This window comes from Apus apus, chromosome 6 (assembly GCF_020740795.1).
Source record: "Apus apus isolate bApuApu2 chromosome 6, bApuApu2.pri.cur, whole genome shotgun sequence".
Taxonomy (NCBI): domain Eukaryota; kingdom Metazoa; phylum Chordata; class Aves; order Apodiformes; family Apodidae; genus Apus; species Apus apus.
Window position 1 is genome coordinate 13,032,052 of NC_067287.1, and position 576,716 is coordinate 13,608,767.

General features: G+C 40.8%; 7 protein-coding genes across 21 annotated transcripts; 1 reads left to right on the top strand and 6 right to left on the bottom strand.

The window, feature by feature from the left end:
* Positions 1-53,289: 53,289 nt before the first annotated feature.
* On the bottom strand, positions 53,290-59,708 carry INHBB (inhibin subunit beta B). Its single transcript, XM_051624142.1, has 2 exons — positions 58,689-59,708; positions 53,290-56,053 (listed from the first exon to the last, which is right to left on the bottom strand). Exons 1-2 carry the CDS (start codon positions 59,089-59,091, stop codon positions 55,278-55,280), a joined length of 1,179 nt encoding a protein of 392 aa, XP_051480102.1. The 5' UTR covers positions 59,092-59,708; the 3' UTR covers positions 53,290-55,277.
* A 17,990-nt stretch (positions 59,709-77,698) lies between these two features.
* RALB (RAS like proto-oncogene B) lies at positions 77,699-133,736 on the bottom strand. 4 transcript variants are annotated; one of them, XM_051624044.1, is made up of 8 exons: positions 133,710-133,736; positions 131,480-131,613; positions 130,761-130,859; positions 127,026-127,174; positions 86,099-86,255; positions 84,737-84,945; positions 81,753-81,930; positions 77,699-80,375 (listed from the first exon to the last, which is right to left on the bottom strand). In XM_051624044.1, the coding sequence occupies exons 5-8, from the start codon at positions 86,210-86,212 to the stop codon at positions 80,256-80,258; spliced, it is 621 nt and encodes a 206-aa protein (XP_051480004.1). In that variant the 5' UTR covers positions 86,213-86,255; positions 127,026-127,174; positions 130,761-130,859; positions 131,480-131,613; positions 133,710-133,736; the 3' UTR covers positions 77,699-80,255. The 4 variants fall into 4 exon arrangements, with proteins under 4 accessions (XP_051480004.1, XP_051480001.1, XP_051480002.1 ...); XM_051624041.1 differs by lacking the exons at positions 127,026-127,174; positions 130,761-130,859; positions 131,480-131,613; positions 133,710-133,736 and adding exons at positions 99,687-99,782; positions 104,077-104,176; XM_051624042.1 differs by lacking the exons at positions 127,026-127,174; positions 130,761-130,859; positions 131,480-131,613; positions 133,710-133,736 and adding an exon at positions 104,077-104,176.
* On the top strand, positions 106,223-164,978 carry LOC127386636 (leucine-zipper-like transcriptional regulator 1). Of its 6 annotated transcripts, XM_051624037.1 has the most exons (11): positions 106,223-106,352; positions 109,274-109,345; positions 144,980-145,037; positions 149,418-149,674; positions 150,412-150,491; positions 151,300-151,378; positions 152,769-152,815; positions 154,297-154,417; positions 155,312-155,498; positions 155,830-157,372; positions 164,922-164,978. In XM_051624037.1, exons 4-10 carry the CDS (start codon positions 149,518-149,520, stop codon positions 156,524-156,526), a joined length of 1,368 nt encoding a protein of 455 aa, XP_051479997.1. In that variant the 5' UTR covers positions 106,223-106,352; positions 109,274-109,345; positions 144,980-145,037; positions 149,418-149,517; the 3' UTR covers positions 156,527-157,372; positions 164,922-164,978. The 6 variants fall into 6 exon arrangements, with proteins under 6 accessions (XP_051479997.1, XP_051479999.1, XP_051479998.1 ...); XM_051624039.1 differs by lacking the exon at positions 106,223-106,352 and having other exon boundaries at positions 109,137-109,345; positions 144,980-145,028; XM_051624035.1 differs by lacking the exons at positions 106,223-106,352; positions 109,274-109,345 and adding an exon at positions 140,344-140,361.
* Positions 160,910-218,478, bottom strand: EPB41L5 (erythrocyte membrane protein band 4.1 like 5). 3 transcript variants are annotated; one of them, XM_051624032.1, is made up of 26 exons: positions 218,384-218,478; positions 217,366-217,550; positions 207,053-207,157; positions 201,684-201,726; positions 200,480-200,558; positions 197,957-198,001; positions 197,570-197,622; positions 195,220-195,340; positions 194,734-194,821; positions 194,014-194,102; positions 192,550-192,619; positions 191,672-191,841; positions 190,499-190,605; positions 189,817-189,844; positions 187,364-187,406; positions 186,176-186,291; positions 176,088-176,254; positions 175,203-175,297; positions 170,330-170,458; positions 169,693-169,754; positions 168,920-169,030; positions 168,287-168,380; positions 167,279-167,356; positions 166,718-166,759; positions 166,199-166,332; positions 160,910-165,389 (listed from the first exon to the last, which is right to left on the bottom strand). In XM_051624032.1, the coding sequence occupies exons 2-26, from the start codon at positions 217,543-217,545 to the stop codon at positions 165,332-165,334; spliced, it is 2,307 nt and encodes a 768-aa protein (XP_051479992.1). In that variant the 5' UTR covers positions 217,546-217,550; positions 218,384-218,478; the 3' UTR covers positions 160,910-165,331. The 3 variants fall into 3 exon arrangements, with proteins under 3 accessions (XP_051479992.1, XP_051479993.1, XP_051479994.1); XM_051624033.1 differs by lacking the exon at positions 218,384-218,478 and adding an exon at positions 217,912-218,004; XM_051624034.1 differs by lacking the exon at positions 167,279-167,356.
* A 7,946-nt stretch (positions 218,479-226,424) lies between these two features.
* On the bottom strand, positions 226,425-331,287 carry PTPN4 (protein tyrosine phosphatase non-receptor type 4). 2 transcript variants are annotated; one of them, XM_051624231.1, is made up of 27 exons: positions 330,599-331,287; positions 290,713-290,867; positions 284,928-285,035; positions 283,278-283,320; positions 283,102-283,180; positions 278,940-278,984; positions 278,639-278,691; positions 276,313-276,433; positions 275,091-275,178; positions 273,881-273,969; positions 268,501-268,564; positions 262,187-262,359; positions 258,213-258,281; positions 251,254-251,388; positions 249,784-249,942; positions 244,768-244,927; positions 241,837-241,920; positions 241,695-241,751; positions 240,224-240,380; positions 238,567-238,733; positions 237,032-237,122; positions 236,874-236,935; positions 235,961-236,107; positions 233,857-233,985; positions 232,317-232,465; positions 230,439-230,574; positions 226,425-227,912 (listed from the first exon to the last, which is right to left on the bottom strand). In XM_051624231.1, the coding sequence occupies exons 2-27, from the start codon at positions 290,848-290,850 to the stop codon at positions 227,826-227,828; spliced, it is 2,790 nt and encodes a 929-aa protein (XP_051480191.1). In that variant the 5' UTR covers positions 290,851-290,867; positions 330,599-331,287; the 3' UTR covers positions 226,425-227,825. The 2 variants fall into 2 exon arrangements, 1 of the variants encoding a protein (XP_051480191.1); XR_007889963.1 differs by lacking the exons at positions 226,425-227,912; positions 230,439-230,574; positions 232,317-232,465 and adding an exon at positions 234,563-234,681 and having other exon boundaries at positions 233,900-233,985.
* A 35,694-nt stretch (positions 331,288-366,981) lies between these two features.
* Positions 366,982-371,442, bottom strand: TMEM177 (transmembrane protein 177). Its single transcript, XM_051624232.1, has 2 exons — positions 371,399-371,442; positions 366,982-368,111 (listed from the first exon to the last, which is right to left on the bottom strand). Exon 2 carries the CDS (start codon positions 368,095-368,097, stop codon positions 367,147-367,149), a length of 951 nt encoding a protein of 316 aa, XP_051480192.1. The 5' UTR covers positions 368,098-368,111; positions 371,399-371,442; the 3' UTR covers positions 366,982-367,146.
* A 41,938-nt stretch (positions 371,443-413,380) lies between these two features.
* On the bottom strand, positions 413,381-453,742 carry MRAS (muscle RAS oncogene homolog). 4 transcript variants are annotated; one of them, XM_051624237.1, is made up of 7 exons: positions 453,687-453,742; positions 453,003-453,169; positions 431,698-431,908; positions 422,174-422,327; positions 418,842-418,941; positions 417,441-417,520; positions 413,381-414,329 (listed from the first exon to the last, which is right to left on the bottom strand). In XM_051624237.1, the coding sequence occupies exons 3-7, from the start codon at positions 431,888-431,890 to the stop codon at positions 414,230-414,232; spliced, it is 627 nt and encodes a 208-aa protein (XP_051480197.1). In that variant the 5' UTR covers positions 431,891-431,908; positions 453,003-453,169; positions 453,687-453,742; the 3' UTR covers positions 413,381-414,229. The 4 variants fall into 4 exon arrangements, with proteins under 4 accessions (XP_051480197.1, XP_051480195.1, XP_051480193.1 ...); XM_051624235.1 differs by lacking the exon at positions 453,687-453,742 and adding an exon at positions 453,430-453,472; XM_051624233.1 differs by lacking the exon at positions 453,687-453,742 and having other exon boundaries at positions 453,003-453,317.
* Between the last annotated feature and the right edge of the window lie 122,974 nt (positions 453,743-576,716).

Here is a 576,716-nt window from a genome sequence, read left to right on the forward strand (position 1 = left end):
TTGTCTTATTTTACAACCCACTATCAAGTTTCTAACACACTGCAGCATCTGATGTTTTCTGGGAAACTGCTGAATGGGTAACTTGAACTGTTCTAGCCTAACCAAAGCCAAGTTTTGAAGCAAAGACACTTCTTAAGGGTTGGGCCTTGAATGTGACCTGAGATTTATGAAAGATGTTTTATCTGTGTGCTGTTTACTAGCATCTTTGTTCCATGCTGCCTGAGCAGGGTACAGGCAAGTGTAGGACTATAAAATACTGTGTAATTTATAGGATTTTGACATATCCATTGTGTGATGACATAAGTAAGTTTTACCACTTTAGGGAAATATAAATGTTTGATCCCAGCATTGTTAACAAAAATAACCATGTGGGTTGTGTGTCTTTCTGAAAGCACCCAGAATTGTTGATAGTGTGTAGCTTTTGGGACAGGAGCAGGGAAGAGAATAGCAACTGTTCCCTCTACCTTCCCACTCCCAAAGCAGAAAAGTGAATTTCTGTACTCCAGCCTCAAGGATTGTAATTACAAATCAAGGAGTTGGATGGTTATATTCCAGAATAAGAACCAGCCGTTTTCAGACTCAACATTTATCAGCAACTTGGAAACAGTCCAATTCTTCTAATTGAAGAAAGCAACATCTGCGGTCACCACATCCAGGTCATTCCTTGCAGGGTCATCAGCACAGATGCATTAACACAAACACAGGACTGCCCCTCACAAGTTTTACTCCCAGCTTCCCTCTCACCTAAGGTGAAGTTGTCAGGTTGAGAGCCCTGGGACAGGAGAGCCTTGTGAGGACTCCATTTTAAATTAATGACACCATGGTCATTTCAGATAATGTCCAATATCTGGAGGCTTTTCTCACCCTCCAGCATCCTGGCTGCACATCTCAGCCTGACATGCCAAATCGGAGCATGTTCGTCTGAACACGTTAAGGAATATGTGACAGCCTCAGTTGGCTCACAACACTAATGGAGAATGAGGTACATCAACATGAAAATACTATGAGGGTGAGATCACCTTCTCTTCAGTCAGTTCAGCATGGGTCCTGCCAAACTGTGTGTCAGGCAGCTGTGAAAACCCCAGGAGATTATTTTAAAAGTGGCTACTGTACATGCCCACATGCTGCTAGTATTTTAGATCTTACCTACCCTCTAATTACAACAGCATCACATCATGCTAGGTACAGGAGGTTTATGCCCAGGCACCCAGCTACAGCATCAATGTCCTAATTCATCTGTTTAGTTGCATGTATAGACATGCCCTAAGTCCGGTATAACCACCATTAGTAATCGAATGTAAGTTGTGAGAACATGACAGTAATTACTTTTGCCTTGATGTGATCATAGACATGGTTAGATTCCCACCGTATTGGAAAAGCTAAACCAAGATACCAAGTAAGCCTGCAAGTGTCTCACTGCAACCCAGCACCTCTACACAGCTGCACTCAAGCTTTTTAACACTTTACACCCTGATTGAAACCAGACTGGACAGACTGTATTAAATCTTCAAATATTCCATGTTATTTTTTTCTAAGGAAATCTCTTAGAATGGGCAGCAATGTCTTTATATCAGGACACCAGGAATTCTAGCTCAGGTGATGGCTGTGAAGTACAGCCAGATTCCTACTTTCTCCTTTGCAAACTGTCTTTGCTCAGTTTCATCCCAAGATAAATTTGTCTGGAAAGTCTGTGAAAGATCTGTACAGACATTTGAAAGTTATGGGAGAGCAAGTAAAATGTTTTTCAATTAAAAACAAAAAAAAAATTATTGCTGATTTACTCTCCAATAAAAAAAAAATATTCAGAATAAAGGGGAAAAAACCCTCCAAGCTCACCAAGTGTCTCAACTGCCAAATAAAACCCATGGGGTGGGGAAGGAAGGAAAAAAGAAAGCATGTAAGCAGTTGTGGGGGAAAAGTCACATGAATAACCTGAGAAAAGCATATCCTGAGTGCCACAGGTACTGAGAGCTCTGTCTCTCCCTTCCTTTCCAATGCTACAGAAGCTGCTGAGACAGTGCACGTGAAAGAGATTGCATTATCATTGAAATATGCAGAGTCCTAACCTGCAGCTCCAGAACCAGAAATAGTTTTTCCTAATAACAGCAACACTGATGAAGTTCTAAAGAAAAAGTAGATTGCATCATGTGAACTTCTGTGTATTTGCTATCTCTCTGTACATTGCAATTGTTCAATAACTTGCAACACAACAGCACAAGTACAGTCACTGCTACTCTATGCATAAGACTTGCAAATGCAGGAGTTAAGAGAAAAAAATATTTATGGTATTGGGAAAAAACCCTACACATGCTATGCCAAAAGGGTTGTTAACTAAGCATTAGGCAGACACTTCAGTCACTGTCAAAAAATTTGAAATACAAATGATCCATTTTTTTTATATATAAAATGGAAAATATTGTGTGAGGAGGGGATTTATCAGCACAGCTATTTAAATAAGAGAAGCATCTTAGCCTCAGATTTCTGAGCTCAGAGTTGATGAACAGAGGTCATTAGAGGGTTTTATGTTAAGCCCATTGCTCCCTTCAAAGTGTGAAAATTAAAACAAGCTACACTGGAAATAACCAGCACTCTTCAATAATTACTGCCGCCCTAGTGCATCCGGAGATATCTGAATGACATATCTCTTTTTTACCAAAAAGTAACTGCATCTTCATTTTGACTAATATAATTTTGTAAACCATCATACCAGGTGCCTTGCATTTGGAAAATCTTGAAAGATTTTAGATATACAAACACCCTTCCCACCGCTCTTGGCTTATCTTTTATTTACCCTACTGGGTATACAACAATTGATGCTTCTTCAAAGCAAGGACTTCCCAGCTGATTAGCTGTGCTGAGCTGGCTAAGCTTATTAAAGGTGATTAATGCATTCAAGTATTTTTCCCCCCCGCTCGTTAGTTCAATTTCTTGCTCATTATGCTACTGGTCTTTTTATATTAAAACAGACCACCTGGATAGCAGAGAACTTCATAATCTCAGTCCAACAAGATCAACACCTGTTGTACATGTAATTAATCATAAGGCACTGCATGGCTATATTCAGTTAAAAAGCTAAGATTATCTAACAACAGAAGCAATACATCACTTTTGCAATCAGCTTCTGGATCCTTAAAATGCAGTTTAAAAAAATGAGAAGTGAGTCAGTACAAAGGGGTTCATAATTATTCTCTCTCCATATTTAGGAGTCCATATGGCATTTATGACGTATAAAAGTCAGCATACAATTTTCTGATGAAAAATTCAGTTCTAAAAAAATTCACATTTCTCCTTGAGGCTGAGAAAAATCAAATGGTCTGTCAGTGGCATTTTCACTCTACACAAAGAAATCAAAGAGAGGTTTTGGATATTACATGGCATTACAAAAAGAACGCAGAGGTTCAATGTACTTTACTAGTCTGAACATGGATTGGGAACCAAGAAGTCCAATCATATCTCTGTCTTTAACTTACTGTGTGGTTTGGCAAGTGCTTAACTGCTTTGACTGTTTCTTCATCTGCACAATGTGGGAAAAATACTTACTAACTTGATTGGAATTTTGCAGGATTTAATGTAGTATAACATGCTTCCGAATACCAAAGCCTCCTATTAGTATTATCAGCTTAGCTACAGTGCACTGAAGTGGAAAATACATGTTCTTTTCAAGAGTGAAAAGATATATCTGATCCACAAAGAGGAGATTCTCTATTAAAGATAAGGCGAGAAAAATAATCATCGTTTGTTTAAAAGAATTACAGTAGCACAATACATACAGGAAAAATGGAAACCCTATAAATGCCAGCAAATGAATTGTGCAATTACACACACACATAAAAAAGCATCACTACTCCTAAAGATCAGGACACCAGCCTAATGCATTTTAAATCCATCTACCTAAATTTTCATACTGGAAGCTTTACCACAGTCCGAAGGCAGACTGAATGAACAACAACAAAAGGCAAATTAGAAACCTAGATCTTATTAGCACTGCAAAGGTTGTTAAGATCAAAGCCATATGCACTATGTACAATCTTCAGTCAGGGGTGGGCGCTGGATGGTCAATTAAGCTGAACACAAAGATGCATGTATGCATTAAGTAGTAGTGGTTGTTATGCATTTTTCCTAGAGAGCTTCAGGTTCTTCAGGGATCAGGAGTATTGTGGGGTTTATCACATCATGACCTTCAACTGAGCAGGTGCAGCGGTACTCATACCAAGGTAACTGGCTCTTTTATAGCTTACTGCACACAGGTCTAACCACCTGCATGAACTGAGTTCATAAATCTGCCCTGTTGAACATTCAGTCCACACTGCCAAGGTTAACAAACCTAACTGGAAATCCAATCAAACTTACTCAGACCATACGATATTCAGTGGAGATCAGAAAAGTCTCAAGGCAAAAAATACTCTGCATCTCCTTGTCTGCTTGTTCCCATCCATCCCCCATTCTGCTAGTTTTCTGATCTCCAGGTTCTTCATTCCAATTACTTTTCTTCCAGTAGCTTTTCACCAAGATTTTGTTTTGCCACTAGTAGATGAGAAGAAATGGGCATAAATTATCTTTTAAAAACACACAGTATACATATAGAACTACTACAGACTTTTTTGCCTCCTTTAATTTTTACTTTTTGTCTGTATTGTCTCTTCAAGAAAGCTGAAGATTCACAAACACATGCTTGTCTAAAAGCAAGTAGCTGACTATGAAGATAATTTCAGATGGCTTGATTCCTCTCCTCCAGACTGAAAGCCTTTAGGTCATATAATAGTATAGGACATATACTATACAAGCTGAGGCAGGCAAAAGATCCCACCCGTTCTTCCTGAACAATCCCCATTGTTATCACCTGCTCGGCACTGAGCTGCAACCAGCTCATTATCACTTCTGCCAAGAGCTGGGGAAGCAAAGGAACCACTGAACACAGATCCAATGAGAAGACGATTAGAGATACAAGTATCAACCAAGCTTCAGCAATACTGCAACCCACATCATTTTCATAACCTTCCTTCTTGGATGCAGGGAAGGAACTGCAGAACTTTTAGTCAGTCTTCAGGATTTAATCATGGCAAGACTAAATTCCATCCTTTCCATATCCTCCTGTTAAAACTGAAAAAAAAAATCCTCCTAATTAATGACATCAGCAAAGACCCTAATGCAGATGGAGTGAAGATGATTTCCGAGGATCACACTGTGCAGACAGACACCCAGAGCAAAGATCACATGTGCAGACAGACACTCTCAAGCTTCTACTGATGCAAAAAGTGTCTGGGAATCTAGACAATTCACATCAGTTTCTGCAGATGTCTCACTTGTTATCTTAAACAAAACCATATCAGAAACCTTGGTGCGTTTAATTTGCAGTTGCCAGTTTCAGCTTTGTCACTCTCAGCAAGTTATGGCTACACTGCCAGTGCTGTCTGCTTAATTCAGTCTTCTACCAGTTCAGTACAAACTCACCCTTCTGTGTTCATGAGAGATACAAAACGTACAGAACATGAAGGTGCCTGTTTTTCCATGCTCCTCAGGCCTGCCTAGGGCTGTTACAGCTCTGAAGGATCAAAAATAATATTAACATCCAACTCTCCTATTCTAAGATGTTTGTTTTTGTGTTTTTAATGTTATTGTGGTTTTTTTTGTTGTTTGTTTTTTTGTGTTGTTTTTTATTATTTTTTTTTATATGCACACTGTCACTCACAGAAACACAGAATATCAGGGACTGGAGGGGACCTCCAAAGATCATTGAGTCCAACTCCCCTGCCAGAGCAGGACCAAAAGAAACCACACACCACTAGGGCAGATCACTCAAAGGCATCCCGACAGGTTTTGAAATTGTCCAGAGAAAGAAACTCCACCATTTCTCTGGGGAGCCTGTTCCAGTGCTCTGTAATCTTCACAGTAAAGAAGTCCTTACTCATGTTGAGGTGAAACTTCCTGTGCTCAACTTTGAGTCCGTTGCCCCTCGTGCTATCACAGGGCACAAGTGAAAAGAGCTTGTCCCTGCCTTCTTGATGCCCAGTCCTCATGTATTTATAGACATGAATTAGATCACCCCTTGGTCTTCTCTCTAGACGGAAAAGCCCCAGGTCTCTTAGCTTTTTCTTGTAAGACTGGTGTTCCAGTTCCTTTTTCTACCCTTCCTGGATATTGTCTCTCTCACCTACACAGTATTTCCATCTCTAAGGGACTTCAGCCCTTCAGTCACCTTTGACTAGAAACATTGCCAAGCATGCCAGGAAGTGTGGGTGGACCACGCACAGATAATACTCAGTTCTGGAAAGGGAAACATTAGCAATTTACATACAACAATGAATCAATTGCTCACCAAACTCCTCCTAGTGAAACCAAACAACACATTTGTGATACACTACATTATTTGACTATTTTCAAAATGCTATTGAAACACTGCAAGTAACAAATGTGATGATAGAGGAGAGGGATATGTCATTTGAAGTGTTTCAGAGCGATACTGTTTCCCTTTGCAGATGGAACTAAAATTATTTAGTATTTCTCTAGGTCTTTTACCAGACAGATTTTCTTACTGATAAACAAGGGGAAAAGATGAAATATGTGCAAGCTTCTTTCACATTTTCTTCAGAAAATGTAGAAAGTTTCCAGCAAAGAACTTTTATAGCATTTTACTAAATCTAATTAAATATATAAATATCTCTTTGCTTTGAAAGACAACTTATTGGAAGAGTAACTGCTTAGCAATACAGTCCAAGCCAGATTTTGTTGTATTTATTCTCTACCTCTGGGTAGCTCATTCCCACCCTTTGCTTCCAATATGGTATGGTATTTGCCTTTATTTCCTGAACTGCTCCAAAACAGAAGAGAAAATCCACAGATGTTTTCCTCTCTGTTAACTAGCCTGAAGGCTCTCTCCCAATTACCATCTCATCTAACCTTCCCACTGAACACCCCTCACCTGCCACTCAGAAAACACACCAGCTCCTACTTCGACACACCTGAAGCTACAAGAAGCTTCTCCCAAGCTGTAGATTGAATGCCAGACAACGTGATGTGGTTGTAATTATGCAATTGCCTGTACCAATGGATGTCAGAGGGGAATGGTGAAGAGGTAGATTACCTTACACCTGGAGAACATAGCCCTGAAGAGGACCAGCCTTGCAGTGCCTGTTATTTTGCTCTCCATGGGGGGATTGCTCTGGGTGAGCTGGAGGGGAGTGTGGTGCTGTCAGGACAGCTGACTTGGCCCTTGCCACGAGAGCCACCAGCTGCCATTCTTGCCAGTACCGCCTGGGGATTCCGCAGCAACATCGAGGACTGAGACACTCCTTCATTTTACAGATGGTGCATTAACTGGGTGGAAGCATGTGAGAGCACTTGGAGAACAATAGGAAGAGGCAAGGGGCAGGAGAAATAGACTTAAGTTGTTTGGCAGCAGCTTCCAGATGAACTAAAAATCGCACACAGCAAAAATAACAAGAGTGTATTTGCCAGCTGAGAGTGGCCACTTGCCAAGTTTGAGGTCTTAAAAATTAACTGCTTTTGAACTATACAAGAATAACAACAACAACAAAGATCACTTCTTTAAGCTCAAAAGATTTTTCATGCCTATCTAAGCTACTAAAAAGGAGGAAAGAAAGAGACAATACCTTCAGGCTAAGAATCAGAAGAGTCAACCCCCAAGCAATATGTTTGATATATATTAATACTAGGGGGTTAATTACACTAAACAAGAATGAAGCATCCATTTCAACTTTCCCGATAAATAATTCACACACATATACACATACATACATACAGCAACCCAAGGAGTTCTCACATATCCCTACTCAAACAACTGCTCAAAAGCAGTTTAGGCAGATCCTCTCAGGTCCAAAAATACCAACTATCAATGACAATATTCCGCAGCAATTTGGTATCTGAAAGCCCCCTTGGAAATCAGCCCTCATAAAACTTCACATTTGCCAATTTGTGTGTACTGCTTATTACACTTATTACACACTTCTATTTAAAGCCCCAAAATACCCATACAATATTCAGTGCCTTGCTTCTACAGACTACAGGGCTCAAAAGCTAAGGCTCTTTTCAACACAAGAATTTGCACAGAGTCACACAGGAATTCCAAAAGCCATGTAGGGAACAGGAGGCTGGGTTTTCTGCCCCATCCTTTTTTTTCTCTCTCCTTTTTTTTTTTGAAGATACATTACTTCTGTATAACTTTATATCATAGAATAAGTATATTATGTACATATATGCACCCTTCAGGGGTCTAAATTTCAGGTAATGGATAGCATAAATGCTCAAATTGAGACAGGAGTATGGCTTGAAATACAGAGTACTGAAAATTTTAATTACAAGATTTTTTTTTTTGCCTACACTCACACACATATGCATCTATTATATATAAATACAAAATTTTAACATGTTGAATTGCTGACCCAATATGAGAACTACTAGCAGCCTCCCTCACAGAGGACACAGAGCCCTTTCCGTTTCTAGTTTCAGTAAGTTTTTCAAGCACTCAAAACAACATTTTGGATGCTCAGCTGTGATTATTTTGCTAAAATGTAATGCTACATACATTAACGAGTTTAATTCTTGGAATGCAAAAATGGTTTCTCTTTCTTTTTAGCCATAATTTGACAGTGAGAGTTGTGAATTTACCTCCCTGCCAAAACAAGTTTACCTCCTAACCAAACAGGGCGTTACTTCCACAGAAAACCATGAATGACTAAACTATGAAAAATGAAAGTTGGCAGGTAGCCTTTCTGAACTTAAGTGCTTCCTGACCCTGCCAGAGAGAGTTAAGCTGGGTCAACATTCAAGTAGGTGACAAAGGAAAGGATGGGGTGCTTCCAGAAGTGCAGTCTCCTTTTCCTACAGCAAGCAGAGAAGCAGTGCTCCTGCAACACATTTTTGAAGATCACCGTGTTGGAGCTGTTTGCAATAGTCAAATATTTCATTTTTTCACTTTCATGAGCCCAGAGATGCAAGCTCGGATGCCCAAGCCAGTTTCCACTCTGCTTGAATTTCTCTAGCGCATAGTCAGTATTCTGCTCAAAAATGATGTGCATGTTGCAACTGCACGACCTACCCCAGCACTGGCTGCATTTCAAAACTAAGCAAGAAGAGCCATCTCAAAATCTTGGTAACATGAAGCTTCAGCAGTCCTTGACAGCTTCAGCTTTTGGACAGCTTTCTAGTGCAAGGCTTCTGGTCACACTCTGGAGAAGAGAGTGAATGAACTCTGGAAGTAAAACTCTTTCTTTTCTCTAACCTCCCCCCCTATTTACAGCATGTTCAGAGTGTCTTCTCTTCTCCCTTACTATTTAAGTTGAAATTTCTGTCCCTTGATTATCTAATTCACAAGCACCCATAGCTTTTCAGCACATGCCAGCCTCCCCCAGCTCTAACACTCACTTCATCACCAGCATGACACAGAAGTTTAAAGCAAGGGTACACAGGTGCAGCAGGGATGAGAGGCACACCTTGAAACTAGCAAGCAGGATGGAGACCTATTCCTGTGATTCTTATTCCCTAACTGTGAAGGACTTCATCCCAGAAAGCTCCAAGTCTTCCAGAAATGGGATAGGGCTGCCCACCATTCAGAAATCCAAGGAACATTTTCATTTTCCATATAATTGACTTGACCCACCCTGACCACAGAGTAAGTCAGCTTATTTGATTGTCTTTTTAAATTATGTATTTGCTGTAGAAAAGCAGAATAAGTTTGCTCTTGCATCTCTTTGGACCTATCACAGAGTGCTTGTATCTTACCCTGTGCTTACCTAAATTGCAGGCATTACATTCAGAAGACTGTTTTGTTTAGCCTTGTCCCTTATTCAGAAGTCTCATGACAGCGTAAACATCTACTGAAATTAATGAGATGGCTTGGAAGTTGCCTGTGAGAAAGCTTAAGTCTCACCAATTAAAACTTGCTGAACTAGGACTGTGGTGAGTTATGACCAATGTGGTAGCTGCCACTACTTGCAAAGCAACCTTCTTTCGTTAATGTAAATGCATACATTTGAACCATAGGTTTTATTACCCTGAGCAATTGCATAAGCAGAATCATTCACTCTTATTTACTGCCTCAACTGAAATTACCTAAAGTAGTAAGAAAACCTTTCCAGCAGGTCAGCATCTAGAGAAGCACCAAAATCTCATTGTACAACAAACTACATATTAGGGGAGAAAAATTAAGTGACATATGGAGACAATTTACAGAAGGGGATTATAATGTTCTCTCTCCACTATTCTCTCAAAGTGTGTTTCCATGTATCTACTAGTGATGGACCTCAAGATACTGTAGTAACTTGAAGGTCAATATCTCCAAGGCTTGGACATCTCAGACTGAAGTTTAATCTTCTAAAAAGCCCCAAAGAACTTGTTTTGTCTTAACCAACACCCTGGAAAGTCACAATTGTTACAACCATCACCTGGAACAACTCTCGCTAAACACTGTTGTGAGCTGAAATTGGGACGAGTTTCCCAATATTTCCCTCCCAAATCCATTCCTAAGCAGCATGAAAGAGATAAAAATATAACAACTTACGCTTGATTGTGTAAATACGGTGACTCTTGCCTCCCCCAAGGCTCCTTAGTGCCATTTCATGAGGTAAGAAATACAAGGGGTTTTCCCCTTCGCTATAGCCACTTCCCACACAAATATTCAAAGGCAATCTATCACTGGGACAGAGGATTAGCCACCTGAAAGGGACCCACAGCAAGTAGTGTTGCCAGAATGAGGGGACAACAAGAGGGGCCACAGCACTCTGCTTCCCTAAAACTTTGTGGACACTGGATGGCAGCAGGGGAATCCACAGACTGCCACTATTTTAAGTGGTAGCAGTGTCTGAAAACATCCCAGCAACCTGATGAAGCCATGTTCACATCTTGAATACACAGCTGACCTGTGCCACCACCTAAATGCATCTGTCCAAGCACTAACCTGGTAACCACTTCCCTTTCTGCTGTAAGGAAAGGAAACTAATGAACACACTTCCCAGGTGTGGTAGGAGTTTCTGGGTACATCCTCCAGTTTTTCCATCCTCTTTTTGAAGACTTATTTCTCTCATCTTAACCATGTAACCATTAATCAGAGGTTGTTGGGTTAGCAGAGTGAAATATGCAACTTCCTTGGTGTATTTCAGTCCACTCTGAGTTGTCCACAGTTTCGTTTGCAGTTTTCTTCAAAGTCACCCACCCAGGTAATGTAAAAAAATAATCATGCCTGTAAGTCAGCTTGAGCACAGACTGCTCAGCAACTGATACTTTAAACCTTGTTGGTCAGTTTGAGCAGACCAATTTTTGCCCCCTTTTTTTGTTTGGAAAGGAAATGCTTCTCAAAAAAAACAGATTAAAGGGAAATCATGCATATTCACAACTTCACAGTTTGTTCATAATGAACATTTATAAAAAAATCTCTTCAACCATTCATCTAAACTTTATGATAAAATAAGCCCTTCTTTGAAGGAACAGGCAAGGGCTTTTTCCCAGAGCAGGTGAAAATTGAAGCTGATCAGTTACACAGCAAAGGTAAATTTATTCTGAAAACCACAAGAAACCAAACTTCCAGAGGAACTTCAGTTTCCTTTGAACAACCTCATTTTATTTGCTATCAGCTTGCAGCTACAAGGTTAGACAAAAGAGATGCAGTCAGATTTTGAAATAACTTTGAAAGCTTGTTTTATTTTCCTAACTCTACTTTTCATCTCAGTTCCCACCTCAAATATGCAAGTCTTCTCCTATATGTTCCCCTTATGCTCTGCATTCCACTTCTGTGAAGAGGTATTTCAATTGTGGATTAAATGATAATACTGCATGATCATTCATGCAGAGTATGCACATATAAAAAAATATTATGTTCATTTATCAGCAGTTAGTTAAGTCTGTAAAATATGAGGCAATCCCTTAAGGCTCCAGGAAAGTTCTGCTGTGCTCTGATATGGCAACATAATGTTTTTGTTGTATCCTAGTAAGCAGGGAAGATGTTTCATTGACAGCAGAAGGCTGGTAGTGGTTACACCTTTCAGCCGAAGGCTGATCAGAACGGAGTATCTGCTGTTATCTGGAATCATCAGTTGTAAAGATTTCAAGTATACATGTAATTTTTATGCAAGTTGAGCCTTAGCTTGTAGCTATTTTAGCATTGAAAAAACATCCTCTTTAGTGAATTATTTGCAAGGTGGCAACTGATCAGAAAGCAAGATGCATCCTACAAAAAACAAACCCAAAACAAACAACATAAACAGGGGTGAAGAGTTCCCACCAAAGAAGGTCAGCTTTCTGACCACATGAGATGCCCCACCACAGTGTAATTCCTACTGCATAAGTCAGTTTTAAGAAAATTGCCTTGCTGTTGTCAGGGGATGTACGACAGATTCACAATTTTCTGTGCCTGACAGCCAGAGTACTTGTCACTTAGTTCCATCTGGTAGAGAGATAACATTTCATTAACGTTCATGCTTAACCTTATAGCTCAGAGCTTCAACTCTGCAAAGTCCTGAGCATCTCTGAAAAGGCGCTGAACATTCAGCACCCAACTAATTTGGCACACTTTGGCTGCCTGTAGGCTCAAACCCTGACTCTCCTTGGGAAAGATACGATATTTCCTCCCCCCTGGCTCACTGCTGGATTCTTTCCATTTTAAAAGTCTCTCACAAAATAAACTTTAAACCCATTGCATTTGGCCAGGTTGGCATTTTCAATACATATGGTGCAAAACAACTTTACAAAAGTATGACTTGCTGAGACAACTGGACAGATGTCGTCAGTGGATATGAAACAAATGCTTACAGGCCTTTTGAGCACCAGGTTATATATTTCTGTGGCTTCAGCAAATCAAGCCCTTCAGTCCTGTCACTGCATTTAGTATGGATTATCCTAGGCCTGCACATTTGGAAACAAATTAAGAAAACAGAGCCAGGATTCCCCAGTTCCCTCCATGCTCTGCCACAGGCTTTGGCTCTGCCTCTGTGCACAGACTCCAGGTTGTCACAGAGACCAAACGCAGGACCAGCTTATCTACCCATGTACAAACTATCCCCGGTACAGGCTTTCCTCACAGGAATAAGATCTGATCCTGACCTTGGTCAAGTCACTTAACCTCTGCTAATCCACCTGTGAAATGGAACTAATGAAATACAGGGGTATTGTCAGGCTTAATTATTTAATACTCTTTCAGGTACCTAGAAATCCTTGTGGGAGAGACAGTGCACAGCTGCACAGCATTACTATTTTATTAAATGAAGTACCTATCAGTATTTCATCCTCAATAGAATGACTGCTGAGACTGAATTGCCTCTTCACATTAGTTGTACACATTGATGAACAAAAATGCATTAAGAAGTGGTACTGAGGGAAATGAACTTACGCTTCACCCAGCACTTCTGCAAAATGATGTCACTGAATCTTTCAAGTCCAACTTAAATAAGTTTCTGGGCAAAGGGCTTCAGTTACCCACCAGTTTGGGAGGACAGCCTGGGTAGGAGAGGCTCACTGTTGCCTGTAAGAAAAGAGCAGATGAGATGGAAAAGTTTCTGGCGGTGCCTTGGCTGTATTCAGGTTTTCCAGTCTGATATTAGTCCAAATATGCTCCTGGTCCATTAAAAGCAAGGATATACACAGTCAAACTCAAAGGTCATTAATTCACAGCCTCTGAGAAAACAAAGACTTTTTGGACAATAAGGTACCCAAATTACAGCCACACATCCTGCAGGGGGAAGGACAGATGGTACTGGAGATACAAGAAACAGATTTGTGACCACAAGGAAAAAGAATCAAGAGACATTTCTACTCAGCTAGAAATAACCAATATCTAGCAAAGCAAATACCAAGGGATCATCCTTAGGGGGAACAGAAACAAAAGACTGAAGGGTCAGAGAAAATATATATCTTTATGACAGGAATTAAGCAGCTATGAAAGGAGGACTTTCAGCTTTCCTTAAAGGGTAAGTAATCCTCAAGGACTCCACAGTAGGAAACATGGAAAGAAAATTCAGTGAGGTGCACAGGGACAACAGGCTGGTATGCTCCCTCCCCGAAACACAACCGTGAGACAGAGGCAAAACTGAGTGGGAGGATGAAGTCACCTGGCAAGTCTCCACTGGTGATGATACCTTTGGAATAAGTGACACAGCATCCCGTTGTACTACATGGCTTATATAAGACTTCAGGGAAATGTAAATGCCCAGGTGGGGGAATATTAGACCCTGTTTGGTTTAGACCACCAAATCACATCAGGGAGCTGGATGATTTAATCATTGAACACTTGCTTAATGTACAGAAATAAAAACTACATTACACATGACTCCAGTTTGCTGGAACTCCCCACAGTTTGTAATGAAACATTACTGAAAATTAGATAATTTTTAACACAACACTTGTGCATAAGAACCTCTATATGAGGAATCTCTTTTTTGTATTTACTATGTTTTTGAGGGTTCAAAATTAATTAGTTACCAGACTGCATATCTGCAGTCACCAAAAGATTATTTTGACCCAGTCATTCAGTACCAGTGCAGGCAGCTCCACAGCCAGTAGTATTAATGAAGTTTTGCTTCAAAAGACAAGGATTATGCTGAGTGGGAAGAAAAAGCAAGATGCAAGAAGTATGAAGGAAAGTTTAAGGTTCTTTATGAGGAGCTGAGTAGGAGGCCGTAAAGCCAATGCCTCTTCCTGAAAACAAGTCAAAATAATTTCTGCTTTTTCTGCAGTGTTACTGTCAATTTTACCATCTCCCTGTAGCAATCAGCCTATAATGTTCCTACAGTTTGTTCTTATGTAGGTGAACTACACAGATTAAGCACTTTCCATTAGTAATGAAGATTTCAATTTTTTCTATTAGCAGCAAAGAATATTTACTATTAAAAACAATTAAACAATGTTTGTTAGTGAATAGGTCCAGATAATTTGTAACTAAAAATACCAAAGATAGCTACCTGAAAAATACGTATCTTAATGTTGATTTGTTATTTTTAAAGACTGAAATATCAGACTGGTTCCAGAAGATCCAAAAGATAAGTGAACAAAGATAAATATTGAAGGGTTAGCAAATGAACCTGTAGAATGTTCATAGTAACATGGGCTAAGTGAAAACAAAAAGCCTAATAACCCTGATGGAAGTTCAGCTAATACAAAGAAATCAATTTATCATTTGAGTCAACACCTGCCCATATGACTTTTTTGTTAAGACAATTACGTATAAAAACAGAAATACAAAATTTTCACATACACACACGTCAATTCTTCACAGAGGCAGTAAGAACAATATGGTACTTTTTTGCAGCACTTGGTCCAATGTGATATTTTGACATTAGAAAATTCTAAGAGTACAAGTATCAGTAGCAAACCTTTCCCAACTAATGTTAGCTAACTATGGTACAGAAAGCCATCACAGAAGAGAACTCTGAGCAGTTCTCTGTATGTGAATGCACATCCAGCATTGAAGCTTTCACTGACATAAGCTTAACATGTAATAGATAAACTATCATAAAATGCATGAGACACACCCCCTTCCCCACTCACCCCCCCCAAGTGACTGCTACTGACAGGAAACGTGGGGTCATTGTATGGAATAATTTCTATCAGGTGCTCACCTGGACTCATTCAAACCATGCACTTCAGTCAGATATGTAAAATTATAGGAAAAAGGAATTTCATTACAACAAATAAGTGCTCCTGCAGCTCTAAAAGCTGGTGTTAGAGAAGTCATCATGAGCAAATGGTGCTATTGTTGGGTTTTGGGGGGAGGGGTGGTTTGCATCTGTGATATTACAGTTTCTAAAGTTAAAATACAGAGACAAAAAGGGAGTTGAGGTAGGTTCAGATTTTCAGATGGTGTCAGCATAACACTGCTACACCAGCTGAAGACATAGCCCTTAGCCTGTAAAGGCCTTTGAGCCACTTGGACTGACAGTATCATACAAATGCAAAGTGAGGTATCCCTGACCTGCATATTGGTGATGAATCACTGCCTTGTTCCTCTTAAGAACAAAAATAAACAAAGCGAAGAACATAAGTCAATACAAAAGCAAGATAAAATGCATGCAGATGCAGATACGTCCCATTAAAATATACCTAAATTATAATTTTCCTCCTTCCTTTTCTCTTACTTTCAGTAAAGTTTCTCCCTCACCCCAGAAGTCTGCAATACTGATGTTAATCTCACTTGCAGTGGTAGGGAAGTCTGCTGAAATCACGCACTTAGACATATTTTTGCACAAGGTGGCAAAATCAGCAGTTCTTTGCCTGGTTGTTCCTTTCAGCGAGAGTGCCATAAACGCAGAAACATTTTCAAGCTTTATCAAGTATAATCTGACAATCCCCTCTGGTAAAACCACAGATATAAATAATCATATTCTTCACACGCATTAGTCTGCTACTCATAACAACACAGGGGTGACCTACAGGCTAAGACATACTACATACCCTTTCTCCTTGAGCCACCTCAAGGTTTTCACTACCCCAGAAGTTGATCTTCCCTTCTCTTTCATCCATATCCAACTATTGCTTTGGGGAAACGTTGTACCATTGAGTATCCTGAAGGCCACCCTTACCTCATATCTAATGTTTTATGGTTTACCCCAATAACTTTTGATCATCAAGAAGAGTGTCATTACAACAGCTCCCAAATAATGTTATTTCCTCTCCCCTCCCTGCCCCCTCTCCCCACCCTCTATGCCCTCCCCCCAGTAATACTTTTCCAAGATAGGAAGGAATCAATGCCTTAGCTGTACACCAAGGATAAGCCACAGTGTTTATACCTACAGTGTTAAAAGAGGCCAGGGACCAAGCTCAAGTATAAGCATCCCAGTTGTCCACTGTACTCTGTTAGTTCAGTCAGGTCACCTCTGCCTCTTCCAAGACAAGTCTGGAAAGAAGGGATCAGCTCCACAGTCAAAGGGGGTCAAGGCAGTGCTACTTTAGTGGTACAGACAGGAAGAGAGCAACCAATCCCGACCCATGCAGGAATCCAGCAGAAAGGTCAGCCATCACACTCTCACCTTGCACCCCACCGATAACGGAAGCTCAAATACTTTTTTCAGCAAGCTAAAAAAAACACAAAGAATTGGGGGAGGAGGAAGGGAAAGTCAATTAAATCTGTCTGCTGCTACCAGTCGAGTCATACTATTCCATTTTAGGATTGCCTGGATCACTGCCTACGAAAGCAGTTCCAAACCCAAAGATTTCATTACTTCAATATAACTTATCAAATGATGCAGTTTAAGTGTGTGTTGCTCTGTTACCCCTCTGTGCTCAAAAAGTTTAAGCCACTCACTCAGAAAGAGTGCAGACTGACTTCAGCAGCCAGTCAAGCACATCATGAACAAATACCAGCTAGTTACAGAGCAAAGGCCTCATGAGCAACTCATCTGCTGAAAATTGTTCAGAAGCAATTTGGCAGACATTAACACATTGCAAATAGAAGCAAGGACCGGATTATGAAGGATTTAAAAGTGGAAAAAAACAAAGCTAGATTTTGCCATAAATTATTTGATCATCTCTAGCAATATGTGAAAAGAGTTATTCATGTTGATGTCTGTTTATTCTTCTATTGTTCTAGAAAAGACATCTGCGTGTTGCTACACGGTGCTCAGTAACAGCACTACTCCTCTCAATGCGTGGTTTTCAGCAAAACTGTACCTTAATTAAGTTATGTTATCTAATCCCAACAGCTGATGAATTATCCGACATTTTATACCCTCTGGTGTTGAATCTGATGGGACAGTATCTATTAACCTACAAACTCCTGAATTCGCATTTAAACTTTCCACTTTTCTGAAAAAAAGTTGCCTGCATTTGTTGCTCAGAATTCCATGAAAAATGGTAACTTGAAGCAGTGCTCATTTCAGGACAGGAGCCACCAGGAAAGCTTACTGTCCAGCATGCACCAATCCACCCATGTCCCAGCAGCACTAAAACAGCCAGTACAAAAAAACCCCAGCCTTCTTCATAGATGAAAGAGCCTGAAATTCTTTTTCCTTTCATAAACTACATGGGCAACAGAAAGTATATTCCTGTTTGATTGTATTTGAGTTTTTACCTACACAGTTCCAGGGCTCAAGATGTACAAGCTGCTGTACCTGAGGCTCTCTTCCAGCCAGTACTAAACTTGCACTACTTTGAAAACTCATCTTCTGCAGAGCAAATAGCTATCTGCACTATCTGAAGTGACCAGGTACTATGATGAGAGGAGAGCTGGGGTGAAGGGAGTGCAATCTATGTGGCTGCCACAACCGATGGATCTTGAAGTACACAGATAGCATATTTTTCTTTTTCCCAAAAGGCTGTAAGACACGCCACTACTTGCGGTAACATGCTTTCACAGGCTACCTTAACCCTTCAAAGATGTACTTAAAGTAGAAGAATACAATAACTGGCCTTCTGCTGGGATTTCAGAGTTTTGATGCTGATAGAAAGCCTGGTTTCTCATAGCCCCTTGACTTTGGCAGGATTTCTAAAAGCATTGAAAAGGAAAAACAGCACAAGCCCAAATACATAGCCAGACCCAGGCTTAGCTGTGTTTACTCTGAACATCTCTGTTATCAACTGTGAGTTACCACAGGAGCCAAGTATATTGCATTACCAGCCCTGCTTTGCAGCAGTAAAGCTTAAGCACAGAGCAGTTAATGGATTTGCCCATGGTCCCACATGTGACCTAACCCACCCCCCAGCCAGTCCTGCAGCACTGACCTTGCATTCCCCTTCATTCCCTCATCACAGAGGCATTTCTGCACCATCTCCCACACCTTCTCTCATGCTTAGAACAGCTTTCCAAGCTCTAGTCAGCACACATCAGCCCCTCACCTCATTCAAACTGCTCCTGAGAAATCCCTTTGCCTACAGACATCAAAGAGCAGGCCCTGCGCTGAGCTCCTCGTTCACAAAGCATGAGAATCTGGCCTCCCGTATTGATATAAACAGAGGACCTGATAAAATATAGGTGCATCTAAACTCAAGAACCATTAATACACAAGCTGTAATATCCTGATCCACCTTTTTTCTGAGGTCTGATACAACCTCATTTATCACAATTGTCACCTAGACGAGTAAGCGATTTGTGAAAGGGACCCCAGCCTCTGGCTGTTTCCTAAGGGACACCTAGAGCAAACATGGGGATTATACAGTAAGACAGAGCCCTGAGTCTCTTGCTGTAACAGCAGTTACAGCTTCAGGCAGACTGACTAAAAGGTTGTGAATGCATGAAAGCAAATGGAAACATTCTGTTTTGAAAATGTGATGTCTGGGCACTTTCCTGTCGTTGAACTTATTTTTCTAAGGAGTGTGTCTCCAGAGAAGCTAAGCCTGCTGAACCTTTTCCAAGACTGAAGAAAGCATATCAGTCCAGATGCCAGTTGTCCCAGTGAACATTTTTCCTCCTCCCCCTGTCCCCAGGCTGTCTGACCTCTCCCCTGGACCAGCAGACCCATCCTGGGCCGAATCTGTTCCAGCACTCCGGTCTGGAGAGGTCAGAGAGACCACACAATCAAAGCTGCTATCGCAAACACCTCTGCAGGATTACAGTGTACCCAGAAACCAGGGCAAGCTTCTTGGTACTTTCAGAGTTGCTACATATGCAAGGTTTAACTTGAAGTCTCTCTTTCCTTGCACTTGGAACATGCCACATAGCACAGGAGTCCTTCACTCCCAGCTCCTAGGGACAGCCTTGGTCTTCCTGCTGGCTTGCACAAAAAGATAAGTGAAGCCAACAACACAGGTTAATCCCAGGTGTAATTTACTCAAATAACTACCAGTTTGGGGCATTTGTCTGTTTATTGAGGGGAAGAGCGAGAAGGCAAGGGTATCTCCCTATTTGAAAATGTGACCAAGTCCTCCCAAAGCCAGCTGTGCCTCAACCTGCCTCCAGCTGTGTCCCACCTTCTCTCCAGCTCAGCCAGCTGAGCACCAGCACCCCAGCTCCATCCACTGACAACTCTAGCAAATATTTTTGTTCAGCACAGCTCACCTGGACTGAAATAGGTGTGGAAGCAACTGCACTTTTCTCTGAGCAGACACTTTAAGGCCACAGAGGCAATCCAGAGCATAACTGCTACTTCAAGGCTGATCTCCTGGGTTCCAGCTATGCTTTAATCACAAGGTGGCTCCTCCTTGCCCAAGGGAGAATAGGGCAGGTCCCCAGGGCTCTTGCACCCAAGTAGCTGCATTCAGCTCAGCAGAGCTGACTGTATCTGTGCTGCTCCTGGTATGATTTCTGTGCAAAGGTCATTAGTTGCTGAGACACAAAACACCCAATTTGCATCTCTCTAAAGTGTAGCTGTAAAAATATTTTAGAGCATTATCGCAGGGTGAAAGGAATTATTTTGGCAGACCTGATGAAAAATGTCATCTTTGTCTGTGTGCACCTTCTCTGCCAGGCCATCTCAGCCCAGCCCTGACCTGCAGGGCTAAATCTCTTGCAGGAGATGAGAGCAGAAGTTCAGTGTCTGCAGCTTGGAACTCTGAAATCCCACAGCTCATAGCAGTGAGTTTGATTTGCAGTGTGGTGCCACAATAGAGGTTCCTGCAGAGAGACACTACCAGACGCCCATTGACTTAACTCACTTTCCTACAGCTACTATTTAACAGGGTTGGATTCATGCACACAAAGAGATCTGAAGCTTAATGCCATTCCATGAAGTACCCAGGCCCAATAGCCATTGGATTTTGGCAAGAGACTTGCCTCTGGAAGGACACACAAACATCAAGCACGCTCCAACAATTTGGAGCTCACTCGAGCACAGTCTGGAATGCCACACTTGCTGCACTCCCATGCTTCCTCAGCCACCATCTCCACCTCTTTCCACTTTCAGAGATGGATTTAATTAACTGTAGCAATTAATCAGGCATCTCAACTCCACCCAACCTCAAACGTCACCTCATAGCACCTGCTTCTCTCTAAAATTATCTCCACAATAGTAATTATTCCAGGACCTCACAGGACTTTTTGGCAAACATACCCCCAAGTGGACCATCCCAAGTGAAATGCCAAATCATCATATCCACAGATTAAGCCTCTCCCACTGCATCTCAGGAAAGGCATGCTGCTCTCTGGGTGTATCAACCAACACTGGCAGACCACAGAAATCCACGGTTACTTGGAAAATAATGCACTGCTTGTGAGCGTCAGGTAACCCTCTGCTAGCTTCTCCTTAGATCTCAGCATACAGTACAAGTCGCACCCAAGAAAGACAGCCAGGTATAATAAAGCTCTATTACTGTTGCCTTCAGGGATCACACAGAGAATCTTCCTAAATCCGGAAGCTAAATCTGGAAGCACAGTCCATAGGAAGTTAAATTTAAGGATTATTCTTACTGACAAAAAGGCAACACCACATAAAACCTCTTTCCCTGTGGTTCAGTCATCACAGCAACTTTGCCTCCTGAAAACAATGTGAGAAAATGACTGAAATGTAGGTTTGCCCATAGGAGATGGCTGGTGCTTCCTTCCCAAAGTCTCATTTGCTATGATTATATGAAAAAGGACTAGTCTGAAAAGTGTTGAAGTGCACAGAAAGGTTATGAGCAGTCGGTAAGGGAGCAGAGATGAGATCCCATGGGCTGTTAGGCACTAGTAGAGTGCATTTGCCCAAGGCTATTCTGTGTAGGAAAGGCTACTTTGTGCTTGACATTTTACTAGTTGGACAGGAACACATGACAGAATAGCTGACAGGCATATGACAGCAGGGTCTTTATATGGCTCAACAATCTTCACATGGATGAATGAAACAGCACTGGTCCAACTCAGACTGAGATAAGTGCCAAGAAATAAACAATTACAAGGGTGGAACATTTTACTCCCCCTTTTAGTTTTTCAAGAGTTTTTAAGTCAACAAACAGCTACGTACTCTGTTTTCAAACTTGCCATGACCCTTGAGGTTGGTATTTCAGACAGGCAAAAAACCATACCTAGAGTTTCACTTGCACCTATCCAGTTGGAAGGATAAGCACATGATCCCTCCTGAGCCCACAACCAGCTCATGGATTCTTGGAAAACTATGAGCTGGTGGGTGAAGGAGAAAGAATTGCCCCTGCTGGCTGCCCCACAGATCAGGCCTGCTACAGCAGCTTTCTGCAGCACAAGCAGCAGAGAGTGCTGACATACCTAGACTGCAGCTCCAGCTCCTCTCTGAGCTTTCTGCAGCAACAGGAACTGCACTGGAAAAATATTCATAATTATATAGGTGACTGCAAGCATCAGTGGGGTTTCCAAATTCAGTTTCCAAAGACAATTACACTTGCTCAGCTGAGGCCAGAGCCCAAGAAATAATTAATACATCTAGAGCAAATGCAATGTATTTTTTTGTCCAAACTAGTCGATTACTTTGCGATCAGTATTTCCTCTTGTACTGCTTAACTTTGCACCTGAAACCGTAAGTCAGAGCTTGTATGGTCTGACCAAGAGATAGAACCATTAATGCCAAGGTGCAAGTCTTGAAGATAAAACAGCACAGAGATCCAGGAGGATGACACGAGCTGCTGTTCAAATACAGGTAATAGGACTGAAAGGCACCAAAACTGAGAGCACATCTCATGGGTCTTCTCTCTGGCTATGTGTTGGAAAACCACATAGGAGTACTTCTCCCACTTGGTCTCCTAGGAAGGACTGTGGGTGTGCTGGTAGCACCACCACAAGAGCCCCATGTCTAAAGGATCAAATTATCTGCCCACCTTTGACTCCAAAAAAAGTCCAGCCAGTAGGGTGACCTGCAGCAGCATAGAAACACACTACTGCCAATTAAATTAAATTCTGTCCCATTTAACCTCTCATTTGGGAAAGCAGAACATCCTTGAAAATTTGTTTTCTTCAGTTAATTAAAAGTAATTGCAGATTTTTTTATTACTCAAACAAGCAAATTCATCGTTACACAAGTCAGTGATCTTGCAACTCTTGTATTTTGGCCTAGGCTTCCAGAGGTTATGATGTTAGATTTTAAGATGTCAGTCCTCACTCTTAAGGCTTAAACCTGTTACAATATGGAGAAAGCCTAAAAATGAGAACCAAATGCATCTGGCACTCAGCAGTCAACGTGAAGAGGGCTTGGCAACATTCTTGACAACTATTTATCAATTTATTTCAGACCCACAGAGTTTGGTATTGCATGTCAAACTTGGATCTGCATTGAAAGAATTGAGAACATCACCACCTACAAGTTTAACTGCTTTTCTCAGACTTTTAAAAAATTCTGGAATTGGGAGCAAAGTTTTAATTTGAAATATAACTTTTTTTAAAAATAAAAATTATAAAAGGTTCAGATAGCAAGAAATGAAAGTTTGACCAGAAGCAATTTTTGCTTGTGGCAATATTTTTTTATTCAGAAGATGAATTATATTAATTTCAATTGACTCAAAATATTCTTTACAGGGAGACAGTAAATGGAGAAGTCAGAGGGTCTGCAACTTTTCTATTTAAATTGTCAGCATTGTTACCTATTTTGCTTCCTATGTAAAATGGCAAAAATGAAAAAGAGTAATTAGAACAAAGTGACTCAGCAAAGCTGGACAACCTCTGGGAGGACCAGCAAGATCTGGCCAGATACAGCCTGAGGTCAAGCCCCAACAAAGTGAACAGAGAGCCTTAGATCCTACCAGCAACCAAATCCTGTCCTAGATCTCTGCTTCTATGCCACCTTGGTCATATCTCACAGACACCCATGACCATATTCCTACAAGCTACCACCGCAGGACAAGTTAGGACCACGCCACCACCAGTCCTGTTCTTCTTTTCCCCCCCCTCAAGGGACCAATGAACACACCAGTGTCATGAAACCAGCCAGATCAGAGAGCACCTGGAATGAGCACAACCATGTCCCAAGACCTCTCCTCAGGAAAGTATGAGATCAGGTATCAGAGCCCTATATTTAAAGTCCATACAATTTGTGCAACAGAAATTATCTTACCCCATCTCTGCTCTCCAGCAGGGAGGCTGATTTCTGGCATCTATGGTTACACCCCTCATCTTGCCCAAGAGCAGCTGCTCCACTTCTCCGCTACAGAGATGAGTGGTTTATTTTGGCATGTCATTCTTATTTTGTAAGAAGTGTTTTGTACTTGTATAACCATTTAATTTTGTAGCTGGAACTTTCCCTTCCTTACTTAGGAAGTGGTGCTCTGTGAGGGCAAATGGTAGTCATTGGTTTGACATGTTGAGGCTCATCAGTTCTTTTCTGGGGAATAGTTCTTGTTTCAAAGGTCTAGACCAGAGAAAGACCCTTGCAGCAATGTTAACTCAAGCCTCACTAAACAACAAGGCAGAAAAAAACCACCCCAATCTTTTGTGAGTTACAACCGTATCTCAGGTACTCGTTTAGCCTCTAGGCTTGTTCAGGGTCAGAAGTATGGAGGAAACTCCGATTCCCTCTGCCCTCAGTAAAAAAAAAAAACAACATAGTCCCAGGCAGCCTGAAGCACACAGAGACAACAAGGCTACTTCAGCTGATGAAAGTCTTTAGGTGCAAACACAGAGGTGGGCAAGAAGGTTGCAAATATTTGTGGAGAAGGCATGAAGGTGAAGAAACAAATCATGCTTAGTTATGAGAGCTAAATTGGTATCAAAATTCAACCCATTAACAAAACTAAAGTGTCCTTGTGTCCAGAGGGGACAACCACCAGTAGGAGATGTCTGTTCAGATAAATCAGGAGAAAATGTTCTGTTCTTCATAGGTCTCTGCTCTACTCACCATGAAATGGGTCAGACCATAGTCACAGTTGTCAGATTTTGCAAGCAACAGAAAGGCACATAAACTCGGTGCCATGACTCAGCCCATGCCAGCAAGAACCCTGAGTCACATCACTCTGACCCACACCTGACCTTCCCCAGGAGCCAGCAGCACCAGAGCCAGTTATGGCACCACAGGCTCATTCTCCTTCCATTTTCTTCAAGTAAGAGGACAGTTTCGATAACATCAAATGAGCCTGTGCCTGATGCTAGTTTCTTTCATCATACTTTTCAAACAATACTCAGTTCAAATCAGACTCATTTGTACTTGTTGCATAATGTCATGCATTTTACCGACATGTCATTGTGCTGTGGTGAAGATACAGTGCACCCAAGACACATCCAGGAATCTCAGTTTCTGTCCAGCACACAGATGTTGGAGACTAAGCCTACATTACCACTGCAAAAACACATTAGATCAGTTGACAAAGGAATGACTTAAATCACTCAAAGACCAAGGGGGAGAGTGACAGTCTTTGCTAAATTTACATTTTTTACTCTTTAGCAAGAACGAAAGAAAATCTACATTAAGGACGCGATTGAGATTTACGAAGTGTAAGCACTTGGAGTTACAAACTGCCAGAATTTCAGATGTCAGTGTAATCTCAGTTCAACACTCTTGTGAATGTGCACTAAGAGACAGGTTTTACTTATTCGTATCACCCACCAATGAATGCAGGCACCTCATGAGTAGAAAGCAGAGCTGCATTACCATAACACATTGACAGAAGTTTAGGAAGAGGAGAGGGTAAAAAAAAAAAAAACACAACAAAACAAAACAAAAAAACCCACACAAAACCACGACACCCAAAAATAAGAAAACCACATTGAAAATAAACTGGGTAACATAATAGTGGATAGAAACTGAAATGCATGAGGAGTTACTAGCACAGAAGCCCACACCAGACAGATACTGTGTCCTACAAGGATTGATGTTTAGCAGTCAGAAGTAGAGTGGACTTTGAACCATTTTGATGGCTTTTCTGGTGTTTTAAAGAAACGAAAAACAAGCAAACAAGCAAAAAACAACAAGGTTTTCAGCATCATTTCCTCTCTACTTCAAGGAGCATTTCCTTCTGAACATGTGCTTCCAAGTAAATTACAATACAGAAAGAATAATATACAAAACTGAGCAAAAATGTAAGTAGCCTCTTATACAACCACTTATCTTCATTTTGATCTTCAGCATAGATGTAGATTAGTTGGGAAGTAAATTAAGGTCATGTTATGTATCTCTGAAGTGCCGGACAAGACAAACCTGCATTCAACTATTTAAAATATCATACAGCTAATATGGCATGGCTTACCTCTAGGACTGAGAAACAGAAGTTTTCCCTTAGTTAAAACTACAGCTTGGTTTAAATTTTAACTCCACTCCCTGTCATCCTTCTAAAATAGTCAAAAAAATGGGTGGTCTCAGGTTTGATCAGCTATAGCCATGGCTGAAGAAAAAATCCTGAACTGTATAAAAAAAAAATGCAGAGAATGTGTGTGTATTCTTGAAACAGAAAAATTAAACAAATGTGAAAACACCATTTCGAGCTTTTTTAATGTATTTTCTTTGTAACTGAAAAGAAAAACCCTACAGGATGCAGAAGTAAAACAGATTCCGTGAAGTTGCCCAGAAATGCACTCTCATTAAATGTCATTTTAAGTAGAGCTAGTACTGCCAGCTCAAAGCATTTAAGCACCATCATGACTTTTCAAGCCCTGAGAATCTTGTTATTTGCCTTATGGCTTTTTCACACATTAAATGCAGTTGGATCACAATTTAAGCTTTACTCCCTAACCATCTCAGTAATATTGAGACTCCATATTATTCCAGTAGAAACTCAGGAGTCAGAACATAGAAAAGCAAAGTATTTTAATTTAACTATGATATGATGGACTAGAGGGTGTGAGCACAGACTACTGCAAGAATAATAATTAAAATCACAGGAGTTGGAAGTGCTTAGGCAAGCTCAAGAAATTTATTACATTTTCTAGCATGTATTCAGTCAGGCTCATATGCCTCCAAGGGCAGGGGTATCACAACTTTCATCAAGGGGTGTTACTGCTGTCACCTTAATTTTATCATCAAAGTTTTATTTTAGGTCTCTTTCTTTCCCACAATTCTAGCTCACACATCTTTTTGTTTACTTCCCTCCTCCGACATTCCAAGAGGGGCTTCCTAACTCGCACTCCCTCTGCTGACTCTCCAGTGGTGCAGTGGATTTTTTTTTTTTCAGTTTTATTTTTAATAGGCTATACACAATGCTCTTCATTCTAAAAGCACCCTGTCACTCTTGAGTATCCTTTTCAAGCTGAAAACAAGAATCCAACCCACCAATCTTTAAAAGGTGGATTTGTGGACATTTTTTTTGGTAGCTTGATGCAACTGGACAGTGTCACTGATTTGTCTGAGCAAACCAGAGACCATTCACAGTTCCTGTACTATCAGCATAATGTATAAGAACAGACAGCTGCTTGTTCTTCCCAGAGACCTTGATATCATCAGTAGCCCTGGATTGCACACACCACAGCCTTGTTATATATACATAGTGTTGCATAGTGCTTGACCTAATATTATACTGATGAGCTCACTCTGTACCTAAAAGATGCTGCAGAGAAGGACAGGACGAGAGAAGAGCTTAATTTTTGTTCCTACAACACTTGCAGAGTTGCAGGGTTTGCAGACCTCAAATTCAAGTATGGAAGAGGTCAATGAGGTCATCTGCTCCATCTTCCTTCTCACAGTATGCGTGCGTAAATATATATACACACACATTTTTAAAAGCATGCATTTATATCATTTAACCTTCAGCAAGATCCTGCGTTTTCCCCAGTTTATCATTACATATCCCACTGTCTTAGGTGGCTATACCAAGGACTTAAATGGCTTGCAGTATCCAGAGCTTTTTTTTTTATACTCCTCCCAAACCACCACCACTTTACGGTATCACACCTCTCCTATACCACAGTGATTACAGCCTTTCCACTTGGTTAGCAGGCCTTGTGCCCCTCTTGTCTGCCTGCGGCCACAGATGAACCTCTACCGATAACTTCCATCCATTCTCAATTTAACCTTTCCAAATTACTATAATCTTGTTTTTGAACTACACACACACCCCCTCAGTCCACTTACAATGAAAGTCATAATTTTACATTGCACAATAAATTCAACAATTTGGTGAACAAAGGCATCACCCAGCACTTTACACAATGCTCGTAGGCCCATTCCTTAGTACAACACAATTCTGATTCAATAAGTGCTGTCAAGAGGATTTTACAAGAAGCTTAGCTAATACTGGGGAAAGAAGAGATTTTTTTTTTCCTAGTAACATACCATGAACATTTGTTAGAATTGAAAGGCAAATTTCTGATTAACCAGATTTATGACCTCTTTAACGTTCAAGCATTTGCAAAAAAAGTGAGTGCAAAGTTCTGCTCTCATGAATATTCTCCTACCTCACATAAGCAAACTGTCGCCCAAGGTAGATTCCAAATTGTTTGTGTTTGTAAAATCAGGAATGCTAATTAGTTATATAAGTCACAATGTATTGTTTCTGTTCCTTAGCTTGATGACAAAACTACTTAACACATCTTAAATTGCTAAGTGTGAAAATTACCGATATAAAATTTATCACTCATTTTGGATTGGTTAATTACACAAGTTCCCACACAGATTGCCTATGGCATATTTGTCTAATGATCTAATTATTCCCTGAAGAAATTAGTGAATAACTTTACATGACAAACCTGACAATTTCACAATCTGCTCCTGGACAATTTGTAAATAGATAAGTTTGATGATATTTTGATTTTTATCTATTGGTGAACTAGTCAATCAGAATTGCGGGTCTTCATCACCTCCAGAAAAATCAGACTGTTTTTATTTAAAATAACTATTTCTCCCACAGGCGAACTGGGTCTGCCCCAAGTATTACACATTTTTCTGTTTGTTAAGTGAGTTGAGAATATGATTAAAGTAAATGGAAAAATAACCTAAATCAAGTATGTTTTAGACAGCCAGTGCCTATGGTTTCTCTTTGGAGAAAGCTGAGCAGCATATGCAAAAATGATTTATCTGGAGGCTCATGTACATAGGCAACCTGGAGTCTTTCTGCCTAGAAACTCAGTTCACTACAACTTCACCTGATTTTTAGGTCCCAGACCAGCAAATAATTGAGCATTAGTGTAATTTGCAAATAGCCAAAATCCTTGTGCTGTCAGAGCCTAGCCATACCGAAGTCAGTGCCAATGTCAGGGCCAATATTTGGCCCCTGTGCTCACAGGGCAATGCTGTGGGTGGAGCACTGCAATGCTCACTGTGGCTCTACAAGACTCTGAACAAAACAGGTCCTGTAAAACCTTCCAAAAACTGATCCCTTCACCCTGGGCTGTGATGGCCATTGTTACTGCCACCAGGTCCACTTGGATCTACCAGCACAGGACAGCCCTGCTCCTACATTCAGCCTACCCAAGCCCTTCTTGACACTAGACAGGGTTTTAAAGACACTAAGACTGCATTTCTTACACTGCTATGGATAAATATCTTAAGAGGAATTTATGAAAGTCAGTGACAATTCAGAAGGGCAAGATATACTGGCCAGAAAAAACCACAGAAATCTAAAAAACACCCAGTGAAAGAACCACTGAGGCTTTGAAGGGGGAAAAGGCAAGAAAAAAAGAATGCACAAACACACACCAAAACCAAACAAAAAATACACATACAGACCACGTCAACTGCAAAAGGACATAGAAAAACTGGCCTTATGAAGCAAAGAGAGCCTGGTTTGGTTGCTATGGCTAGAATGAAAGTGCTTTTCCCCAAGTTAACCTCATTTAAAGATACTGAGGCATTGACTCAGCATGTAAAACCTATTTTTGCCCAATATCTTATACTTCACATAATAAAGTCTGACAACAGGCCATTTCAGTGGCTAGGGGCATAAAAAGCTTACAATAGAGCACACATCTAGACACATAATCACTAGTCTACGTTATCTTCACTCTGTCAGATATATGAAAAACTGACAAAATACTAAAGGTCACCCTAAGCCAAATCAAGGAAGATGAATTTTGATCCATACATAGCCCAGCTCAGTCACAGAACAGGTCCTGGCAACCATCACTACTGCGTGCAAGTCATGCATCATGAGAGTGGAAAGCAAGGACCACACTTGTCCCCCAAGAGGCTGCAATCCCCCATCTATTGCTCCCTGGGACCTCATGAGAAGGTGATCCTTAAATTATGAGAAAAAGAAGTAGCTAGCAATCTCACTAGAGAAAGATCTCAGAAAAGGCACAGCTACAACAGGGTGACCTCATGGATGGAAAAAGGAGTGAAGTAGCTATGCCGCTTTCTCATTGCTGTAGTGTTGCTAGCCATCAAATAGCAGAAAACAACTCAAAGGCTAATTGCAGCCTGGCAGTAAGGTTAAATATTTTGGTGGGCGTGCTTGTCAATTTTTTAACTAAATTTTGGCTTGGAAAGAAAAACATCCTATCAGAACCTGCATCTTTAAGGACTGAAACCCCGGGGGAGGAGAAGGCTGGAAAGCCTTGTTGTTATGCACTGCCAGTTGGAACCAGACCCAGATTAAAGCAGATTTCTCACAAGAATGTGAAGCATTGAGTGATGGCTGAATACCACATGTATCGCACCTTCACCACCAGATCCCTGCTTCTGTCAGTACCTCCATGGGCTACCACGCTACAGTCCCCGCTGCAACCAGTGCCATTAGAAACCAAAAAACATCACTTGAACCAGACCAGCCACTCAGCTGCACTTACCACTTGCTTATGCAAAGACTCTCCCTTCAAATTTCAACTGCACTTCATTATTTCAGACTGAAAACAGAGTCCAAGCCCTAACATTTCTGTACGTACAACACCTACTACTTTTTCCACGCTATCAAACCCGCCTGACAGATCAATCACATAAGACATTCTATTCTTCAGCTCAGCACTCCCCTCCTATCACATGAGCAGGTAGCACTCAGGCAGCAGCAGATTTCTCAAAGTGCATCCAGCTGTGCATCACATAGCTCTGTTTTTATAACAGGATCAGATAAAACAGGAGGAAAAAAGATTATAAGGCACAGGCAAGCTAACAAAGGAATGTGCTCACTTACATCAACAAAAGCTGGGGATAAGGTGCTAACAGAGCCTGACAAGAAACACTGGGTGGCATGAAGACCATTTCTGATGTACCAGAGGACAACACAGCCTCTGCTTCCAGTCTTTCATCTGACACAGTCAACCACAGTGATGAACCAGGGAGTCAAGAGAGAAGTGACAATTCTTATGAAGACCAGATTTTTAATATTTGTAGCTGTAATGAAAACCTCGTGGCTATGGCAGGCAGAACATGTCACTTGCACACTGCACAGGTGTACTGTGAAAGAGAGAGTCACCTTCACATGAGAGGAATTGTAACCCAGGAGATCAAGCAGACAGCTGCTTCTAATATTTATTGGTCCAAGTTAAAATAGAAAGTAATACTAGACTAGGACACATACCCATTCTAGGGTAGTGTGTTGACTTTGATTGACTGAAGTGAGATAAATAGGACAGTATTTGGGAATTAGATTACTTGTATAATTATAATTGCCAGATAATACCAATAATAACTATAATGTTCCCAGACTCAAAAAATCTGCAACTTAACCTTCTTGCATAATAGCACAGGAAGCACATCTGCAGGTCAGAACACAGGAAAATAGTTACAAGAAAGTGTTAACATAGCACACAGTTAACCAGTGGAACTCTCCACCACAAGGCATTACCTTGCAATTGTTTGGCTATAACCAAATGAAAGGTTTTAAAATGGAAGCTAATTGCTGGGGCTACAAAAAACCCAAATAATTTTCCCCTGTTATCAGTTTTCTTGCACTTTCCTCAGGGGCATTTTTTAGCTGGGCGTTGTTGCAAAGGAGATGTTGCAACAAGTGGACTTCTAGTTTCAGCCATTACAGCAGTTCCATTTATGAGTTTGTGCTACTCTACATCGAAAGAGGATCTTCAGAAAAAAACCCCAAAGTGCATAAAAAAAGAGATCTCAGAAGAAGATCTTGAGACAAACATCTTAGTCTCTTTCTAGCTAATTCAACAGTTACCTATAGCATATACAAGTAGTTCTAACCACACAGTTATTTTCATAATTGCAAAGGTTGGAAGTTTAATTAGACAATCAGAAGGAAGCCCTCAAGCCAGCCCATTTTCTTAAACAACTGTACCTAGGCAATGGGAGCAGCATTGTGTAACATGGCTATTTACTCTGAAAAGCATAATGTTCCCTTATCTTTTTTCCTGATTAATTTCCTGACTGAAGTAGCACATAAAACCAAGCTGGTTAGACGACGTGTCAGAAGCCACGTGTCCTATTCAAATTTGAAATAGAGAGAGGCAGAACTGAGAGAGATAGGGTCTCTCCCCCTTATTTTGCACATCCGTCCCAGGTGCGTGGTGCTTCCACCATGACACCAAGACCATCTTCAGACCCCAGCTCTGGCAACTACTATGTGAGATGGACTTTTTTTTCCTGTTTTTGAAAGCTTTATGGTCCTAAGGCATACAGAGAAAGGCTTAAAAACAGAAATATATTGAAATTGGGGTGTGTAATGCAACTCTACAAAGCCTTGATGGACTCTCAAGAACCTCTGATGCAAGAGGGAGACCATCACACCAGGCTCTGGGCTGCCTCCCTTCACCACCGCTTCTCAGTTTCAGCTGCCTCCCTCCCCAGACACACTTGCATGCATGTACACGCTCACCCCCATTTCAGCAATTTTACTATTGTTTTCAAGACAGAAAAGAGAAAAAAGTTAATCTAAACTCTGCCAGGGCCTCCAGAACACAGCAAGGAGGAACGAGGGTTGAGCTGTTGAAGATGAGAGTGAGCAGCATGCTACAAGTGACACAAGCCCCATGATCAAGCACTGTGGTCTGACCACAGGTAGGTGAGAACAAGCAGGCTGGGTGGGAAGGCTCCGGACAGCCTCCAGTTCCCACCAGCCTCCCCATGGACGCCAGCCCCTAGCTGACTTTCAGCAAGACACAGTCACTCTGTATGTCTGCTTTCCTCCCATAGAGCATAAACAGAAGCAGCTGGGCCCATCTCCTCTCCGTCCCACATCTCACCGTGCCATTTGCACCCACGCACAGAAGCGGTACCCAGCGACAACAGCCGCAATGTTTTCCACACACGTGACCGAGGTGCAAACGACAACCCAAAGCGCTGGCACATCCACCCCCTGCCAGGCTGGGCCCCGCTCACCCCACCTCCTCCTCCAGCCCCTCTCCTCTGCAGGCTTCTGCTTCTCTCCCCACCTGGTCCCCACAGAGGAAAACAACCTGCCTTCTGGGGGGCTTGTTTTCTCCCAGGCAGCAAGCAATCGCCCCCTCCTCCCCTCTCACAACAGCTCAGGAGCACAGCTTCACTTTCCGCCCTCATTACCCATTTTGCTCTCTCTGGAGTTCCCCCATTTACTAGAGAGTTTCCAGTGACAACACTTAACCTCAACGTTTCAAATCGCTGAAGGCAAAGCCTGATGTTCAAAGCCCGGCTGATAGTTTGCTTGACCTCAGCCCCATGCATCAGGCTCCCCAGCATCCTTAACTAACAGCACTCATTGGGGTCCCTGCCCTGGACTGTCCCCACAGGAGCTTCAGGGCTGAATTCAGTGGGGTTTCACATCTTTTTCTTTTGCGGAGGTGATACTACATTGCCAGCTATGCTTTTTTACCATATGCAACACCAACACACTGGCAGTTAACGAGCTACAACACACAACCACTTGGCAACACAGAGAAAGTGGGCAGAAAATCCCCAGGCAAGAGGCGGGGGGGGGGGGGGAAGAAACAAAAAACATACAACCAAAAACCACTACACCCCAATGAATTGACAGTATCAAGCAGACAAGAAAGAAATAAGAGAGGCTGCCAGAGAGAAAAGGTGCTCTCTCAGGTCTGAACATGACACTGACAATTGGGACCTCAGCAAGGCAAGCAACCCCTGCTCAACCATCAGACAAATGAAGCACCTGAATAGCTCCCAGAGGCCAATGGAGGGAAGAAACCAGACCAATTTTACAGCAATTCCCCTCTAGGATTCAAGTGATGCAATTGCTGGCCATAAGCAGTGATTCAGAAGCCCAAGAGGTGCCACAGTGTCCTGTGGGACCTCCAGATTTGGCTGTGACAGGTGTTGATTACTGTACAGACAATACCAATTCACAAAAATTGTGGTGTAACCATATGGAAAATGCCTGCTGTGGGCTGCAATGCCCTGGAAGGCAGGGGCTCAGGCTCTGCCTCAGGACACTGGTACAAAAGATGGAGAGGAGCTCAGGCAGTGGCCCATCTGAGGTAAGGGAGCAGGGGTTTGTTCCTGCTGCAAGAATGAAGTTTGGAGCTGTCTTCACTTGTAACACCACATAATTCTAGGTGGCTGCAGAATTATTACTGTTTTTTTCCCAAATTTGGAAGGCTTCCACTTTTGACCACATAAAAGAAAGAAACATTTTCCTTTTCTCCGTATGACCTCCATTTTCTATTTCAATACAAAATCCATTATAGCAATGCCTGAAAAAACAAAACATCTAATCAGAGAATTCCTTTGAATTCAGCAATGAATTTAGCCTGGCCAGAACCTTCCCCTATGCTTTCCCACCCGAGTGAGAGAAATTGCTTCTAAGAGTCTTGATTTTTTAAATATAATGGCTCAGTGTTCACTGTACTGATTTCTCATGTTATCAGTTTAATTTGCAATCACAGCTGAAGGCCTATACCATTAATTACTTGTCAATTAAGCAGAGCTTGCAGGAGATTATGCTTTTTACACGTTGACAGCTATTACAGTCAGAAGCTAACTGGAGCTTTGCCTTCAATGGAAATTATCAAATACCAGTCTGAAGCTGAGACCTAAGTTGACTTGGACAGAAGACACAACAGAGATAATTTTTCTGCTAACATTTAATCTTGGGTGGGAGTAACAACGGGAAAGACAAAATCAAAATATTCATATCTTCCTTGCTCTTTAACAGCAGACTTTAATCCTCTCTGAAGACACCCAGAAAAATTATTTATGTCGTGGAACAAGCACTGGGGAAGATAGCTGCCCTCTGCTACAACTAATATGATTAATATCCTTGCGTCATAGATTTATTTTTTTTCTTCTTAGGGAGTGGAGTGAGTGATCTCATTACTCCAACCACATTGCATTATTAGTTACCTTTGAAACAGAAAAACAGGTATGAAAAAATGTGAAAATGCGATTTTATTATTTGCTTCAGATTTCTGCCTCTAACACTTTTCAGTTCAGGATCCTTAGACAACCCCATGGGTACTGTCCACAACCACACTTTGGACCAGAGAAGTTCTCCTCTACCCCAGCAGAGACAGAGAAGTTGGACTATTTGTTTTGCTGCAGTTAAACCTTTTAACAAGCATAATGTCAGTGCACTCAGCCAGCCACTGGGAGATATTTTTCACTTGTTTCCAAAAGTATAGTAGAAAAGGTCTTTAAAAGAGTTACTCGATATTCCCTTCGCTAGTTCCATTTATTTCAGACATAATATATGCAAATGTAGTTACTTTATCAGCAACATAAAGCTAATTATCTATTTAATTTCAAGTCTGGGGTAACTCCCAGCAACCAAATACATGATTTAATAATAATTCTGTCATCAAATGAAATCTTTCCTTGAGATAGATACTGAAAGCAGCCTGCCCACATAACAAGAAATAGCAAGACACTTATTCTTTTTTGGAGGCTTTCCAACAGGGTCAAACCCATGAAAGTGACTATCACAGTCCTTTTATTTCACCTGAAGTTTTGAGCAAGATTGATTATAGCAGAGGACTATGTCCAGCTTCCTATTCTGTTCATGCCCTTGCCCTGCAGTGTTCCACAATCCTGCAGTCTCTATCTACAGAATAGGAAAAATCAGCTTTTTCTCAAATGAATACCAGGAGCTGTTGACCAGATGATAAAGACTTTAATATTCATAAAACCGGAATGTCAATGAAGAACATCTTGTATGAGAATGAATGCTTCCAAGTCATAATTGTCATTCCCAAAATGTGTGCAATACTACTAGCAAAAGCCTTGCTCTCTCCTCCTTCTGACATGTGGAAGTTTAATTAAGCACCCACCAAAGACTGAGAATTACCTGCTGGAATTGTTCAGCTGTTCTTTTTTTATTCTTGTCTATGCTGGCCAGCAAGCCAAACCAGTTTTTATTTCCATATCTTTTATTTGTACATTATTCAATCAGGAACAGGCCAATTCCACATTATAAATAAATATGTCACCATCATAAACTGTACTGGCCAAACCATAACGTGCTGCTGATTAAGGCTGTGCAAACACAGCATCCCCTAAAGCAAGAAGAATGGGCACCTGTGCTCATGGGAACTGAGGGAGCAACCAAAGTCTGGCACCTCCGCAGCCCTGATGACCCTGCAGAGGATTATCAGCTCTTGACTTTGCAGCAGAAGGATACAAGCCTCCACAGCCTGCAGGGGAGGAAAAAACCCAACAATGAACAGATGCAGGTGATGTTTCTAGTCATGCTTTTCCACACCACAAGGAGAGGAAAGAATGACAGGGAAACTCATCCATTTATAGACCAACAATCTGTAAGGCATTGAAAGCTCAGTTCCCTGAATTACTACAGTATATTCACCACTAACCTTCCACACTTCAAGGGCAGAGACAGGCTCCTCTCAGCTCCCCCCATCTTACAGTAAGATATTCCAGGACAAAGGTAAAAATAAATAATGCCATCCCATGCCACTGTTCTCTGCATCTGCCACTGTGGCACCGATTTTCATGTTGTAAGCAGTGGGGTTGTGGTCTGCGCACTCTCTTGGAAGTCCATAAATCTGAGTTCAGTTTCCACTTAACATAGATCTTTTGTTTATAACTAAAAGCTGCACCAATTTAACTTAAAATTAATTTTTTAACTCTGGCAAAAAACTTCATACAGAGGCATATTTCTGTTTAGGTTAAGCTTTTTCAGATGCAGTTCAAACTTGGGAACTTAAACCTGATTTACACTGCACTAGATTGCATTTGCAGATTTCACATCTGAATCCATTTCATTCATATTGAATCTATTTAATCTGCATTTTTAGTCTCCAGTCCCTACTTTCTGTGCCTATTTAAGTGTTAAGGTCTGTCCTGTTCATATGAAGAAATTCACATATTCATGGTAAAATGAGAAATGCATGTTTAGCTTTTACAGCCCAATTTTGCCATGAAACAAATAGTTAAAATCATCACCACACATGCTGAACTGCTTCCCTGCCCACTGAAATTACTACTGTTTCTCAACAGTGTCTTTCAAAATATCTTACAGTCTCTACAAAAGTTTTATGTAAAATCTAGGAGAGGAAAAGAAAGCAAAATACCAAATACTGATTTTAATTTAGTCACAGGCTGTTTTCTGCTTTAATTCTACCTCTTTGCCCTGGTCACACCTCCATTGTTCTCCTTTCCTTACATGCTGGCCACCCCACCATACGTTCTCCAAAGGCAGCCTGTCCACATCTTCGTGACCAAGATTTTTAGGTTTTGTCTCCATGCTTGCTCTCTCACTTTGCCATTTCATAGAGGGCCACCTTTGCTCTTCCAGGATAAATGAACCATACTTCTCACAATTTTCAACCTTTTCTGGGAGTTTTTGACGCTCCTTCAACATCTCCTTCACAAATTTCCATTCAACTGCAGCATTATTAAAAAAAACACAACAGCAGAAATGCAGTGTGGTTTCATCACCTTGCAGCCCCCTCCTTCACACACTCAGTCTGAAAGGCAGACATCCATAGCACCTTTCCTGTGGAAGCATGAAAATCAGTCTTCCCATCCTCAGCCTGAAGCAGTCATCAATGCCTGCACAACAGCAGATCTGCATTTCTTGAAGTCTTGTCCTCCCTCAGTCCCCATGACACAAGGCCTCTTTACTCACTTCCACTGCATTGTCTTTATTCCCTTCTTTCTATCCTGTCTCCCCCCAGTTCCAATTTCTAGCAAGGAGGATTGCGTGGGCCTGCACTGCCTCTCCTTGCTGCAGGATGATGACACAACATGGACACTTGGGCCTAGCAGGGTAACTTCTGAAGCAGCTTCTCTGTTGCACCAAGCAAAAGCTGCAGCCTCTGTCTGGCTTATCTTTATGGTAAGGAAGCTCAGCATGTGTTAAACACCTTTTTAGTCTTCTGTGAAGTGATCCTCAATATTTCTTCTACCCGTTATTTTGGGCCACCCTTCCTGTATGAGCCACAACCCTTTAGCTAGACCTTAACTTCATCATTCAAGTTGTCTTATTCACAGCAAGCAGTACTTGCAGATTCTTGCCACATAACCTAAGCTACATCCACCCCCAAATCTCTGCACAAGTGTAACATGGATCCCCCCTATAATGCCAGTAGGATGAATGTGTCATTCTGCTTGTCATAGTTCTATATATACAGCTTTGATCCACCAGTCCCCTACAGGATTCTGCTGCAAAGACCAATTGATCATTAGCTACATTTTGTTCATAAACTCTTTGGGAAAGCACCATATTTTGTTGTCTTCCTGTGTAGTGCCTAGAGCAATAAGGTCCCTTCACACCATAGCAGTGTTGATAATATATATTCCCAACTGTGCTAGGTGCTATACATACTTACAGTGACACGTAGTCAATTGGCACTACCCACTTTTTTCTTTGTTGCCTGCTGGTCTAGGTAACAGATGATCACAAAGCAGAACAAATTACCCTGCATTATATGATTTCGTGACCCAAACAGTTAAAGCCAACACACATTCGTAAGCTATTTCACTGGAAAAAACATAAGACTACCAACAGAAGTAATCTGAACCACAACAGAAAGTACAGGCACAGTATCATCAAAGAAATATTGACAGTAATTTGTAATATTTTCCAGTAAAACAGATTTTTGTTACCCTGTATTCTGCAGGCATCAAGATGTGGTATGATACCCAAGATATAGAGGAAAAAAGTTATTTTCACTAGGGTATATAGCAGCAACAGTAGCAGTCACACAATACAAAAAATTTGACCTCCAGTTTGCCACTACAGGGAGATAATTCCCCATAGTTGGGTTATCTACTCTTACCTAGTCTTTCACCATGGGCCTCTCCACAATGGACTGTGGAAATAACCCAGATATTCCTCTTTCCTTTATTAGATAACACTTATTAGGCTGCTTCTGTTTTGCTGTGGAATAAACATTCATAAACTCTATAACCAGAAGTGCCATCCCAGCAGCACACACAGGTACCCACAAGTTAATGGCACCTTCTCAGTGATAGCATCCCATCCAGGAGTCAGAGACAACCAAACCTCAGCCCTCTCACAGGTTCCTCTAACATAGCCCATGCAGACCACAGACTGGGCTGCAGAGGGCACCGCAGCACCCACAGCCCACAACAGGCCAGGAGCACTCCCACCATTCCCAGCATCAAGTACTGCAGCAACTGGCCAGCACTAGCTGGAGTATGGGTGAGTGTTATGTACTCACTCTTCCCAAACTCCTCCAGAGCATGAGAACAACTTCTCATTCTTACCCAGTGTGTAGATGTTTGCCAGAGATTAAAATAAATATTTCTGTGGTTTCTGTTAGCATCAGTTCAGGAGGATTGTCAGGTGCTAATGCTTGACATGGAAGCCCTGTCTGCAAGACTGCTTCTCCTTGCAGCTAATCTTTGTCTCAGGGTATGCTTGGGATTTTTCAGATTTTTGTGCCACTGTTGTTCTTCCATGGTACCTCTCACCCAAAACCGTTACATGACAGTCAAAGCAGACACCAAGAAAACCATCAATTCATTAGTTCTTGTGCTGCAGGAAAGAGGTTAAAAGCAAACCCTCTTGGTACCCAACCCTTCTTAGCCGGCTGCATGAGACCTCCTGAGCTGTGCAACAAAAAAAGATCTGGTATCACCTCTGTCACTAGAGTTACTACAAATTTATTACACTTTTTTCCCCACACACACCTGGAAACAGGAGCATAAAAGGTCTCACACGCTAGCAAGTCTAGCTCCACATCTCCAGCAGCCCTGCAGCAGAGGGTGTGACAGTACACCTCTGCCATCATCACTTCTTGAGGAACATCCCCATGGGAAAGGCACCTAAGCAAACAATTTTCTATTTGATGCTCTGATCACAGAAACAAAGCTTTCACTCTTCCTCGCTTCACACTGGCTAGTCACTGTATGAGAAAAAAAATTCTTATCTGAACTGAAGCAGATGCCAACTCCAGGCTGCTGCTTTCCTCAAAATATCCTGTTTGAAATACACCTCTTTTAGGCAGGGAAAGAGGTTTCACAAACACAGGGCTGCTTCTGAACCCATTACATCAGCGTTAAAGAGGAATTACTCCAGAAGAGGCAAAACCAGCATAAAACAAGCACAAGTGGGATAAGAATCACTCCCTTCATTTTAGTCTGTGTAGCCCTTTTTTCCCCCCTTACATAAGCCTCAACACGCTAAGTTCAAGGCAAATGCTTGCAATATTTCTATGTTATCCTCAGTAATGTGACAAGAGTAATTACAGAGTCCAGGGAAGCTAAGTAACACTGCTAAAACAGTGGGTGGTCTAATGGCTTGAATAGGCCCTGTGCACTAAGGCTGTAGTGGGAGTCCCCCAGACCCTTACTTTGTACCCTAGGCAATTGAACCATGCTCTGCAACACTGCCCTTTTTGTCTGGGACATCTTGGCACCAGCACTGCTTAGCTGTTTTGAGACATACCCAAGTTCTTTCAGGTAGTCTGTAAAGTTAACTCGCCCTTAAAAATTTTGTCCTTGGTACCCACCAGATTTCCTTCATTCTCCATTTCAGTTGAAAGGTCTAGTTCAAGCACAACGAACATTTTGCAAGGAAAATCTGCTCAGAGATAGCTATCCCAGGTGCACAAGCTTTTGCTGAGTACAGCATTATTTAGGATACTCTCTGAAAAAAAAATATCTTACTTTTACAGTAAAAGAGCCATTTGCCATGTGCAATGCACTGAAATACTTTGCCACAGCAAAGTCTGGTCTAAACATGTTGCTGGCCAATAAAAGGGGGGAAACACGTTGCCAGTAAACATTTGCGTGGTATGTCTTTGAAGGCTTCAAGGCAGACTAAATGGAATAATTGTGAAGACGTATTATTTATAATACAACAAATCTTCCCCACAAAATATAGGTCTCCATTAATCTAGTACCCAACTGCTTTTAAGTGCATTTTTTTAATGTGTTTACCCTGCTAAGGGAGTTTTGTTTTATTATCTCCATTTTGCATTTGGGGAATTGAGGTACCAAGAGATTAATAGATTTGCTTGAGGTTACATAGCAAATCTCCAGCAAAGCACAATTGCAGACCAAGTGTCTCAGATTGTTCTTCTTCACTGGATGTATCCATCGATATGCCAGGACACATTAAAACATCAAAGGTCTCTTGTGATGTGACTTTTTCATGTATGAAAAGAGACCGATCTCATGCAAGCATGCAACATTGTATTGGAGTCAACAGGAGTTCATATACTCACACGAAAGCTGAAGCAAGGTCTGGAGCCGTTGTTGGAATAGCCTCATTTTTCTAGCTATGCAGTGCATTCAACTCAAATTCACAAATACTTTTTTGCTGACAAAACCTGCTGCATCTGGCAAACGGGCTATTATTCACTGATAAAGATACACTGATACGGTCTTACATTTCACATACTACCTTCTGAAGTCAGATATTGCTTCATGACTCCCTCAAGCTTAGGGGAAATGCAGAAGGGTTCAGCTTTTGAAAGTCTGCCTCCATACTGAAGCTGCTGAATATGTTTTTTGGACCCTTTCTACAGGACAATCATTTTCTGAATTGGTTTGTTTTCCATCTTGACTTAAATGCAGAAGTCGAGAGACAATATCTGAATTTTTCACAGTATTCCACACCAGCAAGTCTATTAGGTGAATGGTTTTATGGAACTCAGTAGGAAAAAACCTCTCTATATATATATCCCCTTCACCAGATCTCCACTCAACCAACCTCCCTGGAGCTCAGATCTGTACTGCTCTCCAGAAAACTGGAATTTGGGAAACTGCAAGTACTCAAAGCCCCTCTCTCCTATTCCTCACAGGCCAGCTTAGTCCTCTCACCCAGTCATCCCTGGGAAGTAAAGACCCCAACCAGTGCAACTGGAATGTTGTAGCTTTCAAGAGGATGACATCCCCATTAATTTATTTTCAAGCTCTGGTTTAAACCTAAATATAAGCAGAATTTGAATGAGTAATAGGACTGATAGCAACAGAAGCAGGATACTCTGTGCCTACAGGTGCCCTTGTGAGCACATAAACCATCCCATAAAACTCTCCCTGTTCCACCACAAAAATAAAAAAGAACCAAGGGCTTTGCCTAAAGCATCTTGCCTGGGGAGTCATGAAAGCTGAGATTATTCACTTCCAAGACTAAAATCTCCCATAGGTGCAGCAAACTGGGTTGTACCACAGGAGTTTTATGGAGAACATGTGAGACCAGTGATCTGTTTCTCATCAGTGTGGACTGTGAGCCCACTCTAGCTCTCAAAAAAAAAAAAAATCTGTGGCAGAGCTCAGCAAGTTTGCTTCGCAAGTCATTACATTTAAGTCATCTAGCTCGTGGCTAGAGCAAGCAAGATTTATTTAGTCCTTAATGCAAAGCTGCCACCAAAGAGCCTGAGAGAAGGTTTTGTTCAGCAAGCAGGCACTACCTTTTCATAGAAGGGGCAGATTTTATTTTCCATTACAGATCAGGGATACACACGGTAAACAGCAGTAGCGCACCTCCAGGCTGCTCCGTGCCTCGGCTCACTTTGAATAAGGCTACCCCAGGGAGGGGAGGTGGTTCTGAGGTGAAATACAAAACTGAGGAACTTAGATACCCTTATCCTTCTTCACCAAGGTAAGCTCCACATGCAGAACATGATACTCTGCCTCCAGCACAGTGTCTGGGCTACTCAAGACACACTTGACAAGCTCCTACCCCCCCAATTAAAGATTATTCAGTATCAATTGTTCATCAGTGTTTTGAACAGCTAAACAATGAATTTTCCCACTGTCTCTCCTGCTAATGACAAGTGAATAAAGAATCCCCTGGGGAATTTCCCTTCATCTGCTCACGAGTGCCACTTCGCTAGTCACATTTATCTGACAAATCTTACAGATGGCTTGGCACAAGTTTGCAACAAGCACACCATCTTTGGAGCTGGGATTGGCTGCCCGAGCCACGCAACACTTCCTGTGGCAAATTGGGCAAGTCCACGGGAGAGCCCCGTATCAGCAGTCGCTACTGGAGGAAAACCCTTCGCAAATGTAAAGCTCCGTCCACTGCTGTTTCAGCAGAAGACACTGACGAAGGTGATGGCATTTCCGACACAGCAGCTGCCCCATGAGGGACGGAGTCTCTTGGCACAGAAGTCGTGCTCTGACCCAGACAGAAAGGTATCCTGGAAAATTACTCCCATTGAGTCATTTTCCTGCTGTGTTTGTGCTGAATGCCTTTCTGTTAAAGATGAATTTCCCCCTTTAAAATAATGGGGAAGACAACATAAAGACCCATCTGCAGACCACATTTTCAGACAGGTTTTTGTTTGTTTTCCAACATTGTCTGTGAAATGCTGCTTGAATCTTTCGAGCTCTTTCCAGATGTGTACTCTCCTCATACTATATACCCAACTCTAATTCCACTTTGAGAGCTGTTTGACTGAGACAAATGGATAGCAGGACTTTAAAACAGACACAAATAGTAAAACTAGGGCTTTGTACAATCCCATAGGTATTGTAGATGGGACTGTCCAAACACAGACCCGTCTAATCCACCCAGAAAATGCCCTTAAGACCTGTTCAGAGTCAGACTTTAACTCATAAAAGCCAGGAAATTCAGAGATAAGCCTGGATATCTGGACTGATATTCTGTCCTCAGTTCACCTTACTGAGTAAATGTTAATGAATGCATCTGTTTATTCCCTCTAGTTCTATGCAGGGAATATCAACAATCTGATATTATGGGAGGAGGTGAATTTTTTTCTCCTGTGTGTAGGAGTTGCTCAATATAATTTATTCTCTTTCACAATAAGACTTTACAGCTCCTCTATCGTTTCAGAGTTCTGAAGCTATGCATGGTCTGTCTTGTAAAGCTTCAGAGAAAAGGCCTTGAAGGAAAATCAGTTATTACAGGAAACAGGGCTGATTTTCAGTACTCCACAGCCTCTCCCCTCCATTCATATTAAGCTGTTGATCCAGAAGAAATCATCAGCCAGATCCATTTCACTGATGATCTGAACCCAGACCTTCATAGGCAACATGAGACCAAGTTCCTCAGTCAAGGCCGGAAGAGAACATAACACCTCTACAGCAATGACTCGTGTCCACTTGCTGCAACAACCTGCATAGCAGAGTTGTCACATGAAGTACAAGCAGAACAAGGGCCACAACAGTCCATCCAACCCAGAAACAGTAGAAACAAGGCAACCACTTATTTCCCTCACATTTCTGCTAGCCTCCAGCTATTTTCAGATCAAGGTATTTCCTAAGCCAGATGTGGTTTCTAGGTACTCAGTAATCCTCCATACATTTCTTTACACAAACTTGTCCAGTCATCCATTGAACCCTAAAAAGCTTTTAGCCTCCACAGCCACCTTTGGCAGTGAATTCCTTGTTCTCTGTGCAACTTCTAGGAGACATCTCCTTTTGTTTGCTTTGAGCCTGGATTCTACTTCATTTAGTTACCTTAACTGATGTACTGCCACAGAACAAACAGTCCCCACTCACCTTCTGACCACTGCTGCCACCTTGCAGAATTCACTCCTATCCCACCAATATCTCCTCTTCTCCCGTCCAAGGAGTTTCAGCCTAATTGATTGTTCCTTACATGGAAGCCATTCAGCTCAGCATTTTTAAGCTCTGTTCTCTCTCCTAACTATTCCAAGCTCTGCTATGACCGAGATGAGCAGTCCAGAGCAGTTTGGTAGTATATAAACCATCTCCTTTTCCTTCCAAGCACCTAGTATGACCCTTTCACTTCATACTCAGGAAACTGTCTTTCTCACATTAGAGGCAGTATGAAGCAGCTAAACAGCTTGTCCTTAGTTTTACAGGAAACCTGCAAGACAGCAGAGAAGTGGACCAAAATGTCTAGTGTCTATCAACACTTGGGAGTCTAGTAGTAATTTCAGACGTTGAACCTTAGCCTTGGCAACTTCACAAATTCCAGTTTGGACAGAGATCATTTACAATTTTTTAAATTGTATCAAGCAGTCTTAAATTCATCTATATAGTTATGTGCAGCATTACTTTTTTAATCCATCAGTGATAGATACCATGACAAATATATATTTTGAGTTGCACCACATTCAAGAACACATCTACACTTCCAGGTGTGCTCTGAGCAACACAGGTCCCAAAGTCCTGATGCTGTCAATCAGGATAGTACAACTTTGAAGTCAGCTTCCAGCAGAAAGGTCAAACAAAACTCATAGCCAAAGCCATCTTTACCCACCTTTGCTCCCATCAGCTGTTGTTCTTCCCCATCTCCAAAATACACAGTACAAATAAGTTTAGCCTAAGCAAAGGTTTCTACAGCACAAGAAGACAAATGTAGCAGAGACTCCATGAAGTTTGCTATTGCCAGCTAATTTGATGTAAAAGATATGCAGATACTATTGTGATTGGCAACCCTACAAGCCCATAGGATAGACAAAACTTCTATTTATGACAAAATTTATCCTTGGTAAAAATGGCACTATTCCATTAAAATCAATAAGGTTGCACCTGTGAACGCCAACTGTGAGTTGAGTCCATGGTTCTCAAATGATGTAAAGTGCTTCAGGAGGAAAGAAAGATGCTATATTTAGGTGCCGTATTATTGCTATGTAGACATTTTCATAACCCCTAATTATGGGGATTTTTTTTTTTTGCAAGCTCTGTAGTATTAACTGGATTGGATAAATATATAATTAGAGAGTGTTTCAACATGCACACTCTTGATGCTAGAAGCTTTATCAGCTCTTTCTTTCCTTCATGATCTGTTTTGCTTTTCTTTTAAAGCTGTTTCTATCAATTATGGCAAGATTTACTCAGAGCCCCAATAAAGGGTCACTGCAGACATCCCAATAGAATAGAAGAGAGCTACATTTATGTTCCAGAACTCTTCTGTTTCCCAGAAAGACACCTCTGTGTTGTCACTGTGTAACAACACTGCCAGAAGCTGATCAGATGGAAACCACAACAACAACAGAACAACAGCTACAAAGAACTTTTTAGATGTTCCTTGACCCCAAACTGTTTATAGGCTGAGGGTTCCTACTCCAACAGCTTCCACAGATGATCTGTTGCCAAAATCTTTGTTGGATGCTGCTCCTCTCTTCTGCCAGTGGACAGAAAGGAAGACCCAAGGAGGTTTTTAATTTTCTGCACTGTGCTAGAGATGTACAAATCGCTTCAAAGACTTCTAGATCAGAGGTAGATACAACTCTGGCTAAAAGAGCCACCACCCTAACAAATTACTAAAATGTTTGACTGGAAAAAAGCAAGTTACTATTTTTTCAGCATCCTGCTTTGTCAAATTAAAAGATACCATTAACATTAAAATCCAACTAGTCTGACAGGAGTGGAAGAAAAAAAAAAAAAGGAGTAGCACAAACATTTTCCTTTCTAGGTGTTGATGAAGCCAGTATTACCCTTCATTGCTAACCAAAAAAGCCTTAAACAAATACACTTCTTCTCACTTTTCTGATCAGGCATGGCCAATAAATTATTTGTCAGATTCTTTCAGATATGTTTACGAACTCTTTCCTCTTACACCAGCTTACGCCCAGTTAGAATTTGAAAAGCTAAATTACAAGTATAAACACTTCCAAATACAAGTTAATAATAGAAAGAATTAAGAACATTGTTAGAGTGACACGATACGGATGCCATATTATTAAACAAACGGCTCACAAGGGTATTATGACATGAGTCATAACGCCTGATGCCATGAACATATTGCAGAAAGGAACAATAGCTGCTATCACCAGCTACGGAGAGACACAGAGCACGATACTGGGAGCTCAACTGCTGACTGATCTAAAGCAAGGGCTTTGTCTACAAGCCAACAGGATAAATTGACACCTGGTGCACATGGGTGCAACTGAACAGAAGCTCATGGAGTTGCAGCATCTTCAGCTAAGCTCTGACATTGCACCGGAAGTACTACGGGCTTTGCTCTGTGCAGTTTTGCAGACTGTTTATGACTGTGATTGACTGGGGAATTCCGATTTGGTAGGATTTTGAATCTGCTTTCCACAGGTGTGAGTAACTGAATCTGGCCCTTCATTAACACCAACAGATTTTTAAGCCCAGCAAGTCACAGACCACATCTGAATGGTTATGGTGTTCAGCATCTTCACAAGAAAGTCTACTGGAGACAGAAAACTGGTGGTCATCACCATGCAGATGGGTTTGCCATTCCTTATGTTGTACCAAATAACTGTGGACTGCAGCTGGTGACACTAAAGAAAGATTACTGTAAGAACTCATACATCCCCAAGCCTGATAGACAAAGAATGGAAACTAATCCTGGGGTGCACTTACACTATACACTTCCCATAATCAAACATCTATTTATGTCACACAGTAGAAAAAGCTTTCATTTGGGGTAAAACTTAAACATAGCTTTACTCTCCCTGCTTGACGCTGTAAACCACTCAAGGAGATATGGTCTGGAAGCCAGTGTTCTCATGTTGTTCACACGTCTACAGTCGTAAGGTGAGAGGGGGAGGTGGGGGCAAGAAAATGAGGACAATATAAAGGGAACCCACCCATAAAAAAAAAATAGGGCTTGAGTCATTGTCACAAGCTGTTAATGTATTGATTGGAATGCTGTGGTGTGCAGCTACTACGAACAGTGCCAGCTTAAGACCTAAGTCTCTGTGTCTATCACCCAGCTAATAGGAAAAACTCAGCACAGAAACCAAGGTGGGCTCCACTCTACCCAAGTGCCCCCAGCAGCTCCCAGTATAGGAAGTGTGGCCCAGCCCAGGACACCGACTAGGGCACTACAATATTCTGGCTCTTTCTTAGCTTTTACAGCAGCATGGGAGACCCCTGGCAGCTGTCCTAAAGGCAGCCTCAAGGTTGCTCTGAACTGTGCTAAAGACCAAACCAGTTTCTGAACAATTTCAAAACATGGGTTGAGCAAAAGTGGTTTGCTGCTCTCTCTTGGATGTGGAGCTGGCTGGAGCAAAGCCACATCTGAGAACAGGCTGCCTTCTCTTCAGCCATCAAAAGGGCACCTACATACTATGTAGGATGAGGTGCCTAAAAGCTAAGAAATCTACTCAAAACAGACAGTAGCTACACCGCATTACTTCCAATCTATCATCAAGATCTCTCTAAATACTTCTTATTACAGAGGCATTAACACAGCATAAGTTGATTTGCTTAAGGAAAGCCTTGTGTTTCTTGTTTGTGTGTGTTTACATATAAATTGCACACTCATCCATGCAAACATGCCACCCTGATCAAGCCAAACATACACAATGCACATAAGACATAAATAAATACTTATGAGTCACTGATAACCACCTCATAAATTACATGGTCTCACAAAGTATCACTGCTAAAGATAATTCATACAATTGGATACAAAATACACATATACGACTCTCATTAAGACAGATAAGAGTTGTTTGTTTCCTTTAACAAGAGCCCAAGGCCTTAATTGACAAGGTTCTGAATTATTTATTTTTTTTTAAGCTTGGAGTCCCACAGGAATGGGTCAGTTCCAAAACCTGACCCAAATACAAGTCTTAAGAGACCAACAGAGAACATAACGAAAGATGGGACAGGGGAGTCTAACAAACCAAGAGCCCAGTCTACTGCAGCATACAGGAGCCAGATCTAGTAGTATTTAGAACCCTTTAGCCTCAAACAGATGTCACAACAGCATCCACCTCTCCTACCTCACTCCTGCTGTGCCACCAAGGACCGGCTCCCCCATCACCCAAGTGAGGAGCTAAGCTCCAGCTGCAAGAAAGCACGGCCACTGCAGTGCTTCCACACCCTGTGACAAACTCTTCTGTGGGACCGGGCACAAGCCACCCCATCAGGCAAAGTAAAGAGGGACAAGATTGGCCCTGAAGTCTCCACTTGGGCAAAAACTAAATGCCACTTCGGTACCACTTGACCAACACAGCCCAAACAACAGCGTGTTTGTTTTGCTGACTCATAGGTTTAAGCTTGCTCCACAGCCACATCTTCTTCCCCATTGGATACAATAGTCATCTTCATAGCTCTTATTATAACATATTGCAGCAATAATGTGCAATTATCCTCAAAAACAAAGCAAAAGCTCAAGATAAAAATAACAGGCACTGAGCGCACTTACCAGCTGGAGGAAAGCAGTGAGGCAGCACAAGCTGCAGCCTACTACAGTGCAACCATTTTAGGGCTGCAGCTGCCTCTCCCTGGTGGAATTCAAAGGCTGGCCAGCAAGAAGACACACTGGAAGGTGGACCCTCTCCAACAGCAGGTCTAAAGTGAGGAGAAACTGGCAAAAGCCAGACTCTGTGGAGCTACCATTAAGCAGAGCTATGCCTCAGCTGGGGGTCTTTATGTTTTGCAGCTGCGTTCAACGATTGCATTTGGGTCAGGCAGGAGCTTGAAACACTCAACACCTGGGAGAGGCAGTCATTTCACTAGGAGAGGTTCACCAGGTGCAACCACAGCTCTCAATCAGGGTCTTCCTTGATGGTGATGGGACCTAGGGACATCAATACACCTCTCGGATTTTCTTCTTTTTTTCTGTTTTGCTGAATATGCTTATTTTGACTTTGCCCACAACAGACTCATATACTGACCCCTCTATTTCCAAGCTTTCACAACAATGTACCCTGAGAGCAAATTATAGTGAGGGAAAGGAACAGTTTCAAGGACCAGAATGAGGGAGGCAATGAATTTAGTAAAAGTATAGGCTTAAAATTCTCAGCAGCAGATCACAAAGATGGTAAATCTGATCAAGCATAATGAAGCTGTACGCACATCTCAGGTTTCTGATCACTTCTCAGATGGATCTCTCAGGTTATACGGTGTGTGTGTGTGAAAACTTGACATCTCTACTTTGTACAAGGAAGACTGGTTAGAGCTGCACACATTCAAGGAGGGCCTCTGTTGAATAGAATTGGCCAAATCAGATTAAAAACCCAATATCTATGATGAACGCTGCAAGCTGCCTGCTTGGAGAGGTTTCATTGATGTGAACCAGAAGTTCCTTGCATGTGGTCAGGCCCTAAATTTGATACTGGAATTTAAAAACAAATTAAGATTCCCATGTAATATTGACTTTTTTTTTTTTTTCCCAGAGTAAAAGATTTTACAGCATGGAATGCTATATGCAGTGGTTACATGAGTCCAAGTAATTGTACCAATTATATAATTTGATATAATTGCACTAATTACATAAACACATAATAATGAAATATAAGTTATTCCAAGAGCTAAACTGGAAGAACATTAAAGAACCTAAATCTGCTCCCACTTATTCTAGTACAAATCAGAAACAATTCCCCTGAAATCAATGAAGTTACCCAAATAAAATTGGCCCCTACCATTACAAACATTCAGGTAAATCCAGCTTTTGGATTGAGGGTACTGACTGGGCAAGTGAATGAAAGCTATTGGGGTATTTTGTACTGGCAGAGAGTGCTAATTCCTGGCCAAATTCCAGCATACACAAGGAGATTCTGTGTTCATGACCAGGTTAGGTATCTTCTCTTGTTCTGATCTGCCATGCAGCAGCTGTGTGGTTTGCTAAATGTTTTAGCTGCTGCTCCCAAAGCAAAAGAAAAAAAATGAAAAAAAAAAAAAGAAATACTGAGTATGAGCTGGGCCCAGATTCAGGTGTGTCTTTAGTTATATTGGTGCTAGCTTGTATTACATCTGTAGACTTTAGGGGGGCTACTGCGGGGTGACACCAGTATTAACAGAAATAGACTCACCTTTTAGACAAAAGTTTGCATTTCTGATCCATTTTTTCAAAACGTTCTTCAACCTCTCACTGTAGAAACCACTCCAAACAAAAATCATTCTTAAGAGGGATTAATTCAGTGAGGGGTTTCCCTCTTCTCTCATGGCAGGGGGAGTGTGGCAATTAATTTCAGCTGCTGACTTCATCTCTCACAAGTAACACAGCAGAGAAGGTGAGAGCTGGCAATTTTGGAATAGGTGTCTGTGTGGAAATACGTGATGTATGCAGAGTTAATCCACCGAGTGCTCTGTTGCACCACATCGTGACAGTCACCCCGTTCACACTGCCGTCATTAATGCCAGTGGGAGGTCCCAGGAAAGGGACGGGGGTTTTGCCTGTGTGACAAAGATTTTCCAGCTGCAGAGATTGATTCTACCACATGATAGAATACAATGATTTAGCATTTACAGAACCAAATTCAAAGCCTGTTCAAAGAGACAAGAGAGAGGCCTAGTTACTTTCGGGGAGGTATGGACCTGACAGAGACAGTTTTGTAGGTACGGAACTTAACTTAGCATAAGGTAATGAAACTGGATATAAAATTTTATAAGGATGGGAATGACGGATGGGAAAAAAAAAATGCACCCAAATCTTCAGCCATCAAGTCTGAGCATCTCACTTTTCACTTTGTCTGCTTTCAAAAATGCAGAAGGTGGAAGCTGCAAAATAAGGCTTTCCTGCGGCCTTCCTGCAGCACCCCTGCGAAAGGCTGCCATGAGCAGCAACCTTGTCACATCTCTGAAAAATCAAGACCAAACTGTCTCAGATTCATCTATCAAAATTAAAGACCTCATAAATTTGATTTCACTTGAGCCTTGGAACTCTGTGTGACAGGTTCCTGTCAGAAGCGGGACGCGGGCTTACCTCCCTCTCTGCGGCATGCACAGAGTGGGGACTCGCTCCATACTGCAGAAAACTCCAAGCACGTTCTGTTCATGTCGATTTCCAGAGCGTGTTTCACACAAAATAAAAGGACTTGGGAACCTGGACTATAATCCAGCTCTTCCCCCTCCCAGATGATGCTCCTTACACCACAGTGATTTGTGCTCCTCCTTGTGTTTCTGCCCCATGACTGTCAGGGCCACAGCTGCAGATGGGGGAGCAGGGCAGGCAGGGGAAGAAAGCTGTGAATTTTTTTACCAAGAAAAGAGGTGTTTTTTGCCAGCTCCTGTGACAAGAGTTCAGGATCCCAGGCTTGCTTGTGGTTTTGTAGTGAGCTGCAAAACTCTGTGCACTCAGGCTCCTCAGTCCCAGCCAGCCCGAGCTCATGCCATCCTGGCTGCTGGCAGCTCCCTGATCCCTGGAGCTGCAGGTCCAAATCCCACACCAAGATTCCCTGCCCTCCTCCTGGGTGAGCACAGGAGTCCCAGTGTCCCATGCAGGGCTTGGCTTCAACCCCAGAAGTCAACCACTTTCAATTAAGAATGAAACCCGACCAGACCCAGCCTCCGGGGCCTTGCATTTCAATGGACAAGATTTCTTCATATATCCCATTTTTAAAAGTGCAGCCCAGTCTTCTTAACAAAGACTGTGTCATATTAAGTAAAATGTGCCTTCAGACTGAAGGGACATGTATTTACCATTTCAAGGGGAAAGAAGGCTGCTAAGAGATGAAGCAGGAGCAGCAAGCTGTGGCTTTGACAATAAATGTGCAGTTTGAGGTGGTAAGAAAGCTAGGAAATATGAAAATAATTTGGTCTGGTGGACAAAGTCCTGCACAGCAGGTTGTTAACACAGCCACAGCAAGTTGCTCCTAGAGGTCTCCCAAAACAAAGGTGTTTAACCCCAACACCTGGCTTTGGGGAGGGGTGGGCAAAGCTAAGCTTAAATGGGACTAGTAACTAGAACCCACCATTATTTGCATGAACTTGCTTCTTCAACACTTCCAAGGTCTCAGGGTCAGCTCTAACGTTTGCTAAGTCAACAGAGGTCCTTCTGGCAGCTTCAGCTGGCATTTGCTCAGGTCTCCAGGAGGAAGACTTTATCTGTGAAGATCAATTAAATCAGTATCTGGATATACGAGCAGCTGACAAGAATTTTTGCGGATGTTTGTCAAAATTTGGGGGTTTTTATCAGTAAAAACCCAAACTCAAAACTACTCCCCTTGTTGCCAGTTAATTTATCAACAACAAAAAAAACAGAACAAAAAACAAAAGTTAATCAAACTTAGCATTGACCTTTTTTCCTGGAAGTGCTTTCCACTTTTTTTTTCTTCTTTTTTTTTTTTTGACTTCTTGTGACCGATCAGGGAGTGACCTAGATGAGAAGTTACATTCTTACACAGCAGGTGAACCAGGAACTTGCTGTAAATGACCTGCAGGTATGCGGAACAGCTCCGTTCCTGCGCCCAGATACCTCTCACTGATGCAGAAAGCAGCAGATGCTTACACGTATAGACAGCAAGAAAACTAGAGTGTCACATTTTTAGGATCACAGCTGAGCTCTCAGACAAGGCTTTCTGCAATGACTAATATGACCACGGTCTAATGCGACAGTTTGCTGTCTGCAGCCGCATTCAGTCCCGAAAGTCAGCAAGTTTCTCCAGATGTTACACACTGAAAAAAAAAAAGCAGAAAAAAAAAGCAGAAAAAAAAAAGCAGCACATCCAGTTTTCAATCTTTTTTTATTTATTTAAACTGTACACAAATGTAAAATACTTCAACAGCAAATCTAAGTGAAAATTGTTTGGTTTAAATTATTATGGAACAGAACCTAAAAGGAACTTTATTAAATAAACATAAAAATTGGATTTAAAGGATGCACATATTGTAATGTAATCTACAATAGTCATTTTTTTTCACTCTACGTTCCATGTGCGTATGGTATAGAAAAGACACTGAATAGAACAAACAGAATTCATTTTGTACCCTGAAACAATTGGTAGGCCTCGTGAGGGATTGCTCAGTACGACTACATGATATATGATGGCTTTGCCATCTCATAAAAATTATAACTAATATGTTGGCCTCTTTGGTTCCAAAATTTATGTATAATACATTTAACTGTATTCATTTTTTGCTGCTATAAAAATAACATTTTTTTCAAATGGCAGTTTTTGACTAATCATGCAACTAAATCAGTGCAAACATTAAAAGCAATCATTCGCTTTAAAAAAGAAGCAAAAGATTTAATTTCAAGTATAAAAAAATATAAAAAAGTCATATCATAAGTCCAGTTTTGTCTAGTATGGGTCAACACTTTAAATTGCATAGCTCATGCGGCACCTGTTTACCTAGATAGTGAGCAAAGATAAGTGCACTATCAAGTACCACTTTTCAAGGCATTGAAATTTGCAAGTGCTATTATACGTGCATTCAAGCAGTTTGCAAGTGCTATGCTGTATCATTATTTTCTGATCTTTATGGCCATCCTCGACACCTCCTGGTAAGGAAATTGAAAGCACTCTCCTCCCTCCTCCTTTCCAAGACTTGTTAAAATGTTCCTCTCCTGTTATTAAACGCACTGCACTTTTCAGAACGTCTCCACTCTGTTACTGTCCCTCCTCTTTAGGGTTCATTGGTTTAGTCGTCGTGGCAGTTGCTTGTTTGCCCGTCCCCCACATAACATGTCCTTGCCGAGTCCCCTATTGAAGAACACAGATTGCAATTCTGACTTTTCGTTCTCCAAACAGTGAGAGATGCCAACAGTCAACTCAGTCCAGTTACAGTATTGGATCCCCTTTTCCAAGACACGGCGGGTAGAGCCATCCATGTGTTGCTGATGGGCAGTTATAGCATCCCATCACGCCAGCCCAGCTTGTGACTTTGCAACAGTCAGATGTTAGAAATACAGAAGTTGCTCACGTGTCTGTCCCCTTTTCTCTCTCTCTGATGGTACCACACTGTTCCTTACTGGAAGTGCTGTAGGAAGATGTGGGTATCCATGATGTTTACATTTAGATAAATTTAAATTAAGAGGAAATTTTTACCTCCCAAGGCAGGTGTCCTGCAGCTTCCCTTTAGACCTAAGAGGTGATGGTCGGCTCTTTCTTGCTTCTTTTTTTTTTTTTTAATTTTCTAAGTTTGGTCATTTTGACACCTGCGTGCAAGAATATGTCGTGTTCTCGCAGTCTGTGCTTTTGCCTGAGCAAAGGGAGCTCATTTCAGTGTGACTTCACCGGCAGGCGGGGAAACAGCTGCTCAGCCGTTCACTCGTACTGGCAGGCATTTAGGTCTGCTGTCACTGGTCACTGACTTTCTGTGCTCACGTCCCTTTTCCGAGCTGCCTCATGTGTGTGTCTGTGTGTCTGTGTCTCTGTGTGTGCGTGTGTGTATGAGCGCGTGTTTGTGTGCGTGCCCACGTTTCGTGTGTGTGTCTTTAAGATATTTCATAGCATTAACTTACAAGTGGTAGAATATATAAGTGTCCAAGATCCACAAACTTCCACTGTCCTGACACAAAAGTGAAATGATTTTTTTTTTCTTTTTTCTTTTTCTTTTTTTTTTTTTTTTTGTCAAACTTTTCCACAGTGACTTTCCAACACTGATGCCTGGATACACAGTGAAACTTCCTCCAACACCATCTCGTACGGGAATGTTTCTCTCTCTCTCTCGCCCTCTCTCGCTCTCCCCCCCAAAAAAACACACCTTAAATCAAGCACAACCACATTCTTCCACAATCATATTGGGAACGTCCCTTTTCACAATGTTGTATTCATCATCAAAGTACAGCATTGACATTGTGCTAAGTTTGGTTGGAATGCAACAGGAGTTCACGGTGCCCGGGTTCAGCCCCCGCATTCGGTACTGATTCACGACAGCGGTGTGAAAGGAAGAAGCCGACCCCGGGACGCCGGCCAAGTAGGCCGGGCAGCTCCCTTCACAGTAATTCCCATAGTAACCTGATGGTGCTATGATCCAGTCATTCCACCCAATGAGTCTGAAGTCAATGTAAAACTGTTGCCTGCAACATAGATTGGTCCTGCCATCGCACTCCAGGCCTCTTTTCCGGATCCTGTGTTTGTTATCGGCGAGGCGGGCTTGCACCACTAAAAAAGGCCGGTGGGATTCCTCCCCGGGGTCCACATAAATTGGCAGCACTGAATACTCTTCACAGCCCTCACATTGAACATCCAAGTTCAGTCTCCTTTCTCCTCTCTCAAACAGAGCCTGGATGGCCTCTGTCATGGGAAAAGTGTGCCAACCACTTCTTTTGAGATCAACTTTCTTTTCAACCACATTCCACTTGTTGCTAGTGTCCGGGTCTTGGAAATAGACTTTGACTCTTACTTTTCGCCTGCTGCCTTTCTCTAAGACATATGGAAGCAGCTTCAAGTAAAGCCACAGGCTGGCTTGAACGACAAACAAGTTCTGGTTCCCTTCATTCGAGATGAAGAAATAGAGGCGGACTCTAGATGAGGCCAGATCGTCTGCAAGATAAGGAGAGATCAGCAAGATTAAGTCAAAAAGGAAACGTTAGCTTGTGTGCCAGTCTGGATTGAGGGACAATGTTAGAGCACAGCGGATCGAGAGAGCGGTGACGGGGCTGTGCTGGCCAGAAGCAGGCAGTGAATCAGATATCCCCAATTTGCAATCAAAACACATTGAAAAGGGACTTCCCACAGCAACGTTCACCAGTGGGCTGCAGTCGGATGTGTCAGATCCACACACACCCTGAAGAGCTCTCCAGAATATGCATTTTTTCCAGCCACCAGCTTTAAAGACACTACAACAGCACCTTGAAAAGATCGGCATTCGGACTCCACCATCTCATCGGTTTAAGAACAGTTTTAACTTTCAGCTACCTGCCAGTTCTCACAGGGAGAGCCCTTTCACTACTGAACAACTGAAATGCCAATGCCAAACCAGGGATTTTGTTTCGATTTCCACATATTCTCGTCGTGGTTTAACAAGAGAGGATTCATGAGACGGAGAGGAAAATTTTCAGTAACGTGCCTGCTTGTCCAACAGATCAAGCTAACTCCCAGTTACTCTGGTAGAAGATCTGCTGTTATTAATCATTTCAATCTTTGGTTTTTTTCCCCCAAAACTCTGAACTCCCGTGCAAGGCAAGGCAATGAAGTAGCTGCTCTCGCTGCAACGCCATTACTGACTGTTCTCAAGAAGCTTTTCAGTGACACCAGATTTATAGGAGTGAAATTGTCACTGACAAGCAAATGTCACCAAATGTCTGACATAACCCCTTATTTGTAAACACAAGAGCCTGCTGCATTATATGTTTCAGAAATACTAATGGTCCTTCTGCAATTTTGTACCCCAAGTCCTACCTAAATTTGGTGTAGGTGATAAATGTGCAAGCTGGCCTTTACGGCACAGGCTGTAATTCTGGTCCTTGAATCAAAGCCTCACAATCACTATTTTAAATGATTGCTGGAAAAATATTTTCTTATCTCTTCTTATCTGACTTGCTTCTTTCTATACAGAGCCAAAAGCACTTTTTTTTTTTTTTCCTTTCCCTAAGAATCTTCACTATTTTTGTCAATCTCTGAATGGGATTTTTTGTGAAGCCGGTGTCTTCATTTGTTATCCTAGATGCCTTTCAAATGTGCCTCCAGGGGCAATTTGGAACCTTGTAATATTTCAGGGACAGGAATTTTTCACTGTTTGTGTCTACATTTTACATAAAGTCTATTTTGGAAGTGTTACAAAAACCAGCAATTAATTGAATACCAAATGGAAGCATGAGCCCACCCCAGACCTCCCAACAACAGCCTAATAAACCCAAAACGGTACCTAAGAAAGCCTTTTGCATGTTAGTAAATACAAAACTTCTTTATAAACTGTGGTGACAGTAACAGAAAAAGAACAGTATGGTGTTGCTGCACCGATCCACATCACTTGTGTTGTGTGAGATTGTGTGTGCCCATAAATTTTGTATGTGAATATAACAAGCATATGTATAATGCAACAGATCCCATAGATACTGTAAATGTATATGCCTTTGGTAAGTGGGAGGGTAGATAAAGAAGATGAGTGGGCAGCATACAGGATAGAAAGAGATTTATTTTGTGGACAACTGATACATAGATGCCACAGGAAGATAGAGAGAGAAAAAAATGAACTAAGCAATAGAGCGATGAAGGAAAGGAGAGATGGACAGATTCACAGGAGGGAGCTAATTTGCAGAGTGATGGTGTGATGGCCAGATGTGCAAAGTTCATGAGCACAGCGGTTGCACGGATAAACTGCTGGAAAGCTACACCGACGGGATTCAGTGACACATAACTGCAATGGCTGGACAGGACTGAGATGGCTGGTACCGTGGGGATGGATGGCACAGTTAGTAAACGGACAGACAGACAGAAAGGAGACAGACACACTTGGTAGGAGGCTGTACACAGTGGACAAAAAGACAAGGCCAACACTACGAATGAAAGCTAAATAAATGGGAAACGAACAGAAAGGGAGGACAGGCGAAGGCAAGCCTCAACAGACAGATGCATGCAGTGAGCCAGATGAACGTGCAGGGCAGGGAGACGGAGCAAGGGATGCAAAAGATGGAGTGGGACAGGCAGAGGATGGACAGCGGGACGCATGGGGACAGAGGCAAGCCATGGTGCAGGTGGAAGGGCAGCCGGAGGGAAACCGGGGACATGAAGGCTGCAGAGGGATGGAGGGACACAGCCAGGGGATTTGCAGGACACAACCCGAGGACAAGCCCGGGCACAGGGACACAGGCAGAGAGGATGAGAAAGAGCAAGCGGGGCCAGCATTTGAGGTCGTGGGGCAAAGGAGAAAGCTGCAGAGGTGGAGGGCATGCGGGTGAGCCCAGCAGCCAGGTGTCCGTAGCAGGCAGGGACAAAAGCAGGGTGCAGAGAGGGCCAGGCAGCGGGGCCAGGCAAGGGCGGTCAGGGAAAGTGCCCGGGGTCAGGCAGGGGGACAGACAGGACAGGCAGGAGGGCAGGCAGGCCGAGCGGGACGACTGAGGGAGGTCCAGCAGGGGGATGGCAGGGGCGAGGCAGGCCAGGCAGTGCAGGGCAGGGGCCGAGGACGGCCGGGCAGGGGAGAGCGGGCGGCGGGGGCGCGGGGCTGGGCGGCGCCCACCTGTCTCGGCGAAGCTGATGATCTCGGAGACGGGGTCGTGGGCCGGGGGCCCGGCGCTCGCCTGCCCGTCCAGGCTGGGGATCTCCACGCGGCCGTCCTCCCGCACCTTGCCGGCGTGCAGCTTGCGCAGAGCCGTGACCATGGCCGCCTTGGGCACGGCGTGCGTGATGTTGGGCCGGTCCCGCATCTGCAGCCGGCTCAGGATATGCCTCTTCACCGCCTCCAGGAAATCCCCGTCCACCTTGCCCGGCTCCTCGGGCCGCCGGAAGCCGCAGGAGGTGCATGTGTCCTGCGGGGAGCCGCCGGCAGGGGCCGGAGGGGTCGGGGTGGCCGCGGCGCCCAGCAGGAGCAGCCCGCAGGCCAGCAGCGCGGCCAGCACCCCCCGGCGAGCCGCCCCGTCCATGGCGGAGGAGCGGGGGGCCGAGCTGGGGGCCGCCCCGGAGCGCCGCAGGGAGCCCGTCTGCAGGCAGCGCCGCTCCCTGCGCTCCGCGGCGCGGAGGGGGCGGTGGCAGCCAAGCCGGGGGGGCCGCAACCGCTCCGCGCAGAGGGGGAGCAGGCGGAGGGAGGGGGCGGCCGGGGAAGCGGCGTGTGCCGCCTGGGAGGCGGAGGGGGGGGAAGGCTGCACACGCAGGCACCGAGGGCGAAGTTGGGGGGGGGGGGTTGGGGGGGGTGGGGTAGGGGTAGCAGGCTTGGCGTGCACGGAGAGCCCGGCTCCACGGGGGAGGGGGACGGCAGCAGGTGAGGGGGTGGCTGCGGAGCCCGGGGAGGAGGGAGGGGGAGCGAGCCGGAGGTGCGAGGGGAGCCGGGGAGCAGGGGGGAGGCGGCGCCGCGCTGCCCCGCGGGCCCGCGCCGCTTCAGAGGGGCATCCCCGGGCGCTGCCGCTCCTGGTCCATCGCTCGCTTCGGCAGGTCCGGGCGGGCCGCGGAGAGGAGCTCTTTAGTCCAGCGTCATTGAGGGGGGTCAGGGAGATAAACGAAGCAGATTTATATACAATCCAATTTATAGCCTGGAAGGAGGGGGGGTGTGGGGGGGAGAAATGCCACTTGTACCCCCCCGCCCACTCCGCCCCCGCAAGACAACAATCCACAGGCCGTGGGTGCAGGTCTTTCAGCAGGTCGGCCCCGCGCCTCTCGGTTGTCCCCCTTCAGCGCCCACTGCTTCTCAACGTGCCATCAAAGTTGACCCGGAGCATAGCTGGGGAGGGGGTCGGGGGCGGCGGGGAAGGGGTACGGCGGCTTGGCAGCTCCACAGTTGCGAGTCTTCTCCCCCCACCGCCCCGCTTATTATCAGCGAGATGCTTTTATTTTCAAAGCAGCGCGGAGGGTCCGGAGTCCGGCGAGGATGCTTCGGCGGCGCCCGGCGCGGCCCCCGCCGCGGGCAGCGGCACCGCACGCTGCGCGGCCGCGGAGCGGCGAATCGGCTCGATCCCGGCGATCCCGATCCCAGGAGAAGCTGCACGGATCCACTCGGTCAGACCAGCTCTTCAACTCGCTCCCTCGCTCGCTCTTTTTAAACAATATCGCCCTTGTTGGTGGTTTGGGATTTATTATTATTATTGTTATTATTATTTTAAGTGTGATTTTTGTTGTTGTTGTTGCTGCTGCTGCGCCAGTTAATCTGTCTCCCTTTCTCCCTCTCCGCGTCTTTTTGATCTTTCGCTCGCCTTGTGCTGGCTTGAACGCTGTGTTTTGTTTTGTTTTGTTTTTAACGCGTCTGATGTTCCCTGTCGGATCCGCAGTGGAAGGTCTTGGGGAAGCGGCTCGCTCCTCGCTTATCTTCCTCTGATCTCCTCCTGCTAATTTTCCCCCTCTGCAAAATCACGACATTGTGGCACTTTCTACTGAAACTTTTATACAGGAGTTAAAACCACGTGGGAACTCCAACCTATAACAGAGACGCCATGGGTTCCTCACTATTTAGGAGATTAAGTTAAGTCTTTTGCCCCCTGGGCTATTACAGTAACTTCCTGATGTGGAAATATTAACTATGCTGTTTCTTTAACTCCCCCCGTCCCCTCCCTCCCGGTTCTTCCAAACACACCCACCGCACACCGACCAGCGTCCCAGTCCCGTCCCCCGGCAGGACGGACGGACGGACGGACGGCTAACAGGAGATGCCTGGGCCCCCCCGCCTCCCGCCCCTGTCGGGAGATGGATGCCACCCCCCACCCCCCGGTGTTCCTTCCCTTTTAAGCACTTGAAAGAAGAAGTCATTCGAAAGTTTACCGTCGAGTGGGCTTTGCGACGGGGCGGGTTTCTGTTTGTTTGTTTGTTTGAATGGGCCGGGTAATCGGGGCGGGTGCCGGGGATTGTGTGGGTTTTTCGTGGGGCAAGAGGGACGCGGGCGCAGAGCCTGGCGAAGACAGCGCGGAGTTGGCGGGGGGGGGGGAAGAGAAGGCAGCCGAGGAGGGCAGCCGGGAGGGGAGAGGGGAGATAACGGGAAAGCGTTGCTCCCGCAGCCGCGGCGGGAACCGGCAGGAGTGCCCGCCCTGCCCATACCCTGAGAACGGGTTTTCCTGCACTCCTCCGCGGGGCAGCCCGGGGCTCTGGGGCGGCCGTGCTTTCCCCCCAGCCCCACAAGGGTCAGGAGAGGTTCCCACCCTGCTCCCCTCAGCACCCCAGCCCGGGGGCGAGCGGTCGGAGAAGAGGACGGGAGCCCGCCGCGCCTCCCCAGCACCGGGCAGTGATAACGAGCCGCGGCGCTGCGCGCACCGCCCCCCGAGCCCGGCCGCGCAGGCACGCCCGGCGCCGGGCACCCGCGGAGGGGCAGCGTCTCGGCCCACCTGCCGCCCCCCCCCCGCGCCGGCCCCGTCCTGCCGCCCTGCGCAGCAACCGCGGCCGCTGCGCGCTGCCCCGCGGCCCTGCGCGCCGCCGGGGGAAGGCTGGGCCGAGGGCGCCCCCTCTGGGCCGCGCGGGGAAGCGGGCGGGGGGGGCCGCGCTGGAGCCGCGGGCGGCGGCCGGGCCGGAGCTGCGCGGGGCGGGGGCCGCGGCGCTGCCGCTCGGGCGCACCGAGGCAGCGGCGGCCGCAGCGGCGGAGGGCCGGTGCAGTGGGGGCGGAGGTGGGGGGATGCGCAAACCGAAGGCTGGGTGCTGCCAAGAGGGCAAAGGAGCGCCTCGGGCTGAGCCTCCTACAAGCCAGGGGCGGGAAGAGGGGGGGGGGGGGCTGTTCTAATTCTTTTTCTTTTTAAACAAAAATAAAACTTGAAGAATGAAAGCAAACCTGAAGACCTTAATCGTTTTCACTGAGCCGAATGCTGTCTTTCAAAGGGCAGCAGAAGCAGGACCCACGCATTTCAAACATGACAGCAAAGAAGCCCCTTCTGTTCATTTCATTTTTTAAAAGAAGAATAGAACTTCTTATATATTCCTGGACTGGACGCACATGAGGTCTGTTAGTTGTGTCACTAATATAAGCAGTGCAGGAGCTTAAAAAGGGTCAACTGGAGGATCAGCTCATTACTGTGATTTAAGACTGGAAGGGACAAATGCTGTTCTCATCATAAATATTTTCTTTCTTGGTCTGTCCTACAAAAGGAAAGACACTTAATGCTGTGCTTAAAAATCACATTGCAATCCCGATCTGATTGTTCATGTCCATTTTGCTATAAACACAGTCTATCTGCATACACAGCACTGTAAATCAAGGGTAAATCCTCAGTATCACTGGAGCTACCCTGATGGGAGATCAGAATTAGATACAGTATTTCCTCCCTGCCAGTAACAGGTTTTTCATGGAAAGCCTGGAATGTAAAAAAAGAAATAATGCTAAAAATCCAATCACTCTGACATCCTGTGAGCTAATAAGAGCACGTGAATGCAACGAGCTTAGTACTTCACAGTAATTAATTTGACAGTAAAGAGCTAACAAGAAAACAACCGGCAGAGCAGTGATGACTGCTTCATAGAGGTCACTGTCAAACAAGAAATAGGTGCAAACACAGTCCCTCTCCCTCTGAAAACAACTATTTCATTGCCACAGAAAGAATGAAATGCCAAAGAGGGAAAACACCATGTCTTTGGTGGGAATAACAAATCTAGAAAGGTATTTCTGGTAATAAAACAAGGTAGAGGTTTTCTTTTTGACATACAGTGATTTTTAATCATCCCTATTACTCACTGCAGTGGCATGTTTGGGCTTTTTTTTTTTTTCCCTTCTCTCTTTCAGTTAGCCGAAGTCATTTTGCATATTTAAATTTTGGGAAGGCTTATCTTCTCTAGTAATTACTAACAAACTAATACACTAATAACCTCTATTGTTATTTAAAGTATGTCCAATACAGCATTCTGGAGGCAGCTCTTACACAATGGCCTCTCTGGCTTCCTCCTACAGAAGAAGAACTTAATCAAACCTTAGATGCTTTCAGGCAGAAAAGGCTAAAGGGAGAGCAAACAGGGTTAACAGAAAGAAATGTGCCATTTGATTTCTAATCTTGCTCAGGGAGCATGGCCTATTGATTGAGCCATAAAGCTCTGTTAATTCTAAGATCTCCTCAGCTTTCAGTTCTTTCCCTTGTGCATAAACTTGTTGCTTACATATAGTGGCTGAACTCTCAGGGAAAGCTTCACACTCCCCCCACTTCACTCTCCTTCCCTCTATTCTATTTGTTCTGAGCTCATCAGTGTGAGGATATATTTTCACACACACCTTCTCAAACTGGCTGCTATTCATCTGATTCAGGGTCATGCTTTTCCATACATTAAACACAGGGGAAAACTGGGAAGGAAATGACTGGGATTTGTGCTCAATGGGCAAGCACAGGGTTCTCCAGGGAGCCCCGCTGTGAGAAGGTGCCAGTATCTGAGGGTATTTTCTGTAGAAACATCAAGTCTCGTGGCTGGAATCTGATGCCTATTAAAGCTACTAGTAAAATGAAATCGGTATAAACTGACAGTCTCAGCCAGTGTAAATTGACATGCTTCTGAGGCATCAAACCACTACAACACTTCCTCTATAACTTAGATATTTGCTTAGGCACATTTTCCTTGGGGTTGTGGGGGGAGGGGGGCAGATGAAGAAGTCACACTTTTGGAGAGGCCAGTCCATGCAGCTCTGCACCTTCCCAGGTCAGTGGGGAGCTCTAGAAACTGAGCAGCCAGCAATGGCACAGGGCAGCTCTCTCACTGCTGTGTGTTTCCACGACAGCCCCAGTGGGACCATAAACTGTTTACACTAGCAAAGGATCTAGCCCCTCATGTATTGCTAAAGCACCTTTTATGCTCTTAAAGCATTAATAATATCAATTAGGCGACCTCACTAATCCCTTCAAGGAAGGATTTTCTTTACTGTACTGATGACTGAACCGAATAAAGCTTCATCTATTAGGCCCAGTTTGCACTAGAAATGCTTCTCCTTTGATAACAAGCAAATACAAGTTTTACTAGCACAAGCATCTTTTTCTTCAAGCATTTCCCAAATAGGCTATACTGGCAAAAGCACTTTTTTTTTTTCCCCCTCATACAGCTACATCTGCACAGAGGATTTTTTGCACTTAATGAAACACAATCTGGTTTAAACGGCCTTTCAGAAGAGCATTGCTGTCCCACAGAAGGTTCAAGGCTAGACCTTGAAGTATATACTTCTGCCTCATATCTGAAAGAACTGTTTACAAGGTGGCCATTGTCAGCTTGCTGGAAATACAGAGAAAGAGATGCACGTTTACAGGGGCAGGCTGGGAGCACTGTGCTTTCTCTGGAATTTGTATTCATGCCATTCTTTTGCTTTAGATGAAATTACGGGTCTGTAATCTGACTGATTCCTCACCATGTACAATTCCTTTTAGAACAACTGCAACAAAACCAGAGGATGTTTCAAAAGCACTGTAATTCCATAGCAGGGAAATTCTATTGAACACCACATGTAAATGCCATTCTGAATGATCTGGACATTTTCTGGACTGGCAAAGGTAAACCTAATTAATGAAAAAAACCACACTAAGTAGTTAATCTGGCTCCTTCCCTCCTACCCATGCTTCTTTAGCTGAAAACCGTCTGTTAACAGATAATTGCTTTCTAAAAAAAAAGAAAAGGGTCTTACTCTGAACACCATTTGGAAAAAGGGGGTGTAAGCAAGCAGAAAAAAAGGACCTGACCAAACTGGTAACTCTTTGTCTCAAGCAGGTACAACAAGAATCTGGAAGATGAGTCACAGAGAACTAAAAGAGCCCTTAGCTCACAGATTTTGAAGAGCACCTATTGAATGCCAGCATCTCTCACAAGTGTCAGGCCGGATGGGGACAAGCAGGAGGCAGCAGCAGAGGGTTGCAGGGGGATACTCACAGCTTCAGCCTCCCACTCCCACTGCACCTGCTTTAACACAGCTGTGGCCCCTCTCCCTTTAAGCTCAGCTACCTGGCAGTGCCTCATGTTGGCTGATCAGTCCTCTTCAATGACCCCTTGACATTCCAGGAAGGATTGTATCCAAGCTCCCAGGTTTGCTGTGGGGACCAAATTGCAGGTGGACGTTCTGTGCTGTGAGCGACGATGCAGTCAGGAGTCTTGCCTCAGGCAGGTCTCTGCACAGCCTGCCCTTTGGCAGAGGCACTGAGCTCAGAGATCTGCTTCAGTTTCCAAAGTCAAAGGACCGAACACCATTGGGTGGATACCCCATGTGAAATTCAAAACCTATCCGCTGCTGCTGACAGCCCAGAAGTGCTCTTGTTTTCCTTGCACAGTCTGTCCTCTGCAGTCCAAAGCTGTAGCCTTATAACCAGGCAGTGACTTCCTCTGAAGTTGCTTGTATTGACCTAAATAGGTTGGGGCGGGTGAGGACACACAGACAACATGAAAAAGCTGTGCTGGTTGCCCAACAAAGAAGTGTCTGCTTTGTGGTAAGCACTTATAACATATAAGCACTTTTAACATAGTGTTAAAGAACATGATTTTCATGTTTGTTTAAGTCCACACCAAAAGCCTTGCAAAGTAGTAAAGTGAGTCTAAGTAAAATCTGCATTTAAGCGGTAAACAAAACAGTTAAAACTTTACTTATTGTAATTTGAACATTACCTACTTAGGCAATGCATTTAGAACTCACTTGGTATATTTACTCTATACATTCAGCTGTGACTGATACATCTAACAGATCAGGAAATGTACAGTAGGATGGAGCAATGTGAACCAGTTATCCTGAGAAAATCAGTGATTATCAGGGAGTGGGGACAAGATGAAGAAGTTCCCCTCCAATTTTAAATGGAACTCAGTTGCAAAAAATGCCTAGCACTTTACAGTACCATGACAGAAATGGGGTACAGGAGCTCAAGTCAACTCATGAGAAGCAATCAGTAGGATTTTGTGAGTATCTCAACATAAGCTACCTTCTCTTTTCTACAAGCAAGTAGCACAATATGAAGGAAGTGTCTACACCTACTACCTGTAGGACAGGCTGCAGCCAGAGAGTTTTTCTTATATCAAATCAAAACTGTTGTGCAGTTTGGCTATTTGCACAAGAACATCAAAGTGTTTTTTTCAAAGATTATTGCGATAAGGTTGGCTGATGCACTCACTGCTGGGGAAAGGAGCTCCTGTAACAGCACCAAAGTCCCTCAGTTCAAGTAAGGAGAACCTTCCTCCAGGGCAGAGCAGCAGCACTGTCACAGTGGAGCTCTGTCAATTTATCCCAGCTAAGAGTTGGCTCACACAATTTACAGTCCTTGGACCAGTGCTATTTTGCTATTGGAGGCCTCTAGCAAGTATGTTCAGGCTGCGTCATCCTCCATGTTTGCTACATTGATATTAGCTACAAGGTCCTCTATTACCACCCATCACTGATATTCCAGTACTACTAAATGGAATGAGGGGATTGTTAATTTCTGAATCACCTTCTGCCCTGCTCCATATTTGTCATTTATAAATCAGCACTGTCTGTCCCCTCATGAAAGAATAGCTTAAATATGCCATGGGATTAAAACAAAATGGGTTGCAGACTCTATATGATTTGGGTGCTAACATCTGACATTTCTTCCAAAACACCTGAAAGAGCACAGGCCCTGTGACAGCTCAGGCTGTCCTCTTGACCAAGATATTTACTGAGATGTCCCCGCAAAGCTGTTTAAGATTTCTGGAGCTTTTCACTCCCCAGGTTACAAACAGGTCATCGTCTTCTTCTGCTATTTCCCCACCATGATCTCCTCAGAATTTGGGCAGCTTATTAGCAAAGAATAACCCTAAACCACCTCCACAGCCCTTTGCCATTTTTGAGCAAGAATCTTGCCCCACCCCCAACATTTGGTGCTGTGGTTTAGGGCCTTACCAAGAGTACTATTAAGAATAAATCATGTTACTGTGAATTATACTAGTGCTATTACACAGAGGCAAGAAAAAAATAACCCACTGTTCCAGGGACAGCAAGAGCAGGAGCACATGGGTCACATTAAGCAGACATTGAGTCTATTAAACCTACACAGGCACCGAGGAGTTAGAAAGGTGAAGAGCTACAACAGGAAAGTGCGTCGTTCTAGTTTTTTTTGCTTAAAAGATGAGAGAGAGCCTAGGGGAGGGGAATGCATGAAAAAGAAAAGGATGAAACTTTTTTTTTTTTTGGCTACTCCAGATGGGGTTTTCCTCTGTTTAAATGCTGAAGGACAGAAAGATTTTAAATTAAAATCTTAATAAATATAGCCCTGAGGCTAGTAACATTATTACATCCAAGATGATTACAGCAACCAAGCCACAAAAGAAATATATATATATATTTGAAGCATAATAAGCCTCAGTATTTAGCTAGGAGAAGGCCAGGCAGCTGACTTCCAAACAAGTGAATTTTCCATTCTTGCTCTGCTGAAAGGATAAACCAACATGGCACATACTTTGTAGGGCTTGGTTTCTTTTCTGTACCAGGTAGCATTATTACTGCTTATACTTTAGAGAGATATAAATAAATAAATTACAGTTGCTCTGATGGTGTGCATGAGGGTTGGCAGCAAATAACCCCAAGTTTAAAACATGCAATAGGAGATAGGGATAATTAGTGAGCTTCATTGTGAAAGAGCAATCTAGGTCCTCCAGCTCACTTGAGCAAGGTGTGTTCTTCTTAAAACATTTGCCTTTTTCAGTTGATCCTAGACTCAAGACAAGGTGCTGTACTTGACTTGTTTGTGTGGGATTTCATTTTAATTATGGGAATGTTTTAATAAAGGATACAGGGAAAATATGGGATACAAAGAAAAGGATACAAGCTGATAAAGATGATTAAATCATAGAGCAACTGCGGAGTGGGTCATGAAGTGTTATAATCCCCAACTCCCCTCTGCTTTCTGCCTCAATGTGTTAATGCATCACACTTTAGTACAGTGACACTTTCAGCCCTAGGTGGAAATTCACACATGATGAAGAGGTGGAGGAGGATTTCCAGATGGTCAGACCTCAGGGAGTGAGAAAAGGTGGGGGGAGGAAGGGAAAAACTGCTGAAGGGAATCGGACTTCGGTCACATCAGTAATTTCCAGCTGAAAATGGATTATTAAAAAAAACAAAACAAAACCCAAAAACCCTCAAAAAAACAACCACCAGCGATCCTACACCACAGCCAGGTGTGTTCAGATTTGGATGTTATGCATGACAAATCCTTACTATCACTGGTTGTGAAAGAGCCCTTGAAAATATTGGTTTGTGTGTAACAGTGAAAGGTGTGAGCTTCACTTCCTTGGCCAAATTTCAGCATGGGTACAAAAGCATCCCAACACAGACCAAATTAGCTGTATTGTTCTCCACCTCTCCTATCTAGTAGAGGTTCTTACAAAGTGGTACTTGCTCTGAATCGTGCACAAATTCTCCATCCAGGAGAGGTTGTCTTTGGCTACTGAGCATCCTTTGGGACAGTCTTCTGCAAGAGCCACCTCTCAAGGAGCAGCAAAGGGCACTGAGACAGAGAAAATGCAAGGCTTGTGGCCAGTTGGTCCCATCACACCCCAAAACAGGCCCCACTCTCCCTTTAGGGGAGCATAAGGCAGCAGCTGCTATCACACAGCTGGACTTCTCTAAGAAGATCTCATTTACTGTGGCCTTTGGGGGGAAATGGGAAGGTAGTCAAGTTCAAGGGGTCTAGTCCTTCAGGGTGAGAGGTGCTAGGGCTGTAGAAAGAATTAGTAATAGGTGGTATTTTGTACAGCCACAGCTCTTTCCAGATGTCACGGTTAGGGGAAATCTAATAATCAATTATTTAGGCATCACAATACCCATATACTAGGGGAGGGAGAGAGTGTCCTCGTCATGACATAAAAAACTTAACATCAGGTATGATGCTTCACACTGCATTTCTGTGGGCTCTTGCTTAATTTGCTTCGATGTTCCTTAGATAAAAGGATTTCCCCTACCACAGAATGGACACTAGAGATACCATAGTGCACAATCAGAATGGAAATTAATATTTTTTAAATATTAGCAGTATGATTGCACACAATTTACCTGTATTTCCCAGATAGCAACAAAATAAATTGACCACAGCAAGATGACCTACTTGGACAAATCTCATGAGAAATGAGACCATCACACACAGTTGCATGTCCACTCCCTGTCACTCCCAGTACAAACCACGGTATGCACACAAGTCAGGAAAAAGGTCAAAGAGATAGAAGATTCTGCTTTGCCTTGTTAAAGTTCCACTAGTACAACTTCAAATCCACCCATTAATTAGCTTTATATGTTAAAATCTCATATTTCATAGCAAAATGCAAAGCAACCTCTGGCATCTGATGTGGTAGCTAATTCCACAATTATATACTCAGGATGTCCAGGTGCTTGTCACTGGCTTTAGTGGCAATCCAAAAGCCTCTGTGCATTGTGAAGCCTGAACTGATCTTGAACTTCAGTCCCTTACAATGATTTGATGAACATCTCTGACTTTCTTCCCTATGGACTCAATGCAGCAGGTGTTTTCAGTCTGCCCACCTTCCAGACCAGGTGTTCAAAAATGCAGCAATAAATATATATTTTTTTCCCCCTTCTTCTAAAAGAGCTCAAGGTGGGTGGAGGGGATGGGCATAGACTATTTTTATTCATACCTTAATTTAGTCAGTAGTCCAGTTTCATAGAAAAAGAGCTGGGCTTAGTCCATTTTCCCACCTGACACGAGCCCTGGGAAGCATCAGAGGCAGGTCAGGTCTCCTCAGAGGGAGCAGGCTATGGGGTGATGCTGGGACGCAAGTGCTCCCTGAGCCTCCGTTGAGTTGGTGTGTGACCAAAGAGAACATGATCCCACAGCTCTCTAGGTAGAGAGTTTAGAGAGCCACTAGGCCAGGCTTCCTTGCTTCCCACCCTGATAGCCAAAACATCTGGAACTACCTAATTTACAAGATCAGCTTTAAGAGGACAGAGACAGTCCCCACCCTGGCAAAGAACACGCCCTGGTAAGTGCACTCTGCTGGGAGAGGAGACATGCACACTCCCTGCGGCAGAAGGGAATTGAGCCATGTGAAATCCCCCATATTCAGCACTAGCCTTTAGAGAGCTGAAAGTGGTGTATACAAAACACTGCCACGCTGCCAACTACCCTGCCTTTCCCTTGCAAGAATGGACCCACGCTCTGTTTCTGGAAGAAGGCCAACAGAGAGTCTAAATTGTGAAGCCCAAGGGATCCTCAGCCCCCAGGCAAGGTAGATTTAAGAGACTGTGTTCCCTATGGCTTGCTCAGGCAGCAAAGCCTCTTGGTTTTGGTGGTTGCCATTTTGAGGTGATGCATGGCACAGGAAGATTCACTACAAAAGGCAAAGATCTGGAGTTTGTGGTGGCTGCCAAGAACAGGTATTGCAACACACTACGGTGATGCCCAAGACCTTTTGTAAGTCTGCTTCCCCCAAACTGAAACATTGCTGCCATTGCCATGCTAGCAGTCCACAAAGCACTAACAGATGGAGCTCCCCTAGAGTCCAAACCACCGTGCAACAAACACTGTACAGATCCAGGTCTGCCCAATGAGTGGGCATAACAAGAGAGCAGAGATTGTGAGTTAGACTTGCATAGTGACTCCTTCCCTTCTAAGTGACAAGGCACAAAAAAACTTGCAGGATTGGGCCTGTAGCAAAATTGGTCCTGCTACAGTTTATCTTCTGTCTAGGTAGCAGGGCTGAATTTATTTAACAGGAGCTGTTAATTAACAGTAAAACAATCCAGGTGTAAGTAAGGGTAGATTTAGAGAAGGCAAACGCTTGACTATGTATATATTAAGACTTGAAAGTAAACAAGTGATTGATAGCAGAGACCATGCAGGACACAGCTGAGAAGACTTCATCTTCTCACTATGGATTCCAGGCTCTAGAAGTTATTTTCTTGTTTTGGGCTTCTGATGCAAAAAAAACATGCAAAAGGCCCTCCTAGTAAGAAATGACTAGCACCTTTAACTGGAAAGCCAAAATTAGCACCCTTGCTAAGACACCTTTCCTACCCTCATCCCTTGGGTTAGCTCTCAAAACAAGTGGAACCACAAAGGAGCCTGTGATGACCTGAAGGGAGAATCTGTTGGTAGCAGAGGGAAGCAGGGGTTGCACCGTGCATGCATCACTTGCTGCAGCCTGTCTGGGGTGATGGTGTTGTCAGCAGGAAAGGGTTACCCAGAGAGGTGGGGCTGCTTGGAAACTGGCCTGGATGCTGCAGAGCTTTTCACCTTTTGCTTCCTTAGTTTTTCCACAGCTAGGAACAGGCTGCAAACCCATTCCAGTTTCTATGTTCAGGATAGGTCTTCATCTACTTGTTTAACTCAAAGCCCTGTAAAGTTCTTTTTTTTTAGAAAGAAAAAAAGAACAGAAAGCAAAGTATGCATTCCTTTGTCATAGACCCACATTTCAAACACTCCAAACTTACTAAATACTTTAGACTTCACCTGATTTTTGTCTCATGGGGAAGACTGCTTCCCCAGAACCTATATCCCCATTTCTTTCCAAAAAAGAACAAAAGATAAGTTTTAACTTGGTGTTGATGCAATATTCACCCCACCCAGAACAGTGTAACCAACTTTGAAAGCTCATGTAAAAAACATGAAGAGTAATTTTTACTTAGCTCTTGTTATGAACAATTCAGAGATAAGAAACAAGGCAAGACACGTCTCAGCTGCAAGTGTGAACATGATCTCAACACTGCAACATTTTCCTTGCCTGGCTAGAGATGGGTTGGCAGCATGAGGTATATGAAGGTAGGTTACAGGTGACAAGAATGTAAAAAGCCTATTATTAAACTAGGTGTAAGCAGTCTTGAAACTTCATTAGGTCCAGGGAATTCAGCCCTGGACATTGCACCTGCTTGATTATTCACTAGAAATTAACAGGAAACAAATGTGAACTTGAAGCTAAACTGGAAAGGATTCAGATGCAGCTTTTCCTACCCTTTTACTGGGCAGTGGATGGAAAGAAGTCAGTATCATGGACAAACTTGACGTGCTTCCTTCTTTCAGGAGTCTTGTTCATCACAAGTTTTCACCAGGTAGAGAGGACAGGTCATTTGCTGTCCTCCAACTGCAACTATAGAAGTGGAGTGAACTGCAGAACTACAATGTGTTAAAGGTGCATTTCAGCACTGACCTATTTTTGTTCATCTGCCATGGGAGAGACATGTGGAAACATTGTGGTTTGATGGGTTTGATTAAAAATATGCTAATGAATAAAGAAAATTAAGTGCATCCCTTGGGCTTCTGGCAAGCTGCCAAGATAGACACTGGGACCACCAACAGGGGGTCCTTATGCTTCAGCTTTTGCAATCTTTCAGTTTCCTACTGCAGAGGATGGTGACCCAACGGAAACAGGGCTTAAAGTTGAGCGTTTTGTGTGTCCTGCCTCCACTTCTCTCCAAATGCCACAGTATTTTAAAATGTATGCCCCAGGTGCTGGAATCAGCAAGCATAAGAACATCTTTGTTTTAATTGAAAAAAAATACTTCTACCATCATTGTTGAAGAAAGCAAGCTTGCAAACATGAAGCAAGGGCACTCAAAAGGCTTGGAAACAAAGACTGTGAAAGTGAACTCCAAGTTCCTTTTTGAAAGCATCTCATTATTTCTGAACCAAGTGTAGTTTGGGAGGCCTGACTTAGGGTTTGCAAGCTCCTGAGGCAAAGGTGCAAATGTGGCCTTTATTTCCAAGCAGAAGCTCTGCATGCCCTCCTCCCTCCATACTGTTTCAGGGAAATCAAAACTCAAACAGGCACAATGCTACCCTCTGCTCCACAACTGTTTGCTGCACTACCATCATTGCTCAAATGAATTTACTCAAGGTACCACATGAGAAAGCTCTAACCTGGCTGCAGGAACTGATGAAACTCATACCCTGCTGCTGTTCCTCAGGTGGGAACAGCTCTCATTAACAAGGTCTGAAGTGTCCAGCTCTCCTAGTACTCATAATCCTTCTGCAGGTAGTTGTTCTTCCCTTAGTCTGATTCACACTCTGTTGTCCTGTAGTATTCAGAGTGGAAACAGGGTAGGTGACCATAGCTGGGGACACAAGTGCCTGTCATCCAGTGGCACTGCTCAGCACCTAATTGGAGTGTATTCACCAGGAGAGAAACGAGAGCTCATGTTTAACTAAACTGTCTGAATCCAAGTAGAACTAGGAAGATAGAGATAAAGATGTACATCCAAGTACAAAGAACCAAGCAGGCCTACAAAGAAGTGAAAATTGAGACCTCAGAGTGAAAGAGGTTCTTCCACAGCCATGACCATGGCATGACTAGAATATTTATATTTTAAAACAAAACACTTTGTCCACCCTGAAGGCATTTGTTCAGCAACCTAGTAGGTTTTGGTTCACAGCTCCACCTCCCAAACCAGAAAAAAAAATTTTACCTTCTCATTTCTGAATCCTGTAATTCTGGGCAGGCCTGGATCCTTCTGTCAGGGAGGTCTGTGTCTGAGCAGGACCATCTTTCTCAGGTTCTTAGCAGCTCTTCTAAAATTGAAGAACCAGATGAACTTTTAGGAGTGAAACTGCAGGCTATCTTGGGCAATGTTGCCATGATGGTTTTTATTTAGGAGAGAACCTGGCTATAATTTTTAGATAATTACTCCTTCCCCCAGTCTGCAGTTGTTTTCCTTGTTTACAGATATAGAAGTGTAATGCCATCATTTTGTGGGGAGGGTAATCATGTTGCAGAGCACTTTTACAGACCACAGATTGAGAAACACTCATCCAAACAGCAAATTCAGTTTGTTGTATGTGTTTTCCTTTTAAAACCAAAACAGAGGTAGGGAGTAGCTTTCCTTGTCTCTCAATGCTACATGTATGCACAAGTTTGTCCTCGAATTATGGTATTTGGCCCATGAAGCCAACATGCACAAAGCCTCTGACACTCTGAACACTAGACTCTAAAAACAAACTCTGTAAACTCTGATTATATCAAAAACATGATTCTGCCTCAAAGCCAAGTAACAAAGCTCATTGAAGGGAACTTACTTTAAACTCTGGAGATTAATCAACTTTATTAGGAAGGCAACTGCAAAGCACATGGCCCCAGTCTCACCTTAGCATTTTACCTCCAACTGCTTTGGAGTTACAAGGTTTAAGGAGCCATTTGCTGGTATTTCCCTCATTCTCACAATAGACACTAAATAGCTTGCAGTTTCGGAAGACGAAAGTCTGAGGGGTGGGGAAAAAAAGATTTTAAAATAGGATGTTCCCCCTTGATTAAGGCTTTATATTGCAAAGAAAAAACAGCATCTTTAGTCACCCTCAGAAACAAAATGTTTTGTGAAGTACTGCACAGACCCATGGAACAGTAAGTATTCTTTCTGGAATGCAAATCAGTGCTCAGTGAGCAGAACAAACTTACACTTGCAATGCAAGCTGGTTTAATGCCATAGAAATAGTGAAGCCACCATCCTCATTGGGTGTTCTGCTGCTCACTAGAATGTTTAGGCAACAATTAACATTAGCATTTGCATGCAAAAGAAAAAATTTAATTTAGAACACGGTCTCCTACTGCATGAGAATCATGGCAGAGTAAGAACAGAAGAATCCAGTTAGTGTGGATTTCTGCGTGTAATTCAGGTAGCAGATTAACAGCAGCTACTCACATGCTCGTCTGAGCATGCTGAACAGCCCCGTTCCACGGTAGAGCTTCTAACTTCTAAACTAAGCCACAAGATGGAGCCAACAGTTTTCAGTAAGATGTGCCTGTACCATCTCCGGCATCAGCAGAGCATTTAGCACAGAAAACCACAGAAGTGCAGGGTTCTGACTGGGGCAGAACACAGGAAAGGACGAAGGCAGGAACCGAGCCAGGTGTTGTTCATTCTCTAGTTTACTCCAGCTGCAACTTGAGAGACCTGCTCCTCACAACCATCTACACCAGAACATTTGAATGAAAAGGTGTCATTCTGGGTTGCAGGTACAGCTATGTAATACAGCTGTGCTCAGAACCTTCTCCTGCCTCCTACACAATTCATGCTACCCTTTCTCTGCTGCACAATATTTTTAAAATTACTTCACTAGAAAGGAGAACTATGTAAACCACCATGGCAATCTCCAACACAGGGCAAACACTAGGCAAGCACCATGTAAACAGGATTATTTAAATTGCTGCAAAACTTGGCCAGAAATCATCAGCAAGGGGATATTCTGTTTCCAGTTCAGTGGCAGGAGAAACTGCACCCAAAGTTTACTGTGAATCCCTTATCTATGCTACTCCAAACCAAGTGGAATAACAGTACAGTGAGTTTGTCCTGAGCCATCCTGTCTCAGAGACATCTCAGCTGCTCTACTACAGTCTGTTCATTGCAAAAACACACAACAAATCGAGTCTGGCACCCTCAGAGGACTAAGGATCAGTGTTTCCATACAGCATTGCTTATTTTGTTATTTGAGCCACAAGATGGACTGAAGAAACAGGAAATAAACACTGTCATTTACACAGCCATTACAAGCTGTCTTACCAATTAGGTTGTGAAAAATTACCTATGAACAATTCAAACTACTGCACTGGTTTAGTCCTGAAATATATGCAGTTCATTACAGGAAAACCAGTGATGGGGTCCCTCAGTCACCTCCTCCACCCTCCCCTCCCTTACCACAGTCTGCAATATAATCATGTGACAAATTTGATACAAACAAAGCTTAGTTCCAGACACTGAAAGTCAGCAGTTGCATGGTTCAAGAATTTGGAAGGTAGACATGCTTTTAGAATGCTGTAAAAATCAGTAACAAACAATTGCCTGTTTTTCTTTTTATTATCAATAGTAATACAAATCAGTTGTATTAGCATGATAATGAAAAGTGACCAGTTTTACAGACATTTAAAATGTTTGTGCAAGTTAGAGACAAAGCTCTGAAGTTATGTAAGAAAAAAAACCCCAAGAATTTACATTGTATAGATAGCATACATAGTTTAGAGGCAGTTTATTAAAACTTGCAATCACAATCACTTCTTCTACAACTAAACCTCCTTCTTGGTGTTGGAGATAACACCTTCTCCCCCAGGAGGAACACCTGCCATTCCCATAAGTGTGGAGATTATGGTGATAATCAGAGGGGGTTTTTTTTAATTCCTCTTCCCTCCTTCTCCCAACTATAAAGTGAACAGGAGGTGAAGATGGCAACATATGCTTGTAGCAGTTTAAGAGAGCCTCTGTCTACATAAGCTCTGGGTTAAATTGATAACCAATATTGAGCAAGAATTGATAGACCTGTATGTCCCAATTAATGGGTTAACATTTTGGAAAGCTTTAAAGAGATACTGGTGAGCATTTCATTAGATGCATTTCCCCCCTACCTCTTCCTACATTCCAGAGTGTAGCTTTGTGCCTCAGAGCTAAAGTATTCTTAGGCATTGTATTAGCCAGATAGCCATCTGAAGTTCCAGCTGAATCCTATTAACATCTTACTGAAGTTAAATGCCCAGTAAATGTGTGCATACATCTTTCACTTGATCAAGGCAAGTGTTCACCTAGAAATAGCAGTTAAGGCGCATGGGTTTGTACAGAACACATGACAGAAGTAACTGAAGATGCACTTCATGTTGCATCTGTACTCTCATCTGGAGAGAGATGCTCCTAAAAAAACCCACAGGAGTCAAGTCTGCCCTTGTACTCCTGGGGTTCAACCTGTTGTGGAAGTGGAACATCATGTGACTACTTAGCATCTATTATAACGGGGGCTTGTCCCATCCTTTTGGTTTGAGCAAGCATGTAAGTCTGGAGCACCTGAACACCTGCAGCTAAGTCACCTATGGAAGACTGCAATCAGCAGTTAACAACTCCCTGACTGGGTTCAGCCATTACATAAGAAAAATACTAGAACGTTTAAGTGTAACTACGTAGTCAAGTCTTACATGACTTCCAGCTTCAAATATCCAGTTACTTGCCTACAGTCATGCTCCAGAAAGCTTTAAGAGCACATTATACTAACAAAGAGAAGTTCTGGTCTTTAGTTACCTAACATGCAAAGGCTGCTAGAATATATCAGCTTCAAAACAGCCTTCAGCGGCCTCACCTACACAACATGGCTAGCAGGCAGCCACACACACCCTTTCTTGCCAAAGCTGTCCTTGTTTGATACATCTGATCTGCAAGTACTGATTCTGACTAGAAGCCAAAGCTCCTTTTACTCTGCTTACAGGAAACCCCCAAGTCAAAAGGAAGCATTTATCTGTTCCATGATTTATGCACTCTATAGTCAACTCACCTAACGTTGATGTCAATTGATGTCCAGTGAAGCACACCTGAAAGTCATTCAAGAGCCCTCAGATTGTATTGTCCCTGTTTAGAAGGGCACACATTCAGGCACTTCCATCGTATGAGATGAAGGCAGCGGGATTCCAGTCCAAGGGAACGGTTTTATTGCCCTCCCAATACAAGTTAGAATGCTTGTTGCCCACTGTTACGAAGTAGCCAAGGTAGCTGCCTTGTTTATCATCTTTTTAGCTACAACTGGAAAGCTTAATTGAAGTTTGTCACAAGTACAGAGGAGGAATACCAAAAAGCTGCCGTATTTAGTCTCCAGGCCTAGTCTTTCTGGAAAAGGTGACAAGCACAGAACACTGAAGAGATGCAGCATCAAGCTATGAAACAGCACACACCTTCTTCCAAGTATATCCACCTCAGAAGCATATGTCCACCTCAGTAGCATTTTATTGGTTGAAAACAAATAATCAAAAACCCCTGAGTGAGAACAGGCAAATGGACTTTAAGAACACCCTTAGGAGACTCAATGAATAGAAGCTCATCTGTCCTATCAAATACTGTCAGGTACTTTAAGACTAAAGTGATCAAAGGTCAAAGCATGCGAGTCTCTTGAGCCAACACAGCTGAACTGCTCATTGTGAGCTTTGCTGAGTTCATTATTCATATAGCAAGAAAAGCTTATTCAGTTTTGTTAGATCCATTTTACAATCTGCCTCAGAGGGGCTTGACCTAGATAAGCTTGTGATGTGAACTCAACTGTTGCTTATCCTTTAGGTTAATTAAGGACTTAACCTTTAGTTCTCAACTAAAACCAAACTTAAGCAAGTTGCTTTCCTCCAGAAGCAGACATTCATTTGCTGTATGCAAAACATGAAATCAAAACTGAACTCTACGCATGGAAGCTCAAGAGGAAACGTCGTGTTATAGCTCCAAGAATCCTGCAAGGTGCTTAGGCTTTAGATTTTGGTGATACAGCTCAAGTGACAAGTTCTATATCGCAGCAAACTCCCAGCCTCTGCTTCAAAACTGAACTGTCAAGTTGGCTTTGTAATACCAATTAATTACACTGTTAAAATATAAATATTTCCAGAATTGGTTAGCCATTCTTTCTGCACATACAAGATAACATAAACAAAGAATGAATTTAACTTGACAAGAAAGAAGATTACAGCACCTTTTATTTAGTACAGTTTCCTCAATCTAATGAGTTGCCTGACAAGTTGAACTAGTTATGGAAGACAATGAGTTTGGGACAATAAGTCCCTGTGAAACCTCAGACCAACAGAGGTTCTTGTATCTAACATCTTTTTTCAAAGTTCAGAGGTGGAATGCACAGCAGCAATCTAGTACATGTTAAAAATTGGTTTTCAACTTCAAATTACAATACTATGTAGTGAACATGATTCACTATTCCTTCTCCTCAAAAAGAAACAGCGTTTGTTAATTTACTGCTGCAGTGTGCTTCACTGAACAACTACATAGCACATTCCTTTCACCAAGTAATTGTGTTTTAAGTATCCGGTTAACAAGCAAGATTCAGTCATTACTTTAAGCCTCTCTACACCTTCAAATCAGAAGATGCCATAATTCATTGAGACACTTCACAATCAGGAGAGACAGTTACTTTCCACAACAGTAACATAGGTAACATAGGTAACATAAGTCTTTTTTTGGCAGCTGCACTTAATTTAAACTGCATCAGAAAGCTCAGTTCAGTCAGCTGACAAGAGGAGCTGCTAAGTACTGACTTTTGTTCCATTTCTGTCCTGGGTTTTGTTGACCAATACATGACCACCATTGCATGACTGACAACAAAACTCAACACGCATCTCCATGTGCTAGGTTGCTGTGCATCAGGAACAGTACATATGAATTTAACAGTTTGTAACAGACATGGCAACTGCTAAACTTCATTTGCTTTTTGGCACCATACAACTCACTAGCCAAATAATCACTGAGAGGTAGCATGTATGCCTCACCTATTCCAAGTCATGATTGCATGATATGACCGATCCTTACCCAAAGTCTTCACCTTCAGCAAGACAGGAGACAGATGCAGATGCTCCCACTTTTTCCACATGATCACAAGTGTTCCAATAAAAACAAAACTGATGAAATCAACACTTTCATTTTCACCATTCCAGTACCAGGGAGAGGAGGGATGATGGATGTAGAGTCAGTGTAATTGAGTTTAGCCACAATACATGGAGGAAACCCAGGACAGCACTTTGAGGAGATCATGAAAATATTATTCTTTTTCAAGAAAGGGTTACAGTAATTTTCTCACCCCATGTCACTAATTTAAGGATGAGAAGACAGATCAGCAGGGAATGCATGTAGCCAGTATTTAAACAACCATTTTTGCATTGTCTAAGTAAGTTTGAATTGAGTCCATAGGTCTGATTCATGAATGCTGTATTGACTAAATAGAACATGGATGAAATTGAGTTGACTCTTAACTGTCAGTTGCTATTTCTTACATGGAGTGCGGTGAGGAAACCAGCATTTTTCAATGTAAGAAAAGTCGTCAACAACTAACAGAAGATGGAGACTCAAACCCTTCACCCGATGTCATCTAGCTTTCCTGCAGTTTGCAACATTCAAGGAGGGCAGCAACAGTGGAAAAAATTATTGAACCTGAACAGCTGTGCTTAGTAAGGCCAGTAGAGGTTCAAGAGAACATATTCAGAGAAACATCAGAGTAAACTAGGAAGTTAATACAAAAGTACATTGTATAACCAAGCTGAAGGATTGTAGTTCTGAAACTGTTTCTAGGACTAAGCCCATTTTAGTTTAAGTAGGCATCGATTTTATTGGATACCTGAAATGGTTTCAAAGTTCTGTTTTCACATTTTGAAGGTGTGATATGCAAAGCAAAAAATAAGGGTGTCAATACAGACTTCCTTTCATGAATCCAGCCCTATGTCCTTAGTGGTATCTTATCCATGCCACCTGTAGATAGATATTTACAGTTCTCAAGCCTCACAGTAAGCAACATCTTTCTTTAAAGCTTTTCTTGTTCTTGCTACTTTTCTTGCCATTCTTGTCTTTGTTTTCTGACATTTTCTTTGCTCTGATTTCTCTCATTAAATCAAAGAATACCTAAGAGAAGAAAAAAAAGAAAGATTAAACAAGATCTGCCACCAGAAAGCAGAACACTACTGTAGTCAGCAGCAAATAATGACGTAGCACCACAGTGTACACAATACAGCAGAACTGAGTTTAGATAGATCCCAATGACAAACTCAACATCAGAATTATCTAGCATGTCAAGCAGTGGCACTAAGTAGAACAGTCTCATCTGGCTACCAAATCATTCAACAGGCCTGTTTTGAGAGTTTTTTATTGCATCAGCCTTGTACGAAAGCAGCATTCAGAGTTCATGAAAACATTTGTCTTGCCTAACAAACATTTCCAGGGAAATCACTCATGTTAACTATGTGAAGCATTTAGTCCAGACCTTTCCATGTAGTTACAAGCACACTCTGCTGGGTAGTATTCTGCCTAATTTATAATTTAAAAGCTGCAGCATTCAAGTGACAGTGTTAGGCACAGAAAATTCTCAGACTATGTTATAAGAAGGACTCAAGAGAAAGTCATTACTCTGATGTTTTCTTCAAAACTCTAGCTGATTTCACCCTTGTATATCTGATGTCTAGGTACGTACCACTTAAGATGTAACAGCTATTCTAGCTGTCTACAAGAATTGAGGGAAGTGCTAGATGTAAGTGTTCTTTGTCTAAAGAGACAACTGCTTACAGTTTGTAGACTCTCAACAAATGCAAATTACCAAGCCACACTTTCAGAGTCCTTAGGAAGAGTAATTTCAGACCATCATCTGTGGGATGGCAGAGAAAAAAGGCACCCTCTTCTTCAAGAAACCCCCACTACACACAGAAAGAAGGGAAGGCTTGAAATCGATTTTTCCCCAGTAGGCAAACACTCCCTAGTCATAACTCATCTTTTCCGGAACAAGCAACCACCTCTATTGTTTATGTGAGAAGCCAGCAGCACGCTGACAATGACTCCTAGACCTGAAGGGTAAGTCCAAAAAACACATAGGGACACAGTAAGAAGAGTTATTCTCAAAATTCCAAGTAGTCTTGGCAGAAAACAAGAATGAAATCCCTAACATTAACCATGCCATATGTAGCTTTGTAGGGAAGGGGGAATGATTTTTAAGTGTCTATAGCTTTCTATTTACTGCCATTATAATAAGACAACCTATAAACAAAATGGTACTGGAAAGCTATTGGTTCAGGTACAAACAGTTAAAACAAGATAATCACATTAACTTGTACCAGGTCTCTGGCTTCTCTAAGTTAGGCATTTCCTTAAATGTACACATTCCAGTAAGTTCACTCATTTTTTTATAATCTAGGCTTTCAGAAGCCCACTGGGGGTTTGCTTTTGTTCCAGCAAGAGTAATCTACTAAACAAGCAATAACAATCTAATTGAGCAGATGTCATTTGTCTTACCTTATCTACATTCGCTCTAGTTTTGGCAGAGGTTTCTACGTACTGCACACCCCACTCCTCTGCTTTACTTCTAGCCTCTTCTACAGGCACTTGTCTGCGCTCTTCCAAGTCAGATTTGTTTCCCACTACCAGTAAAGGGATTTTATCTTCTTCAGCCTTCACACGTAGGATCTGTTCCCTAATGCATCAGGTAATCCAAATAAAAATATCCATGTTAGTAGGAGCAACAGAAACCCCACCCTTATCAGGAGCGGATCAAGTGGTCTGCACATTACTAATACTTACAACAGTACTTAACAGTACATATCCCAACAGTTGATCACACACTTTGAAAGTATTCCAAGTTAAACATACTAATGCTGTGGGCTTTACACCAATAGAAACCTCACACTTCTAGGAAGGCAGTTTAACCATTTAGTTTGTATGTTTGCTATCCAGGCTCTAAAAAACCTATGGCAGAAGAGCAACTCACAACAGGAGCTCACACCTGAATTAGGAACAGAATACAAGCAACATGTTTGCAAAGTTTCACCTTGGCAATTAGTCACCATCTTCCATTTCCAGTCTACATACCACCTCAATATAGGTCTCGGCAACATCAAGACTTTGCCAAGGCAGTAGGTTTGGAACAGCGTAAGTAGCTGGCAGACATCATTCTTAATGCATACTAAACTTTACATAAAGGAGTTACTAAATAGTGCTGAACTGAAATGCTAACCATCTTCCTCCTTCAAAAAGACTCCAAGAAAATATCTGAACCATCAGCATTAACCTAGCTATTCTTTGTCATTTTAAAAGGACCTTTATGCATGTGGAAAAGAGACCGTGATGTTGCAGGTCAGTCTCAATGTCTGTGCTATTATTGGAGTAAAATATGGGTTGAAACCAGAGTGACACATGCTGCTGTCCATCTAGGACTCTGGAAGAGCTGTCTACAGTTATTTTTTGATTGGTTCATTTTGTTATGAACAAGAGCCAAACTAGGGACAAGCATGGTGCTGCATCCCCTCAGTCCACTGAGTTAATACACTACTTCAGAGGCTTGCTCTTTTCACCCACAAAATAACTGAATGTATATCGAGTACGAGAATCCAAACCAGCATTAACAATGAAGTGGACATTCTGCTGTTGCGTTCAGCTGCACCTTCACACATTCTCAAATTAGAAAGGCACTTAAAGCAATTACTGAATGCATAGCATCAGCAGGTGAGATAGGGTTTAAAGACAAGTCCATAGTTCATTCAGTATCCAACTTATTCATAGTTTAAGAACTGCAGAAATTAAAGAATCAATAATACCAATCTGCAGTTTAGCCTGTGATGCTGGTGACTCATACTAGACATGCCTATCCTCCTTCCTAGGGAGGAGTTTTCCAAGGAGCTGGTTCTCACATGTCAGCCTAATTAAATATTCCATTTAACTAATTTCACTATTTGTTTACTTCTCATCCATTGAAAAGTAGGAGATTTTCCATCTCTAAGATTTTAGATGTTTCTTGCTCATCTTTAGGGCCTACATAGCTTTTTCATTGTTTTGTTGTGCTGGAATCTTGAACCAACACACAGTTAACCTAGTTACAGAAGTCTGACAAAAAACCTGCAAACCGCCAAGATAAACACCCCTGCTCCTTCGCATCCAAAGCCTTAACCCTTGGGTTTAACCTTACATTTCACTTTAGCACACTAGCCAAAACATAGCCTGAGTACTTCCAAGTGTCACATTTTCTTCCTGCTTTTTGTAATGGTATTGAACTTGCTTCCATCCTATACTATGAAGAGTCTAAGTACTCAGTTTTTTTAGTCCTACAACAGTTCAACTGTTTAACTCTTAAGCACTCCAGTTAGAGCAAACTGAGCAGAACAGCTCTGCTTGTGTTCCCACCACTGCCAGCCTTCTAAAGTCTAGCAAGGGTGCAGAAGTGTTATGTGACAAAGGAATAATATTTTTATACCTCTTAAAAGACTATACAGTCTCCTACTACTGTTGGAATAGTATAATACATTAAGAACATGGATTAAAGTCCTAGAATGTGAGGAGAGTTTGCCATAGCTTCAAGAACAATCTAGAAATAGGTGTCCACCTTAGCATCACTATTTGCATTACCAATTAGTATCTGTTAACCTTGCATCACTGGAGCAAAATGAACATAAGCCAGACCAATAAAGAGCTTTTATTCTGACAAACATAAGGATTACCTAACACTTTCCTAACACTTTCCCTGTGTTTTGGCAAGTTCTACTTCAAGTTGTAGAGCTGTCCTAGGGAATCTCTGGATTGCCTTCTACACTGAGGCAACAGCTATTATGAAATAAGAGTTTAAACCATTGCCCTGAAAAATCCAGCTACATGAATTCTGAGACAATAACAGATTAAACCCCTTGTTTTTCTTTCACACTAAACAGCAGTTTCTGTGCTCAGTCTGGTTCTGATTTTTACGTTAGAACTGCTAATCCCAAGAACAAAAATGGAAGCATTTACTACTACTGTGTGTCTTTCTAGGAATACATCTGCCTACAATAGCAGTGCTTGGCTGCCAACCCTTGTTTGGCACCAGTCCATACCTGAGAGTGGAGGCTAATCCTTCCTTTCCTTGGAGCACCTGCTTCTAGCAGGTACAGTGTCTGAAACCTGGCCAAAAGGCAGACTTAATTCCAGAAGTACGGCTCTAAGATAATTAAATTTCACATCCACAAAGACTGAAAATTGGCTTGAATGTGCATGTTTCAGGAGCCCAAGAATCTCTTACTTGTCTGAAGTTGTGCTTTGCGTAATGTACTCATAAATTCAAGGCATTAAGACAACTAGTGCCACAGGCTGGATATTGTGGTTTAACTTAACAGTTACTGAGAGCAAAATGGTTGGGTTGCCATGCTTATTAATCAAATGGCAATGGACAAAGGCTAAAGAGTTGCAGATTTTAAGAAGAGTTGTCAGAGCAACATGGGAACCAGATATTTCCCCTGCCTGGAAGAGAAACTACTTACCGAAACTCTGCTGTTGCTGTAAAGGATTCGTGCTCTGTTATTGAGAAGACTAGAAGAAATCCTTCCCCACTGCGGAAATAGTTATCTCTGATAGCTGCATAATCCTCTTGTCCTGCTGTGTCCAGAATGTCTATCTGCACTTCTTCACCATCCAGAACTACTTTCTTTCTGTAGCTGTCAGCCTTGGTAGGTTCATAATCTTCTACAAACTGAAGATAAGGGATTAGTGTTTAGAATTACTGTCAAATGGTGCCAGTATTTGTCCATATCCATTCTCTTTCACTTCAGTGACATTTAAATTACAGAAAACCTGTTCATAAGTCAGTCAACTACTAAGTTCCACCACTTTTTTTTTTTTTAGTTTTACTATAAAAGCAAATTATTTAAGCACTTAATACATCGAAGAGCCAGTCTGCCTACTCAAAATAAACCATTTTGCTACATGAAACACTGTGCAGCAACTTCAGCGCAATTTAAGGGACAAGATTATAAGCTACCAGCAACACAGTGGCATTATCTAGATTTCCCACTTCAAGAAAAATAATTGCAGTGTACTTTAGGTACAGATATCTAAAGCTTCAACAGGTGTAGATGACTGCATCCAGCTGCTTACCATGAAAACCTCCTCCATAATTACACACACATAGACTTCAGTCCATTCAATATTGATCAGAACCACAAAGCCACTACCAGTTCAACTTGTAGTTCTGAGCTGACAGCACACGTGCAACAAAGGCTCCTTACCTTTCCACTCCCTCTTAACCTCAAAGCACATAATTATGTGCCAGGAGCTTGATTAAGCCAACTGCCTTTCACTAATCACTGTGCCACCTGTTCAGATATTCACATCACTACAGTGTATGAGAATAGCCTATAGGTAAACACTAACTTCTTAATTACAGGATCATGTATTCCTTCACATACTAGTCTGGATTGTCTGATCTAGCTTCCTATATACACACCAGTGTGTAAGAATTAATGCTATGAACACACCTACTTCATCATTCAGCTCAGGATGAGCTAGAATGCTTACTTCTGACTTGAACCTTAACTGGCCTTAAAGAAACTGCAAGAAAATTAAAGTTCAATGCCAACTGGTAACCACCTCTGTGCACTCAGACAAGCACATTCCCATTCTGCCTATCTTTTGAAGACTATTCTTTCACTAATAAGCTTATATTTTGTTACCCTTACCCAAAGATGCTCCCAAAGGGCACCCTTCCCAGATACCTACATTCTTCTCCCACCCGTCAGGTCATCAGGTCTCTTGCTACTTACATGTAGTTCCCCTGTCCCACTAAAAGAAGTCTGGTAAGTTGTACAACACTGGTGCTTTAGAGAAGCTGAACCAAAGCTACTTACCTCATCATACATAAATTGAAGAGTGAGTGCAGATTTGCCCACACCTCCACTGCCAACCATAATAACTTTATGGAGGGCCAAAGAACTCTGGTTCTTGCTCTTGCTGGCAGCCATTGTCCTGCTTGCCACAGATGAAGTACCAGGCAACTAATCAGATCTGCAGACAGAAGAAACAGAGTCAACCATCCATGACACTGGTGACATCAAGGTAGCATGCAGGTAAAGCATCTCAGTAAAAACGTGCCAAAATTTTCTCAAAGCAGCTACTAGCTGAACAAGCTGTTCTTATTAATAAGCCTATCTTACACAACTGCTATCTAAAGCAGTCTCCAAAGGAAAAATATCCCACTTCCTCAAACAGCATGAAATTAAGTGGTTTTCATTGTTCTTTTTATAAGGATTTAACCCTTTTAAAATGTTTCTTTAATGTTGATGCAGCTTCACTTTAAATGGAAAGCAGTTATACCCTAGATCTGCTTATAGGTAGAAAGGTGACTTTTAATCTCTCTACATAGGCTAAGAAAAAAGCAGATATACACAGTGAATTCTGGCAGGAACAAGTTGCAAAAGCTTCCAGCTGAAAGTATTATGACATGGCATTAGCATTTATTTTATACTCTTCCAGCCTTTGGATGCTACAAGTCTAATTTGCTTTTGGAAAAAAAATAATAAAATCCTGCTTTACTGCAAGAAATTCTCAGTTGTTCTTCTGATGCTGCAAAGCCATAAAAGAGTAAGCTTCAATAAACTAGGAGTTAACAAGCCTTTATCTGTGTATCATGCAAACCAAGAAATTAAGTACTAGGCACGTCATAAAAATAATACTGATTTTTCTAAATTTATTTTTTAAGAGTAGCTGGACACAGCAGTTGTGACAGAAACACAAGCATCAGCTCCCACACCCTGATTAACACAGATCAGCAACTCTACAAGCAGCACATTGGGAATAAATGTTAAAGTGACCAATATAAAAAGAGAAGTGTCACCAGTCTGGATTCCTACGGTGAGAAAAACATTCATGTGTACTCCAGACTCATGATGGCTATAAGGTAGATGCCAGGATAGTAACACTTGTGTCCTCACAGCAGGACAACTATAAGCCCCAGATTTTCATACCCTGGCAGAGTGCTGTAAAGAGAGGAGCATGCCATCCAGGGAACACTGCCATGGAAACTGACTATACCAACCTTGATTTATAGCAGCACCTGTTACTCCAGAAGCAATAGGTCCACCAGGAGTCTCAAATTTACCTCGATATGACTACACCAGAAAGACACTGGAACTGCCACACCATCAAGTTCTACTGGATAAAACTACAAGGCTTGCAGTAGAAGTTAGAGTACTATACTGGAAAAGCCTTCAGGATATCTAACTGCCCTAAACAAAATTAATTATGGACTAAGGGACTGTCAACCTACAAACATACTATAGGATTATTTAGCCTGGAAATGACTTCTGGATGCTGTCCAGCCCAAACCTCTCCCTTAAATTGCATTGTTTAGAGCAAACTGCTTCATGCACCCTGCTCTTCGGGGTTGACATTTCCAAGACCAGTCTGGGAAACCTGCCCTGTGATACATAGATTGTTAAGATTTCCCCCCTTGTCATGACTTGATGTTCCTAGAAGCAACAAATCAAAGTTCTCATTGACTGCTTCATACAAGAATAAACATGCCAACACGAGGGCCAAGAAGGGCCCCGAGGATTGCATTTTCCAACATTTGAGCAGTAGTATTTTTCCACGCAGAGTATTTTACTCACAACTGTTTGTCATACACATTTAGTACAGTAATGCAAATTAATAATCTTTAAATGCTCATTCTGGGGTAAACCCTGGTAAGTGAAGTCAGGTATTTTCCTCTGGTAATCTATACTACGTTACACATCAGCTCTCTCACCCAGGACACATCTTAGTACAGAAATGGAATGTGACAACTCCTACTTTTCAGATTCTCCCTGTACAGCAAATGTACATTCATGTTGGGAACAGTGAAGTCAGCCATCATCCCAAAGATTCCAAATCAGAAGAGGACTATAAGCTTGAATTTTAGTTCTTAGTCACCAGAGAGGGAAGAGGGGAAAAGAACAGAGCAATCAGTGTGGAAAAACAGAGAACACAACAAGTAGCATCTGAACTCCAGAAGCTGTTGCTGAAAGGCTTCCTTTGCTTAAGGTCCACATTTTCTATGGATTATAAACTAGAATTCAGTTTGCTCAGACATAGACATCCAAGGCACAAGAGCTACATATTGGCTACAGAATTAGATAGTTGGGGGACTTCAAGAGTTCCAGCAATAACACAGCTTGCTCTTCGTAAGTTGTAGAGAAGTTTATTTTGCCCTAGTTCAAGAGCAGTCTGGCTGTTACTGGAGTAGATAAGCTGCTTTCTGAAGAAACCAAGTGAGTCTTAACAACTGTTCAGTGTAATTGTGAGTGGTCTTAACCTTTGAGTATTCCTTTAACAAGCATTCTGAAGTTGTTGTAACTACTGTGTTATCTAACATAAATCTTTCAAGTTAAATGCTTTTCTGGCAACACAAACTTAGTCCTGCTGCCTATGAAGTTGCCTTAAGTCCACTGTGCTATACCACTACAATAAAGTTACTGTTTACTAACAGCCAAGAAAGAAGATAGTCACTTTCTCCCTTCTGTCAATATAGATGCCACACCTTTACCTGGTCATATTAAAGGAATAGCTGCCTTTTAGGCAAAATACTGACCAACTTGATTCAGTACAAGCTCACCATGACCATGAGTGGAGATAATATTTAAAATCTGCCTTCTCCATTTCACCTCAACACCAGCCAGTAGAAACTGCAAGGTTATCCTTCAAACACAGTGTTACCTGGCTTGTAATCAAGTATAGTATTAAGCAAAACCCACCCAACAGCATACCAATTTATAGTTTGATTGCATCTAAAGCTAGCCCAGCTCTTAATGGCCAAGGGACTTGACTTTCCCTGCAGAGCTGTTACAAGTGGCACCTGATCTTTTAGAGTATCAACCCTACATGAACTCTTTGAACATGAGTCTGCTTGCAACACAACCTCTATGTTGTAGACCCTCACTGTAATCATAGAAGTTTTACACAACACATCTCTTCTCTGGTGGCAGAGAGAGAACAGCCCTCTCCAGTCTCAGAACAGTCAGGCAGTGCAGAACGAGGCAAGGCTGAAATGGTGTGGCACAGGATTGACACAGGCTGTATCAGTGCAGAAGCGTTTGCAACGTTTACAATGCTTGTAAACCAGCATTTACAAGACAACAGGCTAATAGCACATCACTGGTTCAGAGAGGGGCACGGGGATTTTGGTAGGTGTATCTAATAAAACTAGAGAAGTCATTGAAGCCAACTGTTTACTTGCATTTTCACCCCTGCAGCCCAAGAAACAATTTATACAATTTGGTTCAGAGCTCACATCTAACAGTTCCTTGAGTTTAAAAAAATTAAAAAAAAAAAATCAATTAACAGAAGTGAAAGCTCTCTCTGCAGTCTTCTCTGAGTTGGCAAGGATGAATTTTCATCCCATTCTGCAGTTTAAGCATCCTTGAGGCAGTCAAGAAGGAAGTCTTGGAAAGTCCAACCACCTCTCATTAAAAAGTAGCAGTGTTTAGAAGAACCTGTGATTACCACAGTTGATTTTAAAACATTATGCAACACCCTTCAGTTTAAGGGAATGTAAACCTAAGGCTAAGAGTCTTAATATATCTGCTCAAGAGCCTGCCCTGAGCAACTGTCCAGACAAGTCACCAAATTCTGTGATAAGTGTTTCCCCTTCTCCCATATTGTTCTTTACCTGTTGGGAAGTCAACTATGCCCAAACAAAGAGATTTATGCACCTCTGACAGGAACAGAAGCAATCCAGTCACTGCTAGTCTGTCAAATCTGTTTGATTTCAATCTGTCATTTTACCCTCAGGCTTAATGACATAAAGTTGAACTTTGTGTTTTCATAAGCTTAAGAGCTCTTTAAAAACCCTTATGCTGAATGACTTTTTTTTTGGCAATTTGGGGTGAAAGAAGAGGGCACTTCTGGTTACAGTTCATCCTCCTTCAAAATAAAAAGCTAAACAGAGCTCAGGTCAGAGCATAAACTTTTTTCAGGCAGTCTTTCATCTTTAAGAAATTAGAAGCAATTACCTGCTTCATTTGCTTTAAAGGTAAGGATTAAGCCATTGACTTGATAACTCTGGATTTTTTCTTTTATAATAGGTTACACAAAGCTGTATTCACAATAGGAGCTTTGTGGTACTAGTGAAAGATGCTCTTCAAACCAAGAAATAAAGGTTGCACCAACTAACAGGTTGGCCACATGAAACACAGCAAGATCTACAAATCAAACCATAGTGGTTACTAAAAAGTTGTTTTGATTTAGACTTCTGAAGATCTGTACTTGGCCACAGAACTAATTAAATCATGCCACCCTCAATATAAGAAATTTAACCCTAAGCTCACCAACTATTTCAGCTTTCTTTTGTTTTACCTGTTTGGATTATAACTTCTCCAGGTTAACTAAGGCCTTCTGCTGTAGGGAAATCTGCACAATGTTGTGTCATTCTTGGCTGGTCCCTCAAAACTGAGCACTTGAAGGCATTTGTTTATAAACAGCTTCATAGACTCCAAACTTGAGCATCAGTTTGCTATTTCTCCACCCTCAGCCTAAAGTTAAACTGTCAGAACACTGTTAACAAACAGATTGGTTTACTTAATGCCAAGATTCAGTGACTTTTACTGAATAACGACATTAACTTCAACCAGATTGAACTTTTACATCCCTTTTTACTTCAAAGTAGAGTCACTTAAAGAAAGGAAAATGCACTTGTAACTTCACAGGACAGGAACCCATTTTGCTACAGCCCATGCAAATACATATGGGAAAAAAGAAACATGAGAAAATTAATTAGGCCTGTTTTCCAGTAAAAATTTTTACTACAACAAAAAATTCTAGATCCCTCCAAAGGCTTTAAATGGAATTGCTTATAGTTCTTCCAACTCAGTTAGAGATCTAAAACTGAAATAAAACTGTAAGATTAAAATTGCTGAGATGAGTCCTTGTTTCACTGTGCAGCTGATATCTTTGGACATACCATTGCTACCCTTCCACTGAAAGCAGTCATTCTTCAAATTTTAAAACAGGATTCTAGAAACCCTTAGCCCACCAGCTTGACAGAGGAGCTCTGTGAAACACTTCAGACACAAAACTTTAAAGGAAAAACTAAGGATTCCACCTATTAAAGACTTACATATCATATCATCAAAAGCAAGCACAGAAAGAACAAAGTTTTGCAACAGAATTTTAGTGATCTTCTGTTATCAGAATATGAATTAGAGCCTTTGAGGTGTTTCTGTGATATGCCTGCAAGAATGCAGCCACAGAAATTCCCTGGATCACAAAACTAATTAACAATCTCACTGAGCTATGAACTGTAAGAGCTCCTCAGCTGTTCTGAGGTTAGCCAGCAAATATTTAAGTACTGAAACTTCATTAGCTTTCAATGGACTGTAAATGCTCCAACTGGTAATTTAAGTATTTAAAAAATCCAACAAAACAGCGCATTGGAGATTAAGTGGTATATTTAATGCTACTGAAAATGTTAAGATATACAGGCTAAAAGAAACAACACTAGTCTATCTTCTTTCACTGTGCTGGTATCATACCTCTTGGCACACCTCCAGTTACTGGTTTTCAAGCTAAACAGAAATTGTGTTCAGCAGAAATTCCCACGTGGGATATGTTTGTATTCTTCCCCATGTCCTACTGGGTGTTTCTACCTTCCCAATTATGGCTACAGATTTTTCTGGGCCATGCTTAATCATATCAAGAAATCCATTTAGTGCAGGTTGGTGCAGCAGTTTCACAGCCCCCATGTGCATCACCCAATGCTGCTATTACCATCCTCTCTCCCTTGGTCCCCACTCCCTTGTCCCTGGCTGTTCAAGACCATCTCCTCCTGCAGGAGAGCCACTCAGCACTGCTGACTGGCTCTGCCAGTCACGTGCCTCAGTGCCAGTGCTGATGTGAAGGAAGAAAAGCAGCCTGTAGAACCAAGGCCAAAGAAGGCAGAACTTTAGCAGCCAAAAGGTTACTTATATTGCTGCAGCTTTGGGCAAGTTCCCTGCTGCTGTTCACACCAGGCTCCTCAGACATGTACTGGTGCAGCTGACACCAGGCTGCAGTGTCTGGGCTGAGTGTTGGAGTGAAACAAGACTGAGATTTGGTTTTGATAATCAGGTATTTTTTGTCTCTATGCAAGACCTATTAGTAGACTCACTGTTGCAAAGATAAGGAATGCATTTGGAAAACTTAATACTTTATAACATCAGAAAGAAAAGTAATAATTCAGGACAAGGATCTGCCTTACTCGATACACATACTCTTTACACATTGGATCCTTGTTGGAAGAAGTGGCAACAGCCACACCACTAAATGTTATGGGAGAAACCACAGAATGAACACAATTTACTTGATTTACTGAAAGCTACAAGCTTACATTACACGAGTTTCAAACAATGGAATGAGTTACTAATTCAACACAAAAAACAACTAGGATGTTAGCCTGTACAATGAACTTGTACTGCAGGAGAGTGCCTAAGACTTGCTTATCTGCAGCATACCATATGCAGCCTAAAGGCAGCATTTTTAATTTACTTCTGATGAGGTGTCCTCCCTGTACCCCATGCACAAGGAAGCAGTTATCCACACTGGGAGCCAAAAATCACACTAAAATTTTCTAACACTATCAATAGCATCAGACATCCAGCCACTGGATACCAGCCAGTTAAAATTAAGAATCCCTGCTAGTGATCTTAAGTCTTCCTATCATATTTTACTTTCCACAATTTCACACATTTGCATGCAAAGTCATCTTCAGCTCTCCACTTAGATTAAAACTGTTTAATAAGATACAGTTATCTTTAGAAGTGTGAACTTAATATACCAAGGCTTCCAGTGTTTTCCTGACACATGCAGTTATGAACAATAAGATCATGAACAGGAGACTCCCAAATGCATTGCTACTTAAACCAATTATTACCCTTGCAACCTACAAAGTCTAGCACACTGTTCTTTGCAACAGGTTATAGCTAAACGTGGGACAACTCCACTCTTTAAGACTACTTTCATATCTGGGTCCCCAAAATAGTGATCTACTTCAACTATGAAATACCTGTATATACTCACCACACTGCATCCCTACCATCCTTGTCAAATGCAGCTCAACTTTGCTTATGAATTTTTTGATAAATGCATCATTATAGCTCAGAAAGCTGACAGCAGCAGGCATTCACTCACTAAACAAAAATCTTTAATATATGCCCTCTCACATCATTTAGTACAGGACCATTCTAGATTATTCATTACAAATAAACACACAATATTTTAACATGCTAGTATCAATATTGCCTAGAATAATCTTGATGTCCAACAAAAATTTGACTTAAATTCTATCCAAGTCTGAAGCAAGGTTATATACTTCGATGAAACCCTCAAAGATTTAGTCACAGGAAGGACTCCATCTGAGCATGAGAGGAGTACCAGTTTAAAGCAATCCTTTAAACTGAAGTCAGATCTTAACAGTGAAGCAAAATACAGGCAAATGCATATATATCCCTGTTTCTAAGGGACTTAAATATCTTGAGGTCTTTTAGAATTTTCTTAGAGTGGAAGAAAAACATCTGAGTAACTTGTTTCTGATCAGTAGCTAAGCACAGAGGAGAAAGGACTGCCTTTACAGTACTTGTCAGGAACTGCAGCACCTCCAAAAATTATTTTTATCTACGTTTGACTAAATAAGGTTGCAAAGGTCATCATATAAAGTTAACATTATCAACAGCCACATAACTGAATCAAGAGATGACCATTGCATACAGGTATCCCAACAGAGCACTGTTCTGCAATACTGCAGTCACATGCAGTCCATAAAGCCTTGCAAGACATTCTAATTAGAGCTTGAATACAGACATTAGAATGCAAGCCTTATTTCTGCTCCTTCATTTTGGTCTTGAGGCAACTTTACAGATCTGTGTAAAATGCCTATTTCATTACAAAGATTCTATTTTTGTCACAGGCACAGAGTGCTTAGGTAGGAATCTGCATATCCCAGCTCAATAAAGCAGTGACTGTTTTTCTCATTAGTCTTTATAAATACAAAGACCATTCAACCAACAAAGGGAGGAGTCATGGAAGGCAGTATTAAAGAGACTATTAGAATAAGAGGACAGAGTTAAACAAAAGCCTTTTCCAGTTTGCTACCAAGCTAAGACTTTGCTATGGATACCAAGTTGATTCCTGCTTAAAGAAAACAAACAGCTAGCCTCAAAATTAAGCCCAGTAACTGCAAATGCAGCTACTTGGTTGTGTAGTAATGCATTTGTACAACTGCAATCTGCTAGTCACCTATATAAGTGGATGGATGACACTAATCCGTTTGTGCTAAATTCATGTATACTGAATGCTTACAAAGCCTTGGAAATACCTGCCAGAAGAGAAGCTAACAGTTGTCTCTACTGCTGTTCCACTTTATCTACTGAACCATACTACTCTCAAGGTGAACCCTCCTAGGATATGATGCATGGAAATTGTCTACAGAGAGCTGTACCCCTACAGTCATTAGGTGAGTCATCTCTACCCAGACTTCCTCACAGAGGAAGGAAATAAACTGGCAGTTTCCCCTACAGGAATCCTTATAGATCCTAATAGGGATTAGAAAAAAAAGAGACAATGTAATACTGGGAAAACTGCCAGAATTCCAGCATGCATTAACTTTCCACAGAGAGCACAGAGATTAAAATCTGTGTTAACAAGTCAACTGTGACATTGCTCAGCTTGTATTCATGCTGCTATAATGTCAGAAAATACCACTCATTACTCTGCCAAGGCACAGAGATACCTACCATGCTACTGTGCCTTCAGGAGATCATCACTATCTGGAAGTTTGAATTTCTGTCCTGGACACAGTGTCAGCTCCAGCGACACTAACAAATACATGAGGAAGATGTGACAGCAATAAGGCAGAGAGATCTAACTAAAGTTATCCCTCCTGATAAGTGCCAAAGAAGAAGTTTTGTCCCCACAGCACTGTCAATGAGAACTGTCACTCTTTTAGAGCTGTAAGGAATTTCAGAACAAGCACCTTTGACTCAAGACACTACCACACTTGAGAACCTTGTAGAACAACTTAAACCACTGTCTATAGAATACTCTGCCTTTTAGAGCTGGGTTACTCCAGTCACTTTTCCACTCTTAACTAATCCAAGTGAAACTGTCCTTTTAAGCCCACAGAAGCTGCGCAGCAACTGGGGCCATGTTTAATAGGGTTTTTACCTTTTCTGGTCTTTAAAGACCTTTGAGATTGTTTTCTACAGATGGTGTGGTTTTGGTGTTAAAACTGCAGTTCTACCGTGCTGTTAGTATTATACCTGCCCTTTCAGATTCAAACAACAGCCTTGCATCCTGCTTGCTTAACTAGGTGCAACCCTCCAGCTCTGCCATGTTATTGTATCATCTTGTCACATAGGTATGTGTTCCAGGTCAACAATGATGAACCAGATAAGCACAAGACATGCTGCTTCCTTTCCCTAATAGTAGTCTCTCTTTTCTTCACCAGAAGAGCAACAGGTGCATTACGCTCACAAATACACACACCCCATGGAGTATGTAGCACCACCCTAAAGTGGCACTTATCCCAAGAGGTGAGGTACCTCAGGGAGGGTCCCAATCCATCACAGTCTCCCTGAACTCTTGCACAAAAGGTGTTTAGATAAATGTAGTTACAAGTTATTCAATTTCCAATTAAAATTTCCTCACTCTTTCACAGATAACACCACAGTTATATACAGATTTATGGGAAAAAAAGAAACCACCATCCCATTTTCCTTATTCAGAGCAGAGCAACTAGCAGATTGTATGGAGCATCAAGCAGAGGATATTCTTTTATTTCAACAAGGTAGTGTTAACTGAAGTGGAGGTCATAAGACACTAGTGCCATTACAACAAAAAACAATTCTACACGGAGATACCCAGTTAGACCTTTCCAAGTACTTCCAGGAAGCTTCCAAGTCTACTAGCAATGCCCAGGAGACACACTGCAGACTGACTATAGAAGAGATAGATTTACCACACTGCTCTTATCCTAGCCAGAACCTGTCAGGGAACCTGGCAGATATCTTCCACAAAAACAAAGACTGAGTATTACTATGTTAAGAGTTTGTTACTGTGGTGGTAGCTGTCTAGTTGCTTAATTAGAGTGGATTATGACACCATTTCTCACACTAGTCAATTAGGCTCATACAAAAAAAAAAAATTACACTTGGGCAGAGTTGTACTCACTCTCATTGACTTGCAAGACATATTTTGACTGTGCTTCCTTTGAAAGCTCGTCCATGCGCAGAAGCACGCTTATCTTTGATACACAGCACACACCAAGTCTACCAAACCACTGCCAAGAGAATGTCATGCTACAGATGGTCAATCTAATACCAATTTTGTCAGGTAACTGAGAGTTTAACAAATAGAACAGACAAGTCAAGTATCTCCACTCATGCAGTATCTTAAGTGACACATGAGTTTACAATAACCTAAGATTCAAATACTACATCAGTATAAGGTTACGACATTGTTTCAGTTACTTCACTGGATAAGCTGCAGCTGTGGGAACCTCAAGGAAGTTGCCACTAAGACTACCTAGCAAATTCAAACAAATACCAGGGCTACGAGGATGATTAAGGGACTGGAACACCTGCCTTACAAGGAAAGCCTAAGAGACTTGGGTCTTCTCAGTCTAGAGAGGAGAAGACCGAGGGGGGGTCTAACTAATGTCTATAAATACATGAGGGCTGGGCATCAAGAAGGCGGGGGCAACCTCTTTTCACCTGTGGCCTGTGATAGGACGAGGGGCAATGGATTCAAACACGAGCACAGGAAGTTACACCTCAAAATGAGGCAGAACTTCTTTACTGTGAGGATTACAGAGCACTGGAACAGTCTCCCCAGAGAAGCTGCAGAGTCTCCTTCTCTGGAGACTTTCAAGACCTGCCTTTGAGTGATCTGCTCTAGTTTTTTTGGTCCTGCTCTGGCAGGGGAGTTGGACTAAATGGTCTTCAGCAGTCCCGTCCAACCCCTAACATTCTGTGATTCTGTGAAACACCAATTCAGCCACAAGCACACTACGGAATTGCAGGATTTCATTCTTCAGCTCTCATGAATTGTTACCAGCCAAGATTCCTCCCCTCATTCCAACCCTTGAGCTGTCAGAGCTACCACATGGTCTTGCAAATATGGCACTGGACACTGCAGACAGGCAATGAGCTGTGACCACTGTTCCCCCAGAAGACTGATCTTACTAGATCATTCTGTCTTCAGTTTCCCCAGTGAACTAGATGCCTGGGATAAATTAGAAGTTTATTTCGTTTGGCTTAGGTACTACCAATAGAAGCAACAGTCTCTGTCCATACAATCACATTCCTTGCTCCTAAACTGACATTAATGTCTCATGTTCTCATCTCCATTTGGGGAGAAATAAGCCACTGATGTGTTCACATTTGATGGAGGTACGCAAGTAATAAACCCCTACTTTGAATTTACTCTTAACCATGGGAGTCCCAGCTCCCTAGGCACTATGGGGAATTATCTCCCTGTAGCCTCTGAAAGTCCTTCCACTATTTTAAGCACTTAACTGAAGGGTTCACAGATGTATACCATGAGTCACTAAGCTCCTTCAGTCAGGCACACCACACAAGTGCCAAGCACTGAACCTTTTCACCATCTTCCAATCAATACATTTGCATCACGCAAAGCAACAATTGTAGCATTTAGTACTTCAGATAATTACTTGTTATTCATAATGCAGTTGCTCTGTCAAGTCTCCTTTAAACAGATTTCTTCACTGCAGTTTCCCCAATCAGGAAAAATTAATATCATACCAAGGTAGTCAGCACATACAAGAAGGTACTTTTCTACTAGACTAAGAACAGATGTTTTAAATAGCAAAAAGCCACGTAGTGTTCCAGTCTACTATATTCACACGTTTTACCTCAAAGCCAAAAGCAGAATTTCTATCCTTAAATGGAGACTGGAATGTTACACCAGTACAGGGGTCACATTCAGTTTCAGTATCTCTACTGTAACTGTAAAGCTAATAAAACTAAAAAGCTGTGGAGAATTTCCCTTATGGGAAAAGTGTCATCCTTGGTCTCCCTCATGCTCTGCCTACCCCCTATAGAAGCAACTTCAGCTAAACACACGCTCTCCAACCACAGAGACTCTAAAGTGCTGTAGAAGAAAGAGTGGCATGAGAAGAAAGAGTAACATGCTTGCTGATCACTCTGGTTTTAGATGACAGATTTAACTCAGAATCACTTGCACATTAGTACACATGTAGTTCAGGACACTTTACCTTACGACCCAGCACGCAACCAGGTGACATGAAAATACAGAACCCATGCAGAATACAAACTATACATTCATCCTTCTGTGATCTTTGAGACATTTCCTCTCCCCACAGAGCACGTTACCAGAAAAAAAACCCTACTATTTCAATACACAGCCAGCTCATCTCGTAAGTCTCATGCTTTTCCTGGGAAGTCAGCACAACAGGGTGCTTCTGTACACTAAGGCATATGCAACAGGGAACAAAGAGGAGACATTGGGGGTGTCTGTGTGTAGCTTCAGGGACTACAACCTCACTGGGATAGGTCTCATGGTTAGAGCTTTATGGGATGTTAGTGGATGGCTACAGGCTCTTTGGGAAAGAGGCCGGGAAGGCAAAGCAGGACAGCTGCCCTTCCCATGACAAAAGCAGGAATGCATGAAGTTTACCAAGGGATGGATAGATGATAAACCAAATTATGGGTCAGGATTAGCATAGTCAGCATGGGAGGCTGGATGAGCACTTCCAGAAGTGTCTTCCAGCCTCAGCAACTCAACAATTCAAGCTGCGTCCCAGAAATAGATTTGATCCAAATCTGGTTTGTGGAGTCTTCGGAAGCAGAAGGCCTATTTGTCAACTTGCACAAGCAGTACAGCAGAGCTAGAAAACTTGCAGCAAGTCCTTCATTACTAACACTACATATTAGCTAAGGTTTCCAATTAATTTACAAGGTTATAATAGGAGGCATACTCATCAACTGATATATACTATTACAAGACAGTTTTGACTACTTAGGGGAACGGAGTTAAACAAGATGACTGTATGATCTGTTTTACAAACAGATGAAAATGTACAGTATCACCACCAACCTACTTATGTCTAGTAATTCTTTGAATTGGTGTCCTTCCATTATAGATTCAGAACAGATTCAAATCATAAAGCCTACTCAGAATTTAGTTTGCCTCATAAGACAAACTTAAATGTAAATTCTCAACAAGCTTGCATAATGGTTTGAAAAATTAAATTGCTTCCCAAAATGTGTTTTGAAAATGAGAAAGTAGAATGAGAAATAGCACCAGTTTCAAGCTCACATGCCTGTCCTTTGAAAGACCATTCCCTTACATTGCTTGGCTAGTCTATTTTATGATATGGTAGATAAAAGCAGAAGGCCGCCAAAAAGGTCAGTCAATTGGTGACTACAATAATGAGAATTCCTTGCCTACCCACAATGGGATCTCACAGGAAGCCAAGAAGACGGAACAGCAAAAGAGGACCATCACAGAGAAGCTTCTTACATCAGCAGCAGTTTAGTGGAAAGGCTGTAGAAGAGATAAATACCTACTTTAGAATTAGTTACTTCTACTCAGGGAGCAGCTTCCCCAACAAGCAAAACCACCTATTTTCTGGAAAACTGAGGCACATTGATCTAAGAACACTTCACTCATTAAATGCCTGGGTTACAATGGTGCCCAAGACTGTGCCCTGCTGAGCAGGGTAGCACTAACTTATAAATCAGCTCCTGTAAATAAAATCAAAAGTCACTTTATTGTTCTGCAACATGGGAGTTCAGGGAGCTCCTACAACTGGATTTTTAAAGTGCCTTCTCATGTTTTGAGTATAATCTGTAATGCAGTAGTCTAGAAAAATCTTATCTGTAAGGTGGGATACTTCAAAAAACTTGTGATTTAGACCACTAGATAGCAAAAAAAAACCCCAAACAACCCTGTCATCAATATTAGATCTAAATTGGAAATATTAGTTAATGTGGCCACCTACATGAACTAAGCCATGCCCAAAGTTGGGACTAAGTCTAGGTCTCCAGTACTCTTCTGAAGAACGATTGTTTTCAATACAGGTAAAGATATGTTAAGGAAGAGCTAGAAAGCAGCAAAATCACAACACTTGCTTAACTCAGCATGTTCTCAGCTTTCCAGTTCTATGCTTCGAATTCAGATTCTTTCTACCACATTCCAAGATTAAGAAGAACATATTAAGACCTCCAGTTTCACTGCACTTTTAGCAGCCTGAAATATTTCATACTAATCACATCAACTGACAGCAATGCTAATTCACAAAGTAACGATTTACAGGATTAAGACTAACAAATGCTTATAATCCCAGGACCAATTTTTCAGTCTTTGACTTGTGATCCTGCAAAGATTCCTAGTCGGGACTGCATTTCCATTAAGTCCTATATTTCTGTAATTAACCATTATTAATAATAATTATTATTATTAATAATCCTCTCAACCACTTCAGCAAGATTTTAAAAGGCTGTGGGCTCAAGATCCCATATAAAACCACTGAAAATAACTGCTCTAAGCAAGCACTTTGTCACCATAAAGATTCAAGTAGTTACTTACACAACAGCCTAAATAACATTCTCACATTACATGACTTCATGACTCTTATTTTGACAGGTCTTAAAAAACGCATTTGCACATCTTGAGCACAAGAGACAAAACAGATCCTCTAATATTACCATTAAAGCAGTATTTGGAAGAACATGAAGTGACAAAGCGCAAGTTATACAGACTTCTCTTGCTGAAATGACATGACTACTTGATATTTCTGGGGCAGACATGGATGAAAGCTGTTTAGTCCTGTCTAATAGGCTAAAAGGAGCTATCAACAAAATGATTGCTCTTTGGCAGCTGTTAACAAGTACTTTTAAAATATCTGTTCCATGGTGTCTTATCAAGAGACAGGTATAAATTGTATCATAGAACAAAAGCAACAGTCGGTTGGTTATTCCCACAAGGAGAGTGAAGCAGCCAAATCTGCAGGCCTTGCAGTGCCATGCAATGGAACCTTACCACCACTGCTTGACAGCAGTGCAGAAGGGTTTCCAGAGATAGGGAGGTGGAGGGCAGATGAAAAGAGAAAACCTAAAGAACTGAAGGTTTGTATCAGCAGAACAGTACTTCCAAGTCAAGATAGAAAGTCTGAGAATACAGTTGCTGTCTAGCCTGGTTGTTAATTAGGATCAGCACCTTTCGTAAGTCAATCAAGTAAAAGTTCCTTCAAGACAGGCACACTGCATGTGAAAAGCACTAAGCTCACAAGACTCATGTTCATCTACTTCTGTAGCCTCCCCAGCCACTGCCTTTCACTCAAAATGCCAAAGATCACTACTCAAGACACCTACTAACCACAGGCTAACCTATCTGTCTGTCTTGCTACCACTATGCACTTGCATTCCCATGAGTGCTTTCAGCCTGCACAGCTGTCATGACAAACAGGCTCCTTTAGTATCTCTGCTAAGAGAGGCCATTAATTCAAATGAATCAATTGTGTAACAGAAAGCAATTGACTTAATCAGTAGTCAGTCATGTGGCATTTGAATCTTGTTAATACAAAATTACCAAGTTAAAGTATCTGCTGCATGGAAAGTGAACAGAGTTTACAAAGCAACACGATAAGAACAAACTACAAAACAGATTCTCAAACTATGACATTAGGGTTTGTTCTGCTACATCACTTGGCCTCTTCTGCTCTGTTCACAGGCCAGTTCTGTTGCTTGTGAAGCCAGCACCCTAACACATCCCAGACAAGCAAGCCCTTTTAGCCAGCATTTAGTCAAACAACAGCTGGCACTTAATCAGTTAAGCTGCAGTTGAAAGAACTCAATGCCTGAAAGAGGCACTAGATTGCAGTATCTCTACATCATCCAGGATTTCATCGTGCACATCTGAGTTGTCTAGGCAGTGTCCCATCACTACTGCCTTGATTTGATCCAAGTGTCTCAACTGCTCTTTTATCCAGGTATACAGTACCACTGCACTGACAATTAGAGACAAGTTTGAGAGTTTTAAAGGGTGACCGAAAAAGGGCATCGTCTGGTCAAATTAAGCTTTCAGTTTGGAGTTTTTCTAAAGTATTCCAGCTAAATCTTTAAATCAGACATCCCTGCAGCATATATATAACACCACTGAAAATAGGTCAGCTTCACTTTTCTCCAGGCATATAAAACACAAGCAAGCTGGCCTACTCCAAAAGAAATGTACAATCAGCAATTTACTACTAAAAATCAAATATAAGAAATTTACAGGAGTAGACTGAAAACTCTTCTATTCCTTAAATAAAATATTTAATTCACGAAGTAAACGCAAAAACTTGTACCACGATAAATTTGTATCATCTGATCATATGCAAAAATCTAAGTTCAGTGTATAGGGGCCAGAAGCAATTAAAACAAGTTTTATAAGTCTGCTGCAAGTCAATAACCTGCAAAGATGCTATTGCCAAGTAAGGTTGAGCTGATGCTATTAAATTCTCTAGAGTAAATTTATTTTCAGTCTTCAAGCAAATCACTTGCAAGAGATGCAAATCTGGTTCCCAGTTGTTACTTCTCTCAGCTTTTAACTTCAGCCAGGAAGTGCTGGGGTGGCAGGAAGAGAGTTTAAGGCATTTCAAAAAAAGACAATTTTTTCCTGAAAATCATGGCTCTGAGGTTGCTCTTGAGCAGAAAGGCACATCCCTCTCCCTCACAAGAGGGACACAGGTTTCAGAACTAGACAAGTAACGTTTGGACAGTTCAACAAGCAAGAAGCTAACCAGACTGTAGACAAATTTTGAAAAAGGCAAAGCTAATCCTAGTGCAGGTACAGTCTCGCTGCTCCCTCTCCCCCATAAAAATACCCAGGAGCAGTCAAGATTAAGTCTCTTGTTCTAGGACCAGAACTGATTCAACAGGACTCCAGCAGAAAGTCAGACCTCCCCAGCTGTTCAGGAAGCATGACTGGGCTGCTTTTCTCTCACAAATGCTCTCCCTGCCCTCCTCCAGGTAAGGTCACACTCAGACGGCACTCTTCTCCTCCTCCAAGGTCCACAGCAATCAGGCTGGAGGGAGAATAAACAGCAGCACACGGAGAACCCGGCCAGATAAAACAAGATCCCTCAGAAACTTCCAGTTCACCTGAGACTGACTCAAACCCTCCATTTATCTCGCACTGATGAAACACTGTCACCTATCCCAGGGCTGCCAAGGAAAGGCAGGGAAGCCTGCACAGAAGGAACTCGCCAGAGCACCTAACACTCAAGGCCAGCTTCTCCTCGCCCTTTTCCTCCCCCGAGCCCCACTTGTGCATCCAAGTCCCGGCTGCCACACAGCTCCGGTGACTCCACCACAGCCTCAGCGCCCCCGGGACGCACCGGAGGCGGCCAAACCCCCCGGCGAGGGGGCTGCGGGGCGGGCGGGCCGCCCCTTCCTGCCGGCGGCCACGCAGGCCCAGGGACACGGGCTGCATGCGGGGCGCTGCCATCCCCTCGCTCCTCACCCCTCGAGCCTCCCAGGCCGAGCGACCGCGTCCCGGTGCGGCAGCCCCCGCCAGGCTCCCCTCGTCCCGCGCAGCCGGGAGGAAGGGGCCACCCCGCGCCCGCGGGTGACACCTCCGCTCCCTCTCCACAGAAAGCGGGGGAGGCGGGAAGGCGGCGGCTCAGCCCCATTCCCAGCTAGCGGGCTCGGGCCCGCCCGGGCCGCGGCCAGGACCCGGCGGTGCCGCCTCCCTTCACCGAGCGAGCGGGGCCGGGGCAGCCAAGCTCCCGAGCAGCCCGCGGAGGAGCCCGCGCTGCCCCTCGGACACGCACACCCCCTCCCCCGCCCCCGCTCACCTCCGCGCCCCGCGCTGCGCCTCCAACCGCCGCCCCGCGCGCGCAGGGGGCTGCCGCCGCCCGCGCGCCCCCGCCGCGCACTTCCGCCCTCGTCGGCGCGGGGCCCGGCCCCCCGCGAGCGCGCGCCCGCCCGTCACGTGGCGCTCTGGGCCAATGGGGCGGGGCGGGGCCCGGGCCGGGGGGGGCGGGGCCCGGGCCGGGGGGGCGGGGCCCGGGGCGGGGGGGCGGGGCCCGGGGCCTGGGCCGGGGGGCGGGGCCCGGGGCCGGGGGGGCGGGGCCCGGGGCGGGGGGGCGGGGCCCGGGGCGGGTGCGTGGGGTTCGGCGGGGCCCGGTGCGGGGCTGCGCCGCGGTCCCGCCGCAGGGCTGGGGAAGAGCGGCTGGAAATCCGGCCGCAGGAAAAGCACCTTGTCCGGCAGCAGCCGCTGGGCGCGAGCCCGCGGTGTGCCCGGGCGGCCCGCAGAGCCAGCCGCGCCCGGGCCGGTATCGTGTGGCCGGCAGGAGCGGGGAAGCGCGCATCGCCGGCCCTGGTGAGGCTGCACCTCGAGTCCCGTCTTCGCTTCTGCGCCCCCGAACGCAAGAGGCACATCTCGATGCTGGAGCGTGTCCAAAGCAGGGGAGAGGAGCTGGCGAAGGGCCGAGAGCGCCAGCGTGACAAGAGGCGGCTGCGGGAACGGGGGGTGCTCATCCCAGGGAAACGGAGGCTGAGGGGAGGCCTTGTTGCCCCCTGCACCCGCCTGACAGGAGGTTGTAGCGAGGTGAGGTTGGTCTCTCCCGAGTAACAGGGGAGAGGACAAAAGGAGACAGCCTCCAGTTGTGCCAGGGGAGGTTCAGAGTAGGTATTTAAAAAAAAAAAAACCTAGTGAAAGGTTTGTCAGGCACTGAACCAGGCTGCCCAGGGAAGCGGGGGAGTCACCATCCCTGGGGCTGTCCAGAAGATGTGTAGATGGGGTGCTAAGGCACATGGTTTAGTGGTGGGTTTTGCCCCATGCTAGGTTAGCAGTTCGGCTTGATGATCTTAAGAATTCTTACCCAAAATGATTCTATGATTCTGAGGTACATTTGAGCTGCTGAGAAGGGTCCAGTCCTGCTATGGGAGCAGCCAAAGAGCAGCAGGAAAGGGCTGTCCACCTGCTGATGCTTGTCTGTGCCAGCAAGAGGGCTGTGAGGAGCTGCCGTAACACTGGTGTCCCCCAAGAGTCTTGTGGATAGCCCTGCCAGGAGGCTGAGCCCATAAACCCTCTGGGTTCTGTTTAATACATCATCTATATTGTGGTAGAGATTCTACTAACGACTGCAGAAATTAATAACTGGGATCAGAAGGCAAGGGAGTAGAAATGTTCCTGCTTCTCCTCATAGGTGTTGAGAGTGCTTTTATTTTATTAAATCATTGGACTGCAATTCTGACATGTAGGTACAGCACAGAGCAGTTTTAACTGCTCAGGAAAAACTAAAATTATAGCTATTGCTATATTTACTGCATTTTTTTCTTCAAATCTTTATCAGTCCTCAAATCCAAATCCTCTCTGTCCAGTTCTATCGTTACCAGTCACAAAATCAGACATAGCTGTCTTTCCAAGGAAAACATACTTTTTCTTGGTGCTTAATTAACTTGGTTATTTTTTCTAACTTTAAACATTGACCTATTTAATTCAAAACACTGCAGTTAGAATTAATATGTTTGGTAAAATTTGTCCTTCTAAAAAACCAGTACTATGCATGATGACACCCATTTTGAGAAACGATGGAAGTCATTATTACTATTCATCTCTGGGTGTCCAGATCCTCTGGGACACAAGTAATAGGTTAAGTAGTTGTGTTAACTCCTGGTTGGACCTCTTTGTAGCCTCCTCCAGAAGAGAAAGGGACAGAATGAATTACTTTCTGCCTCTATCCATTGATGTCTGGGTGAAACTGTATTTTGAAATCGGAGAGCATAAAAAAGGCCTGATACCAAAAACAAATGGGAAAAAAACCCCAACAACCAACCAAATAACAACCAAAAGAGCAACCCACCTGTATAAAAGTGATAGGTGAAACAGCAGCCTGTTGCCAAAACAAAATAAAATAGAGGAGGAAGAGGAAACAGAAGCAGATTCACTATAATCTGTCATTTCAGGGGTGGCACAAAATGCCAGGAAGTGGAAAAAAGAAGTTACAGAAGCAGAAGAAAAGTAGGTGTGTGGCTCTGAGAAACAGCTCAGTACTTCAGGTCTGCATAAAAAGGAAATATCTTCAGAATTTCATCTTGAAGGAAACACAAGTTTTCTACATTGTATGTAAGGAAACAGGATTGACATCATCCTTGCATCATCATCAGTTTCTCTCCTCTTAACTCAAACTGCAAAACACTATAGATTTTTGTTTACCCCTCTGGTGGAAAAGGGGCTTTCTCTTTTCAGGTTTGTTTATTGGGAAAGGTCCTGATTCCAGTAATTCTTCCCGTCAGCATGATAGATTGTATTAGATAAAGAACAGCATCAATATTCATCCTGCATTAGAAGCTGGCAGATGGAGAGCTATTTACTATTTGATGCCATCCATGCAGAGAAGGAATAAGCAAAAAAAAAACCAAAACAAAACACTGCCAAATCTGGAGAAATGTTGGTTTATAGCTACCACTTAAGTACCCAAATCTTGGTATTTCTATGATTATGCTTTAATTGCTTTTAAGACAGATTTTATGCATTTGTATGTAGTTAAAAAAAAAGGCAAAAAAAAAGCAAAAAAAAAAGCCAAATACAAATTAATTAGAACTGTTTCTTATTTGTTCTGTAACTGTATATCCCCACGACCATCTTTCATGTTGTGCAGCCAACAACGTGGTGAAACTAGTTGCCCTGATGTGACTGTTCACAGAAGATAAACATTTTCAGCAAATCGTATCAATGAGCTGAAACTCCCAAGAGCCTGGGAAGCTAGGTCTGTCCAAACCAAACACAGTGTTAGTCTGCTGCCCTTAGGATGGTGCTGACACTTCCTCTTCCCCCCTTGCAAAAAAGAGGGTTGAGAAATTAACCACATCTATCCTGCTTCTGCAAATTGTTTAGGGGAAACCTGCTTCTTTGTAGTGATCCTGTCATGGCAAAGAATATTTATCTGATGCCACATTTTGAATCATTATGCATGTTGCCTGGTATAATCTCCATGGTTGCCATAGGTGTTGCAGATATATTTTTGCTTCAGTACTTTAGGAAGAAAAATTCTATAGAACAATTTAGAGGAGACAATCCTTTTCACTGTCATTTATATTGCATTTAATTTATTCTATGTGCTTTGCAGACAATGAATGTTCACTTTCTAAATAAGTAAGATTTCAGTAGAGATGGAAAAATTTCTCTCCAGCTGTTGCTTTAGTATGTTTTAAACTGAAAATTCTCAGAGATAGGGATGGTTTTTTTTATAATTGCATTTAGTTTTCAGCCCACTAAGAATCTAACAGGGCACTCCATGTCACTGCTAGAGTCATGAACAACAGTAAGTATAGTGGGATGACAGAGCAACAGATATTTTTTCTTTGCAAAGCTCAGGACTTGTACTTCCCTCTGAGCAGTTCTATTTTATTACACAGAATCACAGAATTTTTTGAGTTGGAAGGGACCTTCAAGATCACTGAGTTCCAACTCCCCTGCATGGGCAGGGACACCTTCCACTAGAACAGGCTGCTCAGAGCCCCATCCAGCCTGCCCTTGTGGGGGATGGAGCCCCCACAGCATCTCTGAGCAGCCTGTTCCAGGGTTTCACCACCCTTACACTGAAGAATTTATGCCTGGTCTCTGACCTAAATCTCTCTTTCTTTCAGCTTGAAACCATTACCCCTTGTCCTCTTACAGCAAGCCTCTGTAAAAAGACCCTCCCCACCTTTCCTGTAGGCCCCCTTCAGGTACTGGAAGGGCACTATGAGGTCCCCCTGGAGCCTTCTCTTTTTCAAACTGAACAACCCCAACTCCCTCAGCCTGTCCTCATAAGAGAGGTGCTCCAGCCCTCAGATCATTTTTGTGGCCCTTCTCTGGACACATTCCAGGAGGTCCACATCTTTTTTGTGCTGGGGGCACCAGAGGTGGACACAGTACTCCAGGGGAGGTCTCACCAGAGCAGAGCAGAGGGGCAGAATCACCTCTCTCAATCTGCTGGCCACACTTCTTTTGATACAGCCCAGGATGGAGTTGGCCTTCTGGGCTGCAACTGCACATTGGTGGCTCATGTCCAGCTTTTGATCCACTAGTACCCCCAGGTCCTTTTCCACAGGGCTGCTCTCAAGTGTGACCTCCCCCAGCCTGTATTCATTGGGTTACCTTGGCCCAGGTGCAGGACAGGTACCTGATTCACAATTTTTGCCCCAGTCTCCGTTTACAAGAGACTGAAACAGGAGCTGTTGCCAGTAATAACTACAAAGGAATCAGGGGTCAGTGCAGAAAGAAGTGGTCCTGCTACATCTCCAGCACTGAGCCTGAGCCAGTAACAAAAAGAACAGCTTAAAGCAGCAGGAAGGTTTTGTTCCTTTCTGTAGGAATTCTTGCTTACACACAGCCAGTCCCTTGTAGCACCTGTGCAGCACAAAGCAATGGTTCAGTGAAGATTACCAGACCAGTACATTTTTATTATTCAGTCTAAAACCACTGGGTTTTTTATCCTGCTTTTAAAACCATCTTACAATCAAAATGAATGATAGCATAAAACTGGGCAAAACAGAAGAAAGCCAATTGGGAAAAACAGAAAAATCCCTTCTGGATTACCTGGAGTGCTGTGATGTTTTTTTTGTTCTCAAAATACATTTTTTGTTATGCAGAGTTCAGCTGCCAGAGTTAATCTGGGCTCAGATAACTAGTCAGAGGAAGTACACGTAGATAGTGTGCACTCAGAGTTTGTTCCAAAAAGAAAAATAATTTACTCAAAGATTTTTTGGTATTTGGGCATGGATAGTCTAAAAAGAACTACATTATGAAGCTTATTTGTATACATAGGCGAATAAAGCTGACCTTGCCATGATTTATGAATTTCAGCATTCAAAAAAAACCATAAAGCAGTTAACTAAAACATATCACAAAAATAATGACAGTAAATGGAATATGAGTGTAGTTTTGGCCTTTTAGGAGTTTATGTGTTTTTTTACTATATCATGCATTTTATTTTTGTTACAGACAGCAGGAAGTCACCACACTAAAATAAAGCTCACTATCAAATCACTTTTCCATTTCAGATGCAGCTGGGATTTGCCAGGATCATATCACAAGGTCATTTTTAAGGAGATTCTCACTGGCATTTTTGTGAGGTAAGGGATTTCACATTCCAGTTTTACAAGTGTTACAATTCTGATAATCAGGATTATCAACAGCGTGACAGATTTAGGGCCTGATTTTGGAGCCTTTACAGAGAACTTAATTTTATTGTAAACATCTTGATAACTAAGAATCAAAAAGAAAATAAAAGATCTCAAAAGAATCATAAGAGGTCAGGTAGTCTCATTCCATGGCCCAAAGGCAATATCAATTATAATTTTTGGCATGTATTTTTTATAATGCAATTAAGATTATGGTATCATCATAGCAGTTTATTTAAAATTGGATTACTTAATCACACATTTACCTCAAACATCACTTACTGCACTTTAAGCATATTAATTAGTTGTGTACTAGACAGAGCAATCAGATTTTGTTTTCCTTTCTGCATCAATCTCCTAAATATTAAAAAAATAAGTATTTTTTCACTCCTCAGAATTATTTTTTTTTCCTTCAAATAACACCTGCTTTTTCAGTTGTTTTTTATAGGTCATGTTTCTTAATTGCCAGTCACACTCTCCTTTGGACTCCCTCCAGCTGGCCCCCATTTCCTGAAGTGCACTGCTGAAGGAGCTACATTAACTAAGGCTTTGCTGGGCAGAAAGCATTCTTTAGTGTCTTACAGATAAAGTTGAATGTGATTATCATTATCACACCAAAGCCAGTTGCATAAAAACTGGAATTATTCCAGAAATAGATAAGGAAGGAGATTTTTCCAGAATAATAAGGCAGCTGACATTACTGAGAATTTAGCTCACTGGCTTGAACAGTGCTACCTTTTTGTATAGCTGCTGTTGGAGAGTGATCAGAGAGTGTTTTAAAAAAAATTAACACTAACAGATCTTGTTTCCCTTCTTTTTAAGTCAAATTTTCCAGATGAAATTATTGACTAATATATTAAATTAATAATGGAAATTAGTAGCTTTGATATCAACCAGCATTCTAGCAGGGTGGGATCAATACTTCAGAAAGATTTGTCAATTAAAAGGGTATCATTTTAAGTACCTACTTTTGTCTACAATCTCTAATTCAGTTGATGTAATTTAGAATGAGGTTGAATTGTCCTTCTGCAAATTTAAACAGGGGATTATTTATTCAAACATATTCTTATGCCATAAAAGCCTGTCATATTTAGTCTGTTACCTTCCATGTTATCAAGTACAGTTTTCTCTTTCTGATGTTGAGTCTCAACATCTATTGCAAACATTTGGCAGATTTGATGCCCCTTTACCATTTATGTGGCAATAGGTATTTTTTCCCAAGCACCTCACAATTTATAAGACGGATCTTGGGACCTGAATTTTGTAATAAAGTTAGGTATTGTTATTATAGTATTTTACCTACTCATCGGTGGCTAAACCTTCTAGAATTAACTGTGATATGCCTCCATGGCTAAAAAATCAGGCTTTCCTTGCACCTACAACATTACTTGGCACTATCCTGCTGGCAAATGTCAAAGAAAATAAGGTCTGAATGTGAACTTGAATGGAAAAATCTCTTCAGGAAATCTAAGTTTGTATGAAGTGGTTTGGATGGTAAAACAAATGGCTACAAATTTTCGCTATTAAAATTCGCCTGCAAGTGCACTTTGCTACAGATTCTTTACTCCGTAAACTTACACAATGTAACACTTTGTTGTTCATTAGTTGATGTATTTCAACCTAGAGGGGAATGCCTCAGAAAGGTGGGTTAAGTGGGCACTGTAGGAAACCTGTAGGAACTTGGTTCACCAGTGAAGTTTATGAGGAAGTTTGTGTGTCTACGAGTATGCTAATTTAACTATCATATTGTTATGATATTGCTTTGTTCTCCATTATAGAGCTTGCTAAAAGCACAATAGAGTCAGGTGATAATAGTGCTGCATTTGAGAAAGTTTTCAGTATTGAGCTGAATGTTCTTATGTCAGTTTGCACAGCATTCTTCTCTAGAAAAGACATGTTGCTTGTGATTGATAACCTAACACAGCCTACAAACAGCCTTTTTTCTTTTTTTTTTAATGTTAAAGTCATGAGAGAACAATATGCTTACTTTAGAGGATTAAGGAAACTAATTTCAAAATAAGCATGTGTTATATCCCATGACATTCTGGCTTCTGTACTTTTATCTTTTCAGTCAATGGTAGTACATCTGTCAAAAGAGTCAGATCAACTTTTTAGAAAAGAGTATTAGCTAGAAACTAATTACATCAGTAGTAGCAATTTACTATTAAAAAAAAAAAAAGCTAATTAATATTCAACCTGTTAACTCATTAATAACTAAATTGTAAACAAAAAAGAAATATGCTTCCTCTTCCAGTGCAATTTACATTAACCCTGATATTCCTCTGATGAGCTTGCGAGGAGCAGTACTGGTGTGTACTCACACTGCAAAAGTCCTGTACCTTAGCCAAAGTATATGTATGGAACTCCAATATACACTCCAAGCCCAGAGCCCAAGCTTCTCTTAAATCCCCAGGTTTTGTGATTTCATTATGACTTATTTCTGGAAAACCATAAAAATAAACCTGAAGTACCACATTACAATAAAACCTGAAATAATTTCCAAGAGCCAAGAAGTTCTGAGTTGAGATTTCTGATACTGTGGATAACATGAGCAAGCAAAGGTGCAGTAAAAGGAGAAAAGAACCTTTGAGTAGATACATATATGCATATATACCTGGGTACACTTATATTTTTTATTTAAAAATTGAAGCCATTGTGATTAGACACAACTAAAATCATGTCTAAGGGTCAGAAATGCTGCTTTTTCCCAAATTTCATTTGAGCTACACTGTTTTACAGCACAGAGAACTGCATTATGTACTCACAAGCCCTTCTACCTAAACTAATATCCTCAAAATAAATTACTGAAATCCTACATTAATCTGATATCTACAGCCTAAAATAAACTGTTTGCTGGACAGCAGTGAACATTTGCTTTAATTTGGTCTTACCTTTTCATTACAAGACCATGTTTTAAGACCTTGCAAACTGTTACAAATTTTCTGCCCTAGAGAAGAATGGCCAAATAATGGCTTTTTTAGACATATTTTGATCAACTACAGCTTAGTGAACAGTCTTACATTGTGGCTTTCTCCAATCTTGTTTACTTGATTTGACATTATCAGAGATGAGAGCAGAATCTGTATAAATCATATACTGCAGATCTGCACCTGTAGTATTGCTCTGTATCTCTAATGCAAATGTCAAAAAAATTAAGACGTTCCATCTAATCAGAATGAAAAAAAAATTACAGTAAATCATAATTTCTTCCATAAGAATTACTATCTGTGGAAACATCTGCAAAATGCTAAATAGCAATTGATACAGATTTAAATCACTACAGAAATGGTCAGATAATGCAGAAGGTGGCCCATACTATAATCTTTCAGTTCTCTGGAAGCAGTGCAAGATGCAACAAAATTAATGTGGAATCTTTCAAAAGAGAAAATGTAGAATTAGCCCAGAAAATAGTGGTCTGATTCTAATCGGCACCATCTGAGACATTATGGTCTCTGCATTGGATTTTATAGTGATTTATTTTAATGCTGTTTTCAGTGTCACTTGATTATTTTTAGTTTGCTCTTAGCTTTTGACATTAACAATTATATAATTGGAATGAGATAAGGGATAAAACCTGATGACTTAGGGTGGCTGTTCTGGAAACTTTTAGTGCCAGTTGAGAAATCTGAGTTGCCATAAGCAAGGTGTTTAATGGTGCATGCCAAATTAATTGTTGGCCTCAAGACAGTTTGTATAGTGTAAAAAATCAACTTCATATTGAAGCATTGTGATCTTAATTATTTGAGCTGAATAGGAAAAGGAAGTTAATTCCCTTCAAGAACTGGTTTCTGCAGATAAAAAGTGTTATCTTATTCTACACAGTATAAGGGAAAAATGTTTTTTCTGCAGATCAATAGAAGAGTTTAGTCTGAAAACCTCAAGCTTAAACTCTTATGTGCTTCACTGTAAGTGAATTGGTAAGGTGAAAAAATAACACTGCTCATTTATACTGTGCCTGCTTCATAGAAATAGATGGACAATGCCAAACAGATAATACAAGCCTGCACATGGAAGCTAGAACTGTAAAAGCACAGATGCCACCAGTGTGGTCAATATAAATTGTGACATCTGTGTGAGAGCAAGGACTGGTCAGTATGTGGTGTAACCATTAGATAAGATAGATCACTCTTGCTTGTACTGTCTCTGGTTTAGTGAATTGTATTGCATGCAAAATGCATCAGCTTCAACAAGGATTAAATTATCCCTTGCCAAGCATATGACAGTCTTTGTGTGGCTATTTGGTGTATTTTTCTATGAGATGTGGGCTCAGATCACCTCAGAAGAGAAGGAAGTTTGTGTCTGGTTTACTACATGCTAGATAGATGCTGTATCCCCTAAGACTTTTCATACAAAGGATGCATCTTCTTCCTGTGATTTGAAAGAAAACACTGCTACTCTCTTCCTTCCTATCATGATCCTAAGTGCCATTTCCTATCAGCTTCCCACTGGACTTGTTGGCTTGCACAGATTACATTCAGATAAGAGATCTGAGAGTATTACTGAATCTTTTACTGTAATAGTTTAAGATGCTACTTTCCTCAAAGTCAGCCCAGTCCTTTTACCAAAGGCTGCTTCTGTCCTAAGAGAGTGGTAGATGATAGTGTTGGTGATCCTAGCTCTTCCATTTAACAGCTATAGTTAATTCAGGATATTAGACACTTCAAACAGTTACAAGGCAAGTACAGAGCTGGGAATAAGCAAAGTAAATGGAAGATAAAAAATGTTCAACTATTTATTTTTTCTTGACAGTTGCTTTAACCCAACAAGTTATTTCCTCATAAATTTAGAAAAGATCTTTATAAGAGCAAGTGTTAGATATCATTATAGTCTTGTAGCAGATGCCACTTCCTTCCATTAAAAGGCAATCCTTCATGCTCTTTGGAAAGCAAAAATGCTATGGATTTGGCCAATGTGGCTGAAGATATCCATTCTGTCAAATGCAAAATGCAACAGTCATATCATATCCATGCTAGATTCAGTTCTGCCTTTTCAGTTTCTTTTCACAGAGCCTAAGCAATGTGGCCACCTGCTAAATCTTGCTTTTGATTAGCATGTAAGGAATCCTTTGTTTGGATCAGCTGGGCTCCTTTGACTTGTCAGCACTGAAGGCTCAGTGACAGTTTCCTTGTGGCTTTTCTTACACCTCACCAAGAGTTTTCTGGGGATAATTTGGGAAGTGTTCAACTGAGGAAAAGATGGTAAAACTTCCTTTTCCACTTAGCTGATTGATATTGCTTTGTTGTGTGATATTATTGGAGATAAGTCTAAGCTTCCATTTCTAAATACACTCTACATCACAGCAGAAATGGCTGTAGTGCTGAGGTTTTAGGGACTGCCTGTAGAGTTAAAGTATCCTTGAACTTCCGAGCTCATCTTTAATAATTGGCTAGAAGTGAGCTTGTCTGTACAATTATTTCTAAAATTCCTTGCCCAGAGAGAGCTGTGATTCTTACAAAAACTTTCAGTACACTAATCCATAGTTAGCTTTTTCTGGCATTAATGTTCTATGGATCTTCAAGGAAGTTGTTTTTTTTTTTTCTTAGCTCTTGACAGTTAAACATTAGAAGCAGGTAAAGCTTGCAGAATGGGAGAAATTCAAAACCTGTGATGGGACACTGTTTTACAAATAAAAATAAAGGTTCAGCAAGGACTCTTACCTGTGTTAGTAGAATTGTTTTTATGCATTAAAAGATAATAATTCTAATATTATTGCAGAGGTCCTTGAGTGACCTCAGACACATGAGTTTACTCTAGTTGAAAGACAATGGGATTTATTCAATGGCTGTGGGAAATACACTCTCATCCTCAGGGTTTTCCAGCCCAGATAACTTAGCTATCCTCATAGGGTGACTCCACACACAAGTAGACTTTGTCTTGTAATTTAACTGTTGACTTTTGGCATATCTGTTGCATGACACAAGTGAACTACCTGGTAATTATCAGGTCTTGTTTTTTAGAAATAGGTATAAATAAAAAGTAATCTTTCCTGCCAGTTCTCAAAATGTGCAAGAGTGAAAACAAGTAGGTGTGATTGCCATGCTTTTTCCTTGGTTGCTGCACCTACATCCATTTCACCAGCAATTTTAATCTCCTCCCTTTTAGAAGCTGATAATGAAAGGGCTGCTCCCTTTACCATGTTACTTGTCATAAATGTGTAGCTGCCATAAAGGAAGATACTGCATGATTTTATAGATCTCAAGGTCACAAATCATCAATGAAAAAGGCCATGGAATTATTAAAAAAAAAAAACAACTTGTTTCCGTATCTCTCAAGCTAAATATATGTTCGTTTTGGCTACAGAAGTAATAAGGCTTTTTATGCTATTGCTGGACAGATAGTGGGGAACCATGCTCCCCTATCTCTGTTAGACTTCACTTAGTAGAAAGCCATAATCAACAGGAAAACCAGCCTGTAAAGCTGACCAATAAATTGTCTGTCAGCTTTTTTCTATGCACACTCCTACTTCACCTAGCAGATTTCCAACAATCATGCTTGCTCTGTCACAGGCTTGGATTGCAGGAAGGCTCTTGAGTTGCTGCTAGAAGGGATATGAAAACATGCTGGTCCAGATCAGGCAGTGCTGACCAGCGGACAGAGCTACGGTGCATTAGATGGCACCACACTTGTGGCTACTGCTGGTGTTATTTTAGATCACTCCACAGAGCTACACTCAATTTGTTTTCCTGTCCCTGTGCACTTTTAGCTCCCTAAGAAGCATTCCTTGATTTCCAGCAGGAGAAGTCAAGTCAATTCTTATTCTTATTGACCAATATTAATTCTGGCTCCATTTTTGTTACCTTTCAAACTTTTGACTGCTCATTTGTCAGTTGAGTGTCAATAGCATGTTGCTCCAGTACATAACTCATTTGTACTCTGAATTCACCAATGCAGTCTTCTTCAGCATGCCAGAAACATGGCTCCAGTTAGTTAGGCAGCTAGAGCTTTCATTCTAATGCTCGGTTTTAAGCTTTTTCCAATAAGCTCCCAATATTGCCAAGTCTACCAAAATAGTTTGCTGACAGCTGTGGTTTAGTTATATAATAATTACTATTTTTTTGTTTCAGCTCTTACTCTGTTCCATGTACAAACATTTCATTTGAGTTCTGCCAAAACTTTGCTACTCTTGTTCTAGTTCCTGTTAATAAAACGTGTAGCTTCCTGGCCTGCATCCTGTTAGTGCTGACACAGGCTCCTAATATCCAGTGTAGCTTCATCCCCCAAGGACAGGAAATGTTCTGCTTTGCTGATTCAAATCTGACCAGAAATAATGTGGATTAAGAAAGTTTTAAGATAGAAAGTTTAGCTAAGAATGAGAGTTAAGACTGTAACAGTGAGAGTAACAAACACAAGGGGAGAAAATATCATAACTTGGCTTGAAAGTCCTTGATAAATTGTAACAGTAATAATAATGAAACATAGCCTGAGAATTAACCTAACATCAGCATTCTTTGTGTTTTTCCTTTATCAGGTTTTTGTTGTTTTGGGGTTTTTTTAAGGTATTCTGGTCTGTATGTCTTGTTATTTACATTGCTTTGAGCATATACTAGTTTCAATTTATATTATTTAACAAAGGTTTTACAAGTGTTTTTCCTATTTAATGTTACTATTAATAACTTGTGTGTGGAGGCACCCCATAAGGGTGACAGCTTTAAATCTCTCATTTAAGCTGCCATTTGTGTCAATTTGTCTAAATGCTGTAAGACAACAGAATCCACTAGCAAACAGTTCAAATTATAGACTATGTGGTTAACAGTGGTTGTTTTTTGAAAATATTAATATTACAAAAACTGCCAGTGGAACTGGCAACTTCTAGACAAGGAGCAAAGGACTACTGGAGTGTGAGAGACTAAACTCTGATGTCCCTTTTCAGGTCAGAATCTAAGTGCTTTGGCTTAGGTCATCTGGCAGTTCTGTATATAAAGATAGGCTAGTTTTTCACACTGCTGTTTAGTCACACTAAATATATTTGAAATTCAGAAGTTAACAAATGGTACTCAATAGTTGTGCAGCTGAAAGGATGAAAATTCTCAGCTGAGGATTTTAATGGGACAATTCAGTTGAGGCCTAGCATAAAAAGGTGAAAACTGACCAAGTGTGCTTGATAAAGGGAGACAAAACAAAGAGAGGTAAGTCCTCAGGTTCTTAATTTTACAGCTTCCTTGAGCAAATTAGGAAGTCACAATATAGGAGAGTGAAGTTCAATGGCTGCTTTGCTGATGCACAAAATCAGGCCTTCTCTTTCCTAACCAAATCTGAATGTCTTTCTGCTTAAACAAAGATGGGTAAGAGATTTGCTGTGTTCATAGGGACCCTCTAGCTGATACAGCATAACAAGCAGGATGTTCTCCTTGTGGTCTTGCTGATGAGTATCAGGAAATATTGCCTTCCTTCCCAGCTCCCAGCTTACTGCCTCTAACACATCCCCTGCAACCTAGTATTTTTGACATAGAGATTAATAACAATTTTGGAAAGCAATGATGCTGACACCTTTGGACTTAAAAACATGATGAGTAAGCAGATTTGAATATATTCACAGTTGTAGCAATATTTTCAATTCCAGTTGCCATGTTCACATGTTTCACCCCTGTAATAATGGACTTTTCCCAGTGATGACTCAGAGGAAGTTAAGTCTCTCCACCCAGTCTTTCAGAGTAAAACACAGTAGTTCCCCAAATTTTTCACTGCAAAAAATTGCTATTGAAGACTTGCTGTTCTTGCTGTTGCAATAATTTAATGCAACCCCAAATACTAGCACGAATATGTGATCAAATAGCTTCTGACTTGTTTTGAAACTGTTGCAACCTCACTAGCCACAATAGAGCCTGGTTTGGGAATGGCTTTTTTATACACTGTTAAGTAGCAGATGTGCATTTCTGTCTTGTATTAGCAGCCTACAGCACAAGGTAGCATAGAGTCAGCATGTCCTGAAGAGAAGATTAGGGTTATTTAATGTTTGCACACTGAAAGATAATGGGAATGAATCTTATCAGATGCAGTATTAGTGGCCTCCTCTCCCCTTTAGTCTATTTCATACCGAGACCTACAAGAATATTCCATGCCAGTGACTTCTGCATCAAATCTGTATTTACATTGGGATGACAGAGTGGAAATTGACTGCTATTCAAGGCAAATCTAATTTGTGTTGTAAAATTGCTTCTTGTTTCCTTCTTGATCTTCAGTAATTTGCATAAAGTTGCAGACATATATGATGCCTTAAAGGTGCATAAAGACAAAGGCTCCTTCCCTGTAGAGATTACAATCGACAATAAGAAATAAAAACACAATATAAGGAACTACTGCCAGAAGGCAATAATTTATTTCCATGGACTACAATTTTCTATGGGACATACATGCATTTAGTAATTCTTCATCTAAAATCAGTCCAAGTTAAAGTACTTTGTTTCTTTTAAAGATGTAAATAGCAACGCCTAGTGGATTAGCATAGAAACACTTTATGGAAGAAATGCATTAGGAAGGATTTGAATGAAGATAGTATTGTGATTTCTTCCAAAAGACTTATCAGAAAAAAACTTACAGCAGAGAAGAATAGCTCCTGCCTTTTCATCAGTTACTTTCTGAAAAACATGTCTTGAAGAGAGATAAGGAAACTTTATTGTAGACTATTCCTATTACCAAATAGCAACTTCACTCCACCCTTCCCTTGTATTTGGCTTCTTACAGAGTGCCTGCAGCTGCAGTTTTGTTCCAAGACTACCCTCAGAAAAATTCCCTGCCATTATCAGACATGCTAACAAAAGAAAGAAATGTATACTTCTTCCAAAGAGGAAAAATGTAATCAACTGCCATCTATCACAATCAGGAGAGGTACCCCCTTAGCTTGACTGAAAGTTAATGTAGTTTCCCCTGTATTGTAACTGGCTGCATGTGCTGAAACCAAGCCACAGACACATCCAGTAGCTCTTGTCTTCAAGCAGAAGCTTCAGCTGAAATTTCAATCCATCTCAATTACTTAGCCAGTCTCCCTGAAGATAATGTAATTGTTTCAACTTGTATTTAAGTGAGAGATCTCAGTTTTGATAAATTACATTAAAATTAAGCTGATATTGTAATTCTTTCCATTGGCTTTTAATCTTCATATTAGCTCAGAATGGTGTCTCTTCCCCCTAGCAAATGAACTTTGCTATCAACTCCAAGGACAGCAACTTCTTTTCAGTTCATATCAGCACTATGCTTCCTGTACTGAAGGAAGGTAGGACCCAGAACCTGCTGAATGTATTCACTTGAATAAAAACCCCGCAAGATTAACCTCATGTGTGCATGTATGCATACAGAAATCACACTGAGATTGTTTCTGTAATTACAAGGAAATCATAATTCCTACAGTTGTGTGTGGAAATTGGGTCATGAATCACATGGAAAAGATACAATACAAAGAATATAAGAAATGTATTGTCATACATTCCTTCTCCATGAGTAATACCTACAGCTACTTTAAGTGTATTAATAGGATAGTCAAACCCCACTGGCTGGATGAGTCAGTTCCAAGTTTAAGGACAGGGCATTGACAATCAACTGCAGCTCATTCAGACAAGCACTGCAACAATTAATCTGTATCAGAGTGCTATTCTTGCCCACCACTCAGAAGCGTGGCAAGAAGCATCATCCCTCAGTTCCTTCTCTTTGGGATGAGGCAGCAGACACTCATTGAAATTTCCATATAAAAGGTAGTTCAGGCCAGACAGAATATCCTGCAGAGCACATTTGGCCAGTGGGCTGCATGGTGAAGAATTTCCAAAAGTAATATGTGTCAGGATGACTACTGACTGTGTTGTGAGTTTGGCCAATGCTAGGAGCTTTTGGAAATCACTGTTTATATCTGGACATAGACTCTTACTCTGTCCTCAGCAATAGGACTCTCTCTCTGCTCGTAGCAGGCCTACACAATCCTGTCTCTATAATCTCAGGCATTGGGCAACATTATAAAGGAAATTGTCATCAGCCAAGAACTTAACACACAGCTATGGCTCTTGGTGTCATCAGTCCTTACTAGAAACAGAGACCAGCGTGAACAAGCTGAAGAATGATATTCAACTCTCAATCATGACAACTGTAGCCAGTTTTATTTCTCCTTGGTTACCTCATTTGTTGTCACAGCTCTCAGTGCTGGAACAGAAACGAGTGGACAAAGTGTGGGATTAAGAACATAACAATTTAACTGCAGCTTTAACAGTAGTTCCTGTATACTGTAGCAATGTGGGGATGGTTGTGCAGTATTAGGCAGGAAAGAATTCTGCATCCCAGTGCTGAGGTAGGAAAAATAGTGTTTATGACAGTGATTTACCCTGTGTTGCAACAGTGTGGTTTTAGTCAGAAAAATGCTGTAACCTAAATGTTTGGAATACACCTTGTTTGTAAGACTACAAGAGTAGAAGGAATGTCCATTGCTGAAGTTTAAAAGGTGCCTTTTGAGTAAAAACAGGGTCTTGGCTGACTGAGACAACCAGGACAGAAGGAGATTGGCATTTAGATCACAGGAGTAGCAAAACCAGATGACAAAGCAGAGCTTTAAAAAGTCTCTCAGATGGAAAGGTTTGGGCTGGAAAGGAAGTGAGAGGAATGCAGAGTGCTGCTTACTAAGGGGAGGAGATAGGAAATTATGCTATTGTGGCAGTGGAGCTGATGAAGGTCAGAGATGATAAGCTCTAATTTGCATGCTTTCAAAACACACAAAGTTGGTGATTTTTTTTACAGGAAGATCAGGGCCAAGAGACCTTGTGGCCAGGCAGTTTGCTATGTTTGTATGAATTGTAATCTACAGTCCTTTAGTTTTTCAAGTGAAAAACAGTGCCTTCAGCAATGTTATGAAAAGGGTATCTGCTTTGCATTAGACTTGCCATATGCCATCTGAAGAATTAGCTATAAACCTGAAGATCTGCACTTTACAGGAAGCTCTGGGAAGGGTCTGTCCAAGCTGGTGTCTGCTGGACACAGAACAGGCAGCAAGGCTGTAAGGTTCAGCTCTCAGGAAGAGATACTAAGCAGAATATTTCCACCTTGAATACATGCTGTTGTGAGTCCCAGTTGAAGAACTGTGCCCAGTCTTTAACCAGACGTGAGACACAAGAGTCCCAGTGGTATGGGACCATAGCTGGGTTTTGTGACATCAATGTGGAGAACCCCAACAAGGGGAACCATGCTAAGTTTTACTGAAGTTGCTTATACAAATGTATTTCCTAGGAAATAGTATTTGTCTACATTAACATTCTTTACTCAGTATTAGATATACAGAATGTGCCTAGGTTCACTGCTCTTTAGATTTCTCTCCTTTAGCATTCCTACAGCTTGCCAGAACGTCTGCTTCTGCAGAAACAAAAGTTAATTAAACACATCCGCCCATTAAAGCAAGGAGTGAACATTGCAATCTGGCCCAGAGCTACCTTCTTCAGCTGTCAGTGCTGAAAGACACTTGGAACCACAAATTAGTTCCTCAAGCAAAACTAGTTTCAGCAGAAACTGCTTGTTTTATTGAACAGAGAAGTCCTTCCCCATATTTACAGTTTTAGCTTGTACTTGCCTCATGGTACCTAGTTCCAGCAAGAAATATTCTAGTAGTATTTTGCAAGTTGCATGATCCAAGATTTTTGGATCTTTACAGTGCCATAATTAACACATAAAAAGGAATGTTGGAAAAAATGTACCTTGCTTGCATTGCTAACTCCACCTTTTATAATTAATATAATTTAAGGTAACTGATATTGGATTTTTCTGTTACTTATGGCATTCCTGGACTTTGTACCTCTCACTGTGCTTGCATAATGGAACCACACTGGCCAACTCCCTCATTATACATTTCTCTTCACTTTCTTTTCTGTTTCTTTTTCTGACTCTAATGTATAAACACCATCTTAGCACAAACAATTCAATATTAATAATTTCTCAATTCTGTGAATAAGCTCTACATGATAATAGATTAATTCTACTAACTCATCAGAGTAGCACTGTCACTGTACCTCAGTTTCCCTCTCACTGCTGTACAGGGAATGAAGGCAGACAGCATACACCTTTCACAAACATGTACTGTTCCCATGCCTATAACCCCCCCTGCTTGAAGAACTGACATTCCTAAAATGTTTTGTTTCTGTGCTGAATCAATACAACGAGGCTTCAATAGAGCTATTGAACAGCAGTGACTACTAATGAGATTATGAAGGTAGGCAGGACACACTGAGGTTTTCACTGAAAGTAGGATCTTAAATAAAGCTGATTATGTAAAATAGCATGGTATCTACTTAATAATAAAGGCTGGCTTTTTTTCCTATTCTCTTCAGTAATAGATGGAGCAAGTACAACTCTCTCTACATGCAAAATTCAAGGCCTGTATTTTGTCAGAGCTCTCCTCAAATGCAAGACTGTATTGTGCATCCTCCATTCTCATTCAGATTATCCCAAAATATTTCTGATTTTTGTAAGCTGACTCATTCTTCATACCTACTAGCTGAATTGTTGTTGAAGAGGATTCTCTGCCTATTAACTGTATGTGCATGTATTTAGTTTCTACTGGTTTGTTCAATTTTGATCAGACACACAGATCACAAAGTGATCTTTTTGTTCCCAACCTGGAAGAGAACACCTAGGCACACTGAGATTTCAAGCCCTGTTTTTCACAAATATTAACTAATGTTTGATTAAAATTTTCAGCCTCTCAAACATTATCACCATTACATTTATTAGGTTAATAATAGGAACTATGGATCAAAGGATACATGAGTGAAGAGTCACAGAAATATCTTCAATTATTTGCACTGCTGTCTTAGGTTTGGTTTCAAAGTCTATGAAGGTCATAGAATTGTCTTCTTTGGCCGCTTGGTACAGGACAACTCCCACCTGGTTTTTGAAAACCCCTTTGAAAGGCAGCATGTCCAAGCTCTGACAGATGGGCACAGACACAGTGCTGTCTTGCAAGCTGCCCATCACTTCTCATCAGGCCATTTTCTAAAGTCTGTGAGAAAAACACCTTAGTGTCCAGCAGAAACTGAAAGCAGAGTTGCAGCAGTGCTCTGACCAATACTGGACAGTTAATTGCCCTAGTGGCAAAGTGTAAAATATGCTCACAGTTTACACTTTGAAGAGAAAATAAACCCAAAAGGAAAACAACATGGTAAATTAGAAGTATTGACCCCAGAGAGGACACAGAATGGCCTTCTTAGAACATGTTTCCTTGGTTTGTTAGGTGGAATGTTCTGCCTAGCCCCCAGTTCAGCAGGCAAAATGTGATTCTCTTCTTCATTACAAGCACAACATGTTAAATTACTTTTGAGTTGTCTCCATAAATACAGCATGCCAATGCTTACTGACTGATTCTGTCACCTGAAGCTTTATTTGCATTCAGCAATGAAGCAGTTGAATTTTTAAGGTATTTTGTTGTTAAATGGCAATGAAGTTGGAAGGCTGCCTACGCAGCAATGCCCTATTCATTACATATGCAAGTCTTTATAAAAATCTTCGAGCTGACCACAGCCTTGCACTGCTCATCTCTCACACACCAAGAATACTACATAATACAAAGCATTGTATAAGGCTGTCTATCAGACAGCTGAGTCTGAGCCCAGGTTTAATAGGGAGCAAGCTATGGTAATATTATTTCTTCATTCCCTCTCCTAAGCCTCTTTCTATCTTATGCCTAGGTGTGTATTTTCAGGGCCATTTATTCTTTCCTATACTGAAGAATACTATTGAAAAGGTAAAATGCTAAGGATTGGGGAAAAATTATATATGTCCTATCAGTATAAACAAATATTTGGACTATACTCACAAGATAGAAAGCTGCTGGAGCATATACCATTAGCCTGAACGCAGGTACTATTCATTTAAACACGTTTTCAAGGATCACAGGTGACACAGTTTATAATTCAGAACTGCACTTCTAAGCAGATATTTCTTAAGATGCAACTGCTGTTTTGTGCTTCAGGCTACATTTTCAGTTAGTCATGACAGTGTAAAAAGCAGTTTATCTTTTGCTTCTGTGGGGCAATAACTTTACTATGCTTCATTAATTAAAGCTATGGGTTTTATTAAGTAGAAATGATGTTGAGAGTATGAAAAAGAGAGTTGCTACATTGGCAGAGAAGAGTTTTAAGTGTGTTCCTTATTTTGTTATGGAGATCTGCTTAAGTGTATGTTTAAAGGACAGGATACTGTAAACAAAATACATTCAGCTGATACCTGAAGTAATAGCTGAACAAGAAAGACTAAAGAAGTCCTAACCAAAGAAAACTTCAGCTGCTTATGTGATTAAAACATAATACTCCAACATTAAATTGAGAACAATTATTGTAATAATTTAAGGAGTTCCTTCGACTTTCAAGTGAAGTCCAGTTTGATGATTAAAATACAGGGCAAGGAACCAGAAGACATAAACACTATTTTCAGCATTAGCACTGACTCACTGTGTGTTATGCACATCACTTAATTTAACTGTCTCACTCTCTGTCTCACCTGTAAAATGAGGGAACCTACCTCATAAGTTCTTTGTGAGATTAATTAATTAAACATTTGCTGCACACCTAACATTTCTTGGATGTAAGGTGGTGGAAAATTTATTATTAAACACACATCTAAACAGGATACAAGAGCAGAGCTGTGTGGTTTCTGTAAGGGAAACACATCTCTTTCATCTTTGCATTTTTTTAAGCATGACAAAATAATTAAAAATAGGGAAAAAAACCTGTGGGTGAAGCCCTTGAAAGTAGTTTATAAATTGAAAAAAAACCCCAAACATAGGCAGAACAAACAATAATTAAGAATAAAAATGCATTGTATTCTTCAGTAGAGCACACTAAGGTGCTAAAGACTAAGGACAGTTTTTGTCCCCTATAATGCATAAGCATATTTATGGAAGTCAAAGGCAGTAGATTTAAACCCAGAGAAAGGAAATAATAATATTTCTTTAAAAACACACATTTTTACTGAACTCATTGCCACATTACATTGTTGGAACCAAGATCTCAGTGAGTTAAAAAAAAAAAACACAAATGTGAATATCCCCTGTGATATTTTATGAATCAGAAGAGTTAAAACCCCCTTATGTTGCAGAGTACAAGTCAACTAATAGCTGACAGCTATTAAAAAAAGCATTTCCCGTGAAACTATTCTACAGCTGATCACTCTGGGTTTACAACTGTATCACAAGTACTTGGTACAGGTCACTGTCAGATGCAGAACCCTGGAGAGGTGGACTAATGGTCACCTCTAATACAGCCACCTCGGTGCTACTGAGGCTAGACCGAGCAGCACAGGAGCACATTTCTGGCATCCTTCCACTTTCATCACCACTATGTTGCAGAAAATGGCAGCCTTGTTCTGTCATCAAATTAACTATATCAGCAACAGAACAGGGTTCAGCAACTTGTAATCAAAGAGGAGTTTTTACCTCACAATGCAGTTCAGCAAATAAAAAAACCCCACACAAATATTTTTACTAATGTGCTGTGACCCTATTAATGAGCTGATCAAAACCAGAGTAAGCAAAGACTCAGTGTGATCAATGACATATTCAAAAGTTCTGTGTTTCTGTACAGTTGCTGGCCTCCCTAAAGACTGTTTGCACTTTTCTGAAGCCAGTTATTGTTACCTGAAATATTTACAAAAATATCACTAGTGCTTTCTGTTGGTTCCATTCAAAATAGAGTGGGGCCTTCACATAAAACATGGTCATAAATCTTTTACAACTTTGGAATTAAGTTGTACCAGGGCAACATGCACAGGAAAACTCAGATTTTCTATCCTTTTAACAGCAACTTTCTAGGTGAATAAATAACTTCTACAACATCATCTTGTGGATATAAATGCAAGCCAATTATTTCTTCTCATTGTAACGTTTTTTGTGCTGTGAATTCCACATCATAGTAAATTATTCATATACTATAAATGTAACTATAAATATAATTTTTATATAGTTAGCAAGTTTCTAAGTTAGCATGGCAGAGACACCTAGACAAAATCTTAGGCCCTTCACTGAGAAAGGCAGTGCCTTGAGCCTGGCATTACAGAGCTAAAAGACCAAGATGGAGAAGTGCAGAAGTAACAACAACAAACACAGCTTATGTAGTTATAATAAGAAAAATAAATAAATAAAATTTGATGACGCACTGTTAATATTTACTTGCCCCGTATGCTTTAGGGATGAGTGGAGATGAGTGCAGAAAACTAGTTCTTTTATTCTCCTTTAATGTGCTTATTACTAGCTAGTACTACTGCATTCATTAAGTCAAGCAAGGTTGAAAATAAACAAGAGGTGCTTGTCAGGCAGCATTAATACAATGCCATGTGCTCACACACAGCTGCTGGTGTATACATTTTAACAGCTGTTTTTTTTTCTATCTGCCCACAGCCGATGGGTATGTTGTCTCACACAGTACATGTACCTTGGCCCTTTCCCACACCTTTAATCCTATCTCTGCACCCCGAGAACCTCCAGCATTGCTGCTGTCCCTTTTCTTACCCCAGCTGGGCCAGGAATCTCTCCTCTCACTTCAGTGACAGAAAAACACAAGTTCTCCTTTCGCTTGCATTTGTGCCCCTAACTGCACACACATGTAAATACATAGAGAATAGATCTTTCTCCAAAGAAACTTTACAAGTTAGATTATTTGCTTTCTTCGCTGATACTCACTGTGTTTAAAGGGTTGTCCGTCCTGGAGCAGCGATTTCTTAAGAAGTATGAATAAGGCAGGCAGGCTGTGGCAGAAGCAGCTCCACTACAGTATTACAGACCAGTTCACTAGATTACTGTAGCTGGACTCCTCCTAGTGCCTCAGAGAGCTGCAAGAAAAGGGAAGGGCTCAGGATATGATATCATATCATGCGCTCATTCTAAAAACAAGGAAACTGTTGTAGATGATTGAAAAAGTAACAGCTTCAGAATTCCTGAATGGCCAATAACAGAAAATTACTTCTTTGCTTCACCTTTCCTACCCTCTCCAGTGAGAAGTTTCAATAAATACAAATGACAAACTTAAAAAACAATATTTGCATCATTGCAAGGGCTAGCTTAAGAGATAGGTTACATCTGAGACACCTCAGAGAATTTCTTAGTGTTGCCTGGTGTTGTCTGTCATCTGTGTGTCTGTCAGATCCTCAGCTGTGAGCTTGTTACCAGGTCTGTTCAGGCAAATACATCAGTCCCCAGCACAGCTGGCTCTGCAACCCTAGTTGGGTGAGCATACGCAACCCATGGAAGTACCCTGACTTGTTTATTGCCTTTTTCAAAGTAAACTCTTCTAAAGCTCCTAAGTGACTTAGGAATCCAGTCTAAAGCAGTGTAAGCAAACAGGCTTGTCAATCTCATGGGAAGTCAATGTGATTTTGTGAAGATTTGCTGGGGTAAGTTTTACTCCTTAGATTCCTTTCTAACTGCAAGCCTGCTTTAGAAATAATCCACTTATAGGGCCATATTATTATTTATTTATTTCCCAGGTGATCATCTGCATTCTTTACAAAAGAAATTAATAAACATTTGAGGCAAAGCAGATGTCTTAACTCACAACAATTCTTCTTAACATGAATTCAGCTTTGAAGTTTGCTGATTTTATTTCAGATCCAAAGAAGCACCTGTGTGTCTGGAATCTTGAGTGCTCTTTCCAGCTTTATCAATTGGTCTAATAAAGCTCTGTTTTCTCTCAGGTTGTCAGGATATTTTTGTTTATGTTATAATCCCATCAAACACTCTCAGAGGAAAATTTAGCACAGCCTTCAAGCACACAATATTTTTATGTTGTGCTTGGAATTGCTAAATTCTCTGTTATGGGAGTCCTTGCCTTTCAGGTTTCTTTTTTGTGTTAAAATTTCCTATCTTTTGTTTTGTGGGTTTTTTTTCCATCTGTGGCCAGATTCAGCATTAAGGCCACCCATGAGAGATATATTAGAGTTTACAGTCATTTTCAAGCTCCTGTTTTGGCTTTTGGTTTAATGGCTTGAATTTTGGGGCACTTTTTATTACAGCAGTTTAGCAATTGGCCACTTCATGCTTTACTATTTATCAGTACCCATCTACTGAGCTGTACAACAGGGTGTTGGTCTTGCAGCTCTATTGTTTAAGCAGAAATATTTTGCTGCCAGATTTCTTGTTCTATTTGTGCCCTTTGTTAGTGGATTTTTAATTTCAGGAACTTGTTCTATTTAAGAGGACAGTGGGAGAACAATACTTTATAATATAATATTTATTAAACAGGCGGTGGTATTATCAATGTTTGTTTAGCCAGTGGTGATACATATTCTAAATAAACCACCAGTAGTAGGAGAAGAAACTGGAGCACAGAACCATTTTCTTCATAAAGGTTCTAGAGTTTTTTCTAACTACTTGTACTTCTGAATCAAGGAACAATCAGCTTTAGTGGTTCTGTGCAATAAAGGGTAGTGACACCAATTGGATAAACATAAATTGTGAGGTTGATGAGTGCCAGTTATGAGGAGTGTGAATTAAGATCACCAATACATCCAGTTTTGTAGAATTTGTGAAGTCCTTTCTCAAAACCTGGGATACAGTTTACATTTACATTTCTGTTTTGCTGTTTCCGCTTTGATTTTTAGTAGTGCTATAAAACCTATACTAGGTGATCACCTGGATTTCAGAAGATGTCCCATAACAGCACAGAACTGTCACAGCTCTGGGTTTGGGTGTTTCGTGTATCCACACACTGGAACGCAAACCATGCTCTTCAACATTCAGTGGATGAAGGAGCTGGAACTGCTGCTTGCGATGAAGGGGACAGGGGTACATCTGGTCTGTTCCTGCTCCTCTCTGCTCCCCCAACAAGATTACTCTACAGCAGCTGGGTTACTGCTCTGAGGAGTTCTCACTGCCTGCATCGTGCTCCTACTCTCAGTCTGCAAGACTGCACCACCTCTCTAGGCAACCTTTTCCAGTGATCCATCACCCTCATATTAAAGAACTTCTTGTATTCTTTTTTGTTCTTGCCAGAAGACCATATTTCTCTAGATTCTTACATGTTGCCTCCTCTTCCTATTTTCCTCCAAGTTTTAGTTACAATTATGGAATAATGAAATAATCTGGATTAGAAGGAATTCACCGGGAATCATCTCGTCTTCTACCCACTCAACACAGGATTATCTTCAAAGTCAGGTTGCTTAGTGCCTTGCCTGGTCCAGGTGTGAATATCTGCAAGGGTGGACATTCCAGTCTCACTGGGCATCCAGTTTAAGGGTTTGACCACAATCACATGTGAAATCCATATGAAGTATTTCGTATTCCTCTTTGCATATATAAGGCTGGGATGCATCCCCATATTAACATACAGCATCTGGTAGTGAACCTGGATGGGGAAGTTATTTGGAGTTTGGGAAAGAAGTGGGAAGGAACTACAACACAGGGAAATAAGGACAATCCAATATTTTAGTTTTATAGAAGGAAGCAGAGAGGGAGAGCAGGAGTAAAAGTGATCATGGCAAGGAGGGAAAAAAGAAAGGGCTGTTTCATGGGTCAGGCAAGGTTGTGTGTGAGAGAATAACTTGGATGATGAGAAGGCAGCAGGACCATAACAAAAATGGTCACCACCTCCAGATCTGGGTACCCCTCACATCCCTAAATCAATTTTCAACTGTGATCCATAGCTAAAAATATCTTGCCAGTTCTGGCATGAAGGAGATTACAGGAGCCTGCAGATGATTTTGCTTTCTTAGGTTCTCTGTGCAATTTCAGTTGGATAGTGCACTTCACATTTCAGACAGTGCAGGTATTTTGGTCTGCTACTGTTCTGCTCCAGAGAAAGTTGCCTTTTTGTAGAAAGAAGTACAGGTCCTTCAGCATACAAAACCAGACAACACATGATATTTATACTGGAGTTTGTTTATCAGTAACTCCAGTTCCAATCACAATTTACTGAGAGATCTCTGGACTTAAAGATGCTTTATAAGTCTATACAAAGATTGTTCTTCATTACAATACCAAGGAGTTGGAGCAGTTGTGAGAAGTTTTAGTAGTGACTACTAAGAGGTACAAAACATTTTCCAACACTAATAAAAAGGAAAAAGAGAAGTTGGAGAAGAATTATTTTCCTTTGCTGATAATATAATTGCTCAGGAAAATTCAGTTTGACTATTAAAATTGCTCTCAGCTGTCCAAAAGCAACACTATCAGCAATTGCATTTTGCAGTAGCAGAAAGCAAAGAGGAATATGGATGTGTGAACAGAGGAAAAATATCTATAAGAAGGGTGAGTTGAGTTTATGTTCCTAAGAATTAAAGTCAGGGTGATTTAGAATAGGAAATCATGTTTAGTGATGTAAACACATTAACTGATGAGTCCTCACAATACCATTGTAAAGTAGGGAAGGATTATGACTTCTTTTGACAGATGGAGAAACATGTACAGAAAAGACTAAGTTCTTACCAGGATCCTTACCAGCTTCTTTAAAAGTAATTTCCAAGGAAGATCTTTCCCTGCAGAAACCTTGTAGCTACAGACATTTTTCCAAGTTTCCTTCTGTTACTGTGGGAGAACAGAGACAGTCATAGGTGTTGAAGCTACTGGCCTGGTCTTTTTTGGATCTCTGACTGGATTATAATCTGAACAGGGAACAAACAGAAGCAACTTTTTCTAGATGATGACTCACCTTGCCAGAAGAAGATTAGTCAATGGAAATTTGTGTCTGCCTCTACTAGTTAGGAAATTTGTTTCCATCCCTGCATAAGGCTAGAGGCAAAGCACTAGGGCAGCACTGGAAGGCTGAGTTGAGTAGTCATAGCTTCCTTGCTGTTGGCACTCCAGCATCAACAGAAGTAAGAGCAGAGGAGTCCTAGGCTGACTTCCAGCATTGTAACAGACCTTACGCTTGAAGGATGTCAGGTGCTGAGTCTCAGCTCTCCCATTTACCCTTTCTGCTCACAATCTGTGCAAGTCACACTCCAACCTCTCCCCAACACACATGCTCTTTTCAACTAATCTTGGGTCAGTATAGGACTACTTATTTTTCCTAGATCTTTTCACAAGGGAAATTATTCAGTCTAAAGCTCATGTAACTTTAGATTCATTTTCTACTGCCCTATTAATCAGTGAAGTACCAGAACGATGTAGTGGCAAAGGTAAGTAGAGATTTAAGAAGTCATTACCTCCTCACTCAATAAACACTTATTAAAATGCCAGCCTGCTTCTTTTTCTTCATTCTAGCAGTTGAGCACACTTGCATCAGGGTAATTCATATGGTCAGGTGTTCCTTGGCTTTGCCATTCTTTCCCACAAGTGTCTGAAATAGAGAGACTTGATTATTTTACAGCTAAATCAAATTAAATTCATTTTTCCCTAATACTAGGAAATACAGTGTGAATGTTATTAGCAAGAGGGTTTTGCTATATTTGTGCTCACATCCTAAACATAGCCTTCACGTGTGGTCCAAATAGAAAAAGCCTTCAGAAGCTTTCTTCATTGCAACTTCTCTCTACAATGAATCACTGATGAAACAAATCTGGAGATTGCAACCTCAACAATATAACTTCGTGCCTGCTTGTGCACCTAAAACTTTCACATAAATAAAGGCTGCCAGCACCTCTCTAAAAAGAAATACTTTCATTAAACTTAGTGATCCAGGGTCTATAATGTACTCAGTGTGTTCACTACTAATTAATTGTAGGATTGATTAAAGTCCCTGCTTCCAGTGTACCTTGAAAAAATAAACTCTGAAAATTTAACCCACTTCCCAACATAAGCCCAAACCACTGGACCCAATAGCTGTGTCTCAAGCTTCTAATGCAATCTTATCAGTGTTTAAACAACAGGTCCTATATAATTTAAATGGCACATACACAGGCTGAGAATCTCTCTCTGAACTCTAGCATAGGATAAGGACCTGGAACTGGTGTGTCAGAATGGAAGAACCCTTCACTTGCTTATTCATGTTTTTCTTAGTTTAACCAAGGCTTACAAACTTCTAGTTTATCCTGTTCAGAGTGGAAAAGGAAAAAAAAATCCCCTTGCTTAGCAAAGGATTTTCTTTATCATCACATCTTACCCTTAAAAAAACCTCCCAAGTTACACATCTTTGCAAAATAACACATGATTTGTCTTTTCTCAGTCTGATCTCACTCCTGTGGCTTCCAGGTTTTATCAGTATCTCAGGTGAGACAGAACACCTCCTGTTGCTCTCTCCAGATTATTTATCTTGATATTTGGCAATGATTTGCTCTTATTTGCAGAGAAGCCTCCCTCTTTATCTACAGGCTGCCTCCTTTAGTCATATGCTCCAGCCCTGTCTGCATAAATTGAATTATCTGTTTTGTGGAGTTAGAACAGGAGTGAGAGACATTGAGACATGACAACTTTTGACTGCCTGATATGGGCCTCTCAATTTTAGTTATTCCAGGAGAGTTCAAGCACTATCCCTGGACTGAGCAACGTGACAGGCTGACACACTTCATCTGAACTTTCTGTATGGACTAAAAAAAGAATGGCAAACCTAATAGAAGTAGAGGCTCACAATAAAACAAAACAAGCTTACAAATTGATGCAGATATTGTTTCTTCTACAATGTGCATCTCATCTTCAGTAATAAAAGTTATTGGGATGCCATGTAGTCATTTGTTAGGATAAGAACAAAGGAGAGGGGCGATTCATGACTCATAGTAGGTTACTTGTTAAAGTAACTCATTATTTAAGTATTAAAATAGGAAACACATTGCATAGAAAGGAAAGTGATCCATTTAACTGTTCTTTCCAGTTATTTTTAGTCATTGCAAGTTACCAGGTATCACCCAGTCTAATCAATCACATTCTGAATGCATAAATGTGTTCATTTGGGCAAAGAAAAAAATGTATAGGGTTTTGTTTTGTGAATTGTCCTTGTTTCTTATCCATCTATCCTGTACTCCATGTTCTTCTAATGAAAGAGGATATTATGTCCTCCCGCAAATAGGCAGCAAATAAATTTTCCTCTGTGTAAGTTTCAAAGTCAGGTCACCTTTTCACAAGAGGATAGAAACACAAAAACATTCATCACAGATTATTCAACTTAGGTGAAGTAACTTAATATATTCAAATGGAATTTCAACCACTGAGAACATATTTAATTTAGTATAATTTTCACTGAATTGTCTCTTTTGTGCAACAATGTAACTTTTTAGGCAGAACATCTCCATTTGCTATATTCTATGGAGCCACAAGGTGTCCCTCGTTCCTACAGAAAGCTCCAGATACGAGAAAACCCATGGCTAATCAGCGGGACTAAGTTGGATGTCAAGCACTGTAGAAGCATGTTTGTGTTCACAGCATGCAGGGTTTTTCTGTAACACATACTGGTCCTTTGAACCATGCAATCCAAAACACTGATGTGCCAAACACACAACAAACCTCATTGTGTTTGGAGAAAGTGTATCTACAGCAAATTGAAAAATCAGGTGAGGCTGAGAAGAGATGAAGATGACAGTGAGCAAAGCAGGCTACAGATCAATGCATCAAAGAGTAATGCTCATTTCATTCCCAACTATTCACTGACAACAGCATTTTCCATATACATATGTTATTACAGACTTTTTTTTTTTTCCTATTCATTAAGTTAAATGGCACAGTCTTTCTTGGCAGTCAGACCAGATCTAACTGTAAAGCACTAGGCTGTAGTTTAGTTAGGATATGGGTGGACCACACCATTACATGGATTTAGATAATTACAGACTAGCTGAGGAATGGTCACTTCAGTATCAGACTGTGAATTTTTGGGCAAGTAAAACAGACATGATATCAATAGAGACATTTGACTTACACTGGTGATGGTGAAAGCAAAGTCAAACACGGCTCTGATGGAAACAAAGTGTTTCACCATGTAAATAGTGTCAGGAAACTGCTCGCAACTGCCTACAAATCATACACTCCCTTTTCCCTTCCTGCACCCTATCTGCCTTTAGCAAATTTCCTCTATGCACACAGACCTGACCCCCATTAGTTCATTTGTACCATCAGCACTCTGCAAGTTCCTGCCACAGAAAGTGCTGCATCTGTAATTCTGTTTTGGAAAGTCTTCCTCAGATTAAGGGCTCACTTCCTCAGTATTTGAAATTCCTGGACTGGGAAGGGAAAAATCCCATCCAAGGCAAAAACTGGAAAAAACCTTCCTCCAGATTAGTTTTTCTTTTCAAGTCACATGGGTGGTGACAAATTAAATCTGCCTAAGAAAGAGGGCTCTGATGGCCTTTTTGCCTCACCAAAATGCTCATGGCAGAAGGTCACAGGCATTTGTTTTCCCAGTTGTTTTCAAGATTGGTCCTGAAAAACATGGGTGCTGCCATTTTTCAGTAAGGATACATGGAGGGTTCTGCCACCTGTGTTACTAGCCTTCTAATATTAATGCCACTGATTGAATTATCCAGATTTTCATTAGTAATTAAATACCAGATCATGGTGCATGCTCTCAGCATTATTTATACTTTTAATGACTAATTATTTCAGGGCAAGCATAAGCATCTAATGCCTTTATGACTCTTGGCCCAGTTCTTCAAAGATCACAGAATCCTAGGAGTTGGAAGGGACCTCGAAAGACCATCTAGTCCAACCCCCCTGCCAGAGCAGGATCACCTAGACCACATCACATAGGAATGTGTCCAGGCAGGTTTTGAATGTCTCTAGTGAAGGAGACTCCACAACCTCTCTGGGCAGCCTGTTCCAGTGCTCTGTCACTCTCACAGTAAAGTTTTTTCTGATATTTACATGGAACCTCCTATGCTCCAATTTGCACCCACTGACCCTTGTCCTATCACTGGACATCATGGAAAAAAGCCTGGCTCCATCCTCCTGACACTCGCACTTTACATATTTGTAAACACTGACGAGGTTGCCCTTCAGTCTCCTCTTCTCCAAGCTAAAGAGACCCAGCTCCCTCAGCCTTTCCTCATAAGGAAGATGTTCCACTTCCTTAATCATCTTTGTTGCTCTCCTTAATCATCTTTGTGGGTCTGATGCAGGGAAAAAAATTACGTAGTTCTCAGTGATATATTTGTCCAAGGCATTGTCAAAACACAGAGAGCTGGGAATGTAGAAACTAAAACCTACACAACATCCTTATGGTCTTTTCTACTTGAGGCTGTGGAACTCTTCTTCTGGTTCTCCCTTCTTTTTGGCCAGCTCTTTAACAGGAAACTGAGAACTAAGAAATGGAGAGAACAGAACGACCTGTTGAACTGATTTTGCTCCACAGCATGGCTGATGGGAAAACGGCTGCCTCAGCTCAGAGTTCCAGGAACAGAAAACCAGATGTTTCTTGGCTACACTTAACAGATGTTATTCCGGTTTGAAACAATATTTTAAAATGCAGATCCTAAGAGTTTATGTATTTCCAAAGTATCTGAAGAATGGGAAAGTGGAAATTTCTTGCAAGTTTTCAAGTAGTGCCAAGCATGCTTTTTTCCCCTCTTCTTTTTCTGCCCCCTTTTATTTTTCCAAATGAACTTCTGCAGTTTAGCATTCCTGTGGCTGATACACACACCAGAACATGCATTGGTGCCTACATGCCTTAGATAATCAGATCGGGCAGATTAACACTGCCACAAACTTAGCATGTGACCTTGGGCAAATAATTTGATTTCCCTGAATCTCAGTTCTCCACTTGTGCTACCTAGAGCTTTTAAGCTCTCCACAGGTCTCTCCCAACGACCAGTATCTACAACAACTAGTGCAAAGAAACCATAAATGAGAAAATAGCCCTGGGTATTACCATGAAAGAGATTTTTAAAATTAAATTAACTACCAGTTAATCAGTAAATGGCTACAGTACCTAAAAGCAAGTGGGAGGAGACATGGGTTCTTTATAGGGTGATTGCAGACCATCCTGTCAACTGTGGATGCTGTAAGTACCAGGAAAGATGGACAGGAAGAAGTGTGAGAAGACAACAGTTTCCATCCTATTCTCTGAATTGATTCAGATTCCTGGGTTATTCAGCTGTAACAGCCAATTCTTAATTTAGAGCATCTTCCCAGAGCCACCAGATTATGCTGGGGCCTTGGAAACCCTCAGAATAAGCCAAAGCCAGGGAGGGCAGGAAAGGTGTGCTGAAACATTCTTACCCTTAGCCTGCCAGGTTTGCTTCCAAGTACATTTAGCACACGCAAAGGAACCCTTCTGTCAAGCATCACAGAATTAGTTTGGTATTATTCTCCTGCTACAAATAGAGAACTGACGTGACAGCATACACGTGAGAATCAAAAATACAGATTAAAGATCCCAAGTCCATAGAACTGCACATTTCCCAAGAATAAGCTTTAGCCCATATTTACACGATTTCCTCCTTCCAGTTATGCCAAGGAAATCACAAGAGCTGGCTGTGATAAAACACTCCAAGCACTTCCTTCCCTGGCTGAAACCAGAGACTTGCTACCAGCCCCAAAATAGAAAATACCTCAGTTTAAATTGATTACTAGCTCTCTTGTTGGTTTCAGTGGAAGAGAAGGTGGAGAAGATGACTTTGCTGAAAGAGTTCTTGAACTCCTCAGACATTCCTAATATTCAGAGTACAACACAGATTTGGGGTTGGGGGAACTGAAGCTCTATACCAACAGAAAAGGAGCAGGTCTACCTTTTGGTAGCAACTACTTTTGCAAAATTATTATTCCATGTGATAAATAATTTAGCCATTTTCCAAATATTTCACAATAAAAGCACATTAGGAATTAGAAATTACTGAAACATGTTCCAAACATTTTAAATATATAGACTGGAAACTTTAAAACAAAGACTTCAAATGTTGACTTTTGGCAACTTCTTTGACAAGAGGATATCTTCTTGTTTTACAGCCAGTAATATAAGAATTTTCTTCTGTCTTTATAAAATAGTGTGTATAATGTAGCAACCTTAAGGGTAAAAACACTGGCAAGTAAAAAAGCATTTAGGTTGATTATTAGAATTTAGTGTAGGCTGTAACAACATAGAAAAACTTAAGCTGGGTGCTCTTGGTCTTTTGTGGCCTGCTCCTTCCACTTAATAAATTGTTCAAAACTTTATCAACAGAATTAACAGCCAAAATATCACTTCTCATCACCTGCTTCATATTCTTCTCCCATATATGGTGGTGCATCTCTAAATTACGCTGATGCCTTCCGTGGAGCCACTCCAAATTTATGACAGTATAAAGAAGTGAGCTTGGTTCTTTTTCTTTAGCAGCTCGTCCGTATTTGCAGCCAAATAAAATCCTCTACTGCTACTTACTCTGTGGCCCAAGAGTGCCATCCAGCGGTAATTCCCAAATCTGTATTCGCCGGAGACACCCCAGGAGAGGTGACTAGTAACAGGCACAGGTTAAACCTATCAATCTGATAGCTGCAAATCCAAATTCCTGACTAGCTATTGCTAGGCTGAGAGCAACATTTCTGTTACAGATGAATAAGTTCTATTTTTTCAATCAGCTTTCCATATTGAAGTAGTTTAGACGACAGATACAGAACGTGGCTTGCTTGAGAGCAGGAATATGCTGAAGCTGGAGGCTCCTGAGCTAGCTAGGCTGGGAAGCAGCACATACCATCTTAACGTGTGCTGCATCTCAGCTAATAAACTCTGCTACTTTTCAGCCCCCTCTGATGGTTCAGCATTACCCACTTCTGATAGGAACACATCAATGCTAATTTGAGCATCCTCTTACAGAGCTTCACCACCAGCTCTAGACGTGCCCTGTGCGAGGGATAGAGTTGAGAGCGAGGTCAGTCAAGCCTTGAAGTTGATTTCAGGCGAATTCTTATGCACCCAGGTGTCAGTCTGACTACTCAGATCTCCGATCTGAAAAGAACAGGCCCTAAATTCAGATCTTTCTGGATAAATGCTTGATGTGCCCTAGTATATAATTCAGATGTCTTTTTAGAGGAGACAGGCACAGCTGCATTTGTGAAGACTTGGTCCCACTGGCATCCATCAGAGGGGTTTGAAGATCACCTCTTTCACTGAGCTGCTCTGGGGACTTGGGTGGAATAGTTTTTAGGTCCTGATTAAGTTGAGGTATGAGTGAGTGTCAAGCTGCCTAGCTCTGTTGAACTGGTGCAGATCTGGGAACTTACAGAGAGGCTCTATACAGCAGAGCAGCCTGTGCAAAAAAACACTTAAGCAGACCCTAAAAAGCTTATTACTGTAAACATGGATACTATTCAGTGTAATCGGGATTGATCCTGTTCCCTTGCATTTCTGCCATAAAAATGGGACTAACGTTTTGCCACTGGTTTCTCAGGTGAGCTGCCTTCTCCAAGACCAGGTTTTACTGCTGGCTCCTGTGCCTTTTATTCTTAGAATGCTTTGCCATTGCAAAAGGTTGCAGTGGGCAGTTGTGGTGATAGGATTAATACTGACTTGTTTTTCAAGCAAAGCTTTGGAGCAAAGGTGGAATACAGAAAAAAATCACAGTTTACATTTTTCTGAAACCTTGCTGTTGAGGAAATAAAAATCTATTGACTGGAGGGCGTGTCTAAATTTAGTAGAGCAGTGATAATTCTCTGATCAGACAAGAAATGAAGAACAACTGGCACAATGCCATCCGTCCAGGGCGCAGACCTCAAAGGATGAGCCAAACCAAAATGCTTCCTGCAGATCCAAAAGGATCTGCCACCTCCTGTTTCTACTGTGGACAATACAATGACAGAAATAATTAGTTAATCTTTTGTTTAAAAAAAGCTTGGGGGGACAGGCTAAAAATAATCACTGATTCATTCCTTGTCAGGGAAGTTTCTCCTGTCAATTATCACATTGTTACTGCTGTTTTTAATCTAGTCAGATGGTGAGATTGGCAATCCCTTCTGCAGGGGCTTCTGGGTGTTATTTTGTGGAGAATCTTGCTTGAAGGACTGACTACTGCTTTTATGGGAGCCAGTGGGAGTTTGGCCACAGTCCTTCACGCATGCTAATTTGAGGGACTTCCAAATGTTAGCTAATGATCTCAGAGTTCTTTTTATGAAAAATGTGTGGGTTTGTTTCGGGGTTTGGTTCGTTGTTTTGGGGTTGGTGGTTTTTTTGGTGTTTTGTTTGTTTGTTTTTGTTTTGTTTTAATTCCTAGCAGGAGGCAATTAAGAGAGTCTGGCGAAAGTTCTGCACTGACCTCCAAGAACACCTGAAGTCCTAGCAGAAACAATTCAGAAGCATATATTGCTACCATGCTCAGATAAATTATACATCATATATTACAACTGAAGGTATTAATGTTATTCCTTTAGTGCAGCCCACATGCTTTGCATTGGGATGGACTGGGTCTATCTATCAAAAAAAAAACACAAAAAAACCCCAACCAACCAACCAACCAACCAATTGCACTCTTTTTTTAGGAGTAATACTAAGGAAAAAGTAGCCTCCACCCCAAAGCAGGAAAACACGTCAACGTGCAAAACAGAGGCACGCGTGGGCGGGAGAGTTTAATTCCTGGCTGTTTTATGAAGCCTTATGTAGCTGTAAAGAAGAAACAGAAAAAAAAAAAAAGGCCAAAAAAACCCACAAAAAGCAGCAAAGCTCGTGGAGGCTGAAGCAGCTGAGCAGAAAGCCAAGGCCACAAGTCCGAGCAAGTACTGGGGCAGTAGCCCCGAGGAGAGCACACAGAGAGGGATCTTTGGGCTAAACGCCGACTTAGAAGGGCTTGACGACTGAGCGGAGAAGCAACCGACCGCTCTTCATCCTCCCCTTTCCCACCACCGCCACAAAAAACACAAACCCCGAAAAAACCCCGCTTGGCTGCGAGCTGCATCCAGGCCAGGCTCAAGATGCCACACGCTCCTCGAGCACCGCGGGGCTGCCGCGCGGCACGGAGGGACACGGCCCCTCCTCCCTGCCGGCGCCGCGCACACCCCGCACACCCCGCAGCCCCGCCAGCTGCCCGGGGACCCCGCGGATCCGCTCCGGCCCCGCTCCCGGCGGGCACGGCGGGGCCGCGACACCCGCGGCTCCTCCCGGAGCCTGTCCCCGCCCGAGGGCCGCGCTGGCAGCCGCCTCCGCGCCCCGCTCGCCTCAGCAGCCGCCGCCGCGCCGGGGCCGCGCCCGCGCCGCCCTCGGGAGGTGAGAGGGAGCCCGGGGAGCGGGTGGAGGCGGGTGAGGCTCCCGGCTCTGCCCGCGGGAGCGGGGGTCGCGGTGGCGGGCGGGCCCGGCGGGGCGGCAGGCCTGTCCCGCTCGGCCGCCCGGGGCCTGCCGCTCCTCCGGGCCCGCCCGCAGAGGCTGTGCCCGGCGGGCTCCGGGCGGAGCTCCCCGCTCCCGGCTGCGCTGCGGGCCGGCAGCCCCGGCGCCCTCGGGGCATCGGTCCCTTCAGCTCCGCGGCGCGGGGGGCAGGGTCCGTCCCCGCTGGGTGCGCGGGCTGGGCCGCGGGGCGCAGCGTCCCCCGCTGAGGGCGAAGCGGCGCGGGGCGGCGGGGCCCCCTGGGCACCAGAGCCCGCCCGCACCAGGGGGGGCCGGCGGCAGCTCCCGGAGAGCAGAGGGGAGGCCTGCCCGGGGCTGGGGCTCCGCAGGAGGGCTGCCCACCCCACCCCCGCGGCACCTGGTGCAGCCAGAGCCGGCCCAGGAGCCGGCGCCCGAGGGGCGGGCGCTGCCCCCCGGAGCAGGGGGAGGCGGGGAGGGCAGTGCCCGGCGCCGGGCACACGCAGCCTGTCACTGCTGGGCAGCGCCGAGGAGGCACAGCTGCGGGCAGTTGTGCGCAAAGCTGCTTTCAGCCAAAGGTAGGAAGCGAAACAACGCTGGTGAGAGGAAGGAAGCCGTGTCAGCGCTCCCCAGCCGGGAGACCCAGGGGACCTGCCGCTTCCACCAGGCTGCGCGGGCAGGCTGCGGTAGGGGCAGCCAGGGAGAGCTCTTGTTTCCTGACTGCCAGTTCACAAGAGTCACCACCCGCCTTTTGCTCGTTCCCTTTTCCACAGTCAAAGAGAAAAAAAAAACAAACACAACAACCCTGCCTTCTACAGAGCAAAAGACAAACAAAGAAATGCAACCATCCAAAACCCAAGCTAAAGTGCATCTGGCTTGGGATGAATACTGGTCCACGTTAGCTGGGAGTGAGGATTTTTCAGAAAGCCAGACTGCAGTCAAAAATGGACCCTGTCATTCAGAGTCTGAATATGAAAACAGCTTGCAAAACATTTTTCAGGCTTCTAACAAAAGAGTTTGTCCTTCTTTTGCTCTGGTATCTAGGCTACACTGTGCAGGCTCATGCATACCACTGGTTTTATTCACATCAGTAATTCCATTTGAATTTGGAGCGACGTGTATATGTAAAGATACTTGTGTGCTTTCTGTCTCCCTTATTGATGGAAATGATGCGGGCTTGTATTTTTTCCATTTGCTGGTACAGCCCAGTGACTGTTGGCATCAAGGTTATTATGAACTACCATGGTTATTATTACTGTTTGCTTTCCTGACACCTTTGTTTTCCTTGCCAGTCTAAAATCCAGCTATTGCTGTCTATGCAATCTATTCCAGCAATGCAATTGTATCGTCTGTTTTTATGCAACCATTTTTTCACCTGAATTAATCTTCCCTTTATAAAAGATCCTTTTTGTTCTCAGATTTTTCTCCAGTCATTACTGACAGTCTTTCCAGTTGTGCCATCTGATTATTTCTCACACAAGTCTTTCATGAATTCTCCCAAACTGTGTAATCTAAATTAATACTGATTCTGACATGATATCTAGATGTTTAAATATCTGCCAGCTGGAACATTTTATTATTCTTATTGCCAAATGCCCTCTCTTTCCTCCCTCATATTTCTTCAAGCTACAGTTTCTGCTATTCTCATAACCCTGTATGTCTTGTGTACCCCACTGCTCCATGTTCATCTAAGAGAAAAATGTGTGGGAGACAAAAAACACACTGCCTATCTTCCATGAAGTGTGGCATTAAGTTATTAGTGTGGATGACTGTTAGATATTCCTTTTCCTTAGTCAGGGAATATAAAGAACAAACAAGTAAAATTCAATGTATACTCACTGATACACTCTCAGCTCTCAGTTATATACTATAGTACTTTTAATTCATGCCTGAGGAGAACAGACAGACTGGGCAGCCACTGACTCCATTGTCAACCAAAGTCTTTCTTCCTAACCTAGAAAAATTTGTGAATTAGCACTAGTAGAGTCTCCCTTAGGAAATATAATATTTTGAAGTTTCTTCAGCAGCAGGTCACAAGCTGTCAAGGAGATGCCATCAGTCACACCTAAGTGCAGGTTCATTACATTGAATCTCCAGGGCATCTACGTAGTATATCTCGAAAGAGTCCAACTAGTAAGTTTTTGTGAAATCCCAAAATGATGCCTTTTAGGGACAGTGAAAACTGCTATTTCCAGGAGAAAGGGGTGATGACCCACATATTAGAATGATCTGTCTCTAGTGGTGACAGTACAGATTACTTCCAAGGAAAGGGTAAAAGGCCAAATTATATCTTAGACTGCCCTGTGAATATGATGGGAATTTTAAATTTATTTTATCTTAAATGGTGAGGACCAGGAGCTGTATTTTCTCCCTCTGTCATATCTAGAACTTGAAGAATTACCTGTTTGTCTCAGCTGATGTCCAAAGGGCCATCTTGCTGCAGTGACACTTTTCTTTCAGGGCATCTTATTCCAGGTCTATCACAAGACCATTGAAGAGACTGAGCTTTTGACATACCTAGGGAAGGAGTCACCAACAAGATCCTAAGAAAGATTTGAAAAGCAGATTACATTTCTGAAGCAAATATTCTCTTAAGGATCAAAAATAACCACCCCCTTCCCCCCCCCCATTGATTATCAGCATAAACTTTTGATCAGGCATGGCTGGGGCACTGGGTTTTTATGTCCATAACATGCTGTACTTTTGCCACCTACAGATATGTATTTTGAGAAGTTTTTTCTCAGAAGCTTCATTCAAAATTGGGTAACAGTCAAATGATTAATTGCAGTGCTGGAAATCATAATTAACAGATTATTTGGGGAGATCTACTGCTCAGAACTGTATCTTCTATTTTTTTTTTTTAAAGAAAAAAGCTTGCCTTCTAAAAAAAACAAAAACAAAAACCCCCAAAACAAAACAAACAAACAACAAAAGAAAACCACAAAAACCAGAACAAACCCCCCAAACCCTGAATGAAAGCAAACATTTACTAAGGAAAATAAGCCACAAAAGTAAGGTAGTACAGATGTATTTATTTTTATCTGTACCATAACATTTATTTCAAAACAGTGGCAAAGATAATTTCCTGATTTATATACTAGAGGTGTATGTAAAGATATAACAATCACATAAATATTTTAAGTACTGAATTTCTTTTTTCCAGATACCAACCAGCCCCTCTACCATTTTTGGGAAACAGATAAAATATTTCCTCTATTACTCCAAGCTAAGTTGTATTTGTCTACTTAAAAATGAGAAATATACCTCGCACATAGAAAATACAATTGGATATATTTGTACTTCCTTATTTAATAAGGATTCTTTTAATAAATTATTTTTTTGTTACTAATTAAGAACCCACTTTGTAAAAGACACGAAGTAATGAACGACACAGTAATCAACATAAAGGATTTATTTTCTGGATGAAAGCTCCTAGAAAAAATCCAAAAGAGAGTTTACTAATAATGGCAGTTTGCAAAATTTAATTTTGCAGTTATATGCAAACATAAATTTATTCTGAAAATTTGAAATTAGAGGTTTAATATTAATGTGATCTGAATTAAAGAAGCGTGATACCTTAACCTGCAGAGCTGGAGAAGCAGGCAGACGGCTGTTCAGGAGGAGAGATTCCTGATGCTCTGATCTGTTTTGCAGTAAAGATGCCAGTATCCTCAATGGTCCAGGACTGCACACTCCTGAAGTACTAGTTACCTACACAGGGTTACAGCATATAGAAACTTTTAATTATATGTGACTGTTTTGGATGAGTTCACCACAGAAAGTGTTCTGAAGCACTGAAACGTAACAATGATCATGTTCAAGAATACTACCCTAACCTTGTTAGAATTCAAACAAGGGTTATTTAATCTAAAAGCCTTTCAGGTTTTCTGTAAATGTTCAGTATGTCTGCTCTAAGCTTCATAAAGGCAACAGAGGTGTTATTGTTTTACTTAAAAGCACCTGTCATTTTTCTGAACCCTGAAATCAGGATGGAGCTGTCTCTCCTGCTTTGATTTGTCATTTTACAAATCCTCTTTCTGTCCTTCAGCTTTCCCCTGTAAGAACAAACACCATTTTCCATCTCCTTTCATTTTTCTGGACTACTTCAGTGGTAAGCTCAGCCATGTAGTAACTGCATGTTTACAATATGCAGCAAAACAAGGCCCTTATTTCAATTCAGAATTCTAATAATGCGGAAATATTACACATACACTATATTACCAAAGCCATTCTGGACTTTCAGGTTGAAATTCTGAAGCAGAATGTCTCTGAAAATTAACTCCTGTATTTTGAAAAGGAACAAACAAACAAAAAATACCCACTCCAGAAACAGTTCATAACGACTTGAGTTTAGGAAATAATAAAATAGAAAACCTGAGGATACTAACAATGTATTACGCAGAGTAAAGCATTGCAAGTAAATGTGATACACTGAAAAAAGCCCTGCCCTTTAAACTGTAATAAACAAAGTGGTTTTGTTTATAAAATCAGTAATTTGTAACTGTCTTGCAAGTCTTTGGTCAACATTTTCTTCCTGTTCACTCAGGCAGTCCTGCTGGAACACACATTCTAACAAAACCAGCACTAGAGCAAAGGTTTGTAAGGTGAGTAGAATCGGGAAGATCTATTACTATTTTTTAAGAGTAAAACATCACCTTGCTTAGAAAGAAAATGCAGTATTCTGCACATTAAGGTTCAAAGGTGGAGCTCAGAAGACTGGGTCATTAACAAACCAACAAAGAAAATATTTTCTACTTTTTTTTGCCCCAATATGAGTGGCTTCATATCTCATTATATTTCCAAAGATTCCATCCTCTTAAATCTGAAACTTAACTTATTGAGCATATTGAAAACAGATGGAAATGAATCAGGGGACTGAGTTAGAAAAAAGCTTTAATGAAGATCTATTTAAGTGATACTTTAAATAAATAAAACATTTGTCTGAGAAACCAAATCTAATAGGAATGTAAATAATTATATAATGAACATATAAACTACATTTCCTGAAGTAATTCCTGTCTTTCTACATTTCCTGAATTATTTGTATTACGAAACAGAGTGGCACCAATAATTGATAAGCACTCACTGCTATAGTTACCACACTAATTGCAGCTCTTTAGGTCCTCCTCTCACAGCTCCTTCAGCCCGTTAACAATTGAGATTGATTGCACAGGAGCTATTTTTAGAATGAAATAGCAGCAGAGTTTGGAGAGCAGCAGCCATTTTTTTGTGTGCTACAGCTGTTTTGGAAAAAACAAAAGTTGGATAAAAATGTTCTGAGTTGTTTTGGTTTGGTGTTTTTTTTTTGTGTGTGGGTTTTTTTTGTGTGTGTGTGTGTTGTTTGTTTTTTTTTTAATCTGCTGAAGTTAGAGCTTCCTATTGGATAATTGATCTTGCTTGTATGAAGTTGAAGCTGAGGTCGGCATTGCATGACACAGCGGATGTTGCTCAGTGATGTTGTTCTCAGAAGAGCAGCAGTTTTAGCTTGGAAACCAGACTGTTAAGGTAGATGGCAGATGAACTTTGTTGAGTCTGGTTCTAGAGAAAGGCAATCCAGGAGTTAAGTTTATAATTCAAAATACCAGTGATGAAAGGCAAGATTCAAGATTAATTTTGAAGATTTTTTTTTTTTTCCCCCAACTCTGAAATGAAGCAGTTTGTTAACTGATCAGTTTAAATGATTGCAGATCTGCCTCCAAGAGCTGATTATGCTGAGGGAGGAAAGGGCCTGGTTCACAAGGGTCAGTTGATGCTCAGAAGGTGTGACTGGGAGGAGACACCCATTGAGTTAATCCCAGATTGGCCTTTTGTTAACCCATCCTGCTGCCTGCCTTACACAGAGTTCAGCTGGGGTGGATAAACAAATGGACAGGATTTCGTTGCTAATCTACCCTATGAAATCAGGGCTGTCTTCTCTGAATGTTTGTATAATGTGAGACAAGGTTTGTAGGAAGAATAACAAACAGAAATATGTAGGAAGAGGAATAACCAGTTTTATAGCTGGGGAAAAAAAAACAGAACTGAAACAGATGGGCCTATTTCACCTTTGTAAAGTATTAATAAGCAAAGACCTATCACCTTTTTAACAATAAATTATATCAATAATAGTAATACCTTGGCACTCTGACAGGGCACTGCATCAGCAAATGTCAAGTGTTTTACTAAGGAGGTGTCTTGGTCCCCATGTAGCCATGGAAATAAATAGATGAATTGGCCACAGTTACACAGAAGCTTTGGCAGAGTTAGGGAGGGAATCCACGTTTCATGGCTTCAGCTGATTTTCCCTTTTCAATAGCATGGCATCCAGCACTGTGGACTTCTACACCTATAGTGCGTCACTGCTTTGTAGCTGCTAAATCCCCTGGAAAAGAGGAATGCAGCACCTTTGTACAGGCTGCCCATCTTCTGTTCTTTCAGACAAAACAGAGAAAGAATACACTTCTGTTTTCTACAGTAATAGCTTACAATACTGGTTTGCATCAAAAAGATGAACACAATTTGAAGAGCTAGTCTTGCCGAATAGGCTTCAAGAGATTCTTTAGCATTTTTTGTCAGTCAGTATATTCCAGAATTACAAATTCTAAGTTTTAGTGATCAAAGATGCATTTCATATTAATATGAAATATAGTTATGACTATGAAATATATACTGTATTTTATGTAGCTTGTTTTACTGTAATTTTTTTCCCCCTCAAATTACATGCAACTCCCCCTGGACTCTGTAGGCACCTGAAGAGAGGGATGCAGTAAGAATTCAGCTTATAGACACTTCCTGGGCTCACTTCCTTTGGGAATAAATAGTGATAAATACAAGTTTCAGATACAGTGAAAATGCAGGCTTGTATCTGTTGCAAATAGAATATTTAATATCTGAAGCATCTCATTGTAGCATGTGAGAGAAAAATAAAAATGCTTATTATAGAAGGACATTGAAATAAAGGGTTATAGAGCTGGCAACTATTACTCAGCATGTTTATGGACATATCAACCAGTTTCACAGAAAACTTTTATAATACATTTTTTTCTTCTGTAGTTAACTGCTCGTTTATCATTGAATTCAAGGAAACATTGGTCTTTTCTTCTTAAAACATGGAAACTTTCAATACTGATCTAGATACTTTGTAGTCTCTCTGTACATACCCCCTTATGCTGTGATCAGGTCAAGGACAACAGTGCTTATGCTGACCTTCACTGGCATATATATGGCTAAATGCAGTTTTACACAATGAACTTCAAGGCACAGTTCATTTGTCTAATGTTACACAGTGGCATCGCATAGTGTAAAAATACCTGCATGTAGATATGAAGAAGAAGGCTTTGTTTAACCTAACCTGGTCATTGCTGGATTTCTAAGAACTGTTCTGGTCTAAAGAAAGTTTAAATGATAATTTGCAGGAAACAATTTACACTTCAAACTTTACCTGGAAGTGGTTTCTGATTTGACAGCAGCATTGCTGCTTTTATGCAGTGTCTTTGTGATCTTAATCTGGGAAAACAACACTTTAATTATAAGGCATGTCTTTAAAAGAGAGCTTCAGAGAAGCCTTTGAGTGCTGCACAGCAGCTACTTTGAAAAACACACTTGGCTCATGGGGTCTGGACACCCCATGCACTAAGCTGGGAGTTGGTGAGTGGCTCCAGTGCCTGCCTACACCACTGCTGGTGGCACAAAATGACCAGGCTTTGTGAGAGCTTTGTCATTGTCATCCCATTTCTGAAGAGATGGAGGGAAGATTTCCAGCCTTATCAGTGGTTTGCTCAGGAAGGCTGAGCAGCTGTAATAAAAGTTCTCTGTGGTTGTAAATGGTTTTATTGCTGTATATCCAGGCTAAATTTGGTATGTTTGTGGGTTTTTGGTTTTGGTTTGGTGGGGTTTTTTGTGTTTTTCTTTTTTTTCTTTCCTTTTTTTTTTGTGTTTTTGTTTGTTTGTTTTATTTAGAAATATTTGGTCCAAGTAGGCATAGGTTTATCACGTTTATTTTGGAAATAGTCTCAAATCAAAAGAATGGATTTGCTGTGTGATCATTATGTTGAGCTGAGAGCTACATGAGTATCCACTGGGATGCTAAATACCTACATACTTAAACTAGAGAAGTTATGTGTGGAAAACACTTTAACTGTAGAAGAAGAGACATTACTTTGCAGTACTTAAGAGTTAACAGTATGTCCATACTGACAGCTTGTTACCTGTCAATTTCCATTCTAGGTCCTCAATATGGCTGGAATCAGGCTTCCACTGAAAATAGTCTTGGAATTGGGAGTCTTTTTCATCTCATTTCATGACATGTCAGCTCAACCTCGCTACCAACACAAAGCCCAGAACTGGGACAATGCTGACTTTTTTTTCTTTTTTTTTTTTTTTTTTTCTTTTTTTTTTACTGCTTCATAAAATAATCTACTTCAAAACCCTGGCTATGATACATTTTAAAGGATACATAGGGGCATGTTGTTCCTGGTACTTCTGTCTTCCCAGAACACAGTGACATCTTGTGGCAAGGGAAAGGATTGTGTGTCCTTTTTCTTCAGATTCATCTGAATTTACAGATGGTTTACAGATGAAAGTCTAAATCAGTTCTGTGCAACTGCTACTGCAGTACTTTCACCTGTAATAGGGACTCTTTCCGAATTTTGTGTTAAGTACAAGTTTGTTCTAAGTCCTTTTTTGTACTGAAAAAAGACCAAACCTTGGTTTCTACGATATTGCAAATGCAGGTGGGTGTTGCCATTTATCCCTTCAGCTCACCAGCAGTCTTTGGAAGACTTTCAGCTCCAGAAATGTTCCTGTCCGAGTCTTACTGATACAAGAGTCTGAGAGTCAGCACTGCAGACGCTTTACATAAGTTAGTGCAGTATCACAGATGGCCAAAACTCTCAGGTTGCTTTTGATGGGAATTAAAACAATAACTTTTCTTTTGTTCTATATTGATTTTTTTTCCTGCGTTTTCAACTGAAATTATTTTTTTTTGTTCTTTTGTTCTTTTACAGACCAAAGCAGGGTTTACGCCCTGTCCCTGATGTTTTAGGACCCTCCCCTGACATGGCTGTCCTTTGCAGCTGATATTTGGATACACTCCTAGTTGTCAGCATGAAAACTGCACATTGTGATTGGAACTCTGCACCCCAAAAGAAGCCCTCTCCCTGCGATCGATACAAACATGCTTGCATTGTCTGCAGAGGCTTTGTTTACCTCTATGGAGGGCGGAACACCAGCAGTCTCAGGGATTTTTGGAGGTACCATATAGGTAAGTTTGCCCCTTCACTTGTATGGCAGGATCAAAGAAATCCTTCATCCAGACATCATTAAACTGGGGACACTCAGTAGTTAACAGATGGTCCCCATTTAAAGGCTCTGCATCACAATGATGGATAAACTGCATTTTGTTCATTGGGCAAATACTGTGTGTGTCTGTTACAGGCGTCCAGAAAACAGATTTTGGTTCAGTTCCTTTTTTTTTGATTTTCCAGAAATACTGAGCCATTTAAAATATCCTAGATCTAGCAAGAGATATCAAAGATACAGCTTTACTGACTCTAACATAGTTTATGCATGTAAAAGTGCAAAAAAGGGAACATGTGAATATGACACGTTACACGATTGTATTAATAATGCACTATCAAATGTGTCACTTTTTACTAATGTAGTGTTCCCTGTTTAATTGTTATTTGGATAAAATGTAGAATTGTGCTGGGGTTCATGCTCAGGGAGTAGTTGAGTTTCAATGTAACAGTATAGCATTAAAATAAAAGCAGTAACAAGATCAATTCCTATGACATAAGAATTTGCTACATAAAAAAATGCACATAGTTTCAGGGGAAGTGCCTCAGTCTTTTGAGCTAACAGAGAGGAAATATGACAAAACTCTTCATTTCCTCCCATTGATCTGGCAAGTGCAGCCAATTCAAAGCTCATCTGTTCACCTTCTCCCCAGTGTTTATATGTTGAGTGCACCTTTGTCTTAACTTTAACTTTGGTTTATAGTGAAAAATGAATGGGAAATGCTGGATTGCTCAAGAGATGGTCCAGAAGAACTGGAAGAACATTCAATGGTGGCTCATAAGGTAGTAGACCAAGATTTATATTGTTCATATCCTAACATTTTATTTCCTATTATACAATTAAATAAAATGAAACAGATTATTACATCCTTAAATGCTGTACCCAAAAAATACTGTTATGTCAGTGCAATTCTGGATGCAGTTGTACCAATGTTTTGGAATCCCTCTGAACAAAGTGACAGTAGTTCAGCTTTGCACTAGTGTGCATCTCCCTCATTTCCTCCATCAATGTTCCATACACTATAGTAATAGCAAATAAAGACCTTGGCAGCACATTCTTTGACTTAGTTTTATAGTTGTAACAGTTGCTCTGAATTAATTTGCATTACAAGCTGCAGTCAAAAAACATTCACTTAGGAACTTGAATAGAAGAGGAACAGGGGAGGGAAGGCAAAGAAGAATTGCAGCTTTGCCTATGGGGGGAAAACAGAATTTAGGCTATGAGGAGCTGCAATGCAATGAAATCTTTCTACAAACCTGCATAATCTAACATTACCTGAGCAGTGCCTCTGAGAAGTCCAGATCTGCACCCCTCAAGCTGTCCCAGACTGACGAGAAAGTGGTTCTGGAATGCTGTCCCCATTGGAATAGCACATAGTTCATCATCAGCATCTCCTACTGGGAGAGGATAAGACATGATTAAAAGTTGGTAGCTTTCTGTGATTGCCTCTTGAATTGTTAATAGATCATCATATGTGTTATTGTTAATTACATTTTGCTGAGGGCAGCCTTTTCATGTAAGAATTGTTTTAAAAATTATTTCTATGCTCTATGCCTACTTGTAGGTGACAAGTATTTCTGCTTTTCAAAGGGCACCCTGTGTATTTTCGGTGGGATGGTGGATTCTGCTTTCACACAAGCAAAAACTCCTCTCTGGATATATGACATTGGTATGATACACAATAGCCAGTCATTTCCATGGGACATTCCGAGTCTATAGGGACTAATAAATAGGAAGAACCAAACTGTTTTCTGCTGCTTGTAACACAGGCTTCCCTAGGGTTTACAAGAAGTAATGTGTGTGTAACCATGTGCATATTTTCCCCCTTAAAATTAGGCTGTTAAACTATCAAGCAGTCAGCTCTTCTTTAATTAGAAAGTATTTTATGGGAAAGTTTTAAGGTCTTAGAATTTCCGTTTCTCCCTCACCCCCAACAAGTTTACTATTTAATCATAAAACCCAATACTTACTACATATAATATTTAAAGTTTTTTCCTTATGTTACATAAATTTTTAAAGCTGAGCTCTTCATTTTATTATGGAGAAAAAGTAGATCAGTAAAGTATATCTCACCTTGTGTTTTTTAATGAAGAAATACATAAGCTGGCAACAGCAACGATGGAACAGAAAAGGACAAGTAAAATTAGATAAGGAGGTGGAAAATTAACATTAGCATTTCATAACACAGGTCTTTTTTTCTAAGAAAATCTGTTTGGGATCTCTTGAGTATGTATTCTAATAAAAACAGTGCAACTATTTGAATTTAATAGTAATGTCATAGACTATATTCTGCCTTTGGAAATGCTGTGTATAGTAATGGCTGCTTATTTTGATGTCAGATGGAGGAGTGAGAGACTGATTTCTTTTTGAGCTAGTACATCTTGTGGCAAAAACAAGATTTAAGTTTCCTGGCATCTTTTGATCTTAAAATCAATGTTTGGGTTTTTTTTTAAATCCTCTTGTCATCTTCCATTTGTCTAAAATACCTGCTGTAAGAACAGAGATCCTCAGTATACATTTCATAGGAGAAAGCATCTTATTACACACAGTACTTATCAGTGAAAACTGGGAATAAGTTATTCAAGATTTGTTGCATATCTAGTTTTTTAATGCTCATTATTTAAAATCTTTCCTGGCAAGTACAGCTTTTGTTAATATGAGCTTGCATGGCTCTCTCATTCTACCTCTCATGCTGGGTAGCTGATATTTCCACACCTACATGGTGATGATGATTTTTGTTATTGGAGGACTACTTTTATGGGATCTGTGAAAAGGAAGAAGAAACATAAGGTTTACATAACAAGCAGAAGGAGCCACACAGCCATTGGGAAATCTGGGGATTCTGCAAGTTCTCAACATGCTGAAAATCACAGATTATTTTCTGCATTGAGAAATTTAGCCTTAGGAAACAGGAAACAGAGTGTGTTATCTCCATGATTCGATATCAGATAAGGATAGAGGAAAAGTATTTAAACAATAAAATTTGCAAAACCAATGTTGGAGGAGTGTCCTCTTGTGGTCTGGGATATAAACTGCGCTTTATTAAAACAATCCCCTAGATTCTGCAAGATGGACAGAGTGCTGCAACGTACCAGCAGAGACTGAGGTAAGGAGCCAGGAAGTGGTGAATGTGTGAATCAAATGCCTGTTGCTTTGTTGATTAAACAGATTGCTTTGAAATATGTTCCCCCTAACAGTTCCAATCTTATCTCTTCAGAGACATGTGGCTATACTTTATTTCTTTGCACCTTCAATAACTGAGGCTTTTTCCTTCTTTAAAACAGTGTTTAAAAATACTACTCTTACATTTTAAGTTCTGTGTAAGAAGTTAGTCCTCTCCTCTACTACTACTTCTGTTTTTTTCTGAAATCCCTGTCAAGAAAACTAATTTTAAATAGAATATTGCAACCATACATGAAACCTGTGCTTTTAAAAGTAGGTTTGTGAACATAGATTATCAGTCACACGAATACCTTTTGAAATGTGAAGTGCTGCAGTATTTTCATTTCCTCAGTCTGAAGACATGGACTTACCAAGATACTGCCACTTCTACACGAAACCACAGTGGAAGCATTTATGTCTTGGTCTTATGAGAGTGGTTTGATATCACTACATACAAAGAACTACTCATTTTTTGCTGTTACAATTTTATCCTCACAATGTTAATAAAGCATGAAATTGAACAAAAAAATGTCAAGATGTGACACAGTAACTACTGTGATTACCTGGGTTTGGTGGAGAGGACAGGAGAAAGTTCTGGACTGCAGGGTCCTTTGTGGCAGGGAGAGGGGAAAGGTTTTATGAAGCTGATGAAATTTTGTTTATGTACAACAAATATGATGGAATTATTTATCAACTTCTTCTCACATACAGGAGGAGTAAGTGGTTTCTTGTAATTATCCTACACTGAATATAGAGAAAATGGCTCCCCCCTAAAAATAATGGCTGTTTGAAAAGTAACAGCCAAAGAAGAATCAAAGACCAAAACCAAACACTTGTCTGAAGTTTTGTTTCAGCTTTAGCCAGGCCTACCTAGGCCACGAGTCCACGAGTTTCAGCAGCACTGGAAACTGCTGCCTTATGTAGTGGAAACCACCTGCTTTCCTGCTGAGGGCCTGGGCACAGCCTAGGACTTATGGCAGGACTAACCCACACCAAGCAAAATGAGAGAGAATTAGTCTTGGGATTAAAGTTTGCTCAGTGGGGAATGGCTGTGCTTGATGGTGCAAAAGGCTACATCCTTCCATGATATTCCTAAGATGTGCCCCATGTATTTAACCCATGTCCTGAAACCATGCCCAGCAGGAGCTGTGAAAGCAGTGCCATGCTGTGAGTGCAGGGGGGGGGAGACTGGGGCACACGGATATTGTGGTGGGCTTAAAAAGGGAAGATTGCTTAGATTTGAGAATGGTTTGTATTTGCATCCATACGAGTCTTCAGTGGTGGCTTTATTTTTTATTTTCCAAGAAGTTTAACACCACCCAAAGCAATGGTTTCCATTAATTGGGTGTATTCCCAAGGTAGACGTTGCTACTGATACAATCTGCACTGTCAACAATTTTTTTACTTAGTATTCAACTGTTTCAGAGTTCAGCACCGACTAACAGAAAAGGTCACAGTGCAGTAGTGTACCATTCCAGCATGTACATCTACGGGGGATACTTTGGCATCAGAGGCATTTCACAGGAGTTTTGGAGTTTTCATTTTGGTAAGTTAAAAAGCACAATCAGGTTTTGGTCCAGTGTAAAACAATTACTGCTGCAGGAAAGCATGGCTTACTGTGTTGAGAAGATTGTTCAGTAGAAAAGTTGTAAATTAGTTTTGGCTTCTGTTTGGCAGCATTTTATTGTTATTTCTGCCAATCAAATTAATACTCAGCTGCAATGAATTAGACTGTATTATACTGGAAGAAGTTTTATAGTGTTTGACAGTTTTAGAGCTGAAAATAATGGAGAATTTCTGTTGGCTATTCACTAAATTCTTGAAGGATTACTAAAAACTGTCAGACAGGGCAGAGACCGTGTCTTGAGCCCTTTAATACCATCTTCTGAAACTCAAATCTAGAACTGACCATGGGGAGCCAAACCTGACGTATTCATCACTAATCTGGTGGTTGCAAACCAGATGATTCCCAGAGACTTCCTAAATGGATAGCTTTTGTTATCTGGTGGCCATCCAGTCGCTATTTTGCAATGAACAATGGGCTTATCTCATCCTTCACTTCCTGTCAGGGAGAATAAGCACAGACATTAAAGAAGGAATGTTTTCACTGACTGATTTTTCCTCTTATAGCCACAAAATCATCCTTCTGTGTCAGAGCTAATGAAGTAACAAAGCTGTAGGAAAAACTGCTCTGCAAATAAAATTTTCATGGCATCTGTCACACAGCATCTGACATTTTCATAAAATGGTGATTTCAAAACTGGATTTTTTTAAATCTGCGTTTTCAGTGTCAGAATTTAGGCTTTTAACTTGTATTACAATAAGCTTAGAGTAGAAACCCTTATTCTCCAACAGAATAGTTACTTTGTTCTTCAAACAAATCCCTTCTCAAATACTTGCGTAAATGTGGTGCATCTGTTAATTAATATTTTGCTTTCAGATACAAGAAAATGGTTGTGTGTTTCCCCCCCACCTCACAGTCCTGGCCCAGGACCTCGGCATGGCCATTCAGCAGTGGTTTATCACACAGGCATGTACCTCTTTGGGGGACTGATGGGGCTGAGTGAACAGAAGGACTTATGGAAGTGGGACTTTGTAAGCAGCAGCTGGTCCAACATCAGAACAAGGTAAACTATACTATTTGTTACAGTCAATTAATGCAGAAGGAGAGGATTAGCCTTACCATTGGGGACTGCGTGCAGGCTGAGGGAGATGTTGCCCTTTCGGCGACTGTAGGAATTGTGCAGATCAAGACATAGTATTGTTACCATCCCTGGGGCTCCACTTGGCTTTGCTTGGAAGAGCTGTTGGCAACGTGTTGATGCAGCTGTCAGCAGCAGAATTTTGATGTCCCCGTGCAGCTGTTCAGCAGACATTCTTTTGAGTCAAAACAGAGGCTAAAATCAGTGCACATTTCTTGCTGGTCTCCCCTTAACTGCTGCTTTCTCTTACGTTTAGCCACGGACCCCCTCCAGTGGTAGGTCATGCTTCAGTAGTCTTCAAAGACTTTATGCTGATTTTTGGTGGAGGGATTTTGAATTCCAGTCCTAACAATGACCTCTGGAAGTATCATTTCCACACGCAGACATGGAAGAAGCTCAGTAGTACTACAAAGGCAAACTTTTCTCCTAAAATGTATCACTGCATCTTAGGAATTGGTGTTGATTTCCAGACTACCTCAGATTTCACTAACACCTTCCCCAGCCACTGGAAGAGTGAGCAGAAGGACCGTCACCAGCTGGTGACCATCCCGAAGCACACTCGCTTTTCCAGCTGCTTCCGGCAGCAGCCGCCCTACCGCGCGCTCGGCACCCAGGAGAGCAGCGACGCCATCGAGATGAAAACCTTCAGCTTGCCCCTAGAGCCAGGGGGCTTCTGTGTGTTTCAAACCACTCCAGAGGAGGCAGAACCCGACCCAAACGCAGCCACAGGCCTTTTGTCCAAGGACAAGTCTCTCCATCTCTTTGTCTCCTCAGAAAAAGGGACTCACGCTGCTGCTCGGGCTGCGGGAGAAGAGGAGGGGAGGGATGGTCAGCGCGTGACTGCAGCGGGTGAAGGCAGCAGTGGCACCAACGTGCTGCTGCTCGTTGGGGGAAAACCTTTGTCTGGCTTCTCGGAGATCTCGTTCTGGCAAGTGGAGTTTGATGGCTTGTGACCACTTTGACTGCAAAGGGAAAGAATTAATTTCCACCAATGTGCCAGTAGGTGGAAAACCAACTGCTTGCATCCGTCTTCTTCCTGTCAGCACACGGGGGAACAAAATAAATTAAACCTTCTCATACTTGCTGTGAACAGATTTTTTTTTTTTTTTGCAATGTGTACAAAATCTGACATATATTTAAGTGACAATTTGCACGTAAGTTGCAATTTCTGAGAAGAGCTTGTTGGAATGCTGCTCTTTTTGTTACTTTTCCTTCTGGCCTGTTAATAAAGAACCTTTCAAAGTGCAGTGACTGATGCTGAAAATTAGAACTACAGGTAACCCCTCCTGGCTCCATAGCTGCCATTGCAGGTGCAAAGCTTGCTGCTTTTGCACTGGGATAGGAAATTAACATGCATCCATAAAACTGTATATTTAAATAAAGTTTGTGCACATTACACTCATATTTCAGAGACTGGATGACTCTTAATGGCAACATTTTCCAAGATGTTTTAAGATTTTTGTTTTCTCCAGAGCATTATTTGCATGATTTATTTGCAACACAAGCTTGCCTATGACAAAGAAGAAACCCAACAAAGAGATCAGCAAGTGGAATCTAGAAGATATTAAAGGATTGCACCTAACCCTGAGGAAGTGAAAGCACGAGTACCCCTGGAAAATCCTGTGCAGCATTAGGCCAGAGGAAGTACCTTACACCTGGAAGCAGAGTTGCCCAGTGAACACAGGGTGCAGTGGCTGGACACAGGATGAAAATGTCTTGACATTCTGCAGGGGAGGTGACATGGAAAAAAAAGCACAAGGCTTGACAGGAGCGACACAAAGCAGGAGCTGTTCTGACAGGTAACTCAAATTTTAGCCACAGGGATTTCTGCTTTTCCAACTCCATCTCTCCCTGTTTTGTCAGCATCTGTAGTATTCGTTACACATCCCCCCCCCCATGCTAGTAAATCCTGAGTTCATGTGTGTTTTTTCTTTGTTGAAATGAAAAAGTATTTTTCTTTGAAAGTTAATATTTTCTGACGTTTCAAGCATTTATTTCCATAGAAGTTGCCAAGATACTGGCCTTCTTGACAGAACTTCAGCCTTCTGTAAGAGATGTTGATGTTTTGAGTAAGTGGAAGTGTGGCTTAATACTTCTGAATATTTGAAAAGGCCACTTTACAGAAGTTTCACAGGAATAATGAATTTACGTATTTACACATATTTGCGTCATTTCTTCACAAGTAGCTCTTAAATTTATCCAATAGGAAAATTACACAAGTTCAAAAAAAGCTACTTAAGAGTTATTTGGACCTTCTGTGATTTTTGTTTGGAAACAGAGATGACTGTACACTGCTTATGAGTAAAGCTGCATCTCATACCAGCGTGTGCTCATCTTCTGAGCTTTCATGAATTTAAAATACACATTTTCAAAATTAACAAAGAACTTACTTATCTGAAGAAGGTACATACTCCTGCAACCCCAGTCATCTCATGGCACTTCAGCCAGCCTTGAGGGATGCCCAGGCCTTCAGTTTCTCCTCCAAGAACAGGGAATTACCCAGTTAAAGAAGGTTTGTTCAGAAAGGACTTTTATACAGCACTTGGGCTGAGCATGTACAGAGCACAGCAATCTTAAATCAGCAGCATGTTTTTCTTTTGCTGGCTGGCATGTCTGTTTTGGCATCATCCTAGAGAGCAGTGCTGTAACATACAGACTTTTATCTAGGAGTGATGAGGGAAGGAAATTTAGCTGGAAAAGGCAACAATAAACAGTCATTTTCAAAGCCACACGAAGGCTTCCTGGCAGGTACAGATATCCTGGGGATGTGCAAGAGCACCAGGAAAATGCCATCCAGCCTCTGCCATTTCTTTCTTCCTCCCCCCACAAAATCTTTTCCCTTTGGCAGCCCCACAAAGGGTTTAACATTTACTTGGAGCCAAGACAGGCAGGACATGAGCCAGCCCAAAGGCAATGGCTTGGCACAGGGAGGAAAAAGCAGCTTGGAGGACATGCACATCTCCCCTGTTTTCTCCCCTTGCCTCTGCCAGTTTGCCAAGGCAGGAGGCACCAGCACCTTTGGCACAGCGCCAGCCCCTTCACCCAGGAAATCCCAGACCTCTCAGATCAGCGCAAGGATCACTGCTCCCCAGCCCTGGACAGGACATGAGATGTGCATGAGCTCCAGAAGGGGCTGTGGCTGCAGAGAGGTGGGCTCAGGACTTACTCACAGGAGGCTGAGCTGCAGAGGTAAGCCCTGATAATACTATGGAAGAGAAGGGAGCACTGATCCGGAAGGTGAGAAACTGCTACAGCAGACTCACTGGAGCCACCAGAGGCTGTTTCTCCCCTTGTTGGCCCATTCCCAGATCTTCAAAAAGCCAAGGGGGAGCTCAAGCTGCAAGGGACGGGGTTTGAGATGTAAAGTGACTGCACCTCAACAGCCACAGCAGTGCTGCCCTGCCTGCCACCTCTGTCCCTTCTGGGCATGATCCCTGCTTTAGGTTCTGTCCCAAAAATCTGCGAACAGCATCCAAGACCTAGGCACACAATCCTTGCTCACATCACTTCCTGGGCATTCTTCCCTTTCAAAACTCATCCAGTGCTATCAACTACATGTAACGGGGTTCTCAGAGCAACTCAGATGGTCTCACTCCTGTTTTCTTGGCAGATTTTTATCCAATGCAGTCACCTTTCCACAGAGGAAGATAAGAGCTTTTGTGGATGTGCTTAGGATATTTCTCCATAGCTGTAGCAGTTAATGAAAATTCATCCCTGGCCCAAGGGAGTGACTAAAAGCTGCTGCCATCTGAAAGCTCTGTGGTGGCCTGCATGAAATAATGAATGGAATTACTCCAGCTAATGGCAACTATTTAGAAACAAAACTCACTGTGCTTGGTGGGGCAGGGACTGAAGGGGCTGCCACTGTTTTTAAATGTCTCTGAGAAAAGGGAAGCTCATGTGTATTGGATGTGCCCACAGACTAACTCAAATCCACAGAACAGAAGCAGGATGCAGTGTTCCTCTATCATCTCATCTGAGACATAAGATGAACTGTTGCAACAGAAATCACATGTAACAGAGAGCAAATCGATCAGCTTCTCTCAACAAACTCCCTTTAATTACCACTTGATTTCTGATCATTAAAATCAATGAATAGCAGAGGGTTTGTCTTTTAAAATGGAGGCATTTAAACAAGTTTTTTATAAAATATATTTTAAAAATCTAAACCAAATATGTTTCATTATTTTGAGTTATAAATGGAGTTGGAAGAATAATTCAGTGGCTTATCAGTGGGATCATAGTTTAACCTGCACAACAAACCATGCCACAAGGGAAATTACTTTCTACGGGCTTAGTCATTAGGGTAAAATTATTTCATTTCCTTTTGATACTTTCCAAAGTGTATCAGTTGTTGGGAAATGATGATGATCAAATGTTTTGCCTGCTCTTTGCTGCTGCCTTAAAGACTTTCACTGAAGTTGGAGTTTGGAAATAGTTTCAACATTCACTAGCACCACTGTACTTCAAAACGTAAAACAATCTCTTACTGGAAATGAAAGCAAAGCCTGCTCAGCTAACCAGCAAGCACTTCTGTCTACATTTTGTGGAGTTACACTTGGAAATTCAAAACTTCCTTACTGGGCACACATCTTGGTACTTGTGATTTTCAAAACCACTGAACACCTGAGAATCCTCCTGGACAATCTCAGCTCTTTTAGAAAGAAGATATTTAACTCACAGAATCATCATGGTTGGAAAAGACCTCTAAGATCACAAAGCCCAACTGTCCACACAGAAAAAAACCAACAACCAAAAAACCAACAAAAAACACCCCAAAAAAAACCCAAACCCAGAACACAACCAACCAACACCACAATACCTACCATGCCTACTAGAGCACGTCCAGAAATATCATGTCTAAACGTTTTTTGAATACCTGCAGAGATGCTGTCTCCACCACCTCCCTGAGCAGCCTGTTCCAGTGCCTGAGATTATTCGGCATGTATCTGCAAGTTTAGGTGCCATCTTCAGTTATGCTTTAATGGACAACAAAGCTCACAAGGCCTGCAGTTTTGACATTCCAAATAAGCTTACAAATCTCTCTCCAACCTGGATACCCTTCTCTTAAATCAGAAGCTGCCAAGCAAATTTGGCAACAGACAAAAGCCTCAGGTCCTGCAGTCACTGTGCGGCTAGAGAGGGTCCTGGACCTGCAGGTGGGCGAGCACCAAACATGTGTCTGCTACAAAGCTTTGGCTCTGAGCTCCCAGGCACAGCCACCCACCCACCAGCCCCAATCACACAGGTCATGTCCCAAGTCCCAGCTGACCCACCCACCCTTTACTGCCACACCAGAGTAACCCAGAAGCGCCTAAAGATGACTCGGCGAGACGTTTGCACTGACGTGGTATATTTAAGACAAAACTACAGTATAAACATTTCAAGATTGGGTTGAGTGGACTACAAATCACAGCTTCTTGTTCCCACGTACAGTTTCAATACAGATCTCAGTGCAGGGCCTAGAACAGTTCATACATCACTATTGTGAAACAGAATCAAGAGGGTGTCACTTTGTTTTATAGAAAAAAAAAAACAAACAACAAATAAATTATACATTCAGAGCTATTGCCAAACTTTACATATAAAAGGTAAAAATACAGTAGTTAGTGTGGCTGTAACAAAAAAATATCTAGCTAAAAAAATATTCTTACTTACTTTAAAAATAAGATTGTCCAGTTACAGGTCGGGTATATGTGTATTTATGAAGCAGAAGCCAAACAGTAAAGAGGTGAATTTTGTAGGAGAACCTTGCAGCTCCCTGCTGTGCTGGGTCCAATATGAGTGCAGGGGCAGAGTCCACCCCTCGGTCCCAGCAGGTGCTCACTGCCACACATAATGCTGAGCCACAGGTCCTGGCTTCCAGCAGGATGTGCCACCTGCTCCCATCTCCCTCATGAACACACAAGACAGTGCAGCAGGTAATGACATCACACCAACTCTGCCTCTGTTGGAGCGTGGTGGGAAGGGCCCTGTAGGTACAGCTATGGTGCTAACAGACCAGACACACAGGGGTTACACTGCATCACTGAGAGGCCATTAGCAGGGATTATTTTTATTTTTTGGTATAGATGTTAGGGTTGTCCAGCTGCCTATGAAAGCTGGGACGTCACCGTGTCTAACAGCTACATAACTTCACTACAGCTTCCTAGGCTAACAAACACACTCTGTGCTCAGATAGAGCTGAAAACATTGGCTGGCTGAGAGACAGAGCTGCTAGCACTGAATCCGTAGAAGACTTGGGTTGTACCAGAATATCTTCACAATGTCAAAAATATGTCCAGTGCTGTCTGTGAAGGCCATGCTGATCTTAACAGTACAACTCTGCTTCGAGGTGCAGACAAAGGGGTAACAGGCAAGGCCTGAAAAGTTTGTGGAAGGAGACCTAAATGTAACTGGGATGTTCACCTGAGCTCCTCTTCTGGTCCTGCAAATTTTCTTGCCAAAGTCACATTCAAAAAATTGTCCAAAACAGCTTTTACACTGCTGTCTATCTCCAACACATGAAATTTAAGTTTAATCCATTCAATCTAATCCATTAACCATGACTGATTACCAGGTAAGCACTTACGTTAGATGACTTACCCAATATTAAACCATATTACCACTGAAGCAGAGAGAAGATTCCCTTGACTGCAGTGTAAGAGGGCCTGAACTACTTTATCTTAATACCCATTTCCAAAGCTTGTTAGACCATGGTTGTACACTTGGCACACGCCACATCTCTCACCTCATCCTTTGGGACTCCAGGGGTGAGACTGAAATACAGTTCTAAGATCCAGCACCTCCCAAAAAGTCATCAGTTTGAAATACAGGGTGGGTTGTTTTTTTTTTGGTTATTATGAACGCTATGATTTCTATAAATTCTTTTCCTCCAATTGCTTATGGAGTGTGACTGGATTAAAATCACTTTTACTTTTGGATCTGAACACTTATGCTTTTATGAAAGTTATAATTTTTAAATTATGACTAAAAAAGCCTCCATCTCTGACCAGCATTACATGTGCACACAGCGAAAGGGCAGAGGGCCACTCAGGGACAGGCATCAGCAAATCAACAGGAGATAACTTTGGTAGGAAAAAAAAAATTAAACTTTTAGAAATAGCAAGTCCCAAGTATTAAGTCCTCTGCAAATTGAGAAAAATCTTGCCCCTTTGAAACTTTTGTGTATAACTACACCGTTCCCCTATACTGAAGTAACAGTTGGGTACTTGGAACCATTTAGATTTTAGGGGGACACACTCACCACACAGTATTTACTTGTTATTTGCAATATGTGATTGCTCAGGAGGAACCTAAGGATGGTACTGAGCAGGCAATGCTGGAAAACTGTTAACTTCTGTTATGATACTTTTGGGAGGGATTCAAGCTAACAGTTCACAGAGCTCCTGAATCCCACGGGAAGAGTCAAATATCAAACATGCCTTAAAGAAAATGCTGCTGCATTCTGTCTATTTACAAAACCAACACATGTAGCTGGCGAATGCCAGCTCAGCTGCTGAGCAAACAGATCAATGGCAAGTGCCAAGTTTCCCCACACAGTTCTGGCTTTGTGCAGGATCAGGCTGTTGCAGTAAGAGCTTCCCTTTTCCTGCAGAAACTTTGCTGGCAACCGTATTATTAATCCAGATGAAGACGTTTGATATTTGAATCGGGAACCTTCTACATTTTAATATGCAATAAGGCTCAGACTTAAAAGTATAAAAAAAAAGCCGATACTCAACTGGAAGGAACAAGGACAGAGCTGAGCAGCCGGCGAGCAGAAACACTCCAGCTGGTCCCGAAGAGCAGCTCCCCCGGCTGGCAGCGCGGGGAACCTGCCGGCACCGTGCTCCAGGCGCTGGCTGAAGGGGAGGACTGAAGCCCCTGCCACCAATTCTGACCCTGCTCCTTGAGGCAACGGCTACAAATCACTGTCTGCAGAAAGTCGCTCTGGTACGTCAGTCCTAAGAGCTCCCCGTGATTTCTATGTTTCTCCATTAAGGCCTCGGGGGTTTTGAGGCAGTGGGCCACGCACACCGTGTGGCTTCTTCCTTCACACTTTCATTCAGCATCTTGCAAAGGAGCAGAAGAGCAGCAGTGAGATGACCCTGGTCTGGAAGCAGCAGCCTGGCCAGGCACCAGCCTGCCTGCACAGCTCGCAGTGCTTGGGTCCAAATCTTTGTCTACACTGAGAGACGTGCAGGCAGCTGGCCTGCAGAGATGAAGTTGTGCTTACAGGTCTCAGAGGCAACTTTCATGTTTAAAATTGCTTCTAAGAACCACGTGCATACACATATTTATACACAGTAGTGCTACACAAAAACATCCTCCCAGCCCAGTTATAGGTACAAAACTCTGCCTAGGAATGCAAGATCCCAGTTGTTTCACCTGTGCTTCCCCCTCAGGAGATGTGGAGTCTGTCATCAAGCTCCTACACTTCTACTTCCAACGACTCTGCATTGACCTTTTTCACAGGCTGTATCTCCACCATCCATGTGCTCACCTCTCTGTGTCCACATGAGGATCCTGCTGCCCAGGACTTGGATGATCTCTTCAAACTACACATGATATCCTGTACTTCACCAGAGCACCAAGAGGCCTTTCCCAGCTCTGTGCAGTGTGCTCCTGCAGTTGCTCCTACCTTCCTTCTACAAAGAACTGAAGTGCTTACAGGAACTTTTGCTCTTTTTTTCCTTTTTTTTAAGCTTGTTCTTTGCATTCTTTGTCCCACATAAAACTATTAGGTAACACTCAAAACAGGTCTCGAGTGGTGTTCAGAACTGATCTACTTGTACCCTCAAGCTGCTAACATATCTGGTAAGTATTCCCAAAGCACAGCATCTGGAAACACCACCCCAAAACAGTAGGAAAAGGAACATGAACATTATTTTCCTTCCTAGTCCTATACAACAACAAAACTAACCAACAAGCAGCTACCAAAGTGAGCTGTACTCATCCTTTCACTGCTTTAGCATTTAAAACAAACAATGCATGTATCTGAGTCATAGAGGAGATAATCAGTGTCCAGCTGTGGGACCTCTGCTGCAGTCTGCTAATGCTATCAGCTGTTTGGCAGGTACATTTTCCTTTTCCTGGTTGCAATGAGCAGCTCAAATCCAGTCAACGTAGTTTGTCACTGATGGACTAGATTTTCATTCTTTCCAGGGACTGTAACAAGAGGTGCGAGGGTTATTAAAGGGTTTAAGGCCAAAAAGGAGAGCATGTGTTGGTAAAACAAGGGAAAAACAGAGGGAATAATCATACAGAAGAAAATGCCCTTGGCCGTATGAAACAGTCATCGCTACTGTGAGCCACCACAGCAGTGTGGCCACAAGGTGGCCCTACAAGTTCTCCTAATCTTTCCAGATTTACGCTACAGAGGCCAGGGATGCCGCGCTCACAACCACAGAGCTCACATCACAGGGAACACTTCCCACGAACGCTTGAGAGGCAGCACAGGGTAAGTCAGACTAAACCTCGGGTGAGTGGAACACAACAAGATTCTGTTCCTCACATTCAGAACTAGCTCCAGTGTGGTATTTCTCTGAGGGAGAAGATCAAATGTGCATGTGGTTTTATGTCCCACTTTAAACTGTCATTCCAGTTAGACTGTAACAAATGTAGAAGTCTCTTCCTGGATCCTAGCAAACCAGCTGGATGTTTGAGTCCTGTTCAGCAAGAGTTTGATCCCAAGCAAGTCTTTTGGAAGGATCCCTTGCAGGTATATTAGAAACACTGGAGTTTTCACAAGGTGGGAAGTGCAGAAACTCCTTCTTCTAGAGTTCAGTGGTGAGTAAACATTTCGTTCTTATTGTAGCATCCTCAGTAACTGGGCTAATAGGGAAAAAAAAAAAAATGAGGCCCTGTAAATACACTCCTCCAAAAAGACCTGCCATGATTGATTAAAAAGAAAAATGTTAATATTGTTCTAAAGAGTGTTAATAGCTGTAATTTAATGAGACCAATGGGCAAACATTTCCAACAGACAACTGCAGAGAAGGAAACGGACTCAATTTCACACAGTGTAGCACCAGTGCCATCCCCACTGTAAAAGCTTCACGAGAAGTCCTAATCATCACTGCCATTGTTCTGCCTCACCAGCACAGCAAAATGGAATAGCAATAGTAAAGGTTTCTACAAATTCTGTTCTCTGACTTCCTTACAGCTTGGAAATAACTGGGGGGCACCCTCCACCCCTGCTAGTCCTCTGACAGGTATTGAAACACTGTAAAGAGATTTCTCAGAAAATTCATCTGTACCATAACTTTAGTCCAGTACAAAAACATGTTAGCAGATAAGGGAAGAAATGGAAGTGAAATGGTTATTAGAAATAATTATTTTATAGCACTTACAATGCCAACAGCTTTACCTCCAAATAAATTTATGTGCTTTGCACCTTTGCTTACTTGAATTTAGAGTTTTCTCACCCTTCAAACAATCTTACATAAAAATATCCATCAGCTGCTCTATTTATTTGTAAGATTTCAAATGCTATAAAGTGAGACATAACTACAGTTTGTGAGCACAGCGAAACAAGGCATTATGTCTACATGACCCCTATATTTAAGTGGAAGTAGTTAAGAGCACATACTTCCTTTCCCCCCCCATACAGACTTCTGAAGTAAGTGCTGAGGAGACTTTACCTTGCAAGGACTTCAGATGTCTGCTGGGATGGTGGCAATCCAGCTGATGACAACAGAGTCTCCGTGCTGCCTTTCACTGCCTTCATAGCTAAGGCAACATCATTTCCCAAAGGCCCATTGGAAATCAGTCCAGTCTAAATTGGGGAGAATAAAACAAGAAACTGAAATAAAAACCTGCCAGTAGACAAGATAATTTTCCAATATGTTTTATTTGTAACAGTAAAAACTAAGATTCGTCAAGTTCCAGGGTGAGCTTCTCTAAATACAAGTTCTTAGGGAAACTTACTGGCATTTACCTGCAATGTAAATGCAGCAAAAATGAAGTTTAAATTTTAACAGCATATATATGTTGTTTGATTTACTCCTGAGAATTAATTTGCTTCAATTTTGGTCTGGTATATTATTATATGGGCTTTCAAATTCTTAAAAATTACTGTATTTTTCTATTTTACTTCAGCTGCTGTTTTAATAATGACAGGACTTTTTTTTTTTTTTTAAAGGAATTGTCAAATAACTCACTGGCACTATCCACCTTGGTGTTATCATGGGCTGGGAAGGTGCCTACAAAAAGCAAACAAACGTTCATTAGAAAAGGTTGGAAGTAGCTGAAAACATTCTCAAAACAGCATTGCCTCCCAAAACAATACTACCTCCCCAAACAATCTTGGATGTTTATCCATCTTTGAACCATGTTACTTTTCAAGTATTTATTTTAGATCTATACACATGTATACATGTCTCTGTGTGTATATACACATTTACATATAATTTCTGAAGTCTTATATATACCCAAAAGCCTGAGAAGCAGGCTGGCACTTGCAGGTGTACTGAAGACTACAGCCTCTTGTGGCACAGATACCAGGTAACTCTTCAGATTCCTTCACTTCCATTACAAAGCTGTAGGCTCTACAACCCTACACCAGCTCCCCTTCAACCCGGGGAGCGTATATGCAGCGAGCCAGGTCAACCACTACTGCAGCAGTTCCAGGCCTGGTGGAGAGATACTAAAGCCAGAGGAGAGTTTATGAGTAAAAACCACCGTAGGTGTGAAGGAAGAAGATGGTTCTCAAATACATTTACCCGAGGTGTGGCTTCTGTAAAGTCAATTAGATTCTCTGTCAATGATGTTAAGGAAACGTCCTGGTCATCTGGAGTGCTCTATGGAATAAATCAGTTTTGAATTGAATTCCCAGTAGTAATCAGATAGGTCTGCTGAATATTCTAGTGGCTTCCCAAGATATAGACCAGTGTCCTTAATGAACACCACTGTTTATCAGGTCTGTTTTGTCAGTCTTTCTATATGATCTTTTATTAAAAAGATTTTATTAAAAATAGCTTTTTCATTTTATTATTCTTATCAACATACTGGAAACAATGTCATTGCCATGTAAGCTGGGAAACTGTCCCATTCTCCTCTGCAAGGATGGGGTACTGCACCATTCAACAAGCAGGCCAGCAAAGTCTGTGAGCTGAATATTTGAATTCAGAAGATGAAACTGATAATTATTCAGTGGCATGAAACACATAATACTGGTTTAGAGGGGCAATGGCTAAAGGGTGCTTTAGTGATCCAGAATAACCCCTCAGTAACAACAATGTTGGACTCTTCTTTTGGAGAGGGACAAAGGAAAGTTGGCTCCTGAATTACTATGTGCATTTCATGGAGTCCAGTTTAAAAATTACCTCATAACTGAGGTAACCAGAACAATTAAACACTTCAATTTAAACTTTTCCCTCTGTGATTATTTTGACAGGAACTGCCTATGTCAGAATTTCATCCCTACAGTCTTGCTTCCTGGGGCATCAAATCATTGGGATATAAGGGGCTTGCCACCAGCATGGGGAAAACTATCAGTTTAGAAAAGTAAGTGTCAGGCAAAGAACCTGAAAGGACGCTCAGAATTGGCCTTTGGAGAGATCTGTACAGTGTCCCTGCCTGCTCCAGAAAGCTCTCCTTGGCATTTCACCAATGACTGGTATGCACCGAGTTAGGAGAGGCATGCAGCAAGGTCTGCTGGGCTTGCCTGGAGGCATCAATAGCTCAGAACAGGACACACAGAAACCTTCCAGACTGGCAGGTGGTGATACCTTTGAAATAGCAGCCTCCTCAGCTGGAGCCAGATTAGCTGGAATCAGCAGGTCCTCATGGGTAGAGGCAGCATTGTCCTCATTTAATGCATTACTGAAAGGAGAAAATATTCTCATCAGCACACGGCCTGGGTAGCACGGATCAGTGCTGCTTCCCTGACAGCTCAAAAACTCTGTGAGGCAGACAAAAGACTGATGTTTTAGAGTATTTTAACTAAATGCCTTCCAACTATCTCTGCAGATTGCTGCTCCCTTTCATAGTTTCAGCTACAGCTATGTAAAGACCCTGCAGTATCAATGTCTTCCATCTCAAAGGAGCCCTTGTTTCTAATTTACCTGAAGCCTTCCCTGTCATCCTCTTATCCTCCTCTTCAGAGCCAGAGGCAGCAGGATGTCAGACATTTCAGTGTTTCAGAAGATGAGAGATTCACTTACTGCTTGCTAGGATAGTCACCTGGCCTACACTGATTAACTATTGCAACAGTAATTAAGGATGCATTGGTAAGCCTGCTTAGTTAGATGTAGCCTAAATGCTCAGTAACTGCTCATCTTTTCAGACCTGTTCATGATAATCTCCACATGGTTTCCCTACCTCAGGAATAGTTTCCCCTGTGTTTCCCCTGAATCACTTACGGAACAAAGGTGTTTGAGGCAGGAATTCCTTTCAGCAACTCTCTCGGGTCTTGAAATACTGGACTGGTTGCTGGGGGACTATTCTGTGTTTTCCCTGACAAGAAAATGTTCCTGGCACAAAACACCAACAAGAAAAAAGAACAAAAAACAGGTACAACCTTCCACAAAAAGCTCTTAATGAATCACTTATCACAGTGTATTTCTGAGATTAATAGATGTACATTTTACTCAATATCCCCGTGTGCTCTTTGAGGTCTGGCACATGCTCACCTTCACAAATGGTCAAGAAATTACATGTTATATTATTATATACTATAAGCCTTTAACTTTTTCAGTGCCTGCCTGAAATCCCCCTGGAACACTAGCAATCATTCAAGATTCAGCAGTTCTCAGAAAGTCAGCAGTCAGTGTCAGGTTTTTTACACAATTCTTTTTCTCCAGTAAAAAAACAGCTGCTGTACCCACACCCATCCCCCTTCCCCACACTGACATTGCTCATGGGTCAGATTGAAGCTGCCATTGAAATAATGTTTGTCAAATTCAAATATTGGACAATAAAGAGTATCTGGATGACCTTATATATAATAAAACTAGCAACTCTAGTGCTTGCTGGTTTTCATTTTAAAAAGACTTCACACTCACCAGATTAAGCTACACTATACAAGGTAAAATGCAATAATCCCTGAGCCACCAAAAGACCACACTGAACTGCAGGTCCTCAGTGCTGCACTTGGGTAACTACATCACATGTTTCTTCCAAATTTGTTCAATACCTGGCAGCAGCGTCCTGAATATTGGAATTCTTGAGACCTGTCAGGCTGTCTTCTCTTATGACCTGAGAGGAAAAAATGAACAAAGACAAAATTTTCTGATGCCTGTTCCCATTTTGTGTCAGTTCCAAGATGCACAGGAGCGCCGAGTGCCTCCCTCCCGGCACCGAAGTGCACTGTTCATCTACTGCTCAGGGACTTAAAACATCAATTCCATGCGAAAACTTCAGTGCAGAAATAAAAATAATTCAGTAATGTAGCCAAATAAATTACATTTATTTTTCCTACAGAATTTGCTAGAACATGCTAGAAGCACATTCTTAAGAAAGTCACAGAATAATTTCTTGGTTAGAAGGCAACCTTTGGTGGTTATCTAGCTCAGTGACCACTCAAGGCAGGGCTTGCTAAGCGCCTTGTTGAGTTACTTCAGGTTGACTGTCACCAAGGATGGAGATTCCTCCTTGGGCAACCATTCCAGTACAGGACTACTATTACTGCAAAGAAAGGCTGAGAGGCTCTTTTACTCTATCTCGGACTTTGGCTCTTGACACACCCTTATCTGCAAGGCACCTTCTCCAATATCAGGCAACTGAAGAGAAATAAAACGTTTGAGAATATCACAGTCCTTATCAGCTTTTACCTTGTGCCCTGCTTCTGCCTGAGCCTTCAGGATATTGCTTTTGATATCTGCTGGAAGCCACGTTGCTGCTGTGATTGGGCTCTCAATGGCATTGTTAAGACATTTATCTGTCAACTTTACCACTTCATCCTAGACATAAAAAAAATGTTTATCAGAAGTAGCTGCCACATGGAAAAGTCTAGGCTGAAGTTTATAAGCATCTCTAAATAACAAGGCTCTGAGTGAAAATCAGCAGCTTTATATCGAAATGAAAAAGCAAATTTTTTCCCTTTATTTGGAACCCAGTAGTAAAGTCACAACAAAACAAAGTAAAAAAAAAAAAAAAAAGCAAAATGCTAAAAACAGAATGCAAAGGGCTGTGCTAAAAATACAGTATGCAAGAATCAATTTGACCCTATATTTGCAGCCTAGTTTACTGACAAATTAATACAGCAACCATCATACTATATGATATCAGTATAGCCTAAGCTGATCATTTACTCTCAAATGCAAGTTGGGAAGATTTTTACCTTAAAATCCACTTATAAATTAAACAACAGTTTAATGTGTTATCAGCTACCTCTCCCATCACTATCAGAGAAAACTGGCAGCCAGATACATAATGAAGACTATTAAAAGTGAGACACCTTTCACTATAGAATATTTCATTACATGAATTGCATTTCTTAATTAGAAAATGTTAATTAAACATTTAATCTACTAATTGCTATTTAATTAGTGACAGCAGTTAATTAACTGAGTGGAAACTAAACCATGTGACCTTTCCACGTAAACATCAGAAAAAGCTTCTTTACTGTGAGAGTGACAGAGCCCTAGGACAGGCTGCCCAGAGAGGCTGTGGAGTCTCCTTCGCTGGAGACATTCAAAACCTGCCTGGACACGTTCCTGTGTGATGTGCTCTGGGTGATCCTGCTCTGGTAGGGGGGCTGGACTAGATGATCTTTCGAGGTCCCTTCCACCCCCTAAGATTCTGATTCCTTCTCGGGGTGTGAGTTAGCAGGGGGAGACAGAGTCCTGCTTTCCCTGCCATAAGCCACCGCCGCTGGCTGGGGCTGGCTCTGACTCTTCCCTGGAGGCAAGTGCTGCATTCCTGCAACACGCCCCGGAGCAGGAACAATCCAGCTGCTGTGCCCAGAAGGAATGAAGCCCATCGCATAGAGACCGAGTGAGCAGGGGAGAGAAGTTAAAAAGAGGTGAATACCTGTGCCTCACACAGCTCCCCGGCCACCGTTCACTGGAAACACACCTGAACAACCAGTTTAATCTATTAAACTATTTGCAATTAGATTCCCATCATCTGAAAAGTTTAGTACAATTAAGAAATACTTTCATGTAATCAGGTACAATATTTTCATCAATATTATAGAAATATTTTTCCAAGTAATTTTATTTTGTGCTTGAAAAAGCAGTGGTGTTTTACTGTTTGGGTTTTTTTAACGGAAAGAGCATGTACCTAGAGGGGAAGGCATGATAATAATAATGCCTTGAGATGTCTAACTTACAAGACATTTAGTTGTTCACATAAAACAGTAAAGTTACTGGGGTTTGTCAGTATTCTAGCTGATTACAAATTTGTAGTGTTTGTATGTACACTGGCCAAACGATATCTTCCCTTTATTCTTTAATCAAAATAAGGCACCAGACAGCCATGTAACAAGAGAAGATAAAAGGCAGCAGCAGCAGGGCGTGTGTTCCCAATGCTTTGGGAGTTCCATGCTTTTCAGCAGCATTCTGGGTGCCACTGAAAATCACTTTGTGCACAGGGATGGAGTCTAATACAGACACATTTTGGACCAACTTCCACATGTTTACAGATCACAGTGAATTCAGAAATAAAAACCCTCAGGTCCTTGCATTTCTGACTCCAGAGAAATGGGCAAACAGGGTGAACTTTTTATTGTTCGTTTCACTTCAGATGCTGATGAAAGCAGAGTGTCGGTGTATTTAAGAGCTATTTGCTTTCTTTTGTCAGATCTGGTCACTGCCCTAGTGAAAGCTGGGAAAGGACAATGTGGCATTCTTCCATCCCAACAGATTTTGGCAGGGAGCAGTGGTGAAGAATGAAGCCATTCATTCCCCCCCACTTCCCAGTTCTCATTCTAGAAAGATTTCTTTTTCTCTAAAAGAACACGGAGAGCTAGGTAAATATTTCCCTTTCAAAGAAATCAATCAAGATTGATTAATTGCAGGCACAGAATTATGTAAAGATGACAGTCAGGCCACCTCCGACCCCTGATGGAAAACACTTAAAGATTTTTAATTAACAAAGTGGAACCAAGCAGTTCATTGGCATTTGACAGCATCACTTCAGAAGTTGAGGATGCAGCTCTGCCTCCATAAGCAGCAAGTTAATGCTTCCCCCGATGCATTTTACAAAACCTTTGTGTGCTGTAGCTGTTTCTATATAGGTAAGAGTTTATGCACTGGTAAAACCTAAGGGAGACAAGACACCCTGAATTTTGCAATCACTTTCAGAGAGAATACTGTAACACTGCACTCATCTGAAGCATCTGCAAGCTCCAGATCTAAGCTCATTGCAAGGTTTAGTGCATGCACTGCAGTTTTATTCAGTCCAGCCAGAAGATGCCACAAAAACCTCATTTACAAAAAGATTAAGAACAGAAGTGCAGCAGGAGCACCAACAGGTGCATTTTGTCACAAACACCGTAAGTGGAAATCTGTTTTTTTTCTAAAGCAGCCTTCAAAAGCAGGAATCAAAGTGGTTTAAATAATTACCCATGTAACCTACATGTTTTTGCAATTTGAAGCATACAGAATTTAAAGTATGCAGAAACAGTCTCTAATCTTTGTCTACCCTTTTAAACAGTCTCAAGTGACCTCCTGGTAAACTACGTCAAAGGCTGATATGTTTTATTCAGTCTTTTCTAGGAAAAACATGGTTAATGTACTCCAACATTTTTGTAATACAATTTGCACTTCCTTCTTGGAAGCTGAAATCTCTTTTACCCGAAGAAAGAATCACATTGGCATGCTGTTGATCCAGATATATAATATCTCTCTCTTATGCAAATGTTCTTGCTCTCTAATCTGGTTATTGTCACCCCAGTATCCGTAACCTCTAATATCTAAAGTTATTCAGCACCTCATATGACAGCATCTGGGTAACTGACTGCAGTATATTGGCAGCTGTTAGATCAGCTCCCTACAGGAATCTTAACTTGCTTACTATGTATCAGCTATGACTTAAAAACCACCAAGATACTTTTGCTCTATCCTCTCCATTTAACCTATTACATGTTTGGTTTGTTTTTTTTTTTCTCCTCTTTCTCTGAAGTAAAACAGAGCTCATCAGGCAAAATATATCATGACACAAGCTGTGTTCATGCAGTGTTTCGGCATAACAGGACCTACAGGCTACTGACTAATCTTCTTAAAGACCTGGTAATCTTTGTACTGCACTCACCAAGCAGAGAGGAGCCAATGGCAACTCTGACAACAGACCTTAAAGGGGACACAACCAAAACAGCTTGCAGCACCAAGCAAAACGAAGTAGCAGCCTTCTCTCACGTGGAGGGGGGGGGCAATAAATGTTCAAGGAGTGGGCTCAGCCCAAACATGTACTGCTCAACACCTCTCTTGGCATCTGGTTCATTTTACTATTGTGGGAGCAAGAAAAATCGTTGCTGCTTCACTGGAAGTTTGATAAATCCTCGGGCCTCCCTGCAAGGGCGGGTAGTACAAACAGATATAACACTGCCAGGTCTTTTACTCTCTTGGCTTGTTCAAAATGCAATAAAACACCTGAAGCTTGAACACCAGTGGAAGCAGAATAAGGGAAGCAGAAAAAACAAACAAACAAGAAAATCAACATTTTTTAAAAGTTTGTTTTAAAAAAAAAAAAGATATCCTGCTGAATACAGTTGCTTGATAATCAGTTAATCTATGAAAGCTCACTGCTGTTGTAAGGGAGGATCCTGTTATCTTCATCCCTTCCAGCAATGCTACTTATTTTCACTATGCCTCTAGCATTTCTTTGACCTTTTCCATGAGCCTATTTAAGTCACTATTTAACAACTTCAAAAAAAAACCTCCAAACAAAATAAAATCCAAACAAACAAACAAAAAAACCTTAGCAAAGAGTTCAAAACAAAAAAAAAAAGCCAAAAAGAATGTTTTTTTTGTAATCTGGTAGGCTACACTGGTTCACCAAAACATGTAATGGCTCGTGGAGGTGACAAGAGGACATAAGGAAGGCAGGGAAGGAAGAACAAAGAGGAGCCAGGGAGAGAAGAGCCCTCGCCCTGTTCAGGGCAGTGAAGCTTGTCCTTTGGCACAGCTGCCCGTGGAAACACAGCCTGACTTGCTCTGAAGGGTTTATGAGAACACTAAATCAAACCACATCCCTCCTCTCTATGTAAACACACAGAGCACCAACACCTACTTCAGAGAACAGCTAAAAACTGGTTATGGAACAGGAGGGACAGATCACCAGCAAACCAGACTCAAAATGTCAGAACAACTTTCTGGGCGGGTTACCAAAGGCAACTGAAAAACACCAGGAAAGCAGTTCATCTCCTCAAAAAAAGATGGTGAACTATACACCACCATACAGTTGGTAACCTACAGATAAAGACAACTGTGGAACATTTTGAGCCTTTGACTTTCACTCCCATCAATATTAGAAAATTTCACCAGGCTGTGGTCTGCACAAATGCACATGCACCTCTGCCCCAAGCTTCACCTCCCTGCCCTTTCACACACAGGTTTACACATAACAAAGCACTGGACTTTACCTCAGTACTACTCACTCACTTTCTTAAAAATCTTGGTAACAAACCAAGGTAAGCTGTCATTTTCAGCCTGATCTGAGCAACACTCAGGAACTTTGCCAGAAGGAATGAAGACCAAGTACCTGGATGTTTATGTTTACGTTGGGACGTTCTGTTAGCATGGGGCTGCTGCATTCTGTTTCCAGCTGTTTCAGCTTTAGGAATGTGTCTTCAAATGCTAAAAGAGATGGAAAAGATATTCTGCTCATGTCACAGTGGAGTTATTTGACTTGTACCTTGCATTCTTCTTGAACACACATTACATGGTTGCAGAAAAAAACACAGGGATGGGGGAAGCTACTTGTTCAACCTTTAATGCAACTTTCATGCCTACAGGCTGTATGTACCCAATCAACACTCTGCTCTCCTGCCAGTTCAATTACCCAGCCATTCTCACAATGGGTGAGCAAGTAGCAAGAGTAACTGCTCAGATAGTTGCACTTCACTGTAGCTGTGTCTGAAGTCAGATCCCACAAAAAAACCCTGACTTTTCCCTTCTACCTTTGTCCCTGGAAATAATCTGCTTCCAGCTGAAATGGGGAGAGCTGACTAACTTTGTTGTCCTAAACTGCATGACAAAATTGTGACAATGTCTTACGAGTTCTTAAAAAAATTGTGGCAAATTTGTGGTAATACAGTAAAAACAAAAAAGGCAGCTTTTGAAAGCAGTTTAGGACTGTTCAGAAGACAAACTGACAGCAACATGAGAAATTTCACAAACAGAAGACAGACTGTGAAACAGGCTCTCCTTGAAAATGATTCGTTAACTTTTTGGTGGAAGACTGATAAATGCACTAATTCATATACTAGAGGGGGCTGCATTCCAGTGGTGGGTAAAACTGTCACTGTGCACAAAATCTAAGGGAGGTCTCTCAAACACCTCTGTATTTTTGTAAGGAAATCACCCCTAATCAATTAGCATTAATCATGTGTCATGGTAATAGGGAAAAATCTGTAAGGTTGCTTACGATCAGAGTCTGCATTTTCAGCAACTGTTTCCTTTGTGCCAGGATGAGGACAACTAACAGCTTCTTCTGAATCTCCTGTTGCCAAGCCAACAACTGGACCGCCTAGGGCATCATCAACACACGTTTCTGGCAGCTCCGAGCTGTCTAGCAAGTCAACAAGAGGCACACTGCAGAGGCAGAGAGATGCAGAATCATGTTACCGCTCTTTCTGTAACAAGAAAAAAACAACTTTAACACATGCAATGTCTTTTTTCAAGCTATCTTTTGGTGATCAGACACATTCTGTAAAAAATGTTTCAGACAACTAATAGACATTGGCTTTCTGTAAGTTTAGGGAAAAAAAACCACAACCAAACAACACAAAAAGGGACTATTTAACTTCTGTAGAACTGACTTCATAGCAGAGCAGCTCCATGTTGCCTGCTGCTTCATCACATCGCAGTGGAAAAAGTGGAGGGAGCAGAAGTGAAGTTTTTATCCATTTAATGCACTTTCTGGAACAAGTATCTGAAGTTTCTCTAAAAAACTCAAGGTATGCTTTAGGATTTTTACACAAGAGAAAGACAAGTTGGGGAGGGAAGTTGATACTGTTCACAAAAGGCTACTAGTACAGCACTTCACTCAACACTTGCAAGCAGAAGAGAGGGCAGAGGGTGCACTGCATAGGTCTGCACTGACACTATGTTATAGTTAGGCAGACCTGTAACTATTTCAGTTTTATTATCTTGGACAGAGACATGAATGAAACCTTAGCAGTCACAATATTTTAAGGGAACCACAGCATGCACTCTTGTACATCACTCCTTACTTTCTAATGGAAACATCTTTTTATTTTGTCCTACCATCTTTATTTACAATGAAAATAGGAAAATTACAAGAACAAAAGTTATGTTGTGATGTTTATGTTGTGCAAACAGTCAGGGAAGTCATCCATCTCTTCAAAGTTCAGGAACAGCTAAGGCTGTCCTAACAGCAAACTGTAACAAATATGGAAACATCAGCTGCTGCAGAACACGACGGTTAATGAGACAACCAGTGCACAGAACTGCAGTTTGACTGTCACCCATTTCAACCAACAGTCACACTTACATACAGTTTGGTTGCAATATTGGTTTAAGAAGAAAAATATATCACTTTTGAAAGTCCTCTCCCAAATACAAGAACAATGACACCAAGCAAGTACCCTCCACAACAGAACTTACCCTCATGCACAGACAGAAACATTTCCTACTGGACAGTTCAGACCAGCTTGTCCCTTAATTGCTAACAGGTTAACACCCCATGCCTCCCTCCAGGATCCTGGCATTTGGAAGCAGTCCCCTGTTGTCACTAGAGGCTCCAGGGAAACACTCCTCCCTCCTGCTCAAGCACCCAAAAGAATCCTTCCAATGTTAAATATACACCTCTGAAATAGGTCACAGGATATCACCGTTCTAGTGCTAATAATGTACGAATCATCTTAAGACAATTAATTGCCGTGAAGTAAACTGAGGTCACTTGCTTGATTCTCTTAAGCAGTGGAATAAGAAGGTGCTAACAAAGCAAATGACAGAGAATTCTTCAATCTACTGCACAGCCTCTGTGTGCACCGCTAATGGGAAATGGCAAGTCTTGCAAAGGGGAAATGAGAGAATTTCAATTATTGGAAGTAACAGGCAGGAATAGACGCTCTTCCAATTAAGGCAACAAAGAGAGACTGCACTCTGTAACTTACTATCAGAGGGTGCTTTATGCATGCAAGCAAAAATGTTTTATAACCTTCACATGAAGCCAACACTTTTCTTCCTATTCTGACAGCTTTCTGTAAATAACCTCCCAAATGTTTACTGTGACAACCAGTATAAGAAGCTCAGATTTTGCAGCACAGAGAGGTGCTGATGTCAGGACATGTTGAAGGAACTTCACATAAGAGAGATGATGTAGAGCACCAGTAACAGTTCTTTGCACTATAATCTTTTCAAGCTTTTCTTCACATTGCAGCATAATGGAAAGAAAATGAGTGAAAAATGAAATTTATTTTCATTTAAAAATTGCTAGGATAATTTCATTCGTCTTCTTCCCTCCCTTTGACAACTATAGAAACATTTATTAGACCAGAGAGTTGATTTAAAAATCTGCCCACTAGAGATAAGGGCAGTCTTGAAATCTCGTGGCGTAGTCAAATGGCACACTCAATGTCTAGTGTTGCTCCAAAAGCAACATACTACTTGCATTAAGGCGATGAAAGCTTGCAGAAAACCTTATTCCCATTTCTGCCACAGGTCAGAAGACTGGCTGAGGCAGCAAGGACATCTGGGGTGAGTTTCTGCAGCCTCACCCCTGCATCACAGCAGAGCCTCAGGGAAGAAACTAAATGAATTTTAGGCAGACTCAAGAGAAGTCTCCTAAGCTGAGATTCAAGTAGGAATTGACCCCACTGGAACTTGCAGACACAAAAGATGTGTTCCCCAAAGAGCATTAAATTTCTTGAAATCACCCAGATTCTTCAGCCTCTTCAGATCAGCAGGAAGTCTACCATGAACGCTTCATAAATGGCCAGACTACAGAAGTAAAAAGCACAAGATACTATTTTCATCACTGCACAGAATTTCTGACTTCTCTTACAAAACACGGTTGAGCTGTCAGAAAGGAAATAACAAAAGGCTTGCCAGGAAAAGCAGGACTTCTGCCACAGCTGGTGCCCAGTACTCAATAATGAAACAGGCATTAGCTTTCCACATTGCTGTATTTATCCACATCCAGAGGGATACTGGGAACTTTGCATAGTAGTAAGTGCCAGGCTTCATGTCCTCAGAATCAACTTCTACCAGCATAATTTAAGAAGTATTCTGAGGGAAAAGCTGATAAATGATATCAGGAGTTCAAGCTACACAAATAATTATTAACAGAGGAATAATTAGAAGGTTTTAATGCATGGAAAGGTTTGTCAACTCACTAATAAATCACACAGAAATTCTTACGTGCCCAGGGAACTCCCACAGTTAAGGGAGTTAGCTACTGCATTATTTCTTCTTTTTTCCTGACAGATATATTTATGTTAGTATGTACCACACAGCATACAATGCATAAAACAACTGAGAAAGCTGTCAGTTACAAAGGGTATGATTAAAAAAAAAAGTTTAGTTGAAAAGCAAAACAATCCTTCATTGTAGTTTCTGAAATACAATCTGCAAAATACAGTAACTATCTGAGTCCACCGCAAAATGGATAATTCTTCTGCAAGTAATCTAACTTGAAACAGCACAGAGCATCATAAAAGCTACTTTATTTTTTAAACTAGTCGTGACACAGAATAGTTTCTCACACTGACTCTGCAAGGTAGTACAACAGTATGAAATTCTTTGTTAATTTCTTTCACTTTGGGGCACTCTGTGTTGTACCTGAAGGTAAGAAAAATAGTAAATTTAAGCCTGTCACCTTCTCAGAATATTTTTTTTCCCCAAAACAAAAATGTAAAATATTCAGAAAAAAAGAACTTACTTTTCCTTTTAAAGCAAGGAAAGAAAAACAAAAAATCCTGGGGATGCATGATCCTACAAATGGAGACTGTTCATGCACATATAGTTTCTAATCAAGCAGGCTGAGTTCCACATTCCAAGATTTCTGCTGTCTCCCATTTGTTTGAAGATAATTCCAAATACTGACATAGTGTAATATATCCAAGCCAACAATTACAGGAAAGGAAACACCTTTAGGAAAAGGGTTTCTGCTGGCTGCAGAATTTTGTGGTTATTAAACAAAGATCTATCACCACCATACTGTTTAGAAAGACATCCATGTGTTTCCTCAATGCTACTCCTAGAGCACATGACCTGTCCCTGTAAAAACGCAGGTAGGTGTTTGCCCTAGTGTGGTACAATTTCTCTGTTTGCTATTGAGAGTTGTCACTCACCCTAGTGGAAACCAGGATAATAATTCTCCCTAAGTCAATGAAGTCACACTTACGATTCCACTTAAATACAAGGAAAAAAAACAACCCCTTTTTGGTGTGAGGACAGTTAAACTCCAGAACAGGTTGCTCAGAGAGGGTGTAACATTTCCATCCTTGGATGGTCCTGAGTAACCCGCTCTACTTGACCGTGGTCGGAGCATGGGGGTGGACTACAAGATCTCTAGAGGTGTCTTCCAACCTCAACTGTTCTTTAATTCTGTGACAGCTATACAACCCTTCTCTGATAACCTGAGCAGTCAGCCCCTACTTGCAGTAACTTGACCACTACTCAAGCACATCTAAACTCCAAACTCTGCAATAAAACTGTGATTTGATATCGCAACAATGTTCTTGCATTTTAAATACAAAACTATGTTAAATTCCTCCACTCAAATTAGTGGTTGCTTCTCCGTCATCTATAAAGAATTACATGAGATTTCAAAGTTAAACCACCTGTTTTCATTTGCTTATTCTTGTGCAACTTATGCAACTTAATTATTTAAGAATCAAATAGGTTTGTTTCACTCCAGAAGTTTAAAACATCCACCTTACAAAATCTAGAACTAAAAACAGCACAACAGATCACTCTAATCACCTCTGTAGATCCCACAGAACTTTGACATGTAGCCTGCATATTCCTGATTTGTTGGGTTTTTTTAAGCAGAGCTGCAAAAGAGACTAATATTTCATTAGCAGCCTCTTTCTCCCTACCAGATGGAAGCCTGAGGAGGACAAAATAACTCAGGCAATATTAAGTTACGTCCTGGCTGAAACTGAGTTTCTCAGTTCTTCACTACTTCATATCTGAAAACAATGTTTCTGTGTATCTGGGCTCTGTGACAATTCAAAACTTACTCAAACAATTTAACAATCATTCAAACACCTTCTTTATCCTAAGAGACAAACAGAAGTGCATTTCAAAAGCACACTATGAGAACTTTTCATGATTTTTTTTTTTTTAATAGGAAAATACTGCAATTTATAAGCTGCTAACTTCAGAAAACACCGTGCACTCAAGGGTAAAGGTAGTTCTTCATGTTGCTAGAGGCCCCCAAGAAAACCAGTGAGCCATGAAGCTGGAGTCTTAACCTCCGACTTCACAATTAACCTCATGAGTCACGCAGTAGTACTGGTGTATGTCAGAAAATATTCCTGTTTCATTTCAACCAGAGCACTGCTGCAAAGAAATAAGAAAACTTTCCTAGAAAGCAAAAAAAATTACTACTCTTGGCCTTTTCATGAGTTCTGATAATTTTATTCTTAAAAAATTAAAATAATTCTGTTCCATTTCCAAACAATATTTTTCAGAAGAGGCCTTGTTAAAAAAAGGTTAGTTTCCAGATCAACCATCTATCTTAGATACCTTTAAATAATCATGGTTCAAAAGGAGGGGCAATTACATCCTCTATGGCTCTAAGATCTGAAGCCACATTATAACCCACTGGTTGCATGTGTAGCTTTATTACAAATGTAGCTTCCTGCATGACTCTCAAAGTTAAACCCAGCTACATTTCCCCCCCCCAATAATTACGAAAAACCTTAACACAATTAAAAAGATACACATGTATATAAACTCTTCTTAACCTAAGAGTGACGGGTGGCTTCTGGTCTAGATGTTACTTTTTTCTTTAAAGACCAAATTCCAACAGCAGGATACGCAGAGCCTTCGGAATAAAAGCTTCCCCCCCCCTCTACAGTCAGCTTTGGGTCCATCGTTCTCCTCTCAGAGACAGCTCAAACGGTAATTTTCCAGCCTCTGCTAGAAAGCAGCCTCAAGCTCCAGAAAGGCCCAGGTCTCAGAGACTGGTCATGGTGGTTTGGACAGCATAGGTCCCAGCACCGCTACGCGTCCCCGCGTTCTTCACATTGCGCTCATGGACAAACGCGGGACACTGTCCGTCCGCAGCGCGGGTCCTCGGCGGGGCCCACGCCTCCCACGGGATTCCACCACGGTGACAGCGGTCAGCAGCATCAAAGGGCCTGGATTGTTGGGGAGTGGGAGGGGGCACAATTAGTAAACAGGTACAGATGAGCGAGAGAGTGGAAAAAGTAAAGGAAAGGTGAAGAAGACTGATAGAAAAGGCAAGGAAAAGGGCACTGCTGGAAGGTAAATAGGGAGGGAGAGAGGCGTGCAGGTGTACGTGTACATGATGACACTGCCAAATAAACCCCTTTTCTGCTCAGTTTCATGCACATTTTTGCAGAAGCCTGAAATGACAAAACAAGCTATCTCACGTACACGTTATCCACACTTACTAAATGAAAAGTACTTAACATTCCAAAGCGCTTGACAAAACTGAGCAAGAACCATGCACATTTTATAGACAGGACAAAATAACGTGAAGGAGGCCCAGACCTGCCAGGCATACAGCAAATTTTATCTGCAGGAATCTGGAAGGGTTTATGTGGCAGCTCTAAATGTACACCTGAAACAAGCATCTATAAGCAACACCAGTTTTCAAAGTCACTGGAAAATGCAGATTGTAATGCAAGTTAAAAAAAAGGAGAAGAAAATAGTAACTCTGAGAAGTGAGTATTACTGTGCAGGAGCAAACAGAAGAGTCCACACAAGTCATTGAAAATGTCGTCGACTATGGGACTATATTCTACTGAAGCATCTGCCTGTAGCTATAACTTGATTAACCAAAAAACTTTTGGAAACATTTTTTTTAAAGTCACAATATGAACTAAGACCCTGCTTTTTAATTATGCACATGAAGGCACAATGGTTTAAAATTATGAATTAGAATTATTAAAATAATTATAATTATTAATAAGAATTATTAATTATTAAAAGCAAAATCATAGAAATGCTGTGCATTGTTATGGCTAGTCTACACCACAGCTGGAATAAAGTTCTCCAAAAGCTAGAAAGAGGAGCAGGGGAGAACGTTCATCACCTTAAACATTGTTTTGATGCAGAAGCCCTTAGCTAGAAAACTTTAAGGCTTTAGGCACAAGCATTTCCAAAGCAGCAGTTTAATGAAACCTTTGAATTTTAAAAGAGTTTTTTAAATGGACAAGTATTTCTTGTCTGTATTGTACTAGGATTCTTCACTTATATGTTTTGGAAGAGGCTGATGCAAGGCAGTCAGGCACCAAAAAGTGCTTGGAAAAAAGCACTCTCATAAACTACTCATGCAAGGAAATTCCTAAGAAAACCCATATTTCTTCAGTTTAATGTAAATTTCTCTATTTAATCACCCAAATCTAAACTAAGTGGCAAGTTTGGTTTTTTGTTCATCTAGAGAGGTCCTGGGACAGCCCACAGCTCAAATTCCACAATTTCATGTTCCAGAAAGCCTGTTTTAACACTCCCAGCCCTGCTGCCAGAGCAGCCAAGCAGCCAGCACGTGAGTTGGAAGATGACACGTGTTAAGGCAGGGTAGCAGAAAAGCATGCAGGATTCACAGCAGCAGTAAATGATTAACACCCAGGGATAGTCCTCCTTTAGAAAAGAGAGAGGATTTATATAAAGGTCACCCATGTGTAAATTCATAGTTTTGGCTTTTGTGAAATATGTTGAGAAAGTGAGCTGTGAAAAACTAAAGGCTCCAATCCTCACCAATAATTATGTTATTTTCCCATTTCTCTGATGCAAGCAGTTAAGTGAAAGCTGCACCCAAACAAAAAAAAAATTCCCCACAAATTCCATAATAAGGAAAAAAATAGCAAACCTTTGTCTGCTGTCCTATCTTAACACAGAAAGAGCTTCTTGAGAAAAGACTAAAATTAGAAAGACACTGACTGCATTTCAGGCTTCCCAGGCTAACATTCCAGACTGTTCTCAGCCCATGCAGACCAGCACAGTTTTCCTGTACTGACAGTTTTGCAGGAATGGAGCAAAAAAGAAAAAAACACACAACAAAAACTCAAAAAGCTCCCAAAAAAACAACCCACAACCTAAAATCCCTCCTATTTGGCAAAGTACTTTCTAAAATCTGGCACAATTGCTTTCAGCAGCTGCAGCATTAACATTTTAAATTAAAGGAAACATTGATATTAGGAAGAGATCTGAGCTGCAAGGCAGCCAACACAGGCATCTGCCAAGCAGAGTACAGAAACTCATGAGGTCAGGACCTTCTAAACCCCTTCAATCTAAACATCTACAAAATCCCCAGTCCAAAAGATTTTGGTGTTCTCAACAATCCTTGGCGAACTCTCTCTAAAAGGAGACTATTTTTCTGACAGAAAGCAAAGATAATTCATGCAGAAACAGGCCAATTAAAGACAGCAGCAGTTGAAAAGAGATCTTGTTAGCAGCACCGAGACACCAAGATGTGAAGGCGCAATAGCCAAGTCACAGCCCCTGCCATAAATATCTATGTTCTGGCAATTATATTAACCTAACCCCCCTTCCCATCTAGGAAACCAGAATGTAGCTCAATCACTGACTCAGCTCCAAACTGTTGCCTTCTTCCTACAGCTGGATTTGCCCTTTATTACAGGCAGTACTACTTCCAGTGAGCACACTGAAACCTTCTCTCCAGAAGACAAGTGCCTTCAATAATAATGATATGTCTCTAAGAAACATAACACACATATGCAGTACAAGCATTGCACTCCTGATTAAAACACACCAGTTGCCAAGAAGCTTGGGTTTTTTTTGGCATACTGCTTTGGGTTATGTGCAGGTACATTTTATATTTACTCCCACTCTTCCACAGAAAAGCTACGCACTGCAGCAGCTGGCACATAAGCTTAGATTCCTTGACAATGTTAGGACAGACAGGCTCAAGTTCTTAATCCTAAAACAGGCGTATCAAGACCAAAACTGAAACAGATTGTCTACAGAGTCCTCTCTGCTTCTGAACAAAAGCAGTGGGATTTCAAGAAGCAACAGAAGCCTTGCAAAATACTAGCAAGAACACTAGTGCGAAACAAGACACCCAAGAAGAGCTGTTTGGAGCAAGAGTCTTAACATTTCTACCAAAAGAAATACCAGTTTCCAGCACACACCTTGCAATTGGATCAAAATAATCAAAATAAACCATATTAAGAACGCTGAAGAATAAAGAAACCACCACCTTTCACCCACCACCACGGAAGGAATCGAGCGATCAACAGGATCTCACCATAGACAAGCACAGATTTCAGATACTAGACAAATCAAGGGCAAAAGAAAGAAAAACAGCATTGATCATACGTTGTGATTGAGACTTCAATAAAATGCAACACAAAGCAGAATTACCATCCCCCTTTGCAATCCCAAATCCACAGTATTGTAAGTCTTTAATCAGTAATATTTATGAAATTAAAGTACATTTGTCAGCACACCATTGGAAACTGGTATAATCTACTTGTAAGAGATAGTGAAGCCAAGTAGGTTCATATGCCTGACAATAGGAGAAGGATCTTCTCTTTTGAGGGCTGAAACTGCTTAAGATAAGAGCTTTTGTGTCACTCCATTCCATTACTGCTGCTCCTGGAGAGTCTCACAGAAACCAGAATTACCCTTCCAGGATAAGCCAAGCTGCTCCTGAATGCACAAAAAGCTGAAAAAGTTGAGACAACGTGTGCACGAGTACTGGGCTCATATACACAATTCTGGTTTTGAAACAGTTTTGCAATATAGAATTACTTTAAGAAAAGATAAACAATACCTATATTTATCTTCAAACAAATAATCCTCATTTTGAGATGCAACCGATCCATAAAACAAATCCTCTGATTACATTAAATTAAAGCTCTTATCTTCAGCTTATGTCATTTTCCTCAAGCTCCCATTATCCCCAAGATAGTAACAAAAATCAACTTGCTAATTTCAAAACATGCAAGAGATTCACAAGGATACTGATTCATAAGTGCATTTTCTTAAGGATCCAGGTAAGTTCTTGGGCCCCATGATATCAAGCAAAGGCTTAATAAGTAGTATGCAATCAGAAGGATCCAGCTCTCTCCAAGACCTGAAAATGCTCTTCCTGATTTAGTAATTTCTTCAGCCCCAGAGGAAATTTTCTTTTGGTTAGTAGTGACTAAGACTGTTGTTCTCACCTCCTCACACTACATTCACAGCAACAAATCAGCTGCATCATCACTAACTTGACAGTCAACTTAAGTTAAAGATACACTGATGGCAGCATACTTAAGTGCAGATAAAGCCACCTGAATAATGCATAAGCAAGCAAAATTCATTTTCCAGCAAAGCAGAACATACCATTTCTTGTCTTGCTGGCTGGCACCTGGACTCCTTGGGAGGTTTTCTATTTCCACTAAGACTGGGGCAGAAGGAATCGCTGTTAGGACAGGCAGGTTTGGCTTTGCATTCCAGCTCTTAGGAGACAGAAAACAAACAACTAAGTTACTATACAAACATTAATGAAAGGATGACACATGAGACATAACAAAACATATTACCATTTCTCCTTATGCACAAAGCTAAAGCAAGGCTGTTGCCTTCCATCACTTCCACAGCACTGGACACCTATGCCCAGTCTTTTCCAGCACTGCACACAGCACTGGGATCATAATGAATCCAAGGCTGCTCAAACATTTCAGTAAAAAGCTCTGCCTTGATGTGTACTTTTCAAATTCATGCAGCAATGCTTTCCTTCTGTAGGTAACTTTGCAATAGCAACTGGCACCTTTGGGTTTGAAACACACAGTTTGAAACATAACTGCTCCTGAATAGAAAAAAAATCCTCCGGTACAGTAGGCAAAAGGCTGGGCAGAACAGCACTCTACCAATCAGCAGAGACTGAGCTTTTTAATCTTAAAACAAACCACATTCTGCTTCCATCAATATACTGACCCTTTCTGTTGCACTATGCATTTGAAGTACTCCAGAAAGGAAGACAGGGTGTTTCCAAGCTCCAGGTCCTGCTTTTTGATACTCAGAAGGGAAGTTACATTACACTGATGTCCTTTTTCAGTGAAACAAAGTATTCCATCTACAATTTCACTCTCAAACACAGGAAACACCGAATTTTTGCTAACAATATATACTTTAGTTTGCAGGTGCATTCCCCTCTTCCAGACAAAAAACTACTGTAACCAAGAATCAACTTAGGTGGCGTTTTTTTTTAGTTTAAATGTTACTTAGCATATAGATTTAATGTGCTTTGGGTAATAACAACTTTCCCACACAGGTACTTTGTGTACCTATGAAAATCTGCATCTATAAATAGCATAGTTTCTATAGTAATGGGGAATGGGGTATCTTCCTGACTCTAGTTTAATTAACTACTTATCTTGCTGTAAACTAGTAGCAATTTCTTGGCACGCAATTAGTAAACTGTTTCTAACTTTTAATTGCTCAATCATTGGATTTTAAGAATGAATAACAAAATCCTCAAATCTGTTGAAATACATGAAAACTGGCTTTAAAAAGAACAAGAGTTCTTACCTGTGATCCATTAGTTTGGTTGCTAACAGCATTGTTTGCAGTACTGAAAGACAAAAATAATTTAAATAAAAATCTGATCCACAAACTGTATTTGCAGGCTGGCAAACCTGCAAGGATATCAAGAAAGAAACACAAAGTCTAACAAAGATCTTTCCAAAGTACTTAACTGGTCTCAAAGGAAAATTTAAAAACTTAATTTTTAGGCGAGCTGACTTATTCTAGGTAACTAAGGGTTTCACATTATTTATTTGTTCAATCTGTAGTTTATCTGTAATTAATCTGGTTTTTCCTCTTCCTTTCCTAAACCAGTTTAGAAAGTCTGCCTGATTCAGCAGCAGGCAGGGCACTTGTAAAGCAAAAAACCTAAATAAAATATAGCTTTATATAATTTAGTTTAAGTTAAACAGCAGCAAAATGTGACATTGTTGAAACCTCACTTACATGCTGTAGATACTATGTTTGTTCCATAACTAGGACTCTTCTGATTTGAAGTTTTGTATCAAAAAGTATAACAGAAAAATTAATTACTTTCTTCTGCATATAACCTCTAAGGGCCCAAATAAATGCTTCACTCTTTAGAGCAGCCTTCAAAATTACATGAACAGCAGCTGAACACAGCATTAGTAATAATTTTATATTATAAAAGATTTACTATCTTTAATAAATTAAACAATACCCATATTCATATTCATGATGATTTCTGAATCTGCATGAGACACTTCACATTTTTGAGAGACTTAAAAGCATTAACATCCTGCACAAGAACTATGAATTATAAATATCATGCAAAGCAAATTTTTTACCCCAGAATTCTAATATTTCAAAAAAGTGGTTCCAGTCTCCCACAACCCATTAATCTTTTGATTTACAGTCTGGACAATAGCTATCCCACCTGGAAAAATGACAATTCAAATAGATTTCTATATCTACTATATCTATCTGTATCTAATTCAGCATTTCTTTAGAACTCTTTTACTTAACTACCACAATGTCAAGACCAAATAAGCTGTTCTTTGCCTGTTTCCCAACTTCACAGCTTCTCTATTGAGAGAATGTGGAGCAGAATAGAACACCTTTAACAGAAATATTAAGGACTGCCTTCTGGGTAGTACATTCCCCTGTGTTGAGTTAACACCAAAGAATGGAACAACATACATCTTTCATGATGCATTTCAATTAGCAACACTTGAGTGCAGAGTTTCAGAAATGGCATAGATTGCTCTGGAGACTAACATAACAATGCCACACCTAGGTGCAGATCAGAAGACAGAAGTGTTATCAGAAGGAGAAACTGCACATGAAGTTTCTCTTCCCACTCTCAGAATGACCTAAGCAGTACGAAACTCAAAGAGGAGCATGACAACACAGCATGACAAGAGTACTAATTAATGAAACAGTCACATTTTGCATGCAAAGGTTCTTTAAGCACTTTAATGACATCCGGCGTTGAAGAGTACTTTCCCATTTTATAAAAAAGAAATTACAATATAGAAGGTCACAAAGACATGAGACCTCCATTACAGTAACTGCAGCCTTATCCTCATACTTCCTAGACTTCTACTCCTCTCATGCAAGAATCAACTGGGCTGCTACTATTAGAAAAGGTGTGGTGGTACTAACTCTGTTGTGAAATGTTATTTTGATATTCCTTACCCAGCTCCTGTCTGTAATGATGCTTAACATCTGTAAGTATCTACTTTTAAGAAATTTGGTTGCAATAGATCATTGCAATGTTCATAAGTCATTAGGGGAATGGACAGAGAGCAGAACTGAGTGACTCTGTTCCTTTGCTATCAGGTGATTCTTTTAACCTGGTTTCCTCTCTTCCCTTAAGGAACACTATGAAGACTGTATGACTCTGATTCATACAGGCATTTTACAGTTCAACAGCACATGCAGAAAGACTCTAGGTACAGAAGAACCAAAAGGCCTCACTCTCAACATTGGTCATAATTTAGTATAAATATAGAAGCATAAATACTTAAGTGAATAAAAATAAATGCAAGCATAGCATAGAAAATGATAAAAATATTTTGGGCATTCATTTTACTGTATTATTCCCCATCTCTGAACCTCTCTTGATTATATATTTCAGTCAAATAGCCAGAGTAGGCAGATGTCAGCGATATTCTCACAAGCTTTACCTGATCTCCTTAGATGGCAGCACACAGAACAGCAGCTTGTATCCAACAACAATCACAGCTAGTCATAAACGAATCTCTTTTCCTGCTAGTAAGCAGGTCTAACAAAATCTTCCATGTGACAGCAACACAGGAGCTTGCTTTGAACTGTAGGTTTTTACATAAAGCAAACAAACACAAAACCCACAGCAAAACCACAATTAAGAGGTCAACGCACTCTACATTTAACTCATATCCTCCTTCTGCATACGTGTTGCTCAAGCACAGGTGGCAAACACCAAAGAGCAATTTAAATACTGGAATGCGTCATACCTTGTTTCTTCAAGTTTAGCAGAATGTGCTGCAAAAATAGAAAGTGTTAATTAAAATTTAATTTGTAATTAGACAAGCAGTTAAATATTAATAAAAATAGCTTAGCGTTGCATAAAAGCAGACAACTGAAGGAGCAAAAGCTGCATGTATACCATGTCAAAAATAAATTGGAAAAATAAATTTTAAAAGCTTAAGAGCAAACCAAAGAGCTGACTTTAAGCAAGTATCTGAAAGCATGTATGGAGATCATGCTTGACCTATGCAAGAGTCAAGAGACAGGGCGCTGGGTTGTAACCACAGAGTACACCCTCTGTTGGTGCCCTGCCTCAGAAGGGCAGTGAGAAAAATATCAGTGACAAACATTTCAAACTTTAGCAATAAATTTCAAGTATTATGGTTAATGTATCACTGTTTCCTGGGTCCATGCTTTCCATCTTCATGCAGAGATGCACTGTGCAGTATTTATGGGTGTTTTACTTGCTAGGCAACCTAGACATGCTTTGGACATAAGCTTTTTCTGATAAATTATATGGTCTCCCAAAGAAGTCAAAGAAAACCTAATTTTGAAATTTCAAGATGAGGGCAAACAGCTACAGAATTCCTACACAATACCTTGAAAGGATATGATTACTTGACTCTCACAATGGATTATACTTCTCAAAATGGGATGTCAATAGTTTACCTTTCATTTGTAGTGTTCGTCTTGAATATCTCTTGCTGGGTCTCCTTTCAAAGGATGCTGATCTCCTGGCTTTGTTGGTCTTGGTGGTTTGATACTCTGTTTTCCCACTAACAATGCCATGCAAAAGTACAAATCAATAAAATAAATCACTTTTATTGACAAAATACAGGCACTGCCCATCAAAATATCACATTTCTATTTTAAATTAATAGTTGAATAACCTGATCTCTGTTTTATTTTAAAAATCCAAAACTTAACACCTCAAAAGGCCTTTCACGAAAAAGGTGACGGAAGGTGACATCCTCATCTTCACCCCGTTCTCCCAAGCAATGTCTTCTTAAACATTAAGTTGCTGAAAAAGCACATTTCCTCTTTGTGTATTTCTGTGGTTGTGCCATTTGGAAGAGACTGAAAATTCTAGGAGAGAGTAAAGCTTAAGGTGTGCTGCCAAAGGCATAGAGAAAGATGGTAACAGGACTAAAACCCAGCATCTAGATGCTCTTGCTCCCAGGCTAGTCTTTTTTCCCTAAGTTTGACCAGACTCTGCCACCAAAGCAGTATCAGCCTCATGTTCTGCTGATTCCTCTGTACCACTGATCCTTTCTGAAACGGACTAGATGGCATTGCTAAAGTTCCTGGAAATGGAAGCAAAGTCTGTAAGCATGCTACCTCTGGGTCACACCCACCCCCTTTCTCTTGTTCTCACCAACACAGGGACCAAGAGCCACTTGGAAATCTGTTACATGTTTATGTAGAGCCTGATGTGGAAATGGGCATTATATTAGTCTTCTGAAATCCAACCATCAGTCAGGAACTCGGAAGTCAAGAGACTTGTAGTACCCCCAGCTGTGCAAGTCAATCTTCCATCCTCAATAGTGTATTTTAAAAAGGGTGGGCATTCAAGATGAAATTATTTAAAAAAGCCAATATACTCTATATGCTATGTAAGGAACATACACCTTGAGAAACCTTTGTTTTTCTACTGCACAGACCAAAACCACCTACAGATAAATCAGAAAATGCAGGGGGGACATCATATGATTTAATAAAACAAATAATGCAACTCAGCTTGCTTGCTTCACTGCTCTGTATGTCCTAGGTAAATGATTACCAAGTTCTCTCCCATTTCCACTTATAATCCAGGAAAAGCAAGGAATGACAGAAGACACTGACCTGTATCGGAACCGGGATCCTAACCGAATGAAGCCTGATCGACTTGAGCTTTTCTGGACAGGACCTCGGAGCCGGAAGAAGGCATGATGTTCCACTGCACATTTCCACAAGTGTTTGCAGGCTTTGGGATGATCCAGTCTAAAGACAAAAGTGTGCTCCTGCTCCTTTCCCTTAAAGCATACAAAGCACACTTGACGGTTAGCAAAGGGCTCAAATAAGTCAAAACTACAGTTCAATGCAAGCCAAATACATTTTGAGTTTTATGAAGACCAAAATGTATGTTATAAAAATATTTTAGGCACAAAAATCAATGTTTTCAGAAGCTTTAATAAACAACTGATCTATCGTCTCAAGTTGGAAAGGGCTAGAGCCCATATACTTAACAATTCAAACTTCTGAATAACTACAAATTAGAGACCTTATTATACCAGGTAGGTACTTCTCAATAAGGCTAACATGTTCTCACTTCCAAATCTGTTCTCCTCAAATTACCAATGCTCATATTTTTATAACTTCAGCTCTGAGCAATTTCTTCCCATGGGAACAATTGTACCACCTGCTTGAAGAATTCATTCTACTAAATGTGCTACTTAGCTGCCTTTTTTTTTTTTTTTTTTTTTTTTTACATTTTCTTGCACAATGCACACTGTTTACAAACTATCTGTTCTACACTAGTTTTATAAGGTTCCTTTTAAAAACGGGGTAAAGGGAAAAAAAGTAATTTCCTCTTTTTATTTTGTACTTGCCAGTTCACAACCAAAAATCTTGCAAGGCATCCACATTAATTCTTAGCATTTAAACATGGAGAGATCAGGAGTATGTAAACTTCTACTGTATAATCAACACTATGAGATGTAACTAAATAAATAGTTATCTACCTGTTCATCATCTTCAACAACAACTAGAGTAAGTTTGTTCTTCTTGAAGTCAAGTCTTGTTATCTTTGGCCTGCAAGATCAACAGAAAAGATAGGTCATGTAGCTCTTAGTAACTCAAGAGATACATTCAACGTGCTGGTCTGAGCTTCTCTACCAAGCATTAGGGCTTGATTATATTGCAGATTCAATGTATTACTTCAAAATTTAACAATTAAAAACCTTAGAGGTAAGAAATCAGCAACTTCTAAAGAGATAATTCTATCAGAACTTAATAATTCCTAGAACTGAAATCAAACTCCATACAAACACTCCTGCTTGGCTACTCTCCCACGAGTCCACAAAACTGAACTTGAAAGACACAAAGGCAGAACAAAACAATCCTGCTTTATTAAAGAAATGCAAATCACTGTATAATACACAAATAAATTCTCACAATCATTCTGTTTCAGAAAATACCAGACAAAGAGAAAATGTGAACATGACATGACACAAAATGCCCACCAAGAAGTTTACCCAGAATTGGTGGTGGAGGGACTAGACAAAGATAAGATTTCTGCTAAAAAGTTTTCTGAAAAGTTTATAAAACTGGACTGGACTAACCAAAACTATTATTCATATGATTAAATTGCAACTCATCATCTGCATACTTACTCTTTATACACAGTTTTGAAAGACTGGGTGGGAATTTCAGAATAAAGCACTTAAAAATTCATGCCTGTGTAGCCTGACCCAACCATTCCAGCCAGGTTGTGCATTTTGTGTTTTATGCAATGTCAAGCTATGCAAAATTTCATCAGAGTGCTTCTAAGAAACCCTGGAGTGTTTATTCAGGTATTTGACAGATAAAGAAGCACAAGTTCATTAAAAAAATGAAGTTCTACATGTCCTGACTACATACAGATCAGCCTTGGCAAGGGGTGGTGTGGCTAGATTTTTTGTTTACTTTTAATTAATTCTTACTGATGAGCAGAAAGGGACATTTCTGCCCTTTACTGGGCCCAAAGAGACACCTTCTTAATAAAAGGCCTGCCCAGATGACCTCATATGTAAAAACTTCACTAGTACTGCTGTCTCTGCCTCTTTTTTAACAGCAAGGTGGAACACTCGGCTAGAACTCCTGAAGAAACTTTGTTTCCCTGCCTGAGTGCATACTCAACATCCAAAGCAATCTAATGCAAAATATAACAACACACAATAAAAAAATAAAAACATCCCAAGTTATTACATCTTTTGCTTGCCTCTAGCATGTTACACATATGCAGCCTATTAACATATCAACCAAGAATGTTAAAAGAAGAAAATATTTTTGGACACTATGAAAACACTCCCAGGCTACAGAATATTTCCCCAGATACCCAGTGCTCATAGAGCTCTCATGTCCCAAACATTGTTTTTTTTTTTTTGCTAGTGCAAAATAAACAATGAAGTCCAAAATATAATTTAATGTATAATCAGAGACCTTACCAGAAAAACAAACCAATCTTTGTGTCTCCTTCAAAGACAAGAACTCCTGTAGGTGTCAGTCCCAGGCTGTAATCATTGCCATCTCTTGCCTAATTGCCACAAAATAAAGATTATGTTAATTTTAGTGTTTTACCCTTTATCCAAATCACTCCAGTTGTTCATGTAGTTTATTTGCCCTGTGTTACAATTTAACATGTCCCTGCTTATTTTATACTACAATCTTGTGTTTCAATGATCCTATGCAATGGATTTTTCTAGTTTGCAGCCCTTCAATAAGGCTGACTAAAGTGGAAAATTGAAGTTTCCTGATTTGTCTGTGTAATAAGAACCTCCTTGTGCAGGTCTTTGCACTTCCTTCTCCACAGGTCTATTTTCACTCATAGTTCTTCAACTGGTAGCTGACTGGACCCCAGCCAACTTTGGCTTAATTACTATGATTTTGATGTAGCTCTTAGTGTAAACACAACCTGTAGTACATATTGCCACACCAATCACCTATTTAACCCAGAGCAGATATGCTTTGACTAAAGCTATACCTTGTAGAAACGTACACTATAAAAGGGAATGTTGATGCAAAGCCACATCACTTGTTACACATTTTGGATGAGTACAATATTCATTTCACTCCCCCTGCCTTGCCTCAAAGCAAAACCAGTGTTGAAATATGGGACAAAGCTAACATTATCCCTTCCAAAGGTCACCCGCTGTGGTTAAACATACCTTGACTATGTGCATGTCTACACCATACATTTCCAGCCACTTAGCTTTGTTTAAGTAGTTGGTTTCAGCCTGTGCTGGTGTTTGCCCCCTGAAATAAATATTTTGCTGTTAGGTAGATGCCTGAAAAAGCACAGAAAGGAAAACTTGTACATGAGTAAAGAGAGATTTCTGAAAGCTTTTGAAAAACCTAAATAATGCTGACATGTGCCCACTTTCATGAACATCAAGGTCACTTTCGTAAGTTTTAATCTGCTGCAAAAATTATTGCATTTCAAGATTCTGCACCCTCATAATTTTACTCAGACCTTTGAAAAGCTTCATTTTTCCACATAATATCCTCTTACAAAATACAACAGAACCATATGAGAGTTATGGTTTTGAACAATACCACAGACAAAGTGTCAGCAGCATCTTTTTATTAATATGTTCCCTTCACAGAAAAATCAGTGCCAAGAGCTGGTTAGCATGCACTGGAAGATCTAGTACCTGCATTCCTTCCACTTTTCAAAAATGGCTAGTTCCATCTCTTCAGTCTGAGTGGGAACAAACCTGAACTCAGACACCAGTTCAGGGACATGTTCAGCAGGATCATAGTCACCAAGTTCAGCTACAAAAGAACAGCATTGTCAAGCAATGTTCCAAATATACACAGCAGACACTATGAGGAATTTTTGTGTACTCTTCCAGTTAATGTAAAATACTAAATTTCTTTTCATGTTCTCCCTTATCCCCCAGGTCCTCTCAGTATTTGAAGTGTCTGAACAAATAGCCATATTGTCTGCACAAAAGCTTTGCATTAATTTTTACAAAGTGCTATTGATACATTTGTTACCAAGCTTCCCATATATGCCAGTTACCAGAAACCTTGAAACTCACCTTTTTTCCTAGCAGAAACTTTTAAACATTTTTATCACTGAAGTCTCTGAGATGACGAAAGCTAAAGTGAAATTTTACCTTAAATTATTAAAAAAAAATTAATCTCCTGATATTTGTTATCAGTTTTGTAAGACTATTTGTCTATTCTAAAAATCATTTTTTGGTTTTATAGCTATAATTTATTTTGTGTCACTACATAATCACGCAGCTGTTGTTTTCCTCTCTCCTTTTTATCTATGAACATAATAAATGCTCTACTGGGTCAGTCAAATGGCTCAGCTGGTCCACTGCTGTGTGCCCAACAGGGGCAGCAGGAGATGCTATTTAGAGAGCATACTGGAACATACTAGTCAAGAGAAGTGCCACATCAAAAGCACAACCTCTTTTCTTCAGAGATGCTAACAAGTCCAGCTTTGAAAGACTGATGGTATGTCTAAAATGCTGAAACTCAGTTAGAAACATTTATAATTATGTCCTGATTTTCAGAGTCACTAAACATTCGCTCCATCCACTGATTTCAAGTAGCTTACTGATGTTCACCTCATACCCCAAAAACCAGGAATAATTCTGGAAGTTGGGTGTCTGACACAGGCCAATAATTGTTCAGTATGAAAAAAAGAAACTACAGATGCTTGTGTAGCAAAAACACAGTGACATCTTTGGGAAGATCTGGAAGAGTCAAATAAATACACACAGTATTCCATAGGTACAAAAACCACTTCAGATCTACAAGCTTGTTTCTTGAATTTCTGAACACTGTGAGAATAAGAATAGTCTTCTTACACCCTCCTTTTTAATTTTTTTTTATTTTTTATTTTAATGCTGACTGAGGAAGTCTGTAGTTCTACAATAATTTACTCCCACTAAAATGCCTGCCTCTGTTGAAAGAAATGCTGTCAAAGGCAGCTTAGGTTCCAGCTGATTTGAATAAAAGTACACAGCTGTCAGACAGTAAGATTAAAGTCCTACGGGCCTCACTGTGCAGAGAGGAAAGAAAATATGAGCACAAGAGGCAATTGATATATGGCCTAATTAGATCACTTTGTTTTTCCAAAAACTTACCCACTCAACCCATACCTTAAGGCTCTAACAATGCTAATATTTTAACCATGGAATGTATTCTGTTTTCCTTCCACATAAAAGAGCAGCTTAAAAAGGCAGGTATCTTGACAGTTCAATTCCAACTCTCTATACCTATGCATGATAAGGGCCATTAGTAGTTCCCTCCTGAAGAAGAGAACATGTTATGTACAACTTATGTGAGCAACTGAAGGTCAGACCACAGCTCCCAAAGGAGCCATGGATGCTGGAGTGTCAGCTAGAATCAAAAGTCAAAGACAATGAATTATTAAGAATCTCAGATGACTCAAGCCCAGTGCTGTGTAGCTCAGAAATAATACTGAATGTCACCTCTTTTGGCTGAAGAAGGATCTGAAATAGGAACAAGTACAGTTCAACCATAAATGCTCAAGTACAAGTGTGAGACTCAGGGCACTAAGATATTTCTACAAATAAGCTAAGTCAAGATACGGTGATTTCTATATACAGGACTCTTCAATTGAGTGCAGCACCAAAATAATTTTGTACTCAATTCGTACAACAAAGAAAACACATGTCAAAAACTACATAAGGAAAAATGTGAACTGTGTTACTACATCAAAGCAATTCAGGAAGACTGCAGATCTCTTATCGTGTGGGAAAGTGCACAGGTTTGCACACAAGCACCTGAGAAAACAAGTTAAGCACAAAACTGTTTATGTTCAGAACCTCCTTGTTCTGTTTCCTGAGAAATCCAATATACATTCCTAGCAAAATGACAATTTAAAGAAAGAGCTGTGTTTCACACTGGATTGCTAATTTCTAGGCAGAACCTATTTTCTGGATACAACAAGGACAGACTAAGAGAGTCTACACAAAGCTGTTAATACAAATTCATCCTTCCCTGCTTGCATCTACTCACCTTGCATGTTATAAGCTGCCAACTGGACGGCTGTGTCAAAAGGACATTCCAATCTGCCATGAGAGGAATGCATTGTTACAACTTTAGCTCACACTATTTAGCAGGCAACTCATATACCTGACAGTGAGAAACTGGAAATGTTTGGAACAATAAAGTGAAAAAGGACTAGTAGATTTTCAGCGAATTAACAAAAGATAAGCACCATATCATTTAAGCATTCTTCTGCTGCTACTCATGCACAGAAAATATCTTCTCATGTATAGAAAAATTTTAGAGAAAAAATAACATTACTTAGCAAAACATATTAATTATCCAAATGTAAGTTTAGCAAATCCTACGCTAAACACACTGTAATTGTTTTAAAAGCTGCTCATTTGGAATACTTACTTTCCACTAAGAATATCCAGTTTTAGCTGCAGAACAAATAAATACCTGTATGATTAAATAAGAAAGAAGAGTAATTGATTAATAGTTCTGTTGTGTCACTCAGCCAACAGGAAGAAATTAGGGCCTGACTAGTAAAACCATTTTCTACTCTTTAAAAGGGTTTTCAAGACTGAATAAACCACACAGTGATCTTTCAAGGCTTTATCAGATGGGTTTGTCTGTCTTGCTCACATTTTAAATTATGTAAACCCCAAACTAAAAGTTGTCACAAGTTGAATTACAGTGTTGCACGAAAAAAGAAACCAGATACCCAAGTAAATCTCACTGTTTCTCCTCTCATCCTACTGGGGCAAAGAACAATTTGTATCTTCTGCATTTTCTTAACTATTCACAGAAATACTGATCTCATAAGAGAATGAATATTTTAAAGTACCTCAAAAATACATGTTACTAATATGGATTGCTTAGTTCAAAATCTAACCCAGAAAGCTGACTGTAAAATGACAAATAAACAAAGAGTAGGCAGCAGCCTTTTCAACTTGTTTACAGTTCAGAGCCAGCTTTCCTTCACTGTCTTGCTTATTCAGTACTCTTCTTGTGCAGAAATTGGGCAAACATTGAACACAAAGCTTCTGTCCCTTTGGTGTGCAACATCAATCTTTCCAGATCAAATACATTCAAAAAGTAGGCCTCTTGCTCCCTTATGGTGCACAGCTTTCCTTGAACAGAACTGCTCCTCTCATCAACTAAAATGTTGGCATCTGTGATGGTATCCAGTTTGAATCCTACTATGGAGGAACAGAAGCCTTACACACGAAGCCAAAGATGATGCTTCTGTTTCAGCATGTGCCTGTGTCTCCTTGAACTCACATTTACAAAACTGACGCAGGCTTTTTTCCTACAGGTCCCGTAGAAATCCATAGTTTGCCAAACCATATGTAACACAAAGCCTTTTGTACACTGGCCCCTACAAGGGGAATAAATTTGTTCGGTACTGACCCTAGATACCAAAAGAATGAGCACAGACCTCCAGTGTACAGTGGGTGTGACCAGTCTGTGTTTATCAGCCACATAACACTTGCAAACAATTCAAGCATACTTCCCGTGCTCAGGCTCTGTTACATGACCTCTGACTGGCGGCACCTGGTGGGAAGCTGGCAGAAAATGTGAGCAAGCTGCACCAGCGGAAGCTGACAAGGGCTCCAGCTGGGTGTCCTGTGGCACAAAGAAAAGGTGGAACCCTCGGAAAGCCCCTCCTAGTGACACCTGTAGCCCACAGCAGAGCTCCCTTTCCTCCTGCTTCTCTAAGGCATAAAATTGTCTTTCTGCTTGCTCTCTTGTCCCAAGGGATTAGCTAAGCAGACAGACAGGGTTTAAAAGCCCTCAGGTTTCAGGTCTGCCATGCTAAAACCTGTATAGCAAGGTCTGACTGGCAGAACTCAGTCAGGACAGATGAAAATGTTTGGCAGTGGTAGATACAGATGAAGGCCTGAATGTTGCTTATGGTTCCTATTTTTAAAGACAGTTAACTGTTTATTCAGAAACATGAATGGGGAGGAAAGCATTAAAGAAGAGCAGTTGTAACATGATGTTAACACATGCAAGTATGAAGCTGCACATATGGCTGTAATGGGTAATGCTACTATAATCTTCCTGGTAGCACTCTTAGGGATTTGGCTAAAATGCAGACTGAAGATCCACACAGACATAAATCTGAACAACAAACAAATGCACTTCATACTTTTACAAATGGTTGAGGGTATGAAATGTCTACAGCTATGAAGAACACATAACAATTTTGTTTTCACTCCAAAACTAACATCAGCAGTGGTGACAACACAAAGAAACACTGCCTTTTACAACAGATTTATACTACTGACAGATGGCAGGTTGTATTCTCTTTTCAAAGCACCCCAAGTATGTCTCAGACCAACATGAAATGCAGCACAATGAACAGATTTGTGAAGTGCTTTAATAAGAGAAACTGCTGCTCATCTGATACTACAATCCTACACATAAAGTACTGCCAACCCACACTCCTCAACATGGTAGTAAAAGACCATTTTCCCTTTACATGAGCTCTGCAAAGATCATAAAAGCAATTACATTAACTGAACTTATTTTGGCCAAAGAGAAGCTCTAACTTGCAATTCAATGCTTTTCTGCCTGAAGAGACGGGATGACTGCATACAGTTGAAACTAATTATAGGTTAAAAAGAAAAATAAAGAGAAATTATGTCTGTTCTCTTCAGTGAAAAGCTCTGTTCATTGCATATCATCTACTCAGGTCGGCTGCCCAAATTGGCTAATGAAAAATGGTGTGTCAAGAAATACAGTACATATATACATCTTTGTTAATTATAGCTCATTTATTTCATGAGGGTATCATGAGATACACTTACAAAAAGCCACGTAAGGAAGCAGCTCTAAAGAATTGTACAAAGCATCATGCAACTGTTCAAATAAATAAGACAAAAGCATTTCCTGGCCCTATTTGGGTACCTCACACAAAATCCCTCTTACCTTGTTAGCTCTTCACGTAGATTGTTGGGCTCTGATGAGTAAAACTTTACACGAAAATGCAGACAATATGGTGGGCCAACTGCAAAGTAGAATTCATTCAAGATACCGGTAACAATTACTGGATAAGGCATCTTAATGTTTTATTACACAGAATCGCCCCAAAAACTTGACTGAAATTGGTTGTCCTACCACAAGGTCTTAAGGCAGAATTCCTTTGCGACATGGAAATGCATGAAAAACATTAGGGTGAAAGGACACTTAAATATATGCATAAAATAGTTTTATATGTTACAAGTTAATCCAACAGTCATATCACATTAGGCTGATTAGTCTTGCCAAGAGCACACAAATCTAGGTTAATCCTTATATTTAAGGCCTCTATACCTCACCAAGGAAGCCGTGTGTCTTGGCTCTGCAGTTGACCAAACCACCAGGCATTCTGTTGGTTTCTGTAACACTTTCCCAGGGCTTTGGGAAATACCCACTGCTGCCAACTCAGGCCCCTTTATTCCACAGAAGTGTAGGTGTATTTCAGGGGGATTTAACAGACCCTTCTGTGGAACAATCATCCTTTTTAGAAACCAAAGAGTTAACTCAGCAAAAGGATGGATTAACAGTTCTTTAAAAATGTGCAGTGCTCTGCTGATTCTTGCATCTGACAGGAGGAATTTTCTCTCTCTCGGTGCTTCCAAAACCTCTGTTGTATTAACACAGCATCACAAATCCCTGAAGACTTCCCACAGTGGAGAGCAAGGAAGCTGCTGAACAAAAATCAGCTGATGCCACAGCTTACCCAAGCATGCACCACTGAAACAACCAGGCCACACTACACCCTTGTGCAGCAGGTAAGCGCTTGGTGGACCGAATACAGATTCGGGCATTCAGGACTGCCCCAAGGGATGGAGGCGAGTTTTCCTATAGTCAGGATAATGATCTATAACACTGAAGCATCTTCAGCTGCCTTGACTCCATTGAAAGTATAATTAATGAGTCTCTAACATGTTTAATTAAGGACATTAGACTAAAGTAATGTGAGCTACAGAGGGAAGAGATCATTAAACAATCAGCAGCACCATGCCAGGCTTTTGTCACTGAGTCTTGTCATCCCCTCACAGGACACTTCCCCCCACCACAGAGTTCAACTCCCTGTGCCTCCTGTATGTTCAATATAAGATCCCAAAAGAAAAATGAAAAGGACACTTACTTTTAACTTGCTTTTTAATGCTTTTTGTGTTGTCCAACCAATGCTGAAAAATAAATTACTTTCATTGAGTTATCAATAAAGAAATCTCACTGAAAGAATGAAAAAGAAAAAACAACAACAAAAATCCTGTTCATTAGTAAAGACCATCTTGGAATAACAAGTAGTTTATTAAAACAATCTAATTTAAATATTTCAGAATTTGCAGCTCTCTCAGTGCTTTCAAAGATGCTTTCATTCAAAGATTGTAATGTAAAACATCAGTTTTGTACAACATCCTTGTACCTTATTTAAAAACAATCTTCAAGAAAGTATTATCTAATTTTTTTTAAAATGTACTAACAAACCACTTTAATTACTAAACTTTTCATCCTGTCCAAACAAACACTTAATACACAAGTTGGTAGGTCAGCCAGTGACAATGTGCCAGAGAGGCACAAATCATAGCTGGAGACTTTGGCACTCAGCTGTGTGTGATATCTACTTGGGGTGGAAAGGGAGAGACAAAATAAATATTGTTGGCTTTCAAGCATTTTCTTTAGAGCAAAGCTGTCTCTGTCTCAAACAAAAGAGACAGCTCTACACAATTCTCCAAAATCTGTTAACAGGTGACATTTTAGCAACTGTCACATGGGAGGACAGAAGTATTGCCTCACTTACTAATGCTAATTTTAAGCTATTTACTAGCTGTGAAGCCAAAAATAATGGCTTCACTTATACTACATAAAACAGCATGTGAAAAATGAGCTATAGATGACAGGTTGAGAGAAATACCTACATGTATATGCTGTGCTTCTTAAAATAATTGCATATACTCCCACTGCTGGAGAGTTTATACCAGAAATTAAAGATAAAGCTGGAGAGCTAACATACAGCTTGCAGTAGAGAGCTCCTTCCAAGTGCTGTGCAGGATAAAAAGCTTCCTCCTCCAAAGGAGGTGACACAGTTATAAACAGGACACCCTATTCCTTGTAATTACATTGACTCACTAGCCAGGGCAAGTTATCTAGCACAGCACGTCCTGCATGGTTCACAATGCCCAGGTGACACCACCTCATTTGATCAATCCAAAAGGTCACCTTGCAACTAATACAGAAATGTATTAGCAACACTCCTTTGGCAAGCTATGTGCCATGAAGTTCACAGTGGGCCTCCATGCAGGATGGAAAAGCAACCTGGGTATGAGAAAGAACCGGTATTTTCAGGTTGCAATGCCAAGTGCAAACCCATTCCTGTTGTCAAGAGCAGCCCTGCCTTCTGCAGAGAACATGTACAGTCAGCCTGTAATACAGCCCAGATATGCAGTGATTGGTGTATGAGCTGCTGATCAGAACAACTGTACCATCCTGCTGCTGTGCACACCGCTGAAAATACTCTCATTAGCTATTAAAACAAAGTAGCTAGAGAAAGCTCTTTGAAATGTATCTAATACATTTTTTACATAAAGCAGGAAGCTTAAGGAAGTATGAAGCGAATATTTATGTCAACTTTGCTTATACTACCAGTGAAATGGAGTTGAGTGATTTTTTTTAACTGTTTCTTCAAGAAAATTATATAAACTTTCCTCCTGTTCCACTTGCTGGAAGAGACAATTTACTACTTCTTCCACTATAAAAATATACAAACTACCCACTTGGAGACTTGCAGGTGATTTAGATACAGGAATGGTAAAGAGAGCCATTTCTAGGCTCCAGGACTGGCTGTGCACGCCTGCTTCATCTCCCTCCTGTTTTCTCTCATCTCCTCCACATTCCACGGGAAGGCAAGTGAGAGGCCCGCGACAGGCACTGATAGCACTTTGCTCTGCTCGGCTCCTACCAGCGCTGCCTACAGGCGCTCTGTCTGAATGGTAACGGGGTGCGTGGAAGAAGGGAAACAGAACTGCTTTCAAATGGAGTGGAAGGAAGAAAAAACAACAAAAAAAACCCCACAACCACACCAAAACCAACACATGCATGGACACACACAGACGTCAGGAAATCTAAGGTTTATTCCTAGTGATTAAAATGGAATTCAAGTGGACCTGGCAAGAAGTTTAGAATTTGATGAGAGTTTGCTCAGCCCAGTCTACTGCTGAAATCCAGAGATAAAGTCTGCTAAACAAAAAGCAGTATGAACAGATTGCACGGACTATAGGAAGCCCTTACTAAAATAGTTTGCTGCTTCAGAAATTTAAAATTAAAACAAACCTCCACAAAAAAAAAAATCCTAACCCAGAACCCAGTAACATTTCAAGGAGGTAGGGTAAATGAGGATTTTTGCTAAGACAATGAAGCTAAAACTGATCCCACACTTTATGGAATTAATGGGTGCATCCTTAGCACAGTGCTATATGAATAATTTTCAGCGTTAAGTATTACATTAGTAAAACTGCCAGACTAACAAACCAATGTGTTGTACAACTCCTTTAGGAACAGCACGTATCTGATGCTTGCAACCTGTATGTTACAATTATAGAATAAATATAGAATCTTATAAAATAAAAGAATAAATATAGAAATTTATAGAATAAATTCACCACATGTTAAGTGTTCAATACCTCTTTACTAGAAACACCTCTCCAGCATTGCTAGAGGTAAAGCCAGACAGCCTAGCAAGCTAACAACCACTTTCATCTTTTGTGCCACTGGACATGATGTGCTGTTCATTGTCAGCCTAAATTGAAGTTGTTCAAATTAACAACAGCCTGCTACCTTTGCTGCAAGATCGGGCCTGATATAAGGTGGGCAATCCTGCAAATCACTCTTATTGCTGTCTTCTGCCTCCTACTTTGAGGGGAGGGGGAACTACTCCTAACCACCAGGCTAGCAATTAACACAGAAATCTTATGAAAACAGCAATTTTTTTCATTTCACAAATTGTTTCAAAAACTTCCTTAAAGGAGCTAGTATTTATACCCTAAAATCCAAAATGTCAACAGGAGTTTGTATTATCTGCCACTCCCCGCTCCCTGGTACATCATGAACTCTAACACCTAACTGGTATTCACTTCAGCAGCTCAAAAGAAGAAAAAATCCCTTTCAGTTTTTCAAAATGAATCTATTGAAAACTCATTTGTAGTTAATTTATTAATGGAATTTTTTGAATTTTTACTTAACCACATGCTGCTAGTTTGCCTGAGCTTTTATATCATCAGGAACAACTAGGCAGTAAGGCAATGCAATTAAATGGGACAGCAGAAAGGCATCTCCTTCTGAGTAACCAGACAGTTCTGTCCACAGTAAGGGACTTGATTCTAACACTGTTTATTTAACAGGTCTCCTGAATAATCTTTGACAAGTCACCTGATTAGTCTCTGCCTTTTGTTTCCAGCTTCAGATTGGGTTTCAGCTAGAATGTGTCAGCTCCTCTTTGCAAGAAGGGCTGCCATCACAACAGCTCTTCACTTCTTAAAGCAATTATCTCTGGTTGCTGCGTTCAGCTCTTCTGGCAAAACGCAATCTTCTCTGCTTTGTTATACAGAGTGTATCATTAAAGTCCAGTTTAAACAGATTGTTATCTCTGCTCTGCCTCTTTTCAGTCACACATAGTTAAGTTTTAACAAAGTTTGAAATCTCTGGTCCCTGGTAGATCCAGGTACCAGTATCAAATACTCAATCAGGTGCTGTCTGGACTGGAAGTAATAATTTTCTGCACTAAAGCAAGTCATGAGCTATTGCTGGGGAAGAAAACATTGTTTTGTTTCCCTGTGTCAAGACGAAATTATGTTATTTGCCAACAGAACTGTAAGAGAAAAAAAGTTTACCATACAGATGGTTTCACCAGTTATAACTAACCCACTGGGAATTCATGAGATCCTAGAGGCACATGGAAATACTATACCTAAAACGTACAGATTTATTTTTTTCCATGAAGCAAGAAAAACACAATGGAGTCATTCACCATCAGAACTCCACATCTTAGACTACAAGTGCTTAACACAGCAAACATGATTTTTATAAAATTAAAATGCTATGCAATAAGCTGTGTTCTAATTTCTGTTGGTAGGAAGTATGCACTGTTCTGAGTGCTGTGACTCCGTTAGTGTAACTTTTTCCTCCTTAATGTTAAAGGTCTCTGTTCTGCAAGAGGTTTAAGAGCACTTTCACTACTGGAAACTGCAGCCCAGCAGCAGCTAATCCTGCTAGCCATTAAGTATGCTTCAGATGCTGAACACAAACTATTTTCTCTGAAGAGAACATTCTCTACAATTACCAGCTAAGCATAAAACTCAACCACAACAATTCTGAAAAGAAGCCATCAGGTTACAAGTGTTCTTTGGGGTGGCTAACACCGTGTCCAAAGCTGCCAGCTTATTTCAAAGATTCAAGCTTGTGGAGTTTTCACCATTGTACAAAGCCGTAACAATTAAGAAGTCACCTTCAAACTGTTCTCCTTGGAGAAGTATAAGAGTATGTCATTGCCTCCATTTTGCATGCTGAGCCTGAACAGTTCAGGTATTCAGCTCAGCAGTAACTGTGCTTCCACTCTGCATCCTAACCAATTCTGATGTGAAACACAGAAATACTTAGGTCATACATCAAACAGATAAGATTGATATATGTAGTATGAAAAGTCACCTCAGTCTACCTGAAGCTGCTGGGTAAGCGAATACAGGTTTAAGTTACACGGCCACAGAACAGAGACAAAAATCCACTCCCTAACACCTCACTTGCAGCTATCCCTGCGGGCAGGATTAAGTACTTGGCTACGGGAGGTATCTATATAAAAATGCAAAGCCCACCAGTGAAACAACTCTGGCTGCTTCTGACAAACACTGTTGGGCTTCTGTTTTCAAAAGCAGTCACATTTTGACAGACAACAAACTTCACAAACCAACTCAGGCTTTCAAAACTACTACTCCAACTGTCTGCTAGATACAAACATGGCTACTTCCTCCCAAAAAATTCTAGTTGCAGGTCTGAGTCACAATTGATTTGAGCAAATCAATGGTACACTTCTCTTGCTGAGATTTCTTCCCAAGCAGACATTATCGAGACAACTTTTGCTGACAAGAAGGTTGACAGCCTTGGTAAAGAAAATCTTCTGCACTCCATAGAACAACAAAGCCAAGCACACACTCCAGTTTTGCCCCTTCCACCCTGCATCACTAGCATCAATAATTTGTACATAACAAGCCAGGCTCTGGGGTCCTGCTGGACCAGCCTTCCTACTGACAACAGAAGGTGTGAAAGGAACAAGTTTCAGACAAGAAAGGAAGAGACAACAGCATTGTGTTATGCTTGAGTGCTCAAGGTAGAATTAAACTTGGGGTCACACTTGAACTAAGACACCAGAGATCTGCACAAAGCCTAACTCAATAAAGGCAGCTCTTCTATAGCATTTTTGTCAATATTAAAAAAAGAAAAAAATAAAAGAGTATTGCTACTCACCGCCACTTGTGCAGAATCCATGAACCTTAATCCAAAGTAGTCGCTTTCTATAAGGTCCAGATGATACATGATCTGTTCAAACAGGAGCTGGCCTTTGGCTTTTTTCTGAAAATATAAAAGAATTTAGTACTTAGCAGGTAGATTTACTGTAGCATCTACCTTATTCTAGGCATACTTTATATTGTAATTCTAAAAGAGAATCTCAAAATTAAGCTTCTGAAATTATAATGTGGAAGTTATTTTTTTCTCTCATACTTTTGGTGGCTGTTCTTCTGAAAGGCAAATGTACAGCCCCCTAGAAGCACACATAATATCCCTAAAGGACTTGCATAAACTGCTTTTTTGGAAAATGTCAACACTGACTTGCACAAGACTGAGTGTTAAAATGCCATGTTATCATTGTCCCTTTAGGGTTTCCTTACTCACTGAAGTTCAACAGACAGGGAAATACAGCCAGTACAACTGCAATGACTAACGCACTGGAAAATTTTCAGATCCAAGTACAGCAAATTGCTTAACAATTTACTACTGTTTGATATCTAGGCAATTCACCTGTTTTGAGACAGGTAGCAAAGCATATTGAATTAGGATCTAGTATCCATTAGCAAGTGCTTTCAACAACTGACAAGAAACAGTCTGGAGCAAGCAACTTTAACAAATAGTACTTAGATAATACAATTACTAAAGTGAGCTTACAAAACCCACTTGTAGGTACAAAGAGCCACCACATATGCTTGTACATAATGTATGAAAAACTCTCAGCTTTAGTCCCAAGTAAATATAATTATTCACAGCAATGATTTAAAGTTGTTTTTAAAAGAGAGCATGTAAATAGCACTGGGCAGTTTCTACACACCCTATTTTTTTATGCCCCTTTATAATAATACACTGAAAGAAAAGCTTAACAGTAATACTTGAGATACCTAAATGTACCAAAAATTACAATAATATAATTGTAGGTGAGACTACAAGCCATGCTGCTGAAAAGAAGTATTTTTAAATGCTAATAGAAAGTGTTTATGCTTACTCTGCAAGCAATGCAAATATTTATCTATTTCCATAATGCTATCATCCTGCTATCTTTTATCTTAATAGTTATTCATTCACAACTTGAGAAATCGGCTAACTTTCTAAACATATTTTGCAGTAAGCTGCTAATTAGCAGACTTAGTCCATACTTAGACATTTCTGGCCAGCCAGAATTGTTATTCTCAGAAATAATCTAGTTTAATCTCAAATGTACAATCATAATAATTGGTTTACTCTACACCTTAATTAAATCAAAGATGACATTTTGCAGTTCTAACTAAAATGTCAGAAAAGTTTCTAAACTTAATCTGCCTAGGAAAGTTCTCCCAGTTATTTATTTCCAAGTACTGAGGGAGGCAAGGGCAACAGAAGGCAATTAGACCAGCAGGCAACTCCACACACACACAGCATCTACAAAGCATTGTATAATAAAAAAGCTGAGATGTAGATCACACCAAACTTGTTCAGGGCAAGTTTTTTTTCTGTTGACTTCAAGAAGAAGTACTTCTCAAACAACAGAAAATTTATTAAACATCAGCAAGACTCTGCTAGGAGAAAACTTAAGGAAAATCACCTACATATATAACCACGTATTTCTTCCACTATTTGAGCCTGTAGCCTCTTTCTTGAAAGAGCAAGGCTTTCAACCGTTGATATTTTCTCCCAGCACAGTGTATCTTCTGCTTAAACAATAAGATACAGTAATACAAATGAAATTCAGCATTTAAAACAGCAAAATAAGAAAAATGTTCTGTTTGCACGAAGCTTTCTGCACCTGGTCTAAAACTAGAAGAAAATCTCTCCTTTTTAGGTAGAACATTCTAATTACTAAGGAATCGTGAAGGATCTAATCTCTTAAAACTGTAATTAACACGTTACCTCAGTCAAATTCCCTCCCGAGAACAGCCAATAGAGCACGTTAACTCGAGTCAGGAATTTCCACATATACTATCTGAGACTGCAAACAACTAAAACGTATTATTGTTCAAAATTCTGCACTGACAAATTACTTTGGAGCATATTCACTTTTTTTGTAATCTCAGCAAAGAACTCAAGGATCAAGTGGATCCAGAGTGACTAATGCACGAGCAAGTCCCTGAATAACAACAAGGGAGCAGCACTGGAAAGGTTTGAAGGGCTGATGGTTGTTTTCTGCTCTAAATCACCAGGGCAGTCAACAAGGAATTAATTATGCAGTACTTTGCATATGACTTCAACCATCAGTTGCCGTATTTGGTGAGTCAGGAAGCTTCACACATGCTTTATGGTTAAATTCGAATTCTTTCTTAAAGCCTTACTGAAGTCCTTCTGCTTATATTCAAACAGCTGCCCAAAATGGCATTGCTATGTAACAGGTCAATTTTTATTAATCAAAATTTATCTGTATTCAATAAAACTGTGATCTCAAGTATTTTCAAAAGACATAGCAAAGATACATTTGCCGGTGAGAAGACAGCCCTAACTCTGTAGTGGCAACATCCAATTAAATGACATTTTTATCCTGCTGCTAACCCTCAGTTTTTTCTTTTCTTACTTTTTTTTTTTTCCCTTGCAGTAGAGCTCAGGTTACCCTCAAAGTGCAAATATTTTCAAGCTGCTTAATGGCTACCGATGAACTATTAACGAGACCACTCACAAGCAGTCAAAGCCAGTGCCCTTGTCATCCCTTCAGGGCACAAATTAAACTCCTCGTGGGTTTGTAATTCTGTAAAACCTGACTACTTGATTTATACAGTTTGCTGTACTCTGTAGGATGCAACAGCAAACACTGCACAGCAGGAGAATCAACAACTAAACTGGGAAGCCTAAATAAAATTTATCACCTATGTAGGCCAGGGCATCCAGAGGTTCTGCCACACTTTGGAATGAGATAAAAGCCTCTTTTGATAGCTTTGGTATGAATCATGCCCCCTGCCCCCCTTCCTGATTGGAAGGGATGCTCCCAACTATGTCCTAATGACATCTCATGCTGCTCTTAATAACTGCAATTGCTGGCTGAGTAGGTGTTACAAAGGCTGGACTTAACCCCGGTAGCTCAGCAGTCAGGCTGGGTAAAGCCAATTCCAGTGTTCACCTCAGTGAGCCTGGTTTCAGAGAATCATTCTGGTTAGGAAAGATCATCGAGTCCAAGCATAATTAAAGTTTGTCCCTTCCTTGCCCGAAATAAGTTGATACAGAAACATCCACCCTAAAACTAGGCAGGCAGAGTTTATACCTTCTTCTCATGGTCTCATAGGTAAAGGTTATTTTTAAGGCATGCTTTGAACATCATAAGCCAGCAACCTAGTGCACCACAACTCGCCTGCCTTGAAATAAAAGCCATTTTCGGTACCAGCGGCAGCCAGGACAGACTAGCACTAGTGAAGCAACACGTTTCCAACAGCTGGGGATGCGACCCTTGTGCTGGGCTGAATGGCTCACTTATTAAGGTTTTTATCACGTTTTTAATCACAGCTAAGTACTTCAAACATCCAAAACGTGGGAGAAAAAAAAACAACCAACCAACAAAAACCACAACCTCAACACACCACAAAAAAACCCCCAAAAAACAAACCGCAAAAAACCCAACAGACCAACAACAAAAAAAAAACCCAAACAAAAAAAGCCAACATGCCTACCTAATGAATTTACTAACTAAAATGCTTAACAGAAAGGGATGTTTATCTTATACTTCTTGGTGAAGAAAAGGAGGTCCCTACGTAACATGAACTCTGAAAAGAGAGATGACTAAGCTTTACCCTCATGGAACTTACTGTCCCTTGTGTCTTGGCAACTATACTTCTCTGTCAGAAGATTTATTCAAATTATTATGTTAATAATGCTTACTAGCAATAATTAACAGCAGTTCCTGAAGGGCAAAAATGTCCCTTTTTTGTCAGCTCATTAGGAAGGTTACCTATTAATACCAGCTTCCTCAGAAAAGCCCCATTACTTTTGCCCTGCCCTGGAGAAGCCAGGGACTCCTCCCCATCCAGGATTCACAGCTACCCAGTCGCTAGGATGTCACCAGTGCACGTTTGCAGACCACGGCAGTGCAGGAGCTTGAGATGAGCTTCTCCATTTTTATTAAGTTAATCCACCTTTTGCCAAATGACAAGCTTCAAAAAGTATGCCATGGGAAAGCACCAACAGTGAGCATTAAAGGAAAAAGATTACATCTCAATATCATGAAAACAGTACCTATAGTTAACACCATTGCAGTTTGCTGGAAAATTGGAGGATTAAAATCTGTTATCTTTACCAAAGCAATGTTAAAATTACGTTACTTGTATCTTCTTATGGCTTTAAACACTGTACTACAAAAGGAATTGCTCCTCTCCTCAAACTCTAGGCATCAATCTTTCAAATAATTTTTTCCAAACTCCCCAGTCAATTTTTCTCCTTCATCTAAAGATGCCCTGGCAGCAAAATACTGCTTCTCCCTCTGGTTTATCCTCAGCATTTGGGATTTAACGTTTTGTTCAATTATTCTCTGGAGAAAGAAAAAGGCACCTCCCAAAAATTTTTATGAATAGTTGATTTCAATACCCATTATAACTGTATGTTTATTAGAATACTACGTAGAAGGATTTTAATGTACTGTGCTTATTGATCCTATACATAAAAAGATAAAGATACAAAACATTCATACTTGTCAGTTTGTTCTGACAGAAGTCTCCCAGAAAGTTTGGATCTTCTGGATACACACTTGATTTACTCTATTTCTGAGTCTAATTCTTAATATTCTTTCTGATACAGAATACATCCCAACTGCTTGTACAGCATTAAGGTTTAGAGGTTAAATACCTCCCCCCAGCATATTCTCAGACATTTCAGTTTTAGTTGGAGTTCCACCTGCAGGTTTCTCAGGAGCAGTTTGGCAAAGAGTATATATGTAAGTCTCAGTCATGGTGGTCTGTACAGGGGCCGTCCAGCAGGAAAGCAGGATTTCAGGCAAGATGTGCTGCTGTGCTGTGAGTTAGGAACGCTAAACCTTCGGACAACGACCCCAGGCTGCAGCACCATCCACAGAGACACCCGGCAACACGCTGGGGGCCCAACACATCACTGAGAGCAGCCGCGGCTTCCTTCCAGCTGCTGCCTTCCTCCCTTTCCCACCAGACCAGGCACCGTCCATCGCAGCCAGCCTGGAATGCTCACCTGCCGGTAACCCAAAGCGACCGGGCTCCCCGCACCCTCGGGCCGGGCCGGCTGCTGCTGCTCAGAACTGCTGAAACGACTCAGCATGTATTCTATGTGTCTTACACTCCATCGCAATATGCATTTAACTCTGGAATCCCAGGAAGCACTGGATCGATCTGCACTGCAGCTTGGCGCCCCTTACACCACACAGACAGCACCCTTGGTTTCTAACACTCAGCTCAGGGTTGATTTCTCCAGATTCAGTCCCCTAAGGGACTTTCAGTAGTTTAAGCAAATAATGAAAAACATTTCAAGTTTTAAACAAAGACCACATGGGGAAAAAATTTAAATCCCAAACTTTATAGTCTTAACACACACGAGCAAATGTTTATTTACTCATTACTTTTGTCAGCTGAGTTTTAATATGAAAATTGAAGAGCCAGCCTTGAAAACTTAAGATTATTACTTTTATTTCAACACTGATTTTCCAAACTTTTTAGCATTACTATTTTTTCTTTTTATTCAGCATGTGTGCCACAGACAGCATTCTGTATTTCATATGCACAACTATGAATATTCAGCAAAAAGCCACTAATATTCTACAAGCTTACTGGGTCAAAACAACTATCACAATGCATCTCTGATCTTGTAGTGGGATCAACACAGATCATCTGCCACCATGCAAAAAGCCATCAGCACTTGTTAACAGTTTGCAGGTTATGTTTCTGTAATTCCAGATAGATATATTAATTTAAAATAATCACTACAAATACAGTACTTCTTATTTTGTAAGCATTAGTCCAAAACTGTAAACAGTGCAGCTCATTCCTGATACTCCATTGAGCTCTTGGATGGGTTTATTCAAGACCTTGTTTCAATGACACTTCATTATAATAAGGGCAAAACCACCTCATTTTGCCATCTCCATATTAAATTTTATGCATGCATAAGTGATGAATATTCTAAGATGAAAAACTACTCAGAGAGCATCCATTCTTGTAATTTGTGTTTTTCACGTTATACTACTGGGAAGCTTTTGCCTAAAACTCAGGTTGCATATACAGAAACCAGAATACAATTAATGCTTTATTATCCATAAGAAGATTATGTAAATTGTGGGTTAAGGAGGGACAAGTTTTTTTTACTGAAACATCCCTGGCTTCCACAAAAGCAGAGTCCTGCTTCTATAAGACCCTATATTTACCATCTGTTGCTATTGTAAGGCTGACCTTGTTCCCCCACAGAAAACTATCCACAAATTTGAAAAAGGAGCATATTCCAAATGTATCTCTGTAATTTAATGTACATAATTTGTATTATCTTACTGTTTTTCCCCTTTATCTAGGTTCTTTCCCCCCCTCCCAACTATTACTATGAATAGTGTAGAATATACTCTTCAACAAATACTCAATTTTTAGATCTTTTCATTTAAAAAATCCTCTGGAGCCCTCCAGTACAGAAACCAGCACTTCATTAGAAATTCCTGACAAACATTTTTGTTCCCAAGTATTTCATAAGCTATTGGTGACTTGAATTAAAAACAGCTCTCAAGGAAAAACACTGCTGTGACACCCTCCTCCTCAATCTGACTTCCCCCATGAACTATGACCACCAGAAGAGCCAGTAATCCAGCTGTCAAGAGGTTTCCTTGGGAGCCTGGAAGGGTATGACTGAGCTGATAAGAGTCTTCAGGTACTAAACTGGTTTTGTTCATGGCATTTCAGCTTTCTGGAGTTCAGTTTTGCCTGGCAACAGGATTAAAAGTAAGACAGGGGATGTCAGCAAAACAGAGCTCCTGTCCTTTCACTGCTCACACCACGACAGATCTTAAACAATTAGAAAAAAAAGCACAAAACAACTTTTGTCCAAAGTGGAATGCGAGATAAGTCAACAGTAAAACAGTGCACATGAGGAGCAACAGCAGCAGCAGTTAGCAGACACCATGTATTTGTTAAGAACTTTTCATACCTTAAAGATAATAATATGCCTCTCATTGTTTCACTAAGCAACAATAAGTCTGTCAAAATCAGTGAATGCATCTGAACAAAAAAAGCTTCACAAAAGAGGCAACAGACAAGGAAAACTATCAGGTCAAAACACAGCTTTAGAGTCTGAGATGAAGGTGGGGTAAAATCTGACACCTTTCAATCTGCCCCAAAAGAACACTAATAGCTCCCATGAAGTTCATGCCTCCCATTTTGATACCAAAGAGACAGTAAACAGTGCAACACTGATATTCTTCAGTCATTGACATGGCAACACAACAAGTAGATTCTTAAAAACAATCCAGTCTAGGTACTGTGTAGGACTGTAGGTTTGATGAACAGTTAAAGTCAGGCAATTTTGTAATTAAGAACAACTGAAGAAACAGGAAAGAAGACAGATTATGTGGCTTGACAGACACCATAGACAAGATCAGTAGACAAAAAGCAGAATTACTGCTCAAATCCTGGCTCTGTATTTAATAAGTTAATCTTAACTGCATCATTTACGACATGTCCGTTCTGTCTCATTGTCAATATTAATAAAAACATCAATCCTTGCTGCTTAAAAAGGCTCTGAAACATGTTTGGCTTACACTATACTGTTACCTGTGGTGTGGTTTGTTGTGGCTTTTTTTTTTTTTCTTTCCTTTTTTAAAATTAAACGGAAATTCAGCAATCTCAGATTCAATTATATAAATTCCAGAACACCGTTCTTCCAGTAGCAAATTCACATAAGGGTATAGTTCAACAAGCATTCCAAGCAAGCATAAGCCTAATATTGCCTCTAAATGCTTCTTCACCACATTTGGGGAAACACACATAAGGAACCAGATTGGAGAATCACTCCAGCTGGAAACTAATATAAGGAAATTACACTGATTATTTTCAGCCACAGCATTTCTTGACTTAGCTTACTGCCTGGGTGCCAGAAAAATGTTTCTTTTGCCATGGGGTATGTAAAAACAAGGACAAATGCAAAAAACTTTTCTTTCTGTGGCAGCAACAACTTATGCCACTGTAAAGTATTTATGTAGCCATGAATTAAAAAAGGTACAGCATTCATTCCTGCCAAAACAACTCCTTCTCTGGCCATGAGCTAACCTGTTTGCGAAGTGATTCAGTCTTAAGAAACACCTTCTGGTTTTGTTTGTTTGTTTTGCTTAAATAAAAACAGTTTCACAAAACTTCAGTATACAAGGGGACTGCACACAAATGAACTGGCCAACCCAAGGGCACCTCTTTGAGATAACAACAGTTCATTTTAAACCAAATATATTGCCAACAAAGTAACACAACCAGTCTTGGAAAAGGTATTGGCTCAAATAAGACAATGATTCTCAACAAAAGTTTTTGTAAAAAAACAACAACTAAAAAAACAACTTTCTTTATATACACACATACCTATTTTTAATTTACTATAGATTTTACAAAGTAATACTGTTTTACCAGGATTTTGTATCCTCCACTTCATCATGTCTCCCCACCCCTTCTTTTTTTCCCTCTTCAAGAATCAATTCTAAAATCTGAACAATGCAAGTAGAGACCCAAGAACAAACATAGTAAGGAGTGTGAAATGAAACGTTTAATGTACTTTTAATTTATTGCATTTTAATCACCAAAGGAACTGGCACATGTCAGCCCCTGAGAATGCTCTGCAATTACTGCATCTAACTATGTAGATTTAGAGTCTGCTTACTGTTACTCATAAGTCAGATGTCCGCAGACAAGGCTTTATGATGGCTTATAAACAGAGAAACCAAGAGTTAAAATAGTTTCCTGTAGAGAGAAATAGTTACTACTGCACCCTGATCTAACTTTTACAGTCCAGATGGCAGGTCATGACACCTCTTCGGGTTGAATTTATGCTCTTCAAAGCCTTAGAAATGTTGTTAGAGGCGCCAGGAATTTGCCCACGGAGCCAACTCCAGCTCCAAGGACTACTGCCCTGGTTATGTGGAGACACCAATTCAAACACATGTACTTTTTAAGTGTGACTCTTGCTATAAAGTGTTTGTGGACATTCCTGGCATCAAATCAAACATCATAGGCACTAAGCAGCACTTAATATGTTCATTACATTGCTTCAGAGATCTACAGATTAGTCTTAGTGTCTTCTATAAACGTCTAACTGTAAAATCATTTTGCAAATAAAGCTGACAAGCTGTTTATTTAACTCTAGATTACTTGGGGTTCTGGAGATCACAAGAGTTAATTCTGCTTACTAAGTCAACAGTGCTGCTCAATACTCTAGCAAGTTGAGCCTTCCTCAGACTACCTAACGTTACAGACACTAGAATTGTCCTTAAAGTAAAAAAGGGAAGAAAGAAAAGCCATTTCATGAATGGCTGATCTGCACACTCTTTTTCTAGCCAGCAGCTATGGAACTAGTCAGAAGGTCTCGCAGACCCACAGCTTCCTAACTCAGCTGTGTGAGCTCAAAACAAGTCAGTAACAAGTACAACACACGGTACTGGAAAAAAAGCACATCACTTCTATTTGCTACTGTGCATCCGGTTGGCCAAACCCAGGTATGTAATTAAGCAGAGTAGAAGACACGTGTATATTAAGGGAGCTTTAGAAATGTAAAACAGTGGCTAACACCTCACTCCAAATAAAGCACTATGCTATGAGACAATCCTGCTATGTAATCTGCCCCGAGGAGGGGAAGGAAGCAGAATTGTCTTCCCCTCCCCTCTCAAGTGAGCCTTAAAACCGCCTCCATCTCTAACACAAAATTTTAAAAAAACCCTACAAAACCCAAAAAGAATTTACTGCTAGTGCTTGTGCTCATCCCTCCCCTTTAATGGAGTTACACCAAGAGATTTAACTTCCTTCTCAAGATGCATACATAATTCACTGAGAAAACCCAATCTATCCAAAACATTGCACTCCCTAAGTTCAGCTTTGACAAACAACTACGCCGACACACTAGAAAACATTCAGTGTATAAGATGCAATGACATCTAACAAAACACTCTCCAGTTTCAGTGAATAACAAAGGTAATGTTTCTTTCAGTACCTTTTCATGGCCAGAAAATTAGTGGATGGCAACCCCCAGGGCTGGTTACTACGACAAACAGACACGCCTTTACCTAACGTGTACGCAGCAAAGCGCACGATCGGACCAGAGGCAAACTAACAGCACTGAGAAACCAAAAAACCTCACATCACTCCTACCGGTAAGTCCACGCTGACATCTGTTCCATCCAGCAGAGCGACTCGGCAAGTAATGATGGATTTTGCGTCCCCAGCTGCAGGGATGTGGGTCGCAGCCCTCTGGGCCTCCCTCAGCCGCTCCTTCTCCGCATGCTTGCGCATGGACCGCCGCCCCAGGGTTCGGCGGAAGAAGCTCAGCATCTTGGCTACGAAACCCAAGACAGAAAACACGCTAACGTTAGCTTTTTCACAGGAAAAAAAAAAAAAAATTATAAACGTATAGACCGGGAAAAGTAATTGTTAAATAGCCGTTTCATTTATCTGGATTTAAATGCCCGCGCTCCTCGGTCACTTGGAAGGAAAACCAGCTCAAACCTTCGGTGGTAGCTGAGGCGGTTTCTGGGACAACCTGGAAGCTCGTTAGAGCAAAAGCTACCGCACTCTTCAACTAGCCGGTGATACTCTCTCAAAACTAAGTGCCACTCGGCTGACGTAGTCCATCTCTCTCTCACCCCAAAACAAAAAGTTAAAGCCGGCCCTTCCCGCCCCAGCAGCTCGCTTACACACCCGCGACTTCGCTGCCGAGCCTCGCAAGAGCAGCCCGCTCCCGTCTCACCGGCCCCGCGCCGCTGCTCCCGCCGCCCGGGTCCCCGCCGGCCGCCCCAGCTCCAGCCCGGCAAACACCCGGCGCCGACTCAGCCCCCAGCCCCAACAACCGGGCGGTGGCCCCGGCTGCCAACACCGCCGGGGAGCGCGGAGCGCCGGAACCCGCCGCCGGCCCAGGGAAGCCCCGGCGAGGCGCGGCCCCCGCCCCGCTCACACCCCCTCACCCGCGCCGGGCCGGCCGGGCGCCCCGGCTCCCCCCGCCCTTACGTAACGCCCCAGCCCCGGCGCCCGCCTCCCGCGGCCCCGCTCCCGCCTCCCGCGGCCTCGCCTCAGGGGTCGCCCCGCGCCCTCCCCCGGCGCAGCCGCGGCCCCTCGGGCACCGGGGCGGCCCCGCCGGCCCCGCCGCTGGCAGCGGGATCCCCTCCCCGCTCACCTGGCGGGCGGCCCCGCGGCCCGGGCGGCGGGAGCGGCGGAGCCGGGGGCGGCGGGAACGCGTCCCCGCGGCGGCTCCTCACGGCCCTGGGGGCGGCGAAGGGGGCGGCGCGGGAGGGGCGGGGCCTCCGGCCATGGCGGAGCGGGGCGGGAGGCCCTTAAACGGGCTACGACGCTGTGGCCCTTTGCTCCTGTCCGCCCTCCCTCCCCTGGCGGCGCCCGCTGCTGTTCGCTCCCGCTTGGGCCAGGAGGGGAGCTGGACGAGCGGGGCAGCGGCGCTGGGGAGCGGCAGGCAGGGGGGGAGCGGCAGGCAGGGGGGGGGAGGCAGCGCGGCCATCGCCCCTTGAAAGGGGCGGATCCCAGTGGCGACGGGCGCCCCCGCCCCGAGCCAGGTGGTTTAGCCCGGCGGAGGCCGCGGGGGGGGCGCGGCCCGACCCACCTGCTGCCGCGGGGGGCAGCGCGGCGGGGCCGGGCCGGGGGGGCAGCGCGGCGGGGCCGGGCCGGGGGGGCAGCGCGGCGGGGCCGGGCCGGGGGCAGCGGCAGCCGCGGGGTGGTGAGAAAAGGGCCACGCGAGGAAGGAAGGGCCGCCTGGGGAAACGGCGCTTCCAGTTATTTCTCGGAATTTCTGTGTTGTTCTCTTCTCTTTCAAAACCTAGCGCAAGTTTGGCCCAGCTGCAGCAAGCCCCCGGCTGGCAGCGGTGAGAAGCTTCGGACAAGCACAGTCTTAAACCCTTACCTTTAGAAATAATAATAATTAAATAATCGTCTTTTCAAACACGGGCCAGAAGGATGAACTGCAGCCATGTGTTCAATAAGGCAGAGCAAACTATTGGTATTTACACACTGAAATAAGGCGATCCAGGCAGGCGGTGGTGACAAAAAGCCGACTGCAATCTCATGTCCTTTGGAAACAAGTACAGCGAGTCCCAGTGATCTACACTTTTTGTAATTTTTCATACTTATTACTCCAGTCCAAGGGGAAAGCCCTGTGCTCTGGCATCACTCACAGCACTTCCAAACAGGTGCACCCTACTCTGTTCTTTTTGGGTACATAAATATTTGTGTTCAAGCCACCATTTGAGATCTTGAAATAACTCACCAAAGGCAACGTAAACTCGGCTTGCAAAGTACAGTGCCAGCTTCCAGACAGACTGATCCAGGTAAATGAGCTCCAGGCTCCTTCAAAATCCCAGGATAACTGGGAATCCCATCTGTGCAACAGCCTAAGAAAGCAGAGACTTTGGCTTGTTATTTTGACCACTTCTGCTAACAATAATGCAGCGTTTTCTACACTTGGCTAAGGAACCTGTGCTGAGATAAACCATCACTCACCTGCCATGTGGAGGCACCAGCATAATGAAACACGCTGGTAAATGGCTGTGGCAACATCAGCTCCAGTGGCTGAACATAAATTCAGTAACCTTGATGTCGTTTTCATCACAATGGCAAAAATGGCAATTGCCCAGTATTTTCTGAGTAAGCAACAGGCTGATTTTCATGGTAAACACAGGTTATTTTAGCACCCCTGTTGTTGACAACAAAGCCATCATCTCACCACAAGCAAAGGGAGCAAGGCAAGCTTAGGGGAAAGTTGAGATTCAGGTTCATGCCTGGTTATTTATTCAGGATGAAAAATCACAGAACAGGGAGGGGGCTTAGATACCTTTTACCAGAAAAGCACAGACTATGCTTGCTCCTGGTAGTCTGTCATTAAATACATGTGAAAGCTTGCAATGAAGTTCCAAAAGGAAATACAAAGAATCTTACTATATTTTAAGGGGGGGGGGGGGAAATTATCTTGGAGGTTTCCAGGTATCTGATGAGTTCTCTGTGCAGATCAGCTAACTGATCATTTGTATAACTAGGGTTGGTGTTTAGTGGAGATGTCTGCCACATAAATGATAATCTCCCTGACATTAAGCCTACGCTAATTCTCATTTTCCTGTAAAACCAAGTATTCTGGAGAATAAATTACCTTATTATTTTTAGAGGCTGTTCCTAAGTTTTCTGCCCTTCTTAATTACTTCATCAAATTCAGCTTCTTTCCCCTCTGTCACTCACAAGCTCCCTTGTCATGACCAAGCACTCCCATTATTCCCAGCTTCCTTTCTGTAGCTTCAGTGACACAAACATTTTTGTGCATTTTTGCTCTACTTACTTCACACCAGGCTCTTGCCCTCTTCGTGTAATGGCACCGTACTCCTTCCTCACTATTTGCTACTCAGATACAGTCCAAGTATATGCACACACAACTTGTGCTATCTGTGACTTGTCTTCTATCTAGTCTTCCTATTCCTCTTTAAAAAAAAATCTCTTCCTACTTAATACCTCTTCTTAGTTGTTTCTTTCCTTGGATGCTTTCCCAGCAATTTATCTTGCACTTCAAATCCAAACAGCTTGTCCTCACTTTCAAGTCCAAAATTAATCAGTCAAATCAAGAACATATGGGTCTCTCTCTTCTCTTAGGCTCTTATCCCTTCTGAGAGGGGTTTCTGTCTTGCCTCTTAGGTCCTTTCATCATATTTTCCTATTTTTGCTTTGAACATCCCCTCACTTTTTGGCAGCAAATACTGAATCACAAGCTTCCATCTGCAATTTTTCTTCTTCTCATTGGTATTCCTCATGCCCTCAGTTTTGTGACTATAATCTCTATTGAACACTGTCTCCAAAACACTCACTGTATAAAAGATGAATAAAGAGTTATTTTTTCATTAGAACAAAAACTGTGGTATATATACTCAGGTAAAAAAACCCTGTGGTTGATACTGTCATTCTGCATCTGCAGCCAAGCAATTTAATTCTTGATAATTTAGCAACCTCTCCTAGTGTTCAATCCATAGGACTATATTTATGGCATACAATGTCAAAAAGTAAATACAAGATCAACATTATCTGGCATCAGAAGTGTAAAAAAGTAGCACAGCAAACTGTGGGAACAGTAGCAAGGGAATCGCCAAAAAAAAATTTAAACTTTAAATTACTAAAGCACATCTTTATTTTGCAATTAAACAATTAAGATCCACAAGTAAACTATATATATTTTTTCAAGTCTGTACCTAGACAACTATTTGTCAACTGAAATTAAATATACCCACAAAATATGCATAACAGCATTTTTTCACATAATAGAATGAAATTTTACTTAAGACTAAAATGACTTGTTAAATGTTAATTAACATATTTATCCTGGGAACTGCTGGTTTTCAGTAGAAGTTAGTGTCTCATTTTAATGGCAAGAAATTTCATTTTATCAAAATGAGAACAAATACATAAGGCCCTTTAAAGCATACAGTAGCTGCAGTGACAAAAGCTGAATTTGTTTTCACATTATCCAGTGTTGACCAATTTCAAGTTTCCATCATTTTCAATCAACCATCCTGGCTATTTAGCCAAGATGTTGTGTTTAGGTTTTCTTATTTATTTTTCCCTTCCCTCTCATGTGCTTTTAAACAAATTTATAGGCAGAAGTTACTTATGGGAAGAACCTTCCCATCCCCCCAACATTAATAAAGATACACAAGAGTTAGTCTAAACAGCAAGAGAGCTATTCAACTCTGAGATGATTTACTTCACACTTGCAGTCCCTCATTCAGCAGTATGAAACAGAGATGAAATTTGGCAACTGAAAGCAACTGCTGGAAATGCAAATTAACTACCAGAAGTAACTAGCAAAAAATATTGCCACCATCTGATTGTTAATAATTACCTAAATAATATTCTTCCCTTTGTATTTTACACATAGTATATAGCACCTGTTACAGAAAGAAAAAAAAAAAAAACAACACCCAAACCTTACACAAACAGCCTTGCCAAATTGAATGGTTAAAATGGGATCACTGGTGAAAGAACCAAACCAAATGGAAAACACATCTGGATATACCCAATAAAACAAAATCTTCTTTTTCTTACCTTAATTTTCCTGTATTATTATTATTATGGGTTGTTACTGTGGTGCCCCAATGTACTGAGATAACTGCACCGGATCATTTCTAGTCTAGTCTTCATGGATATATTCGAGTTAAAGAAACCAACAGCTTAATGTAAACTGTTTAACTCTTTCACTCATGTCTTAGGCCCCTGGCCTAGGAGTATAAGGGTGGCAACTTCTTCAAACTTTGTTGTGCATTATCTTTAGTTATCAAAATTCAAATAAGTTAAGTAAAAAAAAAAATACTGATTTCCAGGTAATTGATCTAATGTTAAAAATAATGCTTAGCAGAAACATTTACAGTAAACATAGCTAATTTGCAGCTAGCTGAGAGAGATCACAGAGATAAATTTCTGAGTACCCTGTAGTTTCCACTTGCACCTATTTTTTTCCTTTTTTTTTTTTTTTTTAAGAAATGCAAGCTTTATACTCTTTTTAAGACAGGAAAACTGAGATGGCAGAATTATTAGCATATATTTTCTGAAAGTCCCTCCAAAACACATGCACATTAAACCAGCAGCGGTTGGAGCAAAAGAAAGCATTCATACCAGAGTAAACAAATCATCTCTGTAGAGAAACCCATTTAGCATCTCTCTCCAAACCCAATTTATTTTGTCCAATAGTTCAGTCAGTAGTAAGCATGAGATAAAGTGCTACTATTCAAACACCAAAACATTGGGAAAAAAAATTATCACCCTTTAAAACATGTAACTTGGCTAAATGTGAAATAAAACCACCACCAAACTGTCAGCCAGTCTGAAACCATAGTTGAACCTATAACAGACCAGAATGATAGATATTCCAGTGGCAATTTTTTTTATATGAGGCTACTGATTCAAATAAATAAAAAAGACCATATTTTTTTAACTGAAAATTTCAGCACTTAAAAAAAGTTATTTATCTCAATTTTTTATCATCACTAAGCTCTCAACGAGCAAGACATGCCAATGTCAATAGCCACAACTTACAGCCCACACACTTGTTAAAAACTTGTGGCTGGAGAAGCCCTATGAACTGAAAAGAAGCACACTCATGGTAACAACCAGGACAGAAGTAAAATCCAGTGACAACAAACTGGCCCCTCCTTTGCAAACCACCAAACAAACAAGCAAACAAACAACAAAAAAAAAACAGTTTCAATTTATAACTGCATTGGGATAACAGAGGCTGGTCTGAGCAGTTATACTCAAACAAACAAATCACTTTCCCTTTTTAATACCTTCCTGGTCACTGCTAATTATAATCCCTGCAATTTCATGCAACAACCACATCTAATCAATGAATTTGTTTTTACCCATTTTTTATATTGGATCCTAGCACTAAATGTAGCATCAGAAAAGAGCTTTTCCAGTCTCAAAACAAAAGGTGGGTACTTGAAATAGCAAATACATCACCCAACCAGGGACTTCAGATGTAAGCTACAAGATGACTACAAGTGACATTAGAGGGCACCATTCCTACCTTGTGGAAACCCAAATACGCAAAATTTTAATTTGGAGCATAACCCAATCCCTCCCTTTATCCGCAGGGCTGAGGGTCTTGAAGATTGCCTGAGAAATGGCTCTACAGTGAAAACTATGGCATATGTATTGGACAACCTGGTTTTGCTTGGAAATTGGTGGATCTGTTGAGTTTTTCATGCTAATTCTCTGAGCCACCAAACATCGCTCACACACCTGCACACACACTGCAGAAGCAAAAAATATCACATAGTTAAACTCCACAGCATGCCTGGAGCTACAGTATCTCCATGCCAGACCTTCCCTACTTCCCACCTCCCTGGGCAATGCAACTGCAGCAGGTCTGCTGCATTTTGCCCTTTCCATGGATACCATGGAGCTTTTTGCACAGTCTCCATGAAAAGCTGCCGGCTACACAGGTTCCATTAAGAACTACTCATGTTCCTTAATTTCCCAACTGCTTTCTCACCTTCTCTCTAATAGATCATGTGCCAGACTGTTATCAGATATTCTAGAAGTGGTTTTGCTTATCTATTTAGGAGATAGGCTTCCAAGATTTAACAGAGAAATGTGGAAGAAACAATCTACCATTAAATGTAGTGAGGGGAAAAAAAAAAAACCCAAACAGGCTTTCAATTATATGGTATATCTTAAGTATTTCTGAGTGGACTGGCTGACAATCTGTGGGTGGTTTATTAAACAATGCCTGTATCTTATTTTACATTTAACAGAAGCAAAAAATGCCCCCAAGACACACAAAGCCCACACTAAGAGCCCCATGTCTTTCTACTAAAAAACCCCTTCAAATTCACTTTAAGTAAGAGATGGTAGTGGTAGTTTTCAATCCAAACCTAAAAGGAAAACAAAAGTCTTAACATTATACATTGGCACAAAATTGTCATAATATTGCTCTTATTTACAATGAAAACTTTTTTTTTTCTTAAACTGGATTTGTACCATGGAAGTGTTACAAACATACTCTTTCCATTTCTCCTAATCAAACGGTATGAAAATAATTATTCATAAAATCGAACAGTCATAACACCAATCACGTATAGGTCTATAGGTCATTATGTCTGAAAGATACATTCATGTTTTGTACAGCATGAAACATACAAAAACTTCTTTAAAAAACTCTTGTGGATGATACAGATCTTCATAACCCAAAGTTAAATATTTAGCAGTTTTACTCTTTTTGGCCATATAAAAATATTTTGAAGGCCATTTATACCACAACAGGTAGAAACATTTGACAGCATGATTTCTGGTACAGAAAAGCTTCAATGCTTTTCTCTCTTCCAATCAGTTTTTGGTTACCCCTATCCTGGCTTCAGAGAAACCAAAGAGCCACTGAGTTGCTGATGGCCAATTATCTAAAAATAAGTTACTCTGTTCCTTTTTTTTTTCCTCCCCCCGGTCTGGATGCACCAACTTAATACACTATAAATCAGCTAAGTCAACGCAGAGGAAGATTTTGAAGAGACCTATTATTCTTGCCTCTTTTTGCAATCAAAACAGCAATGGCAGACAACCAATAAATATCCCACACTGAATTGTGGTATAGATGGGTCTTTTGAATTCAAACTGCTTTGGCAACTTTACATAAGAACATTTAAATATGTGACAACACTATATAATGTTGCTATAAATTCAGTTTGATTTTCCTCAGAAAAAAAGGGAACATGTTATTTTCATTTACAGCTTGACTATGAAGAAAATTCATTTCAATAAAATAATTTTAGTTTTTAGACAGTAAGTGCTGAGTTTAAAATAACCTTCCAACTAGCCAGCATCTCAGCTAATAATCTTGTCACACGGAATTTAAAGCTTATACTTTCCTAAAGAAGAATTTTCTTTTGTTGCAAATGGCTTAAAATAAAACTGAGATGAAAGCTACCTTATTACTTCTTTTAACAGATGCAGAAATTTTTCTAAGATTAATTTTCTTCACTGAGGGATAGCCTTTTTTTAAGCATCACATCTAGAGATATAAGTACCAGGGCCACAGGCCAACTAATACTATTTTGTTTTCTAAAAATATTTAAAACTCTGTCTTCCATTTGGCATTGTGGTTCATGTTTATTCCTAAGTCAAAAGCCAGGGCTTCACTTCTCCTGAATCCCTTTTTGCTTAATAGTTCATAGCTGATCTCTTTCAAATGTCCATAGAACATAGTATATTATATAATATAATTCTTCAATAGTTAAAAATTATTTCATGTAGAACTTTCCATTTTAATTCTCTGCTCTATATAGCTTACAACAAATTTACTGGATAAACATTTTCAGGGAACCAATACAATAAATTAAAACTTTTAAATAGAGGGCACAAAGTTACGTTGTCATAGGGCAGTCAAAGAAGTGACTGATTTCTTTCCTTCAGTATATTACACTGGACACCTGCTTCTGACTTGTTTCTGCTATACTGAAAAAATATTAAAAAACTTGGGACATTTATGTACCTCTGAATGAGCTCAGATACTGGATCAGACAGACGTTTCTCACAAATCTTCTACCTACTTACATAAGAAGCAACCCATACCAACTGGAACAATTTTGCACAAGCATAACAGAGGGTGACTGGGGTATTTATGGAATTAAAATAAAGTTCTGGAGTTCTGGGACAACTTCATAGTGTTCTCCTCTCCGCCCCCCCCCCCCCCCCCCCCCCCAACAATTAAAAAAATAAAACGCAAACCTGTACGAACATGGCTTGAAATCAACTATGAGGACTTAAAAAGTAATTGGTTAGCAAATAATGGAATTAAATCACATCTGATTGTAAGTTCAACTTAATTATCAGTGCTATTAAAGAGTTATGTTCTAATTGAGTAAGACAGCTATTCCCAATAAAAGGATAAAACAAAGTTCAGCTTCTTATGACCTACCAGCATTTCATTGTAATCTGCTAGTAAGTTACTAGTTGGAATGATGGAATGTGTCAGATTTTTCACAGAATTACAACACAGCAGCATACAATGCTCGTTCCTTAGGTTGGTAGAGGTGCTTTTGCTACTCAAAGTAGCACACAGGTACTTGTAGAAGAAAAGAGGGAATGGTAGTTCCATGGCCCCTTGTGGTAACACATTCCAAGCACCAAGGGCCATTGTTAAAATCTGAACCCATTACGATAAATATGACAGGATAATACCACCCCCAGAGAATCCTAAGTGCCTTTCACTGGATGTACACTGCAAGTCTCAAGGCACTTAAGGGGTTAAGACATAATGCATGCACTAGTTCCCATCACATCATCTTAAGTCACATGAATCAGAACACACCAGTGTATGACACACAAGCTGTGTCAAAGAAATGCCTTTTTTTCTTTTTTTTTTTTTCTTTTTTTTCAATTTTTGTTATTTTGTACAAGATGCTGGTAAGTGGGCATTATGCAGCTACTGCTGGGTTAACACAGACACCAGCTTTTCTCTACCAACCAGCTGGTCTCAAGTAAGGGTGTAGGACAGAGTGTGCTGCATCAGTAGGCAGTGTGTATCTATCTAGTATTGGCAATATTGCTAATGTTGTAAAAAACAAAACAGTGAAAGTCTGTACATAGTAAATAAACCTAGCACTGGAAAAAGACCATGGCTTAGTGTAATTTTTTTTTTTCCCATTTGTTTTTCATTTTAAGAGACATGGGTGTAAAACAGAGTGAAATAATTCCAAGCCTTGTTTGTAGCAATTCAACCAGAAGCGCAGTATATGGCACTACAATGAAATATCGTAGATTACCCTGAACACAGTTAGTTCTTTCAGTTCATGGTTTGTTCGGAGCAAAGCACGAAAATAAAGTCTTCAAACAGATGAAGGTTAGAAGAGTTTCAGAGACTGATTTTGTTTCAACGTAAAGTGCAACAGTGCTGAAGTTTTCAAAGTCCTTTGTCAATTCTTTGCTGTACTTCACTATCATTTCAAAGAATCATAGAATCACTTAGGTTGGAAAAGACCTTTAAGATCATTGATTTCCTGCAAGCAGTATTATGGCACAAAGAATGCTGCCAGTTCATTACAGAGGACAGGATTCCTCAATTGATATCCCAGGTTTCTTGCTCTTTACTTATGCAGCGATGTTTGTAAAGGTTTAATAAATCCTTCTTCATACACCTTCAAAATAGCTTCACATACAAATCTGTATTGACTCTGAAAAAGAAAGTAGATCCAGTAAATTGAAAATAAATGTAACTGAGCCATGTAATTTGGAATAAAAAAAAAGGCATCTAAGTTTTCTCCATCCCATTCTATTGACAGGCCAAGAACTGTGCTTCAAAGTTAGTTTAGGAATCACAAAACGTGAGGAACTTCATATTGTAACACCTCTTTTCTCAGAAGAACAACAGGATGAACAGCCCTTTGAAATATATACCGGAAGTTATACCCACAAAACCACTACTATTATTACAACATCACCTATTTAGTAATTTTTTGCTGTTCATTTAATTGCTGAAATTTCACTGATCTGAGGTTTCCATGCACTGGTTTAAAAACACTTTTTTTGTACTTACATTAATTCTGACACATTTATTAGCATCTCCCTCTCAGAATTCGATAAAAATTAAAATTGTTTCATGTTTTAAAAAGCCAGAAATCCCATTTCTTAACATTATACCATGTCTAACTCTGCAATATATTAAAGTCTAGCACCTGCATACCCAGAGGTCACTAATATTTTCTTTTAAAAAAAGAATATTTTAAAACCCTAGCAGTAATTATATTAGAACATAATGAAAATAAAACGAAATAAAATACCTGTTTTGTAAAGCATCACATGCAACCCTGAACACTGCATAACAGTGTACATGCTAGTCAGAGAGTCAGCATGCCTGACTTTTCAGTGTCATGGAGTCTCTCTCTCTCTCTGCAGTAATTAGTGATGTCAGATCTTAAATGGGCACAGGATTAAATTTTGTAATAATTGTGTACTTTATTGTTGCATGTATATTAAAATTGTTACATTTATACATATTTGTGTATAATTCTTATTTTGCCTCCAGCACCCCCTAAAGGTAACTCAACTCTCATACAGTACACACAAGCAAACATCTATAGATGGGGCCATCTCGTGGACACTGAGTGAATCTTTCAGGATATGCAAAATCGAAGTGCCAAAGGAAAAATTGTAATAGCTAAAGTATACGAAATCTTAAAAAAAATAATAATAAAAAAAATCCACTTCAAGTCTTTTATTATCCCTTCCCTCTCTAAAACAGAAAACACCAGCATGTCACTGAAGCTTGAATATTCTGGTTTCTCTAAGAAAAATGAGAAGACCAGAAGGTATTTAGAACATGCCATGAAAAAAAAAAGTTAAAATTCTTACCACTGCACTTCCTACCTTTACTAATGAAACTCTTCCTCACTGTGTATGCTAGAGATATACTATTCATACTGTAGAGTCATCACAAATAGCAAGAACCTTCTGTTATTGTTTTTCATGTATCCCTATATTCCTCATCCTTCCTGTACTAGGAACAACAGCTTTTTTTCTTAGTAAAACATGAATACTTGACAGCAGCATTGAATGACAAATGACCTAGAAATGGAAACCCATATATACTTTTTGTCAGTCTGAATACTCTCTGAATACAAAAGGTCTATTCAAATTTGATTAGAGGAACAGCAGCAAAAATTAAAAGATTGCTTCAAAATACCTTCTCTTTAAACACTACAACTGATTACTGGTTTAAAAAAATCAAATCCTAGAACCAGGCAAAGCTCAGAACAACCAAGAGTCCCAAGTTTTTGTTGTTGTTTTGGTTTTTTTTGGTGTTTTTTTTTCATGTGTGTGTTTTTGTTGTTGTTGTTTTGGGATTTTGTTTGTGTTTTCTTTTTTTTCCTGAAAGACAACACAACTCTATCTTTTAACCCTTTTAGGTATTTGCTAAAAATGTAAACACAAGTTGCTCTCAGAGGTACACAACACCTGACTGACAAAAGGTTTCTAAATCTGTTTTAAAACTTTTACAATTCTGAAATATAATACATTAAAGTAAACCCCAAACATTGTAGACCCAGGAAAAGTTTAGCATTTTAAGATACATCAAATGTGAGGACAGCACCGAAAGAATCCTGGTAGCAAGTTACTTTTTTTAGACTAAATACACTTAAAATTTCTTTGATCTATCTCACATGATATTTAACTACACATTTTTTAACTGTTTCTCTGATTATTTCCCTTTATTTGAGTCACTATAGAACAGAGATGAGACTTGTTTTCATTATAACTAAGGCAACAAAATCTCTGAGTTGCATCACTGAATGTTTTTCTTGCATGTCTTGGATTTTTTCATCTTTACCTATTATACTATTTCTATTCTTAACACTTGGAATTAGGCTCCTGGCTTTCTCTACAGTCATTTGTACACTATTGAAAACTGGCCCTTTTTGACATTATTTTCCAGGTATCCCTGAAACAGCTGATGCCTTTTTCAAGTTTTGGGTTGGTTTGTTTTTTGATTGTTTTTTTAACAAGTTTTAAGTATTGCTCCTTTCCAATAGCCTTAGCAATTTATTCCTGCCTGAAGCCAAAGCTACAGCTACACTGGATAAAGGTGACTGACCTCTTTGCAGTAGTATCAACAACAAGTATATTAAAAGTATCTCTAATGATATGACTAGATACTACAAAAGTATTCTTCTGCAACACAGAACAGCAAGTATGATACTCACAGGTGTTTGGATCATCATGGCTCTTTGATCTCTCATTGTTCTTACAATATCTAATGGATAAACAGGCTGATTGCACTCAATGAGACACATAGCTGTCTCCATAGTGATAAGAACTCCTGTCCGTCCAATCCCAGCACTGAAAAAAAAACAAAAATCACAAAACAGAAATGAAACCCATTGTCTGGAATATAGTTAAAGACCCCTCTTCCTCAGGATTCTCATGACTGATTGCTATGATTCCCATACTATTAGGGCAGGGGTTAGACAAATTGTGTCTGTGTCACTGGAAGCCTCCATCCTGCCTCAACAGTGCAGGATTGTCAGTCCTTTGAAGGATTGTCATAACCCAGCCATCCACCTGAGCACAATTTACCAACAGCTATTTGTTCAGATCATTTTACAAACCACACTAGTACCTAGATGTTAACACAACACAGAGATACCCAGCATACACTGTGCACTCCGTGTCAATTGGACCATTACAGGAATGACCATTATTGGCATATTAATTTCACAATAATTATAATTTTCTTAATAAGTACAAGAGAGATCAAACTTGTGCAAACTGAAAAGGAATACGTAATAGCAACCCCTTTCAAGACAAGGAAGAACCATAGAATATACACCCTGGAATGGCAAAATTGTCAAGTGTTTACATGAATAATCTTTAGTTTAAAAACAAAGCAAATCTAAAGATTCAACTGCATATACATACACTTTTCCCTAAGTAGCAATCCTCAAAGACTGAATATTTAACCTTGACCTTCATAATACATTTAAAATTCAAATTTTTCATATTCATGAAAATTACGTTGCACTTTTGAAGTAGGAAACCAATGTTTCTCCATATTTGAATACAGGACCAAATCCGTTATTTTCAGATGGCACAATCATCTCAACTCACACAACTACTATTGCAGCCAATAAATGAAAGTGCTTGCTTCTAAATTAGTTAATATAAACATTCCAAATTTTGAAACTTAATTGTTCCGATTTTTAAGCACAACTTCAAATTAAGCCTGGCCAAACTACTGCTTTAAATACTTGCCCAGAAAGTGGCATTAAAACTATTATATATTTCAGTGATTTAATGAGAATTTTATGTCAAGATGTAACTGTGCTGGTTATCTAAACTTATTCAGTAGCATTTTATATGTATATAATTTATATGCAGAATGCTTTATCAAAAACAAACAGGAAGAGTATCTGTCAGAGAACCTAAGAGAACCTAGCCTACTTGATATTTATCACACGGAAAAAATCTCACAAAAAACATATTTTATGTATACATATAATTAAGAGTAACAAGAGTTACTTCAATTCACAAGAGTAAGCTGTTGAGAAAAATCTGTCCTTTTAACAGATTTATCAAAATATCATGTAGCCTAAGACTGCAGACTTGAGAGATGGTATCTTTTCTTTGATCACTGCATATACCACCTGCGTTTTCTGCTATGGTTTTATTTATGCAGCTATTCTGGAGTTTTGTAGAATAGTTATGACGAGGTAAAGGTTTCTAAGTATCTTTTGTCATTTCCCTGAATTATTATATAGACTGTTAAAACAAGCATTTAAATTGTAAACAACAAAAAAACCCACCACCACCAAAAAAAAACAACAAAACACCACCAAAAAAAGAATACCCCACCACCAAAACCCCTGCACAGATCAATGAATGTAGGTACTGGAGTTGTTGCTTACTGCCATGTGATTACAATGTTAAATAACTAGTTAATTTAAATGTTGAATTCTCCTGTCCTCCCCCAAGCAGATACAATTAAATGTTTATTTCAACAACAAAGCACAGAAAAGCTACTTGATGATAAGCAAGTTCAGTTTGATGATTTAATAAAGTTGAAAAAAAAAAAAAAAGGATACCTGCAATGAACAACAACAGGTTCTTCTCTGCCAGCCCTCTTCTTTCGCACAAGACACACGAAATCTAGGAAATCGCTGGAATCATCAGGAACCCCATGATCAGGCCATGCTATGTACTGGATTTGGGTTAGTTGGCGGCTTTCCTCTTTCTAATTAGGAACACAAAATTTATTCAAGGGTAATTCAGGTCCCATTAAAAAAAATGAAAACATTTTAAAAATCAGAGGTACCATCTACAGCAATCTGCACTCATAATAAAAGTGGTTTCAACAACTAGCAGGACTTAATTAGTGTTAATCATCCTGGATTTTATAATTACATAACTGTCTTAAAAACAAAAAAGACAATCCACAATGGTAACATCTTCAAGCAGTTAGAAAAAGTTACACTCCCTGTTACAGCAAAGTAGTTCAACGATACCAATGATCTATCTGAACATGGGATTTACAAACCAGCGATGGAATTTCTAGCAAAACAAATGTAAACAGAAAGAGGCTGTATCTTACTAGATTAAACAAAAGAACTGGGATAGGGACAGGAGAGGCAGGACTTTCAGACATAAAAGCTTTCCTGTAGACCATGCGAACAGCAGCATTGTTTTGGATTTATCTGCACCTCTTAATTTGTTTTTCACTCCCTCCTGCCCCTTGCTCCAGTATCACAAACATAATTTGCCTCTGGTTAGTGGAGGGTACAAACCTCAGTGGAAAAGCACTATCTTAAAGAACAGGAGTTACTACACTTGGAATAACCTTCTGGCATGGAATCATTGTTCTGTTGCTGATAACAAATGAGCAATTGTCTCAACAGGACAAAAGGAAGGAATTTTAACTAAAAGGCAGCTCTATAAAACTGGCATCTCACCTGGCAACCCAAGCAATGAGAAATGAGTATGTGAAATGAATTCCAGATACTCAATTCCAAACATTTCTGAGATGGAAATGCTAGCTGGGGAGGCTCTGAAAACTACAAATGCCCTGAAAATAATGCAATGCATGTTCAAGAAAATCCTTGTTTATATGATTCCAAATGAATCTTTCTCTCAACAGGATTTATCTTCCACCTATTCGCACGTGCTCTCCGAGATGGAATTACCAAGAACTGTTAGCCCTTACAAAGACAGATTTCCAGTTGCAATGAAATACCTCTAGCGTCTCATGTTTTGAAAGCATTAAGTGAATAACAAGTTTCTCAACTTTTTTAATTACTCTTTTTCTTTGGCTGGGGCATGAAAGACACCACTGAAAACTTTGAAGACAAATAATGTATCTTTTATGTCATTTTAAACCAATTAATATGATTACAGAAACTGAATCCCTGATATTTTGCCAGTGAAAGGTTTGTTATCTTTCTAAGAGCATAATGTATAATGGGTAAGTACATGGCAATATGACTAGCTTTTTAAAGGTCTCTAGAAAAAAAACAGTTCTATTTATGTGGATATGCCATCAAGTCGAAAAGAAAGTCTATTTAAGTAAGTTTTAGCTGGTCTGTGAGGATTCCAAAGATTAATACTGAAAAATACATATTATGGCTTTACCTCCAGATTAGTCAATGTCATTTCTCGAAAGACATAAGCAGGATTTCCTTCTTCTGAATGGCAGGTAATCTGGAAATTCCCATATGATGAGCTTCCTGATGGCTCTGGCCAGTACTGATGGCATTTAACCTGAAGTCAACAAATTTTTAAGGATGTCTGTGTTTAAATTCATGGAGTGTTATTTTCCTTCTCTCTAATTTCTTATACCTTTGTCCACTGAAGACTACTTTGATAATTTAATAATCACTAATAATTTACTTACCAGACTGTGTTACCTATTTTTTATAAAATAAGGTATTGCACATCCTTTTCAAAAGGACACATGTACCAGCTCTTCAGGTTAGTTTAAATGTAGATGGATGCCTTTGACCTTAATTACATTTTTTTTAAAAAGTGTATCTATAAATACTCCATCTTAAACTTGAATGACAAAGATGCTGCTTTTTAAACATTTCTGACCCCCTAAATCCTAACCTAATCTTCTCAAAGCACACTTATATGGGAAAAGAACAATTTTTTTTAAAAAGGCAGTGAGCAACAAAAAAAGTTACTAAACTAATGCAGAAATTAGGGGGATGCAGATGGCAGACTTCAAAGACTCTTGATCAAGTAATCAAATATGGATGAATTTTTTCAGATATATTGCTTAAACACCTAATTACAGAGGTTATTTCAGCTCAAGTGTACTTTTGTTTTTCCAACCCACCTGGCAATTCTTTAAGAGCAGCCAGATTTGCAGACTTCCTGCTCCACTGAGACATCCTGGCATGCAGTGGGATAGTGATGTCAGTAGCCTCATGATCAGCTTTAGAGCAGGGAGTCTGCCTATGGGTATAAGACAGATAAGTCCTTTATTTCGTTATTAAGCAGCTCTCCAAAGAACTCCACAAATATCATTATTGAAGGGCAGGGGAACCTCAGAGAACTGCTATTGCACGTCTGTTTTTACCAGATCTGTCAAGTAAACTCAAATGAAAAGGGCACTTGTACTGAAATTCCCTGTAATCATGTTTATTTGGGAGCAGGCAGCATCATGCTAACATTGAGTCACTAAAGAATGGTTTAAAAAAGCTGCATCTTCCCTTCAATTATTTTCATTATATTTAGAGGCCTGACCTTCCAGCAAATATATTGTTATTAAAAAGTTAGAACATATACAGACAGCTGAACTAAAATCTGAGTTGATCAGAACACCCTACAACCTACTGTAAATCCAACCTTGAAAAAAATCCTGAATGTTGAGAAATTTCACTAAACTATTATTCCATATACTCAACCAGCCAGTGCTACTGTGAATGCTCCAGACTATAAACCAAATAACTCTGGAAATATACTGTGTGGATGGTCCAGATTTGTTTTGTCTGTCTCCACAGCACAAAGTTGCATAACAAACAAAACTTTAAAGGAGAAACTGTAGCTTAAATGAAACCCTCAAAAAACCCAAACAAACCACAAAATAAACCTGAAACCTTTTACAGCACCAAACACGATTATTTGTGGTAATTCATAACACTAATTACTTTATTACTAGCACTCTGCTTTTACACATTTTTGTATGGAAATGACTTAATGGACAACGATTCATTAATAAGATTAAAAACATGTTTATAGCCACAGAAGAACATTTTATGCAAAATTTTAGATTTCAAGTTCAAAGATGCTCAAGACAGCAAGGCAGGGTATCTTAACACAACAAAGCTGTGTTAGGCTGCCTTAAAGAATTAATCTCTCTACATATGAAAGAACCAACTTAGGAAAACGGATTAAATTCTTTGAGTTCCTTCATTTGAAATTTAGAGAAAAAATCCTATGAAAGTACATTCTAGTTGCTTTTTATTTTACAAAAACAAATTGAAGTCTAAAGATATTTAAAGACGTATGTGCAGACTTCAGTGTACTTCAGAAGTGAGCAAAGCTTTCACATTAGCTAACGTTAAACGTATCAGAAAGTTTAAAACATTAAGAGTCATCAATCCAACAGCACTAGGAATGCATTGCCACTATGAAAAAAAGTCACATCATAATAGTATATGCCTCCAATCTTTTAAAAGCTAAGATTTTTAGAAGATTATGCAAGTAGTATTTAAGGAAAACTTTTACTTACTCTTCCCCGTTCAACTTGAGTTGTTAACATTACAACCATAGACGAGCCCTGTTCCCAAGTCATCTGCCAAAAATCAGGACATGTGTTGGGTAATGGACCTTGACAAGCAATGTACTGGTTTATTATTGTGGAAGAAGGGATTTCCATCTGAGAAAAGACAAAGTAATTATTTTCATTCTTACAGCAAATGAAAGTCAGGCATCAGACATTCAGTGTTTAGTAACTAATACATTTAAAAGCATCAACCATATTAATTCTATTTATTATGTTAGTAAATACTGATTGGCACAGATAAAAATTCTTTTAAGTGTTTCATGTGGAAAATCACTACGAAGATCCAAGTACACTTCACATATTAACTGACAGTTATGTAGTTTCCACAAGCAAGATTAATAGCCAAAAAAATAAATTATACACCAGGTCACAAACAATTCAGATACAAACATCTCCTGCTCTGCAGGTTTCTGACACTAGCTTTCTAAATACTGATCTTAAATTTTAATTTAATCTCTGTTTTCTGCTCCAGGAAGGAAAGGTAAGTACCTGTAATTTTCTTGCTACTGACAACCTCAAAACCAAGAAAAATTATGTATAAGAAAGTGCTGCTAGATTAAAATTTGCTGATGTTGAATGGTACTGCCACGTTAGCAATCAGAAAAGAATATTTATTTCTCCGGTTGAGGGCTAGTTTTTTTTAGTGCCTTTTCTGTTTCTTAATTTCATTTACAAGAACACTTGCCACAAAGCACTAGGAAATAAATATATCTAGAGTAAACGTCAAACCATCTGATTTGGTTTATCAGTCATTCTAGTCCAAACTATATTTATGCATTTATTTTTTTAAATCAACTTCTTTGTTGAAAAACTTCAAAATTACTTTATGTCAGAAGCTCTTTTGAAAACTACTACTCACATTTATATAATTTGCATTGATGTAATCTTCATTACTTTTTAAAATGACCCGTGTAGCATCATCTGAAAAAAACATATTTAGAAAGATGTTATTTATACACTTAAACACTAACCTCAGTAAAATACTTTCAGAACACATATACAAACACACATACTTACAAGGCGAAATGTCTCTGTATCTATTTTTGGAAATGTTTTGAGGTAATCTGGCACAAGACATTGTCATTCCAGGCTTTTTCCTATACAATTGCTAAAAGACAAAACCGATGGTCAGACCACAGTAGGTCCAAATAACTCATTAATACATTATTCACTTAGAGGTACTTTTGAGAATATGAACTACTGAGCAACAGCAGCTTCAACACACATGAAAACACTTCCAGAAGACAGGACTACGAATTATTGCATGGGATCACTGATCATCATCAAAGAAGGCATCACAATTTGTTTAAAGTGAAACTGAACCTTAAATTTCAAGCTTCCAGAAGAACACTGATCCAGAGAAAATTCAGTATTGCATAATGGTAAGGGAACTGACTGACAGTGACATTCCACACCATGATTCTGGGCAAGCAATTTGTGTTGTGTACAGGTATCCACCTCCAAAGAAGTTGTTTTGCTTTTTCTTTCCCCCATTTCTTCTTTTGTATTTCAGTAACTTAAGAATGAATCCTGGGCTACGTTGTGCGTTTCCTACACAAAGAGATTAGTTTCCACTCGTGCCTCAGCCATGCACTGCCACCACCTTTGTGCTGCAAACAGTGTCACTGGAATGATCCAGGTTCAAGAAAAAGCACTTAATAAAATTTTAAAAATTGAACATGTTTGGGAGACTGAAAATATATGGTTCAGGAGGAATTGTAAATAACTTTTGAGAAAAATCTTTTTTTCCCATATAGGAAAGTAAACTTTACCAAAGGTCTTAAATAATGGTAATTATTTTATAAATACATGTCGTAATACGTACTATGCTAGGTCTCTATTTGGTGAGGAATTCACAGAATTCACACTGCTGTGATTTACAAACTTCCTGCTTCCTGCTTTCAGTCACTTGATCTCATATGAGCAGTAAAGATGGAATATCATGAAGGCACAAGTCAGTGCTAAAAAAATACTATAGCTATCAACATCCTAGGTCCTCACAGGAAGTGCACTGTTCTTTTTAAGTACATCATTAAAAAATCAACTACTTATAAGAGACATTGTTACATTAATCCTTCAGATTAGGTCTGTATTTTCCATTTGATAATTTTACCTTCCCTCACTGAGATTGCCCATAAAATGTCAACAGCTGAGCTGTTTGTCAGTTTCTACAGTAACTTAGATATGGAATGGAGACTTGAGTACAGAACACTTATTTTGGTATTCATTTTTCAGACTTCATCTCTATGAAAGTATTATTTATTAGTATAGGTTCCCAATAACCACAAAATGTTGTAATTAATCAGTAACCCTTTATAACAGATGACATTGAAAGTACTATTAAGAATATTCTATAGCATAAGTTTACACATGTAGTGTTTCAATACAGGATTGGACTGGTTTTGTTATTTTTCTTTTGAGAGCATAAGTCAATTGTTTTGCTAGAAGATGCTGATGCTATGGAAATTTGACTGGAATCTGCTCTGCTTAAAATAGTTATTATCCCAAAAGACTTGGAACTTGCACAAAGCAACAGGTGACACGGTACTCACATCAAACTGAGCCAAAACAGTTCCAGTGATAAGCCCCTCTGCTAGCTGAATCATGGATTCCCTCAGAGCATTATCATCTTGATGGACACCATCAAGTGGAGATTTCTCAGGGATGTACTGGAAGTCAGGCTCGCTCTCCACCTTCTCTTCCACAACATCATAGACAGCTGTAACAAATAAGGGTATGAATGCTCTGACTGAACATGCTGTTCAGCAAGTAAAGGTAACTCTAAGTCATTGATTTAAAACAGCAAAAAAGGACAGGTGCTTCTCCTGTAGAAAAGTCCACATTTATTAATCTACTGACTTTAGTGTCTCCATCCGCAAAGAGACTTCACTAATCATTATATTTCATGACAAAACTATTTTTTTTACTAGTCGTTTTAAGTGAAAGCACATAAATGACTGCTAACATTTTCATTGAAACTCATGTTATACCCTGCTTGGACTCAGCAACTCCCTAATCTCAGATTCTCACATCATGCGTCTGAAGTCATTATAGTTACATTTATACTTGTACTTCTAATTCACTTTGAACAGATTTTAGGCTTCAGTAATTAGGGCAAGATGTACAAAATACCTGTGAAAATGGCATTAATATATGCCACTTCAATGCTATCCATGTTGCGTCTGTGCCTGCCTATAAGTAAACTGAAAAATAATATACAGCTTCTAGTATACATAACAGAGGCTATTAAAAAGCCTGTTTTTAAATTATACCCCATCACCACGAAGGAAGGAACTGGCAGCTCCTCACTTCTGCAACACAAATGTTTTCATCCAGAATACAGAAAAAAATCAACACACAAGGACAAAGTACCTTAGTAAATTTGTAAACAAAACTCAGAGTTTGATCTGAAGAAGAAAGTAAGCACACAGAAGCTGCAAGCGAACTTACACACAGAAAGAGAGCACAAGAAAGTGGGGAGCGCAAATCAGTAAATAAAGGAAAAAAAAAATTAATGAGGTGGCTGACACTCTCCTGAAGTAATTTCAGTTATTCCAACTAATTATTTTTCATTTTGCTTTTTCCTGTGCAACTGTATTATAACGGGGATGTGCAGGAGAATTAAATCCAGTGAACATCTGCTGGCAATGCTCCAACAGTGTATTTCATCAATATATTGCACAAGCTGTTATTTGGACTGTATTTTAGCAATTTTTCTATTGAAGTAGAAATGTTACCAGTTATTCTGGATACTTTTAAAAACATTTGGAAGGATTTTGCATGTATCAACCTCCAAAGTCATCCAAACACTGGTTCTTTGGTGAGAGGTTTTTGTTTGTGTTTGCTTTTTATTTTCTTTAAGGGAATAACAGCAACATCAGAAACTGCATTCAATACCCATGTAACTTTCTGGACATTTTTACCAATGAGAGTGAGAACAAAATTTAAGTTAGTTCTTTGTTAGAAAAAATTTCATCTCTGATTTTCATATTGATTTAAAACACTTAGTTATGCACAGCTCCTTAGACTATGGGACTGATCTAATTTTATAGAATACTTCGTGCTGTTGCAATTCCTTCTCAAGGATGGGAGTTCTTTCTCAGAAAGATGCTAAGCATTTCATCTCAGGACTCAAAAGGGAGGTTAGAAAAAGAAAGAAGGTGCAGATTTTTTAAAAATTTATTTTATTATTATGGACAAATCACTCACCATTGGGTCGAACTAGGAGCACAAGTTCCCCTGAGTGTCTCTCACAGCTAGCTTTAATAAACATAACAACTTGATCATGGGTATGTTCTGCTATATCCCTGCCGTTAATCAACACAACCTGGTCCCCTTCATTCAAACGAGGGACACACAGATCAGCCTGTAAGGTGAAAAAAAAAAAAAGAAAAAAATTCATAAAACAAGCTGTTTCCAATTCTCACCTTAAAATAGCAACTTGAAGCAACTATACTTGGGGACTTCAATCCCAATAGCTTAGTTGCTATGGTTGCTGCACTGTATTCAAATGATAAAGTGTTACACAATAGATAAGACAGTGCCATTCACATGAACAAATCAATTTGCAACTAGGAGGTGACTGTCATTGTAACATATCTTTCAGCAGCTGTTACTTCACTCTGAAGGAAAGCTCCTCTTTTTGAATCATGTTTTGTACAAGCAATTAAAAAGTAGGACGTTGTTATCTTTAAAGGGAAGGGAGTAATATGACAAAGCCTTGTCCAAATCAATTTCACAGGCTTAAATGCTTCAGGTGTGAAATATCACAACTGTAATGACAAAAGTAAGACAAGGATCGAAGACAACGCACAAATCTCAGTAATTCCAGAGAGACAAATCAGGTAATAAAAATCATTATTATAATCACAGTCTAAACATCATTGCAGAAAAGAAAGAGCACATGCCATTACCAAATATCTTTGCCTTAGAGAATGGATGTTTAAAGTATTAAAGCAAAATTATGTTATTAAATATTTCAGAGATAATAATTAACAGGGACAAGAACAATGCTCTTGGAAAACACTAATAGTTTCAAATAGTGAGAAAAAAGAAAGTTGTACTTCTTAAATGTTAGCAAATAAGCAGTTCACTCTACTCTAAAAGGTATAAACAGAGCTGACTTTGGCCAGCTAAATACCCAGGCAGTATTTCTGGCAACCAGTTGACAAAATACTGTGCCTAGTCTGAAGACACTACTCATAGTCACTAAACACCAGTTACATCAATCAGACATGATTCATGATGTCTGATTTTAATCTAAATCTTGGCGTTATTCAGCTACATCTGCCACTAAAGTAAGAGCAATTCACTATTTTAGTTATTTTTAACATATTAAAAGACAAATTTATCTGAAATTATATGAAAGCCTACATTTTAAAAAAGCTAATGAAGTGTATTTTTAGGATGATATAGATGAAGAAACAGTGCATACTGAACATCTGTTTTTCCCTGTAATTTTCAGGAATTTTGTTTCAGTAAGAAAAAGATATTTTTGTGGATTGAAGAACTTTAGAAATATATGTAAGCCCCACCAAATTCCTACTGCACATGATTTGCTTAATTAGGTTAATGTTTAGCACAAACTCATTTTCATAGGCAGCTATGAAATAATTTACAGCTCTGAACACATAACTCAAGATACACAGACATTGCTACCAAGTTTTTTTTGCTAACTTACAGGTGTTCCTGGAGCTACCCTGGACACTATTACTGGCATCTTCTGATCGTATCCACCCTTGAAAAGCAAATTAAAACAATAATAAATCACATATGTCAGAAAACAGTCTTAACAGACATGAAAGGAATAGATGGGCTGTTACCTTTACATTGAAGCCAAACCTTCCATTTTCATCCGGTTTCATTCTGATCATAACAAGATTGTCATGGGGAACTCCACCATTGGGCTAGTAAACAAAAATTACATTATATCAATATATATTTTGTTCATAGGTCAACTTTGAGGTTCTTGTATGCAATAATTTTGTGGTTTCCTCATCAAGTAATTACACCTGGACACTTCAGAAAACATCAAGTAATAGTTCAATTGTATTATCTTGAGTTTTGCAAAGAAAGGAAAAGAAACACATACAGTCTTGGCCATAACAAAGCTAAAAGTGTTTTTTGTCAGAGCAAGATCAAAGTATGAAACAGAAAACACTAATGGCTTCAAGCTGTCTTTACCAAATAGAAACTCCTTAAATTTGTTTTAATTAAGATCATAGTGAAAAGCTTGCAGAAAGTATGTAATATGATGAAAAACAAGGCAATTGAAGGTGTATTTTTGTTTTTATTAAAAACAATACAACAGCAGCAAGGACAAATTGGTCCCATATCCCCTACACCACTTCCAATGTGGTGGCGTATGAGGTATGACATGTTTCACACTGATCAAGCTCTGACAATTTTAGCTGCCTTTTTCCTGGTTTAATTTTGATTATAACATTGTTAAAGAGACTACCAATAAACTGAGGAATAACAGATACTTTTTTTGATCTCGAAAAATCAACTTTATGCCATTTAAGTTATTTTTAATTTGCTCCTATCAGTATTTATTTCACAGACTGATTGTTAACTGTTATTTGTGGTTTCTACAGTGAATATGTGAAGTATTATTAAATAAATGTGTTTCAAGGAAGTACAGTCAAAGCGTAAGACTCATTCAGAAAGGAAAAAAACATTTCTATATGTAAAAAAGTTCAAAACCCACAGATTCAATAGGTGAAAGTCTGCTCAACTTGGCTCATAAAAAGTTACCAGAACGCAAGGTACTTTAAGCTCTTGGTTAAAACAAAACAAATCTCAACCAAAACACTGACAATAGCAAAAAAGATGAACAATTTGGGGAAGGAGAGGAAAGCAACACTGTAAGATAGGTTAATGAAGAGTGCTTAGGAAGTCTGATCATATGCAAATTGTTCTAGTCTATGTTCACTGGCACTGGAGACCAGACTCATGTTCCTGAGCAGAGTGAACCACCAAGTCTTCACCTGCAGTGTTTGGCAACTTCTGTGCCATTGCATTCCCCAGACAAAAGTGGAATAATAATTTCCTGTTCTAACAGGCCATTCTGAGCAGCAGTTCATAACCTGAAGAAAGCACCCTATCTCATTATTAACCTGTTTGACTGAAGGGACTCTTGGCCACACCTGCTGTCAAATACTTCTGGACATTCTCAGATTGGATACTTATGGATTGCAGATGAAATTAAAAGTTATTTCCAGAACCTGTTCAACTACCCTTCTAAATACAATCTCCATACATACGACAAACAAAGGGAACAAAATAGGTAAATGACATCAAAACAGTGAGTAGTTTTCCTTAAAATATTTGAGATGGAGCGACAGAAAAGACTTTGGTGGTACAAGAACCTAAGTGCATTCTGGTCAGAAAAGCAACTTTGAAAAAAAAAACCAAACAAAAAAACCCACACATTCCAAATCCTAAATCTCCAATTTCACAAAAAATTTTGAGTCTTGCTGTGTTCCTTCTCCTACAATACCTAAAATAAAAAGCCCTCAGCAGACTAAATGAGATCTCCAATTACAACAGTGTACTGCCTTACATGAGGCTGCATAAATGCGGCCCATCAGACCACAAGCAAACAACCACACTGACAATGCACAGAGAAAAAAGAATCTCATTCTCACGCAGCTGTGTTGGTTTTGCAGAACTAAAAAGACTTAAAAAAACAACGGAAAGTTATTTTTGTCAATTTGGTAAAGATAACTGAATACAGAGCAGAAAAACTTGATGAGTAGTGTTATCTTTCAAAACAGACCCATACTTTAGTATGACTCAGGTAAGCACTGACAGAAAACAAAGCTGTTAAAAAACTCGTTTCATTATTTAAAGCAAAATTTTTTACAACACTTCCAAAATGCTCATAAATTTACAATTTTCATTTTTGTTGTTTTATGAAAAAAACAGCTATGAAATTAAATAAGGGGCTTATGGGAATCTTAACTTTGTAGTAAGTCCTGAGAGAACTCTCTAGGCTTAGAGTTCAGAAAGCCAATAAAAATAAACCTGAGGCATTTCTTATACAACCATTTTGGGAGCCGAGTCATCATTTTGAATGTCTCAGGTAGGCAAAACTGTTTATACAGTATTTGCTACATCTGGATGTCAGACAGTTTTCCCATCCTGAAAAACATTTCTTGCCCCACATCAGTATAAAACCAAGAACAATCTGTAAATTTCTGGAAGGACAAAAAAAACACCACAACCAAAACAAAAAAAACAAAACCACAAAAAAATGGTCATTGAGATCTCACTTCAGCTAAACAATAATCAATGGACTGGCTTACTCATCTAGCATGTGCTTAAGCATGAAAACAGAACTTTTGCTCAGATTTTTACATTCCTCATTACAGGCTTATGGGTAAAGTCTCTTTCTTGGAAATTCTGATAAGAAATGCAACCACAGACTTAAGAAACCTGACAACACTGCTGGTAAGCACTTCCAAAGCACTTTACAAAAGCTAGACGAAACACCAGTGGGACTGGAGTGTTTGCAGTGTCTTCTTTAAAGATGTTAAATGACTCCTCAAAGGAGAGGTAAGGAAGTTCTGCATGTGCTGAAAAGCTCACGTTCAAAATGTTTGCAAATCCATCCCAGTGCAGTTATTTGATGACAACTGACAAAGGACACAGAACACAACTCCCTGAAATGCATCAGAACCAAGTTCATGAAAAGCAGGGCTACCACTCCAAGAAAAAGCAGAATGGTTAAATTGGATCCAAAAACTTACTGTGGATTTTTCAGGTGATGAAGGAATATCAAATGTTTCATTAATATGGTTATCCAGTTCTTGCTGTGAGTGTGAATTATTAATTTGGTTCCAACTGTTCTTTTTAAATTGTTTGGGTGGTAATGCAGGAGGCTGCCCATCTATAGGAGTCTCTTGAGATCTAAATATCAAAACAGAAGTACAAAGTGGAATGATCATGAGATACTGACAGTTCAAGGCTCCAAATAAACTGCAAAAGCTAGAAGAAACAAAATAATTTGAAAGCTGAATATCTGTATGTATTTTTAGAATCTCAAAATTCTACTGTGGTGGAATATTTTGAAAGTGTATGTTTGGACATGTGACTGCTTTTTCTTGGCAACCATCTATCTGTACACAGAATCAGTAAGTTCATCTTTTAGGCATGACTTTTTTTCTTCTTAAATGCTTTTAACACTCAACCTACTTGATATTGAAATATTATAAAGTTCACAGTATTTATACTCTGCACTCTTGCTAAAAAAATAAATTAAAATAGATGTCATTTAATGTGTTTTCCTCAGTAAGAAAATCAATTAGTTTGCATCTTTAATGTCTGCAATTTAAAACTTAAAACCAGACACAAGCAGCATAAGAAAGTGCTCCCAGTCTAGTTTTTGGCTTTTGATCTAAAAATAGGAGGAGTGCAAGTTGAAGAAAATGCAAGTGTCCTCCTGCCTTTATTTGAAAAGCCCACTGGAAGTCAGTGTTAAATTTTAATTTTTGCATTTAAAAGTATATGTATACATTTCAAGATTACTTTTTCCCCCCTCTTGAATATATTTTCCTTTGAAACATGTGCAGCTTTGAAACATTTGTAAAAATGGCATTCATCACATGCATTTTTCAACTGAGTTATAAAACCATTACTGAAGATGAAATAGCAGAAAGTTCTATTTATCTTTTAGATCTGCTGGAACTCTACTGAAGATTAATAAAAATGTTCTGTTTATGTATCATATGGATAATTTCCTTTACTAGTCCTTTTGGAATAAAAGCTTAACTGAATTATTTGTATTACATAAATATAGGATTCATCTTTCATTGTATGGCTTTATATTTAAGAATCAAGAACATTCTGAGAGGCCCAAAAGGGCAGTTAGCACAGCTTCCACTAACACAGTTTGATTGCTAGTTTCTAAACACCAATGAGGATACATTCCTTCCTCCCCATGAACCACATTAAATGGATTTATTAAGTAATGACTTATGACAACAGTCTATTGATACTAGAGGCAAACCCAAAAATAACCAAGAATGAAGTTACAGTCGCAGCTGAATCTAAAGAGAACCACCAAAACTGGGTGGCACCCGTTGTCCCTTCCTTGAAACACTCTGGTGCTTCTCCCTTTGCTCAGCCAGCTTACCAGGAAAACAAAGATACACTGACTTTTTGGACCAGCCTGGGTCGCTCTCTGCTGGTTCAACAATGTTAATTGATTCATCACGGGGTCGACCACTGCACAGGGAGGGAAGTACACTTCCCAGAAGCCAGAAATAGGATCCTGCCCCTTTCGTTATCAGCAAGTGCAGCGGAAACTCAGAGCATAACATCCTCTAAACAGCACGGGTGACCACGTGAGTGGTCCTACTGTATTGAATTGGTCCAGCCACAACAAACTGTTAGCAGGGTGAGGCTCTCGGAATGAGATGGCATAACGTTTGAAGCTGCTGCAGGTTAGAAAACTTAAGGCACACATCAAATTCCATACCAAATAATCTGCTTTTATGCAAGTAAAGAAAGGCAGATCCCAGAGCCATGTTTTCACGTAAAACCAAAAACAGATCACACTTGTCTACAGTGATTTCAAACAAAGGATGAGCCTCTCAGCAAGCATGAGAACTGAATGGGAAATGAAACACTTCACTTTGAAAAAAACACATTTTCCATTTCATTTTTTTAAAATGTAGTAAAAATTCTTAGAAAATAAAATATTGATACCATTTTTGTCCATGTATGAAGACAGTACATTTGAAAAGATCCTGACAGTATTTTTTCTGCATGTTTTTGCTTAATTTCAACTTTTAGAAAATAGGGGTTTTTTCATGCAGTGCTAAAAATATATATATACACTGATTATTCAGTATCTGATGTCTGAAGAACGTTCAAAACACACTAAGAAATACATATAATATATCTTAATATTTTTCAATGCAAGTGGCAGTAAAAAAGAGCATATATATTTTTTTTTTTAGGATAAGCTGTTTTTGTAATTAATTTTTGTGGAGAAAAACGTGATGATTACCAACATTTGTAAAATGATTTTTCAAGACACTTTATCAATTATATAGACATTGACTTACAGAGGTCACCCAGAGCTTTTTAACTGCCTGTGTATTTATTCATTCAAGTCTGGCCAGCACAGACTATTCAGCCTTTTAAGTGAAAGCGAACATAGTTATGTATTTTCCTGCAAACAATTACTCCTGAGAGTTTTAAACTGAATTAAAAAGGAACAGAAACCATGAGCAGACACAAAAGAAGCCTTCTGATTAAAGTAAAAGACAAGATCTTATGGTTGACTTGATTTCTGTACATACACGACAACAAACATGTATAAATTCCTACTGAACACAAACTTATAGACAAGATTTGAAAAGTTACTTAAATAAGCATTTTAGAAACAGCAATGCAAGTACTGTAATATATTAGCATAATGAATTGTGAGAACTAACAATCAAGCCTTGGGCAAAAACTTCATTGCTTTATATTTGCCCAGTCAGCTTTGAATTTCCTTATGAATGCTTAGACAATGGCAGTGAAAGCAGCCTATTTTGCAGGCAAAGCAGCTCTCTGTTACTGCATTCATCAATTTACATAATAATAAAATAACACACAAACCCTGGCACTGACAAGCTTTTGGGTATTTTTGTTACAGATATCCAGTCTGACCTTTTAATATATTTAGCAAGTTTCATACACAACCCTGTAAATTTATTAAATGAAACATGTCACGTGCTTTGGGAATTTAGGGTTATAATTACCTCAGGGAACAACAAGCAGAAATCCCTCAGTTTAGTTTTGAATAGTACATGCAAAAAAAGAAGTGAAATTAAAGGTTGTATTAGCTAAGCTGTAAAATCCTTCTAAACTGCACTGAAACTCTCATTTCTTTTGCTATGTTGACTCCAAACTCAAAGAGTTCATTAAACCTACTGTCAGGTTAGTCCCTCTGTCTTACACATGTAAATTTGATCAATAAATAAAAATAGCCTACAAATTAGCAGACGGACTACTCAAATCTTTTCACTCATAAAGGTTAAATTTTTTAAGAAATGGCTTTTTGGACTGTAAAAAAATATATAAAATATATAGCTAATACAAACTTTGTGACTGCTACTTTCTTTCATAAATCTCAAATCTTGAACCAATAACATCACCTGAAACTTTCAGAAGACCCTAACAGGGTTCATGTATTTTGACAGTCAATGTCCTCATCCCTAAAAAAAACTTATTCTAGGTATCTATATTAAAAAAATAAAAAACACATTTAACCTTCCAACAAGGGAAAAAACAAAATCCAACACTTAGTGATGGAGTAGCAATAGTTTTTCTGCTTGGGCATAAAAAGTACAAAATCATGAAAAAAACAGCCATAGTTGTGTAACTAATTTACAAAACCACTTCCTCTTTTTAAGACTCATTTCTATGGTGACTTGCACAAGAAATCAGGTATTAAAATAAACAAATCTCAAGGATGCTTGGGAACATCTTTTAGAACTTAACTTAGAGTAAAGGTAGATGAACAGAGGACAATTGTTAAGAATTGTGCTCACTTCACTGTAGCACATCATTCTAGTATTCAGTAAGGGTTTCTCATGACTGACTTCAGCTGGAAGTCTTGGAATAGAAGGAACCTGACCCTGTATGGCCTTTGTACAGCAAAACTCAAGTATGAGAAAAGATTCATAAGTGTTTGAGTTTTGAGACTCCCTTGCCATGTGAATAGGTTAAAAAAGCAAAACCCCAAAAAAGGGGATTTTATATTATTAGGCCAAATTAGTGTTTTATGAAAGCTAAACAACCAGCTAATGGTCAAATGATAACTATTGTACCCTATCACAAAAAACCACCTTGTGTTATTTTACAGAACCTTTAAAATTTAGGATACTATATCCCTCCCTAAAGTTATGTATAGTTGCTCAAAGGGAAGGTACCACTTAAGCTTGGTTTTTAAATTGGTTCAAATACCTTTCCTGAGAAAATTTTTCTGAGACTTCAATAAGTAATTATATATGTCCGATTTTATATTCTCATATGGTTTTGAAACCATTTGTACCATTTCCTTGCTAAGAGGTATTATATAAAATTATGAAGGCAAGTCTAGTATTACACATATAGCTACATACAAGAAGGTACAGTAGCAGTATTAATAAGGTGTATATTGTGCATCTTTTCTCCCTAATTCATCTGTACTTTGGCCACAAGCTACTGAGTATTTAAAATATTTTACGAACTCAACATTCTTTTGCCATCCTTCTGGACTTAATACACAAGAATAGCTTTTATTTTGTCCACCATAGCATAGTAAAAATCCAGTACCAAGGATATTCAGCACAGAAGAAAGAAAGTGTGATATTGCTATCCTAATTATATATATATACACACACACATACACTCTATAACAACAGACAAAACATACTAGGAAACTCAGAATGCTGGGATGTCAAGAAGGTGTTTTGTTTCAGTAATTTGTAAAGTTCACGCATACTTCTGTGCCTTGGCAAAAAGCAGAATTTCCAAACACATAGGAATTAAACCAAACATATTTCAGCTGTATAAAAAAATCTCCCTTTTGCACATTTAGATACTGATTGTTGCATTACAGCTAACCCAGATTTTGGGTGGGTGAGGAAGGTTTTGGAATCCCTAAACAACAGTCAGCTTTTTATTTGAGTTTCTGGTTCTCACCAATCCAGACATTTAAGGGTGAAGATTTCTGACTCATCTTCAGAAGCCCTGTATGTTATCACACAATAGCAACCAACAGAACTTACGGTGATGATTCCAGTATGATGCTGTTAGCCTGGGTGGAAGACGGAGATCTGTGATTTACAAATACTTCACTTGGGGAAGTGTGAACTACGTGGTCCACTAAATGTCCAACTGATGAGGGTCGTAACCGGGCTCCTTCTTGAGTGAAGGCAGAGTTGCGACTACAAGGGAAAGCAAAGCAGTGCAATCTGAAAAGATAACTTTTAATAATGTGCATTTCTTACACCACTACCAAAGACTGCTAGAGAGTCATTTTTTCCTCTCTATGCATGTATATGTTCATATATTTTTTTTTCAAAATAATGTAAGGTTTCAAAAGTCTCTGAAACAATCAGTTGTCAGATCAACATGCTGTATTTAATAAATCTCCTTTTTAAAGTGTCCAGAAATTATTATCATAAACACTAAATGGCTAATATTTTTCTATTTGTTTTTGTTTGTTCGTTTTTCAGTTTGGTTTGGGTTATTTTAATTAAAGAAGCCTGATCTACAGAGGTCCCTTCCAACCCCTATCATTCTGTGATTCTGACACCCGACTGAAAATCCAGTCAGAGAAGAAAAATGAATCCCTAACAAGAAAAATCCTGGCTCTGTAAATGGCAGAACTTAACCTGAATTCATTATGATGAACGTTTTATCCCCTGCATCTTTCTCCTTGAAGAACCACAGGCACTGCCAGTCTCTCTGTGAACCAAAACTTTCTTCTCAAAACCTAGCATAGTGACACAGGCATCTTTCTTACAGTGCTTTGAAACATGCATGGTTATGTTATGCTATAAGCATCACTATTACAGAATTTTTACAATACATTTTAAATGCTATAGATATTTACAACAGTCTTTTGAATAATGTGCTGCAATGCCCAAAAACCTTAAAACTTTCGGTGTTACGGAATACAAAACTGCAATACAAAATGTTATGCGATACAAAACTGGATAATACCTATTCTTAAGCCAGTTTCAGCACACTGAGAAAACTGGTTATTTTACAAAAGAAATCCAGAATGATTTTTCACCAACTATAAACATAAGACAGAAAGCTCTGTCATGTGGAGCAAGCTTGGAAAGGAAATGCAGACAAACTGAGTGAATTAAAACTGCATGGGTTTTCTGATTAAGTGATTTTCCACAGTGTTTTAGGAAGTGGTATTAATCAGAATCAATTATTTCCAAGATACCATACAGATTTTATTATCAGGCCTTTTTCTTAGCCAGATTAATAATTTAGTTTTAACTATGCTTCAGAAAACTCAAGCTCTCAAGGTGTAACGTGCTACACCTCAACTTTTTACAGGTTGAGAGAGAAGCACCTAAAATTCACTCCCAAACAGTTTCTCTTATCTAGAAGTACATGTTCCTGGGAACCACTCGACGCACAATTTTTGAAGTTGTCTCCTTAACACATTAATCCTTCTATTACACATTACAGGCAGAAAGTCCTTTCCTTCAAAGAGTAGTTTTGACATTACTTACTGGTTTGGGGTTCCAGGTGGAGACCTCGATGGTAGGCTCTGTGTTTCCAACCTATCATCAGAGAGCGAGTTCCTACTCACTACTTCCCAATCCATCCCACTCATTAATTTCCGTGCTAAGGGTTTACTGGGGGATCTAGAAGAACAAAGTAGAATGACTAACCAAAAACTGTATGAGGTAAGAACAAAATTACTAAAAATTCACCACACTGAAAATGATGTACTATCATAGGAAACCAAATTAGATAGAAGAAAGGAAATGTAATAATGGAAAACTATATTGACATGAGTTCTGTATTTTTTCAATATATTGCACTTCATTTTCTATACCTTGTACAAGAACGTCAATGAGAGACAGTCATAAAATACTACTGCCTGGGAGGCAGGCAAGACAGGGAAGACAGAAGAGGAACCCACTAAACTTCTCTAGACATTTCTAATTCCTCAAAGAGACTCTGATGCAAACAGAATAGTCTTTGAGAGGTCTGATTTTAGAAACTGACAACACAAAACCCTTCAAGTAACACAATTATTCAGCCATTTCAGGAAAAATAGAGTGGTGAAAACATCAGCCCCAAAGACTTTGAAGAACTGAAAGTAGGGTAATTATCAACGTGGCAATGAAGCTACCGAGTTTTGTTTAGTCATCAAGGATTTCTATGAAGTGCTATGGTTTCTCCAAGAACCTGTTTTGTCATCTGTAAGGCAGATGCAATAATCCTATTTTAAGTTCTTTGTGTGTAACCAAACTTCATTTGGTTTCGTGCCAGAAGTCCTTCAGGTTAAAGGTCATTATCATCAGAGCTTACACACAAAAGGAATTACATTTTCTACTTTCTTGATATTGAGGAAATTTTTTCTTCTCTTTCTCCAGTCATTGCAGGATACCTACAATCCCTTTCTGCTGCTTCTTTCCAGTATGACTAAAGCACAAATGAGACCATACCTGCAATCTCTCATGAAACACTATTATTTCCCTTTTATACTGGAAATCATAAAATGAATCATCCAAGAACTGTGGCTGCTTTTTTCTTAGCATCACACTGGATGCTTCAGTCATCCTGCAACTAAACACACTTTTGCTGTTTGATGCTTTCCACTGAAAAGTCTTTAACCAATAACAGAAGTTCTTTTAATCAATCCTCAAATGTCCAATGTATTTTGTGTTACCAGGTTTTTACTTAATTTCTACTACTTTGATGGTGTTATATAGTTCAAATTTATCCTCTATCATTACTTAGCCCTCTCTTGTTCCAGTGATACTTCAGTTTCATCATTCTTTTCTGCCATGGTAATTTTATTCCCATTTGCCTTCATAGTCTGTCACTAGACTCTTCTCTACTCCAGCTTTGCACAATTAGGCAATAACACATCAGCACAACTCCTTTATTCCCCAGCTCCATGCACCCTTACCACAAAACTTCTGCCTTGGCTGTCCTTGGGACACATGGTAACTGTTTTATCTTAGTCATTATCACCTTACTGATTTACTGAAAGTGCTAGTCCAGAAAGAAGGAACCTTGAGAAATTAAGGAACTACCCCCAGACAAATGGTATTTTTCTGAAAATGAGAACCTTAGATACAGATACATTTTTGCTTCTCATGGAACTTAAAACTCAACGCAAGCTATCACCTTTAGAAGACTGACCTCCATGTTATAAAAGTAGTCTACAACAATAATCAGCTAAGCATCATATCTCATAATCTATCTTCACATGCAGGAATAAGTAAGTCCTACTGAAATCAACAGTGTTTTTGACATGAAATGAGTGGTGACCCATGTTTGGAAGCTTTCTTTTTGTTTTTATACCCCCAAGCAGTTTTGAACATGTATTGCATGCTGCTTTGCTGCTCAGAAGACTTACTGAGTAACAGCTGACAAATTTCAGCCAGTGAGATTGGCAATTCTAACTATTACTGTTTCAGGTCTTATTCCATCCGGGAAAAAAATAAACCTAATGGTATAATGATATTCGAGACAAGGGAAAATATAAATTACTTCATTCCTGAGGAAAAATACAGCCAGTTTCTTAGCATGCTTCACTGTATTTAAACTGCAGAAATTTGATTAGTAAAGTAATTAGCACTTGATATAACATAAATTAAACCAATGACTTAGGATATTTTTCTTCACAAACACAGCAAATTTGAGCAATTCAGAACAGGTAAAATAACAAGAAACCAGCAGAACAGAAATGCATGTCCAACATTTTCTGTTCATTATTCTTTTATTAATCAAAACTATCATTACCTAGACTTTGCTGACAGCAAACTTGCAGCCAGCAGATCAGCAACAAGAAAGAGATCTGCAAAGAGCTGGATTCTACCAAGAAAAGAATGGGCTAAGGGAAAAAAGCAGAGGAATATAATATATCCAATGCTAAATCAGGTAAATACGGGACTACAGAAACTATTTTCTGACAGACATATAAAAGCAGCTATCGAACCTTATTTACCTTCAGTGAAAAAGCAGTAAATGGTATATAGGGAAACTGGTAATATTTTGTTTTTTTCATGTGCAACAATAGTGAAAGACCATTGTCCTTGCCTGCATAAAACAAATTACATTATGAAGAGAGACATAAAAGTATATATAGAGGGGAAAAAAACAAGTTTTTCAAAAAACTACAGTTTTGACTGCTTAAAAAAAACACTGCATTGTATCTTAACTCATAGCTTGTAACTACATTTTTGAAAACTTCCTCAACTTATGCAACAAATTGCCATAACTCTAAAATGAGAAAAGCAGCCTCTTCTTTCCTATATAAAAAAAATCCCATGTTAAGAAAACTCACCTTTTATAGTGAATAGGGTCTGTTCTTTCAGAAATAATACCTTACTATATGATTAACAGCTGCAGTGTTTATCAGCAAAGGTTCGTTTCAATTATTTTATTAACAGCTCTAACCTCAGAGTCCCACCCACCCATGTTTGTTGCCTCCATTTCCTGTCTCTGCAGAAATTTCATAGAAAAAATTACCACACTGCAGCACCGAACTTCTCAGTGCTGTGGCTTTTTTACACTAGTTCTCCTGCCAACACTTCTAAATCTAACAGTAAGTTATTTATTATTAACATTTAAGGCGTGTTGTGAAATATTCCTGCAAATTTCTCCTCTATCACTAATTACTTAAAATAGTCAAATAACTTTCTCAAACCAAAGTGCAGCTGAGGAGATGGGAGGATGGAAGAAAGCTATATAAAACTTCTGAGATGCTTTGATAAACTTTGAAATTCCAAGTTCCACCTCTGTCTGTCCTGTCTGGATGCTTCTATTTGCACCTCAAAACAGGCCACTGCTAGTTAACAGAGGCAACGATTGTCAGATTTCAACTTTACTGTATCTATAAAGACATTTCTAAAAAAAGTTGGAAAAAGTCTTCTCTCTCTGAGCAGGGACAGACACCAAAAAATTTACCTGCCCCCAAAATCAAGAGCAGTCTTAAGAGCTGCAATACTACACCAAATACAAATAAAGCCCTAAATAGTGGGGGTGAAATTACATAATGCAACAACAAAAAAAAGCCTGACAAATCATATTACCTCATCTACAATACACAAAAACTTTCAAAGACAGAATCTGTTTTGCATCTCACAGCTGAAGTGCTAAATTCTTGCAGGAGCTGGGAAAGAAAGAGGGTCTTGTTTGGGAATACAGGTGGGAATCTTTTAATAATTTCCATCTCAAAAAGATGGAGCCATAGTCTTGCTTTGCATTTTGACAAGAAGTACTGAGAATGTGTTTCTCAGCAAAACTGACAAGTACTGCTTCAGAGCAAGAGACTACAGCTACACACAAGTCTGCAGATCCATCACAAATTATATATGCAAGTTAAAGCAACTGAGGAATTATTTAATTCACCTGAAAAAATGCATGGCTGAAGCAAGATTGGTTTTTTTGGAAACAGACTGCAGCAATGATAGGGCAAATAAAAATGACTGAGATACCCACTCACCACCATACAAGGTGCAATAAAACTACCTTTTCTCAGCTCCAGTACACACCATCAGAACCAAACAGAACTAAAGGATTTTGCAAGGACTCAAGAGAGAACACTGCCCTTTAAGAAATCCCCCAGTTCATCACTTGATCGAACTGTTTTCACATCTATTATCTATTTTCACTTTTAATATGCTCCTGGGAATTTTTACAGGTTTTCCTGGGTTGTGAATACCCTGTAACAGGTAAGGCCAAGAGAACAGTTGTAATGAAGATGAAAACCAACCAACACCACCGTAAGAGTCTTCTAAATGCTGAAGTTAGTGCTGCATGAAGCTTAAGAAAACAGCATCTAGAAAATATATCGACTTCATTACAGACTCTTTCATAGTAAAATACTAGGTTTTTTAAACATGAATTTTAAATACTTTGATGATTTGTAAAAAAAAAAATAATCCATTAATTCAGCTAATTTTAAAGTAAAATCCTGAGGACAAACAGCTAAACCTGCTAATCATAGGTTTTAACTGCTTGTTATTCAAATGGCTGTTAAAAAATTTTATTTCCACGTCTTGTGCTCTGTATCTATGTTCTACTTAGTGTGCAAAGGCTGGATAATCATTACTTGTGGCAATCACCGTTTCCCAAGTTGGAACAAAGAGATCACTCAAATAACATCTCTATGTAACTATTGGTGTTATTTTCTCACAATGAAATAATTAAAAAATTTGCTGAGACAGTATTAGCTTAGATAAGGCAGTTTCTAGTTAAATACTGGTATGAAAACCATAAATGTGTAAATCTGGATAGCTCTAGGAAAAAAAACCTGAACACATTTGATCTTAAATAAATCTTCTGATGTGGCAATAATAAAAGCAACAGTAATTATTACTTTTTTTTCCAGTTAATGCTCAAGACCTGACTGTAATGCTAGCATGCTCCTAGTTTCATAGCAAGAGGAAACCAATACGTGGTAGAACTTTCAAAAGCAATGGAAACAAGCCCAATGCATGACAGCTTAAAAAGCTGTTCAACATGATGACTTTGTCTGAGAAAGACAACACTGAGAAAGGCAGATTCCAAGAAAAAACCCAAACAAGTTCTACCTAGAAAACCTTAAAAAGTGAAGTTTATCCTCCATATGAATACAAAAGGGTTAACATCTACTAATGTATTTAAATGTAAAATGTATATGTTTAGATGACAAAGAATTAGATAATATTTTAGACTAAGCTCTTGAATCACATGCTGTCTAGAAATGTCTTAGTTTAATTTTTTTCAGGCTTGAAAATATTAAGTCTTTAAAATTCAAAATGCATTCATTGCATACTGTGATGGGGAGGATATATGATCTGCTACAAGACTTTTGATGAGTATCTGTTACAATACACCATTAATTTCAGTTCACTGACATATGCATATTTGCTTCAGATATCAGTCATCAACACTATGAAGCAACTCAAAAGGTGAGGAGGAATGTTGTATTCCTTAATCTAAAAGCAACAGTGGAAAATAAAACTATAAAGGACAAAAGAACCAAGTACTTATTATCTTAAAAAGGCCCAAAAGACTTGAAAAAACAGAGCAGGTCGAGCCATGGCTTTTAATTTTATGCAGAGTATATTGTACCAAATACAAGTGACTTGCTCCATTTTGACACAAAGGGAAGACTGCCACCTACTGAATCAGAGTTTCTAAAATGATAAGTATACTCCTCAAAAACAACTATCAGCTTCCCTCCACCCCACTTCCTTGTGGGCAATTGCAAAGTTCAGAGTGTAACACAAAAATAGTTTCTTACTGATTCATAATTGTCACTTAAATAAATAAAACTCACTCGTTACAGTGCTGAGTCTTTCAAGTACTAAAATAGTTGCTCCAAGTAAACACATAACCAGACTCCCAAAAGCAAACTAAATAAGAGTATCTACGGCTCACAGAACAAATTTGTCTTATAAAACCTACCTCTTAAACAAACATGTCACAGCACTTTTGCTCCCAAATCCTTCTGATGTGGAGCTGTGTATCTATGGTGTGCCCAGCCAAAAACTCGTATTAACTATATTGAATGGGGGGAAAGAAGTGGGGATGGGGCAGGAAATCTAGGCAGAATTCACCACTGCTTTGAAAAATGCTCTGTGTTTGCAGGTACTTGAGAAAGGTTGCTGGGCTTGCTACTGAAAGTCTGTGAGCATAAATCCAGAATGTCTTAAAGAGGTAACTGCTCAAAGACATTCATCTCAGTAAAAGTATAAGCATTAAAAAATAGCATTTAGCATGCTCCCTCCTCATAAGGATTCTTTCTATTAACTGACAGAGTAAACTGCCAAACGGATGCAGCAGCAGTTTTACTTTTGAATACTGTACCATAATTTCTGAATCAAGAACTAAAACTAGGTCTTGACTGTTTTCTTGTAATCACTAAACCACCCCAGGAGTATGAAACACAATTAAGTAATGTATTCTATGATTAGTCAACTACGTGACAGAATTCCTTCAGAAGCAGCTGAGTCCCAGTGAAATTTTACATAGTAAAACACCTCATTGAGACTACAGGGATGAAGCTGTTCTCATCAAGTAAGATGCTCACAGTACCATATTTTAAAGGAAATGTGTGTTCAGTTACACATTGTTATCAGGAATAAAACATACCCATTAACTCAGTATTTCAATTGAATAGTTAAAAGAGACTATTCTTTACAATAAAGACAGCACAAGGAGTGTTGGTACATGTAACAACAAACTACACAAGCTGAAGGCTATTCTGAATTTTGAAGATATTAAAGAACACCCTTACTAACTTTCTGTCTAAGATTCTCCCTCATTTCTAGCTGCCCAAAGAGAAACATTCCCATATCAAAATTAAATTCCTTAGTATGGTTGAGTCAAGCCACCAGCAATAGTTGAGAACAGTTGCTCTTCATTTTACATTTTTGCAAACAGAAAACAATGAACTCATAATGTCTAAAAAGATACAAACAGAAGACTTACTGATCTTGTACAAACGTAAATTGCTTACCTTGCAAATACCCTGTCTTTGTTTGCTCTTTCTTTACCATACTGCACAGACTGGACCTCTGTTCTCCCACTGGAAAATAAAAAACAAAGCAAAACCAAACTACTAAATGCAACCAACTTAAGGTAACAATTCCTTGCTGAAAATTAAACCACCTCAACAAAAAAAAAAACAACCACCACAACAAACAAATTCTGTTTTCAGTCATGCTCAAGCAATTGTGCTTCAGTACAGTGTAACTTTAGAAATCATTTGGTGTAAGTGTAGGTCTTCTTTCCCATTACAGTCTAACTGTAACACAGATCAATTAATTTGAGGCATAACACAAAGCTTCCTCTTCTCTTCCTCCTTGCTCTTATCCAAAGCAGTAAGAGTCTTCTGCTTGGATCTTTGGATAACATTTAATCTTTTCTTGTTATAGCCACAATCAAAAGTTACAGCATCTCCTCCATACTCTTGCTGAACTGTTCCCTGACTTGCTAATAACTTAGCCGCTTCTTAGTTCAGCAAAATATCATGAAGAAATTAGATGATAAGCACATCAGGATTGTATTCTTCCATGTAATTTGTCAAAACCAAGAATAGATCTTAGAACTTGCTGACTTTTCATATAGACCAGATGTTTTGTGTCAAATCAAAGATCCTTTATAATATATCCTCAGTTCTGTTTTTGAAAAAAATACTCTTTTTTTGGGCATCTATCAGCAGTTAAGAACTGGTGGCAAGATACTAGCTCCCTCCTGCAGCCACTTTGCTATTTATAATTTCAGACCTAGTCACAGAGTCAAAAGATACATGTCCTAAAAGCATACCAATACTTAAAACCCTGTTCTTTTCCGTCCATGAAATCAAATAATTGATTTATACCGTGAAATAAAAAAATAATTAGCTATTTTTGCATGCATATTACAGAACTACTGCATGTATGAAGGCTGGAGAAATGGGCCAACTGGAATCTCACAAAATTCAGTAAAGGGAAATGTAAAGACCCACAGCTGGAGAGGAATCACCCCATGCACAGGCTGAGGGTCAACTGGCTGGAAAGCAGGTTTTCTCAGCACTGGCAAGACCACACCTGGACTGCTGTGTTGAGTTCCAGTGTCCCTCAGCTCAAGCAAAGGGCCACTAATTAAGGGTCTGGAGGATCTGCTGTATGAGGAGAGGCTGAGAGAGTTCAGCCTCAGGAAGAGAAGGCTCAGGGGGATCAAATGAGCACATATAAATGCCTGACAGAGGAATGAAGGGGGAAGTAAAAAATACAGCCAGACTCTTCTCAAGGGAGCCCAGAGACAAGACAAGAGGCAACAGGCACAAACTGAAACATGAGCTATCCTACTCAAAGAGAAGTGGAGGGGGTGGGGGGAACAACAAAACCAAAACTCCACAAAAAAAAAAATCTTCACTGTGAAAGTGGTCATACAGTGGATCAGATTACTCAGAGATGGTGCAGAGTCTCCATCCTTAGAGAGATTAAAAATCTGGCTGTACACAGTCTTAGGCCAACATGCTACAGAGGACTGAACAGGGCATTGGACCAGGCTGTGCACAGAGCTGCTGGCTAACCTCTGCAATGCTGACATTTTAAGAAATCTCTTTTAAAGCCTGCTGCCTGCTAACTTCCTGGGGTTATACATTTTTAATTCTGGCAAGCAGTAAGTAGTCTATGTTTTCATCTACTCCTTTCCAATAACTCTAACGTTGTATTTGCCTTTTCTACCAGTTAGTAATGATTAATTTAACATTTCCAGAAAACTCCAAAGCTCCGAGACAGTAAAAGCTTATTTACAATTGATGTTCCTTCTCTCTTCTCTCCCTGTGCAGATTATTTTGCATTTTTGGACACTGAACTTGATCTTCCACTTTATGGCCTTCTCACCCCTCCTTGCAACATCTCATCAAAGCCTTCTACGGTCAACTTCAGCCTTTACTACAAAAACCTGTATCGCTCCAGTGGTAACTTCCCTTCATTGTGAATAAGGGACCCACTTTTTTCCCCATCTGGTTTAAACAGTTGCTATTACAGAATAAAACTCTTTAGGCAATTTAACTTCTTTAATGAGTGTTTCTTTGAGGACTACTGTATGAACCACTTTCAAAATCCAAGGACAGTGTATTGAAGTAATATTTTCTCATCAGTGGTCTTCTTGAACCCTTCTGGAACCTTATTTTTTTTAAGAAAAACCCACAAAACCAAAAGCCAAATTTGCTTAAAAATTAGAATCTTTTAGTCCAAAAAGAATAATAGATCATGTATCATGTTTAATAATTCAACAATTTCATGTCTGATTTCTTTCAGAATTGGATATAATTCTGTCTGCCCTGGAAGGTTGTTATTTTATCAGTTTGTTTTATCATAGAAATGTTGTCTAGAAGTTTAGTGCTATCTCTTACTAACACTAGGTCATGTCTGGCCATGGCTTTGACTGGCCAAGTTTTGAAAGAGACCCTACAACCTCACCAGGTAACTCCTTCCGGTAAAGCACTATCCCCCAAGAGAAACAAGAAAAACCCAAAAACTTTTCCTAATATCCAGCTAGAATCTTCAAGGTCATTTTTTTTGACTGTTGACCTCATTTTATCAGCTGTCACTACCAGCACAAGTTTGGCTCCATCATTTCTGACACTGCCCTTGAAGTAGCTTTAGGCCTGCTACTGAACTCCCCCTTAGCTTCATCTTCACCAGATTAAACAAACCCAGTGCTCTTAACCTCTCCTTGTGTGCCATGTTACTACTATTACGCTGTCTCTAAACAAGCTCTAAACAAGCTCTCAAACTACTTGCAGAAATTCTAGCCTTATGGCTGCTTCATTAACTTTTATGACCTTCTCCATTTTTATGCAGTTTTCCTTTTCATCATACATTAACATAAGTTGAATGTCATCATCAAAGAGCTACTCTGTAACAGTAACTACAATGATTCAAATTCAAAGGCTTTACAGAAATGAAAACGTTCCTCCAAATTCACTAAAGCAACATTGAGCCAAATCTCAAACACTGTTCAGAATGTTGCTTCCCAAATGGATGCTGTGAATACTGGTAAAAAAAAACAAACAGATGGTATAGAAATTTAACCACAGAATTACTTTCCTCTTTATACATTGATACAATTCACAACTGTAACAGAAATAGCTTGTTGTTGTATTTTCTAGCTTTTCATCATCTCCCTTTGTATGTCACAGACACTTGCTATTCTAGATGGATATTAGTAGTAGCTCCATTATTCTTCACTTGAGGCAAAATTTAAACCGTTTGCATTCTGCATTACTTACAGAGACTCAGTTACTTAACTGAGATTATTTTTTCTTTTTATAAAAAGCATAAACCACTAAAAAGCAACACAACCAACTTCATTGTTAGAACAGAAATTATACCTGAGGACTATAGTTATTTCACCATCATTCTCTGCACCTTCAATCTTTTTTGCCCATTATATTAAGTTTACCCTTAAAAGTTATGGATTTAATTTCATCCTTAGATTCTACATTTCTGGTCTTGGTACAAAATGTATATGCCTTTTGTCTTCACCTAGCTCCTATTTGTATGCATATAGCTTAGGTGGGATTTACTTGTATAAGCTACTTTTCATTGGTTTCTATTTGATCTTTACCAGTCTGTTTTGTTGGTGTCATTGCACACAAGATCTGAGCTCCATTAGTTTTCAAGTAACACAAGGTCAAAACTTGAAAGTTCTGAGACATTTAGGATATATATAACCCAGCAAGTAAGCAGGCAAAAAATGCAGCCTGGGAGGCTACCTCAGAGTACTAGCTCAATAACAACCACAATACAATCATTATGTTTGCAAGCTATCCTAGAAAATTACTGACAACATTTGAAACTTAGGCCAAAGGGAAAGGGGAACAGTTGCAGGATTCAAAAGCTACTTGAGTTATGGCACTTTTTAATATAAATTCTAAATAATTCCCTGTTTATTGACGAGTTGCCTGTTTTCCATAAATTTCAAATGAGCACTTACCAGTACCGGAACTTGGAACCCAAAGTGAAATAATGTGCAAAAAAGTTCTTCTGAGGGGGGAGCGGTCTGTCCAAACGGAAGAACGTGTGATGCTCTACACAAGCTTTCCACAAATTCTTACATGCTCGGTAATTCACCATATTGAATCCCAGTAACGTTTCTCTAGATTCATGCTAAAAATGAGAAAAATTTATTTTAGGTAAAAATTACTCCCAGTTGCTTTTGAAATTAAGATTACTGTTAGATTTGCAGGGTTTTTTTCCCCAAAAATTATGCATTATCAAGTGGTTCTCTAATTTTACATTAACTTTACATACGATAAACCCTTTTAAAATACCCCTAAGATTTTTTAAAAGGATTTTTAAGTTTATAGCTATTTATTTGTTTTTAATTGACCCTGCATGTAGGTTAATAATCTGTTTAGTGACACTGAAAAGAGCCTAGCTTGGCAGAAAAGGCCGCAAAAGGTAGGACCCAAATGACATTAAAACTTCCTGTGATTCAAGAACTCAAAGGCAACATACCCCCCTCCCTGTTTTTAGATTATTACAGCTAAGACGTCATGCACATGTGCCAGTTAGAGATTGGGAACAGTTACTGACTGATACGTTTACTTCTAAACTACTGATTAGGTTTCTGGTAAAGAAGAGAACAAAACTGCAAAGCAAGCTAAGCTATTTTGCTTGTTGAGAGAGCTTGATTACAACCTTTGTAGGCAAGAAAACATCATCAGCACTCTGCTTTCTCTTCACAGTACTAAGTCCTCCACAACATTTAGCACACCTTAATTGTTTTCACTTAGCAGTAAACTCCTTTTCCAAGTTAAGCTTTTGCTGGCCTGCTGATCTTTAGCTCTACTGAGATACCAGGCCATCGACCTGCAACTCTTCTCCTGGTGTTCTATCTGGGAAGTTGTTATGACTACAACACAGAATATTTATTTTCAGCCACATGATGAACAAAATGGTTATAAAATGTAAACAGCAAATTTTCAGTATTGATGAAATGCTAGAAATTATATATGGAAGAAGCTAAAACTTGATAAAGCACTGCAATTTACAAAAATTACCTACACTTTTAATAGTTTCCAAATATTGCCACTGCTCCCTGCGTTTTCTAGACGATACAAGAAGTACTTAAAAGTCACAAACAAGGTAACAAAAATTAAGTCCATTACCTATTCAGTTAAAAAAGGTTTTATCAGCAATGCAAATGTACAATAATATAAAAAAGACACATTACTACTCTGTAGGAGAGCAATTATGTAAAATTATGGGCTGCCTCATCTGGATCCAGTAAAGGATGAACCAGCTAAGATTCTGGATTTCAACAAGAAGTATAAAAGATGTAGCAATTTTAATGGCCTGTCAGCCTTTTATAATGTTGAAAAAAGGAATTGACAAGTTATACAAGCCAATGGTCATGATTTTCATATCACTCAAAGCATTATAATTATGGGTTTAGGGGAAAAACATAATCATTGCTGTTTCCCCTAGTCTGCTTTCCAGAGAATGAGCTGATCTGATCCTCATGCCACCATCTGAAGACTAGATCAGGCATGAAGCATGAAGGAGGAGCTGGTATGGAAGGATGAGAAGGAGTTACAGCTAGATCAGCTTAATTGTAATGCAAAACAGCACTTTCACAGGAACTTGGTGTGTTAGAGCTTTAAAGGTACCTTAACAATAGTTCCATTCATAGCTTTTAAGGCTTTCATTGCAGTGCAGAGAGTTCTCCTATCCTTCATCTCAATTAGGGCCAGGAATCAATCTTCAAGGTAAAGAAGAGTATCATGTCTAGGCTCCTAAGCACACCCATCCTCCTATCCACCCTTGAAGGTTCTGCAAAATCCAATTGCTAATTAGGCATTTGAAATTCATCTTTGCTCATGATTCTGGGGTGCAAGTATTGGTTCTATGGATTTAGAATAAGATCGCCCCTGTTCTCCCTGAAAATAGCAGGCTTGAATCCATGTGGGCTCAGCCTAAGACCCTGGGCAACATTTGTTAACATCCACAGTACTTCAACCAAGTACATGGTACTTCAGTACATCAACTAACAAGACAGTTCTGCTGCAGCCTATGAGAATATTTCTATAGCACATGGCTCACAGGAGGTGCTGAATGCTCTATGGTATGATAATGACATATAGGTATGTCAGGGTTTTAGGTCTGCTCAGACAGTGTCAGAAGTCTAAGGCTACCTCAGGGAGTCACAGTTGGATTCTGTTGTGAAATTACTGTCTTACTAATTGTGTCCATGGTTCCTATTAAAGAGCAGAAAACAGTCAGCTTGCTATGGAGAGAGTGAAGAATTAAACCATAGGTAAACTAAATACCACTATGTAAGTTAATTTAAATCAGAACTTTACAAATGCATACTATGTGGCAGGCTACATATAGAATCCAAGAAGAAACACTAGAGGGACAGGGCAAAGTGAAGGCTAAGTCATGCTTGTGATTCCTTTCATTAAAAGGACAAAAAAAACACACCAAAACAGAAAAAGCAGAACAGATACCGGTGCCCCACTTGCACACAACAGCTCAGTCTTTGAACATTCACTTTGGCTGGGGACATTTGTTCAAACCCACCTTTGCCTGATTGGAAACATGGACTTCAGAACAGAACTCTCAATGCTCAGGACAGAAACTGGGTTGAAAAAGTTACTCTCCAGTGAGTCTCTTTCACAAACAAAGACAAATCTCAGAACAAAGCAAAAATTCCCTACCCCTATCTCTGCAAGAGACAAAAATATATGATAGCTGGCAGATGCTCCAAAACCTCAAGTTATTCCTCAAATAGTGAACAAAAGTCCTGTGGAAGCTTAAATGCAACACAGATTGTGACAACAGTATCTGCTCTTCACACAACAACCCAATGGCAGAAACTTCAATTGTTTTAGTCAACAATCAGCCAGACATCTAACGAATGCCAGTTATAATCAAGTATGTACTTGGGCAGATAAGCCCACATATCATCTTGTGATTCTAGACCAAATGCTTTCTAAGAGTCAGTGAGAAGAAAAAAATCAAAGCATGAACTTCAAATATATATCCTATAATTAAAAAAAAATTATAATTTCAGTCACACACTGAAATCAGGTCGTGGTCATGAGCAAAACCTATGATACTGTTTTGTTACAGACTCAAGCAATTTTTTAGTGGACATCTGGACTCTAAAAAGAGCATGATGAACAGCTCATTTGGCTGTGAAAGAATCAAGACCACTAGAGTATGTTGGACAGCACTGACAGTTTGATGCTATTGGCATTACAACACCCAAGGGTGAAAATGAAAACAGAGAAGCAAAGGGAAACATTTAGAAAAATGAAACTACTGATTTATTCTCAAACTGCTTGGAAGCATGTAAGGGAAGCATCATACAGAACAAACAGAATAAACAAAAGTATGGTAAAAAACCTGTCATTGAAGTTATGGCTCAGGGGACTTCTAATGCAAGATGAAGAAACAATACATACAACATTTCCCCCCTATAAAATTATAAAGAAAAAATGGAAAGAGGAAAATTTGCTGCAGTGGATGCATGCTCCAGCTACGTAACTGTCAAAATACACAACCAGCTTCCATTCAATATTGTATTATGCTACCAGTGGAAAATTACTTTGGCATTAAACTGTTTCATCTGACTTCTTTTAAGTGATTTAAACACAGATATAATCTATTCAAAGTAGAAAGGTAATTTTTTACTTATGTTGATGCCTCCAAGCAGTGCCAAGTCAAGGAATAAATTTAGTAAGTGATTAAAAGATAAAACATTTGCACTTTAGAGGACAGTTGCAATTAAAAGCTCTCAACACTCATTAGCATCGAAAAATACTTGTTTAGGACTACTTAAAAGCATATATAGCCCAGTTCGGGAAAAAACACCAGAAAACTTATCTCCAGGAATTCAATATTCTATAGCATCTCAGCTTTGCATCAGAATAAATATGGTTACTCAGCTGTACAATTAGTTTGATATTTACACAAAACTTTGAAACACATCATCAGCATACTATGAATGCATTTTCAGTGCCATACAGTAAATCAGTGCTTTTAAGTATACAGTCAAAGCACTAGACCAGAGATACTTTATATACCAAAAATGCAATCACTAAGTCACTTCATCTAGTTTCTGCTGCCTAAAAAGGGCCATTTAGGCTTCCTTTAATGTTAATGGGAGTGAAAGCAAAAGTTGCTAAAGAGCAACTTAATCCATCCTAAAACATACTTCCATTCATGCAAGATGTTTCATTCTTTGCATGTATCTCTTTACTATGGAGGAATTTGAATGCTTAGCTTTAGCTAGCTAACTGTCATCAAACAAGAAACGTGTTCCTTTAACCTAACTGAAGCTGAACACAGGTGAGATTCATCTTACGCTACAAGTCTACTCAGGGAAAGTAAATCTGGAAATAATTTTAATATGAGGCTTGATTGAAAAATTAAAGTATGCCTTCTTTGGAAGCCAAATTTGAGCTTTGATCTTAGGATATTCATGATTTGGAATGAATGAAAATTAAGTTCTTGCCATCAGTTTTCATCTGATATACAGAGTTTAAAAAAAAAAGAAAAAGGTAGGAAGCTTTTAAATTTGTTGGCTTGGATACGATGCTTCAAAAGGGAAATTACATTAGTTATACAGCCTACATTCTGGTGCAAGTGACAATATGCAGAGTGTTAAAAAGCAATAGAAAACCAAGATTAGAAAGCTACATTTATATTACTTTCAATTATATGCAGAATTTCTGCAGAAAACACTCAAGCACCTAATCCGGTTTTATATCCAGGTATCTCAGCCTTCAAGGTTTTGAACTCTGCTACTACAGCTTTTTCTTCAAATTCTGATTTAGAAAACCACTGCATCTGGATTCCCAATAAAAATCCAAATTCTCATCTCAGATCCAAATACAACATTCTTGCAATTGTGACAGAAGTTACCCACACTGGTCTTAACACAAAACGTGACCTCTGGGCTGTCAGAGACCAGTTTACCTTTGAGAACTAGCTTATAGCTCCTGCAGGGTATTAAGAAATATCTGTGGTCCCTGTTGTCCTAAAATGATGAAATATTTCCATCTCCTTTTTTGTATTATTACCACTCTTCTGCTCACATTGCATGGGGTCTGCTCAAGTTGACAGATACTCGATTTATGTCATACAATAGCCAAAGTTCATTTCTGCACACAGTTACTCCAAAATTCTCTATCTCCTGGTATCCAGTTTCTGAGCTGTTAGCTACTCATGGCTGCTCCAACCTCACAGGTTAAAATTCTTCTGTCAACTAATACACAATAGTGTCTGCATGTGGTCAGATAGTTCTATCTGTGAAAACTGCAAACTCCTGGGCCTCATTTTAAAAGGATCAGCTTTTCAGATACACAGTTTGACTCCTGTTTTCAGTCCTAGTACTAGTCGCCTGACATAACAGGAGTTTCCTTCTCTCTAAATCTGGACTAGCCCTATAATACTCAGGATGCCTTTCTGCCTAGAATCCATCTTTTTAATTAAGTCAATAACTGTATTTCAGGTCTTAAAATCCTTTCAGCTCTAAGAACAGTACAAAACCTTTTAACTAATCTGATGAGTTAATCACATAGTCGTATTTTTAATTAACTCCTCCACCTTTCCCCAGTGATGCATCTGTGATGGGTTCAGACTGATCTCTCGGAGGCATGGAACATTTAGTTTCTTGTAGAATTAAATGCACAGTGGTGCTGTGGTGCTTCACAGGGTAGCAAACACACATCACAAGCAGTGAAACTTAAGAGAGCTTCAACTTTCTCCTCAAAAAATTCAGAAGCATGCATAAAAGACTACAATATGTAATTTAGAACTGCAAAAATATTCTTATCTCTTCTGTTGAAATATAATAAAGCTGACTTGTATTACCAAATCTGAATAATACAAATCAGCATGTTTTAATCAAACATTTACTTACAAGCACATTTATAACCGAAGCAGCATTAAGCCCTGCCTTGAATTTTAATTTGGTTTCTTCTGAAATTTAAATTTAATATTGATTTACTTTCAACCTTTTCAACATTCGTCTTACACAAGCACCTTACGTTTCCTGCATACAAATGTAAAACTAAATGTATGTAAAATAGAAGGGAAATCAAAAGAAAAAAGGCTTACAAAGCATTGCAGTAGCCCACTTGACAACTGAAATAGCCAGAATGTTGGTGAAACTGGACTTTTAATTGCAGATAAAGGCAAGAGTCAACATAGGATCAGACAGTATACTGCAGACGTGCAGTATGGAGAAATTTCATTGCTCTCATTTTTTAAGATGAAATTTAAGACAGTACTCACCAGTTCTTTCCTAAGTTGAATAAAAAACTGTTTGCACTTGAAAGAAATTTTGACAATCTTCAACCTAAATGAAAAATAAAATCACAACATGTAAACACTTAATACACAGAAACAAGGTTAAAGGCTTAAAGAAACCTATTAAAAATAGACTTTCTAGATAGAATAGATTTCGTTTCCATGAAATTTCCACAGACAAAAAATATAAGAGAGTATATAAAATAGCTTTTGTAACCTGAAATTTATGAGCTGTGTATTTAAGTCATCTATCAAATTCACTTGTTTCCAAGTTCCATGTTTTCCATGTTAAACCCAAGGCAGTTGCTAATTTAAGTATATTTTCCCAGTTCCAAAGAGCTATTCTATACCCAGGTCATTCCAACCAGATGTTCACTTTTCTAAGACCACTTTCACTATCTGTTAGAGTAGCAAAAAATACTTTGAGCTTCACCTGATTCCTGAAAGACTTTCTTTCCCTATGTTATTGCATGTCTTCAAAGATAATCAACAATTTTTTTTTGTAAAATAGCTGAGATATAAGCACAGAGATAAGGACTTGCAATCTTGTTATTTATAAAGTTAAAAAGTGAAATCAACATAAAAACCATCACACAAGAGTAAAAAAACATTTAAAATATCACAACAGGGATAAAAAAGACTACAGATCTTTTGTGTGTTGCAGGCTTTCTACACACATACAAGATGCTGACAGTAATACCAGACAATTTTGGATGGTCACTGCAATGCTAGTTATGCTAAATGAGAAAAGCCAGGCTGTATTTGCATCACAATCTAATGATACACTGTTTCAAATAAATACAATATTAGGATAGTGCACAACCTTTATTAAACATACCAGAGTATTATTTGGTCAAGAAAAAAAAAATCAAGGTTACAATTGTAACAACAAAAACATAGTAACTTCTTTGACTTCGAAAAGAAACAACTGATGATACTGCAGAACACCAAATTCAAATAAAGGAGACTTTGCGGATAAGGGTCATGAAATCGCAAGCAAAAGAGAATCTAGATCACACACTTAACTTGCAGGAAATTACACAGCAAACTCTTCAGGGGTTACAATCAACCTTTTACACAGCCTGTTCATATGGAGCGCCCTTACTCATCTCAATTGCCATTTTTGTTGGTCCCTGCATTTCAAGTTATTATACTGGCTAGATAAAGCTGCAAAGAAAAAAATCCCCAAAACAAAACAAACATGTCTCTGAAAACAGTGCTACAACTTTTGAGATAAATTTGTTCATGAAAAAATATACAAGGACCTCAGTAGTTACTGGAATTACTACCCACACATTAATGACCTTGTTGAATAAAAACATCTCTAGACTAGGAGCGATGAGAAGCAAAACATTAACAGACACCTCACTTTGAAAATCTGTACATAGAAATTCTTTGCCTAACCAAGTCAAATGGAGAATTTTTTCTCCAGGGGACTATACAGAGAAGCAACTGAACTTGGATGTCCTAATTTGTTGAGAGTTTTTATCTCCAATAACATAAAAGGAGTCTGTGACTATTAGCCTTTAAATTATGCTTATTTAAATATTTTCCCATTTATTTTTTATTTCCTAGCTTTGCCATTAGCTTCAAAAAAATAATTTGGAAATGCAGCATGGTTTGGGTTTTTTTTCCAATTCTTCATCGATTACTGCTATTGAAGTTAGATGCTCAAGGATTAGAAACTATGAAAGGGGCTCCAACTTATCTACTGAAATAAAATTATTCCAATGGCAATGCAGAATTTTCTTTTAGCTTCCTGTGATAAACAATTGCTTGGGAATAACTAGGGATGGGTCATAAATTTGCTGGATGGTATAGACACTAGTGATTATAGCAGTCTGGCTATGGAAAAAGTTTCATTAGACTATTTAGGCTGCAGTTAACCTTTAAAATTTTGGGGTACGGGGCAATTAAAAGAACAGTTTACCATATACCTCTTCTAAAAACTGAACTGCACACACACTTGCTTAGCATGCCGACAGAAAATCTGAAAATACAAGTTAGTTATTTTATAAAACATTATACTACCTTTTACTCTTTTCACTCTCTTCTGCTAAAAAAATTACTGCTTTGGTGGCTTAAAGACTCAATGAGAACAATAAACCTATACACAGCTTCTTTAAACTCAACCACTAACTTAGGCAGAGTGCAGTCAGCTGTCATCTAAGCCTGAAACCATTTGTAATAGACTCAAAATGATAACATTAGCCAATAAGGTCTAACTTAACTCCTAAGTGTCACCATTCAAGTACAAAGAAATGACTCAGAGCTGAATCTCAATTATTTTTGAAAAATGCAGAGAGAGTTCATATGCACTGCTAACACCCTGCTAGTCATTAAATAAGAATATCCACAGTTGGCCAAAGGAAAAGGCATGTCTGCCTGTTTCCTTTCCTTGGCTGTCGGCAACGGTGCCTATCCATGGAAAAGGGTAATAACAGGCAGGCATCAATACTAATTTCCTGGTGTGATTGTCTAGTCATCTCAGACAACCTAAATAATAAGATTTATCTGTTTAAACAAAGAGATATATACAAATCCTAGTCTGAAGTGAGGACAGTACTCAAACATGTGGAAGGAATCTCATGGTATCAAGTCATGGTTCTCACTAAGGATTTCACCACCCCAGCCCTTGTCAGAAAGGTTATAAGGCAGGACACAAGTAATTCAGCAAACTTATTGACCAAGTTAGGAAGATGCTCATGGTAGCACAACTCACAAACAAGGCAGTTTTGTCCTGATTAAGTAGTTCAAGACAATCTTGACTCCAGCAGTTGTAAGATGGTGAAGCTAAAGGTGAGGGAAGTGAGGAGGGATGCAACAGACTAAACAACCCTGGAGCTCAGAAGAAGCTCCAGCTTGGTCAAAGCTCTGGCAGGCAAAATCCCTTGGAAGCTTCCTTTTGGGTGACAGGTACTGAAGAGAGGTAGTCAATCTCAAAAGGACAATCTTCTCAACACAGAACCATTCTAATGAGCTAGAAAAGTGCAAGCATGGGAGGGGGCCAATTTAGACCAACTCAAAACTGCTGACTGAGTTCAAACACAATAGGAAGCATATGGGATGTGGAAGAAGGATCAAATGACCAAGGAGGAACTACCTAGGCTTTCAGAGATAAAACCAGGAAATCCAAAGCACAACTGCAGTTGCAACTGGCAATGGCTGTGAAAGGCAACAAAACTTTCGAGGGAGGCATTGACTGCCCAAGAGAGAGAAGTGTGTATCCACAGGTGATCTAGTAACAAAGGAAAAGCTGAGGTTCTCCATGCTCTTCTCCTTTGGTCTTAAAAGGCAAGATCTGCTCCCTGGATTTCCAGGTTTCTATGCCTGGGAGCACAGTTTGGGAAAAAGAGGAATTACCCACAGTACAGGAAGATCAAGTTAGGACACAATGGATAAAAGGTCGTCTACTTTGTTTTGCTTTACTCCTGCCTTGTCTCCCTCCTGTTTAATTTCTTGACATGACTGTAAGGTTCATAATACGCAATTTCATATAATATCAAAATAAGAGGAAGAGGGCAAATATATTTTACTCATTTCTTCTCTGAGCAATACAGTTAAACCTTTAGTTCTTTCCATATATGTGCTCTCATTTCTCTCAAAACTCATTTCAGGAGTACTGAAAAAGAGATATCTAAACACCCACTGGAACCATAAAGCATTAGAAAGACATCACACAGCTACAGCTGTACAGCATCAACAATAAATGAAAACAGGAAGAAAAAGTATCAGTACTGGTGTCACTGGAGCAGCTGCATGACTGTGGATAAAAAGGAAGGTAACAGGCCTACAGGCCTGCTTTTGGGCTATATTGTGAGAACTGATACTTCAGATCCTTGCAGCAAAAATGAAAACTCTATAATAGAATGGATAGAGTGAGGGTGGTTTGTTTTTTCTTTTTGTAAAGACCAATTATGTCGGCACTATAGTCTTCACAGGAATAAATTAATATCCCTGATGTCAGCTGATACCACTGAACACAAAGAAGAACTGTTTAGGTAATTACACACACACAAAAACCACACTAAGAATTTAGATCACCATCCCTGGCATGCAAACAATATGAAGCAGAGCTCACAGAAACCTCTAGCTTCCAGCAGCGACACACAGCTTAATTATAACTTATTTTGTACATACTCAGTAATTTACCAGTGCGTTTTATAGAACCTATTTCTACTATTACTGTTTTCTCAAAAATAACAGCAGTAAAAGCAGTCTGAATGAAAACTTTCCTGCTTATTATAGCTTCACATTTATTAAGCAGCTTTAAGCCTGAACTGGCTCTAACACTTCAAAACTCTAACCAGATGAAGGATACCTTTCTTAGAACATCACTAAACATCACTATTATAAAGGCAGGTCTGACTGACTAGCACACTATTTCCACACTTATCATTCCAAGATCCAGTTTTAATTTACCCAACTTACCATGGAAACTGGAAATTCACATGCTTTGTATTTGCCTCAGGCTTACTTTTCTTTGAATGCTTACAGGGAAAATTTTACCATGTTTAATTTTATCTGGTGGTGGGTAACTCATGTCATAGCTTCAGCTTTTTCCTTCTTTCTGGAAATCTACTAACATTTGACTATTCATGCTGTTCTTCAACATGGTAAACTACAAAGTAGGAAATATCCAACAACAAAACTTGAGACTAAGCTTAGCACAGAATACCAGAATGACTCCAAAATTCATTGGGTTACAGGAAAGATTGAAACTCTGTAAAGAAACTTGCTAAGTGAAAACACGTCATGGATATGTCATGGATCCTACCCTATGCTAACAAGAAAAACCCAAATATTTCAATTGTCAGTTTGAACTGAAAGGTTTTTCCTGTTTCAATTGTGGTAATCCATTTAATCTGTTTATATGGAGATAACACACCAGCCAAGAACTTTAGACAAGTCCAGTGCAGTGCTGCCCAAGCACACACATTGGTAGCAACAGAAATGCAACATCAGTAGCAAGTGAAAATGCTAAACTTTTCATCATTTTTCCAGAGGGAACAGCTTTCGTGTTTGGTAAACTAATGTCTGTTATGATAATTTTCAGTGGCTGACTTTGCCCACTCAGAATGCTGTTATAGCATACTGAACAACATATGTTGTAAGTAAGGTTGTCAAAGTGGCAGCAGGCAAAGGAAACCAAGGGAAAAATACTTTTGAGGGAACTTAAAAAAAAAGCATTGGAGGTGGTGACATAACTTCTGTAGAGCACTACAGCAGTTACTGAGTACTTCTATGGAACACTATAGAAGTTACGCTGCAGAACAGGATTTGTCTTCCATCTTCTCCTTCTTACATGAATACATAAGAACAGGACCTCAACTTAGGAATAATCAAATTAAACAGCTGTTCTTACCACTGGAAGGTGTTAATTCGTACTCTGTTCTTAAAAATTAGTATTCCACCTGACATCACTCCAATCATTATTTCATTGTTACTCTGATCCTTTAAAAGAAAAGAGAAAATTACTTGAAGAACAATATGAATATCTTTGAAATTTTATATATATTCATTCTCATCTCTCTTTAAATACACAAATACCATAGTAAAATAGATCTCAATCAACATGGAAGGAAATGTGTTTGAATATGACAAGTAAGAATTAAATTATCTATTCTCATTTAGGACAAGCCTGAACGTTTGCTCTGAGTTTTTTCTAAGTTACCACAGAATTTTAATTTCTTAAGTTAGATCTTCCGTCTTCCACCAACTTCAAAGAAATATGTAATATAGAGTATTCTATCAGTTTATTATAAATAACAGCACTAACAGACTGGCCTGATGTTTGCTACACTAAAACCAACCAGTAACTGAGATTCCTACCTGAAGGGAAACTGCAAGCTCAGAACAGAGAGGAGATTCTAAAACAAACAATATTGCAAGCATGTTTAAATAGCACACTTCCTGATATCTCCTGATGGATCTCTCATTCTGAGTGCAACAGAAGGATACAGAGAGCACCAAAGTGGGGTATTTCAAACTCTGGTTTCTCTAACCTTAGGGAGTAGGCCAAGAACTGCCTTAGTTTCTAAAAATAATTATATTCAGAGGCTTTGCAGAAATGGTAGCACTGTACTGACAGGTTAAGTTTGCTTGAGTGAAGACCTCAAGCTACTTATTTTACCAGATAAAACTGACATTATATCCAACCATAGTATGCTCACCTTATATTAACAGTTTATATTACACAATGATAATGATTCATTATTTAGTTCTAATGGGAACCAAATTAAGTATTTTTCAAGTTGAAAGATCCTTAATTATCAAAAGTATATTGAACAAGTAAATTTTTCTTATATACCAATAGCAAACTGAACTGACATTCAGGCAAACAAAGCTCACCCTCAACAAAACACATAACTAAGCCCAAATTTAAGCAAATAAATACCTTCACCAGAGTAAAATAGTGGCTACTGAAATTGGTTAATCACAGTTAAGCTACCAGGAAGATAATAATTTTTTTCTCTCGTAAGCAGCAGCCAAAAAGGCTCACTAAAAAGAAGTATTTTTCCATAGATCTCGAAGGAATCCATTTGACATTGCAACAGTAGTTCATCCAAGCTTACCCTTGCATAGTGCAATTCAACTCCATAAAGTTCTAAGGTACGTGCTGTATTGAGATAACTGAACTCTGCTTCTGCTGGAGACAACCCTCTGAAAGAAAGAAGCTGAATCAGCAACTTCCTAACATAACCCCCATATCAGACTCCCTAGTGAACTCAAACAGAATACTGGCATTCATTTTACAGCTTCTACCTTCACCCTGAGATCTGAATTTCCTTTCACACCATAAACAGACCGTAACCCAAAAATGTTAACAGGAAACAACTTATGCTTCTATCTAGACAAAGTCTTGACAAGAGCCCTTAATGCAGCTTGCAAATACAAACATTTTATTTCTACTGTACTGCATCATTTAAATGTCTGTGCAGCTCTGTGGAAATTACTTATGCAGTCCTGTTATTTTGTATTGATAACAGCAATTTCTCTCCAAGATTCACCCTTACAGTTTAAATTACCATCAGTTCACTTGAATTTCTTTAACCTACCTAAAAGAATTTGCTAATCCATTGACTGAAATGTAACATTTACATAATTAACATAATATTCAGTAGTTTCTAAGACAACAACACACCCCAGTTAAACAAACCTTTTGTAAACATAGCTTACATTTTACTAAATTTAACTGTAACAAAAAGCACTTAAGTTCTAAAATACCAAGGAACCATCACTGGAAAAAGTACCGTAATGTTACACACTGAAGAAAAAAATTTTTTTTTTTTTCCATTGCTTCATTGCCTTTTCCTCTTTAGTAAAAGATTATACTTGCACATAGGAAAGAGCAGACATATCAAAGAAAAGGACTTTGTTACTTCTAAAGTAACTCGTGTTTACTGGTGAAAGCACCATGAAAACAAAGCCTTTATGCAGAGCATTCTCAAAGACTGAAAAAACCTCTTAAAGATATTCTATCCTGCTCAGTTAATATCCTATGCAATACACACAAATACTATTTTCAGTGTATCTTTAACATGTTCATTGTTGCACTTACTTTCCTTGTCATTCTGTCAAAGATATTCTATCAGAGTATCAATGGTACTTATACAGACAATCCACAAAAAATTGCATTAAAACATACTCTTAAAAAATAACAACAAAAAAACCCAAACAACAAAAAAACCCTCAGAAACCTTATAAGAGAAAATATTCATTTTTATATATAATAGCACAGCACCAGCAGTCAGGATTTGACAAAGTCAGTCAATATCTTCTGCTGTAAATCCTTACATGTGCTGCTGATGTAATTTTGCTATTTCTTTTTCAAAGTCTTGAGGCTGGCTAGGGATGAAAGAATAGTCTGAGAGGTAGCCTGGCAAGTTTTCTGAATGGTTGTAGTCTCCCAGCTCGGCTAAAATATTAAAAAGAGAAGTTATTGTTTATCACTGATGTACTTGGCATTGTGCAATGCCCCCAAATTCACAAGAATCTGCTCCCACATACTTTATGATCTACAGCAAAGAAAAACAGAGAAGGCATTTGAACTCCCCTTTCCTTCTTGAATAAACAGTGACATTCTCAATTAATACTGTGGGGATCATTTTAAAAGAGCTTTGAGCACGTATAAAGTACTTAGATTTTAATACACAAATCATTTCATAAATGCTGTAATAATGTCTAGGCACTAATAAATGTACTTCAGGATATTTGATTTATTCTTTGCTTATAGTTACACAATATATATACCTTTAACACTACAACTGCTATTTCTTCATTAAGATCTGCAAAACCCACCAACTAATTCTGTACCAAGATATATTTAGAAGCATTAGGAAAATACTGTTTTGCACATTAAATTGTATGTATGTAAAAAAAGATGCATATATACATCTACAGTGAAAGTACGTTACTTGAAACTACTAAAAAGTGCATCTACGTAGCTCCTAACACTTTCTTGAAATTATAGAAAAAAATTAAAAACATTATTGTCAGAATAAAAAAAAATACAAAAAACATTTGCTAAAAATACAGGCTTTAAGGCTTTCTAACAACAATAAAAAAATTCAGATTTAAGTATCTGCAATCCATATAACAGATGTGCAGTGAGAATAAGTAACATAATGGGAAAACTGGGAAGTTCACAGAAACCCAGCAGGACATGGGGTCTTGGGCAGGCCCACTGACACTTGAATGGGACATGGAGGAACTGACAACAAGGATGAAGGCATCCACAGAGTGAGAGGATAAGCAAGGGAAGGGAGGGTAGAGAAATAGTCGGGGTACTCGTATCGCCAGAAACAGATCCCACTTTCAATTAAAAAAAAAATTGAAAAATGGGCCAGGTTTTCTCAAAGAGTGCATGCCTTGCTAAAATCCCCTGCATAGAATACAGGACTGCAACATCTAGGTCTGCCATTTATTTACCTGTATTTATAAAAAATCCCAAGAGTGAAACCCAGGGAGGGTTTAGTAACAGGCATGCAGAGAAAATTATTAGACACTGAATAACTTCAGGGCAGAGGGATCTCACATATAAATTTAACTACAATGCACTGTGGATACCCAGCAATTCTACAATATTTGAAAAGTAAACATATTGCATTCTCATACGCTGAGAATGTGGTAAACTTTTCATACTGCCTGCTTCATTATCAAATACTTCATCTCTTCTACAGCAAATCCCCAAGGCCTGGCAGCACTTGCAGTACAGATCTATTTCCAAGTAGCTGGAGTTTGGGAGGTCTGTTTAAGAGTACTTGCTCTATTCACTGGTCTGGAGAAAGATGACCACTTATTAGTGGTCATACATAATAAACATTATATTAACACTTCTGTATGTCTTCTCCCCTGAAACATTAACATGGACACTGTTTCTCTGATACATACCAAGTATACATAATACTAAATGCTGATAAAAGTATCTTTAATAGTAGCAAAACACTTGAATATAGATGGATATATCAGGGTGGTTCATAATATTGAATTTCTGTCAATCACAAATTTCAAGAACTAAGTGCTCAGCAGTCTCTTAGTTGGCTGGTGGTTGTGTTTTGGGTTGTTGGTTTGGTTTTTTTCACTGAACAATTTGAGTTTATGGAGGAAAATGAGGAGAGAGGAACAGAACTAAATCTAAGTATTCAAGACTTATCTATTCACTGGATGACTTAAAATTCACAACATCGGTATTGAACTTTTTGGCCAGATATGACCACAATTCCTTTTTCCACATCTATCTGAAGGTTCGGTGTATAGTATATTAAAAAAAATGTTTAGGTGCCTACAAAACTCCCTAGTATCATTCTCAAGAAAAAAACTAAAGCCACACTTCAGGATATAACAAAATACAAGAAGGTTATTTTGGGAAGTTTTTTAACTTCATGGGTTTAAAGAAGAAAAGCAGAGAGCACTACCAGTATTTTTTTTTCATATCTAATTCAGCAAAACCTGCTGGGGAAGAAAACCCAACCAACTGTAATTCCTTAATCCTGAGAAAAGTAGAATCATGTCCACAAACATCACAATTTAATGCTATACAAACTACATACTTTAGATACTAATCCATACTATTTTTATGTATTTCAGTACTAACATGTACACGGATACTAATTATACTTACATTGAACAGCAAAGGAAGCCAGAAGAGCAGCAGTATTATAAGGACAGGGCAATCTGTTTTGTTTTGTTTTTAAAATGAGAAACAAATAACATTATATATTTCATATGAAATTTGGTTATTTTGAAAAGCCTAATCTTTCACAGTCTATGAACAAATTGGACAGATTATTATAAACACTTCTACTTGCACAAACAGTAATTTATTCTAAATATGTTTGGTTTTTTTCAGGTAAAATCCCTCACCGTTAACTTTTTATCAACCAAAGTTGAATTTAATGTTTAGCACAACAAAACGGTCTTACCTTCCAGTAAGAATGTCCTGTTTAAGTTGCAAAAAATACTGGTACCTTTTTTTAAAAAAGCAAGAAAAAATACTACAATTAAAAATATTATTATTCTTTAATAATTTTCATCTTTAATGCATTTTGCTTTCAGTTAGTGCAAAACTAAATCTTTACATTTTGCATGCTATTTTTTAAACTCTAATGGAAAAGAAATTACACTGAGATTAGTAAAACAGTACAACTTTGTAAATTAAACTAGTTACAGGCTATGAAGTTACAGAACATATTTCACTAAAAGGCTGCAAAGGTCACATTCTACCTGCTTTATTTTCCAGTATTTATGTTGAACTTGAAGTTTAAAAACCGTCATGATAGAATGAGTGTGAACAAAGGAACTACTCAATATGGCAACGAAAAGCTGAAGTTTGCATCTGTGTATATTCTTACCTTAATAAGAATTATTTTTGCTTCAGGTAGATAAAATTCATTTATTCTCATTAAATATTTGATATCACTCTGTTTTCATTTAAATTAATTACTCTCAGTATTATGAAGTTACATTCTTAAATAAAAGTTCTGGATTCTATTATGTCAAACACCTTCCCACTGACTTCCCTTTAACTTTTTAAGTTTTCTTTCGTTATGATATGAGAAGAGCTTGTTTTAGAAATGTAGCTAGTCTTCCTATGCCCACTCCTTCAAGTCAGGGAGGAGTTGGAAACAGCAAAAGGAATAGATCAACACTTAAAAACAAAAACTATTTTCCGCCAAAGAGTGGCAGCAGAAACACCATTACTTAAAAACCCCAATGAACCTGAAACTGCAAACAGATTTCCCTCTAAATTACTTCCTTTGTTTCTCCAACAAAACCCAAATATTTTGTTTATGTCTCAGAATGAATCTTTCGTTCAATCTATTTCCTTCATATTTCACTGAAAGCTTTTGGACAATTTCGAAGTATAAATGTTTATGACAAGTGGCAAAAAATTCCTGCTGTAAGCCTCCACTAACACAGACACTGAAGTGGGATAAAAAACAACATGTACCAAGAGGGCAGGATGTCAGCACAAGCTTGAACTTTCAGCAAAACCCCCTTCTAAAAGGGCATAAAAGCAGCTGTAGAACTAACGCTCTTATGCTTTTTTAATTAAAAAAACCCAACTCACTAAGTGGAAAATTTAAACATAATTCCTGCTTTCTTATAAATGTATTCTGTTTTGGGACATTCTACATTACTATTATTTAAAAAAATAACCTAGTTTCCTTCTTGTAGTTCTGATTTAAAAGTACAGTCAGCCATACCCACTCATAAACACTCAAAATTACTTACAAAAAATACCTAGATTGACTGAAACCAAACATTAAATATTTCCAAATATTAAGCTGCAGTAAAAAATTAAAACCAAAATGTATCACTTTGTTACACATAATACAACTTCCGATTATTGTTCTCATAACTCTCATTTTCATAATTTATCTAGGAAGAGGTGTCCCTGCCCATGCAGGGTGATTGGAACTAGATGATCTTTAAGGTTCTTTCCAGCTCAAACCATTCTATGATCCTCTATGATTCCTCTCATATTAGGAAAGACTGAGAGAGCTGGGACTCTTTAGCCTGGAGGAGGCTGAGGAGAGACCTTATTAATGCCTCTAAGTATCTAATGGGTGGATGCAAGGAGGATGGAGCCAGACTCTTTTCAGCAGTTCCCAGTGACAGAACAAGGGGCAACAGGCACAAACCGGAACAGAGAAAGTTCCACTTAAGTACAAGAAAGAACCTCTTAACTACCAAGGTGACAAAGCACTGGAACAGGCTGCCCAGGGAGGTTGTGGAGTCTCCTCTGGAGATAAAGACCTGCCTGGATGCAGTCCTAGGTAACGTGCTCTAGGGGATCCTGCTTTAAGCAGGGGAGTTGGATTAGATGATCTCTGGAGGTGCCTTCTGACTCTGACAATTCTGTGATTCTATGAACTGTGCAATTTTCAGAAAGTGGATTAAATACCACTTTAAGACTTCCACAAACATTTACAAATACACACAGAAATCCAGACCCTTACAAGCTAAGTATAGTGGCAACATTAAACATTTCACACTTGAAATCAAACAAGGGAAAACACTTCCAAACTGATAAGCAAAAGTATCAGCTCATGTTCTCAACTCCTACAAAACCCCAAAGTTTTTTAACTGACCAGAATGGCAAGAAGCTTAGTTTACAGGTATTGACCTCAAGAAGATGAAACTTAAGACGTTAGCCAACCCTTAGAGATCCCAAAATATGTTTTAATTTTACACCTTAAAATCCCTACTGAAACAGAAATAGACACAGAAAAAGCAAAATTTCTTAACTGTTTAAAAAAGCAATAAACAACAAATTAAATCTATATAATAAAGAATATGCTTCAACATGCTTAACATGAGCACCTATTCACATAAACTGAACAACTCAATTTTTCCTGCTTTTTCTGTTAACATGGCTGCAAAAACGTAGGTCAAAAACATTCTCTATGTGCAGCTGCACCTTTATTTCATTTTACTTTTTTGGTGTAATTTCATGGTACCTAAGGGACCTCATGATTAAGGAACAGCAAGCAGAGTTGATTTTCTGGCCACTGTTTTCAGCAAACTGAAGTTAATTGCTTGTTAGCGTGAAAGCTTCTTATATTATCGAGCAAAATGGGAAATCAACAGAAGCTTTAGCATTGTAGATGTGAAAAAGCCTGCACGACAAAGTCAGTTGAAACAGTGAAGGTGGCATTGCATGACAATGTTTTCATCTTCCTTTTATTTCTATATCTAGAAAAGGGTAAGACAGAGTTACTGCTAACTGAAGTCAACTTAATAAGCAAGTCCTTCTGCCCTGAGCTGAACTAATGAAGCTCCATTTCCTACCAAGACAAGTTCCTAAAGCTGAACTCTCCAACACAAGCTGTGCTCCCACTGACCTTTCCTGACCCAAGGTATTCACACCCTGACCCCCTCACACCACTTCTCAGAGGTCTAAGACACAAGCTTGCACTGAACCTTTCCCTGACATGTATTTGTACTGCCTCACCTAGATACAGGAATCATACATTACTTCTCATCTAAAAGGATGCTGTATTTATAGCTTCATATTTACAACGGAACATGTAAACTGTTCTCTCTTTACTGTTTACTTCATATTGATCAACTTTTTTTTCCATCTCCTTAGGAATATTACATATTCTCCTTTAATGCAAATAACATATTTGTCATTATTCAGATACAGTAAATTGCCAGGTTTTTTTTCAGAGTAAATATTTCAATAAAACAAAGCCTGATCTAGGATCTCTGAGACTCATTTTAGTAAATTCTGTCTGTATAGCTGTGTGTAAAATTTTGTCCAAAATACAAAAAAAACACCAGACGAAATTATGAGCAAATGTGAACCCAAATTTTCAGTTTTGTACATTTCTAAAGCTATGCTTAATAATTTAGATCTTGTTTTTTGAATGGGTCTGACCTGTTTTCAGAATGGCTGACATCCAAAAATCCCAATCTGTCAAATCATGCTGCTTATGTAGAGGACCAGAACTCAATTAAGAATATTGAAAATTTGATATTATTTCTTCAGGGACTAATTGCAACTCACAAACCTCCTATCTTAATTCACACTGAGCATTTTCTTCAACAGACTTCCAACACACTTATCAAAAAAAGTTTACATGCTTCAAGCTAGGACTACAACCATACAAACAGAGATTAATTTTATTAGTGGCAAGCAGAAAACTGGGGAGGGTGGTGGAGTGGGAATCAAGAAAAAAAAAGGCAGAAAGCTCAGGAATTTTTCAGTCACAAAGAGGAACACAAGTAAGGATAAAATTAAATTTGTACTCATAGGTAAATAGTGATATTAAGTTTTTCCTCTCTTCTCTATTTTCTCTTTTATCTGTCTACTTGGTAGTATTTTCTTCATGTAGTTACTTCACTTTGCATACAAATTTGTAAATTTATTCACAGAGGCTTTTTGTTATATTGATTTGGTGCAACTGCATAGTTCATATCTGTAATTATTAGGCAAAAATTAGAAGCCTGAACATATGACACAAAAATTATTTTAAAGAAAATTTCCATGCTATGCCTTGAAAAATTATGGATCATTTTCCATTTAAAAATAGGCCTACTAGAAAAATGTTTCATTGATAATATAAGTACACCTACCTTGTATATTCTTCTTGGAGCTTGTTTGGGTCACCTACAAAAAACTTCACTCTGAAGTTTAAACTGTGAGGTGATCCTCCTACAGTCAAGAAAAGTTATTTCTAATTAATCAGAGTACTCTGGAAAAAGAGCATAATAATAATGTATGAATTGCCCAAATACATACATGTACTCACTTTTTAATTGTTTCCTGATCGGTTTGTTTGGATCCAACCACCTCTGGAAAAAGACAAATTGTAACACCAACTTTAGAGTAAAGAAAAAAGTACAAATTATATAGCCTTATATATCAAGTTGCCTTTCTTTTTACTTGGTCTTTTATCAAAATGTCTTGCTGGCATACAAAACCTTCTTACTGATTCTAGAAAGACACCAAAATAATCCCTTCAAAGGGAAGTATGGCTCTCTGAAAAGCCCTGCCAGTTGCTTAAACCACTGCCCACCAGAAACCCAGCAGACTCTGCACATAGTTCAGCTAACTTCTATATTTATCTTTGTTACAAATGTTGCTCGATTCCTCATCCTGCCTTGCCACGCAAGCCCACAAGCCTCAAGAAATGGTTCTATGGCTGCAGTTCCTACAAAGTGCTAGAGACCTAACCCTCTATGGCAGGTAACTACTTCACATTTATCACAGGGCTTTTTATTTTTTTCATGTGAGGGAAGAGGAAGCAACCACACAGAAGTAACCTGAGCAATCTGACACATACTATGGATTTGAAGTTAGTTCTGAGTAATTTTATTAATTGAGAATAACAAAAAAATATTACTACATCCAAATGCTGCATCCTTTTAGTAGATGACTTAAGAGGAACTAAAAACACTGATATACTTTAAAGGGTGTGATTATTTTAAAAAAAGCCTCACACAGGATCAATTAACTCTTAAAAGAATAAATGTAAATTCTTAAGAAGGACTCTCCAGACAGGAATATATTAATTTTATATAAGAATCTTCAAAAGATGATGAAAAATACTCAAAAATACATCCAAATCTTTAATCAAGGGGTTATGATCCAATATACCTCATAAATACACAGATCTGACTAATAATCCTCTGATTTTTTTTTTTTTTTTTCTTGAGGGAAGCACTGTTTGAGATTAGAGTTAATCCAGAAAACTCGATATTGAAATGCCTGGCAGAAGAGTTTGCCTTTACATTTCCTTTAGTTGGAAAGATCAGTTTGGTAGGTACTAGAATAGCTCAAAATACAGAACAGTAACTTTTTTTTAACCATATTTAACAGGCAGTATCCATGCTTTCAAGTGATACCAATGGAACCAAATACAAAAGGTGACTTGCTCTCTGGAAAACTACAGTGGTTTAAACCACTTAATATTGTAAAGAAGCCGAAGAGGACAGGATTTATGTAAAAGTACCAGAACTTCATGAATCAACATACTGCTAGCAAAACATGTTATCCCATTTACATCCCAGTAAGTCTGAGAGGCAGGTAGATTTGGGGATCCATGAAATTTCTAACCCAAGCTCCTCAGAGAGTAATTTCTGTATTCTCTAAAAGTACATTTCTTATCCCAGCTGAAAATAATCACGCAGTCTAGAAACAGATATAATAAACCAAGCAATATCCTTTTAAGATACTATTTCATAATCAGAGATCTCAACATTTTACTCCAAACTTGCAACTATTAACATTTAGTTTTATAGTAACGATAAGGTGACACTGACACACTCAAATGACACAGCTGGAGAAGATGTCACAATATTGTAATGGCTTCTATTTACTTCCCTTTACAGTAACAGAGCACAGTGATGAAAGTGATTATTATTTATAAAACTGTATTTATAAAACAGAGTCAACTTACAGGATTATCAGTAGATTCATCAGCCAACTGTAAACCAAAGTAATCTCTCTCTGTCAAATCGAGATGCTTGAAGACTACATCCAATAGAACTTGTCCCTGATCATGTTTCTGCAGAGAAGAAATACACTTCTTGCTTCATGAACAAATACATAATCAGACACAGACTTCAGGCAGGCAGAGCCCATACCTTCTTTCACATGTGCCCTAGAAGTCTAAATGTTAAATATCGCTAAGCATATCCCAGAACCACTATTTTCAACAAACATTACCTCTTTTTGAAATATACATAAGGAATTATTTTTCTTCATCATTTTCTGACAATAAGAATTTATCATTTCTCAGATAGTTACATAATTCCTGAAAGCCATTCAGTAGTCAAATTTTGTTTTTAAAAGGAGTACTGGAGGGAAAAAAAAAAAAAAAAGACAAAAAAAAGGCTGGAATTTGAAAAATAACTTTGTGGCCTTGTTTGGGCCACTGAACTTAAAAGTATATGTCTATACAAGTTATTCTTACTTATTTTATCAGAAAACCTACTCCTGAACATAATTGAACTAGCATATTGAAAAAGTTTCCAAAGTTAAGTGGCACAGACAGTCAAAGCAGCCAAATATCTGAGAAGTGTCATTCAAATGCATTCTCTCAAATTAACTGAATAACAGCAACACTGCTTTTCAGAGACAAGTGAAGAAACAATTTCTACTACAGTGACACTTATCTGCTAAATCATATAAAAAGAAACTGTGGTTGTTGGTCCCTTGCAATTTTTTGCCAACACAGTAACTGAAATGTTGAGTGTGCCATTATGACTGGACTCAATAAATACATTTGGTAAAATCTGAAGGGAGTTTCCCAAAGAACTTAAAGTGTCATAGCTTCTTGCAGTACAAAAGATGAGGAAAAATTCTGCAAGAACAACTGTCAAACAAGAGAAATTATGGAAGAGATGAGTGACATTTTCCACCCAGATTTCCTACTTCTCTGGCACCAAGTAAGCTTCTAATAATCTTCTAGGTGCCAAGTATTATTGATCCTTCAGTGATTTGATACATCTTGCCTAGTTTACTGTAGGCAAGAAGTTTTTCCTAAGTTTTAAAATCAAAAAAATGCTGTTCTCCCAAATGACCTCACTTCTCAGAGATTATACAACAGTTTACTTTTGCAGCTGTTAAAAGAGAAGTATATAACAAAAAGGTCAAAAGAAGGTTGCAAGAATTTCATTCATACAGAAGAAAAATCAAAGTGCAGTCAGACATTTGTTAACATCTAAGAGGGTCCTACCAAAATTCATTTTTCTATTCAGCTGAAATTACACTTAAGTTGAGCAAGCTGTCAAGACCATTTAATGGGAGCTAAAAGCTCCAAGAAGTTTGATAATTTATTTCCTAATAATAAAAGTAAAATAGAAAATAATAACCCACAAATTATACTTGAAAAGAACCCAGCAGGAAAATCATAACCACAGCTCACTGTATTTAAGTTAAAATAACACAAGGCATATATTTCTGGTCCCATATCAATCTGGCTAATTTGAAGTGATCTAAATACAGCTATATTTATTTTGAAATAGCATCTTACTTAAAAAAAAAACAACAACACAAAACAAAAAACAACACAAAACACCAAGAAAATTTCTTGATGTTTGACAAAATTAACAGCCAGTAGGAGCACCATTGTTAAAAAGTTCACTACTGACAAAATTGCTTTCCAGTAACTAAAAACAAGCAAAGAAAAAACAAAACAGGTGTTAACATAATAAATACACAGCAATATAAATGCATAGGGCAACTTTTATGTACAATCCAAAAATAGCTGCTTTCATTTTTACTAAATTAGGAGTTTCTGATACATTTTGAAATAAACCAGTAATCAGAACAACATTTTCAGCAAATAAAACTAATTTTAAAATTACATAGCGACACTAATTGCTTCTTGGCATTTTTCCCCCTTGTAGATTTAAATCAGAACTCAAACTAAGAGCTATCAGAAACGGGAGACTCTTTGGAACACTAGCTTAGGCTTATATTTACCACAGCTGCCATGTTACATCTTCAAATACTAATAAGCAGATAGCAATTCTGTAGCTTTTTTCCAATCTAAACTTGAGAATTTGTATTGTTTCTTAAATATTTGAAGTTTCTTAACAGAAAAGCTTAGACTTGCTGATCAATTTGAATTTAGTAACACAAAGCCTAATTTCACGACCACAAGGAAGGTATTTCTCCTGCAACAGAGCAGCAGATTTGGTAAGAGAAGGCGAGTTTCAACATGAAACATTTGTTTTGATCACAATGTTTTACTCTCAGTGCAAAATAAAGATAAGCATCTAGCAAAACCAGACCTCAACTTAACCCATCTCTGATATTTATATAACTATGTTGCAGCTTGCCAGAGCAGGGGAAGGTCACAATCCTGGCTGTTGTGAAAGGTCCAAAATATTTGTAATACTATCATAACAATTTAATAGAAGCCATAAATTATAAAAAGTATGATAAGAAGTTTCTACTTCTGTTTTTTTGTTCATTTTGGTTTTGTCTGTTTGGTATTTTTTAATAAAAAACCAAAACCAATAAATGTGGATTAGCATCAAATGTGCTTTACTCCTACAGATAAACAAGGAATACTAGAAAAATATATGAAAAATAGGAATTAGCAAACATAAAACTGCAGTAGTTAGACGCAACGTACCAACATTTTTTCTGAACTGGAATATTAGAATCTTATGTGTACTTCTTACAAGTCATTACTGGAGACAAAATGTACAAAATTTGGTATCAACACTAGATATCAATATATTAACTGCACTTTATGCACTCTCTGTCATCCAGTGACTAACATCTAGTACCACTACATATACACATATTAATTTCTAATAGGAAAATGGTTGTTAGCTATTTACAAACATCCACATTTAAAAATTTAGGAAAATATCCACAACTGCATCGGTTTAATGTCTGCTTACCAACTACCACCACAATCTTCACAATTTATACTCATGACATTTTGGCCTTGTTGCTGGTCTACAAAACTGGCTGCATCTAAAGAAAACACCAGGAGATATTGCTGCTGTGTCAGTCCAAGCTATTTTAGACTTCTGATGACAGAGGGAGGAGGATGACAAGTTGTGGTCTGTCCTGGAAGGGATCAGAAGACTGCTGATCACAGGTCTGCAGGAGGCTACACTGCTCCTTCACTAACAACAACACTGGAACCTCTCCTCTCACAGCTCACTATAATACTTGGTGCTGCAACTCAAACAAGCACATCCCCAGATGGCCAACACTGAACTACTGTTTTCCTTTCAGTTGTCAGATTATGTGAGCTTTTCAAGAAGTTATTTTGCTTTAAGAAAAAACTTTCCAAGCAGGTTTGTTTTTGTGGGTTTTTTGTTTGGTTTTGTTGGGTTTTTTTGGTCAAAGAAAAAAGGGAAACAAGTAATGCTGAAGATTAAATTATTGATTTAGCATGACCTCTGTATTTATGTACTGACTGTACGGTATTCAGGGAATACAATTAAGTCAGTGTGGAAAACATACAATTTGAGGTATTTAAACCATTAATTAAACCCAATTAAAGCAATCTGAACTGAAGAAGCAGGTTTAAGGTAATGCAAATCATCCTGATAGCATTATTAACTCAAGTCAGCCTCACTTCTTCCAGCTCTGCTGTCTATGAAGTATGCTTTCCAGGGTCAAAATAGGAGCTCTTCTTTTGGTAAGCATTTTATAAGAAAGGATTTCTACTCTTCAAATATGTACACAGGTTATGTTCAACTGATTCTTCTGCCTTCAACCAAAATAACCTCTGTCTGACTCTAATCCACAGGGATTATTTTATTTGATTTGTTACGCTCTATACAAGGTAAGGCTTAGCACAAAGAATGCCTATTTTGAAGATCAATGGAAAAGGCTGGTTGAAATGTGAATTTGGAAAATGTCACATAAATCATCGAGAGACATTGTCTGTGATCAGTACTTTGCTGTTGTAGAAGGAACAGCATTTGAATACCTTCTTATTAATACAGCACTGCATACTCCAGATGATTAAGCTTTATAGTCATCAGCATACAGAACACCAGGAGAAAAAAAACCTGTCTAATTTATTTGATGTTATCTTTGTTCTTCCCATTTTGAAAATAATTCCATAAATATTTATTGCCAAGTGTTGGGCCAACCACAATAAAGCAAAACACAGCTATAAACCCTGAAACACTGTACACCGTGCAGGTTAGCATATATTTGCTGCAATTAAATATCTTATTACTGCCTATTTTTTAAAAAAACAGATTGAGACTAAGAATCGAGATCAAAACGTTGAGCACCGAGGGACTTTTATTCCCTAAGCTCAGTTTTAATGGACAAACCCGCAGGCTGATCTATATAAGCAGTAAAGTGTGATCCATGCAAACTAAAATATTTAGTACACCAGGGAGATGGGGAGGATGTATTACATACATTTTATTTGGGAGAGACTGAATAGACCTTTGAGGATTCATAACTAACTCGTGATTCTACTCTAGAGAGGCACCAGCATTCTCTTCTAACAACAGCTTCTGAACACCTAGATCAAGAAGAAGCATAAACTTCCATACCTATTGTACAGCTACTATTCCTTATTCTAGCCAACTCTTATAAAAAAACCAAAAAACTACACAACAGATATTTTAATGGAAAACTCAGGCACCTGAAAGGACAAAACCCAACATTCATAACTTCTCATGCACTTTTTAATGCTCGGTCTCTGACTACATTCTACACTTAATGCTTTTTGGCATGCAGTATAGCCGTGTTAGAAAGGATGAGAAGATAAGAGACGTAGAAAAGAAATGGAATATTTTATAGAAAAAGAGAAAAGTTATGTAGGAGAAATTATCCCAGAAAGCACATGAGGCTTGACATTGATAACTTAAAGCCTTTGTTGGCCCCTTCCCAGCTCCATAACCCAAAATCCCTACCCTTAAACTCTCCAAAGTCCTGAAATATTCCTCTGAGCTATTCCTGAATAGCTCCTGAATATACTACAACACCACCTTAAGAGAACATCTCAAAACCTTCTATCTTGATTGAAAAATCTAAACCAAATAACCATCAAGTCTACCTCTAAATCTTAAGCCATTTGACACTGGATCCTTACAAGTTTTTCCTAGATAAGAGATTTTGCTTCTCTGACAAGCTGCAAAGGCTCCAACCATCTGATTACAGAATAGAGAAATGCAACTGCCGTCACAAATCTTCCCTAAAACAGTAAAATATATCAACATCTTCGCTAAACCCTGGATATCAGAATACTCATCATCTCTATAGCTTATTAAGTAAAAGCTGAGTTCTCCTGCCCCAGGACACCCCACGGCTTTTTTCCTGTTTAGTTCTGGTTCTTCTCACACAAAAAATAATTTTAAATGCTTTAATGTTTTCTTGTGAAGTCCTTGCCTGCTGTTTGTGATGTTTTTTTCCTTAACAAGTTAAAAGAAATGCTTGCACTTGTGTGCATACATGCACAAGATCAATTCCAATATACAACTTTAGCCCACGAAGAAAATTACTAGAAATGAACCATGCTTTGTGTATTCAGTTTTGAAATGAAGACCTGTTAGTACTATAGAGGATGCCAGAATGACTAAGTTCACAGTGACTTAGTGCTTACATGTACAAGCATGCCTGCCTGAACACAACTTTCCCTTCTATTCTGTACTTAACACTATTTTGAAATTCAAACTCTAGCCATACAAGTCCAGCAAAGCAAAGCAAGCTCGGCGATACTGATTTGTAATAAGCAAACTACTTACATTAACTCTGAAAGCTTGTACAGTGTTATCCAGGAGAAGAACGTTGCAGACCACCTCCGTATGCTGCCTGTCTCGTGCCAGCTCAGATGCTCGTACATTGTAGGTTCTGCCAGCAGGCAATCGGAAACGTGCGGTCATTACTGTCCACACAGGGTCTTCAGGCAAAAAAGAGACAAATGAAAAAAGTATCAGAAAGTGAAAATGCAAAAATGTCATACTACAACAGAAGGTCAACACACAGCAAGTCCATTGTTAAAAAAATTTCACCACAGACAAAAGAAAACTGGTAAGCAAATTAATGGTATCAAAGAGTAACACAATGTCTTAAAAACCTACAACACCACCTTACTCCAAAATACTCAGTTGTTTAATTTCTGTCCATTGTTCACTCACTCCCTACTTTAAGGTTGTTCCGTGGGCTTGGGATTTTGCCTTTTTTTTTTTCCTCTCTCTTCTCTTCAGTTTTTCAATTATTAAGAAAAGCATTTTCACTTCAAAAAGCATTGTAATTGCTGGGCATCATGACTACTAGGCTCCCAATATTAAAGACAATTAAATAATTGATTTCAGTGCAAAACAGAGAAGAAAAAATGCTTACACAAAGCTTTAAAGAAAATGCAGAAAGAAAAGAGTACAGTAAATACACACAGATTGTGATGCATTACTTTGCAAAGCTTGTGCGTTCACTGTGTAATCATCATAGACATGAGAATACATAGCAATAACAAAAACATTAGCTTTTTTTATTTTTAAAATCAAAGCATTAATATAAAACGGTTTGTAAAACTAAATCTTTTGCCTAGGTCAACTGTATTTAGTTTGGAAGAACAATTTCCATTCTCAAAATAAGGAACAGTAACCAAAAGAAGACTACATGCTACACTAAGGGCAGATAAACGCAAGAGTTGAAATGTGATTTTCACTTTTCAAAACTAAGATTGTAATGACTACCCCACAACCCCAGTCCAACAAAGTACTTATGTGCACACCTCATGCTATTAGTCCTATCCAAATATAATAGTTACTTTCTTAAGTACTTTGCAGGATCAGGGCCTGTGATTCACTTAATTACACACTCGGCAAACTATTTCTACATCCTCTGACAAGGGCGTAAGCAAACACAAAGTTTCATAACTTAGGTTGAGAATATATTGAGATAAAAAAATACCTTTAGAAGTAGTACAATAAAGCAGATATTCTTAAAACTGAATGTAAAACAACTGATTTTCCTTACTCTGTGAAGCTTTAAGACTTAAAAAATGTTTATATGTTTACTTCCTATTTAGAGAGGGGTGGGTGTGTATCATGATAAAAAAAGGAGAATGTAAACATCTCAGATGTGATTAGTGGGATTTCCTGGATCATAAGATACACACAAACAAATAGGGCTAACAAGTAAAAGATCAATCCCCTCCTACCTAGTTGATAGCTTAGATACTTAGGTCCTCATGGGAAAGTGGAAGACCAAGATCCAAGCTGCCTGTATCAGGAAAGGCCAGGAATTTGCAGTTTAACCTTCTTCCCATCTCCTGCAGAAAACCTCCTGAGTGCCTACCCTAAAAATCCCTGAGGTATTTTTGCTTTTCGGGAGTATGTTTTCAGCTGTTTCAGCGTGACCATGCACCTCTGACTTAAGAAGAATCTTTTTGATGATAATCCATCCTTGCATAATACTTCAGTTTTGACTTAACCAGCATTTTCAAATTAAAAAGTCCTCATTTCCTTACTAGACAGCTTTTTTTTTTGACTACTCAGTCACTCTAGCTTCATAACTGCAATGCTGTATTCATGCAGAATTACAGCAAGTTTATTTTTCTTTTGCAAAACCAACATGACAACTGAGAAAGGATAAAGGATAAACCCATCAGCTGGCAAGCTGCACTCGTGACTCTTAATGATAGAATAATGAAAAATCACGTTGCAAACATTTAATCACCAAAAAGCCCAACATGAAAGTTCTCATCTGACAACTCCCCATCAAGAGGCTGCTTCCGCTAGGCCTTGTACAAGTCTCAAAAATAAAAGGCAGGAGAAAATCTTTGACGGAGAAAAACAAGTAACTGAACCTCCACACCAGCAATCTGAGCCATGACCATAACATTTCACAAACAGTATTTGATGTCACACAGACAATCTAAAAGTCAACCACCTTACTAGTCATAATGGCTTAAAGATCAGCATCTTTATCAGTGCAGCTACACAACCAGTAACCACAGCCAAGACCTCAGAGTAGCATTTGCCTGTGAGCTTAATCAAAGGCTTCAGAAAAGCATGCAATTTGATTAAAAGCAATTTATCCATACCATATCCATACTAAAAACACCCTTTGAGAGGCATATTTTACAAGGATTTGCATAAATGAAAACCATGACACAGTGAGGGTTATCAGAGTCCTTTCCTATGAATACCAACAACAGTGCACAAAGTAGAACTGTTTGGTTTCCAAGTAAGCATTGCAGTCCTCACAAAACCATTTGGTTGTGACCTAGAAGGGTCTAACTCAACAATTCACAACCTTGCAGCAGAAAAGAGATCTGTTCAAGGCCAGAAACCATCATGCCTTAACAAAACAAAAAGACAAATCTCACCTTTGCCTCCTGTCCTCTCCCCTATTTTGTCTTATTTCCTGACCAAACTGACAGTAGTTATTACTTCCTCACCACTACCTTAAACTAGACAGAAGACTTCTGGGTTTCACACACAGCAACAAACTGACAAGAGTGAACAAGAATATCTGCCCTCAGTGATATTCTCAAAATCCTTCAATATCAAGCAGCCAATTACCTTGTCCTTCAATAGGTCCAACCTGTAGACCCAGCAAGGTACTTAATGTAATACACTTGACCTTCACACCAACCAACCAAAAAAAATTAATAGTCACAGAGAGTGATTCAAGTGTTTCTCAATGTACATAAATGTAACATTCACATTCAAGAAAGAAGGCACTGTATATTATCAGTTTGCTAAGGAAACAGGACCAGTTATTTTGGGTCAGAACAACAGTGCATCTAGCTTGCAGACCTCAAGAGCAATGCCTTCTCACTCTCTTTAAGGGAGGAAGAAATTAATAGGACAGACACGTAAAGGTATTTCTCACATACTACTCCACAGTCTGGAGTTCAGCATTATCCTGGTGTAGAGCTCATATTCCCACCATGCTGGGTATCAGTCTTCATGAACATTTTCTTCACGGACTTAGGAAACCATGCTTTGAACTTTCAGCTTGGGCAATGAAGCATTATATTCCATGTCCCACATACAACATATAGTAACCTGAACAGCCATCTTGTAGTAGACAAGTTTCTTCCATGAAACTAAGAAGCTTTTGCAACTACAAACTACAGTTTTACAACAAAGTGTATAACTAAAATCCTGAAATACTTCTACAAAATGGAAATATAATAGCAGTGCAAGTAATAGAAAAGGAAGATGACAAAAGACAGACTATTTTCTGCAAAGCACAGCTGAAGTTATCCTTCCCTCACACGTCAGCAAAGATGCTATGAAAGTCTCTATGGACTATGTTAGAGCATTTTACCATTGCACGCTCTCTCAAAAATACTTCTATGACCTGCCAGGGCTACTACATATAACTGCTTTGTGGCCAATCACGACCCATATTTACACACCCATCAGCATATGCACATACAAAAAGGACACAACTGTTAAAGCCCATGCAGACCCTGCAGTTACTGGTCTTACTGTGACACACTTGTTTTACAATACAATTGGTCCCAAACTGTATTCATACTGTCTTTACTACTCCTTGCTTCCAGAAATATATGCACCAAGAACACAGACAATATTATTTCTCTTGATCAGGTCTTGCCATTCTTGCTATGCATTTTGAAAACATACTAGCAAAACAGTGACATGGGTAGCTACTGCTTATAAGCAGTATCATAACCGTTCCCAGCAAATACTGATACATAAAATGAAAAAACTGAAAAATTCAGCTATGCTGGTTGCAAACTTCTGAAATGAAAAAACATTTTAGCTAAAGATAGTATGGAACAAATAAAGGGCTTAATTCAAGCTCCAACGTAAAACCTGCAGCCCCAAAATAAATACGAGTAAAGACAAAGCATAAGACTCAACCAAAAAAGTTTGAGAACAACTGGCTTACACAGCAGGTTAATGTAATCAAGGTATTACTGTGTGTGCATATCCATGTCACAGATGGCACTATGGACACCTAGGCTAAAAATCTTTCTTTATATGGATTATTTAAATTGAATTTAAGTTGGATTAATCTTTGCATATGAAGGCTTCTGCTTATAATTTTTCGGTGTCTTCTGCTAAACATGTAATATTTAGACACTTGAATTAATAACTCAAAGTACATGCTGCTACAGTAACTGGAGAAGCACAGAACTTGTGCAATGAAACTCGACTTACCTCTCAAGTTATGGAGGGAGTAAGTTGAACATTTCCTGCCTGAGCTCAGGTTTCAAGTGATGAAGCAATTCTAGGGAGTGTTCCCTATCAAAGGGCAGAACATTCCTGTGATACTGGCTTGGTTAGGGCATTAAAGAACATACAGAAGCTTCACAAGTGAATTTTCAGCATCCTTTATCCTTTCATGTACAAGTATGCAGTAAAAGGGCAATGTGATTGGGGTTACAGTAAACTGAGCAACTGTAAGCAGCTTAATAAATACACAGTTGCTTAACAAGGTAATTAACTGCAATTTAATTTATCCAAGAGTGCTATTGATTTACTTCAAGTCAGTGAAGAGTTATTTTAAAGAGAGTCTGGATCAGGTACTGTACACAAAGACAACCACCTTAGCACAGTACAGTATTTGTATGGGCATGAAAAGACATCCAGAATTTCATTTTTCATGGTTAATCTAAAGCAGCAAAGAAGCTAATGCATTGCCAGATTTCCATTTACTTAGAAGCTGGTATTCTAGCAACCCAGAAGACATCTATTTCCACTGTGGCCCACCTACTGATTTGGCCCAATGTAGTAACATGAATTTTCTACAAGAAGTAGAAAGAAAAGTAGGCCAGACTCATAGAAAACCCACATTCTCCTAATATGAGGTACCTTGAATACATTAAATAGAATACAGACCTCAAGGTTACCAAAATTATCCACAAGAATTAGGAGAAAATAAAAACTATTAGAAGTAAAAAGAACATTTTTAAGCTTTAAACAGAGTAATACAACCTACCAATCCATCTACATATACCTTTACTTAAAACATGTGATACTGTATTACTATGTTTTAACCAAAATCAGTTTGAACATCCATTGATTGTGCACAATTCTGAGGGAATTCCACAATTTTTCAACATATAAAAGTTCACATTTTCATCTGTTCTGAAAGCTTTCAGCAATTCTGATGTAGTACAGAGCTTCAGGACATTCCTTATAAAATCAGAATAGAACTGTATTTTCTTTTAAGTGAATCAACCCATGCACTACAATCCTGAACTACATCCAACAATTCATGCTTCATTTCTTCGTGCTTTTTGCTGACCAAACAATGGGAAGTATCCATAACTCCTGAAAGTTGATACACAACCTTTGGGTCATTTCACTTTGTTGTCACAAGGTGCGAAGGCTCAAGCTACACTTCTAGCCAGGCAACAGCATAATGAATGATGCTGAGCTCTATTAAAAATCTTCTGTTTCTTTTGTAAGTTCATTAATTATCTGTAACATATTAGTTAATCAAATTCATTCTGCTTAAGGAAAATAATATACTCTGGTAAAGCTATTATATGGCCACTTATTAAACTCTTCCTAAAACTTCCACTAAAGAAGAGGGATAAAGTGTTTGTCCTGTTGACAAACTACTGTGACTGCACAATGTCATTACAAGCACAATTCCTTCAGTGCTACTATATTCCCAAAGTGTTGTCAAAGAGCATCAGGTATAAGGAGACACTGTCATTGGAAGTTAGGAGGGTAGTTTCCAAAAACTCAGCAACTTCTCTTCAATAGTGAGTAAGCAAGTTGTCCTTTTGCTAACCCAGGTACCTGCATGGGGCTGGTGGGGCTGGCCCCTACTCAGTCAGGGCTTCCTGTAACCCCCTCCCCCCCGCTTTTTTTTTTTTGGTGGTTGTGTTTTTTTGGGGTTTTTTTTGGTTAGTTACAGCCTGGCCCTGAGCACCCTCCCCATTTCACATGCAAAAACTGGTACACCACATCTAATCTCCAGCTGCTTTTATACATTCCCTCAAGACTTCTGTTATCTGGAAGCACTCTGAGCTGCTTGATTAAATCCCTCACAGACACAAGAGCTGTAGAACAGCAAAAGAAATTCCTATCTCTAAGTATTTCACTCCTGAGAGCAACAAAGAGCAACACACATGCCCACAAAACATCCATCACCTCACCTGCATTTCAATTAATGTTACTTCCTCAATCCTCAACTACATCAAGAGCCAAATCTAACACAAAAAGCATTAATTCTTAAAGTAGATTGGACAGTTTCTGAAAATGCTGGGCCTGAAGTTCAGCAGCTGAGAGAGAAGTTGAATTTAGCCTTTCTCCTCCACCATTAGCTCCTCCTATACACAAGCCACTATCAGAGAATTAATATTCTATCCAGTTATTCAGGTAAGCTTCTAAAACTATTAATTCATCTCGTTTTATGCACACGACATATTTCACAGGCTTGGCTGTGGATTTCAGTACAGGCTCGACATCTAAATTAATAATTACTCTCAGTTTAAAAATTACTTGAGGACTTCTTTTTAGAAGTCCTTTTTCTTAATCAAAGACCTCCTTCAGTCATGCTTTTCATCTAATTCTTTGGATAGGGATTTCAAATTTGAACAACTGCTGTGTGGTACCAAGCAAGATTTTCACTGCTATAAATCACATAATTACTAATAGAGACAAAAGGTTAAAGGCAAAACAACTTGCTCTGTCACTGCTAGAATTTCATGCTTTCCAACATAAAAATAAAGCGTGTTCGATCTCTCTATACAGGACAGTGGCCGATCTGTTTGTTAGAGAAAGCAGGACAACGTATAGCAGGACAATATATACCAGGACTATAGCAATCTACTATTTCATCTGAAAAATAAACTGTTTCCACGATTTGACAATTCCCTGCCTTTCTCCTCCCTTCCCCCAAGAACCAGAGCATAGCAAATAGAAAAGTCTATTACAAATGTCACTTCTATTTAATCATCAATACTCATGATGCTTGAACTGTATGCACAACACTCCAAAAAGCCTTTCAGAAATTCAGCTGCTCCCTTTCTCTGCTTTGGGTCTGAATTATGACAGTGCCAGAAAGTCTGGTATCTGCTTTTCTTCACTCCTATACATAACATTTCAGGAAACACAAAAACAGCAAGAAAAAATTCATTAGTTTGAGATGTTAATACTTAGTGGCACAGTTTAGAAGTAACACTAATAAAAAAGTGGTTCTTAGAAACCATGCCATCTACACTGCCAACTATTTTTAATCTTAAACCTTTATGTCCTCCCTTTCTATGCCCAGTCAGTTTTCACATGAAGAAATTAAGTCTTTCATCTTCACTATCCAGGACTCTAGATTAGATAAAGCCTGACAAAAGGTTTTTGAAAGAAAAAAAAAAACAACAGGAAAAAAGACAAATAGACTTGTGAACACAGATTCTAAGCAGCTCAAACTGGTTCATTTTAAGCTCATTTTCAAGTTTCAAATTTATTCTTAGTGAATATCTGTTCATACCACATGACAACTGGCAGGCTGAGTAATTCCTGGATTTCCATAGAACACCCTTTTATCATAAATCTTTTTTGTAATTTTTGGACCAGTTTTTGAGATGGGGAACTGAGCTTCAGAGTGGTTGAAGAAATGCACCCAATACACTAGAAGTCTGCAGCTAAGATCCAGAATTAAAATAGTCAAGATTTTTTTGTGTGTTGTGGGGGTTTTGTTTATTTTTATTTGTTTGCTTGGGGTTTTGTTTGTTTCTTGTTGTTATTGTTTTGCTTGTTGGGGTTTTTTTCTATCTTATCCTACTTCAGCAGGTTCAACCTGCTTCCTTTTTCACTGCAACAGTCTTCATATAGATCAGTGTGAACTGATGCAAAGACAACAGAAAACCTTCCAGCCAGCTCCTGCCAGCTAAAGGCTAAGTAGTCACTGACCTGATGATAACACTACTTCTGAAGAGTCAGGACTTTTGCATCACTTCCAAATTATGCAAGAAAAATGTCCACAGTCCACATGTTTTTAGGAAAAGGCTTTATATAGAGTATGTATGATTATTTACAACAAACACATCTGTCCCACAGGTGACACCCTGAATCCACAGTCGGACTTCAAACATGATACAAATCTGGGCAGCCACATTGTTTCGGACCTGGAGACCTTTTATGTGCAGGTGATTGATACTCAGGAGTAAGGGAAGTTTTATGAGCAGTCACACACACTTGAAAAAGATGTGTCAGGTTCACATGAAGTTTCAGAGATTATTTTGAGCCTAAGTCCATATAGTTTCTATAGGATAGCAATATACTCATACACAAAGAAATCAGAAAAAAAAACCACCTATCCTTCTATTAGGCAATAAACTATAATTGATCATCTGGAGTCACCTGGATCACAGTGTGATGGTTTTACAGAATGGTTTAGGAATGACATACCATGCTGTGCTGCAACAGAGAATAGAGAGCTAAAGCTAGAAAAGACTTTAAGTAAAGATATTGGTATAGTTTAAGGCCTGCAATACAAAACCAGAAGTTTTGAATTTGCAGGGAGCCAGTAGCAAGCAGGAGCACTTCATCCAGTGAGATGGACAGCAAAGAAACACATGCACCAAGTGAGTAGCAACCCACGCTCCTGGAATAAACAATTTCACAAGTTTTACCTCCAATGTTTTATAATTTATTCTATTAATAAGCTGTCCTTGTTTCAAAATAGGTTAAAAAATGACAATCCCTGAACCACATACAGATGATTACTACATCCCACTCTTCCCATTCCTAGAAATGGACCTTGTATTCTTGGTTTTATGACTCAATGCTATAAGAAGATGTAATAAATGCAGACTATAATGAAACATTACTAAAACAACTTCTTGATAGAAACTTCTCAAAACAAATTTGCAATATCCTTTTAAACGTGTTCCTAAAATAGGTTAAATATATTTAAATAGATTTTTCAACAAAAGGAATTTCTGGCTCCCATACAACCCTAAGATTAGGAAGCCTAAATATTTACTCACAGAAGAAAAAAGGGTTGAAACCAGTGCAAGTTCAGACAAACTAAAACCAGGAGCACCAGGTGATAATAAGAAGTTACTATTTTATGTCTGAAGAAAGGTAACAAAAAGAAGAAATAAACAAAAAAACCCCACAACCCCCAAACAAAAATAGCAACAAAAAACCCCCCGAAACAAACTAACCAACAAAAACCAACTATCAAACCTCAAACTTATGCCTACAGCTTTTCTCAGGGGGGTAACTAACAGGGCCTCAAGGGGTAACTAAATTTGACTCCCCTTTGCTATATGACTCCAAAAAAGATTTCTTTACCTAAAAAGGTGCTTATAGTCCTCTACAGGCCTATGAGAAATCAAAAGCTCTTCAATATCTAAAAGGAGCCTGGTAATCTTCAAGCCTTTAATGACAATTAAATCAGCTAAGCAGATGAAACAGGGGTAAAACACTAAATACTGTAAAGTTACATGTTCTAACTTCATGTAACTTGTAAATGCACACGTGTCACATCCTATACACCCTACAACCCTTGACCACAGTTATCTGAAGATATCAACAGAAAATGAGAATCTGAGGGCTAGCTGTTAACCACTCCAGCAACCACAGATCAATACTGCTGCATGCAGCAGGATCTTCAAGTCCAGAGCAGCTAGTTGAATTGTCAGCTTTTAGCTCCAGCCATGGCATCTGTGTTGTGAAGTCTTTGAAGCTGAAGACAGTCTGAACTGAAAACAAACTGGCAAAATTAGGAAAAAGCTTTTATTCTACTCATAGCCAACTTCAAGTTGAATTTTGGCTGGCACTAGAACTGAAGTCTTAGACAGAGGGAGGAAAGTTGTCTGTGTATATTCTGTTCAGAATTGCTAAAACTAAGCCAAATTATCTTCAATAGACTTAAACACAGCAGATGCTAATTCTAAGGCTTAATATAACCAATTGGACATTTTCCATCAAAATTACTTTTTAATCAGAAATGCCATTTGCACAAAATAGGTATTTTCACATGGCAAATTTCAGCTTTGCCAAAAAACACCAAATTTCCCCTGGAAACATTAAAATAATGGCTGTCTGGCTACCTGCCTGGAAAACACTTGTCAACTCTGCTTCCTCCAACAGAAAGCTAACCAAGGGAAGCCTTCTAGCAGCACTGCCCAGAGAAGTGACCTCACTCCATCCATGCGCCTGGCTCTTAGCCACCCTCTCTCACACTCCTTTTCTGAGCACCTGCATACCCAGCCCCTCCCGAGCCTTTTCACCCTCCAGTATGAGAGCAGAGCAGGTCATCTCTTTGGGTCCTCTTGGAACAGGCTCTAGAGAGACCCCAGAGCAAGTCTAGGCACTAGAATGAAAAGCTCTCTGCACAGAGCAAGAGCAGATTTGATGACAGACCTGTCCATATGCTAAAGAATTATCCTATTCATAGCATTCCAAATTTCACGTTCTTCTATATATTTTTTTATTATTAAGAGCTCTCACATTTTTACAACTTCAGTGTAGCTTAGGTATTTTTCCAACTCACCTCTGCCTCCTCTCAAAGATTTCGTTTATAGGAAACAATTTCTCCATTTCAATTTAGCTCAGGAGGACTAGAAGCTCAAAACTTGAGTGAACTTGGCAATGAAAATATCACTTACATTCACATGACTAAACAGTTAAATCTCATAATAATTCACGTGCAATGAAATTTAAAAAAATAATTAATAAATCACAGTTTGCAGGATGAGTTTATTTAGCAAAGTATCTTAAAGAGATCTAAATTCCTCAGATTTGTAAATTGTACAAACCTAAATTGTAAAAGGATCCTTTTCAAAGATCCTGATCAGAAAACAACAGGACAATTTTACCTGTACTTTTTACAGTGTGAAACTCAATGTCAAACCAAAAGTTTTCCAAGTGAGGCATACTGAATTTAACAGTCACACTCTGTTAGGGGTTATGACATGAATAAACATTAGGCCAGAATGCAGGCTCTGCACACTTATCTTAATACATACTAAGTCTTGTGAATTGTTAAATTATAAACAATTTTGTATATAAACAATTAAGAGGAAAAATTACCTTTATGCCTGTTTCTAAGTACTATATAAAAATGCTTTTCCTTTTGGGATGCATTTCCTTGTTTTGAAATTAAATTGACAAACTCACTGAAGCATCTGTCAAAAAAAAAGTAGTGGAAGAAAACCTAATTCAAGAGGAAACAGAGGATTCTAACTTGTGTAAGCAGTTTGTAATTCTTACCAGGGTTCATCAAAGTAGAGTTTTGAAAAAACTTTGAGAGTTTATTTTTTGTTTCTGGATTTGACTGTTTCTTCCTCACAGCTTTCTTTTTACAGACTTACACAATAAGACTTGTAAATCTCCACAAAATTAACTCAATAGAAATAGCACATATTAATGGTGTGAAAAGCAACATCACACTGTCAAGGCTAACTGTGAAAATCATATAACAAAAAATAATCCTTACATTCCCTCATCCAAGAAGTAAAGGCACAAGAATGCAGGTATACAACTGGAACAAGCAAAAACCTAGAAATATTTTTTTTTAATGCACTACAGCCCTAAAAGTCATACCATGTTACCCAAGCAAAACTGAAAATCACTTGACTAACACTGTATTTATATACTATTCACCTGAGCACACCCAACTGAATCTTAGAGCTGAAAACTTCTAAAATTAGCTGCCACTCAGAATCAGCAAGAAGCTTTCAATACTGTTGGCTTGAAATTAAGTAATTCTTCCCTGAATTTATTTTTAGTAGGAAAACAACTTCTTCAATCTCATTTGAAAGTGTTCAGAAAGACAACAGAGGCTTTAATGCCTCTTTATTACATTGGCTCAGTTCAGTATGAAGTTTAATGTACAATGAAAAAGCAGGCACATAACCACATTACAAGCCAGTTAATCAACTAAAAACAAAGCACTAAAAGAAACATCACAGCACCAGCTGGAATAAAGCACTGCTGAGAAGGGCAAATGAACACATACATGCAGAGTTAGTGTGTGCTGAAGTTAAAGAGCAACAGGCTATTAAAAGGAGAGGGCATTACAAAATTATAAAAAGCTATTTATAAATTTAATGTCATACTACTATTTATCACACTGCTATTAATGGTTTCTCTCACACATTCACAGCTTTGAAGCAAGAACAAAATTCTGAATGCAGTACAATCACCTGTATACCACAGGGTCTTCAATTGCATTTACTTCTCCACAGCATCTGAGAACTTCCCTCTGGGCAAATCGATTTCCTGATAGGAAGCTAGCACATAGCTTCTGCCACAAACCAACATGGGAAGAGTCCATCACCCCTGATGATACCTTGACAGTAATTAAATTACCTCTTATTTGTAAAACAACCAAAGGTCTGCAAGTATACTGTTAAAATATTTTGTCTGCCACTAAAAATGTAAGAGGGTTCAAAATCCTACCTCAAGCCTCTTCACCATGTTGCAGGCTGCAAGCACAGCTACCACGTGTCAGCTGAGAGGTTGGGATTGAGCTCGGTTCCCGGTTTTTTCCCCTACCAAAGCTATAAATGCCAACCTGATTGTAGCCACAGCCCAGTAACGCAGAAGTCCACACATCATCACAGGAAATCTTCTCAAACTTGTGGTATGAAAGATCAGACAATTTTTTTTCCTATTTTATTTGAACGAAGCCTAATTCTAAGAAAACCATGCTGACAGAGGTGGTTATATATCTAGTCACTAAACTTTGAGTAAAACCCACAGCTTTTCCACTACATTGCCTGTAACTGACATCTACTTGTTCATAATAATCTAACCATAAATGTTGCTCTTGAAGTCTTACTCAAGTGATAAATTTACCTTTATATGCCACAGTGAAGTCCACGCTCTTGCGCAAAATACAAAGTACTGCTAAAAACGCACATTATTTTACTCTTCAACTGTATACAGGAGACTGTGACATCTTAGCCTTTAACACTCTTTTCCCACTGTTTTAAAAATAAGGATATAGCATTACTTTTCTCTTTGAAGTCAAATGACTGAAGCAGCAGATTAAGAGTCTTCCACACAAACCAATTCACCTTCCAACACAGAGTTACAAAATGCTTAGCAAAAAAATCTTTTGGATAGTCTCTACCACAGTCACAGATACAACTGTAACTGAACAAAACTAGTTATAAACCCTATGTCATTAGAAACCAGAAGTTTGCAAGGCTGTTTCATCTTCACTGTAGCCAGTTCTCTGAGCTCCTCCACGGAAGTGCTGAACTCCCAAGCCCCACCTCTACTGAGCCAGGGACTAAGCAAGGCACCAGGTCTGCATGACAGATTTGAATCAATTCCCTCAGTGCTCTTGATTCTCTCTCGATTCTACTGAAATAGTTTAATTGGTACTTTTATTTATAATGCAAGAATATGCTGAATGTCTATTTGATTCAAGTTCCTAACTAACATTTGAAGCATGTAGCAGTCTATAAAAAAAACCTGAAAGAGAAGACCTGATACAAGGTTTAGTGAGCATGTTTTCAGCAAAAAATGGCATGCCACAAATGCCACAAAGGGATTTTATAGTCAAAATTAAAAGGTAGTGTACATCTGCAAGCAAAACCAACTTATTCACAACACCACAATTTCCAAAAACATGCAGGAAGTACACATTTTAAGCAGCTGATCCGAAGTGATGGCCTAAGCAACAGGCAGTGAAAAACTCACTCTGCTACCGTATTTGTTATTTCTATGCAAGGGTCAAAATTCTGTCTGCAAAGCTACCTGACAAGTGCCTCAGTAAGACAACAAATCAATGTGCTTTCATAATAGTAGACCTTTAATGTTTGGAAATTCAATACAAGCTATTGTATAGACAGTGGACATTTAGTCAAAACTCCTAACAAAGACAGGGCAGTAACTCCTCACCATCAAAATTAAGAATGGAAATGATGTTGCAGTTCTTAAACCTAGGAAGTAACCACTTCCTCAGGCATAATTGTGGTACATGCCAAACACAGTAGAGGACTTGGCAAGTTGGCATATTTCTGCCCAGCATTTCAGTTCTCAAGGATTCCGAAGTACTAGTGACCTCGTACTTCCAGTATGCACTGGTATGTGGAGACCTGAATCTCTGACAGAAATTCCTCCGAGCCTGTGGAGCCAAAGAGATTTAAGCCTTTTCACAGAAATTATAAATTAAAGTGTCCCTAACAAGAAGATTTGCAACATGTACCCAAGTTTCCCAGTTTCATCTTCTTCTGGTAAAGGTGAATCAAAATTTTTGCCGCTTCCTATAACAGTAGTGGAAGGGAAGCTGCTGGCAAATAAAATCCTCACTTCCTTATATACCTTTCCTTTGAGACTACCATTGAAGACTTTTTTTTCTCCTCAAACATCAAGCACCCAACGTTTTGGGAGAGATTCATTTCCCTTTTCTAAATCGGAACAGAAGCTACTGTGGAAAAAATACCCTGCAACTCTCACAGTGTGTGCCTCTAAATATGCGGACTGTTGATGGTAGAAGGAAGGAACAAGCAGAATTCAACCTGCTGTCAGCCATCCCAGAATTAAAGGCAAACCTTAGAAACAAGTTCCCCATTAGATCAGGTGTGATCAGTCTCCACTAGCGCTAACTTGAACAAATGAGAAATCATACCCATTAGATCAATTCTGTAAGCAAATCTAAAAAAAATTGAGACAATTTTTATGAACAGTTTAGCTTAGTTTCCCAAAAGCTCAAAGAGAACTCCTTCTAAGCATTTAGGTTTCACTTAAAGGAAAATGCAGTTCTAAGATTTCCACAATTCTTGTTATAATCAGTTAATGAAGTCACAATAAAAAGCTACTGCTCTTATAGTCAACGGTATCATCATAGACTTGCAGAGAATTAAAAACAAGGTATGATAGAAATATTTGTTACTTTTATGAATACCATTCTAGACAATTACTCCTATCAAGTATGTACTATAAACAAGAAGATTTTTTCATTTCATAAAGACATATAGTCTCTCTTGACAGAACCATTCTTCTATGAATATCTGACATGAAATGCAAGCATTTTTGTCTTAGCAAGTCTATGTTATCATCCCTGAAAGAAATAACAGTGGACAGTGGAGACAGCACATTGTTAAGTTTATGTTTTTGGACATTTAGATGTGGCTACAATAGCCCTTTAGAAGTCATTAGGCATCATTAGGCAATGGAAACAACACGGTGATTAAGTAATCTTAAAATAGCCCATCACTTGTTCCTGTTATTTTTCCTGGAAAGGCAGGTATGAAGATGGGTCAGATTCACAAGCTGACGGTTACAGATTCAGTTTGATGTACTAGACATGCTGAAACTATGCATTTATTACTGAAATCGTAATTTCTCTACCATTCCCCTCTTTGAAGCATTCCAGAACTCCTCCATGTCCCTTTTTTGATTTCTAAAGGCTCTAACAGTCCCCCTGCTAACTGTTCAATTCCCGTCACCTCTCAAATCCTTTCCTACATTGTGCTCATTTCTCTACTCACGTTTCAACTTCTCTCGAGCCTACTCCATCCCTGTCTTTGCTACCCCATGCCCTACTCCTCTGGGGTGGGTAGAGAAGATGGAACAGCAACAGAAATTAACAAAATACCCGCAAGGACAAGATATGTACCATCTGGAGGCAAGAGGAAAAACTGTACCCAAGAGTCAAGAACCATGCCCAAGCCTGCTCCAAGCTTGAGAGATGCCAGGTACATCTATAGCCAAATCAACACCACAGGTGTAAGGTGCCTGATGCACTGCTAAGATGCTTTCCATGTGGTTATGAGTGGAAGGGATGGATGGCAACCTAATGACCTACACAAATTACCAAAAATCATGAAAGGACTTTTGAATTTCACAATTTTTAACATGAGGTACAGAAAGATTCCCACACCATCAGAAAAATCCACACAGAAACTGCATAGTTGAGTGGCTTTCTCCTAACAGTCAGATGCACACATTTTGAGTTAATTCTGAGTTTCAGAACTTTACCCTGCCTCATTTTTTACACTCTTCACCAACAGAATTAATTAAATGCTTTTAATGCTCAGAGACAACCTTTTTGAAAACTAGACTTTCAGGAGAAGAGAAAACCCTGCAGGAAAACTGATTAACTACAAGTTTATTCTCAACATGCACAAACATGTTGACAGTGACACAATACAACTTTCCAGTAGCTAAGTTTTCTGATACTTAAAAAAAGAAAACTTCCAGCCTCTATCAAGTGTGAAGAGATCTTAAGATAAAAGATTACATTCAGTTTTTCTTTAAATATTGTACAAAGCGTGTTGAGGAGATCAGTCTAACATCCTACAAAGGAATCTGTGAAGACTGCATTAAAAGGTGACGAGCTCTCTGAGTCAGCACACCTGCTCTATTCCTCTCGGGCATTATGTTTAAAAACTCTTTTCATCTATGGGCCTCTGCAGTCAAGCCCAATTGCTTTCTTACACCCTCTTCTTTAGGCAGTATTTTATAATTAAACTGCACTTCCCCAAACTATTTGCTGTCTTCTGCATTACATGACAGAAAGTGAAACTTGTACCTCATACAGAGAAGAACTACTTTTTTTCCATTGGAGGGAAAGACACGATGTCATAAAAATCGTGCTATTTCTGATTTCTTTTATTATAAGGAAGCATCAGTGATACTGCCTTGGACTGTTTGACTGGTTATTATAATGATTTTTCATTATCTGGAATTCATATCCTTAAAAAAAGAATAGGCTAAGCTAAAAAGCCATTTAGCTAATAGCTAAACTATATTATCTTAGAAGTGCAGTTTATTTGTATTGCCTATGAAAACATTATTCCTCCCAACTGCTGTAATGATAGGTTCTCAGGGTTTAGATAAGAAAATTTCATGAGACTCATTTAATACCATTGTAAAGGATAAAAACAAATGGTCTTTACTTGTTGCTGTCGATTATAGTTATTTTTCCATGCTATATTAATACAAACACGACCATAACATTATTTTTTAAAAAAGTTTGTTAATTTGCTCTTATGACGTTTTACTACAGGGATACAGTCCGACATTACTGAAGCATTTCTGAAGGAGTCATCTATAACATCCCAGAATTAAAATGCTAAACAAGAGGGACATATGGCAGGATGTGGAATGTGCATGTTAACAATTAAATCAAGTGCACAGGATTATTCTATTTTCCAACATCTGTTCCATGCACTTTCCCCTTCTGACAGCTCTGCAATACAGTCCAGTTCCCCTGGAACTGGTGAAAGCAAAAGCAGGGCTGTTCTGCAGGGCGGTGTCTCTCTGCATGGTGGTACTGGGCTCAGATGAGAGCACAGAGCTCTTCCTTGCACTCTCACAGGTGCTCAGAAGAGGGATCTTCCCAAAAATGAGGGCACTAGTATTACAGAATCAATAGCCATTTTTGCTGACAGGATGTGATTACTTTCTAAATAGCAAGGTGTTCTCATCAGAATGTCACAGATCAGATTCAGTTCTTCTTGGGGACCAAGTCTTTCACTACAAGAAGTAGTTTAAATAAGGACTTCAAGAAACTTACTATTTCCAAAAATGCAGTGGTAAACTAAGTCAGAAACAAGCTTAATCTTAACCAAGACACAGGAGACAGCCCAGAACAGTAAGGCTCATGAAGATTCGGAGTGCTCAGCCAAAATCAAATCACCAGCCATTTAGTTTGGTTTTCTCAGTTAAGTCTTTCCTGATCTTCTTAGCAGATCCATGACAGAGATGAACGAGCTTGCCACATTATGAAGAGGCAAAAAACTTCAACTCATGAGAGGATCCTTTTTCCACTACAGAGTAATAAGCCAGGAAGCAGATTAAAAAAACTGCATTCTTTAATAGCATACACATAGATTCAAATACATTACATTTGCATTATGATTATGGGGAGCACTCTAGCCAACAAAGTCCAGATTATCACCTCTGAATTCCAGCCACTACATCAGCAATAGCAATCCTAACCTCAGAACAAGTACTTCAGGAAGTATCTGTCAGCAGGGGTTGGCAAATACTGACTAGACATCTAGATTCGACCATGCAGTTGCTTACATGGGCTACCAATATCAGAGTTCAACAGTTTCAGAACTGTCAGCAAACCAAGGAACAACCAATAACATCCTGGCCTACCATGAACTTGTTGATACCTTCTATGGAAAGGTGACCACAAGAGCACAAAATATATTCCCCAGATCACAGGACAGAGACCCCAGTGACCCATGACTCAAAAGGTTTTGGGAGCTCCAGGAAGTCGCAAGGAGTAGAAACACAAACTGATGGTTCCCTTTACAGTACAGTACAGGTTTGAGAAGTCTTAGCTTTGTCCAGTGCTGGAAAAGGTCCTCTCCTCTGAAGTCAGCACTAGTAGGTCCAAAACTTAAGTCTGAAACCACAGAACAGAAGCAATGCAATTCCAGCTGGATCACTCGATTACTGAACTGAGGCTGTCAGGAATGTTACCCTCACTGCTTGTGAAACAGTGGGTAGCCAGTTTTGTGCACAATGTCACTCTTTCAGTGTTAGTCAACAGTGGGGTGGCTCAGAAGGCAAACCAAAGAATATCTAAGTGTTCTTCAGTTCTGATTACTAAGAGGAAAGAAATTAAACAAAGCATGTCCTTTCCAGATTCAGGAGCTGTTGTCAGGATGCTCCAGCAGTTTAAGTGTGATGTTATATTCAAAGAGAGAGGCAATGGTGGAGATGATTACCACCACCGTCTTATCCTTTTGAAAAGTAGCCTCCACCCTCCAAGGACCAGCACAGCATGATTATTTACCAGAAGGTCACCCCAAAAGCTCCCAAAGAGAACTTCTCAGCAGCCAAGAGTATGAGGAATCTACATCCTAGAATGTGCTGTTCTCAAACTCTGAAAGCTGGAGCCTGCAGAGCAGAAATCCCTGTTATTTATCACAAAACCAGCAAGAAGCTTGTGTCTGCTACTGACAGGCAGACTGCTTCAAGCTATTCTGATTCTCTGCAAAGGATGTAGCATGAGCATTATTAAATAACAGACATGTCCATCTGTCTTCTGGAAGTATATAAACACATATCAGAACTTCTTCACAGTGTTAGATCATCCGCCTTCCTCTAAGTAAATCTGCTGAAAAAACAGAGAGCAATGAAAAGGTGACAACTAGACTGAACAAGTGCTGACAGAGCTCATGGAAGTGTAAAAAAAACCTCATCAAATTATCAAGAAAACCAAAATAAGTAACTGAAGAGCAAAGATACCCAAACCTACAGCTTATGCATACTTTCTAGTATGCTTTGGTTTTTAAGAGATACATCAGCTATGCTACATGTACATCTCTCTGGCAGATGGTGGTCACTGCAACAAAATAACTTACACCTGTGAACAACTACTAGTATTTTTGCTGCTACATATTCTATTAAGCCATTTTGTAAACTTGCTGTTACACTCCTCCGAAACATGATCCGGGATATTGGTAACAGGAGTAGGAGTAGCCACACCACCATGACATTGCAAGTTTTAGCAATACTGCAAATTTTGTTCTTACATCTCATCTTGAAATTCCATGGACTAGTGAATTTTCTGAACCACATGGGATGGAAAAGGTCTTAAAATCATAGTTGTTGGAATATTTATCTGAAATTCACTTTTGTAGTTAGCTTGTTTTCCTCTTTTTGTTGGCTTCACTAAGGAGTTCCTTTCAGTTTTCTATTGAATATGATTGATACAGAATTTAAGAGAATATAAAATCACTTTCCAGAATAACTGTATCAGAGTTAAGGGAGATCAGAGAGCCTTTACTTAAATGCCTGCCTTCAGAACACTTACAGATAAAAATATGACATCTATGGAAAGTACGCAATACCTAGGGAAGGCAACAGGGGAGAAACAGAAAACTGACTATTTGACAGCAACATTTAGGTAAAGAGAACACTAGCCCTATCTCTATTGACAGCACTTCAAGCAAAACAGTACCTCAAGCATCTGAGAACAACTCCTGAACAAAGGAGAAAGAAAAGAACCCAGTTCTAGCGTTCAAGGTCTTACAAAAAAGAAGCAGGCAGCAGGATCCACATCATGGGCAGGTACCAGCAATGCAGAACAGAGACAGGCTACAAAGACAGTACACTACTACTCAGATTAGGAGAAAAGTAACAACAAGAATGCTCAGGCAGAGGAGCACTGCCAGCCTTATGACACGGGCATCAGATCCACAAGTGTACGCAACATCAGGCCTTAAGATATTTTGGGAGAAGTTGTAGAGATCACAGGACATAAACCCACAAAAAGTTGTATTTATTTACATTTTAGGTGCCATAGAACAGTCAGTTTTCCATTTCTGATTTGGAGTTATACTTCAGCAGTTCACCTTTATCAGAGCAGTACCTCAAATCCTGGTACTAAAGTTTGGAAAATTACTTATTTACTGAAAAAAAAACAAAACACTGAATGATCACCTGTAGCCTGAGCAAGCTCATGTTTGTTTCTCTGCATTAAGCTCAGATACTTGTTTTACTTTGTGGTTTGATCTTTGAAAGAACCAAAGCAACCTAAACCAATCTATGATTCTACAATTGATCATTTTGTCCTAGAAACAAATGGAAACAAATGGAAATTTTGAAAGTCAATAATCAGGATTATGACAGCCCGAAAGAAGGCAAGGACAACACAATGATTGACCAGAGGGTAATTAATACCCTTCCTTTCTGAAAGGACATACACAGCTGAATATCAAAGCCAAGCTGCATTCCTGACCAGCTCCTGAGACTGGCCACCCGTTTTCAGCCTTGCATCATCCTCTCCCTACTGCTGACATAGCCATTTGTACAGCCATATGGTAGACCAGAGTGGGAAATTATGAAGCAACACAATTTTGGCAAAATCATTTTTCAGTCAGACCAACTCCCCAATATGGTTCACTGTGCAGTGGCATAAGCACTGGAGCAGCACAAGGAGGACAGCAGGTGGCCATGAAGTGGGGAAGCTGCTTCTTTCATGGTCAAAACAAGGAAAAATGAGTAAAGGTATTAAGCATCCAGTCAAGTCAAGATCATTCATTTTGATAAAAGCATTTGGAAAAAAAAATAAAAGAAAAATAGTGAAAAGGTAGAGAAAAACAAAGATAAATCAAAAACTAGTATTTCAGACCACGTGTTTACAGAATTTGGGGCAGAACGTGATTGGTTAAAACAGGGTGCTTGCTAGAGTAACTGATGGAATTTTTATTTTTTTTTTAATGATGAAGCTAAAGCAGGAACTTCTTGTGAAGAAAAAGTCAAGGGAAGTCAGCAAAGTAAAAAGGGATGAAGAATGATAAATGGATGAAGATACAAAAGCAGAGGGTCACTTAAAAAAAAGAGGTAAACAGCCTATCCTTCCTTGAAGCACCAGAGAGTAGAAAATCCATGTACCCTCCACCACTTCCACAGCTATTTGTGGACTATCACAAAATAAGTCCGAATTTATTAAAAAACAAATCATACATCAAACACACGTCAGTACTGAAATAATGGCATTACTTTTGTTTATCTAAATTGTCTTCTGTATATACCTGAAACTGTTGCATCATTTCTCTACTTATCTGCTGTTGACTCCCTTAAAATCTCCTGTATTATTTAGGTCCTTTTCACCACAGAATACACAAGAACTTGGACAATACAGAAAGCAATGACAATGAAGAACAGTTGGGAAGAAACAAGTGGCATGTGATTTGTTTTGTGGTGTACAAATCTTTAATCTGTATTTTGTTTCAAGAGATGCCAGGGAAAAGATTAAGACTATAGTGTTAACTCTAGACAATTCTGGAAAGGTCAGGTTTCCTGAGACTATGAAAATTCACTGATAAAACCGAGCCAAAGACAATGGGAAAGAGGTGAAAGAAATTGACAGAAAACTGCTCTGAAAGGCTCCCTGTACTACTTCATCTGAAGGTGGTACAGTGTCTGGCATACCAAAGAAAACTGAACGGTAGTTATCAATGCACACATCAGAGAAGTTTTATTGAAGCTACTTCACTATAAAAAGCCTTGAACAGAACACAAACTCAAGTGCCAAAGCTGACCTAAACAAATCTTTTTTGCTTGTGCCTTATTCAGCAGGTCTTCAGCAATATAAGGTGTTTTAATATAACCCATAAAGAGCAGCAAGACTCATCGTACTGTGTACTGGTGAGACTTGCATAGAACCCGGTGTTTGCTGCACTTTCTCACTTCAAATTTATATACTCAGTAGGCGTACAAAAAAAAATAATCTCCTTTTATCCAAGGATCTGAGAGAGTTTTAATGGGAAACAATATTTCTCATTTATAAAGGAGCAGAACAAGATGCAGAAAACTGAGTAATTTGCCTGTCATTACACAGTGAGTCAGTGGCAGCAGCCCACACTGGTCATACATCTCTCGTTCTTATCAGGTACTGGCATTAGAATAAGGTCTTTTATAATAGTTACATGCCATATGTATTAACATAATGATCCTCACATTTTGAAGTGTATGCTTGTTCTTTCTTTTGCTATCAAAATGAACACTAAAGCTTAAACAATGCATTCTATTTAAAAGATAACACACTAGGAGCTTCCTTCTCAGTCCAGTACTTCATTGCCTGAAAGACACAGGAAATGCTTTTGGGTTTACCATGAACATTTAAAAATAGCTACATCTTCTACAGAATAAAAGTTATTGCCATCAGTACCTACATGTACCAAAACCAAACAAAAAAGGGAAGCCGATTTATAACTAGTTCATATGTGGCTACACCAAAACAGGTTCACTGCATACAGGATCTGCATCTTATACTTCTCCATGTTATTCACCACTGTTGGGATTACTGAGTTCTGGATCTTTAATCTGATCCAACACAGCACTCAGGTTCTTATCTGCAGTGCATGCTGTGCCAGTCCTTTGGATGCAAAATTTCTCTCCCTGTGGTATAAAAAGTGACTAGTGCATGGGGGGGGGCGGGAGAGGAGTGTGTGTGTAAATAATAATGATGATGGCAGTACAAATGAACAAGAAACAGTAATATATAAACAAAATACAAACTGTTAGAATAAAGGTTAATTTATGCAACTCAAAGAAAAAATTTCCTCTAGTTAACAAGCAATTCTTAAATCCCACAGAACCTGGCATAAAGTCTATGATCCCTTTAGCATATAATCTCTGGCACACAATCACACAAAGCAGCTCAGGAAAGAGTGAATTTTATCTTCATCAATGACTTTGGCAGACCTCTCCAGAAAGACAGACTTTCCTGTTGTAAATTATGCTGGTACTCTTTTTTACAATTAGTCTCTCTAGCAGAAGCCAAAGTTTCTTATTGCATGTTCAGTTTGACTATTTGCCAGAATATTCTAATTCACAATCATTTTTTCTTGTCCTGCAGATGTCCAAGTTCAAATAGATAAGCATATATTGAAAATCATCATTGCCAATTTTGTCATTAAAAGACCAAGTATGATATTACCACATATGTAAATACAAGAGAGATTAGAGATGTTCTGCTATGAAGAGCTTTTTGTCAGTGCATCTAATATATTTGGTATGGAACTTCCAGCTCAGGCAGTAGGGAATGGGGTAGGCAAAGCCAAGTTGATTATGTATCTGCTAGACAACACATTGTTTTCCTACCTGAAAACACCATGTAGCTGTATAGGGATGGACTCTAAAGATCTGTACTGATGCCGAGTTGTGGATAAAGCAGAAAAGAAGCAGCAGCATAAGGATCAGCTCCTTCCCTTCCAAACTTTTGTCACTATCAGCTGTTTCTAACAGTTATTTGAATGCAGCATCCTAGATCTTGACATCTCCATGCAATTGCTTCTGCTGCATTATGCTTGTCAAAAATCTATCAGCCAACATCAGCACAATGACCACCCACTTCTGTGACTCCCTGGCTACAGCAGGAGACCACGAGAAATACTGAGATGGTGACACTGGAATTGGAAAGGCAAAGGCAAGTATTAACAGCATTGAGAAAATTTCCATTTAAACATATGCTTAGGAGTCTGCACGGCCATAGAGAACCTTGCGCCAGAGGGTGTACAATGCTCAAGGGGCACATTACTGCTCTAGGCAATGACAAGAGTTTAGTGAACACAGGCTTAACCACATGTGGCTGAGTTAACATCATCTGGAAAATGACCAGGCACCAGTGTAAATCTTGGATTAGTAATTGCAACAGAAAAAAAAATATTGATACACAGTAGCCAATGTTTAATTTGGTATAGGGAAAGGAGACATCTTAAGATCCCTATGTATTTTTAGCTGCACCTATCTATTTGACAGCTTAGTGTGCTTTTGGTTTCAATTTCTAAGATGCCTTTCAGATGGGAAATGAACTTTTCAAAACCATTGAACTGATTTAGAAGCCTAAGTTTTCTTTCTAAAACAAACACAGAGGCTGACATTGACATTTATTTTCCAGAACTGCTCTAAGAGCTTAGGAGCCTGAGTCGTATAAAATTTTTTAACTATCATATGAAATACATTCTTTTCTTACCTCTTCTAATTATATATGCCATACATATTGGTATTTTGTGCTTCTGTGTATTTTGATAGTGAAGATGTTTCAGATGCATAAAAGATTCCACAAAAACATTTTTCCTCAAGAAAAAAAAAAAAGATACCTCCCCCAAAAGCTCAAGACAAATCACTCCAGATGGTCAGGTTTCAATCCAGTTTACTAAAAATCTAACACATCTTTTTCTTTCTCTTTTCTCCCATCCTTCTCTAAGATAACCAAAACCAGCACCTATTTATTCAACATTAACACTGCCTTATTTCACTTCAGAAGGGAATTCAACCAAAGTCAATCAGACATTCAAAAAGAATAATAACATCCACAAGAACAGGTTTGAAATAATGATTTCGCTTGTTAGCAGAATTTTATTTTACAATAAATTACTATGTAGACAAATCCTGCACATTTTTTTGTATTGCAATTGTAAGCCGAGACTAAACACAAGCAGGAACAGAAATCCTAGAGGAAAGGCAATTCAGGATTTAACTTGACACTCACAACGCTTCAGGAGAAATCTTGTTTGTATACACAATATATAGACATACAAACCATCAACACATTCACAACATCCTTAAGGTTTAAAACACATATGACCAGCTCACCCTGGCACATTATTGGCACTGTGTTTAAAACAGCCAGACCAGTCCATACAGTAGATGAATTAAAACCTTAAAGACATTATAAATTCCTTACAGTTATTAAAATTACATAAATTGCTCAGAAACAAAGGGGTTTTTCCCCTTATTTTCTCCAAGCATTAAAAAAAAAAAAAAAAAAAGGAGAGGGGGGCAGGGGGCAGGAAAGCAGACCCATAATTTTACTGCAAATGCTATATAACTGAACTAGGGCACAAACCAATTAGTTGCATTGCCACACTAGGCCATTTGACAGCCAGATCCAGATGTTCCTGCTGATCAGCCTTTTGTCTGTCCTAATAGGGCACTGAGTAATAGCATTCTTTTTCAGAGAAATGGGGACAAAAGTAGAATTTCTCTTATGCCCTTAGCTGGTTTCAGTGCACATCTCCAGAAGTAATACGTCATTATTTCCGTTTGTTACCATATGCTCAGTAAATCAGGGTATCTACCTATAATACAGATTTCTGCTAAAGCTATGTTTTAATATTTATATTAAAATTGTAAATGCCTCTTGTTAATTGGGATCTGATTTATGCAGTTCCTTTTAAAACTAAAACATTTCAAAACTCTCAAAGAATTCTGTTTGCTTCCATGTGTAGTCTCATACAAAAAGTAAAGAAAGTCTGGAAAACAATTGTGCAAGAGAAACTGTCTAAACTAAAAAAAGTTTCTTAGAAAAGAGTTCTCAAAATATAATTTTAAAAACACACTATGTTCTACACTGATAAATTTGATCTTACTTTACCTTAACAAGTTTACAAAAAAGCACGTGAAAATTCTGCCTTGAAACTTTTTCTTCAACATACTCAGACACCATTGGTTGGTGCTGTGGGTGAAACTTCAGATGTGCTATCCTCTGTTCTCTTCTGTTATCCGAGCCACTAATAAAAATCATTAAGCAATGCCGACTGCGTGCAGCAACCACTAAGTACGTTTTGTTCTGACAGTGAACACCTAACAACTACCCAGTGGGTTTGCCTTGCTCATGCTTCATTTCGGGAGCTGTTATGTACATTACTATCAGCATTCCCAAATTCCTCTCCTACTTCATGATTCCTAAAATTAAAGAAATGCTCTTATGCCTTAAATACTTGATTCCATATTATTAAATTGTATCACATTTTTAGAACTGTAATCTATGAGCTCATCTTACTTTCTTCACAGGATAATCCAGTCATCATCCAAACCCTGTGTTATCTACAGCTTTTAATAAGTAGAGACATAATTCTTGCACCAAGGTTATTAATGAATGTAATGAGACAGGATTAATTTCAAGACAGATTTTTTAAGAGCATGACTAATAATCTCTCTCCATCCTGTTAGGTGCTCTTATGGTATAGCCATTTGCAGTTTTCAATTTGGTCTGCTTCTGATCCAATTTATGGTTTCTCTACCAATCCCAGTAGTCTTCACAACCCCTCACGGACATCCTGTCTAGTCATCTATTGACATTTAGGCAAGATCTACTTCATTCCCAGTAACATAAGCGTAAATTAAGGAAAAACAACCCAAGCCATTCTTGAAGTGTCATTAGAGTCTTCAGAACACAAGAATAACTTTTATTCTTAAGAAATTGTTCAGAAAACTATTTCCTGAAAACATACATTTCTAAGTTTGGACAATCTCTATACTCTATCAAGCAGGCATAATCCACTGCAAATATACAGAAATTGCATACAAAGTGGTTATATATTAATTTTACAGAAGAGGATCTTAGGTTAGTGTGAAGAAAATATTTTTATATATATTTTTAGCAGGTCATAAGCTACAAACATGAATCAGCTATGTTATGCTGTTGCAGAGAGGGAAATTGTTATATGAGGATGCTTAGCCAGGCACACAGCCCACAGGAGAGATGAAGGTCCTCTCTCATCCTGCTCAGTATTGCAAAAGTTAAAATGGATTAGTCTTTACACTTCCTAAAAGAAAGATCAATTAAGAACAGTCAGGAGACTGCTCCAGTACCAACCAGAACCAACATGCAATACCTGAAAAAGCACAATAATTATAAAACAATATAAAATACGGAAAGAATTCAGATTGCTTCATCTGAGATTGTAAAATTAGTGGTAGAGATGTTACAGTCTGAAAGCATTCTGAAACACAAATAATTATTTCTCCATATATAGCTGATGGAATGTTTATTAAGAAGCTTGAAATGTAACACCAATTAGGTATTAGATTATTTATTTCTTTTAAACCATACAGAGGGAAGCAACACTCTCATTGACACACTGCCCAGGCCAGAGAAGAAAGCACTTCTGGAAAAGGAATAGCAAGTGCAAAATACAGTAACTAAGTAGTCAAGGAAGAATTTAGTCCAAATTTAGAACTATATTTTTCCCTCTGAGGTTAATTTCTAACCATCTGTTCTACATACACGGTATAAGGAACCTCAAACAGTTCGAAACGATGTTCAATAAAAGGGATTACATGATAGGGTGGAGCTACAAAACACATTGTGCTGTATCAAGCAATAATGTCTTTGTTGCTCCATACTAATAATAAATTTAAATATTTCCACACGTCAGGTTTTCTGGAAAATATTCTCAAGAGCTGGGAAAGCTTCTTTCCCAATCTCTCATCTTCTTCCCATCTCTCTTACCTGTTTCTTTCACTTTTTCTCCTTCCTGCACTCAAAACAAATTCCAGATGTTTTTCTCCTTTCCACTGATATATTTGGTATTGGCTACATAAGAGCAGCAGAGCAGGACGGGATCGATAAGATCCACAATGGTTTGTGCGTCTTGGTTACTGTCATAAACTTGGGTTCATGAAGAAGCAGAAGACACACAAATCTAAAAATACATAGGAATGCTTGCTTTCCAACCAACCTAAAATGCCTTCTTTGCCCCTTAGCAGAACCAAATTTCCCCAACAAAACCATCATTCTTGGATGTCCATCATTATTTCTTCTACTCTGGCTTATAAGCTAGTTAACTACCAAGCATCTACAGAAACAGAGAAGGGGTTAACAGTGTGTTTCAGGAAGAAAACCATGTTTAATAAACATCAGACATTAGGCTTATAAATTGTGGCCGCAACATTTCATTACCTTGTTTCTGTAAATGCTGAGCAGCCAGGTAAATTAAAAGAAGCTTCATGTTGCAGTGACAGAAGTAAGATAGGTTTTGGTGTACCTATCAGTCAGCTGAAATGCAGACATTAACATACTAACTTTGAGGATTCTTGAATGACATGTCAAGATGAAAGCAGCTGACTCAAATGCAATCTAAATTAGACAGAAGTGGCAAAAGGAAATGGGGAAGAGCCTTGAGGAACCAACAGAAGACCTGATTTAACTTCCTTTATTTTATTTTATTTTTTTAGGATAACACCATGACAGCACTTAAATCCTAAAGGCAAATGGAACTGCTATTATGACACTGTTACTAGTCTTGCTCCTCACTATGCCCTACCTTGCCTCCCCCTCGTGACTATCAAAACCTTTCTCAAGGCACAGTTAAGTTCCACCTGGGTAGTCTTTCCACTCTAAATGTTAGGAGGGGGAAGAACTAGAGACAAGCCTCGCTTCCCCACCCCTCCACCTAGCTAAAATGTTTCTCAAGAGCCAAAACACACATACCCTACCAGTACCTGCTCCTGCAACAAGGCAGATGAGGATGGGACTGCTGGTCCACATCTCAGGGTAACTGGAGGGGAGGAAGTCTCAGCACGAGTTCACAACATGAAATTCCACAAAGCAGTTCCTAACACCATCTCATCCTCCTCATGCAGAAGCAGACTGGCTGGTGAGCAGGAATTAGGAGACTGGGAAGGGTAGAGGAAGGCTATTGCCATCTAAAAGCCCCTGCTGGTAACTTAACTTGGTTTTTCAAGCTATCAGCAACAGTGAAAAACAAAGCACTAATACAGAAAAATCCACTAATCTACAAGTACCCTCCTGACAAATGGAACAAAACTGTCTTTTCTTCTGGATGTGCTTTCCACCAAGGTGATAACACTATACTATTAACTGATGGAAACTGTGCACAAGAGCTGCTCAAAAGCCTCAGCACGCAAGAGGTCCATTTACAAGGCAGCAAGCACTACTGAACAGAGCGCTGTATTTCATGCCACATCACCTTGTTATCAAGTTTGGGCTGCTTCAAAAGACAAGCACCCATTTTCTAAAGCTTCTAGTGTGCTGAAACAGCTTCCTTCAAGACCACCTCACTTTACCCATCTAAAAACTTCACGATCAAAAGGACTATTACAGCTGATGTTTAATGGATATTTAAGAGGTATAATACAAATCTGAAAGGCTGGAACTACTTCCAAGACAACACAATGCTAATCCCAGGCTGGTTACTTCTGTGGTCATTATACTCAAGAAATGGAGCATTTCTAAGGAGAAGATGTTACACTGTATGAGCTGAACACACAAAAATTAAAGCACCAACTGCATTACTTAAAAATGTGTATTTTCATCACAATACAGTAATAGGAGACTATGCTTAACATATGGTTGACCTTTGAGGAGATACCCACCAGTGAATATTTCACTGACAATCTTCTAACAGCTGAACACACAAATTAACACTAACAGAGCTTTACAGAAAAGATAAAAATTACACTGTTTTGGAACGCTGAATGTAAATAGATCATTTTCAAATGAAACTGTCAAACATCTTGTTGTGGTGGTAAAAACCAAATCACTATGCAAAATGGTAATACAAGAAAAGTCAACTGTATGTTTCTAATAATAAATGCTCTTGTGGCTTTTGAAGTCACAAAAACTCTTGGTTGAATTGAAGCATTGATTTCTGTAGTTATTTATGTGCAGTTCCTATTAGAATTCTATTTAATTCCTTGAATGGTGAATGGAAGTGCTTTTGAAAACACACACAAAAACTGTCAAACAAGGGACAAAATAAATGAAAAGCCTGGCATTGCCAAAATAAGTTTCTAAAAGTCAACAGAACATTGCAACATTTTTTTGAAGTGCAAGCATGCACAACACTGTTTGTCAGAAATCATTACATCTAATACAAAACAATATAAAACCCAGACTTCCTAATCACTCCTGAAGATGAAGCACGAAGATTAGTATTTGCTTCTCAAATATAATTTAAAAAAATCTTGGTATACTCTTCAAATATATTCCTTAGTAAAACATGGATTTATTGTTAAGAGAATTTTAAAATGTTATCACTCCATCCTTTTCCCCACTATACAGCAATATGAAGATATGTTATTTAGTATGTGTATAGTTATATCTGAAGTGCTCAATATATATTAATTATATTATGGACATTAAACAGATAGTCTTCTGAAAAGGTAATTCCCTAGTGATTTTAGGCCACATTACTTAATACACTTATTAGAAACATTCTCTGCAAATGCTGGAAGTGCACTGAAGGCTTGAGAACTGCATCCCTAATGCTTTCATTCATAATCATTGATTCATTCCTTCATTTTTCATCCATTCTTAATATGCTTTGAAGCATTTGCAGAGCAACTGGCTGCCCTACCAACACTGAAAGGAGATGAGCCTGTTAGCTGACAGGAACCCTACCCTCAACTTCAGAACCATTAGGACTTCAAAGGACAATTCATTTTTCTATTAATTGTACCTAACCAAGTGGACTTCAAGCACGTTTCCATACTTCGGAAAAAGTATTTATTTGAAATATAATCCTAATTTGTTTTAGTAATAATTAGTCAAGTTTCGTGTTTTTTTCATTTTAACTCAGACTCAAAATTACTATTCAAGCAATAAACAGCCACTAGGAAAGGCATCTCTTCCTTTTTAGAGTTTTACTTTGAAGTTTGACAATAGATTACATTTAATGTTAAATATTATGAAAATAAGGATACTTACAAATTGCCAAAAGAAAAGGTTTCATGGGGCTTTTTCTGAGTACTAATTATAGTCATTTAAGTCTGGAAAGCAGAGTTTTAAAACATGGCTTTCTGTTTACAGCAGAAAAATAACAGCACTAAGAAGTTTACCTTCACAACTTCTTTATCAGCCTCCCTTTATTTTCCCTGAAAACCACATCTGTTCTCCCATTAACTTAAGAGTGGAAAGTAACAAATACTTCTGGAAGAAAAAAACATCTCATCACAGAACGATCTTCTCTTTAACAACTCAAGTAGTCAGTAACTTATTTTGAATCAGCTTAAAATTATTATAATAGCACTACTTGGTGGAAGTAGTGATTCATTTTTTTTTTCCCCCCATTTACTTGTAGCTCATTAATTCTGCTAAGCTACAGCAACTACTTCAATTTTGGAGAATCCAGAGCCAATTCAGAATTATGTATTTTTTTCCCTAACACGATGATATGATTTCTTATCACACACTGCCCTGAGATGAGAGAAGATCTCTGGTGATATAACACATCCCAGCTTATTGTACACAACTGCTGGAACACACACATCTGTCACAGCACAGTGCAGCAGAATGCAAAACATATTCAGAATTGATATTAAAGACTTCAGTAGAAAATGTCTTTTGCAGAGAGCAGAGAAATGACAATTATTTCCCACACAGCCAGGAATTTGTCTGGAAGATATAAAAAAAAAATATTGTAAAGAGGTGGCTTGAAAAATGCTTACACCAACATATCTTAGAAATAGAAACCAGAGATTTGACAGAGTAGCTTTACTGGCAACATAAATCCCATTCAAAGGTGGCTAAATGCTAGCTGAAGTTTCAGATGTTAATCTGGTTTCTCTTTCAAGCTACTCTCTCACATACATTTCATTAGTATAATTCCTACAAAGCGCTTTTATTTCTGTTTTCTCAGAACTGTGTACGTGTTTTCAATGCCAAAGACATTATTATCTACATTACCCTTATTCAGAGATGGATGCTTTTTATGAAAAGCCCTCTGCAGAAAACATCTAGCATTTATGAGCTGTACATATAGCTTTCCTTTAAAAGGAGGGAGAACACTTATAATAGGGAAGAGAGGCAGCACCAGGACCATAAAAAGGAGGCAATGCCTCTGCCTGTAACTACAACTGAGTCTTTTAATTGCTTACTTCAGTTTTATTAAACAGCTTATAGCTATCTAGAGATTTTCTAATCTTTCATTTAATTAATCTCAAGAATTAAGGTCTCCTGTAGGAATTTCCTCTTAGAGACCTTTTTGTCAAGTGTTAATTTTCAGTCTATTTTCTAGCCTTCTACAGAAGAATTCTGTTCTAAGTCTAACTGTATGTAACCTTAGTGGCTACACATGCCTCATTTTCTTACTGTATGGCTCCCAGCATTTTAAGTAGCATGTCTTTGAAAGCAGTGATATAATTAATTTATTAAGTCTATTATTCAATAAAATTAACTATTGCAAAATTTGAAAATAATTCAGTTTCTGCAAGAACAGGGATGGTGAAAAGCGAAAAATGGCTTTACAAAAAGAACCCAGAGAGCATTCACTACATTCTGCCTGTCCCCAGACACACGCTCACACCAAGACACTTCCCCCAGCAGACCTAGCAGCTGTAGAACAAAGGACTCAAATCTATACTAGGAGCTAAGGGAAAAGACAGTATCACCAATGACTTAAGTCTCTAAAGCAACAGCAAATCCACTAAGTGAAAAAACTGTAAGCAGATCACACCACACAGGAAAGCAAAGCAAAAAATAATAAATTTTCCTGACAAAGATCTCTAACATGAAATTATTTCCTTTAGTCCCTAAGATTAATATCTGAAGGTTCAAAAAGTTCAAGCCCCTTCCAAACTGAGTGGTTTATGAATTTGACTTACATGGCATATTTTAATAGATCATAAAATGAAAATAGAAGCAAAATATTAATTAGTGATAGGTTAAAAAAGTAAAAAAAATAAGTAAAAAAACTCTTACCACCATTAATGTTCTGTCCCTCCTTATCTAGTTGCACATGCATGAACTTGAGAAGACATCCCAGAAAAGCATGACTACAAGCAACTGTTATCAGCCCTACACTGAAGTATCTCAACCAGCAGTCTAATTCAAGCTCACAGAAAACAAGTAAGCCAAAAAATACCCAAATAATTTGGAGGCATAACCCCATAATATAGCCAACTGGTTTATTTGTTGTACTGAACTGCCACTTCCATATTTCAGTTGCCCCCTTCTGTGGTTGTGTGTTCTACAGTTTCCCATGAGGTCATGAGATTTGCTGATATTAAGCAAAAAAAAGAATTCATAATCACCTTTCCTTTCTAATTATATTTTCCAAAACGTTATACATTTTATAACCACTGCAGGGCAGCTGTCCTTGTCCTCTTACCCCTCTTCTCCATCCTGACCTATACAAAGGTGATGCAATCCTTCAGTTTTAAAGAGGCAGTCACATTTTAATCTTTCAAACCCTTTTTTCATAGACATTAGATCTAGAAAGGTCCTTCCAAACATCAGCTCCACTGAAAGCAGGTGCATTCAGATGAGCTAACAGGATGCAGTATCTTCTTACAGAGTAAACACATAATCCTAAAACATAGTAAGTGGGGAATTACTTGCAGATTAGAATTCTCAAGACTCAGGATAGCCTCATTTGCACTCAAGTACTAAAAACAGACTGTGGCATCAATTGTAACAGCAGCCTGCCTCCCAAATAAACAGCCAAGAACCTCTTCCAAGGAAAGCCTTAATAGCAGCTCACAGTTTGGAGGTTACAGGCCACAGTCATTTAAAGCCCAAATGCCAAGTTGTGTAAAATTTTATTTTTACAAAGTCAAACTAACTGATTCGAGTCCCTTCTCCTGAAGTGCATCTTTTCTGCGTAAGGGTAGTATATAAACTCAGTAAAACATTTTAAGAGCAGTACTGAGGCTGTATGTAGTTTGGAGACACAGGCAGTGCACATAAACAATCTGTATGGGAAAAAACAATTTACAATGCAACACATCACTAGTCATCAGCACTGGTCATGTTTAACCCTATTCACACATCACAAAATTATCTCTCACTACTTTTCAGATGACACTAAAAGCTTGATAGAAGTATCAAGACAGACAAATGCTAAGTGATTGATGTTAACTCTCCCCAAAGCTAACTTTTTATGGAAAGACTACTCATTTTCTTACCAAAACATTTCTGAATTCACTGACAAGGTCGGAAGAAGGAAAAAGCAACAACCAACCAAACAAAAACACCCAGTCTCACTATGTGATTTTCCTACTAAATTATTTTGTCCTTTTTTTTTAAGAGAAGGCATTGAATCCAATTGTAAGATCTAGGAATCATCTTTTTCTGTCATGAAATACATCCCAATTTTGATTCTTTTTTTCCCCCTTTTGTTCCCTAAAGGACAAGGAAATAAACAACATTTCTATTTCTATTCAAGGCTGAGCTAAACACGAAGTTAGCTCAGCACTGCATCTCTACTGGCACTGACAAGAGGGAGCACAAGTTTCTGCTATGTCACAGTTGAATCTCTTCTTATAAAAACACAGCTTTTCAGTCTACCAAATCCACTTGCTTGACTCTTTTGCAAATAATACCTTCCACCACGAAAAGAAAACACAGGAATCTTCCTTGTTAACCTTCTTCCAAGACAAAGTAAGTTAGCACGTCCCTCTGAGACAAAGGAGCCACAGCAGGCTTTTATCTTTCACCAGCTGCAGCTTTGGTTTACATGGAGAGCTATGTGCTGCAAATATACTTTCTTTAAACCTGACTGATGCCACAAAAAACCCCTCAAACTGAAAAAAATTGTTAGAACTATAAATTATTTTCTCAACCAAGAAAAAATGTTTAATGTAACTTTCATTGCACTCAATAGGCAAGTTTCAGTGCTGTGGTGAGGTATTTGTTTCACATTTCTGTTGCTTTTTGCAACACAGAACATTGTTTGGGGGTTTGGCTGGTTGGGTTTTTGGGGGGGTTTTTGTTTGGGTTTTTTCAGGGAAGAGAGAAAGTGATGCAGAGATGCCATAAACAGCCTAAAGGACTCAGGAAAAACTAAAATACACTAAACTGCCTTAAAAGTTAATATTCTTTCAGAGACAAAATAAGGGAGGATCATTTGTTTAACCCAAAGTTAACAGCACAAAACCCAATCAATTTATATTGTTACTCATAACAAATACACACACAAAAAAGCTTACATTTAAACAATTTTAAAATTAGTTTATGAAAACTGGCAAACAAAAAAGCAGTATTACATGCAACTAAGGCTTTCAAACTGAAACATCACCTCTGAAAAGCACGTTAGAACAAGCTTTCCAGCATTTAATACCAGGTATTTTTGCAATTTATAATTTAAAGTATAAAACCCAGGTTGGTAAGAATATTGAACATAGGTGCTCCTTCAATCTCATCTACATCATTCTAATTAAAAAAATCCAAGTATGAAAATGTTAATCTCTTGCAGCACTACATCTGATTTTCATTTAAGATTTGAGCTTTTGGTCATGCAGAATAATTCAGTCATTATTCTCTCAGCTAGTTGCCCTACAGAAGATAAGGAATGTCCAGAAAGGCAGTGTAAGAACACACATGCCATAGGAAAAGTAGACTATCAATTTTCCCCTCTTAAATCTTACAGACAGCCGGAAAACTCAAGAGGCAACTGCTCTTCATTCCCCAGTCAGTGAAAATATTTCCCAGAGCATTCTTCATTATAGATCTTAAGTACTCATAATTAAAGACTGTTTATCTTTAAATTGTTATTAGCACTTTCCCCCTTCCTCATGTAACTGTAGAGACGGCAATATTTCAAACCACACAAATGGAACTGCATTTGTCATCCAACAGTCACCTTATAACTTGTTGAAGAAGAAATTGCAATATGAGACAAAGGAGTATGCCATTGCATCACCCAACTAAGGCTTTTCTGAAGGTGCACAAGTTGAGAAAGGAGAAGCTGGCTCAATTCTTGCATTACAAACAGAAGTTCATCCAGTTATCTAATCTGAGTAACTATGTGACTCTCAGCTGTAATACTGTGTACCATGTTCTGGGAGAACTGCTGCAACACAAATCACCATAAAAATACCATATTTTTGTATCCTACATCTGGACATCCAATTATGGTATGTCACAAAATTTTTGTGAACACATTAACTGCTGTAAACTTGAAGTTACTTTCTAAGAGACAGATAGCAATAGTTTTCTAACACATCTGAAATTCTCCAAAACAGGAATGGAACTTTTGAATATGTACCTGCAGATACGTAATTCCATGAGAAAACTTCCAGAAAATTGCAAAATTAAAGGCTTTCAAAAGTCTACATAAATCTATTCTTGTGCTAATTCAGTGAATTACAAGCCCTCAATGAAAAACAGCCTGTGTTCCCAAACAAGTACATATGAACAGCTGGCCTGTTGTATTACTAGGCCATTGCTCAGCTCTTTTGGTTTTATCTCCTCTACAGGCCATTCTCTCCTTTTTTTCTTCCACCTTTACAGCTCCTTCTTTGCACTACTATCCTACATTATATGCACACACAAAGCATTTTTATAGTTGTTTAGGCTGCAGCACAATAAAATTCCATGAGAATTTTGTCTGGTCATGTTATGAAAAGTGACAGCATCAGAGTGAAAGTGCAGTATTTAAAAAAAAAAAAAGCAGTCAACCATCTGCTGAAAGATTCTCCTGTTTGACCATGTTTATAATTGGTGAGAATGGAAGCAAGGTGACACAAACACAGGATGTTAAGGCATGGGATTCATGTGATCTTGTACCAAATTTAAACCCAAAGAGGGAGGGGGGGTGGGGCAAGGAGGGATAAGGCAGAGCCATGATCTATCAGAGGATCTAACTAATGGTAGTATAAGGACCTAAAAAGCCAGAAAACAGAAACATGCTATTTTTCAAGTTAAGAAAATAATATAACATTGACTTCAACAACAAAAAGCATGTGAACACCTACTATTTGTTTTAATTGTTTTGATCAGCTGAGAAGTTAAAACAGAATTTTTAAGTCACCGTAATTTTCACAAGACACTTAACCAAACCCATCTACCTCGTCCAAAGGTCTAAAATGCCACGAGCAAGATATTTAGTCTTTGTTTCTCGTGTACAGATTAGCTTACAGGGCTAAGGGAACCATTCTGAGTGTCTGCCCTCCCATAAATTCAGACTTGCAATTTCCACTCAGTTCTCCAGAACATGCTTGTAGAGTACCCATTCTGCTTTTTCCATGTGAGCATGAATCAATGCACAAAACTTCCACCTGCATTCAACAAAACTTTCATAAAATAACTGACCAAGGATAACAAGACTCTACTAAGATCGAACAACCAAACACTGATCAGAACCTTAGCAGTGATAAGTTACAATATGAAAACAACTAAAAAAAAAAAAACCAACAACCTTCTTTTTCATAAAATAATAATGTCCACAGTACTGTATCAGGCTTTTAGTCTGGGTACCGAACCTGCAGTGCCTTGAACACACAGAAGCTTATACCACATGCCACACAAACACAAAGGTTAACAATATACAAAACATTCCCATGCAACAAATGCTCATGATAAACATCGGCCCTACTGTCTTACTGAGTGACTGCTTGAGCTCCAGTTCCTGCAGCCAGCTTTGTGCAGGTGGATCCCCCTGCCCAAACAGGGGTCACTGCACAATCAGAGCCAAAATCCTGTACTCTGGATATTAACTTAGCATGTATTCCAAATATGCTAATGGCAATAACATGCAAACAGTACTGCTCATTTAATAGAGTTCATCTTCTCCATAAAGCAATTAGCATTACTTCTATGATTACAGGATTTTGCTTTTATTTGTGTTTTACAAATGTAGCTGCTAATAAATTAATTATAGTCACAGAAAAACAGTATAGGCATAACTTCCCTGCTGCTACTGTGTAAGCATACCCAACCCTGAAAGTATTTTTAGCAAGGGTGTTCAATCAATACTGCTATGTACAACTTAAATTAGACATTAGCAGGACAACAGAATTGTAAAGCATGGCAACAAACAATGCATTTCATGGAAAATTTTACTGCACAAGAAATAAACATCAAGCTAAGCCCTATGCAGGTGAACCTGATTCCAAACAAACTTAACCGCAAACACATGGCATAGGTACCAAAAGGTAAAATTTTAATACATTTCTGCTTCTTGTCTGAGGAAAATGTGTTTGTGTTTCAATGTTTAATCTAAAAAAACCCTACAAAAAAACCTCCACAAACAATCTAAAAATACACAGAAACTGTAATGACAACAAAATTATCTAAAAAAAAATATAAAATAATCAAACCTATAGTTACATATCTGAGCTTATAAAGCACAAACATGCCTGGGAAATGTATAGACACACACACGTCCGTATTTGTAAGCTTATCACCCAGAATCATATTTTATCAACATGGTGCAAGCCAGAGTCAGGCCAATATGTAAAAACAACTTTTTAGGTCAGTGAAGCAAGAAATCCATTGTCAAGAAAATGGCTTCCTTAAGATTACAATACTGAATATTTTATGTTTAGGCAGTGAACTGGAAAACTTTCCTACAATATACATAGCTAATAAGAAAATGGTTTTACCACTTCTAATCTAACTTATTCTTGTATTCCTACAATGTATATTTACGACGTGACGAGCTCATAAATGCCTACAAGTGTGTGAACACACCAGTGGCTCCCAACATTACAGGGCAGTTACTTGCCAATAACAAGCAGGCAAACGTGCATTCAGAAAACCCCCTTACCACTCATTCAACTGAGTTGAGCTCAGGGCAGGAGAAATGCCCTGTGGGTGACAAAATGTATGTGCATACTGCATTCTAACAATTATCCTTCAGCTGAGATCGATTAGCACCTTCTGCAATACAGAACTCACATACATTTTCTATCTCAGAGTTAAAAATACTTTAACAGCTTGACCACATTGAAACCCTGGAAGACTGTAAGTAGCAGCGCGAAGTTCATTCATGCATATTTTACCTCTGAACGATACCTATTATTTGAATAGGCAAGTGGTGGGAACATTTAACCTACACTGGCAGCTACACAGCTTTAGCAACTAGCTCTTGGATTTCTGAAAGGAGAACGACTTTATTCCTCTTCCAGCTGGTGCTGCAACAGTATGAAGGAGTTAACCCATCACCAGGTACACCGAAAGCCTCTGTCGCATACAGACACAGGCGATTATACAAGCCTTCTGCTTGAGGGAGATACTAAAAATGTACCAGAGGAACGCAGCGACAACACTCAAACCCATTTTCCCTGCTTATATCCAGGGCAACGTGCACATGTGCCTCGAAAGCACAGGAACGCAAACTTTCACATGAAACGTACAAAAACCCCTCCGTTTCAAGCATTCACCTGAGCTTACCACATTTTACAGCCCCCGACGCGCTCGGCCCCGCCGCTCGTTCCCCCGAGCGCTACTGACGAGCCCTCCCCGCGGGCCGGCTGCCGGTTTCACACAACCCCGCAAACCCCTCGGCCAGAGCGGGGCTGGATCTCCCTTCTTTTCGGCAGCAGGGACAGAAGGGGCACTCACCCACACCCCCCCAGAAGGGCTCTGGGCAGAGCCGCTCCGACAGGCGCGACCTGTGCGCGAAGTTGCGGGGAGGGGGAGCGGGGCCGAGCTGCGGGGCTTCGCCCCCCCCCCCCCCCCCCCTCCCCAGCCGGCGGCGGGGCTCGGGGGAATCGCAGCGCGGGGTCGCGGGGCACCGCTCCCCCCTCCCCGCGGCGCGGAGACCCGAGGCGGCCGCCTTACCTTCATATAACAGCCACGTCCTTCCCGAGGGAGCGGGGACGGCGGAGGGAAGAGGCGCGGGGGCTGCGCTCGCCGCTGCCGCCCCGCGACCCCCCGCGCGCGCGCGGGCCGCAGACGCTCGGGCACGCGCGCACAGCACCGCACCGCGCCGCACCCCCCGCGCGCGGGAGCGGGCGCGCCGCTCGCTGCCTTCAGTTCCCCCGCAGCGCCCGCCCGAGCCGCAGCCTCGGCAGCAGCCGCAGCAGCCGCCCCGCGCCCAGCCGCAGCGGCGGCCGCCGCCACATCGTACTGCGGCGGCTGGGCCGGGGAGGAGGGGGAAGAGATGGGGGAGGAAGGGCCGGGGAAGCCCCAGGGGGTGAGGCAGGGATCCCCCCCCCGCGGCCTCTCCTTCCCCCCCTCTCCTCACAGCGACCGGCCCGAGGGGGCGGCGAGGCGGGCGCCGGGGCGCGGGCAGAGCAGAGCAAGGCAGGGCGGGCGGGCGCTGCGCGGGCCGGGGCTCCCTCACGGGGCACGGCGCCGCCCCGCACTCCGCTCCCCCGCGCGCAGAACCGAGCAGGGGCAGAGAGGAGCGGGCAGGGGAGAAGCGGCGGGGCTCTGCGAAGGCGGCCTCCCTGCCGGCGAGCCAGTGAGCGTCTGCGGGGCTGCGAGTGGGAGGAACGGCAGCCTCCACCCCCGGGGCCGCCCTCCCGCCTCAGACGGGCAGCATAGCAACCAACATGGCGGCTGCGCAGTCACCCGCGGGCGGGCGGGGGGGGCGGAGCCAGCCCGGGAAACCTCGCGAGAGTGGGAAGGGAAGTGGGCGGTGCCCTCGCACCTGGCCCCGCGGCCTGTCTGGAACGGAGAGGGGGCGGGACTTGGCGTCCGTCCCGCGGCGTGATTGGGTGGCTCTGCTATCAATCAGGTGGGCGGAGCTTCACTTCAGGGTGTGAGCGCGGATTGGCTGCAGGAGCCGTCACTCATGGTCGCGGCGCGGCGCCGTGTGGTACCGGGGCAGCCGCCCTGCCCTGCCCAGCCCTGCCCTGCCCTGCCCAGCCCTGCCCTGCCCTGCCCTGCCCTGCCCCTGCCCCTGCCCTGCCCCTGCCCCTGCACTGCCCTGCCCTGCCCTGCCCTGCCCTGCCCAGCCCTGCCCCTGCCCCTGCCCCTGCCCAGCCCTGCCCAGCCCTGCCCTGCCCCTGTCCCTGCCCCTGCCCCTGCCCTGCCCCTGCCCCTGCCCCTGCCCTGCCCCTGCCCTGCCCCTGCCCCTGCCCCTGCCCCTGCCCTGCCCCTGCCCCTGCCCCGCCCTGCCCCTGCCCGCTCCTCGCTCGGGGCGTTGTGGCAGTGGGAGCCCCGGCTGCTCTGGGCTCTGCTGGTGTCGGGGAGCGCAGGGCCGCAGCCTCCCTGCAGGGCCGGAGCGAGGTGGCAGCCCCCGGGGCTGGCAGGGACGCAGAAGGACAGTGGGAAAGCACATCCAAGGGATGCGTTCAGCAGGGGCAGAGAGCTCCTGCTCACCTGAACTGTAGCAATGGTACCCTTAAGCACCGTGCAGCTCCCTGGGGCCTCTGGGACGGATGGGGCCGGCCTGCTGGCAGGTGCAGCGCTCCTGCCGGGGCAGTGCCGCTTCAGGAGCAAGGCTGCGTTAGGAGCAAGGCTGCGTTGGCACCAGGGCTGCCAAGCTGTCAAAATCTCTGCTGTGGGAGAAGATGAGCTAGAGGGGAAACGGGGCTGTCTTAAAACGGGTAACTTTCCATCTTGGCCACGTGTCCACCCAGCCTCAGCCTGTGAATGTCCTACAGAGTCCTTCTGCCTGTGAGTCCTTGCCAGAGTTCTCCAAGGTTGGAGGCGTATTGTGCCTCTCGGCCGCATCAAGATTTTCGTATGTGGCCCACGGGAAGGTTGGCTTTGCAAGACCTGGTTTAATGCAACTCAGTGCTTTTATGTATTCATACTATGTGTGAAGGGGTTTGGTTAAAAATGTCTTTAATGTCCATTTATTAAAATATAGCCTCTCACAGTAAGCTCTTTACCAAGTAACAGACCCATAGAATACCTGGTTGAGAACAAGTTATTGAATTTCACAATTAAAATTCTAACCATAGCAAGATGCAGAACACTACTTAAGGGAGTTTGCACGTACTCTTCTAATTAGCAAGCTTTGTAAAATCTCATTCTTTTGATGTTTGGAAACTTGTAAATTTCAAGCCTAAATTGTACTTGTGTCAATTTTGTTCTTCTGCTTATACCCCCAATTAATTTTTAGAAAGCAGTTATACCTTCTTCATTTTACCAGGCTAAATAACACAAGCTCTTTTCACCTCCTTTCCCTTTTCCTGAGCAAGTATTAGGACACACAGGATTCTCCAGTTGCCTCATCTTCCTTCAGGATTAAGTTGATTCACAGGTTGGTAGACTAATTTGAGGAAGGCAGTCAAGCAGGAATTTTAGATAATGAACAATCTCTGGAGCACTTTTAAATAATAGACTTTTTAATGATTGTGAGTAGAAAACACTCATAAATTGCTGTTATTAAAGCTTTATTAATGTAAGTCTATATATAAGATTACTGAGTTTGAAATATGAGCATTTCTCCCAGGTGGAACAATTCCTCAGCTGATTATTTCATAAGACAAAATAACACACGCAGCACCAGTAAAGGCATTCTTTATTGTGTCCACATTGCTCTAGTTCTTCTCAAACATTTCCATAGTGATATTGACAAACTGACAGTGGTGCATCTAGAGACATCCAGTAACTGCATTCTGCTAGCTCCTCAAGCACTGGACAAGATACCTTCTTCTGTGCATTCCAGTGATCCTTACGTGGTTTCCTGATAATTCTCTTTCAGACCACGGCAAATTTATTCACCAACTGCATAGGTACTTTTTAGTCCATTTGCACATTATCTTCAAAGTCTGCCTCTCACAATTTTATGTAATTTTCTTTGCTTATGCCTGGTTTATGTCAAACATACATTTATGTGCAGTTTGAGAATAACAGTATTAGATAAATTACTTTATACGGAGCTTGTAGTAGAGGAGCAATCAAAACCATTCCTTGTGACTGCAGAACTACACCTTTGTTTGGCAAATGTAACCTTAAGCTGTTATGAAAGGAGATGTTTTGCAAATCTAAAACAAAATTGGTGAAACATTCTAAAGGCTGAACATTCCAAAGTTATTTCCTCACAATATATTATTATTCCCATAATTTGTTGTTATAATAATATAATTTGTTCTTATTATAATTCCTGTAATTTTGCCTCATAGAGGGCTTGATTCAAAGCCCCAAATAAAGGCAGTGGAAGATTCCCACCATGTGCAAAGTACTTCAGGTGAGGCTTACATCACAAAAAAGCTAAATGTTTTTAAAATAGATACTGAGACAAAGGTTTCCAGCTCGTGCTCTTAAAACACCAATAGAGCAAATTTGCACTGCAGGGTATTTGTGTACAGACTTTAGTCAGAACTTACAATGTGGAGTTTGCAGAATTCTGATTTCTGACTTACGTGTTGCATACCCTGAGTGATTACTGCCCAAAATTATGAATGAAAGAGAGAAAGCAAACTGAAAGGTGACTCTATCATTATTTACTCAAAGAACACGTTCCTTTCCTATGTAAAAGTGCATTCAGCTCACTTCTCTTTCAGCAGGCTCTTTTATGTAAAAGCAAGTTTTTTGCTACAGTCTGCCCATGCATATAAGCAATGAACTCTGCCTTTTGCATAGGTACTTCACATGGCAAGAACTTCATTTTCTAACTGGTGTGTGGCAATTAATCCGTACTGCTGCTGATGCATTTTGGAGAGGATATGTTATCTTGTGACTGCTAGTAAAATGCCAATATCTTAAACCATTTTGTACAAGTTAAGACTCACAGCTCTCCATATGAATGTAGGAACAAACAAAAGCTTCTCCTTTACTTAATAGATCTGTGGGATGAGCTTGTGTCCACAACCTTTTTACTCATGCAAGACCCACCAACCAAGCTGCAATGATTTATGTGAGAGAAACGTCTATTAAAAATGTGAATGGGATTTTAAACCTCTCACTGAAATACCACACAAACTGCTTTGGTGCCAAGATGACACACTTAAACAGTGCTAAGATGAATGACTCTCACCACAGGTGGCATTTAGCTGGGAAAGGGGCAGGAGCCCAGGTACTTAATCTTAACACTAAGATCAAGCGTAATGTATGGTTAATAGCAGACACATTTTCTATAGAGCAAGGTCCTGATTCAGCAAAACACTTAGACACGGAAACTACAGGGGCACAGGCACAGCCTTAAAGTGAGATTGGCCAAATCCCATGAGGAGCATGCCACCCATCAGTGTGAACAGCAGGCAGGTGTGTGCTTCAACATGGCTTTGGGGTCACTTGTTCAGAAGCATCCTAGGGAGGCTACAAGGACAATAATTTCACTCTTTGGGGCAGGGACTAACTTTTTCTTTACATTTGTGCTATATCTGGTGCAATAGGGCTCCACTACAGTAGTTGTTAGAACACTGAAATATAATAATTTGCATTGATAAGCTTGCTGCAGCTATTTTTCAGCTTGGAGGCTGTCTGTCCCAATCCCAAATATATATTTAAAAGATAACCCTCTAGGAATACAACGAGAATGAAAGCTGATGGAAAGAAACAGAATCATAGAATGTCTTGGGTTGGAGGGGACCTCTAAAGGTCATCTAGTCCAACCTCCCTACAATAAGCAGGGACATCTCTAACTAGAACAGATTGCTCAGAGCCAAATCAAGCCTGACCTTGGATGTCTCCAGGGATGGGGCCCCCAATACCTCTCTAGGCAACCTTTTCTGGTGATCCATCACCCTTAAAGAACTTTTTCCTAATTTCCAACCTAAATCCACCCTTCTCTAGCTTGAAACCATTACCCCTTGTCCTGCTGTTACATGCTCTAGTGAACAGATCTTCCCCAGCCTTCTTACAGGCTCCTTTCTATAAGGAGCTATGTGGTCCTCATAAGATGCTATAAGGTCCCCCTGGAGTCTTTTCTTCAGGCTGAACAACTCCAACTCCCTCAACCTGTAGCTACATCGGTAGCTACAGTTGCTAGGCCACATTTTCTAAGTCCTTTTTTTCTCCAGCCAGCCTTAGACAAACTCCTTTTGTCTTTTAACACACATCAAAGTAGCACAAGGTTGCATTTGTAGATACCTACTGCAAATACCTGACCCTTTTGTGCATGCCATCTGCACATTCACTTGTGTAATGGTTATTTTCTGCTTCTGTCGAAAAGAGGAACAGCACAGACTCTGCAAGTTAAATATAAAACCATAATAAAGCAGGCCAAAAACATATTCTGAGGAACAAAAACTTCTCCAAATACATCAAGAACAGGAGATCTCCCAGAGAACATGAGGAACTAGCAGGCAACAGAGGTGTAACAGAACCATTCAAGGAAACCACAGGAGAAGAGCTAAGTACTTTTTTCTACCACTGTTCCTTACAGAAGATTTGAGGTGACTGCCACAACAAAACCATTTTTAGGGGCACAGTCAGAAAAAAAAATTCACAAAACAGTATGTACAGTTTTGGAACCAATCAGTAAATTATTCAGTACCTGCCTGCCAAGACAATGTGTTTCTCACCACAGTGTTCCAAAAGAACTTGGATCTGAAATCACCAAACTACTAACCGTGCTCTGTAATTTATGGGTTGGAGTGAACTCCATTCTGGAGGAATGGAAAGTGGCATATGACATTCCAATCTTCAGAGAAGACTTTAGAGAAAACTTGGAAATGACAGACCAGGCAGTCTAGCACATGGGAAGAGACACAAACTGCAAATCTGGTAGTCCTTTAAAACTGTGAGCAATGTCAGCAAACATGGACAAAGAGGAGGTGGCTTATAGAGACTTTACATAAACACTGGGACATTGGAGTCCTCCTCAGCCATAATCCAACTCCCTATTGGAAGAAGACCAAGTACGTACCATCTTCTGCTTTCTCCCTTCTGCTTCCTCTCACTTCCCAGCTTGCCTTTACTCTTAGTCTAATTTCCACAGGAAGGAAATGCAAAAATATGTGACAGAGGGAGGAAGAGCATGTTCTGGGTATCTTCTGGGTATCAATCTGAAGAATAAGGGGACTGCAGACATGACATAAAGAACATTTAACATGCAGCCTAGATTAAGAAACGGTGAACACACATTTCCCCAGTCATTTTTAGAAAGCACAACAGGGAAGCTCCTTTTGTGATGAGTAACTGCTTCAAAAGGAAGATGGATGGGTAAATGATCACAAAGGAGTGAGTAACCAGTGAGATTCCAAAGGGACCTAGGCTTAAAAACATGTTCACAAGTAGTAAGTAAGTGAAACAGGATTGAACAGTGAGATGTCAGTGTTTTCCACTGATTCACAATTATTCAGAAAAATCAAAACCAAGGCTCTTGGCACAAAATAGAAAAAAAAAAAGAAAAAAAAAAAAAGAAAAAAAAGAAAAAAAGAGAAAGACTGAGTAGGTGGTAAAACAGCAGCTAAAATCCAATGATCACAGATGTCCATGAGGTGAAAACAAAAAGCCTCTCTACCTGTGCAACATAGTAGGCTCTAAATTAGTTCATACCAGTCAGCAAAGATATTTTGGAGTCACTAATGGATAGTTTATCTCAGTGTTCAGAGAGGCAGTTAGGACTGATAAGGAAAGAAGAAAAAGCAAACATAAAATAAAATGCTACTGTATAAATCCTCAGAAATCATATTTGTTCCTTTAATACAACATAATATTCTGCCTATAGCACCTCAACATGTGGTAGCATGTTAAGCATCAGAAAAACATTTGAAGAGAGAGAAAAAAGAATGACCAGCTTGCTCAGAAAGATGAAATGCCTGCTAAGTTAGATAGACCAAGTACTCTGGGACTACCGAGAAAACAGATGACAAATGGGAGACATAATACAGGTATCAAAACTCACATCTGACATGGGAAAAGTGAAAAGGGAACAATTACTCATTTCTTCTGAGAACTAGAATGGATCTAATAATATTTTTTTAGATGAAGGTGTAAAAAACCCACCAAAATTAAATCCTTTTTAAACAACAGCTGTTTAATTTGTGTAATTCATTGTCATGAGATATTTTAGATGCTAAAAATACTAAGGGCTGCATGCAGTAACTAGATAAATTATTGGAAGAAAAGGCTGTTTTGTAGAGAGATGGGCAGAGCCTCCAATTCTGTCCTTAGATGGCCAGAAATTGGTAAATAGGAGGAGAAATAAAGTTGTACCTGCTCTGTTCTTATATTCCTACTACAGGCAACTGCAGGGTGCCAGGTTAGCTGGACATTTGATGTGACTCAATTCAATCCTTCTTATATTACAGCTGGAGCAGAAGATGTCAGTCTCAGACTTTTTGCTTCTTATCATATCCTGTGGGTACTGAACATGAGAAATCCTGATAAAACATTTTAACGAATGAAACATCTAATGAACATTTTTAGAACCTTAAAAGGCATTTGATCAAAGTTGTGAGATGAGAGCCACAGCGATCTTATTTTAGGCAAACCACTTGCATAGATATAAAGCCAAAAATGATCATTTAATTAGACCTCCACTTTGACTCAGCCCACAGAACCTCACCCAGTAATTTCTGCAGCAAGCCTGTAACTTTGGTTTGAACTATGTTGCATGTTTTAAAATAAGTTTTGCCTTTTCTAGGTCCATCATTAAGCAATCCAGCTAAGAACTGCCACCAAAGCCACCTGGCTTTGCAACTTGTAAGAAAATTTCTGAAGTATGTGAAAGAAGAAGAAACCTTTAAAAAGCAGGAAAGTACCAGTGGACTCAGTTTGTAAGAAACTTGTTCCAATTCTGCTATTGATTTCTTTGTACAATAAAAGGAAAAAACAATTCAAAATCCAGTGAATATTTTGAAATGAGCAGCTCAGGCATGCAAATTCCAGGTCTGCAGCCTTTGTGCTTTATTTTTCCTTCTGTAACTATCTATAGTGAGAAATCACTCCAACTTTGCATTGCCCTGTATCTGGAAGAATTCTAGGAAACTTTCAGGAAGGCACAGTGTTTTCTTTCAAAGCTAAAGGTCAGATAGCACTGTTTCTAATAAGGACAGTGCATGTACACAGGTTGCTGCATTCTGTATATTTACATTCACTGCCATTTACATTTCTGTTGTTAAGATCTCCACTTCTGAGCCAAGGCCACAGCATTTTATTCTTTTAAGTTGATGCAGCCTATATAGATAAGAAATACACATTCCACTTCTGTAAAGAAGTTGCTATTGTTGGTTTTGTATCCTTGACCTGCACAGCAGGCACTAGAATGAGCTCAGGCTTTCAGATGAGCAGTTTTCATGTCTTCTGTTTCAAGTCAAGTATCAGGAAACTTTCTGAAAGACACAAATACAAATAAAAGAAATGAGGAGAAAATGGCTGTTCTGTCATCCCTTCCCATTTTGTTGCTGGGGATTTTAAGAAAATACTGTAGTGTATGGCCGCAGGATTATTTACAGAAGTTTACACAGAACTACTCCCTCATCTGAAACACAGAGAAGGTCATATGTCACCTCTCACCACTCTGCACTTTCACAGTTGAGGTTTTGAGGTCAACATTGTCTGCCAAGAGCAAGCACCACTGAAAGGCTTTTCCCTGCTGGTAAGCCTTAGCCAGAAACGCAACTCCAGTCCTAAAAAACATCTTCCTTCATTGCAGTATAAAATGGCACATTTCATAAGTAAATGTTCTTTACAAGTATCTCTAAAGAGAAAACTAAGAGTGTTTATTGGCAGTTGTGGTTTGATTTTACCTTGCATTAACCCTCTACTTGAGTGTGCAGTACAGAAAACGTATAGATTTGACTTTTTCTAAGGAAAAAGACAAAAGACAGCACCGCAGGAATGCAATAAACAAAACATGAGCAAACTACTTCCTGGTACACCCACATTCTGGCCTCCCTGCAAAGTAATTAAAATTGTCAAGAGAGATTTTTGACCTGTTAAGTTCTTCCAGGAACTGTACAACTTGTTCTGAAATCTTGATTCATAGAATGTTCACTTTCTGGCTTCCTGAAGTAGTTCTAAATTTCATGTTTCAAAAAGCAAAAAGTATCAGAAGGCTTGGGCTGATTGTATAGAAGATAGCTAGATTAATTATAATAAAAAGCATCACAAGTTACACAAAATTCAACTCAATGCATTTTCTACTAGGGTGAAAAAGCTGTTTTCAGATCAAGACTTCAAAAAGATTGTGTGTGTTCTGTTTCTGCTTAAAAATATACACACCCTAAAAATAGTACAGATGGAGTGTACCAGATGACATCCTCTGAAACAACCAGCAAAGATAAGAGGACCAGGGACCTGATGGGAGTTTTCCAACTATTTGATGGCTGTTACGTTGACAGAGCTCTGAAAAGATCCTTTCACAGACATGATATTGGCTGCTGGGCTAGCAGGGACATCAAAGAGCAGGGAAGCTGATAAAGAGTGAAGTGTCAACCCACTGGACTGCAGTCTGCACTGAAAATATAATAAAGCATTCTGTTGCATTTGCACCTACCTGCATCTCTCTTACTCAACCACCAAGGGGCCACCCACTGAGGGCAGGATGGCACTGTGCTTCATCTCTCCGGTGACACCACCACCAAGGCTACCAATTAGTTGCAGATTTAACGTGGCTTTTATCTGATCTATAGCAGTCGGCAATGTTGCCCACAGCTCATGGAATTTGCTTATTATCTACAAATCTTAGCTTTCATATAACTACTGTTAAAAGCAGCCATGGTGCTGATGATAAGAATTGTAACGATGATGATTCTAGTCATAATAGTTGTGGAGACTTGGAAACACAAAAATCAAAAGAGCAAGGAAAAAACAGAATGCAAATTAAAATGCAACTACAATTTGTATTTCACAATCTTGGAAACAAACTCTGTTTTGAATGCTTTCCTTTACCAACAGTGTTGATGCTGATACTCCCGAGTCACCTTTAGGACAGTGAAAAACAATCACAAAGTAATTCCTCTCCACTTAAAAAGATGAAAATTTGGAGCTTTCTCTCTCTGTCTCCAGGCTGTTACTTACTGGACTGCTGTGAGATAGTTTTGCAGTAATGTCTGCAGCTGTGTCTCAAGTTCTTAGAAAACAGTAGTTGTCCTGCCTGATTCCAGTGGGCTTTTGTTCGGGAATTACCAGATGGGACCCCCAGCAGTTCAGAGGAACAGGAAAACACAAAGTAATGAGGGGCTGGACTGAGATTAGGATAGAGCTGAAAGGCAGTTCAGGAGATGACCTCAGCAGGTCAGCACCATCAGCTGTACTCTTTGCACCAAGATAGGAAAATTAGAATCCCCCCAACTTTACACCATGCAGCTGGCTAACAGGGATGAAGGAGCAAACAGATCTGAACAAGTCTCTATCTTGCTTAGAAGATTTAGCAAGGAGAAACACATTGTGGGTAACACATTGAGTCTCCTGCTACATATATTGGTTAGTGCCACCAGACTAGTGTGGAATCTTCTGTAATTGCTTGATAGTACAAAGCAGTGGCAACATACATTGTCCTCATGAACTGCTAAGAAATTATATTTCAGATTCGGATTGATCTCTAGAAGTACTCTTAATGAAGGACATGCTTACCTTCTACATAGTATTCCTGCCCAAGGCAGCACATTTCCATGACATATAATGAGGAGCTGGCTCTGCTGCCCCATCATAAATTTCACAGCTCTATCCCACCTCTAACTGGTGCTTCTGGAGGACTCTACACTGTGAACTGTGCCTAGAGGCAGATTCTGGTGTACAAGTTTGTGCTTCTTTGTTCACCTCCCCAAGAAATACTAAAGACATTATTGCACATGAAAAAATCCCAATAAAGTTTTAAGAATTATAAAACAAACCTTCTATTGTTTACTCTGTTAAGTTCGTGGTTATTGAAAATTAATGTTTCTTCTCTTTTGCCACAGAAATTCTACTCTGATTTGTTTATAAACAGGGTATAATAATAACATTGATTTTAAAGGGAAAAAAAAAAAAAAGGTTAAAAATCTAACTCTAAGCTTCTTTTGCTCCTTAAATAACTACACAAAGGACCTCGATTTTCAGGACCTGCTGAAATTTGATGTCTTGAAAGCTAAGCTCTTGAATGCCAGAACAAATTTGCAGAAAAGCATCAGGAACAATCCCTGCTTTGCTTGTGCATTCACAACTTCCCTGAGCCCATTGAGGTCTGGCTGCACCACGGGGCCAGAACCAGTCCTGAGCCAAGTCCACTCTGAGCCAGATCTGGCTGCTGTGTTTCCAGTGCAACCAGCTGCTGCACTAACACCCACATTTGGGTTGTGCAGGGGAATAAGGGGGGACAGAATCCGGACACAGTAGCTCTGGGTCTGTAGCTAGACTGGAAACAGCATTAGCATGAATGGAAGAAACACAAAATTGACTGTAAGCCACAAGAGAAACACTCCTGCTGGAGCAAAAGCAAATTTTAACTAAGTAAGGAAGTTTCTAAGGAACTCTTTGCCTTCATAGCAATTGCATACCTCAGACATAGAGACTTTCCTGAGCTGAATTTGAGCCAGTGATACCATCCTGCTCTGCCAGGATTACAAGCCCCACATTGTGCCCAGTTAACCGCAGCCACTTCAGAGTAACCCTTGAAGTGTCTTGCTGAATGATCTGGGGAAGTGAGTCTTCCCGCTCCCCAACACTTCACATTTTCCTCCCTGCCCTGTGCAAGGGCTAATGGCACGTTTCTGCTTTGTGGTTTTTTTTCTGTTATTTACCCTTTCTCCACTAGATGCTACACTGAGACCATCAAACATTTATTGAATCAAATAACATAAATTTGAAGACTCAGCACAGAATAAAGTGTTTAAAACAAAGCAGTGACAGCACTGCTCTGTTTATGTAACTGTGTGGTGTGAAGATGAACTAACGCGTCTCACATGAGAGTAACTGCACTGACTTAATCACAGCTTCTCCCTGGAGCTGCATGGAAGAGGGATAAAGCAAGTCTGTGTATCCTGGTGTTATTACTCATGTGTAATTGTATCAGGCAATTACCAGAATGTGTGAAACTGTTTACCAAGTGGGTGCCACAAAATCTAAAATTAACTGAACAACATATATCAGTATAACGAGGTAGTCCCTTTTTCATTTTACATCTTAGAAATCCAGAATCACATACTTAACTGGAAAAAAATCACAGTAATGATATTTTAAATTAAATTTACACTTCAAATAGTATCAAAGATAAACATTATTTTTCCTGATGTTATGCAAGCCTTTGACCCAGGCAGCTGGGGAAGTGCTCCCATAAAGCCTGCCATCCTGGTTTTTAACTTTTTTTTGCAAATTGTGCAATATCCTCTAGTAAAAAACCTGAGATCCTCTTACCTTTCAGGGAAGGTGGGCCCAACCAAGCACTTCTGCACAGCCTTTCTTGTATACCAAGTTTATTGGATAAATGCATTACAGCCTGTCTTGGAGTCTCCACTCGGACAAAGAAAAGTGAAGGTCAGAGCCTGTTTTAGTGAAGCAAGGTCTTCAGCGCTGTCTATCAGGTCTTTGGTTACCCCACCTTCCTAGAGGTCTGCTTATTATATATACGTTGCCACTTGCCACACTGTTCAGAAATGCTCTATGTTATAGCCCAACCTGTAGAACTTTGTTTTAGGAAGGGGGGAAATATAATTTTGAGAAAATTTCAATATGACCTCGTTAAGGTACAGCATCAGCAACATGCTCTCTTTCCAGCAAAAATCAAAACATAGCTTCAAAACAGTGCTATGTTGGCCTGTCTTTCTGTAACATGCTTTTATTTGCTTATCTGGACTTAATCTGGGACAAGAGCTGGCATAGAAAATATTTGGTTAAAGTTGAAAAGACGTAAATATTTACTGTTCAGGAACCTAATCTGCTGCTGGTGTGATGAGCTTCAAAATATACATGATCTATATCAGCTGAGGATCTAGCACAGATGCTCAGCAACTGTGATTGAGCCCTGGCCTCTTACTGACCATTCACAAGCTCATCTTCAGATTAGTATAGCAAAAGGTGGATTAAGAGAGTGGGGGGAAAAAAAACAAACTGGTTTTTTCCTCTTTATTCTAGTAGATACGGTAATGCTTAAATCAGTTTACCCATCATCATTCTAAGCTGTAGACTCTTTACTGTGTTTCAGGCCAGAGACTTCATTTTGCCAGAATTTCATCTAATACTTTGCAGTAAGGTACAGGAGACTTCATCAAGGACAAGAGAAATAGCAGCAGATTCAGAACTAGTAGCTGTTAGATTTACAAGCAAGAACTCTAAATATTTTATGGTTGATTTCACTGAGAGGCTAGTATTAAAAATAAACGCTTGTCCTCTGGTACTAAGCTTACTTACTAGTTTCTGCATTCAAAGAGCTAAAAACAAGCACAAAGCCCTGCCACAAAGTAGGTCGTAATTCTCTGAAAAATCAAACAAAAGGTCATGACCTAAATAAATGGAGTTTTCTTCATAACAATCTGCGGAAAGAAGGGATTTACTGTTGGTAGGGATTCAACATGGCAAAGTGAATTGTAAGTGGGAGCTTTGCAGAGCTCCTCATCTATGACAGATGGGTTTGTCTTCAGCTCAGGGCAGTATTGATTGAAAACTGGTATCCTGCACAGTCTTTTCAGTGCCCAGCCTCTTTATCTTGGGATTGAATCATGTTCCCAGCAGACGAGCAGTCGCATCACATAAAACCACAACTAGATCTGAAATTAATTTCTAATTTTGCTGTTAGTCTTCTAGCAGAGAGGTCAGGCTACGAAGTAGCCATAAAGGTTAGAATACCTCCTGGCCAAGATGGAGGTGTACTGGGGGCATGCACTGTGGGGAAAGGCAATGCTGGCAGGACAGGGCTGCCTCTCCCACGGCCCTGCCCGCCAACTGCCTCAGCAACACTGCGGGTAACTCCAAGCAGGAGCAGAGAGGTGACTCCCATGGAGCCAGGCTGACAGGAAGACATGATGCTCCCTCACTGGAGCAGGACTGGGGTTCAGTTTACAGGGTGACTGTTACAGAATTAAATTTGTGGCATATTTTTGGCAAGGGGGAAGGCAGGAAGAGTACAAATCCAATGGAGTACTGTAAAAGTTAAAATGAGTTTGAGGGTGCAGATAAAAATATTACTCTTTATCTGCAAGTACTAGGAAACAAAGCAAAAATATTCCCATGTTCTCTTTCCTCTACTGCTGGCCACTCTGTTTAAGCAGTGTCAGAGAGTTTGTGGGTAGAGAAATTTTGCTTACTAAGGAAAACGAAGGAGGACATGTTTAGTTTTCCCAGGTCTCTGGGTTGGAGCTCGTTCTTGCTATTTGTAGTGAGAATCCTCAAATGTTATATGGACCTTTTTGCTACAGTTAAACATACAAAATACAGCAACAAAACCAGAGAGCCTTACCCTGTGATATAAAGTGTCAATACACTTTCACTGTCTTTTTTTTTTTTTTTTTTTCCTGTATGACACATTAGAGAAACACTGCACTGCTTTTGTGACAACTTACCTCATTATCCTGTCTCGCTTCCTGATCCTCCCCCTTTCTCTCCCAGTTCCATTCTGTCTTTTGCTTACTATCTTCTTGCCTTTAACCTCTTGATCTCAGATCAGGTTTCCCAGACTGAGTAGATGTAGAGCTAGTGCAAGATCATTATTTTTGGTTCATCTAAACACTGCATTGATCCTGATGCACACACCTCCCCCCCTTGCCACCACTCCAACTGCAGCATCTGGTACCACCTCCCCAGCTCTTGTTACACTTTGTTCTCTCCCAAAATTTGCACCTTTTGAAAGGTGGTGTTTCCTGCCTGGCATTTCTCGTTCCTTTTGCTGTCCTTTCTTGTGGCTCTGAGGATCCTAGTAAGGTACCTCAACCAGTTGGGGTTTAGTTGGGGAAACTAAAGAATCCCTGAATGTGAGGCACAGAGGGAGGTAAGGCTTTGTGCAGGATGGCTATGCCACACGGAACAATCATTTTACCAACTGCATTTTGAAAATCAAATTTGCCAGCAGTTGTATCTTGAGGATCTGGAGTATGTCCTTATACAGAATTGGGAACTGTGGGATGTTTCAAAACAGACAGGCTTTTTTTTCAATGTCTGCCCTGCATCAGTGGCTTATTGAGCAGGCAAGACAGGGTGCTTCACCCAACCCTGCACAGTGGAGGTTGTTCCCTGCACGCTGGCTCTCACTGCAGTGCCCAGGCATGTGGGCTCACATGCACTGGCAGCTCCTGTCCCCAGGGGATAAATTACTCCTTTAATTTCTCTTCACTTTGCAAAAGCGCAACTCCGCTCCCTGCATCATCCCTGCTGTGGCAGGTGCAATCCTGCAGCTAGGATGTGCTGCTGTCTCCCCTCTCTCTCTCTAGTTCTTGGGTGTCAAGAGTGATAATTTATCTCACTGCTGAAATATGGGGAGCACGGGGCAGGTTTTGGGGCTTAGAGGACAGGCACTGAGGCAGATGTAGCAAATGACAGATTTTCATATACACCCTCTGAAGTGCTGTTAATGCTTCACACATGGAGTTTGATACAGTAATGGAAGAATCATTGCCAGGATCGCACTTTCACCACGCGTGCAGTAGCCTGTTGCATGCGTCAGTAACTACACTTCTTGTATTCTAACCCAGGGCTCACAATGTTTTTTTCTGGCAGCTTTTTGTCACTGTGTATTAGTGATTTGCAAAAGCTGAGCCTCAAATAAAAAGGGATTAATTTTATATATATTTTTAACACAGTGCTCCATTAAGTGCAATATATATGCAGCAACCTGAGCTGGACAAGACAAATTTACCAGATACTGTGGGTGAAATACTTTAGATAGATGGTCAGATTGACTGGTCCCTGTGGCCTCCTCTGGCCCAAAATCCACTCATCCTGGAACAAGTTCCATGCAGAGAGATGCCTGGAGCCCATCACTTGTGATTTCTAACTTCACATCCCTCCTCAGGAGTGGGAGGCACCAGCCCAGCTCTGGACTATCAGCTCTGACATGCCAACAGTACGGCCAAGGGGCTGCATGTCTCACAGAAGGCCAGGGGACTGCCCTGCCAAACTGAGTGCAGAGGTTTGGCCAAATGGGCCTCCAGTCTACTAACTGTGACAGCTGAAGGTCAGTTTTAAAAATACTTATAATGCACCAAGCTGTACCTGGTAAAAGTGATGAAGTCTCAGCTAATGCATCACTTAATGATGTTAAACTTTTGGAATCTGCCAGGCTGGGGATTTTTTTAACTGTTTGGGTTTACTTAAGTGAAATAAAGAACTAGACCTGCTAGAATAATGTTTAAACATATTTTCTGAAGCTGAAAAATGGCATTAAGTCTTTTTAGTTCAAACCAGTCCAGGTAATTATTGTATTAATACCCTCCCAAGAAAAAATATAAATGGAAAACATATATTTGAAATACAACCGCTCAAACACTCAGCAAAATAAATGCATTTGTGCTTTTACATCACACAGCTGTTACATCTGAAGTGGTTAACTTAAACCATCACTTACCAAAGTGTTTTAGTAGTAAAACACCACGCAGAACCGTGACTTAGCCCATGTAACCTCACATCAGAGGGTCAGACCCGCTCGGATCCATGGTCTGAGCTACCCCAGAGCTTGGTCTGAAGGCACTCTGTCTGCTGCAGTGAAGTCAGCAGCTGTTTATTCCTGAGCATTGCCAATAGCACCTCATTTTTTCCTAGAGTGAGGGGAAAAGCAGAGCACTCCCACTCCTCAGAGGAAGCCAGGTACTTAGCAGCAGAGCTTTCCAACATGAAGTGTGCTGAGGGAACGGAGGGAGCACAGGGAGCCAGAATACATCAGCTGGAGGCCACATAGCAAAGATATCAAGACAACAGGAAAGTGGAGAGGATTCTGCCTGTTTGAAACTCTAGGTCTTCAGGAGAGATGCTACGATTTGATACAGCAGAGATCAACAACCTCCTAAAAAAGCAGAGCACTTGTATAGACAACATCAGGTGACCCCGAGAAGGCATCTCTCAGTATTTAAGGGTAACTCATTTAGAACAGCACTGCAACACTAGCTCTCAAATATTAAAAAGAAAATATAAATATATATATATATATATATATATAAAAAGAAAAGGAAAGCAGGTCAAATCTAGAAAAGTGATAAGAAGGTTTCAAATTAAAGAGGAATGCCTGTAGCAACAGGCATGAATATGAGGTGAAGAATGAAGCTGTGCTGTTTCTGCAGGTTGAGACTTCTGTCCCAGAGGAAGAGGAAAGTGGATTTGTCTTAACCATCAGAGTTCTGTGTGATCCCAGGGGAGGCTGTCTGCTGATGACCCTCAGCTGATGTGCCCTTTCAACATACGGTGGATAAGAATCCCACTCATTTTCCAAGTCCCTTAGTCTCCTTATTAGGAAAAGGAGGTCCTGAAGCTGTTACACTAGCCCTCTACCAAATGTCTGCACTAAGGCATCATTTCACAAATACTGATCTTCAGAACTGTCTGCAGACAAAAAAATGCAGGCTCAAAATCTGTTCTTTTGCAGGATATGCACTAAGTGGATCCATGGTTGATCATTCACATTTACTGTTGTCTTCTGGAGAAATGCTGTTTACAAGCACACTGGACAGTACAGCTAATCTCTAAGTCAGTATTTCAGTTTTGTCACTTACATCATGCAGCATCTTTTTTATGCACCAGGAACATCTTTAATGTACATACTCGACATCATCAAGCTATTCAGGTGTGACCAGGTTATAAAATGTACATGATTCTAGTACAGCTTTGTGTAAACATTATTTATTCCTTTGCTCTACTACAGCAGCACAAAATAATAGCAGGCAGACAAGGCAAAGAGGTTTTCCTTCACTTAAAAATCAGTCAAAAGATAATAATTTTGTTCCTGCAAAGACAGTATAGGCTCTAAGCCTGTATTTTCTGTCTAAACATATATGCTTCTTGAAGACTTCTGCAGAGATTTAGACCAACAAACTATGCTAGAATTGGACATATGGAATGGCATCATCTGGGATGATGAAAGGCTGCAACCTTTATATAAAACAGTTGTTCTAACAAACACAGCAATTAGTGTTGATGTTTCTTTTCCAGGAAAGCCAAAAAGTATAGCTTTCTGGGTGCTGCATCCAAATAACAATCAAGGCCTCACACCAAACACAAGCAAATACACCACTATAGCAAATATGATGATGAAAGAATATTCGCATGTGTATCAATACAGGATATCAGAGTGATCAGTTCACATGCCCAATTCTGAAACAAGATTCCTGTGCAACTAGTTAGTTTTGTTGCAATCTTGTGTACCATCTCAAGATGTCTCGACCTGTGCTGCCAGACAGCTGCAATAGGCTGTTACACAACTCATGTCCCAGTTAGGGCCTGGGAACTGGTTCTACCCAATTCTCAAGATCGCATTTCTCTTGTGATCAGTAATTTACTACTTGTGATTTGTGCTTCTGGTAACGTCCTGTGCCTGTACCTTCAAGGTCCTGCTAGCATCATGTTCTTGTGTTTTTGGTGGCCTGCACTATAATCCCCTGCTTTTCTTCAACAGACTTCGAGGCATGGCTTCCTGATAAAGTAACTCATGTTTTATTAGGACAATCTAGTAATGCATACATCCCTGCTCCAGGGTCACTGATTAGCTCAATGTACAGAAACAATAGTCTGTTAGGATGTGTGTAAAGATAACCAGGGAAAGTGTGATATAAATAGATAAAATGCTTTCTTAATGTCCTGTTATTAACATCTGTTGGATATGGCAATATTACTGCTGTGTTCTCAAAACTGCTTTACAACATATGCAAACTTTTAACCAGACATATGGGTTGACAGAGTCTAGAGAGTTCTTTGAAGTCAAAGGGTGAATAATTGAATCAGCTTAACTTTAAATCCTCTCAGAAATCACACATTTTATGGATTCAAACTACCTCTGTTTCCTTTAGAATGACGAGCTTTTTGGATCAGTGCAAAAAGCTACATCTAAAGAAAATGTTATTAATGTTTCACTATCTATTTTTCTCTTTTCTCTTATGCCTCATATACATCTCTGTGGCTTGGAGCATGGGTTTTTTCAAGGTCTGTCCAGAGCTCAACAACAAGATGCCAAACTCACAGCTATTTACATTGCTTGATTCCCACTGCCTGCCTAAATGTCAATTAGAATGAAACATTAGATGAAACACGGTAGGGAAATCTTTTTGCAGCAAGCTTTCTAGATTATTGTGTCTTTTTTCACAAGGGTTTGTCATCTTTCACCACAGTGTCCAGTAATCATCTTTTGGTATTTCCACCAGCAATCTGTTCAGTTTCTTATCAGCTTTTGAACACTTCATTGTATGCATTCTAAATATGTCTTTTGTACTGAGAAAACAAGAATATTTAGGGTGAAATTAATATATGGGTACTTCCACAGAATCCTGCAGAACACGCCTGCAGTTCAGGCTGCTGCATTACCCTTCCATGCCAGACCCAAACAGCCTCCCTGTGACTAATGTTGCCATGGCCTGATTTACTTATACACTTTGTATCTGCAGCTCATTATCATATTTAAACTTCTGGGTGGCTCAGCTCCTCTGAAAAATCTGACCTAATAGTATTCTACATAGAAAAGGATGTAAGTACCTATTAACCTGTACCAATTTACCATAGCATTTATAAAGATATGAGTAACATGCATAGTCACGCATGTGTTACTAATGCAGACTGAAATATTAATTGCAAATCTGGGCAGTATTTTTATCAAATACTTATTCTGGATAAATGTTTTCCTTATTCAGTACCTCAATATGTGTTTGAATAATACTCTGCAAATAATATTTCATTCAAATGTTGCACTGAATTATAGGCACTTTCCTCCAGTGAATAATTATTTCCAAATTAACTTCCTTAGGATAAACTATTCTTATTTATTCATTGAGCTTGGTTCTGATTAGGCTAATAAACAGAGATGGTGTTAGCACCAAAGTACTGGCAATTTTAGCTTCAGACATGCAAGCTCTTGCACACAAGTGGATTTCTATGCTAACACAGTATTTCTGGCATCAAAATGGAGATAAAAGAAACACAGGAAACTAAGGAAGAAAAATAAGTCAAAAGTTAGAAATGTGAAATCACTGATTCTTTATTGGTTGATATGTCCTTATTCCTTTGACTGTCATTCTTTATGTAGGTTTTGACCTTTCTCTGCTGTTTTCTTCTTTTGATGCCTGAATACATTGTCTCTCACTTTCTTGTCTATTTAAGATTGACTCATTTATATTTGCTTGATATTAGTCCCCAGTCTCTGATCAAATGCTGTGCTTGCAAGACTGTAAATGCACAAACTCAACAAATAATTCTGCAGCCACTCAAATATTCTACAAGACTCAATCCCAAGCCATGCTGATAATGCTTTTGTCTTCTTTCCTTTAGTTTTCAAATCTCAAAACACAGTCACCATAAACAAAATTCACCTCTATCACCAATGGCCAAAACAGGACTACCCTGACATTCCGTGGTGCAAAACCTTATGGATAACCTGTACTTCATAAATTTTAGGAAAAATATTCCCTCTTCTAAATTATAGGCTACGTGGGCATACTGTGAAATAAAATGTGGCCCAGACGGTGATTCCCAGCTCCTGGAGGCACAGGCTGGTTTGTGTCCATAGAGATCAGGGCTCCTTACCTCTCAGAGAGGTCATACCCACAGTGTATGATGGCTCTTTTTGTTGTGAGACATCATCATCACTACTACTATTATGATGATGGCAACAAGAAAGAGCTGACTTTTTTTTCAGTTCAGGTTGTAAAATAATTTGATGGCTGTGCTGCAGCCCTCCAGAGAGAGGCTTTTACAGGATGGTCCTGCTGCTGGCCTGGTCCGTGGGATGCATGAACATGGGGTCTGTGGGCCTGGCATTGGCCAAAGAGCTAAGAGGAGAGGAGCCACACATGCCTCTCAGAACACATCCTTCAGGAGCTGGCATGTTGTGAGACCTCTATGTGACACATCCCAAAGCATGGGATGGCAGCAGAGCTGTGAGAGACATTTCCAAAGCATGCTCCTGAAGCAAACTACATCGTTGGTGCACAAGCACCCTACGATGCCATGCACAGATATTGCTCTTCTGCAGCACCTCAAGCCCCCTTCTGCTAGAATGAAATGCTATTTTAAAAAGAGCTTCTAGCTGACAGTTGGCATTAATTACCATTCCTTGCAGTGATGGGGCTTTGGCAAACCATTTACTAGCATTACAATATACCTGCCTCTACAGAATAGTACTTAGCTTTGCACTTACGTTTGCTGATAAATTAAGCTGAAGCAAAAGAAAATTAACACATTCAAAACATGCACGCATTGCTTAAAAAATGACATGAGTATAACCTGTTAAATATGTTTCCCTTGTCCTAAAAATAAACAAAAAAACAGAAAGCAAAACCACAGAACAGAGGCTCTGCCTACTATGCCAGCTACTTGAAGTCTCTCTGTCTTTGCCTCTGATCAGATACAAAGTGGGATACTTACAACTTTGCCATTTTTGTACATAGAAAAATCTAATTTGTAACTACCTTTAAAATAAAATTTTGGTGTGTTGAGAAGGAAAAGCTAATGGCAGCACCCTGGCCTGATCTGATTCCCACGTGATGCTGTTGACGTGATAGTAGATTGGAATACTGTGGCCCCATGACAGCCAAGGTAAATGGTGGTTATCCACTTCTATTTTGGGCAATTTTGTATTCATTTCCTTCATGCCTTTCATAATAACCATAGGAATTTATTCACATTTTTATTTACTGCCCCTCTTCTGCTATTGCCTTACTCATGAAGACTACAGCAGTTACCATCATGCAGTAGGAACATACCGCTTCAAGACCAGAAACAAATTTGCTAAACTCTGGCTTTATTATTTTAATTCTTATTTTGATAATGAAACACCAAATGAGAATAGATTTCAGCCTAAGAGATGATATGTCAGGATAATTTTCTATCTTGTCACTAGGTAACGATTCTAATGGTATCTCTTACTTAGCTGCCTTCTTTAATAACTTTATGGTGAAAGCATGTTACAGCAATTGTGACTGTGTGGAATACTCAGTGTTCTGGGGGAAAATATTAGCTTAATGAGGAGAAAGACAATTTCCTGAAGAAGTGCCTCACATAGTTCCTGCTTTTAAATGAAGAACTGTAACCTGGACAATTTGTCATTACAAGGTATAAAAAACACTTAACTTCACAGTTTGGTGCATTTATAGCACTCCTGCAGAGGGAAAAGAGAGATTTATAGATTTTTCTCACCTAGCAAAATAGGTTCCTGTTCCTCCGAGTCCATTTGCTCAAAAGATGAATGTTCATTACTCTAAGATTGTATTGAAGGAACGGACTATCCCTTAGCTTCTAACACGTTTCACAAGTTTCACTAGATGTTTATTACACCCTTAGGTACCTCTGAAAATATGGCCCACAGACACCGAAACCCTGTGGTAGAGCTTTGATAAATGCTCATATACTTAACATTACAACATACTTGAGCAAGTATCTTTAACTTCAGTAGTCCAGAAGTAATAGCAACAACAGGATTTCAATAAGTTGAAACTACAGTGCTGCAATCTTTAGCAGAACTAGAGACGCTCTAGAAAGGAACAACTATGAGCATTATGTCATCTAGTCCATCGTGCCAACAAAGGATGTTTCTCTACAGCCTTGGCAAGCAAACCTGGTAATCGGGCTTGCCAAAATAAAAACTGGCAAGAGCTTGATACCTGATGTGCAAAGAAAAGAAATGAGCACAAACCGAATATGTACTTTGTCTGCATCTTTTCCAGTATAAGCAGAAAGGCTAGAATGTCCTTGAATATTCATCCCCAGGAAAAAGCTGCACTGTATTAGCTGTGTCTTGGCACTTGATGGTTTATGCCATCTTGGATTTTTCCAGTAAGCTTAAGTACTGTAGTGGAAAAAATTATATGGGGAAAGTTGAATGGATTTTTTTCCTATTTACTACTTAATATAAGATGCACTATTTACCAGCCTACATCTGCAAGTTATGACAAGCTTATGATAATATAAAAAGACACTGAGTTTAGGTAACAGAGATTTAGCACATTAAGAGATTATAGGTTTAGACAGTATCAAGTTCTCCCACTGTTCTGCAGCAAAAACCTTCTCTCACCAAGCTCTGAAGCTAAACAACTCTTTTCCAGTGCAACATTCTACTTCTTGTGAAAGTGACTCAGAATACATACTTAGATAATGTAGATTCTGTTCCTGTACAAAACCACACCATGTTAATAGTCTACTGTGATGTAAGAAAGATGAAAGAAGCCATCAGAGACACATCCCAAAATAGAAGATACCCTTATCCTCACACAGATACTTTGAAATTTGCATGGGAGGAAGCAGCTTGGTGATTAATACTTAACTGGGCAAAATGTTTATCCTATAAAATGTATCTTTGTTAATGCCAGCCACCAAACAAAACAGAAAAAATTAGATACCTTTAGGTGACACTGAACAAAACCCATTATGCTTTGAAGTCAGGGGACTAGCCTGGTGATTGCCTCTCTCCCCAGCCCACGCCAGGCTCGCATACACGGCGCTCTGAAAATCCAGGAAGCAGCCAAGGCCACAGTGTGGTAACTGCTCCCCTGCTATGCTGGTGTGACAGCCACTGTGCTTCGGAAAGAAAACAGGACATCTACTGGAAGTCTTCTTGTACTGAATATAAACCTGCCACTCACCTGATGTAGTAACGATTAGACCAAATTCAAGAAACAGAAAGAGATGTATCAAATATTCATTAGTTGTTCTTTGTCAGTCAGTAGACCTTTCTGGTTAGATTAGCTTAGCTTTCAGGACATACAAACCGACTGCCTCTTTGGAATCTACTTAAAATACACTGTTACAAAATTTGTGGTGGGATGAATTCCTGTAACTGCTGATTTCAGAGGAGCTGTTGTAGTTTATATCAACTGAGATTCTAGCCCACGATTAAAATTCGTACTTGCTTCTAAAATATTGTAATTTCTGTAGTTTAATGGAAAATAAATCTTGCAGGCGATATATGTCCTATAGACCCACAGTAAATGTGCAAAACATAAAAAGCTGGATGTTTCGTTCATTTCAAATAAATCATTTTTCTTGTGCCTGAATTTACATTACTTGTGGCATCACATGTGACTTCTCTTCACTCCTGCTCTATCACTTTTGCTTAGGAAATCTCAAAGTCCTCAAATACTGAATAATTAATTGCTTATAGGAAGCTGTGAGCAGAATGTTTTTTTTTCCCCAATGCAAAGATGCTGTTCTCAGCGCATCAATAAGAAACCAAACATGGTTAGAAGAAAACTTCCAGAAAAAAAATAATGCATATATCCTTTCTTATTACGCACCAGATCCACTTGTCCTTTCTGATGCCGTTGCTACAACTCTTAGATAACTCCTACCCATCTATTGCCAATAAGAATTCAGATACTCACTATACACAAGTCAGCATTATTCCACCACAAATACTGCAGTTATTCTAGTTATTCTTCATCACCTAAAGATCTATAAAAGATGGAGCTCATGGCTGGGTTACGGAACAAGACTTTTCTAAAAAAAATTCTAAATAATGTTTTTCTACTCTTCTGGGATTCCTTAGGTTGGTTACCAGTGATCAGAAAAATAACATTTCTATTTTAATGGAAATTTTTATTCTCCCAGAAAAAAACTGCTTTTAAGAGTAAGTGGTCAGGGGGTACCAATCAATGAGAAGCTGGCTCAGAGACAGAATCATAGAATGGTTTGGGTTGGAAAGGACCTCAAAGATCATCTAGTTCCAACCTCCAGCATGTGCAGGGACACCTTCCACTAGACCAGGTTGCTCAAAGCCTCACCCAGCCTGGCCTTGAACACTTCCAAGGAGGCGGAATCCAGAGCTTCTTTAGGCAACCTGTTCCAGTGTCCTACCACCTTCACAGTAAAGAATTTCTTCATAATGTCTAATCTAAATCTACCCTCTTCCATCTGAAACCATTCCCCCTCGTCCTATCACTACATGCCATTGCAAAAGTCCCTCTCCAGCTTTCCTGTAGCCCCTTCAGGACTGCAAAGTGCTATTAGGTCTTCCCAGAGCCTCCTCTTCTCCAGGCTGAATAACCCCAACTCACTCAGACTGTCTTCATAGGAGAACAGAAATATTTGGTAAATTTTCAACATCACATCAGGTTGATCACAAAATACTCCTATGTAACAATAATAAAAACCATCTGATTTGCTAAATTAATTAATTAATTAATAAGAGTGGTGAAAGCCATGTTTTTGTAGGCAGGAAAAGTCAGTGGACCAGGAAAAAACTTCACTAGACTTTAACAAAACTGGAGAGTCTGCTGATGAAATTTACCATAAAGAATTATAAGAAAATAGACTACAGAACTGAAATTAGGTATTCACTCACAATATATGTTTACAAAAATCTTACAAGATTGCTCTTATATGTGATACAAGTTTTGTTACAAACATATTAGCAGTATTGCATGGCAATTAGTCTTAGCTTGATAGAACTTTTCCTAAGTGGGATCCAAGCTAACTCCTGCAATTTTCATCTGGCCACCAGTCACACCTTACTCCTAAGCCTTTTCTTCTCCTGGCCCAGTTCCTTCTCCCTCTCCTCACAGATCTTGTGCCCTGTGTCTCTGCTGGTAGAGACACAAAGATCCTGCTGGACCCTTCCAGTTTCTCATCATCCTTTTTGGTCTGAGAAGTCCAATAATGGGTAATCTCTGTTGATGGGCAACTCCCAAAATACATGGGTAGCTGCCATGTAACTACCCCCATCAATGTGTCTTCTTTCCCATTCCACTTCCATCTGAAAGCAGAAAGAAAATGAAATACTACAAAAGTTTAGGTCAATAAATACCATAAGAATTAAAAGTTCAGCCTCTGAATCTTACAATGGGCTGAGGAAGAATATATCCAAGAGGGACACTGCAAGTGAAAGCAGATTTCATTCTAAAACTGCACAACCAAAGCATCAGGGTATTCAAAATGCAAAATCTAGTGATTTTTAGCTGAAGGAAAAGAAGTCAAGACAGTGGCTTTACAGGAGGACTTTCAGTCTCATTTTCAAACTCTCATCTTGCAGGTGCCTTTTCTCCTCTGGTCCTACCTTTTGCAGACTTTCTGCCTCTACCCTTTGTCAGCACAGGGATGGGAGTTTTCTGCCAGCCCACAAGGAGCTCAGCCAGGCTGTGCTCTGGGAAAGCAGGCAGGTTCTGCTCTCCAAAGGCTGCAGACGCAGCCACCCACAGTCCAGAAGAAGGTATTGAGTCAACCTAAATATGACCATATTGGCCAAGTTTTTTCCCCTCAACCAGGGACAGATCATGGTAGAAACCCTGGATCTACAGTCAGCTGTCTGCCTGCCACTATTTCCTGAATTGGCAAACTTGGCATATATAAAAATCACACTTCATAGCAGAAAGTGATTCAGTGCTTTTTGAGGAACCAGCATGTTGCTGAAGGACCAAAGCTCACAGGGCAAAAGAAATTGTCTCAGTCGGTGACACATCTGCTGCACATGCCTTACATTGGGCTTTAAGCAAAGCCAGACCTCTAATGGGAAGTTCGGGCCAAATCCTGTTGACTTAAATGGCACGCTGTCCATCTGTGGTAACTAAATAATTCACAGTTGCCGCAGTGTGGAGACCATTCTGGTCTTATTAATAGATGACAGCAATCTTGGGCCAGTCTCCCTTCCCCTTGGTTAGGCTCCCATTAATCAAGCCCTCCAGCTAGTTGCTAGTTTTCCCACCTTGGCCTTGGCATGGCCTTGGCACTTGAAAATCCAGTAAGTATTACGAACAGCAGATGTAACGTTACCTGAACCAAGGAATCTCAGGCTGCAACTCAACACAGCCTGTTAATTCCAGGAAAAGCAGCCATGTCCTCAAAGTCTACGGCCTTTGCTGAATTCCTAAAAAAAGCTCTCTTTCAGAGAGAAAGTCAAGTGTTATCCCCACTGGGCAGGAGTTACTCAAGCACATATGCTCAGACTTGCTGCCAGTTCTTGTGTGAGTGACTGCCTGACAAGAGGTACATAAAGTTCACATCTGACTTGCAGAAGCTTCCCTAACATGTTCTCTGCTTGACAGATAACTGCCCTTTGACCCAGAATATTACATATTACCTCAGAAAAGGGGTGGGGAAAAACCTCTGCATTTGTGATTTTCTTGAATTATTTACAGGGAGATTGAACAGACTGATTTTTAAACCAGAGAATCACTGTCTCACAGCTGACAGCCTGTGAGCCCATCCTCTCACTGCAGGGTGGAAGAACTTTTAATGGCTGAGTTACAAAACGCTTGGTGAGTTTATGATGGCATGATGAATGCACACAATAAACGACAGCACATAAACCAGCTACAACATGATCTGTATTTTACACACTGCTTTTCAGGGAAACTATTTGTGCAATAGGAAAATTATATTGCATGCTTTTTGATAGCCTGGATACAGACTAACTTTAAGGTACAAAGAGCTAACAAACACCATCGTAAAGACAGAAAATTGTAAAAAGAAATAGGAGATGATAATACTTCTGTACCACAGTCTATGGAAAGATTTTTTTGGATCATAAGGAAAAAAATTAGCAGGATTTTTGCTCTTCTTAACCTATTTTAGTAGCAATAAAATTTCTTTGTGGTTTGTTTGTTGGTTGTTTTTTTTTTTTCTTTCCTAGGAAGTCAACATTAAAAGAAAACCCAAGGCAAAATAAGACTTGAGAAATCAGCAGACAGGACACTGTTGCACAGTGCTGAATATAATCTGTCCTAGGAGAGCTCAATGACTGCTTTGTGGTTAGGTCACCCACCTTGGGGGATTACTTGGTTTCAATCTCTTGCTTCCCAAGGAGTTAAACACTTTCCACATTGGCTGTAATGAGTACATGATGTACATGTTCCTTGGACTGCATGACACAAGTAGCCCAGGCTCACTCCTGTTTAAACTACCAGAAAGCTCCTTTTGCCTCTTCCGCTTCCAGGCCTCCCACACCATGACACAGTTTAACATGGCAGGGATCTCCCTTATCCATCCTTGCCTGAAACACCTTCCTTCAAATAATCTCCAGGAGATTAAGGTGTAAACCTACAAATCGTAAACCTGAAGAGACGATTTAGCACAGATCTGCTTCCTCAACATGCACGCTAGCACACTACACAGCGCAATGTCACCTCCACCAGCCATGTGTTAAAAGGACGTCCCAGCTGCACTCTGCAATGGGTTTGACTCCAGCAATGTAGCTTCAGGCAGCTCACAGCACATGAACAGATCGATCCTCTCTGCAGATCCCGCAGCAGCGAACACGTGCTGAGCAGGGCTCATCACTGCTTGGCACCAAGCAGCGTGACTGGGCTCCCTCCAGACCCTTGTCAAATTCTGTGAAGTAACCAGAGGTGCTCAGGCTTGGATGATGTATGAGTGTAATGACAAATCTGTATCACTACATCAGTCATGCCTGCTGCTGGTTTTAGGCAAGCAGCTCTATTGGATTTGGCCATCAGTTTTGGCTCTGTTTACCCATTCAAGGCAAAACTCAGTAGGAGCTCTGTAAGATTGAAACCAAGGCAACACCACAAAAAAAAACAAAACAAAAATAGAGTGCTGTAGGTCTGGGATATTTTTCCAGGGCTTTCATACACAGTTTCAGCTGAAACCAACATGCATCTTATACCCACAAAATACCAGGTAAGGAACAATTCTTTCACAGCAGACATTAGATCTGAAAGTCCAAGATGAAAACATTCAGTGAAAGGGGAAGAAATTTTTTCACAGGTGATTCCACAACACACACACATGGTATTTTGTAGGGTTCAAAGCTATATCAAATCCATTTTCAGTCTAAGAACAAAAGAAACTTATGAGACAGTCATGAAGTAACTCAGGAAAACTCACTTTAGGGTTCTCTACATACCACTTCTCCAGTGCAAGCAATTTTGTACCCAGATCAAGGAAACAATTAAGTACGTGTGCCAGTTGAACTGCTTGTTCAGAACATGGCACCACTTTTGGTTTGGTTTTTCTTTTTTTCCACTCACTGCATGAGCAGAATAAAGATCTGGTCAACACATGACTCTAGGAGAAAACGTAACTTTTTTGATCCATCTATTATAAGGATTCAGCCCAGATTTTTCCTTAGAAAAGAATGCAAAGAAACCCCAAATGTGTAGAAAATCCCAATTACTCTCATTCCGTTCTGAGACTGAAACTTTTGCTTTTTTTACGCCTCTACATATCCAATTCAGATGCTGGGAAGTTAGAAAAAAGATTGAATGTTTTTATTGTTCAATTTGCAATTGCTAAAGCATGACTTTAATTTATGACACAAATTACATTCTAGCCAAGAAAGTGAGGAAAAACTTTTGCTTTTTCACCTGCTTCCTTTCACCTGCTTACAGACATTAAGCTTTCATCTAGCCACCTGCAACGATGCTACAGCCATCTTCACATATGATACAAGTGAATACTATTAAGATCTGCAAACTGTGATTGCAAAAAGCTACCTGGATTTGTAACCTCCATAAAATGATGGATTGAGCATTTCCTTGCATAAGATGCTCCCATATTCATTTAAAACTTCATCAATAAAAAGTTTCTCTCATTCCTGCTCTTTTTCAATATTCACTATTATATCTTTAGATTAAGTGGAAGAATGTGGAAACAGAAGGGGAAGAAGTGTTATGAGATGAACACAATTTTCCAAAATGCTTAAAAGTATATATAAAAATAACCTTTGGGATCACTGGCTTTTATTTTCCTATGGCAACTTCTAACCACCACAGGCATATAATGAATGTCTGAACATTAAGAATTTATGTGTGCTGCCTTAGATGAGCATAATTCTCAACTATTATTAATGAGGAACTATAAAACACACTTCAAGTTTTATGCCTAAATTACATGAAGTTTCCAGAAACCATAAATACATCTGTCTATGGGTATCTACAGAGAATTATATAACACGCTTTCATAACACAGTCACCGGGGCAGTGGAACTCATCCCATATGAGAAAAGATCTTACAAGGAAAACTTCATATAGAGTAATTCTTCCCCTGCTCTGATTTCTGAAATATTTATAGATGCCTCCAGTCTAATCAGGAAATGGGGGGGGAATTTTTTTTCAAAAATAGCATCCTTATTTACAACATGACTTGACCTTAATTTTCAGTCTCCCCTGAGAAACAGATCCTGTGTTTCATTCTATAGTAATTAATTTGCTGTTTAAGAATGAATATAGCTTTAAAATAGTAAAGCAAATTATAGTTTTATTTTCTACATTCATTAAATCTCTTTCATAGTTACAGTGGAATAATTAACTAGTTTTCACTTCTGGAAATTCCACTCCGGTTTTTGTATCACAAATAATGGCTTCAGTCTCAGCTGATTCACATTGATATTGACTGTGATATCTGTGGTAACAGTACTCTGCAAATTTCCATTTTCTCTGGCTGGAAATAAGTAGTAGCATGAGCTTTTTCGGCCAGCATACCTGATAGAGCCAACATGGTACTGAATTATCACACAGTGTTTAGTGGAAGCTAAAGAGGGAACCATCACACGCAGGTCTCAACATCTTAAATCAGTGGCTGCTCCACTGACATCTCTGGTGCTGTGTAGAACTGCCTCCAGGCCAAAGGAGCACAGAAGAGGAATTGGTGTGGGTAAGGCAACTGAAGCAGAAGCTTTTGTCTGGGGGCTGTGTGTGTTATCTGGAGTACCCAGGTTGTGGCTGCACACAAGGAACTGGAAAGTGCTGGCAAACATGACTACTTGAGGATGTACTGAGCAGCTGGAGTTTTATTGTAGTTGACATAGCCAGGAAGATGCTACTCAGGAGCAGCTAAGGATCTGTGTGTGAACTGCCAGGACTGCAAAGCTTAGCCCTGTTAATGGGATAACCTAGAAATCATATGCAACTGGTTACAGAAGTCTACTGCAATTCTTGTGCAGTACACAGCTTTGTAACAACATTAAGACAGAAAATTTAATGAACATGAGCTTATTTTCCTTGGTTTTGCCTAGGCTTTGCTTCTGCATTCCAAACCCCTCACCCTTGCCAGGTTCTGGTTTCTTTTTTTTAAGGTTTTTTTATTTTGTTTGTTGTTTTTTATTTGTCAAAAGTAAGTGTTCTTTTCCATCAGACAAAACCCAATAGACCCTCTGCTTCTACTCAGTGGCAGGTGATTAAGAGACGTCAAAAAATTCCTCAGTGAAATCGCCAATATCAGCAACCTGAGAAGACACATTTCTAAAAGCCAGTGCACAGTATCTCTACACGGAAGCACCCAAGAGCCACGCTGACGTGCCTGAGCTAGATCAACATCAGTACAACCAGCTAATAGTGCAAGATTAGTTATTTTTCAAGTCACAGTATGTTGCCTAGCCATAGCAGTATATGAAATTCCCTACAATTTTCAGGAACAGAAACCAAAAATTTCTAAGGGCTCAAAGGGAATAGCAGCAAATTAAAATTGACAGAGGCAGATTAAGATCAAAAGTTACCTGAGTGCCATAGCGAGTATGAAATATGTCTTTCAAAAAGTAATGCTACACGGAAAATTCAAAAGCAGTATTTTTTTTTTTTTTGGTGGCAAAACAAGAAGGTTTTTAATGGCAATGCCTATTTTTCATTTAGTCAAAGGCATTTTTCATTGCACAAGTACGTAGACTAAACCAAATTGAACAAGAGAAGTTCAAGCTGCTGTGATCTTTAGCTATTAAGTACTGTAGGAGCAAGCAGGTAGTGCAAATGAAAGTGCAAGCAGCAAGTGAGAGCTTAAAAAGTTCACAAATCTTGTTTGAGTGAGCTGAAAGCTGCTTGCAAGGTAAGTCAGCAGCGGCAACTAAAGTAGCAGAGCAAGGGGAAATGAAAAGGAACAGAGAATGAAGGAACAACAACATTCCTACTGGAAAATTATTTCAGCAAATGATAAAAACAAAGCTACCAGATGTCAGCAAGTCTGCAGTAAACCACCAGTTACTAGAGAAAAGCTGCTGGGATACTGCATATTCCTTCCTAATGTTCCCTCTGCAAGAACTGCTGGAACTGTGAACCTGGGATAGTGCTCATAATGTCTTATGTTTTCTAAATACTATTAGTCATCCTAATGAGATCTGCTGTTGTGCAAGATACCTACAGCAGAAGTAGCTTGGCCACACAGAGAGGAAGACACAGCTTCTTCACCTGTTACTCCCTTATATTGAAAGAAGCTGGTAATGCCTTGATTACATTAACACTGCAACGCTCCTGCACACCAAAGCAGCTAGTGACTCTGAGTAACAGGAAAAGGACCCAACTTCCAGACGATGGCAGTTCAGCCACCAAAAATACTAATTAAATAATTGTTATCTAGGAAGGATTATTTGGGGGATGATTATTTTTTCAAAACTTCAGGCAAATACATTTAATTACTGTCACATATAGGAAGCTCATTGATATGTTTATTAGGCAGAGGTCCCATTACAGTAACTACTGCATTATAGTAACTACTGTACCACAAATGGTTCCTACAGTAAGGAGTGACTAAGGTGGGGGAAATAAACATACACCTAGGCTAACTTTGTTTTCTAAAGAGCATTTTTGGACACAAACTGAGAACACTCTTTCTGTCAAGACTGCAGATCAGAACATGGCAAACTTGGTCTGACTGAGGAGAGGGAGAGCTCCCAGCTGCAGAGACATTTCAGTGTTCATTTCTGGCTATGAGGAGTCTGGCTTGTCCAAAAATCCCCCCTTTTTTTTTTTTCCAGATGGGAAAGATGGACCAATTTCTAGCCAGATTTTAGTAGTTTTCTCCATTTTACAGATTTGGCAGTTTGAGCATCTTGAATATACCCATTTCAGGTAAACAGATAGATTCTCAGTGAAAAAGAAGCCCAGCAAAACATCCATAAGCCATGTTTTAGCTCATTCAGATTTGTCTAACATACCAGCTCCTAGAGAATAATTACATTGTTTTTCTCTTCTTAAGTCTAGTTTTGATAGCAACCAAATTCAGCTTCTCTCTCTTCCCAACAGTGTTCTCCTTATTCTGAGATCTTAATTATGTCTTCCTACATCCACATTCCCTGGCTTACCAGAGCATTCTGCCTTCCAGCTATATACGCTTCCAGCTGAGATGAATGAAATCAAGAAGGAATTGGTGCATGCATGGATGGCAGGTTGTCTGCAACTTAATAATTTTTTACATTAATGTAATCACACCTGCTACACGAAGCTTTTAATGAACATGAGTGGATAACAGTTACAAGATATGACATACTTGTCTCAATGTCTGCAGCTCACTAGGAATTGCATTTCCACATAGTGGAGATACCTCCAGTTGTTTAAGTGATGCCCACAAGGGCTGTATAGTGCAGTACTCGCTCTGGAATGGATTCTCTGCATTTGTTCCTTTAGTGAAAGCTGCCTGTGATGCAGTCATGATTACTTGTTTCATCCATTTAAATTCACTCCCACCCAAGCCACACTTTGTCACAGTAGTTGTTTCACAACTGCTATGGCCAAGGGCAAAATGACAGCAGTATGCTTGGTTTCCAGCATCACCTCTCCACAAGCTTTCCCAAGGCTCCACAGCTTCACAGCCAGCTCTCTCACCATCTTAGCTGTCAGGTTCTGGAAACCGCTTTAATGTGAAAAGGGGTGATAACAGTGCTCTACTCTAATGAAAAATGCTGTTTTCTAAGGGACTGATACACTTAAACTGAAGCCCATGTGGCAATACTGTGGGGGACATTCTTTACTCACATGCCACCCTAGGTGGAGATTTCTCTTCTGGAAGCCACCTCTGAAGCTCTTTCTTCCTTTAACCTGCAAGAGGAGCTAGATACCCATAGCAGCTGATTCAGAAATTACTTTAAATCAGGTAACTTGTACAGTTTGTTTGTCTTCAAGAAAACTGTCTAGCTCTCAGTCTTGCTCTGTTTTCTGGCAGTTTTATGGTTTTGACCATTAAACAAGCTGAAGGCATCTCCACGACAAGAGATCACCTTTTTTAGAATTGGGAATGAAACATGAGCCAGACCCTGCATTTTTTTTGGACACCAGTAGGAATTCTGAGCAAAGCACCTAGCTGGCCCTCATCACCTGCAGGATTTTCCACAAAAGCTTTATGTAGCAGCACGCATTACATTTATATAAAAATTAAGATACAGTGATGATTTTCTTTTCAGTTATCTAGAAAATTCAGGATAATATAACTTAAATAAAAGTCAAGGAAATATCACTTTGAACTATGGTGTACATAAATTGAAACTAGCAACTCTTTTTTTGTAATTTTCTACTTACACTTCATCCTTTAAACAGTTAACCAGAGAGCTTCATTTTTGTAGACAATATCCATTTTTATGAGTTCATTATTTCATTCACACCTTCACTTCTACAGTTTCTTGGCTTAGACTTCTTAAACTGCCTCATCTGAGCAGTGCAAGTGAAGCAAATTACTACTAAAACAAGTTTTTTTAAGTCCTCAGAGTTTCAGCTTCAGAGCTGGGGGAGACTGTAAGACTTTTCACTGATGCTATTTACCTGCTTTTCCACAACTTGACTATATAGAGATGGAGGTGTTCTAAGCTCTTGGCAAGAACATCTTTCTGGGAGACAAAGGGCATATGTCTTAAAACTAACCAGCACTCCCCTACTAACACTAATATACCAGAGCAGACACAACATGTACAGATACATGGAGCTTCTTGGAGAACCCATCTGTAAGAGTAAAGCAAAGTGCACAACTGCAAAACCCATTAGCATCACTGGGGGTTTACAAGCTGAGAATGTTAAATAACAAGACTAGCTGCAGGCACCTCAATGAAAAGCAGCAGTAAGGAGCAGCAAGAGGCAAGCAGATTTCTTTAATTTAATTTTAAATTGCCACTTGTTGTAAATCTCAAAGAAGGCCTTTGTTTCCCCTCTGTATCCTTTATGTAGTAGCATTTCCTTAAACCACATAAAAGTAGGCCAAGTTCTCTCTGATAGTATCTCATGGAACTTAGACTTGTCTGAAGGAGTAACACAAGGATGAACTCAGCTCAAAGGCTGTACAGAATAGGAGTTACATTCCAGTCTTGAGCCACAGCATCACTTAACCAAAAAACCTCTATCTTGATCCGTTACATTGGATTTACCTGCAAAAGACATAAAATAAAATTTCGGCTGAAGCTTTAAAAGCCCCCTGTCTAAAGGAAAAGTCTCCTTTTATGCCATAAACTAGAAGGTTTCGTCAAACTCTTTCACAAAGGTCACAAGAACCTTATGCCCTAGAGCCAGAAAGCACCTAAGAGGCATCTCATTACTTAATACTTCAAGGACAACTGCAAGTGATAGGTCACAGTCCAGAAAAACATCCATGACACAGAGTACTTCAGCAAAAACCCAAACATCTTCTGCATATGGCTTCAGCAGCTAGTATAGCCATCACCAAGTGATTCAAAGGGAAAGCAGAACTCAGTAATGCTTGGAGCAAACACAGGCATGACAGTTAACATTGTGGCAGATGAAAAAGGAACAAAACCAGGGTAGAGAGGATACTCAACACATCTGTACTGAGAAGACACAAAATAACAGAATTTCCTGTAAGAATGACAATAGAGATGAGGAGAACTGCTATGGCATCATCAGGGAGGGCTACTTGAAAGGCTGCAAGAGAACACAGAAAAGAGGGAACTACAAAGTTTGAGAACAATCATCTTGGAGATCACATATAAGGTGAGGCTATCATGGAAAGTTTATTGGCCATGCACTAAAGATCCTTCTTCCAGAAGATGAGTAATCCTAGGCAAAGCTCAGCTCTGCCAGACAAGGCCTTCTTAGGCTAATCTGAAACAGAAGAATGGTTTCCTCTGTTAACGTCTCATCAAAGACCTCAATAGTTTCTGCAACAAATGCCAGACTTATTTCTTAGACGTTGCCTTCTTTGACGTAAAAGGGTGACATACATCAACATGTATTTTAAATGAAATTAAAAAAATGTAACAAGGCACACAGGAAACCTCCTGAACGCACTTACCCCACCTGCAATAGAGCAAACAACCCATGGCTGTCATGTTACATACGGCCACTGCAATGGTGATCCCAGCATAAGAATTTACACAGCACAAGAACTTAAAAAAACACCCCAGAAGCACTGTCCAGGTATTTATGTAACAGCTTGATACAGGCTGCCCAGGCTTTTAAGTATCTTTGGGTTGTTCCATAGGACGAATGGCAAACATCCATACAAACACCCCAGTTTAAATTATAATGCTCCCCAAACTCTCTGTTGGACTTTACCACTTCCATTTTTCACTGGCAGGAAGGCAGAGCAGAACAGCAGAAATTCCAGATCGGTATCTGAGAAATTCCCTTCCTCAGTGGTCTTGTGATTTGAGATGCACACAGAACAGAGCACTTTTGAAGCAAGTCTTTAATATTTGAAGAGAGAATTCTTTATTCACACAATGTGCAATAACTCCTTTCGAACTATATGCAAAAATAAACCCTGAAATTCTAATGAAGATACAGAGTGAAAAAAAAAAAAAAGCAGCACAGCAGTGTTTCAAGAGAATACATAATTCACAAGTTTGAAATTCAAGCACTCCCTTTCTGTGCCTGGAGCTCTCTTAAAATATTAACAATCAAATCTCTTCGGTAAGTGTACGGGGTGTACTTTACTCTGAACCAGTATCTTGGGAAAAGGTTACCACTTGGGGCATACATTTTTGTCCCTTGTTTGCCCATCAGACCACGAAGAATCCTGTTGCGGGACAAGATTTTATCATAAAATTCAACCCCACCTCTGGCGTAGTCTTTGGAAACAGTAGCTGCCTTCCTGTCAGCCTTGCAGTCCAGATGATAGGTCATAGCATCGTAAGAAATGTAATACCACATTAGTCCACCAGCAGCAGTTATAAGGTTACAGATGCCACGAAGTATCATGGGGCCAGGAGAGAAACCCAGAAGTAGCTTTATACCTCTTCCACAGAGAATTGTACCAGCTAAGCAAGTTGGAGCCACAACTGCAATTGCCAAAGGGCTGCCATTCTTCAAATACATAATTTCTCTGGCAATGGCAAACTTCTGAGCTTCAAGTGAAAAAGTCAGAGCTTCTTTCAAAGCAACACCTTCCTTGCTCTCCCAGTCTACTTCCTTGCCATTGATCACGACAACATGGTTGACTATTCCTTTTTCATCCTCAGCTGTGCTATCAAAATTAGGTGGGATGCCCACCCAAGAGCCTGCAGGCAGCCAGGGGATTCCAGCACTCACAGGGTGGAAGCCAGAAGCTGCAAAGGCTCGATAGGACTCAGCAGACTTCACACCAGTATCTTGCAGGACATCCTCAAAGACACCACAAAGCCTCTGTGAAAGCTCAGCTGGTTGCCCCTCTGACCAGCACTCATGCAACAGTTTGAATGTCTGCTCAGGAAACACATGATGGGAAAGGTTAGCACCAAACAGTCCCATGCACGAAACAGCCAACAAAGTGATCTTGCGCTTCTTTGCCCACACAGATGCCTTCCGCAGGATCTGCACTGCCATAGTGAAATCCTAACCTGTTTATAACATAAAATCTGGAATTAAAGTGTGCATAAATGGGAGTCTCTCATCTCTGTAGCATTTTAAAATACCAAGCAAAAAAAAGGAGAAGCAGCACAGCACAATAACCAGAGAAATATTCCCTTTTTACAAAACACAACACACCTTTACAGAGTGAGTGATACTCATTAATTTTGGGACCTTGGCACATAGGATGATTGATACAAAGAATTAACTTCTCCCTCTCCTCCAGTAAATCAATTTACCGCAATAAAGGCAATAATAAAGCCACTATACTTCCTCCTTCCCCCAGCAATCAATATGCATTCTGTATTTAACCAACATACTTGCCTAGTCCTTGCCAGCACAATCCCACTGTTGCACTCCACTGCAGAGAGGGACTACAGATACTAAGGTCAGAAAGAGCCAATTATTAACCTATGCTAACAGTACAGCTCCAAAATTTTTAGTCAGTAACCTCAATACTAAATTCTTTAAGTTGAGCTTGACTACAACTTCCAAAATACAATTGCATTTTGATGTGAAAATTTCAGGAAACAGATTCCTTTAGAGTTTGTTCTAATGGATAGTCAACCTCATTATTAAACAAAAAAACCAAACAATAACCAAACAAAAAAACAGTATGTGTTTTTTCTAGGCATTTTTTCCCCCGTATTTCACCTTCCAAGCATTGGTTCTAGCTTACTCAGTAAAAAGCTGTTTTCACAAAGCAACATGTTTTCAGTGGCTACTTTCAAAAAATTGTCTTTGAAATAATTTGTCTGACAACTAAGATGTACATTCCAAGCAGAAACTGGAACAAAAATCGTTTCAGGGCAGACAGCTATGTTGTGACTCTTTAAGTAAACAGATAAACTTAAAAACTTTCAAACCTGCCAACTCCTTCAGTTCAAGAGTCCTGCTTCCCTTGGGAAGTATCAGTTCCTTTTATGGCCCAAGCTATATGATGTGCCCTGCCAAGGAAAGTTCCAATTCCTTCAATTACAGAACTCTCCTATGAAATGATGCTACTATAAAGATATAAAAGTGAGTTAGGTACCTACATCCAACAGACATCAATGAAAATAAGATGCCCCTGTTTCCACTTGCATCTTGCAATGTCTTTTCTCTCAGGACTTTTAACACATGAGCTCCAGAGAATCCTGCTGCAGCTGTTGAAGACATTAGTATTTACAGCTGTCCTTACAGGAAGCTGAGGTGGCAGAAGGAAACTGTGCTTTGATACAACAACCAAAGTCTTAATGTTGAGTACCATCAAAGGTGGGTTTCAGCTATGCTGCTGGGCTTTGCACAGCAGCAGCTGAAACAAACATATGCTCTCTTCTTCCACTCAGGCTGAACAAGAACCACCCGCAGAGGGGTAGAGTGGACAACTGGGGGCTGTATCATCATCAAACAGCACTGCATGGCATGCTGGGATGCACTCGTCATGATCAACAGCAAATGAGTATTAGCCACAGGGAAACAAAAGGGAATTAAATTAAAGGCAGTGTTTTAATGATTTGGTATTACTACTCCTCCCTATGAAGCTCTTTCAGACTGTAAATTCACCAGGGGAAGAATAATCTTGTTTAATGTTTATACTGCACTGAACACATACTGAGTGCTTAATAAAAACAATGATGCATGTAAGTATACAATAATTTAATATCTATTTCTTAGTGTAGTACATGGAAGTACTCTTACATTCTGCTAAAGACTAGAGGTGGTGATTCGTTTAACGAAATTAATTAAGAAAAAATATGCTGAAGAGCCAAGAAATTGGATGAAGACCAATTCTGGGAGAAAACCTTGATAATAGATTTTAAAAAAACCCAGAAAATGGTAATACTACATCCAAATGACCTCTTTGGAGTTAAAAACCTCTCAGCAAATTTGACAGTCTAGATTTGATGGAAAAGGTCATGCCGTTCACAGTGCAGGGGACAGCACTTCAAAGGGGATGACTGTACGAAGACGATCACTTGATCCACACATGAAGCTGATTTCCCAAGAGTTCCCAAGTTTCTCCCACTATTGTTAGAGACAGCCCTCTCATTTGGGCAGGCTAGCAGATCTTTTTAAGATTAGGAATATAGCAAGAAGAAAATTTAGCCCCTCAGCTATGTCTATGCCAGTGTGGGGAAGGCCAGACCATGCTGAAAATCAGCCTGCTCTTCTTGCTTGTATGATCAACTGATGCTTGCCAAGCACATGGAATACTGAATACTCCTCCTGGTCAGCAACCCTGGATGCTGGGAAGCACACCTGGACAGGCAGGTGAGCCACAGGGAAGAGGGGCAGGAAGCACTGTGCTTATCCATACACTTCTTAACATACAATTCATTAACACTAACTTTTTTCCTGCTTCAGCCATGCACATTTTAACAGTTGCTAAGTATTTTTAATTGGTTTGTTTGTTTGTTGTTTTTTTTTGTTTTTTTGGTTTTTTTTAAATTAAACTATCCTTTGTGCAGGTATGGCTTTAAACCTTTGTGGGTAGACACTTCACAGCCCAGCCTATATTCTTGACTGGATCATGCCCGATAATCCTGCCACACACTTCATGCCAGGATAAGCAGGGAATGGCATGGATACTCATTTGCTCATGATAGTCAATACTCGTGAAAATAAAAGCAAAACTGCCCTTGATACCTTCTAGCACCTGTGCTTTCAAACCTTCCCTGGGGGGTTTGCACTGGCTCTGAGCTCCTGCAGAAAACCCCACTGCAGCACTAACTGCATCTCACATCTTTATGCATAAACTCTGTGCGTTTTATGCAGAAGGAAGGCAACCGGAAGCTACGAGGTAGTTTTTACAGCCCATATCCTGCAAACTTACTGGCTTAGCTTGTTCACACAGAACCACAACAATGTTTATCTGACCGTCTCCCTCAAACGCTGAAATATTACTTATCTCTGTGGTGTTACAATCACTCGTTCTCACGTAAGCCGGAGAATGTGAACAGCTAGCATTTAAAACAAGGGGATAACAAGGCAGGTTTTCCCCTAACACGGGAACGTTATTATTATTATTTTTTTTTAATGGCACATATCCGAGAGAAAAGCTCCACCTAGAACAGGGATCACTCAGGACACAGGACGAGGGCTGAGCCCGCCTCCAGGGCTCAGGGCTTCAAGGCCCGCTGGTCGGAAAACAAACATCCAGCGGGGAGGCGGCCTCGCACGCCGCCAGGAGGGGCGAGGGCCCCCCCAGCCCCGGGACCGGGCCGCGGGGCAGCGCTCCCGCCGCTCCCCCCGCCAAGCCGGGCCGCGTCCCGCCGCCCCCCGCGCCCGCACCTACCGGGGCTCCCCGCGCCGAGGCGGGGCTGGCAGCGCCGGGCGGAAGGGGCGGGCGGCGGCGCCATCAGCGTCGAGCGGCGGGGCGGGGGGGGGGGTCGGTCGGTCCTGCGGGGCCCGGGTGAGGGGTATGGCTCCCTCAGAGGTTGCATCCCCGCGGGGGAGCCGGGGCGAAGCGGCGGCAGAACCTTCCCGCGGGCAGGTCGAGCCGCTGCGCTGCCCCGGAGGCGGCGAGCAGGGCCCCTGCTGCGGGACACCCCGAGCGGCGGCTGCGGCCCGGGCAGGGACCCTCTGCCCGAGCTACGGCTTCATTCTGTGCCCTCGCATTGTTATGCTGTAACTCCCGGTGTTTTTTGCCTGCAGTGTGCCTTAGATGTGGACATGAATACAGCCCGCCCACTCCAGTGCGGGAACACTTACTGGAAGGCAGTGAAGTACCCAGCATCCATCATGTAACATTTGTTTTCTCTGTCATCTCTAGCAGGAAAATAACACGCAGGGATCTTTACTGGCTTTAAAGTTATGATTTGCTCAAAGGAGAAGATGGTTTCTCAATAATGAATTTGTTTCATGACCCTGAGAAGGCCCTGGCAAGCTCTGCCTGTGGCAGCACGGCTTCCCCGGGGCCGCACGGCTTCCCCGGGGCATGGAGGAGGCTGCTGGGTGGAGGAGCAGCAGCTTTTGGCCAGCACTGGCATCAGGAGCACAGCTCAGCCACATGCAGCCTTGCCTCTGGGATGTGCAGTCCTTGAAAAACGAGGATAGGGAATAGCTTTTGGACAGCTTAGGGATTTGGGTAGTGGACACTAGAAGGCTGGCTTTGTCTTGTCTCTAGGAAAGGTAGGCAGTGGTGCTCAGTCATTTTTAAATGTCCCTTGGCACCAGGCAGTCATTAGGTGACCTCACAATCCAAATGGAAGTAATGCTCCATATGGGCTGAGAGACAGCAGAATAGAAATAAATGAAAACCATGGCTCTTACTTACTTAGATTAATTTTGACACATCTTCCATCGTAGCAGCCCCTGATTGAGGCATCTCTTGCTGGTAAAGGTTTGGTTCCTAGACCTTTCAAATAAAATTATCAAGATTGTAAACTGGATATTTGGGAGCTTTCATTCAAATATAGGTCTTTCTTCAGGACTTGCAGGATAAATATCTTAGTATTTTTCATATCTTTTTCCTACTGGATGATCTTGTGGAGAACAGCCCGTTTTCTCCCCCCACATAAGACTAGCGTTTTAGAAATGCTAAACAGGCCTGGTTGGGCATTGCCAGCATCTGTCCCTGTTGTGAACAGAAGCTGTTAATGACAGCATTGGTTTTAATTTTTAATAAACAAGTTCCTAATTGCTAAGAAAACATGCTCCTTCATGAGAGGGCACAGTTCTAGTTTTATGTTATGGTTTTATTCAGTACAGCAAGGCAGGTGAATGGCTTGCTGCCACTGAAAGGGAGAAGTCAGAGGAAAGGTCCCACGTTCCCCATCTGTCTCCCTCTGAACCACTTACTTTTTGCCAGAACTGGCATCCACCAGACCCTCTTGTACACTGGTTTTAATTCACTAACAGCAGAAAACATAGTAATGGGGGAAATAGCGATTCTTTTCTACCAGGTTGGCAAGCTGAATGGGATAATCAAAAAGTCTGAAAAGTGCCAGGACTCTAACAAGATGGGACGCAATGAGAAGCAGAGGCAACAGCCTCACTCCCCCTTTATATCAGTAAGGAGCTGTTGTAGCCATGGGCCTGCAGATTCGGCATATAGCGTCATCATCTGCTTATCATTTGTAAGCTGGCATTGATATTCATACTTCATACAGATATACAAAGAAAAAGTGCATGCAGGTGATGGTGGACAACTGGAGATGAGCATCCATACTAACCAAACCACAGAGTGCAATGACGGATTTTGAAAGCCTGAGAGTCACTAAGACTTACTTAACCTGCTGGTGAATATAGAGGGAGGGTTGGATGGGTTTGTACAGCCTGACTTTTCAGAAAGGTGCTTCTGCCTTCAGTACCAGATCAAGATGTCTAGAAACCAATGGTTTCTTATGCAAAAACTGAAGAGGCTTGGCACAGAATTGCATTTGCACTATTGTTTCTTTTAAATGCTTTATAACAAGTATGACTGTGAAAATTAGAGGCTCCAACTCTACTAGCCACCATGTTGGCACGATTCCAGTTTCAAGAAGCAGCTTTTACAGCAGGTAAGGTGGAAGACAACTGAAGTGCACCCTATTTCTGTTGCATAAGCACATTGTTACAGTCAGGGATCAAGCAATATAGACAAGTTTTAAATTAGCCTGCTAGGTGGTGCTGTAGGACATGCTCTAAATTACTTATTCAAAAAGATACTACAGTTGTCTGACGTTAAACCAGAAAATGTAGCTGCCTACTGTCACCTGCCTCTCTAACTTACTAAGTTATATATGTCTTGTTGCTACATTAACAAAAAGGTTGGTTTTCAAGTACAGAATTTGAAGTCTTTGACTTCTTGCAATAATTTGTGTGCTCTCAGAATCTATTTTGCTTATGTGATTTCCAAAGTAAATATGGTCAGTCAGTGAACATCTGCCAGTCTGAGACATACACATTTCTTCCCCCAACCTCTTCTTCCTCTACGGAGTCCATTTATCTGCGCTTTTATTCAAGTTTGGGGATAATCCAGTCTCCAAACATAAGCTTTAATGGAGGGTAGCATGAAGAGCCTTGCAGTTCTGTCCCAAGTTTAGGCAGTGTTGCATGTCCCAAACACTTAATGTAATTCAGTTCTTGCAGGTGTCAGGTGACAGAAATCTTCCAGGTTTCTGGCACCAGGGAAATGCATTGTGTGAGTCTGTGACCACTTCCTGCTAGCAGGAAGACAGAGACTGTGAAGTCTGCAGGGCAAGGATCATCTGCTAATTATCTACAGAAGCAATCACGAAAAACAAGGGACTGGAGAGTGTAGACATTAGGGATTTCTACAAAAGCGTTTGTCAAATTAAAGCAATGGGGACAGAGGATAAGTCTGATAAATAACAGAGAAAATACTAGAGTACAGAAAAATCCTGAAGTGACGTGTTGGCAGACCTGGGGAAGATCTTGTAGTGAAGGAAGGGTGTGACATGTCAGCCTTTTGTGAGGCAGCTACCTGGACTGCTTTCAACGTTGCTGAGTGTAGTGCTTGGAAATTTTCAACACAGCAGAAGGCGGCAGACAATGCACGGAAAACTGATGTATTAAGTGACCGTTAAGGTTCTTGACTGGTGTCAAAAGGTCAAGCTTGTTCATACTTAAGTGGTCATCTTACTGCACTGAAGGGGAAGAAAATCTTTCCAGCCTGTCAGTCTGAGCAAGCTGCACATCTCTATGTTGCAGCTAATAGCAAAGTGACAATAGCAAAAAGACAAAGATGTAGCTGTTGAAATCTCAGCTATTCAAGTTGCTGAAACAGAAGATATTGGCCAATATTGATAATATTGCCTTGAATGGCACATTCCCCCAGCTCCTCTTGTGGGTCCATCCCAGATGATCAAGTGATAGCTCACAACTGAACCTACCTAGGGATAACCAAAACCTCATTACTTTGAAGTTCTAATCCATAGTTAAAATAAATTTGTTTGTAAAAGGGTTAAAACAATAGTAACTATTATAAAATGCTTCAGTGACAAGGTAGATTTCAGTATTCTCATTGTCCAGCTGATGTGGGGTACAACTGCAATTTTCACCTGTAATCTAGAATTTTGCTATGGGCTCAGATAGCACAAGTTAGAATCCACATTAACCCTTGCATTGTTTGACTGGAATGCCAAAAACTCTGCTAATCTTATGCTGGTAATCAAAGCCACGTGTAAAGAGTAGTAGGATAAAAAGTTTCCTGTCTCCTTGTTAAGCCCTTTCTGTAGAAAAAGATGATCTATGCCCAACTGTCTTTATTTGTGGGATATGCATATGTTCTTAAATTTTCCTATGTTTCTTAATGTTTCTTTTTTTTTTTTTTACGAATTTTTTTTTTTTCACAGAAAGAGTGGCTAGAGACTGGAATAGGCTGCCCAGGGAGGTGGTTCAGTCACCATCCCTGGATGTGTTTAGGGGTTGTTTGGATGTGGTGTTGGTGGATATGGTTTGGGGGAGAACTTTGTAGAGTAGGGATGATGGTTGTACTCAGTGATCCCAAAGGTCTTTTCCAACCTGAATAGTTCTATGATTCTATGATTAAAGACAAATACATGGCTTGTATCACCCCCTCGAGAGGGGTGATATGTTGACAAGTACAGCAGAGGATAAACATTCAGAAACACAGCTGTGGGAATAGAAAAGGGAATTCTATTTCTGGTCTCAAATCAAACCTCCAAACCCCAGTATTCCAGAAGTGAAAAGATGTCTAATTGTGTTATTGGGATTGACAGATATATAGATCAAAGTAAAACAAAGTATTCAAAGGAGCTGGGAAAGGATTTTTTTCCCAATGTACCACAGCTCAGAACCAGTCAGGGATCAAAAGCTAGTGTTTCAGAAGGTAGCAAAGAGGCTGTGAAGAATTTGGCTGGCTACATCACTTGTGGGACCAACTTCTGTTTCCACTCAAACACCCTTGGCATTATGTTTTGAAGTATTCCTATGCTGGTCCAGATCTGCCTAAAACTTAGGTGGGCTCTTTGTGGTGGCAGATGTGGGAGAGGAAAAAAAAAAAAGCAGGTGATTACATTTTTATCACTGAGCTATTTCATTTTCACATCCTGGGACTAGTTGTACAAGCTCCCTCAGTTCTAACTGGATGTATCAGAAGTTGATGATAAAGAGTGAGCATCCTGTGCAATAAAAGGGAAAATCCTTGTCTAAACAGGACTCCTTAAGTATAATAATAAAAAAAAATCCTGGATCTGAATGTGCTCTGCAGTCTCTCCTGATGCTAATAGACACATATCCAGATGAAATGGATGCTGGTGGAAAATCTGGGTACTAGCATCAGAGGGCTGGGAAGCAAAACCACGTACAGATTCTGGGAAAATTGATTCATGCTGAACTCTGTTGTTCTGCAACTAGTCTACTGCTATTTAGAACTGCTTTGGGTGTATCCACATTGTGGAGACAGACCCTATACCACATTGCATTTTAAATTGCATTACAGACATCATTGTGGTGCAATTTAGTGAAATCAGAACAAAACTCAAATATAAATGCACTGCCTAGCCTGGGATTTCTTGCCTATGCATACAAACCAAACTTGTAGCCAGGACAATTGTGCATTGTCTATAACTAATACAGCCTTTATCTTCAAGAGCTCTACTCCTGCAACTAGTTAGCTGTAGTGAAAGGAAGGTAGCTATAGTGAATTAAGATGTCACATGTCTTCATAATACAGCTAATTAGCACTATTTCCCTTCAGAATTGCAAGCAGCATGTCTCAGGAAAGGGAGGATACCAGTAAAGGCAATGCTGTAATATTTAACAGACTTAATCTATCTGACCCTGGTAACATTTACAATCCTTCATATCCTTACTGCAAAGGTAATGATTCTTGACAGCAGGCAGAAGTTGGGACTATTTCACTGAGTCAGTCAGCTGCACACTGCTCTGTGATGGGAGTATTTTATAACACTATGACTTTCCAACTCACTGCACCTAAAGATACGTTTTCCTCTCTCATTAGTAGCTGTGAAAGGTACAAACAGAACATGAGCTGCTCTGGCAGGAGCAGGTCAGGGAGCAGAGACTCTGTTGATCAGGTCTTTGGATTCTGTTTTACTTTGTGGAATACAACTTAAATGTTTATAATCCTGTCTCAGAGACAGACTTGGTCCTGGCTCTTGCTGGCAAGACTGGGAGGCAGAGCACAATGGTGTTCAGAAGATTTTGCTTTGGTGGAAATACCAGGAAGATAATTGCTGTTTAAATATTCCATTTTACACATAGCTAGAATGATACATGGAACACGACATACCTGGAACAAGAAAACAGAAAGATCCTAGGCATAAGTGTCTCTATGAATCAGAAGTGTTGGCTGTAACACATACAGTGGTCTGTGATGAGCACTGAGAGTGTTGGTACAGAGGCAGTGCCCAAAGAACTGGAAATACATACTTTGCTTAAGAAAAGCCAGCATTGTTACCTGCTAAGGCTGTTCCAGAAACAAACCGTGGGTATTAAAATGATAATTTCTTGGCACCTGCAGAGTTATTCAGAAACAGAAGTGTGTGATTGATGTCTTCACAGCCTCAGTGAAGCATATGCACGAGTCTGGGTTCCTTTAGTGGTGCATACTGCAAGGATAGGTCTCCTGCCTCCAGTAATTTTAACTACAAGGATCAGATTATGCCAAGAGAAGCTGGGCAAAGGAAGTAAAATCAGGGATACCATAATATTTTCAGTGAAAGTTCTATATTTCATGCATTTAAAGCCTATGAAAACAGTACACACTCCCAGCATAAGCACAGACTACAGATTTCACCCTGACTCAAGTCAGCTGAAGACACCCCATTTCTATGGCAGAGTTATCAATAGAAATAACTGGATTAAATGTTGCCGAAATGCAAGTTCAGTGTTAAAGGGAGATCTGTTTGGAACATATTGAATTAATAGAAACCCAAATGGTTGAAGACTTGCCTTATTTGGTGTTATAACCAAAGCTCAGATCCAAATCTGTGCTGTCTAGGGAAAGAAAACTCATGCTGATAATAGTAGTGAAAGATACATTCTATTAACGCAGAAATAATTTCTCTCACCACTGGAAATCCAGCATTTTCTTTACCTTTCCTTACTGAGTGCCAGTTTGCCCAGTTCTTTGCTGAAGAGCTGAACACTCGAGTCCCAGCCTATAAAGTTTCTAATTAAAAAAAATCAAATCTATCTAGCTACATTTTTTTTCCACTCTCAAAGTGGCATCTGTTTGTTTTTTTTTCCTCAGCCAGAAAATCATAGTTAAAATACTTAAGGTCCTCATGAGAAGATGGGATCACATGTAGCTGTAACCCACACAGCATTTTTCTTGGACAGCATGTTTAACTGGAGAAAAATAACAGCTTCTGTGTGGGAGCTGTTAAAGTCTTACAAGGAATGTGTGAAGCAGAGAACAGCCACAGTAAACCAGAGCTGTTTTCTATAAGCCAATTGCCATGCTGAACCAGGTGAATTATGTCTGCCTTGACACTGTGGTATGTGTCTGTGTAGGAGGGGAGGGGTCTTATCCCACACTGTCTTCTTGGGGAAAAGCAGAACACATTCAACCAGTGAACCATCCATTTCTATTATGGCAGTCACATAAGGATCTTACAGTACTTTAAGAACCATTACTGACCTGTTCTTCAGGCTGTACAGGTCTTAGACTGGATATCTTGCAGCTTTAAATGTAGCTGGATCAACTTGTGTGGGCTACATCTTTGCAAATAAATTAAGTTTTGATGAGATGCCCTCTCAGCTCAAAGTCTAAAGAAAACAGTACCATCCAGAGTCTCATTCCTGTTTAAGCAGTAAGTGTGATCAGGAACAGACATGTTTATTTACATCTTTTACTAGCATCTCTTTATTTAAGTGCAAGCTTTTCAGGTCAATAACTTGTTCAGGATAGTTACTAAAGTGAAATCTGGATTACCATAGTGTCAGGTTCATTTATACAGCTACTGCCACTCCAATTATATGTTGCCGGTGATGTCTGATGTTTATACTATATACAATTTCCTTTAGCTGGCTTGAGGCATAAGCATTCCATCTGCAAAGGTAAGCTCCAAAGAAAGATACCTTTCAAAGTAAGCATAGAAGACCTACACAGCTGATGCAGCATCCAAAGATGCAGTTGCCATGTACAGCCACTCAAAAAAAAAAAAGTAGATGTCATCCTCTAAGAGCTGCCTAAAACTGCAATCACATTCCAGGTCTGAACACCAAAAAGCTAAATACCACAGGTTCACTAGCATTGGACCAGATCATACTATAAACAATAAGAATTCCAGATCTTTTCTCATCCACCAAATAACTCTACATGAGGAGAAACTTCTGTGAAATCCTCAAGAGAAATTCCAAGCCAACCAGCATTCTATGAAAAGGAATGTATGTTGGTGTACAGAAATATATATATAGATATATTTTTTTTTTTTCCCCAGAGAGGCTATTGTTTGTATCACAGCCTCCTCAAGAGGGTGTTACATCCTTTTTAAGTCTCCTCATGAAACATTAATCAAACCCAAAATAGAAACTGCTGATTTTTCCCCTGCTAAAAGGTATTCCCCAAGGAAAAAATAAAAACAAGGGCCTGAGAGGTCTGTGGATTGTGGTAAGGAAAACATGCTACGTGCAAATGAACAAGTGTGAAATATTATGACAAAGAATGTGCAGGGCAGGAGCTGTGTGATGGTTAGACTGCCTGCAAAAGCCCATTATCACAGTAGTTTGCTTTTGTATATCACAAATCACAAGGGAAGACACAAGGATAACACTTCAGAAGACTGAAACTGATAATCTACCTTCTGAACCAGAAATTGTTAAATGCCAAGAATGGTTTGCATTCATCAGATGTAATCTCCTCACTAATCTGGAGGTGATAACAAAGACTGATCTCACATGTAACATCTGGAGAATCACATGGGAGCCAATAAACTGGAGAGTCAATCAAAAAGCTGGAAGCTGCATTTGGAGGAGCAGGCCATGTTATCCATTAGGACAAAGGAAAACTTATCATGTATTATGATAACTACTTATTGGGTAGCTTGTCATAGGTAATCTAGACTAAAAGTTGAGAGCAGCCATATCAAGTCTAACAGATAACCAGGTGGTTTTCAGAGAGCAGCTTCACAGATGAGTGACAACAACTAAAGAATCAGGTGAAAATGAGTCACAGTATCCTCAGCTCAAAAACAGAATAAAGTTCTAATAAATATAAATCCTTCTCTCATGTGATTTTTTCATCTAAAGTTAAGAGGAGAATGATTTAAGCTTAGGAGAATTTACAGAACAGCACTGGAACTAGCAAGGACTGGTGTTAGTTTACAGATCACTTTGATATTCTGATTTGCTGCACACAGATAACAGTATTTAATTGACTGAAGACTTACAGGACAGGAATACTGTTACTAAGTACACTGGCCAATCTTTCAGTTACTTATTTTCCTTCATACGAAGTAGCAACTAAAATGAACAGCTTATACAGGAAAATGCACACAGACAGGAACAGTAGCCCAGGTGAAAGAAAAATTTAAAAAAATAAAAATTAACAAACCTGGTTTTGCTCCAAGCTTATCCATGGTAACACAGCAAGTCAGGAACAGTGAAAAAAAGCTTCATTTGCACAAAGGCCAGCAAAACAAGAAAAAAACAACCAAACAAAACCATATTAAATGTCTTTTCTGTGCTTTCTCTTTTTTCCAAATCAGACATTTAAGTTAGCAGCAAGTTCTCTCTCCCTTAAATTTCCCCCAAATTGATTAAGTGATTCCTTGATCATACAGGTCACCTGAGTCTTGTTTCCTTTCTAACCTGCACATTTGATAAACGTTAAGGACCATTCCTAAGGATGTGATCAGTGTTAACAATTTTACACAAAAATCAAGACCTCAATTGTTATGTTTACTATTGTTAGTGTAGGGAGAAGAGTCTGTTAAAAACTCTGAACTTAAAATCCCTGTTCTGTTAATAATGACCACAAAGACAATGTAGTCCTGGCCTACCTCCTACCCAAAAACCCCAGTGCTTGAAAAGTTCAGCCTGGTTCTTTCATCTTTTCTTTGTCCCTGCTATTGACCACGGTATTTCTTGCTTTATTCTGGGAAGCTGTCTATGGTGCAAAATGTAGGCAATGCGCAAACTGAAATAAAGCTATTTATTGCACAGAGGATGCCAAAATTTATAGCTGTAAATTTTAATGAGGAGATGCTTGATTTCTGTTCCATTGGGATTGCAGGGAGTAAGTTAATACAGAGAGAAAAAAATAAACAGAGCAACCAAGTTTGTCTGTGTAGGACTTCACCCATTTAAATGGCTGTAACAAACCTGGCTGCAGTCAACAAAAAAAAACAGCTTTCTGTTTTTCAGAGACTACATGTCTCAGCTCTAACAACCTGCATTCCCAAATTACTGTAGGTCCAGGCAAGGAATATCAGAATGGGTTTGTTAGGGAAAAGTTTGCTGCTTTCAGGTTGTGTTAGAATCAATCTGTCTAGGAAAGACATGCCAGACCAACAACACCAGCTGAGCATTCATCCACTGTCTTTCCCTTGCCAAAGTACCAGGAGAGACCTGGAGAGCCTCTTTCTCCAGCTTGAAAATCTGTGCTGAGCTCCTGCTGTCCAAAATTACTGTTTAGCATCTAGTTGCAAGAATTGTTTTGATTACATATGCTAGCAGTCAGGCTGTGACTAAGTGACTATTGGCAAAGGTATTGAACTAAAGCCTAAAAGAAATAGAAACTTTGGTATGGACTCCCATGTGGTTTGGATCAAGCGTAAAAAGAATAAAAGCTCTAAAGCAAATAAAGCAAAACTTCAAGTTTCCCACCCTATCTAGTCTCTTGTAATCAGAGGTGGCAATCAGGATTGTTCAGCTGTTGGATGGTATCAAATACTACCTCAAACAAAGGCAATGAAAAGATCTTTTGAAAAGCAGCAGAGAAAAATAAGTGCATTTGGGTTGACATAATCAGTTCTTGATAAACAACACATAGACCACTTTCAATTAAAAATCTTTTCCAGGAGGTCACTAAGACTGCAGTTGCTTAAACTAGGTTTTACTCTTCTTCTCTAGGGTCATCTGCTTAGACTTGTCCAGGTAGAGACTCTTTTTCCTTTTGAAAAACAGATTATCCACCATTCTTCCTTATGGTGATCTTACATTAATACTGGTTTAAAATAGCTGGGGATTTTATGCAACAGCTAGATACCCTGAGCATCTTTCAGCCAATGTTAGACACAAGGTTCCAACCAGTAGCTGGGTCAAGATCACTGTGGGGAGAGCATGACAAGAAATGTGATTGCCTGGTTATTGTTGCATTGTTATGGACAAGAATGATTTCAAAATTAATCCTGAATTCTATCAAAATCTCTTCTGCCCAGTGAAGGTCTTCTGTTCAGGGGGAGGTGTCTCATGATGACTTAAAATGCTCTTCCACTTCAGTCACCCTGCCATGCACACGTCATCTCACTCTTCCAACCAAGCTGCTGGCTTTTTATCTCTCCTCCTCGCAAGTGACCCTTTCCCACAGCACTGGCTGCTGGGCTCTGTACCACATGTGCCTATTTCCATCAGCTGCCAGCCAGCCCTGTGCACCAGCCCTCTGAAAACAAGCAATCATTGCAAGAGGCAGTTCTAACCCCCCACCTTTTGGGGTTTGCATACAGCACTGCTAGAAGAGGCACCAGCAGAGCAGAGTTCAGGCAACAGGAAAAGGTATCCCTGTAGTTTGCAGTTAGTGGTTTGTCTGCTTGTAGCATGGCCATTGATTAGCACGTGATGAGAGAGCAGGGTGGAGCATTAGCTGGCCAAAAGCAGCACAGGCTTAGCCCCGTCAGCTCTCCAGGGGTCACTTCATTTTGTCATCATAAGCAGCATCTTATGCACTTACATGGTGAGGGACCTGATTAGTTGTGATTAAGGAATTTGGAACAGCCCAAAGGGTTTTCTACCTGATAATTACTGTTAGGAGAAGGGCTTCAGCTTGATACCTTCAGAGCATCCCCTGTGGGCAGGGAGGGAGGAAGGGCAGCTGGCAGCACTCTGTCCCTTGCCCATTTTTCACCCACCAATGCTGAGTCTGATCTGGTTCCCTGTGAAGGGCTACGGGACAGACACTCCTCACTTATTTCCAGCCACCTTTTCCCAAGTAGCGTTCTGCATTCAAGAATCATGAGGAAATAATTTGCCTCAGCAGCTTTGCCTGGGAAGTGTTATCTTTTGCAACCTTTAATTTCTCTTTATTAAAATTAATTGCTTTTCATCTGAACATGAGGCTAGAGAGCCACATCTCTGCCCTGTTTACTAAAGCTTTACACTGACCCAGAAAGCTGCTTCTCCTCCATTCCTTTCCCAAGTACTAACTCAATTTCACTATAAACCAGTTCTTTACAGTTCTGTAGCCCTCCACATTTTGTGGAAAATGTTTGACAGAGGGTGGCAAAAGATTTGGAGGGGATACTTCCGATTTTGCACAGTACTTTGGGTGTCATTATCAGAGAGTTCATTTAAGCTGAAACCTGAAATAAAGTATTAGCAGATACTAAAAATGCTCTTGGGGTTTAAAAGAGTGAAACTTCAACACATTCTGTTTAAATACAATTATATAAATGACTGAAATTAGCTGTATGGGCCATTAACAAGTTAAAAACGAAAAAAACCCTCCTCTACACGGTCCTGCTGCTGTTACAGAACCTTGCTTAAACAGTAAGTATGCACAGCTGAGAGCAGGTAAGATTACGCACTTCAAACTGTAAGAGTGGGGTAAAACTTAGACAGGAAGCCCCAGTTCTGTCTGTCGGAAGGTGCTGGACATTGTAAGGACAAATTCTGAAGCAGAGAATGCTATGTCTTCTTATGGAGATCACCACACCATGCTTTTGTACGTACCGTGTATAACTCAAATTTCCTGGAAAGTCTAATCATTAATTAGAGAAGCTTCTGAGCACACTAAGTCCTCCTGCAAACTGTCCCTGCTCATGAAATAACATGGTGCCTTCTGACATGTGGCATCAGTCGCTTTAGTTCCTCCAGTGCTACTGCCCTCCAAGGGAATGACTGACAGAAAAGTGTAGTTTTGAGAGACATACTTGGGAGTGCACACTGTGCACTTCCCACTCTGATTGCCACCATCCACCAAGCTTCTTGCTTCTGAAAAGCTGGCATTGCTATAACCTGAGCAGTGCACACAAGATGATGTGCTCTTCCTGTGGTGTCTCCAGTGTCATCTTGGGGTTAAATCTGGATCCTTCTGGGCTTCCTTTGGATTTTAATTAGATGTTACCCTCTATCATGGACTAGCCACTTGGTCACACCATGTCCCACAGGCACGAAACCCAACTGTCAGCCTGACAGATGAGGAGAAACACACAGAATTTCTTTACCAGCCTATCTTCAATCTCAAATTAATCCAGCTTTAACAAAATCTCAAGTAGATGAGAAGATGAATATCCACTTCATTAATTGTCTGCCTGGTCTCCCAGTGCATGGTCCTTATAAGCAGGAAGGGGCAGGATCACTTGGAAGACATTAAGCTACAAGCTGTTTGTAAACAAATTTTGTCTTCCTCCAAACAGAGAAGTGCTTACTGCTGCTTGGCATCCAAATTCAGGATAATTATAGTGACCTCCCAGCTGTCACCAACAGAAGTGCAGGAAGGCAGATTATACATATGAAGTTCTTTACAGTTAAAGCCACCATATGTCCAGGTTCCACTGGACACATTTCACAAAGCCAACTTTCTCCAGGCTGAAAAAAAGACTTGGGCCATTTGTCCTAAACTTGTGTTTAGTCTGGTCAACGCTTGGACCAGAGCCATGAAGTGTGCTCAGATGCCCTGTGTGGTGGCTTCAGATATGCCGGAATTGCCATGTTTGTGCTGTGCAGCTGCTGAGGCACAGCCTGAGGAGCCTTGGAAAACCAGAAAGAGAGGGAGGCTCAACCTTAGTGCTGGCAGCTTTCAGCAAGAGAGGGAACCAAGAGCTCTCTCCTGCCTGCAGCTCTTGAAGGCAGCTCCCACCATGGGGCAGGAGGGTTTTTTGGGCAGGTGGTAAGAGTGGTCTTCAGCAAGAGGCTGCTTCTCCAGAGAGGAGCTGATGTCCTGTATCACTGCTGTGAGGAGTGGGGAGACAGCCCTGCTCCACAGCCTCTGTGCAGAGCCCCATGCTAGGGCCTGGCAGCCACAAAGTTCTTGTGAACCACAGGTTATTAAAGCGTTAGCTAAGTCTTGATTAGAAAATTATTTCTGCAACACACTGCTTGTAGCTCAGCTAGAGGTTCAAGAAGGTATTTGACTGTAACTGTTGGGATTCAAATGGCAAACTCCATTCTTCCAGTTCTAGAGATTCATAGGAGATACCCTATAGATGTGTTACTGTAAAATGATATCACTTCCCCTCATCATGTCTCCATTAAAAGACTCAAGCTGGTGACCCTCACCCTGGTCAATTCACCAGGAACTTTTGGAATGCTGAGTCTGGAGAAATGTTTGTTTAATCTTTAAAAAAAAAAAAAAAAGACAAGGAAACAATTAGAATATGCAAAGCTTGACTTTCTCTCTAGTGAAACAACACAGACATTTTAAGAATTAAGCAGTTTCATAATGTTTGTAGAGGGAAATAAAAATTTATTGCTCCTACTCCTTCTAATAAGGCACAGGGCAAAGCATGGGGACTTAAACAATTTTCCTTCCTTAGGGAAGGAAAAAAAGGGGTGCTGCTACAGGAGTGGAAGAACAGATCTGTAACTCCCTAGACAATATTTACAGTACTGCAGTGGGACCTTGGTTAAGGAAGGAATGAGTCAGGGTTTTGGGCCTCATTTGGCAAACCAGTATTTTTGCACACAAGGAACCCAAGTATGTACAGGACTGTGGTTTAAGAGAGACCCTTCAAGCCTGACTCAGTGAAAGCTGAATTGTGCAACTCTGACTCATATTTTAGTATCACTCATGCTCTAATTTAAATCAATGGGAGTATTTTTACTGATGTGAGTGGGAACAAGATTAAGCCTTTGCTCCATTGTGATTCCCTTGGAGGATGTGGAATTAGGGTAAAGTTAGCTGATGCTCATTAGAAGTATCAAAATTAGGCATCCAAAAGCAAGCGTTCACGTCTTCCCCCTCCCTCAGAAAAAATATGTGAATTGGCAGCAATACATTTATTTAATTTCTCTAGATAGATGCATGCTTGAATTAAACTCCCTCGAAGTTATGAGTATTCTGCTTTTGTATCTATTCAAGAGAAAGGCAAAGTTGATTCAAGATGTAGAGCTAAGAGACTGAAACTCTGCCAGCTCCTACAAAGTGCTGAAATTGATACAAAATGTCTGGAGCTGATTTTTCTTTGGATGCTGCAGACAGATCGCAGATGTGTTGGTTTCTGCTCTGTAAATGAAGGACTGACTGCAAGATTACAGATAGCTGGTTTGTACTTGCAGTATTTAGGAACAAAGAGGGGAAAAGAAATCCGAAGCATGAGCAGCAGATAGTATGAAAAGCAAGAAAAACAGAGCCAACACTGACAGCTGTACAGCAAATATAAGAGCCTGATCCTACCCCTTAGTGGGAGTGCCACACTGCTCAACATCAAATGGACTGAAGTAAGGCATGGCATAGGTAGGGAAGAGGAAAGAATTAACATCAGCCAGATGGTGATGGAAGAAATGTAACATTTATCTAGCTTTGTTTTTCTGATACAATTTCAAGGTGTTTTTTTCATACAGTGTGATAGAGCATCTATTACCAAAATAACTATTCAATTTTAACAAAAGTAATGGCAGATCCCAACAAATCACCTGTCAGATATAGAACTGTTTTACACGTTGCCTCATTCCCCCACTGACTTTCTCGTATTGGTATGAAGGATTTACCTTTCTGAGGGGCATTGACCAATATAGCTCCTAGGGCAGGGTAAATGTGGTCATGCTGGTGGATGACTGCACGTCCTGGCTTCATGTCACTTAGCAACCCACTTAGTAACAGGCATGGTGGGAAGGGTTGAGCTTAGTCCTCATAGGAGTAGGAAGTATAGGAAGAAACCCTAATTTAGTAGAAGCTGAGTTAGCTCCTCTTCCATCCAAAACTCAACAGAACACACATCACATTTCCTTTTTTTTGGGTAATTATTTTTCAAGTCCAAACTTCACTGTCTTTCATTAGTTTTTTATAGCATAGATTAAGAGGTACTCTTGCATGTTTGGCAAAAGTAGTTGAATCTGCATGACATACTACATTACAGTTTCCCCAGCAGCAACTCCACTTCAAAGAAGTTTGAGGGCATAACCATAGAAAAAATTAAGTTGGTACACCTGAAAGGGGTGAAGCACCCTTATTTGGGTCTTGAACTCAGACAAAACTCTTACACTGGCTTTGCTGCTGGAGCAGTCCTGACATGGAACCATCCCCTTAGTATCAGAAAAGCCTTTTCACAGGGGCAGCTAAGAGCTTTTTGCTGTGAAACAGGATGAGATGACAAAGCTGTAAGGAAACACAGATTTGCTTACCTTGAAGCCTCTGTAAGTGAGATCCTGCTTTGATTGTACTGCCAGATGTCAAAGCAATGGTGAATTACCAACCCAAACAAACTAATGTGGGAGCAGGACGGGGGAGGAGGTGTGAAGTGCTGACATATATATAAGCATTTTATAAAATGCACTTGCTCTGTAAAGAATAGGTCCCAAAAGACTCCTAGCATATTCATGTACCTGCTTGGACAGCATGGTCTGTGCAGGGATGTGCATGCTGGTGCAGACACCATTAGATACTTCACCTTGTAAGAGTGAGTTATAATGAAAGAGTATTTGGACATTTTCTGCAGGAAGCATAGAAATGTATTTGGGATTGGAGACAAGAGAGGTGGCAGATGAGAATTGTTCACAATATTCACTGCGTTTAAGCTCCTCACAACTGTGGGGTAGGAAAATGGGCAAGGGGCTGTTACTGCTGCTCTGTAGAGGGAGGGAAGTGGGCAGAGACCCAGAGGAATGGATTTGCTTGCCCATGGTCCCACCTGTGGAAATAATAGATATTATAACCCAGATAGGAAGATGCCTTCTCAACTAATAAGTTAAGCAGGATGAGAAGAAAGCCATGCACAGGGACCTCAAAGCTTGAGCGATGAAACCACACACATGTTCTCATGGATTCATGTTGAGGCAGAGCTCCAGCGTGGGCTCTCCTCAGTTTAGAAAGGGTCATCTTTATCCCACCTTTCCCTGTGCAGCAGCCTGAGGTCCTTAATGGCATTTATCTTCTTCACTAATTTCAGGAAATCTGTGGACACTACATACATATCAGGTTATTTCCTTCCCTCTGCCAACTGGTTTAAATTTGGGTGATGCAGCTGACAGTGATAGGACTGGGAGGAGAAGGACATGGATGTCAGACAGTGCTGCTGCATAAGCCTGTTTTCAAAAGGAAACATGACTAAAAATTGAGCAGTCTGGTGTTATATATTGCTGATTATCAGAAGACACCATCAAACCTCTGCTGATGAGGAGCAGGATAAAAACATGTTGAAACAGGCCGTGTTTTCACCAGCACAGGTATCAGCATGTAACAAAGTATCGAATCTAAGTGTGACTTCTGGTTATCTGATTGGGGTATCAACATAGCATTTACATGGGGGAGGGGGTCTCGGTTTTGGTTAATTTTTAAGCAGGTCCCCTTGCTGCCTGATCACCTTTGCAGAGAGATTCTTGCGAAAATATTTGACAGAAATTCTGAAGCCTCATGACCATACTGGTTTTCATGCTCTAGTCACCTGGCCAAATCCTTGCTGAGATTAGTGGAAATGTTTACAGTGAGATCGGAATTAGCCAGAATGTACACTGAGGAAAAAATGAGAAAGAGAAGCTAGAATAGCTTTTGTGTGTGGCATAACACTGTTTCCAGAGTTGTGACATCTTTGTTTATCCTAGGCCTGGAAATGCATGATGTTTTGATATTTGCTCCTTCAAGAAGCCACCTTGCTAACAATCTTTTTTTTCTGAGCTATAATAGCTCCATACCCACTTCAAATTTGTTGAGAGATACTGAAAGGCAAGGCACTTGGTTTGGACATGGAGTCTTTAAAGCACCTCCTTGATCAGCAGTCTGGACATCCTGGCAGTGTAGGGGTTAACCTGCGGCCAGGGAAAGCTCTGGGAAGGTTAGCACGGGGGAAGCCTTGAGGACAGGGAGGGATTTACTGTGAACTTTGGAATATGTTTAGTATAATTATGCCCTGGAAAGGAAAGAAATTAATAACTAGACTGAAAAGCAAGAGCAGAGAGGAGACGATGAAAGCAGAGGGGGCATGGACACAGTAAGGGTGCTCACCATGAAGCAGTGATACCAGCCCTAGTTAAGAGCAGCAGTACTGTTACTCCTACAGCCTTGGTGCTCCAACAGATGCTCCCCGGACTCCCACCTGCCTGCAGCTGATCAGCTGCCCAGTGCTCTGCAACCCCATGTGCAAGGGCTAGCTCACATTCCCCTGCTGCCCCAACCTGCCCTGGTAGCCCAAATTGAGAGTGTCACATGCAGGTTGCCAGCAGGCAGGACTGCAGCTGTGCTGGAGGATTTCAAAGCCCCAGAGCTGACCCTCCACCCCAGTGCACACACATTGTCCTTCACGTAGCACCTTGTGTACAGTCTGGGCAGCTGTGAGCAAAGCAGCAACTGCTGTTATTGCATTACTGGGACTGAATGAGTGTCAAGCAACACACTGAGCTGCACCCGTTTGCCTGCCCAAAAATAGGAGGCAGTGAAGAAGTGGGGCCAGAATGTCTTTCTCTGAAAAGCTTCCAATCTGGTGCCATAATTAATGACAGAATTGATCACAGCAAGAGCTGCTCTCTGGGTGCTTGACCTGGATGTGGGTGTTGCACACATGATTCCTCAGCTGGACTGCCCCATAGTCTCTATAAAAATGTCTTTCAGCAAAGAATGTATTCCTAGAGGAATCTGTGCTTTAATATGTTGTTGTGCATGGAGGATGCAACAAGAAAACAGGCAAACTCAGATGGGAGAGCATTGAACCAACGATGCGAGAGAGAGCTGGGGAGCAAAGGAGGACAAGCACATGCAGGAAACGCTGGTCTGAGTAGAAATGGGAGTCAAGCAATGCAAATATTACCTACAGGCGGACCAGACCTATGACAGATTGGTGCTACTGACCCCAACAATAATTTTATTACCCAATTTCTAGTAAAGGTTTGATCATACCACTTCTGGGGGATGTCAGAATTACCACAGCCCAGCCCACCACAGCTCCCTGGCTTCCCTTGCGTGCAAGACTGGGGAAGGCAGGGAGGCACCAGGTTTGTTGCAGGTCCCCTCCTCCCTGGAGGTAGCAGCTTGCTTTATTCCACCTGCATTTCTGAAAGCTGTACAGTCTGATGCTGGCTGAGGGCTGTCTGGGTGAGAGTCCCTGTGACACAGGAGACATCTAAAAGTGTCACCAACGTTCATGCAATTAAAGAGCAAGAAGGTCAAGCACAGAGATGGGGCCTCCCCCTTTCCTCTGCCAGCTGCTCGGATGAGCTGCCTCATTTTAACAAAATGGTAGATGAAGAAATGAGAAATCTGAATGACATGGCTGAAAGAAAAACATTGATTCCTAGAAAATTTTCCAAGGCTTTTCTACTTGCTTGTTCTTGGGTCTGCTCCCCTTATAAAATGGGCAAGAGCTGAGCAATTTGGGAAGACAAAGGAAACTCAGATTACACAAAACTTTTGCATTGAGGACTCTGATTTGAGACCTCTACTTTAACCAAACCCTTCTCTATGCTTCATTTGCTTCCCCTGGTTCCTTCAAGCACATTGCTTTACCTATGCTGCCATAACAAAGGACTTACAGCAGTTTGGGAAACTCTTCATTTTTCCTTCTTTTGTAAATATTTCAGAGTTACCATCTGCCATTTCCCACCAGCCCAGGGAGCTCTCTGACAAGGATCTCCCTGCTCAGTGCTGGTGCTGTGAAAGGAGGGGACGAGGGAAGAGCTGTGCAGGGCTTGGGAGCAGAGCTGCAGGTTGCAGCTGGTGTGAACACTTTTGCTGAAGCCAAAACCAACACCAAATGGCTTCTCTTTCTCATGCACGTGAAATTGCTTGTTTGATACAGTCAGTAAAAAGCAGAGATCTTGTTTATTGCTTTCTGTAAAAAGGGGAGGACAGTGTGGCTGTGTCACAGCTGCCTCTCTGTGTCTGGCAAGATCTCCATGGTTAAGCAGCAGCAAAGTTTGTTGGAAAATATCCCAAAGTAGCAGTGTGCTGTAGGAAAGAAGCTGCTGGCAGCTGACTTGTTGGTGAATTGACAAGAGATGGGAATCACAGCTTAGTAATTTTATGTGTCTTAATATTTTTTGGGTGAGGTTTTGTCAGAGCAATGGATAAATAACCTAACATAACAGAAACCAGTGCTGAAGCCAATAAGAACCATGAGTTTCTGCTGCATATATAATGCACAGGAACAGTGGCTCTGCCTTGTGAGAGTGAATGCCTCTGTTGCACATGAAATGTCAGAAATCAAATCCTATATCCACCCATCCAAGCATTTGTTTGGGATGAGCTGGTACAGTTACTCCCTTAAGAAATGGAAAACTACCTTACATTTTCTGACCACTGGGATACTCCATAAAACTGCCTTTGAAGGCCTCATAGCAGCATGCTAATAGTTGTAATACTTCCAAATATTTAGTAACCAACTCTTTGCCAACTTACCAAACCATACAACAGCTTTATCTAACAGTAAGCTGAGCATCCAAAAAGGTCATGTTGTTCTATATTTCAAAGTTTTGTCCCAAAGTTTTAGCCAAACTCCAGACTCCAGTGATCACACCAAACCTTTGTGCATTTTTTCCTCCTTCTTAAGAGGTGATGTTCATTTCCCTCCTTGACTTCTTTGTTCCCCAGAGCTGCCACACCTTTTTACTGCTTCAACTGCAATGTTAACAAATCCAGGCTACACCTGATCATTTAACATAATGTACGTCCTGCATCCAGACCAACAAAATTATCCTAAATTGTCTATGGCTCTGGGGTGCAGACAGCCAGCTGGTTGCTGGTGCTTTGGACAGAGGGCTAGCATAGGTAGAGCCAGAGTGGATATTGCTGTGTGCAGGTGCATGTCACAGCTGAAGCACAGATAGCTTCATTTCCAACAGGAGCTGAGAATACACATACTTTTTATGCAGCAATATGGCTGCATATGGTCAGAGGCTCTAGGTAAATGCGTTTTTAAAATCATTTTCTTTTTGATGAAACTTTAATGCTGTAGAAATCCATGGAGGAAATGGAGGAAAAAGATCTTCCTAGATACAAGAAAAACTCACTTGTGTTTGATCTGTCTCTTGTACCCTTTGGAAGCGGATATGTTTATTTACAGCACAATCTGAGCTCCACTGAAGTCAGTGGGAAGTCTGCCACCAACTTCACAAGCATCAGGCTGGTGCCTCTGAGGGGTGATCAGCTGAGCATGCTCTTCTCCTCTGCTGTGGAAGGAGCCACTAATGTGTGCCCTTTGGCTGCTTGCTGTGCTAAACCCATTTATCTGAACCGTGACAGCATTAGAGACAGTTTTAAGCGATTGACCCACTTTTGCTGCCATAAAAATAATCAAGCTGTTCCTTTTTATTTACTAGGGGAGTCTGTTTTAAGCTCCCAGATGCTCAGTTGTAAGGGGGCTAAGGCGAGTTTTGCACATTTAAAATGGAGTATTGTGTTCATTTGTATAGCAGGAGGGGAAGGAAACAGTGAGCAATCCTTTCCCTGCCTGAAGATTGACAGCCTGGTGGCCTCTGAGACAGAAAGGTCTTTGTTTATTCCATCACAGTCACAGTGCCCACAGCTGTCAGGTCTGGTGCTCCCATATTGGTCAGCTCATCCTATCAGGAAGAACCACTGTATCCCAGTCATCAGGGACAAGCTGAACAGATCCATCAAAGTGGGGTATGAGAGCCAAGACAACAGGTCAGGCCATCTTTCAGGCAGTTGATAGCTGAAGGTTGGGAGATCTTAGAAATCCAGGAGGGATAAGATGTTCAACACATGTATAAGGCTGTGGAATGGATCTTCAGGAAAAATTAAAGTGCAAAAAAACTATCAGATGCTATGGAGGGGAGTAGATGGAAGGTCTGTCTTCTCTTTTAAGTGGGTTAGCAGTGCTAAATGTGCACTTTGAAGATTAATTATAATCTGAAACTATAACATATCCCACCTCCAACCTGCCTTTCCTGGCTCAGGGGGATGAGCAGTGACTCCTGACAGTGAACTATGTGGATGGATGGAAAGATTGATGGGTGATGAAGTCCTAAACCATGGGTTTAACTTTCACATGGAAAAGTCCCGAGAAGTATCACCCTGAGTTGTTCCCACTGCAGTGGCAGGAACACAGGGGCAAAGGGATGAGAGGGAAACACTAGTCTTCAAGTTTTGATACTCAGAGGCTCTTTAAGCATAACATGGGCTATCCTCTTGATTTCTAGCAAGAATAGTTCAGATAAATGCCCACGGAAAGTAACAGCCCCCTCGGATCCCCAGAGCCCACCTTCTGCCTGCTTTAGAGCACAGGAGATGCCTGTCAGCTATAGGCAGTGGTCCACCAGAGGGTTTAAAGTTTGCCCAGATACTGCAGCCAGTTTTTCTCAGCTCCAGTCCAGGCAGACTTTGAGCTATCCTCTAAGCAAAAGAGCTTCGCCCACAGCTTCCCTCAGCCCGCTTAAAAATGCAACTTCATCAAATTGTCCCAGCCATGGCTCAGAGCAGCTCTGCTCCCAGGCATGCAGCCAGGAGCTGCCTGTGCCTCTGCCTGCTGCCATTTCAGCCAAATGCAAAGCCCCCCTCCTTGCTCCTGGCTTTTCCTGACGTTCTACAGGACACATTTGCTTTAGCTCCTAGGAACCACGGCAAGCACCTACTAGAAATATTAACAACTCTTTGCTCATTAAAGAGCCACATCATTGCACTTGCTGCCCCCTTCAGCACAGCATTTGCACCAGGCCTGCTGCTCTTACCCTGTGCTCCAGCTGGGAGACTATGGACAAAACTAGTCAATGAGATGTTGTCTTAAAAGTATTAAGCTTATTACTGAGATTGAGATGTTTCAGAAATGCTGCAGTGAGCAGGCTGAGGCTGGCTGTTGTGTCAGGCAAAGGTTTGCAATAGGGTAAGCCTTGGCTACAACTGTGGGCCCCGAGGAAGCCATTTGTGGAACTTGCAAATAAATAAAATATAAAATAATCTGAGTGGATCAATGGAGCTGTTATTAGCTCTCCTGGATTTGAGACTCTGGAAATATAGAAGACAACTCTTTCGGATCCTGTGTTGTTCTGTCCTTGTTAGCTGCAAGTGCTAGCAAAACTACTGAAGATGTCAGTGAGAAAGCAGCTCTATTTTTAACAGTAACTAATTCTGAATTACTTGACAATTCTAATAGTTTTCAGCTGATTTGGGCAAAGGGGAGAGCTATGGACACTACAGAAATGCTGAAGTGAGATCTAGAAGTGTGAAAAGGAGACAAACACATCAAAAACCTTCTGAATGCAAAAAAAACCCCAAACCACACAATCATTTTTGCAAGGGTTTTCAGGTGCCAACGGGGTGCTCACAGCAGGGAGGAGTCTGAGGCCCACCAGCAGTGCTTAGGAATTCCTCCCAGAAGCCATGGGCAGGGTCACAGAAGCAGTTTACCTGGGAGCAGCTGGGATGTTGCTAGCTGTTGGGCTTTGAACCCAGGTACAGAGGCTAATGAGGCAATAGAAAGCACAGTGCATGGCCACTGAAATAAGTCTTCCCTGAGCAGCAAACCTGCCTGGGATTCACGGTCCATGTCCCCCACCCTGTCACACCGCAATAATCCATCTCCTTGTAGCGGTTCCTTGGGACAATCCAAAGTGCACACACAGCTCCTTACACCTCTCTGTTATTTATTTTGCATTTTTTCCTCTTCCCTTTCCCAGGTGTTTGGACCCTTCACTTTCTGATGTGGCCTCTAAGCTAACTTCCCAGCTTCCTCCCTGCCTTCCATCATGTTTTTTGCCTCTTAGCAAATCAAAAGCCAGCATGGGATGTGACTAATCTAAAGCTACACAGGGTTAACTGGCAGCCAGCTGCCACCAAGAAGAGGTGGCTCTTGCTTTTCCCTCAGAAGAGGCGTTTATGTCAATCTCTCCAGCTATGGATTTCTATATTGAGGTTATGGAAACTTTTTCTTTCTGAGACCTCCATCCATCTGCCTAATATGTCTATATGGCCAAGAAATTCAGATTATTGCAGGCAGACAGAAGAACAGGCAGAGGGACTGCATGGATGCAGTTGTCTTAGGGAGCTATGTTAAGGAGCTGGAATGCTGTATTTATGTCTGACTGAAATAAACCAAGAAATGTGTAATAAAAGAAAGTGTGGGGGTTACTAGCTTCAAAATAAAGATTCCTGGGGAGCTGACAGATAGCAAATAGCTTTATGTGCATCATCAAATGTCTGACAGGTTCCTCTAGAGAAACAAAGTCCGTATTTCTACATGCTCCATTCACACTTTGGGACACAATTCTTCCTCAGACTGACATTTGGTTACATTCATTCCCTCAGGCGTTTTACAGGAAAACACAGCAACATATTTGATTGTTCAGGAGGTACTGAACTTTACATAGCTGACATTTGGAAACAGAGAGAGCTCACGCCTGGGAGCTCCAACTGCTTTGAAAGAAACAAAACTGCTGGACTCAATTATATAGAAATGTAAATTTCATGTAGCAGTAATAGCAAAACAGGGAGCAAAGTTAGTGCTGCTGGACTGTGCTAATCTCAGCTGTGAAGTGCACTGGAAGTTCACACTAAAGTTGCTAAAAGGAGAGAGAAGACTTTTTGCAGTGACAGCCTGCATGTGGGGAGCCACCTTCCTCTGTCTGGCCAAAGCCAAAATTCAAGGGTGCTCCTGAGACAACATCCTAAGAAACCCAGGATGTTTCCAAGGTCCCAGTCCCAACAATGAACAAAATATTAAATAATCTGTTGTGCATTTTAGATAATTCCTCAGTTTAATGGGCTGAGGCTTAAGCAGTGTATATGAGGGAAGCACAGGAGTGGATGTGTTACTCCTCACCACCCCCTGCAGAAGAGCGAAGGAGAGAAGTCCAAATGAGAATATGCCACATGTGCAAGTGTCCCGAGTCAGCCCCTATCCTGAGCTTAGCATTGTCAAACCATAGAGGAATACCAGGGAAATGATGTCTCATGCTGACAATAGAAAAGACAAAGACAGGTGCTGCCAAATGCAATCATGGGAGGGTTACAGCAACACAAGGAGCTGGGTAGGCCAAAACCCCAAAGCTGTTGTTGGGAGAGCAGCCCCTGGGATATGCTTCATGTTGTGAACATGATGCTGAGTAGCCTTGAGTGGGGTGCAGGGGTTACAAACATGGAGCAGCTCCCAGAGGAGATGCACCCTCCAACACACAGATAGGAAGGAGAAGATGGCTAAGTCAGCTGCTTTGATTCAAAAGATGGGCCATAACCTGTATACTGGATCATCTGCACTTACTTAACTGACCACTTGGCTTTTGTCTGCCATGGACAGGAGAAGCTGGCATGCAAAGCTACAGCCTGGGAAAGGGTGCTGGTTCCTGGCCAGTGTGAAAGGTCAACCAGGTGATCAAGCCCAGTCAGCATGGGTTTATGAAAGGCAGGTTCTGCTTGACTAACCTGCTTTTATGACAAGGTGACTCCCTTAGTGGATGAGGGAAACATGGATGTTGTTTACCTGGACTTTAGTAAAGCCTTTGACACAGTTTTCCACAGCATTCTCCTAGATAAACTGGATGGGTGTACACTTTGCTGGCTAAAAAACTGTGGTTACTGGAGTTAAATCCAGCCAGTGGCTTGTTGCAAGTGGTGTTCCCCAGGACTCAGTATTGGGCAAGCGGATTGAATGCACCTTCAATAATTTTGCAGATGACACCAAGCTGGGTAGCAGTGTTGATCTGTCTGAGGGTGAGAAGGCTCTACAGAGGGACTTGGACAGGCTGGATTGATAGGCTGAAGCCAGTTGTATGAGGTTCAACAAAGCCAAGTGTCAGATCCTGCACTGGAGTCACAAGAACCCCACAGAACATTACACACCTGGAAACTGGCTGGAAAGCTGCCCAGAGGAAAAGGACCTGGAGGTGTTAGTCAACAATTGGCTGCATATGAGCCAGCAGTGTGCCCAGGTGGCCAAGGCAGCCAACAGCATCCTGGCTTGTCTCAGAAATAGCGTGACCAGGAGGACTAGGGCAGGGATCATTTCCCTGTGCTCAGCACTGGGGAGGCTGCACCTCGAATCTTGTGTTCAGTTTTGGGCACCTCACTACAACAAAGACATGGAGGTTCTGGAACATGGCCAGAGAAGGGCAACAAAGCTGGTGAAGGGTCTGGAGCATAAGTCTTAGAAGGAGCTACTGAGGGAACTGGGGTTGCTTGATGGTCTTAAAATTCTTTTCCAATCTAAATGATTCTATGATTTGAGCCTGATGTGCTCCAGCAACGAGCTAAAAATGGCATTTGGCCTCATCAGCTGCCTTTACTCCATAGAATCATAGAATCTCAGGGGTCGGAAGGGACCTCGAAAGATCATCTAGTCCAACCCCCCCCAGCTAGAGCAGGGTCACCTAGAGCACATCACACAAGAACGCATCCAGGTGGGTTTTGAATGTCTCCATCAGCCTTTGGGTACAAGAAGGAAGGCATAACAAAGCCCTACAGAAACTGGGGGCAGAGGAGAGAGTCTCAAGTATAAGCTCAAGATACAACAAGTTTCTGTAAAGCACCAGTTTCTCACTCACATACACATTCTCTCTCATTTCTGAGTACATCTTGAAATATATTCTCCTCCCTGGAAAAATCTTGCCTCCCATCTTCTTCCCAGTCAGAGAGTACAAATGGGTTTGTGAACCTTAGTATATAATTTACAGCTGCCATAAATCTGGAACAATGTACACTATCAGATGTGCAGGTCTCACTTATAAACCAGGATTTATGATTTCACCCCTTAGATCTGCAGATGGGTTTTATTGTGATTTATGCCTGTGTCATCAAGGACCATATATAAGAATTACCTGATGTTATCGAGGGACCTATTCTTTTTGGCCCTTATCTTTCTTCTGAAAGCAGAGACTACTTAATCACAGTTAGCTATATATGGAGTGCAGTGTCCTCTGTGATTTACCCATGTCCCTTTTTTCAGTATTATTAGCTTCTGATGTTAGGACTAACCCAATGAAATACTCTCAGCACATGCTGAATTGCAACTACATAAACAGTTTCTAAAAGACTCTTTGGTGGCTGCATTGATAAATATAATTCCAATCTTTCTAAAGGAGACGTTGCATCAACATTAACTGAATGCCAGCATCAAACTGAGGTATGAAAAGGTTCTTTGGACCCTCTGAATAAAATATTTAGGTTTCCACCGGTGTTGGTAGAGGCTACACCTCAGTAGCATAAATTGTAGGGAAAAACTAGAGATTTCTGAAAGATTTCAGCCATCTAACCACCACTGATTGAAAAAGGTGTTGAAACACTACAGAGTATCTTGCCTGGAGAAGCAAAGAGACTCCTACTAGAGTTTCACAATACCCTATGCATTAGGCTCCCATTGTTTTCATTAGACCTGGGTACTTAAGAGCTTGTCAGAAGCCCACTTAGGTTTTCCCATGTCTCTTCTGGTGCTGACCTTCCCTCAGAAATCAGGCTGATAGCCTGTTCTTCCTTCAAAGCTATTAAGTCACAGGCTCCTGGAGGTGTTTTGATATCTGGCAGTCATTGGAATCACCTTTAAGGCCTTGGGTCTAACTGCATAAAAAAAGGATAACCTGTGCTTCTTAGGTGGGTTTGAAATCTCTGCAACGATTGCTAGGAGATTCTGGCAGTGCTTCAATAGATCTATTTACTCTCAAATGTACTAACAGCCAGGTGAAAGCCTGAAACCTTTTATCTCAATTACTGGCACAGAGGCTGCAGAAGGCAAGACATCGGGCACCAGGCTTCACTTGCTGTGAACCATGTGTAGGAGCTCCAGAGCAGCCTAAGCTGCTTGTATAGGCACAGCCACTTTGTCTGAGGTATTCTTTGTGCACACCTATGAGGCTGAACTGCTGCAGGGATTTAGGGAAAGAATGGTAAATTTCTGGATCCCAAAAAGCTATAGATCATGTGATGGGCCGAGCAGCTCAGCCCAGACAAGATGGGAGCACTTCTGAGACCCCAAGGTCACAACAACTGTACACATCTGGGGAGCTTTAAACAGAGAGGTGCCTTCGGAGTTTATTCATCCTGGAGGTCTGTTAAAAGCTGACTAGGAGTTTTTAAGCATCACAGTACTAGATTTAGGCATCTCCATCCCACTTTAGGTTTAAATTCTTAAGTAGATCTTGTTCACACCACTCAAACTGATGTCAAGATTTTTTTCTTATTCTGTGTGCAGCTTCCCAATAACTGTTCCATTTGCTTTCAGGCTGACAGCCTAAAGTACTCCAGTTTAGATCCTTAACTGTTAACTAACATATAGTTTTTTATAAAAACAAGTAAAAATTTCAAATGAAATATAGTTTCTTACCAAAATTTCAGCTTTCAGCAGTTCTTGTTACATCCATTTAAAAGGGTGTAGGCAGAAGGATTTTTGAGAAGTGCAGAAATTAATTTTTTTCTTCAGACTGCTGTAACTCAAGCAGCAATTTAAGTACTACAAGATATGATCCATTTCTAGTGCTTTCTCTTACATCCCTATTTTCTCACACACAGAAATTCAAGGGAAAAAAAAAACAGCCCCAGAGGAGTATCTCAGATGTACAAGTGCATGAAAATGAGAGGCTGTGGTGCTCAGTGTTTTGTAGCTTTCTAAGTGGGCCTAGAAACATTTACAGCCTTAGCTAATCACATTACATTTGCTTAATTAATGGAAAGAGCCTATGCTCTTGAGCTGACAGGCTTTGATAAATGAGTACAGCTGCCCTGGCTTCCAGCAGCATGTGTGAGTGCTTAATGGGGATAGGGTGAGGGACAGCAAGGGTGCAGAGCAATGAAATAAGTGTACTATATGTGAACGAAACTCTCATTCATGCTTGCACTGCACCTGAGATGGAGGGATAGCTCCAAGTCAGCTTTGTGTTCACTGTACCTCAAGCTGTGCTGGGATCTGACCCATCATTGCTGCATGGAGGGGGCAGCCCTTTCCCTGGAACAACACAGACCACTCCCCTGCCCTGGGTCACCAAGCCATGGGGATACTCTCAGACACTTAGCATCATTTTAGGCAGCTTGAGAGAACCTTATTGTACCAAAGAGCTGTTTATAAATGACAGCTAGAGGATGGGGAGAGCAGCAGTGGTTTCCTAGGCAGGCAAAGAGAAAGCCTGCCCTGGACAGCACAGAAGATTACCTGTGTTTTTCAGAGCTTCTCCAGTACTTGTATCAGAAAAAAAAAAGCCTGTTTCCTGAAGTATCTGCTCTGTTCCTGTCCAAAGGACTTCTCATGTGCTTGCATTACAGTACACAAGCCTGAAACACATGGTATAAGCAGGTGCCTGGCCAACTGCTCTGATGATAGTCGAGCCAGTTGTACATACTTTCATACCTCATACCCCATCACATCCGACTCTTACTCACCCTATTACCAGCTGCTTCCTGTCTGTTTTCTCCAGGAAACTGACTTTATCAGTGTAATTTGCAAGAAACCTTCCCAGTCCCAGCTGGGCAAGTAACACTCTCCCATGCCTCCCTTCCATCACTATCTTCAAGGATTTAAGTTGCACAGCAGGACCAATTAGGAATTCAAACCAGGTAGAAAGTGAATATACAGTAGCAGTAAGTGCCAGTGGCATGATCGATTATGCTTATACAAATGCTTCTGGCTTGAAAAGTAGTGTCTGGTTGATTCCAGAAGCTGTATCTAATTTCAAAAGGATCTTCTGGAAATAAAAAAAAAGCAAAAAAAATGCATGATGCAGAAAGCAAGTTCCACAGATTATTCCAATCCCAAAATATCAACCAATTACTAAGAGCAAAGCATGAGAGCACTAACAAGAGCTTTTACTCATACTGATCCTCCTGCACATTTACTGAAATAGGGATGAGACTTTTTTTCTGTGGGCTTCTTAACAGTCAGAGATGCACTGGTCTCAGTATGGTTTTAAACTTAGGTTGCATTAGGAATAACGGCTTAGAATTATGAAAACCTGAGTATCTAATAGCCACAGTAAAAAAGCAAACACTGAATTTACTGATTTAAATGGATCTATGCCATTTTTTGGAGAAAACAAGAGATTTTCTTACACCAGCCTCTGATTTTTACTGAAATTTGCTAGAGATGCTTGTTTGTGCATCTGTGCTCAGCTTTGACATAGCTAAACCAAAATCCCTCATTCCCTTGCCTGTCCTTCCTCATCAATCAGTTGCCCCTCAGTACTGTCCTGGTACATTCCCTTCTGCCAGCCAAGGCAGGAAGGGAACAGAAATCCAATGGAAAGATGTTGACCCAGATTTATCCTGGAAGCAGCCAAGCCCTGGAGAAGAGATGGATGTGAGGTGGGTGTCAAGGAAGCATGTGGAACTGCCAGCTCTACAGCAACGTGGGTGATGAGGTAGTGGATATCTGGATATCTGCCAGCCTGGGCTGCTGGGCATCCGGAAATCCTGGGCAAATGCAGAGGGACACTGTGTCCCATGCACAGCAAGTCGCATGCATTGGGGTGCATTAGCCTTCTTCCACATGTGCAGAGGCTGTTCTGAGCAATACAGTTTGTGATGCTTTAAAATGGACTTCTGGAGCCAAAGAAGTTTTTAGGTTAGTGTCAGGGGGGCCAGAGATCTCCACTAACTCTTGGTACTGAGGTGAGTATTTGCACAACCCCACTTGAGGCATTTAAACTAGGTGAGGAATTTAGGACTGTGGTCTCCAGTGTATATTCACAGACAGGCTTTCCTTCAGGGTGGTCTGCAGCAGAGCCTGTATTACATGGGAGAGGAGCCCATTTCATCCAACAACTGCAGAGGGAGCCATGGTAGTTTGGACTCCTCACTTGCACAGCCAAATGCATAAAGTTGAATGTTGTGACCAGTATGTCTCTCCAAGAGGAAAAAGCTATAGTGCTTATGTGTTTAAACAGGTGTCTGGATGGAACAGGACAACCCTGGCCCTAGGCACAAGACCCCCTAACTCTCACTGGACCATATCCTCATGAACAAACAAGAACCACTTCCTTCTGGGTTGTTCTGTCAGGAACACTGCTCCTGGCCTCATCCTAGCTCTTGCCAGCAGTGTAAAACATGATTTCCCTGTATCCAGGTGTCTGAATGATACTGGCATCTGACTGGCACCTGCTGCCATCAGTCGGTTTCCTGGACTGTGTGTGGTGCAACTGGTCCATGACTCAGAGGCAGCTCTATCAACCCCCTGAATAGTAGTAACCATGGTTGGCCTCCCAAGTCCCACCTCTCTGAAAGTTTTTGCTCCTTTGGTGATGACTGCTTCATTGCCTTTAAAGTGGGGTGCATCCTTAACATCAGCAGAGCTCTTCAAGTAGGTTTAGGGTTTTCAGGATGCTTTCCTTTTATTTTGTAAACACCGAGTGAGCTGCAGTCAGCTGGGCAATCACTGGTGCTTCCTTAAAGGCATTGTTGCATGTGGCAATTCATTAAAAAGCCCCAGGGAACTAGAATGAGGTTTTTATTTTAAAAGCTATAATCTCCAGCACACACACAATGTTCTCTGGCAACCCAGATTTGTCACAGCTGGCTGCCACACAGAGCCATTCTCTGCTGTAAGCCATCTTCAGTGCATTGTCATTATAACTGACAACAGATTTTTTATTTTCTTTTTCTTTCTTTTTTTTTTTTTTTTCCAAGTAGCACTTGAAGAGGATTGGAGGATGACAGCACATGACTCAGTAAAATTATAGTTAAGGAAACACAAGAAGAGCTGAGTCTTCCCAGAGAGCTTGTGGCTGTCAGGCAGGGTTTTCTTTTTTGTGCCTGAAACAGGATTAAGCCAAAAGGCTCACGGATTTACTGCCATTTGTGGTCTGGTCCTTTATAAAAACAAGTAAACCAGTGTCTATTTTGAATGCAGTGGATTAAGATCTGACCTCACATTTTGCATAGTTTGGGCACCAGGGCTAGTCCCTGGCAGGGCTTGATGTGCACGGGGGGAGCTGCTGGGGAGAGCTGCCTATGCTGCTGCCCTGGGCTGTGCAGCGTGGTGGTGGATGAGCCCCTTTGGCTTGCTGGGACTCACCTGCTGTGCAGGCTGTGGTGTGATGTGCACAAGAGGGGTGCCCAAATTTGTTTGCAGCGTTTAAACAGTCTCCCTCACTCATGTTTCAGGCAGGCAGTGTTAAGCTCTTTGTCTGATTACTGCTTTCCCTCCACCCATGAGGTCCCACCACTCATCCAACTAACTGAGGCTCTTCTTTGTTCAGATGAAGCCCCTGCTCTGGTGCCACCTTACAGGCACAGCCCTGAGCAGTAGGGCTGCATTCAAAAAGGCTTCAGCAAAGAAAAACATTAAATGCCAGTAGGTCTTAAACAGATGGAGAGACAGTGGCAAAAAACACAACAGAGAATGCTCCAAAAGGTGATGCAATGAGGAAAGGCTCTTATACCCTGGTGGATAATATGGAGGAAAGATGGAAAGGTAGTGTTGAAGGAGAAGAGGCAACAGCTAAGAGAATGAAAGGCAGATAAGAAAAGGGAAAATAGGAAAGGAAAAATTATCTGAGTGCTGATTTATGGAGAGCTGGTTTACTCTTGTAAGCTGCAAAATACAGACGCTCTGCTTAAAGGTATTCTGTGCCAGAGACACAAAACAATTTTCTCTGTAATGCTTGCATTTGGTGAGCACTCTGGATTATGTTGTAATGGCCAGATATAGTCTCTTAAGCATAACTGAGTGTACATTTAGCTGCAATGGTTTTATGAGGTTAGTGGGTCAGATGGACTACAGCCCCTCTGCAAACCAAGCTGCTTACTGTACTCAGCAGATATTACTTGTGCTAGGACTTAGAGATTAAACTCTGTTCAGTTTTGTATGGCAAAAATGCAGAAAATAATTTTTAATAGGCTACATGTCACTGCTATTTTGATGTGGTCTTGTATTGCTAACCCCAGCAAAGATTGGCTCCTTGACTGGGCAGGGCACAGTGAACAGACAGGTGATTCTCAAAGCACAAGAAGTAGCAAGGCTCAGAGTGCAAGTGAATAAAAATGCATTCTGTTTAAAAAAACCCACACCTATAAACTGGAAGTGGTCAGTTCACCTGCATAAGCATCTTTCTGCCTTTTAGAAAGATGTTACTAAATGAAAGACAGGAATAAATTATGTAGCAGAATTGAATGTTTTAGGGAGAGGCAATTTCTTAATTGAAATTGTCCACTAAGAAGGATGGCTGTGAATTAAGGTGTAATTGCCTTTTGTATGAAGAAAGAAGCTTATTACAGCTTTTCCGTCAAAATGATTACTGAATTGAAAATTATTGGTGAAGCTGGCAATTTTTGAGGAGTTTGTCTCCTTTCACAGAAGCACTCTCCATTTCTCTTGCTAGAAGCCTCATCCCTGCAAAGTCTCAGCCACTTCTTCTGCTCGTGGTGTCTAAATGAATAATCTCTGACTTATATTTTGGCTTTCTTGATGAAAAGTCAACTTTTTTTTTTTTTTTCTGCATTTCTCTCCATTGCCCTTCCCTGTCGCCTCTGCCTAAGAAGAGTAAAAAGCAGAGAAATAAAGCAGCTACAGAATACAGCCTCCCAGTACCTCTGAACGGACAATGTGCTTTAGCAGTGACTGAGGGCTCCTTTGAAACTAACAATAAAGGCATCTTTTCTGCTGAGGAGCACAAGGCTCACAGGGGTAAGAGACTTTAATGACACCATTATCTTTCAGGCAATTAGGACTCACTGGCACAACCCAGCATTTGTACAGGCACAGTTTTGATTGTACTGCAGTGTCTTACTGAAACGTAGGCTGCTGAGATTTAGGAACATCATAAATCGCTTTTAATCTCAAACCACCATGGATAAAAATGTACTAACACAGGCATAATCAGACTTCACAGGCATATTTTCCCTTTTAAAAACATATGCCCTGGAGCAGAGCTCTCCCCTCCTCCCCCTGCACACACGAGCTAAGGTAACGCTTATTCTCCTGCTTCTCTCCTAAAGAGCTTGCAAAAGTGGGTTTGAGCCTGCCAGCTGCATGTGTGCCTGTTGTGCTGTGGATTTATTTTAATGACATACCCTAAGCCTCTTACCCTCAAACGAGTGTGCATTTAACTATCTGTCAGTTCGTGCCAATTTATAAGGTAAAGGGTCAGCCAACTTATCCCTCTGTTTCTCGGCGAGGGCACTGTCCAAGAATTTTAATGGAGCTTTCAAAAGCCTCACGTTACACAAGGTGCCCTTAATGGAGAGTCTTCCTGCCTCTGAAAGTTCCCTCTTGTTGCCAGACACAATGAAATGCCAGCCATAATCTCTGTGGGCAGTGCCTGGATTTTTTCGTGTCACAGTGTGTAGCTGGGATGCAAAGCGTGGCTCCCTCTGCCCTTCTGCCACAACTGGGCGGATTCATTTCATTAGTTTGGAAAGCTATTTTGGAGGGAAGGGAGGTTATGTAGGTCATCCGTTCATCCCTGCTGCCTTGCAAAAAAGAATTCATTATGAAATTTCACTTTAATTAATGCAGAGCACCAGCTCTTAATAGTATTTCATCAGGACATCTGGTAAAAGCACATTAGCTACAGTTTAATGTAAAGACATAATTGAACAGAACTCCTGTTGGAGCTTGGCTTTTGCAGTGTGTTTCACTTCTGCTTCTCCTGCAAGCTGCTGATCAAAGGAATTGTGGGACACCCTCATCAGAAGTGATGGAGCATGATCAAAAGCCTGTTTGACTTAGCAGAAAGGCTCCAGTTAACATTCACAGGCTCTGAAGTGGGTCTCTGAGGGGCAAACCCAAGATCCATCCTGTATTTATGTACCAGGTACTACTGGTACCGCTGCTGATCTATAATCCTGAATATAAAGTAACAACTCCGGTGTTTTCTTCCAGTTGCATTTGGAAGGCCATTGTCAAATAGTTTTTACAAACCATTTTCTTTTAGCTTAACTTAGAGCTTTTTCCTGTTCTGTTATCTTTGCATGGTTGTGTGTTTTAATACTTATTTGATTATCTGCCCAAATTACTATCTATGCAGCAGCTTTCCAAAGAGCCGTATTAAATAGTCACATCCAAATGGGATTTTTTCAGCCCTTTGTTTTACAGTGATATCCTGGAATATAAGTGTGAACTCCCAAATGATTTTAGTTAGTAAGTACTAGGTCATGATTATTTAAGTCTAGCTAACAGGCTAAAGAGGCTTTGGAAGATTAATATATTTAGAAAAAGTTTAAGAACTGGGTGAAATCTATTTGATTCGAGGATGCCATCTTACCTTTTTTTTTTTTTTTTTTGAGTAGTTGTTTGAACAGTCAGTAACAGTAATAATAACAAACATCTGCCCCTAACACGAGTGCAGATTGCTTAGTTTCTCTTTTACACTCTCCTTCTTCAGCAATTTTTTCACTGTCATTTTTGGATCAGTTTTACTCCCAACATTCACTGAGAAAGGATACAAAAGACTAAGGTGTCAGGAAAGCTTTTTTCTTGGGTCATTTTCTGAATCAGTAGGAAAGAGACAGGGACAGGATGGATCTGGAAAAGTGTGGTATGCCCTCACAGAAAATTCCAGTGCGTTCCCAGTGCTGCCCAGCACCTAGCAGTCCTGCTGGCAGTACTTATCCTGCACACACGTGAAAGGGTCCCAAGGCCGTATTGACCTCCTGGGCCATGGCAGATACCATCTGTCTTGCTGTGTCTGAATAACCCCGTGCCACCCACCCTGCTGGACCACCAATGCTGGACATTGTCACAAGGGACAGGTGGGACCAACAGAGAGCACTGAGACAAAGACAGTCTACATGGCAGGTAAGGCCATCCTCCTGGATGCTCTCCTGGGGTCCAACCTCTTTATATAACAGCTAATACTGATACCACATGACAGCTGGGTTCCTATCCGTATTTCTGTACCCACCTAGCTGGTGGGTACAGGGGATTAGTTTTTAGAAAATGGCCAAATTGGCCTAAATTGATGTTAAGACCCCCTTAGTGATACAGGTGGGCAATGGATTAGACCCTGTCCTTGAAGCTGCTCTGTGCAGTAGACACAAACCCAAGGCAACACCATAAAATCCAGGGAACCAGCCTTGCTCCAAGGAGGAGTACCAGCTCTGTCCCACCTTTACAGAGTCTGCTGTAAAACACTGTTGCAGAGGAGCAGCAAGCAGCTGCTGGTGTGACTACTCTTCCCCATGAAACAGCTTCTACCTAAGGCTACCCAAACACCTCCCCTCAGCACGCTAACCCTTCTGGCCAAAGGCTGCTGAAGGAAAAAAAGAGCCTTCAGCAAGCCAAGCAAATAAAACGTGGGAATGAAACTTTGTGACCAGCTCTGTGGAGAACTCAATGCCAGAACCTGACTCAAGCTCTTGTGAAGATTCGGAGACAGGGATGAGAGCAAGGCAAGGCAGGAAGCTCCCAGGGGAAGGCGGGTAGCACCCAGTCCCCAGCTCACACCATTGTGCTTTGTTCAACCTCCACAATTGTGTGAGCAGAGCCCAGCTCATCAGCCTTCACTTTGAATTTCCTGCTTTTTGTCAGCTCAAGTCCCAGGGTCTGCTGCATGAAACATGGCTCTTATTATGGAGCTTGCAGGAAAGAAACCCCCCCACCCTGTAAGCATGTGCCTGGGCCTTTCAATGAGCTCCTAGCACCAAGGCTCCTGCTTTAAGGCTATGTGGGCTACTGAGATGCAAAGAAGCAGGCCAAATACCCCACAGGGTCCGAGCTGGCTAGGCTTGGCTTTATAAAACAGACTCCCAATTCACAAAGTTCTTTCTTCCTCCTCTTACTCCTTCTCTCTTACCCAAATTCAGGATTTTGTCCAAGTCCCTCCTCTTTGGCTGCTGGACCTGACCATGTGCCCAGGCTGAGCTCTTGAACTATGTTGCATGTCCTGGTCTGCATCAGAGACACCTGGGAGAAAGGCTGGAAACCAGAGAAGTAATAATGCTTGTGGCAAGTCAGACTGCTGTGTTGGCCTTGTTGCTGATCCCCCAGGATTTGGCAAAGAGAGCCCTCAATTAAAAAGAAATAAAAAACTGTCCCAAAACTGCCAGAAGGATTTGAGGATCTTGCCTATCTATAGTCTTCACTCAGCACTGCTGGACGTTCCCATCACTGTGGTGAGCACTGACCCCTGTGCACACCAGCCTGGTGGGTTTCACGTCCTCCCCCAGCTCCCTCCCTTTGGCACTGCACACAGCAGCAATGCATGCTTCTTCTGCCTCAGAAAGCCTTGGCCTGCCTGACCTGCTGGCTGTTTACTTACAGGTGACTTCTCGGAGCCTAAAGGAAGCAGCAGTGATTTGCCACAGTGGTGAGAACCCCCCGCCTCAAACCAGAGCCTACCTCCATCCTGCTGCTCCTTCTCATCAGTCCCCACCATGGGATCCAGCACATGCAGAGTCATCTCCCTGCTGTGTTCTGCTGCCAGCAAGCCCAATGTCATCCCAGAAACTGTGTCTGTGAGATCATCTATGAAATATTTATTCTCCTCACACGCAGGAGAAAAAGAAGCAAGAAGCCTGCATAATATTGATGGAATCCTTGAAAGCCAAACATTGAATTATTTACAGCCTAATTGTGCAAGTGTTTTTGCAAAACTGGTGCAAATTTTGCAGAACTGGTGACTTCTACTTCAGACTTCATTTGATGCATGGGTGAGTACCTAAAAAACAGGTGAGATGGCTTTACAGAAGAGCTCAAGCATCCACAGGCACCTGAAATATCCAAAGACCTTTATAAGGAGGGGCTCTCAAACCACCCAACTAGCTGCTCAACAAACTGTCTATAGATGTGCATCTGGAGCCATTTCAGGTGAATCTTACCTGGCTGATAGCAGTTGCTTCAGAAGGGCACAGATTTCCCATAGGTCTTGTGTTACATCTGAAACTCACAGGCAAATGCCCTGGAAGCCCCAAGGCAGCCCAGATGGCACTAAATACATATGTGCAAGATACGGAATCGAGCCTATGTGACCACTGGCCCCAGCAGACCTCCCAGCACAAGAAGAAGTGACCAAGGACTGCAAACATGCCCTGTGTCTATGACATGCTTAATCTCCTTTATACTGTAGTGCTTGGATGGGCAGCTGTAATGAGGTACTTCACACATACGCTAAAGGTCCTCCCTTCTGCCCAACCTACAACAGACAGATCGGCCATTGAACCCCTACTCACAGTTTTTCTGTCCAGTCCCAGGTCCACAGGCTGATGTGGCAGTGATCTATTCCTTTAAAGCCAAACTTCTCTCATGCCCTCTTTCTCTCATTACTAAGTACATAACTGAACCCTGACATCTGGCGCAGTCCACAAGTTGTGTCTCTTAAAACACTCATATTCAGTACTTCTCATTATATGCTACCCATAGCAAAGCTTTAGGGGGGATCACCTCATTCCCAAGCACTTCAGCAGTATTCAGTGATTACTCATTGAAATCACTGGAGCTGAAGGAAGAGTTGGGCACTTGGTTTTGGCCTTAGGATGGTACAAGCAATAAAACACCAAACGAAAACAGAAAAGTCTGGGCCAGTATTAAAATGCTGTCTTCTCCATGTCTATTAATGCTCATTTCCTCTCGAGATGAGACATGTGATGTATGTCTAAACCCCCCCAGCCTACCCCAAGTTACAAATTCTAGTACAGCTGTAGGTTTAAAGAGTAAACCAAAATTAATTACGATGGATTAAGGAACACAGCAACATACTGCAATGCCCTCTTGTTAAACTGAAACATCTGATTCAAACAAAGCAATCTCAGCCCCTCATTAAGTTCCTGCTTGTCTTGTTCATCAACTCTAGTGTTGTCCTCTTGAGCACCGTCATCTGAACATGGTTCATTCAGATGTACCCAGACTGTCATTTAGCATCTTTGCCAGTGATAGCACTGGCCTTGGCTGAGACAGACAAGAAAGCAGGGGTGCAGGCAGGGGTGCCACCTGTAGGGCTGCACAAGTAGGGTTCTTTGCTTGGTTTTGTTGTTATCAGGCATGTAGAGTGTTCCACGTAGAGTTGGCAGGACAGTTATACCCTCTGCTCATGCCAAAGGAAGATTTATTTTAGCCAGGTACTTCTCCTTCTCTTCGTTCCCACCCACCCTTTTCCTTAACAGAGCAACAGACAACTTGACTTGTACAATAAATATCTTACATCTCAAAATCTGGTCAGGAAACAAGCCAGTGCTGTTATTCCTGCTTTATAGGCACAAAGACCTGAGGAAGAAACACCAACATTATTTACCTGAAAGCAGCTGAGCTGATATCCCAGGTTGGGAGGTGAATTACACCTTTACAAAGCCAATACTTATGTAGCTTAAGATACTTTTGTTTGTTTTACAAATATAATTTCATGTCTAAAATGAAAAAAAGGAGGCCATTTGGTTACCAAATAAATCTGCAAGGTTTTACCTCTCTTTTGTTTATTGGTGTCTACTGAAAGCAAGGTAAGGCTATGACCAGCTCACAGAATCACAGAATGTCAGGGTTGGAAGGGATGTTGAAAGATCATCCAGTCCAACCCCCCTGTCAGAGCAGGATCCCACAGAGTAGGTTACACAGGAATGCATCAAGATGGGCTTTGAATGTCTCCAGAGGAGGAGACTCAACCACCTCTCTGAGTAGCCCTCACAGTGAAAAAGGTTTTCCTTGTGTTTACAGGGAACCTCCTATGCTCCCATTTACACCCACTGCCCCTTGTCCTATCACTGGACATCACTGAAAAAAGCCTGGGTCCATTCTCCTGACACTCGCCTTTTACATATTTGTAAACATTAATGAGGTCACTCCTCAGTCTCCTCCAAGCTAAAGAGACCCAGCTCCCTCAGCCTTTCCTAAGGGAGATGTTCCACTCTCTTAATCATCTTTGTGGCTCTGTGCTGGACTCTTTGAAGTGGTTCCCTGTCCTTGAACGGAGGGGCCCAGAACTGGACACAATACTCCAGATATAGCTTCACAAGCTCTACCTTCCAAACTTCTGTTTAGCAGAAGAGGAACCTGGTTGCTGTGAGACAAGCAAATACTGATTTACTCAAGGGCTGAAGATGTCAGGTCACATGGACCATCAGCTCTTTGGAAAATGAGTGCACCCTTACAGGAACCTTCTCCAGACTGTCTCTGCCCATGGTAAAGAAGTCCCTCTCCATTGGATGGTCCGTAGAAAAAAATAAGCCACCCATCAGCATGTTTGGTGTTTTCAGTAGCATAGGTAGCACCAGCCTGTGCCTCTCAACCCAGGTCTCTAGGTGCTGCACACAGCAGGGAAGGTCCTCGTGGTTTGCTAACAGCCTGAATATGAAAAGACGAGTTAGATGGCAACAGGCTTTGTAACTCTTCACCATTTTGAGCACCCTAGGCTTGTCAGAGATGTGATCCCTGTTGGAAAACACTCCTTGCTATAAACATGCTGATGAACATAGAAAAAGGACACGCTTTCCCAATTTGCCACTACTCATCTTCAGCTGTTAATCTGCTCCTTTCCTCCCCTCCCCTGCCCTCCCGTTACTCTTCTGTATCTGTTAGTTGCTAAAGAAGCTGAAGAAAAAATTAAGATACTTCAGAAAAGCAGATAATTTCTCACATCCAGTGCTGAGTACCCAGCAGATGTGACTCGAAAAACACACATGCTGTTTTTCAAGCAAGTATTCCCAAGGGTTTAGATAAAATAATAAGGATGAGGGGTTTCAGCAGAAATCAGGTTAAGTGGAAGGGTTCTAGGGGGTATTAGCCAGGCTCCCTGAAAATACCATCATCTTCTCATGTAGGAGATCCCATAGCATTAGTTGTGTGTAATTAAAAAAAAAAAAAAAAAAAAGCCAGCCGCCAGGCTAGACAGGGATTCTGGCAGGAGAGAGGTAACAGGGGTCACAGCCAATGGGGTTGGTTGCACCTATCAGGCACTTTCTGATTTACTAGAGGTTTTCAAGGCAGAACAAATGAGATACCTCCAGGGAGCTCCTCACCCCCAGAAGGTGGTGGCAGGTCCCAAAAGCCAGGATTTGACCTGGATGGTTTTGTAAGGTCAGTCAACAAGGAAGCAACATAGTGGGAGAAATGCTGCTGGTCTGGAGCCAGATCTCAGTTGACACAGGGTGTTGCAACCTTACTGAAGCTTGTGGCCCACATCCAATGTAAGAGTCTATGAAAAATATTTCTTCCCAATATCTGCCTCCTTAATCCAGCCTCAGCATCTGTCATCACACAAAAGGGGATGGAGGAAGAGTGTTACAGTGAGCAGCTTGCTAAGCCAGCTGCAGACATTTGCCATCTTCTGGCCAAGGTGAAGACTGTGCAAATTAGGAAAACATCTTCATTAGCAGCACTCACCTGAAGAATAATCAGCAGCCAACTCTCATTTCACAAGGTGGCCTGGCAAGGAGTCAAAAAATGAAACCCGGTGGCAAATGGATTGCAAAGGCAAACATAAAGTTTATGATGATCCACCATCTTGAACAGATCTTCAACAGTCAATACCCAGATTTTCTGTACTCAGACATGCAAATCTCAGGCATTCATACTCTGCCAATATTTTAAGTCATGCCCATAAAGCATATTTGAATAGGATTCAAGCTGATGAAAAGCAAATTGTTACTTTTAACAGGGTTTGGTGACCCTGTGAATGGAGCTCATGGCTTCATTCCAGCAGATGACAATCCATTAAATTAAAAAATGCCACTGCAATTCTTTGGGCTAGCAAAGGTGTGAGAGAAAATGAGGCCCTTCCATCATGTGCACAACCGTACTTCTGGTGCCACAGATGGCAGCTTGAATGGCTGTAGGTTTTTTGCCTTGCCTTTTCATAAGGTGTAAAGATATTTAGTCTCTACTGTTTTCAGGGAGACATTTTAGATACACTAAGCTTATGAAGAGTCACATCCCACACGAGTAATTTTCAAAACACCTTTCAAGTCACCAGCTCTCAGCAAATGGGGGAGAAGAAGAAATTAAGAAACCTTGAGCCAGAGCCCATAAACAGATTTTTTTGTGTGTGTGAGATGAGCCTGGGAAAAGCAAAACAACTCAACTACTCAAGAATAACTGTGCAAGGAAATGTTAAGGAATAATAAAGAGGGATTAAGATCACACCACTTTATACACATTTATGAGGGAGAAATTCAACATCCAGATAAGAAATTCATTTCAGGTTTCACTTCCTCTCTCCTTCCCCCTCCCTCCTTTAAAGATGACATACCTTACATTTGTAAATTACTTTAATTTAAATACTTCCAGGTTAACAAAACAACTTTGACATGCCCAAAATTACAAAACAGAAACAAAACCTCTCGACAAAGGGTAATAAAAAAAAAAAAATCCAAGCCCAAACCTCCTTTCCTAAGCTGGAGTTTATGGTCTGTGAGCTGGCTGCCCTCCAGAGTCTGACACAATGTCTGGAGCACCCAGAGCAGCTGGAATTCATTTTCTTCCTCCAAATTGATGCACTTTCATATGAAGTCGTGTTTTGGCACTGCCATGTAAGAGAGAGTTCAGTGCAAAAAATCTAACCCCAGCCGTGTTTCTTTGCAACCCAACACTTGCTGAGCAAACAACAAGAAAGGAGGAGAGGACAAAAAAAAATTTAGAGAAAGGAAAGAAAAGCCCTCTCCCTTCCCCCACACATATGCAGACGACTGTACCAAACAGGGGGGCTATTCATGGCTGTTCAGAAATGGGTGACATGGAGAAATATTCACAGATAAAACCAACACTTTTTTCTCTCCCCCCCCCTCTTTTTTTTTTTTTTTTTTTCTTTTTAAAATAAACATGATGGAGGCCTCTGGAAGGCGCCAGGGATGTTTGAGAGTCAATGTCCTGCTGATCCCTTCTGCCTCCCATTTGTTGGCTCCCATGCTGGCCCCCACGTGCAGCCCCGCTCTGAGAGGGGTCCAGACCCCCTCCAGCTGCCTCCTCTGAGCCCAAGCTGCTGTGGGGAGCCCGAGGGGGTGGCAGAGCCATGGGGACATAGCACTGCTGCCCCTTGCCTGGGCTGGTGGTGGGTCAAGGGGGGAGGAGGGAAACATCCAAGGCACTCCCAGGCGGTCCCGTCACAAAATCACGCACTGGAGTTTGTGGGAGCCTGTGGCTCTGTCCCCTCGCCATTTGGTCTTTTTCTTCTTCTTCTGGCTTTTCTCTGGGATTTGTTGCCTGTTTTGGGAGACAAAGAGGAAAAGAAGCAGGTGAGACACAAGGCTGGGTCAGACATCAGCATCTCAAGCCCTGGGCAGCAGCAGATGGCATCTTGGTGTGCCTATGTATATTTGTGTATATACCTCCATATATCCTTCCACCACCATGTGGCTTTTCATGCCACACAGCTACCAGGACAACCACCTGCATTTTCAAGGAAGGAGGAAAGAAGCCATAAAGAAACATTAAGGTGAACAGCAGGGATGCATGTCCTGCCAGGGCACTACGGCTCTGGTTGCCCTGGGTGAACTGCTGCCTCCTCCCCTGCCACCAGGCTGCTCTGGGAAACAGGAATGCTCTAAGCAATGCAACTCATCCATCACACTGCTAAGGCTCGTTAGGGAGGAGGGCGAAAGAGATAAAGCATGCACAGAGAAATAAACCCTTTCTGGAAAGACTGGCTTTCAGCTAGCATTGCCCTTAGCCAACTGCACTGAGGTGGAATTGGCTATGGAGGGGTGCTAAAAAGTAACAGTGAAAAAACAAAGCCTGCTGCTGATGGGGCTCTGGCCTCCACTGAAAGCTGTGAAGAGCATCAGAGCATGGAGAGTGAGCTGACCCCAGAAAGATGTTCCTGGTTGCCTGAAGTCACAGATGTCAAATCCCTCTGCTGAGAGCCCTCCTGTGCTGCGAGCAGCCTCCACAATGTTATGTTGATGGCTTTTCCCTTTCCTTTCCTTTCCATTGCAATGAGGCATTGCCCAAATGTCTGTTTGCAACTGTACTTGTTTGCCACTCAACTACCCCAGTGGTGCAAGTTCAACAGAAGAAGCCTGATAGTTCAAACACCCAACAGGCAGCACAGAAGCTTAGATTTCATTGCAAGATAAGCCATACCAACACCAGGAGCTTCTGTAGATTGTGTCTAACTCACCAACCTGAGTTTCAAACCAGCCTCTTTGCTGTGTAATATGCCAGGCACTAAATTGAGTTTTCAGACCAAGTTATCCAGAGCAGGACGAGACGTAGTTGGGGGACAAATGATTACAGCTTGTTTTTTTACATGTTTTTTTTTACAGTCTCAGCTCCCAAATGCTTGCAACCACCTGAAAAACTCAGATTTGACTAATATGATTTTTTTCCATGACAATGAAGGCTGGAGGTATGAAAAACATGAAACTTTAAAGCTCAAAACTAGAAAGCTGAAATTAAAAAATACTTTAAAGTTAATTTGGATAAACACTGAGCAGCCACAAGCTGTTCACAGTGTTCTGGAACTGGTTTAGAGATCCAGAAAACTATGTCCTGTGCCTGCTCAAGACTTTGCTGTGACAGACCTTGTGTACAAACTGCTGCAGCATAAAAGGCGTATCAGGAAATTTAGAAGATCTATTGGGAAGACTCAATCATCCCAGTCCTTTCTGGATTACTTCCAGACAACAGTTCCTTGCATGAAGCTGAATACACTTGGAATCAACCAAGTGCAAGGAGCACAGACAGTGCCAGCCCTGAACAAGCATCCTCATCCTGCAAACCCCCACAGGCTCTGAGGAGCCTCTACCTTGTAAAGCACTCCAGGAACGACACAGTTATTAGGGAGCTGTAAATTTACATTTCATTTGCAAAAGCTCACTTAAAAAAGGAACAGTAATACTTGATGGGTGATCCCATCCTATGCTTGTGGACATTTTGCAAAGGTGCTTTGTAGCAAATGACCAGATTGGTCCCACAGCACCTCTGCGCTCTGACTTAACCTGAGTTTCAGCTCTCATGAACATCTCTGGTGCCCTCAATGCTACAGAGGGTTTCAGTTGGTTTTCAGTTGACTTTCATGATGACTACTCAGAGAACTGAAGTGCATCACCTATTTTTGAGGTTATGGAGTACCTTTTTAGAGCTTGAACTTAGCCATGTCTCATTACAACAGTCTTTCCAACCTGCATCTATATGGAGTCACATCATATAGAAAAAGCAAACAGAGCCTCACCATCATATTTTTGCTGTGTGTGTTCATGTTTGGGTTTGTTTTTTTTTCCCCCCAAAGTAGAATAGATGTTGCTCAGAGATCTCTCTAACACAGAAGTAGTATCTAGACAACTAATGCTGAGTTACAGAACAGTTGGGAAATGGCTTGGGACATTTCCAACTCAGCTCTATAGTTCTCCCAAGACTTTCTGCCCCCTGCTTTTGAGACATGTGGGAAGAGTGGGCAGTACCATCTGCTTTTGATGGAGGCTGACTCGAGGCTGTGCTAAGATATTCACAAGTACAGATACACTGTGAATAAATGCCTTGTGGTTTAATTGCCAAGTGAGGCACTTGGACTGCACAGCAGGGAGGAGCACAATTTCAAGCTCAGCACCCTCCCAAAACAAGAAAAATGAGGGCCCAGAAAAATCTGGCAGACAACTAGTGCCAGAAAAACAAATCTTCTCAGAGATGTGAGGTTATCAGCTGAGATGCTGAGATGTGCGTGCAGCTCTTTTCCTGCAGGGCAGCAGGACTTGGAAGGCAGTCCCTCCCTGCCGGCAGCGGAGCAGGGGTTCGCCCGGAGTGCAGGCGTTTGCCAAAGCAAGGCAAGGCAGCTCATGCCAAAACTGAGAACAAACCTCTGCAGTCTGAGAAGGAAACCTGTGGCTTAGCCATTAGGTCATGCTGTTTCTCATACAAAACAGCTTTATTTTTTTCCATTTAGAGAGCAGAAAATGTTAGAAGTTACCCACAACACTAGAAGTGCGTAGAGTTCTTTGCCAGTCCTTTTTAACCTCTGGCTATGTGAGAACCTGAGAGGAGAAATGTATGAAAACCTAAATTACTGGTCCAAAGCTTTTAACATGGCCTTTTAAAGCAGATTATTATAGTAGGCTTTGCCCTGTTCATTGAATAATGTATTCTCATCATGGCCACAGGCAGTTCTCAACCCAACCTGCCTAGCACTGATGATCCTAAGTGCTAGTAACATCCCTCTGCTGATACAGGGCACAAATATTTAAAAAACCCAGAAATCTCTGACCCTCTACCAAACCCCCTGGGCCCTGCTCCCCAAAAAGTTGGTTCCTGGCTCTCCAGGCCAGTACTCCTGCAGATTCTAACCATGAGCAATGAGCAAGTGAAGAATTTGCAGCTTACCTTATTACCCTCACAAGATCATGGAAGGCCTTGTCAACATTTAGGGGTGGGTCCTTGGCACTCGTTTCTATATAGGGAATCTGGAGGAGAGAAGCATATCATGAAAGAGGCTGGTAACAGCCTACATGTTGGTAGCAAACAAATTTCAAAATGAAAAACCCTAAAGGCTGGAGTAAACAGGTGTCTAAGAGACCAGGAAAATAGAGGTAAACAAAGTGTTGTCATGACACTGCTATCAACACCTTCACACTCACAGCAAAGTCAGCAAGCACTTGAAAAAGGTCTGGAATAAGCACCAGGCAAACCAGCTTCTATCAGAGCTCCAGGTTTGGGGAAGAAGAATCATAGACTTCATGTTGTCAGGTGTTATCTCCCCCTAAGTTATGCTTGCAGACATGAAAATAGCCGAAGGTTGTTGAAAGACATGCACTTGCCAAAAATTCTTGCTTGCCACATTTTATTAGGACTATTGCATGAATATTGCATGACTACAATTCCCCTTCAGTGTAAGATGATCTTCTCCTTTAAAGTCTGACAGGCAGATGGGGCCTCCTTAGAGTGCTTGTCCAGCACACTGGCAGATTTATAGAAGCACCTCTGATAAGGTATGTTCATACACGGTCTTTTCCAAAGGGTGTACATACAGATGGGTCCAACATGTTCTGTTGCAGTTCAGTTGTCCTGGCTCCTACAGAAAGGAGCTTCCTTGGAGAGGGAATGAACCTGCCCTGCCAAACTCCCATCATGGCTTGTTTAGAAACATTGCACAGTTTGCTGCTTAGGCAGAGCAAATTTTCAAGGGGTCTCAGGCTTTTTTGCCTTTAACTTTCCTTCCAGTTCTTCCCATAGGAGTTGTTGCCTCCCTCTGGGTACTCAGGGCTGATGGCATTTAGAGGTGATTAGTGGAGTATAGTGTCATCTACACCCATCCAAGACCAATTTCTTGGACTAAACTATGGCATGAATAACGCTGAACTAAGATGGAGGGCTCGATCTAGATAGACTTAACAACACTTAATTAACAAGCTCATTTCATTCAGACTCCAGGGTATACTTCCTAACACCTGACTCTGCCTTTTCACTCTGTGAGGGTACACTTTTTTCCCCTCATTTTGAACATTTCATGTTTCTCACCCCTTGCAGACATCTTGCACATGTGGCTTCATGATGGACACAGCTTTGCTACAGCCTAGTGCACAGCAGAGGTACCAGTTACAATGATGAACTGGCTCTACGGAAAGAAATCTGCACAGCAACTACTTTGTAGTAGTCAAAAATGTAATTGCAAGTGTTTGATTGTAAGACTAATGCTTTAAATCAGCTCCAAATGAGCAGAGAATTCAATTCTGAATGCCTGTAATGGAACTTACAACAATCAATTAAACAATTCCGCAAACTTACATTATGTTTTGTTGCCATTTCTCTTCCCTGTTCTCTCGTAATTTTCCGTAAATGCATTAGATCAACTTTGTTCGCCACCAAAATCATTGGAAAGGACTCTCTGGGAAAACGAAACAAAACAAAGCCACCACCCGATTATTAACAGTAAAAAAATCCTGAGCATAAGTTTCACTTTCTGATGCTGGCACCATCTAACATTCTCAGCCACAGACATGCCATGTGTGTGTACAGAAACATAAAGAAAGATCACACAAACGCACATCAGCCCCAGACTGTGCTACACATTTGTCCATATTGTAGAAATTTACTTGACAAGTTGCATGCATGCACCCATTTCTTTTTATTTTCAGGCACTCCAGGGACTTAGTGCCATCGTTTTTGCAATGGCTGAGAAGAGCTAAGACTCAAGATCCAGCTGGATGTAAAAGAATTACAGAATTAGTCAGGAAATTAGACATGGAGACAGATCTTGAACAGGAGATTGGGACTCTCTTGTAACAGTTAGGGCATCTCAGTAACTGCCTATCCTGGCAGTTGGTTGTCATTGCAAAGTAACAAGATATGGTGGAGGAACTGGTCTCAGTTCATGTCCTGGACATCCACTGAGAGCAACTGTGTGGGAAGAAAAGATGGACTCTGAGAGCTGGTGCTTAGAGGGACATCAAGTGGGGGAGAAAATGACTGGGATGAAAGATCCCCATCAACAAGCTTCCAGATGCTATTACCTACTATCTCCTGCTTCTAAACACAGAGCAAAATCCTGACGAACAACCATCCTTTTGCACCAAAGCCATCTTATTCTGTAATAACACTCACTATTCTCTAACTTTACCAAGCATGTAAGTGACTGTCTTAAGCCACCACCTACCCACGACAGGTCCTGTGTAAGGATCTCTTGATGAGGTGTGTGGGTCAGGCTCTACCCCCATCAGAAAGCCCTATAGCTCTGGTGGTTAAACTGATCTGAGCCAGCTTGTGTCACCAGAGGTCCTGGCAGAGCAGCTGCTTCCCACCTCCCCTCCCATACAGCGGCATCTCCTCTGGCTGCATGGCACAGAGAGCAAAGTCGTGCTGCAGGGCCTCTACCCAATGCTAGGATGGAGGAGGTTGCTTCTTATAATTGACAGTTACTGCAGTATTATTTTCTTATCTTTAAACCCTCCTAAAATGATTCCTGTGTTCTCTGTTGTAACAAAGCAGATTTTATTGGGGTAAGGAGCAGCTGGCCTTGCTCATTTTTGCCTAAAACACTTCCCTGAATAACTCTGGATTTTCAAACAGCCTTTCTGTCTCATTTTTCATCAAGACGATAAGGGCTCCATCCTCTCTCTGGCACATTGCCCCATTGCTCTGGCTGGAAAAATACCATACTGCACTCTGCATTTTAAATGAGTCTTACAGTTATTCATTCTGATAATGTGGCTTTGATTTAATTTTAATACCTGAGCAGTGATCTATCTTGACTCTGATCATTCTGGAGCAAAACACTTGCTTGTCTGGATTATTTAATTCCTTTTTGGCTTGCAGCACATTGATAAGAAAGGGATTACATTTGGACAGTATCTCATTTGCCTTGTTTACATCAGGCATAAAACTCTGTGGGGACTTTGTTCCCTGTTGTAAGCTGTATGATTGCTAGCTGGACAAAGCTACTATAGCTGGAAGTGTTACTGTTATGAAGGTTATGGAAGAAACAGGAGGAAGGCTTTGAACAGTCCTGCTAAGGTGGCAGCCTGCAATTCTTTTGGATTTTAAGTTGCAAAATCTGACTCCTAGCTTGAAAACCAGGGTGATGCTGTGCTCCCAGCTACCTGTGGGTTTGGCAGGATGGTTTGTTTACTTGTGCTGCTTCTCCTGCTGTGATTTTCTGAGCAAGCTCAGGTTTTGGATGAAGCGTTGAGCTCCTCGCACTCGGTGCTTTGGTGGCGTCGAGCGGGGAAACACAAACAACCTCTGCAGCTGTTTCACTTCCTGCTTCTCACACACTGGCCACGGTGTTTGCACAGCACGCAGAGGGGTGAAAGTTTCAGTGCAGAGCAAAACAATCACTACTGCATCTTATTTTCACAAAGTTAAATTAGATAAAACTGATATCAGTTTGGGGCAGGCTGCAGGAAACGCTGTCCTGTCTTCTTGAGCTTTCAGAAACAGATTTCATTTGCCCCAAGCTGAGCTGACAGTGAAGAAAAGACTGTCCTTACTGGGGAGGCGGACCAAGTGACTGACATTTTTGTTCATTTAGATGAAATCAAAGGGTGGCTCTTCCTTTATTTTTCACTCTTGTGGGCTCTGCTTTGGATGCTTTACTGGAATAGCTGTCAGCTGTGAACCTCACATGATATGAGTCCACCCTTCCTGTGGGGAAGTTATTCAGAGCTGTGAAAGGAAGCCAGCAATGAGGCCCGAACCCTCTGGTGACTTCTCTTGATGACTTCCATAATTAAAAGCCATTATGAATGGAAAAACTAAGTGTTTCAAAGCTGCAGACATATAAGGGCTTAATTTACACCCCACCCAGTGAGGATGAATTCATCACCTCTTGAACTGGGATGGGAAGAGGGAGTTAACTTGGAGATAAAACCCTGGCAGCTTCCCCTTGCTCTGTCAGGACACATTTGCTCACCACAATTAAACTCTCAGTGCTACCTTCTCCCATGCATGCACAAGGAGGGGAGCGGGCAGCCTCTCTTGCTTTCTAACCAGTCACAACAAAGATGTTTTATTAATTGAACATGGTCACTCCAGAGCATGATGCATTAATTGGATTACAACCCTTGTATGAAATACTGCCTCTTCCAATGTGAGGTGTTTTCCCCTTCAAGACACTTGTTCACAGCCCCAAGCCATGCAGGACCTTCTAACCTTCGTTTGGCACAAACTGAAGCCAGAGAAAGGAGGACGCTGCCAGGACACACAAAAGGATTCGAGCTGAACACTTGCTCACTCCTTGCTCGCATTCTCAAAGTGCCTGCACTGTGCACGAAGCATCCTTCTACCTCTTCAGAGTCAAACTGGTTACCTCCAAAGGTGTCTAACTGCCCTTTTCACACTGCTCTGCCAGACTCTTCTGGCTGGAGCTTCTCCCTTCCAGACTCATTTTCACTCTGTCATAACACTAATGACCTTTTCCATGTTGAAAGCACTAGATGCTTATCATAAAAAGGTAAAATACTTCTTTTTCTTCACCTGTAGGTCTACAAATCCACACAGAGCATGCAAGGATTTGCTGCAGGGCACCCAGAAGGTCAAAGGCAGGGTGAGACATGCAGCCACCCCAACAGCATAGTGTCCTGAGCAGCAGGTCAGGCAGCGCCTGGCTCCATCGCACCTACCTGTCCTTGACTCTGAGGATCAGCTGGTGGAACCGGTCCACGTGCTCAAAGCTAGCCTTGTCTGTCACCGAGTAGACTATAAGGAAACCATCTCCAGTCCTCATGTACTGCTCCCGCATTGCACTGAACTCCTCTTGGCCCGCAGTATCCAGAACTAAGACAGAAGAGACAAAGGTTTTTAGTTACTGTGAGGACCTGTGGCTGCTGTTACCACTGTGTGTCCTGCATGGCCTTTCTGCCTCCACTGGGGTTGGTCCTCTCAAAGACTACATGATTTGATCAAAGCAAGTTGGATGGACAAGGTGGCTTCTTGTTATAACACAAAAATCACTCCCAGACCCCGCTCATTGCTGTGTGCCTAAGCTGGGAGTGGATGGAGTGGAAGACAACTCCATGGGTTTTACTTTCCTTTCCCAGGACCAACTGGCCACGGGCAGTTGCTCCTCTGGCAAGATACAGCTCCAAGTATGTCGCAAGCCTCCATCTTTCCCTCTCTGAGCTCTCTCTGTTCCCCACATGGAAAAATCCAAGACTGGAAGAGTAAGTAAATGCCAGTTTAAATGCCATGGACGATCTACAAACTGTGTGGTGAAGCAGAGCTGGGAGAAAACCCAGAGCAATACGTACAAACATTTCTTTCTCTCAATACCTGAAAGCACAGTTATGTGCTTTCAGAGCAAGACAGTGCAGCCTTGAGGAAATCCCCTTAAATATTTAGTCCCAAGTAGTGTGCTGATATTGAGAAGCTAGTTAAAATAAGTGGAAAAGCTTTAAGTGACATGCACATCTTATATAGCAATTGTGTTTCTGTGCATTGAAAATGCCTACATCTATGCTCAACCCCCCTAAAACAGCCCAGTTATGACAATAACCCAGATGCTGTTCCCCACTAGATTAACCTCCCCTCTGATGTGATTGTAACTCACTGGTTCTCTATCACTCTGCCTTGCAGGGGATCCCATCAGCTACATGATGGACCATACACTGAGCAAGCTAAGCCAGCCCTCTGGGTAAAAAACACATAATGATGCACATCATCAATGCCAACTCTTGGGCCCCAGCTCTGTGGACTTGGCAGGATTGTGGCTGGCAGCAGGAGGGTACAAAAGGAGTTCATCAGCTTAAGCTGTGCAAGTACAAACATGGTGTGTGCTCAAAATGCACTGGCCACTCAGAAGCAATAGTCCTCAAGCATTATTGCATCCTAGAGGCAAATGAGGGACCTTCATGATGACTGGGAACATTTTCACACCCCAGTCAACTGGGCTGGGTGGGAAAACTGTTTCCACCTCCGCTGTACAGCCACAGCGTTAGCACGCTGCTGCCCACGAGTGATGGGGAAAGCCCAGGGCACCAGTGGATGGAGACTGTGGCAAAACCATCCTGCTGACAGAGCAGCAGGGCCTGATATGGGTTTTTCTAGTCTGAGCATGCCCACAGTCCTAGCAAGATGTAGCGTAAGTACTCTGGCTGCCCCGATTTTCAGATGAGGCCAGGATAAAGCCCATTCTTCTGCTGGTTTTACTGGCTGAATCAGCACAGGTGGCCACAGGCGGGCATGTTGCATGTCACAGTGCACCCCACAAGCCAGCCCACACCTTCACTATATATCTGGAGAAAAGGTTGGAGGACCTGGAGACCATACTTGGTGGCAGCAGACCCTTTAAAGCCTTCAGCCTCATTTGTTCGCCTGCCTTAGCTGGTCTTGAATATGTTTCCATGAGCCCTTAAGGTGAAAAAGGCTTCTAGGCTCTTGCAGATACCCAGAGATTTAGGCTTGTTTGGCAAGTAGCTGGAGCATGCTGGAAAGTCACAGGTGTCTCTTCACAGCCCTTTATCCTGCTTCTCCACCCTAAATCTAGGAAACAAGGGCCTCAGCTCAAAGGCATCCAGACTGTTCTTAAGGACTGTAGAAAAAAAGAAGAAAAAAACAAAAAACAACCCAAAGACTCTGCATTTGCTGGTGAATTTCTATGCCCTGGGCAGAATTGCTACCATGGAAAAAGGCCAGGACCGTGTGGCTAGGACGGAAGAGGAAATTAATTCTTCCTACCCACCCAACCTGTAAGGAGAGGCTGGGCTGCCCTCATCTGACTCCTGCACCAGCAGGCCACAGGATCAGGGCAGGGCTGAGAGCTGAAAACCAACACACACACAAAGAGTCTCTTCCCCTCCCCAAGATACATATTCACTGTGGTGGAGTGGGACAGGTTCTCACAGGGGGCCAGGCTTTCTTGCCCTCCCTCCCCCAGAGACAAGGCAGGTGCCTGAGCACAAGCTGTAGGCAGGAAGATGAAGATGGATGTGCTGTATCCTGCATGGTAATTTGTTTAGGGATTCCCCTTGCTCTAGCACATTTGCAAACCTCATATGAAATACCCGAGGAGCATCCAGCACCCATCCCTAGCTGCCAGCTCACCAAAGATTTCCATCCCCTGTGAGAGGGCAGGTAACAAGCTCAGGGACAACTGTAGGGATACCCGAGGGCCAGCACAGGGCTGTGGTCCTACCACTCCTACCCACCTTGCCTGGATCCTGGCCATAGCACCACACTAAACACAGGCTGAGCTGCTGTGTCAGCAGTTGCTATTTAAAGGGAATTCATTTGCAGCACTCATAGAAAGGTGAGCAAGTCTAGGCAGCATCTAAAATGGCACTTTATAAATGCAATCAAAAGACAGATGGGTTATTCATGCAAAGTTAAGCATCATGCAGATGGCCAGAGAAAAGTCTTTGTTTTAAGTTTAGATGTGCTCTTCATAAGGACAACCCCCCAAACCTAACTAACACTCCTGTGCTACATGAATTGCTAACAATCAGAGAGAAGAGTGCAATCAGAATCCTTCATAGGCAGGACGGGGCCACATCCTGGAACACATCAGCACTGAAAAAGGGCCAGATGCAAGTGGTTTTTCTTCTGATGTAATCTTGTGGCAAAAAAGCTTCAAGAAGACATGAGTCACACCTACAAAAATTGTAAAGTAGCAAGGGGAAACCTTAGGAAGGTGGATGATTCGACTGGCTTCCCAAAGGGGTGAGGAGATTTAGGATGTTAACCAGCATTCACTTCCTTTTAAAATTCCAGCAGATGGGATGCCAGAACACATAGAAATAATCATGAACAGAGAAGAACTGTGAGCTCTCTCTTCCCTTGGTACCCTTTAAAACAGCAGTTTCCTCTAACTGGCAGTTGCCCCACTGGCAGCACATAAAAGCCAATGTGGAAATAAGGCTGGACCAAGGCACAGTGGGTTTTCCCTACCTCGTTCTGCCAAGGACTGAACTCAGATTCACAGGCTGTACAGCACTTGGTCAGGGACTTCCTACAGCAAACCTGGTGAAGTTCCTGCAAACTTGACCAAAGAAGAACGTTAACAAAAGTGTTTGGCTAAAGATCAAGGAGAGAGAAGCCAAGGACTCTCTGTTGTAGGAACAAACATCCAAAGAGGGTAAAGCCATTTTACAGAGCTATCATACAATCAGCTGGAAACTAAACTAAGAACAATTAGGCTGTGAGAGCCCAGCAGGGAGTTCTCCTGCTTTGCAGGTAGGAGATGGCTAACAGAAGAGATGGCCCCTTCCACTTTTCAGTGGATGAGACCCAAGCTGCTTAATGAACTCCTTGCTAATTGAATCCTGCCCCCTTAGAGCTCTCCACACCACTTTCCTTCAAATCCTGATGCATAAGGCAAGAACGTGGGTGCTTTAAGGCACACTTCTGAGCAGACACAGAAGCCCAGGAACACACAGAAATTTGTGGCCCAAAATAGAAGCACTTGGTGCTTCTAGGTATTTTATGTGGCCACACCTCTGTAACCAACAGTGCTCTGAATGCTCATCCAGAGACACAGGCATGCAAATCTAAGCCAAGGTCAGAGACATACTAAGAAAACTAAGTCACATAATTGTTTTTCTAGAGCCTAGGCTGGATTTAGTTTGGATTAAAACACAGACTTCCCAGCCTTCAGGGAGCTCAGATCTGTTTGTGCAGGTGTGCTCCACTTCTCTTTTCATACCTTGACAAAATTCCCTCCTACATCTTTACATCACTGGGCAGCTAGGTGTACAGATCAACTCAAGACAGTTTCTCCACTATCCATGGCATCTAAGGGGCAAGATGACCAGACAGGCAGGTTAAACCCATTTTCTATCCTTCAGCCCTTGGGTTTCACTGCCTGAATCAGACATGAGCAGCCTGTTTCAAGCAGTGACTGCACATTGCTGCAGTCAGTCCTGAAAGCAGCTCAGTGTGGGTCTTGGAGCACCTTGCCCTCCAGCAACACTGGCTGCACATTACAAAGCTCACGGACAGGATGCAGCTGCTGGTGCCTACTTCAGTCTCATGCTCAGAAAGGTAAGCACCATGTGTATGACTTAATTTTTGCCAGCAGCTTCCAGTGGAAATCCCTTCGGCTAGGGATATGGAGCACATGCACAAGCATTTAAAAGGGGCTGGAGGGGTCAGCAAGCAGAAGAGCAATGCCAAGGAGTCTGACTCAGGTGTCTTAATATGAAATACATGAGAAGTCCCTGGAGTAAAGAGCACAACTGGGAATGTAGCACTATCAAGGAACCACAGGTTACAGAGCTGGACTCCTCATGGCACTTTTCTCCAAGTCTTGCTTCCCTCTTAGCACCACAGCTCTGCTTCAAAGAGTGGGGCCAGGCAGAAACTCCATCCCTAGCTGCCCTGAAGCCTGGTAGCTAAGCTCAAGGAAAGACCTAACCTGACCTGACTAGTCAAACCAAAGTGTCTCATACCAAGGAAGGCCATCCCCCACAGTCTTCATCTTCCTTCCATCAGCATTGCGTAGGAGAGGGCAGCCTCCCTCAGACATTGGCTTCAGCTGAGAAATTAGTATTCTGAGCACTGAGCAGATGGAGTGCAGGGGCCATGGATGTATTCCCACACCCCAGGTCACCCTGAGGAGGTATGAGGTGCCCATGCTGTAAGAAGGGCAAGGCAGATGCTTCACACAGTCACTCTGATGCTTCTGCTCCTTCTCAGACTCCACACTGCCTCCAGCCTGAGAGACTTCCTCAGGGGAAAGCATGCGACTGGGAAACACTGGGGCTTTTATGAGTCCTTCTTCTGTGTCCTAACTAAATACACAGATGTTATAACATGGGAAACCCAAGTACTTGAATTCTTGCCCTTTATTTAAGGAAGAAGAAAAGAAGGGCCTTCAGAAGATAGGCTTCCACATCAATAAACAGAATAACGATGCGAGCCCTTAAAGGAGCTCTTTCTTTAACAAAGGGCAAGTACTCAAAGCCTTGTGTTTTCCATGTTGCAACATCAAAATTTTCCTGGCAGGAGAAAAAAATCCCCACAACCCAAGACAAAAAACTGTCTTTCAACGTTGCAAAATCCCAGCAATTAGGGGAGGGAAAATACTGTACACACAAATAAAAGAATTAAAGTACAAACTTAATTTGAATTTTAATTCTTTCAATGATCCTGCTCAAAGTTTAAATTAAAACAAACAAAAAAAAGATAAAAAAAGAAAGCGAGCTGCAAACCAACCCTTCTGCCTGCAAGTCTGAAGTGACCTTTGATCTCCCTCTGGCCTCCTGGCTGAATTGTTCCCAAGCTTCCTGAGGAGAAAAGCAGAAAAGCAGACAGCCTGTCCTGGAACGACTAGCAGCAAAAACCCTTGGCAAAAAGGGATGCATGGGAGACTCAGGCAGAAGGGGCAGAGAGGGAGCCTGAGGGAAGGAATGGTGCTTGGAGTTACTCCACAGGGATGCACACCAAGGCTTTGCAGGTCCAGCCCAATGCAAGGGCACTGAGGGATAGAGAGCAATTTGGGAAGCAGAGAAATAAAATGGAAAACTGAAGCATGGGAGCAGAAAGACAACTTACAGGCAGTGAGATTTTAATCTAAATAATACCAGGAGAATGAAAGGGAAGAGGAGGGAGACCACAGCATCCTTTCACCCAACACAGACACAATTCCTTGTTTTGCTGGTACCAACTGGCACAGCCTTAATGACAGCTAATTTGGTTTAGTCCAATTCATCAACATGCCCAAGCCATGAGCTTGTGCCTATCTCCTCCTCTCCTCTTTTCATTTACGTGTGGTTTATGAGCCATAAGGAATTTTGAACCATTGGGATTTTTTTGCCATATTAAGGTATTCCACTTTTGGCCTCATGCCCAGGTTAATAATTCCAGACTGGCATTTTGCAGCTCCACCAAAAGAAATCCTCTGCTAATTGCTAAATTAGCCTGCACAGAGAAAGAAGTGTACAAAATTAATGATAGCAAATCAACTGGAGTAACAGCTAATCAAAGCAGATCAACCCTGGCCCCCACTTAAGTCTGGCCTGACGTGTCTATAATGCACCTGCATGTGAATGCATTTAACCAAGCATATCACCCTGCTGATTTCAGTATGAGCAGCAGGGAATAAATTAAGATAATGTATGCAGAAAAAACTGGAGGTTGATCTTAAAACCTCGTTGGGGTGGAAGCAACTGAAAAAATGGGTTAGTCATGAATTGCCTTTGCATGCCTTATTCAGGGTACCTGTACCACTCTGTAACATTTGTCCTCCAAATACTGCACTAATGGTCATATAAAGCTGGCTTAAGGCAAAGAGTCAAGTATTTTTGTGTAGTGTTGAACTTGAATACTCTAAACACAGGTCCCACAATCTTATGGGAAGCAGGGAACTATCATAGACTCTTTGATAAGAAAAGAGAGACAGAGACATGGCAAGCCAGAGAGCAAATACATAAGAGTTTAAATGTAGGTTTGTCCCCAAGGTCTAAAATCTGAAATAAAAGCCTATTGCATTGAAGTCTACTTTCAGTGAGAGGTTTCAGCAAAGGAAAAAAAAAAAGCAGGTCCAATATTTCATCACTCTGCCAGTCAGTGCTATTGAATAAAATGTGGGTGGAGGTCTTCATGGAGGGAAGCCAAATGCTTTATGCAAGCTGGCTAGCATAAGGGTGTGGTTTTTGTTTTTGTTTGTTTGTTTTCAGCATTTTGCTGGTGCAGATACCAAATGCTAGAGATGCTTTGTACAGAACTGCTCAGGCAACAGCCTAGAAGAGGGATGTGCCGTGTTTTGTTGGTTTTTTTGAAGTTGTTGGATGCTGATGTATTTGTCAGGTTTTTTTAATAACTATTTCTGCAAACTTAAAAACATAGGGAACCCCTAACGTTATATTCTCACTTGGTAGTCTCCTCTTCTAAAACTAGTTCCTATTTTGGGGGTGAGCAGCTTCTTCTCCCCACCAAGCACTGTATGAAACACCAGCTTGTAAAGGATTTGGCCATGAAGAACAACTAGAAAGTCTAGAATTTATCTTGATGCATCTTTATCCTTCCTAACATATTTGTCCCTAATTTTATACCATAAGTGATTCATGCAACCCCGTGTAACCACAGCAAAAGCAGCTGTGCAAGTATATGGTGACCTCCAAGAATGGCCCAGATCCAAGGCCTGTGACAGGAAGTCGTAGCAGAAGACACATGTGATAGTCAGTCTTTACACCCTGTTTCTACGGGGCAGATGGTAAAGGCTCACATACTTTTCCAAGCAAGAGCATTGCCATTCTTCCAAAATTCTGATTGTTCAAAATCTCAAGCAGAAAGGAAGAGAAGGAGAAGCTGCAGTTTCACTTCTGGGGCTGCAAGGCATTTATGGGCACATGAACTCTGAAAGTCAAGGATTCCCAACATGCCATTCAAGTCCAAGGCTGAATTTATTTCAGCCCAAATACAACCACTAAATTCCATTTGAGCAAAAGAAAGGCTTTTTAATTTAAAAAAAGGTTGTTTCTGCTTGTACGAGAACAACCTCCTTCCTCATTCCCACCAGCTCAAGGTTTGGTTTTTGGTTTTTTTTGACTAAAAATTCTAAATGTTCAGTGAAAGATACCTTTTCCACTCTCAAATAATTTACAAAAATCAGGCTGTTTCAGCCAACAACAATGTGTGCAATAGCTGGTATTGTCATATCAGAACATGGGGCATACCAGTGAAGATGAAGGTTGCTCATTTTAGAGGGCTGGATTCTGAACTAAAAAGAATGTAATTATTTATTTTACAGCAGGATTGGATTTTCCTTTTATACAATCAGTATTTTTAAAATAAGGTGCACAGGTACATTATATGATGGTTAATTGAGAGCAGGTAGCTGACTACAAGAGATACAGTTGGGCACCCATTTAAAAATATTTCCTCATATCAGCTATAAACTACTAAGATATTTAAATTAAAAAATGCTGACAAGATTAAGTTGGGTTTTCATTAAAACACCAAGTAAAGGTTGTTCTTTAAGGACCTTGGGGCCATATGTACTCAGTAAATTGTATCTGACAAATCCTTAAGACTGAAATTAAGATCTCAAGTTTCCAGACCAAGCCTACAGTCTTCATAGCAAACCCCACCAGCCTCCACATTCCCCCATTCATGCCAGTTCCCAATTTTTTGTCCCCACACACCAACAATACATACACAGAGACACTAAAGATCTTGAGTGCCTTCATGACGAGACTGGATGCAGGAACTTGATGCAAGTGAGGTTAAATGTAGTTCATTTGCATTAATGCCCACATAAATTTGGGTGACTAAGGCACAAAATATTTGCTTGCTTTAATGTACTGACTAATTATAGCATAAAGCCAAACAGAACTTCTAACATTTAACAGCATGATTCCCCTATGGCTGTGGTCAGCCTGTCTCTTGCAGCACACAGTTGCAGCTTTAGGTAATTTAGGGCTTTTTCCTCATCTGCAGAATCAGTATATTTTTGTTTCTTGGGGGGTTGAGCTGGTTTGTGGGGTTTTGGCTGGTTGGTTTTTGTTTGTTTTAAAAGGAAATTGTTTTTTGTTTTTTTTTCAAGGAGCTGAAAGATCCTGCTTACAACAGCTCTCCAGGCTGCTGCCCTACCTGCATTTAAATGAAACAGGTAACTAGGTATGAAAACATCACGCCTGAATGATGGGACTTAAGAGGTGTTACAATTCTTCACTGTCAGTGGATGACAGCTTTGATAAAAAGTTCTTTTTGGATATAATCCTTATTCGGTTACCCACCTGCTGTTATTTCACAGGGGATGAGCCTAACCACAATGAAGTACTGTTATCAATAGCACTACACAGTGCTATATTTCACCCTTTGCAGAAACCTGCCCCAAATGTCTATGATGATCTATGGGTTTTTACACTTCTATAAGAACCATTTACGTGGTTCTGTGACTAGTTACAAGAAAGCTTACTAAACGAAGAAAAAAAAAAAAAAATCAGTAAAAGGAAAATTGGCTTCATCCTGGCTCAAACCAGGACGATGTGCAGAACTGGAACCAGCACAACTGGAAGCAGACGCTTTGCTGGAGATCAGCTGCAGACCACGGATCACAGCTCACAGGCCAGTTTGCACTCAAATTTCTGGCAGTCCACAGCAGAGTAGGAGGGACACAAGGGCAAAACATGCTGTGGGACATGCTGAGGTCTACTTGCACTTATGCTCAGCTATAAGGGAAAGGGAACTATGAAAATAGCTCGCTTACCATCAAGAATTGCCCATTGCCCATCTATTTCTGTGTGCTTCAAGTAGGAGTCTTCAATAGTTGGGTCATAGTCCGGCACAAAAATCTTCTGGAAAAACTGAATGGTGAGAGCACTCTTCCCCACGCCACCATCTCCAACCACCACCAGCTTGTACGTAGGGAGGTTTTCGCTGGGAACGGCACTTGTAGCCATGCTGCCAGTGTGCTAAGCCTGCTGGAGAAAGAGATTATCTCCCATCATTCATTGGCAATGAAAAGAGGGCAACACGCAGAAGGCAGCTTTCACCTGCTGCCTAAAAGGTGAGGATGAAGGTGGTACTGACATCCAAAGCCCTTTTGGACAGAAGCTGCAGCACCTGCCCTCCCCAACACCTCTACAACAACTCAGACCACTCACTTAGAAGCACAAACAACCCCGTAGCTGTGGCTTGTTTACTCCTGCCTCATCTACAAGGATTAATTGCCACCAAATGCACGCAAAAACTTTTATCATCTAGCTATCTTTCCTATAGGGGCTGGGCCCATGTGGCCATGCCAAAAATCACCCTGGCTCAGTGCAGCTGCCAAAATCCAGGTAAATTCCAGTTGCCAGTGACCAAATTGCACCGAGAAGCCAGAACTGTGCTACTCTCCACTGCTTAGCCCAGGGTACAGCAAACACTAAAGTGTGCGTTACCTCCTGGAGCCAGATCTGCTGGCAGAACCAGTGGTGATGGATGGGAGGTAAAGGTTCAATCCTGGCTCTGTCAGCAGTCAAAAATGTACTTAGCTGCTCTCTTCTCCCTCATTTTCAAGTTTGAGAAATAAAACCAAGATGGCAACAGGCCAGGAACGACAGGTGCTTTTTGTTTTGCTTTTTAAAAAAACAAACCACAAAACTAACCCTGCCATGGCAGGAAGGCTGGTTTCTGTAGCTGTGGCACAGCCCCGAGAGAGGCAGTCACTGCTGAACGGCCCATTTCAGCACTCAACAGCAGTGACTGGTTATTTAATCAGCCAGGCGAGCAGTTTTGTACACATGCTTCAGAGGACAGTGCTGTGGGCAGCAGTGATGCTCACTCAGATCACATGGGAAACAGGTGGCCATCTCCTAGATTTGAACAGCCAGTGCATTTTCAGGGAGGTTTTTCAGACAGTTAAAAAAAAAATTAAAATCCGTCCCAATCATAAGGCTCAAGAGAGAGGGCAATGGATTTCCTTGGAACTGGTTTTCTTGATTCAAGTCATCAAGCGCAGGAGCAGCTGTGATGACACTTTTGCAGGCACCTTCTCCTACCCATTTTAGTTTTGCTTGTGACCTTTGGGCTGCAGGCACTGGCTGGGGTTGGCACCAAGAGGAGATGAGGACTGTTCCATAAACTGTTGGCATCCTCATCTGTATTCCCACTATCCAACATAAACTTTAGGAGGCTTTCCCAAAAGGACTTTTTTCTTCATTAAAAGGACTTGAACTTCTTTGTTTTCAGAAACCACCAAGCAAGGGTGTCATTTCACAGCTCTACCAACCAGCCTTTCCTTCCACCACATACCCACTTCCCAGGCGTGTGGGCAAGCGCATGAAAGCAGACAAAGCCAGTTGTGAACACTCAGAAGTGAGTTTAAGTTTTAATTAAGGGAAAAAAGATCCTCAGGCCAAAGCTGCTGTAGAAATTGAGCCATAATCTAAAATATAACCCCAAAAAACATTCAGTGTTAGCTGGTGACCTGAGACATGCTGTAAGAGCACCACTCAAAACACATGAATGCCCAAAACCAGTATCAAGACAATGAAACTTGCATAATTCATCCTGTGCTTTTTCTGTCCAAAAGGTAGGCATAAGAACAAGGCTTCCTTCATCCTTCTTGCCTCTGATCCCACCAGAATCCAACTAGTGGCAGCAGGAAACAATTCCGGGAGTTACATTCCCACCTACAGTCACAGCTCCGTACCAAAAGACAAAACCCCTCCATTTTTAAAATGAAGTAATATCCCCTCCTGCGCCCTCCCCACCACATTATGTATGATGACAAGGTACAGCCTGTGTGTGAGGGACTTCTGCAAAGACAGGAATAACTTGCCACGTGCATAATCTAGATGTTGTGCAGGTCAAATGCGCTGACCTCTAATTAACGTAATGTACTGGACTTTTCTCCTTGAACCAAATGTATAGGAACTGTCATAGTTTCTCCTCTAAGAAGGAAACCCCACAGGAGGGAGAGAGAGGGTGATCACAGAGGGTAGATCGCTGAGGCTAGTAAGAACTGCAAAGGCCTCTTGTCCAAGTTGAAGCAAGTCAAATTTTTTAGAGCAAGAAGAAACGTGATTAAGTCTGTCTGTTTCTGAACTACCTTTGGACCACTGCAAGCAACAGCGACCAGACAGAGAGAAGGAGACCAAGCTCCAAATGAGGTCTTTACCAGACTCACTGCAGTTCCTACCATAATCCCAAGGAAAAGTTTCTTATCCCCATTTTGAGGACAGTAAGCAACTTTCTCATCTTTACAAGATCATACATCAACAAGCAGCATGCTCAATTGCAGAGCATCCTATGAATTTCAAATAAATGTATCATTTTTGCTTGGAAGATCAACTTTTCTTTCCACTTAGCCCTGCTCAGGTCTGACAATCCTGACAGGCTCTTTAGGACAGAGACACTGGCTAAAACCTTTCCTCCCCCTACCCCTTCACCACATTTGATGACAGTTTTTGCTTTGCCTGTGGCCAAATATTCACCCCATCCTTCTTTACACAGAAGAGCAGCTCTGGCCAGGCACTATGAAAGACCAATTGTTCCTGACATGATGACGGACAGACTGTGAATGTGAAAACCATATTCCATTTGTGCACAAGTTTTGCCCTCATCACAAACCCATAAGCTACTGCTCAGCAGACAAGGATTACATTTTCATTGACATTTTGTACAAGTCCCTTCAACTCGCTCCTACAAAGCTTCAAGCTTATCTTACATGACATGCTCCCCAAAGTACTAGGATAATATTTGGCCCTTTGTACAAACTGACTCTGCCCAACATGCTTATGGGTGGAATTGGGGCATTTGCTTCCTGTCATTTCCAGAAGTTCAGTCATAGTGTACGTCTAAGCTACCAGACTGAATATTATGTAGTCTGGGAAGAACAGAAAGAATTGAAGTGGAAAAAAAAAATATTTAAAAAGTCAAGAACTGGAGGCTGATTTATTGAGCACAACCTCCCATATTTTAGGTGATGCTAGCACAAACAGATGAAAACTTCTACCAAGTGTCAAATGGCAGGAAGTTTAGCTGCTTCTGCAGAGCTGTTTTGATTGCTCAAGGAAATACTCCTCTCCTTCTACTGAGATGGCAGATCTCATGTTTCCAACATGCAGGTACGTAATGCAAATCCTCTGAAAGCCAAGAACTTCAGTCCCTCTACACCTCCACCTGCCCTGATAAGCAAAGCAAGATGACAGCTCATGCCTTGACAAGATTATCTAAACCAGCCAATAAATCAAACCTTAAAAAAAACATATGCCACCTACTGGAAAACATTAAACACCTCCAAAGATGTAGAGAGATTCTGCACCAGCTGGTTACATGGCTACGGGTGAGTGAACAAGACTTCAGCTGATTTTCATGTGTTTTTGGCACAGTCCTCCTCAGATGGAAGCAAGAATAAGCATGCTTGCTGTAGATCTGACTGAGAAAAACAAAGCACAAACTTTATCTATTTTCTGAATACAAAGCAGCATGTGGTAACACACTAATAAGCTCTGACGATAATAATCTTACAATTTATACAGTTGTTTATTTTGAAGGAGCCAAGGGAAGGATCCATACCCTATGCTGACAAATGCTGTCAGGGCTCTGGCAAGTCACTGGAAGGAGGCTGATTTATACTAGTGCCTTCCTATGCACTGGCAAGATCTCTGTCCTGATAGCACAAGCCAGTAATGCTGAGACAGTCAAAAACATGGCTACCTCTGGGGTAGATGGAAAGGAAAATGCAAACTGCTGACCCAAGAGTGTCACTGAGGCTGAACCTCCTCTGGAAAAGTTATTTTTTATGGAGGCAGAATAAGCTGCATAAAACATCATTTACCTGTCTAGATATGGGGATGGAGTGGAAGGGCTGAGCTATCCCCTTGGAGCAGCCAAGTAATACAAAAACACCGAAGACAGAGAAATTCAGCTTAGTTTGTGCAACTGGACCACCAAGCCCCAAGGGGTCACCACAACACATGTAGCTGGTATATCTAACCCCTGTCCTTAGTGCAAAACTTGCCCTGGATACAAGTAGGACATACTCATCTTGTGTAAATCATTGTAATTCTGTTCATCTGAGCAGAGGTGTGGCCACATAAAACAATAATACAATTGACCCCAGAAATATTTGATATCTGAGCACCCCTATCCCCGGTTCCAGCTCTGCTCTCCTGGAGGCAGAGCTCCCAAGGTAAAACCATAACAGCAAGTAAACAAACCCAGAACCAAGCCCTGGATTTAGAGGGGAGGTTAGTGCAATTAAAGACACTGGCTCCCTGACAGAGAAGCCAAGCATGACAGTGATTTACAGTCTCCATGGCAACATGTGATACAAATTGCTTAATTCTGTTATGAAACCTCAAGAAAAAGCTGCAGCAGAGTCTTGTGCGAGAACCACCAGCTCCCTCCTCCTCTGCTCCAGCTCTCCAAAACAGACAACTTTAGGGAGCCTGTGACCACTACAGCAAAGGGCTGAGATTTAGCATATACTTAGGCATACGTATGTATGCTGACCAATTCCATCAGCCCATGGCCAACAGAATTTTTCTAACATCGTATTCCTTTGGTCCATGGAGAGCTGTTCACATACACCCTGCCAGAGCTCCTTGTACCTGAGGCCAACAACCTCACCTGAGGCCAAGGAAGACTATCAGCCACCAAGGCTGCCAACTACTCCTATGGTTGCAATTAACTCTTCCTCTAGCCACAGCTCCCTCGATTACGCCTTTTTACCCCACCACTTTGCAAGCATTAGCAGCTCCATGCAATGCCTCCAGGGCTAAACCTCTGCAAGATCTGAACATTTCCTTCTCTGCTCCTCTTGCAGACTGCTGGCTGCAGCCACACAATCACAACACACCCAGAGACGCTCGCCAGGTACCAAAATAGTTCAGCCTTACGTGTTGCAGGCAATCCCTAGGACTGGAAGCTACTGAGAACCCGTGAAATCCAGGACACGCCCTTTTAGGAGGCAGCTGCCTCTTTGAGTCATACTGATGAGGACCAAATGAACTTCAGGAATTTCTCCCTCAAGTAGGCATGACCATGTCCCAAACCTTTGAAAGCCAAAGGACACGTAGTTGTATGAAGAAACACCACCAATTATTATTAAATAAAGATGATTAACTTTTAGCCAGGTTTTCTCCAGTCTTTCAGATTTCCTGCCCAGTCAATGCCTCAAAAAGGACAAACTGAGCAGAAGCTAGACTGCGTGCAAGTCTTTAGTGGGAAGTCAGTATGGAAGAGACCCATCATGCGGGAAGCCAGAGCCTGATGCCCTTTGTGATTCTGCCATTAAGCAGATCAAAACCCAAGTGAAATTTCAGCTCTCTGAGGTTTTCTACTAAGGAGGATCCTGCCAGGTGAGAGAAACCTCAACTCCCATCAGCTTCCAGGAGATCTGATGCAGCCCAGCACCTGGCAAGACCTACACAGGAAATCATAGGCATTTCCTTTTGGAGCAGCGATCAAAGCACTATCAGATTGCTACTAGAGAGGAGGGGAAAAAAAAAAAAGTCATAAGCCAACTGTTGTTTAAAAATAAAATCCTCAACCCAGCAATAAAGAGCTGCAACCAGTTGGGTTTTGAATTTGTTTGATGTAGCTATGGGTCCTGAAAGTGGCCTCGTGAATTCCCTCCAGTGGAAAAAGATGCTGTACCCCAAGGGCTGCACTCCCTGAACTCTCACTGGCTTTCTGTGCCAGCCAGACCTTTTCTTCTTTTCAACTCAAGATCACATTGCCTCCCTCATCACACAGATGCTGCTCAGATTTACTGCAAGAGAAAGAAAACGCACCGGAGGAGTAATGAAGCACTTGAGATGCACACAAAAGGCAGCTAAAGGCAGTAGCTGCCTGATGAATACTTGGTAGTTATTTCAGGAAACATGGAATTACAGTCTGAACAAATAATAATAATAAAAAGCCACTTCACTGGAAATGGCTTAGGTGGTAGGTGACCCCCCGTCTCCCCCCGCTGCGAATCGTTAAGCAATAAGGAGCACTTGCTGCAACACTGAGCAGCAGCTTTCCTGTGCCTAGGCTGGGCTTGGGGGCTCACTTGTACTTACTTGGAAGCACATGCTTGTCAGCGTCCTGATCTGTACGTACACGCAGCACAGCACATGTCAATCATACTGACAAATGTCATCCAAAGCAAACTTCGCTTCTCTTCTCCAACTCCTCCACCTCCTACAACTCCATTAATCTTCAGCCCTTTTCCCTCAGTGATGCAGTGCCCTTTTCAAAATACGTAAGAAGATTCCTGTCACTTTGACAAGCCAACAGGCAGACGCAGAAGCCAGATGATTATTATTTTTTCAATTAAAAACAACCTTTAAGTCAGATTTGGGTCATCTGTAGCGTTACAGCACTGCTGCTACCCATTTTGTAGGAGAATCCAGATAGGTGACCAGGAAGCAGCTATGTGAGATACATTCCTGTGTCTCACAGACCTTGATTAAAACTATGTTTGCCAGTTTAGGGGTGTCCACTGGACGCCGATCCAAGCCTTCTGTGGAGGGGTGAGATGCCAGCATCCCTGCGCAGTAAACGGGGCCTGAGGAAGCAGATGGCTCAGCTACTTCTACTTCCATTGCTTCTCTTGTGTTTAAATCCACCATCCCTTTCCTTACTCATTTATTTCCAAAGCTCTCGGGAGACATCAGGGGATGACAGATTCCTGTATTACTCTTGAAAATTCTTCACTAATTTTCACATAGGAGTGGCCAGGAATGCCTCTCCTATATTATCATGGAACCAATGAAGCTGACCTTAACATACTGTAGCAAAAAACCAGATAGCCAAGATGTTCCCCTGCCCTGCCCAGCCAGAGATAACACAACAAGAACAAATTTACAGTGGAGGAAGCAGTTTCAAATTCCAATAGCTGCCCTTCCTGCTCACACAATCCCTGGAAATGGGCAGCTTCCCTCCTACACATCCCAGCCTGCTGACACGCCAATAAAAAGACCCCAAATCCACTGCCCTGCCTGGTTTTGCTGCTCTCATACTGCTCAGCAAGGTTTCCAAAGCAATAGCCCAGTGTTAAGGCAATGCAGCCAGATGGTTCTGCTGCCTGCACACGACCCTGCAGCTGGCAACACCACCAGATGTGCATGGCCCAGCCAGATGCATGCAGCACAGCCCTCCTGGCCTCAGCCAGCCTCGCCTTGGGAAAGCGGACACGGGGCATCCCACGAATCCGTGCTCCACAGCACAGAGCTGGTGGGGGGGATCCCAGGCAGCACCAAGAACTGCCTAGCATGGACTATCTTCACAGTTCCACCCTGCCTTCCCCTCATCTCTCTGCCAAAACAAGGGGTGATTGACAGTACCCTGACCATGCTGTGCACCCACCCCTCCACCCAGCCCCTTGATGGCTGGTTGCACTGTGGTCTGATGGACATCACACTGTGCACAGGGCACGGCTGAGCTAAGGCACAGACTTCATGGCACCTACAGATGCTTTCTAGGGTACAGGGCCATCTCATTCCAGTCACCCTCCTGCAGATTCATCAGTGCATTTGGCTCCAAGTTTGCCTTCCAGTCAGGTTCAATTTGGTATTTAATGCTTTTTACATCTACAGCATTGCTACCAGATGTCTTTCAGGATGTAAATGGCTTTTTAAAGACTGCTGTCCCTCCTAGCAAATACACATTGCATCTCTTCAAACAGTTGTAAAGAGATGAAGGCTGTGAAGGTCCCTGGTAATCATATTTCCACAAGGGGATAGGTGAATCCTATCAAGTCCCATGTTGATGCTCTGGCTATTGTTGTCCATAACCTATGGAAAAAAGAGACAGATTGTCCATTTCTTCTCTGCATTGCAGCATTCCCTGAAACTACCTGTGACCTACGGGCCAGCACAGGTGTTTCTGCAACACTTTCACACCCCAGGGCACAGGGCAATCTTGTAGGACTGTCGATCCTCCCAGGCTCCTGGGATTGAGGACAGTCCTCCTGGCCCCCGCAACCCATTTAACACTCATTTACAGGTAGAGAAGAGCACAGAGCATGCTAGTCTGTGACACTGGAGCATTAGTAGAGCTTCACCAGCACGGACTTCAGAAGATGAAGGAACAGCCATCTCCCATGTTCACATAAATACCTTTTCCTTGGTTTACCCTAATAGGCACTTGGCAGATTTTAGGTAGAATTTCATTACGCTAAATCCCAGAACCTCATGGCAGACTATTTTCCAGGCATTTCCCAGGTCCATGTCATTACTCTGTCACTTGGAAGACTCCAAGATCTCATCACTGGCCCAGGACCCAAAACAAGTAATTTTTTCCAGGCTTGTAACAGTGTCTGCCAAGAGCATGAGCCTCTTATTTACGTACAACGTGCTGCGGAAGCGACTCCATACTTGGCAAAACCAACGGGCTCGTCTGGAGGAGCAGCATGAGCAGAGCTTGGGGCTGGGTACTGGGGAAAGAAGCAGGATGGTGGGGGGGGGGCAGCACAACCTTCTCCTCTGCCCTTCTCATGGTGACACAGGGCTCTGTGAAGCCACATTGTCACCATGAACTGCCTGAGGACAGGATCAGCATTCTAGCCACATGCCAGGCCAGCCCCTCTTCTCAGCTCTTCTCTTTGGCAACCTCCTCATCTGTCACCTCCTTCCCTGCTGTCCTCCTCTCTGCCAGCCTGGGCAAGCCCTCCCAGTGGCAAACACACACCTTGACCCTCAGACCAGCAAGGAAGTGGCCAAACCACCCTCAAGAAACATAGTTTACCCACCCATGACTCGAGTTGTCCCTTCTTTTCCATGCAATCAACCTGCCAGCACCAGAGAGAAGCATCTCTGAGGATATCCCTTCAGAAAAGATGTACAGGGGTCCCAACTGGTGCTGCTCAGTACCTGTGCTTTGCTGTGGACAGCCAAGTTTCTTCTCAGGTGACGCAGTGGATGGTTCCATATATCAGAGAGCAGCAACCAAAAATCAACACAACTTTGAAAGCACTCTATAGGTCAGTTGACCCAACTTCAGACCCCTGTGGCCACCTCTAACCCCCAGCTTCAGCCCAAACCTGCAACAAAACACCCTAAGCCTGCTTCCTTCCATGCTCAGTCTAAACCCTCTACCTCAACTTTTGTCATTCAACTTACAGCAGCGTGGGAGGTTATATATGTACATTCATTAACACTTCCATTATGCCCTGTGGTTTGGCAGGTGGTGCTGCATTATGGATTTAAACAGTGCCAGCAAGCAAGCTGACAGCACTTCACTGGATTAGCATGCTATGGGAAATCATACCTCAAAAGGGTTTTGCACTCTTGTGAAGCACCTCCAAGGAACGAAGCAACAGCAGAGCTCCAACTACCTCTGTGCAATCACATCAATAATTTGCTCATTTCAGAAAAAGATAAAACCCCTCAAAAATCATTGCCATTTGGGAAAAAAAAAGGGAAAAGCAACAGTGGAGTCTCTTCCCAGTGAAAGGCAACGGGGAGAGGCACACCCTCTGCTGCCATCACCACACAGCATCTTTCACACACACAAAATAGTAACATCTGCTTTTGCCCTATAGACTGGTTCTGGCATCCACATGGGAGAAACAGTTATACCCATTTCAGAAGTCAGCCTTGAAGGTAACTCAGCCTCCCAGTGTCCCACACCAAAGGTGATGCTTTCTGTCAAATCACAGGGCTGGCACTAACAGATTTCCAGAAACTCTCTAGTCAGATTCCCTGAGGGGATGCTGCCTCAGAGGGAAGAGCAAACGTGCTGGGCTGCACCTGACCTACTGAGGATCTACCTGCCTGCAGCAACACAGACAGCAAACACTGCACTCTGTATTGGCAAAGGGTCAGACAAAGAACTTTGATGGGACAAGAGGATAAAACATTAGTTAAACACTGATATCACCACACTGACTCATCATTTACTAGGTCTGGACACACTGACTTTTCCTTACATGTGAGTGATACTACACGCAGTCGTAGCTGCATGTACCACACCCATCCAGGACTCTGTGTTACCTGGCAATGGGACAGGTTGTTTCTCAGGTAAGATAACACATGAACTGAGCAAAGCAAAGGAACTGGATGAAGTTTGAGTCTAGATTCTCAAGGTCAAATCAAGAACAACTTTCAAAGAAGAATCCCTGATCCTTGATTAGCTCTTCTAGAGCATCACTTCGGTTCAATCACTCTGCACTCCTGTGTGAACAGTTTCCTTGCTCAGTTTCTCCTGAGTTTTAATCCCCTACAGATCTTGGCTGAGAGTTGTCACTCCATTCCCCAAATGTCACTACATTAGAGCCCAGGAAAAGCCGTATTTTCTTGTATCCACCACACGGCTGTGAAGTGCAGCTATTCTGCTGCAAGGCCACAGTGGAGTCAAGAAACTAAGGTCTTTTCTCAAGAAGTGGGATGCAGTGTTGTGTTGCTCTGACCTTATGGTAGATCTCACGTGCCTGTAGAGTGTCATTACTTATAAACACAAAGCAAAGAGATGTTGGCCTTTGTCTTGGCAACTCAGGTAAATCTCTCATTTGCATTGTATTTTACACACCAGACTCACAGAAAGAGCAAGAAATTTTGATTTGGCCTTTCTTTGTACTGCTGGGTTTTCCCTAAGGGACTTTCACTCCACACATGCAACTTTTTTAATATACTTCAATACATTCAAGGGCACTGCAAAAATGTAATTTGAACTGAAAGACAACTGTAGATATCCTTATGTTTTATCTTGACCTTGGGAGCTGTAACACAACATGGGATGGTTTACCCTGATGATGTCTTGACATGTTTCTTTGTATAAAAATATCTCTATTAAAAGTACAGATAGAGACAGCATGGATTGCAGCCACTTGAAAAAAAATAATAAATAAAGCCTCAAAGCATTAAGGGCTGGTAAGGGACAAGATTACTTTCATCCTGCCACAGCATGTTTCAATTTAACCACTGCATCTCTCAGCACTTCTGGTTCATATTCTTTTACCACACAGAGACACAAGTTTGGTACACGCCCAGCTTTAGGAAGGGGAAATGATATTTTGGGTCATCAGCTCCACCCACTGTGTCCACCCACCCCTCCACTTGACAAGGCTTTTGAAGTGCACCATCTCAAATGGGAGGGAGAGCACCTTGGCCTGGGGTCAGAGGGCTTGGAAAGCCAGAGCCTGAGGCTGGGAAGCATTTCTGGAGCTTGTCAAGGCCAAGTGGCTTCATCAGCAAGTGCCTTGCCTGCCATTGTCCATAGGGACACCCTGCCCAGGGCTGCCTGCCCCTCTGCCCCCATCACGGACACAAGCAGGCTCTTCCTCACCTTCACCAGCCCCTTGTTCATTGCCTTGAAGGCGGCAGACCTTCACCCACCACCTGAGTCCAGCAACCCTTCACCTCTTTGGCTTAGACAACTCCTCTTCCTCCGTTCCCAGTTCTCAGCTAGACCCATGCACCTGTCCAAGAGCCTTCCCAAGCCCATGTGAACTGCAACTAACATGAGTTTTATCTTACTGGCCCCCAAAACCAGATGATGCAATCTGATCTTCAAACCAGAGAACTGCTCCCAGTGTTGCGTGCAGCAAAAGGATTTATTCTTACACTGCACAAAACCCAACAGATGCTTCAACACAGGATATGCCTGAAAATGCAATTTTTCTGCTTTGCTTCGACAACCTAACATTTATTCCCATAGTCTTGTGAGGCTGGTATGTAAACAACAGGGAGTGACTTGCTGTGCTCTGGAGACCTTAGAAAAAGAGTTGTATTTTTCTGCTCTTCCAGAACCACTAAGTTGCCCTTCTGAGATTCAAACAGTTTCTGAAGCTCCTAATAGAAAAACCTAGGGAATAAAAACGGGTTGCTGGAGATCGTTACCAACAGAAAAGTAGATTGAAACTGTTCTGTTATTTAATAATTCAAATCCCACATGCTTAATTAAACTGACTCGCTACATTACAAAAAGATTAAGAGATTATCTATCCCCATTGCTAACTTTGCTGATAAACACGAAAAACACTTTTCACTCTCCCCAGGTGTTCAGTCCAAGTTAAACTTTTGAAGATGGACTTAATACTAAACCGGAAAATCTCACGTACCAAAACACTCAGAGCTCACAGGACAGGTGTGACGCAGCATCTCAAATACATTTCTGTGTCACATGAAGCCCTTTTGCAGAATGTACAGAGGGAACAATGCTCAGCAGAGCATTTTAACAGAGCTTTTCAGACCAGACCAACCTTCAAGAAAAGCAAGTGGTCTGCTCAGTTCCTTGTGCTTGCTGTTTTGCCTGTTTACAGATTAAATTTAAGACCATCTACAGCACGCTGAGGAAACAGAAGTGTCTCTCCCAGAGCTCTGCCCTTGAGCTACAATTATTTTCTGAGGGAAGAGCTGCAGGTACTCATTCATGTCTGCATCATCACTAAAGCTCATTGTAACCTTCAGACTTTTAATCCAGAGCTACACTCTTTCACCAGCTACCACTAAGGTAGAGTGGTGGCAAAGCAGGGCATGCAGAGGATGGGCTCAGGCAATACCTGCCTTGCTCTCCAAGGATGGTTATGTCAGCTGCAGACTGGTGGCCAGGCAAGGCATTTAACAGCGAGACCATACGCTACTCAGAGCCATGATGGCAACACTCCATGGTGCACTGTCACTTCACAAAATCAATTTGCAACAGCTTGGGATTTTGCCAGAGCAGTAGCGCATGTCTCCTCCTCCATGGTTAGCTGGGGACTCCTGTCCCCACCAAATGTCAGCAGCCATCAAACCAACCTCCAGTCTGCAGCAATGAGCACTCCTGACACCAAGGGATTTCTTTGGTGTTCTCCCCTTTCCTTGTTCATTGTCCCACAGAACCAGCTCTGTGAATGTCCTTCATGACTCCTTCTGGAATCGAGTGCTGGGTGCCAAGTAACTTCTTCCCAAAGAGTCCTACTTTATAGATAGATGTTCCCCACCTGGGAAGTCTTGTACTCAACACTGGTGGCACAAATACTTCCATACCAAGTATTACACAAGACATCAAATACATACTTTTTGAAGATCACAATCTCTACTCAATTGCCAGCTGCCTATAAAGACCACTCAAGAGCTATTTGGGTATGTTAAGTACAGATGACAGAGCTGATAATAGTGTCTGGATGGGCCTGAGAGATTAAATTCCATCTGCATCTCGTTACTTTTTGTCATTTCATACCTTTCTGGAGTCTCTGTGTCACAACAACCAACTGGTTGTATCATAGGCTCTCAAACTTATAGAAGAAAATCCTCTAAATGCTTTTATGGAGTGACAGGAGACCTGGAGACATGCTACAGTGGATGCTTTACTAAACCTTTAAGTGGGAATGCCAGTTCAAGAAAAAAAATGGATGGGGTTCTGCACCAATGTCCATTAACATCCATTTAACTTGGGTTGGGTGGGTCTTTGCTCCAGCTATTGTATAACAGACTCAATCCTAGGCTTTGTGCTTCCAGCAATGCAAGTAACAGATTCCTTTTAAAAAGCTTTTCAGCCCCTCTTACATTTGCAAGAGGAGCAAGCATTTGTTTCCAGAAACCAGAACCAGCTTTACACTATTCATCTTTTCTGTTTTCCAGTGTACCCCTCACAAATATACTGAAGGAAGCTTAAACAGGCTTTTCTCATACTGATGACCAATTCTCAAATAAAACCACCAAACCAAACCACAACAACAAAAACACCTAAGAAGCCAAATAAACCTGACAATTTCACTTAGATAATTATTTTCTGCTCACTTTGGAAACTCCTCCTCTCAAATGAGCGAGCAAAATAAAGGAGCTACACAGCACCTTACTGTTACCACACATGCATTTTCTGGGCACACCACGCTGTCTGGGTTTGGTCATAATGACTCCATCTCCATCCTCTGTTTTTAGCTCACCCAACAGTGAAATCCCAGCCCCAGTCCTTCCTGCAACTGGAGCTGAGCCACACTGGCAAGCAGACATTTGGAAAGCTGAATTCACTGGCACTCTCAAATTGAACAGTATTTCATTAAGAAACTTTAAAAAAAAACAACAAACCAAAACCCACTTGCACTTAATACTTACATGCGAGCCAACTGAATTAATGTCAAGACAAGCCATTAGCAAAAAATATCTGAAGCCTGGCATCCCTCTGTCCCTAACAGGCTCTGGAAGGAGAGGTGCAGCCGCTTGTACTGCCACATCCCTCAACCTTACTTCTCTTTGGGCCCACCACTCTTGCAGAGGAGCAGGCAGAAGCTGAGATGTGCCCAGGCTCTGCCCACTCCACCCCTGTGGTGCTGCAGGCACACAGACATCCCTCCCCTGGCTGTGACTCTCCAGCGAAGGAGCAGTGATCGCTGGGGCAGAGGGATAGGGGGGAGGTAAGATCTCTGCTGCAGCCCCCACAGGGCTCAGTGAGTACCCACCCAAGCCCAGGGAAGCTGACAGCACTGAGAGCTTCCAGGTTTTTCCCAGAAGATTATTTCACTGTAACCAACACAAGGTGCCAGAAACAGGCCCTGAGCAAGGCACAGTGTGACTTAGAGCTGACTTCAGCAGGCTTCAGTTTGATCTGTAAATCTTCTAGACACTTCACCCCAGTGTTACTCAACTCCTGCTGCCTTCAGCCTCACAAGAGGTAGACATAAATACTGAGTATTAGCATAACTCCTCATGACTCATTTTTCTGCTTTTTAAATATAGCACCCTATAAATGTGGATACATTCTGAGAAATAAAACTCATACTTCTACTGTTCACCATGTAACCAAAATAAAAATTCGTCTGCGGGCTTTGCCACAGCTTCCTCCCCAAAAATCAAAACACTGGTGCCCCTCACAAGGCTGGGATGATCTCCCCCTCTTTGAGGGAACCTAGGCAGCATAGGGACACAGCATGGTGGCAGAGATGTGAAGCCAGTGGCTGGGCAGAGAGGTTTATCATCAACTTGGGTGCTCTCATCAACTCTACCAAAAAGAGCTGGCTCTGGACACAGAAAAAGTAGAGATTTGCCCAGAGGTTCTACTAGATGTGAAGCACCTTGTGCCAGCATCAGGGAAGCCAGGGTCACTGAAGAAACAGTGGTGGCATCCCTACCTGGGGGATGCTCTCCTTCTCTGTCTTCCACCAGAGATATATCACCTTCCTCTCTCCACCACAGGCTTGAGCTTTCCCCCTTGGAAAAGCCAAACCTCACATTATATAGCCAAGGGAATGCCCTGAGCTTCCTCAGGGAGGCAGGAGGAACTGAGAAAGAACCTGACAGGAAGAGCATGAACTAGAGCTCAGTGGTTTTCATGGGAATTGAGACCCAGTTTCAGCACCCTCCTGCAGATTTCCTGTGTGCTGTTCAGTATTCGAGAATATTCCAGTTCCCCAGCTGTAAAAGTGAGATAAACAGTAGGTCCCTATCTCACAGGTATGTTAAAAAACAAATAGATATTGCACTACAAGTGTTCCAGGAATGCCTTAAAAATGGCACAAGTACCACGACTAATCCATTACTGCTCAAAAAGAAAACTAAGATTGATAACAAACTGAAGTCTTACATACACAAACATAAATACTAAAGTATGCAAGACTGTTTTCTTATTTTATCTCCTTCTTCTGATAACCACATTTGCCCTGGTGACTCAAACTGTTCCAGTCACAAGTTGTTTGAATTCAGTGCACCAAATTGTGTCTGGATAAATGTATGTTTTGCTCCATCTACAGTGACGGACGAGAAATCAGTCATCCTCCCAGCTGTCCAAAAGGCATAGCTGAAAATTCATGCTCACATCCATCCTGCTGTCAGGTGACTGAAGAATAGACATTTTTACATCTTGGACCTCTTTAGAAAGATTAGCAGTAAGAATCTGTTTTCCACAGTATTTTTCTAATCCTTTCTTCAACTTCCTTATTTATTATCTGAAATGAGTGGCATGGCAGAGCTGTCACACTCACCTTAGAAACTGTCACTTTAAAGACATGGTAACAGAAGCCTTTTCCTAAAGCTTCCAGGAGCATGTGTGGCTTAAAAAGCTGATTCCTGTTTAAAATAATGACTAAGACTCTTAGGAATCCAACTCCCAAAGTCACACAGGTAGTTCTGAATATGTTACCCTTTTAGAGTAATTATACCATCAAAGTCCCAGTCAAAAGCTGATGAGCGTTACTAATATATGCCAATGAGTGAGCCTGTAAGTGAAAGACCTTCTTGCTTTATTTACACTCCAGTAAGTCAAAAAGAACAGCGAGACTTATTTTCACATAGAAGAGTAACAGACCTGACCCCAGAAGACACTTAGCTAGGTTAAACCACAGCCCAGGGAGCAGGGTTAATGTAACCTGGCTGTGAGCTGACGCAGTTGTACTGGTTTTCATTGGAGATGATGGAAACTTGGAGCAGCTATTTGGTCTTCACCAAACAACTTGGACTAACACCAACTACATAAATCAGTGGACTGGCCCACTGTGTTTGATCATGATATTACATTCAGATTGATAGATAGTCCTCAGGAAGTCTTCAGTGACACTCATCTCTAGACCAAGAACTAGGCAGATGAAATCAAGAGCTGGCAATAACCAAACACTGAGAGAGCAGAGATTAGCAAATCATTTTAGGGTATTTCCCCCCTGCTTTGGGAAAATACATAGATTTTCCCTTCCATGAAATGAAGCACCCACTTCAGGTAGGTTTAGAAAGCTAATATGGGAATGAGAACTGTTGTACATTCAAGAGAGGCTTTGTATGAAACTATGGTAAATTTGAAGCAACGAAGAAGGCTTAAACAATGGAGGGCTGAGAGGACTGAGGAAAGAATACACAATTTTTACCATATTGCATAAGTTATATATTTCGTACAACAATCTTTCCAGAAGCAGACCTTCAGAAAGAGGAGGTAGAGCAGGCAAGGCAGACATTATTTCATCTGCGAGAAGGTGAAGGGGTGTCAGTACACTTTCTAAATCGCTCTGTAGTGGTAGTAGAAGAAAGTACAAAAAAAGTAGTTCAAAATTTTAGCCTCAAGCCCATACATGGCAAACAAAATGTGAGGCAAACAAGATTTAGACGAAAGTTAATAAAAAACCTCAGATTTAGAAGCACTGAGCAATGATGTTAAATTCTGACTAGAAAAGCAGCAGCAGGAAAGAGGAAGCCAATCCCAGAGTATCTCAGATACTTAGATGCCTTTCTGAAGTATCTCCTACATTTATGTTTCCAACACACCCCACAAAGAGAAACCTCTACTACCCCATTTTAGAAAGAAGAAAAGTGGGCTCAGTGAGAGGCAGATTCACTGTTATGGGTATCTATCTATAAGAGTTGCTGAGCTTAGCCCACCTGCCTTCAGGCAGCCTGTGACAGAGAAGGTATCTGGGGCACATTTTCCACCTCTTCAGCTAGCTCCAGCCACGGGACTGCTCTCTCTGATGAAAACTATATCTGTACAGCACTAGCCACCAAATCCTGAAGAACCAATGTCTGAAGTTGTAAAATTAGCAGGAAAGTCAGTAATAAGTACTGTAAGTACAGCAAGCCAGTTAAAAATATCATTAACCTCCCCCAACTCTGCCCCGACCTCTTCCCTCAACCATTATTGCAGGAGACGTATTATTGTATAATTATTTCATCATTCAAGAACAGGTGGTCAGTTTGCCACAGCCCTGTGCAAATTTCCACATATACTACTCCTCCACTTACATTTTCTCATATATACATGGATCAGCAATTGCTCCACTATCTTCTCAGAGAATAAAAGAATCATAAATCTCAAAAAATGAATACACCAAGAAATTCAGCATCTGAAGTTACAGTTGTTCATTTCTCCTCTCTCTTCAGCAAGAGCCAGTCATGGCTTATTGCAGATGTTACTGAAATTGATGGACTTGCTCTAGATTTACGTTGGATGCAAACGCTCAGGATGTCACCCACTGGAGTGCTGGACCTTTGTTTCCCCATGGAGAAAAATACAGCCAGTGTCATTTAAGTAGAAGGAAGGCTGTACTCCCCACTAAGTATCTTCTGTCAGGTCCCTCTGTAGGCAACAACAAGAGAAAGAAGCAAGGAGTGGGCTAATGTTCCTCCCAATCTGCCAGTCCCACGCTCATTCTGTTTCCACTTGGACCAAATCCTCCCAACTCCTTCTGCTTTATACTTAATTAAGCTTTGGTGCCTCAGACACCAAGAATAATATTGTTGATCTTTGAAAGGTCATTTTCAAGGCATGTTTCCATATTTTTTAACACCACTTCTCTTCCTCAGCCCTGTCTATAGTACTGTCTCAGAAGCCTGAAAATGAATTCCACATTTTCCATACTGAATCTGTCCCCCCAACTTTGATCTACTTATGACTGCAAAATCTTATGCAAAGCACCATCCAAAAACATTCTGCTCTTCATTCTATGGATTCATGTTAATATTCTCCATCTCCAGAGTCTTGAGTCTCCCTCTGCATCAAGGGCTGCATATTCCCATGCTGAGGTGCAATCCCTTCTGCCTCCACCTCTGCAGGTCAGAGAGGTAAAGGGATGAAGAAGTTCCAACACTGAGGCAAAGGCAGCTCCCACGTGTTGGGGCACCACATTTTACCAGAGCCCCCGCACAGGCTGCAAAGGCTGAATGATGCTGGGCAAGGAGCCACCAGGAGCGACAGCACGGCTGGAGCAGTACAAAGTGAATTAACTGGGCAAAACCAAATCAAGACTCATCCAGTTGGAGGCTGGAGACTAAAGCTTTCATTAGGATGAATTAGTCAGCCCTATGAATCGATTTACCTGTACTCAGCAGGTCAGCAGGGATGTCCAGCTTGGCAACTGCAGAAGGTAGGCAGAGGCTCTTGGACTGAACCCAGCCACAAAAGTATTTCTCACCCAAAGAGGGAGGATACAAGGAAAGGACTGAAATTAACAAAGCCAAACAGCTTTCATCAAAGAGCCCTCCAGAGTTAAGAGCAGAAAGGAGTAGAATGTCTGCCCTGATGCTCTCAACAACAAAACACCACCAGCAGCATGAGGCGAGAGGTGTACCCACAGGTCTCGGGTACAGGACCAGGTTTCTGTCCACAGTTAAAGAAGAGTTCTAAAGAACCACAGCACAATGTCAATTATAATGATTAATCACATTCATTTCTCCTATATTCACGTGTCCTTAGATTGCTCTCATGTAATACTTTCCCAATGACAACACCAGCTCATGTACAGGACACATCCTCCTCCTTCCAGTCCCCCAACGCCAGGCCTCCCCCAGGGCCAAACAATGTGTGGGGAGAAGGAAAGAAGTCCTCTCTAACCACCAGATGATATAGTTTTATTTCTCACTTTTGTCAGCCTTGATCCCCATTTAAGAAAAGAAAAAAACACAACAAAACAAACACCCAACACAACACATACCAAAAGTCCCCCCGTGAAGAAGCAAGCTTTGTTTCTGTAATTCTTAGTTCCTCTGCATAAAATTTTTGAGCTTGTGAAAACACCCACCAAAAACTTCAGTAAATAGAAACTGCCTTTCACAGTATTTCTGAAAACAGATGCTGGGCCAGCTCTGACCCTGGTGCAGCTGTTCTGGTTCAAGAGTCATGCTGGTGGGGTGTTTGGCCCTCTGCAATCCAGGCTACACACCCTATGGTATGGGATAACTCCTGGAATGGATGAGCAAAATTGGAGGAAGTCAAAGAAACTAATGCAGAACTATATTATGAAGAATATTTATTTTTCTATATGTACTATTATTTTTAAAGAGATGCTGTCAGTTTTGTATTTTCAGACTCAAATACACAGAAAGAAAGCCTATCTCTAGGTAGTTCAAACCTGTGCTACTGAGAGGTGCTTCTTATAAAAGCTGTTCCTTCATAATTTCCTTGCCACATCCTTGTTCTTTATCTTCTAGTTTTTCTTAAGCTAGTGGACCCCATTTTTGCAATGCCCCTAACAGATTCAGAGCAGCTCCTTTCATAAAGAAAAATGACAGCTGACCCATGCAGTCTTAGGCCCTTGAAATTCATTTATCTTGTGCAGAAATGGCCTGAGCTGACCAAATCATCTCCTAAGGAAAATTCAGAGAGCACACCTATACCCAGGTGTGACTACAAAGTCGGTGCCCTTGTTCTTAGCACCAGCTCTTGTATGGCCAGCAGTTCCCAGACAAGACATAAACTGTTTCAGTCAAGAGCACTCCTTTCAGCATGCCACCAAAATCCCAACTTAGATTTTTCACACCTTTGTAACATCAGGTGAGAGCCTTGCACGGGGGTCAGGACTTCCCTGCGCACTTTGCACTTCTAATAAAACCCCAGCCTGTACTCTGAACTGCCACAGGGTAAAGTCTCAAGTTGTTGGATAAAGTGACCAGCATGACAGAAAAGGTTACTACAGCAGCTAAACAAATGCAGGATGCCGAGACTGGTCCACTCAGGGTCTAACTCTTGCTCAGCTTGCTGCCAGCATGGCTTTATCTTCATTTCTCTGTCAGGGAAGCAGGGTTTTCTAAATTCTATTTCTAGAGCTCTTGAATCTTTTTAAAAAGAAAACAAACAACAAACCAAAACAACAAACAAGTTGCAAGTTTTTTTTCCTAATCTCCAGCAATCCTGAGCACAAGAGCTGAAAAGTCCTTGTCCTTCAGCTGCATTTCAGTTTGTTTTCTTAAAGCAGAGAAAAAGTAAAACCAAGAAAAAAAGTATCTCCTTCTCTCCTTATTTCTTGGCAATTAAAGGTAGCACCTACAACTTCCTCCCGAAAGTCTAGCAACTAACTCAAACACATGAATGTGAAAGCTTTCACAAAGTACTTAGTGGTCCAAAAGCAGCTTTAATGCAAGATGAGAAATCTTGACATACGCAGATCAGAGCATGCAAGGGCTAGGAAAGTAAAAGATCAGCGTGGCTCTGAATCTGCTGGGGGTAAAAACGCCAAACACAACAAAAAACCAGCAACCCCCCAATTTAAAAAGCTCTTCCATCTCACAATGTAATTCGGAGTGACTCCCTTTCCCCCCCACCCCCATAAGACATGAGACCCACCGCGCTCCAACCACTGCTCTACACAGGCAATTTCCGAGCGTTCAGCGGGGAAGGAAGGAAGGAAGGAAGGAGGGAGGGAGGGAGGGAAACCCCCCGGGAGACCTAAATCCCACCCGTGGCACAAGGCGCCCGTACCGTCCCGAGCCCGGCGCCCGCTGGTGCAGAGAGCGGCGGCTCCACGGCGACAGCCCCTTCTTCCCGACACGGGTCTCCGGCCAGGGACAGCGGCGGTGCCCGGGGAGCACTCCTGCTGGAAGGGGGGGCTCATGCCAGAGCGGGGCACCGCATTTCAGCAGGAATTACTAGGAGAAGAGGAAAAAAGAGGAAACCCCGCCGCCGTTACCGCCGCGTGTCGGGGCGCTCCCACCCCTCCCGTGAGGCTCCCCACAAGCGAAGGAGCCTCGTAGCCACTCGCAGCGCAAAACCCGCACCCCTCCCACCTCGCGGGGAGAGAAACAAAACAAACAGCGATTTATTGGTTTGGAGTTCTGCCCCCCCCCCCCACTCCCCCGCCGCTAGAAGCACCACCCAACCCGCAGCCCTCTCCCCCAGCCCCGCTCACCCGGGCTGCCGGGGCCGCGCCCTCCGCGCCCGCCCCGAGGCGCCGGGAGCGCCGCCGGGAGCGCCGCCGGCCCTGCCCGCCCCTGCCCGCCCCTTCCCGCCCCGCGGGGGAGCCCGCACCCGGCCAGCCCGGCCATCGCCGCGCCGGCCGCTATAAATAGCGCGGCCCCGCCGCCCAGCGCCGGCCCGGGCGCCGCTGGCAGGGCTTGCTCGGCGGCGGCCGCGCCATCCCCTCCGGCCCGGGGACGGATTTCTCACTTTTGAGTCCTTTCAGCGGGGCTCCCTCGCGGGTGCGGGGAGGCGGTGCCGGTCCCGGGGGGCACGGGGTTCGCCGACCCCCAGCGCGGCGATGGGCCCGGCCGCCGCCGCGTTAAGGTGGAGCAAGGCGGCGGGAGCGGGCGGCGGTACCTTAAAGCCGCCCGGGCGGGAGGGAGCGTGGGAGGGAAGGCGGCCGGTGCTTCGCCTCTACCCTCCCGGCACCCCGGGCCCCCCGCGGGATTATGGCTGAAAAGGGAGGACCGACCCTCCCTCCGGGCCGCCCGGGGCTGTTCAGCGAGCGGGGAGGAGGAGGAAAGGAACCGCTTCTGTGCGGGCGAGCGCTGCTTGACGGACGGGGCAGCAGCCGCAGGGCACGGCATCCTGCGGGCGCAGTTTATGCCCCGTGAAGGCGGCACAGAACGTGCCGGTCAGAGCTCCCGGCTGTGCGCACACACAGACGCACACAGTGAACACGAGGAAGCCTTAACAGTTTTTATGGCAATAAGAAATTTGTGTCTAGTACAGCAGGGCTTATCCTAGATGGGACTTGAGGGAACACACGAGCCGTGGTTACTTTTCCTTCCTCTCCTTTGCCTTTGGCACTGGGAGGCAGAAGCAAAGCAAGAGCTTCACATCTCACCTGCACGCTCCTTTGCCACCTAAAACCTTCCCCTTGCAACTGAAAGGGGCAGAACTTCTGCTCCTGCACTCACGCTTTTACACACGCTGCCCTCACAGAGCATGCAGGCAATAGCTATGTGAGAATATCCATGTCAGGACTGATCCATCTGGTTGTACCCTGTGTCCAACCATGGAAGAATGGAAGCATCTTGGACACAGTCCTGTAGGGTTCTCTCAGGCACTTGCCAGGTGCCCAGAGCATCTCAGGGGGCTGCATTTAGGCACTTGATAGTGTACCTTGCTGGGTCAGGGTGCATGCTGGCTTGCAAAGCTGATGTATATGACTAATTGGTTCTTACAGAGAAGTGAACAGCCCCAGCTCCTCTCCTGTGCCAAATTAGCATTACGTACACCTCAGTGCTCCCTGAAAATGTCTACCCAAGGCAGTCTGGCACTGCGCTGTGGCCTGCACAAAACAAGAGAGAGCCTCCATGCTGTCTTTCCCATATAAGTGAGAGGTAGAAAGGAACACACTGCCATTTCACAAGATACATGAGTATCCACCTCAAAATCTGCATGGGTCCAGCAGCACAGAGGTGAGAGGGAGCAGACCCACAGCAAGTGGCCTAGCCATGACACCTGAGCTGGCTTGCCCTGCAAATTCTGCAGTAATCTCACCCTGTCTCAAGTCACAGGAGACCCATCCAAGAGAACCCCTGCAGGCTTTTCTGGCTGAGTGGAGCGACAGAGGCATTTTGTTCACATGAATCAACAGCTGGGTTTGTAAGATGTGTTTGTCAACAAGAGTCACAGGTTTGATGTGAATTTGGTGCAAAACTCAGCTCCTCTGTTGGCTGCAAAATTTCATTCTGCTGTGAAACAGTCTCCTCAGTTTCCTGAGGACAGACTTTGTTGGCAGCTTTGTGCAGTGCAGCAATGGAGGTGGATGGCTACGAGGAAACTGGTTTTTTGCTATCGGCACATCTTGCCATGAGCAAGGGCAGCACTGGCAAAGCTTCAAGCAAGCAGAACCATTAGTGAGTCTTAAAACACAGCAGGTTGTGTATAAACCCTTGAAGGTGTGGAAATGTCACTAAATGCAGGAGCATTGCAGTCCTGGGACAGGTAGGCCTCAGGTTTGGGGTGTAGATCTTTAAATCTGAGCATCCAGTTTTATACTTAGGCACCTTAAACAGACCACCCTTCAGAGCTGGCACATTTCTGCTTCTGTGGACATAGCTGTATTTTCAAACAGAGCCTGATATTCAGACACCCAAACCTGAAAATCTGTGATGCATTTTATACCAAAGTCAGTAACATTTGGGAGGAAAAGCACATGGCTTGGCTCCTGCACATTGGGTCGCTGGAGTATTCCTCAGTTCTCAGTAGCCTTCCTGCCCATAAGAAATACTAAAATTATGTAAGGAGGAAAGCCAAAACCTCCTCTTTCAATTCCAGCCAGTATCTGGAGCAGCATTAAATTTCTTGTAGTGCTTATTAGTTAACAACATTGCTAAAGGGGAATTGCTGCTGAGGTTGAGCGCTTACACAATACAGTTCCTATTTAAGAGCATTTTTGTATCCTGCTGAGTCATCCCAAGGAGCCCTCAAACAAAACTGCGTGTTCAGTTTGACAGCAGAGACATTGGCATGAAGAGCCCCCCTTTGCCAGCCTTTCCCTGGGGGCTGCGAGTGCAGGATGGGCAATGCTTCAAACTGCAGAACTTAATACAAAGCTGAAAGAAAACAGTGCCTTAAGACTTCAGCCAACATTTCACCCCATGCAGCCTTAAGCACACGACATTTCCAGTCTGTTTCAGCTTCACTTAATAGATTAAAGTGACTGTTCAGTCTCTGAACTGCTCAGGTCAGACTATACTCCAGGCAAACTGTTTCCAAATAAGAGGGCACATTATTTATCTAGCATAATACTTCACTATTAGGGCTAGATGAAAGTGACTGTTTATTGTCCCATATTAAAGCTGAGCGGGTTAATGCAGCACGAGCTTCTAGGCTTGTTTTGTTGGCAGCTGCCTTTTGGGCTGGCTGGGGATGCTTCCCTTGCCTGCCCCTGGCACAGTGCACACAAGTGGAGGTCTGCAGCGGGTGCCTACAAGCTCAGGGAACTGCAGAGCATGGCAGCAAAGCAGGGACTGAATACACAAAGCTAGCAGTATTTTCTCTGCAGGAGCAGCGCAACGGGTAAGATTTTTGTCTGCAGAAGTTCCTGCCAGTGCCACGTAGCCAGGGATAGGAGGCCACTACAGGGAAGGCAGAGGGTGGAGATGGGATCTGAGGGCATGAGGAAGCCCTCCCATGAGCTAACCCAGGGCAATACTAGCGTTGCTGGCAGCTGGTTTGTGCTGGAGCAGGAAGCTGTACACAGCTGCGCCCTATAGAGGTGCATGCACCCTTCTGCACTAGATAAGATCTTGGTAGAGTGGAGACCCACTCTCCTGGCCTTTGGTGTTGGTTTTGGAGAAGTACACAAGGAGACCAAAGCCTGAGCTCTGCCTGATGGCTTAGTCTCAAATGAAAGGCAAAGGAAAAAGCTGAGGTGCCCCTGTGATGTGCCAGCTGGCTTCAAATTCTCATGAAACCAACATGCCTTGCTGTCACTTCAGCAAGTCAAGTTCAGTCTGTCAGAGGTAGGAAGTCACTCCTTCAGGCTAGGGAGGAGGAATATTGCTGTGCACCTCTGGACTAGGAACAATGAAGCTATAAAAAAAGGCAGCTTAAACAGAGGAGATTCATGTCACTGAATTTGTGTGGTGCTTGGCACGGGCTGCGGTAAAGCTACTTAGCAGTAGAGGACATCTAGTGATACTCACATGCAACTACATAAACCTGATAAAAGTTCGCATGTGACTGCTTAGGAGCCAGTGTGGCTAAAGATGGGATATGGTGTGGCTGTAACAGCTGCAAGAGGGCTGGGACAGGCTGACCACCAGCACCCTCTATAAACGGGTCACAAAGAAAAAATCCCCAAGAGGCTTTATACATAGAAAACATGCAGTGAAGGCGTAGGCAGAAAGCTCAGGGCAGCTGGTCATGCTGCACCTTTTAACACAGAGACATGACAGGGAAGTACAGTGCTTTTAGTTCTACAGCAAAGACCCTGTAAGCAGGGATACAGAGATGAAAATCAGTAGTTTTCTTTCAGAAGTCTTTGCTCTTATCTCAGTTTGCCTTTCATGTGACTTGCCCTGAGCACACATTGCCAACATCAGGATCAAGATCAAGATTTTTTTTCCCCCTCTTGTAGTACAAGAGAACAGCCCTTCTTCTGTACCCTTTTGCAGTCTGCCACTCTTTGTTTTAGGAAGGATACATAGAATACTTCCCCCCTCCAGGTTATTTATAACAAGGGACTCTGGAAATATTTTTCTGTACATGTTCCAGGCCGGGATGAGGAATTTGGCTGTGAAACAAAGAAACTGCCAATTTGGTTTCTAGAAAGAAAAGGAACAGCAGAGCTTTAGAAAAGAACAACATTCCCTTAGGAAATGGACTAATTTTATTTGACACTTCCTTTGAATGGAATTATTCCTATTAAGATCACCATTAATTTAGGAGTTAGAGCTTCACATTTGAGGCCTCATCATCTTGCACTTCTTTCCATGTCAGATGCACTCAGTTTACAAAAGTGGAGGAAAAGTGGGACTTAATCACTCCTAATAAAAATCAAGGAAAGTAAGTTTCTGCTGGCCAGATTAGATCCTTAGGAACAGCCATACAAACCTGAAGTAGGCAAAAGTTTCTGGTTCAGCTGCCCACGCTGGCTTCAGCACAGCAAACGGGTCTGATACAGCATCTGAGGGGTATCTGGCTATTAAACAAAGACAGCAGATCAGGACTGGGAAGAACTCTGACCAGTGCAAGCAGAGAGTGACCACAGCATCAGTGAGTAGCCAGACACAATTTTTTTCTCTTACAGAATTATTTTTCTGTGCTGAATTGAACACTAAAGGCCTGATCCTGGACACTTTAGCAATGAGGGCTGAGTATGAATTTGGTAGACAGAGATATCTACTCCAAATGCAAAGGATGGCATTAGTAGTCCACAGGGACATGGGAAAAAGAATAGAGGAAAAGGCTGTATTAGCTAAGATGATGCTGCAACAACTGTTGATTCTTGTGCCCTTCATACATATGTCTTATTTATCAATGGACTCTATATTTAGCAATCATAAGACCAGAGTGTGGTGGAGCCCCAGCTCCTTGCTGGCAAAGGGCTCTCTGGAAGGGAGCTGGTGACTAGCAGAGGCTGGCACAGCTCTGAGAGCTCCACGGTCACTGCTCGTATAAGACAGGAGTAATTTCTCCAGCACACTGAGTCAGTGTAGGAAGGAGACTGAATCTTACCCAATTTCTGAAAGCAGAACAGCTCTAAGCTCTCTTTTGATGAAACAAAAGCTGGCAGAGCACATGCTTTTATGTAGGGGGCAGGGAGGCCACTTGAGACATATTCAGAAGGTCTTAATATGAGTAGCAGTAAAGGACACTTCAGGGGCTGAAAGCTGCTGGTGTTGAGCAGGGCAGGCTCAGTGCAGCTGCTTCAGTACCAGAGAGCTGCAAATTAATGTATGATGTGAGTTTTAAGGCAGAGGAGATGAAGAAATCAATGAAAAAGGCAGAAGGGAAGATAGTGCCAGATGAAACCTGTTGACGACATTTCCAGGCAATTTGTTCACACTGCTGGGTGAGCTGCTTGAGGAGAGATGAACAGATTAGAGATGACTGCATGCACTTTACCCAGGAGCAAGACTGAGAGATTCACGGTTGCAAGGTCTTTGGTGGCTGTGTTGCCTCCATGCAGAATTATTAATAACTGATTTTCTCAACTATCAAAGCATTAGCTCCAGCTGATTTTACCATTTCTGCATGTAAAAAGGTAATTACTTTCCCACTTATGGATTTCACCTGAGAGATGTACAATGTTGCAGTCAGTTACACGTTCACTCACAAGTACAGTCTGATGAAATAGGCAGGCTCTCAGGGGAGCTTGAACCTGAAGGGATACATACATGTCGATCAGAACACACAAAAAAATTAGCTATGAAAATCTTATTCTAAGAAATATTGTAATTGCTATTTTACTGGAAGGGGAATGACAAGGGCTTCTTATGTCAGGCTGGCAGTCCAAAAGCAGTTGCAGTGGACTAACCTGCAGAAATCTAATGTCCAACATGAAGAAAAACGAGCTAATCTATTTAATCTATCTATGTAATGCTCAGGTTTCTGGTTGGACACAACACATGTCAAGAGCTAAAGCAACAGAATTAAGCACTGGAGAAAGACAAGTGGCCTGGACACTGGCTGTGTGTGTGTGAGACCATAGAAAATGGGAAGTGGGGTATATTTGCATTACTTCAGTTTTAATGATCTTAGTCCTCCATGTACAAAAGAGTTTGTCTTGGAGTGCTTAAACTTTAAGCACATTAGGCCAAACACCACATCTAAGATGAAGCATCATGGCACTCGGGAGCATGTTGCATCCTTAGCCTACAACTCCAAATACAAAGCAGGAAACACACATTGAGAAATACTATATGGGGAGAACTGTAGCAGCTGCAGTTGGTCGTAGCACTGTCCTGCTCTTCTCCAGCACCTCTCTACAAGTTATTTAGGCTCATTTCAACCATCTTATCCAATGGCCTTATACATCTTTTGGACTGCTTCAACATGGTTAGAACATAGGAGAGGGATCCCCCAAGAGAAGATGATGCAAGACAGGCTCAGTATGGAGATGTAAGAAACACCAAAGCACAGATCCAGGATTTCTCAGATCTCTGTTCTTGCACCTGGAGCTTATTTCTGCTTCTGCTGCAAACAGGCCAAAGATGTGTGTGCAGCAAGTCCTGTGCTCAGCGACTCTGCCTGTGTGCTCTGGCACTGACAGGGCTAGTCTGCCCTGCCATTTACTAAGGGTAATACCTTAATAAAAGCAGTTGAGCTTGTAGTGGCTGTCAAACCTACACTGGGGCAGGGACCCTGCTCTTTGTTTGGCCTTATTGGCTTGTAGAAGAGCAGACTGCTGTAAACAGAGCTATAAATACTCCTGTGCCCACTGCATGCTCGAGGTCAGAGCAAATGAGCATAGCAGTTCCTTCTGGCTTTAAAAATAAGCTATGAATCAATGTATTCATTGCAGGCTGAGTATCCCTGGAACAAAGCTGATGGTGCTGCTCTAAAACATTGGCATTCTGGGCAAGAGCACTGTAGAGAACAAGGTAGTGAACCACAAAGAAAAGGGCATGAAGCAGCCTGGTTCCTAAAACCCCTCTCTGGCAAGAAATGGTTCAGCAAAATACCTGGATGCCAGACCTGGATATATCTCTTAGCTCAAGGAAGTATTTCTAACTCTCTGAATAGCACTGACCTGTCAGGTTACATCTTGGATTTCTCTGCTGCATCTCAGCCTCTATGCTGTCCATGTGAAACTCAATTTATCAGCTCATAGCTGAGGAAGCAAGACAGGCAAGAGGAATGGAAGCTGACCTGGAGTTGGAAAGGCAAACCTCAGCCCTATGCAGGGCAGCACAACCTCACTGACAGCACATCAGCTACCACACCTTGCAAATCCAGAGAACACAGTGAAGAAGGCAGGATGCATCTTGCTCAGCATTGCCAAGAGCAAAAGCTAATGCTCTTCAAACTTCTTCAAGCTCAAATTCCCGACACAGGGAAAAGGCCTGGGATCCAAACATCTGCCAGAATTACATGGTGGCAGAATCCAGCTTTAGATTAATCCTGCCTAAATCAAGTACATGAATGAAGGTCCATCCTGCCTACCTCCTTTATGGGAAAGCCCTGTGATGCACCTTTTGAACCCACCTTGGATGTCTCCTGCAGGGAGACACTTCTCTGATTTCTGAAAGACAGTTTTATGTGGAAAGAACAATTGTCTCCAGGAAATTCTTAATACGACTTAATCAAAAACAACAGTAGCCAATATTTTTGTAGAAAAGCATTTCCAAGAGACTGTCCCTTGGATTCTGTTTCCAATTCGTATTGCTCTTCTCCCCCTGCTTACCAACTTTACAAAAATTTTTGTGGCTGAGTAACATTTTTGGTCCATTGCTTCTTTCAATCAAGGAAAACCTTTCTATTGACTTCTGAGACATTCAGGGCCAGCTATTAGTGAAACATAAAAGCATTCAAACCCCACACTACTGGGACTGTGTGTATAAATGGCATTACTTCCCTCCTCCTGTGGTTGCTCATGAGATCAGGACACAAAGGCAGCCTGTCTTTTGGGAGCCTTCCTTCCTTAAGAAGCCTGTTTGCCTTTCTATCTCTTAATGACAGTGAGAAATCCTTAAGGGTTTTCTAACTCCCATTCCCCAGCAGAGAGCCCCAGCAGGCAAAGGCTTTGTCAGGCAGCATATTAATGAAACAGAAAACATGACCTGAATTTTTATAGCTTGTACTTAGTAGGTCATTTACTTGTCATGAAAAAGGGACATTTTGCATTGGTTGCCAATAACAGCTTCAGAAAAGTGAGCACTTAGCTCTCATGTTTGATTCCCATGAGGAGGAAAGGGGAGAAAAGACCCAGAGCTGCTCAATTTTCCCCACTCCACACTGAGATATTCAAACTATGCAGAGCACTCTCCTAAAATTTAGTTGCAGGAATGGGAGTACTTGTGTGACCCTGGCAGTGAAGACCACACGTGTGGCCAAGCTGAGCCCTAGATCCCAACTGAGATGGCTTTCTCATCCTCATATCCTGCACAGCAGGCTCAGCTGAGCAGCTCTTTGCAGAGCAGAGCTTGCCATTTCCTTGGCAGGCCTGGACTGTTCTGGCTGGTCAGGTTAGCTCTCCAGGTCAAGCCTGGGTGACCAGCCCTGGGCTAAAACTGTAATACAAAAGTGCCCCAGCTTTGGGGTGATTTTCATAAGCTGGACAATCAGGCCTTCATTTTTATGTAGGGAGAACAGTGAGGCACGCATATGCCCTCAGAGCTAAGGAAGATGTTCTTAAACAGACTCTGTGTCCAAACAAGCACACGTGCAAGACTGAACTGGGCACAAGAGCAGTCTAGGCCTGTGCCAAACCCCAATCATTAGATGAAGTGCTGATAAGCACTTTCAGTCTCTACAAAAGGGACCCAAGGGCCCATTTCTTTCCTCATCTCTCCATGACCATATAAGCTTCAGTTAATAAAAGGGGTTGGAATGAACCCCCTCACAAGACCTTTGAGCACCTTTAGCAGCTCCTGCACTGGTTGACAGCTGAACAAAACTTTTTTACTGATTCCAGGTACTGCATTTTCCCCTGTGCAATATTCTTTGTGTCTCATGGAGAAACCTTAAATATAAGACCAAAAATGTTTGTGATTTCCACTTTTAAATGGGAAAAGCTTTAGGTTTCCATGGAAAGCTCTAGAGAATAGATAATATCTCTGGTTGGTACGGGCTGCTTTGCTCTCCACCAGGTATCTCAGTGTTTTGACTCAGCCTTGCCTTTCCTGTTGTCCCTATTGCCATAAACCTCTCCAGCACCTTCTTTTTACCTTCAATTAGCTGAATCCCTTTTTAAAAAAAAAATATGCTAAAGACTGACAAATAAAAAGAAAGCAACACTGTGATAGGGTTTCCAGCAATCTCACGATTCCCTGTGCATACATCCAATATCTTCTCATCACCCTTAGACCCCTTTCTGTGACACCAGGGTGTGAACATTTCTGCATTGGACCGTGTGACAAGACTCCAGGGTCATGACCCCTGGAAAGTTAGGTTGGAAGGGACATGTGGAGGTCGGTGGTCCAGCCTCCTGCTCAAATGGGAAATTACTGCCTTTACCACGCCAGCCAACCATGGTTTTGAGCCCAGACACAATTGTAGTGTATTAATTACTGCTTGCTGCACTCTTACATATGTGAACTATGTGACTATTGGTCAATGGCAACAGAATTAAGTCACAATATTGTTCCATTAAGTTCTTCTGTTCCTACATCTTGCTGTCATCTATAGTAATCATGAAGTCATCTATATTGTGAACGAACTAAGATCACATGCCCCCTTTTCTGAAGGGCACATAAAACTAAAGGCCAGTGTTTTCATGCCCTCGCCAGTTAGTAGCACTGTAGTCCATCACAGATGGATGGGGCTGTTGCTGAATAGCCCTTCACTCCAAGAAGAGCCAAGTGTCAGAACTCTGTCCTCACCAAGAGGTAGACCTTGCACTCAAGAGCTGAAGTAGACCGAGCACAAGTGAGGACACCTGACTGGATGAGGTGGGAGCTGACATGATGCTGCTCTAACTCATGTAGGTCCACATGCTGCATCATGCATTTATGTTTCTGAGGGACAAATCCATGTGTCTGTCAGACTGCTCTGACCAATGCCTTTCATATGAGAGACATCAAGCTGCCAGACTTGCCCTTGTGCAGCATCTCTAAGACTCTGGTACACAACTCTCTTCACCAGGGCAGGATCATTGAATCACTGAGTGCACTCAGTACAGAATATTTAATAAGGGCATGAAAAAGCTGCTGAGAAACTGAGATCATGACCCGGTTTCTGCTAAACCAGTTTAATTCTAAAATAAAAAACTCTAAAGAAAAATGTGAAGGGACCTGTAAACATGAATAACATGGCTCATCAGATTAATTACAGGACAGAGTGCATTTCAGATATTGATCTGGGTCTGGAAAGGACTTAATAAGATTAGTTAGGAGTTACTAGCACAAGATGGAGATATTAATCTAGTTCATAGCTTTGCTGAAGTCAGGGTACTTCCACTAGATAGAAGGCCTTTTGAAATCCCCAGGCAGAAACTACCACAAGCTTTACAAACATCAGTAAATCAAGCCTCAGAGGAACTGTTACCTCATTTCACATACAGGAAATGGGAAAACAAAAGCTCTTTTCCCCACCATTTTAAAAGTGGTTTGTGGGAAACCTTCAAGCTCAGCATATTTTAGAAGGAGAAAACTTTCTGCCAGGCATTAGATCAGGTCACAAACATATACTTGTTATGCAAAAAAAGACTGTATTGAAATGGAAAGTCACTAAAATTGCCATCATGGATGGTACAAGTTAGGTGCTTCTTTGGTGCTTCCTGAAAGGGGAGCTGAGTCTGGAACAGTTTCAAAGATAGACTAATGATTTCAGCCTGAAGAGTCACTGCACTCCCAGCATCCAGGTACCAATGGAGACCTTATTGGGATGCTGCTTGGATTGTGCTCCTCTTCACATTTCTTCTGCTTGCTGGCAGGTTCTGATAAAAGTGAACTATTTCTTTTCAGAGGGAAATCAATGATATGCTGTCTGAATGAGCAAGGACTCAGCCTTCTCTCCTCATCCCCTTGCACACCAGACCTAGGTGGTATTTATGGAAGGCTGTACATTTTTACAAATATCTCCTTGCAAGAAGAAAAGCTGAGGGACACAAGATGTCAGCCCTGATGAGGGCTCCTAATGCTCTAAGAACCTTTGCTTGAGTATTGCTGCATGGTTGCATGCAAAGTTGCTTGTAACGTCGAGGCTCCATCTCGCCCTCAGTGTATTGCCACTTTGAAATTAATTTGGATAATGGATGTTGCTTACACCGGTCTTGATATCTGAGGACATAATCTTTTGAATTGTGACAGTCTGGATTCCAAGGAACAATCAAATGAGGACGTGGGAGGATTGTTTGCACTGACAAGAAGATAATTTGATCTGAACACATGCTTCATCATGCTCCAGTAATTCAGATCATGTGCTAATTCTATCCCTGGTCTTTTTTCTGTTGAGAGTGTGTCATCAACATTTCCAGTATCCCATACCAGCCATACCCCTTTAGAAAACACAAGTTGCCAGCTCATTTAAAAACCAGCTGCCAAGTAACATCAGTTTTCACTCAGTCCCCAGCCAAGATCACAATCAGCAAGACTAGAAATACAAGGCTTTGAAGTGGCCTACTAGCTGAAACCTATTCACCCCTCCCTCAGCTGTGCAAAGACCATGAGCAGTTACATGATTTGAGAGCCTCAGCAGCATTTCTCAAGTAGAGAAGCCACAGAAAAGAGAAGTCCAAGTGGCACAACTCAAAACATTTGAGGAAATACCATAACAGAGTATGAGGAAAATTCAGTCACTTACAGAAGGTAATTTCCAGGTCACAGGGACCTAGTTCACCCAGGGGTTGTGGAAATTGTCTGGCCATTCATGGGAGATTTTCCATTCTTCTGCCACTGGAAGATGATGTAAGCCATTGAGTGCATTGCATCCTTGCCTAGAAGTAGAGATCCACTAACGGGAGTGGGAAATCTAAGAGAAGATGGTAATGATGAGTGATGGTATACAGGTGTCAAGTTTTAAAAGGTTGCATTTAAAATAAAAATCTCTGAGGAAAACAGAAATTAACACAACAGACTGCAAATAAAATCCTTGGAACAGCACAGACTCAGGCATGGAATGAAGGGATTAAAGGAGCTGACACGTCATGTGCACTTCATTGATCAGAAAAAAGCTACAAAGTAAGTACAAGTACAAATAAGTATTCCTTTGTGACTTGTACTTTTCTTTGGGAGTGAAGAAAAAAAAACCTGAGTCTCAATTGTATTGAGGGGAAAAGACCATCTGACTGGGTTCCTCTTAAGAAATTAAGCTAACAGGGGATTTAAATTTGAAAGGAAGAAAGATGATTCTTTGCTTTCAGATTAAATACCTAACAATGGCACTTCTGCCTGGACTGCTTAAAATCTGTGAAAGTACTCACATGTACACTAAATCCACAGGAGTTAGATCTTGGAGGCTGAGACTGCAGAGGCTGGGTGAACAGCATCACTCAGGTTCTCCCTCCTCCCCAAAACATCACCTCTCCTCCTCTCACTCCCTTTTTCAGCTTTGATGTGTTCTTGGAAGCTCACAATCTGATTTGGGGGGAAATCCTCCATCGATGATAAGCTGTTTCCATGGGGATTAAATATTTTGGTTTCATTTTAGTACTGGGAGCTTCTGGAGAAGATTTACTTGCCAGGTTTTTTTTTGTTCTCTAAAAAGATAAGAAAAATATGATCATGTAGAAGATACTGGGTAGAGTGAAGTATGGCATAACAAATTCTGTATGACAAATCCAAGTATTTTCTTACTATGGAATAACCTCAATATACAAATGAATGAGAAGTATCAAGAGATCAATTTGAATTGGTTTAAGTCTCCCAGTCCCTATTAGTGTTCTAGAAAGAGGTAATAGAAAAAAAAATAATCAACAAACAAACCTTAAACCAAGTCTGTCTGGAGAGTAATGGGTAGTAATGACATACCTAACCAGGGATTTCTCATTTGCTTTTTACTGGTTAACGATAACTGGCCTCAACTGAATTCTGGAGTTACGCAGGATTCCAACTGAAGCCACCAAGAATTTACTTGGGCAGGGAGAAGGGAAGTCTCTCAGTTGCACCTTTGATATCTGGAGTCACTCCACCTGTGCCTGGAAAAGCTAAAACATCTTAGCCATATCCTTCTATACTTGATGGAAAATCTCCTAAGCTGTACACAACTTAGCAGTGTCACTTCCCTGATAAAAAAAACCAAACATATTTGATGCAGATTTTCCTCTGCTTACTATATTACAAAAACCCTCATGAAAGCAGAGTATCCCCATTTCAGTGTAGACTACTTATTCATATCTCCTGATTGCAAGCAGATATTTTTTTGTTGCTTGGCAGGGCTTTGGCTCCATACCCACCTATTTGTGAGAGTCTGGATTGAAACTAGATTCTCACAGCTTGGATGTCTCCTTCACATGTTCCCAAGCTTGGTCACTGAAACCAGTCGTGAGGTCTGTGGGGTAAAGTCTCCTTCGCACTTGTCTTACTAGCATCCTGCTCTTAGAGTGGTTTCCCCACCAGGAAGCACAGATCCAAACTGGTCCACAGCAGAACACAAGGCAGCACAGTAAGAACAGGCAACTGAGCCATGCAACAGCCTGAAGCTGAACACCAACTTGGTGCTGGTGACACCCAAATGGGCCCTTTTTCAAGGCAACTCTGCAGTGCAAGTGCTGCTGCTTGTGCTGTTTATACCTGGGTGGACTGTGCTTAAGAATTATGATAGGAGACACCATCAGACTATAATCAGGAAGACAGCTGCAGCATCTGCCCACCTTCTTCTTGTCAAATTACAGCAGACTTTAGGGTACTCAGTAAGATGCTGCGTTTGGACATGGAAGAGTAAGCAAATGCTGCATGAGCTAATGTGAGCAGCAAGGAGAATGGACAGGGAGATCCTTGCTTTCAGCTGTGTTGTTGTGTGCTGGCTCATTCAGATAGCAATTTATAATTTGTTGCTGGTGAAGCAAACCAGAGCTCCTGCCCATCCCTGCCACATGAAAAGCAATGGGGAAAAGCCACTTCTCTAGGCTGCCTGTGATACAGACCTTCCTATTACTGCTTCTAGGATTAGAGCACGTTTGCAACACATTGCTTAAAGGCTGAAATTGACACCAACTTTCTTTCTAAAGAATCTTTAAAGCCACTTCTTTCTATTCAGCAAGAATTATTACTTTGAAGAAATTCAGTTCTCCAGCTCAGAAATTACTCTCACCGTTTCCCTCAACCCCTGCTATCAGCTGGAGTAAGATATCCACACTGTTTTCTTGATTAAAAGATTGTTGCCATCAGCAATGAATGAACTGTTCATGAGGGTAAAACTGAAAAGAACCCTGATGTGAGCACATGAGCTGTTACAAATTTTTCCATGCTGAGCTTTCGAAATAATTATAGCAACCCTGCATAATTCAGCTTGGACTTTATTGTATTCCACATCAAACCCAATAACGGTTATTTCTAAAATAGCAATATTCTTTCAGTACAACTCACCCAGATAGAATCAGCTCTCTCAGTGGGTTTTCCCTTCTATGAAGAAATGCAGTCTGATTTACGTTTACACAAGCGATTGGCCCATTAATGGAGTCCTGTCCCTGGTGCCATGAATAACAGGCTCTGCTCTCAGAGACTCACCTAGTTAAAAATACCTGGTATTTCACACCTTGTACACTGGTCACAGCCCAAGACTTCCAGCTGCCCTCAGACTACATCCTTTAGAAAGAAATGCTTGTGTTTTTTCAGCTCTGATCTTGATCTTGCACATAGAAGCAGCTCTGCCCACTGGCTCCCAATAGGTACAAGCTGGATCTTAATAATTTGTAAGAAGGATCAAGCATAGATGTCTGCCTCCTGAGACTTGGCTGGACAAAGAAAAGGGATCAAGAATAATGTAGCAAAGGAGAAAGATCAAATTAAGCTGATTTTAAATAGACTTAAAATGTTGTCAGATACGATTGTGCAAGTTAATGCTCAATTTGACAAAGGTTGGAAGCCCTACAAAATAATCAGAAGACTGATTATTGAATCTGAGGAAGAGGAATGGGAGCTGAAGGAGGTAATCCACTTATTTCACTATGACATTGTTGGTGGAATTACTAGGTAAAAGTACAGCTTATGAACTGATGTGATCAAATATTTCCCATTAACAGGAAATTTTATCTTTCTGGAGTTAGTCAGGGCATCACAGTACTTGAACAACTTGCTGAAAACTGAAGCTGGAAAAATGTTTCTCAAAAGAAATAAGGCAGAGTATTCTAAACCAAAGTCAGTGTTCATCATTGGAACAAATCCCTGGTGGAAAGGCTGGATTTTCTCCCATTTGTACTTTTGTATGGAGACAAGATGCCTTTGTGCAAGACCTGAAAAAAACCCCAACAAAACGCACCACAGTTTTTGACCTTAGAAACAGGGGAACTTGGTAAAATTAGAATAATATGAAATACAACGTATTTCATTCATAAAAGATTCCAGTTTTGAAATAGGCTTTTATCTTCCACCGGCTACAGAAGTAAAACTTCTAGGACTACCCAGTCCCAGGGACAGAAAAGTGAGATTCCCCAGAACCATTAGTGTGCCAAAGCTCAGGGCTGATCCACAATCTGGAGCTCTGGTTCAATCCTTTGTCCAGCCTGGTGAAAACTTTTTTTTTTCCCTCCTGTAATATAAATGCTACAAAGATTTTCTTTTAGGTGAGAAATAGTTATCATACGGAATTCAACAAATTAGAAATAAATTAATTGATTACATTTACTAAAAGAATTCCCATTTCAGTTTTAAGAAACTGGGTAAGGGGAAAACATTAAGACATTCCTCTGCAATTCCACATGACATTAAACAGCCTGTGATAAGCAGGTGATCATACTACATGAGCTAGTGAGAACAGAACTTATTCTTTCCAGCTTTAGACATTGAGGGAGTAAGATTTTATTAATGAGCTAAGTGAAGCTTAAAGTGAGATGTGCTATAACCAGGTTAACAGTGACAGCTAAAAAAATGCAGAGAGGCAGTTCTTCAGTCTGAAATGAATACAAAAAACTATGAGAGGCTTCCCAACAGACCACTTTAGTTATCAGTAAATGTGTGAGAGGACAATTGCCTTCAACATGAGACACACACTGATGTTTTACAGAATCAGAAACCAAAATGAGACTAAGATGGTCTGTTCAGTAAGTCGTTAGCAGATATGGTATGAAAGCATTTGCAGTTGCTTATCCACAATGGGAAAGCCATGCTCTTTGGATCAAGAGGGATTCCCAGGGATTTCCAGCTCTGCATCAGGCCCTGCACAATAGAGTTTGCCATCCTCCATTGACTTCAGAGGAGCTAAACCAGGTCCGTGAGTGTGGATAACCCCTGTCTACAAATGTGGGAGACATCCTGAAGCCATTCAAACCCCACCGGCATCAAGAGAGATGCTGCCAACCCGAAGGTGCTCAGTACAAGAGCCTGGAGAAGCCTAATTTTGAAGATTAGCTTCTTATATAAAAAATGTGTATACTCGGATGTTCTTGCGTTTTAGCTTCTGTCCTTCCCGAAACAAGAGCCCTCCCCATTTTCTAGCTGATCCAAAAAGCAAGCAAGTGAGGACACTAAGTGGAGAATTCTATAATAACACCCACTCGCCCAAGGCAGCTTCCATGTGGCTCTGGGTGGAAGGCAGCTCCCCTAGTCAGCAGGAAGCAAGACCTTGATTTTAGTGGTCAGTGGCCAGAACTAGTAGCAGAATGGTCACATAGGTGTTCACCACTGACCTCCGTATGAGCACATTAAGATCCTCCTCAAGTTCTGTAAGGAAAAAACAACAAAACTTGATCCCCTTGTCAGGTGGTGTAGGCATTGCAACTCTTGTCCTTCTGTGCTCCAAGCCTTGCTTCTTCATGCTAGGTCAGTGCTCTGGCCTACTTACTATTTTAGTTTATTCAGTGTGACATTGTAAAACACAGCACTGACTTTTACATTTCATTTGTGAGTGGTGAGGATCGCTATGCTCTTACCAGGTAAAAGACTATTCAGCAGCACCTTCTGGTGGTGGGGCTATGAAAGGACCTTGGCATCTGCATCACTTAGTGGGAAAAAGAAGCCTTATCATTTACCGGTAAAAAAAGTGATTTCCTAGAAGAATGTGCAGTAATTTACTTACTCTGAAAAAAATAAATCTGACATCTATATTAGGCACCAGGAAGCTGAAACAATACTCCAATGAGTATTAAATACCTGGCTGACGTATCCCAGAGAGGTATATGTCACCTTTTTTCTTATCCCTGGTTTTTGGTTCCTTTGCCACACTGGCTGTTCCCACTGCAAGCTGTGACAATAACTTTTCTCTAACTTGTCCTGCCACCATAAATTTGAAGACAGCATAAGGGGCAGAATAATAACAGTCTCAGACTAAACCAAGGGTTCTTCTCCCACACAGTTTTTCTAAGGCTGTTATGTTTACAAACTATGCTAACCAAGTTAAAATTAGGTTGCAAACAACATTTTTTTTTTTTTCTGAGAATGATTTCTGTAGCAAATTAGGCATTTGCAACAATGCTACTAAAAAAATAAGAGCATGGTCTGACAGAGCACTCAATTATTCATGCATTCTTAAATACAGGACAGGCAGGCTTATGGCCTTCAGAGCTGCCACCACATCACTGGTACCATCTGGCTCTGATTTCTGTCAGTGCAGCCTCTGCTGGATGCACTGCACCTTCTGCTAAGATGGGGCCAAACCTTTATTCAACAAAAAAGCTACAGAAGTCCAAGCAGGAAAATCCCCAGGATCTTACAAAGCCACCTCAGGTACTGGAGACTTCATGGCCCTCTCCTGCACGCACTCAGGCTGTCACTGCTACACCAGCTCTTTCCCCTCAAGGAGACATCTGTCAGGAGGCCAGCTCATAAAACATTTACTCTGCATCAGTGTCACACACTGTGCACTTTTCTGTCCCAAGCTATAAAAAATGCAGCGTGCCTCCCTGCCTCTGGTTAAAGGGAATGAGATTGCAATTAGCTGGTTAACCTTTTTTTTCCCCATCCTCCACTTGAAGATGACCCTCTGTTTCTTTACCTTAACTCAAAAGAAACCCAAGTGTTTAAGGCAACTTCCAGTACCAGAGCACTTCTGTTGGATGCACTTCCTTCAGAAATGACTGGGTTGGTAGAATTTCTGTGAGCAGTGAAGACGTGACAGGGACACTAAAAACTTGGGACATACCTGGGTCCCCTGGAGTTAATTTCAGAGAGGCCTGATAGAAGATTCCATCTCCTCTCAGACCTCTCTGAATGCTGTTCATCCTAGGTCTATCTTACCATTAGTAAGATGAGGCACCAAAGTTTGTCATTCTGCATTTCCCTTCTAAAAGTGAGAGTAGTTGAAGAAGATCTGTACAGGGAATTTCTAGGTGGGATGTGGCTGGTCTCATGAGTCCCAGTAGATTAGCAACACAAACCATTGCAGACAGAAGGCAGGCCCTGGTGAGTTGAAAGGCTGTGGTTTTCCAGCTGAAGGCTTAATGACACAAAAAGAGGTTATAGACCATCCAGTGTTAGCAGGGTAATATTTATGGGAAAGGAAGCTTACTTCTTCTGCTCCGCCAATTTATAATCTAGCTGGAACTTGCTATCCTGGTGTCTCAGGTTTCATCCTCAAATAGGGTAAAATATTAATCAGTGACTGTATTAAGGAGCCTCAATAGAAAGGAAACTGCCAGGTGCTGCAAACGTGCAGAACACAGAAGCCATCCCTGTCTGGGATACTTTGAAAACTGCCCTGGTCAGGGACAACACTGTATTACAGGACTACACACTAATGAAGACCACCCATGTCTCTGACAAGGTCTCTAACTTACAATGACAACAACGGGATGAGAAGCACTGCCCATTGTAAGATTAAAACGTTAACGGCCCCTGTTAACCATACACTAGCTGCTGTGTCAGTGCTGTGCCACTGAGCAGCTTGGGAGTTGTCAAAAAGAAACTGTGCTTCTGTGAAGCAGGAGCAAAGTAGTGAGCAAACATCCCCTCACTGCCAGAGTCAAAGTGGTCCTCCGAGTACCGGGTAGAAAGTGAAAAAAGAAAGATCCAACTTCATACTGTTACATATTTAAAAACTAAAAGACTGATATAGTTCATAGTACTCCAATGTTTTCTTATTTAGGAACTGAACATTTTTCTTCCCTCCATCAATTTTTTAACTAATGGTGGATTAACTGTTTAGAGCTATTGAGTGCTAGTTTACACACAACTTAACACTTATGTTACCACTAAGGATTATGGTGCTATTATAGCTGCCTTGACCCTTGTACTCAAAGGAAAAGTAAGAACCAAAATAGCTTAGGATGGCTTGAAAAACATCTTTTTTTCCCCTCCCTGTTAACATATACAGGCTTTGAAATGGTTACAGCAAAACTTCCTGGGAGTTGGGATGGTGAAACAATAGTTTCAGCTCCTACTGTGACAGGCAGTGTCTGCTGTACGACTACAGCTGATTGAACCCACTCGGCAGAGTCACGCTCGGGAGGGTCGGGCAGTGGGGCGAGATGGGAGCTTAGATGCCTCAGTCAGATTTGCTGAGGTGGAAATGAACGAGCCATGTTTTGTGCTAAGGAATCTGCAATTCAAACAGGATGGAAAATTCTCTTTCATCACAAACTTCAAAGCGGTTTCCAGTAGTCTCATTGACTGGCTTATTGATTTTGCCTTTTGTTCTCAGGGGCATAAAAAAAAAGTCCAAGAGAGGTAACTTGCCTTAAGAAACAAAAGGCTGCACTATGGGTCTCATTTAAATTCACTGTGATTATTCATCATTTGGCAGCTTGTTTCAAAGCATCTCTTCAGCTGTTTTTATGCCTTCATTTCTAATGCTGTCGATGATTATCCTGTAAGGTCCTGATCTCTTAAACTCTAAGCCTCACCTATGCAATAGAACTCAAAGGAGCCTTTCTGTGTTTCTTAGATGTTTTAACAGCAAACCCCAAAGGGTGACTGCAAGTATAACATACTCCGTGCCACCCCTCACTCTGTCCCACTACCTTTCAAGTAGGCTGGAGACAGCTTGTTCAGGTGTGCACACAGCATGAAAAATAAAGGATACTTGGTACTACACAGGGAAGACCATGGACATCTTCCTCTCCTCATGCTTTGCAGAACAGTCTCCAGCTCTACTTGTTACCCAACTGCAGGTTCACTGTTATCTTGGCTCTGAAATGCAACAGAGATATAGCTAGGAGAGTTCAAGCAGATAGTCCTTAGTCAGATAAGCATGACAGCATCTCCTACATCTTCCAGTATTTTCCTCATCTGGCCCAGACATTAGAATAGCTCCTCTATGATTGACTCAAAAAAGCAATGTAATCTGTGTACTTTCTTCTTGTTACTTTCAGAACCAAAGGGAATTTCCACTTTGTTTATGCAGGAAGACAAGTATAAGGGTAAGTTTTCTGTCCATCTGTTGTGCACAGAATGGTGACTTATTCAACAAGTGTCTGAGAGAAATCTAAAGCAAGATAGGATTTTGGTCCAAAGAGGGACCTGACAGTGTTAACTTCAAATCTCATTCAATGCTTACAAGAGCAGTAGAGAAATGACTTAGAAGTTCAAGGTAGTTCCTGAGAGGTACCTGTTCCCACTATAACCCTAGATCATCTCTGAGAACTAAGTAGATTTATTAAAACCACCAATACAGAGTAGTTTTGTGAATGACAGATGTAAATTTTGCTCAGTGGCAGCTTAACTAGGATCCCCTATGGTAACAATAATTATCTTCATATTCCTATTAATTAATAAGATTTCATACCCTCCCCCCAATCCACTCCAAGTTTTCAGGAACTGAATCTACATTTTAAGCCTTGTGGTGACTAAAATGACATGAAGGTCTCAATTGCACAGTCCTCTGAAAATTATGGGAGCCATCTGTAACACTGACCCCTCAACCCCATACCTGGGTTAAGAAAATATTGTCTGACCATTGGCTTGAATTCACAGTCTCTTCTAATTGTAGCTGGTGACAGTTTAGTAAGTGAGGCAGCCAAAAGGACCATCTTCTCTGGAGAGGGGGGGGCAGTTGTTTGTCAGGCTCTGACAGGTCAGGGATGACATCCTCTACCCCATTTAACTAGGAGAGCAGCCCCAAGACTACGAAAGCCCCAAAAAATGACATTCAGGCTCATAAGGCTGGTAAAATTGGTTGCAATTGGAGAAAAAAGTAGTCAGGAAACTTTTAATCTGTAATTATTTGATGGTAAATTAAACTGTGAATGGGCAAGGCTCTCAACTGGCTATCAGTGCTGCAGGGCAGCGTTCACAGCATGAAGATGAGTGCAAAGCCTGGCCAAGTGCAGCAAGAAGAATGGGTATCGGCTCCAGTAATCACTTTGCCTGCATTTATTAGAGTTTGGCACCACCTAATGTGTAAATGCTTCAACTTCAAGCACTTCCCAGTGCAGGCAGGATGCAAGCAGCCTAGCTGGAGCTGGAGAAAGCCTGTGGCATCAGGAAGCATTAAAATTGAAACCACTATCTACTGAGCTCCTTGCTCTTCCCTTACTAGGGGAGAAGCATTTCGGAAGAGGAGCAGGCAGCTCATTTGTGAGCATACCTGGGACAGCTGAGAGGCAGAACTAGGAGAGCAGGGAGCCCAACCACACCAGTGGTGATGGTCCACAGTTCAGATGTGCAGGAAAAGGTCATTTTTCATTCAACTGACACATACAGATGGGAAGAGTTAACAACCTTCTCTCGATCATTTTCACCCTGGACATTTGACATTTGTAGGCTTAAACATGACAGATGGCCACTCCTGCCATTTCAGCAGCAGCAGCTGACAAGGGGACCTGGAAATTATTTCAAGACTGCTCTGAGTCTGGGATCAATTCAGACTCTCCAAAAGCTGCAGGAATTGCCTAAGAAACAGCTTTGCAGGGTTTGAGACGTGAAAAAAAGTACATACACTTCTAAATTAAAGCTGCAAGTGCAATGATTTGCAACACCCTGCAGGAGCACAGGGCTGATTTCAAGACTCAAGATAAATTGTCCCCCCTTTCCTCCATTAAAAAAAAAAAAAAAAAAAATCTCTTACAATTAGGATACACAGACTATGAAGAAAACCGATAACTTCAGCAAAACAAATTAAGATTAGAAAGGATTTGGGTTTCTGACATATTTAGATTTAAACACATAGAAGAGGGGGATGGGGGTGCTGCCCAGGTTTGCCAAGGATCCCTATAGATTATGTGGGGAGAGGTAAATACCTAAGAGACATCAACAGCTTTCCACCACCTCCTCTTACACAAAGCTCTTACCTGAAGCTGAACATCTCACCACACCTTTCTCATAGACTAAAGGCAACAAACTCTTTCTGTGCCCATACTTCGAGCTGCTAGACACTTTTTAAAACTTAGCACTTGCATCACATATGGTGCAAACAAATGTTTTGGCCTCTGGCCTGGCTAAAAGCCATGCTAGGCTACAGAAGCCATTATTTTCTTCACATACCATAACTAAACCATGAAGCAGCCCTTCAATCTGCTTCTCCCCCGCAACAGGGAAAGGACCCAAAGTAGGCCAAGGTGACACTGCTTCTCAAAGACCCTGCAAGGAGTGATGCTGGGATCAGGAAATAAGGCCTTAAAGCAAAACATACATACAAACAAACAAAACAACAAATACATCAGAGTGACAGGAAAAAGATAAGACCCTGTCCTGTCCAGACTATGTTGATTTTTCAGAACAACCCATTTCATCAGCAAACCTAGCAATATCTAGGTGTGTCCTCAGTTTTACCCTGGGTAGGCATCCCTTAAGACACGAGGACACTGTTTTCAGTCACAAAAACTGTGTTGTGAAAGCACATAAAGTTCAGTATCCCGCAGCCCAGAGCCATTTGTCTTCACTTGCTATGATTTAATGCAGTCCAGAGCCTGGGCAGCTTGTTACAGCCCAGTGCATCTCTGGAGCATATGGAGATGGTGTCCTAGCCAGAGGTAGGAATTCCCCAGCTCCCATTTAACAAGTAATCTCCTTTGTGCTCCCCAAAGTGACAAAAGTCAGCCTTGTCATGATAATGAATTAGGCTCTAGGTTTAGCTGGGAACCAAGCCAGGATAAAGAACGGGTTTTCAAACAAATACAGAAAGTCTCAATCCATAGCAGGATCATTCTAAATCAGCTTAACCAATGGACCCTGAAAAATCCCCTTAAGAGCACTGTCCTCCATTGACCAAGTGTACTTTCTAGTATTGGTGACTCAGCCATAAAAAGAGTGCTTTGAAAGAATTGCAAACTAAGGATTTACAGAACTAGGACTTGTAGGTCTCCATTACTTGGTAAGATTCAGTGACCCAAACTTGAGAGACTTTCCTCCCCAAAATCATTACATTTGGAGGCATCTGGAACTTTAAAATTATATAACCTCCTAAAGTATATGCAAAAAAAACCCAATGCATATCTGTTATAATAGTGCTAACGCTGTCTGGTTGTGTATCAAATGAAAAGAAAGTTTCATTTTTGTTAAGTCCAAAGTCAAGTGAATTTTAGAAGCCAGGAGTTAATTATTATCTCTAGAGATAATGATCTCTGTATGCAGTTATGGTTCCCTATATTCCTACCTCTGCAAAAAAAAAAGAAAATTGATCCAGTCTAATAGTAGGATAGTTCAGGAGTCACTCAGCAGCTCATGCTTTTCAGCTAGATTCTTACAAGTATTTTGGTGTTTAAAGGGCCCAATCAGTTACGATTCACAGTGACATTTTAAGCAAGCCATTTTCCTTGTGAAACAGAGGAACAAACTACAAGTGGTTCTGCTTCATGAAAAAACATTTTTAGCCTATATCCTTTTAAAAAAGTTTGGTTGTCCATAAACAAACCCCTGTAATTTTGTTAGTCTTTTCAATCAATTCTTTAACTACTATCTTTAAAAAACAGGATTGTGTTACACCACTCATCAAGTCAATACAGGCTGAACAAAATCTACTAGTGGATTTATAATACAGTATTAGAAAAGCAGTTAATCAAACTACCAGCCTGAACAACACTGGGAAAATTCAAGCAGCACAGGACCTGTCCTTAGAAATATACCAGACCAGCTCAGAGCATGTTCTGCTCACCCACCTAAGACAGTAGGCAAGTCTTTCCAATCTTACTGAAGTTTCACCTTACCAAAGCTTTTGAGTGAAATATTAAAAAAGCTCTTGAGAAGTACATTAAAGCTAAGGTGTTACAGGGCTCATCAATTGTCTGACACAAACTTTGTGTACTAGCTGCTGATATTTCCCAGCTGGCCAGCTCCAAACTAGCCCTAGTTCAAAGTCCAGTAAAATACCTGCAGGTGTTGCTGTGTGCATTGTTTCCTGATAGCAGTCTGCAACTTTTCTATATCTTACTATAAAAAGAGGCACCCATCTTTGTGCAGAAGTGTGCAAGCTCCCTGCAGATCCTATTACAAGCCTCCTTTTTTTCCCCTCCATCATCCCAGCCCCAAAAGCAGCACTGCAATGATCAATACCTCTTGCTCCATCAGTGTCCTTTGCAACCTACGGCATTCTACCATGTGCTGCCAGTATTATTTCCCAACAAAGCTAAAAACAAAAATGGAAAACCAATAATAATGACAGGCAAAATCCATGTACTAAAGATTGTGATCATGTAACACACTCCTCAAATATTTGCCTCCTAGAGATTGTTTCCACCTATGGAGCTCCTTCGTGTTAAGTCCTCTAAGCAACACACCCACCAAAAGTAACACAAGGTGAAGCTAACAGAGATGATGGTCTGTTAAGCCCTCTTTAATTAGCATGGGATTACATAACTCATGAAAAAAATTTAATAAAGTGGCACAAATGAGAGGAATGTTATAGGGAAACATGCGACCTCACTACATTGCTGCTTTGAAAAGAGGGACAGGGATAGCGCAAGAATTAGATTAATATTTCTTTTCCGCAGAGCGTGTTATTGGTTCTTCCTTCAGAATGAGACAGAGTACTAGAGTACTGCCAAGCCCTAGTGTATGGGGGAAGCTCACACCAGATGTACAACCTGTACAAGAGCAGGACTGCCACTGTGTATCTTCTCTTACAATTTAAATGTGCTCCAGACCAACTCCCCAAAAGTTTGAAATTCAAGCTTATTCCAACACACAGAAACCTAAGTATCCTCCTTAATAACATAACTCCTGTAATCTTTTGTGCAAGGCTTTTATTCTTGTATTACATCAAAAGAGAGCCTGGAATAGAGGTGAATCAAAGAGACACTTTCCGTTTATGCTGTGGCAGTAGATGCAATTGGAGATGAAATTATGCAGGCATAAAATTGAGCTCATCTTAACCACTGTATGAGAGAATGGGATGTAAAATTAGGATAACAACCTTTAAGAACAGGCACTGTGAATGCAGCCCAACCCAACTGATCTTTGAAAGAGAAAAGTTTTTTTTTTCTTCAGAAACTTTCAAATCAGAAGGATTTGAAACTTCAGAATAATCCAAAGGAAATTTCAACAGTGTGTTGCAGAACACCATTGCCTTTAATAGCATCTTGGTGGGTTTGCTTATTGCTGCCAGTGGCTGGAGACTGGAAGACTTGTTAGTTCTCCAGATCACTATGGCCTGGCTTATAGGGAAAGAAACCTACCCCTTGTTGCCCCTTTAGCCTGACCAGTGAAATGTGAGTGCTGATGTCTCTGACACTTCTTTCCTTGGCATCAGGGCTAGCGTGGCCAGTAACTGTTATAATGGGTATATTCGGGACATGGAAAATGGTATCAGAATAAACTGACCATAACACTGCCTTTAATCAAACCTAACATCACTTCAATTTTGGGGGCTGGAAGATTTAACTAAAAACAGAAGTTTATTTGCCTCTGTATAGGGGTTCATTTTTCTGTCTCCACTTTTGTTTTTTTCTGCTTTTAGAGATTTTTTTTTTTGTAATATTAATTCTGTATTCTAAACTCATCATTTCAGTAAAATTTAAACTTCCCCAGCTCAAGAACAACATGGAAATCTTACCTAAACACAAGCCATTTGTCCTGGTTTGAGCCAGGACAGAACTAATTTTCTTTCTGTGATTTTACTTTTCAGTTAAGCCCCTTCTAAGTAGCTGCAGCTGCTGAAATTAACAGCATGCTTGCCAGTCAGTGCCTGCCTCTAGGACTGATAACTTTTGATGTTTACAGTTATGTCAAGAGAATGGTAGGTGGAACCAAGGTTCTGCTTGGCTCTGAAGAAAACATCTTGTGTTCCAGGAGCTGCTGGGCAGGTCCAAGACCTCCTTGCACCGCTCAACAGAGAGATGGCAGCAAGGTTCCCAGATGTGAAGAAGGAATATGGTGAAGAGCTAATTAGCATCAAGAACTGCTATGACTGAAACATACTTTGTAACTTTCTTCTAGAAACTTGATTACCCAAAGAAGGAAGGCAGAGTCTTTTTAAATCCCAGCAGCAGCCTGCTGGCCAACCAAGATGAAACAAAGATGCCTAAAGTGGACTAGTTCTCCAAACTCACTCCACTTGATCAGCAGTGCTTTATTCAGGCAGCTGGCCTCCTTATGGAAGACTTCACATGTTGAGCAGGGAAGACAGTGTGGGCTCTAAATGAACTCAAGGGACACTACGCAATCACGTGAAAGACCTTCTCAGATGCTATCAAAAAATTGGCAGGAGCTGTCTCCCAAAACCAGTGGGAAGCAAAAAAGGAGGGAAGAAATTAGTCAGTATTCATATATAGACTTCATATTGAGCAAGAGGATGTTCTTCCTGGAGAATAAGAGGCATCACTGGAGGTCCTATGACAAGATTTCTGTTCTCCCACCAGTGCTACTGGAGCAAGAATTCTATGAGCAAAAAGTTAAAGACATGGCAGAGCATGCAGACTTTCTCCTTGCTCTGCAGATGAATGAGGAGCAGACCAGACAGGTGGCCAAAGTTAACCAAAGCATCCCATCCCACACACATCATACTGGGTATAAATGTGAGGGATCACAAGGGGCTTGCTCTTTCTTCATCCATGTCCAACATCCTGGGAGGACTCAGTCTGTTTATTTGCTTTTGATCCCAATCCCTGTGTTCCTGCATCCCAGCTCTCCTCTGTCGCTGACTCCAGGAGTCAATTCCAGGACTTTTCCAGGGCCTGCCCTGCAGTCTTGGTGGTGATGTGGGCATTATTGGGGGTGGGGGAGAGTGTGATAGTGCTTTTGTGTAGATTTGTGTATATTTATTTACTTTTCCTTTTCATCACTGCTGCCTCATTAAAGCTGTGTAGTTTAGTTTCCAACCCATAAGAGTCTCCCTTATTCCCCCTCTTTTCCCTAGAGGGGGAGGGAGAGGGGTTAACTGAGAGCATCTGTCATTCCTTTAATTGCTGGCCCTGTGTTAAACAATAACAGACATCAATATTTGCAGGTCTTTTTTTAATTCACTTCTCATGTAACACATTTAAATTCTGATTTAGTAACTTCACTGCTGCACCTCCAGTAACAAGGTAGAACCACACTGTGCCAGGTGCTTTATGAAGAGAAAATAATTCCCAACCTAAATAAGTATGAAGTGCAGTTGAGGTAAAATATTGCCTCTCCCCTTTCATGATCATTGTCAGGAGTTGGCAGCAGAGCCTGGAGCAGCCTCAGAGCCCTCTGCTCCCCCTCTGCCAACTGCTGCAGCAAATGCTCCTTTTGCCTGCAAGTGCTCTTTTCTTTCAGGGCTGCCGTTTGCTCACTGCTCAGCAGTGCTGGTGATGGTACATTTTACAGCATAAACCAGAGGATTGTTCTGTGCTGAATATTAGCATATGGCTTTTGACATCTGGTCCTCTAAGAGCAATAAACTGCCAATCAGGAGGCATATTGGGTACAAGCATATTTTTATCGCTACCCTTACTAATCACCAAGATTAGTCCCTGCTTGGCAATTGTGACTGATGAACACACTGCACCTATTCAAATATCCTCATTCATATTCATTTCCATTTAAACAAATTAAATTCTCATGTAAAATAAACCTCAAATTCTCAAAAAAGCTGTTTGTTTTTCTACTTAGGTGGCACAAGTTCAAAGACATCCCGTTAAATATGCATAATTTCTTAAGAGCAAAAATTACAGCATTTAATGGTGTTTGCCTTCCACTTCATGCAAATCTCTTTTAATGTCACTAGAGATCTGGGGAGCCTGGACAGAAGTTTCCTTTTCTAGCCCAGGGGGGTAGAAATGTAATAATTTCCAGGGCACAGCTGCTTTGTCAAGACACATTGGCACATACAGTTCGAAAAACAAATGTTGAACTCCAGCAAGCATTTCTAAATTTCCTTTAAGAAAAAAAAAAAAAAGGCAAAACCCCTTAAACCTAAAACAACAGGCCATAGATGAGAAGAACCAGATCATCCATCCATCCTGAATCTTTTGACTTTTGGGGAAGGAAATGGGTTTTTCAGAAAATGACCTTCAGCAGTTATAAGGAGGCCGTTTTTCAGTGGTTGTCTCTCTGGGGTGAGCGAGAAGGACATGAATTTTAAGCAGAGATTAATCTAATGAGCCGTTGCATTAATAATAAGAAAAAATCTTCAGGCTAAACTGGATTGTTTCAGGGAGTCAAAGGCAGATGAAATTGAGAAGATGAAATAAAACCAAAAGTGAAAAGAAGATGGGTTTGACTGAATTGCTAATTGGCATAGAAACCTTAGCCCCTCATCACTTGAAAAAAATAAATTGCCAGAGAACAGAGACTCTATGAAAAACTTCATGAAGACAATTAGTGTAGGAAGGAGAAAGTATAATGAACCAAGAGGAATGGGTATGGCTATACAGGAATAACTTATTTTGGCTCACAGACAGTATGGGTATGTTCTTCCAGTTATACCATGACACACAAACCTATGGCTCAAAAGATCTGAATATGAATGCAGACTAATCTAAGCTACAGTTGGCTCCCTTTCCAGCCCTCTGGTAACGTGTCACCTCTATTTCTGGTATGTGGATTTGTTTGTACTCTTCAGATACTTATTTTTCTCAATTTATTTCAAAACTTCCCTATAGGCAAGTTTGTTCTAAAATTGTTTTGCTGGCTTGACTGTGACAATTTGCTCATTAGAAACATGGATATCTGTATTTGACCTTACATGAAAAAAATGTATGGAACAAATTAATTTTCTGGAAGAGTTCTTTCTTTGTATGTTTATAAGATATAAATATTCCTGAGGAACAAATACAGAAACATAGATTTCCAGAGTCTGCGCTTTCTTTTTACAACAAACTGTAAACCAGAAATGATAACAGAATCCTCTAGATCAAAAAGGCAGGTCAGATGCCATTCTAACAATTTCAGAGTACTGCCATAACCTTACGAAAATGACTTATATTAGGAAGCTGCACTAGTGGGAAAACCACAAGTCAATTTATGCTCCACACTTTATTCTGGGTAAAAGCACTAATAGATTCTCTCTGATCTAATTTTTGCAATTTACATGGAAATTTCAAATGTTTGAAACTTCTACAGAAGCAAAGAATGGTTGAGATACTTACATTCTTACAGACTTTGCTTCTACAGAAGACCATGATAAACTGTGCAGGTTCAAGTCTACGAGACAGATTATTCCCTGGTGGAGCCTCCTGGAAAAAAAGATGCCATTTAGAAAATATGTTAGAATGCCATTAGACACGTATTTCCTCACTAATGTTAGCACCACTTACAGGGTGAGCAGCACTAGATAAAGTTTTCCAGGACTTATCAGGAGCAAAAGTGCAGGAGACAACTGTGCAGAATATTGCCTGATGTCCCTAAAATTGTCAACTGACAAGACAAAGGCTGCTCACTGATAGAGGCAATGAATGCTTAAAAAGAGATTCAGCTTCCTCGTGTCTCTCCCAAATCCAAACGAAAGCAGCAGCTCTGTAGAGCAGAATCTAACCCCCACGTTTAGGGGTTTTGCTGCCGTTTGCACAAGCCTTCCTTTGGGCAGGTCCCATCACCTTCCTTGGCCGCTTGCTGCTGTCCCTGTAAGAGCTTTTTTCATGGGACAGGTGTACGGCCAGGGCTGCCCGGGCGGCGTGTGGCGGTGGCAGTGCGGCGGCAGCTCCGCGCGGTGGCACAAGGCGCACGCCAGCGCGGCTGCAGCTTCCCGCGGAGCCGCAGGGGCTGGCAAAGCCGCCGGATTCCTGCCCTGCCTCAGCTGCAGGGCGTGTTGGAGGGATAACGCCAAGGAAAGCGAGGAGTTAATTCAATCTTACTAACCGGGAAAGGAGGAGTAGCACTAAGCCTGTCGGAAGGCTGGGGAGCATCATCTGCTACGCGCGGGTGGCATCACAAGGGACCAAACAGGGATGTGCTGGAATTAAAAGTAGGGCTGAAAGCAGAAGTAGAAATTTTGTGCCCTCTTGCATAAGGACAAATCTTGGGAGGCTGAATTGACCCCTGACTCCATCAGACTTCCTACGTGGAAGAGAATTTGCTACCCAAATGACTGTTGCTTGGTAGTTAAGGCAGGAGGTTAAGGTTGGATTGACAAGCAGCATTCAATCAAGCATTATATTAATCCTGTCAGTCTATTGATAGGCAGGCAAAAAGGAAGAGGGAAGAAAGGAGGGAAGGGTGGGTATTACTGAAAGGTAAAAGCCAGTGACTTTTCAAGCTAGTGATTGGAAAATAACTAGCCAGAGATGTACTACATTCAGTCAGAAAGTCTTGAAATGCTCTTGATTTCACTCAGGGATTTTTTTATTTTTTTTTTTACCTTGTGGAGAGCAAAAGTAGAGGGCATCTATCACCAGCCAGATTTACTGCTGAGCATAAGGCAACAAGACAAGAAGAGTAATTTCACCTGCATCCCTACTAACTCTTGGATGACCAAATCATGTTGAGTTATCGTGACTTTTTATAGACAAGATCTGCACATCAAAGATGGCCTTGCTGGCTAATTGTTAGCAAGCTAGCAACTGTTAAAGATGATCAAGGTGAAATATTTAATACTAAGTAAAATGCAGGAGTGCTCATTCTGCCTTAGCATAACAATCCATTCCTGAAGCTGGTAAAGATTTAATGAAGTGTCTCTTCACCTCCTTCATACTGTAATTTTTGTGATGAACTCAGCTTCCTACAGAGAATGAAACTAGGAGAGTCAAAATCAATGGCTTCACAATCATTTAATTAATAATAAAATTAAATTGCATAATTAAGCAAGTACAAGAGGTTGAGGCAAATTCTGAAGAAACCTGGAGCTCTGCTGACCCTACTTGTACCACACCTTGAGACTTCAGACACTCTCCTAGCCCCTGAAAGGAACCAGTGCTATTTTTGATCCTCATGCATGATCAAAGCTCCACAAAGCCCAGTGTCACACTCCCACAGTGACCGGGCAAGGGCTTCTGTTTGTAGGGTGCATGATTTTTCAAAGGATGCAGTCTTCTTTCCACACCCCCGCAGATTTACTGCGAGATCAGACAGGAACAGCATGCAACTTCTGCAAATGGTACCGTGACAGCAGGGAAGTCAACTCTGCTGTTGCTGTTAATCTCAAAGCCTGTGTGGGTACCCAACCCACTGCTCCACTGCTGCTTTCCATATGTGAAGAGCCATGGTGCTGCACACACTCTCCCTGGGAAATGAGACTTGTTTGGCAGTCACCTTTATCTGTGTGACATTTGGGCTGCCAGGACAAGATGACAACCCTTTTATTCCTCTGCTTGCTCCTTCCCTTGCCAAATGTCAATCAGATCTGGCACATGCTTCGTCTGCTGCAGTTCTGGCAAACTTCACAGGAGGCACAGAATTACAAGGTTTACAGGATGCTTTCTCACTTCAGGCAGTATTTTCCTACACTATCTCCTGTATTCCCCCCCAGTTAGTATAAAAGAGAGAAGCTCCTACCTGCCTCTGCTGAGCAGGCAACTGATCCTCTCACCTTGCTCTCCTTAAATTCTTCAGTGACCTTGATTTCACACAGAAGATTACTAAGGCTGTTGTGTTTCCTGTTTCAAGGCTTTTCTGCATATCTCTGCCAGGACTGAAAAGCTTTCAATCCTGTCTTTTCCTTTTACTAAGGACCAAACTATTTTTTAAATAGCATTTCCTGTATTTTTTTAAAATAAAAAATATAATAGGGATTACATCATGCAGGTATTAGAAGGGGACTAAACTTTGTCATCCAGGAAGTTCCTTTCACATTTCTATGCAGGTGATAAATCTTTGTCAAGCTGTATTGTTATTGGATCTTCATGCTGAATCTGAAATTTGCTCCATCCAAAACAGAAAAAATTAAGTTCTTGAGCCCCTCATGTCATACTCAGGATTTCATTTTAATAAAGGGATGAAAACTCATCTGAACAACTTCAATTCCACAAAGCCAGATCTATCTTTAAGCTGATGTGGCTGGCCCAGGTTCTCAAACGGGACAACATCCTAAACTTTTGGGTTGATGAGAAAGCTTTAAATAAATCTATAATAAATTGATACCCTACTTCTTTCACACTGAATCTAATGTCTGTCTATATACCAAGTGAAAACTACTGTTAGTAGGAAAGGCAGAGGCCAGCTGTGCAAATGGAGGCCCATTGCTGCATATTGGATGGATACTTCAGGTGTTCCACCTTTCTGTTGCAGAAATTCCTGTGTGGACTGTCAGATGCAACTTTTAGGATTACAATTGTAATGAAATAATAAATTAATCAGAGCTGCTGTGAAAGATACAGTGATGGTTTTTTTTTTTTTTCTTTCCCCTCCCCAGAAGGTTCTGAATGAAGTATTTCAATGGATCTGGTAAAAGTATGCACATCCTGGTTTGTCCTGACACATGCCACACTGGGCACCTGTCCCTGAAAATTATGTTTCATTAGGAGATTCACACTTTCTTGAAATTAAAACTCAAATGCAAGCAGCTGATAAGCAAGTCCATAATGAGAGAAAGCTAAAAGTTACAAGACAAAGCAAAATGCAAATGGCAGGAAGCCAGAATAGATTTGCTTTCAGAAACTACTTGTGATTTTTGTATGGCTGGAATTGGCAAAGCAGCTTCAAATACAGAAATACCAGCCAAGGCACTATGAACATGTTCTCTTCAAGTACTTATCTTGGAATGGAGATCCCCCAGAGACAGGCACAAGAGGGCTCTGTTTGAAAGGAAGAAGATCTGGTGGAACATCAATGTCTTGGAAAGCAAGGGAACAATCTAAACTGATTTCCACATCTCCAGCCGGGATTTGCTTTGGTCCAACCAAGCAAAGGAGCAAGTGGGTTTTTCACTTTTACATCTCAAGCAACAGGACTGCAAGGACCACACAGATCCAGCTCAGTACATTTCCCTCTGACCCATGTAGACAAAAGGTATATTTTCTATCTTTTTCCATGCCTCCCAGAACAGACTCCCTGGGATAAAAAAAAACCCAAAAGACCCCCACAAAACCCAGATATGGTTACTGGGACTGTTGTGCCCTGACTAGCAAAGAAAGTCCCAGAGTAGATTCTGTCTCTGTCTCCTCAGAGACTGTCACTTCTAGAAAGCTTTGGTGGCATAGAAATAGCAAAGGAGGAATAGAAACCCCACCTGTCACAGAGAACCCAAGAAAGGAGAATAATTTGATGAGTTCTACAGGAAAAAGGGGTGATTTTCTTATACAAGATCAATGTTGATGGGTTAGAAAAGACCATCCCTTTTCTTGGCACACCAGGCTGATTTTCTGTTAGTTCAACAAGAAGCCTGTCAGAACTACTAAGACAGACAGCAAATAAAAATACCCCATCTTATTTTAAAATCTCACAAGTTTCAGGACCTGATTCATGATGTATTTGTCTGCATTTGGTCACACTTTATTCTGACACATCTCTGGGGCTGATCTTCTCCTTCCCCTGCTTACTTTGAAAGCTGAGTTTGTTTGCTGCCTGCAAGCTGGGCCCAAATGCCCTTAGTCCCCATCTTCATGCCCCCTTTCCTTGCCATAAAATTGTCCACCCTAGTCCTGGAGCGTGTGAGCAAGATGTGACAAAGACCTGCAATAACAGATATTCGAGTTTTAATAAGCAGATGTCACCATTGTAGCATGAGGCATTTTGGCACACAAACACAGCCAGGAGCAAGGTATACAAGTAGGGCTGAAAATAGCCCCCAGTCGCTGGTCCCCATTGAATTTCTGAGACATCTACCTGGAAATCTTCTAGGCCACTGCTGTAACAATCTGCCTCTTCCCACCTGCTGCAGCTTGAAGTATCTCAGCTGAACTTTACTGGCAATACATGCTACCATATTGTTTTGAGCCTCAGGCCAGTGCTGTAAAGGTCAGTGTGAGTAGCTTCTTACTTACCCCTGAAAGACTTTAATAAAGCACTGCAATAATGAATTTGCTCTCATTTAGCCTGTTTTTCTAAGGGAAGAGGCTACAATGTACCAGCCTGCCATCAAACAGAAATGTCACAGACACCTGGCAAAACTGATGAGTTCTTCACGATTCTAAAAAACTTCCAGGTTGTCCTATGGCAACCTTCATTGATATCAGCCCTGCTCCCCCTTCTTTAAAAGAAAAAAAGGAACTGGCTTAAGGGTTTATAACATTTTTTCCTTTCAGCAAATGGAAATGCAGCAAGGTCAGAAAAGGCTGTGTAAGGGAAGGTCAGGAGATAATGCTGTGTTGAATTTTAGCTTCTTCTTGAATAGCTCTGGGCTGCTTTTTTGTTGGTTCTTTTTTAAGCTTCAGTGGTGGGATTTCTGTATTTATGATCCGATAAGAGACTATGAGCCATTAAACTAACATCCAGCTGACTAACTTGGGGAAAAATAGTAGTTTGATTTAACATTAACCAAATGCATACAAAGAGCAGGACTTACACGTTACCCTCACCCCTCCCTTTTTCCTGGGCCCAAAATACTTTTCCCCCATTTCTCTCCCTCCTTCCCCACCGGGGGGGACAGGGGATGGGGTTTTTTGTTAGTTCAGTCTGTTGTTTCCTGCCCCTCCTTCCTCCTCAGGAAGAAGGATTTCTTATAGTCTTCCCCTGCTTCCCCATGGGGTCCCTCCCATGGGAGAGAGTCCTTCATGAACCTCTCCTTCACAAGTCCTTCCCATGAGGTCTGGAGCTGCTCCAGCCTGGGCTTCCCACAGAGTAACAGGCTGCTTCAGGAACAGTCACCTCCCCTGGTGCTGGGGTCTTCCACAGCTGCCTAACCAGAGTCCACTGGCCACAAATCCACATTCGCCCCTCCTGGTGCCTTCAGGGAATGTTCCACCACATTCCTCCACAAATGCAAGGGGACAGCCTGCCATCTCACCACAGATTGCAGGCAAACTTCTGCTCGAGCACCTTCTCCCCCTTCTTCCTCACCAACTGCAGGATTTTCACCCCCACACTGCTTTGCCCCCCAAACTCCACTCTTTTCCAACTGCTTGCTCTGCTCAGGTCTTATATCAGTTCTTTCGAATGTTAATCACAGAGGTACAGTCATTGTCTCTCTCTAATGGCTCCTTGGCTGGTTTGGAGCAGGGGGAGCTTCTCAGCCTCTTACCAGAGCCAGCCCTGGGGGCCTTCACCCACTACCAAAAAGTCTGCCAAACCATATCAGCACACCTGGGAAGGCAGCCACAGAGCTGTTGAATGGGAACTGATGTAAAGGCTCACACAAGTCACTACTCAAAGGTCTCAAGTGTCTTTTGCCCCCACCCCCCACTCTTTTCCTGAATCTTACTGCCAGCTAATTATGTTAGAACAAAAATGTATTGTTTTGCAAAGCATGAGGAGTGAGGAAAAGCTGCCTGGAGATGCTTCGGTCTTTTCTTCTTAAAAGAAAATTCAAACTAATTGACTTCGAGCCCACACAGATGCTAAACACTTAATATTTTATAACAGGACACAAATACAGGAACTATGTTTACCTAGAATCAGCTCTTTTGAAATGAGCAATTGATCTGTTTTATGATATGGGAGTGGGAAAAACACTAAGGAGAGTCTGTTGTGCTTGGGAAAGATTTGGGTACCCAATACAGAAGGCTGGGATGTATTCATGGGAATAGATACTTATCAAGTCTAGCTGCAAAACTGACTCCTTTACATCACTTTTAGCAGCAAAGATTTATTAGAAGATATATATTTTTCAAGGTATTTAGATACTGCCAGTTCTAATCCATGCCAGAAAACAGACTGGCAGATATATAGAAAAAGCATCAAAAGCAGAAAATGGTATTAGTGTAACATTAAAAGTATTATTTAAATTTTAAAATGCTCAGTAAATGTGATATATGTGCAAGCAGGTTAGAAGTGTTATACAGTTAAGAAAAAATGGTTTTGTCAACATTTGGACAAAAAAGAATTTTAAAAAAAACCTCTTCATCTTTCTGTAGCTCCACATGGAATTAACTCTATCATGTCAGGCCTGCACATTACAGTATCTACTAAGTGTAACTGTCTCAGTGCAATCTAAGAACAGACTAACCCATTAGTCTGACAACACCTTCCTGTGCCACCTCAAATGTGGAAATCCTAGTCCATAAATACATTCAAGACAACCTGTAAGTACATTGTAAAGTCCATGTGCATTGAAGACCATGAGATGTGAATGTTGTAAGGGTCTTTAAACCTTCAAGTTGACATCATTAGGCCAGCATTGACTCCCGGGTGACCAAGCCCTGTTAGATTTGGTCTTGAGGCAGCCACTACTCAGGTTACACCTCCAGTGCACAGAGGCTGGAGTGTAAGAACTGAAGCAAAAACGTAGATACTTAATTCTGTGTAATTTCACATTTAAATATCCAGTCCTTCTCACTTGGTGACTCTTGGGCCCTTTTGTCATCTAACTCAAGAAATTTCAAAATGCTTCCAAAAGCTGTTTTTTGTTTAATTTACATTTAAAAAATTCATGGGAAAACACTGACCTCACAAAATTCAACAGCAGTGGGGGTAAATCTGAAGATGACTATAATTCCACAAAAGTTAATAATGAGATGAATGAATCCTAAATCCCTGGCAGCAATGTTGAAGTATGCTTCATTAGTGTTATTGATTGTGATTAATGGAGTTAACAAAGCTAATGAGGTTTATTTACTTCAATGTATACAATACCATTTGCATGCTTTCTAGACAGTAGCATTATGGTAATATCTAATAGCATTTGATATGTGCAAAGCGATTAAAAAAACATTTGAAATATCTTTTACGGAAGGAAGAGAAGATGAATGAACTAGTTTAAGTAAAAAGGAAGTAAATGAGAACAAATAAGTGGAGCTGAGTAAATAATTCAGAATGAATAATTTATTTCATATATTTAGCCCTACTTTTTTTTTTTGCTCCTGGGATCCATGGAAGAGATTTCCTCAAACCTATTTATCATACAAACTTGCTAGCTTAAAGAAAGCCTATATAACAGCAGGACTAGGGGCACTGGAAACTCAGGCTTCATTGTGAAGGTGTGAACAGCTGGCAAAGTTAGATTGTGTTATTTCTGTTCTCCCATTAGCTAAATAGCCAAAGATTCCAGCACCAGTAATTCTGAACTTGGCAGATAAATGCAAAGTATTATCAGTATTTATTGGCAAGCCTAAAAAACCTCTGGCTGTGACTTGAGCCTACTGCTGCAGGGTATTTGCAAGCAGAAATACCATTTGTCCTCAAGGTTGCCTAACACTGATGGGGTCAATCCTAGGATGCCATCAAATCCTGCGTCCTGGTCTGCTGAAATATATCCAAGTAAATCCCTTTTCTCTAACGCTCAAACCCTCTTCATTTTGCAGTTCTCGGTTGCTGCCTGATGAACATTGCAGCATATTTGGAGCTTTCACCCATCCTCCAAGCCTTCAGCTCAAGTAGGCCACTGCCAGCAACGCCACAAGTCCCTGCTCTGCTTTATTTTACACCTCATTTTCTAAATCTGCTACAACTAAGCTAAATGACATGTAGAAGAAAGAGCTAATAAATATATAGAGTGATCATTTGAACAACTCATGAAGCCAGCCTGAGATACACTTATGCAGTACTAACAAGGGAGAGGAAAAAACCACCCTAAAACCCCACAAAGAATAACCTTTAAATCAACCCTGAAAGCCAATGCAAACTCTGAGAGTCTACAGGCTAAGCACTAACCCTTCCCTTCAATGGGACCCTAGTGATAGTCTTTGTGGTTATAGCATTTTTCTTGGATGAAATAAACTATAGAGGCAAAAATTCAGAAAAAAAAGGTGACCGAGGGGTACACTAAGCTGAGTGTTTTTATTTCACAGTGATGTTAGTGCATGCTGATGCTCCCAGCATCTCTGGGGCACCAGGCTCAATAGATGTACAGTGAATGTAAACAAGGAAGCTCCTGGAAATACTCTTCCACACAAACCTTTGAAATTCACTTGTAAAAAGTACATGTGGGCATAAAACTGGACACATATGACATGAGGTAAATGAGGAGAGTGAAAGTGAGCAATGGAAAAGGCATACTGCATTTGCCGTATGGACTACATTTAGAGAGCTATTTGGAAAAAAGAAATTGGAACAAATGCAAAACAAAAACATGCAAAAAATCAAGGTGTAATTTCATTTTTTTCCCCTTGTTCCAGCTCCCTCCATTCTAAACTACTACCTTCCAAACAAATATTAAAGCAGTCAGACATGTTTTACTTTGAATTGAGCAACAGCACTCAGCTACTTGAGGTGGATACTTTCCTTACAGTATAAATCAGAACACATTGAAATCAAAAGGAGAATTCTCTTGGCTTCAAAGATGGGATTGATTGTCTGCTACTAGAGAAACTGCTTCTCTTGGAATGCACATCTGAGCCTTTCCCATTTCTGCACTGTGGAAACATTGGTCAATTGACCTCAGGTACCAGGCTGCTTTTCTCCTTGTACATGACATATCTTTGAAAGGATAGTGCAAATCCATCATTTCTTCAGGTCATGTCATGGACTTCTAAAATTGTTTTCGTAAGTAACAGATCCTCTAATTCTACTAGTCCTTGCCTGAATAACAAAGGAGGTGTAAAAAATTTGTGCTGAATTTTCCCTTCCGTACAGAAAACGGAGTTTTAAATCACACTCAGTCTTAGTGAAAAGCATTTCTTTTCTGTGTGAAAACCTAAAAATTTTCCCATTAAGAAACTTCTCAATTTGTATTTTGAAGTAGCTTTCATAGCAAACTAAAACATAACTAAACATTTCAAAATCAAGATTTTTCTTCCCAGGTTTCAGTGACATCTTTTTTCCTGGTTGATCAGTTATCTGGGAATAAGAATGGTATCAAGGAGCTCAGTGTCTACAAGAAGCTTTACAAGGTACCCACGAAAGCACAGGAAGGACTGATGGGCCTTGCTGCTGAGGAGGAGCTGGTGTGGAGAGGGATGATTCAGCCTCCCAGATTGAGTCAACTGCATCTGGTGTCTACTTGCAAGTGTCTAGACATGCACTAGGTGCTTGAGCTCTCACTGCAGTCAATGGGAATGAAATTCAAGTGCCAAGACATGTCTAAAACATTACTGGAGATGCCCTAGCCCCACATACTGGATCACATCTGCCAGCATCACATGGATGTCTCAGATACCTTGGAGCATTTCAAATAACCCTAGATGTTTGGGCTTTTGAAATCAGACTGCAAGTAACCAGAGTGAAGATGTTGCTAAACTTAACATCCTATATTGCAGCAATTGCTTCACTTACATTACATCAATTGCCTCAGTTTATAAGAAAGGCTTAAACAGTTTAACATTACCAAATGCAAGACACATCTCCAAACTGTGACTCTCAGACCTACATGGGTGATAGAAGCATTTGGACACATCATATGAATAATCAACATTTCTAGAGGTTTGCTGTGGAATTTTTACAGTAATTTGGGATTGCACTGGTCCAGTCTGTGAGAAACCAATTACAATATGGTGGTACACAAAAAAAGGAGACAGGAAAAAAAAGCACAGGGGAGCTAAGCTGTGATTTTCCTCCCATTTTGTTCTCTTTGAGATGCATTCAGTGGTAATCCATCCAAAGCATTATTAGATCTCGACCAGCAGGTGTTTCTGACCCAGACCTGGGCCACTGTGATGTCTTTTGCACTGTCTGGAGGCTCTGCCATGCTCTGCAGCCTGTTTACTTGCAAGGAATTTTTTTCAGGGTCCTTGGCCCTGTGCCTATTCTCCCTTTATAGCTTCTCCAGCAAAAACATGTTGGAGGTCATTGAAAAAGGAATTGGTCAGAACAGGGCATGTTAAATAAGATTTCAGGAAAACAAGCTGAAGTTTTTAAAAAGCAATCAAAGATCTGATTGATTTATCAGGGTCTGTCAGTGAGCTTCTACCTTCCATGAATCTTTGCTAAGACAGGCAGCACATTACTTGGAACAGATGCTGTAGGAAGCTGAGATTAGTAATGGGAGAACTCTCTTGGTCATTATATGCCTTTTTTTTTTTCTTTAGGAGGTTGAAGTAGAATAAGTTACCTGCTCTCTGCTGATGGCAAAGACCTGCAGGAAAATCACTTGCAGCCCATCCTTGCAGAGCATCCATGCCACCCTCAGTAAGGCTTCCTACCATATTTTCCCAGTAGGAAACCTGGTGGTCCTGGCACTGCTTCCCCTGCTGTTTTCATGGGTACTTGATCAAGATCAACACTGAAATGCAGCATTTTCTTCTGATGAAACTAGCAGCAAAATCTTGTTGTGGCTTGTGTAGATGCTTCTCAGTGTATTTACATGAACTTAATCTCGTTAAACTCTTACAAGAGCCTCAAACTGCACCATTGGGGGCTTCTCCGCTGGCAGCCGTTTGTATTCAAATCACATCTTTACAGAAAGCTTTCTATTTGAATCCTTAATCACATGAATGGGTGGGCTTTCTTTTGTTTTTAGCACTGCCAGACAGAACAGCAGCCTCTTGCCCATCCCTAACCTTGGGGACCACACAGCTCAGCAGAGGCACTGTGCAGGAGGACTGTAATGTGCAGCCTGTGCATCTTTGTTGTCTTTGTTGGGAGAGTAGGTCTAATGGCTAGTAAAGTTTGCTGTAGGGAATCAAAGGGACAGCATGGATTTCAGGAGGCAGGAAAATGCTGATGAGAGCCCTTGAATCCCCTAGAAATTTGGATGAAAGTCTTCTCCACATTATTCCCCTTCTGTCACCTAACTAAATTTCTCTACCTCCTATAGTTGAACAGAAAGGAAAAAGCTTAGTATGTGTAGTAAACAGTGTTTTCTAATTGAATAGGAAAAATGGTGCTTTGTTATTCCAAGTGAAGCTCTCCTGGTTGGGTACATTTTGCTCATTTTGCAAAGGAAAAAAAGAATCTTCCAGGTGCATCTCAGTAGCAACCTTAACAGGTGTTGGGACCTACTCCTGCATGCAGATTTTCAGAGAGACTCAGAGATAAGCATCTCCTTGTGATGTTTTTCGTAAATACTCAGAAAAGCCCAGTCCACTGAACAGCAGCCAAACCTTATTGCTTTGACACTACAGTTGTGCCTGATACCTTTTGAGCAGGCTCTGATGGTTGATGCTGAACTCTTAAAAATCTGACCTTCTCTGAGTTGCCCAAGGTCATAGTGGAGGTCAGAGGCAGAGACAAGCAGCAGACTCAGATCCTGAAAAATTTGATCCTGGCTATTATCCAAAAAATACATTCTCCTTCATTAGACACATAGTGCTGAGACCACAGAAGGTACCTAAGATAAAATCTGAAGCAAGAGATCCCTATTTGGATCTGGTCACCTCTAGTGGAAAATTAAATGGGCACATATATATAGGATCTTTGTTTCCTCTTAAGGTTTCAGTTGATTAAATGAAAACAATGTGAGAAAACCTGCCGTAGGCCACAATGTCTTTTAGGTCTTGTGGAAGGAAAAAACCTTTATAGCTTTTAATAAGCTCATGAGATTTTACCCTCTGTAACCACTAAATCCATCATTTTGCAACAATGAAGATAATTTATGATTGCCTCAATTGTTTCTTTTATTTATGGGACATTTTTAGTATGGAATTTAATCAAAGAGATTAAATGTCATACTACCTATTATCTTCCTGTTAAGATATTAATCCTATAGAAAGGCATATCAAACTCTGGATGAATCATAAAAGGAAAGAAGTATGATGGTAACGCAATTGCTTTAGGAGTAATGATTTTTTAACTTATTTAATTGGGGCAGAAGTTGAAATGTCACTGCTTCTTGTAACATACTTGTTTTTCAGAATTAGGAATGGATATGAAAATAAGGAGTCAGGCCTTGATTTAACAAAGTGCTCAGCATACACTTAACTTTAATGTGCTTGCCTTGACTTATGCCTGTGTTTAAGAACTATCTAAGGCAGGATTAAATCACCTGCCTAATTTTAAGCATCCACTTAAGTGCCCTTACTTCAGTAAGTTTAGTTACATATTTGACAGGTTTGCCAGCTTAATAGTATAATTTCAAAACTAAGGAAATAAATATGCTGCCTTTATTTATATCACACTTTCCATACAAAATGGTTTCCCAAAGCCCTTTATGAACCATAAACTGAACTACATTTCAGCAATTTCTACCGTAAGAGCGTATGACTGAGAAGAAGCACAATAAGAGAGGGAGAGAGAGCGCGCGCGCAAAAAGACAAGAAGTTCAATCTACACTTGCAGGAGCTATTGCAAATTGAGGGGGAAATCTGAGACCACAGGAGCATAGGAATATGGTGTTAATTTGTAGCTTTAATCTACTGATGCACTTTTCAAAAGACCTGGGTCAAGCTAGCCCACTGTTCCTGCAGAGCTATTTCCATCACAAAGTAATGATCATTGCTATGTCATTAGGAATAAAAACTCATCGGTGGCCTTATCTGAGATGCACTTGCATTACAAGTACCATGTTCTTTCCACTGAGAGAAAATACTGTACTGTCCAAACCAGGCTTGGACATTTCACAGGTGTTTACTGTTTATTACACCAATTATGTACTTTCTGGATAGCTCTAGTTTTCAAGTACTCAGATCAACCAACTTCCTCACAGTTGGCCAGACCTTTGCAGAAGTTGTTGGATAGGTCATAGCTGTCACCAGACCTCCCCTCATTTCTATGCTTCACTTCTCCACACATAATCCCTTTTCAGCTATTCTGGCACAAACTTGGGCAAATGTGGCCTCCTGGAGACTGCACAAACAGCTTTCAATAGCACCATCAAAGAACAAGTGGTCTGGCAGTTACCTGAACTGTGACCTATCGATTGAATTTTTCCTGAAAGAACAGGTAGCCAGTCACCTTTTAAGTCAAGTCTGACCATGCTAGCCAACAAATCTTCCCTTAGCAAAGCTTCAGGAATCCCTCTCCACTCAACAGGTAGATTGACCTTGTGCTGAGACCTAGTTGTTAACAGTCAGGATATATTTTTTACATGGACGCCAAGTAGTATTATCAGCACCTACCCATGGTATATATTAATTAGTGAATCCCCCTGAACTTCCCAGGAAACAGGAAGATTTTAAGGTTGTCAGGCAAAACCAAAACTGATGTACCACACCCATAAGGACTTCCATCACCATCTGCTGAGTGGCTGTCAACTGAGGATGGCCTTGACATTGCTCTAGCCCCTCCTGACTTCAACTAGGCTGAACCTGACTGGACTAGAGTCACACCAACAGTGAACAAGTGCTGCCTGTTTGAAGTTTCCCTTGCCCCATCCTTCACAGACTACAGAAGAAGGTTTTCTAGGACACGGCCACTGTCTGCCCTTACCTTGGCTTTCCAACCTCATCAAGGCAAGGAGCACAGGGATTATTTTGCCATGTCATCCAGGAAATGCACAAAAAGCTTCAACAAAAAACATTACCTGACAGTAATGAAATATTCAAACAGGTTTGCTGATGACAGTGCCTGTTTCTGACAGGAGAATATTGTTTGGGAGAAGTTATTTGCACAAGCCAGTGAATGAATGATGCTAGCTCACTGAAAGATTGATGTGTGAAAATGCAGAGAACATCTGCCCTAATTGAAAGTCCTGGGTTCCCCAGGATTATGGGAGCAAAAAAAAAAAATTCCTGCCTGAGATCACCCTGTCATGCTGTCCTTCAGAAATTTTCTAATCACTCATCCTACCTCTTAGTTTCATGCTGATAGATCCCTGATGGCTCCATCAAGATTAGCACAGAGAGACAAACTGTGCATACATAGAGGACTTGGTAAGAAGTCAGGTTGGAAGTAGTCATGGGAAAGGAAATCAGCAAAGTGAGGGGAAATAAGGAAAACTAGGGCTTCTGGTTTGTCCTTTAGCATCCAGCTCACTAGACAGTGTCACAGATGTCATACAGATACATTCTGGTGTTTTGGTTTATGACCAATAATTTATTACATACAGTCAGGAGAAACTCTTTTAATACTCTTACAGGTCTTACTTCCCATTCACTTACTGCTTAGGAAGCTTGGAAAATACTAAGAAATATCTTGAGAATAATGGCTATGCATGATGTGCAATGCAGACATGCCAAAGTTGCATCAGAGAAGTTGTTTCTGTGAAGTTCTTTGCAAGGTCAGAAAGCTATGATTTGGGGACTTACCAAATAGTAAAAGGCCAACCTGAGCTTCCTTTTGCAAACCAGAAGGCTTCAATATTTTGGAAGTTTAGCTGCACAGAGTTTGCAAGATTCACAGTCAAATCTCACTGACAATAGAGCCAGGACACAGCCAATTGAATCTCTGAACAGCTTGTGTTGCCTCTCACACCCAGCCAAGTCATGCCCAGCACATGCCTTCTGGCACACACTGACACATAACAGCACATTAAGCAGTGGTATATTCTCAGTTCCCTTTTCTTGCCACAGTCTGAGCTTCTCCCTTCAGTGCTTCCACCTTCACCCACTGACCTCCTCTAACAGACACTAGCATCAGTGCTCTGCACTATCCTGGCACCTTCAAGGCCAGGAGTACTATTAAGAAACAGCAGTGAACCTGCTCAAAAGCATGAAATTATTAGCATTAACTCTCAGCCAGGGTTCACTGGTAGTTCACAGCATCCCTTGCAGCCAGGAGCTAATTAAAGAGAGTGGAATGCATTTAAAACATTTGAAATCTTATTGTTTTCCTGCTAACTCTGCTGGTGGCACAAAGCACTGGCAGCTAAGTAGTTAATGCTACTGCAATATCTAGTACTAACTGAATCACTAGAAAGCTTCAGGCTCACCCTGGAATGGGTTTCTTTGCTAATATTATCAATATCATCGTCTCCTCAGAGTTACCGGATGGTAGACAGCAAGAGACATGATTCTGAAGCCTGGAAGGGATCTGTGCATCCACAAAGAGGTGGTGTATGAAGACTGGTCTTCCCTCAGTCTTGCAGACTTTAAGACAGACAGCAACAAAAACTAAAGGCTGAAATAATTATATACATGATTTCCTGTCAAGTAGTTGGTAATCACAAGTAATTAATTTTTTGAAAGCTACTGACAGACTTGCCTGATATTATTTGGTTTCTAGTAATGCCTGAGAGCTCTGTTTGAACCTTTCCTCCCCCTGAGCAGACCCTATGCATAAGCACAGAACAAAAAAAATTTCTAGTCTCAGTGATCTTTCACTGGACAAGCTTTGCCAGACTAGATCTAAACTTAAATGTAAATCAGGTTGTTACAACACACAGGGTTTCAAAACAAAGTGTTTCTGATTACTAAATACCTTAGGACAACTTGTCATTTCTATTCTGCCAGTAAAGAGAAAAAAAAGAGGGGATCGGGGGGTAGAGGGTTGCAAGGGCACATGAGAAGGCTTAACCATCCTTGATTTGTCTTTTGCATGCACATTATATTGTGACGTAGGGAAAAAGTTTCTATTTAGGCAGCATTAGGATGACATAGCTGTCATTGAAGTGGCTGATTTGAACACTGAACAGGCACTGCACTGCTATATTCTTGCAGTTCAGCATTTATTTGCATGGTCAAATAATAGAAAGTTATTTTATCCCTTCACTGGCCCTGCTTTGAGCAGGGGATTGGATCAGAGTCCTCCAGGGTCCCTTTCCAGCTTCAGTGCCCCCATTCATCGTAAATGTCCTGTCTCCAGTCTCTGAAATAGGCTTTCCCTATGCAGCATCTTCTGGAGCCCCCATAGCTTGGCCTGTGTCTCAAGAGAGCTCAGCCTAATATTTTTTGTGTTTCTAGTCTCTAATTTTACAGGTTAAACCCAGAGGATTTATTTTCAATGCCACTGTTTTTGAAGGGGCTTAGGGGGTACCTGGGATGCTGCTGTTGCAAAGGGTATGCTTGTAAAAATACTTTTGGGAAATGTGAGCTATCCCTGCTCTCCCGTTAAGAAAACAGCAGTTCCATTTTAAGACAATATTATGTATTGGTTTTACACAGCAACAAAAAAGAGAGGATTGTCATTGTAACATCTACTCCTGATATTGGACTCTGATGAATTATAAATCCAAGCTGAGTAGGCTATAAATCATGTTATACCATTGCTCCTCCTGACCCTCTAAGTCAGCCAACATTTCTGTGACAAAGACCCTATGTTCCGGAGTTTATATCCTGGCTATAAAAGTTTAGTCTAAGCTGAAAGTCAGCATAAAATATCATAACTCCACAGTGAATGTTTTTGTAAACTTGATAATAGCTTGTAATTCACTTCAAAAACATTTTTCACTGAAAGAAGATTGAGTGTTTAGAATCACTTTACCCCCTGTGGAAGCAGTTACCGATGGAATGGCTTTCTTAATAGGCAGAGTGAAATACTGCTTCTAGTTAGTTTAATCTGCAAAGAAGAGGCTGTATTTTGGTGACTATGGCACTCAAACTACTTATAAAGACTAAGTTCTGAGCTAGCTTTAACTTTAGTTATCAAAAATAGATAACCCAGGAGTTGTAAATTAAGAAAAAAATATATTTGTATTTTTAAAACACACTGGCTAAGAAGTAGAAAGGTTTTAATTGATTTTTTCCCTTCTTTCCTATTTGCAAGTTTCCAGCCCTCATGTTTTATCTCAGTTCAAATATTTAAGTCAAATTTGTTTCCTTCTCCTTCTTGATTTTTAGTTCAGTTGATTTGATTCCATATTGTTGTTCCCGTTCTCCGCACAGATTAACATCACTTGAAGTACCAAATGAATACAAGAATTTCAGTGTTAACCTATAAAAAGCTGACAGCACCCAATCTTTTCTCAACAAACACAGGTTCTCAGTAGCATTTGCCACAGAAAAAGACTGAAATCTGATCAATATACAACTGAGGATAAATCACAGCCTGTTGCTCTGGATGTGAATGCCTGTTCCCTAACAATTTCACAGAGAACAACTCCAGGCACAAGGTGGGCTCAGATTGGAGTAACTCCAATCCAGGACAGGCTCAGTGACTTCTCATTGGAGCAAGACATTATTTCAGCATTAATCACCTCAGTTTTGATTACTTAATTTTGAAATTTTTAGCCCAAAGCTCCTGTGGTGGAAATCTTACTTGAAGAAAACAGTCCAGGACAAAAAGCTGTGATCACTCAAGTGAGAGGGATGTTCAAGGACACCAGTTTTCTCTGTTTTCTGCTTGTACATGTACTTCTTGTGGAAAGAAGCAAGAGCTGAATGTACAGCTGACAATATAAACCCCCATAAAAGCCTCCTAATTCAATAAATATCCTCCTCTCTCAGGAGGACACATTGCTTCTCTGCTTTTTAATGAGTGTTGATTTTGATACAGATCTTAATATGACCTAGTCACCAGCCAAGTGAAACTGCTGTCAATTTTTTTTTTTGTGTACCCATAGAAGACACAGAATTAAAACCTTTCTGAGACCTAATGATCCACAAGGTAAGTGGGATGAAGGGGGAGGAGGTGTGATTAATCTCCCACTGTTTAGCATCATCTCATTCTTTACACAGAAAGACCTTTTATCGTCAGAGTTTTATAGATTATATTGTCATCCAACACCACAGTATGCACATCCCTGGTCCCTGTGGGAAAATCTAAGGTTTCCTGTAAAGTTTTACTTCCTGCAGCACACAGAGCTGTTTCACACAGTATTTCCGCAGCACTGTACAGGCTCCAGCAAAGCAGCATATCAAGACAAGCATGAGAAACCCCCACCAGGGGTTTGAACTCCCTCCTCCAAGATTTGTTAGGAGGACACAAGTTTGGCTTCCACAAACCTGCTGTTCAGGCTGGGAGATGTAGTTGTTCAGCAAGACTGAAAAAAGGCACTGCCTTATGGGGCAGCCCAGCTGGCTCTCATGATGTCTGCAGCATGCAGTCTGCTACAGCCTCTGATAACTCTGCAAAGCTGACAAGGACTGGTGGCCAATTGACATATAAAGTATGAAAAAGTTTCACTGTTTCCTGACTCTTTATTATCCATAGACATTCCTTTTAGTGAGTACTTCTGTCTTCAGCCCCTTCCCCAGATAAAATAAAAGGAACAAAATTTGCATCAAGTGGCATCATCCCTCTGCAGCATAAGCTTTAAAATATGCAGGGAACAAACTGCCTCCAAAGATTAGTGTTTCTTTGCTAGTTACTTAAAAACAACTCTTTGCTTTGGTGCTTTTCCTCCCCCTTTAATCTGACTAAATCCTGAATGCCATCACACACTTAAAGGCATACCTACACTGCTAAAGAAAACATGGTGCAGTCTTACACCAGGTAGAAATAACTATACAGAAACAAGGGGCTTGTGCCTTGCTGCTCAGGCACAGCAAAACGAGAGGTGAACTCAGCCAAGCTGCTGTCAGCACCCTGACAACTCCAAGGGTGGCTCTGGATACACTCAGAGATGGACCCCTGGGTTGGGTATTTTGTATCTCTTGATTGGAATTCCACTGTGAAATGGGTTGTACCGTCCTTATCAAGTAAGTCTCAGGAGTGGCCAGATGTGATGCAGTGAGAAGGTCATTAGACAAGAATCCAAGACAGATCCACATTAAGTGCAACCCACCACTGTCCCTGTTTACCTGTCCTGACTGCATCCCAACTGACTGCTAGAGTAAGAGGTGGCTGTACACAACCTTTCTTCTCCTTGGATGCTTACTTGAGGGACAAGGCAGCCACAGGTAGTCCCAAAAATTTTCTCCTGTCCATCCTGTAGAATGAGAGCTACTGAACTCATCTCTTCCTCACTGCAGACACACAAGGTAGGGCTTTCTTCCTTGCTCCCTCACTCCTTAGCGGCAGCTTCTCCTGCATTCCCTGTGCTGCTATATTCCATCTTTCCTCCCCACTTCTCTCTGTCCTGCAATCACAGAGCAGCAGAAGCAGGGCTGCTCCAGAACAGAAGCCAAGCACATAGCTTAGGAAGACTAAAACTTTGGCAATAACAGGTTTTATCAAAAATCCCAGATAAAGCAAGGTCCAGGCCTCATCCAAGAAATCTACACAGGAGCAAAAGTAGCCACAGACAAGACCACAACATGGGTTCAAGGTCCACTCATGAGACAAAGCTGGAGACAAACTACTTACAACACAGGACCGAGTTTATCCAGAGCACAAGTTCTGCAGTAGAGCTGAAAACAGATACCCCCACAACATAGCTTAAAGAAAAGTTGAAGCCCCCGGCCTGAGCTTAAATAGAGCCCTTGGGTGCAGGGGATGGGTGTGGATCTGGATCCCAGGTGAGGCTGGTCCAGGTCATTGAGGCCTATGAATGCCCTCACACCTGATTACGTTTTCCACACTGCTGGGACTGCTTCTCCCTCTTCTGTGCACTGGGATCCCAGCACTTAGCTGGGACCTGGTGATGTTACTGCAATGCAAATAGCAGATTCACGACGCAAATTAAATTCATGTCAGGTGCTACTTGATGGGTGCCCACACAACCTGCCAGGGATAGTGAAGCTGCTAATTAGCACCCATATAAGGAAACAAAATGTTTGAATGGAATACACATAATAAGTTATGCATGCTGAGAAACTTCTAGTTGATACAGTCTTTTCCATGACTGGTGTTCCATGGACTAATAATGGATATCACCAAAAGAGATGGGAACTCACAGAATTCTAGTGTTCCAGATATAAGGGACTTTGAACCAAAATTTCAGCTAAAAATGTTAAACTCTGCAGAGTAAGGTACCTTAAGAGATAGATGCAAACAACACAAACATTTTTTATTATTAAAAAGTAAAAAAATTGAGTTATTATTAAAATTATTAAATGATTAGAGAAATAGAAAGGTAATACAAGCAAAAAAAACCTGAAAATAAAATGTTTTTGTTATTTACATTGGGTTCCCTGTTGCCTGACTCTGCTGGCAAAGTGGGTACTTTCTGAGCTTCTAACTGTATTGATTTTCTTAGCAGAGAAAGCCTAAGGTTATCCAAACAGTTTAGTTTTCTGCTTCTTTGTGCTGAATTAATTATTTTCTTTCTGCCTGAATATAATACTCCATGTTGGACATGCAGCTCAGATCCACAGCCTGCACAGGAATTGTCCTCAGAATCTGCTACCAATCGAAGCCAGGGTGTGCTCTGGTGATTAACAGATCAATGCTCCCATGACTGGCAAAGATTTCCATTAGAGCTGGTCAGAGGGGCAATGAGCCAATTACTGGTGGTGTCAATGAGCATAGCTCCTAGATTTGGCCAAATTTCTGTATTTCTCAAGCTATGCTCAGCCTTGTAGCCCTAGAAAAAGGGACCTTATGAAGGTATTTCTCATTAGGGCAGCTGGTACTGACTTGCTGAAGTGCTTTCTGTGCTTTCATTACAAAAGCAGAAGAAAGGAGAAACAAGAGGTCAGGAACATAATAATTTGCATACTAGGTCATCCCATCCACGTTGAATCCCCCTTGTATGTGAGATTTCAGAGGGAGGTAAAACCCTCCAGCTGGGGCTGGCACACACAGTGCTGGCTCTCTGCAAGCAGCCTGTGAATGAGATGTGATTTCCCTGTAGCTCAGACCGCAATAAATCATCAGCCAAACTACTGCCTTGGACAAGTCATTCAGGGCAGAGTAAATCCATTTCTCTGGGAGAGGTGTACCAGAGCAGTGGAAGACAGGACACTCCTGCAGGCAGCAGGTTCCAGGCTCCCTGAACTCCATGTGACAGCTCTGGCCCTGTGTCCCTTTTTTGTGCAGGCTGGAGCCAGGGCTGCTGGTGAAGCAGGTTTTAGAGCTGAAAGCCTCATGGTGGAGAGCACAGGGAGGGTCTAGCTGCCAAGCAAGGCACCTAACCCTGAGCTCTTCTTCTTTGACCCAGGAAAAAGCTGAAACCTTTTCAAGTCAGCTCCTCTCCTCCCCATGAGTTGTGTGCCTTACGCCAAAAGCATCAAAGGAGGGGGCTGATCATGCTTGGGTGTTGCTGCCACCCCACTTCATGTCCTGTGGCCTGTGCCTGCTGAAATACCAGCAAGCAGCCATTCCATCTCTACATCCTTCAGCCACCCCTCCACTGGTGCTGGTGCCTGCTGTAATTGCCACAGAAAAGCCCAGCTTGTGAAGCACCTCCCAGCCAAGGCCCTTGGAGGCCTTTCATGGGCTAATAAGCAGTGTCTAGATTAATGACCAGAGACCTGCAAAGCTGGGGAGAAGTCACCACGGGCTGTGCAGAGCGAGATGGGGCAGGCTGTGCTCTGGCTGCTGGTGGGGAAGAGTTGTTCTGCTTTGTGTGTGTGTTATATTCAGGGAGATATTAAACCAGCTCTTTTCCAGCATTGTCACGGATGCTGCTCTGATCTGCTGCATTAAGTAATTTGTGCTCCTCCCCCAGAAAAGAATTTATTTCCTCTCTGTGCTGGTGTCAAAGCTAATATTAGCGAGTGTTACTGAACCATTTCACATCTGCTCTAACAGCAGCTGCTCTGCAGGAGGGTGACTTGACAAGAGGACAGGGCAGAGGAGAAAAGTCACATTAGGCACTTAACAGAAGGGGTGGGACACTGAGGGGCAGCAGGAGGGGGGCATACAGCCTGGGAAGCAAAGGAATGCAAACAAGAAAGATATAAATACAATATAAAAAGCCTTTTTCCCTTGTGCCTGTCTGAGCAGCATGAAATGCTCCATGTGGGAGAGGTCTTGTTGTGCAATTGTCGTCAGGGAGGCCTGTGGGGATAAGCCAAATTAGCTCTGCTCAAAACCTGCCTAGGAAGCAGCCTGGCAAAGAAAAGAACAATTTGTAGATTTTCTTTTCTCTTGCACTTGCAAAAAAATTGCAAAAAAAATCCCGATTTGACACAAGTATGTCAAAGTTCATGTTTGCACTTCAACGAAATAAAGGGGGGCCAGCAGCCCTGCAACCAGGTAGTCCTGCTCTTAAAGGGGGAAAAATAAACTGGGGAGAAGCTCTTTGCTGGACATTGGGGTGAGACAGAGCCCAGGTGGTCCAAAGCAGAGCAGCTCTCCATGGAGTTCAGTTTACACCCAGAATGGTCCCCACTCTGCCTCTTCCCTGCAAGGGGTTCCTGGTGCTGTGTGGGAGATTTGCTATTAATGTATTTCAGTAATACGAAGGGTCTTTAAAAGGATGTGGGTTTTGAGTCGTGTTCTTTTCAATAACTCAGCAGATGGATGCTTGATTAGTGTGGCCAAAATGGAAAGCCATTTGGTCAAGAAGCCAAGGATGAAATTGGGAAATTCAAGAGTTTAAGAGTGTAACTATCTTTTTTTGGTCCACCCCTAACTGCCAGCCAGGACTGGAGGCTGTAATGGTGTCTCTGGCTCAGGAATGGGGCAGATGGGCGGAAAGCAGCAGAGTGGTCTGCACCCAGCCTCGGGAAGAGTTTCAGGTTTCTCAAAAGCTCAGGATGTTTATTTTCCCCAAATATTAGGGAGATGCAGAACTTCCCTCTCCCTGCAGCGTTCTGGCCCCTGCACAGGCCACTCACACTGTGGCTGCCAGAAGCAGGACAGCCCCACGGGGGAACAGGGGCTGTGACACAAACTCCATTTCCCACTCTGTGAAGCTTTGGGATTTCAAAACAAGTTTTCCTTCCGCATAGTGATGAAAACAAGAAACAATAACAAACTGCTAGTATTAAACTCTGCATGGAAGTGCGTTTTGCTGGTTGAATCCCAGAAATGTCAGCAACCGCAGCTGGGCTGGTGCCCGCGCCTGGCGGTGCGGAGCCCAGCCTGTCTTTTGGCCAGGATGCTGCAGGGGGTGCTGGAGATCGCAGTTTCCCTCCCCAGCCAGAAGCCAACAGCTCCACCGCCAACTCCAGCAGTATGTGCTGGAGACTTGTTTACATCTGGAAAGATTTATTTGTGTTGTAAAGCTATCTGCTGGTGAATAGATGAAAAGAAATATGTGAGGGAAGCCATAATCATTTAATACTTATTCCGTTTATTTTCTATTCATTTAGCAATGTTGGCATTCTCATCATAATTAAAGGGAGCTGGGTGGCTTTCTAATGCTTTTCCATGTGTTTTTTCCTTCCCTTTGAAGGTGCTTGGCAGATTTAGGTCATACGTTTTCTTCCTATCATATAGCAAGGGGAAGAGGGAAAAAAAATTCCCAGCACCAATCTTTTCTGATACTTCTACATTAGTTCAATCCAGCAGAGGTTTGCTCTGCCTCAAGCTAAAGAAAATCTATTAGGCTCTTTAAAGAAGTAAGTCAAAGGGGATGCATCCAGGATAAGGCCAGGCAAAGATGTGCACAGCAGAGAATGATAGTGCTCAATATCATTGCTTTGGCTGTCAGGAAAAGTTCACCTCATGGGATGCCAAGCTGCATTTAAACTTGCCTCCTGTCTTCAAATGCCTCTGCAAGCTGGAGGCGAGCGCTTTGCACTTTCTCCTGGTACTTGCCTGAGGTAGGTGGGAAACAAAAATTCAGAGTTGAGGACCAGATGCCCTGTCCCAGCAGTGCAAACTGTCAAAGAGTTGATACTGGAGCCATCCAAAAGTCAGGCTGCAGCTCTCTTGTGGGCTATTTTAGACAGTCCTTCTAAAGATACACTTTTATTTAACAGCTAATGCTTGTTCAAACTACAGGTAGCTTTTTACTTAAAAAGCATCATATGCAGATCACCAGGGCATATGTTTAATTTTAATCAGATGATTTATGGTTAAGATGTGTGGTTAGATCTTTATCTTTGCACCCACTGCTATGGATTTTTGTTCAGAGTCTAAGATAGTGGCAAACTCACTAGAGGCTTCTGCTACACTTATAGATGATTGCACCCAGAACAGTTACAGGAATTTGGATCCCTTACAGTGTCACTCAGCCCACACAAGACACCACTACTCTGTGGAAAGTCCCATCTGTGCATGCTGATGGTAGCAGGGTGTGAGGGTGACAGCCAGTTAGATGCCTCGTGCCAGAGGGAACAAATCCAGAAAGTGCTGCTGAGCTGCATCCCTCCTGCTTTTTTTAGAGTCTGGCAATTGATGCAATTGAGAGTTCGGTATCAACCTCACCCTGTCTCTCTGATGCTGTCACAGCCAGGTACCAGGGGCTGCTTAGGTTTTCGTAGTCCATCAAGAAGAGAAACAGTTATTTTGCCTGTCTGGGGAATGAATACAAAGAGGAAGGAGCAGATGGGAATATATACCTTTCTGCCATCTGATCCAGCTCACAAAGCAATCTGGGGCGATGTCCACTTCAAAACACAGCTTTGGAAAGCAATGCCTCTGCTCCCACTCCCTTCCTTTGGCCTCTCTGAATCTGGGAGCTTTCACATGGCTGCCTGGTAGGATCTTTAACCTCCAATGTATCTTAGGTGTTGCCCAAGCATTTCTGAAGCACCACAGCTGGGGAGAAAGTGCAGTCATTTTACAGTCAGCATCAGTTTGTCAGTTTGGATGTGAACTGAAAGTACACAGCAAACTGTGCATGGCCACCGTGGACCGATAAATTAAAGACAATGGCCAAGAATACAAGCAGCAGTGGCTGGGGAGTCTGGCAACAGTAAACTAAAATATCACAAATTGGGATTTCCAACACCTGAATCCCTGAGTTGCTCAAGTTACCAGGGAGGGTTTGCAGGGCTGTTGTTGCAGCCTTAACAGCCCCCTCTGAACACCCTGCCAACCTCCCCGTGCCACCAGCATCACCAGCCACGTGGCCTGGGGAGACGTGGAGAGCCTCTCTGAGATGTACTTGTCCCCTGCACCCTGGCTGCAGCCACTCTGCTGCTGCCCTGCTCTTGTTATTTCAGCTGCCAAGCTCGGCTGAGTGTTCCCCAGAGGCTCCTGATGGCGATGGGGTGTGCTCTGCTAAGATAACTGGCAGTTACAGTAGCTGGGAGCAAATGACAAGGGCTATCAATCCTCATGCTCCACGGCATAAACCAAACACCATTTCAGGCCAGGAAAAAGCCTGTGCAAGTTGTTCTTGACAGAAATAAAGGCATGCAAAAATCACTTGCTTCCTTAAAAATCCTCAAGCTCAGATTGAACCTGTAAAGATGTTCCTGGTCTTGGGGCACAAGAAGGAAGTTAAGCTGCATCCCATTGTGGCAGAATCCCCGGAATCCCCAGTTTCCTTGTGTTCCCTGTGCTGTGGCTTTGGAAACAGACGTGGAGTGGAATGGGTTTTGGTTCCAAAACTGGCTTTGCCTGGAAGTGAAAGTGGGGTGGGAGGGAGGGACTCTGTGTAGATAGCAATGGAAGGGTGAAAACATCGACTGGCAGTGCTTCTGCTTCTCTCACCTCTCCAGCTTGGCTCATAAAACAAAAAAATTTCATTGAATCATGTCAACAGCAGAGGGTATCCTAATTCCCTCTGCTTCCACCCAGCAGATCCTATGCCAAGCTAACATCTCCCAGCAGCTAATTATAGTGTTACATAATCTAATAAACTATAGAGAAATCCTAGTACCTTCTAAAATTCCTTTCTTTGGAGATAGCTGTATCTGATTCTCTAATAAGGATTCTATTAAGGGAAGCCTCTGCTGTGCTTTGTTAAGGAATTGATGCAATTTGATTTTTATTGCATGAACAGAGTAACATGGATAGTAGCTGTCTCTAATACAAAGAGTCAGTCCAAAAAAGTATTGTGCTTCCTCATGCAAACCCAGATAAAGTAATTAACTTTATATTAAAAAAAATCTCTGTTGAGATCTGTTCTGCATAATTCAACACCTTGTGCCAATTAAAGAGAATGTCGTCAGAAAATGGTTTAGGCTGTAATTTTATACATCCCCAGGTTTGTGTGTGAATGTACCCAGCTTTATGAATGTTTTGATGGGTGTAATTTTTCTTGTAGAGTTTATGCATTTATTTGCTTCTATTCATAAAGTGAGATTTTGTAGAAGAGCTCTTGGATCAGGCCCAAATGTCAGACTTTCCGTCCCTGGCAGAATTCCTACCCAAGATACCCACTCCAGAAATCCCCTTCCAGCCTCCTCCCACCCCTCCTTCCCTTCCCAGCCCCTCAACACTGATCTGGCATTTGGATGGCAGGACCAGGGTGGGTAGATTTGCACAAGGACTCTGGTGATTCACTGGGTTGTTCCTTGGTGCCTTTCTACATTGCCAGGAAAAATTCAAGAGAAATGGAAATACCGAAGTGAGCTCAGGACCAGTCAGGAACTGGCTGAGAACCACTGAGGACATCGCATCTCCCTTCTCTGGTGGTGACATGGCCTCTGTGCATTATTGCCTCTGGGAGGAGGGTTCCTTCAGACCCATCACGGCAGCAGGCAGTGGGGTGAGTCCTACACGACGTGTGCATGACCAACCTGCTTCCCAGCTCCTGTTGGAAACAGAGCCTGGATGGATGAGAAAAGACCTGTGAGAAATGTTCAGGGTAGGTGAAAGTTGCCTGTCACCACTGAAAGGCCATCCTCATGCAGTGAACAGCTCATGCTACTCCCCTGTGAGACAGCTAACTTTTATTGTGGAAAAAAAAAAAAGAAAAAGAAAAATAGCTACAAAATACACCGTTAGGACAAGGCATTTCTTGGTATCCTGGGTTGCAGTGGATCAGGATGATTACTTGATTGATGTGGCTTTACAAAAGACATAGTGAGGATGGCTGTGATAAATAAAGACAGTTGAGTATTGGCAGCAGTAAAAAAAAATCCATGGCATGGATAGATTAGGCCAACACCAGGAGATTAGGTGGTGTGCAATCAGCTATTAAATAGGATAAATACCATAAACAGTAGGTCTAAGTTTTTAAAGGAGAAATTGCCAAATAAAGGTCAAAGTGAGAAGTAAAGACAGTTTCTTCAGCCTGGGCTCTACTTACCTGGGCTGATAAGCTGCACATGAGGGTGACTCAGTTAAGAGGATAATAATTAACAATCCTGCAAAGCAGACAAACTCAGACACTGACACAGTCAAGAGTCTCACTCCTAGTCTCATATTCTCAGCTATGCAAGTGCTGAAAAGCCAGCTTTGCCAGTGTTAGAAAGATAAGGTGGAACAGCAGCTAAGGTGTTCTAGCTGACATTTCCTGAAGCAGTTAGAATTGACTTGATTAACACCTGGAGTTTGACCTTCTGGGCTTCGGTGTGGTGGCTCCCTGTGCCACAGATGGGAAGTCTGAGACTCAGATTTCTATCCCAGCATTTGGGCTTTCAATACTTGGAAACTTTCCCCCTCTTATCTCTCCTCTCTCTCTCTCTCTCTCTCTCTTTCTCTATCTATCTATCTATCTATCTATCTATCTATCTATCTATCTATCTATCTTGATCTAGATCTAATCTAGATCTATTCACTATGCCTCTATCTAATCTATACCTATATCCATATCCTTATCCATATCTCTTTGTTCCTTTGTCTATCTAGACATAGCTAGACTATGGTTCATGTTTTTGCTAGTATGAATTCTTCTATTGTCATGCTGTTGCTAAGTGACCCTAATTAAATAAGATCTGAATCACACACTAGTTTCCATTACAGATATCTACAGTTTGCTTGGGTATTTCCCAGGCATTTTTTATGTTTTACTCAGTACATTTTACATGGAGCACAAGACCGTTGATTAATCCAGGGTGTGTCTTTGAGGTTTACTTCCAAATTGCTTTGAGGATGTTCACTGGGGCAGAGACCTTCACCAGCTTTTACTGAACAGTTTTCACTGAACCCAGGATGCTCAGCACAGAGTGTTTGTGTGTATATACATGCATATGCTCACTTTAAAGAAAAGACTCTGACCTAAAGAACTGATATATTTAGACAAGTAAGACACCCAGTGGGTAAAACAAAATTAGAGTCATCTTCACTCTAAGCAGGAAAAAATGGGGAAAGATCTGAGGTGCAAGTGTGAAAGAACATTAGAAGAGCTTCTAGCCCAAAAATGAAGTTGCTTTCAAAATTCTGGTATAGTAAAAATGGCACAGCACTGTAAGAGTAAAGTCCTGTATGCCTGTGTGTATTAGGGTGCCTGTGGTAATAGGTCTTGTTTTTGTCCAGGAATGGCAATATACTACCCAGCTACAAAGAACTTTTCCTCTGGTAAAGTGTATAAAATAATATTGATTTATCTCTTTCATTAGAAAATCACATCCCCTGTAAGTGAAACAATGAGCTGGTAAAAATATTCTGAGTAGACCAAAGAAAAGTCTGTAGAAAAGCTTGAAATTACATATAGCTCTGCCACTGAGGTAAGAAAGTGATAACTCGGCACTTTTAGATATTTTTTTTTTTTAGCTCTTAATATTTAGGAAGAAATCTGCAGAAGAATCAACCCACCAGTGAATTCATTTGGGAAGCAATAAAGATTGTTGAAGCTAATGTTGTACATTCTTTTATCCCATCAATCAGATCCAAAGACAACTGGAAACCTCACTCACAGAGGCTGCTTACCAGAATTTATTATATTATCTTACTGTTAGTGAGTTTAATAATCCTACAAAACCACTGTGTTTCGGTTATGCCAGAGTCAGTAAAGGAAACATCATCACCTATAAAACAGGTGCAACTTCCCCCCAGCCCTACCAGTTTTTCTGATTCTTTTTATCTAAGTTAAATCTTAGTGTTAAACCCAGAGAGGTTTTTGAGTCTCCTCTGGAGACTTTGAAGACCTGTCTGTATGTGTTTCTGTGTGACCTGCCCTAGATTCTGTGGTGATCCTGCTCTGGCAGGGGGGCTGGACTCGATGATCTCAAGAGGTCCTTTCCAACCCCTAACATTCTGTGATTCTGTGATTTTTTTCTTTGTTTGGTTTTTATTATTTTTCTTTTCTAGTTTTCAAACCAGCCTTTCAATCCCTATTAAATAAGAGGATGAACTTCTGTTTACAGCTATAGCCCACAAATCAGTAAAAATAAGTACAGACTATTTGCACGTAGGATTTTTATTATGTTTGTTAAACATTTCTGTGTTTTTGGGTTTGTTTGTTTGTTTTTAATATAGAATAATCATTGTGCTAGTGAGGACAATCACTCTAATGAGAATTAAAAGTACAATCACATCAATTTTATTTTACTATTAGTCCTACGTATTTCTCCCCATCTGTTTTGGAATTTGGATTGCTTTATCTGTCCCAGTATAGTGACTTGGTCCGTGAGCATCCTGGCTAATGAATATTCTGTTGTGGATTCATGTCTTATATTCCAAGAGCTCTACCACAGTAATAGATCAAGTGCCAAGACTCAGAATTTTTTTTTTCCTTTCATAAAATTCACTGGACCATCTCTGAGGTCTGCTTTGCTGTGTCAAAATTGCTTAAAATTCTTTGTAGATTCAGAGTTGCAAACTGGAAAGACTCACTATAGGATGTACAGACAGAATGATCACATTGCCTTTTCCTCCTTTGAGATCTGAGCAAAGGCAGAACAACATCTGCATGCAAATAGATGCAGAAAGGCTGTCTTGGGGCTGTATCCATGGGATTGTGAGCTTAGAGATTCACTGGACACAGTCCTTCACTCTTGTCAAGGTCAGACAGTGTGCAGGTGGAAGGTCCTTCAGTCCTAGCAATGTTAAATAATCTATCAAGTCTCTCAATAATCTATCAAAAATCCTTTCACATGAGTAGGAATCTAACCACTGAAGTGGTTGCCTTTGGATGCCTGCTTTGTGAGCTCTTCTTGCAAGAAGGTGGTGTAAGGAGTTCTGTACTGCAGAGGGATGTTTCCAGGGTTACATATTAAGAGTTATGTTAATTACCCAAAGCATCTAGAGATCCTAGGTGGGAAACTGTTGAAGAAATGCAAAGCATTGTTTTTATACTGAGGGTTAGGAAACTGCCAAGGTTTCCTTGTCAAACAGGAATAGGAAGGTTTTGATTATGAACTTTCTAAAGTAGCTTTTAATAAGCAAATACTTTTAACTGTGAAGGCTATTGACTTAGGAACATTTGTAATCTGCTGGCTGTCTGGGGAGAGCTGTAAGCTTCTTCATCCAAATGATGTGAAGAATAGTCTAAAGCCATAGATGGAATGCACCAGGATAAGCTTTTTAATATGAGAAGCACCAATGAGCTTTTGAACAACATTTTTTTTTTTTTTTATGGATTAGTTGTCTTTTGTTCTTTTTAAACCTTTTCTAGAGATCAGCTGGTGGCACTGATAAATTATCCATGGAGCTAGACAATCTCTGCTAATTCCAAGCACCCTCTTTCACCAGGGAGACTGGTCTGAATGGAATGTGTTACTTCTCATTGACGTGATTTTATGAAAGATTTCCTTATGGTAATGTACTTGCTTCACTTGCATTACTTTAACATAGCATGTCAGGCTGATGAAAAAGAGTATATCCAGGGATGTGACACCAGGAATGTAATGCAGTGAAAAAAAATACACGTGACCTCCTAGCCAATGTGCATCCCACTGTGGTTCCCCCTACTACACTCATTTCTGTGAGAACTAGTGTATTTTGAATGCTAATACTGAGACTGATCTGGGTCTACCTTCTGTCCTGTTACAGAAATTAGCTGGATGACCTCAGGTATTGTGCCTTAGGAAGTAAATTGAACATATAGCATTAAAGAGAGTTATCAAATCCTCATGATTATTTTAAGCATATGAGAATTAATTTTAACATCCCAATTAGAACATACCTCTTCTTTTATAATGGGTGCCAATTTCCACTGTAAAATGAGTATTGTCAGAGCAGACTGTAATGCCAGATTAGCAATTAATTCTGTCCCTAGCAATGTCTGATATAACCTGCAAACACAGTGCAAGAAACCCCACAGCAGTTAATTATGGAGGAGGTTGCCCACAAAAGTTGTTTTAACCTCAGGTAGGTAAAGGCTGTGTCAAAGCCTGAAGCACGTGGGTTTATATCCTTTTCAAGACTTCAGCATTTCACAAAATCCTTCCCAGAGGATCTTCTGGAGAGTAGAGATTTTCTTATACAACAAATGTCCATTCTTTTACCAATACAGTGATGTTATTGACTTTTGGGAAGAAGCTTCCCAGGATACCTGTGCAGCAATAAGAAAATTCCTTCCTTTGTATAAACAGTTATTAAAATTGACTTGCTTGCAGAGAAAATGCATTAATATGTCTAGCGTATATCTAGAGCACACATGAAAGGGTTATTTTTAACTTGTCAGAATATAAAAAGTAACTATTTTTATTAATTTAATTTTACATGCCTAAGAAAATATGATGTATTATACGGCTGATCGATGACATAATTTTTTGATTGCAAAAGGTCCTGAATTATTTTGGCTGATGTTATTTTCTGATATTCTCGTCAGGGAAAGGCTTGAGCTCTGAGCAACCTTGGATTTTTGTTTTTCTTTTAGGGAGTTCAGCTGAGCTGGAGGATTAAAGATGAGTATTGACTCAAGAAGTAATTTTGCAATGTTGTACAGCAGAAAGGGTAAGTCCTGTTTCCAAAGGTTGTACTCAGATAAGTCAGATTTGGCTTTGGATACTCATCAGCCTGTTCACAGCCCAGTTGCATCTCACTTTAGTCAGCTCAGCAATCACAGTTACACAGGAACATTTTTGTTATAACCAAGCTGTCAAACTAGACTTCCTGCTGCACAAAAGGGGATGATCTATGGCAAGCTATGGGGAAGGGCAGCAGCTCTGCCTCTTACTTTTCCTAGTAAGGAAAACTAGAAAAAAAATCTATGCAAAAGATAGGTAGAGGTGCAAGCACCTCCTCATTAACATGCAGTGATCCTTGTCCATATGGACTTAGAGTAAGGAATGCCATTTTAATAATGGGAAAATTTATCTAGCAGATTCCAGCTACCATTTCCTTGATCTGTCTTGCCCGGCTGAGTGAGGTTATTCTGCCCCTCCAGTCCACTCCTGTGAGACCCTACCAGGAATACTGTGTCCAGTTCTGGAGCCACCAACACAGGAAGGACATAGAGCTCTTGGACTGAGTCCAGACGAGGGCCACGAAGATGATGAGAGGGCTGGAGCACCTCTCCTATGAAGACAGGCTGTTCAGCCTGGAGAAGAGAAGGCTCCTAGAAGACCTCATAGCAGCCTCCCAGTGCCTGAAGGGGCTACAGGAAAGACGGGGAGGGACTTTTCACTAGTGTGGGTAGTGATAGGACAAGGGGTAATGGTTTTAAGCTGGAAGAGGGTAGATTTAGGTTAGTCACGAGGAAGTAATTCTTTACTGTGAGGGTGGTGAGACACTGGACCAGCTGGCCAAGGAAATTTTGGAAGCCCCCTCCCTGGAAATGTTCAGTGCCAGGTTGGATGGGGCTTTGAGCAACCTGGTCTACTGGAAGGTGCCCCTGCCCATGCAGGGGGGTTGGAACTAGATGATCTTCAAGGTCTTTTCCAACCCAAACCATTCTATGATTCTATGACATTTTTATTCTTAACATTTCTCATAATTCTGGAAACCAAGCACAAAAATTGATAGCTGCTGCAAATCCCCTCATGGAGACTTGAAAGCACAAACAAGTAGGTAATCTAGCAAGCAAAGGAAGCAGCTAACCCTGCAAGGCTTTCATATTAGAGCAAAAGTGCAACAGCAAATTGCACCTGGATTTTCTTCTATTATTCTGAACCCTTTAAGCTGAAGGGCTACAATCCAGTAGTCTGATAAAGCACAACCTGCACGACTTTAACACCACATTATGCTCTTATCCACAAAGTGCATTGCCAATGTAAAACAAGATACAAGTGCTAATTACTTTTGTTAAGGCTTATATTTTCACAGTAACTTAATGCAGCTAATATCCAAGGTAATTTACCATGTTACTAATACTTAGGGACAGATTTGACATTTTTCTGCATAATGCTAAAGCTACTGAATTATATAAGACCAAATAAAGCCCACTGTGGCATTTAGGTTCTTCCTCAAATGCCTTGAACTGTCTCTCTTTGAAGTCCATAAAACAAACAGTATCTGAGAGAGCTGCAAATTTTTCTCCCTGGTGCACACAGCTCTCTGAGAGCTGGCAAAATATTCACTCTTTCTGTTTTTTTGCTGATTTTGCACAATTGAGATGACTAGAAAATAGGATTTTTCCTCCTCTTTGTGTTACGATTTGTGTCATTTCAGGGCATGATGGAGTAACATCTCAGAAACCAGGAAATGGCAACATTTTGCTTGGCCAGGATGGTGCTCAGAAGTTGTAATTCAGACCCATTATGTTTCTCCTCTTCTCCCATCATCCCCAGGTTCCCATGGGATTTAATTTTCCAGTGTGACTGGACTCGCTGTGGGAGGCAGCTTATCATGGGAGCCACATGTCTGTAGTAATGCCATGTCACTTCCCTCCACAAAGATATGGAACACTTAAAAGGAGCCCAGGAAAGTGGATAGAGAATGAGCAGAGTTTTTAAAGATATGAGCTGCAGGGACATAACCTGGTTCGGATATTCAGAAGGAAAAGAGAGTGAAGATGAAGGCACAGGAACAGTCACTGGATAAGGTCATTTCAATCTTTTATCTCTGTGTGCATAAAGTGAGAACTATCAGACTGACCTGGGCATCAGGAATCTATTTCAGGTAGACCTCAAGGGACAACAATTTGTTGTGGTAGGTACAAGTAGAGAAAGTTTCATAGGCTTTAACACCAGGGTCTCTTAAGAACAGGTTAGTTAAATACATGCTAGTTTAAAGCAAAAATATACTGAAACTGCTTTAGGATGGGAGAAAAAGACTACTTGGGGTCCCTTACTAGGAAGCTTTTGAGAAAAATGGACAGTTTAACACTCCTTGTTTTCCCTATTCCCTCTTTTTTTTTAGTTACTTAATAGAAAACAGAAACTTTTGAAGAAAGCTGAAATTTCTATTAAGTCTGGCTGTTAAGTTTGGATGTTATTTTTTTTTTTATAGTCAATTTGAGGACCAAATGGACAAAACTAGTCGTACAAAGAATTCTTTTCAAAGTAACTTAGACCCTAATTCAGCACAGACCTTAAATCTTAATGTGCTTAAAAGATTACTTCTCATGGTGACTTTGCTGTAGCATAAATACTGTTAAAGATGTAGTACCACACAATGATGCTCTGAAGTGCATGGCTTCAGCCTTTGGTGAATTTAAGCCTAATGTGACCCTGGTTACTGCACAAGCCTTGAAAGATCTGTAAATTTTTAATGGGAAAAATACTAACATTAGGATATGCTGTAGCTTTCAATTTGAAATAGATTTTCAGGCAAAAGAAACATTTCAAATCCTCTGAATAAGGAAGAAGTATTGCCTTATTCAGCATACATTGAGCATAAATATCTTACTAAAATCTCTACTTCCAGTCCAAGAAGGAGCAGTATCTTTTGGAGACTGGGAGCCTCTGAAGTGAAAAAAATAAAATAGGCACGTTTGATCCAGCTGCAAGATCAGCAGTTTTATTAACGCATTTCCAGTAAGCGCATTTAGTGAAGTTTCATAGGGAGTCCATAGGGGATTGCATGGACTTTACAAATGGGAAAAAGAGGGAGGAGGAGAAGACGAGGAGTGCAATGAGTTGAGAGAAGGCAGAAATAAGGGTTCAAGTAAGGATTTGTTGCATTTTATCTCACCACATAGACACATAACTAGCTTAGAAACACCTGGGCCGACAGACATGGGGAAAAAAAGTAGAAAAGGGAAGAGCAGGTGGTTTCTGGCCTCTGTATGTGGCAAAAACAGTCCCGATATGTAGCCCACTTGGGCAGACCTCTTTATGAAATGTACCTACATTTGTAACACTTTATATTTAGTTTAATAATTTATCTATGGTTAATATTTAAAAAGAGTAAAGTAGAAAATCAGATAAAATTTTTATATGTGCTATTAAAATTCAAATGGAGCATTGAGAGACAATCCAAGCAATCATCTCCACAAATCTATCTACTGAATAAGCCTGGATTTGAGAAAAAAAGGAAACCATATACTTCATTTTGTACTGGGTGTGAATGTGTGTGTGTTTATGTTTCACAGCAACAAAGGCCTTTCCCAGTCATAATCTTGCAGCTGGTCACCAGCTCCTGCCAGGTATTTTATAAAAAGACCCCAAAACCTGTCACCTGGTCATGCTTAATGGCTTTTGCTGTTGCTGTGGTACTCGATATATCCAAGGTGTGATCTTCCAGCTGAATGCTGAGTCATGCTGTTCAAGCCTCTGCTGCTACTAATGGAACTGAAATTATTTGTAACATTTTGCTGCTTTGATGGGTCATGGGATAGCTGAGTGAAAAAAATCTAATCTCTAACCTATCTGGTCATCACTATATATGGACACTGCTGCCCCTGACATAAAAAAATAGTAACACGGAGATAAAATAAAAGGAGGAAAACAGAAACCACATAAACTACTTACAATATTAACTCAAGCAATGTTAAATATTATTGTACAATAAATAGATTTTTAAGAAGCTGTAGAGACTTTTTGTTTAGGGTATTTTTTTGTTTATTCAATAAAAACGGCAAGAGTAATATAACCATCGGTATTTTATAGTGGATTTAATGCAGTCCAGGTCCATTAAGGAAACTTTCCTCTGCTCTTTTGAAAAAAAAGTCTTTTGATTTTCATTTTCAAGGGAAACATGGTTCACCTTTTTCTAGTTTTAGAGCTTAATGCACCGAGTCAAGCACAAGGTGGAGAGCAACTTCTTTAGGAAGTCAATAGACTCATACTGCAATAAATCAAAGCAAGTGTTTCTGCTTTGGTGGAAACAGAAGCAGGACAAAGACAGGACTGTTGCACGTAGTTTTGGCTGAAGAGGAGCACAGGTCTGTGGACTAGTAAGCCACCCACAGTCATAGTCAAACAGATTAGGAAGCAACAAAAAGTAAAGTAATCAAAGAAGATAATTTATAGAATTGTATCTTAAAAACTGCACCAAGTCTAGAAGGTGTTTGGCTTTATTCTCAAAAGGTAGTGTCTCTAAATCATAGAGGGTTTTTGAGAACCTTTTTGTGGTGTGCTGAAGCAAGCTTTCCATGATCTGGATGTATTTACATGGAAATGGATATTTACAACCCCCCAGTTTCAGGCATATTTGCTCTGTAGGCAGTGGAACCTTGCATTCAATGACTTAGCACACCCAGGTTAGCTTTCTGCTGCTCTCCGTTAGCAAGAGAAGGAGCCTTGATCTGTCACATGTATGTGGAAACTAGACAGTGTGACCGTGGCCTGCTGTCCAGTACAGCACGTGTATGGTGGAAAAAACTGTTTTCTCTTTTCCTCCTTCGAAATAAACTTTTGTACTTGTTAATTTATAGAGTTAAAATTGCCATTTGTGTCTTTTCCTAAATAGTGAATAAGCAAACACGTGACCTTGTTATGTCACATGCTGATTTATTTTCATGGAAGGGAGAAGAGAAGAAATGCAACGTTACATATCCTGAATCTTTGAGAAACCTTTGTGTCTCACACCATCGTGCTGCATCCCACGTAAACAACAAAGGAGATGGCTGAATTGCTGGCATATCAGAAACAACTCGTTCCCTTTGTCCCTAACCATTATAATAACACATACACTTATTCAGCAAAGAGATGATCTAAAATCCTTTGATGTTAATGGGTCTGTTTCTATTGACTGCAGCAAGTTTTGGAATAGGCCATGAAGATTTTTATTTCTGCATGCTGTTTGCTTAGCTGGCCAAACAGCATTTATTATTACATGCCTGTGAGGGAAAATGTGCCATCTTCTCACTAGAGCATTTACTAAGTTCAATCTCTCATGTTTAATTATTTAGTAGTGATGTGTTTTAATAGTCAAAAACCAAGGCTACCAAGGAGCTCTCTCTGAAATACAATATCACACTGAGAATACTTACTTAAAAGAATCAGATTCTGTAAACTTTTGAATAGCAGTTGAAACTTACAGTTACCAGGAAGAAAACAAGGATTATAAGTAGACTAAATTGTTATTGATTTAACATCCATCATTATTTTGCGTTATTCACATCTCTAACATTATTATTTGGAAAAAATACACTTTATTAATTGCTAATGCCAACAATACTATAAGAAAAAGAAATTTAATTTGCATGAACTTTTTTTTACTGAAGCTTGAAGGATAATGGCAGTCTACTTACTTAAAATATTTATGCATTATAGACTACTGGAGACAAAAAGGTTCTCATACTCTTTTAGGATTAAGTAATTTTTCACAGAAGGACAAAAGGAAAGAAAGGCTTAATTTTTTTTCTAGACTTAGCTAAGAATAATATAAAAATATTACAGTGGCAAATCCCCAAATAGTAAAGTAATATGAGGTCACATTGGTATCATTAAGAAAAGGGATTATTGCCTGGGCTACTGTTTAATTTGAACAAGACAGAGTAGTGTTTCCTATTCCCCAGAAAGCAAAATGGAGCTTGTGTGTGTGTTGCCCTTAGCCAGCTGGGATCTATCAATTCCACTTGACTCAACTTCTAATCTCTGGGATAGGGAACACAGTGAAATCTCAACCAATAGTGATGTACCAAAGAGTAGAAGTCTGAAATAGAAGAAACTCAGGGGTTTTATTACCTTTAAAAGGGTGGTTCAACTCCATGCATGTGCCCATCCTGGATCCTGAAGATAAAAATGCTCCCTTCACAGAGAAAAGCTACCAGAGGAAGATGTCAGCCTCAGCAGAGGACCCTTTTGACCTCTCTATGGAGACATCTTGAACCAGGAAGTCCTCAAAGGTCTGATGAAGGGAAGGCAAAGCAGTGAGGTTACCTCCAGGGTAGAGAGGAGTTGCAAGAAGTTTCTTGCTGCTGTCTCCTGTCACACCACACAGCTGATGCAGCTCTAGGCTTGTCCTTGCCTGGAGGCTTTACAGCTGTGGGTAAAATGCATAATCAAACTCAGCAGCTCTGCCTGAGGATATAAGTGTCACTGCAGCTGGTGATGTTCAGGGTCAATTCAAGATCCTCTCCCTCCCCCTCACAGGTGTTAGCAACTGCCTCAGGGTGGAAAGGTCAGCCTTGTCACAGAGACTAGGCAAGAAGATAAGCCCACTCAGGACTCTCTGGAGTTGAAAGTACAACCTTTTGCCTATTTGGTACCTTCAACTTCTTGACATATGTGTTTTAACTTATTTGTAGTTAAAGATTAATTTTTTTTTCTCTTGATAAGACTCCCAGTTCAGTTCTCCATTTAGACATTTTTATAATTCATGTTTTTGCTCCTGGGTTTTAATTATTTTAATAAGCTCTGCAACTGTTGTCATAATTTAGCAATGTCCAAATTGTCCTAGGACAGATGTATGACAGAAGACCTCTTTTGAAGGAATGATCTTTCTGCAGTAAATAACAATGCTTTCTCTCCTTTCCTTAGTACTAATTTTTTGGTTCACGTAGCAATGAGTTGCAATTATAAAATGTAAATGTCTAAACTTGCTAGGGAGAAGCTCTGGAATATTGAAAAGTCAGACTGTTGACCATTGTTTTATGGATTGATCACTATTCCTTGAGGTGTAGAGTACCCTCGTTTAATCATGCTAGTTACAGTGATACTATTCAGTGTGTGTATGTGTAACAAGCAAGACTGCGTGGTGTGTAGAGGATATTAAATCCCACATTTCTGGAGGGAGGAGAGCTCCTTCTATATTCCTGGAGTTTTGGTCTCATCTTCTTTTGCCTATGCCATTTATTTCTCCCTAGTGAGACCAATACATGGATAGAAAGACTCCCTTGCAATAATGATTCTCAGGTAGGTGCTTGAAAAACCTGATGATTCTCACTTATGCATTAAAGCTGTTGCACTGCCAGAAGCATGTACATCACAGCAAGATCCATCTTTGACTACTCATTTTGGCTGCACATGATCAAGAAAGGAGCTAAAGGCCACAAAGCTATTTTGGGGGATAAGAGTTGTGAAAGGCACTTCAGTAGATGGTGGTGTCCTGAGAGCTATGGATTCATGGATTCATTCTCTGTATACTGTGCTGGTAGTAATTTGGCTGTGGTTTCATTGACATTTGCCAGTGGAAAAACCTGACAGACCCTCCACAAACCTGATGAAGTTATTAGTGTGATTTGGAAGAGATTGCTAGGACACTGCTTGGAGCCAAATCCAGTCCTTGCTATGTTCACAGCACTGACTGTGAAGAATAAGAAACCACATGTGCAGACAACAGGGGAGAAGAAAATGTTAGCTGTAAACAAAAGGTAAAAGACACAAAGAGCTGCTTCTAATCAATAAAGGAAAGTAGAGCATTAAAAGAGAAAAGAGAAGCCTTGTGGCTGCCCTGTAACAGCCAGAGGAGGCAAGGATGAGGCCTTGCAAGTTTCTTCACCATGCACAGAGAAACTTTGTCATTGCCAATGCACATTCTGCTAATTCCAAGTTTTCTGTGCATAAATGAAAACTTCCTCTGTCCTAGGCTCATGAAGACAGCATCTCTTTACCTCCAAGCTGTACTGCCTTCTCCCTGCCTCCCTTTGCACAGGCACCGAGTGCTGGCCATTAGTGCCCTTCCCTCAGGCCTTATAATGGTGATTTCTTGCTGCTGGCCTCATGTCAGCTGGCTTTCCTTCTGGCTCTTCACAGCCCTCTGCACTTTATAGGAAGGGATTATTAGCACTATGCATTATGAGAAGCTAATAGCACTATTCTTGACCCATGTCACCATTAAATGTAAAACCCAAAGACTGAACTGTCTGGCTAATAGTGGACACAGTGTTTACATTGTGAGCGAAATAAATTCTGAACACTGGTAAAATTGCTAGGCAATAATGCCCTAACACTGCAAACCCCAGTCAGCAAGTGCAGGAAAGACAGGAGGAGGTGAGGGCAAGTGACCAGACCAGCCGTGAGTTGGGTGAATGTCTCCTGTGTGCATCAGCTTTCCAATCGTATTAATTCCACTGTCTGAATGCAGAAGTGCTATAGCATGGAGAGGACAAACTCCAAACTCCCCTGCTCCAAAATTATCACTATAGGTATCCTTCCCTCTCCCACCACCTCCACTCATATTCTTCTGCTTCTGCAACAGCCAAAAATATCACTGATAACTCCAGTAGCAATGTTGGGAACCTCCCATATCCTACCAAAATATCAGTTAGAGAGGTGTTATTGCTCCTCATGAGGTTAATCTAGCAGTTTTCCCATTCCTTATTCTTTGGTCCATGTCTCCTGTGGTGTGGATGAAAGTTGTTACTCGTACAGCTCCAGGAAGACAAATACTGAGGTGCCTCTCCAACTGATGGAGGTCTCTCTCTATCTCAGATAGCACTCAGCCTTCTTACACCCCAGATGGCATGTGGGAGAGGGGCTCACAAAGCCAGGATGGTGATCAGGGAGGAGGGGCTCTCTCCACACAGACTACCCTAAAAAGGCAGTCTAAGCACCTCTGTAGGGCTCTCTCAGGCTCCTCTGTGGTATCTATGGCACTTTTCATGGAAAAATTAAATAAGGATAAGGATGAACCCTTACTTCATATATTAAGGGACTGGCCAAGATTTGAGAACCAGTAATATCCTGAGGGTTAGGTGAATTTTAGGCATTTACTAGCTTGGACAAGTACAGCAGAAGGGCACTTATCTCCTGTATTCTAATGGCCTAAAGTCTTAACTATGTAGCTTCGAGAAGACGTAGGAAGTTCTGAGTGTAACTTGCAGGAGAAAGCCAAGGAACTCTGACTTTCAGAGACATCACAGAGCCACGGACTTAGGTTGGGTGGAAGCAGATTTAAGGTCTAGCTCCTTGTTTGTGAAATGGGGGTTAAAGGCTAATTGGAAAAAAAACAACCCAAAACAGTAATGGTTTGTTTAGTTCAGACTAAAAGGGAACCATGCCTGTACCTGGCATAAAGAAAATGGATTTGTGAATCTGTTTTAACATGTGGTCCCACAGAAAGGGCTCATGGAATCAACATTTTCTGTGCAGTGATGGCTGTACTTGAGGATGACTTGACAGACTATAAAAAAATACTAAACCTGAAGATTAAAAACAAACAAAAAAATCATCACCACTCTCAAGTTAATAAATGAAAGGAAAACCTCCTATAAACTTTAGTGGACTTTAAAACTGAGAGTTTGCCTTTTTGGAAATCTGAGATAGTCTAATGTAGTATCTTAAGCAATGTGTTTGACCCACTCCCTAAAAATATGACCACAAGTCTCACGATACTCCTAGACCAACAACCCTACTGCCAGAATTTTCTCTGGAAAAAGGCTTGAACCTTTCAATCCAGAACTGCAAGAGACCTAATTACTGGAGTAATAAGACATAGGTTAAATATAAATATCAGTTACAATTAATTTCTTCATATGGTCTGAACTTCTGGCAGTTGTGGAACTAAACTTGGCAGGTCCTGGCTTGAATTTGTTCAGCATTGTTTTGCCTGGAGGTCTTAAATGTTTCATGTGGGTATGCACTAAAACCTTGCTTGGCCAGCCCTGGTTTGCCAAGGTCCTAAATTAGGTTTCACTGCCAACTTCTTCCCCTCATCCACTTTTTGCAACGTTGAGATGGAGCAGCTATTTAATATTAAACTTAAAGGCAAACAATTTGTATTCATCTCTCAAAGGAGAAGGAAGAATAAGCAAATGTTCTATTACGATTGTGTGCATTTATATTAGATAAAAATGGCTGCAATTTATATGCAAATTTAGTGTTACTCAGCCTTCTGGCAATTTGTCAGTAGGACCCCCAGCATCACAAAGCATTTATGCCCTTACCCAATCAGTCCCGGGCCCATCTGGAGGCATTTTATTGGAGGGAGGCCAAATTCTGCTTGATGAGGTTGTGCACGCGTTCAAGCAAGGAGCAAGCCTGGCTTACTCCTTCCCTCCCGACTCACTAGACCATCTTTGCTCACTCCTAAAGATGTTTTCTTTTACAGTTCTGCTTTTCATAATCTCTCCTTTCCAATAAAGGCCCAGGAATGAAAAATGTCTTAGCTTTAAAGCACAGATCTCCAGAGCTTTATTGCTATATTCAGAATGAAGTGGGGATTGAGAGCCTCTTCTTGGTTCACATAGCAGCTGCCTCATATTACTACATCCCTCAACCCTCTGCAGCCCTGGAAAATGGCTCCAAAGTCATGAGCACCACTTCCCACATCTACTGGAAACTGGTGCTTGGCCACCATCCAGATTTACTTGTCTCTTCTTATTGTTTTCTTCCTGATGATTTTCTGCCTTTACTGCTTCCTTTATCTCTCCCATTTTTCTGCCTTCAAAAAACAAAAAATGAGCACAAAAATGTGTCTTGTGTCTTTTCTCTCTAACCTTCCTGCCATCTTAGTTGGGAACTTCATAAACTGATTGGGAAAGAACCATTTTGTATGTCTGCATATCCTTCTCTAATCATAATTTTGGGGAGGGTACATCTAGGGGTCTAAAGACAGGCTGTCACATATTTCCACAACCTTCTGTTCAGTGCTGATGTACAATGACATGTGGACACCATGAAGAGAAGCAGAATACCCCACTGGCAAAATGGAGACCTGTGCTGGACAGATGACCCACGTATGGGCTCAGGAAGGGCTCTCAAGAGGTGTCACAGAGAAAAAAAACAGTTATGACAGCCAAGAAAAACCCCAAAACCCCAGGAAAAAAAAAAAAAGATGGACAAGGCCAGCTCCAGGGAAGCCTTAGAGTATAAATCAGTACTGCAATACTGTCAGTAGAAAACAACCCCTCTAAACAATCCAAGAAGCAGATGTACAAGGCATAGTAAGAACAGAGCTCTTCTTTAGAGCAGATTTAATTTTGTTAAAGGATGGCTGGAATTAACTCTGGTTAGATAATGCATTTGTAAATGCTAGTATAGACACTCTGCAAACATTTATTCCAGGAGATGAATGTTTGTGGCTTACTGAACTGGCTGGCTAACACAAGTTAACTGGCAATCAATTATAGCACTGACATACTGCTATGGGGGGGTGGGGGAACCCAAACCACCTGTGACTTGGTTTGCTATTTGTGGCTGTTAATGGATTAAAAAGTGAGCTATTAAAGAGAAGATGAAAAAATATGCATGTGTTTTAGACCAGTTATTTGGTGGGCTTTGTGTTCCCAATAGCTTGTAAGCACAGGTAAAGGAATCTTTGCTTTGAACAGATGAGGAAACCAGAGGAGGAAATTAGTTTTTATTATTGGCATTGTCACACCACAAAAGGGTCACTGAAAAAGCCAGTGGGTATTTTGTCAGATCACCTTATCTTCCCAAGGAAGAAAAAGCTATTAATGAAAGAGAAATTAAAAAATAAATCAACATATACAGGGAACCTTGTAAAAAACATAATTATAGCATGTCATTTATGATGGGAATGAAAGTTTGCAGCTGTGGAATTCAGTAGCACTGGTGCGAACATTTCAAAGTCAGCTGCAAGGTATTATTTATTGGGTTGTTTCATTTGAATGAAACTCACTTTAAAGTTACAGAAAGAGTGCTCACACCTACATTTTTCATCCAAGGTTTTGCAATTCTGGGTGACATTCTCCTTCTCCTCTCGCCTTTTCTCCACCCTCCCGGAGATGAGAGACTAATCCTACATAGAGCTGCTGTAGAGATAATTGAACCCCAGGGTGCCAGACTAGTACTGCTTTGACATGAATTCCATATAAAAGTGTTTCTCTTACTCCACATTTATGCTGTCTGTAGAATTTAGTGGTGATTTACAATATTGATTGATTACTATCTATCTTCTTTGCTATTCTGCTTTGCATTCCACTTTGAGAGGCTGAATTAATCACTGACAAGCCTTGCAGCCTTAAAGGTATATCCTGAAGCCACACTGGTTTGGGCACGTATTCTGGGCCTTTTTAGGTTTTAAAAATTACATTTTTACCAGAATCCAAGGAGTCAAACTCATGAACCTATGGACTAAATAAAAAATAATTTTAAAAGCAACAATAAAAATAATCCACATTAAAATGTTGTTAATCTAAACTGATTTTTTTTCTCATAAGTTTAATTTTAACAAAATCCATTCAGATATATCTTAAATGGAGCTCCTTCAATTTTTAACTTCTACTCTGTAATGATACAAATTAAAATGATTGATCTAAAAGTCCCAGAAGAAAAAACCTTAAATATTACAAATTTGGTGGGTTTTCTTCAGCTGAAAAAAATTCATCATGATTTATGATTAGCTTCAAGGAGTGAGGAAACTCCTTTTTCTAACCTGTCGTATTACATTTCTCCATGCATTCAATCTGTACGGATTGCATGAGGTCAATGTCAAAACTCCTCTGGGCTTTAGCAGAGGTGGGGTTTTACCCTTCAATGCTGAAACTGTTCTTTCTCCTGATATGTCCCTATGCACAAAGGATGTGTTTGTGAGACAGAGAATCCTGAGTCTTTGGAGTTGCCAAAATAGAGGAATAAAAATTGTTTGTGATGAAAGCAGCAAATAAATCTTTACCAAGCACAGCCTGAATCCTCAAATTCTTGACAAGGTCTTGCTCTAACATGCTGATGTACAAATAAATTGGATACTCCAAACAAAGGTTAGAAAAGGTTGAAAAATGGAGCTTGGAGAGGTAGGAGAGCTCCAGGGTATTGTCATCCATGTTGAAACTCAACCAGCTGCAATGATGTTTAGCTGCCAAACACTTCAAGTATATTCCTGAAAAGCAGTGTGCTATAAGGATAAGAAATTCCTTGCAGTTTTGTCTGGGTCAGAAGAATTTAATGGTGAACTTTATCCCTGATAAAGCAGGTAAGCATCTCTGAAGAGCAAATCATGTGCCAATGAATGGTTAAGAGGGAATGACTGGCATAATTACAGCACGTGCTCTGCACTATTGAGCCAGACAGCCAGTTGACTGTGTGCTCCAGGGCCAGTTTCTAAGCTGTCTCTACCAATGTGGAAACCAAACTTCAGTTTAATTTTATTTGACTTGTTGGATCTGGTGTGCACATAATTTGGCAAGAGCTAATTTGCTGGTGAGCAGCTTTTAACATATTAGTTAGAATGGGACATGCTCTGGAGGTTTTGGATGATTATTCACTAAACAAACAAGCAAACAAACAAAAATCTGTAGCAGCTAGAGCTCAGTTGTTGCAGAGAGAATTAAATTTTAAAGAAAGGAAAGAGAGAACTAGAGAGAAGACAAGGCTGCTGTTCAGGTGAAACAAATACATGGGGCATATCAGCAAAGGCAATTTCATGTAGTTTTGTGTTGATTCTCTGCACAGTTTGGCAGCCAGAACTGTAATATAGTTTTCTCAGTTTGCATTCTTTTTGTGGTGTGCCCCAACAGTTCTTCCAAGAGTTGAAGATGGTTGGAAGGCAGTTTGGAAAACACCTGCTCCACAGAAGAACATATGTTGCACTGACTTAAGTGCAACTGTGCTCCTGAGCATCTCGAGTCCTTTTAAAATCGAATATATTCTGGTATTCTATTACATCATCATAAGTTACCAGAAGTGCCATGGGCTTCAAGGTCAATTAGTAGTCCCATTCCCATTGTGTTCAGCATCTCCACTCATGTATTCCTCAATCCCTCTTAAGACTCTTTGTCTGCTCACTATAGGAATTGTTTTACTCAATGGGCATTCTCCACAGAGGCCCCTTCCATCTCACCACCACACTGCTTCCAGCTCCTGTGGCTGCCTGATCCCTGCCTCAGTTACTTCCACCTAAGTGGTTTATTCTTACTAAATTCAATCTTTCCTTTTTTATTGTTTCACTATGGCTATTCCCTAAGTCTCAAATTTCTTTTTGGCCACATTTCAGGCCTTCTGGACACCTTAATCCTCTTTATCTTCTCAATTTTTTTTGACAGTGCTTTCATAAAGATATGTTTTCAAGTCTTTTGAGATTCCCTCAATATCTCAGGGTGCTCCCCCCAGTGTCAAAGTTCACCCACTCACTCAATTGTTCAATTGCCAATTTAATGGGAATGATTCCAGTCTGTTTTCACTCCTAGTCTGTCCACAGCCATACCTCCTTTTTTTTTTTTTTTTTTTTTTTTCACACAGCATGTTGTCTCCTGTCAAATGGCTGAGGATCAAATGAAATGATCAAACTCCAGTCTTTCCTGCAAACCTCCTTTCACTCTCCATGACCTCAAAGACTTCATGTTGTGCTAATTCCTACTTGAGTTTTCCCATGACCAAATTTAAGGTCAAAGAGCATATGCATGTGCATGTGTGTGCACACTTGGGCTTTCTCTCACATGGGCAAGAACCAGACACTAACATCTGTGAAGCAACAGAGATACTATTTTTCTGCAGTTGTTGTCAAATACTGGTTTACCAACTTCAGAAAACACAAGAAAAAAATTTCAAAGGGAGAGACAGATCAACAGCTCAGGGGAGTATAACTGATTACATAAACAATTTAGATTTTTCTGCTCCCTTTGATTTTTGCAAGATTATTTTTACCTGTGTTTTATTACAAAAGCCTTTTCCATTACTTGGCTATTTGTAAAGCTTAGATTCAATATATGAAATCTGCAGCCTCTCTTCATAGATAACATAATTGACAGCTCAATATATTTTTCCCCTTTGGTGGAAAAATAAAATGAGGCAAACTTTGGAGTTAATGAAGAAAACACAATGGATATTGAACAATGAACCACTTTTATAAATTAAAAGTTTTTCTTGCAGGAAGGGGAATGGTGTATACACAGTTCTTGACTCATTTTAAATGGTCATAGGACTTTCTTGAGAACTCCCATAAGATGTTATTCAGAGCCTCCGTATCAGTGATTTAATGTGCTTTTATGAAGTCAGGCTGCGTATGCTGAGGCAGTGATGCCTGATCAGATCACTATAGTTTACTGTTACAGTAAGTAAAGGGCTTTATATATATATATATATATTTACGTGATTTTCCAGCCATGGAATAACACCACCTTATCTGTGCTTGAGGAATTACAGTGACCTGTGGGTCAATGGGATCTGTAGTAAGTCGCTGTGGGAGAATTATTATATTATCCTTAAATTGTTTCTCATATATGAGCCTCGTTTGGCTGCATGTCTGTTAGAAAATACAAACCCACAAAGTTGCCACCAAATCTCTCTCTTGGTCCTGGTGTGGAAAATAGTGGGTCTAGGCATGCTGAGCAATTTTTTAAGACCTGGCTTTTCTCCCAACTTAAGTTATCTCTGGTCCATTGCACATCTCCAGTTTCAGATCAACACTTATTTTCATTTTTCTCTTTCAACTCGTGCTACGCTGCTGCTCAGCCCACAAGACCTTTGGCAGGGGAGCACCACTAGGTTCAGTGCAGTATCTGTGACTTGGAGCTTTTGGAGGACACTGCAAGCAGATGTGAACTGAGATGCTGATTACATCCTTTTCCAATGGTATTAATGCAGCCTTCCAGGATCTCAGCTTTCAGCAAAGCTGAGACTAACTTCAGTACAGTTGTGATTTTCTCCAGTTGTGATTTTGTTCTCTGGAGTCTGGAAAAATCCTCAGGGAAGAACATATATCACATGGAAATACATAAATAATTGTGTTTGGGTATAAGAAATTCCTTAAAGACTGGACATAGACTTCTATCTTCATTCTTAATTCCAGGTAACTACTCTCAGACAGGTAAAATGAACTGCATTTTTGAGGTCATGCTGAGTTCATCACTTGAGCCTTGGTCAGGGGCTGCAGTCAGAAAAATCCCTCTTTTGCTTCTTGGATCAACATTTTTTTGCACAAAGCCGTGGTCACAGTAATAACTGCAGCTGTAGCTCTGAAACTGGGTACTTTTCATGCTCTCAGTCTCATTGCTAAAGAAAAACTTGAAGCAATACATAGCACAACAACCCGTCCTCCGATTATAGTTAAAGGCTCATATGTCTTTGCAGCCAATTTTCTACTGCCTAGCCAGTGAATCCTCACCATTAAATAACTTTGCTTTGGCAGAGCCCCATAAAGAGATGTTACTGCAGAAAACAATCAGTCCAAAAGTATGCTAACAATTGCTGTGGCCAGCTGCCACAGGAAGCCCCTCATGATGCTAAACAAATACTGCTTGTCTGAAAAAACCCCAAAAACTGCTGTGAGGCAGGTGCAGAAAGTACCCAGGTCTTTGGGTTGTTCTTCAGCTCCTCTCAGTCCCAAATGGATTGAGAAGTCCTTTGGCCACATATTCCACTGTCTCCTACTGTTGGGCTCACTGGAGACATGACCTAACCAGCTATGCTTGTGTCCCTGCATGGACCAGAAAAAGAAGTACATAGACAGTTTTGTTAGTGAACCTGATATCAAGAAGTACTGCAGGCACACTGTAGGTATGGATTATACAGTTCAATTTAACCAGTCATTGAGCAGAGACCATATTTTCTAGAAAAGGTAGAGGCAGAGGCATGTGGTTAGTCTGCATGTGAATTGGCTGAAATTGTTGGCTTTTTCACTCCTTGCTTCTAGGGCACAGTAATTTAGAGAAAGAATACTGAAGCTGAAAAGCTTAAGAATGTAAAGAGCCTGGGGCTTTGTGCCTCAATTTTAACTTTGCTGTAGGCAGAATTTTAGAGGAAATTGCTGAGGACTACTGTCCATACAGGTATGCAGAGAGAGGGAGAAAGCAAGGAGGTTAGAAAAAGTCCAGTCAACCATGTACCCTTCCCCAGCAAGAGAATTTTTGGGGTCAATTTCTGAAGCAAAAGCTAAGTACTTAAAGCATTTTACTTATTCTGAAGTGACCCGATACAGTGACTGGCCCTCCCAGCAGCAGATACGTATCTTTGCTAATTCAGTCAAAATCTACAGAGAAAGGAGTTTCTTTATTGACAGGTAACTCAAGAGTTTGTTGTTGTTTGTTGTGGGTTTTTTGTTTGGTTGGTTGTTTGGTTGGGTTTTTTTAAGATTTTAAGCCATTTTCACCTTTATGTTTTCTTATTTTCTGCTTCTGGTTTTAATATGGAAGATCAATCCCATGAGAGGATGCTTAATTGAGAACAGTAGAGAGATAATGAAAGGGGCCATTTGTCACATCTCTGTCGCACGGTTGCTGCTTCCCTTGACGCTCTTTCCTAGGGAGGAGACAGGCTGCCCTTCTTTCATGGTATTCCAGCTCTGCTCATGCTGCAAACGACAGGCCTGTTTTACACTGTCAAGAAACAGAACAACCCCTTGCTGCTGGCTGAAGCCATACCCAAGCCTGAGCAGTGCAACACACTGCAAGCTGCTTGTAGCACTGTCGCAGCTGACAGCGGGTCTGTGGGGTGAGATATTAAGACCTAGGTGACTCTGAATGTCATATTCCTCCAGATATTCTGTTTCCTCCCCAAAACTGTAGGTTGTCCTGATAATGCAGTCTAAATGCAGTTGCTTTTCATGATACCAGATGAAGGAGTATTTTTGGGTGGCAAAATAAATGCAGGACAGAGGAAGGTCGAAGACAAGCTTTGCGTTGCATTATTTACATCAGTGCTGGGGAAAACAGCCTTGTGGGCTGAGAAGGGGTAAGTGGAGATTAAAGGTGTGCATTAAAGCTTCTTGAAATCAATGAGTAGGATTCCATTGACTCCTGTGAGCTCCAGATCAGATTTGAACAACCATCACATAGCCACTTTGCTAGGGTGAATTTTTTCTTTCTTTTAAAAAAACACCACAGTGTCAAATAGAGCACTTCTGAAAGAAATATCAGAGATTTTACCATTCTTCTCCACTCTTAGTACCCATATAGGCTGGTTCTTTTTCTTTTTCCTATTGTTTATGGAATTTTCTCAATATGTACAAAAGAATATGGATTTCATTACAACATTTTATCAGTTGGAAAAAATAACAGGCACTAAAAAGGGAAAAGATTTCTTTTGTGAAATACAGCATTCTAATTAAGCGTGTGATGGAACGGAAATACACAGAGTTATCTTGCAAACATATTATCAATACTGAAGATTTCAGTTTATCATCATTTCCCTACAGGTTTCCTGTAGCTTAACTGTGAACTATCTGGTGCCAGTGCTGCTTAGTTGCAAACCCTCTCTTCTTAGATGGAAGGTTTCATACCAGAATTAGGGATGAGCACAACACAGGGCTGCCAGGAGGAAATGTACTTGCTGGAGGTGCTGAACTTTTGGCAATAAACTAAATCAAATTATTTTTCTACATGCAGGGTATCAGAAGCAAATAACAACAACCAGACCAACCCCTTGCTGTTAGACAGAACTTTCCATAATGAAATTTTGAAGTATTTTAAAAAGAAAACCAGTTTCTCCACTGAAATGGGGAGCCAATGCAGAGAGTGATAATATGATCAGGACAGAGTCCACTCAATGATCTGACTCAGCGTGTCTGAGATTACAACGCAAAACTCCCCAGTTGCAGGGCAGAAGCCATTAGGTCACTCTGCAGTGGAAATGAAACAATAGACAGTGATCATGTGGAGATGGATAAATTACTTCTTGGTGTTTCAGGTTTGCTTATATGTACATGTGTATGTATATGTGTGTATGTATATGCGTTTCAGGTTTGCTTATATGTATATGTGTATTTATATGTGTATGTGTGTGTGTATATATATAATTGAAGCTATTACCTAGGAGTAACACTGAACAAATAATCTCCAGACACTTATTTTCCAGTATTACCATTCCTGGATAGAATTGTCCCTAAGTGAGCTGCACTGCTGCCTTCATGAAAGTTTCTGGGCCACATCACACTGAAGTCAGTAACATTTTTGGAAATTAGTATGGTGGTGCCTGTCTGATTAATTCAATTAAATTAATGAGATTCAATCTGAAAAATCATAGGGAAACCACATTCCTTTCTCCCTTTACAACCAGAAACTATGAGCTTGGTGACTCCAGGACAGAAGCAACTAAGAGAAGGCACGGTATGAAAAAAGTAGCAGTACTCAATGGGTTAATGAATCATAAACTAGTTCTTGACACCTCCACTGACAGAACAAATGAAGATTAAGTTCCTTTGGAGAATCATGATTTTCATTAATTTTATGAACTTCGGGACCGATACATTCTAATCTCTAATGTCTCTGCATTATTCCAAAGCTCCTTGATGGGACAGACCTCTTATAGGCAGGCAATGAAGTGATTACATTAGATAAATTTGAAATAGAACAATGGTGTCCTGTACACCAGCTATAGCAGGGCTCTTGTTGACTGGATTATCCTCTGGATGCACAAAAGGGGTCAGCAGAAGGTAAATTAAATGATGAGCTGCCAGAGGAGTTAATAACTATAACTCCCAGCTCAGATGAGGAGTCCTCTAAAGGAGCAGCCTGGTGCATTCATTAGTTATTTGAATTTTTTCCAAAATCCTCAGCAGAGAAAGTGTCACCACATGGTCAAAACAAGGGCAAAAGGGTGAGATGGGAGATTAGCATAGCTCACTTCAGCAGTTCCATTTCTCTGATGGGAAAACATTTGTGAGAAGCAGTATTTAATGGCAAGCCCCTCTGACCTTTTCAAACTGAATCTAGGGACTGCACCTCCTAAAGACTGTGATGTGGGCAGTTCCCTGTGCAGAGCTTGTGTCAGGACAGAGCTACAGAAGGTTGTTTGCAAAGCTTCTCTGGAAACTCGTGGCAAATGATGTGTAAATGAAGGGAAATCATCATTTTGTTGATCTCGGTGAAATGTGAACTAATTACTTATATCAACACTTTTGTTCTCTAAAATCCATTTCTATAAAGAATGTTTTCTGAAACACTGGCTTTATTCCTTCTTTTTGCCTTGCTTTTACCTGAACAAAGGATAATTTGCCTTGCTTTTAGCAGGTATCCATTTATGCACTTGATACTACCTCAGTTGAAGCCAGAAAGAGACTTGATGTATAAGCTAAAACTCTTGAACAGATAGCCATAACTTTTAATTCTGTCCTTGTCTTGGGCGCTGTTCTTGCAAGGGCTTTCCACAAACAAACAAACAAACAAACAAAAAACCTATGCTTATAGGAATATCACTCAGAACCCTTTGGACTAGCTGAACAGAGAGACAGGCACAAAGCTCAGCTAAGCACAAGTGACTGCAGAAGCAATGGTCACAGACAAGGAACAGGATGGAGCTGCTCAAGAAGCTGCAAATGCAAAGGGAAATGACTCTGCAACCACGAGTACATGAGAGACCTGGAAATGGAGAGACACTTTCTACTCCAGAGACCTAGGTGTGTTTTTTAGAGAAAAAAGAGTCTTCAAATGATCTGAGGTGATGAAAAATTTTCCATTAAAAAGCAGCTGGGGAAAATAGTGTATAACCCAGTGAGAAAGGGTGATAGCAGCAAAGACAGCATTGCGCAGTGCTGCAACACGGCACATTTTGGGCATTAAGCCCCAAACTCACTGTAAACCTTAGCCTGGACAGAGCAACTCCCTGAAGTAGCATGTCTGTTATTGGCAGGAATATGAGAGCCTTTCCGCTCCTTTTATGCCCGCATAGCTTTAGAAGCAGTAAAGTAATATGAATTTTCTAGGGCATTGCTGATTCAGAAAGTAAACCATTCTGTATCAAATCTGGCTTTCTGCAACACCTTGGATTTTCTCTAGCACTGCCTCCTTTAATCACTGCCCAAAGCCAACTTCAGTTGCTACAAGAGGGAATTGCCTGCTGGATCAAAGCAATGGTCCACCTAATCCTGTGTCCTATCTAAAACGGTGACTGGATGCTTCAGAGAAAAGAGGGGAGAAACTCTTCAAGAGCCGGTTACAGGAATATTTTACCCAAGGTGTAGGTTTGATCACAGGCAGAGGTTATATGACTTCTGGTGATGTGAAAATAAATACAATTAAGAAGACAACAGGATTATCAAGGTAAACGGAATAACCTTAACTTTGACAGTGTGAGAGAGACAATTCAGGAGGAAAGCAATACTAGAAAAACACCTGGGGAGAGATGTACTGCCAGGGGGCATTTTAGTAGCGTGAATACTCCCTTTAGCATTGTTATCAGGACAACAGATGGTAAACCATCAGCAGAATGTGAAGAAATCAAATAACCTTCACAGTTCAAATGCGGCTGTGTCTGTATTTCCACCAAATAGTGGAAATTACCAGTGCTAGACCACACTAGTAATATATTTTCTTTCTCCTTTTTCTTCTTTGTCTGTCTAGATTGTTACTGCAGGCAAATTAATTTCAGTGAGATGAATATCACTGCCTAGAGTAGATACAAAGATGAAGGCACTACACTCAACTGAAATTACTGGAGAGGACCATAAAAAATACTGAACACGAGTTTATCTTTGTGGATAAACAATACAAATTAGTGAGGACAGAAAATGTCTGCATTTTGTTAAGGTTGCTCTTGAGCCCATCATTTCTGTATAGTACAGGTTGATGACTGGGGACAATCTTGGGTTCTGTGAGAAGCTCATGGGTCAATGCACAACCTGGATCAGGTTTTCAGTTCATGTATGGCAGATTTGATCTCATATGTCTTGCCCTATCTCAGCTCATGGCAGTCCCCCTACACTTCCACCATGTTGGTGCACAGTTGAAACATCCCAAAAAGAAGCATTTTTCCCTTTGGAATCTTTGAATCAACACCAGTTGAATTTTGATGGCTCTTCCTATTGACACGAAAGTCTAAGAATAATCTATTAAAACCCTGAATAATTACGCATAGCATTTTAAAGTCTATTATCTTTTTAATATAGGGATGCCAAATCCACATGTACTTTAAATCGGACTTGATAGGATTCGTGTTTGCATCTGAATTAATTTTGTCTGTATTGCAGGCTACGCTGAAGCCATTTTGGCAGAAAACACTGTAACCATATAATGATAATTTCAAATGGCTGGAAGGCACCTCAAAGGTCATTTGCTTTCTCCCTCTCCCAGAGCCAGGACCTATACCTATGGAATTCCTAGCAGCTGCCACTTAGAACCTTCAATAATGAGCACTCTCTGCCATTCCCTGGGGAATCCACTCCAGGGCAGTGCACTTCCCACATTTATAAACATTTCCCTAATATCTGAAATCCCACTAAAGTCCTTATGCTTAATGGTTCCTCCTGGCTAGACAGCACTGAAGACACAGGGATGTGATGGAATTAGGCTGTCTGGAGATGGCTCTCTACAGCCAAAATTGTCTTACAAAATAGCTGAAAAAATCAAATAGATCGATGGACTTTTTAGTGGTAATTTACATGCATAGAGACTGTACTGTCTGGACACAGAGGACATAAGTCCAGATTCAATATCTTGTTGTGAACTCTGGGAGCAGTTCAAATTACATCTGATGTGACCACATAACAATGTTTGGAGAATTCTATCTGGAGGTTAATATATGAACAGCTCTGACTCAACACATACTTAATATAAAGTATGTTTTAAAGTGAATATTTGCCCTACAATGGACATTTGCTTCAGGAAGATAAAAATGCCTTGAAATTCAGCCTTTGTGCAGATTTCCCCTGGCTTTTCCATAATTTTCTTCACTTGCTGTCAATGCTCCTGGATAAGCTGGTTTCCAAACAGTGTGCGAAATGTGCTTCCCATACTTTCTTCTTGGCCTTCCAAGGAAGCATGTTAGTACCACTGCTACTGCCAGTGAAAAGTCCCAAGGAGCACCTCTGAAGCTGGCTTGGAGATGCAGGGTATCTCCTCCAAGGCATGGTCAGTTACTGTTACTAGAGAGGGAAAACCAGGGAGAAGTGCATGTTTTGGTTGTGTTCTCCAGCCTTCAGAAACAGCTCTTTGTACATTTATTTCAGCCCAGCCCCAATTTTTTCTCCTCTAAGATTGAATACTTCACATGCATTTCATAGTTATGCTGCATATTGAATTGGGGAAATGTTTTTTCAGACCAAATAACCACCACACTGCAAAAGTTTAAGAGTAGCATCGGATTATGGGGCTCTGTCTAATCTAAGGTTTTCATGCTGTTTAAGTCAGTTATATTCAAACATACTATTAAATAAATACAAGTTTCATCACATCCCATTCCATTTTGTCAGCCCTGAATCTAACTGACTCATTTCCAAATCTGACTGGGAGCCTTTCAAATACACACCTACAGCAGTCACTGCATCATTTGTTGGCATTATTAAAAGAATGTTCTGCGAACAGAAAAGCAAGCAATGGGGCATCGTGTTTCATAGAACTGATCTTTATCTCAGAGCTTTTACAATCCAATTTCCTTCATGCATTCTCTGCTCCACTGGGGCCTTTTATGTGAGGCATTCACTAGAATAACAGTGCATTTCCATTTGTATCACTTTTGTTGCACATAAAAGCTCAATTAGTATTTCAATTCACTGTCAGACTGTACCTATTTAATGAACTTTTATCCATTTCTGTGTTCCTTAAGTTTAATTAACTAAAACGGAGCTAGTAGCTTAGCATTTATTAAATGCTTTTGGAATGAAAATATTCTTTGCTTGAAAGTTTTTATCAAAAGTCAGCAAAGATCTCTGAGTCTAGTCCGAATAGTCTAGTACTTTATTACTGCTTTGCAGTTTAGCGTAAGAGCCAGAAAAGCACTTGTGCCGTAGTTTTAAGATATTCTGAAACTGGATTTTAATGCACATAATATTTGCCTTGATGTTGAATCCCAGGGATAAATCTTTTCAAAGGTCTCAACTATTTAATGGAAAAAAAAAAACATTCTGACAAATCAGTGGGGAATTTGTAGAAATCTCCAAATGTGAAGAATGAATCTTGCTTCACTATTCTGCCGTTGAGCCGAGGAAACAAGATATAACATCCAAACAGGTATTTCTTGCTCTCAGTCTATGCTCAACTTGATGTTCAGCAGAGGTAAGTCTGTACATTCTTCTGGAAGCACCTTGTGAGAATGATTTCAGTCTGATGATCCTTTTCTGAACATTTTGTTGATGTCTCAGGATTTGTGTGCTGCTTCAGCCTACCATGAATTTCAAGCCAGTACGTGGAGACCTCAGGTGAAAACACTGTGTCTCTGAAGGCTCACTTCTGCCTCTTACTGTGCAGTATTTTGACTGCCACTGGTCTCTACTTTTTAGATGAATAAGTTTATCTCCTACTTTGATATTCCTTAAGGACTTCTTAAGACTGAACTGTGTGCCCACTGCTGGGCATTCACAACAACTGCCCTTAAGTGCCCTAGTCAATTTAACTGCCTAGTCCAAGAGGCTTTCCATTAGCTCCCTGTACAATCACTATATATAGGGATTACTTCAAAGAATTATTCAGCTAAGCAGCCTAGTTTGGACATGATGACTTTCCTCCTGGAGGTACGTGATGGTTTGGCCCCCTAATTACAAAGGCAGGCTCAATGTCTAGGTAGATAGTTTGCAGAGCTGCATAAGATGCGTTGCAACTCGTAAACATCAGTACAGGAATAAAAGGACAGCTATCACAGTTTCTTGTGATGCACTGATAGAAGTGTTTGACCGACCGCTAATGATCAAAGAGTTGAACTGACTGGAGTGGTTGAAAGCCACAAATATTATGTTGACACTGTTGCATGGCAATAATTTCCCACTTAGTATTTCCTCTTTGGCATCTTAGATTTAAAACGTGAGCTGTTCCATGGCTTTCTGTTCTCTCTGCTTTAAATACATTTCTTACAGTATAAGGCCATAAATGAATGTAAAACAGGATTTGAGCAACAGCAACAAAGATCTTTTTTTAATGTGCCCCTGGAATTTCTTAGACTATTTCTTAAGACTATTGGATTCACTGTCTGGAACCTGTGGGATGTGCACTAGAAAGACAATTTGCTGCCTGCTGTCTGCCTAGTTCCTCCTCCCACCCCTGTGTTGGCTGCAGTTAGCTGGGGGCTCTCCACTGTAGGTGGGTTGAGATTTTCAAAGCTGCTCAGTAAGAATTAGGTGTCTAAATCTTCCATCAGTTCCCAGTTCTCTAAATAACTGTAGACATTGTTTTAAAATTTACTTATTTTAAAAGCATATGACACTGTGCTTGTGTTTTTTTCCCCTGAAGGACCTCTGCTGCCAGCATGTTACAGCAAAATCTGAGAAAAAAGAAGGAAGATATTTACACCTCTGGCAGTGAAAGAGAAGATGATTTTGCTGTGATTTATAGAAACCAACATTAATCTCTATTGCTTTATACTATACTCACAATAAACAGCTTTGGAGATTGATTAAAGACTCTGGCTGCAGATTTCACTCAATTTCAACAGCTCTTTTTGCTCCATAAACTCAAAAGCAATAGAGATTATGGCTTAAACAAAACCCACAATATCCATCTTTAGGAGCATTTACTGTTTTCAGTGCTTTGCATTAGAAGTTATACACATGTATGCGTGCATGTGTACTTTCAGGCTTTTATTACAGAGTTTCTTACACAACAAATGGAACAACAAAATCAGATAAATACACAGTTCTGGATCTCTGTTATTTCCTTCCTTTTCTCTATTCCTTTGCCACAAACTTGATTGCTTAATATCCTTGACTGTCAGAGAAATTGGTGGCAGATCTGACAAGAACTACGTTAGGATCTCTCTCTAGAGATCACTAATAAGTAAAAGATACATCTGAATTTCTCATCTTGAATCTTCTCTACGTAGTCTTTTAAAATGGAAGCTGTTGAAGTTAGAAATTTAAGGTTCTAGTGCAAGAAAGGTCAGTGTGATGTGGCTGTGGCTATCCCTTGAGTAGGGGTAAATTGAAAGCATCTACTGACAGGGTGAATTGACTTTTGTATAAAGTTTCTACTGCTCTCCTTTCTGTACCTTCTTTCTGAAGGACACTATACAGTAGAATAATCTTTTCTGTTGCATGCCTGCTGACCAACTTCCCTCTTAGAAACCAGGAACAGGCAGGGTGATAGAACCCTTTGAGCAGTTGCACCAACTCCTTTGATGTATAATAGAAAGCCACAAAGGAACAGTTGTATCACCACTAATGATGTTACAGATGGTGTTTTGATATCTGTTCTGTCCAATGTATGCTGATGTTGTATCAACAGCAGTAAAGCTACTTCAGCCTTGGGACTCCTTTTAGAACACTCACAGAAAGGAAAGGGTAATACAGCAGAAGTAATGCTACAAAAACCTAGGAAGTGTTTTCAGGACTTGGCCTCAGTGAATGGAAAGTGTTGGATGACTGGAATAAAGGTAACTTCTGATAAAACTGTGTGATAAATCAGGACCATATGTGGATGGATACTTCAGCTCTCAGTATAGATTGAAGCAGAGACCTCCAGAAGCCTATTGTGACTGTCTGTACCAAAGCTGGAAGGAATCTATAACTTCTGTTGCTTGTAGGGTCCCTAGAGCTGGATCCAAGCAAAAACTATGATCATGTCTGTGAAGCTGCTGTATTACATAGTCAAGGACTAGGAATTTTCTATCTATTAAATATTAAAACCACAGATAACTGTTAATAAGAAAAGCCAGTTCCAATCAGGCAGGTGTAAGATACAAAGATGTACTATAGTTAGAACTAGCAGGAGGGGACCTTCCCAACACTGCTTCGTGGGTGCATGTTGGAAGAAATACTTTTCCACTCTGCCTTTCAAAGTAATCTACTCCACTAGATGTGATCTGTGTTCTGGGATGTGAGCAAGAATATAACTTTCTGCAGAAAGAGAATACATTATTTTAAAAGGCAAGTACAAACCACCTCCTTCCCAGAACAAACCCAGACAAAGCAAGCCAAAGGCAGTTGGCATATGAGCTTTCCCGGGATGTGAGCAACAGCTTGCATTGATGAGCACAGTGCCTGTGTCCTGCTCATACCTGCAAAAGGACATTTGTTAATTAAATAAACCCCCATTGCACACAGCTCTGTTTGATTATTATCAATGTGCTAATTTTGTCATTAGGAAAAATAAACAGCACATCTTTGCCACCTGCCAGATTTTGCACATTCAGACTGGTCCTTTCTAACTGCACTGGCTGCCTGGCAGGTGGGCTCCCACTTGGCTCTTCCTCCCTCATCTTACTTTGCTCCAAAAGCGAATCAGGGTGACACAGCTGCAGCAAATTGAGTTACAGTTATCCAATAAAGCCCTAGTTAAAGGGTAACCATCTAGAAAGATACTGGCGAGGCTGATGAATTTGGATGAACTTGCATGTGTGGGGAAGAGCATGGAAGTTGTCCAGGTTTTGCAGTTTATTTGCAATGAAAGAGTATGGACAGGATTCCTCAGTTGGGATAAATCTGTCCTGCTTTATTATTTCAGTGATGCTCTGAAAGGGACACCCCTCCAAGATTTCATCCCTGCCATAAAAAGAGGTGTAGTTCAGTAGATAAAACTTGTGTTTAGCTCTCCAGAGATTCGGGGCTTGTTTCTGGATCGAGCACTGACTTGTTGTGTAGTCCCAGCCAGGCTTGTTTATGATCTGTGCTGAGGCAGTGTGGTGCTGAGGCTCAAGCCCATTTGGCTAGGTACTGTACAAGCATCTGATGAAATGATTTCCCTGCCCAAATGTAAGGAGGGAAAATGATCTAACAGTGCTCCTTGTGTTGCCATGTTTTGCAAGCTCTGCGGATCAGACTTTGTGTAGTGCAGAAAGCCTGGCTGTGCTATTTGTGGTGTAGTACATCTTGTCCTACACTTGATCTGGATTATCCTCAGGCACTAGATGCTTGGTTTTCCAGGCAGGTGCATCTTTTCCATGGAGTATACCACCTGGAGTCACATGAAGAGCTAAAGTAAGGTATTCCAAGCAGGCACCTGAAGTAATACGCTTCTTCCCTTGGTGAAGGCAAATAATTAACATTAATTAGAGCCATGCACATGCATTGAGAGTAGACTCCAGAACTCTGGGGAAATTTTATTTTCAATTAAGTGACAAAAATACTTTAAAGGCTGATAGTTCTGAAAACAAAGGGCACTTCTGTGCCAAGATACCTGACTTTGTTTTAACCAAGTCTGCTCAGAAATCAAAGGCAAGAGCATCTTATCTAGACAGTGTTGCCCACTGTGCCAGGTCTTTCAACACCATTAATTAGTTCTGGTGCAGCTTACAGCTAAGTTGGACTTTTATACATCTGGTAGTGTTGCTGCATGTCACTGCACTGTACCGTGAAGATATTCTGCACCACTCTCAGTACTTGGTAGTGCCATAAGATATGGCCAAGGACACTGATGGTTTCAATGACAGACAAAATACAGGGAGACTGACCCTTCCAGGTACATAAATTAATTGTATTACAGTTGTCTTCCTAGAAGTATTTCCCTAGTAGGGCAGTATAAACTTCATATATTAGTTGCCACACCTCAAACTCACATTACATTTTTTTTTTTCATTACTAAGTCCTGCATTTAGAAATCAGGAAATGCCAGAACAGGGCAGACTTGAGACCTTAGTTCAGCCGTCTGGTGCTTTTGCATTTTGATAGGCTCTTCTTGTCCTAGTCACGTTCTCTTACATCTCTGTGCACCTGCCTGACTGACAAGTAGGATGAATGAGGCTCAGAGGACATGCAGATGTTTGATAGTTCTTATTAGCTTTGTCATCCAGCATGTGACCCTATCCATTATTTACTATGGCTTCACTGAAACTCTTAAGGCAGAGTCTACTCCCTTATGGACTCTTTCATGATGCTCTCGCTTTGCAGGCTTCCTTCCAGACACTCTGGTGTTCCCAAGACTGTAGTGAGGTACTTAGATTTCTCTTGACAATGTTTTCTGAACATCATTTATCTTCCTCATAAAGTGCTTTGAGACTGTGTTTCTCAGTGGCATGACTTGGCCATACCCCCTTTCAGCAGAGTTCCAGCCACTCCACAGCCCATGCCTGGGGCCTGTTATCAGGGTTATACTGCTTGGCAAAGGCTCAGAAGCAGCTGCCCAGACAAACTATGAAAAGCGTATTGGTCAGGAGTAAACCAGGCCTTTTTATTTTTTTCTCCCCAGTAGACACAAATCTTGCTTTTGGGAATGGGCCAGACTTAATCTAGCAGAGATTGCAATCTGTTGACAGCATCATTTTGTATTAAGACAACATTAGAAGACAGAATTTCCAGAGGCCTAGGTTAGTCCCTGTTTAAGGCAGTGCCCTTATTTAATTTGTCTTTCTCTTCTCTTACAGCAGTTCATTTGCAGCACTGTATCGTGGTGAAAAGAGAAACTCGGAAGAAACAGGCCCTTGCTGATGCCAGGACACATCTTAAGCAAGGCTGGCTAACTCAGGAGGGGAGTGCCTCGTGTGGAAGATCTTTGCACTGACAAAGGGAAGAGTTAGGTATTTCTGTGTTCAATTACTCCAGACCAGAAGAAACCTGTAATGCCAGAACACGTCTGGCCTCACTGCAAAGGCAGTGGCAGCGGTGCCAGGGAGGTTGATGGTCCTTCCTCCCAAGCAGCCAGGACCAGGCACCACCAGCTTTCCCGGAGCTGTTTCACCTCCACGCTGCATCCTGCAGGAGCTGCTGGCCTGTGGGCCCAGGGACATGCACAGGTGCACCTCCAATTGCCTTCCCTCCTGCCACGGGACAAAGCCTGACCAACAGCCTTGCCAGTCATGAAAGCTGGCATTGCTGAAGATTTTCTCTAGTTATTTGCAGCCCACAGTGTCAGTAAGGTTATTTTCAAGTCAAGCAGTTTTTCAACAACGTATGTTTATGCAGATGATTTTAAAACAGTAGCTTGCCACATGCTTTATATTCATGGAAACTTCAGAGAGCACTTTTTAAAGCCCACACAATCTGGATTTAATTTGCATTTTAATTAATATTCAAATTAATTCCTTTGCTTCGTTTATTTATTTATTTGAGTCTTTGAGAGCAAAGACCCTATCAAAGTCCTGAAACTAGGAGAATTGGGATTTCTGTGAGCACAGCTTCTTTTGGTTGTGCTCTCCAAGATATTCTGGCTAATTTTTAGTATTGAACTGCATTAGCTGCTTGGTAGCAGAGAGCCAAGCTTGTAGTTTGCTGCATGGCACAGGCTGCAACAAACTCAATTTACAAGATAGACAGAGAAATATTTTAATTCCATGCAGATTAACATGGAGTTCTAGATAAATTAAATTAAAAAAAAAAAAAAGAAAGAAAAAAAATCTCAATCTTGTAAAAATAATGAGGTAACATGTAGATCTTATGGGAAAAAGGAGGTTACATTTTAGGAAAGCATATAAATACATGCTTAACCATAATGCATAAGACCATAATGCAGATTAGACAGCTGTTTATCTTTCAGAAGTTGAAAAAAACTTACCAAACTAAAAATGAAATTCAATTCTATTAAAGCAACAGAAATTTCAAATACATTTGAAACCTATTGCAAGAAAATGTATTTTTTCAACTCTTTCAGACTGAGACATTATTACTGCTAACAACATCTAATGATAATACCCTGTGTTCTTTATAGAGGAAGCAGAGGTTATGCTGGTTGGCTGCATGCCTGTTCTAGATGGTAAAACAAGGAATAACATGATGCGTAGTGAGGGACTGCTCTCACATTTCCAATGCAGAAATAATGTCACTGAACTCTAACAGTACTTAATTCCTGAAGATTTCAAGGCAAATAAGCAGGAAATTAGCATTAGGGAAATTAATTTTATTATCCTTATATTAGAATCAGAGAAACTGAGGCAAGAGGCAAAGCATCAACTGTTTCAAAATCAACAGCCGTCTAGCAGCTGAGCAGGAAAGAAGAGATCCATCAATTCAGCAATGATGAGCACATCCTTGGCAACAAGGAAAGCTGCAGGGTGATGAGGAAAGAGATGGAACTCCACCAGCATTGGGGTTGGCAGCTCCAGGGGAACAGCAGCCTGGCTTCTTATACAGGTGGATGTCTCATAGAATCACTGAATCACTTAGGTTGGAAAAGACTTTAAAGACAATTGAGTCCAACCATTAACCTTGCTCTACCTAGTCCAGCACTAAGCCATATCCCCAAGCGCCACATCTAGATGACTTTCAAACACATCCAGGGATGGTGACTGCAGCATGTTCCAATGTCTGACAACCCTTTCAGTGAAAAGGTTCTTCCTAGTATCCAGTCTAAACCTCCCCTGGCACAGCTTGAGGCAATTTCCTCTTGTTCTATCATCAGTTACATGTGAGAAGAGACCAGTGCCTGCCTCTTTACAGCATCCTTGCAGGTAGTTGTAGAGGGTGAGGAGGTCTCCTTTTCTTCAGACTAAATAGCCCCAGTTCCCATAGCTGCCCCTCATACTACTTGTTCTTAAGGTCCTTTATCAGCTTCATCGCCCTTCTTTGGACACCAAGTGCTCTGAAATCTTGGTATTTGGAAAAAGCAAATACATTTCATGTTGTTTTGCTGTTTGACACCTTTGGCTTTTCAAACTTTCAGCTATTTATGAAGGATGTTATTTGAACTTTCATCCATTTTTAGAATGAGTTCATAATACCCTGCTCCAATTTTTTAGTTTCATACTTCTGAAAGGGCCACATTGCAAATGTGCAACTGTTAGAATAATCCACCATAAATTAGATTATAAAAAAAAATACTGAAGTACCATTTGTTTGATTTTTGCAAATCCAGTAAAACTCACCTCAGTTACATTGTTTTTCCTACCCAAAACAAACCAACCACAAATGCTGATTTAACTTAACCCAGAAGATTTTAATTTTCTCATCTATTTTCCAGTAGTTGAAGGACCAAGCTTGCCATGCAGTGTTCACTTTTCTCTGTTTGAATCTGCTAAGAACATGTGCAGGTAGCTGACTCTGGCAAGCACATGCCAGAAACGCTCTCAAAGTTTGAATGCTCTCAGGGATGATGAAAAAGAACAGGACTACAATTCTTTTTTTAGAAACAATGCTACCAACAAAGCACAACATTCAGACTTCTGCCACTGTAAGAGATGCTAATTTGTATGGTAATTTAGCATGTGATTATGGCATCATGGGATTTTCCTATGAAATCTATTCAGTTTTGCTGCATGCATGCATGACTTCTTTATTTTTCTTTTTTTTCCCCAGTCAGCCCTGTAACTAATACCAGCTGACACCTACCAGAATCTAAGGAAAACCACCTTGACAAAAAGTAGAATTAGGCAAAATGAGGAAACGTGAGCTGCTGCCTATGAGCAACAGGCAAAATATTGCCTGTCACTACAGCCAGCAAAACAGGTGACAGGGCAGAGCAAGAGTGGGAATTAGAACAACTCATGATAGTGCTCAGGGCAATTTCCAGCATGAAAGCATTTATCTTCAACCCCATATTAAACAAGGATTATGAGGCAATAGACTGGGATTCAGACCATCTAGACAGAGAAGGGTTACTTTCTTCCATTGCCTTCCCCTCTGAAGATGAAGGTTTCAGTATTTCTATGTTAGTCCCATCTGCAGCTGTAAAATGGGGATTTGAAGGAACAATCATTATCTTTCTTGCCAGTTTAGTCTCAGTTCTTCCGCACATTTCATGTTATTAACAGCTACCAACACCTTCTTCCTCCAACCACGCAGAAGTGATTGAAATGGACTCTAATTGTAGCCATTGAAAGACAACTGCAAATTCAGACCCTTTTAAACCTTGTGAAAACTCCAAGCATGTAAAAGAACACACACAAAGTGGTAAATATTTATTGTTTGGTTATACAAAATATGTCACTCTTCCTGTGTTTTGAAAATAATCAGGTTATTATCTGATGCTGAATTTGCACTAATAGATTCTTGGCAGGCACTTACATTTCCCCATACAGATATTTTTTTTCCTCCATGTTTCTCCAACATATCACTCATTTTTCATATTCATTCATATGTAGAGGTAAACAAAGTGCCACAAATTAATTCGATGCACAGTTAATTTTCATGGTAAAATATGGACGAATGAATACATCATCTTCATGCATTTTAATTAATAACCTTCAATTAAATTAGTTTTAAAACCCATGGCACTTCTCTAATGCTGCACTATTTCCATTCAGCAGTGAAGAAAGCCCAGCAAATTATAGGTCTGAGGCTGTTAAACCAGTGTCCTAAGAGACCCTGCTGGTTCAAGTAGCCCTGGTGAGAGTTCAGAGGACTGTGGAGGCTCACAGCTGGAGCTGCTGAGGATGTTCAGGCAAAACCATCACAAAACAGAAAAGTGAGATTTATAGAAAGAAGGTAAGGAGGTCATACTCTCCTCCTAAGGCAGGAAGAACTGGAAGACAACTTTAAAGCTGGAGTTAGACAAAAAAGAGAAAGACAGGAATATGGCTGATTAACTTGTGTGCATGACCATGAGTTTTAAAGTGACACAGTGTCAAATTAAAGAGTAATGATGATAAAAAAATAATACGGTAGACAGCTTACACTGCCCTTAATATGGCAGCAAAATAGCTGGAGAATAATTTATTTCCTCTAGTTTCTGGTTACTTTTAAATCTTTGCTATCAAAGCAGAATAAAACCTGACTTTTGTGTCTGGGAACTATTGTTATTGAGGCACAGTAGCATCTAGAAATCCTTAGTGAACCCAGCCTCACTGCAGTAGGCATGGCATATTTAGGTAGTCTTGAGATTTCAGAGACCTGGTGTTATTTTCAGGGTGTGTTGCAATGAAATTACTGGATGATATCTTTTATTTTTTCATCTCTAAACTGGGAAGAATGTTAATTCCATCTTTCCCTTTTCCCAGTTTTACTAATATGCTCTGTAGTGCCTTGCTGTTTGTGGATGCAGTGTCACACAATTGAGTTTTGACAACTGCAGAGATATCTATAAAACAGTAAAACTGTGAAAATTAGAGGGTATATTTAAAGACACGAGAACGAACACCCAGGCTGACACAATTTCCATCTCATAAAGAGTAATAAACATGATCAACTTGGTAACATTGAGACAAGTAACATTAGGAGTTCTGAGAGAAAAAGGGGAAAAGATTTTTGCAGTTAACAGGCTAGAAAAGAAAAGGCAGCGATGGAAGAGAAATGTCCTGCTTTTCTTTCTTCTGCTTTGTCACCATTCAACTGATACAAACAAACATGATGATACACCCTGTGCAAAGTTGTTGCACATAAGAACACTTACAGTTAATTTAAATAGTAGAACAACTAATTAATGTCATTTGCGAAGTGCTTAAGAAATATGTCTATGCAAATCAGCCATCTTCTCAGCAAAAGGCTTCTGCAATTGCAAATATTTCTCCCAGAGTTCACCAACTAATATTTAGCTGTAATAGGTCCCCTTGGATTCACAGGCTTTCTAGCACAGATGGATTCAAATGTTCTTCCTTTTTGTGCTGTGCTAGCTTTGAAGGATTACCCTTCTGGTTTAGTTTCCTTTTAAATGTTCAAATTCCATCCACAAGATAACTCTCTATATAATATGGATGGTACCTCACTCATGTTAGTCTATTTTTTGTGTGTGAGTATGTTGACTTCCAAAGTAGCAGGTGTCTAATCTCTTCCAAATTCCAAACGAATTTTCTAGCAGGTGCCACTAATGATGCTGACCCTGTGCAATGACATGTTTGCTGCATGGTGGCACCTGAAAGACATATTTAGGGGATTTTTTCCACAAAAAAGAGCAGAGTTGACAGAGTCCAAGGCTTTCTCATCAAGGCTAAATACTACATGCCCCAAGAGGACAGGAAAGCAGTGAAGATAAAGTAATGAACTGAGGGGCAGTCACTTCAAAACTCAGGATTTTTCATGCCTTCTGCTCCTGTTGTGGGGCAGGGAAAGGCACCTAGTCAATGGTTACAACAATGGCTTTATGTCTTGGATTCAATCTCATCTAGACAGTTACTTTATTATTATGACAGTCACTGTCATTGTTAATAATTTAAGATGCTCCTTTAATTTCACTGGTTTTGCCTCTGAAATGCAGGCTCTTATTTATTATCCTTAAAGGGAATACTGTGAGGAAGGATTCACTTTGGACTTGGTTTGCCTTATTGGCAAGGCAACTAAACCTGACAGTGAAGGCTGTCAAGAGGAGTGGTGTGTTTTTACTGAGTAGGAGGGAATGACAGGGAGAGTCCACTGTGCATAATGTTGGCTGAGAAAGGCCATGAGAGAGAGATGCTCACATAGTGGAGAGGATTTGCAGGGAAAGAGACAGGAGATCAACAAGGAGATGAAGGGCAGGGAAAGGGGGTGAGGGTGGGGATGGCAGCACAGCAAGGGCAGTTATGAAAGAGAGAAGGCTGCCGTGAGCATGCTAGAGAGACTATGCCAGCATATTTTTATTCTATTCTGTATTAAAAATTACTGAAACCTACTTGTGTGGGATTTTCTTCAGGCTACTAGCAAAAGTTGTAACCAGCTTAATTTGTTTGCAGCAATTGCACCACCTTTTCTAGTTCAAAATTTCTTGCTACCATATATAACACAGGAGATGACAAAGAAGGAATTGGTGTAGTGAGAGAAGGAGGGAAAGAAAATATGCGAAAGAGACAATACCACAGATACAAAAAGCATGAGAGATAAAAGGATAATAAGTGAGTGAAGGAAGAAGGATGTTTGAAAAAGAATACTTAAGGCCATGAAGAAAAGTGACCTTTACCACTGACCACTGATGGGTAATTTGTCCAGGTAAAGGGCTACAAGTAACAGTCCATCTCAATCATTTTAATCTTCACAGCAGAAGAGATGAATCAATTTGGACAAAACATAAGGCATTTTACTACTGTTAGCTAATGTTTAATTAAAAGGCAGAATAGAAAACAATAAAGAAATCCTATTTCGGGAAATCACTGAAATCCTAGATTCTGCCAAATATGAAATAACTTATGTTTATATGTACTTCAGGTAAAATGAGGGCAGAATTGCAGAGCAGTGTGTATCTGCTTTCATGCCTGTAATACTAGGGCAGGGAAGGCAACAGATAACCCTGCAACTCTTCTCTTTCACAGCAGGGCAACTGAGGCACACAGAGAAAATATCTCAGGTCTTTCAGATCTCAGCTTTCCTTGAAAACAGCAGGTGTTAAATTCTGCAGCACCTCAAAGAGACTCACTTTAAATGATTCATTGAAGATTACACAGCAGAAATCATGAGGAAATGAAGACTTGAAGCTGGAAATCTCAAGTCCTACGTTACTACCTTAAACTGCAGAGCATTCAACTTTCCTACTGAAGCTGAACTAAAGTTTCAAGTGTTGTGCCTTCTCTCATTTTAGATTTTTTAACAAATGTACTTTCTAAACTGTAATTACTGGGGATGAACCTCTTCTCCTTAACATCAGTGGAATTCAATATCCTTTGATAGCATTGCTCATCTGTAACTGATGTCAAAATATGGGTCTCTCCCAGATACATTTTACTTTGGCTTAATTAAAATGTGCCTTCGATTAATGGTATAGACGTAATTTTATACACAAAACCCCACAAGTAAATTTACTTGTCTTACAAAAAAATGGATCAAGGAGTCAATAACGGTGATATAAATCCACATAATTTTCCAGAGCCATGCCATATTTTGAGATGTGTTATTGAGCCCTTTAAAATTTTTCTTATAATAAAAATTACACATAACAATTACTTGCATTTTCTGGTAAACAGAAGAATGTATGAACCAACAAATAGCTTGAGAGAAAAGCAAATGTTCAGCAGGCAGCTAAAGTATATAAGTGTTTGTTCATTTTCATGTACATTATAAAACACCCAGGCCCAAGAAACACATGCAAAATTCAGAAACTGGGGGACTGTCAGACAAGGTCCAGTAGTTTCAGCAAGAAGGAAATTGAAAAATTGTATAGAAAGAACCACATTATAATTAACTTTTCAGAAGCTGTGAACAGGGATGATATTAGCCAAGTAATATCTGCAAAGGAGTTATCAGGAGAACCGGTAATTTGTTGACACTCAGTGCTTGATTTGGTGGTACTGCATTAGCATTTTTCACTCTGACCTATTTTCAGAGTCTATTCACTTTTTAAAAACAATACCTTTACATCCAGGAAGGTTTTTTTTCACCTCTAATTTCCTTTTAAGTGTGAAATGGAATGTCTCTTTTGGATGTTTGCTCTAGAAGCGGGATGGTAAGAGGCAAGACTCATTATCTAGATGCTGGAACAATTTAGCAGGTGACATTGCCATGATCTCATGGGGGCTGCCAGACAGCTCCTCAGGGATAGGCCTCATGCCAACGAGCTTAAATATTACCATATATTTCCATTTGAGAAATAGCAACCAATAATAAATATGCCAGAGGGTAGGGGCCTCTTTCATATATCTTAACTGGATTAGAAACCTTTTGAATTTTCATCAGGCTTGCAGTCATTTTGCTTGTTGCATTCCTTAGCTGAGCTTCCCCAATAAGCTTCAGAATGCTTTCTCCTCCTTTCCAGACACTACCTTGAAATAATGACTAAACAAGAAAACTACACGGGGAAAAAACACTTCCTCTCTGAGTATCTCATACAATCAAATTACCTTATATGAGTTCTGAAGCCACTGCAGACAGCTTGTTAGTTCTGACCAGTGAAGTCTTTTGCAATGTTGGAGGTATCTTTCATCCTGTAAGAGAGAACAAAATAATGAAAACAGCTCCCACCAGACTGGGTCTGTTTTCTCAGCTGAACAGGGTGGATGGGCATGCAACATCACTTTGGGCAAGGAAATGCAACCTCAGCTATCGGGTAGTAAACAACTGCTGAGGATGTGCAACTGAGGTAACAAGCAGCTGAGGAGAAAACAAAGTCCTTTTGCTTAGAGCCCCATCCAACCTAGCCTTGAATGTTTTCAGGGGTGGGAAGTGAGCTAATTGTTGACATTAAGATTGGAGGCATCTTGGGCTGCAGTGATCATGTGCTGGTGAAGTTCATGGTCTTGAGGGATAGGGGTCAGGCAAAGAGGAAAGTCAGCACCTTGAATTTTAGGAAAGCAAACTTCTGGCTCTTCAAAGAGTGATTTTCCATCTGCTCTTCTGTCCCAAGATACCCTGAGTTTTATGGAGTAACATAAAAAAGAGTAAATACAAATGACCTCCTCACAGCCCCTCTGAGCCAGGCTGATGTCCCCACAAATGCATGCAACTCTCCATAGGACACTGGGAAATCAGCAGATGGTGGTGGTGGATATCAGCAGGAACAATGCACCCTCCTTGGTGACTGTGCACTCTTCCCTTCTGCTCTCCTAACCTTGGATGTGGGGTTGTGGGGCTGAAGGTGCATCAGGGCACTGTACAAGAAATAAGTGAGGTGCCAGCACAAGAAAAAGAGGGTCAGAGGGAGCTGGGCCATCAGAGTAGTTTAAACTACCCATTTAAGGAAAGGAGATGTTAAGATCACAGCCTTCTTTAGTTTGCTACATAAAGCTGAGCAAAATAAATACTAATAATAAGAACAGTAAAGCCCCCATACTGAGAGCATTTCCTGGTTTACAGTCTTCCCAATAAGAAATGCCCTCAAAGCCTCTTGACTGAGATTTATGTAATCTCAGATTCTCATGTAAATTTGCACGTGGTGACCTGGAAGCAATCAAGGAAAAGAGACGCTAATTGGGAAAAGATTTTGCTTCGCTTTGTTTAAATGTTCAACTTGTGCTGTGAAATTGCATTTATAAGAGAGGAATAAGCTCTGAAGCCCCTAAGCAGAAATGGATTTCACATATTTAGTGGATGTCTCCAGGCAATTTCTTTTCTTAGTGGGATATGAGCACAGCTTTAATTTTTCACATTTTATAAGGCTTTTCCTTGAAATTACTTTTTATGTGGTTCCTCTGTTAATGGATCCTCCACACTGAGGCAAGAGTAAGAAAAAAAATCTTCAGAGAAGGAAAAAGTAGAAACATACTGGAAAAAAGTCACATAATAAGTTGGAGATTAAAGGCAATAAAACTGCCTTCCATGTATTTCTCTGATAAATGTATCTCCTTTAGATTTTGAAGACATTAAAATATGGACCCAAATCTTTGTTTTTTAAAAATAATATTTTACTAGCTGGATAGAGTGACAGAAACTATTTGGTCACAGTTGTCCCTGGGAACTATGGCAGTTCTGATACGATATAAGGTTATGCTCCTAGGGAGAAGTAGTGACCTCACCAGAAAAAAAAAAAAAAGCAATGTATGCAGACCCTTTGCTTAAAATAAGACACAAACAGATGAAGTAATCTTTCAGAGCATTTTAAGGTATCTACTTTCTAACAGCAGAGTAATTATGGTCGATAGCAAAGGCAGAGCAGGATAATTTTGTTTTATAGGAGGTTGTGCACAATAGTTGAATTTAGTATAACTCCTGGAAGAAGTCCTTAGTTATTACTGAAGCTGTTAGTCTATTCTGGCTTTGCCAATGGCATTTTACAACATTGGTGCCATTTGATCTCAGAAAGCTTGCTTCTTCTAATGCAGCTGAGAAATGATTTTACAAATAATAAGAATACAGATAGCTCTGTTATAATAATGAGGAACTTTGCCGAGATGCTTAATATGCCAGACACCTTTTGATTTTTTTAGACCTAATTTTCACTTAAAAAATAAAAAGGTGCAAAAAAAGAGTCGCATTATTGATCTGGAATCCAAAAGAGTTAGTTTCTAGTGACTATAATTGACAAAGGCTTTTACAGCTCATTAACTGCAAGATTATGTGGCACAATTCATTAAAATTCTGTTTCACTGAAAGCATTTGTAAACACCTTCTGAGAAGTTTATCACTCTTTGCATAATGCTGAGCTTTCTTTCAGCAGATACATTTCTCTGCTGCTGTCTACTGATAAAAGAGTCTGGGGTAAGTTATAGTAAAGAGGTGCTATCTTTTCACAGCAAAGGAAAAAAACAAACAGGAATTCTGTGGACTCTGAAATGCAAAAGATATTAATTAAACATTGCTATACTATGTCCTTTAGAGCACTGTATTTATTAAACCTCTCATTCCATTAGTTTGGTCCACATTTTTTTTTTGTAAGAAGAGTTTGAATTTTAATACAAATGTAAAAGAAAATTTACAGGACAAGCCATATTTATTTATTTTTGCTCTGCAGCAGAGGAAGAACTCACTGCATTCCAGCCAGCAAAATCACAAATAATCTTTCCTCTCCTCTTACTAAGCAGATTTCAGTTCTCTTTCATCCAGAAGCATTTATCCAAGAGAATATCTAACCTATTTCTTGCAACATTATTTGTGAATAAGTCTTGTGCTCACAGTACAAGCTGGACAAGTGCTTACAAAAATGATGAGAGATATAATACACTGTGAGAGTAGAGTATGTGGAGGAAGAGACAAGTCTCCCACTCCCATTCTTATTTTAGCATCAGCGGCCTCCTATCGCCCCTGCTGCACAAGTACTACATTTAATCCCAATTACAGCTTGAATCTTTCACATATGCACAGAGCAGAGCAGAGGCCTATACACTCTCTGTTTTGTGAATCTGAATAGATAAGGCCTGTCAAAGCATGGAGGAGATGAGCTATCTTTCAGCAGAAAGACATGGAAAGGAGTGTTTTGTGCATTTTACAACACCAAAAGGGGGGCTTCATCTGACCAAAAGTGTGTGCCTGTAACTGAGCTAGTCATCTTAGTCTCAGCTTTGTATCTGCAGAGAACTGGTCACCAAAAGCAGTAGAGGCAAGTGGAAATTTTATTTAACAAACATCTGTGGATAAATGTACCCTAAACTTAATTAATTATATTGACTATATTTTCCTTGACTGCGAAGTCGACCCATCATGATTATTTCAGAAACCATCATCTATTTTGTGGATGGATAGAGCTGTCAGACAACCCTCTCAAGTTCAATCACCTTGGTGGGTCTCCAGTCCCTCCTTTCTGCACCTACTTGGATGCTTCTGCTGCCACTGTCATTCTTTCTTACCCTTAGCTTTAGTACAGCTGCAATGGCAAGATAAGATTTGTTCCCATACAAGATAAGATTCACCATGTTATTGCTCTCTTCTTATGGGAGCAGATCCTCCTTGAATTTATGGACTTAAAATGAACTAAGTACTAAGGGCATGGGTGTAATGTTGTGAATCTAAGACAACAGCCTTGTGCCTTTTCGTCAGGATTTTTGATGCAACTATGATAAGACACCAGAAGACAATGCAGTACCTGCTGCCTGTCTTTACTTCCATTAACCGTGGCTGGGGCTTCATGATGCTTTCATGTTGGCAGTTTTACTGTTGACAGCCCTAGTGCTGACAAGGCCAGTTTAACTAATTGATATCAAAATTATACTTTTCTCATCTACTTGTAGGATTTCTTTGATTCAGGACATGAAAACATACCAGGTGGGCTGCTGGCTTTACTGAGCTGTAGCACCAAGGTAGCTCTTGAGATACAAATGTCTTTTTGATGTGGATAGCTTTACTACAACACAAGTAAAAAGATTTTGGCTTGTTTTGGTATGTTTTGTGTTTTGCAAATAATGTGGTGGTACAGACTCTTAGAAACAAGTGATGGAGTTTTCTATTTCAATGCAAATATATATATTTTTTTCCTTTGGGAAGATTTGTCTTTTTTCTGTACTTTGGGCAAATACTATCCTTGCATTTGTAGATACATTGTCTTCAAAGAGTTTAAACATATATAATTTTGGGGAGGAGGGAGAGGAGGTGAGGAGGTGGGGTGGATGTGCACACACATGCATGCATGTGCTTAAGTACATAGACTACATTAACAAATAAATATGATTGCACGTTCATATGTGTTCACACTTAAAGTAACAACCCTGGATCTTTTTAAAAGCAGTTGTGAGCTCTCAGATCTCCTTAACTTGGTGACCAAATTTTTCAAATTGACATCACCAAGCTGATAAAATTAGCAGGGCTGTCAGAATATGCGAGCGTGGCTGCCTAGAAAAGTCAAAATGCCTGAGAAGACTGGCAAATCAAAGCACATGAATGACAAACTGAAGACAAGTTCATCTCCTGGTCCCTTTTTTATCTCTGCATATTCTTCTCTTTCATGTTTGTCTTACTCCACAGGTTGATGCAACTGTTAGAATTTACTTGACTGAAGGGGTTTACTGCCAGCAGATTAAAACAATCTTTCTCTGTTTAAAATCCTCTCTTTCTCCTCTAAGGAAATGATGAGTGGTTCAGGAAAACAAGAATCACCAGATGAACTCAGAGCAGCCAAACTGGAGGAATTATTTGGCATATGCCCTTAGACTTTCTAATCTCTTAGGGTCTATGCTGACAGACTGACTTTGGAAACAAGCACACCTCTGACTTATCTCCTCGCTTACAGAAAGCAAGTGATCAGGCAGAAGGAAGAGGAGCAAGATATTTTTTTCTGTCTCTGCTGCTACTGGCTGAAATCACAGGACAATAAGGGGAGTGTGGACATGCCATCATGCGAAGGTGAGACAAGCTGGTGTTGAAAATTAGGTCAAGAAAATGAATTGGGTACCTAATCCCTTTGATATTACTTTTCATTATCTACATCAGAAGTTACTGTAGTAAGGCAAAACTTCAGTTTTGGAAACAGGCATTGAAGTGTCTACATTAATCTTGTCTGACAACTATGTGAAGACAGGAACCAGTCCAATCTAGGCAACATTATTTAACTATCATTCAGTGCAACAACAGCCTTGCACAATCCAACCAAAAGGAGCCATAATCAAGATCATGTGGGAACAGTTACCTGCGATTTTCTTGAAGAAATGCTGCTTTTGTTCCATGTGGGAAAAGCGTGATTAAAGTAGCCTACAAGCTAACAGCTACTGCTTAAGAGATAACAATCCAGTGTTCAAGCCCTAAATTTGGATCATGCAGAGAAGAAATTGAACGGAGATCCTTTACAACCCAACAGAGTATCCTACTTATCATGCTATTCTGGTTTGGTTTACCGTATGGAGAACACTGCAAAGCTTTTATTAGGTGCTGAGGCTGAAAACATACTGTAAAAATAAAAATAAAATCAGACATGAGGAAAATCTTTTCCCAGATGAATATGAAGGTTTTATTTTCAGAAACTTGGAAGAGGATCTGGAAGATATTTGGTAAAGCAAAATAAGAGTTTGAACTCTGAGCTTTGTCTCCCAAGAGTTCAAACACAGTGATTTAGAATTCACAGTAGAAAATATTTCAGGATTTTTCTTTGTGGTGTTTGGTGAGGGGTTTTTTTTTGTTGCTGTTTTTTTTTGTTTGTTTGTTGTTGTTTTTTTAAAATGGTTAATTTAAAGCATCTGAAGAAGATTCAATTATTGAAATGTCTCCACTGGTATTTTCTTTTGTTTGGAAATGATGCACTACTAAAGCAGCTCAGGCATGATGTGTCTGGAAGAGGACTTGAGAGACAGTAAAAAGCTACACACTACAGAACACTAACATGACATTCTATGTGAAATTCTTTTATTTGAAGTGTATATATTTCAAGGTCCAAAGAATGCTTTGCTTTCATTTTGGTGAAAGTGAAAATGACAGGAAAAAAATCAATCCGTGGACATGCATTCCTAAGACTTCCTTACTACCTTAACATCAATAAAACTGAGGAAGCAGGCTGTTACCATTTTGAGAATAAAAATGCGGAGAGTGAAATGCTTATCTTTTCAGATTTCTTATTTACTTTGAGCTGAAGATACCGTTGGTAGACCTGACTGAAATTTAGCTAGTTGGCCATTCACGAGCACCTGAGATTTCATGGTTTCCACTTCAGTTCTCTGTCACTGCTTGCTTGAACCTTAAAAAATGTCAAGCTTTGCAAAACATAGCTCAGAGGCAGAACTCTTGATGCTTGTAATTTTCAACTTGTCAAAGTAAATATGGTTTGTATTGTATTTATTTCCTGAAATCTGAGCAGACAACAATCATTCCTTCACAAGGGGATATAAAACAATCAGCCAATTGTTTTAGAGATGTGTCTTTTGGGGGCACATAACTTTTATTTGTGGGGTTCCTCTCATAAGTGTTTTTTGTTCCTTCTGTGCGTAAATTGTAGGGACTGAGTCTCCTCTCCAACAACATTTTAGTCCCATATGTCTCCATTGCTGTAGGTGAGGTGCTGCTACCAGCATCACCATGAGCTAAACGAGCACAGAGGCTTTTCCCATTTCATTGGTAAAAGCAGGTAGATGCTGTCTTGTATTTCTTTGTTTCCATTTTCTTGCTTTCAATAACAAGCTTTGCTTTTGTAACTTGTCTTCATTTAATATTCAAACAAACTGGGAATACATATAGTTTGACTACAAAACCTTGGAATCTTTCAGCAAGATCACTGGCAAGCTGAGGGAGTGTGGTGCATTCTGAACATCTCTGCCACCTCTTTAATTTTCCAAAGTTAACTTCCTGCACAGCAGGATCCAACAGTATGATGCCACCTACCACCTCCCTTCTCTCCATATGTCTGTTTTGGTGTTTAGCTGTAGGGCTTTGCAAAATGCGTAAGAACAAGACTTTGAGTTTGGCCAGAACAACACTTCTGCTGTTTTTGACTGAATAATTTTCTTCTGGGCAAATACTGCATTTGTGAGCTGGGAATAAGTATGTCTTGTCTTTTCCCTTTCACAGTGCCAAGGGAGCAAGACACTACTTTTGCCAGTTTATATGAAGGCCAGGCCCTTCTTAGTGTAATACTTAGTTGAGAGATTTACCTTGGATGGGCACTTAGTCACACCTAGTCAAATTTCTTCTGCTTTATTTATAATAATTAAAGGTTTACATAGTAGAGATTTTATACTTAAGTCTGTCTTCCTCCCAGCTATTAGCCTATAGTGTCTCTTTCCCTTAATTAATATTGAATCATTAGAAATCGTTCCACTTGATATCAAAAAAACTCTCAGTTCAAAAAAGGAGATAAAAAGAAGCAATAACTCAATACTGAATACTCTCCGGAAGGGCAGTAATTTTAGTTTCATATTCTGCTCTAGAGAGAAGCCTATGGCAGAATCAGGAGCTGAACCTGGGTTTCTGAGGACACAAACTATCAGCCATAACAAAGTTTAGTTCACTTTATTTTACAGTCACCTCGTAGATAGACTCATGTCAGTGTGGGTTCCTGCCAGCAATTAAGGGTCTCTGTGAAGACATTTAGTCCTGTAAGATGAATTAATTAAATTTTTCTGATTCTTCTGGAGTTAACTTGTCTGTCCTATACCTTATTATTGCTGAGATAACTCACAGGAGGTACAAAAAAATAAATTAGTGGAGAACATGGCATCTGTGCAGGAAAACTGTTTTCTCATTGTAGTGATTATACTCTGCTTTATTTACAGTATGGACAGCAGGCATTGAGTGTACTATTTATTTAATTTAGCTGCATTGCAGAGATCTTTATAAATCAAGTGGTTTTATAGTCAAGCTGACATTATCATGAGCAAGAACTGATTGTCTTGGTTAGTTTAAGATTCTTGCTTCAAAGTCAACCATGCATTTAACATTTATCAACAAAATTAACGAGCAGACACTGGTAGCCTCTGAGGGACCAAGTAGCACTGGTGGCAGTTCTTTCAGAGAAGAATCCCCATAAAACAATACCTACTGCCTTCCTAACTGAAATTAGAGTAGAATCTGAAACCTTGAAACATGAAATAGTTTCAGCTTTGAGGTTTAAAACCTAAAAATCTTTCGTATTGATGTCTGGGCCCATACAGACAAGACTGCCTGGATGAAATATTCTGCTCTGAATGAGAAATTTCAGGGCTGATCCAAAGTGAAGAATACAAACTGAGCTTAGCCTGGTGCAAAACCAACTGAGGGAATAATTCCATCCTTTCATGAACAGACATATTTCCTTTCAACTCCTTGATCAGCTGGGAAAAAAGCAAGAGAGGAAGCAGGATAGTGTTCCCCAGGTATGATATGAAGTAACTGCACTTACACTAATAAGCAGAGGCAACATACACTGCTGGCAGTGCACACAGCTGCTCTGCTTTCCAATGCCAAGATAACAGTCTTTATTTAATTACCCAATGCAAAGTACCAAACAAGTATGTGAACATATATACGGTATTGTGTACTCTTGATGTCAGCAAATATATTGGTGTAACACATGGATTAATACTATTCTCACCTATGTATCAATGTTTTGCTGGGATGGTAAGACACTATTGCCACGCAGCTATGGTAAATGGCTATGCCTAGAAAAGGGTGTAATGTCTGTGGTTTTCTGATCATAATTCATGTCTGATTTGTCTTCTAGGCAAAGGTCTGTCCTTATCAATATGATAACCACAATAATGCAACACAGTTTTTTAAAAAAGAAAAAAAAAAAGGAAAAAAAAGGGGCTTTTCCTCATTTTCCTCAAGACTGCAAATATATTGAGCAGAATGACTGTCAAACTATTCTTCGGCTTTGGCTTGTGGCTGAGCAGATAACTCAGATATTCTGCAAAGAGTTTAAGATGGAAACAAACATTCTTGTGAATCTTGAAATCAGAGTGCAAGAATTTATTGTCCTGCCCTAAGTTGGAGGTTGCTGCTATTGGGACAGATCCAGCAGAAGGGAATTTACACCTTTGCTTCTGCTGTTCAGTTTGCCATCTGGTGTCTTACCACAAACTCACACATTCATCAGGAGGTTAAAGTGAGACGTCAGACTGAAAACTGGAGCAACTGAAATGCAAACACATGCTCTCTTCCCTAAAAACCCACTTTCTTCCTACTCTCAGCTCTGCCAAAGTGTTTCATCAGCCCTTCTCAATTTCCACAATTTTCTACTGGCTTCCTGGTATTGAGGAAGTGGAATTGAATGCAGTGCTTGATAACTGCACCCCACTTTTCCAAAGAAACCTTATTGTCTTTCAAAGACTTGAAAAAACTCGCTTCTCCCTTGGGATCTCAGAGCTATGTTCTGTCTAAGGTGGGGCTCACCTATTAAGTGATTAAATAAAATGAAAATTTTCTTAAGCAGTAGGTTTTGATTTCCATCTCCACTGCCCTGATTTTTTTTTTTTTTTTTTTTTTTCCCCCCAGATGTATCATTAGAGAACGAAGCTGCTTGGCAGGACAGACGTAAAATCTGTAAAACATCAGCACCTTGCTCAGACACCCACTGGCAATGCAGAACTGAAAGGCAACAAGCAATTTCTGGGCTGCCTTGATCATGATAAGTTTTTCAAGATAATCAAGACAGAAGTGTCCCAACAAGGATATTAACTGAATCTGCAGTACATGACTGACCTGGAAAGACCATGTTGATTTTCAGGTGGGGTAGTCAAGCCCAGTTCCTAAGTTCCTGCACAATGTATAGTCCTCCTAGGAATACTCTTGTGGAACAATAGAGACAAAAAGAAGATGAGAACTGCAAAGAAAGGAAGGGTTGTATTATCTCGTGGAGTATTCTCATCTGCCGCAGGCTCCACAACTCCTTTAAAGCTACTGTAGAAAAATCTGATGGAATATGCCAAGCTTTTCCCATTTGTCCTTAGTGCACTCAAATCTCACTGTAAATTTGCTATGTTGCAAACCTTTAGCCAACTCTCTCAGAAGTATGCATTGAAACATATAATGAAAATGAAATGGACAGTAGCCAGCAAGTACAAAAACAATCTGTCACTGTAAGTCATTTCTGCACAATCCTAAAACATTGCAGACAAAAGGTGTACTATCAGTCAAAAGCAGAGGAGCTTGAATGTAAAGCAGCACTAAGCTTTTTTGTACCACGGGTCTTTAATTAGACCTAACAAATGAATATGAATCTGTAGGAGGAGAATTGGCAGGAGACCACTGCTGATGACACTCAGCACAAAGAAGTCGTGTTTTGCCTCTATAGTGCAGATAAAAGCCAACGTGTGTCCTTTGTTTCTGTAACAGGATGCAACACGCGTGGCACACTCACACAAAAATAATCTGTGTCTGGGACTTCCAAGGTTCAATTTCTAGGGGGCACAAGGTACAAAAGAAACAGTTTATGGGAGACAATGATCCAACACTTAGCGACAAGTCTGTTTTCCTTAGAATTAGAAAATGCTGTTTGAAAAAACAATGGAGAAGAGCCCACACACAAAAAAGGATCTTCTTTGTGAAAACACAGAAGACCGGGAAGGATTAATATTGGTTTGGTTCCAGTTTTACATTCATGCTGACATTTTTTGCTGAAGATCTCATTCCCTGAAGGAAAGCAGACTTGAATTCAGCAACAGACTATCTGAGCAAGGGTCATGGCAGATGACAACTTGAGCTCTTGGTGCAACAGCCCGCAGGGACCCCTGGCTAGCTGGAACTGGGATGTGAGTCAGAGTAGGGAAGCACCTTCATAACTGTGTATGGCATCTACAACACCTTGAGTTTCTGCTCTCCCAGCATGTTAAGACTCACTGCAAGAAACCATGTCATGGAGGTTGTGCAGCGAGAAATCCTGCTGGATCACCACCTCTCTCGTCTCTGGGGAGAAGTTTTAGGAGTAGCTGGCTATAAATTAGCAGCAAGAGTTAGTAACTAAAAACTGAAGACTTGATAATTTTGTTAGAAACTTGTGAGTTTCTTGAACCAGAAGTGAAACAACAGTACAGTTTGCTTTTTGAACTCTTTATTACTGGTATTCTTCAGATTAAAAACTTGTATTCAGTAGAACTGAAGATTTGTTTTAGAATTTAGTTCTATGTCAGTCAGAATTAATTTAAAACAATCATGGCATGAATTTCTCCAACTTTCACTATGCCATGTGAATTTTAATGACTGTGACAGTCTCTTGGCCTTAGGAATGTATTGGTCAAGCTATTAACTTTGATGCTTTCTATAGCTAATTTGCTTTGTTCCAGATGGGCAAGGTGGTTTAGCAGCAAGATTCTTTATCACACAATTTTAAGCATTCAAATGAGTTCTGAAGTGAAAGATCTTTATATTAGAATATTTTCCTAATAGTTTTTAAGAATCTCTGTTTCAAAGTTTTAGGAAAAACATTTCTTAAGAGATGAAATTGCCTCTCCCCAAAAGATCAACAGGAAGTAGGTTTTAACCTGTGGGTTTCGTTTGTTTGTTTGTCTTTTCTCCCCAAAGTAGTGGGAATACGATTTATTCTCTCCTAACTTCAAAAATATATTTGGAAGGTATTGTGCAAATTAAATTCTTGGCTTGTTGTGGGTAGAAAATTTATTTACCTTTTCCAAGAACAAGATCTGATCAGTTAATCTCACTTCAACTTGGCTGACTGAAGTTACAGCTCTTACTCAGAACGCCTGCTCCAAGACCTTTGGATCCAAATTCAGGCATGGACCAAAGCATAAATCTGACTTTAATGATTCTTATAGCAAACCAGGGCCCTGGGAAGCATGAAGAACATGTGAAAATGAAAAAGAAAACCCCACAATAAAAGTGAATACTGCTTTTGTGCACCTTCAAAGTGATTTGGTTGCAGATAGAGGAAGTCTCGAGTTATTACTCTTTTATTTTTATTTACATTGTCAGTCCTCCTCCTGACCATCTCACAGAGCTTCATGCCTGTTGTAAAATGTTAAGGGGAGAAGGAAAGGGGGGACTGGGCATTTTAAAAACATAGATTATGAACTGCTGCAGTAGCCAGTTTGCAGCTCCAAGCGCAAGAGACAGGGTCTTAACAAGAGTGCTCAGGAAGGAGCTAGTCAGCTCTCTGTGAAGGTCTATGATTGACAGAGTTTCGGAACACCAATGTTAGGAAAGGTCCCTTGAGGAAATAATAATGGAGGGAGAATGTAAGAATGAAGATTTTGGTTATTTTTCCTCCCTATGGATATAAAATTGGTAGAGAAAGCTGTTAGGGAAGTGTTGACAAGCCTCGAGGAAAAATGAAACAAACATTTTTCATATTATACTGGAAGAAAGAATCTTAGATCTAAGTATACTGTGATTTAAGATACACTTGGTCGTGGAACTCATTTTTCTTCTCTGGATTAATGCAGCCTAATTTCTGCCTCTGGATACTATACCACAGGCTGTGGTCCTGTGGGTCCACATGGAAGACAACTTTCAGTCTCCATTGAGTTTCTAAGATCCTGAGATCAAGTTGGATGAGACTTTGAGCAACCTGATCTAGTGGGAGGTGTCCCTGCCCATGCAGGAGGGGTTGGAACTACCTGATCTTTAAGGTCCCTTCCAACTCAAACTTTTCTATGATTCTGTGATTCTAGTGGTGCATTTAGCTCTTCAAATTTAGCTCTTCATGTGACTTCACATGCCCCTGTCCTCTTATCAGTTAAAGGGCTTGCTGAAAACAGCTAGTAGGAAAAGAATGCTACTCTTTTGAGCTCATTTCTGACTGAAATTAAGAAAACTATGATTAAAACACATCTAAAGTGTTCCAGTTGCTTCACGACATTTTAACGATAAAAATATATAAAAAAGCTTCTTCACAAAACTGAAAAGCTGGATGAAAATTGCTTTAGACAGCTGATAAAAGAAGTGTTTATTAAAAAACAACCACATAGGACCAAGGTAGAGAGAATCCTCTACATCACTGCTATGAGTGGGCTCTTTTGAGCTGAGATGGATCAAGTAATAAAAATTAGATTCAGATCTCATATGAGACCCAGCCCTCGTCAGGTATTAAGGATCAAGCAAATTTCTGGCTGCAATATGATCCTCTTCTGCACCTGAAGGCAGAGCTGAGAAGCACTATTGCACCACAGTTTCATAGCATGAGATGAGGTGATGCAAACCTCAAGATGACAGAGGAAGGTGGTCAGGTCCAGGCAGTGCCAGAGCAGCATTGCCCATCAAAGCAGGGCAGGTGCTGCTACCCACTCACCTGCACTGCGAAAGGCAAGGCCAGCTGGGATGTAGGTTTTACTTATTTAGGTGAATAGATAAGGGAAAAACAGGTCTGGCAATTGTGAGGGAATGATGAGATTCCACAAGCATTGTATCCTTTGCAGAAAAAAAAATACAAAGGAAGAAAAAAAAGAATTGCCTCTGATTTACAGTCTCTCCCGCTATTTAGCTACCCAGCAATGGAACTCAGTGAGAAAGTAGGATCTTTCTGTAACCATTTTTAGCCTCAAAACGAGAAGGTAGTTCAGACTGACTCAAGTATTGTTGCTGCCTTGCAACAAGTAGCATTGCAGTGCACTCATTTGTAACCGATGGGAGGAAGCAAAGAGATAAGAACAAGCTCTAATATTTTATTGCCCTTTCCAATCTGATTAATCCAATTTACTCTGAGGAATGTAAAGAAAGAAAATAGCAGTTCTTTGTACTCCATTCTCACTTTTCATTCTGAGTGCCTAATAAATGTTAATGAATTAATTTTCAGACACCTTTCCAAAGCAAAGTATTTTTGCACCTGACCTGCCCGCATTGAGAAAAGGAGGGGTAAAATGACTAAATATTATAGGTCTTTTGCATTAATCATTTATATATATATATCTATTATTAATTGTGCAGGCAGCTAAAAAATTCAGCAATTGAGTCTTTGTCACAAATCATGGAAATTGAAATAATGGAAAGTAAAAAAGAGTGCTGTTTCCTAATCCTTTAAGCACAAGAGGAAACCTTATCTAATGGTGCATTATATTTTCATCAGTGCAGCTTCAAGAAGTAAAAGTAGAGGGTTTTTTCTTTTGGATTTGAAAATTTCTAATTAGTACTACGCTCTACATTATAAGGACACTCATAAATTAATGTGAGTTAGAAATATTAGTATTTTAAAAATAAGCCTCTGGTGGAAAATTGTTAGATTTAGTGATGCAAATCTGTCACATAAAATGTTAATTTGTTCTCATGTTTTTTGCATGGGTACTGCTAATATATAAACACACACACATATATAAATCTAGTACATATATATACATACTTGCAGTATCTGAACATGGGGAAACGTCTGACTGAAGGAAATTCATTCCTTGTGCATTTTACCCACCCTTGGTTAGGACAGGAATGCATAAAATACCATACACCTCTGGATTTAATTAATACTAGAAATTGTATACAGACATGACAGTTAACGAATTTTAATCTAATAAAAATAATTAATAACTTCAAAAACCCACAGTAAACATATTCCATTAATTAACAGAATATGCCAAGAGTTCTTATACAACTACAAAGCTCTGGAGATAGAATGTAATTTCATGCTAGCTCTTCTTGCACTGCTTATTGCTTTAAAGTAACTGTATCATTGAAAATATTCAAGAGAGCAATTGCTCTTGGGGGTGTGAAAATCCTTAGATATTTGCATCTAAATAAACTGGCAGTCCCATTAAAATAAAGATAAAGGCACATTATCAAACAAGAGGTAATTAGAGTAGTGATTCTTTCTGCATTAACAAAACCCCCGAAAAGTATTAATTAGGGATTCATATCACCTGAGATTAAGCTGAGCAGATATTAAATTTAAGTGCTCAAATTCTTGTTATATTGTAGTATACATTTTGCCAGTTAAACAGCTTAGACTGGTGCAAGAACTTATGGACAGACACCATAACGATTTTGCACCAGCAAATGTATGCTTACACACTTCAAACCACTGGGCTATGTTTTGTTATTTTTCTCAATAGAAAATTAGAATAAAACAGTTTAGGCTCAAGAAAGATTATTAAGCTTCATTTTGCCTTGTTTAGGCCCAGACATAGGAAAACAGAGCAAGTTCACAAGGACTCAGCAATGCTCTGGACATTCGAGGTGCTTCCCTTCACTGCCACAGCCTGGTGATGCGTGGGACTCTGGCTGCAGGAGCTGTACATGTCTCTCACATGGCTGGAAGTTGCTCCTAAAATAGCAGTCATCTTGTTTGTTTCCTATTACCTTTTGAAATATTTTGCTTCAGATTTTCTAGCTTTTTGTGGCAAAAATACCAGATGTAGAAATGCTCCCTTTCTGAAATAAGTAAACAAATTAATAATATTTACATGAGTCACACTGCTCCTGATACTCCAGACTCATAAAACAATTGCTGAAGATGGGAGGTGGCTTAAATGAATTATCTAAGCTGTCAGTGGCATCTCATTGGGATGGCCACATTGTCATGATATTAGTTTTTTCTATTAGCTATAGATGAACTATGATCATTTTCCCAGTTTGGATAATCCAGTGTATTAATCAGGGAAACAAATCCCACATAGCATCTGCTGTGATTTCTGCTGATCCTCAGTGCTTCCTTCGTCCAGCCTGGATTGTTAGACAGGCCATCTTCCCTCCCAGCTTCTGGGCATCCTGCTGTTGGCCTTGCCTGGAGCCAGGGGAAGAAGGAATATGAAAACAAACAACAGCCAGAAACACCGAACTGTTGCACACAGGCATCTCTGCTCACTGGAGCCAGTTCTGGATTAAGCACTGCAGAGAAAGCAACTATTTGGCTCCATGTCTGGGTTTATTTCACCTATGCTTTTCTTCAGCTCTGCCATTACCAAGACAATGGACCCTGACTGCCTTATCTTTGGGCACTGATCCAGGGAATGTATTTGCTGCTTAAGGCACAGACTGCCTGGAAAGCTCAAGGGCAAGGGCAGCAGAAACCTCTAGACCATGATGTTGTGCGACTGATGGGGGAAGATGGAAATGCACCCTGTGCCTGTGGAGATTATTTTCTTGTGCTAAAACAACATTGCACAATAACCTTGGTGCATTTAATTTTGTCTGACAGTCCTTGAAGTCTGCTGAGTCAAAGGAGCTCTGAGGCAGTTCAGCTGATATCCTGATCTCTCCTTAGGCAGCAGTTGCTGTTCATGGGCAGTACCACAAGATCACAAATGAAAAGGCTGTCCTGGCTCTGTGCTAAAATAGAAATGAGTCCAGCCAAATTGTCACACAGGCCCTAACAGTGCAGATTTTGTGACTAATAAAAAAGAGTCTTTGCATACAAGCGATTGCTGCTCCTAATCAGTAGAGAAGACAAAAGCACATGAACATATTTCTGGCCAAAACTGCTGCTCATGTATTCCAGAACAGCTGCCCACCATGGTCAACACATTGCGTTGCATGGCTGTGTCACCTTACACACAGTGATCTCCTTGAAGGCGAAGCACTGCAGGCTGTGCACACAGTCCTCTCCCTCTTGTTGGCACCTGTGAGCTCCTAACACAGATGCAGGATGCTCCAAGAGGGAGTGGGGCCATGCAGACATATGGGCAGGAGGATCAACACACCAGAGAAATGAGATGTGTTTCAGGGACTGAGTAACTGGGCCTGAATGCTCATCCAGGGATGTCAGTACAGCACTCTGGACTGGATGCCTGTGCATGACATGGAAGACATATCCTACTGCCTCACCACTGCAGCATGAGGCCTCAGGAGCTGGGCATTTAGCATTTATACAGCGTTTATATGGACAACGCAGTGTCCTAATTAAGCAGTACAACACCCTTCAGAGAGAAGTACATCCTTCACTTCACTGATGAAAAACCAGATGGGAAAACCTGTGTGTTTTATCCATCAGTGACAGAATCCTGGTTCTCCCAGCTCCCTGCCTGGTGCTTGTTTCTTTGAGCTCATCTACACAAAAAGCAGCGTATGCTAGTCTGTAATTGCCGAAGGGGAAATTTTATTCTTAGGGACTTGTTTCTTTGCAAATTGATTTCCACTGCCAGTAAGAAACATTTACTGACCTCAGAAAAAGACAATTTTTTCCCTGAATTCTCTGACCATACCTGATCCATGTCTTCTGTGGTGCACAGGTTTGTGTTTGATCACCACATAACAGGGAAACTGATTTTCATCCATGCTGTTTACAGAAAAAGCTAAGATACTTCTCTAAGCATTTCCTCCCTCTTTGCTACTGCAGTGACAAACAACTCAGTGGACTTTTATGTTATTTGGTTGCAGTACCTACAAATAGACATGCAAGTAGATTTTAGTAGGAAACATTTCCTTTTGGAGGGGAAATGTTGAGCCGAAAGTGCAGTCTTCCCTGTTGGACTCTCTTTCACTGAGAACGCTGGCGAAGCTGAGAGAAACACATCATGCTGTAAAACCAGGAGCCACAGGGAGGGAGTCTCTGCTGCCACAATTTTTTTGCTTGCTGATGCTGCTGGAGCTGTGCTGACAGCAGCCTGGTGTCTGCTGGGATGGAGTTACACAGCCAGACTGGGAGGGAGAGCACAGGGAATCTCATGGCTGCCCTGAGCTCCTCCAGCATCCTGTTCAACAACCATCCTCTCTGCTGGCCCCAGGGACACCCGAAGCCTTCACAGCATGGATATACCTATGTATTACTCCACCTCCTTCGGAATGTCTTGTAACCTAACAGTCCTTAAGAAGAAAGTGTCTAAGGGGGATTTCTGTCCCTCTGGTATTTCAGCCTATCAACACAAAAAGGAAGTTGTGGGAGACAAAGGGCACAAACTTTTCAGAAACTACTCCCTCCACCCACAGACTCTTTCCTGTGGAGTAAATGGGCACAGACTGGCCCTGAATATGGGATATAATCATCAACATTTAGCTAGAAGGATTGATGAACATTATATTTATTATGTAAGTCTGCAAAGGCACTTCAGACCCCATATTTAATTTATCACTTTTAATACAGCAGGAATAAAAAAGCCTCCTCACACTCTGTTCTTTTCCCTAACAGGCAAACTATAATGTTCTTTGGTCTCATGCTGCTTCATTTTCAAACACAGCGCATGTAAACAAATTTAGCAATAAATTATGCATAAGTGCAATAGCAACAAATATTCAGGGAGCTAACTGGCAAGTTTATTCTGTGAATATGAATGTTAAATAATTGCTTTATTTGCTTAAACTAGCTTGAATGTGTATTTAAAATGCTTGTCTTTCCACACCTTTTCAAGTCAGTGACAAAATCCTCTGCACTTTCCATGGGGCTCAGATTTTATCCACGGATAGAATAAATTAGCCATCATTTTAATTTTTGTCCCCTGAATGAATTAAGAGTAATCGATCTTCCCTAATGGTTTTCACTGATTCACCTTCCTTGTGATATACACCTTATCTTGATGAGAAGTCGTTCAGGTGTTTCGGCTACAAGGCCTAGCAGAAGACTGCTGCATCCTGTGCATTAAGCAATACAAGTCCCTGATCCATACAAATAATAGTTTGCTTTTTTTTTGGAGGAGAGTCCTGAAGGTTTAGTTACCTACAGTGCAACCACTACAACACTCCAATAAAAACACCTTTACTTCCTATGCAAAACTGTTTGTCCCTTCCCCTCTCTCATCCACAACAAATGCCTGTGGGTGGACTTGTAGAGGCATCACAAAGCTTTGGGTCTGTAATTTGCAATTTGTTTACTGTCTTCTGTCCTGAGATTTGCACCTCACTCAGCTGGAAGATGCAGGTTGCTGCCCATGGTCCCACAGACACCCTGGGCTGGAGAACAGCCAGGGGTTCATCTTTTGCTGCTGGTGTAGTCTATGAGCAACTTAACTCCCTGTAGCAGTAAACGTCAGCAGCCACATTATCAGAGCTGAGCAGACCTTCAGCCTGGGGCCCAGGTTTTATTCCATCTTTCCAACAAACATAGGCTGTATGGTGCCATCAAGAAAAGCATTACCCATTCAAAACCCTTTTCTTCTCCAAACAGAACTCTTCCTTCAATGAAGTGCTAACGCAGGTGCACAGTAACTGCCCCACTGTTACTGGTGAGAGATATCAACACAAATCCCCTGCTTATGACTTGATTACCTAATCAGTCAGCCAAAGGGCCCATCTCAGCTCACTGAATAACCATAATTTCTTGGAAGTGAGCAAACTAGCATCAATATTTCTCCCAGAAAACAAAAGTCTGAATGTATGGCTGAGGAAGAAAACAAAGTTGATGACTGAGGTTTTTCAGTGCATGCTGCTGGGAAGGACTTCCTGTTCAAACCCACAATAATTTTCTTAGTGGGTGCTTGAAACAGTTAATAGATAAATGTATAGGATACACAGCTGCACCTTCCAAAACTTTTAACTATGCAAATCTCATAGTCAAATATGAATGGTGAAATGAAGTTTATGATGATCCAGCAGAGCCATTCTTCCACAAGCGACATGGCAGTGTATGAACCCGTCTGGATGCGAGTCTTTCCTCTTTTTATTTTATGTCCTTCACAGCTGGGAAAAACAGCACTATATTATTCTAGCACCTCTTAACTTCCGGAGACTTGGGTTTGCCTCAACAATTCCTAGAACAGCCTTCTATAACAGGAAAAAATGAACATCATGTACTGAGGAAGCGATCATCCCCTTGTACTCAGTACTGGTTTTGGGCCCCTTGCCACCTAGTAGGTGCTGGAGTGAGTCCAAAGAAGGACAACAAAGCTGGTGAAGGGTCTAGAAAACAAGACTTATGAGAAGAGGCTGAGGGAACTGGGGTTGTTTAGCTTGGAGAAAAGGAGGCTGAGGTGAAAAGTTACTGCTTTCTAAAACTACATTAAAAGAGGTTGTAACCAGGAGGGTGTTGGTCTCTTCTCCCAAGTAAAAAGTAATAGGATAAGAGGAAATGGCCTCAAGTTCCACCAGGAGAGCTTTAGATTGAATATTAGGAAAAATTCCCTGAAAAAGTTGTCAGGCTCTCTGACAGGCAGCCCAGGAAAGCCATGGAGTAACCATCCCTGAAGGCGTTTAAAAGATGTGTAGATGTGGTGCTTAGCGACATGGTTTTAGTGGTGGACTCAGCAGTGTCAGGTTTGCAGTTGGACTCAATGATCTTAAAGGTCTTTTCCAACCTAAGTGATTCTACGAAAAATGGAGATTTGCTAGTGTTGTACCACAGTCAAAAAAAAAGGGGATTGATTAATAGGAAAATAACTCAAATTATCCAAGTCAAAGAAAACTACAAACTTTTCTGGCACATTTTATATGCAAAACATTTGTTATCTCTCAATTTAGATATTAATTTCTGATGCTTGCTTCTGAGAGTTGATGACTACACCCAACCTTAATAAAACATTGATTGTATTCTTGCTTTGCAAATTATTCTGCACTGATACAAATTGTCAAACTTAATAAAATTAAGTAGCAGTTTGTTATTGCAGCTGTGTATAAAGATAAGACTTATATATTGATAACTCTCTCTAGAACTGCAACTATAATTTAGAATTGGAAACAAAAAAGAAAGTTACTCAAGGTCATGGACAAAGTATTTTTTACAACTTCAGGATTTCAAATTACCAAGTTCCCTCCTGCCCCTTAAAGAACCCTAAGCAGATGGATAGACTGAAGATTAAAAGGGAATATCACAATTCTCTCCTGCTCTTTCCCCTCCCTCCCCCCGCTTTTTTTTTTTTTACCAGAACTGCAATAGTGCCTGATGAGCTTTAATGTACTGGATCCTGACTTGGAGACTCACAGGAGTGGAAACTGTCTTATATATGCAGCAGCCCCACGATCATTGAAACTGAAGCTAGCACACAGAAGTGCAAAATTCATAGATCATTTCCTTTTTATGATATCAGAAGTCAAAGGCATATCAAACCTCTGCAGTAATTTCAGAAAACCAGGAAGAACAGTGTGGGACTCTATTCACTCTTGTGCAGGATCTAATTCTGACAAGTCGTTTTTGAGATTCAGCCAGGGGCATCAGGTTGCAAAGCTGACCGGATCAGACAAAATGTAGTTAACTGATATGAAATTACTTTGAAATTTGGGATAATAATATCTCAGATCCTTAATATAACATGGAATTTCTACAGATACCCAGAGCTGATTTTTTTTTGCATCTTTGCATGTACAACATTCCCCTAATAATTTATTTCTAGTTCATCAAAAGAGAATTTTGACCTGTAGCTCAGTACATTCTTCAGGCAATATGAAGGTTAGAATGAAATCGGATAGACAAGACTGACCCCCACAATCCCACTACTTTCCTTAGGATTTCAACAGGCACAAGAGGTCAATCGTTTACCTCCTGACCAGATTGCTATAGGAAATGGCACAGTTGCAGACAAACTGCAGTTTTAGGGACTTGCTGGGGAAGAACATTTCACGTCAAAGCGTATCAGTTTGGGATTCTCTTGTTGCGTGCTAGAGGAAAAACTTTTTAAGTGTTTCACAGCTGTTTTGGCAGAAGAGGGAGGGTAGAGAGTATCTGAATAAAAACCAGACAGCCCATTAACAAAATACCTCTCCTGTTAGACATGGGAGTCTCAGCCTTGAATTCCTGAGTTTGACCAGCCAGAACCTCTTTCTACCAAAATTCATCTTGGGGGTAGGAAAGGGAAAGACTGCAGCCTCTTATTTACTCTGGGATCAGTCCCCAAATAATCATTCTCAGTTCTCCTACCAAACCAAAGAAATATTCTCAACACAGAAATGCTTTTTAGATTGATAGATTTCCATGAAAAAGCTTTTGAAAAGGCACTGTGCTGCAACAGAAGTATTTGCTAGAACACCTTCAATTAACACCATTGATTAGCTGGCAAAATCCCAAGCTTGCATTTTAAGAAAGAAATGTGCTAATTAATATGTAATTTTACTGTTAAGAAACAGTTACTGTCTTTTTTCCCCCAAAATAGTTGCATGCTGACTTTCAGTTCCTACCATGCTGAAGTTGTAAACTGGGTACTCAAGTGACAGCATTCAGGTCACTATCATACCACTGCACTTCTTTCTGAAGAATAAGAGTAAAGCAGAGACTTTCAGATAATGTTCCAATTAGCTGTAACTGAGACCAGGAAGCTGTGGCAATGGTTGGCAAAGGAAGGAGATCATTTGCTTCAGGGATTGCTGGTAGCCAGGATAACTGGGTGCCATATTCGTCCAAGGAAAAATTCATCTTATTGCAGAACAGTTTCATGCCCACTAACTTAATGATATTCCTTTGTTTTTCATCAGCTTCAAGCTACGCAGTGACCAACACCTCAGTCTAGGAGCATAGCAGGCTGAATGTAAAGATACTTACAGCAGCTCGTAAGGGGTGCAACATTCCAACCTGGCTGTGATCACTTCAAAGTTCTACTGAGGCTCTTTAAAAGAACCTTAACTGTTCCTCTTATTTTTTTTTAATGAAAAGAGAAAGCAATTCTGAGATGGCTATAGAAAAATTAAGGCAGGCAGAATTGATTCTGCAAAGGCCCAGAAAATAGTTTCCCTGCCTAAACTAAGAGGAAAATAGTTTTGAAACCTAAAGTATCTGTCAGAGAGCTTCACCTGCATCTAGGACACTTATTTACAGCTAAGGCATAACACAACCTGGCACCTTCTGCTGTGACCAAAAAAAAAAAAAAAAAAAAAAAAAAAAAAAAGTAAACCAGCATAGACACAGCAAAACCATTTAGCTTTTAATCCAAACTCCAGAACTACATGCTTAGCACAGGCCCTCTCTCCACTCAAAACCTTACTGCTCCTCATTAATTTGCTCTTTTTGTAGACCTTGTTCTGAATCCTAATCTAGAAATCTACTGATAGAAAGTGAAGGAGCTCTCACAAGTTTCTTTAAGTGCTTCTGCCTCCCCCTCCCCCCCAGCCTTCCAGCCCACCCCTCAGCCTGCCAGTCTCTCTGTCAGGGCAGATGTTGCTCCAGCTGCAGTCTTTCATGGCCCTGGCTTTGCGCCAGCAGCTGGTTTCACACCTGAGGGCAGTAATAAACTGCTTCTGGCTACAGGTGAGCTGATGCCACCCCACAACACTGATGAAGCAGACAGATATTATTATCTCATTTTATAGCTGCAGAAATAGTTCCAGGGGCTTAAATCCAGATGCTCCCAAATACGCAGGCATCCTGTACATAGCGTGGTGAAGCACCCTACACTTTTAAGGATCTGAGCTAAGTAATTTGTGAAAGATTGTAAACTGTCATGTGACTGTGGTGGATTGACTCTGGCTGGATGCCAGGTGCCCACCAAGCTGCTTTATCCCTCCCCCTCCTCGGCTGGACAGAGGAGAGAAAATACATCTATGGGTTGAGATAAGGACAGGGAGAGATCACTCATCAGTTACTGTCATGGGCAAACCAGACTCGATTCAAGGAAATCGATTTAATATTTTGCCAGTCAAACTCAGAGTAGGATAAGGAGAAATAAACCCAACTCTTCAAACAGCTTCCCTCCCCATATCCCTCCTTCCCTGGCTCAACTTCACTCCTGATTTCTCTACCTCGTACCCCCTTGAGTGGTGCAGAGGGATGGGGATTATTGCCAATTCATCACATGTAGTCTCCAGGGCTCCTTTTCTTCCTCACACTCTTCCCCTGTTCTCTGAGAGGTCACTCCTATGAGACACAATCCTCCACAAACTTGTCCAACATGGGTCTTTCCCACAGGCTGCATGTCTTCACTAACTGCTCCAGTGTGGGTCCTTTCCATATGTCCTTTCCACAGGATGCAGTCTTTCAGGAACACCTGCAGCCTACCCTCTACCAAAATCTGGCCATGTAAACCCAGTAGTGTGACAAAAGAGAAGATGGGTCTCTTATCCCTGCCTAGGAGGCTTTTAAAAATCACTTTAATCCTCCCCTCCAGTCTTGTGTTCTTAGGTCGACTATAAGATCAAGGACTACAGAAACATACATTTGTTGAATTTGCAAGAATAGCATTACCTCCTATAGATGAGGAGAGATGAGCTTTAAATAAATGGCCTTCCAAGTAACAAGCAGCCTGAGGAACTTTGCTGGTTTTGGAGGAACCAGGGTTATGCAAGGTCAGAATGAATCTGAAAGTCCCAGTCCTAAACATTT

What these genes read in the sequence shown, in the direction of transcription:
- INHBB (XM_051624142.1), bottom strand. Translation starts at nt 59,091, where the DNA reads ATGGACGGGGCGGCTCGCCGGGGGGTGCTGGCCGCGCTGCTGGCCTGC. An exon ending in CATCAGCTTCGCCGAGACAG is followed by an intron (nt 56,054 to 58,688) that starts GTGGGCGCCGCC and finishes CTTATCTTGCAG; the next exon opens with ACGATCTGGCCTCATCTAGA.
- RALB (XM_051624044.1), bottom strand. Translation starts at nt 86,212, where the DNA reads ATGGCTGCCAGCAAGAGCAAGAACCAGAGTTCTTTGGCCCTCCATAAA. An exon ending in ACAGCAACAGCAGAGTTTCG is followed by an intron (nt 81,931 to 84,736) that starts GTAAGTAGTTTC and finishes CTGATGCATTAG; the next exon opens with GGAACAGATCCTACGTGTGA. An exon ending in CTAGAGCGAATGTAGATAAG is followed by an intron (nt 80,376 to 81,752) that starts GTAAGACAAATG and finishes TTCTTCTCTTAG; the next exon opens with GTATTCTTTGATTTAATGAG.
- LOC127386636 (XM_051624037.1), top strand. Translation starts at nt 149,518, where the DNA reads ATGAAAACTGCACATTGTGATTGGAACTCTGCACCCCAAAAGAAGCCC. An exon ending in ATTCAATGGTGGCTCATAAG is followed by an intron (nt 150,492 to 151,299) that starts GTAGTAGACCAA and finishes TGCTTTTCAAAG; the next exon opens with GGCACCCTGTGTATTTTCGG. An exon ending in TCTCTGGATATATGACATTG is followed by an intron (nt 151,379 to 152,768) that starts GTATGATACACA and finishes ACAATCCCCTAG; the next exon opens with ATTCTGCAAGATGGACAGAG.
- EPB41L5 (XM_051624032.1), bottom strand. Translation starts at nt 217,545, where the DNA reads ATGCTGAGCTTCTTCCGCCGAACCCTGGGGCGGCGGTCCATGCGCAAG. An exon ending in TGGATTCTGCACAAGTGGCG is followed by an intron (nt 201,727 to 207,052) that starts GTGAGTAGCAAT and finishes TTTATTTTTCAG; the next exon opens with CATTGGTTGGACAACACAAA. An exon ending in AGGAGGCTGCTATTTCAAAG is followed by an intron (nt 167,357 to 168,286) that starts GTATCACCACCT and finishes TTTATTCCATAG; the next exon opens with AGCACTCCAGATGACCAGGA.
- PTPN4 (XM_051624231.1), bottom strand. Translation starts at nt 290,850, where the DNA reads ATGACCGCACGTTTCCGATTGCCTGCTGGCAGAACCTACAATGTACGA. An exon ending in GGTTCCAAGTTCCGGTACTG is followed by an intron (nt 258,282 to 262,186) that starts GTAAGTGCTCAT and finishes TTTATTTTCCAG; the next exon opens with TGGGAGAACAGAGGTCCAGT. An exon ending in CCATGATGATCCAAACACCT is followed by an intron (nt 227,913 to 230,438) that starts GTGAGTATCATA and finishes TTTCTTTTTCAG; the next exon opens with AGTCAATACAGATTTGTATG.
- TMEM177 (XM_051624232.1), bottom strand. Translation starts at nt 368,097, where the DNA reads ATGGCAGTGCAGATCCTGCGGAAGGCATCTGTGTGGGCAAAGAAGCGC.
- MRAS (XM_051624237.1), bottom strand. Translation starts at nt 431,890, where the DNA reads ATGGCTACAAGTGCCGTTCCCAGCGAAAACCTCCCTACGTACAAGCTG. An exon ending in GCAATGGGCAATTCTTGATG is followed by an intron (nt 422,328 to 431,697) that starts GTAAGCGAGCTA and finishes CTTCTGTCTTAG; the next exon opens with TTCTGGATACTGCGGGCCAA. An exon ending in AAATGGCAACAAAACATAAT is followed by an intron (nt 417,521 to 418,841) that starts GTAAGTTTGCGG and finishes TCTCTCCTCCAG; the next exon opens with ATTCCCTATATAGAAACGAG.